The sequence below is a fragment of the Tenrec ecaudatus genome, chromosome 2 (genome assembly GCF_050624435.1).
Source record: "Tenrec ecaudatus isolate mTenEca1 chromosome 2, mTenEca1.hap1, whole genome shotgun sequence".
Lineage (NCBI taxonomy): Eukaryota > Metazoa > Chordata > Mammalia > Afrosoricida > Tenrecidae > Tenrec > Tenrec ecaudatus.
The window spans coordinates 57210657-57718039 of record NC_134531.1 but is presented as its reverse complement, the minus strand read 5'-3'; the positions used below and the strand labels follow the sequence as shown (position 1 = coordinate 57718039).

The following is a 507383-nucleotide window of genomic DNA, read 5'->3' as shown; positions in this document are numbered from 1 at the left end:
CAGGCTGCTGTGACGTGGGGGGCGGGGCTCAGGAGGGGTTCCCGCGGGAGGGGGCGGGCCGCCGTGCTTGGCCCTAGGTGGGTGGGTCTCAGCGCCCCCCTGCCTACTCCACTTCCCCCTCGGATCCGCGGGATCCCTTTGATGTCGGACAAGTGAGGACGCGCCTCGTGGTTCGCAGCGGGGAATAAAAGGGAGCTAGTGGGAGATGGGGGCGGTAAGCAAGGAGGAGGGGTATGTGCTAAATGGAGGGCGGGGCCGGCGGACGGACGCCGCACCCCCCACCCCCCCACTCTTCAGAGCCGGCCCGCCGGGGGAAAGCCTCTGGGCGGAGGAGGCGCTTTCAAAACAAAGAAATGCGGCGTGGAGCCCCGGGGACCGAGGTGGAGAGGAAAGCGCCGGAGGTGCGGCTACAGCCAGCCGCCCGGCCGCTTCCCCTCCAGCGGGCTCGGGGAACTCTCCCCACCCCCAGCCGGGACTGCAGCGCCGAGGGAGGCGGCGGAGGGCTGCGCTCGGCCGCTGTTTTCTCCACTTCACTTTTGCAGCCCCGCCTGGGAAGGAGAGTACCCGCGGGGCTGCAGGGCGCCCAGTCGGGGACTCCGCGTCCTCTCGGTCCCGGCGGCTGGGCTGAAGCTCCTGCCGCCCGAGTAATGGCCCGCGCGGCGAGCGCTAGGAACCTGCCCCACTGCTGCTGGACCTGCGTCCCGACCCGGCCGCCGCCGCCCCGCCCGCGCGCTCCCTCACCCCCTGCAGGCAAGGAAGCCGCCCCGCCCGCGCCGAGCCTGGCGATCGGAACGCCGCCGAGCCGCGGCTCCAGGCTCGGGTTTCCCACGCTGAGAGTGCAGGCTGCACGCGGGCAGTGGATTGAGCAGGCACCTTTGTGAGTAGGCAAGCTGTGGGCGCCCCCCGCCCCCAGGCTCGCGCGCGCCCTCGCGTGCGCTCAGCCCAGCAGGCAACAGACGGACCGCTGGGCGGCAGCCGGCGGCCGGGCGCGCGCTCCGGGCGCACTTGGGTCGACCGCCTAGGGGCGAGAATCCCGTGCCCTCTGGTCCGGGCGGCTTCCGAGTCCGAGCAGCCCTTCCTCTTAAGCAAAGTGAACGGAGATCGAAGTCCTCTGGAGCTCGGGCGCCACCAAAAGCAGAGAAGTCAGCCCCGAGCTGAACCGGGAAACCTTCGGACATTGTTCTTTGCACTCGCCAAAATCAAATCAAGTCGGAGCCCCGGACTTAATCACCACGTTGCAGGCGTCCTTACTCTTTGCTCCTTCTTACTGTAAACAGTGTTGCTGATACTGTCACTTCTTGAAGATAAGCTGTATCTCCTCTGACACTTCGACAGTTTTTAAGGTTATTGGCTGATACCCACGCTCTTGCCTCATTACCTGATTTAAATGGAGATTGCGCTTCAGATATGCAAAGAAAAACCCCATTCAGAGCGGAGGCCCAGGAGACCCATAGCTCCAGGTCTAGGCCCTTCCTTTCTTTGGGCCTTCAAAGCCCCAGACAGCATGTCTCCAGGGATGGGGCGCTTTCGGACTTTCCATAGCCGCCCTACTTGTTAGGAAAATTGTGGTGACATGTGTTTTTTATATCTGCCAAGGCAAAAAAAGATCGTTATAGACGGAGGGGAGGCTCTGAATACCTGAAAAAATAATAATGACAATACGACGTATACATGATAAGCAAACAGCTTAAGCTAAATGTAAGCTATAATTCAGACTCTATTCTATCCTCAAAAACAGTCGTGACAGGACTTGGGCTTATTTATAATATTTATTGTATGGAATGCCAATTATTTCCATACACAGAATCAGGGAGCTAAAATTAAAGATGGCGAAATTGGTGCCCCCAGATGGGATAAATGACTTGTTTGGCTACAAGGGTGAGAGAATCCTTCCAGTTGAGTAGGAAAACCAGCACTTTTTGTGGTACCTCAGGCTTGTCATGAACCAGATCCTGGGATTCCAGGCATCCTGACTAACTGGAGTGATCTTGTTAAGTTTATAGTTCAAAGGCATATTCCAGAGTCACAGCTTTGATGGCCAAGATTGTCTTCTTCTGTAGGCTGACCTCGAACTGCCTTCCCTGCCATTTTCCTGGCAGTCCCCTTTCCCTAGAGCATCTCTTCCTCTGCCTCTGGTTTCCCTTCCTCCCAACTGCTGTTTAACAGACACCCTGCTCAACTGCCTTCTCCTTGAAAGATTCCTACCATTCATTCATCTAAGGAGAGGTTACCATCCCCACTGTCTTATACCTCACTACTTACTTCTAACTAATTTCTTGGCGCCAGCTCTCATCGCCACCATAGTGTCAGGGGCCACTCCCAACCCAAAGTACCACCTTTCCCTGGAATCTAACTTCATTTTCATCCATTACTGCCACTACCTGTTCTTAGGGCTAAATAAAGGTGGTATGCTTCTTTGTCCTTGTTTCTTGCCTGCAAATTTCAGTACATTCCCTTACTATCATGTCCATCTCAGCCCCTCTTGTCGGTTGAGTCAGTTACAACGACTCTTCACATTGCACGAGCGTCTGTGTCGCCTCTCTTCCTCCAAACCATCCCTCTACCCAGCTGCTGTGCTTCCTAAAGTATAGTTCCTTCAAATGGCTCCCTACTGCTCACTGAAGTGTGTCCAACTTTACAGCCTCACCTCCCACTGCTGCACCCCAACAGCACTTCTCCCAGCTGTCTAGTCATTTGTTGGTGGTGGGCTGGTACTTGAGATTTTGCTGCTATTCATAGACATATTCCCCAGCTTCCCTAGGCCACACACTCACTGTGTTTCTGCCGCCTGAAAAGGCTCACTCCTCTCCCCTGCAACTTGTCAAATTTCTCCCCTTCCTCCAAGGACTTGCTCAGGTGCTACTTCCTCTGGGAAACCCCAGTGGATGTGTGATCTCTCTCCCCAAGCCCCTCAAGCACTTTGAATCTTTCGTGTGACATTTATGCCATCCTGAGTAGCAGCAGTGTGTTTACACTGGCTGGAGCTCGTCCTACCATCTCTCTTCCCTGACGAGAACGTCTCTGAGGGCTGGGATTAAGTCTCATCCATCTCGGAACTCCCAAATGCCCAAAGTTTAGCTACACCCATGAGCTGAGGACGAAGTAAATGACAAGATGTCATCTTTGGCTGGTGCTGATCCCAGCTCTCATTTTGGGGTATTTACAGTGTGTTTTTCCTGGTGTTCATAGAAATCATTACCAAATTACTTACAATTGCTCATTTCCAGCAGCTCCTACCCCAGGGACCAAGGCCAGGCTAAAGCCCTCTGGTTATGATCCAATGTTTACCATGAGTCAATGGTAGGAAATCAAAGTGCAGAAAGTCTGCCATTTCCCCTATGCAGTGACTCATTAGATCCCATCACACCCCCACACCAGGTGTGGTCAGGCACTGGGCTCTCAGGCAGACTTCAAAGCCAGCATCCCCACTAGCTCAACAGAGACCATCAAGGCAGACAGACATCCCAAGCAGCACGCCCAGAGCTTAGTCCCTCAGCTGAATGGATGCATGGCTAAGGAACTTACTTGAGAGGGAAGTGGAGTGCTAGCCGGAGATCTATAGGGCTCTCCTACACTTCTTGAAGAATGGAAAACCAAAACAAAATTCTGGATTCGATTTCATGGAAACCAGTTGCCACGGAGTTGACTGATACATGGCAATCCTCAGTGTGTCAACAGCAGAAAAATACTCCATTGGGCTCTCTATGGTGGATCTTTCTAAAGCAGGCCGCCGGCCACTCTCTCCAGGAGCCTGCTGCTGCACTCAAGCCTCCAGCCTTTGGGTGGCAGCCTAGCATGTTAACCATTGACATCATCCAATAATTCCACATTCCATAGCACTTAATCATACTCCTGGGGCAGTAGTTTCCAAAGGGAGCCCCTCAGAATATCCAAGGGCAAAATGCTCTCAGCTTGGGAGCCCAGGAGCAGATATCCACATAGACAGCACGCTTCCTGTGAGTCTTCGCTACATTCACGTTTGAAAATTACCTTTTGGTGGTAGGAACTTCACACATACCCAGCGCTTAGGAGGAGGCCTGCAGAAACAAGTTGACATTGACACATCATTATTACTTCTCAGCTAATTAAGAGGAAAGTTTGCCATCAGTAGGAAGATTCCAAGACATAAGTGGCGTTGAACTAAAAAACTCAAGTCTTTTGAAGATGAACACTGTTACTCGCATTTCCATGTGCCTCTTCGTTGTTTATCTTGTTGTTGTTCGGTACTGCCCCTGGCGACCTTCTGCACAGCAGATGAAGACACTTTCAGCCCTGTGCCATTCTCACAGTTGTTTCTAGTCTTGAGCCCATTGTTGCAGCCACTGTGTCAATCCATCTCCTTGAGGACTTTCTTTTTCGCTGCCCCTCCACTTAGTTAAGTGTGTTCAAGCATGATGTCCAAACACTTTCTCAAACATGTTTTTTTCCTGACAACATGTCCCAAATATGTCAAAGTCTCACCATAGTTGCCTGTAAGGAGCGCTCTGGTCATAACTCTGCCAAGACAGGTCGGTTTGTCCTTTTAGCAGTCCATGGCACTTTCCATCTTTATTCACCAGCACCGCCATTCAAATAGATCAAGTCCACTTCAGTCTTCCTCATTCAGTGCTCAACTCTCATATACATATGAGGCAATTGAAAACACCACGGCTTCTTCAGGCACACCTTCGTCCTCAAAGTAACATCCTTGCTTTTCAATACTCTAAAGAGGCAGCACATTTACCGTTTAATGCAAACCGATGACTGTAGTCCTTGATCTAACTCAGCAAGTCTTCAGGTCCCCCGCCGTTTCAGCAAGCCAGGTTGGGTCATGTGCATATCGCAGGCTGTTAACAAGCCTCCTTCTGATCCTGATGCCACATTCTTCTTCATAGAAGCCAGCTTCTCATGGCTTAAATAAGCATGGTGGGAGGAGAGAACCCTCCTGCACACTTTTCTTGATTTTAAAGTAGTCTTGTTCCATTCACACAGCTGTCTCTTGGTCCATGTCCATGTTCCACGTGAGCACAATCAAGTGTCCTGGATTCTCCTCAAGGTTATCCTTTGTTTGCTATGACCCACACAGTCGAGTGCCTTGGCATGGTCAATAAAACACAAGTAAACATCTTTCTTATATTCTCTACTTTGAGCCGAGAGCCATCTGAGCAGCAATGATATCCCTGCTCCATGTCCTCTTCTGAATCCGGCCTGAACCTGTCAATGTAAACATTGTTTGGTTGATCTTTACCAAAATTTTATTTGCATGTTATACAACAATCATATCGTTCTATAATTTGAGCATTTTGTGCAGTCCCCTTTTTTGTAATCAGTACAAATATGGATCTCTTCCAGTCAAGTAGCTGTCTTCCAAGTTTTCTGTCATAGATAAAAATGTCCTTCCAGGACTTTATCTGCTTGGTGAAACATTTCAATGGTGGGAATGCCGCCACTTCTTAGAGCCTTGTTTTTGACCTATCCTTTCAGTACAGTTTGAACTTCTTCCTTCAGCACCATTGGTCCTTGCTTATATGCTCCCTCCTGCAATGGTGTAGTGTTGACTAGTTCTTTTTGGTAGAATGGCTGTTTTCTTTCCATCTTCTATTGATGCTTCCTGCATCACTCAATATTTTGCCTAGAATTTTTCAAGATTTCAACTTGAGGCTTGATTTTTTTTTTAAGTTTTTTCAGTTTAAGATATGCTGAGCATGATCTTCCCTTTTGGTTTTCTAATTCTGGGCCTGTGTACATTTCATTATAATATTTGGTTTTGTTTTTGCCAGCTGCCTTTGAACTTTTCTATTAAGTTCCTTGACGTCATCATTTCTTCCATTTGCTTCAGATATTCTATGATTAACAGCAAGTTTCAGAGTCTCTTCTGACATCCACTCTGATTTTTCCTCTTTCCTGTATTTTTAATGACCCTTTGCTTTGTTAATGAATGATGGTCTTGATGTCCTCCCATAGCTAATCAGGACTTCTCTCATTCGTATTTAATACATCAAATCTGTTCTTGAGATGTTCTCGAAATTCAGGTGGGATAGACTCAAGGTCATATTTTGGCTCTCATGAACTTGTTTTAATTTTCTTCAGCTTTATTGGGAACTTACATATGAGCAATTAATGGTCTGTTCCACAGTCAGCCCTTGACCTGGTTTTAGGTGCTAATATTGAGCTTTTTCAGCATCTCTTCCCACCTTTGTTGAACAAAGGAATTTGCTATGAACAAGTCATTGGTTTTCCAAAATTCTATACTGTGATCTCCAATTTCATTTCTATTACCAAGAACATACTTTCCAACTGTTCCTTCCTCTTGGTTTCCAACTTTTGCATTCTAATCGCCAGTAATTGTCAATGCATTTTGATTGTACGTTTGATCAATTTCTGACTGAAGTGGTTGGTAGAAGGCTTCAACTTCTGCATCACTAGCTTTGTGGTTGGTGCATAACCTTGAATAATGGTTGTACTGACTGAATTTTCTTGAAGGCAGATAGATATCCTATCATAGGCAGCACTACACTTCATAATGGATTTTGCAATGTCCTTTTTGTTAATAAATTCCATGTTATTCCTCTTGATTGTGACATAGTAAATGATATTATTTTGATCCAAAATGGCCAATAGAGTCCATTTTAGCTCACTAATACTTAGGATACTGTTTTTTTTATGTGTTCCATTTCATTTTTGACACTTCAGATTTTCTTAGATTCATACTTATCACATTCCAAGTTCCAGTCTTTACCAGATCTTTGCAGCTGTTTCTCCTTACCTTGAGTCGTGCCCCATCAGCAAATAGAGATCTTGAAGGCTGCACTCCCACAGGCTTTACCTGACCCAGGTCATCATGGTAGGTTCCGCTTCAAAAAAGCAGCTTCTCCGGCACAATTCAAGTGCCCTCAGGCCCCAGGAGCCCTTCCTCCAGCACTCTCTGCAACAATCTTCTGCTTCCATCCATCAGGCCCTCAAAATCTGACCATGTTTGGAAGCTATGCATAACATTTCAGGGGCTCCTCCTCCAAAGTGGGGGGCCGAGTCCTTCATGATCTGTTCTTAGTGTGGAAGCTCCGTGGAAACCTGTTCACACTGCGTGACATAGTTTCCGGCATCACAGCAACACCCCAGCCACCACAGTCCTGACAGACAAGTGGTGATGGTAAGGAGGGAGGCAGAGGAAAAGAGGAAGGCCCTTGACAAGATGAATGAGAGCAACTTGCTCCTGGCACCCACCTTCACCTTTTCTTCCTTTCTTTTAAGTTCTCTGGGTTTATGATATGCCAAGGGTCCTCAGCTGCACCTCCTGGATGCCTGGTTTCCTGCACTCGGCCTCTGATTTGAGCCTGGCCCCTTTGCTGTGTCCCATGCTCCTCAGGTTCTAGCCTTTGGTGGCTTCTGTGCTCCGCCTTGGCCACTTCAGACAGAGATTTCACATGTGCTCCACTTTAATGGTCCTGGGATTTCTCTCTCTGCCTCCAAGATAGCTCTTATCCTTGGAAGAATGACTTTTTAAAAAAAATCATTTTATTAGAGGCTCATACAACTCTTTTCACAATCCATACATATATCATTTGTGTCCAGCACATTCATACATATATTGCCATCACCATTCTCAAAACACCTACCCTCCACTTGAGCCCTTGGTATCAGCTCCTCATTTTTCCCCTCCCTCCCTGCTCCTCCCTCCCCCTGAACCCTTGATAATTTATAATTATTCTTTCATCAAATCTTACACCATCCAACGTCTCCCTCACCTAGTTCTCCGCTGTCCATCCCCAAGGGAGGAGGTTATATGTAGACTTTGTCATCTGTTCTTCCTTTCTCCCTCACCCTCCCTCCACTCTCCCAATATCGCCACTCTCACCACTGATCCTGAGGGGTTCATCTGTCCTGGATTCCCTGTATTTCCAGTTCCTATCTGTGCCAGTGTACAACCTCCGGTCCAGCCAGATTTGTAAGGTAGAACTGGGATCATGATAGAGGGAGGGAGGAAGCATTTAAGAACTAGAGGAAAATTGTATGTTTCATCATTGCTACCCTGCACTCTGACTGGTTTGTCACCTCCCCACCTCCAAGGGGATGTCCAATTTCCCCCAGATGTGCCCTGGGTCCCCACTCTGCACTCCCCCTCATTCACAATCCTATGATTTAAAAAAAAATTTTTTTGGTCTTTGATGTTGACCTTCGATGCCTTGTCATCTCACAGGGTGGTGTGTATTTTCCATGTGGGCTTTGTTATTTTTCAGTTAGATGGCCCATTGTTTATCTTCCAGCCTATGGGACCCCAGATTCTATATATTTTGTCAGCTGGGCACCATCAGCTTTCTTCACCGCATTTGCCTATGCACCCGCTTTGTCTTCAGTGTTAGTGTCGGGGTAGGCTGGTGTGCTTCTTCCACGTGGGCTTTGTTGTTTCTTAGCTAGATGGCTGCCTGATTGTCTTTAAGCCTTTAAGACCCCAGATGCTATATCATTTGATAGCCGGGCACCATCAGCTTTCTTCACAACTTTTGCTTATGAACCCACTTTGTCCACAGCGATGGAGTCAGGACAGGCCGGTGTGCTTCTTCCGTGTGGGTTCTGTTGTCTCTCAGCTAGATATGGCTGCTTGTTTATCTTCAAGTCTTTAAATAAGACTTCAGGTGCTATATCTTGGTAGCTGGGCACTATCAGCTTTCTTCACCACATTTGCTTGTGCACCCATTGTCTTCAGCAACTTCAGGTGCTATATCTTTTGGTAGCCAGGCACCATCAGCTTTCTTAACCACATTTGCTTATGCACCCATTTGTCTTCAGTGATCATGCCAGGAGGTGAGCATCTCAGACTGCTGAATTGTTAGAACAAAGTGTTCTTGTGTTGAGGGAGTACTTGAGCAGGGGCCCACTGTCCATCTGTGTCCTTAATACTAAACCTATAAATTTATCTATTCCCCCCTCTTCATATATAAATATATTTACCCCAGAAGCAACAAAACCCACATGGAAGCAGCACACCAACATGTGTGATCACGAAGGGCCAAGGGAACCAGGTTTCAAGCAACAAAGGTGGCGGGGGGAGTGATCATATCATGAATGAGGGGAGTGCATGATGGGGACCCAATGCCCATCTGTAGATGACTGGATATCCCTTCCAGAGGGGTTTTGGGGAGATGAGTCACTCAGGGTTCAGTGTAGCAATAATGAAACTCACAACCTTCCTCTAGTTCTTAAACACTTCCTCCCCTCCAACTATCATGATCCCAATTCTACCTTGGAAAGCTGGTTAGACCAGAGGATGCACAGTGGTACAGTTGGGATCTGGTAACACAGGGAATCTAGGGCAGATGAACCCCTCAGGACCAACGGTGAGAGTGGCGATACTGGGGTAGAAGGGGGGAACCGATCTACATATAACCTCCTCTCTGGGTGATGGGCAACAGGAAAGAGGGTGAAGGGAGATGCCAGGCAATGTAAGATAAGATAAAATAATAATTTATAAATTATTAAGGGTTCATGAGGGAGGGGGAGGGAATAAAGGAAAATGAGCTGATTCCAGGAACCCAAGCGGAAGGCGAATTTTGAGAATGATGAGGACAACGAATGTATAAGGGTGCTTTACTCAATTGATGTATGTATGGATTGTGATAAGAGTTGTATGAGCCCCAATAAAATGATTTTTTAAATAAAAAAATATTATGAAAAAAGTAATAAATATATTTATATCTTTATATGCCTGTATTTAAATCTCTATGACTACCCTTTGCCTCCTAGTTCTTTCCTCTGTTTCTTTGTACTTTCCTCTTGTCCCACTATCATGTTCTGCCTTCATTTGGGTTTTCGGAATTACTCTTGATCCAGCCCTGCCAGACCTCCCACACCCTCCTTGAGACTGATTTTGAATCACTTACTATTCTCTTGTCCCTGAGCTTGTTAACCCCCTCTTCCTTTACCCCCCCCCCCGCCTCCCCTACCCCCAGGTGCCCCTGGAACTGTCATCCTGTTGTTCTCTCTTCTGGCTTGTTTATTCTGCCTATCCCTTCCAGGTAGACATGCTATGTACTATCACAAGACTGAGTACCACGAAGCAACAACAGAAAGTAAAACAATAGCTACAAAAATACACACACACACACGCACGCATACACACATAAACATATGAATAGTTCAGGGTCTGTTTGTTTTCCTTCACGGGTGCTTTCCAGTCAAGTCTGATGGGGTGACATGTCCTGGCACTGCCTCTATCCCTGGGCACTTCATTGTCTGTTTCCCCTGCTGCTCTGCTGCATACCCCAGAGGCTGGCTTCGGCATGGTGAGCTCATGGTGGGCACAATTCCCACTGTGTGTCTCTAGTGTTGTCACCAATGGTGCTATGGGTCAATGAGGAACGCTGTGTCCCATGGTGGGCCAGCCCTGTGGTCATCTCTGTGCATTGCTGTTCTGAGCAGGATCATTGTCCTCAGGGCTTGGTGCCAGGATGTGCATCACTCTTTTCTTTTTTTCCCCTATGCCCCCTTGTTGACTCCTGTGTGCTCTGACCAGACCAGTCCTCTTCCCATCTTCTTCAGCTGTAGCGTCAGTGCTGTCCTCTGAAGCGAATTCTTCTTGTGGGGAGGGTGGTGCTGTACACTGAGTTGGTAATGGGCCGGCCCGTCAGGCCTCTATCTGTTCCCTGGGAAGAATGACTTTGATAGAAGTGTGGTTTTTGTCTTTCAGCAGACCGTACTCCTAAGGCAGTGGTTCTCAACCTAATGCCTCAACCCTTTAATATAGTTCCTCGTGTTGTGGTGACCCCCAAACCATAAAATTATTTTCGTTGTCATTTTGCTACTGTTATGAATCGGGCGATCCCTTTGAAATGGTCGTTCAACCCCCCAAAAGGGTCCCAACCCACAGGTTGAGAACCACTGCCCTAAGGAAACAAAGGGTGATTGATGACTTAAGCACCCTCTATTAAGGTGGCTACTAAGAATACGTCCCTTAATTCTGTAACAGAAAACTCCCTCCCAAATGAGATTATAAGCAGAGGCTTAGAGGCCAGGATTTATACCAGATCCCATCACAGATTAGGGCTCGAAGGACTATATTCATCGTCTACATTTCAACCATCCCGGATCTAAATGGTGTCTGGCTACCACTACCAATTACTGGGAAAGGGATTACATTAGAAGGTCCTGGATAGAGTGACAGAAAGATATGGGACAAAACTCAAAATCGTACGAGGCCATGCTTTTTGGTTGGCTTGAGCCTAGTGGAACTGCCAAGACTATAGCCCTTAGTCCCCCTTCAGGTCTACAATTGACTCACTCCTATTAGAATAATCAACCATCTATGATCAAAACAGCAGCATTTACCCAAGAACAATATTGAGAAGGGCTAGGAAAAGGAGGAAGGGGAGAAACCGGAAACGCGGGGAGGAAGTGGGTTAAATGATAGTACATTGGGATTACAATCAATGAAGGAAAATGTGTATGAATTGTTGAATGCAAAATGGATGGATCTTCTCTGTAAACCTTCATTGGCTTCACATTAAAAAGTTTTTTTTAAAACTTTACACCTTTGTAAACCTCAGGTGGACATTCTACTCTGCCCTGTAGGGTCACTAGAAGTGGGAATCCAACTGACAGGCAATGAGTTCTGGTCTGTGAGTAGCATATTCTGCAAAGCCGCATACCTTTCAAGTTCCAGTGTGGAATTTCAAACAATAAGTCATTATATATCAGTATGCACAAAAAAACAGGTGGAAAATTGGCTTACCAATAAATTTTTGCTTCTCATTTTATCCTTTGAGCAATAATCCTCTCAAAAAGTAAAGGGATTTTAGGGTATTTGCTTTTGTTGAATATTAATGTACCCTTGTTAATTTCAAGAACCTGTTTTACCATAAATTTCATCTTTATGTATAGTTTTGGTATGGTTTGAACAGACTAATGCCATTCTCTTATGCCCTGAGTGTACATACAAATAGAAATTTTCTCAGAACAGGCATGTCCAGCTGACCTCAAACCAGGCGTGTTGTTATTATTGTCAGGTACTGTCAGGTGCCAGCAAGTCAGTTCTAACTCACTGCAACCCCATGCATAAGAGAAGGAGCCATTGCCTGGTCCTGCACCATACACACAATTGCTATGTTTGAGCCCATTGTTAAAGCCACTGTGTCAATCCATCTCCTCCAGCGTCTTTTTAAAAAAAATTTTTTATGCTGGCCCTCTGCCAAGTGTGATGTCCTAGGCATTAGAATTGAATTATCGCCAAAAGGGATAGGAAATGGTGTGTTTTTAGCTTTTAGTCTTTCTCCTTTCTAATAACTGTAACTTTTTACTAAGTGTTTCATTAAGACTGTCACAAGATAGATGCAAGAATCCTATTTAATGGGATCATGTGAACATACTCAATATTTATTTATGTCAACAGAGAGTGGAGGGGTAACTCCACTCTCACAGATTGGATGAGTGACACTGTAGAAAAAACATTGTTTAGAAAATGAACGATTTCCTCCAAATTACACCAATCTATCAGCTCATTGTGTTGATGATGACTCTGATGGGTGAACCAGAAGCAAATCGCAGTCAAGCTATTAAATGCAGCACCATGAACATATTCCTTAGGGGAAACAAAAGGTGCTGACATATATGAAGAATATATTTACAGAAATGTAATTTCCCTCAGATGGTTTCAGAAACTGTGGGCCTTTTCCAAAGGGATCTAACAATATCTCATTCTTATTCCCATATGAAGGGGGTAAAAGTGGGAAACTCAAAAGAACCAGATAATTTCGTTGTTAGGTACCATCATCAGTTCTGACCCATAGCGACCTTATGTACAACTAAACAAAGCACTGCCCTGTCCTGCCTCCTCCTCACAATTGTTCCCATGTTTGAGCCAACTGGCTCAGCCACTGTGCCCGTCCATCTCCTTGAGGACCTTCCTCTTTTTTGCTGCCCCCCAACCCAGCACGATGTCCTTCTCTAGGGACTGGTCTCTCCTGACAACATGTGCAAAGCCTGTAAGATGAAGTCTCACCATCCTTGCCTCTGCGGAGCATGCGGGCTGTACTTCTTCCAAGATAGATGTCTTTGTCCTGTTGGCAGTCCAGGGTACTTTCAGGATTCTCCAGCACTGCAAATCAAATGCATCCATTCTTTCTCGGTCTTCCTTATTCAAGGCCCAACTTTCATGGGCATGTGAGACCACTGTAAATATCATGGCTTGTGACAGGTGCACCTTGATCCTCAAAGTGACACCCTTCCTTTCAATACTCTAACGAACCCCTGTGCAGCAGATGTACCCAATGCAACAAGTCTTTTGAGCTCTTCACTGTTGCTTCCATACGCGTTGGTTGAGGATCCAAGCAAGACAAAACCTTTGACAACTTCAACCTTTTCTCCGGTGATCATGATGCTACCTGTTGGATTTTAGTACTCTGTACATTGAGTTGTACGTAATCCACACTGAAGGTCGCAATCCTTGATCTTCCTTAGCAAGTGCTTCAAGTCCTCCTTTTCAACAAACAAGGTTCTGTCACCTACATATCTGTGTTCTTAATGTCACATTCTTCTTCATATAATCCAGCTTCTTGGATTATTACCAGATAATTCAGATGGCAACTTCTGTCTGCATATGAGGAGTCCTAGGATGTTGTCTGGGGAGTGTCAGCCTGCTCATTGCAAGGTGGGCGTTTCAAAACCACAGTCCAGCCCACAGGAGAAGGAGAAGGCTGACGCTCTAGCACAGGTTTACAGATTGGGAAACACTATGTAAGGCAGCTACAAATTGGAATTGATTCCCCAGCAGTAGGACTTACATCTGGCTAAAAACTATTTCCACTTAAGAGGCAAGCACGAAAATTAAAGTTAGAATAGGAAAGCAAAACTTTAAAATGGAGTTATTAAGGGCATTTTATCACAATATTTTTAAATATTCAAGAGAACTCAATTCCCAGAAAGAATAGCATGATGACAATTCAGATATGAAAAATGCCACTTTCAGTGATTTTTTTCAAACCCCAAATTAGATAACTTGTGAAAATGAAGCAGTTTCAGCAGAAGCTGGCTTATCTGACATTTTTTTCAACCTGAAATCTATATTACCTAACACCCCCACAAAACCACACTATATATAACAAAATTAGGGCTCTACAGAACCTTCTAAGAGCCATTTTGAATAGACAATTGTTTCCAAATAGCTGAAGGTCTACTGTGAAGTAGCAAACTTTTTTAAATGGGGGCATGGAGGAATGTGTTTGTTTGGGTACTTTAGAGAAACAAATCCACAGAAACTCATGTATAAGAGAGTTTTATATAAAGGTTAAGTACACATCAAAAAAACATCCCAACCCAGTGCTGCCCAAGCCCACAAGTCCAACATTAACCTGTATGTCCGACACCAATCCACAAAGTCATCCTCTATCTCACAAAACAGACACAATGATGCTGACTGCAGGAGGAAAGCTGAGTCAGTGGATATGTAAGCATCTCAGTGCTGACAGGGGTCTCCACACAGCTGCTCTAGCACCCAGGGCTACATTGGGGTAGGTCCATGTTTTAACATTGGTAAAGCAGGACAACATTGATAAAACATATCCTGGCGAAATAGCCACATGGCAGCCGAAAACCTTATACCTTAGCTTGTCGTGCATTATTTCCAAAAATCGGGACTTTTAAAACCACAGGATGCAGGAAAAATTTGTTAAAAACCGGGACTGTCCCACCAAAAGCAACACCTTATCATGTGGCTTCTCCTTGGAGATGTCTTGCAGGAAGTGAGCCTTGCCAGCTGAATCAAGGATCTGGACAAGGCAGCTGCACCCTGGTCTGACCATCACAAAGCAAGAGACCCAAGAACTCGAAAGGCGAGGCTCACCAAGCCATTTATCTCTCCGCCCTTCAAATAACCCCAAATGTATTTATTGGCCAGGTTGGCACAATAAACCTTAACTATATCAGGGAGATGAAACATCTTTCTAAAATACCACTGTTTCCTTCGCTTAAGCAGATTATTAAAAATAAAACTATTTTGTTGACTTAAATCCATACTACCATCCAGTCGATTCCAATTCATAAAGACCCGTTGTATTTGTGATGTTTTCAGTCTTTATGGGAGCAGAAAGCCCCGTCTTCCCTGCTTGGAGGGGCTGTTGGGATCCAACTGCAGACTTTGCATGGCAGGATAACATGGGTTGCCCGCTACCCCAGGAGGACTCCTTCTGCTGACTGGGTTCTTTATAAACAGTGACGTCCTCCAGAACCACTACCACAGACAGGCCGCGCGTAACTAAAAGCCTTGGGATGCTTCTAGTTTTTGTTTTCTTCCTTCTTGCCTTTTTACGTCTTGCTCTGTTGGCTTAGTTTATAATGTCCTTTTGTGACGAGGGAGGGGGAGTGGGTTTCTAGTGGGGCTATCACCTGTGACTTTTAATGCATTAACATCCCCTCCTGTTCAGAACTAATGCTCACCATCTGCTGGCCTTGGAGCCAGCGAGCTGCTTGTTAGAATCGCAGGTAAAGTAAAAACAAGGACGTTCCTAATGATAGCCCAATGGATCCCTGCCCCATCCGCTTTCAAGATTCCTGGTCTCATGGCCTTTGGCTTCTTCGCCTTCCCGGGATCTTAGCTAGGCCCCAGGCAAGGCTGTCAGATGCAGGACGCTGGCCTGTGATGGGTTGCTCTGTGGTTGAAGATCAGTGAAAGTCGCTACGAGGCCTACGTGAGTAAAACAGCCTTTACAACGGAGCTTCAAGGAGCACATGGAAAGATGGAATTAAAAGGTTGTGGAGTTTTCCCACTCACTGGAGCCGCCCCATTGTGAATGTGACCTAAAGTATGTCATAAATGTAGAACTCCTGGAAATTTGGCCATTCATGTCTATCTGAAAGCTGTGGCCGTCATTTGATAGATTGCAGGTGAACCTGAGGCCGCCTTTCCAGTGTCTTGCGCCAGCAAGGCCTGCAGCGAGTTAGGAGGGATCTAGCCAAAGGCCTGTACATGGCAATGGCCTGACCCCGCCCATCACTCCTAGACCTAGCCCCACTTCCCTTCCTTTCCCTCCCCTCTGGGGGTCTGCCCACACAGGCCACCGGGCTGCTTTCAGTTCCTTGACCACTGGGCACTCACTTCCTCCAGAGGGCCTTGGCCAGGGGTCCCCACTGCTTGGCAGGCAAGGCCTACTGCCTGGCTTCCTGCAGCTCCGCTCACACTTCCTTATGAGAACCTAGCTGCCCTGACTGGCCCGTCTGCCAATTCCACCCTCCAGCAGTCACACAGGCTTCTCCCAGCAGTCCCTATCAGAGCTGTCACTTTTCATAAACTTGTGTGTAGGACAAAATTACTTGGAAAATAGTAGGCGCTCAATAAATATTTGTCTACTCGTGTGATGGAGAGGCTGGGAGCATTCACCAGTCAGTCGGGCCCCTTCAGTGCGGTGACCTCTAAGCTGAATCCATCCTCCAGTAACAGGGCAATTGCCAGGAGAGCATTTCCAGGGGCCTACACTCACCTGAGGACTGCCAAACCCATGGGTCGCCCACTTCCCTTTCCAGAAAGCCTGCTCGGTAAACAGGCAGCCGCGTGGTGTGAAGCAATTGCGGCTACATTCTGGAAATCCCTGCCTTATTCCAAGCGAAGAAACAGGACAGAAATCTTCCCAAACAAATGTCAAAAACTTTACCACACTGTCATACACGCTGCCGTGCGACATTTGTCTTCATTTTTCTCTTCTTTTACTTTCCAACTTTCCTCTCAAAGGCTGGCAGTTTCAAGCCTGCTAGTCACCATGGAAATGGGAAACACTGATCTCTGAGGGACTCCGGTGGGTGGGGTGAGGGGGAAGTGCCCACGCTATTTGGGGTTCTGCAGTTTTCTTCCTTTGACAGTATTTATGTGTTGAGAGAACGTCGATTTGGAGGCAGGGCCGCTTCTGGGTCATCAACAGATGTTTATTTGAGCCTACATTGTGCCAGGCATTTTGTGCCAGGCATTGTCTGCCAGAACAACCTCCACCTCCTAACGTTTTCTGTACGATCAACATGCCCCTCTCCAAGCCCTGGGCCCCTGGTTTATCCTGAGAGGAAGTCCCAGCTGTGGAGCATGAACCAGTAGCTCTCCGTGAGAACCATCCCTATCCTCAGGACCCCCTTGGCCATGTTTCCAGTATTTTAAACGGCTCTTTCTGATGCCCTGGAAACTTTGGTGTACAAAGAATTGTATTATATACATTTGTAAATGAATTTTTTATTGTGAATTAGGCAGCATGTGTGGGTTACATTTTAGACCAACTCTGCATTCAACAGTTCAAACCACTCAGACCTACGCCACCCCATTAGGTACTCCCCCGCATACATTTTCACTTGCAATTTTTCCTCTTTTGTCTCACATGTAAACATTTCTTGAATGCCAGAGCAAGAAATCAGCATTTGCTGCTACTTCTCATTTGTTCCCTAGTTTAACAGTGGTTACTCATATATGCAAAAACATGTCCAGTAATAACTAAAATTTTGAAGTCTGGAAAAGGGAAACAGTAATTTCAGCAAACAAATGTGCACAATTTTACAGTCTCTTCAGGATGACTTCCTTTCTTTCACACTTTGGACCTCAGGCTGATATGTGGCTATCTACGACAGAGGGTTTTCAGCACATTAAATAGATGGTTTTGTCTTGTTCCACATCTCATAGTGCCATAAATTGGGAAATATCAGACTCTAAAACCAACTCGTTCCTTTGGGGAAGTTAAGCCTGCCACCCCTAATACTCCATCTAAGGATTTTCCCCTCTTTGCTAAACATGCAGTCCCACTCTCCCCACAGTAGCCTCCCAGTGGAGCCCCACTCCACCCTCACCCCACACTCATTGCTTGGGCTTGGCCTGGAATGCTGGCTGTAGGAAACATAGAGGAGGTCTCACCCCAATCCATCACTCACCCCACCCCACCTCTGACTATTTTTCTTGCCTTAGGAATATCCAGAGTAAGCTTCTAGCTAAAAACTATATTTATCCAAAGACAGGGGAACAACTAGGGAATTAAAAGCAGCAACAAGGAGGACATAGAGATCCTGGTGGTGTTGCAGCAACAGCAGTCTAGCTGAGAGGAAGTACTAAGGGGCAGAAGAAGGGTGACCGTGATGGTGGGGCAGGAGGGAGGTAAAGGAAATGGAAGATCTAGGAATAAAGCTATGGACAGAGGTATAAAGAGAGGTTTGCACTTATGTAAATATACTGAGTCATAAAAATAGAAATATTGGTCTATGTACATATATTTATATTGCAATACATTGAGGAAGCAGATGCATTTGGGGGTCTCTGCTCTAGCCCTCCCTCATTTCTAACAAACTGGCCTTCTATGATGCCCACCCTCCCAACACGGTTGCTGAAGACAAAATGGGTGCCTGAGCAAATGTGGTGAAAAAGCTGATGGTGCCCGACTGTCAAAAGATACAGCGTCTGAGGCTTTAGGCTTGAAGGTGAACAAGCGGCCATCTAGCAGAGAAACAACTAGCCCACATGGAAGAAGCACACCAGTCTGTGCGATCATGAAGTGTCGACAGGATCAGGTAACCGGCACCAGAAGATACAAAACAAAAGCATATTGTTGAGAATGAAGGGGGTCGGAGCAGAGACCCAAAACCCATCTGTAAAAAAAACAAAACCAAAAAACCACCTGTAGACAATAGGACATCCCCTCAGAGGGGCATAAGGAAGGGATGAGTCAACCAGGGCTCAGTGTAGCGCCGATGACACACAATATTCCTCTGGTTCTTTGAGGCTTCCTCACCCCCCACTATCATGACCCAGTCCTGCCTTTCAGTTCTGGCTAGACCAAAGCATGAACACTGGCACAGATATAGAAGAGCTCAGGACACACAGAATCCAGGTCAGATAAACGCTTGGGAACAAAAATGAGAGTAGTGATAACTAGGAGGGTAGGAGGAAGGTGGGGGAGGCGGGCAGGACAGAGGAACTGATCACAATGATCAATATATAATCCCCCACTCCCCATCCCACCCTGATCGTGGGTGAAGGGAGACAGTGGCCAGTGTAAGAGATGAAAACAATAATAATTTATAGCATCAAGGGGCCACAAGTGGGGGTGGAACCTCCAACCTTTTGGTTAGCAGCCAACTATGCTAACCATGTGTACCAGTCAGAGCTTCCTCCAAAGGATTAGTTCACAACTCCTAATTGAGTGTAAAACCTCTGTAGAATAATGCACTCACTACAGGCCCTGGGGGTGGTTCTGGGGAGAGGAGCACTGAAGGGGGCTGGGCCACACAACTTTAATCATTCCGCAACATTAACTTGGGCCTCATCCTCCAATTCATGAACTCACTTTGAAGATCCCCCCCTCCTTCCCATCTTGATTCCTCTTGTCTGGGATCATTTGTGTTTGCATTTGATTTGCATTTGAGAACATCTGTGTATATCCCCAGGTCTGCCTTTGTCATGACACTGGCTTGTCTAGCAGTGGTAAACATAAAAAAAATTAATTCTGATTACTTGGTGGATGATTTAGGTATTTTCAGCTTCATTAACAGCTAATCACTGCACAATGGATTACTCAACCCGGGTTTGAAATATGCCTTGAAGGTGCCCAGACAGACTGGAACGGTCATGTAAGGGGACTTCATGAGGGTATCAGATACACACAGCTATTATGTCTTTGTGTGAACATGTGTTTGCCTCTGAACTGTCTGTGCATGTTCTTGGCAGGTCCCCTCTCTTCTCCATTCCTGGCCTCGCCCCAGCCTCTGCCAAGTCTGCCTCCAGACCTGCCCTCAATGAAGTCTGCCTGAGAAAAGGGAGCCTTCAGGTGGGCCCGGGCGCCAGCAGCATCCTGAGAAGAGTATCCCAATATGCCCGCAGGAGAGGCAAGCAGACTAACTGCACCCCGACAGGGTTCAGAGCAGGGCGGGGAGGTGAAGGATGTGTAGCCACAAGGCTTGGAAAGGCGCCACCACCGGGGACAAGGCCAGGTATTTTGCCACCTTCGGAAAGTACTCCTCTTGCCATGCCCTGAGGAACAAATTAGCGTTGGTGACAGCAGTGTAACCTAGAGGCCGACGTTTTACTCAGACCCTTCTCCACCTACCAACAATCTGGTGGGCAAGGATTGAATTGGTGTGGGAAAGGACGAGACTCCACCCTTCGCCCCACCCCTAGCACAGAGCCCAACTTCAACACCGCTTTTCCCCAAGGACAGTCAGCTTCGCCAAAGAGGCCGCAGATTGAGGTAAGGTACCGGGCGCATGCCGTGGCACCCAGGTCTAGCTTCTATTTCTGCAGGTTTGACACAAACCGCTAATCCCACTGACCACACACAGCGTGCCACTGGGACCACTCGCCCTGTTCACGCTTGGCAGAGACCCTTGGCGAGGGCTTGGTCAGTGGGGGATTTCTCCTAACATTTGCCCATGACCACAGCCCGGTGTTGCTAGCGTGGCAGACGAAGGCTCTCATTTGATTGGCTAAACAACTGTATTCCTTAACCAATCCAAATGCCGTGCCCGGGGGAGAGGGCCGTAACATGATAGAACAGTATCAAGCACAAGCAGACACATTCCGTGTACTAATAAGGCGTCTGGGAGAACGGAATTATAGTGTGGAGGAATCCCCTGCCCCTGCCCAGCTCCTGCCACAGGGAGGTTGCGGCTCAAACTGCGAGAGCAGGAACTACAGCTGTCCCCACTGAGGAGAGGATACAAAGCCAGGGACTAACAGTTGCCAGGAGGAAGTAAAACTCCTTGCTCATTGTGTTTTATAGCCTTCCTTCGTAAAACTGCTGAGTGGTGATTTTAAATATTCCACCCTTTCAAATAAATTAAGTGCATCCCTTAAAAACAGGAAACAAGAGAATTGCACACATATTGTCAACGAAATAACCATCGACATTATTCCGCGAAGCAAAGTGGAAAATCGCCAGTCGGTGAATTCATTTTAGCCCTTAGACCACGAGGGCCACCACCCAGGGTGGTGTTAGCCTTCTGGCAGTGTGCTCTGGAGCTGAAATCTGAATGCTAATTGGGAAATACATGAAAGACAAATATCAGCTTGTATCTTGCAAGATTATAGACGGTCTGAGATCCAGCTAAACCTTAGTGCACTTAGTGATGGTGGTGGTGGTGGCTGAAACCTCCCTTCCCAACGCATAGCTGCTGGTAAACCAGCTGCTCTACCAAACTCTGGGCAAGTATCAACATCAAGCAGAACGATCTTGCCTGAAAATGAAACGAAGCTTCTTGAATGCTACTGATATCCCATTCAGTTAACAATATAATCACTAAATTTTGGCGTTTTCATTGTTAATTTTTACTAAATCGTCAGTAAGCTTCCTTTAGTCTTCCTCTTGCTATAGATCTCTGTGTTCAGACCCGCTCTTTAGAAAGGCATCACTCAACAGACTGGTGACAGAGAGGGAGGACGATTGTATTCTTATGAAAGAAACGGAGCTTGAGAGAGACGGTGAAGAGGAGGAAGAGGAAGGGAACAAAGAGGCGACCGTGTCTGTTCCCCGTGGATCTTATCCCCATTATCCACGGGCCCCTCTCACCCTGGGCGCTTCCACTCTTCACGGACCCCAGAGTCGGCCCGGAGAGTCTGAGGTGGGGACATCGCTTAGTTTCAGACTGATGCGACTCCATTTTGCATTGGAGTCATAGGGAAGTCACCCAGAATGAGAGAGAGTGATTTTTAAACATCCAAGGCTGAGCTTTGGATAGTTTGACTGGCCATCTCCATGGATTAGAAAGCAGATGCATGGACAGAACATGATTTTGAGGAGGGTTTACATGGTACTTGCCTTACATGCTGCTTAGAAAGCACAGCTGCACGGCCCTCCCCCTAGATTCCGTGCCCTGCAGGCCAGGGCCCATCCAGCTTCGACGCTCCAGGATCTGCCAGTGCCTGAATGGAGACATGATCGTCACAGGAATCTGCTCCCAAAGGAAAGAAATGTGAAGAAGGTCCCTCCTATGACTGCATATGATGCAGATATTTATGCTGTTGGCAACTTCTTAGGAAGTGATTTAACCCACTTGCACATCTAGGCAGGATGTATCATGTGGTCGAATGACTCTAGCCCGTCATTCCCCCGTGTGATTATTTCCATAATGTGACGTATGTCCATTACTTAGGGCCTGCTTTAGTTCCGAGGCCCTGGTATTTCCAACTCAAGAGTCTCGCCTTCTCTCATCCCGACCATGTCTTCTCCCTTCCGGACACTCCTGGAAGTCAGACAAACTTACCACCCACGTGTTATCTTCATGCTCAGGCCATTGGACTTGGACTGGTGGATAATGGATGTGTTGCTAGCCCTAGATCCTTCCCCCACACAGCGGACCCACCCACATAGCTTAGCAAACAATCGTCTCTAGAGTTAAAACTGCCCAGAGCTGTGGAAATGTGTCCCCTATTTCTGTATGTGCTACTTCAAGGTAGCTTCCGCTGGGAAGCATGCAGTGTGGGTTTACAGAAAGCAAGGCAGACCCAGCCTGGACTGCGCATTTCAACGGCAGGCGAGCGGTAAAGTTCAGGCGCTTAAGTTTTTCGCGTTTCTGACTCACGGTCGTTAAGGACAGGAGCAACTTTCTAAGGATAAAAAGCAGAGAACTGAAGAGGAAAAATGCCGGAGTAACCCACAACTACACATGCAGAAGATGAAAGCTCACTGGGAGAAGACGGGATCGGCCCGCATCCTCAAGAGAGCGCCTGATGGACAATAAAGTTCTGGTGAAAAAGATGTGTGTTTAGTTATCAAAATGTCATGCCCGCATTCCGTGTTTCTCTGGTCCAAACAAGAAACAAACGGAGAAATCAAACCGTTTCTCTGACAAGCAGAGCGGCCTGCAAAAGTGTTTGCTGGAGAAGCCAAGAAAAAGCGTCCACCTGCAGCCTAAGAACAAAAACAAGAAAACACACTCGCTGGCGTTGAGTCGATGCCAGTTCACGGCAACTCTATAGGACAGGGTCGAACTGCCCCTGCGGGTTTCCGTGGCTGTAACCTTTTATGGGAGTGGAAAGCAGCATCTTTCTCCTGGAGCCTAAAACCAGGAGGGACAAATGTCTGCATCCTGCCTTTCCGTCTGTCTGCTTTGCCAGGGCCTGCTTCCCTCAAAGCGGACCCTTCCCACTTTCAGCCAGGACGGTTAGCCTTACCACTGGCACGAGGGTCCCTCTGTGGAATTCTTTCTTGAGTTTAATTTTCCAAAGCCTTTCTGCGGTGTCTTCACTCTGACATCCAAACTGTTGAAAACACAATCTCTCAAAACAGTGCACCGGCTCAGAAAAGCCAATGTAAAGTGCTCCAAAGCATAAGGGCTAACGGGATTAAATAAGGAAGCCCTGCCCAGAGACTTCACCTTTTCTCAGTGTTCCCAACAGGAGGCGTGTTAAAGATGGAGATCGCAAAGGAGACCTGGCATTCACGTCCTTCTCGGGAATTCTTGAGAAACTGAGTCTTTACAGATCATGTTTATTTAGGCAAACACGTCTTCTACAATCAGCCCAGTGAAACGGAACTTTCTGGAGTCTAAATGGATCTGGGGGAGATCGTTTATTAAGGTCAGTATGCTTTGCTTACATCTCGTGCAAAGCAGTAGCTACACAACAAAATAATAAACTTGCTAAAATCACTATTAGTCAAGACCCAAACCAAAGCCACTGGCATCGAGTAAATTCTGAACCTATATATTAACAGTAAGTAGTGACTCATATATCAGGATTATCTTTCTGGGAGCAGACAGCCTCATCTTTCTCTTTAGAGAAGCTAGAGGGTTTAAACCAATGAACTTGTGAGCAGCCCGTGCCTAACCCACAGCACCAACAACTAGAGCTCCTTATTCATTCATTCATTCAAAAAAGTGAATTAGGCGAGGGCACACATTTCATATCATCATCTCAAAGAAACTACATATAAAAAGAAATAGTAAGCTATGGATGAAGAAAATGTTTGCCAAACAAACTTGAGAAAGGAAAGGTGTCTAGGAACATAAAGACCTCTTACCACTCAATAATAAAAAGAAAATAAATAAAAATAGAAGACTTAATCGTCACTTCTTAAATGATATGTGAATATCACATATCACATAAGCACATCACAGTGGGCTCAATATTTTTAGTCATCGGGGGAAAAATGCAGATTAGAACCACCGTGCGATCACTATATGGTCACCAGAACAGCCTAAATAAGAGTCTGACAATAATAAATGCTTGCAACAACAATGTGGAGCGACTGGAATGCGTGTGCATTGCTGACGGTACATCAAGGCAAAATGGTACATCTACCTTGAACAAAGGAAATCCAGTTTCTTTAAAAAACTAAATATACACCTATCCTAGGCCTTTCCCCAAGGGACATTAAAATATATGTCTTTTAAAATACTTGCATAAGGCAGTTTGAATCATTATGCCCAAAATGTGGCTACACTCAGGTGTCCATCAACAAGAGAATAGATACATTGTCTGTGACATAGGCATACAATGGGAAACTACTCAGCATCACCTCTCAAAGGGGTAAGTTACTGTCATATACAAAAAACATGAAGAATCGTATGCTAATTAAAGGAAGTCTTATATAAAAGAGGCCATTCCATCCGCTTCCATCTATAGTAACTTCTCCAGGAGGCAAGCTCATCAGTGGTGGATGGGGTTGGCAGCAAAGGGGCATGTGAGGATTTTCTGGGGCGAAAGCAACGACTCATTTCTTCATAAGGGTTGGGTACATGGATATATGCTCAACCCTTGGGAAATAGACTAAGATTTTCACCCCATACATTTTGTATCAATGGAATAAAATGAAATGTTAAACATATTTTCTGAAAGAAACGTTCTGGTGTGTGCGATTTGCTTTTAAACGCGTTAAGAAGATGGATTGATGGAGGAGGGAGGGATAGATAAAGTGATAAGGAAAAAATAATCAAATGTCCACGGTAGACTCTGGGAAACATCGTGGGCATGTGGATGTTCACTGTAAAATTCTTTCAACTCCTCCTATTTGAAACTACTCATAAGGAAGTCCTGAGGGTCATGGGGTGGGAGTAAGAAGCTATTCTGATCTATACACCTTCTTCTGTGTCTGTTCAGCCCAAATGCTCTATCTTTCAATATTTGTATTATAATTAGGAAAGTTAAAAGCTTAGCTTTTGAAGAATCCCATATTTTACTATTTTTGCTCTCCAAATCTAGTCTTCCCATAACTTTTGTTTTAGTAGATAATTAAAAAAAAAGTCAGGACAAAATAGTTATCACGCATGAAGGAGAAGGGGAGAAACATGGTCTGAAGAAAGAAGAGTGGGGAGGAAAGAAAAAAAGTGCTCCTACTGCTTGAAAAAATAAAAAAGAATATCAAGAGCAGATGCACAGTCCGGAGTGGTAGATTCAAGAAACTAATGAAAACACCAAGCCTGAATCATCAGAACCACCGAGGAATGATAATTACAGACAGTATTTCTGGAGCAGACACATAACCTTGATTCCCAGGATGCCCCCTAAAGCACTCTAATAGTATGCTATTTGTGGAAGGTTTCTCCACCTTTAATAACAGAGAAATAATGTTAGAAGCAAAGAAATCCCTTATTTAGCCACTAGGGTGTCATTATTGAGCCCCTGCTGAAGGCCCCCTTAAAAGCCTCCATATGGCAAAGGAGCGTGTTTCCCCGCAAAAATCAAAACCAAGTCCATCTGAGACTTCCTGAATATCTTTTTCTGTGCATCTTAAAATGGATTTGTGCATATTTGTGAAAAAAAACTTATGATGTGCTATCTTCCAAAGTTAATAGTTATTTATAATTCATAAAAGACCTGAGCACAGGAAAAAAATTCTCTTTTATTAGCCCTGTAAAGCTAGACCAGCTGATCATTGAGTACAATATTACTGGCATCCCGTTCTTTGTCTGTGCAAAGTTTCTCTCCTGGAACTCAACACAAAGAGGCAGTGCTATGGACGGAACCTCTTATTCAAAAGCAAGGTCAAGGAGTTCAGGAAGGAAAAGCACGTTTGGAAGCTGATTCTGGGAGCAGTTGTACAATACTGCTTGAACTGATTGAACTATGGAATGATATGACAGCTGTATTAACTCCCAATTAATAATACATTTTTAAAGACACACAGAAACAAACAAACAAAAAGCTGGTGAGGTCCGAATCTCTTTGGACTCACTAGTAAATAAACAAAGATCAGTCCCAGAGTTAGTCTCTAAAGACACAAAAGGAAAAATACTTGCAACACTGAGTATACTTTTTATTTTGCAAAACCTTAGTAAAATACAACAGCACATTTTAAAATGAATTTTCTCTTCAGTTTCCAGACTGGAACCATAGTCTTCTGACACAATTGCCACATCATTTCCTCCCAGCTGCTGCAGGCGACTTGTGAGTCACTGTGCTAATACCACGAGCAGGCGTGACTTGGGCCAAGTGGTATGGACATCAGGGAGTTGGATCCATTACATGGTGCCCTTGTGCCAAGGGTCCCCACCCAACTGCACCTGCACATTCCTAGTTATGATCAGTGACATCACAGAGAGTTGTTTTCTTCATTGAACCCCCTCCCCACTTTTTATTTAAAAATAAAAAAACCCAAAACTCTCTGACCAGGGAAGCAATAGATCTCAGTTAGAAGGGGAAAAATATGTAGAACAAAACTCATACTTACATATATAAATAAAAGACCAGACCTTAGATTCTAGCAGAACTTTATATCGCAGCAGAACGCCTGAACTTGTTGCCCTAAAATACCCTTGTAACCTGGAACTGAAGTCACTCCTAGTGGGTCCCTTTGAGCTGAAAAACATATTGTCCTATAAAAGAAACAATAGTATAATGATAAAACAAGCCAGGAGGAATGTGCTCCTCAAACCAATCAATCCCAGAAACCAAACAGTCAACCTTTACCCCAAAGGAAAAGTGAGAAGGCGAAGAGGGGTATGGACATGCTAGATGGATGGGACTGGCCGGGTGGACATGGTGCAAGTGTTGACACATTCTGGGGACTATAACCAATGTCACAAAACAATTTGTGTATGAGTTGTTGAATAGGAATCTTATCTGCTATATAAACTTCTACCTAAAGCACAATGAACTATATATTTTAAAAACAATTTGATATTCTTATCTTACCCTATTGGAGACATGTGTACTTCATACCAACCTACATAAGAACTGTTTGAGAGCTTGGCTGCTAATCAAAAGACCAACAGTTCAAGTCCACCGGTTGCTCCTTAGGAGAAAGATGAGGCAGTCTTGAAAGATGTACAGCTTTGAAAACCTTATGGTTTTCATACATACTGGACAGCAGTGTGTGTGTGGGGGGGTTGTTTTTGTAGGTTAAATCTGAAAATAACACATATTTGCTTTCTTTGAAACTCTGGTTTTTTATAGTTCAGATGAGCCTTATGAACTACCTAGAAATGGAAGACGGTTCCTTTCTCTTGATTTTTAAAACACTGGTACCTTGCCTTAAACACAAGAAACCAACTCAATTGTAGCATATGAACCTAAAGGATTGCTCAATTCTGCATCCCTTCACCCCTCACTTCCCCCCAAAACCAAACCAAACTACTGCTACAGAGTCCGTTCTCATTCATAGCAACCCTAAAAAACAGACTAGACCTGCCCCCAAGGGCTTCCAAGGCGGTAGATCTTTACAGACGCCAACTGCCACATCCTTCTCCTGAGAAGTGGGTGGATTTGAATCACCAACTTTTCCAGCACCACCAGGGCCTCTTCCCCAACCCCAAACTGTCATAATGAATGATTTTCAATCAGTTCTAAAGTTTCTGCTGAGTTGAGTGAGTCTTGGATCGGAGACAGACTGTCAGGCTGGCTAATGAGGGAGATGTGGAGTCAAAACTAATACTGAAATTCCTTGCTTCTGAGACATGAGAAGCCCCATTGCCATTGGTAAAAAGGAGAATGGAGACGCAATTGGGTGGGTAAGGGCAGTCCTTTCCTTTCTCGCTTACTACTGGTTCGCCTTTCAGCTGCTGGAGAACGGTGTAGATACAAGGACAAAGAATGGATTGTTCAAGAGCATTCTGAGTGAGGTCTTCACTTTCATGTGCTCCTGACTCAGAAGGTAAGAATGAGAAGATCCCTCCGTGTTATGTCAGCTGTACTGTGCTGTACCAACAGTGGATGGAACAGGCAGCATTTCTTCTGAGGGCCCTGACGGCATCACCATGAAGTAACTCACCCACTCCTAAGTGGTTTAAATTTTATGAGATCAGAGCCAGGCCCTGTGAGCTGTAATTCTAGGCAGTTCTCTCCCTTCCCAACCTTGCTCATATTCAACAGATCGAAACACTGTTTTTTAAAAAATCAAATATGTGATGCTATAGTTGTAGTTGATTTCAATACTTGCAAATTTCATTTTCCTATTTAAAGAATTCTTTCCATTTCTTGCTTTTCTTCATTCACCATCCCAAACACCAAATCATTAGGTAGCATGCCTGTTAACCATCTTTCATATCCATCGGTATTGAGCCGGGTTGACTAGAGAAAGAAATCTAGAGACTCTCATATATGTATAATAAAGAACTTTATATTAAGAAGTAGTTATCTATATTAAGACAACATCTCAACTCCTTAAGTCTAATACAATTCCCTCTTCAGACTCAGGCAGCCACAGGCAATGATGCAGAATGCAGGAATACCACAGGACAGTGTGCGCAAAGTCAGATGGATCCAATGGTGATGGCAGCATGGCAGGGCTCTTGTAGCAATCAGGGGACCCAGCAGGAAGATGAAGGCAGAAAGACAAGGGGAGGTTCCCAGGGCCCTCCTTATGAGAAAGCCACACCCACAAGGAGGCAGCATCAGGCTGTGACCTGATTGACAGGTAGAATACCACCCCGGGACACTTTTATATATCTTCAAGGTGACATGAAATTATGTAACTATCACACCATCCATTCATTCTTCAAAAAGTCCTGGAGTGTTTAACCATGGGCCAGGATCTGTGATAGAGATGCAGAGATGTGTCATTTGTAAGCCTTGTCTTTCAGAACTTAGAGTCTAGTAAGTTGGCATACAGAGGATGCCCTCATCTGTACCTGATGCCTTCATTGATGACAGCTTCCCAGGGCAAGAAAGCAGGGATATAACTTTGCCACAGACCATCTCCCTGGTTCGTTAACGTTGCCTCCTCCCCTTTCTTCCTTTGATGCCCATCGTAACCACTGAGGCCTGAGACACAGTCAAGAAAATAATATTTGTTTACTACACTGAGAGAAAATTTCAGAACAAAGCTCAGATAAGGCACAATCGCCCTGTCAAATACTTTACAGTTTTAAAATTTAAATGTCAAGCGCTGTGTATTCCAGTCAACCTTCATCTGGGGAACTCACGTGTTCAGCCTTCAGCCTAATCACTTTTATGATGTCTGGAGGAGAACCACATGATGCTCTTTGTGGGGGGCCTAAGGATGAAACGCCTGTCCTAGAATCCATTGAGCTGTGCCCTTGAGAACGAACCCAGGAAGGTTTGGGGGGAAAGACAAGAGGGAACTCAAGCCTTCCCAGTGCTACATCTAACCAAGTGTCCAACTAACACTAGGGTTTGTTAATGGCCTTTCTCTTGGCCATGCCTTGAAGATGTTTCCTTCCCCCAGGCCAAGTCCGGAGCTACCCAGTTTGTCAGGCACAGTTCACCAATGCTGTGTTACACGTATGAAAATGTGTTACAGGTGGGTCATGATACGTTCCTTTCTACTCCAGAGCCAGCAGGCCTGGCAAAGCTGGAGGCAGATGGGCCCATGTCCTGTTTGCCTCATAGTGCTGGCCTGTGAAAGGCGGGCAGCTCTGCTCATGACTGGGCTATTCAGAGTGTCCCCACAGAGGGCACCGAAGAGGGCACTCCTTTGCCCAGTGGCCAGGATTGCTGGCCTGCCCTCTGTTTCCTGTGTTGACACTCGGTGGAGAGGCCTGTGCCCATCCTGGAGCTTGACTCATGCCCTCAAACAACCCCCTAACACCTCTCCCCCTTCACTCCCTGCGCCAGAGGGGCCCATTTCTGACTGCTCTTTGGCCTTGCCTTTGGGAAGGAGCCCAAGGTTGACTCTTTACCCTCACTTCCTTGGCCGGTGGGTTTAATAGACATATAATGCAAGGCGTTATCATATTAAAAAATGTGTAGTGGCCGCATTTTTTCAAAGTTCAAATAAACAAGTGAAATTCATTTCTTTGCATCTACACATACATTTATATATTCTAACAGCTCTACTGACATGGAATCCATAGACCATGCGAGCCGCTCCGGAAAAGTGCGGAATTCAGTGTTTTAGTCTACTCAGAGTCATCCAGCTAGCACCACAAGCCGCTTCAGAACATTTTAATCAACTCTCAAAGAAACCCCCACACCTGTTAACCGTCATTTCTTATTTCTCCTCAAGCTCTCCAAACCCCAGCCCTGGGCAACTGTTAATCTAGTTTCTGTCCCTATTAATTTACCTAATTTGGGTATTTTCTATAAATAGAAGCATACAGTATGTGGTTTTCTGTGACAGAATTCCTTCCCTTAGCACAATGCTTTCAAGGTCCGTCTCTATTGCACCATTGCTTTGAATAATACAGTTTTACCGAGTCTACTGAGTAGCCCTGATGGGACAGTGGGGAAAGGACTCAGCTGCTCATCAAAGAGCTGGTAGTTCAAATCTGCTACCCGCTCCAAGGGAGAATGATGAGGCAGTCTATATCCACAGGCCCCCTAGGGTAGTTCTACCCAGTCTGACCCGGACGCTGGAGTGGAACTCCCTGTGACAGCAGTGGGTTCCGGTTGGGTCATTTAGCCTACTATGCCCTAAAATGCTCATCTCAGCATGGAAGCCGTATTTCCACAGTAGCCTTCTTCCCAATGTGGCATGCATTTAACACTCACAGGATACCTCAGTAAGATTAGCCACATGTCATGTGCTTACTAGCCACACAGGGCTAGCGGCTGCGGTACTTGTCGGGTAGCATAGCCTTAGCCAAATCCCAGTTACTCTTTGAACTATGTCCGTCTGTCTGTCTGTCTGTCTCTCTCTATTTCTCTCCCCCCACCTCCATTTCAATGCCATAGTCCTGTGCACTGGTCCCTGCCCCCTGAGGACTGGAGGCTTTAGGAAGCATTCCAGCTCCCAGCCACCCGATTTGCAGTCCCGGACAGCCGTAAACCTTTACGGTTACGTTACGTTACGTTACGCTACGCTACGCTACGTTACGTTACGTTACGCTGCTACATTTCTCCACTGTGGAGCGGCTAGTGGTTCCTCCTACTCACCTCGAGATCAGCTGTCAAGCGCATAACCCTTGTGCCACCAAGCCGTTGTTCAGGATGTTAAGGCGGTCGCTATGTTGTTCTGCTAAATAACATCTCTTCCTTCATGGACGGCCTTGAGCTGCAAGTCCCTCCCCGGGAGTGACCACTGAGACCCGCCTGCAAGTAAGTCAAGGTGGCTAGCTACTGCTCACTCCACCCCGCCTCCCCGGGCTCCACTGTTGGAGGATGTTGCCAAAGCAAGACTTTGCTTCTCATCTTGAGAGCAGTCTGAGAAAACTTAACAAAAGCACCTCTTCTCTAGCTTTAAAAAAAAAAAAAAGTCTCTCATTTCTTAATTTTCTCCCTGGTACATTTTTTCCCCAGCCATTGTTTTGTGAATAATAGCTTAAGCACACAAATAGAGCTCACTGGTAGCGGTAGATGTGTGGAATTGCAGCACACTTCCTCACAGCTCTATCCTGCTTCTGTCAGCCCTTTCCCCACAAAAACAGACTTTTAATCAGTACTGGCCTGCCGCATCAACTCCCCGCTCCTTTCAGGCTGCAGCAGCAGAGCGGGCGCCTGCGCAGGCCCTTGATACCCTAAGCACTGGCCGAGCCCAGTGGGCCCTGTCTGCCCGCTGCTGTGTCCTGTGTCGGGGATTTCCAAACAGTTGTGACTCTTGAGAGCTGCAACTGGAAATGCCTGTGAACGGAACTTCTTGAAAAGAAAGCTCACCAACTGGGGCTTCTTGAGTCCCCCCAAAGCAAAACACGCCAATATGAGGACCTCCCAAAAGTTCATGGGGAAAATGACATGGCAAGATAATGGTATCTTCCCACGAACTTTTGGAAGCGCCGGAGTGTACCGATTTAAAAGAGATGTAGCAGTATCAGTTATCGTTTGTGTTTCACCTGGGAGTTAAGTGGGACATCATGAGCCCAAACTGCTGGAGAAGGGGTCTTTGGCTGCCTTTGGACAGATTGCTCTATTTTGTAAAGAATCTTGTCCTCTTTTATTGCTGTTGTTGAGAATATTCCCAGCAGAACACCCACTGCTCCCACGGTTTCCCCGTGTCCAGTGACGTGACGTGACGTGACACGGATCCCAAGCCTGCGGTTGTGCGGTCATTGCGATGGAACTTCCTCGGAGCCGCGCTGAGGATCCACCTGGAGCTCCCCCAAGACACCTCAGGGCCTTGGGCAGTCTCCTGCCCCCCATTTATTAAAGCGATCTGGGCATTTCCTGTGTTTTGTATGCAGTCGGGTCCCTGAGCTAAATTAGGAAGAGGTCATTCGTATGCTTTGCTGGCTTCTGGCTTCTCCGCATGAAATATTGACATTTCTTCCCTCCCGCCTCCCCGAACGTTTTAGTGCATTCTTCACTACCTCCCATGGTTTAGGGGGCCTACAGTCCTGGGGCTGTCCATTCACCTAGAGAGCTCAAAATTAAGAATTGTTCCAAAAGGATCACACCAAGATTTAATGACAAAGAAATGAGAGAAGCTCCCTGATCCGCAGCTGTCCCTCAGACAATGGTATTCGGGAAAGAGCTGGTGACAGAGTTGGTCCTAGAGGTGTGCGTGCTTCCTGTGGTCTTTCTTGTACTCAACTAAGTGTTTCCTTGGGTCAGGAAATAGCTGCCTCGTTATGGCTCTGGGATTCCCTGTGTAAGACCTCACCCAGTGACTGCTCGGCTGCCTACTAGGACAGGTCCCACCCCAGGGACTCAGGGCGTGGGGGTGGGGGGTCATCAAACATCTCTGTGTTCACGGAGGAGAACCAAGGTTCCCTTGAACACCTGGCTGGGGTTCACTGGCTCATTGACCTCCACTGGATGTCTGTTTTCCCGTTGTATTTTTTTTTTCTTCTGTGGGGAAATGGAGGTACCCAGCCTTTCTTAACGGCAGCGTTTCATTCCCCACAACTCTGAAAGCCATGCCAGTGTGGATATGGCAGTCAGGTAATCCCAGCAACTCTGTTCTTTTAAGACCATTTGAAATATCTTAATAGTTCCATTCCCTCTCTCTCTCACCCCTTTCTCTGGGCTCTTTCTTTCCAGCTGGAAGGAATTCTTAAGAGGTGATGGAGTGGCTGGGTGGGGGTGGGGGCACAGCTCCCTTTAGCCCAGCTCCTTCTTCCTGTTGTGCTTGGGTGGGTTATTTGCATCTGGCCTCTATTTGTTAACATCAATGGGCTGTGTTTGCATAACTAGATGGGATTAGAAAACGCCTTCCACTTTGAATGGTGGTCCCCCTCACACCTATGGACATAAAACAGGCTCTAATTGGCGACACCAGTCCCCGGAAACCTGCCCTCCGGGGGGGAAAAAGAACTTTTCTGAATGTGCATCACAGAGACTTTCTGGATTCAATTTCTCACTCTTCTTTTGAAATAAGATCCAGTACCCCCACGCCCCCACTCCCCAGCCCTCCACCTAGAGTAAAGTAGCAGAGGCTTGGCAGGAAGTAGCGTGACGGACCACCCAAGAACATGGGCATCTGCTGTGGAAGGGGAAATAAGTTCAATGACAATCAAAGGATGATGTCGAAGAGGTGAACGAACATGAGTCAATCACCCGTACTCCACTCTGTGCCCCGGTTTCCCTTCAGCGAAGCTCCCTGAGCTGAGGTTCAGTTAGGCACTCGCTAGAGCCAGCTGGGGAAAGTCACACTTCAGCCCGTGCCTCAGCCCTAAGGCAGGGAACAACTAACCTTTAGGACAGACAGAGCAAGGATTTCAAGTTCTTGAGAAACATCCCTGCTCTCTAACCGCCTCAGGCTGTCCTCTTTGCCTTTCATTCTCTTACATGTTTTTCTTTATCATCATCTGATATGTTACGTGAAGTTCTTGAAGATAAAGAACAAGTCTGGTTGGCAGAGAGTGCCAAGGGCCTTCATGCTAAGCCAGGGACGGAGGGGTTCTCAGTCCACAAAGGCCTTTCTGTTCTAATAGCACTCCAAATCCAACTAGTCTCTTGACTTTGGGGAGGACAGGGTCGCTATGGGGGCACAGGCCAGTGACCTGCAGTCAGCCCGAGCCAGCCCTGCAGGCTAGGAGAAGCAAGCAGCTCTGGCTGGACTTGAGGAGGGAGGAGATGTCCTTCCAACTCACCTCTGGAAATTCCTCCAGCGGACAGACTCCTTTCAATAGAAGGTTTCGCTCCTTGTTTGAATACAAATTCCCTAGGGAGCCATAGTCTGATAACCAAGGTCTAGAGTACATAAAAGAGGGAAGGAAAGATACAGCACCTAGGGAAAGGAGATAACACCTCCATGAGAAAGATAGAAAGGGAAGCAGGGTGTTGAGTGCCCTATTCACACCAAAACCTTTCAACTGTGTATGATGGTAGTGTTACTCTCTGTCCAAAGTCTCCTTATATGTAAAACAATTCTCTGTTGGCTACACTATGAATAAGGATGAGCAACATTCAGGGAGCATTTGTTGTGGGGTGCTATAAGTCCATTTGGATTCATAGAGACCCTAAGTGACCCCTGAGTTGTCCTTGCCTGTAATCTTGATGAAAGCAGATTGCCAGGTTTCTCACCTTGGGAGCTACTGGGTGGGATCAAACCACCAACCTTTTGGTTAGCAGTCACGTACTTAACCATTGCCCCACAAGGACTATTCCTGACAGTACATCAGATACCTCACAAACAGTAACTCAGTATAGTCCCTGGCTCTATGAGCTCAGCCCTATTTTTGTCCTGATCCTATAAATGAGGAAACGGAGGCGAAGATGTCTCCAAACTCATATACACAGGAAGTGGAAGACTCAGGAAACAGCGATGACCCCTTGTCCCATATTCACCCTGTGGTTTTATTTATTCTTCTACTCTTGTCAAAGGATTTACCTTCATAATCCCATGAATCCTGATTGTGGAAAACAGACATTTTTTAAAGGGAGAAATTGTGTGCCAGCTTATATGACCCCTTCTGTTAAGAGCAGTGTTGTTGTTTTAATGGCAACCAATGTACAGCTAGCCCTTGATTTACCATGGGGCTCTGTTCCCACAACTCCATTCATTTTAAGTCGCTTCTGATGTAAGTTATATAATTCTCTCTCTCATTTTTTAAGTTTTCATTATCATTGCCTGTTATTATCAGTATCTTTATAAGCCTAATCTTTATTTGTCTTTAGAGGTTAGGAATATTACATATAAACATCTGTGAGGGAACATCTGAAAATGATAACATCAGCCAATTATGCACCGCAATATTATATGTAGTACCTACTACTTACGTTACGATGTGCACAAAGCAAACCAAAAGGAAACAGTCTAACGTGTAGTCCCAGGTAAAGCAAATATGTCATAAGCCAGGGACTGACTGCCTATGCCATCATTGATGATACTTAAATATAAATTGTGATCCAGTTCTTTAGAAGAACCCAGGATTCTTCTAACTTGAAATTCATCCATGTGAGTTGTTTTTGTCAGTTTTACAGACTACTCCATACACAGATTATAATCACAGTAGCCTTTACTGGACATATTCTGGTAGGGGCAGGGCAGGTGCATTGCATCTGTCTATGTAGGAGCCCTTTAAATGACATGTACATACTTAACCACACTCATGACTCCTCAAGCAATTACTTTCTGTGAAGAAATAAGATGAATTGAGAAAAAGGCTCATCTTGTGGTTTGGACGATGAAGGAACGTGGGGGTGATGATTATTGTAAGGTGTCACCAAGTTGGTTCCGACTCACAGCTCCCCAATGTGCAACAGAACCAAGCACTGCCCAGTCCTGTACCAACCTTGCGCATGTGTGCGCCCATGGTTGCAGCCTCCGTGTCGCTCCATCTCTCCTGGAGGGTCTCTGGTCATCTTTCTATTAGAAAAGAAAACAAGCTCTGGCTCCTGGGAGTCCAGACTGATTGCCAAATGGTTTGGAGAAGCAGCTAAGGGAAAGCAGTCACATAAGCCTTGGTGCCGCCAGGCTTTGTTCCCCAAAGGTGCCAGCACACTTTTGTAGGGTTTGCTCAACAGAACGCAGCTGGAAACTCAGCACTTCCGCACTGCTCGGGAGGCGAGCATGGCTGAGCGAAGCCAGGGGCACACACCCACACCCTGGCTAACTCAGACTAGGAAATACTCCAGGCAGGGAAACCAGGGAAGCCAGTGTCCGCACGGGAGGGCTTCTCGGGGTTGATGTTCCCCTGGGAGATGTTCACTCGGTTTAACTCTACCCAGCTATCAGCAGCAGAGGGCAGGTAGTGGGGCTTCTACTCAGAGCCCTTCCCTTGCCCTTGTGACTCCCAGGATGCTTTTTACATAGAATGTGACTTTACAACCCTTCAAAGATCTTCATATAATTCTCATAAAAGAAATCACTGTTTGATGCAACCCTTGAACTTTTTTTTAAAGCGGTGTTTGTCATTTGGAAGCTTCAAGTGCAGCGCATTTCCCACGTGCATTCTTCCCTTGCATTGTCTTCACCCACGAGCACCGATCATGCTGTTGCACAATGGTAGCGTGGATAAACTTGTTGAGTTTTCGGAAGCTTATAAAGCATCAACAATTATGTGAGAAGTCTCTTTTTCACTTGGAAAACAACCTCACATTCTTCCTCACTTTCCTGATGACCTTGGCCTACAAACATCTCCAGTGCTACAGAACAATCGACAGCTCTTTAGGTTGCTCAAGGATCCCTGGTGGAACATGACTGCTAACCAAAAGATCAGCAGTTCTAACCCCCCAGTGGCTTGTTAGGAGAAAGAAGAGGCCATTTGTTTCTGTGAAGACTTATAATCTTGGAAACACTTGTGTGAGTTCTACTCTGCCTACAGGATCACTATGAGTCAGAAGAGACTGCATGGCTCCCAGGTAGGTGGTTAGGTTGGACATCTATTTTCTTCTCTTTATAACTAAAATTATAGATATGGAAAGGAGTCTACTTAACCTAAATATAGCTACACATAACCAAAGTTAGAAAGTTTCCCTTCGTTCTAAAGCAGGATTATAATGAAATGACTGACACTGCATTTGTGAATAAGCACGTGATATAATAAATTCAGACATCAGCATTTAGTTTCCCCTCATAGTAACCTGTAAGTCAGTGGTTCTCAACCTCCCTAATGCCGTGACCCTTTAATACAGTTCCTCGTGTTGTGGTGACCCCCAACCATAAAATTATTTTCATTGCTACTTCATAACTGTAATTTTGCTACTGTTATGAATCAGATGACTGCTGTGAAAGAGTGGTTCCACCTCCAAAGGAGTCACAACCCACAGGTTGAGATCTACTGCTTTAAGTCATGGGGAGAGGGAAATCTCCTTGTTCACACTTACTCTGGGGCAACTGGCATAGACTTCACATATCATACCATTTAATCATATCATGTAATCATTCAATCATATTAAGAAGAGTTGTGCAGTCATCACCACAACCCATTTCAGAACATTTTCTTCTTAGACTCATTGCCGTGAGCTCCCCATTGCCCCCAGGCTCCCTGCCATGGTGATGTTCAGTGCCATCTAGTAGTTTCTGGCCCATATGGACCCTGTGTACAAAAGAAGGAAGCAATGCCCCGTCCCGTGCCACCTCACAATTGCTCCTATGTTTGAGTCTGTTATGACAGCCATGGCATCGAACCAGCTCCTTGAGGGCCCTCCTCTTCTTCTCTGCCCCTCTCTTTTGCCTAACATGGTGTCCTTCTCCAGGGACCGGCCTCTCCTGACAGCATGTCCAAAGTATGTAAGATGAAGGCTCCCCATCCTTGTCGCTAAGGAACACTCTGATCTTACTTCTTCCAAGATAAATTGGTTTCTCTTTTTAGCAGTCCATGGTACTTGGAATATTCTCCTCCAGCAAGCACCACAATCCAAATGCATCTGTTTTTCTTCAGTCTTCCTTATTCAATGTCCCACTTTAACGTGCACATGAAGCACTGAAAACACTGAGGAAGTTAGTTTATTGTGCCAACCTGGCCTATAAACACAGGTGGGGCTAATTGAAAGGCCAAGGAATAAATGGCTCAGTGAGCCTTGCCTTTCGAGTTCTCGAGTCTCTTGCTTTCTGATGGTCAGAGCAGGGCACAGCTACCTTAGTCAGTTCCCTGCTTTAGCTGGCAAGGCTCACTTCCTGCAAGACACCCCTGAGGAAAAGCCATATGGACCTACCCTGATGCAGCCCTGGGTGCCGGAGCAGCCGTGTGGAGACCCCTGCCAGCACTGAGATACTTACACATTCACTGACTCAGCTTTCCTCCTGCAGTCGGCATCGTTGCATCTGCTTTGCTTTTTGAGATGGAGAAGGACTTTGTGGATTGGTGTTGGACATATGGGTTAATTGTTTAATGTAGGACTTGTGGGCTTGGGCAGCACTGGGTTGGGATGTTTTCTTGCTGCACACTTAACCTTTCTATAAGACGTTGGAGAGTGTAAGACATGACAAAATAATAACAATTTATAAAGTATCAAGGGTTTATGAGGGAAGAGGGAGGGAGGGAGGGGGGAAATGAGGAGCTGATACTAAGGACTCAAGTAGAAAGCAAATGTTTTGAGAATTATGAAGGCAACAAACGTACAAATGTGCTTGACACAATGGGTGTTTGTATGGATTGTGATAAGAGTTGTATGAGCCGCCAATAAAATTAATTTTTTTAAATTAAAAAAACCTCTCTCCTACATGAGTTTATGTGGATTTGTTTCTTTAAAGTACCCAACTAACACAAACACCATGGCTTGCGGCAGGCACTTGCTATGCTTCTAGGTAATTATTAATCAGTTATTGTGTCTATAGAGTTACCTATGTTGGATTGGCACAGTAGTGAGCAGTTGGTCTGTTAACTATAGGGTCAGTACTTGGAAACCACTAGCTGTTCTGTGGGCTTTCTACTCCCGTACATAATTACAGGCTCCGAAATTCACAGGGGCAGTTCTACTCTGTCTTATAGGGTGCTGAGTTGTCATCAACCCAATGGCAGTGAGTTTGGTTGTTTTGGGGATTCATAAACAGAAAATCCTACAAAATGTAAATAGGAAGCAAACAAAAAACTCCAACCACAATGAAAACACAAAATAGCAAAAAACTCAGTGGAAAAGAAAGCAAAAAAATATTTAAAAATGGAAACAACTGTGAAATGGATCAAAAGGGATATCAAATGATAGTACATTTTAACCCAACTTCATCTGCTCTCATCACCTTTACAGTGCTTTCTAATTGATAGCAAGGCCGTTCGCATCTTTGCACTTTGGTCAGCATAAGTCTCACTGGAGGCTTAATCTGTGTGGGCACCCTGCAAATGGATCTTGGGCTTCTACTGTCATTTTTAACCTTTTGCAAAGCAGGTAGTCACAATTTATGTTCTGATATCATGTCCTCCACTGGTCTTGAATTTTATTATTTACAATCCATGGATCACACAGGCTGGGGTTATTCTTCTGTGGCGCCTTAGTTGATGCCTCCCTTACTTGGCTGCTTTTTTTTTAGACCCCAGATGTTATCCTTTCTGATAGCCAGGCACCATTTGTTTTTGGGGTTTTTTTCCCCAGCACACTCAGCTATAGTGCTCAGCTGCTAATTATAACATCAAGGGTTCAAAACCATACAGCAGTTCTACCAGCCTGTGTGATCACGTGGTCCCAAAGGGATCAGTTATCAGGCATCAAAGAACAAAAAATCATATCATTGGCTGCACACCTCCATGATACGATCACCGAGGACAAACGGGTGCATAAGCAAATGTGGCGACGAAAGCTGATGGTGCCCGGCTATCAAAAGAGATAGTGTCTAGGGTCTTAAAGGCTTGAAAGTGAACAGGCGGCCATCTAGCTCAGAAGCAACAAAGCCCACGTGGAAGAAGCACACCAGCCTGTGCGATCACGAGGTGCCAAAGGGATCAGGTATACGACATCATCCAAAAAAATAATAATAATACCATAGTGAATGAAGGGGGAAGTGCAGAGTGGAGACCCAAAGCCCATTTGTCGGCCACTGGAGATCCCCTCAAAGAAGGGTCTAGGGGAGGAGATGAGTCAGTCAGGGTACGATGTAGCACCGATGAAGAATACAGCTTTCCCCCAGATCCTGGATGCTTCCTCCCCGCCAACTACCATGATCCGAATTCTACCTTGCAAGACTGGATAGAGCAGAGGTTGTACACTGGTGCATATAGGATCTGGAGGCACAGGGAATCCAGGGTGGACGATACCTTCAGGACCAGGGGGTGAGGGGCGATACTGGGAGAGTAGAGGGTGAGTGGGTTGGAAAGGGGGAACCGATTACAAGGATCTGCATGTGACCTCCTCCCTGGGGGACGGACAACAGAGAAGGGGGTGAAGGGAGACGCCGGATAGGGCAAGATATGACAAAATAATAATCTATAAATTATCAAGGGTTCATGAGGGAGGGGGGAGCGGTGAGGGAGGGGAAAAAAGAGGATCTGATGCCAAGGGCTTAAGTGGAGAGCAAATGCTTTGAAAATGATTAGGGCAAAGAATGTACAGATGTGCTTTATACAATTGATGTATGTATATGTATGGATTGTGATAAGACTCGTATGAGCCCCTAATAAAATGCTTTAAAAAAAGAGAGATAGACCTGGAAAGATGACAGAGGCAACTCTATGGGGAGTTCTACGTTGGCACGTGGGGCGGCCACACGAATAATAATACAGTGGTGGCTGAATGCTGCTGTAATCTGCACGTCTCTCTCCAGGGCCCACAGCTACATTCTGCAGTGAGAAGAGAGTGCATACTCTGACACCATGGCAAGACCAGGAGTAGTTTGAAAACCCTGTCCAACAGGAAATGTTTCTTCTTGCTTGGAGTTTACCTGTAAATGATTCTTTTCTTGGAAGAATTATAAGATCATTAACTAGGCCTTGTTACTCAAGGTATTGATGTTTGAACACTTCATTTTTAATAACACCTTGAGTCATAAACACCTAAGGCCTTAAGGAAATACTAGCATCCACTAGGAAAGAATATGGATGAGACATGTCATTTGGATCAGGCTCAGAAGTAAATGAGGCCCCAGATTGGGACCACCATTCCACAGTGAATTTGTACAAGAACAGGGTGTCATGATAAGGCAGATCCTAAATGAAATCCATAAACTCTTGACTCTCAATATCTGTAGAAGAAAGGTAAGACCCAGGAGTGAGGGTCCTCCACATTCATAAACCACTTTGAACTTTCTGAGCCCCTGGGATGTCTATGGACTTGCTGGTGCAGAAGTATCTTGCCAGTTTCCACAGCCAGGACTAGATCCAGTTTTGTTCCACCAGCAGTTGTCAGTCAGCAAACCTCTGTCTTGTTCTGGATGAAGTGCTTCACAGATCACAGAAATACCCAGGATGACTATTAAGTACCCCAACAGCAAAAGAAGGCCCTCGTCACCCACGTTGCTGGCTTAGTGGTAAGAAACAGGGCCAATGAAGAAACAGTGCTGGCCGGTGGAAGAAGTGCAGACAGATGAGAGACAGCTGAGCCCTGGCAGTTTAGCATTGCCCCGAGGGGAGAGCCAAGCTCTCGCTCTTGGAAGGGCTGCTCTCTGCACTTGCAAGCAGAGACAGGGCACACAGGAGGGGCCCCAGGAGGCTGGGAGTATGCTCAGGCAAACGTGAAACTTAAGCCCTGAAAGCTAAGCCCCAGATCCAAATATGCTGTTATGCACAGCGTTCACAGATTGGCTCACTTTGATTATCTTATGAGGTTACTTGCTGGCATGTGCTGAGTAATTCCCTGGCATGCCTGGGGCTCGTCAGGGACATTCCTCCCTGAATTACCACTGGACCAACAGCCTGGCGCAGGCAGGAGAGTCCAGTGCTGTCCACAAGGCCATCTCGTCAATGAAACCCACAGGCCACAGTCCTGAGTGCTGATGTGTTTCCATCTTCAAAGACATACACTTCCCCTGAGCATTTGGTGGACTTGAAGAAACGTTTGGGGGTTTGCACAGAACTGTTGAAGTGAGGAATATTTGTCTGTCATCAGCTGAACGAGAAAAGTTACAACCCCTGCCAGAATTCTGGAGGCCTAGGGAGATGGCATCTCTTGTGGGAGCGACATTAGGCCAGTTACAGTGCTCAGCATTTTCCCAACACTCTAGGTTCAGGGTTCTTTGCAATGGGTTTGTTTCTTCAGCAGAGTTTCTTAAACACACACCACCCCTTGTGGCGCTCTCTGGGCCTCCACCCAAAACTTAAAGGCTACAAAGAAGGGGAAGAAAAGGCAGAACTGCCAGCTCTAGACGAAAGGGGAGATGAAGCAAAATATTCCAGCCTTTCATTATTCTCCAAAAGCCTGTCAATACTTACAATAGGGGTGTGTGTGTGTGTGTGTGTGTGTGTGTTCTCAAAACTGCCAAAATGTGCAGCAGCAGAAGGTGGCTCACATACGTGACGGAAAAATAAGCAGCCATTAAAGTCATACAGTAAGTTGTGAACAAAACTTGAATGGCATGGAAAAATACACACAGTAGACTAATAAGGAAGCCAGTTAAAACAGCATGGGTAATATGACTGCATTTTATCAATATGTACATATATTCTACATAATAGACACATATGTGGAAAAGGACTAGCGATATCAGTTAATGTTCATAGCAGTTGTTCTGGGTCGGAGTGGATTCCACGTGATTTTCCTTTTCTCCAAATGGTCTACAATATGTTTCCATCCTATTAGCATCTGGATGACGAGGATGAGGATTTTTATTTGTGTACCAAATCAAATACGCCCACGGTGTAAAGTTTAAACAATACAGAAATTGTGAAACATATAGTTTTAAATGCTCCTAATTCTGCCTAATAGATAATCCCTACCTGAACAAATGCATATCTTTAAAATGGTCTTTGTGTGGGATATTTGTACAATAGAATCACATGGAATTCTTTAACACACACCCACCCCTTTTATTTATTTATTTTTCACTTAGTGAAATAGCTAGGTCTAGGACATCCTCCCATGTGTGTATGTGCTTTTCTTTCTTTTATAAACTATATGGTGCCTGGATACCAAAAGATACAGCACCTGAAGTCACTGAAGACAATGGGTGCACAAGCAAAGGTGGTGAAGAGAGCTGATAGTGCCCAGCTACCAAAAGATATAGCACCTGAAGTCTTAAAGACTTGAAGACAAACAAGCAGCCATCTAGCTGAGAGACAACAGAACCCACACGAAAGAAGCACACCAGCCTGTCCCGACTCCATCGCTGAGGAAAAAGTGGGTGCATAAGCAAAAGTTGTGAAAAAAGCTGATGGTGCCGGACTATCAAATGATATAGCATCTGGGGTCTTAAAGTCTTGAAGACAATCAGGCAGCCATCTAGCTAAGAAACAACAAAGCCCACACGGAGGAAGCACACCAGCCTACCCCAACGCGAACACTGAAGACAAAGTGGGTGCAAGGGCAAGTGCAGTGAAGAAAGCTGATGGTACCCAGCTGTCAAAATATATAGAATCTGGAGTCCCATAGGCTGGAAGATAAATAAGGGGCCATCTAACTGAGAAAAACAAAGCCCACATGGAAAATGCACACCAGTCTGTGAGATGACAAGGTGTCGAAGGGATCAGGTATGCGACATCAAAGATAAAAAAAACATAAAACATAGCATTGTGAATGAGGGGGAGTGTTGAGTGGGGACCCAGGGCCCATCTGGGGGAAATTGGACATCCTCTTGCAGAAGGGCTGCAGGGAAGTGATGAGCCAGTCAGAGTGCAGTGTGGCAACAATGAAATATACAATTTTCCTCTAGTTCTTAAATGCTTCCTCCCCACCCCACCCCCCACTATCATGATCCCAATTCTGCCTTACATATCCAGCTGGACCGGAGGATGTACACTGGCACAGATAGGAACTGGAAATACAGGGAATCCAGGACAGATGAACCCCTCAGGATCAGTGGTGAGAGTGGTGATATTGGGAGGGTGGAGGGAGGGTGAGGGAGAAAGGGGGAACAGATGACAAGGTCTACATATAACCTCCTCCCTGGGGGATGGACAGCAGAGAACTGGATGAGGGAGACGTCGGATGGTGTAAGATATGAGAAAATAATTATTTATAAATTATCAAGGGTTCAGGGAGAGGGAGGAGCGGGGAGGGAGAGGAAAAAATGTGGAGCTGATACCAAGTGCTCAAGTAGAAAGTAGGTGTTTTGAGAATGATGATGAAACATGTACGAATGTGCTGGACACAATGATATATGTACGGATTGTGAAAAGAGTTGTAAGAACCCCTAATAAAATGATTCTTTTAAAGGGGTTACTTCCAGGAAGATGGTGATGCAGTAACACATACCAGAGGGACTCTGCAGAATTCAGCCCAGGAGAGTTATTCAATACTTAGAGGGAAATTCAATACTGCTGTACCGCAGGAGGAGCATCATAAAGATAAGTAGGCACAGACCAATGGGGTTTTGAAGGGCTGGGGGCTTTTGGCTTATCTCAGTGGAGGCTGACTGGGGCTTGACCCTGGTCCTGCCACTGTCTCTGCTGGAGCCCGGAGCATTTGTAGCCTGTAGGGTGGCTTGGTCTCAATACAGCCACAGTTTGCCACCGCCTGCCTCGGGGCAGGGACTGGACCCTGGCAGCTCCACGGGCAGGGATTGGGGTTCAGCTACATTGTTGCTCTTGTTTTCATCTCTTCTCTCTGTCTGCCCCTTGGTCTTGGAGGGCTGTAGGGGTTTTTTCTCAACACAGTCACAGCTTGCCGCTGGCCACCTGGGGGCAGGGACTAAACCCTTGCACCTCCACTTGTGGGGATCAGGTCTCAGCTATATTGTTGAGTTTGTTTACATCTCTACACTATATGCCCCCCTGCCCCTGCTGCCCCCCACAGGCTCAGCAGGCTTGCTTTCTAATTTTTTTTTGTCCTCTTTGTCTCTTTCTTGGTCTCTCATACACTACTGCTAACCTCCACACCACTCCCCTTACCCTAGGGCATTTATGCCTGCACCACACCCAGCTAGGTGAGCCCCACCCTGTGTAGCTAGCTCGAGGCTGGAGAAAGCCCTGCTGACATCCACCAGGGGATGCTCTGCTCAACTTCTTACAGGGGAATTCCTGCCTTTGTTCCTGGGGTCCTAAGGTAGCTAGGCCAACACTCCTCAATGTTACAAGCTGCTGCAGGAACCGCTGCCCAACCTCTGCAACACCAAAGCAGGTTACCCACAAGCCTTCTGCGTCAGTCCACTGAGAAGGAAGCTACAGGACGATAAAGTGGTAGGTTAATTCCATAGTGAAATAAGCTGTAGACAGAAGAAGCATTCCTACAAGTCTCCCAGAGAGAGCCAGTGCTCTTTGACTCCTTGGAAAATGGCACCTAGATCCTCTAAACCAACCCAAAGCAAACAGCCATCAGCCCCAAGGACCTCAATGAAAAAAAAACGGGAGAAACAAAAGGCAATGGCAGAAGATGTCCTGAACATAACAACATGCATAAAAGAAGCAGACATTGAGCTGCCACAGAAAAAAAAAATTCAGAATGCTACTTGGAGTCATACAGGATATGAGGGAAACAATACAGAAAAAGGATGAAATGATAGAGGAGATAAAAGCCATAAACCAAAGGGAATTACAGGAACTTAGGCAGGAGATAACAAAAACCAGTAGCAGAAAAACGGACCTTGAGAATCGACTGGAAGGAAGCAGAGAACTGCATTAATGACTTGGAGGACAGCCAAGCAGACTTCAGCAAACGCGAACAAAAATCTAATAAGATCATCAGAGAAACTGAAGAAAACTTAAGTGCTATGTCTGATGCTATGAAGCAGAACAACATTAGAATTATTGGCTTACTGGAGGAAGGCACAACAAAGAAGCCACCTGCAACAATAGTGAGAGAATTCATGGAGGAAAACTTTCCCAGCTTAATGAATGAAAACCAGGCAACCATTCAGGAGGCTGAAAGAACACCATCTAGACTAGATCCCAAGAAGAAGTCACCAAGGCACATAATAGTTAAATTATCCAACTTTGAGGAAAAAGAGAAAATCATGAGAGCAGCTAGGGAAAAACAAGCAATCACATATAAAGGCTCCCAAATAATAATATGCCCAGACCTATCAGCAGAAACTATGAAGAAGAGGAGAGAGTGGAGTAACATATTCCAAAAATTGAAGGAAAACAATGCAAACACGAGAATATTCTACCCAGCCAAATTATCGATCAAGATAGATATAGAAGTAAGTCTTCCCAGACAAGGAAAAATTCAAAGAATACGTTAGAAGAAACCCAGCCTTACAAAAGATCCTTCCCGACCCAGTATGGGCAGAAGAACAACACTCACCAAGCATAAATAAGAGACCACCACATAGAACACCCTCACCCAAAGGGCAAAAAAGAGAAAACAGACCTAAAGATAGCATTGACTTACATATAGAAAGACTTCAAAGGCTGCTGAGGTAAACTTAAAAAGAAAAAAAAGGCAAAAGGGGCATACGGAAAAAGCTACAGCATACAAACATTCCTGAGGTGAGGACCAGGTAATATGACAGGGACCAGACCAAATACAGGGATACACATGGTAGAGAACTAAAACGGAGGTGGGGAAAGGAAAAAATAATAATAAAAAAGAAATGTGTAGTGGGGGTACAAGGCACTAACCCACCCAAGGGGTGGGTATTGTTTATAGCTCCACAGGGAAAGAGGGACCAGACTTCAACCTAGTGCTTCAAGATGTTAATGCAACATGCTGGTGTGGAGTAGGGAACCAGTGGAGATGTCTGGGGGGCCGGCCCCAACTCCAACTAGTAAGTGGACACGTGCCCCTTCCCTCAGAAGAATTTATTTCAAAGGATGCACTGAATCTGCAGCTCTGGGAGAGGGACATATCTGATTGGAGCACACAGGAGCAGATGAATGGGGAGGAGGAAAGAGTGGAGCACATCCTGGCCCACCAGGCTGTGAGGACGATGTTCCCAATTAGAGCAGCCAGTCAACAGAGAGTACCACATGGCCGGCCCCACTATGAGACATGATGACCCTCACTGACTAATAACCCTACAGGGGACAACACCAGAGACACAGTGTGGGAATTGCACCTGATCTGATCCCGCCACACCAAGGCAAAACATTAAGGGGGTGCAACAAAAGAGCAAGAAAATGGAGCAGTGAGGTCCCCAGGGAATGCTGACGGTGGACTTTGGGGCCAGGGCATGGTGCCCCAACAGACTGGACTGGAAAATATTCCTGAAGGCCAACAAACCATCCTTGAACTAACTGTAAGCTTCTCTTTCTTGTGTTTTGTGTTCTTTTTGTCATTGGTTTGTTGTTGTTGTTTTGTTGTATATTGTTGCTTGGTTTTGCTCTGTCTTGTTGTTGTGCATGTTATTATCTCCGCAGGTCTGTCTAAATAAGATAGGCTGGATGAACAATTGGAGGAGAAAACAACGGACTGACAGTTCCTTGGGGATATGGGTGAGGAGGTGAAAAGGTAGTGGTGTTAATAAACCCAGGGACAAGGGAACAACAAGTGATCTAAATCAGTGGTGAAGAGGGTGTGGGAGGCCTGGTTGGGCATGATCAAAGGTAATGTAACCAAGAGGAATTGCTGAAACCCTGGTGGGGACTGAGCATGATAGTGGGACAGGGGGGAAGTCAAAGGAAATAGAGGAAAGGGCCGGGAGGCAAAGGGCATATAAGAGGTCTAGATAAAGACATGTACATATGCACATATATTTATATATGAGAATGGGGAAATAGATCTATGTGCATATATTTTTAGGTTTAGTATTAAGGTGGCAAAAGGACATTGGGCCTCCACTCAAGTACTTCCTAAATACAAGAATACTTTCTTCTATTAAATTGGCATTCTGTGATGCTCACCTTCCCAATTCAACCGCTGAAGACAAAGCGGGTGAATAAGCAAATATGGTGAGGAAAGCAGATGGTGCCCGACTATCAAAAGATATAGCATCTGGGGTCTTGAAGGTAAACAAGCAGCCATCTGGCTGAGAAGTAACAAAGTACATGTGGAAGAAGCACACCAGCCTGTGTGATCACGAGGTGCTGAAGGGCTCAGTTATCAGGCATCAAAGAACAAAAAACCATATTATTGTGTGCAAACTTCCCTGATATGAACGCTGAAGACAAATGGGTGCATAAGAAAATGTGGCGAAGAAAGCTGATGGTGCCCGGCTATCAAAAGATATAGCGGGTGGGGTCTTAAAGTCTTCAAGGTAAGCAAGCAGTCATCTAGCTCAACAAAGCCCACATGGAAGAAGCATACCAGCCTGCATGATCACAAAGTGTCGAAGGGATCAGGTATCAGGCATTATCAGAACGAAAAATCTTACCATAGTGAATAAGGGGGGAGTGTGGAGTGGAGACCCAAAGCCCATTTGTAGGCCACTGGATATCTCCTTACAGAAGGGTCATGGGGAGGAGACGAGACAGTCAGTGTGCGATGTAGCAACAATGAAAAATACAACTTTCCTCTAGTTCCTAAATGCCCCTCCCCCCACCATCATGATCTGAATCCTACCTTGGAAGTCTGGCTAGACCAGAGGTTGTACACTGGTACAGATGGAACTGGAAACACAGGGAATCCAGGGCAGATGATCCCCTCAGGACCAGTGGTGTGAGTGGCGGCGATAGGGAGGGTGGGTTGGAAAGGGAGAACCGATTTTAAGGATCTGCATGTGACCTCCTCCCTGGATGTCAGACAACAGAAAAATGGGTGAAGGGAGACGTCAGACAGGGCAAGATATGACAAAATAATAATTTATAAATTATGAAGGGCTCATGAGGGAGGGGGAGTGAGGAGGGAGGGGAAAAATGAGGACCTGATGCCAGGGGCTTAAGTGGAGAGCAAATGTTTTGAGAATGATGATGGCAATGAATGTACAAGTGTGCTTTATACAATTGATATATGTATGTATTGTGATAAGAGTTGCATGAGCCTTAATAATTAAAAAGAAAATACTATGGCTTCAGTCAAGCTCACCTTAATCCCCAAAGTGGCATCCTTGATTTTCGACACTTTGAAGAGGCTTTTGGCAGCAGAGATGCCCAATGCAATATGCCGTTTGATCTCTTGACGGCTGGTTCTATGAGCATTGGTTGTAGATCCAAACAAGATGACATCCTTGACAACTTCAATCTTTGCTCCATTTATAATGTTACCACTTGGTTTAATTGTGAGGGTTTGTTTTTTTCTTGACATTGAAAAAAAAAAACTATATGGACGAGGGCTCAGTCAGGGGACCTGGCTGTGCAGTTGTCATTCGTGGGGCTGTTAACCATAAATAAAGTCAGCAGTTTGAAACCACCAGCTTCTCGGCGGGAGAAACACAAGGCTTTCTACCCCTGTAAAGAGTGACAGGCTCAGTAACTCCCAGGGGGCAGTTCTATCCTGTCCTACAGGGTCACAGTTAAGAATTAAGCCGATGGCAATGCATTTGGTGTTTTGGGTTGGCCAGGGCTCAGGCAGAGAAACTGTGGATGGGAGTTACACATACATCAGAGTGAGGGTCTCCAGTCATCCTGGTGACTGATGGTAGGCAGAGAATGGATGAGTGCTGGTGTTCCTGAGCCACTGAAACGATGTCAGAGCCTGAAGGAGCATCAACTGGGACGTGGTTTATCCTGCTCCGAAGTGATGAGGAAACAAAGGCTAAGACCATCAATGAGGGAATTGGGACCAACCTGAGAACTTCGGCACAGGGAATACATAGGCTACCAAAAACGGGGAAGGGCATAAATACGAATGAGTCACAAATTGACAAGTGGGATATACTGAAGATAAAACGCCTGTGTACATTGAAAGAATTCACCAGGAGAGTAATAAGAGAGCCCATGGACTAGGAAAACATCTTTAGCAATGGCACATCAGAGAAGGCCCTTATTACTAAAAGCTACAATACTCTGCTAGCTTCCAAATAGAAAAATACTAATTTCCCACTGAGGAAGTGGGCAAAGGACCTGAACAAAAGTTTCAGGAGGGCAGAAATCTGAATGGCCAATAAACATATGAGAAAATGTTCCTGATCATTAGCCATAAGAGAAATGCAAATTAAAACAATCAGATACCACATAACACCCTCAAAGATAGCCCAATTCAAAAAATCAGAAAGCAACAAGTGTTGGAGGGGCTGTGGGGAGACAAGAACCCTCATCCACTGCTGGTGGACCTGTAGATATGTACAGTCATTATGGAAATCGATTTGGCAATATCTAAAAGAGATGGAAATTGAGCTACCATACGACCCAGCAACCCCCCTACTGGGCATATACCCAGAAGAGGCAAAAACAAACCACGGCCAGACATCTGTGTCCCAATGTTCACTGTGGCAAAGTTCACAATTGAAGGAATTGGAAACAACTCAAATTTTCATCAACAGATGAGTGGCTGAATAAACTGTTACATACATACAATGGAGTACTACGCATCCCTAAAAAGCAGTGAAAAACACATGAAGCATATCGTCGCATGGAAAGAACTGGAGGAAATTATGCTAAGTGAAGTAAGCCAAGCACAAAAGGACAAGTATAACTTCAGTCCGCTGAGGTAAGCTTAAAAATGCAAAAGGGGCATAGAGGGAAAGCTACTATATACAAACATTCCTGGGGTGAGGTCCAGGTAGTATGGCAGGGGCCAGGCCAAATTCAGGGATACATATGGTAGCCAACTAAAAAGGAGGTTTCAGAAAGAAAAAGGAAAAAGACATGGGTAGCAGGGGAGTGGGCACTAACCCACCGAAGGGGAGGATGTTCTTTATATCTTCACAGGAAAGAATGACCAGACTTCAACCCGGTGTTTCAAGACGTGAATGCAACATACTATCACGAAGCAGGGAACCAATAGAGAGGTCTGGGGGGCCAGCCCCAATCCCAATATGTGGACAGCTTCCCATCCCCACAGAAGAATTCACTTCAGAGGACAGCACTGAAGCTGCAGCTCAGGGAGAGGGACATGTCTGATCAGAGCACACGGGAACTAATGAAGGGAAAGGAAGAGAGAGTGGAGCTCATCCTGGCCCACCAAACCCTGAGGACAATATTCCCTCTCAGAGCAGCCAATGCACTGAGGACCGTGAGACAAGACGTCCCTCACTGGCCCATAGCACTATGAGGGACAACACGAGACACACTGGGCACACTAGGAATTGCGCCCAATATGACCCCACTATACTGAGGCAAAACACCAAGAGTATGCAACAGAAGAGCAAGGGGAACAGAGCAACAAAGTCCCTGGGGAACACCAAAAACAGACTTTGGGGCCAGGATGTGGCACCCCATCAGACTCAACCAGAAAACACTCCCAAAGGTCAACAAACAGACCTGGAACTATTACCATGCTTTTCTTTTTCTTTGTTGTTGTTTTGTTTTGCTCTGCCTTGTTTTTAAAAAACATTTTATTAGGGGCTCATACAACTCTTATCACAATCCATGCATATACATACATCAATTGTATAAAGCACATCTGTACATTCTTTGCCCTAATCATTTTCTTTCTTTTCTTTTGTTTTTTTACATTTTATTAGGGGCTCATACAACACTTATCACAATCCACACATATACATACATCAATTGTATAAAGCACATCTGCACATTCTTTGTCCTAATCACTCTCAAAGCATTTGCTCTCCACTTAAGCCCTCTGCATCAGGTCCTCTTTTTTTCCCCTCCCTCCCACTCCCCCCTCCCTCATGAGCCCTTGATAATCCACAGATTGTTATTTTGTCATATCATGCATATTATTATCTCTTCAGGTCTATCTAGATAAGATAGGCAGGGTAAACAATCTGGAGGAGAAAACAATGGGACTGATGATCCTGGGGGGATATGGGAGAGAGGGAAGCAGAGCAAAGGAAGTGGGTGTTAATAAACCCAGGAACAAGAAACAAATGATCTAAAATTGATGGTGAAATCCAAATGAAGGCTGAACATGATAGTGGGACAAGAGGTAAGTAAAAGGAAATAGAGGAAAGAACTAGGAGACCAAGGGCATTTATAGAGTACTAAATACAGGCATGTACATATGTAAATATATTTATATATGATGATGGGGAAATAGACCTATGTATATATACTTATAGGTTTATTATTAAGGTAGCAGATGGACATTGGGCATCTACTCAAGTACTCCCTCAATGCAAAAACACTGTTCTATTAAACTGGCATTCTATGATATTCACCTTCTCAACATGATCACTGAAGACAAAGCAGGTACATAAATAAATGTGGTGAAGAAACTGATGGTGTCCGGCTGTCATAAGATATAGCTCCTGGGGTCTTAAAGGCTTGAAGATAAACAAGCGACCATCTAGCTCAGAAGCAACAAAGCCCACATGGAGGAAGCACACACATGAAAGACCAAAAAATCGTATCATTGTGAATGAGGGGAACATGGAGTTGAGACCCAAAGCCCATCTGTAGGCAAGTGGACATCCCACTACAGAAGGGTCTCAGTGAGGAGATGAGCCAGTCGGGGTACAGTAGAGCACCGATGGAACATACAACTTTCCTCTAGTGCTTTAATGTTTCCTCCCCACCCCCACCCCCACACCACTATCATGAGCCCAATTCTACCTTACAAATCTGGCTAGACCGAGAGAATGTACACTGGTACAGATAAGAGCTGGAAACACTGGGAATCCAGGACATACAACCCCCTCAGAACCAATAATGAGAGTAGTGATACCAGGAGGGGAAGGGGAAGGTGGGGGAGAAAGAGGGAGCCGATCACAATGATCTACATATAATCCCCTCCCTGGGAGCCAAACAACAGAAAAGTGGGTGAAGGGAGACATTGGTCAGTGTAAGACATGACAAAATAATAATTTATAAATGATCAAGGGGTCGTGAGTAAGGGAGGGGGGAAATAAGGAGCTGATACAAAGGGCTCAAGTAGAAAGAAAATGTTTTGAGAATGATGATGACAACAAATGTACAAATGTGCTTGACACAATGGATGGCTGTATGAATTGTGATAAGAGTTGTATGAGCCTGCAATAAAATGATTTTAAAAAGAACTGGGTCATGGTTGTGGGGGAGAGGAAGTTTTCAGGAACTAGAGGAATGTTCTGTGTTTCGTCGGTGCTATACTGCACCTTGGTTGAGTCATCCCTTCCTTGTGACCCTTCTGTGGGGGGATGTCCAATTGTCTACAGATGGGCTTTGGGTCTCCACTCCAATGCCCCCCTTTCACATCCTTATAGCTCTTTGTTTCGGATCTTTTGATATCTGTTGCCTGATGCCATCAATCATGTTGGGAAGGTATCAAAGAGTGCCAGGTTATTAAAAAAAATTTTTCTATGTTAAGGGAAGGCTCAAGTAGAGGCCCAAAGCATGTCTATCTTAGTACTTATCATATAAATATATGTATATCGGCCCCTATCCCTTTCATTATAAATTAATATATTTACATATATACATACCTATAGCCATACCTCTATGAATAGCTTTTGCCTCCTATTTTGATCGGAGAACACACATTGGTACAGATAAGAGCTCTCGACCCAGGGAATTCAGGAGCGATAAACCCCTCGGGAACAGTAATGGCGGTAGCAATATCATGAAAGTAGGGGGATGGTTAGGGAGGGAGAAGGGTGAGAAAAGAGGAACCCATCACAAAATCGTATATATGCCTCCCCTTCCCCCTGTGAAGGGGACAAATAACAGAAATGTGGGTGAAGGTAGACAAAGGAGAGTGTAAAATACAAAATAACAATAACCCGATACAATTGATCAAGAATACTGGAGGGTGAGAGGTTAGGGGAGGGAGGGAGGGAGGGGAAAAAAGGAGCTTATATCAAGGGTTCAAGCAGAAAATGCCTTGGAAAGGAAGATGACAGTCGATGGGGAAAATCCATTTGTGATCTCCCCGATGAGAAGAGTAATTAGTAGTGGCCGGCACCAGCTAGTTCTTGCTGAGCGTAGATGAGGGCCCTCTCAGACGGTTGGGCCTGTAGCCTAGTTTCTTCTCTGACCTTTGCTTTCCCTCTTTGGTTTTTGCTCAGGGTAAGAAGAGAAGACACATTACTCCCAAACTAGGATCTACATCTACATGAACTTTAGGAATTATTTTCTGCCAGTTGACCAAATTGCCCCATAAGACTATGGTCCTAAGGCTTCGTGTCCCACAAAGCATTTGGTTATATCTAATAATTATTTGTGACTTTGCTTTATTATAGAACTATGTATGCATGTACACACATCTAGACATATACATGTGCGTGTACACACATATGAGTATATATACATAACTATTATGATGATCATTGTAAAGCCAAAAACCAAACTGGTGACCACCGGGTTGATACCAATTCATGGTGATCCCATGTGCTTCAGAATAGAAACTGTACTCTACAAGTTTCCTTGGCTATGCTCTTTTGCAAGGCCTTTTAAAAAATTATGTTTAGTAAAAGATCACTATATTGGGGCTCTTACAAATCTTACAACAATCCATATATCAATTGTATCAATCATATTTGTACATATATTGCCATCATTATTTTCTAAACATTTACTTTCTATTTGAGCCTTTGGTATCAACTCCTTTTGCCCCTCCGTCCCCAGCTCACCCCCCCCATAGTCCCTTGATAAATGTATGTTATTATTATAATGTTATAATTTTCATATCTTACATCTGCCTTCCCCCATGGTTTCTGTTGTTTGTCCCCCTGGGTGGTGGTGGTGGTGTGTTACTCGTTGCAATCCTCTCCCCACTTTCCCCCTGCCTTCCTAGAATCACTACTCCCATTCCTGGTCCTGGATTCCGTGTATCGTCTGTGCACATGCTCTCCTCTAACCCGAAGTGAAAGGCAGGACTGGGGCCATGATAGTGGGGCGTGAGGAAGCTTCAATGAACCAGAGGAATATTGTATGTTTCATCAGTGCTGTGCTGTGCCTCGTTAACTCATCCCTTCCTGTTGACCCTTTTGTGAGGGATGTCCCATTGTCTACAGATGGGTTTTGGGTCTCTGCTCTGAACCCCCTCATTCTCAACAACATGGTTGTTTGTTTGTTTTGGGTCATCTGATGCCTGTTACCCGTTGACACCTCATGATTGCACAGGCTGGTGTGCTTCTTCTATGTGGGCTTGTGGCTTCTCTGCTAGATGACCACTTATTTAACTTCAAGCCTTTAAAAATCCAGACATTATATCTTTTGATAGCCGGGTACCATCTGCTTTCTTCACCATATTTATTTATGTACCCATTTTGTCTTCAGTGATCTTGCAAGGGGGTAGCATCACAGAATGCCAGGTTGTTAGAACAAAATGTTGTTGCATTGAGGCAGGGCTTGAGCAGAGGCCTCAAATCCATCCACTACCTCATTGCTATATAAATATATGTAATGTCAATACCTCTATTTTTATGAATTAATGTATTTACAGATGTACACACCTATGTTTATACCTCTCTCCATAGCTTTGCTTCCTAGATCTTTCCTCTGTTTCCTTTTACTTTCCTCCTGCCCCACCATCACATTCACCCTTCTTCTGCCTCTTAATAATTCCTCTCAGCTAGATTGCCGTTGCTCTAACACCCCAGTATCTTTATGTCCTCCTCATTGTTGATATTAATTCCCTTATTGTTCCCCTGTCTATGGCACTTTTTTCTCACCTCTCCCTTTCCCTGCCTCCTCCTCCCCCCAAGTCCCTCCAGAATTTTTGGTCCCGTTGCTTTATCCTCGAACTTTCTTCCCATGTCTATCTTTTATAGGTAGACACACTAACAATAACAGTGACAAAGCAAAAGGAAAACAAAAGATTGAATAAAAAGAGAGAAAAAAGACAATAATAACTAGGGAAAAAATCCAGAAAAGTATACACAATTCCACTGACCTTTATGACTGTCTCTCCACTGATCCTGAGGGAATTATGGGAACTGCTCTTCCTAGACTGGTCTATTTTGGGGGCTCCTCGGGGGCTTTGTAGCTTTTCTTTCCTCCCATTCCAGATCTGTGTGTTCCCTTCTTGATTTGCCCCCCTGTGGTGTTCACACTGGACTCACTCCCTGCCTTGTGTCCCCAGTGTTCTCCTCTGTCATGGTGTGCTCCAGCGAGGAGCCATCCTGTCTCGAGCTGTTGTCGGCCCTACAGTCCTCTCTGTGCCTCAGCAGCTCCATGCAGGGATGACGGCCTGGTGTGCCAGTATGGGGCCGGGCTTGGTGTGCCAGTGTGGGGGCTAGTCCCTCACTCTCTCTTTGTCCTTCTTGGTTTGCTGCTGTATGAGCCTGGCAGGCGGGCCCCTCTCCCCAGCCTGTAGGTTTAGTATTGTCCTCTGAAGCATACACTTCTAGGGAGGGGGTCAGTTTGGCTCTGATTGGGGCTGGCCCTTTAGTCCACTCTTCATGAGTTGCTCCATGTGGTTACGTTACTCTCAAGGCTTGGTGCTCAGTGGTGCGCTCTGAATGCACACTCCCAATTCTGAGGAGACATAACTAATCCCCTCCTCCTGGGTGGGTTAAGTGCCCTGCTCCCCCAGTGCTATCGTCTTCTTTCCCTGCCCCCTCTTTTCTCCCTCCACCTTCCCCCTTTCCCCTTTCTTTGTGTTGCAATAACATGTACATCCTTGGGTTTGGTTTGTCCCCGACCCAACTGCCTGGACCTCAACCCATAGAGTGTGAAATAAGCGCTTTTCTTGTATACCTACTGTGCTGATTATACTTACCTCAGGGGACTCAGGTTGTACTTGTCCTTTTGCGATTGGCTGACTTTGCTTAGCATAATTTCCTTCAACTCTTCCCATGAGCTGTGTGCTTCACGTGATCATCAGTACTTTTTAGTGATGCGCAATATTCCATTGTGTGTATATGCCAGAGTTTTCTAATCCACTTGCCTATCGATGGAAATTTAGATTGTTTCCAATTCCTTACAATTCTGAGGCACCCTTGAGCATCTTAAGACGGCCATCCTCCGAACATGATAGTGGGACAAGAGGAAAGTGAAAGGAAATAGAGGAAAGGACTAGGAGATAAAGGGCATTTATAGAGGTCTAAATACAGGCATGTACATATGTAAATATATTTATATGACGATGGGGAAATAGACCTATGTATATATATTTATAGGTTTAGTATTAAGGTAGCAGATGGACATTGGGCATCTACTCAAGTACTCCCTCAATGCATGAACACTTTGTTCTATTAACCTGGCATTCAATAATACTCACCTTCCTGACATGATCGCTGAAGACAAAGTGGGTGCATAAGTGTATTGGACAGGGTTCTCTAGAGAGACAAACCAGATTGGTAGTAATTATATATAAATATATTTAATAGATAGATATATAATTCAAGAAATAAACTGTTAAATAATATACAGATAGATAATACAATAAATTAACAGTTAAATTATAAAGCAGTGAGACACTAGCAGTCCTTCAAGTTTTGAGAGCTACCAGTTGCCAGTCCCCTTCTGTAGAAAGAGCTGGGCTATATATACCCAGGCAGCAAACAGCAAGGCAGGTCCCCAACTGTCATCAACTGTCAGTCCCCAGCTCGAGAGATGAACATTCCAATCATGTGGGCTTAAAGGGACCTCAACTTACAGCGACACAGTCCACAGGCTAGGCATCCCACAGGTAGTGTACCCCTTTAAACTGAGGCACAGAACAACCAAGGTGAGGTTCACTGAGCCCTTCAGTGTTCACTCTGCCCTTCAGTTAATCCTGCTTGTGTTTATCGGCCAGGCTGGCACAATAAACTATAGCAATAAGCAAATATGAAGAAAGCTGATGGTACCCGCCTATCAACAGATATAGCTCCTGGGGTCTTAAAGGGTTGAAGATAAACAAGCAGCCACCTAGCTGAGAAGCAACAAAGTTCATAAGGAAGAAGCACACCAGCCTGTGTAATCATGAGGTATCAATGGGATCAGGTATCAGGCATCAAAGACCCAGAACAAAAAATCATATCATTGTGAATGAGGGGGAGTGCAGAGTGGAGACCCAAAGCCCATCTGTAGACAATTAGATATCCTCTTACAGAAGGGTCACAAGGAAGAGATGAGTCAATCAGGGTACCGTATAGCACTGATGAGACATACAACTTTCCTTCAGTTCTTTAATATTTCCTCCCCCTCCACCTCCCAGTATCACGACCCCAATTCTGGTACAGATAAGAGCTTACAACACAGGGAATCCAGGACATATAAAGCCCTCAAGACCAATAATGAGAGTAGCAATACCAGGAGGGGGAGGGGAAGGTAGGGAGAGAACGGGGGAATCAATTGTGATGATCTCTATATAATCCCCTCCCAGGGGGACAGACAACATAAAAGTAGGTGAAGGGAGACAGGTCAGTGTTAGACATGAAAAAAAAAGATAAATTATCAAGGGATTATGAGGAAGGGAAGGTGTGATAGGGAGGGGGGAAACTGAGGAGCTGATACCAAGGGCTTAAGTAGAAAGAAAATGTTTGGAAAATGATGTTGGCAACATATGTACAAATGTGCTTGACACAGCGGATGGATGTGTGGATTGTGATAAGCACTGTCTGAGCCCCCAGTAAAATGATTAAGAAACCCAAAAAGACCGCCATCCTTTGGAGTCAGTGGACAAATGTTTATCACCAGTTGTACAGATGGGTAGATTAAGGCTCTTGGAGACTGAGCACCCTGTCACAGGTGCCACAGGATGGAGGCGCCGAGTCCCTGCTTTGGAAGAGTAGGCTCGACTTCTCGCAGCCTGGGGAACCCATACACGGTTCCCGTTCCGTCCTTTTTCATCACTCCGTGCCTTGCCCCTTTGGTCCCCATCCAGCCCTTCTGAAACCGAGTCAAACAGGAGGGACATGAGGGAATGCAGTCTGGTGTCAGGCAAGGTTCAGGGGCCCCACTCAGCGTTCAGGACTTCATGCCAAACGCTGAAACATGCAAACATGCGAAACAAAACAAAACAAAACAAAACACCCAGTCCAACCACAACTATGCTCCCCGTTGGCAGAGGAGGCACCGGCACTGTTCCTGGTAGGGATTCGGTGTGCCCCACACAAGGTGCCCACTCCGCAGGTATTTTCGTTTCTTATGTAATTGTGCACTCCTTTCAACCGGGCCAACGCGTTAGCACTTGCTGGGAAAGTGGATCTTTTTTTTCAATCAGACACACAATGCACACTGAGTCATGTGTAAAAGGCCCACACAATGTTTTCATTGTGAGCGGAGCCCTGAGGGCCTCGTCTTACAATCCTCAGTGTGTGTCACCCAGGAGAAAGGGGCTGCAGAGGAGCCGACTGCTCCACCAGCATAAGGTCTGGGCCCTGGGGAGCAGCACGGTCCTCTCCCACCCAAGCCGGGCCCCCACACGCTGGGGGCTCCAGATGAAACCAGACTTTTGTTCTACGACCTTCTTTATCAGTTTGTTCACCTTCTTCTCTCCCCTGCCCCACGCCCCCTTCCAGGCATCTACAGGATCCCTCGGCCCTCTCTGTTCTGTAACAGCCTGTCTCCTTGTGTGCTGGAAACACAACCCAAGCTCCCATATTGTCTGATCAAGCACAGTCTGTCCTCTCTCTCTGCCACGTTCCCCAGAGCCTAGGCTCTGCTCCCACCCGTTTCCAATGTGTCCTTTCACCCCCTGGCTCTGCGCACCAGCCCCTCCTTGTCCGTTATGTCCCTTCTCTGTGTTGAAACCCGGGCTCAGGGGCCTGCTCCTTGGGTGGAAGTCTCTGGGCGCTGCCATTCCTTCCGCAGGAAGCCTCGAGGAAGCTAAGCTCAGGTCCTCTGCCAGTCAAGTGGGGCTCCAGACGCCCCGACTTGGCAGGGTTGCTGTGAGCCCCGCACCAGGTTCTAGTCGCACTTGATTGTTTCCAGCACTCACAGTTTCCAAGAGAGGATCTGGTTAGATTCATGGATCCTCACTCGACTCAAAAGAGAATTCCTAACATTGCATCTTGCGCCCACTTTCCTCAGCGATGCGCAGTGGTTCTGGGACATTTGATGATAGACAGATGAGCGCTGAGGCCCAAGGGAATGCTTTTTGTAAAAATAACCTTCACCGCGGTTGACCTTCCATGGGTCTCCTCCAAGTGTGGTAGACGGGATCGCGCGTGTGATTTGTGGCGCCTTTGTGTTCCATGTATTCGTGGCCTCCTTCCCATAAGACTATTTCTCTCTCTCTCTCTCTCTCTCTCTCTCTCTCTCTCTCTCTCTCTCTCTCTCTCTCTCTCTCTCTCTCTCTCTTACACACACACACACACACACAAATCCCCGCAAAGATTGTAATCCAGAGGAAGAAAGACTTTGAAGATGACGATAGAAAGCTTTCAATTTGTAAAAATAATTTAAACTCCCTCTATTCCAATGTCCTGAAGGGGAGGAGAGCTCTAGAGCAGCAATGACATGGTCCGTTTTTAATAAGAAGCTCATTTTCCTAGCACTTTGTCACTTGCACGGCCTTTTCCTTTGCAGTCATTATGTGCACACCCGTCTGTTTCCGTCTCCTTCCCGCACCAGGACCGCAAGATGAGTTCTGGGAGCCCCAGGCAGCTTTGCTTTTTCAGGCCCCCTTCCTCCATAAAATCATATTAAAATAATTTATTAGGTTTTTGTGGGTCCTAAAGATGTCCTTTTTATTTTTCTTGACATGAAGAAAATTCTAAGACATTTTCTCCTACCTTACAGGTCTCTGCTTTTCTTCTGGTTTCAAAAAGAATGAGAAAATTTGGGGGGAGGGGTGCCCAAAATTCCTGTGGGCCTTCAGCACAGTGCCTGCTGACCCTCCTGGAGATGTCAACCTTGCTCCCTGGGCCATGCACAGGTGGCAGAGCTAGAGATGCAACGAAGGGCAGACCGAGCCTCGGCCCATGACGCTCAGCAGTCTCGGGGAGCCATGGCTGCCAGTCATGGGTGCCCTGGAGTTGGGGCTGGGGTGGAGGGCATCCCTGGGTCCTGCCAGAGCCTCGAGGAATTCGGTTCTCCTTCCCCAAGCAGGGGTGGAAGCAACACTTGAATGAATTGTCCACCCGACACCTCTCCACAGTTTCACAATGTCTACGTATTAGCAGGCTGCTTGGGCAACTGGAGAGAAAGCCTTGGACCAAAGAAGCACATATCAGAGAACTGAAGAAACTCGCTATTAATCTCAGCGCGACTATCTAAAACCACACATATTGGGTTCTACACAGGAGACTGGAACCGACTGACAGTGCCAAGCTGGATGGAGCAGGTTCTGACTGTCCCAGGGCATCCACCTGGCTCCAGACAGCTATTCACTGGGGCATACAAAACCTTTCCCTCTTGCCGATGGAAAGGACCTTGGCTAAGATAGGAAATGGAGCCCTTGAGGATCACGAATGATTCGGTGCTCAGCTGGGTCACTCAGGGGCTCCTCGGCAGGCAGCCCAGTGATCTAGTTGTGACCAATCAGTGGCTGAAAACCAAATGGGGTGCTGGCTTGTTCTGACACACACGGGGCCACCAGAAGTCGGAACTGACTCCATAACCGTTGTTGTTGTTGGGGCATAAAATAATTCTTTTTAGTTACTGCTGAAGAACAATCAAATAAACTAGATTATTACATTGAACCTTATTTATGTAAAAAAATAATTCTGATATTGAGCAGAAGTTGGCAAAATGATTAACTCCAAAATATTCAAGATGCACCCTACTTGCCTAGCTCTGGGATTTGAAATGTACTCCCCTCGGATAATAGTAATGAACCATGAATTCCAAGGGCCATTCTAAGCGCTTTGTACTTGTTAGCTCATTGATGCCTCTGAACAACCCCCTGATGTGAACATTATGGCAGTATTTCCCACTGTGCAATTGAGAAAACCAAGACCCAGAGGTGAGTACCAAGCTGGGTTGCTAACCACAAAATTGGCGGTTCGAAACCACCAGTCGCTCAATGGGGGAAAGATGAAGCTTTCGATCCCCGTGAAGAGCTACAATCTCAGAAACCCACAGGGAAGTTCTACTCTGTCCTAGAGGACGCCTATGAGCTGGCACTGAATCGGTAGCAGTAGAGTTGTTGTTCGCTTTGTTTTGGTTTCCTTAGTAAGTGGCAGAGCAAGGACTCAAACCCAGGCCTTCGGGTTCACTATCTTCTCCTGGGCTGGGGGCCTCCTGCGCAGCTGCAGCTCTCTCACCTCGGGCCACTGCTGCCTCTGAGCCGATGGAGAGGGGAGCAGCTTGGCAGTAGCTGACCCCCACCTTCTCTGCTGACACTGTCGAGTAGATGGGAACCTACATGTGCAGCATGGTCCTACTTTGAAAAGTTAACGTTGTGCTCCGTGCTGGCCAATGGGGAAGGAGACACAAGATCTCAACCCTCAAAACAGATTTCTTATAACTTCTTAGATAGTCTCACAGGGGCAAGCATTCCATCACCATAGCTGCGACAGGATTGCCAGATAAAACACAAACTTTGAATTCGGGATAAACTACAAGTTTTAAAAAACACATAACTATTCCCCAAGTTATTACATGTACTTACTTTTCAAGAATATCAATATTTCCTTGACATTCCAACATCACTGGCTACCCTGTATTTTTATATGCCCACCAATTTGACCATACTCCTCCCAGAATGGGCTTACCCTCTTTCTCTGCCCCCCTGCCTCTCCTCAGGCCTGTGTGTACAATGAAGGATTTGCACATGAGCCTTTGTCTCAGCCTCTGCTATCTGGAAACCCAGACTAAGATCCAAGTGGACAGGCAAGCTAGCGAGACTGCTCACAGCCATCCTGTGAGACCGGCGCTGTCATTGTCCTCCTCGTCATGGCCCCCAGAGAAGGTCATCAATTTTCCAAGTCACAATCATGTGCACCTAGTTTTACTATTGGAAGAGTTTTACAACTTATTCTTGAGAGACACGTAAGCATCACCGGAATGGGCATTGTCTTAGATAATCATAGGCTCATTTGATACAATATTACCACCATTTATTGGAAGAGATGATTTCTAGCTCTCACGGTCACCGGGACACAGTGCCTCGTGCACTGTGAGGATGGGGCTCAATGCAGCCATAAGCCCCAGACGCCCAGTATCTCCTGTTTTGTGCTGGGTAGAACAATGTGTTACAACATGAAGTCTTCAGTCCCAGCTCCTGACAACATGATTATTCCTCTGTACAATGAGGTATAATGTGCTTCCTGTGAAAGTGAACCTATAAAACCCACTGCCCACTCACTGATTTGCAGAGATCTGATAAGACAAAGTAGAGCTGCTCCACAGGGTTTCCAAGACTCTCATCTTTTCAGAAATGTAATGATTATTCTTTCTCAGAGTGGCTGGTGGATTCGAACCCCCAGCCTGTCAGTCAGCAGGCCAATTTTTAACCACCGTGCCACCAGGGCTCCTTGTTGCTTGATTACAAAGAAAGAACTTCAGAGCGCCTGGAAATTACGCTTGTATTTGACCTGCATCAAAAATTTGGTTCCCTACCCATTGAATTTCCCTCCAAATAAAATAGTATAAACTACCAGTGGGGATAATTGGAGCCAAATATCAAGTATTAGAGAGCAACAAAGGCAAAGGGCTTACACTCAGTGGGACTTGCATCAGGCCTGCACTCCCATTGCCAGCGGCATTCAGATGCAAAGTCAGACCTTGGTGGCAAATAAGACTAAAAGGAGAGAGAAATTCTTATTTGCTTCTGCAAAACTGTTGTTGTAATCTGTCAGGTGTTTCTTTTTCTGTAAACTCTGAGGTGGTTCTCTCTCTCCCTCTAGTCATCCCCCATCCCCCCCTTCCACCGAAATCCTCATTTGAAGGAAGGAAATGACAAGGAAGGAATGAGCAAACCACCTTACAGAGGCAGGAAGATCTCCGTGGTTGGTGTTGCTAGATTCTGTTCCTTTTGTGGCTTTCTCTGACAGGAGCCCAGGGAAGCAGATGGGCTGGCTGGCTGGCTTGGGTTACCTATGGCTGTCTGCCCAGTCCCCTGGGCATTCCAGGGCCCCACCTTCCACCTGGCCCGCGGCCTCTGACCCTGGCCCTGTTGCCAACATGGGCTGGGGGCAGGGGGAGGTAGGAGTACCGTCATCAGGCAGCCTGGGCCCGGCCCCGGATGAAAGAGTTGGTTGTTTCCATCCGCATGGCTCTGCTGTGAGGTCCCGGGAGCTGCAGAACTGGTCTTTTTGCACCCCAGCTGCTCACGTGCCCTTGTCGACCAGCTGTACTTGCAGGTGTACATGTGTCTGTGTGTTGCTCAGGAGTGCGCAGCCTGGCTGCCCGGCCACAGCTCTGGCACCGACTTGCTGCCAGTCTCCAGTGAGCCAGGGGCATCTCAGGAGCCCGGGGCTGCGAGGCTGTGAAGTGACAGTTGGAGGGCTGGGGGTGCGGGTGGGGAGCACTGGGCGGGGGCTGCTGAGTGGAACAGATTTGAGCAGAACAGCCCCGATTTTATACGTCCTTTGTTTAGCATCTTCACAGTAAAGACCTTTTAACATGATTCTCAAAGATTTCTTTTGCCTCTAGAACCTACTGCATAAGGCTATCTCAGGGCGACTTTCCACTTTATTGCTCTAACCGTGCCCTGGGAGAACACGCAGACTTAACCTCTTTTCAAGGTTTGCCAGCAGTTGGGGAGGGTGAGAGCGTTGGGAGCCATGTAATGATCTGTTTCTGGTTCCGATGACTCCCTGAGGTGACACAGAAAGTTTCCAGAACCCAAGCCCCTCCTTCGTTGCACCCCACAAAGGCTCACGTGTTAATGATTTAGCCATTGGTGCTAACTGGAACCTAGTCATGTCATGAAACTGCCTTGAAAACATTTCCGTGTGTAAATGAAGGCTCGTGCAACTTAAACACATTGTCCCCCCCATCTTTCATATCAGCAGTTATTTTATGAGCCCAGGCTTAGCAGGTTTAGCAATAAAAGGTAACCAGATTGGTGAATAATACATGCAATCTACAGTTCCTGCCTGCTGCAGATAATTGACAGGTATCATGTCACCTTTTACAAACGCCCCACAATTATGGACCCTCTATCAGTGTGTGACTTCCATGGAATGCTCCCTCTCCAAGCCTGTTTCATCTTTTATTTACAGCTTGGTGGCGGTTTGTGACTTGGCTGCCTATCCCCCTTCCTTTTCATCCCTAGCCTTTCACTCCACTCAATCTAACCAGGAACATTTAAATAAGAAGACCCTCCTCCCTGTTTGCTCAGGGAAGTCACTCATTCCTGGTGTGTTTTATTCATTCAACCATTATGTTAGGCGATTTCTTCATTTAAGAAACCTGGCGTGAACTGCTGCTGTAAGGAACTCATGATATAAATCTGGTTTTGATGACTTGTTTGGTTTGCAAGGAAGAAAACAAAGCCAAACCAACAAGCCCCACAAAGAACTAAGAGCAACTCTCCCCAGTGCTGGAACATGCGCTGTAAGCTGTGGGAAAAGCCGGCGAGTTAAAGAACAGGACTTACCTACCAGGAGCAATGGAATGTTCATAATCTCCACCAGAGCTGGGGAGTTTTCAGCATTAGAAACAAAACCAAGGCTTCATTTTTAAAACATCATCAGAAAATAAAGCTGAACTGATAACCCTGAAGACGAATGAGAGGTCTTGGTCATGCAGTAAATGTTTGGCATGCAACGGAACCTTTGCGGTCTTCTCATCCTTTCTTTCCGTGTTACCCAGGAGGAAACCAAGGGCTTTCCCTTATGCCAACACTGCCCCATCAGTTCCCGTTCGAGGCCAACGCACGTGTGTGACAGTAGATCTGCGCTCCACAGACTGGTTTCTAGAAGCAGGGCAGCAGGCCGTGAAGCAGAAGAAGCTTCTGAGTAGACTTGATCCTCCATCCTTTCTGTTGGCAGGTGAGTGCGCAGTCTTGTGATCACCATGAACTCCATGCCCAACACGCCACTCAGAGCCAGGTGAACCGATCCCCGTTCCAGCACTTTTACCCAAAGCCCCAGACTTTTCGTGTGCCCTCTCCCGAAGCCACTCCCTTCTGCAGCTGCCAACACTCATTCTTGACTGGGTTATTCTTGAATGGGTTATTTGTGTGGAGCAGCAGTTCTCAACCTGCAGGTCATGAGCCCTTTGGGGGTCGAATGACCCTTTCGCAGGGGTCACCCGATTCATAGCAGTAGCAAAATTACAGTTATGAAGTAGCAATGAAAATAATTTTATAGTTGGAGGGTGGTCACCACAACACGAGGAACTGTATGAAAGGGTCAAGGCATTAGGAAGGTTGAGAACCACTGGTGTGGATTCACCTCACCTGCACTTGGGCTGTGAGCATGACTGACTGAAGTTCATCAGCAAATGGGTTTCTTCAAATAGATAGTCTCAACTGGCCGTGTACTTCACCCAGACCAGAAAGAGGCAGCGCGTCCCAGAATCTGCGGGGAGAGTAAGAAGAGGTTTCCTGTCCCACTGGATTTGGCGGTCTGGAGCTTCTACACATGGTTTGTTGGGCCCATGGGAATGGGCTGAGCTACTACATGGAGTAGGTGCTACAGACATGTATCATGTGATACCTGAGGATGAGCCTGCCAATCACACACACACACACACACACACAAACACACACACGAAACACAAAACCTGGCACCTACCCAGAGAGAGAACCGTGGTTGGGTGAACATATCATTTATCTTCTCTTCTAAACCAAAAGACTGCTGAGAATGAAGCAGGGCAGGACAAATGCTAAACCAGACAGCATGCCAGAAGAGTCGGCAAAAGCAGGACTGTCCTGGGTGGACAGGAATATCTGATGCATTTGAATTATGGTGAAGAATATTGAAGTACCACGGACTCTCAGAGGAAATCTGTCTCAGAAGAAGTAATGACAGAATGCTCCTTAGAAGCGAAGATGGAGAGACTTTGTCTCACCTACTTTGGACATGTTATCAGGAAACTAGTCCCAGGAAAGGGGCTAACGTGCTTGGTAAAGTAGAGGGTCAACTGAAAAGAGGAAGACATTCAACGAAGGATTCGCAGACTGGTTGCACCAATGGGCTCAAGCATCAAGATTGTCAGGGTTTTGTTCAGTCTGTGTGGATTGGAGCTGACTGAGCAACAGCCAACAACAGCAAACACTTTGCTGGTACCATTTGAATGGCTAGATTAAGAATTGTCTCTGGATTAAGAGAATTGGATTAAACAAGCAGCCTGTCTGGCTTTTTAAACCTATAGGACAATGGAGTAGCTTCATTGTTGAAGCTGATTTGAGTTGAAAGTTTTGTAACATGCATGTCAGAGTGCTAGTTTGTCCATTTGTTTTTTGCATGTAAGAGTTTTAACTTGTATTAATACACTGATTCCCAAATGTTATACTGCCTGAAATCCTGTCCTATATGTGGAAAAGGAATCATCTAAGATTCAGATAATTTTTTACAAATTTACCAAGCCCACATAGTTGTGATAGGGTTGTATCCTCTGACCATACTTATTGAATTTAAATGCTGAGCAAATAAGCAGAGAAGCTGGATTATATGAAGAAGAATGCAGCATCAGGATGGGAGGAAGGCCCATTAATAAGCTGTGATGTGCCAATTGCTGAAAGTGAGGAGGACCTGAAGCACTTGCTGGTGAAGATCAAGGATTGCAGTCTCTAATATGGATTACAACTTGATGTAAAGAAAGCCCTAATCCTCACAACCGGTCCAATAGGCAACATCATGGTCAACAGAGAAAAGGTAGAAATTGACAAGGGTTTTGTTTTGCTTGGATCCACAATCAATGTTCATGGACACAGCAGATCAAAACACACATTGCTGCACAAGACCGCTTTAGAGCATTGAAAAGCAAGGATGTTACTTTGAGGCCTAAGGTGCGCCTGACCCAAGCCGTGGTGTTCTCCATGGCCTCCTACGCATATGAAAGTTGGACATTGACTGAAGAAGACCAGAGAAGAATCGGGCATTTGAATTGTGGCGCTAGGGGAGAATGTTGAAAGTACTGTGGACTGCCAAAAGGACCACCAGATCTGTCTTGGAAGAAGTATGGTCCGAGTGCTCCTTAGAGCAAGGCTGGCCAGGCTGGTTCACCTTACTTACTTTGGACACGTGGTCAGGAGAGAGCAATCCCTGAAGAAGGACATCGTATTTGGTAAAAGGGACAGTGGGAAAGAAGGCCTGTGACGAGGTGGACTGACACAGGGGCTGCAGCAATGGCTTCCAGCTCGGAATGACTGTGAGGCTGGCTCAGGACCGTGCAGTGTTTTGCTTCGTTTCGTTGTGCATAAGGTTGCTATGGGTCGGAACCACCTTGCTGGCACCTAACAACGCAACAACAATGACAGAGCTGATAAGTGACACATACGCAGTGGTGTCCTGGCCAATAAGCCAAACCAAGCACTCTGGCATCGATTTTGATCGATAGCAAGCCTGTGGGCCTGACTCGGACGTCCCCTGTGGGTTGGCAAGGCTGCAAACCTGTACAGGAGCAGATCGCCTTCTCTTTCCCCATAAGGTGGCCGGTAGGTTCGAACTGCCGCCTTTGGGGTTAGCAGCCTAGTACAATACCCACTATGCCACCTGGGCTCCTTATACTGGTCATTAGGTTCTCTGAAAACAAAGCACTGTTTTGCATCATTTGCTGCCAGTTGGTGTAGTATAAATATTCCAGCCATGACTGATGTTGAGGTAGCAACATGGCTTCGGTGAAAACAAAGCGGGGAAGAGATATGCTGGTTCTCAGGGTCAGCTCCAACTCTCCGTGTGTGGAACACGAAGCCAAGATTTCGGACTCCATTTTTAAGTTCTTCCAACTTTTCTTCTCTAGAGCCCTGGTGATATAATGGGTACGTGTTGGGCTGTGATCCACATGGTTGGCAGTTCGAAGCCATCAACAGCTTGGAGAAAGATTGGGCTTTCTACTCTCATAAAAAGTTCATTGATGGCAGTGGGATCTGGAGGTATTTTATGAGGTTCTTGGTTCAGAATCGTGCCCTCTTACCCCTGGCAGATGTGTCCTAGGCCTGGTGGTACTGCATACAGGCTTTCAAAGGGACCTTGCTGAGCCCAACAGCTATAACAGCTCAGCCCAGACCTTTGGGTTCCTGGAGCCTGTCTTCCTCACTGACACCAGCCTTCAGCAGGAACTACATGTGGGACTTTGGGTCTTTGGTGGCGCCCAGTCCAGTGTAGCTAGTTCTCTGACCCCAAGGCAGGGAAACTACTTGGCTCCTATGCATCCCTTAATTCGTGTAGGTAACTTGGCAGGGCCTCCCCAGGGAATTTTGGGCAGTAATCTGGAAAGGCATTGTCTCCCTCCAGTGACACATGGGGCAAGCCTTGGAGTAATAGGGTTCTTAGCCTGGCTCCGTGACTGCAAGGGTCTTCCCGTTCCAGGGTCACAGTGGTCAGAGCTCACCCCGCAGAGTAAAGGCAACACAAAGCTGGTTCACATTTATTATCTTATTTGAAGGTATTGATGGATTGGGTGCTAAATGCTTTGCCCCAGCAGAGAGTTTAGAAAACAGTTGAGTCATGTGCAAGGCCTTACAGCAGCTACCTAACTTCCAGTCTTCAGACTTCAAGGAAATTAACCAGTCTTCATAGGGCTTGCCTTGAAGCTCAAAGTTACCGATCGCAAGCAAATGCCACGGCCATGTCACTTGTCAGAAATCGTGAAGCTGTTGAACTTCATGGCAAAATTGCATCTGCTTCTTGACATCTAGAGAATAGAACCTGTTGAACGCAAAAGTAAGAGGGGCTTCCATAATGTTTTGTTGTTGTTGCTGCTGCTGCTGCTGAGATTATACAGAGCAACACACACACACACACACACATCGAATCAATAATTTCTACGTGGACCTTCTGGTGACGTTGACTACATTCTTTGAGTTGGGGGACTGCTCTCACCCTCCCTGGGTTGTTCCTCCCCCAATAACACACATCAACTGACCCCTCGGGTCTCTATCTTATCCTGTGAGTTGCCACGGTCACTTTGAAATCATGTAGGTAGCTCTTAAAAGAGCAGGACGCTCAACGTAGGCCTTTTCACCGGCTACTGATGATGTTAGGAAGAGTTGGCTAAAAAGCGAGAACAGAATGGCATGTAGCTGTGTTTTATTGGCTATTTAACTATATTGATCACAACTTTAACTATATTGATCACAACTAGTTCTGAATAATATTTCAAAGAAGGAGGATTTCAGAGCACGTAGTTATGTTCATGTGGAATCTAAACTTAGACCAAGAGAACAAAGGACACTAAAGGATTTTTTAAAATTAAGAAAGGTTTTCTACAGACTTAGTCAATCTGAACGCTGAGCAAATCGTCTGCGAGGCTGGACTGCATGGAGCAAAAGGCAGCAGAGGCCTGGAAGCAGCGTCTTAATAAGCTGAGGTGTGCAAATGACACGAGCTTGCTTGCGCAAAGCGGGGACTTGAAGCACTTACTGACAACCAGACTATAGCCTTCAGTAGGGATTACAGCTCAGTGTAAAGCAAACCAAAATCCTCACAGCTGGACTGTAAATGGCATCCCAACAAACCAAGAAAAGACTGGAGTTGTCAAGGATCTCGTCTTGCTGGGATCCACAATCCATGCTCATGGAAGCAGCCGTCAACAAACAAATACCGCCTCATAGTGGACAAATCTGCTGTGAAACACGACTTTTAAGTGTTAAGAAGCAATATGTTACTTTGAGGCCTCAGGTGTGCCTGACCCAAGTCATGGTATTTTCAATCACCTTATATGTCGATCACGATCCAGCATACAAAAGCTGGATAATGAAAAAGGGACAACAAAAAAGAGGACCAAGGAGAATCCGGATGGACTTGATGGCAGCTAACAACAAGCTAAACCACTGTTGGGTTTTGATAAGCCTTAATTTGGGCTTAAGTTTTAAAGATGGTCTCAGGGCAATAGTTTTAGGGGTTCATCCAACCCCCATGGCTCCAGAAAGTCTGGAATCCACTAGGATTTTAATTCTGTTCTGCATCACCCCCACCCCCACTTTGATCAAGATTCTTCTGTGTGACAAAATGCTAGTTCCTTGAGTGAGTTAGGGCGGAGAAGAAGGATAACACCGTTGAAATACCAATGGAGGACTTGAAGCATGTGATTTAACCACAGCTAATATTCCATTGTGTCCCCTCGCTCCATCATCATCATTTAGGTTTCATTGACTTTTTCATTTCAATGAGTTTTTATGCTTAAGTTTAAATATTGCCAAGTCAGATCCTCTGAGCATTCTCTCAGAGCTATTTTGTGAAGAGTGTTTCTAAATTGTTGAGAAGCTACATTTTCCTTCTGGCTGCCTTCATGAAATGCAGCTCCTGGTGAGGATGAAGAGGGGTGTTTTTCCAACATGATTCAAAGGTTCTACCCTCGCTATTTTGTTCCAATAGAGAAAGTAATGGCAACTCTGATTCCTATTACTTTTTCACATTCAAAGAAAAGGGTGAAGAGAATCAGCTAGAACAGATGAATGAGGTCATGCAAGCTATGCCAAGTGAACAGTCATAGAGGAAAGGCCACGATGCGACCCCATTTCCAACCATGGGGTTTTTTGGGAGAGATTGACATGCTAAAGCACAGGGCACAATGTCGTGCGGTTTGCTACAGAGTTAGGTGGCATGAATGCTAAGTATATGAAAACTGGGATATGGGAAGGCTAAAGAAGTCAGAGAATAAGTCAGGGAGGACACGAGCTTAAACTGGACATTGAAAGGTAGAGATGACCAGGACGCTATTCCAGCCAAGTAGATGAGCAAAGTCCTGGGATGCACTGAGATGAGGCTGTTCGGGGTGTCTGTATGCCACCGCTCAGAAATGTGCAAGGTCACTAAAGCAAGTTCACCAGTAGAGTGGGTGCTAACTTTTCATCAACTTAAGAATGAGCTGCCCTCACCATGACAAATCATGCATCAAACCAAACCACCACTAATAATTAACAAACTAGCTAGCAGATCTTCACTCAGGATATCTTCTTAGCATATTCAGCACACACATAACATCAGGGGGGAAAGAAAGACTTCGAATCAGAAGACTCATAGCCCATCGGTAGCCAACCAGACACCCCTTACTGAAGGATCATGGGGAGGAGATGAGCCAGTCAGGGGGCAGGGTAGCAACAATGAAATAAATAACTTTCCTCTAGTTCTTAAATACTTCCTCACCCCCCCCCCCACTATCATGGTCCCGATTCTACCTTACAAATCTGGCTAAGACCAGAGGATGTACATAGGTACAGATAACAACTAGAAACACAGGGAATCCAGGACAGATGACTCTTTCGGGACCAGTGGTGAGACTGGTGAAGCCTGGAGGGAGGAGAGAATGTGGGGTTGAAAGGGGGAACTGATTACAAGAATCTACATGTAGCCTCCTCCCTGAGGGATGGACAGCAGAGAAGAAGGTGTGGGGAGACGTCGAAAAGTGTAACCTATGACAAAATAATAACAATTTGTGAATGATGAAGGGTTTGTGAGGTAGCGGGCAGTGGGGAGGGAGGGAGAAAACGAGCAGCAGATATTAAGGGCTCAAGTAGAAGGCAAATGTTTTGAGAATGATGATGGCAGCAAATGTACATATGTGCTTGACACAATGAAAGTATGTATGGATTGTGATAAGAACTGTACGAGCCCCCAATAAAATGATTTTTTTTAAAAAAAGAAGTCATCATTTTCACTTGCTGATCAAATGGGATCATGCATAACTGATCTGATTTGCTTAATGACTAGAAAAGAAACTATTGTAGTTAGTGCTGGGCGTTGTCCCATTGGTTCCAAATCATAGCACTCTCGGGTACAACAGAAAGAAACCCTGCGCCGTCCTCATCATTACTGATAAGCTTGAGCCCATTGTTGAAGCAACCGTGTCGCTGCACCCCACCAAGGGCTTCCTGGTTGAACGGCACTCTCCCGAACATGACGTCTTTCTCCAGGGGCTGTTCTTTCCTGAAAACACGCCTGCAATGTGCGAGCCCCAGCTCAGTTGGCACAACGTAATCCACAAGGACAATGTTTTACATCTTACTTTCATGACCCAGGGTCTTAAAAGCCTGGAACCAGTAATCGAAGAAGTAATTACTGGTCTCTCCCTCTCTGGAGGAAAGAAGAGCGATGAACATTGAAGGCACAGAAACAAAGTCCAATAGACCGTTCACTAGGACAAAAACCAGTCTTCACACCTGGTACCTGAAGGACTAAGTGGTGAGCTGCGACGACTACACAATGCTCAGAAAGAGACCGTATTAGACTATGTTTGAATGTCCTGGAGAAGGAGGAAGAAAAATGTGGGACAAAACTCTAAAACACAGACGAGATGAGGCTTACTGACTGGAAAGAAACTAGGGAAACCCCAAGATTATGGCCCTTATGCATTCTACAAATCTGGAACGCACTCACCCTTTGCTCAATTTTCAGCCAAACAACTGACAAGTGTAAACGAGGAGCCATAACATTAGTGAGATACCCACACCTGGGATTATAAAAAAAGGACAGCATTTTCCCAAGGATAAAGCTCCTAAGGGTTAGGAAAAATAGAAACAGGAGACTCTAGAAGGATGGGGATAAATGATGGGACATTGAAAGGATTACAACGAATGAGGTGAGACAAAAAGTGTATGAATTATTGAATGTGAAATGAATGGCCTGTTCTGTAAACGTTCCCCTAATCCACAATAAAGAGTAAAATAAAAAATGGTAGAGACAAAGTCTCGACATCCCCTTTCCCAGGAGCTGTACGGCTGCACTTTCCTTTTGATGTATTTGTTTGTTCCTCTGGCTGTTTGATGAACTCATGAATTCCTTAACATCGTAGATTCCATGTAGTTGGTATTCTAACACAAAAATAATGAAAATGAGGAGTGTTGTATGTTTCTAGGAGTTTAGGGGCCTGCATGTTGTGGCTCTGAGGACTAGAGGATAATTACTGGCACGATGAGCTAAGAGGTGTCACCATGACAGACCATCAGAACGACATCTTTCCCATCAAGCTAATCACCTGTGGTCCCTTACAGGAAGTGGAATGAAGTCCTGGGTGTCTCTGGATCACAACTTTTCAGTCTGATCATAGGGAAAGTCTGAAGAAACTCAGCTTCCTCACATAGCAACAGAATGTAGGTGTCTGAGACACCCTTCCCATTTCTCCAAGACAAACAGGACACTGACTCCCAGAGGAGGAAGTAACTTGCCACGGATTACATCGAATGGAGCCAAGGAGCAGTGTTTGAGGGAAAAGTCAAGTAAAAAGAGCTAGATAATTGTACTTTCACAAAGTGAGGAACTCCAGTGTGTGTAAATACCAAACAGTAAAGTGTCGTGGCAGGTGAGTTCTCCTACTAGCAAGAAAACAAGCAAGCCATTGAAACAAGTTGTCGTTGGTTGTGGTGAGATGCTGTCCCGCTCTGATTCACGGCAGCCCTATCTGTATGAAAGAAGGGACCGCTGTGCTGGCCCCCACCATGCTCAAGCCACTGCTATGTTTGAGCCCATTGTTGCAGCTACTGTGTCAGCCTTTCTCACTGACCCTCTATGGCAGTGGTTCCCAACCTTCCTAATGCCATGACCCTTTAATACAGTTCCTCATCTTGTGGTGCCCACCCCCCAACTCCCAACCATAAAATTATTTTCATTGCTACTTCATAACTGTAATTTTACTACGGTTATGAACCGGGCGACCCTTGTGAAAGGGTCATTCGAACCCCCAAGGGGTCACGGCCCACAAGTTGAGAACCACTGCTCTATGGTATCGAGCATGAAGTCTTTTTTTATGGAATGATCTCCTTCTGTAGTAGTTACTCATTGGCTGCTAATCACAAGGTAGGGAGTTTGAAACCACCAGTGGCTCTGCTGGAGAAAGATGAGGCTTGCTACTCCAGCAAAGAAGTTACCGTCTGCTCAGAGTCCCACAGGGGCACTTCTACTCTGTCTCCTGGGCTGCTGTGAGTCGGCTTCGACTCAGTGTCAGTGAGTGTGGTCTCCTTGATCACCTGTCCAAAGAATGTGAGACAGAGCCGTGCCAGCCTCTCTTCTCGGGGGAAATCTGGCTTTACTTCTTCTAAAACAGATCCGTTCGTTATTCTTGCATGCCACAATATACTTAATATTCGTCACCACACCATCATTCAATGATATCATGCTTCTTGGATCTTCCTTGCATACTGGCAACTGAAAACACCCTGGCTTGGGCACATCTTAGTCTTGCTATACTTTATTTTTAATTTTAAAAATTTAAGCTGTTTTATTGGCATATGCTTCATCTATCATACAATGCAATCCTTCAATCAGATTAAGAAGATTTGTGCCATTAACTTCGCGGTCAATTTAGGAACATTTTCTTCGTGTACTCGTCTTTAGCTCCCCGTTTCCCTTCATCCTCCCCTCCCAGGCCCCTAGGCGCTCATCAGTCCAGTTACTGTCTCTGCATATTCCTACCTATCCCGCATTCTACATACAGAAAGCCATGCAAAACACAAACAAAGGACCAAAAAACCAACCAAGACTAAACAAAACAGACATGTCTCCGTAGAAATGAAAGCAGAAAATATTAAAAATGGAAACAACTTTACAATGGCTCAACAGGGAAATCTAATAATAAGGCATTACGTTGTAACTGAACTTCATCTGCCATAATCGACTTTATAATGCCTTTCTTGTGACAGCAAGGCTGGCTAGTCACATCCCTGGGCTATGTTCAGAGGGGACTCGCTGGAGGCTGAATAATCCATGCGGGGACCTTGCAGGTGGATGTTGGGCTTCCACTGTCATTCAATTCACTTGCTTACTTTAAATTCTTGCAGGGCTGAATGTGATTGTCCTTGCTTACTTCTTGGTGCCAGGTTATTGTCTGGCCAATAGGAAGGTGGCCTTCAGGTCAGGTACCTGCTACCATTCCACTTCCCTGGGGCAAACAAGGGGGAAGGAAGGAGGGGTGGGGCCTTGCCATGGCTGGGGCTGTGGTCAGAGCACTTCACACTAGGAAAGCCTGAAGAGCAGGAGACTCAGATGGCTGTCTCAGTTCACATGTAATGATAACCAGCTCTTCTTCAGAACAAGCAACAGCGCTCTGACACTGCAGCCGGAAGGGATATGTTATTACCTGATTCGTCCAATCATTTATTCATACCGACCTACCTGCTAACAGGAAAGATTTGAGGGTCAAATAGCTGAGAAATGTTGGCAAAAGGAAAAGGAGAATTGGAAGATTAAAAACTGCAGGCACAGTCAGCTCTACGCTGTGCAAAGCACTCAATATTAGAACATTGTTAAAGGTGGCCTTGGCTTTGGCTGGAAATCGGAGACCTGTCAACCCTCACAGGAAATGGCTAGATATCGGGGGAGAGAGGCCTGGTGGAAAATGCCGTCGGCACTGACAGGTTACCAACTGAGCCCAGGGAAGCCTGCCCCTCGGACAAGCTAGACCCTCCTCTCTCCCGGTGATGAAATTTGGGTGGTGGTGATGGGGAAGGAGACATTAGATTAGATCAGCAGGACTCTTTGGCTTTGACTTTCATAATGATGGCTGAGATTTCATTGACACACAAGAAAACAAATCATTTAGAAGGCAAGACATCATGCAGCTGAAACCAACCCCCAGCAGGACTTCGTTCTATTGAAGACTTAGCCTGAACCCTCCAAACCAAACCCATTGCCACCCGGTCACTTACTGACTCCTAGCCATGCTAGAGCGCGAAATGGGGCTGTAATCTTTATGGAAGCCGTTAGCCACCTGCTCCTCCTGGTGGATTTGAACTGCTGACTTTGTGGCTAGCGGCTGAGCACTTAACCATTGTGCCACCTGGCTTTCTTTCCTTAGCCTCTTCCAAATTAGAGATAAGGTTTGAAATCTGAAAAGGCAGAATATGCATTTCTCACTTCTTTTTTATTGTGCTTTGTAAAGCGAGGTGGGTGGAGGAAGACTGGCTCAGTGATTTCTCTACTCTCTGGGTTTGTTTTGCCAGTAGCATTTCTCAGATGTTCTCAGCTGTCCAATGGACAGTCTCAGATCTTCTGGGGCTTTTTATTTGATTCCTCCACTCCTTTTTCTTTTGATGATAGGACAGCAAAAGAAAGAAAGAAAGAAAGAAAGAAAGAAAGAAAGAAAGAAAGAAAGAAAGAAAGAAAGAAAGAAAGAAAGGAAGAAAGAAAGGAAGGAAGAAAGAGCGAGCCTTGGAAGCTTTGTCCTGGCGCATGGCAATGGGAGAACTCTGCCTTAGCGTACCAGGTGTTGCCACCTTCTGGAACATACCAGGCACCACGAGAGCTCTGGGAAGCAAATCCAAATGTTCCCTCACAGACCAGAACTGGGAATGGTTCTATTCGAAAGGACAGCTAATATTTACATCCATGGAGCAGCTGCCTTCTTCAATACCATGTGAAGTATATTCACAAAGGGAGGAGACTAGATTTATAGGACCGAATTCTCACTCATAGAGGAGCCCTGGTGGCACAGTGGGCTGTGTGTTGGGCTGCTAACCCACAAGGTCAGCAGTTCAAAAACACCCGCTGCTCCTTGGGAGTGAGCTGAGGCTCTCTATTCCTCTAAAGATTCATCGTCTCTGAAACCCACAGGGGCAGTTCTACTCTGTCCTTTAGGATCGCTATGAAATCAGAACCAACTGGTGGCGAGTTTGGTTGAGTTATCACTGGCACTTTATTTGATGACAGTATGGAAAAGAGAGAAAAAGGAGACACTGTGTGCTACAATACGCTAATGGAGAAAATGCTGCATGGATTGCCAAGATGGTGATCCTGAAAAAATGAAACCCATTTACAATATTCAATTAACAATAATTAAAGCACTCAGTGGGAAGCTCCTTGCTGACTTGCTAAATAGCAAAAATCAGTACTTGGCATTCCCAGTGGGCAGGAGAAAAGATAATAAGTATCCACAATGGAAAGACAATCAAGATGAAGCCAATTATGACCAAATTATATCACACAAATAGAAACACAAGTGGAATCAGGAATATTTAGATTGGTTGACAAAAAATATTAAAAAGAGATATAATAACATTTTAGTCATTAATCGATCACCTAATCTACTTTTGTTTCAGGAAGGGAGCTGGTTTATATACCTTCAAGTTTTCTATATGTTCATAAGGGACCACAGTCTATTTTAATAACCTCATATTTCTAGGAACCAGTAAAAGCTAATTTTCAGCTAATGTACTTAATAATGAACCATAATTGATTCTATTACCAATAGTCTTAAAAAGATAGTTAGCTACTCATTTAGTCTATCTTTTAAAAATAATGTACCCACAAAATATTCATGCTAACTTGATTTATTATGCTCAACTTTAGTAATTTTAAACTATCCTCCACCGACTAATTTTCAGTGACGTTTAAGAAATATTCTTTTAAAATTTTTATTTCTAGTTTTTTCCCTCTCATTTTCTCTTACTATCCTTCCTTCCCCTCCTTCATATATTTAAATTTCTTCAACTACCTCTAGGCTTTGAAGCAATTCTCCAATATCTAATTAAAGTATAAGTCAGAGTCTGCCTGCATATATTTGCAATAGGTCCATCTAAAGTATGAAAGACAAATTATATCTCATCTTAGTATATGAATAGGGATAGATGCAAATTTCAAATATCTTTAAGTCTAAAGCCAACCCAGATAGATTTTTGTCAAAGAAAACAATATTAGCACATTCATCACTCTTCATGCAAACATCAATAGACAGATGCTCTGTTCTACTCTTGCTTATGTATCAGCCTCTCTCATCTCCATTCTGATTTTGCTTTTAAAAACTGTGTAAGTAGGTTCAACAAGATCCTCATGTTCGTTGTCAGAGAGCTAATTAAGTTCAATCAACCCTTCATTGGAAAACAACTGTGAAGAAGAGTTGGGCATGCCTGTCTTACAGACATAGATGCGTGAACCATCAGCCTTCCTCAGCCGAAGGCTCCACATTTATGGAGCAGATTGCAAGTACTGAGAGGGGGAGGGGTGCGGGGGAGGTAGTGGAGTGTGTGTACGAGATTGAGGGTGTGGGGGGGCTTTCTACAGGGGCTGTTCTACTCTGTCCTATGGGGATCCTGTGAGTCTTAACTCGATGGCAGTGAGTTTAGTTGGTAGAAAGTTCCCAAAGGCAACATTTGAATCTGCTTCAGGCCAGCACACATGGATGAAATGCTGCGAAGGCAAGTCCTGCTGTTGCCTCTGCGCTTTCAGGACAAGTTTCTCCGTGTCTCTGGAGGATAGTTTGCCTGGAGACTTGACTGCTCATTGTAGCACGATGCACCCTTTGCTTCTATGAGGAAAGGGAAAGACGTGGGGTGGGGTGGGGGGAGGCTCCTCAATAGCAAGTAAGAGGTCATGGTGACCTCTGAGAGGCTAAAAGGGAGTTAGAGTGCTCTGTACCTAACACATTGTATTCGCTATTATAAGTCATCCAGAGGCAGCTTGTAATATATGGGAGGATGCGCATAGGTTCTAGGCAAATGTTCGATCACATCAGAAACTCAAGCAGCTGTGGGTTGGGGTAGCTGTCAGGGCTCCAGAATCAATCTCCAACAGACAGCTAGAGAGGAGATCGAATTTCTATATTTTAATCTATCTCTTATATAGACTCTAGCAAAGCCTCTCTTTATAATAATGATTAATTTTTAAAAATTCATAACTTATGGCCTGCTTTTTCCTTAACACGTTGTGAAAAAAACAAAATACTGCCCATGAGTCAACCCAGAATCCCTGCAACTGTGAGGGAGAGTAAGAATTGCTCCCAGTTTTCCAGCCTGTAAATCAGGGTTTCCCAAAGCAGGACATCCTACTCCCTGGGGGGTGGGGGTCACTGGAAAGACCTGAGGAGGGTGGGAGGTGACTACAAAAGCAGTTAGCTACATTTTATCCTGGATGAAGGGATATGGTACAAAGGTTTTAAGTGCCAGGGCGCTGAGTCATGCTATTTTCTGTTAAGAAGGTGGTGGGCCCAGGAACCACAAGCAGAGCCAGCCTCCTCGTGGCTCAGAGGGGCAGTCTCAGCTCACCAAACCACTGCCAACTCCTGGGACGCTGTCAGCAGGGCAGGCTGCCGGTGTGGGTTTCTGAAGCTGTCGGTCTGCACAGGAACACAATGCCTCCGCTTTCTCCTGCGGAGCAGCTGGTGGTTTCGAATTGCTGCTCTGGAGGTTAGCAGAACAATATGTTACAAAGAATCCCACCAGTAGTCCTTTACTGCGGAGATGGAGTGGGTTTAAACCACTGACTTTGTGGGTAGTAGTCCAACGCTTACCCGACAGCACCCCCAAGGCCCCAGTGTCCGACAGCGCCCCCAAGGCCCCAGTTGATATCAATGTCGACAACTTGACAGCGGTGTGTAATAGTGTCAAGGCAGTTGACCTCGCTTGATGAATCCTATGTGTTCAACATGTAAACTGTTGCCGGCTTGTTTACACATGCATCTTTATGGCCTTACTTGGTGACACCTGAGGGATGGATTTCTACAGATTATGTGTTTAAACCTATACATGTAGACATGTGCCCTCTGGAAAGGTCGTATGTCATGTCGCATGGCCATGGGCAGTGTAGGAAGATGTCGAATGACCCCGAGCCAGGAACTTTCTGGGGTTTCTTCCTTGTCAGATGGATGAAGAGAGTTATCAGACTGGTATTTCCATTTCTGCACGTCCCCTCCACACGACACCCCAATAAATGTGAGTCACTTTTGGCAAATTTCCAACAGATCAATACTGATGGAAGTTTTGTGTTTTTTTAAAAAACAATTCTTAAATGGCTCTACTTTCTGGAGAGAGGCCCCCTCAGCGAACGCCACTGTGTGACAAGCACGGTTCGCCATGGTGGGGAGTTTAGCCTGACCTCTGTCTTCAGCGCTTTGGAAAACAAGCAAAACGACAACTAGGCAAGGCTGAACCTGAGTAAGTTTAAGAGGATAGAATGGTAGTAGAGTTGGGGTTCAGAGTTTGCAGGGAAAGAAACAGTTGTGGGGGGACTTGTGGGAAGACATGCTGTCAGCAGCGAGCCAGTTGGCTTGCTTTGGGGGCACCCTTGGCTTAATGTGGGATTAGACTAAAGTGCCGCTCTCCGTCACCTCAAGGGTCTGCCTCTTGTCTGATCCAACAATGAGCTCACAATTTGGAGCGGAGTACTGACCTGGTCCCGTTAATCCAGGACATCAAAATATTTTCTTCCCTCGAATAAAAGCAACGACCCGATCTTATGTACTTTACCAGGGCGAACGTCTGTTGACCTCTAAGATTTCCATCGGAATCATAGCTTGCCAAGGTGTAAGCTGACCGCATGCTTCATGGGCGTGTGGACCAGCCAGCTGGCAAGCCCTGGCCACCACTCTCCCTAGGCAAGCGGCCAACCACTCAGCTCTCGGAGCAAGATTCATTCCCACCGTGGCGCTCATGTTATTTTCTTTCGCGAGGTGTGAGCCGCATTCAGTTAATTGGGACCCTTTGCAAAGCTTTCCGGCACTTTGGAGTGTCCCCTGTCCCATCAATTTCTGGGGGAAATTTATAATCCTGTCACACGTGTCTCTCGGTGAAAAATCTCTAAAAAGATGGAAGTTTTTTTTTTTTTTTTTTTTAAACATCCTACCTCAATGTAGCAGAAATGAGGCAGGGTAACTGTCAGTCTTTTCTAAGGATGACAATTTTTGCTGCTTGACAATCTTAAATATAAAATCCCAGCTATTCCATGACATGCCTGCCCATCCCCCCAGACACCATGGTAGGGTTGCATTGCTTGCTTTAAGGCCCTTTGCTTAGGCATGATAATTTAGAGAAAGAGTTAGCTCATCAAAATTGGCTGGGCGCCCTGCTTTCATATCATCCAGACAGAAGTCACTGAACCACAACTTTGCTGCTTAGAAACAGGCATGCAAGGCGGGGTGGGGTGTGGTGGGGGTGGGGGGTGGAGAGGACTGTGAATAGTTAGCCAGTTCCTTGTATTCAATCATGAAGTATACTTTACACTCAAGGGTAAACGGATATATGTTCAATTATGCCTGAAGAGAAGTCTGGAGGAGCACTCAGGAGCGCCCCCGACTGACTTCTGCTCTTCCTCGGCTGCTGGCCTGAAACAAGACCCCCAGCTTCTCCGAAACAGTGGTTCTTCACCAGTGCGCATGTGCAGAGAGGACACCTCAGTTCCAGAGGCCTCGCTTTGAGGACGGGTGGTCACTGAGCTGACTCTAGCTCACGGCAATGTCCTACGTGTGACAGGGGATCTGTGCTCCACAGCGTTTTCAGTGGCTGACTTTTAAAAAAGTAGATCTACCCCACCCCCACCCCCAGGCATCTCTCAGTGGACTCGAACTCCCAATCTTTCAGAGACTCGTTGAGTGCTTTGGCGTTTGCATGACCCAGGGCCTCCTGACTGTGGGCTTGCATCCGTCGTGTCTACGTTCGGGTCTATCCTGCTTGTTGTAAGTCATTCTTCAAAACTATAAACGTACAATTCTTTAAGCACGGGCCCAAATACCCTCGGTCTCGCTTTGTAGAGTTCATATGGCAAAGGAATGAATAAACAAAGACATAAACATCGTGTCGGGAATCAAAGATCCGGAGCATGCGGGGTTTGGGAAAACCCGCATGGTCCTCCCCAACGCCTTTCTTCTCAGGTTGACGCTAGGATCTCTGGTTGGGGAGTGCGATCCGGCTCTCATGGAGGAATCGGCGTGGATGAGGCCTTACATGTCACACGTAGGACATTGCCGTGAGGCTTCGCAAAGCAGCGGTGACAAGGAGCGAGCCCAGTAAACAACATGCAAGCACAGGGAAGCCTACATCGCACTGCACTCAAGATGTTCCTTGCCTCGGGGTGTGTGAAAAACCAAGCCCAGACCCATTGCCACCCAGCAGATTCTCCTTGATAGCAGCCCTATAGGATGGTGTGCACCCGCTCTAGCCGGTGCTGAGGTTGCAAATCTTTATGGACCCAAACTGCCTCCGCCTCTCATCCACAGAGCAGCTGGTGGCTCCAAGCACCAGCTAGGAGCCCAACCATCGCCCCTTGGCCACCAGTACTCACACTCGGGCACGGACTTGTATAAAATTGTTGTGCACCAATGGGCTGGCGTCTGAGTGTTTGCCGGTGGAATCTGTCTTCAGAAGGATGTCAGGAGTGCCGAGGATGGAGACGGGACGCACGTGAGGGGCTTTTACTTTACCGAACGACTCACAGGGTTCTTTTTGCTGTTCATTTATTTAACTATCTTTTCTTTCTTTCTCTCTTTCTTTCTTTCTTTTCAGTTCTGCTCTTTATTATTATTTTTAATTAAATCATTTTATTGGGGGCTTGTACACTCTTATCACAATCCACACTTACATCTATTGTGTCAAGCGCTTTTGTCCATTTGTTTCCCTCATTATTCTCAAAACAGTTGCTTTCTACTTGAGTACTGCTCCTCATTTTCCCCCTCCCTCCCCGCTTCCCCTTCCTCCCATGAACCCTGGATAATTTGTAAATTATTATTATTTTGTCATATCTTATACCATCCAACGTCTCCCTTCACCCATTTCTCCACTGTCCATTCCCCCAGGGAGGAAGTTATATGTAGGTCCTTGTAATCGGTTCCCGCTTTCTCCCTCACCTTCCCTCTACCCTCCTGGTATCACCACTCTCACCTCTGGTCCTGCTGGGTTTACCTGTCCTGGATTCCCTGTGTTCCCAGTTCCTATCTGTACCAGTGTACATCTCTGGTCTAGCCGGATTTGTAAGGTAGAATTGGGATCATGATGGTGTGACCCATCTTCTCTTTTTATTGTCCATTTTGGTGTATGAATTACAAAGCTCACCCCAACCCTCGACTCTTCTCTGCAGCAGCCTTTGGGACAGGACACTGCAGCTCTTCTCATCCAAAGGGAAGCCTGGACCCCCCCCCCCCACCTTTAATCTGGGCTGGCCTCTGATTCGCTTTGGCTGAGGGGATGTGTTGGATCAACTCTTGTATCAACAGCAGTTCTTAGCTTCCCCTTCAACAGGTCTCAAGTGCCCTGTCTAACTAATCTCCTGGTGAACAAGCCAAGAATTGTGTGCTGGACAATGACACATCATACGGATGAGCTATCTAAGCCAAATGCCTTCCAATCCAGCCAGCATCGGGCTAAACTGGCAGCTGACCACAGGTACAGAAGTGAATGCATCCCTGACCAAGTAGTTGAGTCCAGCTACAATTGCTGCTCCACAGAAGTGTGTCCTTAAATAAAAGATTGATGTTTTAACCATTAAATTTGGGGATGGTTTGTTATGCAGCAAAAACAAACTGATAATCTGGCTCAACTCCATTAGCAATGTACTTTTAAATAGTGAGATCCCTATGTGATTCTAAGAAATGCAAGACAGAAAAAAATGATAAAAAATCAAAACCCTAAAATAATAAGTAGCTTACTTATCATCCTCTAGCCAATGAGATGACAAGTCAGCTTTAAACCCAGGTCTGTCTGAGCCGGGGCCCATCCTCCCTTCCCAACACCATCCTACATGTCTCTATGCACCATCAGCCAGGAGATAACAATCCAACATTGTCTTTAAATCACCCCATGGACAATCCCTTCTCTGTAACACTTGTCTGGCTTGTATGTGGTTCTGTGAGCGCAATGTGAATCCACCTGTGGCACTGGGACCCTGTTCCAGGCTATTCACAGAGTGGCCAGCCATCTTTCTGTTAGCACACTGAGAAGTCTTCTTAGCAAAGGAAGGAAAACTGGCGTTGATACTATTTCATGGTAACAAAGGCGCGGCATCAGAGGGCCGGGTTATTTCCTTTTATAAAAGTTTCCGAATGATCTGCCCCCATTTCCAATTAAATACCAATAATGTCAATAATCCATAAAAATCAATAATCATTATACAATTGATGTATGTATATGTATGGATAGTGATAAGAGTTGTATGAGCCCCTAATAAAATGTTAAAAAAAAGAAAGAAAATGATTAGGGCAAAGAATGTACAGATGTGCTTTATACAATTGATGTATGTATATGTATGGATAGTGATAAGAGTTGTATGAGCCCCTAATAAAATGTAAAAAAAAATCAATAATCAACAGAATCAAAGATTGAAACATTCTTTCTCCTCTTTTCAGATTCCTGGGTGCACAATTGTCCTAGACCCGTTTCTATGTGGATTAACTGGACAGTCTTTAACCAGTCCACATCTCTTTGTGCTGTGGTATCTTCATCCACTAAATGCACACTCTATTCTTGGGTGAAGTAGTAAGAATTTATAACGAAACGTTGTGGAAGGGAATGTAAACACTTCCCTGAAATTACCTTCACACGACATGGAAGAATCTTGGACCAAATTACTGGAGGCACCAAAATGTATTTGTTTGCAATCCAGGTGAGGGTATTAATTGATTTTCCCCCAAAATATTTATTGAACACCCATGTGCTGTAGGACATCAAAAGATGACTGGATGTGCAGGTATAGGTTTAAACTAGGCCTTACAAATAATAGGAACAATACTGGGACACTTTGCATAAAATATGGAAGACATAGGAAAGGACAAGGAATTGAATTAAAAATCACCTACCTTGTTTAAGTTAATAAGCTTTGAAGGTAATGTCTCATCCAGCACACAGTATCAACAATATAAATTTGGATGAATACAGAAGCAATCACTGATTAGCTCAAAGCAACATTTAAATTGATCTTTCTAGTGAAAAAGCATTAGAAAAAGCAATCTACAGAACACCTGTTTAGAGGCACTAGAATCAACAATTAGGTTCTTGGGGGAATGAGAAAATTTCAGCAGCCTTCACTCCAATAAGAGGCAGCAGAGCTTAGCATTTTTATTACTGTAATCAAGAACATTTGAAGGGGCCAGAGGAAAATATTCACACCCACCTCTTAATCTTGAAGAAGAGGCAACTCCCTTAAGCCATTCACTTAACTAGTGTGGGCCTGGGGCTGGGGTGGGGGTGGGGGTACTCTGTGGGAGTCTTTGCTGCCACAGCTTCAACTTTAAGGAATCAGAAGCTCTAGACTTTAGAGGGAAAGAAAAACAAATCGCTGTCAGCCACGCGACCCTCCGAGGACCAGGTGGTGATTTTGCTAGGAGCAGAAGTGCCAGAGGCAAGCTGGGTGCGCTCAGAGGACCTCTAGTCTAGATTGGCTAGGATTCCTCTGTGTGTGTGTGTGTGTGTGTGTGTGTGTGTGTGTGTACACGTGTGTGTGTGTATGTGTGTGTGCGTGCGCAAAAGGTTAATGAGCTTGGCTGCTCACCAAGAGGCCCGGGGTTCAGTCCACGCAGAGGCTTCTCAGAGATCGGCCTGACCACCTCTGTGCAAAACCCAACGGAGCGCGGTTCTCCGATGCCCCTGGAGCCCTCGTGACTTGGATCCACGGTGGCAGGCGATGGTTTAGGAGCGGCTGGACCCACGAAAGCTGTATGCTGCCCAACTCCACGGAACAGCACGCACAGAGACGCGATGGGAAAGTAAAGAGGGGATACTTGGCTAGGCTCTCTGCTGCTCTTTCTTGAAATGCTGTCCTTCCGTTGAATGTTAATGACCATCACCGTCGTCATTGTCCTTGTCGTCACTGCTGGGTGCCACACACTTCATGTGCACAGTTCTGCTGACAGCCTCGCCTTGAGCACGATGACCTTGGTCATGTCCTTATGTCCACTTGATAGACCCGAGGGTAGCCATGTAATGCACCTGGTTTCCTAACTAGGGAACTTCTGATCCGCCAGAGAGATGCTGCGAACAACACAGGGACCTTCGGTGTCAACCTGGAGTTCTGAAGGCCTGCCTCACGGTGAGGCACTCAGTGCAGAAACCTAGCTTGCTCAAGATCCGGCAAATGGCCAAGCCGGGGTGCTGTGCCCTACTCACCTCGGCGTTTCCACTAAACGGGTTTTCATTTTTGTGCCAGACCCTTCTGAGCTTCAAGGTGAAGTGGAGGGAATAAGCCCACTGTGCAGAGTGATGCAGACATTAAATCAAGACAAAGTCCTTAAGGGGTAGGTAGTCAATACACCTCTACTTCCTTCTGTTCGCCTCCCTCTAGGTTAGGCATCTAGACATGGCCTTGAATAAGCGCCTTCACTCTCCTGGGTCTCTAAACTGTCTCATTTGTGCAAGATCAGGGTCGGATTAAAGGCAAAGCCATCGGCATTCCACGTTGACATTCCTTCTGTCCCTGGTTCCACGGAAGCTCAGTGTGTGTGCCCGTCTGCTGCAGGAGGCACGTACCTCCCTCTGCTTTTAGTCAGAGAAATGGTTTGTTTTCTTTTCTTTGCGAGTACATTCTCTAGGCTTCTGAGAGTGATGGACGTAGGAGGCTTTTCGTTCCCCCGCTCTCTTCCACTCATTGTCCACCGTGGGCACTCCGGTTCTTTAGGGGGACCTCTCCGCAGAGTGGGGTGTTTCCCAATACCAGGGAAAGAGCTGATGTGTAGACAAGGGTCTTTTAAGGGTTTAGTCAGTTGAAACTTTCCCCTTGGCAACTTCCAACTATGACTGTCCTTTCCCAACAAAGGAAAACAAACCAGCTAGTACATTCTGAGGTCGGCCCATGCAAGGACAATTTTTCCTAACAAGACACGGAATGAAAAAGTCAATTCTTTCATAAATCAAAGGCAGTGGTATGTGAGAAAAGAGAGACTGGTGGTCTGCGATGGCTTCCCGAGACCTCCACCAATCCTTTTCGCAGGGCGGCCTCCAAAACAACCAATGACCTCCAGGTGTTTACCCTCCCTCCCTCTCTTCTTTCTCCCCTTCCCCTCCCTCCCTTTCTCCCTTTAAGAGATGCTGGCTGCTTATCTACCATGTCACGTATTACGAACTATTGAGAACTGGCATAGCAGTTCAAAACCACCAGCCTCTCCGTGGCAGAAAGACAAGACCTTCTACTCCCATAGAGAGTTACAGTCTCAGAAACCCACAGGGGCCATTCTGCCCTGTCTCGTTGACTTCCTAGGAGTTGGGATTGACTTGATGGCAGTGAGTTTGGTTAGGGTATGCTCTGGGGGTGGGGCTCAAGCAAAACTAGGGACCCTGCCTTCATAGAGTCCCCACTGTGTGCTGTGGAAAATGTTAATCTCATAACTACGTAGTGAGGACTGCCCTGAAGTCCAGGGAGCCAGAGAGAGGAGTGACCTAGTTAGGGAGCCTGGGGACAGTCTCCTTGAGGAAGTGATGCCATTCCGGCCGAGACAGGAAGGATGAGTGGGCATGCCGAGCAGAGGAAGCAGCTTGTACAAAAACACTGGGGTGAGAGAAAGCGGGGCCAGTGTGGAGAACTGAAAGAGTGTCTGGGGCTCTGAGAATGAAGCGGGGAGCGCAAAACAGAGCTGGAGAGGGAGGTGGGCCCAGAGCAAGCCTGCCCTCCTGGGCCTTTGGAAGGATGTAGGCTTTCCCTAAAAATCCCTGGGAATTTTTTGCAAATGCTTTCAGCAGGACTGTGATATGAGCAGAGTTTATTTGGAAGCAATTATTCCAGGAAAATGGATACAAGCAAGACAAGAGAGGAAGCAAAGTATTAATAAGGGATAATAATAGCTAATGTCGATGGAGCATTTTACTACGGACCACATGTTTTCTGTGAGCTTGGCATACGTTATCTCATTCAATCCTCACACAATCTTTGTTAGCCCTTACCCTAAATCTTTCACATTGGTTGACCAGCAAGTGTTAGAATCAGGTTATGACCCCTGGCGATCTATCTCAATCCCACTCCTTAATCACTAATAACACTAAGGTTCCCTTCTGCCAGTGGGCCTGGGCTGAGACAGTGGGCCTGATACATGGGCAGAAGGGACAAGTCAAACTGGCAGTGAGGGTGAGGGCGAGGGAGGTGCGAACTGGGTGTCTGGGCATGTGAGGTGGTAGAACATCACATATGGTAGAGGAACAGGAAAAGCGAGGGAGACCCTTAGTGATAGGGGCTGACACAAATGCCACTGTAAGGAACTCAAACATGCCAGAACTCGAAAGGACCCAGGACGACGCAGCATCGCCTTCTGATATACATAAAGTCACCTTGAGTCACAGCTAACTTGACAGCACCCAACACAAATACTGTGAGGGAGGTGACTCAGTGGGCGGGAGACCCGGCTGGAGGTGGGGAGCCTCCTTTTGTTGTGGTTCATTCTTTACAGCTCCGGCACCAGGGAAAAGAACATTTCTTCCAGAATCCAGGGTGGCCGGTCATGTTTTCTCGCTTTCTTTTCTTCTTCCTGGGAATTCCGGGAGATCTGCTAAGAACTGTAAGAATTATGAAGATAGTTGTCTTCTTTTAAAAAATAGACTTGGGAGCTTCATTTCTTGTTTTATTATTTATTTATTTGTTTGTTTGTTTATTCATCCATTCAACTTGATGTTTAATTCTTTTAGTTTGTCAAAGCTTTATTTTCACTCTGACAGCATTTCTAGGAATTCTGTCTGAAGATTGTTTGGATTCACCTGCTCATGTCCACCGCCCCACCACCCCCAACACACCCACTCCCCACAACTAGTCATACTCTCTAACTCCCAGACACCTCTTCTTCAGCCAACTGACATTTTAAATTCTGACACTGATCTTGGAATGCTTGTGTCGCTTTATTTAAAAAATGCCCTTGAAGAATCTCCATGTTCAAAGTTCCTGAGTCATATGGTATTTACCTCTAAAACATGTTTTAAAGTTGCTAGTTACTACATTCTTGCCTCGAGATAAATTTGGGAACCGGGCTGAAGACCAAACTTCACATGGACTTTTAGCTCCGACAACTCGACTACGAAGACCAATGTGGTAGAGTCTCTGGTGCTCTCCCTCTTCCCCACCCCCTTCTCAGACGAAGGAAGGCATGCATAATTGCAAGATGTCTTAAATCCTAAAGTGCAGCACCAGCCGGACAGCTCTGACAAATGATTCCGAATTAGGACTCTAACTCTGAAAAGTACCTCTGGCTAAGCTCTTTGCCTCCTAGTGATTCCCCCAAAGCAGCGAGCTTTGGTTGAGATGAAGTGGTGGTGGGGCTGCAGTAATTCATTCTGATTCTTTGCCAAGGATGATGTGCCGGAGACCATGGCAGGGGACAAGTGGTGTTCAAGGCAGGCACGAGCTCCCTCCTAAATGTCAATCTTGTGGAGGAGGCAGAAGTAAATAAATCAATTGCATCACAGGGCCATCGTGGTCACCACAGAGGAAGCACAGGTTGCTATTGAACTCGCCCCATGAGAAGCCACCAACCTAGGGTGGTGGGGATCAAGCCAGAGTGCGTGGAAGAAAAGAGGTTTAAGCTGAGATCTACAGGAGGAGTAGAAGCGACTCAAATAAAGAAAACAGGAAAAGAGGCATCCTGGCAGAGGGAGCCGCATGTTCAAGAGCATTTCACTGCTGTTAGGTGCTGCCGCCGCGTCTGCTCAGAATCAGTGACTCTATGACCCTACGCACAACAGAAGAAAACGCTGCTCTGTCCTGGGCCATCCTCACAGCTGTTGTTAAGTTCGAGCCATTGTTGCAGCCACGGTGTCAATCATCTCATCGAGGGTCTCCCTCTTATTCGCAGACCCTCTACGTTAGCAAGCAGAATGTCCTTATCCCAGAATTGGTGTCTCCTGATAAGGTGTCCAAAATAATGTGAAACAAAGTCTTGCCAACCTCGACTCTAAGGAGCATGCTGGCTGTATGTCCTCCACGACAGATTTGTTGATCTGTCTGGCAGTTCATGGTACTTTCACTATTCTTCACCAACACCATAATCCAAGGACACCAGTTCTTCTTTACTTCTCATTCACTGTCCGGCTTTCAAATGCATATGAGGCGATTGAAAATCCCTTGGCTTAGGTCAGGTGCACGTTAATCTTCACAGTGACAACCTTGCTCTTCAATACTTTACAGAGGTTTTGTGCAGTGCAAGACATTGTTTGATTTCTTGACTGCTGTTTCTGTGAGCATTGACTGAAGCCCAGGGACCACACACAGGGCTGAGAGGCTGAGCTCTGGGAAGCTGCTGGTGGAGGAGAGGGGTTGGACCAACGACTGTATCCTTGCTGTTTTCTGAACCTGGCTTATGATCACCTGTTAGGCTCTCTCACGAGCCCCCTTCATTGTGAGTATAGTCTCTGTGTCCCACGTGGCCATTGCAGTGCATTCTCAACCTCCTGGTAAAAGTAGCGCAACAGCCCAGCTATCAAAAGAGATAGCGTCTGGGGTCTTAAAGGCTTGAAGGTAAACAAGCAGCCATCTAGCTCAGAAGCAACAAAGCCCACATGGAAGAAGCACACCAGCCTGTGCGATCACGAGGTGTCAAGGGATCAGGTATCAGGCATCATCAGAACAAAAATCTTACCATAGTGAATGAGCAGGGGACTGTGGATTGGAGACCCAAGCCCATTTGTAGGCCACTGGACATCCCTTTACAGAAGGGTCTTGGGGAGGAGATGAGACAGTCAGGGTGCGATGTAGCAATGATGAAAAATACAATTTTCCTCTAGTTCCTAAATGCTTCCTCCACCCCCTCCCACTGTCATGATCTGAATCCTACCTTGCAAGCCTGACTAAACCAGAGGATGTACACTGGTACAGATAGGAACTGGAAACACAGGGAAGCCAGGGCAGATGATCCCCTCAGGACCAGTGGTGTGAATGGCGATACTGGGAGGGCATGGGGACGGTGGGTTGGAAAGGGGGAACTTATTTCAAGGATCTACATGTGACCTCCTCCCTGGGGGGCGTACAACAGAAAAGTGGGGGGAGGGAGACGTGGGACAGAGCAAGATATGACAAAATAATAATTTATGAATGATCAGGGGTTCATGAGGGAGGGGGAGTGGGGAGGAAGGGAAAAAAATGAGGACCTGATACCAGGGGTTTGGGTGGAGAGCAAATGTTTTGAGAATGATGAGGGCAACGAATGTACAAATGTGCTTTATACAATTGATGTATGTATGGATTATGATAGGAGGTGTATGAGCCCCTAATAAAATGATTTATATATAAACAAACAAATAAATAAAATGTAAAAAAAAGAAGTAGCATAATGTCAGACTAAGACAGGGAAGGTTGGCGTGTGGAGGCATGTCTGACCCCTGCCTTGTGGCAATAGGGAAGACAGGGGATGTTAGATATGGTCCTCACCTCCATGCTTTTTTCACATTTTCTCAGATAACAGATTGAATAAATATAGGGGGAGGCTACAACCCAGACACACATGTCTTCTGATTTAAAGTCACACAGCATATCCCCTTGCTCTGTGTGAATGTTGGGCTATGCTTGGGTTCCATATGAGTCTTTGGGAAGTCCTACTTGTGACAATGTTCCCCACAGTGTATTATGATCTACACAGCTGAATGCCTTTGTATCGTCAATAAAACACAAGTAAATGTCTTTCTGGTGTTCTCTGCCTTTAGCCAAGATCTATCTGACTAGCAATGATATTCCTCCTGCCGTCTTATTTTGAGTCTGACTTGAATTTCTGGTAGCTCCCTGTCAATGTACTGCTGCAGCTGTTTTAAATGCATCTTCAGTAAAATTATACTTACATATATTAGTGCTATTGCTCGATAATATCTCTATTCTGTTGGGCCATTTTTCTTTGGAGTGGGCACAAACATGAATCTCTTCCAGTTGAATCGCCAGTCATCGTCGTACAGGTTCCTGGGCCTTGGTAAGTGAGTTCTTCCAGCGCTGCGTCACTTTGTTGAAACATTTCAATTAGTTTTCTGTCGATTGCTGGGGCCTTGTTTTTCACTAATAAATGCAGTGCAGTTTGGACTTCTTCCTTCAGTACCAAGAACACAGGGTACTAAATGCTGACGTTCAAAATGTAAGTTGGGCTGGTAGGAGGGGTGTTGGTGAATGACACTTGATAACTATAGGAGAGCTTGTTAGAATTGTTAAATTTATTCTAAGCCATTAAAAGAGTTAAAGCTAGGAGGTGGAGAGTGTGGAGAACTGATTAAGTAAGCAAAGACTACAGGCAGGGAAACCAATTAGAGAGCTGGTTATGATGATAAGGAGACGTAGGATACCAACCAAGGGGGTAGATGCAAGAGTTAATGGGGAGTTGACTAAAGACAGCATTGGGCAGGGACTGTCAAATCTCTGGCTTGGCCAATAGGTGGTTGTCCCCATTCCCTGAGGGAGAAAGCACTGGAGAATTGATGAGATTGGACATGCTGATTTTGAGATGCTTATAGAACACCCCGAATAGGTGGCAAATATATAATTAGTTATATGGCAGTAGACAGGTTCGGACAAAGATATAGACACGATAGCTGAAGCTAACTGAAGGGGAGGATGGTGGTTCACAAGAAGAGTTGTCGAATGAGAGGGCAAAAGGACCAGGGACCCATCCTTGAAATAAACTAGTAGCTTTAAATTAAGGAACATCTATCTATGAAGAAGTTGTGGCTGGTTGGCCAGAGAGGAAGACGAAAACCTGCAGGTGCAGTAAAGCACTAGCCTGCTTCCGTGCTTCAGCTGCTAACAGGAAAGATAGAGCGTGGGCTCGCAAACGGATTTGGCCTCCCACCCTTTTCCAGAAAAGTTGATGATCACTACCCTTTGGCAATTAAAAACGCTACAGACCATAATTCAGGACAGAGTGTGGCTATCTACTCTTGCAGCCCCTGCTGGATCATTCTAGCGGCCCCTCTGGCACAGGTATCACGCACTTTGGGCAACATGGGGCTAATGGTTCAAACTCATCATTCTCCTTGCAAGAGAAATCATTCTGCTTCCAGAAAGATTTAAAGCCTTGGAAACTCTCTGGGGGTAGAGCTACTCAATCCTTAGGGGGCACTATGGGTCAGAATGCAATTGTGTGCTCTTTGTTTGTTTTGGTTTAAGAAAGATCATCGAAACGTTGGCTCTGTGAAAGCCACGGAAAGAGGCTGTTTGAGAAGAGTGCCCAGCAAGGTCCAGGGCTACCAAAAGCTGAAGGGAGATGTGCGCGAAAAAGACCCAGCGATTTGAGCCACGTGGAGGTCATTGGTGAATTTCAGGCTAATGGTGACAGATGCCAGATTGAGAATGACCAGGCGATGGGTGGGAGACAGGCAGGCTAGGCAAATCCTTGAAGCAGTTCCACTCTAGGACTGACGGAGAACAAAGAGAAACTGTTGAGATTTGGTGTAAGGCGTTGGAGATTCTGATGAGTTTTCATACTGATCTCAAGAATCCAGAAGGGTGGAAGGGGCGGAGGGGTCAAAAAAGGGTTGGTATTCAGAGACTGGGATACAAAAAGGAGGGGGAAAGGATGGGTGTGGTCTAGGAAGAGGACTGGTTTGGTTGCAGGAAGGAGATGAAGATGGTCTCACAGATAATGTTTTTTTCTTAGCTACTGGAAGGCAAATTATCTGTTTAGGATGAGGGGACATTTTGAAGGATGGAAAGGCAGAAGAAATGGAGACGGTTTTTTATTTCTCTTTTTAAATTAATGTGGAACAGGGATATCATTGCTGATTCTCTGAAAGCAGAGGATCTTAGAAAGTGTTTATATGTTTTATTGACTATGCCCAGGCATTTGGCTGCTAGACCATGACAAATTATGGATAATCTTGAGAAGAGTGAGAATTCCAGAACACTTGTTTGTGCTCGTGTGGAGCTTCTACATGGATCAAGAGGCAGTTACATAAAACAGAACAAGGGCATATCCTATGGTTAAAATCAGGGAAGGTGTGCATCAGGGTGTACCCTCTCACCATAATCATGCAATCTGCATGCTGAGCAGATCATCAGAGAAGCTGGATTATATGAAGAAGAATGTGGCATAGGATAGAAGGGAGGCTTATCAATAACGTGATATGCAGATGATGACACAACTTGATGAAAGTGAGGAGGACCTGAAGCACTTATGAATGAAGATTGAGCCTTCAGTATGGATTATGACTCAATGTAATGAAGACCCAAATCCTCACAATGGGACCAATAGTTAATATCATGATAAATGGAGAAAAGGTTGAAGTTATAAGAATTTCATCTTGCTTGGCTCCACAATCAATGCTCACGGAAGCAGCAGTCAAGAGCTCAGAAGACACTGCATTGGGTAAATCTGCTGCACATACCTCTTTAAGCATGTAAAGAGCGAGGGTGTTACTTTAAGGACTAAGGTGTGCCTGACCGAAGCCAGGGTATTCTCCATGTGAAAGTTGGGCATTGATTAAGGAAGACTGTAGAAGAATCTTTGTATTTGAATTGTGCTGCTGGGGAAGAAGATTCAAAGTACCATGGACTGCTGAAAGAACAAACAAATCTGTATTGGAAGAAGTAAGACCAAAGTGCTCCTTAGAGGCAAGGATGGCTAGACTTCGTCTTATATGCTTTGGACATGTTTCCAGGAGGGACCAGGCCCTAGAGAAGAACAACGTGCTTGGTAGAGTGGACGGGAAGCCCAAAAGAGGAAGGCCCTCCAGGAGCTGGATTACACAGTGCCTGCCGCACTGGGCTCGGGCACGGGCATGACTGCGAGGGTAGTGCCATGTTTCGGTGTGTTGTGCCGAGGGCCCGTATGGGTTGGGACCATATATGATGGCACCTAACGACAACAACAGTACTTTTTCTTTTCTTTCTTTCTTTCTTTCTTTTTTTTTTGAGATGCAAAAGCGGCAATAGAAGTTTATTAGCTAGCTCGAGCTAGGGCTTCCTCACTCCGCTTCCTGGCGTAGCGAGGATGCAGAGTCCAAAGGGAATCGGCCAACTGTACTTTTCTAATGAAAAATGAAATACATACACATTGATTTTTTAAATTTCCAATAATATGCCACCAACTACAAGTTGTGTGTGTGTTTCCACCCAGCCCCTTTCTCTAGAGGCAGTCACGGTGGGTTGTATGCGTTGCTAGACTTTCTTCTTCACATTAAGTCTTGAAGATCAGTCCACATTGGCACGAGGCAGTCCATCCTGCTATGAGCCACACTTCCCTTAACCAGTTCCTATGGCTGCTGCAGCGTGCATCCTTATACATATGCATTTGCTCACATGTCAGAATGCATATAGACAAGAATGCATAGAGTTGCCTTCTGCAGAGATCAGGTTAAATTGCGCTGTGTTACACATCCCTTTCCCAACCATGGACCATGTGATGTATTTGCAAGTGATTTGATTTTATCTAATCTGATTTGTAAGAGGTGATAGTTTGTCTTACTTTGCATTTTTTCATTGTTAAGAAAAATATTTCATATACACCTACATACCATATAACACCCATCAGGTACTAGCCAGCAGTCATGTATATGCATGTCCATGATCCCAACTCCCATAAAGCTCATTCCATTAGATATTGGATGTACTCACAATGGTTCATAATAACAAATGGGCACTATTTTGAAATGCGTATCAAAACATTCCTATTATTGTTGCCATATTATCATGTTAACGATGTTGTAGTGTATCTGCAAGTGTTTGATGTTTTTTATGCATAGAATGGTACTCCAAACAGCCCACCTCACTCCCATCGAGTCAATTCCAACTCTTAGCGACCCTACCTTCTGGGACACATATTTGGCTGACATTAGATGTGTACCTCACCACTGATTTACATAAAAACTCATCTTAAAGACAGGTTTAGGAATGAGCCTCGTCTGTAATGGGGGACTGCCTTTGTCTACTGTGGCGTCTGCACAATCCCACATCTTCTTGTCCCTCAGGATATATCATGAATGTTAAGCAATGCAATTTGGCTTCTCTTTCTCTGAACTGCCGGTTCATGCCCTTGCCCATTTTGCTATTGGGTTGTCTAGCTGTTTACTACTGGTTTTTAATGGGAAAATGTTTGAAGCAGGCTTTATGAAGAGGAGTGTAAAGAGCTGGGGAGGGTGCCCTCTAAGACAGCAGCCGAGCGTCTACAAGCCTGCAGCAGGACCTGGATGCAGCGCTCGGACTCTGCGCCTCGAATGGCGTAGAAAGGAAGGAGTTGCAGGCGTGCAGAGCCCTGGGAGTAAAGGGGTTATGAGCTGAGACTGCTAACCACCAGGTCAGCAGTTTGAAACCAGCAGCTGCTCCGAGGGAGAAAGACAGCGCTTTCTCTGCCCATAAGAGTTCCAGTCTCAGAAACTCACAGGGGCGTTTCTCCCCAGTGAGTCCGCATCGACTCCACAACCGGGAGTTTTTGTCTTGCACACCTGCCGCTCTCGTCGGTGATTCCTTCCTCCAAAACGCTTACAGTTCTCGCGCCCTTTACTGATGAACCAACAGACTTGCAGGTCAAAGAAAGAAGTGAACATGCTTGGAGCTCCTATTGTGAGCCCGCAGCTTGTGAAGGACAGGCCTGCGGGAGAGCAGGTGGCTCGGTGAATAGTCCTTCTCATAAGGGTGAAGCCGCCTGAATTCCTGAGTTAGCCTGCGATTCCTACACCTGATTGCCCTTGGGAAAGAATTCCAGCACCTTCTTGCTGGGTTCTTAGTGTTTACTCCTGATCTCCAGTTTTCAGGCCTTGGCCTAAGAACTGGGTAAACCAACTCATCTCTGCTCTGCTGTAAACGATTGCATTTCTTGACATCTATTCAACCCAAGCTAGGCACTTTCACGTAGACCAATTTACTGTTAGTCAGCCCTGGTGTAGTGGTTACACGCTGGGTTGAACTGAAAGATCAGCAGTTCAAAACCACCAGCTACACCATGGGGGAAAGATAAGACTTTCTACTCTCGCCAAGAGTCAGAGTCTCAGACACACACAGGGGCAGAGCTACCCGGTGCGATACGGTTGCTGTGAGTCAGAATCAACTCAATGGTAGTGAGTTTTGCTTTTGGTTTGATCTTACCACTGGGTCAACCACCCCCAGAAGCTGTCTCGGTCTGCACACAGTCCTGGGTCAAAGGGCCCAGTCTGGAAAGTAGGTTAGGACCAAAGAAGGCTGAGGAGGCTGGGTAGGCAGGGTGGGTATGGGGCTTCCTTGCCCTGAGTAGGTAGCTGGCTCCTGTCTTTTGGCATTTTCCACAGTTCCACAAGCAGGCAGGGTGTGCTAAACTACTTCATCCACTAAACCCCTCAGGAAAGCCGAGAAGTACCTTTTCCCAGAGAAAGACTTGGGGCTTCCTGCTACACATGCAAAGTTGTACAAATGGATTTATAAATGATCTTATCACAACATACAGTCCAAGCAGTTTTGATTCATCTGAGATGAACCTTGAAAACATCAAGGAGTGTGAAATGTCAGGCACAGAAGGGCAAATATTGTATAATTCTACCTGTATGAAATGCCCATCCAAAAAAACCTCACGCCCCTGCCATCGAGTCAATTATGACTCATGTTGTTGCTGGCAGGTGTTGTCAAGTGGGTTCTGGTTTATAGCAGCTCTGTGGACAATGAAACAAAACGCTGGCTGGTCCTGGGCCATCCTCACAAGCATTGCTATGTCTCAGCCTGATAGTTGCAGCCCGTGCCCAACCGCCTCATCTAGGTCTTCCTCTTATTCGTTGCCTTTCCGTTTGACCAGACATGATGTCCTTTTCTCGAGACTGGTCTCTCCTGAGAACATGCTCAAAGTCCATGCGGTGAACTCCCCCCTTTCTCACTTCTAAGGAGCATTTTGGCTTTACTTGCTCCAAGTGAGATTTGTTCTTCAAGTAGTCTACGGTACTTTCAATATTCTTCACCAGCACCGGAATTCAAATGCATCAAGTCTTTGGTCTTCCTTAGTCATTGTCCAGCCTTCATATGCATATGCCACTGAAAATACCACAGTCTTGCTCTCCAACACTTTAAAGAGGTCTTCAACAGCAGATCTTGCTAATGCAATACTTTGATTTCTTGACCCTTACGTTCATCAGCGTTGATTGTAAATCCAAGCAAAGTGAAATCCTTGATAATTTCTAGCTTTTCTGTTTATCATGCTATCTATCAGTCCAATCGTGAGGATCTGGGTTGTAATTCATACCAAAGGCTGCCACCCTTGATCTTTATCAACATAGGCACCATAGGTAGGATTTTGCAAGCTGTAAATCTTTATGGGCACACATGGCCTCCTCCTCCTCCTTTGGAGTGGCTGGTGGGTTTGAACCACTGACGTGACAGGAGACCAACACTTGACAGCACCGTAAGATGGAAATATTTTGGTCTATGTATTTTACCACCATACAATTTAAGATGACAATAACAAAACCTTGCCTTTTAAAAACAGAGACCTCATTGACGTGCAAAGAGGCAGTTTTCTTCTGTAAAGATTTGTAGCCCTAGAAATCTTCCTCTGTCCGAGAGGATCACCAGGAGTCCGGCTTGACTTGATGGCTGTGGGTCTGGGGTTAGTTAGAAGAGTCTTGCTTAGTCTTTGTCTAATGACCCATTGAAGCTGTGGTAGGCAAATGATAGTTTAACTCACTGCAATAATTATTTTAATGTGTATTCACATGATAGCCCATAACCTTCTAATGGACTAGGTAGTCTAGCATTTCTCAGCTAAACCTTCACCGTCCTTGTGTTATTAGAAATAATTTCATCATGTCACCTCCTTCGCAGCGCCTTCATCTGTAAGTAGAGCTTGGTGCTGGGAATCGCTGCATCTGGGCAGCTGTGAATTCGAGAGAGCAGGAGGCAGCGGGAGACCAATACCCAGACTCTGAGAAGCGGACTCTTTTCTTTCTCAGCTCTTTCCAGAGCCGAAGGTCCTAAATATGTCACCGGAAAGGAACCTGAACCGGGGAAAGAAAGGACACGCCCTTTGCGCATTCTTTTCAATCTCAAGAAGACAGCCCTTCAAGCACTGTGGACTGTGGCATCGTCTTTCTTCTCACCTCAACTTTCAGAAGAATCATTACTGAGATGTCTCCTTTCCATCCTACAAAGACTTAGCTCTCATTGGTAAAGGTCAATGCAGACCTTAAAATACCAGTTTGCTTGACAATGTACATTATGACCTGGGACATTTGTCAAGAGTGATGAAGCCCATGTAAGAGAAAGGTGGAGATCTTCTCCCATAAAGATCACAACCTAGAAAACCTTATGCGGGCAGGTCCACTCTGTCACATGGGGCTGCTAGGGTCTAAAAATGAACTCAGCAATACGCATCCCACGGCAACAGTACCAGCCACAGAGGCAGAAAGCTAAACGGGAGGTTCTGGTTCATGGCGATCCTGGAGGACAGAGTAGCATGGCCTCACTATTGCCAAGGTGGTCATCTTTGGGGAAGCAGACAGCCACATCTTCCTCCCGGGGAGCAGCACCTGGGGGGGTTGCACTGCTGACCTTGCGGTTGGCCGCTAAGCGCTTGTCCATTGCACTGAGGGCTCCTTCGACGACGTCCACAGTTGCACTGTAAAGTCTGCGACGAGCTATCGTGAATGACTCTCTGATGGCTCTCTGGGGGTTGGCAAGTTGACTCACAGGCCAAACAGCACCCAGACCTTTATTTTATATGTTTTTCAATAATAAGAAGAATTTTTCTATTTCAGGACACCTGAGAATTATATGGAATTCAAATTCCACAAACACAGTCATGCTCACTACTTGATACCTTCATGGAGAGATCCCTGAAGATAAGGATGCTACAGCAGTGTGGTGAAGGAATCAAGTGGTGCCTGGCTATCAATTAGAACGGTGTCTGGGGTCTTAAAAGTTTGTGTTCAAACAAGTAGCTATCTAAGTGAGGAGTCAAGTCCACACGGAAGAAGCACATACAAAGACAACAATAACCAATTCAAATATGACAAAGGGAAAAGTATCAGATCCTAAAATGCAAACATCCCATTTGCAGCAAGCTTTCGAGGACAGTATGGGTCCAAACCCCACTTACAGAGCCACTGGCAGATGCCACTAGCCCTAAGTAAGGGTCTCACAAGCAGTACAACCAGTATGCTTCTTAGAAACGAGGAGGAAAAAACTTTGACTCATGTACTTTGGACATATTGGCAGGAGAGGAAAGACATGGTGGTTAGTAAAGTAGAGGGCCAACGAAAAAGAGGAAATCTTCAATGAAGTGGATTGGCACAGTGTAAAAATGATTACACTGGATTGAGTTTGATACTGGGTCAGTTGACTTCCTCTTGCGAGGGGTGGGAGACAGGGAGGGTGGGGGTGCAAGGAACTTATGTGGGATGGGGGAGGGAGCACTGGAACTGACAGTGATGACACAACTATTTTAAAAGTTATTTAACCATGGGAGAAAAAAATAGAAAGTGTGCTAAAATTGACTGTGGCAATGGTTGTACAACTCTTCTCGGTGTGACTGAACTATTGAATTGTCTGATAGTTGGATTAAGTGCCAATAAAACTGTTAAATCTATTTTAAAAAGGACAATGTGATGCTGGTAACAAAAAATATTGACTGTATCATAGACGGTCAGAAGAGTGAACACTGTGTCTTGGAAGAGGCACAGCCATAGCACCCCTTAGAAGCAGGGATGGCAAGACTCTACCTGAAGTACTTTGAACATGTGGTGGAGAAGGACCAGTACCCGGAGATGGACATCACTGCCTGATAAAGCAAAAGTCAACAAGCTGCCTCGACACAGTGGCTGCAGCAAGGGGCTCAAGCAAAGGAAAAGCCAAGAGGATGGTGCAGGACAGGCCGTGTTTCCTTCTATTGTGTGTAGGGCCGCCAGGAGCTAAAACCTCTGACAGCACTGACTAACAACTAACAGTAAAGTGCAGCCGCTGAAATAGCTAAAAACAATTTTGCAGTCAGCATATTGTGTTATTTTTTGTTCCGTTGAGTTAGAATCTGAACAACCCCGGTGGTGTAGTGGGTTGTGCATTGGGCCGTTAGCCACAAGGTCAGAGTTAGAACCTACCTGCTTCTCTGAGGGAGAAAGATGGGCTTTCTCCTCCTGTAGAATGCATGGCTCTGAACCAAATCCTCTAGGGTCACGATAAGTCAGAATTGAGTTTGGTTTGTCTCTGTTATCCTTGGTTTCTTATTGTTGTCTGTTTGTTTTGGGTTGGAATCTCTGAATAGCAAAGACGTAAAGGAAGCTAACATAGGGCTAAACCTCTGGCCTGGCATCGAAGAGCATAACTCGGCCACTCCTGGCAAGACAGCAGGGATTGCTGGTGTGGGATTCTTATGTTTGAGAAATATACTCCCTACAATTCTCTCTCTCTCTCTCTCTCTCTCTCTCTCTCTCTCTCTCTCTCTCTCTCTCTCTCTCTCTCTCATTTTTCCTTCAATGGGAGTCAGGGGAGTGTATCGGGGAAAACCAAGAATTTGAATTTATCATTAAAGGACAGAAAAGATAATACATTCTCACATTAGGGAAACTTTGTGAGTCAATATCCCAAAGAATGTGCATTGAATTTAGCTGTCAATTGTACCCATAGTGATAGCAACTAAAGAGAGTCACTTCAAGAGGAAACTCCCAGGTTCTGGAGCATCTACGTTAAAGAAATCAGTGGCAATTCCCTCCAAGTACTAAGCGTTGCTCCCTTACGCTCTCTTCTCTCCCTGCGCGCCCCCCCACCCATGCCCATCTCTGAGAGTGTATCTTAATGAGCTATTAAGAAGCCTGTCTCACAGGCTGAACAGATGGGGGAGGAAGAGTACATCCACTAACAGTCTAGATTTGTCAGAGGCCATTTCTGCAGGTGTATTTATCTTTGCTGAAGTTTGCCCATGGATGTGGTGGAGCACACAGAGAGCAAAGTCCTGAAAACTCTTAGCTGTGATCAAATACCTTAAGGAAATGAGCTGTTGGTTCTCGGGGCTCAAGACCACAATCTTGGAAGATACCAAGGTCAATTGGCATAACATAATGCACAAGGACAATGTTCTACATCCTACTTTGATGGGTAGCAACTGGGGTCTTAAAACCTTATGAGCAACCATCAGAGGGACAACTCTAGATCTCTCCCTGTCCGGAGGAGGAAAGAAGGATATGAATTGAAAGACATATGGACACACTTAGTCCAATGGATTAACGGAACGAGAAAACAACAGTTTCCACAACCCTGAGACCTGAAGAACTAGATGGTGCCCAGCTACCATTACCAATTACACGGAAAGAGGTCACGTTAGAAAGCCCTAGAGAGAGTGGGAGATAAATATGGAGCAAAACTCGAACTCATAACAGTGATCAGGCTTACTGGTAACATAGAGCCTAGTGGAACTCCTAGTACCATGATCCAGAGTCACCCTTCAGGTCTGGAATTGAACTCATTTCTGTGACTTCATTTTACCTAAACAATAAATAGGTCTACAAGGGAAGCAATAACACTAGTGAGGTGTGTACACCTTAGAATAATCAACAGTTTGAGATCAAAAGGCCAGCATGTACCCAAGGCCAGAGTTCAGAAAGTTTATGAGAGACGGAGGAATGGAAACCGGAAACACAGGGCCGGAGTGGGTTGGTAATTTCAGAGGATTGTAATGAATGAGATGAAACGAACATGCATCAACTGTTGACTGCAAGACCAATTATCTGCTCTGTAAACCTTCACTGATTCGCCATAAAAAGGAAGAATGCCATATCTGGAAAAAAATATGTTCTCCCAACAAAAAGGCATTGCATCCTCTGTACTCAAGAAACCAACAAGGTCTTTGGAGACAGACCTGGGTTTGAAGCCTGCCTCTCCCACTTACCAGTTGTGTGATTACTTAAGCTCTTCGAGTCAGGGGATTCTCATTTGTGAAATAAGAAAGAAAAATGCCAGCGGCCCCGGGTCTTTTGAGGGGCACTGCGAAGAATAATAAATGCAAGATGCTGCAGTAAGATTATCCGGCTTCTCACCGACCAGACCACTTTCAGGCTAAATCACTTTCCATAGAAAAACCTTATCTGGGACCTTTGTGCCTTCCTTTGTAATCATAATAGAACCCACCTCACAAACCCACCTTTCGAAGACTGAAGGGTACACGACGTTGCATAGTCTGACACATAGTAGATGCTAAGAAATGCTAGCCCTCATTACGATTAAAATCATGTGTGTAAAACTCCTGGGGCTTGTTTGAAAAAGTATGTGCTAGACGTGGTTACTCTTCCTAATTTACAAGCTGTAGCTATTTTCATTTTCATAAATGGTCATCAAGGCAAACACATGGAAGAACGTATGCAGGCTAACTGTGTTTTACTGAAACGTACCATGCACACATCTTCAGTGTAAATGTAACCCGTCCGTTTGGTGATTTCAGAGTCCTGTTTGGTCAGTGGTTAAGCACTGGGCCCGTCACTGACACATTAGCACTTTGAACCCACCAGTCATTTCCCCGAAGAAAGATGTGGTGCTGTGGTTCTTTACAGATCACTCACTGTCTTGGAAACCCCATGGGACGGGCCTATCCTTTCCATAGTGTCGCTATGAGTTGGAATCGACTTGATGGCAGTGGGTTTATACAAGCCCTCTCTCCTGTATTTGTCCATTAAAAGAAAGAACCGAAATTAATTCAAAGATGGCTTTACTCAGTGTGTTAGTCCAAGTTGACTCGAGAAACAAATCTAGAGACGCTTGTAGGTGTGTAAGAGAGAACTTTATATCAAGGAGTAATTATGCATCAATAAAACATCCCAGTCCAATCCAGATCAAGTCCATAAGTTCGATATTAGCCCCTAAGCCCGATATTAGCCCATGAATTCCTCTTCTGACTCACGCAGCACATGCAATGATGCCGAATGCAGGAAGATCATAGGCAGTGGGTGGCAAGTCCTGTGGATCCAATGGCGGTGGACACATCTCCAGGACTCTGGCTGCCTTCAGCGTGGCTCTAGGTGGCTTGTCAACAGGGAGGTGAAGCAGAGAGAGACTGCATCCCGCCTCCAGGGAGGAAGAAAGGCTGTGATCTATTGACAGGCTAGACTCCACCCCTTCATTCTATTTGTCAAGTTGACATGAAATTATGTAACTCAGAGAGAATAAAAAGAAATGCTACATTCAATGTGCACAATTGTTTTCTTACAAGCCAGCAAGCTCCATGGACTCCTACAATTACCCGCCTTCCTCCCCATCTTGTAAAGGTTCCTTGGACTCTCTGGACTGCTGGCCATTGTTGCATTGGAAATGACACCATGGCTTTCCCAAAGGGGTCTGTGAGTTGATCCTCATTCGCAGTCCTCATCTACATTCCTATCTTTTTCTCTTTTTTTAATTGATTACATTTTGCAGGAAGTTCAACAACTCCTCTTGAATGAGCTTGACAGACAGATGTTCTGCATCTGGGCCAAGCATAAACACTCTCATTGTCTGGCTCTGAAAATCGTGTATTCTGAAAGATTGGGGTTCAGTTACCCATTACAAACAAATGGCAACTCGCCTGCCCAGCAGCTGACATGTTTACTTGGACACCAATGGTGAAGTGCATTCTGGTTTCTCAAACATCTGCATGTGGAAAAGCGAGGGCTTCAGATTAAGGAAACATCATCTTAACACTTAACCACCTAGATTTCAGCAGCAGCATTACTGGTTGCCTGTGTGTGAAAGTACTACCTTGGAGGGAGGCTGTGGTTGTGGCTAGTTGGCTTCATGTTTGGGGCATTAAGAGAGGTGAGAGGTTTGCAGAGGGGACTCTTAGGAATTTTGTACCATGCAAATATCACTTCCAAACCACCTATCTGCCCCCATTGTGGGGAAAGATGAGGTTTTCTGCTCCCTTAAAGATTTGAAGTCCTGGAAACCCGCAGGGCAGTTCTCCTCTGCCCGCTAGAATTATTGTGAGTCAGAATCCACTCACTGGCAGTGAGCTTGGTTGGGGGCTTATCTTTCATAATGACCAACGTCATCATTTTAGATTCGGTAGGATCCCGGCATGGTGGAAATGGTTAGGTCACCCAGCTGCTCACTGAACAGTTGGAGGGAAAAGTCTACCCAGAGGCACCTCTGAAGAAAGGCCTGGCAACTGACTCCTCCAAAGATCAGCCCCTGGGAACCCTAGACAGCACCATATCCCCTGACACGCCTGGCTTCCCAGGAGTTGAAATAGACTCTTGGCAATTTTTAAATGTGTGTGTGTGTGTGTGTGTGTGTGTGTTTCAGTTTGTCATTGAGGAGTCATGGGAATAAAGTGGTTACACGTTGGGCTGTTAACTGCTAGGTTGGCATTTCCAACCACCAGTCATCCTTTTGGAGAAAGATGGTGTTTTCTACTCCCATTAAGAGTCACGGTCTCTGAAACTCACCAGGGCAGATCTGCCCTGTCCTAAAGGAGCACTATGAATGGGAATCACCTTGGTGGCAGGGAGTTTGGTTTCTTTTTGTTTGGGTGCAGCCAAAGTGCTCCTTGGCAGCAAGGGTGGCGAGACTTCATCTCAGATACCTGGCACACATTGTCAGGAGAGACCGGTCCCTGGAGAAGAACTGCAGGTGTGGTAAAGTGGAGGGGTGGTGGCAAAGAGGAAGGCCCTCAGATAGATGGATGGATGCGGTGACTGCAGCAGGGGGTGTAGGAGCACGGTGAGGATGGCATAGGACCCGCCCAGCAGTGTTTTGTTTGCTGTAGATAAGGTGGGTATGGGTTGGAACAGATTAGATGGCAGCTAACATCAACAGCAGCAACAACAATAACAACAATGGATACACTATTGCCATGTACAGTACCTTTTAATCTTTATAAAAATCCCACACCAGTATTATACAGGTCTACAGAGAGAGAAACTAGGACTAGATTGCTGTTCAGGGTAACTCATCTATATAGAGGAGCCTGAATTTAACCCAAGTCTCCCTGACTCCAGTCCCAGCCTCCCTCCCCTACACGCTGCTGTCTGCAGTCCTGCCCTGTTCGGCATATCAGCATGTCATATTCACACCACAAGGAATGACTCCCAGGGGAGTGTGGGGGAGCAGAGAGGGAGAGAAACGTTATGCATTCCACCTGGCATCCGGGCATCCCCTTTCACTGAAACTGCATCAACCACATACGCCTCATCGGTGTAGACTATTGGGCAGGACTGAACGAGTGGAAACCGGTTCATTTAAAGTTAATTTGAAATAACAAGGGATTTTCATAATACCTTATGGGTTTCCAAATGAATCCCCACCCTCCTTGTTCCTAACCACCCTTGTGCTTGGCAGAGTTGCTATTCTAAGTCTAATTTTACAGGTAAGAAAAATAAGGACCGAATAAGTGAATGGTCTCACCTATGGTCATTGACCTACCTGACGGCAAGCACAGGGTGACCTAACAAATTCCTTTAGAATCACCTGATAATTATTGGCTAAGAGTGATACGTATTCGTACATTAATTATTCAGCTATAAGGGATTGCCTGGAGTGCTCCAAGATGTATTTCAAACATTCCCCCTGAAAGCTCATTTACATCATTCTTCTGTGCTACTTTGCAAGAGAGGGTTTGCTAAATGAAGGACTATTTCTGCCCAGATCCCAACCAAGTTATTATAAATTCTAAATTAATAGGGTCTAAGCAAATAAGAGCTTATTAGGGGGCTAAAAGCCAGTAACGTTGTTTGTTTCTGAGATCTCTTTTCATTTGCTTCAGCCCCAATTTGAGCATTTGTATCAGCTGCGTTTTTCTTCTTCCTCTCTGTTTTCCCATTAAGAAGCAGGAAAGAGAGGCGAGGAGAGAAGTATTTGTATGTGAATAAAATTAATAACCTGAAATTATAGAAAGGGGTGGAGAACCGGTGTTGGGGTAATTTATCATCATGTTGAGTAACAGCAATTTGCAGTAATGAAATAACTAATCTTTACTTCTCCTGGGTATGTGTTGTGTTTATCGGTTTATGCTGTACTTACATTTTTTTATTACTCCATTTGTTAAATTATTTAAACTTACAAGGCAACCTCTAACTTATTAATGGTGAGGCAGCCTTCTGAAATGGGAGCCACGCAAATAATTCTTTCTTCCTTTCTCCTTTTTTATCCACATATTTTAAGGGACCAAGATATTTGCCACCTACCCTGGGGGCCATAAGTTCCTGATTATTCATCACCAGGGCCAGGCGACCCAGGTGAACCGGAAAGACGACGGCGACTTCTCTCTCTATGATAAACTTGGTATAAAAGTCACTGGGGAGGAAATTTCCTTTTCCTTAGGCTGGGTTCCCTTACGCTTTTAAAAGAGTCCTAAGGGATTCAGATGAGAGAGAGACAGGTCGAAAGCATGAAAGGCCCCTCGCTCTGAGAGATATTTCCTTCATGATTAAAAAATAATGAATTTTTCGTTTGCCAGGTGCAAGGAATAAACAGGCTCAGGTCCCTCTGTTCTCCCTCTAATCTACAAACGCGCCACCAAGGCGGCTCTGTTCCCCCCACCCCCCCCCATCCTTTCACATTCAGACGTCCTTCGTGTTCAGGTTCGGTTTCTGGTCTCCATTCCGGGCGCTCCTGGGTCCTGCGTGGCTGCTGAGCGTGGCTGCTGTCAGCCTCCTGGGAACGTTTGCCTGCTGCCGGTTCGGTTCTTTCTGCACGCCCTGCGCGTCCCACGAAGGTTCCGCGTTGTGTGCCCCTGTCGCCTGTGTACCTGGCACGCTTCTCCGTCTCGGTTAATATTTAGTTCTCCCCTCCCAGCTCTTATTTCTTTATCTCGGGGCCCTGCATTTCCTCTCCTGGATTCTCCCGTGGCCATCTTGATGCCTTCGACCAAACATCCTCCCTGCCCCCCTGAGAGCGACTGCAGACGCCCCAGTCTAGGCTGGAAGGCACCGAGGGGCAGGGTGGAGAGGTGGCCCACTCGCTGACTCGGCCTGGGGCAGGAGGTGTGCGTCCTGTCAGGGGCACGACACCATCCGTGGTCCCAGGCAGCTTCCACGGGACGTGCATGTCCTCCCAAGGGAGAGGTAACACGCAGGGAAGAAAGAGCCGGGGTAACCGTGACAGCGGAAGCTGCTCTTTCAACACCGCGCCAGCGCCTTGAGCACGTTCCCGCTCACAGCCACCCTAGGGGACACGGCAGGCGCCCCATAGCCTTTCACTGGCTGTGACTCCCGAAGCCCGCAGTCACCTTTTCCTCCCACCGACGGCTCTCCCTCTGAGGCCTGGTGACCTTGTAGGACCAGGTAGAAGCGCCCCTGTGGGTTTCCAAACCTGTACTTGTCTCCTGGAATAGACAGTCTCGTCTTTCTCTCGACCAGAGACTGGGCGTTTTGAACTGCTCGCGCTCTAGTTCACAGTGCAACTCGTAATCCGCTACACCATGAAGGCTGTGGCTAGGGGTTTGCAGCGAAGCACTTTAGCCACTGCATCACCAGGGCTCCTACCCCACCCATGAGCAAATTTGTGTGGGTGTGTTTTTAACTTCTCTTGGAAACTACAAGCCAGGAGTGTGTTTACAGTGGAGGGCCATTCTGCTGGGCCTGCTAGCAACCCGGAAAGCCGCTCGCTCTCAAGCCTAAAACAGAACGCTAAGTAGAATCTGAACGTTTCCACTTGACCCGAAATTACTCTGTAGTACCTGTGGGAGGGTGCTGATGGCGCCCTCCAAAATAAACACGCAACTTATTATTATTTGGCCAGGACCCAGCCTCGCCCTGGGCAGTTTTTACTTTAAAAATAATCCCAGATATGTTTATAAATAAATCACGTCTTTAAAAGCCACCTCACCGCCACTCAGAGTGCATAGCAGAGGAAAACTCTGTGACGGTCATTGCTGTGGAAAGTTTGCTTCTTCTCCGAAGGCCAGCAAAATGAAAGAAGAGGGTGAAGCTGCATAACAGGTGTTCAAGACATAGAGGAACAAAAAGCTCTCATGAAAAACAACTTTGCCAACCCAGTAATATTAATAAGACCATAGCATATATACAAACGAGTTCAGCTATCTGGGTTATGGGTTGGACTGTTAACCTCTGGGTCAGCAGTTCGAGATCACTAGTCACTCCTTGGGAGAAAGACGGGCTTTCTATTCCCACAAGGAGTTCCAGTCTGGGAAACCCACGGGGGCAGTTGTCCTGTCGGCTCTGAGAATTGGAATGGGCTTCAGGCAGGGAGCCTCTGCTCCCAGGCCAGAGCGGAGGAGGGTATGCACTGGGTCTGGGTGCATTCTGAAACCTGTGTTCTTATTCACTTGGGACCAGCCGGGCCAAAATGATGCTTCCATCTTCAACTCGAAGCGTGGCTGAGGACAGATGATAACTCCACGTTTCCTTGTGGGGCCAGCGACAGTTTGTTGGTTTGGAAACTGAGTTCCAGGGAAAATAGCTCATTGATCACACTTTTTTTTTTAATAAACCTGCACTTAAAATAATAATAATAAAAGAAATATCTTGGGGTTTTTTTAGGGTGAGGTAAAACAAAAGAAATGACTCAAAATTTATAATGTTCCTCCCCTACACATCCTGCCACCCTGTACCCTCCCCTCGCACCCTCCCCCCATCCCCTGTGATGCCAGCAAGGTGCCTTTGGTGACCCAGTGGTGAAGCTGTCGATGGAAAGGTCAGCCACTGGAAGCCAGGGGTGAAGGATGTGGCGGGCAGCTTTCGTAATGATCACAGCCCAGGAAGCCCTTTGGGCAGTCCCACCCTGTCCTGTGGGGCTGCTGGGCGTCTGTCCACCACCCGGCCCCTCCCACCGTGGCCTGCTCGCTGGACAAAGGGGCACAGAGCTGAGTCTTAGGCACTGCTGAATGAAGGTTAAGCAAAGGCACAGGGCGGAAGCCTTGTCTAACCCAGGGGCCCAGACTGAGGAGAAGGAATCTCCCTGGGAGTCCTTGTTAGGGCTGCCCACTTGGGACAGCCGCCTGAGGACCCCTCCGTGCAGCTGCCTCTCTCTCTTCTCCAACAACATCCAGGGGGGGTGGGGGGGTTACACATTATCTCCTGACTTCAAAACACAGCCACACACACAGAGTTAGGAAGCAAGAGTCTCAAGCTTACTGCCAACCATGACTCCCAGCGACCCTATAAACCAGGGTCAAACTGCCCCCTTTAGGCTCCCAAGACTACTATTCTTCATAGGAGCAGAAAGTCTCTTTCCCCCATGGAGGGCAATGGGCCTGACCTGCTGTGACTTGGGTGTTCGAAACTCAGTGCATAAGCCAATAGGCCAAGTACACTCTCACACATACCTATCTCTCTGGACAAATAGGATGCACTGGGTTTCGGGGGGGGGGGTTTCTATTTTAACTTTTGGAGGCAATTTTTCCTCTCTAAACCAGTGCGTTTTCTATTTTTTCCCCCCCCTTTTGGATCCTTTTTAAAAATTTGTTCTAGTTTTTCATATTTTTGCTTCTCTTTCTTTCTTTCTAATACTTTTATTGGGGGCTCTTACATCTCTTATCACAATCCATACATTTCTCCAATGTGTCAAGTACATTTGCCTATATGCCACCATCATCGTTTTCAAAGCATTCTCGTTCCACTTGAGCCCCTGAGCAAGTTTTAAAAACAAAAGGGAATAAAATCGATAAAAAACAAAAAGACCCATGGCTAGTTGTGGTCCAGTTGTTTATTGTAGTTGATTGAACTGTGTTCCCCTCAGACTCTGGGTTGAGTTCTAAGCCCTATGCCTGCGGGTGTAAGGTAATCCTATCGGGGACTGGGGTTCTCTGTGGTGTGTCAATGAGGCCATGCCAGGATGGGGTACGCCCTTAGCCAAATCACTTCTTAGTGCCGTAAGGAGCAGCAGGGACACAGAGAGGACTAAGCACAAACTGAGGAACATCGCCAGGAAACACACGTTGAAAGAGACAAGAATCTTCCCACCTGATCGGTACCCTGAACTGTTAGGGTCTCAGAAAGCCACCGGGGCAGTTCCACACTGTCCACTCTGGTTGCTCTTAGTGGGCATCGACGGGATGGCAGTGAGTTGTGTTTTATACTCGGGGGGGGGGGGGTGGTCACCGCAGCAGTAGGGAACTGAGACGCTGGCACGTTGAGTGTTTCAGTCTGCTTTGTCTGCAGCCCTCTAGAAGTCTGATTTCTGTCATTGTGGTTTGCATTAGAAGGGTCACCTCTTAGTCTCAGCATTTTCATCCCTGTTTGGGGAGACTTACCACAGTCTCCAAGGAGCCCCGGTGGCTTAGTGGGTTATGTGTTGTGTTGCTAATCACAAAGTCAGCATTTCAAACCTACCAGCTGCTCCTCAGGAGAAAGCTGAGGGGCAGTTCTGTGGTGTCTGTCCATAAGGCTACGAGTCAGAATTGACTTGCTGGCAGGGGGTTCAGCTTTTGGCATCACTGCCTCAAGGACCCCTGGTGGTGCAGGGGCTTCAGTGCCGGCCTGCTAACTGCAACGTTGCATGTTGAGATCACCAGCCATTCTAAGGGAGAAAGAGGAAGCTGTCTGCTCCCATCGGGATGCAGAATCTTGAAAACCCTTGGGAGCAGTTCTGCTGTGTTCTTTCGGGCCAGGATGAGCTGGGACCGACTTGATGGCGGTGGGTATCAGTACGCCCCCTGAGAGTACTTCCTGCAAAGCCCACCCATCCAATGCAAAACTCACAAACTCTGATGACTTGTCGCAGAAACATCCACACTGGAGTAGGCCGAGGTTTTCCTCTTACCCTATCTTCTGAAGACTGCTAGGGACACGTGGCTGAAGTGGCCTCACACACCCCCCCCCCATTTAGACATGCCCTCCCCTTACAAGAAAGCCACTCTCTCGTCCTCTGTGGGCCAGAGGTGGGATGTTCGGTCACTAGCACAATGATGAGAGCCTAACAAACAGTCAAGAAGAGCTGCTCTCTGGGTTAAACAATACCCACACTTTAGAAGCTTCTAGTCCACTGTGTCTCCCGGTGTGTGTGTGTGTGTGTGTGTGTGTGTGTGTGTGTGTGTGTGTGTGTGCAGGCCTCTTGTGGTTTCGGTGAACCAAGTGAGCATCTGATCTGAACGTGAAACCCAGGATTTTCCTTTGTAAGCTGTTTGTCCTCCAACCTGGAGACGTACCTTTCCCTCCTGTGATGACGACTCTCACCAGTGACCCCTCATTAACGGGGAGGCAGTGGGACAAAGGGAAGATGTACTGAGCAAGGTGTTGACATCTATGATGTTGGTCTCCATAGCAGTTCACACTCATTATTATCCTGCCATGAGACAAGACTGCACAAAATGTCATCTGAGTGTTTGGAGACCCTTAGATGAAACAAAATCATAGACAAAGAGCAATGATGGGAATCGGGTCAGGTTAGCACTTCCTAAGTGGCACCAGAGTATCAGAGTTAGTGGGTTTTCCTAATCTTCTAGGCAATAGTCATAATAAGCCCACGATGCCCTCTTTAGCCTCCAGGTGTCAACCCAGGTGATGTTTTCAACCATGTTTGCATCTCCATAGCACCCTCTTCTGTGTCCCCCCACCCCAGGCCCCTAAGTGAGGCAGCAGAAGAGATGGGCAGAGAAGGGAACATGAGGAGGCTCCCAGAGGGGAGGGCTCCCACAGGCGGCCTGTGTGAGGGGCCTCCTGGAGCTGCGTCTCCGGCCAAGACTGTTGGCTTTGTGCAAACACATGGTGCACAAAGGCATGTTGGTTTCATTTACAGGTTAGGTTAGTTCTCGGCGTCTCGTGTGAACATTCTGCTTTTGCTTCGTATTTTCCAGTTTTTCTAGTTGGGTAAGACTTGGCTGGTTAAGTTGGATCCGAGGAGAGCTTTCTCATCTCTCCCACTCTCACTACAAAGGCTTCGCTCAATGGTGGGATTTCAAAGGGAAACAGGTGAGCGTGTGCTTAGCAGGGCCAGGGGAGGGGCTGGGGCCACATTTGTTTCTTGTTTCTCATACAGCGTCATGCAAAAGTGTGTGGGAGACCTGGATACTTTTTTTTTTTTTTTACATTTTCCCCAGTTTAAAAAAAACTTTTTTTTTTCATACTGATTGTGTTAGACAGGGTTCTCTAGAGAGACAAAGCCAGATTGCTAATAATTTTATATAGCTATTTATACAGTTAGATAGATATATAACACAAGAAATGAACAGTTAAATTATGAAGCAGTGCAAATGGCTCAGTGCAACTCACTCCCGTGAGAGAGTTGTGAGACACTGGCAGTCCTTCAAGTCTTGAGGGCCACCAGGTAGTCCTCTGTAGAGAGAGCTAGGCTATCCTGGCACAGGCAACAAACAGCAAGGCAGGTCACCAACAGTCAGTCCCCAGCTCAAGAGATGTAAATTCCAATCGTGTGGTCTTAAAGGGACCTCAACTTACAGCAACACAGTCCACAGGCTAGGCATCCCACAGGTAGTGTAGCTTGCAAATGGAGGCACAGAACAAGCAAGGCAGCCGCACACTGGTCCAATGATCAAAGAGCAAGAGACAAGAGAGGCGAGGCTCGCCAAACCATTTATCTCTCCGCCCTTCAATTAATCCCACTTGTGTTTAGCGGCCAGGTTAGCACAATAAACTAACTACCTCACTGATAATTCACTATCATTAAACAACATGAAACAGGCCACAAGACAGTGAGAGTCTCTGCCATCTCAACGTGGATCATTCGGGAACTTTGCTCCTAGATTTGTTACACCTGCCGTCCGGTGAAGGTGCACACTATGTCTGCATAGGAAGGAAATCATTACCAGCACCATAGCCTGGTGATCATTCTTGAACTGTTCTTTCCCTCCTTGGGTTGTGGGTCTTGAAGATGGAGCCCATCCTGGGGGAAAAAAGTCCTGTTTTGAAATAAAGTAATTCTTACACAGATCCAAATCCTACTGAACGAAAACCAGACGCACTGCTATCAAGTCGATGCTGATTCGTGGCGACCCTGTAAGGTAGGCTAGAACTGCCCCCTGTGGTTTCTGAGAGTCTGACTCTTTACAGGAGGACAAAGCCTCATCTTTCTCCCGCTCAGACCCTACCGAAAAGCGTGCCATGGCAAGTGAGAGTCTCCCATCCTTTGCTGCTAGTCCTTCTCCCGCAAGGGGAACCCTGTTTTCCATATAGGAAATACAACCGAGAATGTCTATACCTCTATATGCACTTACATAGCATTCTGTACTTTGCCTTGCTCTGCCCATTTAATATACTTGAGGTTTACAAATCAATATGTACAAATTATTCTTTTCAACAGGTGTGCTGCCTTCCATTATATGAAGATACCAATCCCTTGTCAAATGATGAACATTTAAGTCATTCTGAAGTTTTTACTAGAACAAACAGTTCTGGAAGAGATATCCTTGTACATGTGTGTCCATAAAGGGATACAAATCGGCACTTATTTCTCAAAGCCAGCAGTGAGTATTACTGTTGGATGCCATTGAGCTGATTCCAACACATAGTGACGCATGCACAAAGAACGAAACACTGCCCAGTCCCGTGCCACCCTCACCATTGTTCCTGTGCCCGAGCCCGTTGATGCTGCCGCAGTGCCAGCCCATATCCTGGAGGGTTTTCCTTTTTTGTTGCTTCCCCCCGTCTTTACCAAGCATGATATCTTTCTCCGGGGCCTGGTCTCTTCTGACAACATGTTCAAAGTATGTAAGATGAAGTCTGGGTATCCTTGCCTCTAAGGTGCCCTCTGGCATAGATCTTCCAAGACAGATCAGTTTGTTCTGGGCATGGGCACTTGATTTGCCTGTTGTTTTATTTTATTTTATAAAAATCTTTGTGACTCTGTCAAATAATACCTCTTATTTGCTTTAATTTGCTTTCTTTGATTGTTAAAAACCTTAATCCTGTTTTATATGAGTTATTGCCCCAATTAAGGAGCTCTGGCACTGTAGTGGATTACACATTGCATTGTTTATCCCAAGGTCAGAAGTTTGAACCCATCAGCTGCTCCATGGGAGAAAGATGAGGCTTTCTGCTTCCGTAAAGATTTATAGACTCGGGAACCCACAGGGGCAAGTCTATCCTGTCCTGGAGGGTTACTGAGTCAGAAGCAGCTCGATGGCCGTGAGGTTGCTTGCAATGGCCTCTTCGTGGCGTTAGCCTCGGGGTCTATTAGAATATACTCCGTCTCTCAGTGAGCTGTCAGAGGAGAATTGCATACTCACATGAAAGAACAGTTTGTGCAGACTCGATGGTAAAACTAAGGGTTTCTTTGCAGAGTCATCATTTCCTAGTAATCACCATAAAATGAGACCAAGCTAAATGATACATTTGATAAAACAAACATTTATAACAAAGTATAAATCATGTGGGGGAAGAGAGAGAGAGAGAGAGATGTGGGACAAAGGAACAACTGGTTTTCAGCACCACTTGGCATCTGAGGAGTCCTGATGGCGTAGTGGTTACCACTTGGGCTGCTAGTTGCAAGATGAGCAGTTCAAAACCGCCAAATGCTCCATGGGAGAAAGATGGGGCTTTCTACTCCTGAAAAGAGTGACCCTTTCAGGAATGCACAGGGGCGGTTCCACCTTCTGCTGCGGGGTCCCTGGGAGTTGGCACAGACCTGATGGCAGGGAAGATCTTTCTGCCATCCGAGGAAACATTTTAGAGGGACAACGAGGATGCCAACGCCAAATGCCAGTGTCTACCTGTTGACCTAAATTATCATAAGCAGCTCTGCTACCCTATCTTAAGATACACATAAGTAGAAGTCATAAAACCAGGATCTTTTGACAATTCTAAATGACACATAGTCCTCTCTCTGACCAGTAGTCCCCTCAGCCCAAATGACTGACGTCTCATATTGCTTAAAAGCAAGACACCTCCAGCTCCAGGGAGCAAACAGCGACCGGCTTGGCCTGCGTCGTTGCTCCCTCCTACCTTTTCCTACCGCTGTTGGTGACTCCCTGGTTTAAATGTGGGACTCGATCAGAAAATGGCCTTCACTCCGATGCAAAACACGAGAAAGTGAACCCGTGGGACGACCCTTGAAGTTCACACCACCTTCTGTGCTTCAAAGGCTTTTGTAGCTCATGAACTTCAGCGGAGCCATAATAATAAGGCACAACATGCTATGCCGAGATCAGTCAATCAAGAGCCGCACACCTCACAATCCCTCCCAAGCCTTGCTTCTTGCTCCTCCCAGGAGCTGTTTCCTACTTCGGAGCTTTTGCCTTGACTGTGTGCTCTTCCTGGGCCACTCTCCTCCACGAGCTCCTTCTCTCCCCAGCTGCAGGCAAGGGAGCCCTTCCCAGGAGAGGTACAAACCTCTGGGTTGAGCTAAGACAGCCTTTCGTATGCTTCTAGACCACTTGGTTTAAATTTCTTTCTTAGCACTTGCTAGACAACTAAAACACTCACTGTATCAAACTGGTCCTGCCTCACAGTGCAGTTAATGGGTAATGCATTGGGCTGTTAACCACAAGGTTGGCAGTTCAAACACACCAGTTGCTCCATGGGATAAACTGGAGGCTCGCTGCTCCCATAACAAAGCCCAGCCTCAGAAACCCCAACAGGCAGTTCTCTTGTCTAATGCATCGCTAAGAATCATGTACTATACGATTTTGAAGTTAGATGGGTATGTGTCCTCTCCTCTACTTGAATACTATCGGCTGCAGGTCAAAGTCTACGTCTTGTTTATCTTCATGAGCTTACTAACTCTCACAAAACCTGGAATTTAGCAGGTTTCTGCAGTGACTTGTGCTGTTGTATTAGGGTCAGTATATTGACCAACGTGGAGAATGATTTCGGTCATGTTTTTGCCACATCTAATGCAAACAAGCAAGCTCTCAACTCCTGAGGCAAGAGTTGGCAGATGAAAGTTACGCAGCGGCCCATGGGGCAGTTCCTCTCACACACGTGGGACCATCGTGACTCAGAATGGGCTCGACAGCAACTAATAACAACAAGCACAGGTGACTGTCACCAGGTGACATCGCATTCCTCACCTTGTCTGGGTAGGGTCAGCCTAACTTTGTAGGGGGCTCACTCTCTGAAGCCGTGTATTCAGGAAACGGGCCCCCTGCCAGGCTGGGATGGGAACATGAGTGGGTATTGGCTGGGGCAACCTTGGCAGTGCAGCGCCATTCACCTTGCCTGGGGTCTAAATCCTAGCCAAAGGGGCCATGAGGACAAGCCATCTGGAACACCCAGAAACGTATAGAAAGCCATAAGAGGAGCCCTCTTCTTGCTCATTTTTGCATTGTATGAGATGTCGGGAATGGGTTCAGACATATTGCAAAGTGAGGGATCGTCTCAGCCTTTAAAGATGGAAACAGACTCGAGGTGGTGCAGCAGGACTGGAGCCTCCCTGCCTGGAGACTGGCAGTTTGAGGAATGCTAACTCCTTAGCACGTCTTACCAGTACATCAGCACTCTTAATAAAGATGCCGGAAGCCAGAGAGCATTCAGAAGTCCTCCACTGTAGGGATATAGAGCCCAAACAGAAAGTTAAACGGAATCAAAGGCTTTAAAATGTTTTTAGCAGAGAAGCCTATGGATAAATCTGGTTGTTGTGTTTCAAGTTCGTGGAGAATTTTATGAGTGGGATGTCACCCGGTGTTTCTCTAGGACCTCTGAAGCTCTGACTGGATGAGGAAACGAACTTGCAGCAGGACTCTGGCTGGATTTAAAGTGCCTTTTGGAACAATGAACACTGCACCGAATTACTGAGAGTCAGAGTTTGTCCCTTGAGAAGAGGACAGAAAGAAGCCAACAGAGTCTTTGAGAAGTTCATCCATCACCCACTAAAAGGCAACGGGAATAACTGAATGCCGATTTGAAATCTGTCACTGTATGCTGACCTGGAGAAGAGCAGCCATTGACATTTAGACAGACGAGGAACCAGCTGAAGACCCAGCAGCATATTCGTCAGAATACGAGTCTGAGCCCACAAAGCTGGAAATACCCGTTTCCGCGCCACAGGGCTAAAATGTCAGACTGACGTCCAGTTTCTAAATTCACGGTGAGCACACATTACTCTATCAGAGGTCTGTGATTAGTCACATGCCCAGAATGGGGACATTGCATGAGAAATGTAGCCTTGGGGAAGGTGGATGATCATTTCTGGGTGTTCATTAGTAAGGCTGATCCCAATCAGAGTCTACTTTTCCATGGGTCACTGTGAAAACGAGTCCTGGCTTTGGTCAGTCCCTCCGACCAGATCACATGTATATGTAAGACCTCTGGCAGCCCAACACAGAGCAATACTGGTTAGGGCCACAGGCTCCTGGGTCCAAATCCCAAAAACACAGAACAAGAAAGAAACACTCATTGGCATTGAGACTCATAGTGACCCTATAAGACAGTGTAGAACTGCCCCTGTGAGTGTCTGAGAGGGTAACTCATTATGGGAATAGAAAGCTTCATCTTTCTCCTGAGGAGGTGGTTTTGAACTGCTTACCTTGAGGTTAGCAACCCAACTCATAACCAAGTAACCACTGGCCAACAAGAAGTATCTCATATAAATGGAATGGTACTGGACGGCGGGGATGGGGGTTGATTTACTAGCTGTGAGATGACAATATTGGATGATAATTAACCTGAAACAATTGCTCTCTCTTCCTCTCCAACCAATCAACTTTATGTAAAGATGATTAGTAGCAAGACATTTACATTAACCCTGGAAGCTAATGTCAATGCAATAAAGGTCTATTAAAATTGGTTTGAAAAGATCCATTCTGGATCTGGTTCTATCCATACTAACATTCTTATTTTACTGAGATTACCACGGGGCATTATTTTCTTCCTAAAATTTGTAGGCAAATAATTTTCAACATTCAGAATCAGTGCTGGCAACCAGCAGGATGGCGAGGCTTGCTCCCAAAGTTCCTGCTCTGCTTCCGTCACACAAATTCCCCTGTCTTCTGGGTTTCATATTCCCTCCTCAATTCTCGGCTGTTCTGGGTGGCACTCCCTGACCGCCTAGAGGAGCCCTGGCAACAGCCTCTGCGGGTAAAAGACCTTCCTAACTTCAGACGACCTTCCTTGGAACTGCCTGGAACCCAGGCACGCGCTCCTTCCTACACTTCTTCCTGCACCAGCCCAGATGGCTGCTACAGATGGTTTAGTAGTTGGTCCCAATGGTAGGAAGGCAGGAAGGCAGGAAGGCAGGAAGGCAGGAAGGAAGGAAGGAAGGAAAGAAGGAAGGAAGGAAGGAAGGAAGGAAGGAAGGAAGGAAGGAAGGAAGGAAGGAAGATGAGGGAAAAGAAAGAAAGAAACCCATGACTATTGAGTCGATTCTGGATCATATAGAGCCCGTGTTCGGTTTGTGAGACAGTAGCTCTCTATGGGGACAGACAGCCTCATCTTTCTCCAGGTAAGCGGCGGGGAAGATGTTACAGTTCACAGCCCACCTGGTAGCCCACTGCACCTCCAGGACTCTACTCTTGCCAACCAGGCTGTGCTATCCTGCTTCCCCTCCTGCTCATGGGATCAAGGCTGAAACAGTCCTGGCACAGCAAAGTGGCACCTTACCTCTGTGCTCTGAAGTCACCCAGACCAGGTCTGAGTACAAACCCTTAGTCTACCACTTATTACCAATGTCCTTGGGCAAGGTTTTTAATCTCCAAGTGCCTCACTTTCCTATAAAATGGGGTTAAAAAGGTCTTCTTCCAATGTGGTTGTTAGAATTATGTAACAAATGCCAGGACACATTTATCTATTGCTCAGCCTCATTGTAGAGATGAAAACACTCCCCTGTTCTAGAAGTACCAAAGAAGAACCCACACCCACTGCCATCAAGTCGGGTCCCACTCATAGTGGCCCTATAGGATAGGGTAGATCTGCCCCTGTGTGTTTCCAAGCTGGAACTCTTTGGGGGACTAGAAAGCCTCATCTTCCTCCCATAGAGAGGCTGCTGGTTTCGAACTGTTGACCATATGGTTAGTCCAACGACAACCACTATACCACGAAGGGGTCTTTCTTCCTAGCAGTAAGCTATGTCTAAATACCTGCAGCCAACCAAAGCTGTGACCCAACAGTATTCACAGCCTTAGCCACAGCCACTTCCTTTGCAAGGAATGCTGGTCATGGGCCTCAACCAAACTCACTACCATCAAGTCAGCCCTGGTGGCTCAGAAACTCAGGCGGACTTTTAGTGGAGCAGGGGAGGCGACAGCAACTGTGTGGGCCCCACAGGCATCTCTGGAACACCAGGAAGGTTAATGAGATACCATCTAGATGAAAGCGCTGAGTGTGCTAAAAATCACCATGTTGCAATTACCTGATACCGCTGTGAGCACTACGTTGTCTAGATGATTCAAGAGCACCAGACTGAAACAGGAGGTGCAGTGCTCATGCACTCCCGGCCCCCAGGCGTGCCAACAGCATCGCAACAGCATCCCACTGCCTTCTGATGTCCTCTGACTCAGACTGACCCTACAGGACAGAGCAGAACTGCCTCACAGGAGTTTTAAGTCTGTGAACAGCAGACAACCACATCCTTCCCCCACTACCCCCCACCCCCAGCAGCTGGTGGGCTCAACCCGCCAGTCAAGGGCAGGTCCAGGACTCTTAGACCAAATCAAACCAAATTGAAACAAAACTCACTGCCATCAAGTTGATGCCAACTCAACGAAACCCCATAGGTCCGGCTAGCACTGCCCTTGTGAGTTTCTGACACTGTAATTCTTTACAGGAGTAGAAAGCCCTGTCTGTTCCCCAGGGAGTGAGGAGCAGCTGGTGGTTTTGACCTGCTGACCTTTACGATTAGCAGTCCAACTCATAACGACTATGCCACCAAGGCTCCTGGGGTCACGGCCAGCAACAAAAAGAAAAACAAAGAGCCAGGCCCACTGCCATTCGGTTCATTCCGACAAAGTGACCTGTTTTGGATTTGCAGAGTGTAAATCTTGACAGGGGCAGACAGCCTCGTCTTTCTTCGCCAGTGGATTTGAACCACCCGCCTTGCAGTTAAGCATCCCCAAACCTAACACTTAGCACCCCAGAGCTTTAGGTTCTATGGTCTTCAGCACAGCTGTTGAGTTTTCTGGGTTCAAAATCCCACCAGGGGTCTTTCTGCAAAGTCTCCCAGAGATCCTGGTGGACCAGCTCACGGCCCATGTGGCCTGGGGCAAGGCACCCCCTCCCTGAGTCTTGGTGTACTTGCCTGGCCAATGAAGAGACCTGCAGGTAGCAGCCCAGTGCCCCCCCCCCATCTCTGAGGCTGCAAATCAAAAGCACTGGTCAGCTTTAGATCACACATACTCCTGGCCACTATTCAGTCTCTCGCCCTTCAGGCTTCCAGTTGCCGTCTGTCCATAACCACCAGACAGAGGTCCTGTCTCGTCTTTTATGTTACCAACCACATTGGTCACAAAGTCAAGTTGAATTTCCACAAGGCTGAATTATGGCTTAGAAGCACAAAGAAAAGATGGTCCTATTGGCTCTCCTTTTAAGGAGCAGCTTAGCCATGGCTCAGTGCTTACAGTTTGCAGAGCCGCTAAGCCACGCTATTGTATAGAAATAGTATGAGCTTTTCCTTGGGCGGCGCTCGGGCTTCTTCAGCGGCCTTTGCACAGGGATTGCTTGGTCGGGGTCACCAGCTCTGACCCTTGTTGTCTGCCCACACTGTCCCTGCGAGAGGCAGAAGCCTGGGGCTTCTGAGCCGGCGAGGGCTCCTGGGCGGTGGCTTCAGTGGCAGTAATTGCTAAGGCGACACGTGGCCAGCCATCCCTATGGCCGACACAGACAGGACCAGTGAGTGCGTGACCCGCAGCTGTCCACGGCGTTGGGACAGGCATGGCGCCCTCAACTCCTGGCCCGGCGCTGCCACTTGGAGAAGGCAGCTGCTCAATCCTCTTATTGTATGTTTTCAAAATAATTCTCGGTCATGCCCCAGGAATGTCTGAACTTCTGTGTGAACTCACTAGTTTGCATATTTTCCAATTTATTTGTGGGAGATCCGAGAGGCCAGGCCCAGGACCCAGCTTAGCTTCCCCATGACCCTCTTCGTCGGGGTTCAAAGGCATCTGTCCTGCCAGGGACCACTGTCCTTTCGGAGTCTCCCACACTCAGATCCCTGCTGCACCCTCCCCGGGCTCCTTCGTCACTGACAGGAGCTTGCTGCTTTTCCACGTTCAACATCAGAGAACGCCACACCATTCTCTCTGTGAATTTTCGTGAATTGCGAATCCGGGGAAACAAAAGGCAAGAAGAAGGACGAAAGCCCGGTGGGCACTGCGCTGGGCAGGCTTTTCGCCCCGCGCTGCTGGGAAGGGAGCCCGCAGCTTCTGGTTGCAGGATGACTGCACATGACCCTGGTTCTAATCCAGCTTGTCATTCATAAATCCCTGGGACATCACAGGCCCAGCCAGATGTGATGTGGCCCGGCCTAATCCTTCCATGGTGATGCAAGGGAGGGTGGAAGTTAAGCCTTAATTAAAAACAAGATCTGATACTGGAAAAGGGAGGTTTTAAAAATGCTTTGAATGGGCCAGTTTGCGGGTGTTTTCAAGTGTGCAGATCCATAGATTGAGGAGAGGGTGGGAACCACCCAAGGGCAGTGCTATAGGATAAGGGGTTTCCAAATCCCTCCGCCTAGGCGGCTGCTCCATGTGACATCAGAGTTTTGATCTACAAACCCCACTTCCTCTCTGTGGAAGCCCAGTGTCTGCCACAAGCAGAATGACCACAAAATTGGTGCCCTGCAACTCGGAAGAAAGGGCAGGGAATGCAGAAGTGAATTTTTAAAAAATCCTCCTCTTCTTGCTTGCTATCTGAGCACTCATATATACACCATTTATACTTGTGTATAAACTGAGTCTTTCAGCATATTGTTTATGCCGCTTTTGTGGTAAAATTAGGTGCCTCGGCTGATATTCGGGTCAGCTTATACTCGAGTATGAACGGTATTCGTTTTTCCAAAAGGCCCCCGTGTACAGTCAGACGCTCCATACAGTTAGAAGAGGCACTCATCAGTCTGCCCGCCACTGACTACAAAACGTGGCAGGGCAGTGAAAACTGCACCTGTCAAGATAGTTTCATAGCAGTATTGCAGTGGCTTCTGAAGAAACAAGGCCTGGGAACAGAGGAAGACCAGCTGAAATAGCCAGGTAAAGAAAGATCAGATCAGAGAGGGACCTGTAAGAGAGAGTCAAGAATTCCAACCAATTTTTCCACCTTTCCTTCATAACAAAAACCAAAATGGTCCGTGTACTTCTTTCATTCAGGCCTGACTACCCCAGAACCCTGCCTTGTGCTCATGAGGAATGTGTACATGGATCAAAGGGCCATTGTGTGAACAGAACACGGAAATACTGCAAGGTTTAAAATCAGGAACGGTGTGTGTGTCAGGGTTGTCTTCTCTCACCATACTCATCCAAGCTGTACGCTGAGACAACAAGTAATCAGAGAAGCTGGATTATATAGAGAAGAGAAGGGCATCAGGATTGGAGGAAAACGTATCAACAACCTGCGATGTGCAGATGACACAATTTGCTTGCTGAAAGCGAGGAGGACTTGAAGAGGCAGATCAACAATTGTTGCCTTCAGTATGGATTGTGGCTCCATGTAAAGATCAAAATCCTCACACCTGGGCCGACTGGCAACAGCATGATAAATGGAGAAAAGATGGAAATTGTCAAGGATTTCATCTTGCTTGGGTACACAATCAATGCTCATACACTAAACAGTCAAGAGATCAAACGATGTTTCATGAGGGAGGGAAGAGTGGGGAGGGAGGAGGGGAAAATGAGGAGCTGATGCCAGGGGCTTAGGTGGAGAGCAAATGTTTTGAGAATGATGAGGGTAACAAATGTACAGATGTGCTTTACACACTGATGTATGTGTGGATGGTGATGAGTTGTCTGAGCCCCCAATACAACGATTAAACAAGAGAGAGATCAACCAATGCAATGCGATCGGGTAGCTCTGCTGCGCAAGACTTCTTCAGAGTACTGCAAGGCAGGGAGGTTGCTTTGAGAACTGAGGTGCAGGACCAGCCAGCGTCGGGTCACTACGAGCCAGAACCAACTCGATGGCACAGAACAACAAACATCGCCTGGGGCACCAGGCTCTGTACCGTAGAGGGTCAGCAGAACAGAGGGAGGCCCTGAAGGAGCTGGAGTGACACAGTGGCTGCAGCTACGTGCTCTGACCTAACACCCACTGACGGAGGATGGGCAGGGTCGCATGACGCTGCCCACGAGGTTGCTCTGACCACACTGAACAGCAATGACAGCCTCTGCTGGTGAGGAACCGCGATGGCACCATGAGCGGTTCAGTTTTCCCTTTGCTGTTCAAATTCAGCAGCCATTCGAAGGGAGAAAGCTGAGGCAGGCTGCTTCCCTCACGATGGAAACCCGATGGCGCAGTTCTAGTGCGGCCCGCAGGGTCCCTCTGAGTGGAGATGAAAGCAGTGGCTTCAGGTTTCTGGCTGTCAGAGCCTGAGTAGTACAAGCAGCTTGTGAGCGCCTGGCCGAGGCCTCCGACTGGTCAGCACCTCACCCCGCAGCATCCCAGGATGCAACGCGTACTGCACAGGCTGAGGCCCAGAGGGAGACTGCCTAGGATGCCAGGGTGAATAAATGATCTCTCTCATTGGATTAACAGTACTGACTGCAGATGAGGTCTTCAGTGAGTCTCCGAATGAATGAACAACTAAGATGAGCCCAGCACTTCTTCAATCCCAACGTTCACTTTCCTTGGCCACCTGTCCTTGTCTCTGGGTTTTGTCACTGCCTAGCTTCTTGTCTTGCCCATTTTCGGCAGAATTGGACTAGAGTTTAGTTTGTAAGATGTAGCAGTACTTCAGATTGTTTGCACTCCTTTGCTGTGGCAGACAAGTGCAATAATTCACCTCTTTGTACATAGCATCGTGGACATGTGTGAGCATGCTTCCAGGTAGGGGACCTAAATACACCTTCAGCTTTTCTAGATTTTTCCAAAGCCAATTTACACTCCAGGGTTGTTGTCCTTGGTTGGGGTCAAGTGGATTCCGAGTTATGGAGCCCCCATGTGAACTAGTAGTACTGATGTTCCTTGGACCTTATACTAGATCCCGTCTCTGCACATTTTTACCAGAACTTGGTAGCATGAATCGTAGCAATCGGAGAAGAATAAAATGGTATATTCCACCACTTTAACTTACATTTCTTTGCGAGTATGGAAGTCCAGTCTTTCGCTGGCACTCCTATTGCTATCGTGGGCTTGCAGTTAGGCGCCCTTGGGTCAGATTCACAGAAGCCCTGTGTCCGACAGAACGAGAAACTGCCTGGTCCTGCAGCATCCTCCCCGGTTTTCAGCTTGAGCCTGTGCTTGTAAACGCTGTTACTCTATCAACCCATCTCCTTGAGCGCCCTAGCCCGCTTTGCGGCTGACCACTAAGGAAACTCATAGTTAGACTACAGTAAATCTCTTCTCCAGGCGTCCTGGCTTCCCATGCAGATTGTCCATCTCTGTTACTTTGTTCAACATTATGACTACTTTCTCCAGTTCTTTTATTTCTTGTTTTTTTCTTATATGGTGTGAGGCATGAGTCCAGTTTTCCCCACAAAATAATTGTATTGGGGGCTCTTACAGCTCGTATCACAATCCATGTATACATCTATTGTGCCAAGCACATTTGTACATATGTTGACATCATCATTTTCAAAACATTTTCTTTCTACTTGAGCCCTTGGTATCAGCTCATGTCCCCCCCTGCTCCCTCTCTCTCCCTCGTGAACCCTTGAAAATTTATAAATTATTATTTTTTCATGTAATATGTGGAAATTCAGTTGTCCCAACACAGAGATTTGTTAGATTTTTGCATTCCGTATTGAATAGTTTTAGCGCTTTTATTTTAAAAAATCAATTGACAGATGTATGGATTTATTTCATTGGCCTGGATATCTATTATTATACCAGTACCAGCCTGTTGGAAGGCTACCAGCCTAACGAAGGCCGAAGAAGAATCGATGCATTTGCCTGGTGGTGCTGAAGAAAATGGAAAGTCTCGTGGGTTGCTAACAAGATAAACAGAACTGTATTAGAAGTAAAGCCAGAGTGCGCCTTAGAGGAAAAGATGGCAAGACTTGGTTTTACATAGTTTGACATATGTCAGAAGAGACCTGTCCCTGGACCAGAACATCATGCTGGTAAAGTGGAGGGGCAGTAAAGAAGGGGAAGGCCCTCAAGGGGAGGGACTGACACCGTGGCTGCATCAATGGGCTCAGGCCTAGGAGCAATTGTGAGGATGCTGTGGGACCACGCAGTGTTTCCGTCCTACTCTGCATGGGGTCGCCATGGGTCAGAGCTGACACCCAACAACAACTAGCCTGTCTTGATTACTTGTAGGTTTGTAAGAGGTTGTGATTTCAGGAACTGTGCATCCCCTTACTTTCTTCTTCTTTTAGAGGATTTTGGTGTTGTTCTATCCGGGGACTGCTGCCAATCCACATAAAGCTGAGACCTGGCTTTTCTCTTTTAAAAACAGGCTGTTGAAGTTTCATTGGGATTGTGTTGAATCTATTTTTATTTTCTTTTTGACTGTGCTAAATGTTCCGTTTAATCAATCCAGCAAAGGTTTTCATTTCAATTATATTTTTATTTTTAGACATTTTGTCTTGCAAAATTTGCAAGGCTATTAATTCCAATCTCTTTTAATTACGTTCCTGTCATTTAAAGTGGTAAGCCCAATGACATCTGTGGTGACGTGGAATTACTTGGTGTGGTTTCTCTATCTATGTCTTTGTAACTCCCACCAAATGATTGGGTGGAACCAGAAAATAGTGTGGTAAACACTAAAAGGGGGAGTTGGTCAGTTTTGCCATTCTCCTGGGGATAAGAGTGAGCCATCTCAGAAACAGGCACAGAGGAAGGTTAAGAGAATGTCAGAAAAAGCAGCCACCACTAGAGCTTGTGTGAGATCCCTGCCTGAAGTGGCAGGACCACCAGAGGTCACAGCACTAACACTGAGACAGAGCAAGGACCAGCTCAGAGACCTTGAGACAGTAGACTGAGGCTGAGGATCAGAGGGCGATGTCCCTGCCAGTGTGGATGGGAAGAGGCCCAATTGTGGGCAAAGAGCTATACCCTTAACATTTTGTAAATTATTGCCCAAACCAAACCCACATATACCAAGTTGATCCCACTCCTCAGCCACCCTATATAGGGTTTCTGAGGCTGTAGATCTTTCTTCTGCAGGGTAGCTGATGGGTTTGAACTACCGATCTTGTGATCTTGTGGTTAGCAATCCAGTGCTCACCGGACAGTGGCACCAGGGCTCTTTCTGTGACCTCTGATTTCCCCTAAGAAATCCCCATCCTCAAGGGTTTGATCTGGGGGTTCTGTGTGGTCCCTGCAGTGGGTGATGGAACCCAGTAGAGTGTGGGGTTGGTGCTGGAGTAAAGAAGGTTGGTGTCAGGGTAGGTCAAAGAAGGATGGGGGGTGGAGGCATGCCTGACCACTGCCTCATTGCAATTGTCCTCAGGCTGCTGTGAAGATGGAGCCTCCTTCTCCCTCTAGAAGCTGGCATGGGGCAGGCGTGGCCCCCACACTATTTCACCAATATTCAAATGTACAATAACCGGCAGAGAAAACCATCCAGAGAGGAAGAGTTTTATGATAGCTGTTCCTACAACTCAATCGGGAATTGTGAAGCCATTAAGTTGTTGCCAACACAGCAAAGGCAGCTCCTTTGTGGCTCTTCAGCTCCGGTTGCTGTGATGATTAGTTGCCTTCCAATCAGCTCTGATCCACGGTGACCTCACACCTAGTGGAGCAGACTGTTGCCTGGAATTGCGTCATCGTCGTGGTCTTTGGTGTGTCTGTCCGTTTCACCGAGACTTGCTCTTGCCTTCACCCAACCCGACATGTTCTTCCGGATAGCATTCCCTCTGGACACTTCCTAACCCAGCGAGCAAAAGACCGTGGGAATAGTCTGGGATCCTTGAGGTATGCATGGACTCATTTTCAGAAGCAGACTGTCAAACCATTCTTCCTAGTCTATCTTAGTCTGGAAGCTCTGCTGAAATCTATTCACCCCGGGCCACCCTACATTGGTATTTAAACGGCGGCCTTACCCTTTTTGTAGTATCATACTATTGCTGTGGATGTAAATCAAATATTCTGTTTTAATTACTCTCCAAGGAGCCCTGTTGGCATGGTAAGGTTAACAGTGGGCTATTAACAGAATGTCTGCGGTTCAAACTTACCAGCTGCCCAAAGGAGAAGGACGAGGCTCTCCGCCCTGTGTAAAAATCCAATATGACCACTGCCTGTGGGACTCTACTCAATGCAGTGGTTTGGCTTGGTTTGGTTTCTCTATTGAGGATGCTTTAGGTTCTTTTTGTTTTTACAAGCAATGTTATCATTAAAAATGGTTTGACATATACATACTGGCACAATTTTCCTATTACAGCCTTGGGACCAATTCAACCTGTGTGCTCTGTTTTGTTAGCGTGCGCTGAGAGAAGGCTGCCCCGAACATTTAATCTCGAGTGCTGTACATTCTAACATTGGAGTGGACCCCAAGTGCCAATTTTAGATAAACGTTCTTTTGAAAAAGAGTTCCTAGATGAAATTTCTTAAGCGAAAGAAATTTTAGTTTCTATTTTTACAAGTGTTGCCTATAAAGTTTTACTGTGAGCTATTTCTTATAGATGTACCCTGCTCTCAAAGAAAAGTAAAATGCGAATATAAAACCGCAAACCTACAAAACAAATAAGTGAGGGAGGGGCTGTTTTGCATTACAAAATTATGATTTGCTTTACCAAATGCAACCTATTTCCATTGGAAGCACCTTGAGACCATTTCCAAGACGACCAAATTTGCAGAAAAACCACGGATTCATAACCCTCCCAGGATATATCAAACGCACAAAGCAAGGCTTATCTACTGAAAAATGATTTCAAGAATTTGAGGTCAAATTCACCTACCATTGCTTTTTGGAGTGGCCCATTGGGCACAGAGTAAGAAACTAATGACGTGGTATTGCTTCCTCTACAACTCAGGTGTGTCGGTGGGGGTGTTTTATTTATTTAGGTATTGAAAGTGAAAGTCTACCCATTGCGTTTCCCTTGCTGCACAGGTTTCCACGGCGTGCCAGCCAACTGAGCGGCACATGGCACGTAACAATGGAACGTGTAGAGTCGACTTCTTCGCGGACCCAACAGTATATATTGCATTAAAGCAGGCCTCCTGTCAAAGACTTTCCATCTTGCTTTACTCTCTGGTGTAGGAAAATAGTGGGTGGCGGTGGGGGTTAGGGAGATCTGCTTGTTGGCAAGATAGCTGAAGGAAATGAAAATCTATCATTACCAGGTGGTGGGGGGTGGGGTGGGAAGGGCAGTGGCCTGCTTATTCACTGCCTCTAATTCCCTTGCCAGACACATGAAATGACAATGCTGTAGGGCTTAGAAAAATTGGGGCAACTCTGGGGCAGTGGGTGGCAGAGACTGTAGTAACGACAGCCTGCCTCCGCCGTTGAGTGACCGATGAAACCATGCACACTCACGCCCCACTTTGCAGTGGCCCAGTCCTGCCTTAGAAAAGAGTTTCTCTGTCTTCTGTCCCAATCACACAAACGTCTGATTCAGAAAGATGCAATATAATATTTTAAAGTGCTTTTGTTTTTGTTTAAAGGGGTAGGGGGACACACCTAGAAGCATGGGGCAGGTGGGGGGAGCAATTGGCATTTCCCAGAACATTCAGGAATCCCCCCCACCAGCACGCTGATGGTCCTTTGGAGCTTGGCGCCTGAATGAAGCCCCAGAAGGAGGGAGGGAGGGAGGAGGGGCATCCGCTAGGCTGTTCTGGCACTTTCCTTGGGTGGTTCCCACTCTCTGACCTCAGGCACAGTTCGGCGCAGGTAGGGTTTGCTTATGGGGTCCCCTGGCCACCGGCTGAGGCCGGAGTGAGGTGCTGTGTCCAGAAACCTGCTTGATTTCCACAGTTTATGGTCTCTGGGCTAGAACAGGGTTGAGCCATTTTATTTTATGAGGTCAGTGGGAACTGAAAGTAATGAGTGGAAAAAAGCCTGAACTGGGAGTGACAAGGGCTGGCGTTACTTCCTGTCGGACCCCCGCTTAGCCGTGGAAATCTGGGCGAGAGGCTTCTCTGCGGAGGGCTGAGCAAAGTGGCCAAGCGAGTCCAGCTACGCCAGCGGATGGATTTTGTGCGCTGCGATGGGGTTGTGCATGCGCAGGTGCGGTGCATGTGCATGCGCAGGTGGATCACACGTCTATGCGCACACATGCGGAGTAGGAACAGAAGGGTAAAAGCAGCAGCAGCCGTGTAGCCACTCCGTAGTGAGTGCCCGCAGCAGGATTGAAAGTTATTTCCCATTGGGTCCATATCACAGAGGAGCCCAAAACAGAGTGGTGGTAACCAACAACCAATTGTTGACTACGATGATTTTGTAGGTTGATGGGTTATGAGTTCAGGAAGGGATTGGCTGCTTCTTTGTCACTTGGAGCTTTTCCTGAGGTGGCAGCAGGGACTGCAAGCCCCTGAAGGCTCCTGGGGGGCTATATGGCCAAGATGGCCTGTCCCAGTGGTGGGTAGTCGAGGCTGACTGCTGTCAGGAGCTCATCCTGCTGTCAGGAGCTATAACCAGAGGCCTCTCCTACATGCCGTACTCTGGTCACTGGACTTCTGAAGGAAAGCCTGGCTTCCCCTGGAGGAAGCATCCCAAGAGAACAAAGCAGCCACTGTATGGCTTTGCTGACCAAGCTGTGGGAGGACCACTGGGCCACTTCTCCCGCACGTTATCAGTCAAGGCGGTCACAACTTGCCCCAACTCAAAGGAGGGGACAAAGCCCCCACCCCGCCCTTGATGGAAGAATGTGAAAGAAGGTTGGGGCTGTGTTTACAAAGTGCCCCAGGCACAAACCAAGAACCCGCCGATTTTCTCGATGTCTCTGAAACAAATGTCCTGATAACATATGATTCAGTCAGCCTTCTGAAGCACGGGCCTCCCGAATAATCCGCTTTGCTGAACGCAGATGAAGGAAGTGTACTTGAAGACTCACGTCAGTGCTTTCTCGTCTAGAGCCCTGAATCAGAGAGCTTCGACCTTCAGAGCCGGTTGCTTTTCGATGCCCTGGAAACTGGCCTCTCTCTCAATGCTCCTGGGCTGCTGACAGCCCACAGGGCCCCAAGGAGGAGGACAGCGAGGCCATACACGCTCCAGAAAGAGACACCTACTGCCAGGCATGCCTCGGCAAAGGCCATCACAAAGACCGACAGCTCGCAATTCTCAGCTCCACGGCTGGCTACCTTGAACCTGAACTATTCTGAGAGTGGTTGCCTGCAGAAGGCACAACCCTCTGGAACTTCCTCCTACCTCCGGAGAGGGAGCAGGGGTCTTCTCGGGGCTCCTTGCAATGATGATTTCTTCCCATCTTGTGCAGCCGCCACCAGGCTGCTTTGAGTTCCTGGGGTTGGAACACTTTCTGAAGGTTGTTATCACGCCCCTTCAGTGGAGCATGTCTTCAGACACCTTCCCGGAAACTACACGACCTAGTGACAGGGCACGCCCCTGAGAGCGCCATCGCGGGGCTTCGACTGTGCGCGCACACACACATACACGCCACACATATACACACTACGAAACACCACCCACCAAACTACACCCCCACATACACCACACACACGCACCACACACACACAACACATGCCACACATATACACACTACAAAACACACCACATACCAAACAACACCCCCACATACACCACACACACGCACCACACACACCACACACACACACACACACACCACATGCCACACATATACACACCACACACACACACACTACACCACACATCACACACACCACACACACACACTACACAGACACACCACACACACATTGCACAGGCACACCCCCCCCACCCCCCCACACGCTTCTGTTCCTTTGTGCTTGTGTTTGTTTTACGTTTGCATGTTCAAAGCCCAGTTGTTTTGCACGAGGCAGTAGAAGGGCAAACACTGGAAGACTCATGGTAGTGCTTAACTGAGCACGCAGTTATTCAGTCGCCCTACCTTTCTGGGCTGGGGAGAAAGGTGGTTCAGCCCAGACAATCATAGCATACCCACAACGCCCGGGGGAGACGTGAATTATGTTATCAACTTCCCAAAACAGTCAGCAGTATTTCACCAGAAAAGCTGCTTTGCAAAAATTAAACCTCTAATGTTTACACTGGGAAATCCTTCCAGCTCTTCTCTGCCATCTCTCCCAGCTGCCCCCATCCTCCACACACACACACACACACACACACACACCTCATTCTTCCCAGAATCCTCTTGGTTTTGCTCACCTCTGTGGTGGTAGCATCTGCAGGTGATTTGGCAGTGAGGCACCCCAGATGTCTCCAACATGAAGAATAGCACACAGGGTGGAATTTCCTCTCCTGTTTCGCTAAAGGTTCTACAAGCCTACAGTCGACGTCACCATCAATCACAGAAAATGGCAGCCGGAGGGAAATCAATTAGATAATTTCTGGAGATATTTTTCCCCCATCCTAATTGGCAACTAGAGGAGGCTGTGGGGTTGGGGCGTCAGCGCACCATTATTTTTCCTCAGTTTATACAACTCTGCTTCCGCCCGGGCAATCCAGCCCTGGGCATGTTGCAGAAAGTCTTCGCAAATAGGAAGCGAAGCCGGGAAAGAATATTTTCCACGTTCACTTTCAAGTGGCTGCTATATTCTCATGGTCCCCAAACCAAACAATATAAACATGATAGGGTGCCAAGTCTGCCCTCGCCTGCCACATTGTCGCTCGCCTGGCGCGCCCCGGGGAGGTGCTAGCTGACGGTTAGTGTCCGTACAATGCTTCCCTCCACTGTCCGCTGGCACAAGCACTCACAAACGCCTACTTCATCCCCTACACTCAAGGTCTGGACCATCTCCGGTGGTTCCTGGAAGGACTTTGAATGAGACGACACTGCCTTGTTTGTCCCAGTGGTGGAAGGACATGCGGAGAGAAAAGGGGGCTATCTCAGGTCGTTAGACTTGCAGGTTTGGTTCGTTTGTTAAATTTGACTCTGTGGTGGCATCTGGATTCCTTCGCCTCGAGTTTCGCTCAGTCTTTCACGTCACCCCTACCCTGTTTCCCTACAGAGCGTCCTAGGGAAATAACGCCATGCACACAGCACGTGGGTCTTGCAGTGAATTGTAGACTGTGCACTCTCCCTGCCTGGCCTCTCTCAAGTGATCATATGTGTGTAATACAGACACGACCAGCGGCCTCCACGTGGTCCTTTGGATTCTATGTGTATAATAAAGGCAAGAAGTCACGGATCAAGTTTAGTCATCCCTCGGTAATCAGAAAAGACGTGTTTAAAAGTGCGTCCTTTCTCTGAGGCCGGTGCCAGCCAGGCCTGAGGAGCACTGGCATTCCTTGTAGCAGATCTGCAGCCAGGTCTGCTAAGTCGGAGGGGGAGGGGCCGTGCAGGGCTGCGCGAGGGGAGGCCACCGCCCTTGCACAGGCTAGGCCTGCAGTGGGCAGGGCCATTGCAGTGCAGGATGCCGGCTCCCCATGCAGCCAGGTGGCAGGATGATGTGAGGATGGCGTGCACTGTCCCAGCCCTACAGAGCCGCAGGTATAGCCGTCTTGTCCCAGCAAGGAACATGCTCCTCTATCAGCCACCATGGCGGTGGCTCTTCCCACCCTGACCCCAACCCCCCTAGGGGCAGAATTTCAAAGGTCCTGAGGGCAGTGGGCTAGCCTGATGGCGGGGCAGAATGAGCTCCTTTGGTGCACGAGTCTCACCAGCAGAGTGGCCTCCCTGGCCGGGTGCACAGCCCCGTGTGGTCCCCGGGCTGGGGCGAGGGCTGTTTCCAGGGTGGAAAATGTGATTGCTGCCTACACTGGAAAAAGTGGTGAGTACAGTGGGGAAAATCCTGCTGGGAAAGCGGCTGCCTTCAACTCTTGAGGTAGGCCAGCAAGGGCCCCTGCTGAGAACCAAACCTCTGAGTCAACAAGCGCCAAGGTCAAGACTTAACGTAAGTCTACTGGACAGGAAAACATTGCAACTGCAGTCTCTGACACGTAAGAAGTACCGGGAGAACACATTTGTGAAAATGATGTGTGGGGCTTGGAAGGTATGCAGAGACTCATAACTCGAGCGGGTTACTTGCGTAAAGATGGTAGTTCGTCTCTTTTGAGGTGACTAAGAACAAAGGCTCATGTACGCCATGCTAAAGAAAGAAAGTGGCACAATAACAAATACTGTGCCAATCAACACCCCCCCCCCTCCACCTAACAAACACCAGTGACCATGGAGTCGACTCTGCCCCCTGGTCCCCGCTGTATGTTAAAGTACAACCGTGGGCCCAGTGTTTTCAAGGCGAATATTTCAGAAGTAGATCTGCAGGCCTTTTTCCAAAAAGCCCCTGAGTGGCTTCAAACAGCCACGCTTTGGGCTCTCAGCTAAGTACATTCACTGGCTGCACTGCGCTGGGACTCTGAGGCAGCGCAGCATCCCCGTGAGCCTTGAGCCCTCATCCGTGATCAGAACACTAGCACTGTAGTTCTGCCATGGGAGCAGCCTGGGATCCAAGGAATGACCATGTATTTTGACCGGGAAGTTTTTCTTCAAGCAATGTGGAGAGGAAAAGTTGGCACTGGAAACACGTTTCTCTTCTGATTCTAAAATAGACGACTTTGGTCAAAGTCAGAGACAACTGTAGTAGTGGATACCGAACCAGGGAATTGGGCCTTGGGGGTGGGGTTGTGCCAGACTCAACAACAAAATACAAACAAAACAATTAAAATAATTTAAAATTTATGTTTTGGAAATGAAGCAGCAACAAAGACAATAACCCATTGTGTTAGGGTTCTCTAGAGAGAAAACCAGATTGCTGATAATTTTATATATATATTTATAAAGATAGATAGATAGATAACACAAGAAATGAACTGTTAAATTATATAGATAGATAATACAAGAAATGAACAGTTAAATTATAAAGCAGTACAAATGGCTCAGTGCAACTCGCTCTTGTGAGACAGTTGTGAGACACTGGCAGTCCAGCACAGGCAGCAAACAGCAAGGCAGGTCACCAACCGTCAGTCCCCAGCTCCAGACATGTACATTCCAATTCTCTGGTGAGGCAAGTCTTGAAGGGACCTCAAATTACAGTGACATAGTCCACAGGTTAGGTGTCCCAAAGGTAGTGTAGCTTGCAAATCGAGGCACAGAACAAGCAAGGCAGCTGCACACTGGTTGAATGATCAAAGAGCAAGAGACAAGAAAGGCGAGGATCACTGAGCCATTTCTCTCCACCCTTCAATTAATCCCACATGTGTTCATCGGCCAGGTTGGCACGATAAACTATCTCACCCATCATACAGGTTGAGACACAGCAGTAGTGTAATTTGTGGTAGTGTTTTGTGTAGTGTTAAATTATGTGCCAGGTGAGTACAAGAGTATGTGTGTGGCAATGTACACTCGATTCTTACCAAGTGTGATTGTGACTAAATGGTGCCTCCCTCCCCTTGAATGTGTGTCCACGTGGCTGGGCCATGATTCTCAATGTTTGGCAGTTATGCAATGATGTTATTACCACCCTCCTCCTTTAACCCACCCATAATGTGACCAGCCTGTAAGGGATATAATGCTCTTATTCAAGTGACAAGCCTGATTTGATGTAAGGGGGGTTTACCTGGGGGTATGGCCCATACCAACTTTCATCTTGCAAAAGAAGAAACGAGAGGGAAGTGAACAGGGATGGAGGAACCTAGTACCACCAAGAAAGAATAACCAGGAGTGGCGTGTGTCCTTTGGACCTGAGGTGCCTGTGCTGAGAACCTCCTAGACTCAGTAGAAGACTGATGCCAAGACACCTGGAGATCTCCAAGGAATTCCAGGCCCACAGATGCTGAGGCAAAGACTTTCCCTAGAGTCAAGAAAGAGTGCACCTTCCCTCAGAACCGGCAAGCTGAATTAGGACTTCTAGCCTTCAAACTGAAAAAATAAAGGATTCCATTTATTTATTTATTTATTTATGCTAAAACTATTCATGTGCCTGGGGCACTCTGGTGGGAGAGGAAGCAGAGTGGCTGTCCAGGTCTGTGGAAGTGGTGGTTATGGGACCTTGGCAGGAAGCCCTAGCTTGGTGGGTGTCCAATGGCAAGGGACCCCAGAATCACCATGTGCTCAGTGCCTCGATGGCCCCCTTGCATTGATATGGCAGGTTTTGATCTGTTGGGCCGGGGTTGACACTTGTGAAAAATTGATCAAGGAAGTTTTTCCCTGGCACCAATCCCCACGCTCAGGGTAAACAGAGCTCAGTGGACTGGGAGATTGAGCTGTCCGGGCAACAACCCGTGGGTTGCAGATCCTGGCGGAGCTGTACTGCACAGATTCCTCATGCCAACGGCGTCTGGAGTGCTGTGTCATTGGGATAATTGCTGATGTTATCAATGCAATTGCTGTATAGCCCAGGGGGATGACTGACAATATTTCCCTTTTTTCTGTGGGATTTTCTTTTTCTGCCTTTTGTTTGTTTATTTGCTGGTTGGTCTCTTGCTGTTGTTGGTGGTTATATGGGTTCTGTTTTTGTCATAATACGGCTGTCAAAAAGAACCTCAGTTGTGCATATTCCATGGACAAGTAATGGATTCTGGGCTCCTACTTGGCTCTGGCCCCAATCCTAGAACAGTTAGTACGTACGATACCATGACCCTGCTCGACAGGCACCTTCATGAAATGATCACTGAAGATAAGGGGCTACAGCAAAGTGTGGTGAAGAAAGCAGATGGTGCCCGGCTATCAGCCAGAATAGTGTCTGGGGTCTTAAAGGTTTATATTCAAACAAGCAGCCACCTAAGTTAGGTGTCAACTAAGTCCACATGGAAGAAGCACACCAGCTTGTATGATCCAAAGATGATAATAACAAAATTCAAATATGACAAAGGGAAAAGTGCCAGAGTTTAAAATGTGAACACTCAATTTGTAGAAGGCTGTGGAGGACAGGGGAGCCCAAAACCCATATGCAGAGTATAGTCAAATAAGCCTCTGACAGACCCCCTCTAGCCACAGGCAAGGGACTCAAAGAGCTATACTATCAGACACAAATCATTGTAAACTTGATTATGCTGGATCAAACTTGACCTCTCTCTTGACTGAACTTGAATTTATTTGGACTCAAGTAGTTCTTGCTTGTTCTAGGACAAATATTTCTTCCTTGGCTGTTTACATGTTGATGATGGTCTTTTTCTTACTCATTATTTATATTTTTAACTTTATATATATATTATTTAATCCTTTCCATGTTATTTTATTTATTTTTTATTGTTTCTGTTGGGTTTCCAAGTTTGTGAAGCAAAGGAGCCGATGCAGATAGGCAATAATCGATGCAGTAGTTTATCTGGGATGTGAGGGCAGGGGAGATAGGGAGGGTGAGGGGCCATGGGGAGCAAACAATGAATGCAGGAGGTGGGAGGAGCACTGGAATCGATGATGATGATGCATACACAACTCACTTGAAAAGCGAGTTATCCATGGAGGTGCATGATATGTCAATGCTAAGTCAAGAGACCCATGAGGAAGGGAGAGGAGCCACAATAGACAAATGGTGACCAAGGGTGAAGGCGGTAGATTTGTTCCATTGGGGTCACTGAGTTGATGTCAATGTTGTTGGCTGAATGATTTGGAAAAGGATACCAATAATGGTTGTACAACACAAAGAGTATAATCAATGGCCCTGAATCATACAAGTACAAGCTGTGTAATTGGAGAATGTTCTAGTGTGTATATTTTTACTACAACTAGAAAATAATTACATGAATACTAATGACTACAAGGAAGCAGGAAATGTTCTGGAACTGAATATGGTGACAGTGGTGTAACTCTTCTGGACATGACTGAATTATTGAATCATATGACATGTAGATGAAGTGTTAATAAAACTGTTAAAAACTATTCACGTGCTTCGATTAAGGCAACACTAGGTAGCTAAGACAGGTGCAACAATTGTTTTCCATTGTTATTTTTTCCATATATTTTTCAATATTTTCCATTTTTTTCTTTTTAATCACTTTATTAGGGGCTCAGACAACTCTTATCACAATCCATACATTCATCAATTGTGTAAAGGTATCAGGCATCATCAGAACAAAAATCTTACCATAGTGAATGAATGAGGAGAGGAGTGCAGAGTGGAGACTCAAAGCCCATTTGTAGGCCACTGGACATCCCCTTACAGAGGGGTCTCGGGGAGGAGACAAGCCAGTCAGGGTACAATGTAGCAACGTTGAAAAACACAACTTTCCTCTAGTTCCTAAATGCTTGCACCCACCACCCACCCCCGCCACTATCATGATCCCAATTCTACCTTGCAAGTCTGGCTAGACCAGAGGATGTACACTGGTACAGATAGGAACTGGAAACACAGGGAATCCAGGACAGATGATCCCTTCAGGACCAGTGCTGAGAGTGGCGATACCGGGAGGGTGGAGGGAGGGCTGGGTAGAGAGGGGGAACCAATTATCTGGATGTACATATAATCTCCTCCCTGGGGACGGAAACAGAAAAGTACGTGAAGGGAGACATCGGACAGGGCAAAATATGACAAAATAATAATTATAAATTATCAAGGGCTCGTGAGGGAGGTGGGAGTGGGGAAGGAGGGGAAAAATGAGGATCTGATGCCAGGGGCTTAAGTGGAGAGTAAATGTTTTGAGAATGATGAGGGCAATGAATGGAAATATTTTCTTAAAGAGTCCTATGACAGGTGGGTTTAGAAAAATCAAGTATTTCAATACTTAAGGCAATCCTTACATAGAATTGCTTATTTTGATATTTTATTTTGTTAATTAGTGTTTTGTTAGTTAACCTGGTAGTGTAGATTAACATACTAGTTAACATGGCAGGATAGTTTAACAATACAAATATTATACAATAAAAATTATCTAGCTTCCACCTTTACCCCAATTAGCCAGTCCTGCTACTCAGAGGCAACCAACAATCTGCTCCCGTACGTTTCCTCCAGGAATAGTCTGCATATTAAAGCATGCAAACAGCTCTATTTTGAAAATGCAGGTGAGAGCATGTGCAAACAACTTCTCTGCCACACACGCACCTCTCTCCCTCCTTCCCAGTGTTGCCAACTAGCCTACGGGACGGATGAGATTTTGGTGTGCAGTGTTCGATTGTTTTCCCTTTCTAGGACTATTTTGGGACACAGTTCAGGTCTTGTGCACCACGTTGCCCTGGGGACTTTAGCCCCTGGGCCCTCTCGACCTTCAGCTCCTCCTAAATTCAGGGAGATCACCACGCTTCCACCACCTGCTCCCCGGGTCCTGTATAGTGGTCTGGAATGATCTCAGAGGCATGGCCTCCTGTGGGTGCCACTTCATTTATTTTCCCTCTGAGCGACCACCTTCCTGGGCTGCTTGAGGTCTCACGTCTGAACCCCATCCCTTCTTCTCTTGCCCCAGCATTTTAGTTGTCTCAGGCAGGAAGATACATTCAGTCCCTGTGACTCCATCTTGGCCAGCAGCAGCAATGTCATATTTTTAAACACCAGCGTGTTTCCTAAACTTGGAGATGATCTGAGGAGCTCATTACAGATAAAGACTCCTGGGTGCTCGCCCAGAGCGTTCTCCCTGGGAATCTGCATTTTGATCTTGAGCCTCAAGTGAGGTGAATGCAGCCCTGCCAGGGATCAGACCTGGGCTGAGAACCTGTGTCTATGTGTTTGTCAACAACTCACCGAGTTACCTTTTGCTGTGCAAATGAACATAACAAAAATAAATGGTGAGATCAATTTCTTGCCAGACTTTGAAATAATGAGTTTTTACAAACACGTGGCTACCTGTGATGAGTGCCTAGAGAGACCAGACTTCAGTGCTGGAGGGACAAGTCAACTTGGCATCTGACCCAGCAGCCCCGCTCCTTGTAAAAGCAGGTTGGAAGTCAAGTTGGAAGGGGCACACTTGCTTGTCTGCACAGAGAGGGCACAGTTCCCAGCAGCTTCAGCTTAGTTAAACTCATGTTGGAAAATATTTTTGGCTCATGTGGTTTTATGCTTTTAGAGTTCCATTTTTAAGCACTGGGTCCATCCAAACCCACCGAGGCCGAGCTGAAGCATCCAAGGAAGATGCTGAGTTTCGCACAGACCTCTGCTGAGTCTGTAAAAATGTCTCAGGATCTGTCCAAACTGCTTTGTTGAGAGACCCAAACAAGAGTCACAAATCCAAGTGGGATCCCGTGGTTTTCATGCAAAACTACGGCAAAAGCAGTCACAGGCCTAAAGGTTTCATTATGAAACCTGAAAGTAACCCACAAACTCCAGTCTTAAAATATACTCCCCAGAGACAAACCAGGAGGGAAAAAACATCTCAGTTTCGGCCTGGAAGCCTAGACTCAGGAATGGGACACATATCCAAACCAAATGTTGTCAGGGGTCACAACATGCTACCTCCCAGAGGAGATTTTATCCCACAGAGGGGACACTGTTTAGGAACATTGTCTGTGGCAACTGGAGGGTCTCCAAAAGTCAAGGAGTCCTGGAGTCCCTGCTCTTGTTTGTGCTGTGAATCAAAGGGACCTGCCTGCCACCCAATAAACAAAATGGCATAAATCAGGGTATTTGGGTTTACTGTATCTTCCTTCCGCTAGCATGTGCAGCCAGCAAATTATGGTGCAAATTACACTTTCTATTTTTAATATAAAAGTTACTCCCAAAGTGATTAGATCCCTTTCTCCCAGTAACTCTCAGAGGCTAGAGTGCACACATTTCACCTAACGAATTTGTAACATCTGCACAGTCTTTTTGTATAACGTTTTATTGTGAAATAGTTGAAGGCTTACTGAGCCAATCATAGTTTGACACTTACCATGTCTTATATGTTAACTCATCCATGGCAAGGCTCCCACTTCCTCCCTGGGATTCCCGTTTCCATTCCTCCTCGTTTCTGAACCTGCTGAACTTTACCCGTGGGTAAATGTCATCTCGTTCATCTTAAGTAGCGGCTTGGTTATTCTAACGCAGAGGTGCGGTCAGTTCCAGACCTGGAGAATGAAGACCATGGTCTTCGGGGACCTACCAATCTCTGGCCACCCACTAAGCCAATTTTCTTTTTTAAATTCTGCAGATTATTATGCTCCCTATCTATTATTCTATAACAACTTGTCCTAAAATTTAATAACATGAAACAATGGCTATGTTATTGTATCTTAGGATTTTGTGGGCCAAGAGTTCTGGCAGACCTCAGCTGAGTAGTGCTTCTGCTCCGTGTGATCAAGTGCAATTCAAGGACATTCAGTTAGTGGTTGGTCCGGTCTGATCATGAGAGCATAAGATTGCTTTTCTTACCTATCTGGCACTTGGAATGTGGCTGAACTGGGATCTTTTCCCTCTCCACATCGTCTTCCCATATTATCCCTGGTGTCTGAGAAATCCCAGAGATCAAGGCAAGACTTTGAACTGGCATTTTTTTTTTTGAATTGGCATTTTATCACTCTAGATGGAGAGAGACCAAAAGTTGCGGCGATGTAGTCCATTAATGCGGCCCATCTAGCGAAATGCAGATGACATAACCTTGCTTCCTGAAAGTGAGGAGGGCATGAAGCACTTGCTGATGGAGATTAAGGATGGCAGCCTTTAGGATGGACTACAGCTCAATGTAAAGAACACCCAAATCCTCACAACTGGGCCACTAGGTGACATCACAGTAAATAGGGGAAAGCTTACGAAGGATTTCATCTTGCTTGGATCCACAAGTACTGCTCATGGAAGCATCAGTCAAGAGATCAAAGATGGGTTGCATTGGGTAAATCTGCTGCACAAGACCTCTTTAAAATGTTGAAAAGCAAGGATGCTACCTTGAGGACAAAGGTGCCCCTGACCCGAGTCATGGTGTTTTCAATCACCTCTTAGGCACATGAAAGTTGGCCATTGAATAAAGAAAACTGAAGAAGTTGTGGTACATTTGAATCGAGGTGCAGGTGAAGAATATGGAAACCCCCATGGAGTACCAAAAGAACAAACAAACCTGTCTTGGAAGAAGTACAACCAGAATGCTCCTTCGAGGCAATGATGATGAGCCTTGCTTTCATTTACTTTGGACATGTGATTGGGAAGTCCTCCCTGGAGAAGGACTTCATGCTTGGTCAAGTGGAGAGGCAGGGACAAGGAAGGCGGCCCTGGACAGGATAGACTGACACCGTCACTGCAACGATGGCATCCACCAGAACGGCGTGGTGAGAACAGCACAGGGGTGGGCAGTGGTGAGCACAGGGCCCCGACGAATTGGAACCAACTTAATGGCGCCTAACAACAGCGGCAGTTACACTTCCTGATGTCAGTGTTCTGCCCTCGCTATTGATGACTCTCATTCCATGGTGGAGGGTGTCCTCTGTTACAGGATTAACATGAGATCTATCTTTAGGCTCTACTAGAGGGTGTAGCTTAAGTCACCATTCTCTGTTTCCTTGGGGGTATTGTCAAATACGGCACCTCCATCAAAGCCTTGGACGAAGAAACTCCAGGGACCATCCAAAGTGCATGGTTCAGAGCTCTGTCTGAAGTGGTGGGTGCTGAGGTCAGAGACACCACAGGATGTGGCATGGAGACAGAGGGGCAGTGTCGGGACGATGAGCTCTCTTCTCCTCATCTGGCCTGAGACCATGGGACTGTGAGCCAGAGTGACAGGTACGCTTCCTGGTCCGTGGAGCAGAGGTCAAGGGACCACATGGCTGAGAGGCTGAGGCCCCGAGAGAGACTTGGTGACTAGCTGAGGAGAGGCGTTGCCCTGACTTGGAGGAACCTATTAACTTCCCGAATAAACCACGACCACTGAGTATTGTCTGTGAGCTCTGTGTGGCCATTGCAATGACTTACCAAAGCCAGCACGGAAGTAGAGCACTGTGGGGTCAATGGTTGGTGTCAGGGTCGGTAAAGAAGCAGAGTGTCTAGGTATACCTGACCCTTGCCTCTTGACAATAGGGAAGCCCAGATATGCTATTTACTGCGGTTGCAACTTATATGTCCACGTATCATCTTTTAAGACCCCAATCCCACTTATCACTGTCATATGGAGAACTCTGTCTTTGTGAGTTGCGTTATGCCAATTGACCTTGGTGTCCCTGACACTGTGGTCCCGAGCCCCAGGGACTCCATCCCTAAAGGCGCTTCATTAGGTCTGAGAGGTTTTCATGGCTTTGAGCCCTGTATGCTCTACCACATCCAGGGGTATCTTTGCAGGCAAGGTAAATCCATATATCCAAATGTCCTCGTCCAATCTCCATATAGGCATGGGAAAATCCCTCCCACACCTGCTCAGCCTGCATGTCCACCCATGCAGCCACAGCTACTGCTTATGGAAATAGCAGTCCAGACATCAAAGATGCGTTGCCTTGGGTAAATCATAGAGTGCAATGATCGCAGGATGGTGTGTGTAACAGCTTTTACCTCTGTAAAGGCGTTTAACCCTTGCAGACCTTCCAGTGTCTTCCCCTGCCTCCGCCTGTGTTTGCCAGGCTCCCGGTTATTGTTTTCCCTCCCCCCAAGGTTACAGGTGTCCCGCCTCTAGCCTAGATCTAGCCGTGACTGTCCTTCCCACCCACGGATAATCATCAGAGAATATTAACCTTTTCTTTATATTTTACAATAGGGCTCTCATAAAATAGCTGTCCTTCGGGGTTGACTTATGTCACTCAGCGTAATGTCCTTCAGCTTCATCTATGTTAGGAGCTGATCTACAAATTTGTTGTTCTCTTTAAAGCTGCGTAGTATGTATCCACTGTGAGCAGGTACCAAAGTTTACTTCTTCATTCTTCCATGGGTGGACATTTAGCTTGTTTCTCTCTGTTTGTCCTAAGTGCTTTTGAAAAGGTAGTCTGTTCTTCCAGACCTTTGGGAGGATCATTTCCCAGCATCTTATTTCTCTCCAATCCCAGATTTCTTCCTAGTTCCAACTGGCCTGTGTGGTTCATATTCCAGCATGAGGACCTTCCCGTCACACGTGGTGTTCACTGAGGGCTCCCTCCCTCCTCTCCTTCCTTTCTGACTCATCTTGCATCTTGCTTCAACTGCCAAATACTCCCTGAGCCCTCCCCCCAAGCAGAGTTGTGTGTGTGTGTGTGTGTGTGTGTGAGAAGTTAGGGGGCGACTCTTAAGGGAGATGTAAGATGAGGTGGGTCTCAGGAGCTGGCTCCGGCTGGTGTGTGTGTGTGAGTGTGTGTGTGTGTGTGTGTGTGTGTGTGTGTGTGTGTGTGAAGTTAGGGGGCGACTCTTAAGGGAGATGTAAGATGAGGTGGGTCTCAGGAGCTGGCTCCGGCTGGTGTGTGTGTGTGAGTGTGTGTTTGTGTGTGTGTGTGTGTGTGTGTGTGTGTGTGTGTGTGTGTGTGTGAAGTTAGGGGGCGACTCTTAAGGGAGATGTAAGATGAGGTGGGTCTCAGGAGCTGGCTCCGGCTGTGCTGGATGTCATTGAAGGTTGGTGAGCACTTTGCTGAAAACAAAAAAGGAAGTGTCGTTTCCAGTGTAGGGATGTGCCCGGTATGAGAACTAGTAACAGAACAGACTCTGTGGGGAGGGTCAGATCGAAGGGATCGGGAATGGGAACGAGGGGAGCTTCCGAGAGGTCATCTGGGATGAGGGCCTGTGCCAGCACATCTCTCTGTAGGATGTCCAAGCGGGACAATTGTGACCACGCACACATGTCTTTTGGGGCTGGGCAAGTACGCTCCACGCTGGGAAAACAACCCACTGCGCTATCTCTGCCTTCACGTTTCGAAGGCCGGTGTTGGGATGAAAAGCTGGGCAGGCAGTTTCCAAGGGCGGCGTCAGCATCCGGGCAGTCGCCCAGGCACAAACAAATGGAAGTTCAAGACAGTCATGAGCCTGGAATCCATCCGGTGTGGTACAGAGGGCAGGCTGAGAGCAGGCTGATCATGCACGATACCCCCAGGACAGGGCCATCAGTGGGTCAGAGGATGTCCTGCAGACAGCGAGCAACCAGGTGACCCACATGTCATGAGCATGGCTGGAAAGTAGGCTGGATTCACCGTGCTGTGGCAGGAAGGGGGTGGGGAACTGGCAGAGGGCAGGTTCAAGGACAAAAATCTCAAATGGCCTCATTCTCCCACAAAAATGCTTTGAAACTGCTGGTGGCAGCAATTGTGTAATTATGCTCGATCTAATTGAATTATGGATTGTTATAATATCTGTAAGAGCTCCCAATAAAATGATTTCTTTTTAATTTCTCTTGTGTACTTCCTGCTGTGTCAGGAAGCAATCTCCAGGCCGCCCAAGGATTCTGGGCCTTTCCTAGGGACAGGATGGGAAGGCATAATCCTATATCTTTTGCCCAAACAACCCAGTTCTAGCAGCAGTCAAAAGGACAAGGGGGATCGGGGCGATAGGGACGTGGAGGCAGAGGGGGACGTTGAGAGGTAAGGTCATCTTGAGGTTAGATTCTTTACAGAGGAGCCAAGAGAATAAACACTACAATCGCACTCTTCCCTCCCCGCTTAATGCCTGCTTAGTGCTGCCCACTGGTTACAGGCAGCCGGAAGCCAGTGGACCCAGAGGCCTGCCCATAGAGTACAGACCCCAGAGCTGCGGGGGGAGAGCAGTCGAGTCTTCCCCGGCCCATCAGATGAGATGGCCACTACAGGCATGAGACTGGGCGAGGTGGCCTAGGAAATTAGCACAGACAGAGGGAGAAGAGGCCAAGGACTGGGCTCGGGAACACTCTGGCACCCAGCGGCGGGAGAGATAAGGTGCATCGGGCAAAGCAGACTGAGAAGGAACCCCAGGCGAGAGTGAGCCCTTGGGAGACAAGTGGAGAAACTGTTTCCAGGAAGTGGTGTTAAACTGTCACATGGTGTGGGTCGTTGCAGTGAGATGAGGTCTGAGAACTGACCCCTGGGGGCAGCAGCGCGGAGGGCACTGCTGAGAGGCAGAACGAGCCATGGTGGTAGGGAGGGGACCTCACTGAAGTAGGTTTATGGGAGAATAGCAAGAGAGAAATGAAAACATCAAAAGCAGACCATTTTCTTTAAGGACTTTTGCTATCAGGGGAGTGGCGGGGAGAGTGGATCAAAATCGATTTCGAAGATGAGAGAAAATAATAGCACATTTGTATGCTAACGAGAACCAGGCAGCATGAAGCGAGGGGAAATGGATGATGCCCAAGAGAGAATTTGGGGAGCAATCCCGGAATAGGATAGAAGAAAGGAGACCTGGTGCAGAAGAGAGGGCGTGGGTTTAGTTGAAAGTCTAGGGAGTTCAAGGACAGGGCCAGGAGGAAAAGCGGAGTGTGTGGCTGCAGAAACGCATGAGAATACAGGGGTTGGGTGGCTGCGTGGGGGGCAGGGTGGAGTTCTCTTTCAACCGCCTCAGTGCAATAGAGATTGAATCTCCAGCCAAGAGAGATGCTGGGAGGGACTAGAGTCTCCAGAGGAGAAGAAATCAGAGGAACTAGTCTATGGGATCCTTAACCATCTAGTGCTTCTGCTCAGATCTCTTTGAAAGGAACTTTCTAAAATGATAATCTTGTGTATTGTATGGGACATCTAGAATGTCTCATCACACATTTAAATCATTGCCAGGATATAATTTTCCTTACCTAGCTGGGAAGAGAGGTTTTGTTAAGACAGCAATCCCTTTGAGCAAGGGGTTGAATTGTGCCTCTCACAACATACGTATAAATGTGCTTGATAGAATTGATGTAGGGGGTGTTATAAGAGCTATAAGGGTCCCCAATAAAATGATTTATAATAAAAACGTTAATGTAAGAAAAAAAAGAATCGTGCCTCTCAGAAAGATGTGCTGGAGATGAGACCCCTGAACCTGTGCATGGGACTGTGTTTGGGAAAGTAAGGTCATCCTTTAAAGGTATTTCATGTAAAGTCACATCACAGTAGGGTGGCTCCTAGTTCTAATCCCTTCTGAATGGGCTCTTAGGAAAAGGGAGGCTGGACATGGAGTGTGTGTGTGTGTGTGTGTGCGTGTGCATGCCTGAGAACCTCAGACTCCAAGTCTGAAACTGCAGGAGACCAGGGAGCCCATGGAGTGAGAGCATCGCCGGTTGGCGCCCCGCTTTGCTCGGCCCTCTAGCCTCCAACAATGTGAAAATAAGTGTTTGCTCTTCAACGCCACCCACTTGGTGGCATTTTGTTCTGCTAACTCTGGAGACAAAGACAAAACTCTTCTTCTAAGTTGTTTTTCAGAGTCACAGAGATCTTTATGTTTAATACCTTATCAATATACAATTCATTTGTGTGTGTTCAGTTTTATCAAAAGCAAAGAACAGGGAAGTACCCGAGCTACTACAGGATATGTTTCTCAGTGAGTCATTCATTGCCTCATCACTTACATGGATATTTCAAATCGTTCTTTATCTGTCTTCTTACATGCTGGGGCCATGAACTAGGGAGGGCTCATAATAGGTGAAATGCATGCACCTGGGGGATTTTCATTGTGAAGAAGGGAAGGGTACTTGTAAAAGGGACCTCCTGAGTCCCAGACATGTTCTCAGGCAAATTAATGTTGGTGATGTACATGTCTGTATTGACTCTTTACTGTCATATTGCTCTATGTTGCTTGGAACATCTTCATGCTTCCACTTTGCAAATACTGGTTGTATTAGTCTGGGTATTTCAGAGAAACAAATCCACAGAAACTCATATGTATAAGAGAGAGTTTATGTAAAGGGTAAGTGCACATCAAGAAAACATCCCAACCCAGTGCTGCCCAAGCCCACAAGTCCAACATTATCCCATATGTCCGACACCAATCCACAAAGTCTTCCTCTATCTCACAAACACACACTATGATGCTGCCTGCAGGAGGAAAGCCGAGTCAGTGAGCGTGTAGGCATCTCAGCGCTGGCTGTGGTCTCCACATGGCTGCCCCAGCACCCAAGGCTGCATCCGGGTAGGCCCAGGTGGCTTCTCTTCGAGGATATCTTGCAGGAAGTGAGCCTTGCCAGCTGAATCAGGGAACTGGCTAAGGCAGTTACTCCCTGGTCTGACCATCGCAAAGCAAGAGACCCGAGAACTGAAAAGGGGAGGCTCGCTGAGCCATTTATCTCTCCACCCTTAAATTAACCTCACATGTGTTTATCAGCCAGGTTGGCACAATAAACATTAACTATCTCACTGGTATATGAAAATCAGAGTAGGAATGGATGAGGATATGATAGGATCATCACAGGGCAGCTAGAAGACCAACCTGAGATCATTAAATCTGCACCCCAGCTTCTGGTGATTTAATGTGCACACCTAACGGAAACATTGTGGCTCTGCACCATCTCTAGGCTTGGGCACAAGGAGACAATGTGATCAATGGGATTATCACTGGGGGGTTTGAAGAAGTAGATTACCAGGCCTTTCTTAGAAGCCCATCTTAGCCTGGAAGCTCTGCTAACCCCTGATCAGCCTCAGAGTCACAGAAAGAAGCCTCACCTGACAGACAGGTGGTGACTACATATGAAGTGCATTGGCTGGGAATTGAACTTGGCTCTCCCTCATGGAAGGTGAGAATTCTAACACTGAGCCACCACTGCCCTCTATACTTAAGATTATCCGTATGGAATTCAAAGTGAAACCAGGCAGCTTGCTTGTGCTATTTAAATGCAGCCACATCCAGTTGCACAGATGGATGGGGTATGGGAAATGTTGGATACAACTGTGATTTTCGTTTAGCCAGACCAGTATGTTAAAGCAAGAAATAAAAGCATATGCATATAATCCTGAGGGATGACATTATGAACCCTAGAATATAAACTAGGTGAGGACTTTGCCTCCATACTTTGGAGGGACCCAGAGAGCATCCCACTTGGTTAAGTAGAAGGTCAGAGAACAAGGGGAAGACCCTAAACGAGGTGGATGGACACAGTGGCTGCAGCAAGGGCTCAGACATCATTGTGAGGACGGCGCAGTCCTAGGCAGTGCTTCATTCCTTTGTACACAGGGTTCCTATGAGTGGGAGCCCATAAACAATCACAACAACAATAAGGATTTCACACACATTTAAAACTCTTCCATACAGGCCGGGCAAGTCCTTTGTTAGATGAATTTCTAGGTTGTTTATAAATGGAATTCTTAACAAAATCCCATTTTCCAATTGTTTGTTGCTAGACTATTCAAACAAAATGTGCTTTCCTATCTTAATCAGGTATCTAACCAGTATGGGATACTCCCTTAGAAATCCAAATAGCTTGTACACAGGCTCCTTTGAGTTTTCGTGTAGGCCTTCCTCATGCCACGACCCTTTAATACAGTTCCTCATGCTGTGGTGACCCCTAACCATAAAATTATTTTCGTTGCTACTTCATCACTGTCATTTGGCTACTGTTATGAATCGGGCAACCCCTGTGAAAGGGTCGTTCGACCCCCAAGGGGGTCATGACCCACAGGTTGCGAACCGCTGGTGCCCAGCCTCCATAGGGATCATCAGCCCTGTTCCTTGCTTTTCAATCCATGTGCCTTTCTTCCTGTTCAGTGTCCTGCTGTGTTGCCCAGAAATTGCAGTGTAATGCTGACAGGTGTTGGTCGATGATGATGCTTTTCTCGTGACAGCTTTTTAAAGGAATGTGTCTAACATTTTATCCTTCAGGGTTTGGGTAGTTAACCCATATCCAGTAAAAGGAATCCCTATTCAGTCCTAGGCAGCTCAGAGATATAGATTTTATCCCCTCTAACAACTGGTTAATAAATAATTATATTTATGACTTTTTGGATAATCTCCACTTGGTCAAGATGGAATAGATTTTTATGTGACTCATCAACCAAAACCTGACTCACTGCCATTGAATCAATTCTGACTCATAGCGACCCACTAGGACAGAGTAGAACCGACCCTTTGGGTTTCCAAGGCTGTAAATCTTGACTGGAGTAGAAAGCCTGGCCTTTCTCCTGAGGAATGCCCAGTGGGTTCAAACTGCTGACCTTGTGGTTAGCGGGCCAATGCGTACACCACTAGGTTTTATGGGACTAGATTCTTTGTACTTTTAAAATCTAAGGTAGTAGATTAATAATACTTATTTTGCAGATGGGAAATGGAGAGTTAGATGAACACAGACCATGCAAAAAGTTTACACTAGCAGAACAAGGATTCTAATTCAGGCCTGTAGGAGTCTAGACATCTGTTCATTCCACCAACAACCCTTGTTGGGAGCCGTGGCCGGGTCTTTCTTACACCTCTCAAATGCCCAGGGCAGTGCTGTGCTCCTAGTCCCTACACTACACTCATCATTGATGTCGCATGAATACTGACTAGAAACTTCAGGACTCCAGGGATTCTCTTAAAGTTAAAAATAACACCTTTTCATCCAATTACAGCACCTTAAATACTGGCTACAAAATTGATGTTACATGTAAGAACAGCAAAAACCTTTAAAACTGGACCCACCTGATCATGCTTGATAACTGCCGTCTGTCTGGCTTGAGGTCATAGTGAGCCCATGCCCGACATGCACACCAGCACTGCGTGCTGCCTGCGCCTGCATGCTCCCCTTAATTAGTTGAGGAGTGATCCATTGTGATCCTTTGAGTTTTCATTGACTGATTTTCAGAAATAGGTGGCCAGGCCTTTCTTCTTAGCCACTTTAGTCTAGAAGGTCTGCTGAAACCTGTTCAGCATCCTAGCAACACATGAGCTTCCACTGGCAGGTGGTGATGGTTCCACACAAGACAGACTACCTGGGAATTGAACCAGGGTCTCCTGCGTGGAAGTCGAGAATTCTACCACAGAACCAGCAACTCCCTCACAGGTAGGTAGGTAGGTAGGTAGGTAGGTAGGTAGGTAGGTAGGTAGGTAGGTAGATAGGTAGATAGATAGATAGATAGATAGATAGATAGATAGATAGATAGATAGATAGATAGATAGATAGATAAATGTCGCTGCTGTTACTAGGTGCTGTCTGGTCTATTCGCAACCCTATGCACACCAGAGCAAAACCCTGCCCAGATCATATGAGTGGTCCTGTATTAGTAAAGCTCTCCAAGTTCTTCATCGCATGGACTGGAGTTTAAAGACCAGTATTACAATGACAAAGCGAAGAGGACATCTTTGGTCCAACTTCGTGAAGGAACAAAGAGAACTCAGGAACAAAGTGAAGTCAAGGTCATTGGGTACTCTAGTCTTCTTAGACATTATTCACATCTTCAATAAAAAATAGACATATTCTTTGCTGAGCAGAAAAGTAGAAACGAAGTCTTCCTCATCAGGAAGGAAGAGGGAGCCAAGGCCTCTCTGGGCATGGTCATGACAGAAACATCAAGACGCAGGCTCTGGGAGGGAGGGAGGGAGGGACACTACTCCACACCCACCGTGCATGGAATTAGCTTCTGAGCAAGGACAGGGAGACTTGCTCTGAGTATATAAAATGTTTGCCAAAATAGTTGGAAGGAGCCAACCGTTGTAGCCAAAATCATATTTCATGGCTAGAAGAAAAATGGTCAGAAAAAAACCAAAACCCTGGACACCATCACCTCTTCTGGGAAAAGCAAAAATAAAGTTGTATTTCATCCTTAATTTTCCACCTTGTGGGCAAAAATAAAGGGAAAATTACTTCTGGGCAATACTGCACACATTATAAAATAGCGAACCAGACAGTTCAGCAAACAGCAGAACAACTAACCTTGTAATACAGTAATGTTGTTTCCAGATATGAACCTGAAAGAGAAATGCTGTATCAAAAAGGAACCGCACCATCATGAGTTCTAAGAAAGCCACTCTTCCCTGTGTGGAAAAGACAGCGAGGCTCTTGGGAATCAGCTGGAAGTTTAGCCCTGGGGAGGTGGGCGGGACTGCGTCACCTTCTCCACCTGGAGCCCCCGTCAAGCCACGCCGCCCCAGCTGGCCTCTTCTTTCTTCCAGCCCTCTTGCTTTCTTCTCCTGCTTCCGTCTCTTTCTCTCTCTCTCCCTTTTTAGTATTTTAATGCTGATTCATCAACCAATCCAATTCTCAAAGCAAGATCCTAAAATGGTGTTAAGCATCAGCAAATCAACCACGTTTAAGCTGCACAGCCGTGGGTCCCTCTGTGTCTGTGGTCGCCGAATTCTAAGATGGGTCTCTGGTATACGCGCCAGGGGTATACCAGATCCCTTCCACTTTCATCTGAATTGCAGTCATGACTCTGATGGGATATACTTTTCACCTTTACATTATTTATATCACAGACAGCAATTAATTGGTTAACCAATTAAGTTAACCAATCAGTTATCAAACGAGGGATCACCCGTGGTGGACCTGACATAATCACATTAACTCTTAAAGGTGGTCTGTGAGATTCGAAGTGAGAGGCCTTTCTCCTGCTGGCTCTGAAGAAGCAAACAGCTGAGCCGTGAACTGCTGTGCTGGTGCTATGTGGTCAGAACCTAAGGGTGACTTCTAGGAATTAAGAGGAGGACCCAATCAATAGCCAGTAAAAGTCTAGCATTGAAACGAAATTTTGCTGATGCCCAACCAATACTTACCTAGCCTGTGAGAGAATAAATGTATGTTGTTTTAGCCACTAAGCATGTGGAAATTTTTTAGTAGAAGAAGAAAATAAATTCAAAATATCTTTGAACTGTAAAAGGAGCCCCGTTGGCATAGCAGGTTACTCATAGGGCTGTTAAACCACAAGGTCAGCAGTTCGTGCCCAGCAGGGGTTCTATGGGGACAAGTGAGGCTGTCCACTACCATCCTGACTGGGAAACCCTATGGTGTGTTACAGTTAGGTGCTGTTCAGTCAATTCTGACTCTGAGTGACGCTATATGCAACAGAATCAAACACTGCTCGGCCCTGCAGCAGCCTCGCAACTGCTCTTATGTTTGCGCTCATCAATGCAGCCATGTGTCAATTCATCGTGTTGAAAGGACAACTGCCCAAAGGGGTTCCCGTGTGTCCCAGCAACACCCAAGCCACCACAGTGCAGACAGACAAGTGACGAGGAAACCCCATGCAGCCGTTATACCTTGTGCTGCAGAGTGCCGCTGAGCCACTATCAGTGTGATGGCTGTGGCTGTGGGTCTGGGCTGGTCTGATGTGAGAAAAAACCAACAAAGTGGAAACGCGTCTCCTGTTTTAATTCCGGCAGGTGTTGGTTAGTAGAGCTGGTCATGAGGACTTTCCCTCTCTCCCACTACGCAAGGCACGCAGCAGATTGAACTGGCTGGCCTCTTAGTGACCACGGCACCCTATTGCTCAGTGAGATGGGCGGAGACGTAAGTTGTAGCGTTCTGGGCTGGAGCACTTAGCGGTGCAAGCTTCTCAGGGCTCTCCTTCCCTCTGCAGGCGTAGAGAGGACTGTTCTGACAGCAGATGCTCTGCTAGCTTGGCTTCCGGGTCGAGGGCACATTGGAAAAGCCCCTTCCTCTCACCAGGAGGGACCAGTAGTGGGAGTAAAAAAAGACATTTTTGTTAGGAGCCCTGTTCGTCCAGTGGGGGTGGGCTGCTAACCAAGAAGGTTGGCAGTTGAACCCACCAATCGTTCTGCATGAGAAAAGACCTAGTTATCTGTTCCCATAAATATTTCAATCTAAGAAACACTCTGAGAAGTTCTATTTTGTCCAGTAGGGTCACCATGCATCAAAATCAAGTCAAAGGCATGCAACAATATTACCTTCTCCAGAATATTCTGCTATGATGGAAAGCTCTGTGAAAGGAAGGAAGGAAGGAAGGAAGGAAGGAAGGGAGGGAGGGAGGGAGGAAGGGAGGAAGGAAGGGAGGAAGATCTTTACTTTAGGGCACTACAATTATTACTGTAATAACACTTAGGCATGCTGCCTTAAATAAGGGAGTTATTGAACTATCTAGCTAAAAGGTCAGGGTCAGAGAAATGAAGAAACAGAAACAGGCAAGAATGGCACGCAGTATCTCATGGCTTTGTAGGCCTGCGTTTCTCCCATTCCTCACTGTAAAAAATGAAAGAATGCACAGGCCTAGGGCTGAAGTCACCCCAAGGTTCACCTCTCAGACAAGGCTTTAAGGTGAACAAGCACACGGGGAAGTGCGCTCTTTAGAACAAGCAACCCTGGAGGTTCAAAGGGCAGCATTTGCCCAGGCTAACACCCAGAAGGTGAGCAGGTTAGGAAAAAGGATAAATGGAAATGTTAACCACAGGAAAGTGGTGGAGGAGCGTGGTCACACCGTGGGGATTGCCATCAATGTCCTGATTCAAAATGGGCATGAAATGTGGAATGGCCCTGTGAACTTCCATGCAAGTCACAATAACAAGTTAAGAACAAAACAAAAGCAAAGTAAAATAAAATATATTTACTTATATTTTATACTTTGCAATATATATATACACATATATTATAGTTACTTCTGTATGTATATGTATGTGCACACACATATACATGTATATATGTATAGCTACATATACACACTTCTGGCACACACATGTGTGTACATATATGCATACATATATGGGTATACACTTATATATGTGTATAACACATACATGTACACACACATATAGACCAGAAGTGCAAATATATGTCTATAAAAGTAAATATATATACACACACACATACACATATATGTAGATCAGAAGGAAGGCAGTGCGAGCAGAAGAGAAAGGCATGGATGTCTATCATGATTGACCTCCTGCTGAAAGGGTGAGACAGAGAAGAACCACTAAGGTCAGAGACGCCACAGATAAAACCAGTGGAGTGGTGGGCTTTGGACTCCCCAGGAGCAAGAGTGAGGATCTCTCTTCTTAAGCCCTCCCCGGGCTCTGGAGGGTTCCATGTTCCGCAGAACAAGAACCTAGAGGGCAGAGCCTCGTTGAGCAGGGTGCTAAAGAAAACTTAGAAGGGATGTGTCTACCCAGCAGACACAAAAAACACAAGGAAACAGAAATTCTGGTTAAAAAAAAATAGGAAGGGCGGGAAAGAGAGGATGGATGGAGAGAGAGGATAGAAAGTGGTAACAGGAGTAAAAGAAATGAACAGTAAAAGTTTGCATGTAAAAGGAAGAGCTGTAGCCCTGTGCTAATGGGAAGATGTATGTCAAACTGGGGTTCGGAGGGCGGACAGACAGTCTGAAAGTCTGTTGGGAATGTGCTGCAAGACTCCGAGACTCTAGGAGTAAACTCTAACCTTGAATCTTGAAGATGGTGATCCTGGTATAACGCTCCGCTGAAAACGAACAGGAATTCTCTCTTAAATGGTTTAGATGATAAAGATGAAATACCGTGGCCAGGGAGAAAGATGGGGCACCTCTCCAACGGTCATGGAGGTGTGAGAAAGAGGAGACTTTCGAATCCTGTACAGTTTGTCTTGGAAGCCCACAGGGGCAATTCTACCCTGTCTGGGTCCTGTGAGTTTGAATCTACTCTGTGGCAGCGAGTGAACACCAGGAAATGTAAAGCAGAGAGGTGAAGGGGCCTGGGGGGCACAGTGGTTATGCACTGGGCTGCTAAGCCAAGGTCGCCCTTGGGAACCACCAGCTGCTCCTCGGGAGGAAGGGGAGGGTCCCTACGCCTGTACAGAGTGAGCCATGGAAACCCACAGGGGCAGTTCTTCCCTGCCCTCTAGAGTCGCTCTGAGTCAGTATCAACTCGATGGCAGCGTGTTTGGTTTCCGGATTTAAAGCAGATGCATAATAAATTAAACTAATCCTGACGTATATCTCCTCAAAGTGTTCATGTGTTCAGGCCACGTCAACAACATATCACCCAAGAAATGGACTGAAAAAGAGACCTTGCCCACTGAGCCCACTGGGCAGTGAAGTGAGCCGATTCAGTTTTGCAGAGTTAAATTTGATCAGACAGATCCGTCACCAAGAACCAGAGCTGGAAATCATAACCTGCACAACCCTTTTCAATTTGAAGATATTAGCTGTGTCTATGTAAGAAGAGGGAGGGGAACACTGAAGCCATGATTTAGTAATCCAGCCCGTACGCTTATATTTATAAAGAAAACCTCAAGCAATTGTGACAAATAGGTTGTTAACGTGAATCGTCTAAGATAATTGCTTCAACTCCCCACTGGCCCCTGCCTTTTTGTTTTCCTTTTAACTAGCTGTGCCGTCCTCGCCTTCAGAGGTGATGGGGATAGTGCAGGAAGCCAGAATCTGGGACTTCTGCACAGGGACGTCCTCCTCATGATCATTCAAAAGCTATTCTGGGTGCAAAACACTTGGCGGCCACTCAGTCCTACGTTCTTCTCCCTCCTGCGCTAGGTGAGACTGCCGGCATCCGGCTCCGAGAGCACGCTGGGAGCCGTGTTTGCCGTTCTCTCCCTGCCTCCCCGACCCGTGTAATGAAGTCTTCCAGCCGCTGAGGGTGAAGCACAGCATCCTGTAGAGGAATGCCCCTCTGCTCCCACACGCTCGGTGTGCACAACAGAGAGCCGCTACCATGGAGGGGACACTGGCATTTAAATAAATGTATTGAATTTGACAATTTAATGAGCTTGTCACCCCAGACATCCTCAAGCAAGCAGAGCGCCTGATGACCTCTCAGGCTTTGCCCAAGATTGTAGCGAACTGGCGCCCAAGAGGGCGCATGGCTCACTTGAATCGCTTCCTTCCTAGACCCAGGTTTCCTTGTAACTAGCAATGCTGACGCTTTATGAGTTAATCAATAAGACATGATACAGAGTGTGGTTATCATAAAATAATCGTACCCCGGAGCATTTTGAGGCATGAGCCACTTGCCTCTAATCAGATTGGGTTGAGATTACCTTTGGAAAACCACTCTCTTGGGAACTGTCTCATTTCTATTATGAGCACATTTTATAATAGGGAAAAGTGTACATTTCTGCTGGCGGAAAATGAAGTTGGCAGCTTAGACCCAGCAATCATTTCAGTGGCACTGAGAAATATTCCTCTCTCAAACCAAGTCTGACCAGGCTCCTTCTATCCAGGCGACGTCAGAGCACAGGCACCTCGCATGCGGCGTGGGTAACGTGACACATGGAGGCTATATTTTACTTTGGCCTTGCAAGCTTCAAATTCTATGCAAACACTCAAAAAGGGCATTGGCAACTTGACATGCCTGTTTATAAATGGCGCGTTTTGGATGTGGAGTGGGTTTAGGTGTCTCGGTTACAATAACAGATGATCTCCGATGTAAAGATGGAACAAAGCCTTTCTTCCACTTCCTACAGAGAAAGATGTTCATTTATGCTTCAGTTATAATCCCAGGCACACTGGAGATTCTGTTCAGGGCAATTTCCCTCGATTCCTCCTTATCCTGACCAGCCAAAATTTTTAATCAAATTATATATATTGGAACGCTAAAGACAGAAAAGCCCAGTGAGCCATGAAATACAGCTTTGAACAGCATGCATAGCCCTTACCCCATTGGTTCAGAATGATGGAAAAATCCACTGACGATGTTAGATGAACACACTGTGGGCTGCAGGGAAAATTGTAAATGCTCAGAGCTATGGGGCTTTAACCCTATTTTTTTGCATGTAGTATTTGTACCCAAGAATTTTTAACATAGAATAATGATAATGAAAACAAAAAGAGGGTGACCATACTTGCATATATAAAATATCAATTGCCCTGTGATGGAAGCAACTATTTGCATCTACTAATGAAAACGAAAGGTGAGAAAGGCCAACAATAATGTTGCATGTTGACCGAATCTAACACCTAACCTCCTACAGCTCTCGTTATGAGACACAATTATTCCAGACTCATCTTCTGAAGAAAGCAGCAAAGGCGGGGCACAGACCTGCGCTCCCGTAAATAAGAACAGGAGCTTCCTAGTTCTGAACTGTGTTCAGTTCTATACGGCCACACCGCGCCCGATGAATAATGCGCTTGCTCGAAGCTGGTTATTTCAAAGGCCTCAGAATCTCGGTCTCGGGTCCCAACAATTGCTTAATCCTTGCCTCGCCTCGTTATTTCTTCCCAAGAAAGTAAGTTCCTGCTATTCCAGTCATCACAGTTCTACTCAAGACCGACCTTTGCAGACCAGCAGGGCAGCTGGGCTCCTGAGCTGAGGCTGGCCAGAAAGAGACAAGCAAGGATTTCCGCTCATCATTAAAAATTCCGCTCACAGAACCCGATAGCAAAGCCACTTGGTAAGAATTCAGAGAATAGGAAGGCTCGCTAGCTCAGAGTTCCCCGAGTCTGGAGATGACCTGGGAGCTGTGCAAGGAGGCTCCCCTTGGGCTTGCCCGGAGCACCAAAAGCCTGCAGACTCTGGCCTCCAGCCGCCTGCAGACGGCTGTGCTGCCTCAGCCTCCTAGAACAGAAAGAGGGTAGGTAGAGACAGACCAAAACGCACCTGGGCAAGCTCATTCTTTCCTGGAAGCGCTGAGTCTCCTGGCCCGCCCTGCCCTTGACTGGTGTGGAGACTTCCGAGGCCTGATGAGAGCCTCCCCTTCTGCTATTTTAGCATCAGCTGGCCCATGAGTTCCCTGCCTGCTGACTCAGACAGCCCCCCTCCACTAAACAGCTTCCTGCAAGGTCCCTGCATGGGCCAACGGGATGGACCTCCTCTCCCATTGCTGCCTGTTACCCGCTCAGTCACCTGCCTCTTCACACGCCTTCCCAATCATCATCAGCTCCTCTTCTACTCGCTGCGGATCTTTCTCTACTGTGCTCAGGCCTCTTCCCTAAACACTAAACATATCCCCAGGAACCGATCACAAGGATCTACATAGAACCTCCTCCCTGGGGGATGGGCAACAGAAAAGTAGGTGAAGGGGGACATCGGACAGTGTGAGATATGACCCAAAAAATAATTTATGAATTATCAAGGGTTCATGAGGGAGTGGGGAGCAGGGAAGGAGGGGGGAAAATGAAGCGCTGATACCCAGGGCTCAAGTAGAAAGCAAATGTTTTGAGAATGATGATGGCAACAATGTACAAATGTGCTTGACACAGCGGATGGATGGATGGATTGTGATAAGAGTTGAACAAGTCCCCAATAAAATAAAATAAAATTAAAACAAACAACAACAAAAACATATCCCCAGAGCCAGGAATTACTTTAGCCACCCACTTATGATGATGATGATTTTTTTTCCTGGTAAAGGTGAAAGGATTCTGTAGCAGATGCAAATAAGGGCCCTACTCAATTGACTTTGAATTCTTCAAAAGGAGAGTATCCTCGGTGGGCTTGACTCAATGGGGGGGGGGTCACTTGGAAAGACCGTCCACGTCTTTCCTGAAATAAGAGCCTCAAATCAAGGAATTTCTAATTGGTCTTGGAAAAAGCAAACCACTGTGTTGTCAACTGCCCCGGGTAGCGTCTCGGAGCTCGGGGTCACAGTCTGACAACTGGAAAGCACCGAAATCTGCCGACAACTTGAATGAGCTTGGAAGAGGACCAGAGTGTCAGATGTGAATGTAGCTTGGTCAGCATGCCGATACCTTAACTGTGGCCTTGTGAGACCCTGAGCAGAAATGTCAAGTAAGCCAGGCCCAGACTGCAGGCCCCCAGAAACTGTATTATTTCAATAGGTGTGTGGTGCTTTTTTTTTTTTCTAAACAGCAATTGAAAATGTACTTATATACTCGAGTATAAGCTGGCCTGGATATCTGCACCTAATTTCATCACAAAAACTGCATTAAAAATGTGCTGAAAAAAACTCAGCTTATACACGAGTGTATACTGTATACACATACACTTTCTTCTTATTATCTGTGTTAGTCTGGGTAAATTAGAGAAACAAATCCACAGAAACTCATATGTATATAAGAGAGAGTTTTATATAAAGAGTAAGTGTGCCATGAAGAAAGCATCCCAACCCAGTGCTGTCCAAGCCCATAAGTCCAACATTATGTCCAACACCAATCCACAAAGCCCTCCTCCATCTCACAAAGCACACACGATGACGCCGACTGCAGGAGGAAAGCCGAATTGGTGAGCATATAAGCATCTCAGTGCTGGCAGGGGTCTCCATGTGGCTGCTCCAGCACCAGGGATGTATCGGGGTAGGTCCATGTGGTTTCTCCTTGGGGATGTCTTGCAGGAAGTGAGCCTTGCCAGCTGAAGCAGGGAACTGGCTAAGGAGCTGCACCCAGGTCTGACCATCAGAAAGCAAGAGACCCGAGAACTGGAAAGGTGAGGCTCACTGAGCCATTCATCCCTCCGCCCTTCAATTAACCCACATGTGTTTATCAGCCAGGTTGGCACAATAAACTACTTCACCAAGGATGCAGACACTTTCAGTCCATCTCCTTGAAGGTCTTCCTCTTTTTATCTGCACTTCTACTTTACCATGCTTCATATCCTTCACCAGGAACTGGTCTGTCTCTCTTGATGTGGCAGTTACATAATCTCCTGTAAGGAGTGGCATCTAGCCTGTCAATCAGATCATAGCCAATGAGACTTCTGTGTGGGCATGGCCTTCCTCTGAGGATTCTCGGAACTCCTATCTTCCTCACTGGAGGAAATATACACTCTCTGCTTCGACTCTGTCTACTTCATCTTCCTGCTGACAAGTCACGTGGGGCTACACTGATGCAGCCAGAGCCCTGGAACTGGAGGAACCATGTGGAGACCCATGCCAGTGCTGAGAAGCTTCCATCACCACTGGATCCACAAGACTTTCCATCCACTGTCCTGTGATCTTCCCGAATTCAGCAGGAATTGCATGTCTGTGTGAGTCTAAAGAGGAATCTATGAACTATTATTGACATATGGGATCATATTGGACTTATGGATTGATCTGGACTGGGCTGGAATGTTTTCTTAATGTACAACTGCTCTTTGATATAAATTCCTCTCTTACACACATATGAGTGCCTCTAAATTTGTTTCTCTAGCCTACCTGGACTAACACACTTGACAACATGTCCAAAGTACATCAGGTGAACTCTGGCCATCCTTACCTCTAAGGAGCATTCTTCCAAAACAGATTTGTCTGTTCTTCTGGCAGTCCAGGGTGTTTTCTGTATTTTTGCCAGCACCATAATTCAAATACATCAGTTCTTCTCTGGTCTTCCTTAGTTTTTAGAATTTATGAAAATGTGTAATAAGTTCACCTCCTGTGATTGTTATGAGAATTAAATAAGATAATGCATATAAAGTGCTGAACACTGTGCTTGACAAGTGGTGAATGTTCAGCAAATGTTACCATTGCTGTCGTCATCGTCCTCAATATCATAGGTTCTCAAAGAAAGAAGCAATCACTCAGCACCTTGCGGGCAATGGACAACTTTTGCACTACAGGGACAATCCAGGATAAAGCGTAGGCGCTGTGTTTTGCAGCCTCCTGGGTAATTCCAGTGCTTTCCCACTCCCCAGTATTACCCCTTTTGGAAAACACTCATCTGCATGCCCAAGCCCGTTTACCCAATGCTGTAAGTCACAATGTATCAGAATGATGAAGCATCCACTCATTTTATTTCTTTTCCTGACATTTCCTCATCCTCACCTCATCTCGAACTCATTTCAATCCTCACCTCAAATTCTATTTCATCTCAGAGTTTCTGGAACTCGTCGACATTTCGGTCAAGCACCAGACACAGATACACCCCCATGTGCTCCTCCAATGTTGTCCTGCCCCCTACCACCGACTACACTTTCAAAATCCAATAACCTCCTTCGTGGGTTCATGATGTTATCGCCCAAGTGTATATCCTTACGTGCTACAGTTCGTTCTTACCCATTTGTGAGATAGTATTTTGGTTTCCCCACAATTTATCTGTTGAAGAACTGGGCAATTCTGACCCTCAGCAGTTTCAGCATTCGGGATTTGCTCCTGGCCAGGTCCCACATGTTCCTTTATCGTCTCTATTTCTTGCCAGCTGGCTGCCAGATCCCAACATCTGATCAACCTCAGGTTAGATCCTTAGCGAGTCTCGTCTCAGGTTAGATCCGTATGCTATCACTGTCTATGTCTATCAATCCCATTCTACGTCCGTCATTTTGTTTTTATTTATTAGCTGGAATACATTTTAAAAGAGACGGTCCTGTGGTACAGTTCATGTGAGAAAGGAGTAATTCTACTCCTTAATTTATAATTTTTCAAGATAACAAATTGGTTCCCTTCCATCCTCTGAAAGAGACAATTTTGAAAAATCATCTTATTGGGGGCTCATACAACTCTTATCACAATTCATCCATCCATCCATTCATTGTGTCAAGCACATTTGTACATATGTTGCTATTATCAGTCTCGAAACATTTGCTTTCCACTTGAGCCCTTGGTATCAGCTCCTCATTTTTTGAGACACTTTTTTCAATGTGAATTTAAGCACATTTGCTGAGTTTCAGTTACCTTCAATTCTTATCCTGGCTGAACTCAAAATGCCCCCTATTTGGCCAGAGGAAGCCTCTTAAAGTGGAAACCTGTCCGGATCCTAAGCAACCTGATCCTAAGGAATGCTGGTGGCGCCACTGGTGAGTGCTGGACTGCTCGCCACACTGGGGTGCAGCTCTTTATGGGAGGGGAAAGCCCCACCTTCTTGTGCAGAGAGGCAGTGGTTTCAAACTGCTGACCTTGGGTATCAAAGCCCAATGGGTAACCACTACAGAAGAAGTTTCTCTGTTCTTAAGGGGTTTCTCTGTTCTGGATCCATACCAGTGTACATGTTCTGGTCTAGCTGGATTTGTAAGGTAGAACTGGGGTCATGATAATAGGGGGAAGAAGGAAGCATTAAAGAACTAGAGGAATGTTGTGCGTTTCCTCGGTGCCATACTGCATCTTGGCTGACTCGTCCCTTCCTCGTGACCCTTCTGTGAGGGATGGGCTTGGGTCTCCACTCTGACCCCTTTGTTACATCAATATAGTTGTTTGTGTGGGATCTTCTGATGCCTGCTATCCCACAAAGCATAACCCACCACAGCAACAGAGCTCCATGTATACAAGGCTTTCTACTCCCATACACAGTTACAACCTTGGAAACCCACAAAAACAGTTCTACACTGTCCTAGAGAGTCACTATGAGCTTTTTAATACGAGAGAGAGAGAGAGAGAGAGAGAGAGAGAGAGAGAGAGAGAGAGAGAGAGAGAGAGAAGCTTATATTCATGAAATGAATATAATCTACCGTTGAGAGTGACCAAGTTCCAAGTCCATGGCTCAGAGAATTCTCCTGACTCTTGCAGTTTCAGGGTCTGATGAATCCAAGATCTGCCGATGAGATGGCAGGCTTCTGGCAGCAGAGGCAAATGAACCCAAGGTTTGCAGGTAAGAAGGCGGGCAAGACAGGAGGCCCCTGGCTCCAGTCCAAAGAATGAGAGGTTGAATGACAGTGAGAGGTAGGAGCTAGACCCCGCAAAAGCAAGCAGGCTTTTCCACATTCATTTATATGGAAAGCAGGCCACACACCAAGGAAATTTTCTTTTAATTAATTGGCTGCTGGGAGCAGGTCTCCTGGAGGTGCTTATATTATCTTAAGTCTTATTATGAGGGATTATGAAGTCTTAACTGCCAAACCACTGAGAATCCTGGCCCAGCCAAGTTGACATAAAGTTGTACTATCACATATGGGATATAACTTCAATATTTTTATGTTGCTTGTTTTTATGTGAGATTCATTTTCTGTGACTTTTAGAAGGAGGCTTGGTGTATGTCGCTTTTCTACATTCACAGAGCTTCCTCATGCACCAAACTCACGGTCCAAATCCTGCCAGCTTGGTTTGCTGTTCTCTGATTGGCCTATTATGCTTTCTGTGAAATCCTACCGGCAATTTTGAAGTCTCTCATTTTCATTTCAGTCAAATCTCCAGTAGCTCCTCTCTGCTCCCCCTGCACAGATAAACAGATATTAATAAACGACCCAAACCCCCACTACCATTGAGTCACTTCTGATTCACATCAACCTTATAGGAAAACACAGAGCTGCCCTGAGGGTGTCTGAGACTGTAACTGCTTACAGGAGTAGAAAGCCACCTCCTTCTCTCACGGCAAAGCTGGTGGCTTCAAACTGCTGACCTTGTGGTTGATGGCCCAACACATAACCCACCATGCCACCACAGCACAGATATCGGTAGCAGATAAATCTTGTTAGCAGCGCGTACCCACCTACTTGTATTTTTTTAAATAAATCATTTTATTGGGGGCTCATACAACCCTTATCACAATCCATACGTCCATCCATTGTGTCAAGCACATTTGTACACTTGTTGCCATCATCATTTTCAAAACATTTTCTTTCTACTTGAGCCCTTGGTATCAGCCCACCCACTTGTATTATTAAATTAATAATTTATCTCCTAGTTGTCATTTTTGTTGCTGTTTGTTTTATTGCAAACGGAAGCTTTATTGCTGTTTGTTTTATTACAAAAGGAAGCTTTATTGTTTCCATTGGGTCCATGGCTTGGCACAGGGGTTCCTGAGAGGTGATGAAGTGACTGGAGGGGCAGGTTCAGGCAGAGGATCTGAGGCTCGCAGGGGTAGGCAGAGGCCTCCTTTCAGGTGGCTGGGTGCCACAGATTCCTGGCTTGTTTGAGGGTGAGTCTCTCACTGAGATACCTACCCAGCCCCTTTTGGGGGCCAGCAGCCTGCAGAGGTTGGTCAGGTGGGAGCCCATCTTCCTGAGTTTCCCCTGTTTGTGCAGGAGTTGGTGCTCCAGAAAGTCACAGGGTGGGATTCTGCGTGGGTAGGGCCCACGGGGTGCAGGTCCAGAAGGCTCTGGCTGAGGTCCTGCTCGAGGGCCAAAGTGGGTTTGATGGCCCCCAGGCCTCCACTTCTCATGAGACTGCGGTGCACAGCCTAGAGAACACATGGCTACCACGCTGGTTTAGCAGCGTCAAGAGATGCTCTGCACCCTCGTGCTTCTTCGCCAGCTCACAGAAGCATCCGACACTTTCCGAGGCCACATTGCGGTACCAAGAGCCCTGCAAATGCAGGGTGCCCAGCCAGGTGGCGCTGGGCTCAGCTGTGAAGGAATGACTTGGATAGATCTGGGTGCTCACGGTTGGCTGAGGATTTGGAGCTAACCACACACGCACTCGCATGCACACTCACAGACATGTGCACGCACGTGAAACAAAAACAAACAAAAAGTGGTGGTAGCTGGCTCTAGAAAGAAGGAATGGCCACAAAGAGGATTCTGGAAGTTGTGCCTGGAAAGAAGGCTGAAGAGTGGTCAGCGGTGAGAAGTAGGAGCCCCGCTGGTTCCCTCGGAATACGTTAGAGGCAGGAGCTCCACAGGACCACTGGGTGAGCCTGAGCCTTTAGACGTTTCTGTCCATGTAGCCTGTGAGCGCTGAGCTTTGCTGTCTGCTGCTCTGTCTGTGCCATGCGAGGATTTGGTTTCTACTATTGCTGCCATCCTCCCAGCTCTCTCAAGCAACTAGTTCTTCTAGGGCAGTGGTTCTCGACCTTCCTCATGCCGTGGCCCTTTAATACAGTCCCCATGTGTGGTGACCCCCCAACCACAAAATTATTTTCGTTGCTACTTCATAACTGTCATTTTGTTACTGTTATGAATCGGGCGACACCTGTGAAAGGGTTGTTTGACACCCCAAAGGGGTCGCGACCCACAGGTTGAGAACTGCTGTTCTAGAGCGTCAATAAATCAGCAAAATTTTCCTTCGAATGAACTGCCTCCCTACGAGAAATTATACAGCCATTTGGCGTGTCTAAGCACAGATCAAATGTTGCTTTTACAAGAGTGAAACACAATGTGTATCTGTTGTACCACGCTTCAGTGTCTCTTCTTGAAGCCCTATCAGAACAGATATCAAAGAGTGCAGCATATTGTTTCTAAGGTACCCACTCTCAGGCGATGGACTCTCTCCACTGAAATCGAGTCAATTCTGACTCATGGCGACCTTTGAGAATGAAGTAGAACTGCCCCCTTGGGCTCCCAGGACGACATCTTGATAGGAGCAGACCTCCTTGTCCTCCCACGGGGTCATGGATGGGCTTAAACTGCTGACCTTGTGCTTAGCTGCGCAGTTTGGAGCTCACTACGCCAACTCAGGCTCCTTTCAGGTGATTCCATTTCACAAACGTCAGTGTTTGAGACACCTTCGTAGACCAGGTGTTAACATAGGTGAGTCAACTTAATGCATTATTGTGAGAACCAAACTTCACTTTCTGATTTCATATACACTGGAAATGAATAAGCAAAGTCATTACCTACTGATTAAGTCAAAATCGCTTCCTACATGGATGATTAAACACATTAGGAAGTTAGAGAATTAGTCATTAAATCTTTACCTGGGCTTCTCCTGACCTTTCCATGTAACTTATTTCATAACTTTACATACCCACTGCTTTAACACAGTATTCACTAGAATTCTAGCCAATTTTCTACTACGTCAAATAGAGCTTCTGGAGACCGTACCAGACTATGCTCAGCTAATTTTACTGTTGTAAAGAAAATAGCTTAGATTTAGACTTATGCTTCCAAAATTATCTGCTCAAAAGCAAAGTATGAGGCCTTTCAAAGGAAGAATTGAAATACCCTAGTAGATTGTTAGATGGATGGACAGAGGGAGGGACTGGGGGGCGGATACTTAACGAAGACAAGCGCAATGCGTGTTGACAGTGAGATTGAGATGACAGGCACATGGGTGCTTACTGTAAATTCTTGAAACTTTGTTGTGTACGATAATTGTTTATAGAAAAATATTTTCCTGACTATTTTTCAGCAGATTTGTTGGCACTTCATCCACAGATCATACAATTCAGGGGTTCAACCTTATCAGGAAGAATAGCACAATCATTATCACAATCAGTTTTAGAAGATTTTCTTCTTCCTCATACTCATTGTAATTCATGAAATTATTTTTTTAATAGTGACAAACACAACATACACAACAGAATATTTTCCAGCTCAACAACTTCTACATGTACAATTCAGTGCCATTGATTTTACTCTTTGTGTTGTACAAACACTTTTGCTATCCTTTTACAAATTATTCCACCACCACTAACATAAACTCAATGTCCCCTAAACAAGTACTCTTCCTCCGTCACCCATGGTAACCATAGGTAGCTAAGCTTCTTTTTTTAAAAGTAGTTTTCTTGATAAAATATTCACATAGCATATACTTCCATAGTCCAATCTCGTTTAAAGAGTTGTATCTACATCATCACTATCAGTTCTAATGCTCCCTCCCACCTCCCACGTTCATTGTTTGCTCCCCAATTCCCCTCATGCGCCCCGCACCTCACCCCTGTCCCCAATAAACCATTACATCAGTATTGTTTCTATGCATCCAGTCCTGTGCTTCACAAACTAGGAAACCCAACAGAAAGAATAAAGACAAAACACATCAGAAAGAAGAAAATACTAATCTAAAAAAATAAAGTCAAAAGAAAAGACCACAAATAATATTTTAAAAGCCAGAGAAGAAATTTCTGTCGTGAAACAAGTGAGAAATATTTGAGACTGGAACAAATGCAGGCTGGGTCAGGAGGGAGGTCTCCTGACCAGGTACACGACACCATGGCTGGACCGCCAGCATCCCTGTCTGACAGTAAAGGTGTTCAAGTCCCTGGCCTGTGGCTAGAGGGGACCTGTCAGAGGCTTCATCTGACTAGGGACTCTGCAGATGGGTTGGGGGCTCCCCTGTACTCCACAGCCTTCTACAAATTGGGTGTTCCCAATTTAAACTCTGACACTTTCCCTTCATCATATTTCAACTTTGTGATCACCATCTTTGGACCGATCACACAGGCTGGCATGCTGCGAAAATATTTTTAAAATGCAGTTGTAGATGTGAAAATACTATGAAAGAGAAATGAAAGCTCCTTCTAGAGTTTTCTTATTCAAAATCCAAACGTTGCAAGATCTAGAGGAATTGCCTTTTGAAGGTTGTGTTTTTCCTGTCGAATGCTGGTTGTTCGGATTGCATAAGGAGCATGGCGGTGGAGTGGTTAGTGGCTTAACTTCTCGACTGCTAGCCGAAAGGCTGGCGGTTTGAACCTGCAGCTGCTGCGCTGAGAAGAACGGGGTGTTAGTCTGGACACGAGAAACTTCACTCCATCCCATAGGGCCGTCCTGAGTCAGAACTTGCTTCATGGGAACAGGCTTTATGAATAGAATTGTGGCCCCTCTTCCCTCCACCCCACCCCCAAATATGTGCTGACTTGTGGACATAATCCTGCCTGTAAACAAGACTTTTCCTTGCTATGTGAATGTCATGCCAGAGTAGAATGGGCCCTAAACCTAATCACTTCTGAGTTGAAAAGCGGCTAGAATCAACTAAGAAACATACACCGTGGGAGACAGATACCAAGGAACGCCGGAGAAAACGCACGCATCACTGGCAGACTCTAGAAACTAGAAATAAAAACCAAAGAAGAATCAATCCAGAGGAGACCCTGATTTGACTTTAGACGTTGGAACTGTGAGAAAAGAACTTCATTATATTAGATTGGTCTTTAAAGTCGCTCGCTTGTGGTATTTGAGTTAGCGCAGCACTAGGAAATGAAGGCCCAGGTCACATCTGTTCTTTCTGTTTGAAAGTTTCCTAGCCACAACAGTTTCAGGAAAGAGGGTTCCTAAAGACAAAGTTAAAAGAAACCCCAAGCGTAAAGAGAAGTTTTGGCTGTCTCAAGATGCTGGCGCAGACAGCCCCTCCCTCGTGTTCAATGCGGAGGAGGGAGCTGGGTCTGGTTGAGGGGACAGACTACAGGGATAATATCAGCTTGGCCACCTGCCTCTAGAATTGGGCTTCAGACTTCAGGGCTGGAACACTGAATTCCGAGTTAGCGCACAGCGAATTCAGTCGTGTTTTGCTCTTTCTGCAACGCTGGCCTTGTTTTTAGACACTCTAGCCCTTTGCTAGATGATCGTGAATTTATATTTGCTAAAACCTTGTCAAAATTTCAATTACTGCACCTGTGGAGTAATGGGGAACCACTGAAATTCCTCAAGGAGAAGCCAACAGGTTAAAGTACTTTGAGGAATCTGTTACCTGGAGGCCTGAGGAAGAGGGCAGCAAAGGAGAAGACTAAGAACAGTCCTCAGGCTGAGGTGGCACAGCCTGCCCTGCCCTGCGCCCTTTGAGCGGGCAGTCAAGTTGGTCCACTTGACGCTGAGGCCTTTTGCAGGGCTCTCTTACAGCTCGTTATAATGACATGTTCAGCCATCATTAGATCTGCTAAAAGTTTACTTTGTGTGAGAGCAGGAACCATACCTGTTTTACTCACCATTACCGACCCAAACGAGATCTAGTGTTAGCACATAGTTTCTGGTTAAATGAGCAGTGAAGTAAAATAGAGGAATACGGTTGAGTCCAGTAGACACTGAGGGGGGAGTAACAGGCCTGGGCAGCTGGTGAAGGGCAAGAGTCACAGCTGTGAAAGCTTTCAGCAGCAAAATGTAGGGTATCTTCAAGGATAATGAGATAGTTGAGGCTTATTGTCTTATACGTGAGTTTCTGTGGATTTCATTTCCCTAAAGAACCCAGACTAACACACTTGGGCTCAGATATAGGAATAATTTGTAGATGGCACAGGACGGGGCACCAACAACCATAACGACAAGACGTAGGACCTGACTCGAAGACACATAGATAATAAGCAGTGAAATTTACATTGGCCTCCGTGTCTACCTGATTCTATTTTAAAAGTTGCAACATTAGACGAATTTAAGTTTTTGTGCCTCTTCCCAGTAAAACGCATCCTTACAGAATATAATCCTGCTTATTGTGCATACTGTTTACATTTTTTCTTTAAAAATAATTCACTTAGTTATGCAGCACCTACTATGAGCTAGGCACAGTTCCTAGTGAAAAAGAGACCAGAAGTTGTGCCTGCTCTCATAGTGTTTAAATTCTAATTGAGAAAGACAATAAACAAGAAAATGTTCAGCTGTGCCACTAATTAACATAAGGAGACATGATCGAAAGGGACTGAGTGACTATTTTAGCTAGTATGGTCAGAGGAGCCATCTTTGAGAGGGTGTCCTTTAGCTGAGAGCTAAATCACAAAGAGCCAACTATGTAAAACAATAAAGAAAGGCCCTTTACGTTTGGCTTAGTTAAAACACAGAAAGCTAATGGGCAAGGGACATCCCACAGTGCTTGGTAAAGCAGGCAAGGAGTTTGTACATGCTTCTAAAGGAGGGCGTCTACCAGGGGAGGGCTAACATCTCTTTGTGGTTGAATAGGTCATTCTGGCTGCTGGGTGAAGAGAACAGGGTGTGAGTAGGAGGCAAGGGGGCAGGGGGCAGCTAGGGAGCTGTCACAGGGTCAGGGGAGTGGTAACGGTGTCAAGTTGCACACGCTCACCTGTGACCATGACAACTGTACCGCTCATCAGTAGCCATGACCAGCTTGTTACCACACCATTGCATTGGTTTACACTCTCCCTCTGCCAGATGCATCTCTTACTTGTTAGCTGCTGCTGAGTTGGTCTCTAGCTTATTTATGGCAATCCCATGGACGAGGGGACAAAGTACTGCCCAGTCCTGCACCATCCTAGGATCACTTGTGAGTGAGACTGTTGGGATCTCTAGAGTTTTATTGCCTAGTATTTGGAAGTAGGTAACCAGACCTTTCTTCCTAGTCATCTTCTGGAAGCACTGCCAAGATCTTAATCTCAGACTTAATATGGAAACTTTGCCAAAAGAAATGGGCCGGAAGATGAGCCTTGTAGGATGTGTTCAGGGGACTTGCAGGGATGAGACTAGTAGGGGGATTGAGGTTAACTCCTACATTGGGAATTTGAGCAACAAGATGAATAGTGAAGCTCTTTACAGAGCACGAGGGTAGAGAGCATCTCAGGTGGTGGGAATGGAGAAGAAATGATCGGTTTGGGCCGTGTTCTGTCTGAGATGCTGCTTAGACCTACATGTATGTGGCTATCTCGCCGTCAAGCAGGAAACTGGATGCACTTGTCTGCCTGGAGTCCGAGGAGAGGCCAGAGCCAGGTTTGTGAGTCAAATGGATGGTATTGAAAATTCTATGGCAGAACAAGGTCATGTATGAGAGTGGTTGGATTTTAAAAAGAGCAGTCACTCCAGGAGAGAGCCGTAAGGATCCCCAATATTTAGGTGTGCCGCTGGAGAGAAGCAGCTGGCACAGAAGACAGACAGATGCTGGGAAGGTGTGGTGTTGGGAAGCTGGTGATGCCCTCCAGATCTCAACCTCAAGTTCTGCTGCAGAAGAATGGCCTTCCCAGCGTCCTGTGGGTGCAAGCAGGGGGGTGTATGCCTCAGGTTCTCATCTTCCCTGTCCTGGGGGTTATCTGACCCATGAATAGGAAGGCCCAGCAACCAACTGAGCACTCATATGCGAGTAGCTCAAAAGTGCTGGGACTGAAACACGAATGCCTGTGGCTGACTTCTGTGGTCCAGGGTGTGAGACTTCATGGACACATGTCTTCTCCTTTCACCCCGCAGGCAGACAGCTTGGAGGCACTCTTCAGAGTCTCCAAGAATAAAGCACCAATTGCATATGTCACTTTTAGCCAAGGCCGATTTGTCAAGGCAATGCTGTCTTGGCTTTCTTTCTTTCTTTCTACTTAATTCCTCACTTATTTGTTGTTAGCTGATGTCGAGGTGTCTCTGGCGTACAGTGATCCCATGTACAATGGGACAAAATGATGCCCAGTCCTGTATTATCCCATGATCAATGGGAATTAGACTATTGCCTTATATTTCCAAGTAAGTAATCAAACTTTCATGGTAGTCTTAGTGCAGAAACTGCCAGAATCTGTTCAAACTAAAAGCCTTCACCAACAGGCAGGTGGTATATATGGTGCATGTTGGTGTATATGGTGCATTGCTTAGGACTGGAATCTGGGTCTTCTTCGTGGATGGTGCGAATTCTACCACTGACCCACCAACACTGTGACTCTTCACTCTCATCCCGTGGAATAGTTTTCTAAATAAGCCATTTGCTCATTGGTCTTTATCCCAGGCTCTGCTTTTGATAGAGGGTCCATTGTCGGAGGCTGTGAAGAGATTAAGGGTGATCAAGCTAAGTCTAGATGGGGTTACTGGTGACCTGGAGAAGAGTGGTCTGTGAAGAGACGAGGTGGAAGCTCCCTCAGAGGCTCTGAGGTAGACAGGGGGATGAGGAAAAGGAGGCCATGAACGGCAAACACTCTCTTAAGGTCCAAGCTCTAAGGCCCCTACAGCTTGCAGCAGCATGCAATACACTGCTTACACTCCTCTTTTTGAGGTGCATCGCATCGCGAAAGGGTGGGGGGGGGGAGGAAATAGATCATACTTAGAAGAGAAATGAACCAGAAGCTAGATAGCTGTGAAAAGGAAATATTGTTAATGCAGAAGACAGGAGACCATGGGAATGGTGAGAACATTCAGCAGAAAATCAAGTCAGAAAGGAAGAATTGAGACGGCCTGCTGGTGTGGGGGGCCATCCAGTAGGCTACTAAGCACCAATAAATGGAAAATTGAAACTGAGGGGGGATGTGGACCTGAGCCCAAGTGTAGGGGTTCTTTATCCATGGAAGCGAAGGTACGGTAGAGGACAGACAAGCACGGAAAAGGGAGGTGTGTTGGTTTCCATGGTGGGAAACTAGTGGAATCAATGCCTGATTGCTTCTATTTCCTCCAAGGACCGTCCTTCCTTTGAGGTTGTGAATGGATGAGAATGAATGAGAAGCTGTGGGTGGAATGTGGTAGGAAAGAAGCAATAGAAAGTGTAGCACGTTTAAGAAAAGGAGTAATTTTGGAAACTGTTGACTCAAAATGATTGTGGAGTAGTACTGTTTGCCGGTTTGTTTGTTTATTTACCTGGAAAGACTGCTCAATAGTTTCTATTACATTTGGGGTGTTGGGGGGGGGGGGTGGTAGGTGACTTATAATGACTATGCTTATTCACAAGTACTGTTTACTTCTAAAGATTCTTTGTTATCAGGATGATGAAGTTGGCCCAAATTGTACAATGGAGAAGAGCAAGATAGAGAGCTAGTTTCTCAGATCAAAACAAAACCAAGACGGTAGTGAATGTCAGGGGCAGTAAAACTCAGCTGAAGGTCCAAGTAACACAGTCCAAGGAGGAATAGTTATTGTAGGTCACGTAACTCTCTCAATGTTGCCAATTCATATCCACAAACTTCTGATGTAAAGACATGTTCTTTTTAAGAAACAGTATACTTTAGCGTGTGTGCTCGAGTATAAGCCCACCCGAATATCAGCCGAGGTACCCAATTTTACCACAAAAACTGCATAAAAAATGTGCTGGAAAACTCGGCTTATACACGAATATATACGGTATGTATTTCTCCCAAAAGATGTTAAAACAGAATGATACTCTTTTTCCCTACTCATCAAAAATCCACTGCCATCCAGTGAATTCTGACTCACTGAAATACTGTAAGACAAAGTAGAGCTGCTTTCTAGGGTTTCTGAGACTGTCAACCTCTCCAGGAGCAGACTTGCCTCATGGTTCTCTCACGGAGTGTCTATCGGCTTTGAACTGCTGACATAGAGGTTAGCGGCCCAATGTGTAACCTACCACAGCAAATAGCTCCTTTTCCAATGCTCCTTTTTAGTAGCTTAGAAAAAGAATAAATGATATATGAATTTATTACAGAGGTGGCAGTGAAACCTATTAAATAACTTCATGGTCCCAAACTCTGAAGCTAAGTGGAGAAGTCTGTAAGTACCATGCTGAGCAGTGACATCATCGTTTCCCTAGTTACTGGATGTACAGGCAGAAATGAATGAGCTAAACATAAATGCAATATCTAATGGAGTGAGAATGTTATAAACTTTTTATGGCTATGATGATGTCTATAAGCCCTATAACTAAAAACGTGGTCATTCAAAACATGTCATCAAACAATGTTCTAGGGCCTGTTGCCTCATTACTTATGACAAATGGAGCATTGGGAAGCTATATTCTGCATTCATTTACTTTGGCTGATGAGGGTTGGTTCATTGGCTATACCTAAAACCCGGAATTTGAGTTTGTGACGATGTCGATACAAAAATATACTCATGATTTATATGTTGCCCAGCACTAGCAGATAACTCAGTATCTAGTAAATACCACAAGATTTTAAAAGGTGTTTATTTATATAACATGCATGACCCATTCCCTTTACTTAAAAGTCACCTGTCACAAAGAGCTGAAGCAACACTGTTCCTATTTTGATATTTTGATATTTTGATATTTTTCTCAACTTCACTTTCCTTTTGTATGTATTGTATGTATGTATTGTATGTATGTAACAATCAAATGTTTGGGGGTTTTTTAACAGACAACCATCGGTGTTTGACAATTATCTCAATTACTGTTGGAATAAATCTAATCGGTAGACCACAATAAGTATTCCAGCTTAAAGTTGGTGTGTGAGTTTTCTAAGGTTGCCATATCAAACAACCAGAAATTCGGTGGCTTACAATAGAAACGTATTCTCTCACAGTTCTAGAGACACAGAGTACAAAGTCCAGGTGTTCGTAGGGCTGGATTCATCTAAATGCTGAGGGCAGAGTCCTCTCTTGACCCTTCAGCTTCTAGTGGCTCTTGGTGTTCTTAGTGTGTGGACCCTCACTCGGAGCTCTGCCTCCATCTTCACACCGCCCTCTCCGGGTCCTTTTCTGTCTCTCAGCAGCATACTTTGATTGAATTTAGGACCCACCCTAAGCAAGTATGATCTCACCTTCCCCCTTAATTATATCTGCCAAGACCTTCTTTTCAAATAAGGTCACATTGTCAGCTGGTTCTGAGTGTATGTGAATTTTACTGCTGGTAAAATAAAATTATAAAAAGCTTCAAAGTTCTGTCCAAAGTCAGCAAGTTGTAAACACGGAGGGAGAGCAGCAAAGGGGCAAAGCTGACGTCTGGATGTAAGTGGTTGGAGAAGACGGCCTGGGGACGGAGCCTCACCGTCCCATGCAGATCTGGAGAGCTTGATTGGGGCGTCAGCTCGATTCCCATTCACTAGAAGATAGCACACGCGGTGATAGGCAGCACACAGAGAGTGCCAAGTTCAGCACACGGGACTGTTCAACATGCCTGAGCACAGCGATGCGTTTGCGTAAAGGTATTCCAGAACCAGCAGAAGTTTCGAGCAGAACAACAGGACAGGTGTTATGCAAAATATTGCAGATCTGAGTTTCTATGATTTTCTACTATATGATTCCTTTCTTTAAAAATTGTTTTACACATTTTATTGGAGGTTTTCACAATCATTTTATTGGGCTCTTATCACAATCCACCCATCCATCCATTGTGTCAAGCAAATTTGTACATATGCTGCCATCATCATTTTCAAAACATTTTCTTTCTGCTTGAGCCCTTGAGTTTAGCCCCTCATTTTTTTCTTCCCTCCCCTCCCCTCCTTCATGAACCCTTGATAATTTATAAATTATTATTATTTTCATGTCTTACACTGGCCTCTGTCTCCCTTCACCCACTTTTCTGTTGTTTGTCCCCCCTGCATGTGGGAGGGGGAGATTATACGTCAATCATTGTAATCAGTTCCCCCTTTCTCCCGCCTCTTTCCCACTACCCTCTTGGTATCATTACTCTCATTATTGGTCCTGAGGGGTTTATCTGTCCTAGATACAAGATTCTTTTCATTTTAGTCAGCTCTAATAAAGCCTTTTTCATTTGAAATCAAAGCTAAAGATTATATTTAAAATGTGATTAAAGTTGTGCATGCTTGTTATAGCGATCAGCTTACCTTCTCACTTTCAAACACACCACCGTACCTCCGGGCCACCGCTTTGAACTCTTGGGGCAGGTTCTTTTGTAGTTTACTCTCTAAACTCAGTTATAAAGAATATGATTAGATGAGGATTTTTATGACTTTTTTAGGCATTATATATTGAAATACCAATACCAATTCATTATATATTGAATTACCAAGATGAAAATATAGTTTTATTTCCTCTTCCTCCACACAAATATATACTTTCAATCCCCAAACTTGGCACTATCACAATTCTGGTTGGACTACTTTTCAGTTCTAACTTTGTTAGGTTACATATAAAGGGATGTCATTTGGTTGTGTCATTAGGTTAGGTTTTGTGTCAACTTGGCTGGGCCAGGGATCTCAGTAATTTGGCAGGAATCTTCCATGATGTCATCTAGCACAATGTAATTCACTCCATGCTGACATCTAACATAATGCAATCAACTGGGTTAGCAGCTCGTAGTTGTGGTGGACCTTGATAAGGTCACAGCCTCGATGCAATTTGAAGAAACGTTCCTCTGGGGTGTGGTCTGGTCCTTCTTAAGCCAATTCTGTTGGAAACCTTGTCACTTCTGCTGGCTCTGAATCCTGCATCTAGTTTGTTGACTCCCTGTCAACAAACCAGATTGCCTGCCGATCCCGGGAGCCATCAGTGGGATGTCACTACAGTGACATTCATTCAATTCTGTATCCACCAACCTGTGGTCTTCCTGCTTCATCTTCCTGCTTCTGGGTTTAGCGGTCAGTCTCTGCAGCTACACAATTCAGGAGATGCCTCCAGTTTACCATCTGACTCCTGACTTGAACCACTCCGTCCTCACCCACTTCTATAAGTGGGTAAGTCATTTCTGGTTATAAATCTCTTTCTATATAACTACACATACAAACATCACTGGCTTTGCTTCTCTAGAGAATACAGCCTAATGCAAGAGGCTTCAAAAAGTTCATAGAAAAACAGTATTTAAAAAAAAAAAAGAAAATTAAAAGTTGTTATTCTTCCACTAACTTTTTGAAGCCCCTTCATAAATACTGTAACCATTTGAGCCACATAATATACTAAGACAGTTTTTCTTTTCCTACAACTCTCATATATAATTGGTCACCTTATCATGGCATTTTTTAGATATTTAGTTGATTATTTTTAATAATATAATTAAGTCCCTTGAAGTAACTCCTCTGGGTTGAGGAGGAGAATCTCATCCTTGAAAACAGCATACATTTAATTATCTATTCCAAACCAACAACCATTCCATCTTTCTCTCTTTGCCTGAATCAATCATAAAGTTGCATATTCAATATTCCCTTTTATTTATTTATGGTACCTCTATATATTTCTTTAAAATATGTTTTACAGATTCATTTTACATAATAGCAAATTTTGTAACTAGGATCAACTCTTCCACCAAGAACAAGTCGCAGTGCTTGACAAGATACATTTGTGTTAAAATTTGAAATGACAGTAGCCATCACAAAGCAGCAGGTAATCATTTGAGGCCATGACATGAGAGAAGGCAACCTCGAGTGGAGACACGGGAAGTTCAAATTGTAGTCTGGAACGGGTAACCAATCAGCGGAGAAAGTTTGACAGACTCATGAAGCTGCCAAAACAAAAACTGAAGCCCAGGACCCACTACAGAGAACAGATTCAAAGCATCCAAAGCTCCATACTGGAAAAGTGAAGTGAAAATAGAGCAGCTCTTGTAGGAATTGAAGCCTAGCTTGAATTTTCTCAATATTCTAAGGAATTAAGATGTTTTTCCATTGACCAAAGCCCTTAGCAGTTGGTTGGAATTAATTTGACAGCAGTGAGTTTATGTTTCATTGGCCATATGTAATTTTGTCTTCTGTAAAATACTTCAGGAGGCCTGGTGGCATAGTGGCTAATGCACTGGATTGTGTCTTTGTCACAGTAGACTAGAGAAACAAATTCATAGACACTCAAATGTGTGTAAGAAAGAGCTTTATATACAAGAGCAATTGAATATTGAGAAAACATCCCAGCCCAGTCCAGATCAAGTCCATCAGTCCGATATCAGCTCATAGATCTGATACCAATCTATAAAGTCCTCCTCAGACTCATGAAACACATGCAATGATGCCGAATGCAGGAAGATCACAGTCCAGTGGGTGGGAAGTCTTGTGGATCCAGTGGCTGTGTAAGCATCTCAGCGTTGGCAGGGGTCTCCACATGGCTTCTTCAGCTCCACAGGTCTGGCTCCACCAGCCTCTCTCCATGTCTTCTCCACAGGAATGTCTCACAGTGAGTGAACATGTGTCCTACCTCCATCAAGCTATTTATCTCCTTAGCGCCTCCAATGAGGTCATCAAGCTACTACCTGTCTGACAGGCTAGACTCCACCCCTCTACTCTGACTCCTCAAATTGACATCAAATTATGTAACTACCATAGATTGCGAACCATAAGGTCAGCAGTTCAAAACCACCAGCCACTCTGTGGAAGAAAGATGAGACTTTCTACTCCCCATAAAGAGTTACAGGCTTCACAGATCCAGGAATGGGCTTACATCATAGTACTTCCCAATACTCACCCTCAGAAAGGGAACGCAGAAGATATGAGTGATACAGCAAAGTGTGGTGAAGAAATTATATAATGAATGCCCAGCCATCAGAGAGAATAGTGTCTGGGGTCCAGATCCTGCATGCTTCCTCCCCCTCAACTACCATGATCCGAATTCTACCTTGCAAGACTGGATAGAGCAGGGGTTGTACACTGGTGTAGATAGGAGCTGGAGGCACAGGGAATCCAGGGCGGATGATACCTTCAGGACCAGGGGTGTGAGGGGCGATAATGGGAGAGTAGAGGGTGAGTGGGTTGGAAAGGGGGATTACAAGGATCTACATGTGACCTCCTCCCTGGGGGACGGACAAGAGAAGGGGGGGAAGGGAGATGCCGGAAAGGGCAAGATATGACAAAATAATCTAAAATTATCAAGGGCTCATGAGGGAGGGGTGAGTGGAGAGGGAGGGTAAAAAAGAGGACCTGATGCAAAGGGCTTAAGAGGAGAGCAAATGCTTTGAAAATGATTAGGGCAAAGAATGTACAGATGTGCTTTATACAATTGATGTATGTATATATATATATATATATGGATTGTGATAAGAGTTGTAGGACCCCCTAATAAAATGTTTTTTTTTAAGTGGAAAAAAAAAGAAAGGGAAACCGATTTCAAAGATCTACATATAACCTTCTCACTGGGGAACGAACAACAGAAAAGTGGGTGAAGGAAGACGTCAGACAGTACAAGATATGACAAAATAATAATTTATAAATTATCAAGGGATCATGAGGGCTCAGTTGCCAGGGGCTTAAGTGGAGATCAAATGTTTTGAGAATGATGAGGGCAATGAGTGTAGAAATGTGCTTTACACAATTGATGTATATATGGATTGTGATAAGAGTTGTATGACCCTCTAAGAAAATGATTTAAAAAAAAGAATAGTGTCTGGGGTCTTAAAGGCTTGTTTCTAAACAAGCAGCCATCTAAATGAGATGTCAGCTAAGTCCACATGGAAGAAGCACACCAATATCTGTCACTCGAGGATTTTAAATTATATAATTCCAAGCCGAAGAAGGGAATAGTATCCGAGCTTAAATCGTGAGATCTGGTTTACAGAAGGGCTTGTATGGCAGAAGCCCAAGATGCACTTGCAAGATCTCCACAGGAAACAAGCCTCTAACCATAATTGGATGGGAGTAAACTGGTTACCAGACAGAGAGTACTGGAGAGACGACGATAGGAGATCAAAATAATAACTGATTTAAAGTTAAAAAATTGTCACTTGATGTCTGCTCTAACATACTTTGGGCCTGCTCTGGCTTTCAGTATTTTCTGTGTGTGTGTGTTTCATATTGGTGTTTATCTCTGATGTATTTTGTCATTGTGGGTAGCCTTCTTGAATGTTTGTTACGTGCTTTTCTGGGTTTCAGTATATGGAACCCAACCCAGGATTGATGCATCTATAGAGACAAAGAGTAGAATAAGGACTCCTGATGGGTGTGGTGGGCTGATAACAAGGAGTTCAAGAAGGAAAACAATATTTTACAACTGATTGTGGCAGCAACTGAACAATACTGCTTGATGGGATTGTACTATGGAATCGTACACTATCTCTTTTAGCTTCCAATAAAATAGTTTTGGAAAAAACAAAAAGAGTTACAGTCTTATAAATCTATAGAGTTGGTTCTATCCTGTCCTGTAGGGTCACTCTGAGTCAGAAACAACTTAATGGCAGCCAATCGAGTCAACTAAATAATAATGTATCTCTTGTTTTTGTTTTATTGATTTTTTGTGTGTATGTTCTTACTGATTTTTCAGAAGCTTCTAACATATTCTTAATATTATTTCTTTGTCATTTATGTGTAGTATGAGTATCTCCTTCAAGATCATAATTTGCCTTTCCACTTTCTTTGTGATATCTTTTGATAAATAAAAACACCCCAATTTCAATAAGGCTGTAGAATGTTTGTTTTCCCAAAAGTCGAGTGGTGTTTTTGTAGATTTTTTTTTATGGACTTGTTGTTAATTCAATCAAAGTGCTTCCAAAAGTGTGAACTTTCCTTTCAAGCTATATAAATTAGACATTCTATATTTCCCCAGGGAAAGAACAGCAACAGCAACAGCAAAATGATCAGCGAAGCTGCATTATATGAAGAAGAATGTGGCATCAGGTATTAACCACCTGCAGTATGCAGATGACACACCCTTGCTTGCTGAAAGTGAAAGAGCTTGAAGCTCTTGCTGATGAAGATCAAGGATGGCAGCCTTCAATATAGATTACAACTCAATGTAAAGAAAGCCAAAATACTCACAACTGGACCAGTAGGTAAGATCATGATAAATGGAGAAAAGATTGAAGTTGTTCAGGATTTTGTCTTGCTTGGGTCCATAATCAATCCTTATGGAAGCAGCAATCAAGAGATCAAAAGACATACTGAATTAGATAAATCTGCTACACAAGATCTCTTTAAAGTATTGAAAAGCAAGGATATTACCTTGAAGACTAAGGTTCACCGGACTAAAGACATGGTTCTTTTTAGTTGTCTCGTCTGCATGTGAAAATTGGGCATTGAATAAGGAAGACCAAGGAAAAATTGATGCATCTGAATCATAGTGCTGGCAAAGAATATTGGAAGTAGGGTAATGAATGTACAAATGTGCCTTGTACAATTGATGTATGTAGAGATTGTGAGTTGCATGAACCCCCAATAAAATGATTTTTTAAAAAGAATATTAAAAGTCCCATGGAATGTCAGAGGAACAAATAGATCTGTCTTAGAAGTACAACCAGAATACTGCTTAGAGGCAAGGATGGCCAGATTTCATTCTACATGTTTTGGGCATGTTGTCGGGACAGACCAGTCCCTGGAGGATATCATGCTTGATAAATTTTGTGAGGCAGCGAAAAAGAGGAAACCATTCAACAAAATGGATTGACACGGTGGCGGCGGCATCGATGGGCTCAAACGTAAGAATAGCTGTGAGGGTGGCACAGGACTGGGCAGTGTTTAACTCTGCTGTACGCAGGCCTTCTATGAACTGGAACCAACTTGATGACACCTAACAACAGCAACAACGTCCTTCCCTAACCTACTGATCATCTTAAACATGTTACTTTCTAGAAACAGCTGTCACATTGAGATCTCCCATCACCCATGTGTTCGTTCTGGCTTGCCTAGAGAAACAAATTCAGAGATACTCATACGTGTTTAAGAGAGAACTTTATATCAAGAAGTAATTATGCATCAAGAAAACACTGCCATCCAGTCCAGATCAAGTCCTAAGTTCAATATTAGCCCATGAGTCTGATATTAGCCCATAATTTCCTCTTCGGACTCAGGCAGCACATGTGTTCATGCCGAATGCATGAGGATCACAGGGCGGTGGGTGGAAAGTCCTGTGGACCCAATGACATGCATGAATCTCCAGGGCTCTGGTTGCAATCAGTGTGGTTCCATGTGGCTTGTCAACAGGAATGTGAAGCAGAGAGAGAGAGAGAGAGAGAGAGAGAGAGAGATCTGCCTCATTTGATGATAGAATCAAGCGAGAGGAAGCTCCCAGAATCCTTATGAAAAGCCCACACCCACAAGCAGGCATCATCAGGCTGTGACCTGATTGACAGGCTAGATTCCACCCTTTCATACTTAATACTCTCAAGTTGACATGAGATTATGTAACTACCACAACCCATTCAGGGGATTCCTTGTTTCTTAGATCTTCGGTATTTCTCTTTCTCTTAATTCTTTGTTTTAGTGGAGCCTAGCCAAATACAGGGTGCTTTTGAGACACATTTTTTTTGGTAGATCTTCATTCTGACCGCAGAATCCATATCCACTTGAATGGATATAGAATTGGAACTGGAAATTCTTTTCCCTCAGAAATTTGTAGATGTTATTCCATTGTATAATGTTATCTTTTGAGAAGTTTGGTGCTATTCTGATTATTGATCTTACTATGAAACTTGCTTCCTTACCCCTCTGGTAATTGTACGATTTTCTCTTGTCTGTAGTCAGTTTTAGAAGACTATGCCAAACATTCATACCTTTCAGTTCTGAGAAATCTTCTGGAATTACATTTTGTAATTTTTTTCCCATCTGACTCTTATGAGTCAGATTAGGAATGGGCCAACACAATTGCTGAAGACAAAATAAGTGCATACGTAAATGTGGTGAAGGAAACAGATGGTGTCCAGGCTATCAAAAGACATAGTGTTTGGGATCTTAAAGGTTTGAAGTTAAACAAGCAGCCACCTAACAGGGAAGCAAATAAGCCCACATGGAAGAAGCACACCAGCCTGTGTGATCTTGAGGTGACGATGGTATAAGGTATAAGGTATCAAAAAGTATAAGGTATCAAAAAGTCCAAAACAAGTAATTATATCAATGTGAAAGAGGGGGGCTGGGGTGGAGACCTGAAGCCCATCCTTAGACAACTGGAACCCCCACAGAAAGGTAACAAGGAAGGGACGATTCGACCAGGTGCAGTATAGTACCAATGAAACACACACCATTCCTCTAGTTCCCGAACGCTACCTGCTCCCCCCGCCCTCCACTACCATGACTCAGTTCTATCTTACAAATCTGGCTAGACCAGAGTACACACATTGATACGGATAAGAGTTCTTGACATATGGAATTCAGGACAGATAAAACCTCAGGAACAGTAATGGGAGTAGAGATATCAAGACAGTGGGGGGATGGTTGGGGGTGGGGTGGGAGAAAAGGGAACCCATCACAAGATTGGATATATAGCCCGCTCCCCAGGGGGATGAATAACAGAGATGTGGGTTAAGGGAGACAACAGACAGTGTAAGACATGAAATAACAATAATAATATATAATTGATCAAGGATTCATGAGGGTGGGGGAAGGAGGGGGGGAAAGAGGAACTGTACCAAGGGCTCAAGTAGAAAGAAAATGTTTTGGAAATGTTTATGGCAATATATGTACAAATGTACTTAACACAACCGAATGATGGATTGTTATAAGATTTTTAAGAGCCCTCCAATAAAATGATTAATAAAATGACTCATGGATTGTGTAGTTAGAGCTTGAGGCTCCTTTGAGACCTGCTTTACCCTGCTTTGGTGTGTCCATTGCTTGAGCTTGAAGCTGGTGGATCCTGTCAACTTTGCTTGCATTTGATATCCCATCTGTGCCTGTTTAGCTAAACTCCCAAGCTACTGACTATTGCTGACCCACCCTGCTGTTGGTTGCCTGTGGGTAGACTCTGCCGGCCTTGCCTGAGGGGCACTCCACTGCCTGCTTCCTTGACCTTGGACACAGCAGCCCACGTGAGTTGAAGGACTTTCAGCAGTATAGTAACTGTTTCATGGAAGTGAGTTGAACGGAGCCCTCTGTACTGCTGTGTGTACTGCTATATTCCCTCTTGCTATATAAATAAAAATATATATAAATGGCCTGATTTTGTTTCTCGAATAACCCTGCCTAACACAGTTGGTTTTGTTTCTATTTCTGGAACTATTGTTGAGATAGTTCACCTCCTGAATTGATCTAATTTTCTCATCTTTTCTCCTTAATTTTTAATATCGTCTTTTCAGTCAACTTTCTCAAGCATTTCCTACCTTCTTTGTCTTCTACTTTATCTAAACATCCTTCAAATCTGCGATAATAATTTTAATTTCCAAAAGCTCATTTCTTTGTTTTTTTTTTACTGTTTTCTTCAAGTATAATACTTTTATTTTATGATGTAATAGCTTTTCTTATCTTCCTGAAGTCCCAGACTGATCAGAGGCTTCTCTTATCCTTTTCTTGTTGCTAGGTTGTTTGTTAAATCCCAAGTTGTCCGCCAGAAATAGTCTTTATTGGGGGGGGGGGGGGGAGCCGCGCCTATTCCTGAAAGCATTCCCACAGTCGAGGCCTTCTTCTCTTCTTCGCAGGGTCTTCATGGCAGCACCCCACCGTTTTTCTCTCTGAAGATTTCTAACTTGCACAGCCCTATAGGATGTACTCTTGTGGGTTTCCAAAATTGTTCATCTTTACAGGAATAGAAAGACTCGCTTTTCCCCAAAATTGGTTAATGATTTTGAACTGCTACCCTTGCAGCTAGTAGCCCAAGTGAAAACCAGTTAGGCTACCAGGACCCCCATGACTCAGAGTTGACTTGATGGCAGTGAATTTGGTTTGGTTTGGTTTGGTTTGGTTTGGTTTGGTTTGGTTTGGCTTGGCTTGGTTTGGGAGAGTGGCGATTTCTTCTTAGGTTAGTTTGACAGCTGGGAGTAAGGAGGGTAAAATGCTCTCCAAATAATTGCTGCGTTATACACAGTATACAATCAGTGAAGCACTAACTCCATCTTTGGTCCCACTTTCCAGGAAAACATGGATCTTGGAGATGTTTACAGTGTGAACTGAATTGTTGCTTGACTTAGGCCGGGTTGACTAGAGAAACAAATCCAGAGACACTCATATATGTATACCAGAGAGCTTTAGATCAAGAAGTAACAGTACCTCAATTAAACATCCCACCCCAACTCAAGTCCAGAAGTCCAGTACTCGTCCATAAACCCTTCTTCAGATTCACACAGGACATGGCTGGATGCAGAATGCAGGGAGGGCGCCGGCCAGTTGCTGCAGAGTTGTGTGGATCCAGTGGTCACGGAAGCATCACAGGGCTCTAGCAGGTCTCAGTGTGTTTCATCAACAGGAAGGTTGGAGGCAGAAAGGGGAATGGGCGGAGGTTCTTAGGAGCCTCCTTATGAGAAGGCGACAACCTCAAGGAGTTGCCATCAGGCTGTGACCTGACTGGCAGGCTACCCTCCATCTCCACACTTCTATATCTTCAAGTTGACACGAACTCATGTAACTACCACACTGTTCAACATTCTCTGTCTCCAGTCTAAGTCGGCATCTACATCCCGTCAGCCTCTACCACGTTGAGGCTGTGCCCTCTTTTCTTGCTCTCCCTTTCATTGCAGGTGTGTGCCCGTAAGGGTGCATTCAACGTACGCTTTTAAAAGATGGTCAGATCAATTTAACTAGACAATGCTGAACACCTGTTAGGTGTCATCTTGCCCAGATCCCTCACCCTGTGGATGGGTCTGTGGGCGTTTCAGACGGCATCTCGCGTTGAATTGGAATGACAGATGATGCTGATGGTTTCATTGCTCTTCTCACAATTGGTCTACTTTCTCCAACCCTGGTGTCCAGGGCTGCTTCTTTTATCTCTAGGGTACTATAAATTCTTTTCCTTAACTACCAACTGGAAATACTTTTTCTCAAGTTACATTTCATCACATGCCCTTTCTCTTAGAGAATCCTTTTTTGACATAAAAATATACCCTTCACACCAAGGTTAATTGGAGTAATATAGTTCAAAAAGACAATGTTGTACTTTCTACGGTGGTCAGTTGCTATTCATCATCTAAGGTATGAATTTTTGGTCTCTTCCTGTCTGAAGAAAAGAAAAAGGATGAAGACTGAAGACTCATGAAAAGAATTAGTCCAGTAGACCAGGTGATCATCCATCTCTGTCACCCTGAGATCCAAGGCACTAGATGGTGCCTGACTGTCAATATAAACTTCTCTGAAAGGGAGAACATTAGAAGGTCCTGGATTGAGGGTCAGCAAAATATGGGGCAAAACTCAAGCTTACTGGTTGGACAGAGACTGGTAGCACCCCTGAGACTATGGCCTATAGTTACCCTTCAAGTCTGGAACTCAACTCTTCTCCTTGGCTCAGTTTTCAGCCAAACAATAGACAGGTCTATACGGGGAACAATGACACTAGGGTAAGGTGACCAGATTTTAACATTGGTAAAGCGGGACACCATTGACTGGGGCAGGGGTGGGGGTGGCTCTTGATTAAAAATTTGGTCTATATGGAGCAACAAAAATTTTCATAGAAGGCAAAATAGTATTGTAATATATATTTTTTAATTTCAACATAAGTATAATTTATAAATATAATACATTAAAAATTATGTGTAGTATTATTTTATTCTTTAGCATATTTCTTATTTGAGTGAATTTTTTAGTAGATTGCTATTGTTTAAAAGGTCATGAAATTTTTCACAAGAATTTGTTAAATTATATTTCACACATAAAATGGCTTTCAGAGTCTCAACACTTATTTGTGATTTTTTTGCTGTCCACACTTTATTTATCATAGAAAACACGTTTAGTCGCAGTATTAGTTCCTGGTAAGGAGAGTGCGTATTCTACAATTTTTAGTGCATTATTGTATGGAACATGGTTTGTCTCAAAAAGATGAAATATTTCTAACCATTTGTTCTCTATTGTGATTTTTGCTGATGCCCAAGATTGAACCTTTTCCTTATCAATATATATATATTTTAACAATGACACCTCATTAAAAAGATCATTTTCAGAAATATTACTATCTGGGAAATTTTGAGTAATATGATCGAATAATTTTTGCATTTTATTCCAATTAAGTTCTTGTTTTAATGTAATCCAATGAAAATGTTCAATATCACTGTCCACTCTTCTAAATAATCTATGCAGTTCCTATAGAATTTTTTAACGTGATTCATGATATCTGCACGATTTATTGCACCTTGTTCTTCTAGCTAGCTTATACTATTATGGATAGTTAATGGAAGAAAATTATTTTCTAACAGCTCTTGACACTGAAATTTTAAATTATTAGCTTCATTTGCTACTTCGATTACCGAAATTTTGTCACCTTCAATAAGTTTTATAGCATTTTGAAAAAGAACTGCTTGATTGTGCACAAACTCTAGCCAAATTTTTGAAGATTCTTTTAAAAAACTCTTCTAAAATTCTAGGACATTTATCCTGTGATAGAAAGTAGGATTTCAAAGGATCGTATATTTTCAAAATTCTTTCGACAGCTGGCAAAAGAGCTAACCAGCGCGTTTTACTGTTTCCAAGTATTTTCTGATATTCGACTTCCGCAGTTTCACAAAATTCTTTAAGCAATTCAACGCGCTTAGTGTATATATAGAAATAAGAATGCATTTTAATAATATTTTCCACATCTACGGGCAACAAATCAGCAGCTGTTTGGATGGCGTTATGTATTATGTATAGTCCCTTCCCGTTCCCCGCCGTTCCCTAGCTTGTCGTGTATTCTCTCCAAAAATCAGGACTTTTTAAAAACACCGCGGGACGCGGGACCAATTGTTAAAAATCAAGACTGTCCCTCCAAAAGTGGGACGTCTGGTCACCTTACACTAAGGAGATGCCCATACCTTAGACTAACCAATCATTTGCGATCAAAAGGAGAGCATTTGCCCACGGACACGGTCCAGAGGGGTTAGGGAATAAGAGGGAATGGAAACAGAAAACACAGGGAGGGCGTGGGGGTGACGTTACACTGAAGGGATTTCCATGAATGAGATGATGGCACAAAACACGAATGGATTGTTGAATGTAACATTATGGTGTGCTCTGCAAGCCTTCACTCAATTCACAATAAAAACCTGTATTTTTAAAATGGTTTTGCTTTGGTTTGTTTTTTTTTTGTTTTAATAAAGGACCTCCTTTACCAATCTGGAATAAAAGAAACAGGATTTGAAGGCCATCTAGTGAGGACGGTTGCTTCCAGTTTGCACCTAGGATCATCTTTCCCACTCCCTACTGCTATAGTTCTTTTTAAAAATTTTTATTAAATATTTTTATTGGGAGCTCTTACATCTTATCACAATCCATACATTCTTCCACTGTGTCAAGCATATTTGCACATATTCTGCCATCATCATTTTCAAAGTATTCTCTTTCCACTTGAGCCCCTGATATCAGCTCCTCATTTCTTCCCCCTCCCTCACCCTCCCTCCCTCATGAGCCCTTGATAAATCACAGATTATTATTTTCATATCTTACTTTGCCCTCCATCGCCCCTCACCCACTTTTCTGTTGTTCATCTCCCTGAGATCGGGTCATAGGTTGATCCTTGTGATTGATTCCGCCTTTCTGCCCCCACTCTCCCCTAATCCTCCTGATCTCTCTATTCTCCTGTTGGCCCTGGGGGTAGGGGCGGTGTTATTTATCCTGGATTCCCAGTGTTGTGGGCGCTTGTCTGTAGCAGTAGGCATGTTCTGGTCTAATCCTATTTGTAAGGTAGAATTGAGGTCATGATAATGGGGGAAGGAAGCATTAAAGAACTAGAGGAGAGTTGTGTTTCATAGGAGCTATACTGTACTCTGACTGACTCATTTCTTCCCTGTGACTCCTCTGTAGGGCGATGTCTAATTGTCTACAGATGGGCATTGGGTCTCCCCTCCATGGCCACCAACCCCCCATTCACCTTGGGTATGATTTTTATCTGGGTCTTAAATGGCTGGTACCTAATCCCATTAACACCTCAAGATCATGCACCCTGGTGAGCTTCTTCCATGTCAGCTTTGTTGCTTCTCAGCTAGCTGGCCGCTTGTTTATCTTCAAGCCTTTAAGACCCCAGACACTATATTGTTTGATAACCTGGCACCGTCAGTTTTCTTCACCACATTTACTTATACATCCATTTTGGTGCCAGATTGTTAAAACAAAGTGTTCTTGTGTTAAGGAAGTACTTGAGTTGAGGCCCAATGTCCATCTGCAACCTTAATTCTTAACATATAGATATGAATACACAGTTTTATTCATCTCTCATTTTATATATATATTTACATATGTATACATGCCTGTATTTATACCCCTATAAATGTCCTTTGCCTCCTGGTTCCTTTTCCTTTTCCTTTCCTCTTGTCCCACGGTCATGTTCGGCCTTCATTCGGGTTTAGTGATTCCTCACTGCTACATCGGCTATGGCTCTTTTTGTACCAGAGCCCTGGCAATAACGATTCAAGGCCATTGTTCGTAATGGCTTTCAATGCTATATGTGAAAGTGATTACTGATTTCTAGAGTTCCCCATCGAGTAAGGACTATGCTAGGAATTTCCGTATGGTTGGCTACATTGCTTTCCGAAGGAATAGCTTTGGAAATATTGGACTAGTGACGTCACTTCTTTGTGTTTCAGTCCCCTCATCTGTATAATTAATACCTGTCAGGTCCTTTGCATAGCACCTGGAACATGGCAGGCAGCATGTGTTAACAGGCTTGATTGTTACAGTATGTTAAAACTATGTTTATCATCATCCCCTTAGACAGCCAGGGAGACAAAAGGTCAAAGATGTTCATTTTATTTATATCTTTGACTGCACAGGCAATCTTGATCACATTAACAGATTTTCCCCACCAGAGTGTTAATGTAGTGCATGTCCATTTAAAATGTGCTTGCTTATATTCTTATTGATCAAGTATGTATTCATTGCCTACTATATATTAGGTAAGGTAGATTTCAACCTGAATTAGATAGTCAGTTTTCTGGAACAATTTCACAAACTTGGCCAGTATTTTTTTAAATTAGATTAAGAGTTGTATCATACAGGGACTCTAAATACTGCTCAACTGACTTTATTCACGGTCAAGTACAGCAATATAGTCAGTGCCAACCTATTTTGCGGATACTCGTGTTCTTTTGTTCCAAGAAAAGTTTGCACCGTAAGACTTGGACTTGGGCTTTGGAACTGTTCTCCCTTCAATGTCACAGCTTCATTCATTCTCTTCTGCAAAGGCAGCGGCATCTTCTTTAGTACTGAAGGTTAGAGCCATATTGGTTGGACAAAGAACCAGCTCTTGATGCCCATCCCATCAAAGGATTTTTAAATAGGAGAAGAATTTAAACACACAAATTACAGGATAAGACAAAGAAGGTAAGAAATATTTGAAAAAGAATTGGGTATCAAGGGACTCCCAAGGGAAGCTGTGTATGGTGGCTAGCTGCTTACACATTGAGTTGCTAACCACTAGGTCGGTGCTTTTCTTTGAAGAATCCTTGTGTACAGGCGGAGAAGCTGTGCCATCGTTTCACAAGACTAGAGCATGTTCACTTTATTAAAGGAGTTTGGATTCTGAAAGAACCATTTTGGGTTTCAGAACAATGGAATCTCTACTTCTTGTACCAAACTAACTACTAGTCAGTTGATTCTGATTCATAGAAACCCAACCGGATTGAGCGGAACTTCTCCTGCGGAGTTCTAAGCCTCTGACTCTTTATGGGAGTAGATTACCCCATCTTTCTCTTGCAGAGTAGCCAGCAGGCTCAAATAGCTGACCCGTGGTGAGCAGTCAAACACAAAGCCCATTATGCACCAGGGCTCTTGTGTATTGCATAGCAACTCTTATTTCTAGTCCCTTTTAAGACAAGAAATTAAAACTGCTTGTTATGCAGTTCCTAAAAGGGAAGTGACACTTCAGAGAAAATTCCAAGTTCATGTAATTTGCATTGTTCAAATATGCCTTCCGATAGGATACCATGTGGAATAGAACTTCACCTAAGTATTTAGTATTGCACAAATTACTTTAAGTAAAGCCAGCGTACACTTCTTCTATCTCAGGCTGACTCAAGCTACATCAAAATGTTCTGAATATACATATATATACTGATTTTTAATGGGTAACAGAGTGAAGAATGGTATATAGTATAAATTCTTTATCTCAAACTAGAGCTGATGGAGGGGAAACCGGTGCCATTTTGGCATCATCAAGTCAAACATACCCAGAAATGTCTAAGATTTGAGGCATCAAAATGTGTGTTGGCCGGTGAGTATTAAGCTAAACTAGTCGTCAGAGTAGCATGATGCTGATGTGCAGACAGACAAATAGATCAAGGGAAGAGAATCGAGTGCAGAAGTAAACCCACCCACACAACTGTTAGACCCTTTGTTTTGACAAAGTAAAAAGGCAATAACATGGACAGAAAATATAATTTCAAACAAATGATGCTAAACAATAGGTATCTATGTTCAAAAACAGGAACTTGGTTCAATACCTCACATCAGATATAAGCATTAACTTAAAATGGGATCACAAACAAGACCATAAAAATCTACATGAAAGAATAAAATGTTTGTGATCTTTTTTATACAAAAATAGCTACAACCTGAGATACATTGTTTTATATAAGAGAACAATGAAAACACATTTTCATAACAGAACAAATTAGACTTATCAAAATTAAAACCTGACCTTCAAAAGGTACTATTATGAGAATTAAATTATGAGCCACAGGAAGTATTTATAAAAATATATATCTGATAAAAGACAGATCCAGAATTTATAAAGAAATCCCCATACTTAATCAAATGAAAACAATCAGCCTAATTTAAAAATTGGCTAAAACTCGGAATAGGTACTTCACCACAAAAGACATATATATAACAAGCAAGCACATGAAAAAAATGCTCAACATTGTTAGTCACTCGTGAATTACAAATAGAAATACAATGAGATGCCTCTCAGATGTCTCAGACCAACGAGAAAGACTAGACATTCCGACGGCTGCTGAGGAGGTGAAGGAACTACGCATATCAGGTTCTCACACACTATTTGTAGAAATGCAAAAGGGTCGGACTACTTTGGAAAACAGATTCTTAAAACGTAAACACACATCTACTACGTGATACAGCTTATACATGAATGTTCAAAGTAGTTTCATTTGTAAGTGCCTCAAACAGGAAACTCAAATGTTGATCGGATCAATCAGATGCTCTGACCCATAGCGATTCTACACACAACGGAGCCAAACACGGCACAGTCCTGGGCCATCCTCACAATTATTCCTATGCCCGAGCCCACTGATGGCAGCCTCTGTGTCAATCCATCTCATCAAGGACCTTCCTCTTTGTTGCTACCCTTCCATTTTAACAAGCATGATGTCCTTCTCCAGAGACTGATCTCTCCTAATAATATGTCCAATATGAAGACAAAGTCTTGCTGTCCTGGCTTCTAAGGAGGACTCTGGCCGTACTTCTTCCAGTACAGCTTGGGTTGTCCACTTAGAAATCCATGGGACTTTCAATATTCTCCTCCAGCACCACCATTCGAATGCATCCGTTCTTTTTCGGTCTTCCTTATATAGTGTCCCACTTGCACATGCATATGAGGCGATAAAGAACACCATGGCTTGGAGCAGGTGCACTTTAGTCCTCAAAGTAACATCCTTGTTATTCAATATTCTAAGAAAGTCTTGTGCAGCTTTACCTAATGTCTTTTGCTCTCTTGACTGCTGCCTCCATGAGAATTGATTGTGGATCCAAGCAAGACAAATTCCTTGACAACTTCAGTCTTTTCTTCATTTATCATGATGTTACCTATTGGTCCAGTTGTGGTAATTTGGGTCATCTTTACATTGAGTTGTGATCCATACTAAATGCTACAATCCCTGATCTTCATCATGACGTGCTTCAATTCCTCCTCATTTTCAACAAGCAAAGTTGTATCACCTGCATACCACAGATAGCCAATAAGCCTTCCTCCAATTCTGATGCCACATTCTTCTTCATATAATCTGGTTTCTCGGGTGCTTTGCTCAGCATACAGATTGAAGACATATGGTAAGAGGATATTCTGTTGTCTATTCAAACAATTGCCTCCTGATCCATGTAGAAGCTCCTTGTGAGCACAATGAAATGTTCTGCAATTCCCATTCTTTTCAAGGTGATCAATCAATCGAATGCCTTTGCATTGTCAATAAAACACACATAAACATCATTCTGGTAGTCTTTGCTTTAAGCCAACATTCATGTGACATCAGCAATGATCTTCCTTGTTCCAGGTCCTCTTCTGAATCGGGCTTGAACTTTTGGAAATTCCCTGTCAATGTTATGCTGCAACCGTTGTTGGATGATCTTAGGAAAAACTTTACTTGTGTGTGGTATCAATGATCTTGTTCTGTAGTTTGAGCATTCTGTTGGGTCACCTTACTTTTGAATGGGCACATATATGGATCTCTTCCAGTCAGTTGGCCAGGTAGCTGGCTTCTAAATATCCTGGTATAGACTAGTGAGCGCTTCCAGTGCTTCTTCAGTTTGCTGAAACATTCAGTGGGCATTCCATCAATTTCTGGAGCCTTGTTTTTGACTAATGCATTCAGTGCAGTTTAAACTTCTTCCTTCGCCACCACTGGTTCTTGCTCATATACTGTCTCCAGAAATGGTAGATTATATGAGAGGGCTTCATGCAGTTCATGGAAATTTTTAATTGGAAGGTAGTGGATATTTTCATAAGCTTTTTGAAACTCCCTTGTATTTATACAAAATGTTACAAAATGAAATGAATCTTTATTAATTGAACCATGGAGGTGGAAAGCAGGGAAGAGCAGGGAAGGCTCTGAAAGAACACAAGGAAACTTTTAAGTCTCCAGCCCCTGGAGGAGGCCATGATGCTTCGTAAAGCAGAGCGGCAGAGGACAAGAAGAAAGCCCTAGACAAGGTGGACTGACCCAAGGGCTGCAACAATGGGCTCAAACACAAGAACAATTGTGAGGATGGAGCAGGGTTGGGAGGTGTTTTGTTCCATGTGCACAGTGTGGCTATAAGTCGGAACTGACTCAATAGTACCTAACAACAACACAATACCCCCCCAGTCTTTACCATTCTAAATGTAAGAGAGGTGGCCACTTTGGATAAGAGTTTGGTGGATCTCAAAATGTTGAACGCAAGACTATATAGGGCCCATCCACTGCGATCCTACGTACCCAGAAATAGTGAACACAGGAATGCCAACAGAACCCTAAGCACCGGGGTTCACAGCAGTACTTCTCCCAATAGTCCAAATGCGGAAACAATCTAAATGTCCATTAATACATGAACGGAGTCACAAAATGTGGCACATGCGCGCCACGGATATTATTCAGCTAGAAAGCAAACACAGCCTTCCTGCCTGCCCTCGCACGGATGAACTTTGAAAGCATGATTCTGAGTAAAACAAGTTAATGGCAAAAGGTCAAAATATTGCATGACCCTCCTTCCATAAAGTAAGCAAATACACAGAAGGAAAATTTATTAGTGACGACCCAAGGGGGAGGTAAGGGGAATGGATTTGTTTTGTTTTGCTTAGGGGTAATTTGGAAAAAAACAAGAGTGATTAGACAACTTGAACAACATAATCGATGCCACTGGATGGTGTGTGTGGACATTGGGGAGTTGGTGTATACTTTGTTAAGTACGTTGTTATCAGAATTTAAGAAGCGGAGAGCCCTGCCTCTAAGTTTTTCTTCCTTAGTACGCACATACAGTGTAAGTACTTAACCTACTCCTCCTTCCTCTCTAAATATGAGACCATTTATATTCCCTATTTTAAAAAGTGAAACCCGGAAATCAGAGCCTAATTTTATATCTATTTTTCTTTGCATATTTCTATCAAAGGATTTGAAGAAAGGCCTCCCCTTTGTAGGGAAAGTTTCAGAAATCATCTCGTCCTTTGTCCAATATAGTGGGTCACCAGAAGTCTGTATTCAGGCCAATCAAGTACAAACCCAGCTTTTGCTGATAACAGCCATTCAAGGTGATGGGCACCAGGAGAAGCAACTGGGTGCATTTGCAAATCACCACAGTGACAGTGACCTATTGAAAATCATTTCCGGTCCATACTTCACATTAGGATCAGAAGTGCTTTGGTTTCACTTGGGTCTGTTACCACCAACATAGTCTTCATTCAGGAATGTCTTAGCTTTAAAAATCGGCAAGGAACATAAAAAGGTTCTGCATAAAAGCAAACATTTGTGGAGGTGAAATAATTCCAACCAGAGATTAAGTCCATTCAGAATGGCACAATTTGATGCAAAATTTATTGTGAAGCATCTTTTTTGACCTTAGTAGTGACGGACTTTTCTTCAGAAGAACTTAGAGACCATGAAAATACGGAAGTATCAACACACTATCATTTCTAGATGGAGGATTTGGGGGAAAGTGTTATCAGAGGAAGCAGCTGACTATTTCTTTATCCTACATCTTACTTGGAACATTTCAAACATACAGCAAAATTGAACTTTAAAAGTGATCAGTTATATAACACCATTAACATAGATACTTCCTTTCCCACAACTCTCGGGATCCATTGATCCATCAATCCATGCCACTTGTTTGATGAACAATATTCTCTTTGATCGATCAGATTCTAACAAGCACTCAGGCTCGGAGAGGCGCTCCAACACCCAGGATGCCATTTCTTTGGGGTTGTTCCGCTTTGTTGGTCCACTTGTTTTGAAGGTGCTGTTGAGCCCGCTCTGTACTGTCCTCACAAGCACTGTTATGGCTGAGACCATTGCTGCAGCCGCTGGTATCAGAAAGTCGCAGCGCGGGTCTTCTTTTTCAACGGACTTCTAACTTGCCAAGCGCAGCGGCATCTGTTCTTGCTAACATGTCCAAAGTATGCGAGAAGTTTTGCCATCCTTACCTCTAAGGAACATTCTGACTGTACTTCTTCCAAAACAGAGTTGCTTGTTCTTTGGGGGAGTGCATGGCGCTTTCAATATTCCTCCCCAACACCAGTCTGCAGTGACCTCCGTCAGCCTTCCGCAGCCGTTGTCCAGCTTTCACATGCACCAGGCAGCTGAAAACACCAAGGCAGGGTCAGGTGCACCTCAGCTCTCCAAGTGACAGCTTTCCTCTTTAACACTTTCAAGAGATCTGGTACAGCAGATTTATCCAATGCAATCCCTCACTTGGTTTCCTGACTGCTGCTGCTGCGGGCATTGAGTGTGGATCCAAGCAAGGGGAGATCCTTGACAACTTCAATTTGTTTTCTCCATTTATTGCCCCTATTGTGAGGATTTTTATTTTCCTCCACTGAGGTATAATCCAAACGGAAGGTGACAGTCTTTGATGTCAGTAGGTAAGTGCTTCAAGCCATCTTTGCTTTCAGCAAGCAAGGCTGTGCCATGCGCATGTTACAGATTCTTAGTGAGTTTGCCCAGTGCTAATGCTGCCTTCTCCATGTAGCGGAGCTCCTCAAATCATTTCCTCGGAGGGCAGATGGAAGGAGTATGGTGAACGGATACAACCCTGATGCATAACCCTTGCCTGACTTTAAACCATGCAGCACCCCTAAATCAAACTGCATTCCCAAGCATTCTGCTTGAATGGGTGCCTCTCAGTCTAGGTACAGGTGCTACACAAGCACGATTAAGTGTTCTGGGATTCCCATTGTTCTTAATGTTATCCAAGGTTTGTTAAGATACACACAGTCAAATGGCATTTGCGTGTTCAATAAAACACAGTAAACATTTTGCCAGCCCCTAAAACACACACACGTGGAAGCACAGGTGTGTCCAAAGAGATAACTTTGTGTCTTAGAATGTTATCTAGCTGTCACCCATGTTCATAAAGGCTCATAAAGTTATTAAGAGGCCTGTGACTATGCAGCCCTGTCCTGTGCTGAGGACACGCACAGAAAGACACAGTTGTTAGACTTTTGAAACTTCAGAGAAGACTAGAGTCTTATGTTGACTCATCCAAACTATTCTTTCTTTCAGGAAAGAATCTTTCAAAAACAGTGTTCCCGTTCCATGCAGACGTTGAGTTTTCAATAGAAAAGGTTTTAAGTTAAGCTCATCCTCCCCATGTCCATGTAGGATAATGGGCAAGTTAAGGTTCTTGATATTTAGAACAGTATATAGACATCTTACTATCTCTGTGACACACACACAGAGCTGTGTGTGTGTGTGTGTGTGTATATCAAAAAAGTTTGTGAAAAGGTTCCCTTATCACTATCATGATCCCAATTCTATCTTGCAAACCTGGTGAGACCAGAAGATGCACAGCAGTACAGAAAGGAACTAGAAACACAGGGAATCCAGGACAGATGAACCCCGCAGGGGCAGTGGTGAGAGTGGCGATACTGGGAGTGAAGGGGGGGGGGTACAAAGGGGGAACCAATCACAAGGATCTACATATAACCTCCTCCCTGGGGGATGGGCAACAAAAAAAGTGGGTGAAGGGAGACACCGGGTAGTGTAAGATACGATAAAATAATTTATAAATTATCAAGGGTTCATGAGGTAGTGGGGAGCGGGGAGGGGTAAAAGGAAAATGAGGAGCTGATTCTAGTAACCCAAGCAGAAAGTGAGTTTTGAGAATGATGAGGGCAATGAATGTATAAGTGTGCTTTACACAATTGATGTATGTGTGGATTGTGATAAGTGTTGTATGAACCCCAATAAAATGATTTTTAAAAAGGTTCCCTTATCATTCAATTCCATTTTTCCATGAACTTTAAGTCCTTTCATAAAGATATATGATACAGTCTCTGCCTTCCTGTTAATTTTAGAATTGTAGAAAAAATACCAGCGAAGGTATGAGGTATAGAGTGACCTTGCAAAGAACTCTTGGTCATTTTGAGCGGTGCCAACACCTGAAGCTAGCGAACGGGGCACTGACCAGACCACGAGAGGCCGCCTGGGAGCCACGAGAGGCCGCCTGGGAGCCACGAGAGGCCGCCTGGGAGCCACGAGAGACCGTCTGGGAGCCACGAGAGGCCGCCTGGGAGCCACGAGAGGCTTCCTGGGAGCCACGAAAGGCCGCCTGGGAGCCAGAGCTGACTAAGCTTCACAAGGCATGCAGCCGGCTCACATGGGACTTCCTGGCATGTGACCACATGTGGGCGAGGGTGGCATGTCCCTGTTTGGGCCACGGAAGCTCCCCACTGTGACCCCTCTCAAACGTCACCTTTGCATCTCTTCATTTTTGTCCTTTTTGGTTATAATAAGTCTGCAGCAAGTATGGTATGCATTGCATTATGTGACTCATTCCAGTAAGTTAATGAACCCACCCGGGCAGGGAGAGCCAGCAGCACCTGGTGTCTGCCTATCTGGCAATCTAGAAAGTGTCCTTCTATCAGCTGAGCTCTGACCTAGTTCCAGGTGGCCAGTGCTGAAAGATGGTGTCGTTCTAACCTGTGAACTCTGGGTGGCTGGGATTGAGTGAGAAACCCCCTTGGGCATGGCTGGAGAAGAGCAAGAAGTGGGAAGGATCCATTTCCACACTTTGGGAACTAGATTCCTGCTGATCCAAACCTCAAAGTTAGCAATGAGAGAGAAATGTGTCCACTGGCCCCTTGGTTACAGAAGATGTTTTACTAGTAACATTTAATTTCCTTTCCTAATAAACACATTTGTAGATGCTCATCTTAAGGAAAGGCACATTCTCTAAGGGGCTCTATTTTCTATATGCCTGGCTGTGTGGGACTGGCTGTGTCTGTGTCCAGAGAGCGCCTTCCACCGTAGGCAAATGGAAACAATGGTGGTTTTCCTGCCTTCGATTCCTGGTTCACGAAATTCTCATTTGGAGAAGAAGAGTTTTATCATGTCCTATCATTGTTTTAATTTTATATTCACTCGGCTGATATCTAAGGAACCCTGGTGGTGTAGTGGTTACAAGCTAGGTTGCCAACTGCAAGGTCAGCAGTTCAAAACCACCAGCTGCTCTGAGGGAGGAAGACGAGGCTTTCTACTCCCAAAAAGAGTCTCAGAAACCCACAGGGGCAGTTCTACCCTGTCCCTATAGGGTCACTGTGTGTCAGAATTGACTCGATGGCAGTAAGTTTGATATTTTGGTTTTAGGATGATGTTCAATAAATGCATGTCCACATGCACCAAGAGATTACCTAAAAATATTCACTGCAACATTACTTGTAGTAGGTGCCAACTGTACACAAACCAAATGTAAATGGTGGGACACACACACTCATGGAGCAAAATTTCATATAACAATGAAAATTAGCAAACTGCGGCCTCATCTACTCATATGAATCATGATTGGATGAAGACCAAAGAATATACATTATAATTGTATTTATATAAAGTTCAAAACAAATCTTTTTAAAGTTATATAGATGTGCATGGTGCATAAGACACTTTGGCAGCATAATGGGTTATGCATTTAGCAGGTAACCACAAGGTCAACAGGTTCGAACCCACCAGCTGCTCCACTGAAGAAAGATGAGGCTGTCTACGCCAGTAAAGATTTAAAGTCTTGGGAACCCACGAGGGCAGTTCTGTAGGATCACTCTGAGTCAGAAGTGACTTGATTGCAGGGAGTTTGCATTTTCTGTATATGACACACACCGTGGTATTTTCACTCAGCGCACATGCGTGTGAAAGCGAGACACTGAATAAAGAAGACCAGAGAAGAATGGATGCCTTTGAATGCTGGTGCTGGAGACAAATACTCCAAGCCACATGGACAGCCAGGAAAACAAATTTGTTTGTACATTTGTCTTGGACGAAGTAGAGTCAAAATGTTTCTTCGAAGCAAGGATGGCAGGACTTTCTTTCACATCCTCTGGCCATGTCATCAGGAGAGACCAGTCCCTGGTAAAGTCGAAGGTCAGCGATGCAGAGGAAGCCCCTCAACAGGATGATGACACAATGCCATGGCTGCCACAATGCGCTCAAACGTCACCACCCTGGTGAAGCTGGTGCAGGCCTGGCAGTGTTTGGTTCTGTTGCACACGAGGTCACAATGAGTCACAACTGACTCGAGGGCACCGAGCCACCACCACAGCAGCAGCAGCCCTGGTAGAACAGTCAGGAAAGTCAAGGAAAGGATGGCCTTACCTGCCAGCCTCGAGATGAGTCAGGGGGTGGAGGGTGAGTATGGAGACAGGACTGCGACTGGGAAGAGAGAGCTTGGAAAGGTTTCTGAGTCACCCCCCCTCCACTTTTTTTTTTAACCTTGGGCAGCAGGCAGTTACACGGGGTGTTTATTCTTACAGCCATCTGTAAATCATATACATCACATGTGTCACTGCCTGTGTTTTTTTGAAGTGTATTACCAGTCACAGACAACATGTTTTTAAAAAAAAACAAACCACGCGGGTTACAAGGCTCAATTGTTTGTAGGTGTATGTCTTATTACGTGCATCTGTGTGTGTGCCCGAAGACACAGCCCGACTAACCGAATGAGTTTCACGGGGGCAGAAAGGACGGAGACTGTGTTAGGTTTCTCCTGTTCAGGCTCCGGACTGGCTCATTCTGCGGAGCCTTTGCACCCCCCGCCTGCCTCTGCTTTACCGGACTCTCCACTGTACCAGGGTCCCCAGGTGATTCTCCAGGAAATAAGAGCGCGTGAAATAAGATGTCGATTCCAATACACTCTATCGGGGGCACAAAGAGGAAATCCTCAGTAGGGGTCAGAGGGGCATGACATTGTCCGGAGCCCTGCCCTAGTTCTCCCCATTCTGTTGAGCCTGTAGAAAGTGCTCAAATGCACTTTAAAAATGGAAGCTATACGGGTGCAGAAGTGCATCCAAAGGTACCATTTCCTGTGGTGTGTTAGTTATTCCAGAATCTCAATGGCCGGACGCACACGTTCCTCTCTAGACTTAACTCCAGAAACAAAACGGGCGTCTGCCTGGACTGACAGCTGCTGCACAGACCCAGAGCTACTTTGATCTTGCAACGAACGGCCAGCCTCTAACTTCCACGCTTCCCCCAGTCTTGCTGATTCTAGCCTTAGAAAAAGGCCTCCTTCTTCTTTGGGGTCGGGTGGGGTGGAGAGGGGAGGGGAGGTGGGGTGGGGCGGTGGTTTCAACTAATCCAGCTGTGTCCTCGTTTTATATAATTTATCTAACTTCAGTTAAGCCTTCACCAGCCTATTTTTGCCCATGTCCCTGAATTAGCTACGAGTTATTGTGTCTCCTTGTTATCTCCCTTTACCTGCCCTGGAATAACTTAGCAACAACAGCTGTGTTCTATCCCTTTGGTACCCGGCAAACCTCTTCCAGCAGTGACCCGCCTCCCAGTCCTGGTCAGCTGTCTGCTGACATCTCTCAAATGAAAGAAATGGGGTCAGTCAGGCGATCACCTCTACGAGGGGGCTTCCAAGTGCTTGTGGGGAAAGCCTGTTTTCTTTTGATTCCATTTTCCATGAGCTTTTGGAAGCCGTTGCTCTGTTGCCATAATAGATTTCCTAAGAGGAGTCCGGAAAAAAAATGCTGGTGGCAATGCCGTTAAGTGCTGTGCATGCGGTATTGTCTGCAGCCCCTGGGTAGGTCCCAGTCAGTAATGCTCAGGAGGACCTACCCCGATCTGTACAGTTAGGAAGTTACATCCCATTTTCCAAACTCAATACTACCAAGTGGTGTCCAGGTGGAAGCAACGGCAACTCAGTTCAGTCTGAGTCACCTGAGGGCCCCGAACGGATTTGGCCTACTGCCCCTCTTCAGAAAAAAAATTACTCAGCAGCCCCTGGCAACTACAAACGTTTGTACTGGAGCCCGTGATCCAGGAGCACGTGTAGGTATCTGCTTTTGCAGACGCCTGGGTGGTTCCAGTGACCCGCTCCTCGGGGCGGAATCACCCACTCTGGCAACAACCAATTGGAAGGTGTAGCCTCAAGATCAATGGATGAGAAGCTTGACCTGAAGCTTGGTAAAATCGCCACCACTACTCCTTTTGCTACAGATCATCAGTGCATCAGACCATTGACAGGGAGCGTCCAGAAGTTCAGGCCCCATTCAGAAGAGGACAAGCAACAGGGTGTCATTCCTGATGTCAGACGGATCTTGGCTTAAAGCAGAGAAGACCAGAAAGATGCTCACTTGTGGTTTATTGGCTATGCAAAGATATTTGACTGTGTAGACTAAAACAAACTGTGGATAACTTTGAGAAGAATGGGAATTCCAGAACACTTCATTATGTTCACGAGGAACTTGTCCATGGACCACGAGGCAGTTGTGCGATCAGAATAAAAACATACCGCATGGTTTAAACTCGGGAAAGATGTGGGTGGGTTTGTATCTTCTTACCATACTTGTTCGATCTGTATCCTGAGCAAATCTTCGAGAAGCTGGACTATGAAGACGCTTGTGGCTTCAGAATTTGAGGAAGCCTGATTAGCAGCCTGTGATATGCAGATAAGACAACTAAGACAAAGTTGCGTGCTGACAGTAAGGAAGAATTGAGCACTTGCTGATGGAGATCAAGGATTAGAGGCTTCAGTATAGATTAGTAATCATTGTAAAGAAGGCTCAAATCCTCACAACTGGACCAATATGTAATATCATAATTAATGAATAAAAAGGTTGAAGTTGTCAAGGATTTTGTCTTGCTGGGATCTACAATCAATGCTCTTGGAAGCAGTGGTCAACAGATCAAAAGATGTAGAACATTAGGTCAATCCACTGCACAAGACCTCCTCACAGTATTGAAAAGCAAAGACCTTACTTTGAGGACTAAGGTGTGCCTGACCCAAGCCATGGCATTTTCCATTGGCTCGTATGTATGTCAAAGCCGCACATTGAACAAAGAAGACTAGAGAAGAATTGATGCATTTGAATTGAGATCTAGAGGAGAATGTTGAGACCATCATGGACTATTAAGAGGACAAGTCCATCTGTCTTGGAAGAAGTGCTGTCAGAGTGCTCCTGAGAGGCAAAGACGACATATTGTCAGGAGAGAGCAGTCCCTGGAGAAGGCCACCATGTTTGGTACAGTGGAGAGGGTGACAAAGAGGGAGGCATCTCTGAGATGGACTGACACAGTGGCTGCAGCAGCGGGCGCAGGCAGAGGAGCCATGGTGAGGATGGCACAGGACCGAGCAGCGGGTCGTTCTGTTGTGCTAAGGTCACTGTGGGTTAGAACTGACTCGATGACATCTAACGACACTATTTCAGTCACACGTGTTGACTACACTTACATCCCAATCAAAGCCTTCCAGGAAGATCAATCTTAGTCATCTGAAAGATCAGTCTCCCAAATGATTGACTCCTGGCAAAATGATTAACTCTCTCATGTTCATTGGAAATTTGGAGGTCTGAGTGCATCTGGAGGGACCTCGAAAGTAAGGCCTGGCTATCTACTCCCCAAATTCAGCTACTGAAAACCCTATGGGGCCCAGGTCTATTCTTGAGGTAAAACCAGAGGCGACACCAACTGTTTTGTTTCTCACTTCGTTTTGTCCTGGCCAAGATAAATAGGGGGTGGAAATGGACAGCTCTTTTAAGAGGGGTGCTTTATTGCATCCTGAAGGAGCCCTGGTGGCACTGTGGGTTACAGGACGGTCTGCTAAGTTCAAGGTCAGTAGCTTGAATCCCTAGCCATTCTGTTAGTGGGTAAAAGACGGGACTTTCCCCTGCTGTGGAGGCTTGAGTCCCGGAGGCCCGAAGGAGCCGTGCTCGCCCTGAATGAGGCAGAATTGACTTCCTGGCACTGAGTGTGGCTTTGGGTTTTCTTTCAACAAAGACTTTCTTCTTTGAGTTTTCTTTTCATTTAATTTAATTATTATGTATGTTTTATAGTCTCGGTGCTATCGGGTTGCTAAGTCCCACATCGGCGGTTCAAACCCAACAGTCTCTCTGCTGGAGAAAGAAGCAACTCCTGAGAGCATTTACAGGCTCAGAAACACTATAGAGGATCTTTATGCGTCTGAGGCCACTTGTCAATTTGATGGCAGTGGGTTGTTTTTGCTTTTCTGGTATGGATGAATGAAGGAGCCCTGGTGGGATAGTGATTACACAATGAGCTATTTATCAAAAAATCAGCAATTCAAAAGCTCTCTGGGAGAAAGACAGGGCTTCCTACCCCCTACAAAGAGTTAGGCTCAGAAACTCAAAGGGCCAGTCCTACACCGTCCTATAAGGTCGTTATGAGTTGGGCTGGATTGGGTGGCAGTGATGGCTCCATGAGCTCGCTAGCACAATGGATTAAGCACTGGGCAGATAATCCCAAGGTGAACGGCTCAACTCCACTCGGTGCTTCGTGGGAGACAGATGTGGCGGTGTTGGCCAGGAGACAAAATCATTCTACTCTGTCCTTGTCTGTTCTATCCTGTTGCTCTGAGCAGGAATCAGCTCAATGGCAGTGGTCTTTGTTTTTAATATGGATACGTCTTATTTTCTCTACTTGTTCAGCGGCTGACAAACCTTAGGGTGTTTCCAATACCTGAAACCTCTATTTGGTATGGCTCAAACATGATGACAACGGTGAGGATGGTCAGGGCTGGGTGGTGTTTTGCTCCGTTGTAGCTACGGTTGGTATGAGCAGACTCTGCCTCGACAGTCCCTCACAACAACACTGTTGTTTTATGGCCCCCATTGGTCTGTCAGTGCGTCCTACTGGGATGGCCTGTGTGTGTCTGGGAGTCTGGCAGCCGTGCCACCGTATGTCAAAGACAGCAGGGTTATACGTGGCAGACAGGTTCCAGTGGACAAAGGACAGACCACAAAGAAGGAAGAAGGCTGTCCGCTTCTGAGCGATTGGGCACAGGAGGCCTTAGGAACAGCGCCAGGACTGCCGGCTAGAGTGCCAGACGGCAAGCTCCGGTGAGTTCAAGTTCATGTCGACTTGATGACTGTCTGGGGGTCTGCGTAGAGTCCAGTCTCCACCAGGACATCCTGTTTGGCTCCGTAGAAGGTCATCTGAAAAGAGGAAGTCCTCCCTGGAGATGGGCTGCCGCAGTGGGCTCGGACATTGCCACTGTGAGAGTGGCCCTTACTGAGCATGCTCACACATAGCGTCCCGAAGAGTCCGAACCAACTCAGCAGCGCCTAACAACAACAACAGCAACAACAACAACAACGCGACGGGCGGTCTGTGGCTGGTGTTCTTTAAATGTACCACAGTGGTTTCCAAAACCCGCTTGTTTCCGTCACAGTGACGAGTTATCCAAAATCTACCCACTGAGAATGAGTGATTTTAGTAAGGAAACGCAACTTCTCTCGCTTTTTTCTTTTCTTTTTTTGGATGAAATAAAAAAAATATGCATTGTTTTATTTCTATTCTCCTCACTGCCCCCCCAAAAATATAAAGAATAAAATATTCAAGTACTTAGAGGGGACTCTCTGGCAAAGAAGATGGCAAAAGAGATGGAAATTCCATGCTCTGACACTGCCCCCCCCCCCTTGGCATCACTGGCTGAGGGGCAGGACATGAAGTGCCCACAGCAGTCACAGAACGGAGGACTTGGGCAGCGTAGGCTAGACACTGCTAATTTAACCCCAAACCAGAAAGTATAAGTGGTTTCCAAATCAAATGTAGCTTTACATCGATTAAATATTTAAATTAAGGTGCTTATTATGAATTCATTAAAGTTATGATCACACCTACTCAGATCATTCCAACCATCCAGCAAATTCCATTATGACTTTCTTTCATCTCTCTCAAGACACATACTCAGGGCTTTCCAAAATTGGGTAAATGGAATGACATGATAATGGAATTTTTCACGGAACTCTTTGAAGCCCCTTATGTAGAAATATGGCAAATCGTTTCTCCAGGTTAGACGATTAACTTAGCAACTTCGGCCAGCACACTGGTTATTTGTCCCGATCAGGGGGATCAACCAGGAAGATCTGCCACCCTGAGCTGCTTTCAGCTCCCCAGTGAGGGCATCCATAAACAAGGAATGTGCTTGTGTGGACACAGAGAGTGAAAGTGTAAATACTTCTCTCTGTATCACACTGCATTCCTTTAAACAAGCCAAGCAGGAGATCCTTATTCACTGCGTGGCCCCACTGAGTCTGGTATTTTCACCTTGTACTTGACTAACTCAAAGAAGGATTTCTAAAACAATCATCAAAAGCATGAAAAACATGTCACCCTGGAGGGCCAGAGTTTCATAAAACACAAGTGCCCAGGAAAGTGGCTGTGTCTGGAAATGAAACAGAAAAAATTCAGACACAAAAGTGGCTATGGGAAAGAGGTGGGAATTACATTAACTGATGTTTAAAAAATCTTGCCATGAACTATTTGTATGTCCATGTGTGGTCCTTGATTAAGGAACCCTGGTGGCATAGGGTTGCTAACCTCGAGGTCAGTGGCTCGAATCCACCAGCTGTTGGTGGAGGGAGAAAGAGGAGGTTTTCTACTCCCATAAGGAGGTGCAGGCTCAGAAATGCAGAGGGGCAGTGTCACACTGCCCTCTGGGGTCCCCATAAGTCAGAATGGACTTGATGGCAATGAGTTTAGCTTGGGTTGATGTTGCCTTTCCAAAATGAAATTCCCTTTCATTCAGTGACCTGTTTAGGTGGTTAGGCTGACTCTCGCCACGCCCCCCCCCAAGCCCCACCCACAGGAGTTGGATGGAGCAGGCTGATGGAGAAGCTGCACAGCAGAGAAGCTCCCACAAGGCCAGCACAGGACAGCTGAGATCAAGCCAAGCTGTACTGTCAGTTAGGAAGTGACAGTGTTGTCCATCACTGGCTGCCAAACTGGTCCGCACGTTGCAACACCTGAAGTGGACAGTCTTATTCCTTCTTTGTGGTCTGTCCTTCGTCCACTGAAACATGTCTGCCACGTATAACCCTGCTGTCTTTGACATACGATGGCATGGCTGCCGCACTTCTGACACCTGAAGCCTGGCCCCATAGATCAGGGGTCCTCAAACTTTTAAACAGTGGGCCAGTTCACTATCCCTCAGACTCATTGGAGGGCCAGACTATGAGCTATGAACAAATTCCTATGCACGCTGCACATACCTTATTTTGAAGTTAAAAAAAAAAAAAGCAAACAGGACAAAAACACCTGGCGGGCTGGATAAATGTCCTCGGTGGGCTGCATGTGGCCCACGGGCCATAGTTTGGGGACCCCTGCCATAGATGATCATTTAACTGGTCTGGTGTGCGGTCTGAGCGTTGGAATTCTAAGGTTATCTCATGTAATTCTAATGTGTAGCCCAATTTTGGCAACAGCTGGTTTATATTCTTGAGGAAATGATGTGAGGGTCATGTCTGACCTCTCCAGGCTCAGAAGGAAGGAGAACTCCATGTTTGCCTACGGATGATTCCCACAAGGCAAAGGTCACCATGCCTCCATCCTCCAAACTGCTTTGCTCTCTTTTGATACCAACTGTCTCTTGCCTGGCCCTCTAGATCCATTGCAATGGCCATGCCGAACTCACAGACAACACTCGCGATGATAAGATTTCATAGCAACGCTTCCAGATTACACGTCCCAATCAGCAATGTTAAGGATACAGTTCTTTCACCTGAAACAACCTCTTCTCAGTCATGTCTGCATGTTTTGTCGCTGTCTCAGCCTCAGCCAAGCAGCCCGTGGCCTCTGTCCTGTTGGGCAAGTGTTACACACTCCTTTAGCATTGACACATACCCAAAGGGCACCCCACTCTGCAAGCCAGCCTGCTGCCAGAAGGCACTCAGGTGTACTCAATCTGTGGGCCAGGAAGCCACTGCGTTGTCTCATGGTCTCAGTGCTGCAGCCTCTGCTGGTACCACTATTTCTGGAGAAAGGCTCTGTCTGTAGGCCTCCTATGGCTCTTCTTTCTTGGTGGCCATAACACTCTCTGTTCCTGCTTCTGAGACAGTTTGCCTTATACCCAGTAGAAGAGGAACACTGTCTATTAAGATCCATAACATCTTACTTGTATGCTCCAAGCATACAAATTTAAGGAGTCCTGGTAGCCTTGCTGGTATAGTGGGTGACACAATAGGCTGCTAACCACATGGTCAGCAGTTTGAAACCACCATCCACGCTGAGGGAGAAAGATGAGGCTTTCTACTCCAGTACAGAGCTACAGCCTCAAAAACAACCCACAGGGGCAGTTCTATTCTACCCATAGAGTCACTGTGAGTCGGAATTGACTGATGGTAGTGAGAAATCATTTTGGTGGTTCGGCATTGAGTGCTAAATGCAAGGTTAGCGGCTTGAATCCAGGAAGAACTCCTCAGAGAAAGATGAGGCAGTCTTCTCCCCTGAAGATTTAAAGTCTTGGGAACTCTATGGAGCGGTGCCATAATTGCTATGAGCTGGAACCAACTAGATGGCTGTGGGTTGTTTTTTTAAGACTTGGAATTAGTCATAAAAAGAGAGGTACAAAGACTATGGATTGAAGGGCCATAGCAAGTGATTCAACTGCACGCGCCTTTACGCTTTGAAATTTGTCATCAAGCTCCTGTCAACTGTAGTATGCTTTATGAACTCATGATAATCTGATTTCTGCGGCGGATTCCAGTGTTCCACTCTATCTGATGGAGCAGGGGCCGCCGCTGGAATGAGGACTAAGGAATTGGGCCCTCACACATGAATAATCCGGTGGAGATACGAAGTTCATTCCTGCCGCTTGTTGGCAGGAATCAAAGTGACTTCAAGGCAGCCAAGTTGAATTACAAGTTTGATTTACTTAGGAGATAAAAGTTATGCAGACATCAGCATTTTTTTAAAAAAAACACCAGGCTTGATGAAGAAACCAGATGCCTTCCCTTTACAATAATATTAGAACACACATTTGTGACTTTCCACCTCAGGTGGAGGCGTACCAGCTGTGCAGACCAGAGAAGAAAAGAGCCTTAAAAGCGTGTCAGTTTATAAACTGCTGTCATTTAATAATAAAAAGAGATCTCTGGTGGTGTAGCAGTTACACACTGGGCTGCAATCCTCAGGGTCTGCAGTTTAAACCACCAGCTGCTCCACAGACGAAAGAGCTGGCTTTCAACTCACAAGGACAGTATGTAGCTGTCTCCGCTCCAACCCTTCCCACCTCATGACACAGTGGAACCTGCTGCCAGTTCAAAATTCTACTCACAGTGGGGTAAAACAGTGGGGCAACGGGGTAGAAAGAGAGTGAGGTGTGAATCCATTGTAGTCAGTGGACAAAATACTTACTAGAGGCCTGTGTGCTTCTAGAGTACAGGTTTCGTTGGTGTGGTAAAATTGAATGCTTTCTTAATGCCAAGATTGCTGAACCTCAAGATCTCCCCAGTCTTATTAAACTCACTGCCATTGAGCCGATGCTGACTCTTAGAGACCCCACAGGACAGGGTATAACTTCCCCGGTGAGCTTCTGAGACTAGACCCCCCCCCCCCGAGAGTTTTAGGCACATAATTTGCACATCATACAGTTCAATAGAACAATCGTTCAACCATATCAAGAACTGTACAATCATTACCACATAGATCTTAGAACACCCCTCTTCACCCCCATGGTTAAATTGCCTTTCAAATAAGTGTTCAATCACAATCAGTTCTAGTGCTCCCTGCCCCCTCTTGCCTTCATTGTTTACGCCCCAAATCCCCTTTCCCTCCCTATCACCCAACCTCCACCCCTACATCCCTTAAAAACCCTTGTATCCATTATTACCTCTGTGCATGCCCTCCTCCTGTGCTTCACAAGCAGAAACCCAACAGAAGCAAATGAACAAAGTTGAAATAAGGTGGTAAGGATAAAATAATATAAAGACAAAAAATACAAATAATAAGCAAGAAAGAAAAGACCCCCATCAACATTTAAAAAAACCGGGGAAGAAATTTCTGTCATGGAACAACTAAGAGTTACTTGCACCCAGAACCAATTCAGGTAGGGTCTAGTGGGAGGTCAACTAGCCAGCTATCCAGTTTGATTCAATATAATCAAGGTTACAATGGTCTGCCTTATAGTAAGGCTGTTTGGGATGCTTGTGTCTGGCTAGAGCCTATCTGCCAGCGGCTCTGTCTGACTAGATGCTCTGCAGATGGGTTTGGGGTTCCCACTGTCCTCTGTGTCCTTCTACAAATTGCGTGTCCATAATTTTAGCTCTGATACTTTTCCCTTCGCCATATTCAAATTTTGTAATTGTCACTCTTGGATCACACAAGCTGGTGTGTGGGCTTAATTGACTCCTCGTTTAGATGGCTGCTTGTTTGAATACAAGCCCTTAAGATCCCAGACACTATTTCGATTAATAGCTGGGCACCATCTGCTTTCTTCACCACACTTTGCTGCAACACCCGTATCTTCAGTGATCATTTCATGAAGATGAGTATTGAGCAGGGCCATTGCTACAAGGACTAAATGTTCTTGACCTGGGGCTAGAGTTAAGGGAGAGCCTAGATGCCATCTGTTTGTCCATGGGGTTTGCACATCTTGGGTTTACTTTGGCAGTCACAATATGACAAAATCAAAACCCCGTAAGACCAGCGGCATCAATAGCAGCCATAACAAACAGAACACACACACACACACACACACACAGAAAAAGAAAGACTAAAAACAACAACAACAAACAAACACGCAAGCTATAAGAAGAAACCCATATAAACAAAGAAGTACCGCATTGTCCGTGATCCTTCCTGGGAAGATAAACCGATTGTGCTATTAACATCATCACTTTTTCCAATGACCCACCAGTCCAGACACTGTCGGTATAAGAAGTCTCTGACACCTTGAGCCACAACCCAGGAGTTTTGTGCTACACGGGTCCATCTCCCATGCGATTGGGCTCTGTTGACCGTAAGTATGGGGATTAATTCTTCCAAGTGCAGATCCTACGCCATTAATCAGAACTTGTCATGCCGCTGCAATGGGGCATCGAAGTACTATATGTAAGGTGATACTGGGTCCCGTTCCATTGGACACCCACCAAGCTGGGGGTCTCCCCAAGGTCCAACGATCACTACATCCATAGTCCTGGGGCGGCCACACTCCTATCCAAGTACCCCAGTCCTCAATTCAAGGGTGCAGGCCACTTCAAGGCAGGGTTCAGTTCATTCAGCGGGGCCTCTATGTTCAGTCCTTCTAGTGCAGCCCCTGCGCTGTGCTATGCTGCTGCCAGGTCAGCTTCTGCGATCAGACTGTATCTCTTTATGGATGCAGAAAGCCCCATCATTCTCTTGAGGAGTGCTGGTGGTTTCGAACTTCTAACTTTGCTATTTGCAACCCAATGCGTAACCGCGACACTACCAGGGTTCCTGATTTTACTAAAAGCTGTCTGCAGAGCCCTGAAGGAAGCTAGGTTCTTGTTGAGTTTCAAGATGTCAGTCCCTAGTTAGGGATCTCGGGTTTAGAGACAGCCACTCACTCTCTGCCATGAGAGCAGCCCTGTGAGCGAAGGTTGAATTGTCGCTGTGAGTTTCCAAGACTGACTCTTTAGGGGAGGAGAAAGCTCCATCATTCTCCTGGGAGCCGTTGGTGGCTTTGAACTGCAGACCTTTCGGTTAGCAGCCCAACGTGGAACCTACCATGCCACCAGGGCTCTGGCCCTTTCATAATGTGCACGAGGAGACCTCCCAAAGTTCGCACACACATGGGATGAAAAGCTAAGGGGATCTTCCCACGGGCTGTTTGAAGTCCCCTCGTCCATTTGCCCTCATTTTGGAATGATTGAATCAATATCTTTATCACAATCACATTCGCTAGCTACATATGCAGCTTTTAAATCGGTGACAAGACTTCACACCTGTCCTTTCCCCGAAGGAAGGCTAAGGAGCCCTGGTGGCACAGCCAGCGGATTAAGTGTTGGGCTGCTAACTGCAAGGTCAGCCATCCAAACCCACCAGGCACTCCGTCGAAGCAAAAGGGGGCTGTCTACTCGTGTAAAGATTCTTGGAAGCCCTAGATCTACCCTTCCCCATTGTCTTGATGACCGCAGGCAGGTAGCGTCCACTCAGACTCATTGCTATCAAGTCAGTTCTGACTCATGCCCTGGGCACCTCGGCCTGGATGTAGCGACACTCTTTCGTAACCGTGGACTCTGTGCACCAAACCACCCATCCTCAAGAACCACGCTCTTTGGGCAAGTGGCATCCGATCTGGTTTTCACTTCAAGTGCCAACTGCAGCCAGCTCTTCATGCTGAGACTTCAAACAGCACGTCCGAAGCTGACCTGTCCCGTGTTCTCTGTCTCCTGCTCCTGCTGGCCCAGCATCGCTGCCCATGCACAGCTGACCACCCAAGCCAGAGCCATGGAGTCATCGCTAGCTCCGCTTTTGCAGCTCAGTGCTGACCTCCAAGACCCCTTCCCACAACAGGTAGCCCTGAAGAGCACCGGACTCTCCCTCCTCTTCAGCCCTCAGCCACTACCACAGGTCACTGCCCATTGAATGCCAAGACGACTGCACTTGGCCCTCCCCTGGAGGCTTTCTCCCGGCCCTGCTCTTCACAGAGGAACCCATCCTTTCTGCCCACGTCTCGGCATGTGGTACCTTTGCCCTCGCCGTCTCCTCCTCCTCCTGGCTTTACACCCAGTCTGAACTGTGGGCTAAAACAAAACGTGGCTGTTAGGCCTTCTATGACCGATCTGTGCTTACGTCATCTCGGAGCTAACTCCAGGAGAGTCTTTGCAGGTATTTGTCTGCAGTTTGTCATTCTCCGAGCCTGTGGAAGAAGGTGTGTTCTACATCGCAGTCAGTGCCTACTTCCTAGACCTGCCATGTAAACCCAAACCAAACTTACTGCCATTGACTTGATTCTGAGCCGTAGTGACCCTGTAGGATATGGTAGGGCTGCCTCTGTTGGTTTCTGAGACTGTGACCCTTTATGGGAGTAGAGAGCCTCTCTCTCATGGAGCAGCTTGTGGTTTTGAACTGCTGAACTTGAGGTTAGCAGCCCAACTTGTAACCCACTATGCCACAACTGGCACGTAGAAGGGGCTTAAGTAATTGATTTGTGCTTACTCATGAATTCTCTACCTACTGGATGTGCTACTCAGAAATACAGAGGCCTTAGTCCACTCCAGCCCCCCGGCCCCTAAACAGTTACATCTGAATGTCTGGGGATGGAGCCCCGATTTTTGTTTTTTAAGCTCCCCAAGTGATTCTAAGATACAGCCAGAATTGAAAATCACTGCGTAAAGTCTACACCCTGAGAATGTTAAGGCTGTATCACAAAAACACCGGGTTTGAAGACCTTCTGTGATTATTTTATGAGACACTCGGTTCATTCTCAGGAGCCCTTGTAGCATAGTGGCTATGCATTGGCCTGAAAACCTCAAAGCCTGCAGTTCAAAGTCACCTGCCACTCCATTGGAGATAGATAAGACTTTCTACCCAAATAAAGAGTTGCCCTTTGGGAAAATGTTAGTCCAGCTTGACTAGAGAAACAAATCTCTAGGCACTCAAGTGTATAAGAAAGAGTTTTATATGCAAGAGAAATTGTACATTAAGAAAACATCCCAGCCCAGTCCAGATCAAGTCCAATATTACCCCTTATGTCCATAGGAGTCCATAAATTCCTCTGTAGGCTCACACAGCCATACAATGATGCTGAATGCAGGAACATCACAGGCTAGTGGGTGGAAAGTCTTATGGATATAGTGGTGATGGAAGCATCTCAGCACTGGCAGGTCTCCATGTGGCTCCTCCAGCTCCAGGGCTCTGGCTGCCATCAGTGTAGTTCCATCTGGCTTGTCAGCAGGAATGTGCAGCAGAGAGACAAGCCTATAGTGTATCTGACCTCCAGTGAGTTATTTATCTCCTTCGCACCTCCAAATGAGGTCATCAATCTGCGACCTGATTGATAAGCTAGACTCCACCCCTTTGCAAGTTGACAGGAGATGATGTAACTGCCACCGATAAACACAGGGGCAGTTCTAACCTGTCCTATACGGTCACTACGAGTTGGAATCTTCTTGATGGCTGTGACAGGATCTTCATTCTTTATCGACAAATCACAAATCACCCCCACACTTAGCAACGTAGCTTGGATTATCTTGCCCTTTCTCTGGATGTGGCTTAGCTGGGTCCTCTGGCTCCAGCCAAGATGTCAGCTGGCCTGCAGGCATGTCACGACTTGACTGGGGACAGGCAGCTTCTCTGCTCACACACCCGACTGTTACACATTTGGTTCCTCATTGGTGGCTGGCCAGAGACTCTCCCATGTTCTCTGCCTCTCCACGGGCAGCTCATAGGACAGCCAGCAAGTGAGAGGAGAGAAGACAAGAAGACAGAAGCTGGACTCTTGCTACACCCTTGTCATGGAGTGATGTCCTATCACCTTCGCACATTATTTTCATCAGTACTCAGTCACTAGGTTCAGCCCATCCAGGAGAGGCATCATGAACAAGAGCATGGATGCCAGGAGGGGGACTCACTGGTAGTTGCCCACCACAGACACGTGGCAACTCTTGGCTTGGAAATGAACCTATTTAGAAGAAATCCCCGGACTGCCTCAGCTTTGGGAGCCTGTCCACTGTTGGTTTCCTTGGCAAAGCCATACAACTTGCTTTGACAGAAATGAAATAAAAGTAAACCAACAGGTGTCCTTACTAATAATACATTTATATTTTTGTTTATTTAACTGTAGATGCATTAATTTTAAGATGATTTAGGCATGATACTATCAAGGTCGGTCAGTCTGATAACTACATGGCCTTTTGAATTAGGTCAGTGCTATTTTCAATGATTAAAAGCCCTACTCTCTCTGTTTCTTGGCCTTTCCCTAGCTAGACACATTCCCAGAAAAGAGGCCAGACATTTTAAGAACACCGAACAAAACTTGTTTTTAGCAAAATGCAGGTAACAGTAAACCTAGAGATAAAATTCCAAGGCAAACAGGCAGGTTAATATTCTGGTATTAACTTGGTATTAGTGAATAGGAGTAATCAAATATAAATTGGCCGCACACTTTAAAGGGGCAAGCCACTGTATTGAACAGCACTAACTACTGACTGTAATAACCATAATTTAAACCTTTCTCAAAGATCCTATCAATAGGAAAAAGGATGCTTTCATCTGCTGCTTAACATTTAATGCCAAGATGGCAAATTGAAATTGCTTAACCATATTTAGCAAAATTACACTAACAACTGAACGAGAAAGGAAGGGCTTATTAGGACAAACTTGACTGGCACTCTTGGAACTTGATGTTGACAAGCATATTTGCACAAATGCTAAGCTCTGAATTCATGTCCCCTCTTCTAACAAGCCATGTGTTCTTTGTGCAGAGCAGGTACCGAGGCTTTCCGGACCAATACAGCCATCCCTCAATGTCTGGGTGCAGGGATGGAGTGGGGAATTGGTTCCAGAATCCTCAGTGGATCTAAAAATCTGAAAATGCACAAGTTCCTTATATAAAATGGCATATAGTATTTGCATATAATGTGCATACATCCTTCTGAATATATTGTCATCTCATGATTACTTACAACTCTCAATAATATAGAAATACTATGCAAATAGCTCTCCCTGCTCCCTCCCTCTTAGCCTTTGAGGGGTTGCTTTGACCACTTACCTGCCTCTCTCCCCTCCCCCCAAAACTTGCCCAACCCAGGTGGAGTGGGTTGGATCCATGGATATGGGACCCCATGGAGATGGGGGCTGACTACTGCTTTTGATAGCACCTTTTCCATCGAACCATTGCGTAAATATTTATTCAGAAAAAGTAGTAGTATGCAAAACCTGATGTGGTTTTTAAAAAGACATGATCGTAACACAAGGCCATAAAAGATGTAACTGAGAGAGCGTGCTTTAAGTGCTATGCCTGGGCAGAAATGACTTATGAACAATCTGTCGTAGTTTGCTTTTAAAAAGATTAAACAGCACCGTTGGGGGGGAATCTGGCCTTTCCTTCTGCTGAGATAGCAGTTCTCAGTGACATGATTATAATCACTAAGATCTAGAAGACAAAGCCATGATCAGCTACTATTACCCAACATAAGCAATTCTGTGTCAACAATTTTTAGTTACAGCAGACAGGAGGATTAAAACCAGTGAATTAAAGAATGTTGACGCTTTATAAGCCTTCACTGGTCCCCTGAGCCATCCAATTCCCATTGCTTAGGAGCAGGTATTGGGGGCTTATGTTTGAATTTATTAACTTTACTTAAAAGACATTTTCAGCTACCAAATCAAGAGATAACAAAATCCAAATTCACTACCATCAAGTTGATTCCAACTCACAGGAACCCTTTTAACAGAACAGAGCAGCACTGACCTTGTGGGTTTCCAAGACTGTAAACCTTTCCTGGAGCAGAGAGGGTCCTCTTTCTCTATAGAGTGCCTGATGGGTTTGAACCACCAACTAAGCAGTTAGCAGCTATCAAGAACAGCATGGGAGACCATATCTCACCTCCTTTGGCTTCCCTATTGCCAAGAGAGGGGTCAGACATGCCTCCGTGCTTCATCCCTCTTTACCTTCTCTGACACCAACCTTCCACTCCACGCTATGGTGGTTCAACAATTCACTGCAGTGGCCACACAGAACGACAGATAATATTCACAACCACGAGGGTTTATTGTTGGTGTCGGTACCCAATGCATAACAGAACAAAACCCTGCCGGGTCCAGCCCGATCCTCACAATTGTTCCCATGCTGGGAGTTAACAGGTTACAAGTCAGGATCAGTCTTCTGAGAATTGTGGGAGATCCAGTATTCCTTCCTGGAGGTGGGAGACACTTTTCTCTCTCTGCTGACTTCCAGCGAGGCATCCCTGAGGAAAAGCCACATGGACCTACCCTGATGCAGCCCTGGGTGTTGCAGAAGCCCTGTGGAAACCCCCACCAGCGCTGAGATGCTTACAATGTCACTGGATCCAAAGACTTTCTACCCACTGGCCTGTGAGTGTCCTGCTTTTGGCATCATTGCAGGTGTTTTGTGAGTCTGAAGAGGACTTTATAGACTGCTATTGGACATATTGGCTAATATCAGATTTATGGGTTTGGACTGGACTGGGCTGCTTTCTTAATGTATATTATGTACAATTACCCTTTATATAAAACTCTCATATACATTTGTGTTTATAAATTTGTTTCTCTAGTCTACCCTGACTGACACAGGATTCATCTTTGGGCTTCCACTGGCCCAAATCTAGGATCTTTAGAGGATAAAAACAAACAATGATAACATGGATTTTATAGCCTGTTTCTTTTTAAGAATCTACGAGTCTATTCTGATGACTAAGTGAATGAGAGACAAAGGGACGTAGAATTTCAAGTGATATTGATGGATGATGGGATCAGAAAATCAGTTTATCCTTCAGATGGGAAGAAGTGAAAGTTTAAGTATCCACTGTTCAAGTGTTACATCTCTCTAGATTAGGTCTTATGGCTGTATAGCTGCAGGGGACATAAGGGTCAGTTGGCATAATATAGCCCACAACAGCATCTTCTGACTTAGGTGAGCAGTCACTAGGGTCTTAAATGCTTGTGAGAAGTCTTAGAAGGTGCAACTATTGGTCTCCATTCTCCAAAGGAAAGAGGAATGATGGGACCAAAACACACATGGAAACAAAGATTCCGAAGGGACAGGACGACTTGACCCACAGTCCTCCTGACCCTGAGACCGCAAGAACTATGGGGCCTCGCTACACAACAGAGGGTCTGGGATGGAGAGAGACATGAGAAACAAAATTAAAACTTACTTTTAAAGACCAGGCTTACGAGGTTGATGGAGACGGGTGGACCCCCAACAGGAAAGGCCATTGTCACTGCGTAGGGATGGAACTGAACTCCCGTCCTGGCTCAACTTTCAGCCAAATGGCAGACAGGCCTCGAGGGCACAGTGTAAGAGAGGGGTGCGCATTCCTGAGAAGAGTCAGCTGTACAATGAGCTCTTCAAGACAGCCTTTGCTCAAGGATCACAGCAAGTGGGAAGGGTGCTGTTGCTTTGTGGGATAGATGACACAAGAACAAAAGGTCTAAATTGTTGTGTGGAAAACCGATTTGCTCTGTAAACTTTCACCCAAATCACAATAGAAGGCTCAAACAAGTCTTTATAGAGCCGAGTGACACACCAAGCGTAGGGTCGGAGTAGGTGTATAAACCGTCCCATAACTGCCCCCCAGAGGCATGGTGCTGTGATTTTCCCACTGGACTTGCCCTGAGCCCCACCCTGCCTTTCCCACCACTCACCCCGCCCTCCAGGATCTGCTGGATCATATGGCTCGTGTGTCTGGAAGGCTGGCATGACAGCCTGTGCCCGCTGCAGAGCCTGCTCCTGCTCTGGGTCCCATTTGAAGCTGGCAGTCTCCCCCATCACTGGGTATACCAGCCAGAGCAATATTCCTAACTGGAGGATGAGTTGCTTCCAGATTTGGAAGAGGCCAACCGAGTGCTCTTTCTTTGCAATGGGGAATGAAAGATGCAGCAATTTGACTATTAATTTAACAGGGACTTTGTGGCTTTCCCGACTCCTAGAAATAATTCCGAAGGGGCTGTGCCTGAATCTTCATGTTTTTCTCTCTCCCCCTCTTAAGCCCATGCATATTACCAAGAGCTGCAGCATATTAACTCTCTGTTGTGGATCCTGTCCCATCAGCATTAAATGAATGATAATGAATCAGTGTCCCTTCTGAGGGACAGCAGGCTGTCGTCCAGATTTCGTGAGTGCATGGGGGGAGAGTGAACCACGTCTTCAGGCAAAACTCACTCTAAATAAGCACTGTTACCCTTTCTACATGCAAACAGTTTCTGATTCTCCTTTTCAACTGGAATGGGGGGAAATAACAGCACACACTCGCCAAGGCAATGAGCACACACCATATGCTTTATTTAGATGTATTCATCGGCAACGAGTCAGGCGTAGCCAGTGATGACACCGTTGGCTTGGTTAAGTCGCCAATCACCTGTAGTCATTCCTCAGGATCGACCCCATTTCTGTAGGAGCCACATGGGCAAATTAAAAAGACAGGACGGGACGACTGGGCCTACATTCTTCCAGTTTTAAAACATGACAATCCACTTCCGTCATCCCCTTAGTAACAAGATTGCTCCTGACCTACCATCTTGGCAGAGGTTTGGGGAGGAAGGCAGTGTCAAGGGTTTCCACCTGGCCCTACCCACCATGAGAGCTATACTCCACACACCAGGGACCCAGTGTGTCCATTAAGCCAGCCTTTAGCCATACCTAACAAGTTATGCCCTTCAAGACACAACCTTTGGCTGGGTGAGTAGACTTAGCCAAATTCATCACCACTGGGTCAATTCTGACGCACAGCGACCCTACTGATCAGGGTACGACCGCCCTTGGAAGTCGTTACAGAGGAGCCCTGGCAGTGCGGCTGCTACAAGTCAGCAGTGTGAAACCACGAGGGCAGTTCTACTCTGTCTTGTAGGGTCACCAGGAGTTGGAATAGAATCGGTGGCAGTATTTGTTGTTGTTACGTCTTCATGGGAGTAGAAAATCTCATCTTCTGTGGAATGGCTGGTGGCTTCAAACTGCTGGCCTGTGGTTAGCAGCCCAACATGTAACCACGATGCCACCAGGGCTCCTGACTGCCAGAGGCCCCACTTACTACAACTCAGGTATTACCATCAACTGAAAATGCCAAGGTACCATGGTCTCTCTAGTGTAGCTGTCCAAGGGCTGTCCAGAGTTTGAGGGAGCTGTCTGTATTTGCCATGCAGTTTTTGGATCCTCCCTTCAGGGGAGCCAGAAACATTCAATAAATGGGTTCTGGAGCTGAAGATTCTGTCAGGTCTGGGAACTGGGCAAGGGATCGTGACTTTTTAATGTGGTGGCTGCCCTCAGCTTCCTGCTCCTCCATGCTTTTTATTGTCGTAGATGTTTATCAGCATCCTTGCTGACTGCCCATCTATTTTGCCCCCAGGGGACCATGCTCCACTAGCCATCTCTGCAAATCCCTGCGGGGTAAACCTCTTTGGCCTCAGGAATGACCTTGCCAGTCATGGTGGCAATTGAGGCCTTCTGGTTTTGGGCAGTTCAACAGGCCACCTGGCCTCAGGTACAGCAGGGCTCCATTGTCCCCTGGGATGCAGCAAGCCCTGCTCCGGGCTGCTTCTCCACAGCCTTGCCCAGTCTGTGAGGAGCTACCCCGAGCTTGCTAGTGCTGCGGGCACCTCGCTCACCAGTGTCTTTCTAGTGACCTTGGCGAGATATCCTCTGGGCCTTCCTTCACTGGACAAAATCGTCTGGTGCAGCAGTCTCAACCTGTGGGTCCAGACCCCTTTCAGGGTCGAATGACCCCTTTCACAAAGGTCGCCCCATTCATAACAGTAGCAAAATGACAGTTATGAAGTAGCAATGAAAATAATTTTATGGTGGGGGGGGGTCACCACAACATGAGGAACTGTATTGAAGGGTCATGGCACTGGAAGGTCGAGGACCACTGCTCGAGTGGGTCTGCCAACCTGACCCAGTACCCCGTCTCGCAAGCCTCGTGCACTTGGCCCCCTCACGCCTCCCTTTTTAGACAGTGCTCTTTGGTCGTGTGCACTTAGCTGAGGAGTGGCTGCCCCCGGCCCAGTTCCTAACATCTGCTCTGATTGCTAGGCTCCCTGCTAAGGTGGTGAATCCACCATTCTGAGAAAGTGTCACAAAGTCCATGAATTCTTCCTCATTCAGTCTGAACATTCCTGCTCCATTGATCAATCCAATTCCAGGAGTATCCCCCTGGTTCCTGCCAGGACATGCCAACCAATCCTTCCGATTTTTCAGGGCAATAGTCTCTTTTCTCCCTTATCGGATCCAGCACATCCCAATCGGATAATGCTGGGATTCAATTCTAGTTGTTGGCTGAACCAACAACTCCCACTGAGTAGATTCTGACTCATGTAACATCTTTACAGAAGCAGGAAGTCTCCTCTGTCTACTATGGAGCAGCTGCTGTGTTTGAACAATTGACCTTGTGGTTGGCAGCCCAATGCCTAACCCATAGTGCCAGAAAGTGATATGGGAGGGAGGCAACCCAGTGGGGAATGAAGGCATTATTGTCTTGTGGGCGCCAGGCTGTTGGAGAAATCCTCCAGCATAGGGGACGCGACAGCTCTTAGAGGAAAGGGTCACTCCTGCAAGCCCACTGGGTGCCGGGGGTGCCACAGGCACAGCGGGTCAGATGTCCCAATGCCAGGCTCAGGCTGTAGGTTTCCCCATACAGTCAACGGTCCATGCTCACCTCTCTCTAACTCTGACATTGGGTCTTCAGTCTGTCATTCAGCCAGGGTTTTGAACCAGCTCATTCTAGTTTAATTCCCTGCTGAGAATTGCCATTGCCACCCCAGATAAACCTAATCATTAAAAAAAAAGCACCCCTCATCCCAAGAGATCTGTAAGAATCCCCTGGGGGTTTTGTTGAGAGACTCTGGATCAGTAGATCTGGGATGGAAGGGTACACCCTCAGTAGTCTGAAGCCCTGGGAAAGACTGGGTGGGCTGTCACACCAAGATGTCTCACCCGCACATGAGGCAGAAATGACACGCTGGGCATGTCCTAGACTGCTACACAGCCCAAGGCCTGGCAAGGCAATGGCGGAGTCCTTGTGTTCCCAGCTAGCCATCAGAGGAGCCCCGTCTGCCAGTAACAGCCTGCCTTGTTGTCTGCGCCATGCTCACGGAGCCAAGGAGGCAAAAGGCCCTCCACGTGAGCCTGGCCCGGCCCAGAGAGGCGTTTGAGCACAGCGATGACGGGATGAGCATACCATTCTGCACAGTCGGGGCCTGGGAGGTGTAGTCTCACACCTGCCTCATCACCCCCACAGGAGGCAGAGGTTTCCAAGGCTCTGAACCTTTAAGGAAGTAGACATCTTCCGGTGGAGTGGCGCGTCGATGTGGGTTTGCAGTGGGGTACTTTAACCACCGGGAGAGCAAGGCAGCTTTGCAGATTCATAGATACCTATATCCACTACACTACAACCCTACCACTGTGATGCAAGCTTAAATCTTAAACCTCGAGTCAAAAAGGATCTCAAGAAGTCATGGGTCCAACATTCGGCTTATTACAGGGAGTAGATGAATTAGTTGATCAAGGTCAAATAAAACATTTTTAGAAAATTCCAAATATAAACCCTCCAGAAACACACTCCTCTGAGTTAGTAAGCTCCCAGAGGACTTTTGTGGATCAGAAAGTTCTTGAGTTTCAGATGGTTGTACTTTCAGACCTAAAACCCCAAAACACAAACTGTGAACTCGGCAAAATCAATTTACAAATTTGGGACCGTTAAGCGAGGGGACCAGGATGTTTCTCAGTCATGGTTTAGAATAGGAACTATACTTATATAGCCTAACTCCAGTAAATTTCTTCTACTTTAAAAATTAGATTCCAAATATACACTTAACACTCAAGAGGCCTATTAAAGGCATAAATGAGCCCTTCAGAGTTAAGACTTTGGATTTTAATGCCAAACAAGGGTTTCCTGTATTTTCTGGTTCTTAATCAGTTATGGCTATAAGATTTAACAATAAATATTAAGATGAGTGGAAGAAATCTACTAGTCAATGTGATGGTTAGGGTAAGAGTAGGAGCGGGACCCAACCTATCAATTGGGTAGCAGCCTGATGCCACCTTCTTGGTGTCATAAGCCTTTTTAAGACCAAGTGACACTGGGAACTCTTCCCATGCCTTCACCTTCCTGCTTGCTGGGATTCTGCCTGCCTCCAGTCAGGGGCGCTCCTGAGCGCTGACGGCACCCGCCCTGCCATGTTTCCAGTGACTTTGGATTCACTGGAGTCTGTGCCCAGAAGCCTGTGAGCCTTCTGCTTCGCCTTTTTGGTTCACCAGCCCGCAGTCAAGCTGAGTCTTAAGAGCGCCCTACCTTGCAGTGGACTTATGAACTTGAGTTGGACTGGCTGGGATGCCGTCTAGATGTAAGATCACTTCTTGATAGAAACCTCTTTGTTATGTGGATCTGAGTGACGCTGGCTTTGTTTTCTAGATAACCCTCTACAACAGTCAATGATGCTAAAGTTCTGAGTCTTAAAGTTGTCCCGCAAGTCTTTTACAAAGACTCACGGCGCCTTGTTTCATGAACACTTATCATGATGACAGACATGGGCTACCTGTCCTAGGGGAAACATATTAAAAATGCAACCCAATCGCACAGGTTAGGATAGATACGAAACATGAATTTCAAATTTGGCTCCTGAGCTTCTGACACCCAATCTGAGAATGGCAAGATTCTATCAAAAAGGGGTTTCCAGTAAGTTAGAACACGTAGACTCACATTCTAGAAAAGGTACTATGTGACAAAGAGGACAAAGTCCAGTAATATACCCTAGCAAATGCAATAAAAACATCATGTGGTGCTCTGAGTTGCTTGCTCAGGTGAGAGCTGAAGGTGTTAAGTTAGAACGCTACTCGGTGAAGGTGAAGAAGGAGGAGCTGCTTTGGGGATACTGATAATAGTCACAAGGATGGCTTTTTATATGTGGATTCATTTTCCCAATGGAAGAGCACAACGAGGAAAGAAAGGGTGATTTTGCAGAGCTCATTCATCCTTTTGGGGTCACTTATGGAAAAGTCCATGATGTTTACATCCCATTTTCCTGTGAACTTTTAAAGTCCCCTCTCATGGAAGTCTCTAGGTGCAGCAGGAACCTCAATTATAGCAGGATGGTAACCCAACACTCTAGAGGACTTTCCTGGGCATTTTGTTTCTCCAAAAGAATGCCTTCTAACTCCAGGGATCCGTGTGCTGCAAGTTCATGGACAGTGCTTTCTGAAGATTAATTGCAAATGCAAACAGCTTCTGTGTTGACAAAGCAAAGAATCAATAAGCTTCCCAAAGTGTCACTTTAGCTAACCACCTGCATTGACTATGTGGTACTTCGGATTCCTGCCCCTTCAAATCCCATGTCACCATTTCCAATCCAATGACACCAAAGCCAATGGTGCCCATCCAAAAACCTTAGCAGTGTTTGGCACGGACGTGCTGGAAGGTGACAGGAAGTGGAGCTGGTTCTGAATTGCAGGGCAATGACATGGGTGACAAGAACCACGGAGAGAAGCGCTTGCTATGTAGACCCCACCAGCACCTGCGTCACAGCCACCCGGTGTGGGATGCCAAAGCAGCCGGGGGTCTCAGGAGTTGGAATCGGCTCCTAGGCAACTGGATTGGAGATTTATTATGTTGTTTCTTTTCTTAATCTGGGTCCACTCTTGAGTAAGATTGCTCCTAAACCATTTGTATCCCATTTTTTCAATGATCGCTATTTAGATCCCTAGTCTAGTTTGTTCTGACCTTAAATCTCAATGGAGATGATGAATCACTACTTTCCTCCTCAACACACTTGGACATCATTAACTTATTTTCTTTTCCTCATTAACAAGATAACCATAATTATTTTAACCTTTCTCCAAAGATCTTATTTCCTAATCTTTAGATCTCTCCATACTGGTGCATCCCTTATCACTTTCCAAACACATTCCAACAGGTTGGCGGTTTTATACTGTGCTGTTATGAACTACTTGATGTAGCTCTTCTGATAACAGTCTTTGTAACTTCCATCAACTGTGTAGGTAAGCATATGCAAATGCGCGGTGCCTGCGGCCACCAAGGAGATTGGACTGTTAGCTAACACTGTACATAAGGTACAGGATACTTTTGGTGTGAGACCATGCAGATAAGGTATATGGAATCTTAATGTGGGGGCTGGTCAGTTTTGTCATCCTATTAGGTTCAAAATGAGCCATCCCAGCGGTGGAAAGGGGGAGCTTACTGCTAAGAGCGGGGTCTGCAGTGGGGCATGTCTTTGACTTGAGATTCTTGTGCTAAACCTCCTTGACACCAGAAGTAGAGAGAAGCAGAGGCAACAGGCTGTGCAGGAGACAGAATGGTAGGGTTCCAGGCCCATGAGGAAGTAGAGTGGGATGCCAACTCATGGAGCTGGAGCTCAGCACCTCCACACTGCCATTTGCTTCGGGACTGGACGTTAACCAGCAGCACGAACAGAGCTTCCTAACATTTGCTTGAGCAGAGCACTGGGCCAAGGGACCCAAACACGCCTAGAGGCCCTGTTGAAAGGAGACACTGCAGTTTCGGGAACGTATCCCGGTCCTTTCTAATCCCGACTGAAACCTGCTATTTCTCTTCATAAGCCCCGTAACCACGAGTATCATCAGTGTGCTGTGTGATCTTACAAACCACAGCGAACTCAAAAGCAGTGCTGTGTGTGTGTGTGTGTTACAGTTGGTGTCAAAATTGTAAACAGGAGGAAAATAGCAAAACAAATAAACTGTAAAAAGGTTGGAGAGTCATGCCTGACCTTTGCCTCAAAGGACTCAGCCTTGGGCTACTGATTTTGATTGTCTTCCACTCTTACGGCGGAGGCCCCGAACTATCCCAAGGATGGATAAGGTTTTGTCAACTTGGTTGGGAGAGGATTCCTAGTGTTTGCCAGTTTAGTCCCAGTAACCCCCCATGGTGAGATCGTCTTTGGGATGTGGCCTGCTTCCCATATAAGTGGATGCTATAGAAGGAGTTGCTTGCTTTTTGTGGGCCTGGATCCTGCATCTGACCTCCAGTTCTTTGGACTTAAACCTGCTGATCCTAAGAGTTGTCAGCAGCCTGCCATCTTAATTTCTAATTATGGATTGATTTGCTTCGGCCGAAGTCTGACGTCTGACTTGCCAATCTCGGGTTCCTCAGCTGATAGAGCAAGAGAGTCAGAAGGCTGCACTGTTATCTGACCCATAGACTTGGAATTGCCCACCACTGTAACGGTGGGAGCCATTTCCTCGTCTCCTCTCTGGGTATACACATATGTACGTGTCACCAGTTTTGCTTCTCTAGAGAACCCAGCTTAAGGGAGACCTCATGCCATTGGTGTAAATATGAACTTCAAAGACACCTTGGATTTTGATTATTTCATGATTCCTTTGCTTTTAAGTTTTGAAACACTAACCGTTTTACTCCTAAGTAGAGATGCTACCTACCTCTTAGAATCATTCCAAGCAATGTTCTAAGTACTGGAGTAACTGATCTCATATAACTTACAATCCAGTGGGCAAAATAGCTAATAAACCAGCAACTGAGTGCAGTATCAGTCCAATATCACTTTGTGAAAAAACAAAATGACAAGGTAGAGACCATTTATGAAGAGGCATTGACAAAAGGGCACTACTTGACTAGAAAGCTCTAGGAGGGTAAGGGCCTGCAGAGATAAGGGTGTTCTCGGCAAATTATGGCTAGTCTCCTCAGTAAATTATTCTGCTACATATTTACTTATATGTGCCCCTTCTGTATTGAATGTCTTTGTACTGCTCCCTACTCAATCTCATTTTGGAAACTAATTCTATATTTTAAATGCTTTTTATTACCTCCTAAGATGATGAAGTCTTTATGTTTTAAGAAGCCTGCTTTATAATTTAGCCAGGTACTCCAGAAACAATATTAGCTAATATTTAACTTAGATCGTGTTTCTGCCAAGTAGCATCTAAGAATGAAAAAATAACGATCATTTAAAAAAAATTCTTGAAGCAAGCAAATAAACTAGGGAGGCTAGGGAAAACCCTCTAAATCTTACCAGGTTCCACATGTGCTGCCGTGGCTGCCAGGCACTACCCAATTTTGAAAGGAGGTGAGGAATTTATGGTTTGGTGCCAGAGGTGTGCTATGATGATTAATTAGGAATTCTAGAATCAAGGAATTTGCTTTCATATTATGAAACCATTTTTTGTTGTTGTTGTTAAGTCTTCATACATGCAATGAGCAGATTTGGGCCAGTGTTTTGAATCCTGCTTTACATCGGTAAAATGAGTGTAACCATGCTCTCAGGAAGGTTATGTCAGTCTCAAGATTAGAGCCGTCGAAGACCTAGGGCAGAGTAAGTCAACGCTTACACATTTGGCTGTGATCCTCAAGGTCAGCCGTTTGAAACCACCAGATGCTCCTCGGTAGAAAGAGGAGGCTTTCTATTCCCGTAAAGTTACAGACTTGGAAACTCACAGGGGCAATTCTTTCCTGTCCTATAGGGTCATGAAGAGTTGGAATTGACTTGATGGGAGTTTGGTTTTTGGTTTTATAAGCAATAGGGCACACCTGTGCGCCCGCGCCTCCTCCCCTCCCCCTCCCCCGCTCTTTGGGTTAGGAGTTGGGCTGCTAACCACAAGAGCTGCCGCTGAAACTCACCAGTCTAAGTTAGAGACGGGTTTCCGCCCAGGGAGGCTGACAGCTCTAGAACCCTCTACAACTGGGGTGGGGAATTTTTCCCCTGCCAATGGCAATTTGAATATTTATAGCATCATTCTCAGGCCACACTGGTCAAACATTAACTCACCCCTGATGAAATGGCTGGAACTGTTTCTCTTTGGTCAGGCCTATGTTGTTAGCTGGTACTGATGATTTTGGGGGCCTTATATGTCCCTGACAGGAGCCCTGGGAGTGCAGTGATTACGTGTTGGGCTACTACCCACAAGGTCAGTGGTTCACAACCACCAGCTGCTCTAAAGGAGAAAGGCCAGGCTTTCTACTCTGGTAGAATTACAGTCTTGGAAACCCACAGGGGCAGTTCTAGATGGGCAGTGAGTTTGTTTTCCAATTCAGCCTGCAGGCTGGACATTGCCCCACCTTGCTCTGTACGGTCACAAGAGTCAGAATCAACTCCCTGGCAGTGGGTTTGGTTGGGTGCTGACCAGGCTAGACCAGACAGGCTAGATAAGAAACATTCTGATGCCAAGACAGATCCTATTAAACAGTGTAAGGTGCCATTTGTTTAAAGTTACATGTGAATGGTTAAGATTTTCTTAAAAAATAATTCAAGAGCCACAGTTCAAGCAAACCTATTTTCTGGTTATTCCAAATTGGACAACTGAGAAAGAATAAATATTTGATGAGAGATCTTTTCAAATAATAATGACCATAAAAAAATCTAGCTCAGATATTTCTCCTAATGCCTTAATCTGTTAAGGAGCCCTACTGGGTTGAGCACTGCGCTAACTACAAGGTCAGCTGTTCAAAACCCCCAGCTGCTCCTCAGGAAAAAGCAGTAGCTCTCTACTCCAGTAAAGTTAGAGCCACAGAAATCCACAGGGGCAGTTCTACCATCTGCCTTCAAAAGCTCACTTCCAGAGAGTCGATGCTGCCTCATAGCAATCCTGTAAGCCCAGGTAGAACTGGCCCTGGGAGTTTCAGAGACTGCTACTCTTCACCAGAGTAGAAAGCCCTGTTTTGTTTTTATCCTGCTGGTTTCAAACTGCTGAAAGCAGTTACCAGGACCACACCAGGGATCCTAGAGGGTTGCTATGAGTTGAAGGAGTTAACCCCATGGCGGTGACTTTGGTTTTGATTTTACTTTGCTGATGCTGATGAGGCCTAAGGGAGAAAGATGGCCAAATCCAGCACAATTCACAAAACTGAAAAGCACTAGACATCACTTGGTACACTTTCTGAAGGTAGAAGTGGAGCCAGGCTCCTCTGGGTGACATCACGGAATACAGGTCAGTACTACCTGAGTTCCAAGACCTTAGGGATCTCAACCCACAAACCACAACATCTGAACCAGTGCTGACAGCACCTTTGTGTCTAGGCAATGCCGGAGTGGCAGGCTAAACAACAGGAACTGGAAGCTCAAGCAGTCAAACTACACAGTGAAGGCTCAGTGTGCCTAAGACCCACAGAGCCACAGAGGCGTCCTTCCTCTGAGGTTCTTCTTCCAGTCCAGTACTTGGGTGATTTTAACCAGAACTGCAGCACGGAACTGAAAGGGGAGGCCGTAACTGGGAAACACTCTGGTCATCATTTAAAACAAAGCCACACTGGCCTCTGGCTGACGTCTGCTAGACCCTCCTGTCCTACAATCATGTCTTGGGCACACGTTTTCCAAACTCACATATCAAGTTATCTTCGGTCCGTCAAGTTTACAGTGCACACAATCCAGTGACTGAGTCTGTCTTTTCTGGCTCCTACAGGTACAAGCTGGGCTTAAGCAACACAGGCTTTGAAACGCTCATCCAAGTTTTCAAACACGAAAGAGTAAGAAAACAAGCGCCGGTAATATAATAAACATGAACATATGCCCAAGGAACAGTGTTTTAGATCACTCGATTATCTGCCAAGAGCCTGTTCCCTGGTAAATAATAGTTACTGTTGTTATACTTGGTTATGCATGTCCTAGCTCGCTCCTCAAAGAGAACATTCTACGGTCTTTGGAGAGCAAACACCTGCTTCAGTTGGCACACACCGGGGAAAGTCTTGCAACATTTGCCAGAGGTAGTCCAACAGAGCACTTCAGTGCAAGCAACTTACAAAGGTTGGTCACCAACCAAACCAGAGTTAATCTTTCAGTTCCTGCAGATTAGAAGACAATACTCGCGCGCCTTTCCCTCTTGTGGACGTTTGCAGCTCTGTATTAGGGGGTGGCAAGAACAAGTGCCCGCCGTGGGAACTTTCCAGCTCAATGATTTATCAAGTTTACTTTGGGTAAGCAGCGATCATTCTTTTGCAAATTAAAAACATACAGGAACCACAAAAACGGGTTTTCCCTCGGTACGGATGGGATGCTTTTGCCCTTAGTAAGGAAGTTCAGGGGCTCCATGAAGGTCCTGCTTCTTTGCCTCTTTACGCGAGCATTTAACCATTGCTGCAACCGTGTGACCCTGACCTAGACTCTGGGCGGCTTATGGGGCGCTTCCCCCTTCTCTGTGTCTCGAACTGCTCCAGTTTACAGCCGCCAAAGACCTCGGACATTACGGGGCAGCCCTCACTGCCTTCCGCAGAGGAGGGTGCTGCAGGGGGCTGACCTGGAGGGGGAAAGGACCGAGACTTGGCTATTTCCGTCGCTGCGCCCGTCTGTTCCCGGCAGGCGGCACCGGCGGCGAGCTTTAGGCCCAGAACCGCGGCCCGGCCCGGCCGCTCACCCGACACTGGCCTCACCTGCCGCTCCCCGGAACCCCCACATGCGCCCCGCCCCAGGCACGGCCGCGGGCGGAAACTGGCCGCAGACGTCCGCTCTCCGGACGCGGGGCGGGGCCGGCTGTGGGCGGGGCGGCAGCCGCGGCTTCCGGCTTCCTGCTTCCGGCCTGGCGGTGAGTGGGACGCGGGTGTGCGCCCGCGGCTGGGCACGCGTCCGAGGCTGGGCACGAGGTGGGACGGCTGGTGGCGGCCGCTGCGCGGGTTGTACGTCGGTGCCGCGCGAGGGGCCTCGGCGCTACCAGCGGGGTCGGGCGGACCTCGAGTTCCCGGGGGGGGGCCCCTGGCGGGATGCGGGGCCCGCGCCGCCAGCGCTGAGTGGCGGAGGTAGGCGGAGCCCCCGCGGGCCTGCGACCGGCTGGTGGCGAGCGGGGCCGTGCGCGGTGGCGGGGAGAGGTGCGGGGAGGACAAAGGAGGGAGGGGGCGGCGGGAAAGCGTCCCCCGGGGCAGCTCTAGTGCGGCGCGGTTGGGCCGCGGGGTCCGCCGGGCCGACCTCGTTTGGGCCGAAAAGTGTTGTCTGTACTGAAGTGAGAAAGGCCAAAATTGGGGTCCAAAATTGGAAGTTCGTGTGAGCATACCTTAACTCTAGTTAATGATTAAGCTTTGCCTGTACTCACATAATTGCAAAGTTCTTTCGAATGGAAGCTTGCATCGTTAGCTCATTCATTACCGCCCTGGGGACTGTGAAGACTAGCGGGTGGGAACTCCGTGTCATGTGTGGGCGGGGCCCCCGCCTGGAGGCTAGGGTTTTGAACTATATCGTTAGTACGTTCTTGTGTCTTTAAGTAGAAAGAACTTGGTTGTTGAAATGTTTAGATCGTTAAAGGATAGCATTAAAAATATTGACAGTTTTTTAAGGTGATGAGATTGTGGATGATTTAGTATATACTATGGCTAGCCTCTCTTTTAATAAATAACAGATCGTACAAAGACGAGAATGAGAACTATGTGATCTTATGACAAGGTGCCTCCTCCTAAAATAGATACTTCCTTTTTAGTATTGAAAAGCTCCAAGACTAGCAATGGATATGCTATAGTCTCTCAGCTAACGGGGTTCGTGTGCGCGTGTGCTTAAATAAGATTCATATTGAAGTAACAAGTGACTGCCAGCGATTGGGGTTTTGTCTTACACATTTTCAATGAATTCGATTAGGATGGGTTAGATAGTAAATTCCTAAAATGTGCAGTGTTACGTGCCGTTTATAAGTAGTACATACAGTCTTTAGCAGTTTTCCATTTAACATTTTGTTAATGATAACCCTGAATGTTATGTTTTGTCCATTGTTTCCAACCCACCCATTGTGCAGAATGTAAGCCTTCTCTCAGAAGTGTGTGGCAGAACAGAAGAAAACGGGGAAAGCGAAGGGTCACCTGAAATTGTGATTTGCTCATTGATAATTCCAGGACAAAGTTTGAGATCACGCCTTAAGCATAAGGTAGATGATTTTCTGTCTCCACTGATACTTAGGTGGTTGTGCATGAACCCAGTTTCTACCCAGGTATTCTGATTCTCTGTTTTGAGTAGAGTTGACACACATAAAATGCAAAGAAGCCTCTGGGGCCAAATAGGAATTGTTACTCAAGTCTAGACTAGGCTCATTGCTTGCCCCTCTTCTACTGCCAAAAGGACCAAGATACGTGACTCCTGGTAAGACCCATTGGCCTAGTAACCAGATTCTCTTTATTCCACATGGGAACCCTCCATAGGAGGCGAAAGCTCAGGCTCACTGCCATCACGGAGCGTCTGACTCAACGCGACCCTCCAAGCCAGGGTAGATGTGGCGGGGGTGGGGGGGGTGTTGAGACTGGACTTCTAGGGAGTGAGAAAGAGCGTGTCACTTTCTGTGAACGCCTGTTGGCATCTGAAAGCCACTTCCTGGCCCCTTTCACAGGCTCTGGGGCTTGTCCTTTTCACACATCAACTTTGTACTTTACCAAAAATCAGGTGTTTTTTTTAAAAAAAGATAAATCAGCTCTTTCCTAGAATGAATAAAACCCATTCTTGTTTTTTAAAGAGGCTGCTGATAAATTGTCTTGAATACTAGAATAAGTCAAAAAGCATTGCTACAAAATCAGAGCTCCCCCTTTTAAATAACAATGAAAAACGTGAATAATATTTTTTGACATGCCTTCCATTGGTGCACGCCCTGAAGAATCTGCACTTTTCTTGTTTTACATGTCAAAACGGCACTTTGGCCATCCCCAATGGCCTCCAGTTCTGTTCCTCTGTAGTGTTCTCCAGGGACAGAACTGTCTGAAGGGGCAAGCTCAGGACTGCCGGCTGTGAGTGAGGTCAGGTTTTCCAGTGAAGTTCTAGTAGCGCTTGCCGCCCTCAGAAGGAGCAGGTACACTGTCCTGATGGATGTTGCACGTGTCCCTCCCCACAAAAAACTTGGTGCAGCATTCCTGCTCTTTCCTTAATCCATGCAGCTTTCCATTTTCTTAAAACTTCTTGGGACGAAGCCCCTGTGACTGGCCTGTGTCCATTGAGAAAATCTACCCAGATTACGCTTTTGAACGGAGCTCACTGGCACCAGGGCGATTCTCCTAGCAACCTAACTGCCTCTGGGTTTCCCAAGACCGTACCTCTGCTGGAGCAGAAAGCCTTGCCGTTCTCCGGTGGAGTCGCTTGGAAATGCTGACCTTTGGTGGCTAGCAGCCCAGTGTGTAATCACTACACCACCAGGGCTGAGCTGACCTCTGCCTTGATGGAACTGGCCCAGCAGATCCCCTCAGACCCCACTCTTGTTCCGATTGGCCCTTTCTCTTTTGAAGGCATCCTGAAGAGACCAAGGCAAGTGTATCACTAAGGGCCTGTCACTGAGGCAGCCCCCTGCAGAGGTAGGTGCACACTCGTTTGGTTTGAAATGAACTCGTGCCTGTAAGAACTGGAACCCCAGTAGCACTGCTTTTTGACTTACCCTCGGAGAGGAGGAGGCATGTGAGAACGAGAAGTCAGATTCCACAGTTTTACTTTGGACATTTTTATCTTCACATCGTGTCTTAACTCTTCTGGTTGTCAGTAGTTGTGACTGGCAGAGTGGGCCCTGATGCCTAGCCACTTAGGCCCAGTAGAAGGTCCTGCCTGCCCCACTCGCATGGGTAGTTGTGAATGGACTGTTAGGGTTTTCATTGGCTGATGTGGGGCACAGAGTCCTGCCTTCCTAGTTTGTCTTAGTCTGGAGGCTCTGCTGAAAGCTGCTCAGCATGGCAGCAGCATGAAGGTTGCCATAGACAGAAGGGTCATGGCTGTGCTTAAGACCCAGCCAATTCCTGAAGGGGTGTCTCCCTGGGTTAAGGTGAGAATTCTCTCCATCACCAACGGTCCCCTAAGTGGAACTATTGACCCCCAAAACACAAGAAAACTTAGTTGATTCTAATGCATAGCGACCCAACAAAAAGAGTTTCTGAGATTGTAAAGCTTAATGGGAGTGCATTGTCCCAGAGCAGATGGTGGGTTTGAACCACTGAGTTTTTGGTTAGCAGTTAAATACATTAGTCCTTACTAAAGCAGTATTTCCCCCCCTTTAAAGCTAATGAGCAATAAAGCATTCTATGTTAACTGGTTATCTATATGATAGCTTTTCCCCAAATTTGATCAACAGTATAGTCTTTATCTTGTTGCCTTTTTCCCCCTTCTCTGGACCACTTTTTCCAGACCACTGCAGGGATGCTTGACGTCAAGGCCTGGGCTGAGTACGTGGTGGAGTGGGCCGCCAAGGACCCCTATGGCTTCCTGACCACAGTGATTCTGGCCCTCACGCCACTGTTCCTCGCAAGTGCTGTGCTGTCCTGGAAATTGGCCAAGATGATCGAAGCCAGGGAAAAGGAGCAGAAGAAGAAGCAAAAACGCCAAGAAAATATTGCAAAAGCCAAGCGACTGAAGAAGGATTGAAGCAGAGGGGCTCTGCAGTCCGAGAGCGATCACCTGGGAAACGCGCCGCGGTGGAAGGCCCCACTAAGGTCTCCTCTTTAGGTTTTATGACAGTGTTATTTAGCAGACGGGATCTGACCAGCTTGAAGAACCCCGTCCTCAATACTGAATTCACATTTCATCTTGAGTCTAGAAGGTTGTTGGTGTCGGTTGGCAGTTACTACAAATTTGCATTTATTGTTAACAAAATTCTTGATAGCTGGCAGTTTTCCAGCATACGTACTGAAATGAAAACGCCTCAAAAACCTTTTGATGATGAACTATTCAAATAATGGCTTGAATGCAGGAGCCCTGCTTGGGACAAAGGAAATTGTGATTGTAAGAATGAAAATTGCCTTCTCTGGGACAAAAAGCATGTTTGGTTTAAGAAAGATAAAATACACTCAATCATATCTTCTACCATGATTCCTTTTTTCTTGGGAAAAATCATTTCTGGTTTTCACAAAATGATATAAGTGTCTGTTTTCTGCAATGTTCTGATTTTAGCCTTTATCACTAACACTAGTGATAGTGTTAACTATGTCAGATGTTCTGCATTTTTATAAACCTAATTTTACAAGGAAGTGTTATTATCTTACCTATGTAGACGATCACTGGCTGTCACAGTATTCGTACTCATGACCATTGCCATTTTCTTAGAGGTGATTTGCTCAGAAGAATAAATTGATTATTTAAATCTTATTTTTAAAGTGCCACATGTAGTCGTACCTAGAATCGGTTTTTTTCTTGCATGTGCTAAATTGAAATACCTAGAATGCCGTATCAGATAATTTGTTGATTATATAGGTAGTGCTACTTGTTCATTCCATTCTCCGTTTTAGCTCATGTAGTGAAGTCCTGGACTTTGGTCAGTTTCAAGGTGAACATTTAAATTTCAAGTTTTCTATCAGGGAATTTTTATGAATAACAGTTAAGTCATAAAACTTAAGTTTTAGAAAACTCTCCTATACATTGTAGTAATTGGGCAAAATTAGGTGAATTATGTGAAAAAAAAATTTATCTAGAACAATCTGAATAAGTTGTAAAAAAACTGGAATTTTTTTATGTTTATAAAGGACTTTTGTAACTGCAGAGTCCTAAGGTTTTCATTGCTGTTTAATATCGTGTCCCTGCTTCTGGTAAAAATTCTGATTTTTGAAAATTTTGTCCAGCTCTAATTTAAAAGTGAACTTAGATACTGAAATAAATTTAATACTTTTTTGGGTATAATATACATATGTTATAACCTTTTCCTAAAGACGACAGATTTTGATTACAGCTGGTCATCAGTCTCAGAGGTTTAGGACAGTGTTCTCAACCTTGAGACTGCAGACACCTGAGAGTCTGAACAGCACTTGGTGTTATTGCTGTAGGTTTCTATTCACTACTTGGTTCCAGAAAAATGACTTATGTGCTTGTTTTGAGCTACTGGCCCCTGAAGTTCTGCAGGCTAAGAAAAACTAGTGGGAGATTTATCTAAAATGTTGAGGTGTCTCTATTCACGCTGTTCCATGGAAGGCATTTGTAAACATGGCTTGCTCTACGAGCCACATTTTAGAGTTAACATGCTTGAGTACAGGAAGTGTGTTCAGTGTACTTTGTTAATCTGAGAGGTGTGGTTTCATGAGTTCGGTTACCTCAAAGGTCTGATTTCATGAGTTTGAGCGGGGAGAAAGGTGTGGCTGGCTGTTTCTGCAAAGACTACAGCCTTGGAGACCTTATGGGGCAGTAGGCCTGTGTCCTACAGGGCTCAGGGTGGCTGTGAACCTGAACTATCTAGGCAGTGGTTTTAGATTTAGCTTACAGTCCCTTTTCGTATAGTTTCTGTGTGTGTGTGTGTATGTGTATAATATATGTAATATATATAATTACAGTCTTAACATAGGCTAATTTTGTATTTGACATAATGACTTTAATTTTCTTCAACATTTATGGGGCTTTTTGATACTTAGGAGAGTAACACAATTTTTAAATACTTGTATTTTATGGGGTTGGGTTAGTCTATAAACTAGGTCTATAAAATAGAGATTTATGAGGTTTGAAATTCTTCCCAAAAAGTGCATCTTCACTCACTATAATCAGTACTATTATTAAAAGAATCCTATTTACTATTACCCAGAAAATGTAAGCTGTTACCTACCTATTTTAGAAGGCTGTATCTGAAATTAGGAAACCTAGGTATAATCATTTTCCCTTGTGTGGCTGTTTGTGGGGAAAGAAACTATTTTCAGACTACCGGTAAGACACACTTAGTTGAAAATGAGATTTTTAAAATTGGACTGTCAAAATTTGACCCACAGCCATGTGGATAAACCAGCATGGCACCACGATGATGTCAGATGTGGAAGGGCATTTTGTACTTTTTTCTTTTTAATCATTAGGCAAGCTGGACATAAGCCTGGTCAAGAGTGCAAGCCAATGTTGAAGGAAATTTTAATTAATAGCTCCTCATCCACTCCTTCCTCATGAAGTAAAGGGAAAGTAACAAGGAGCGCTTTGTGCTCCCTCTTGATGGCAGGTTACAGGAATTGTGCTTCTTAAGCCATGGCAGCTTTTATGTTTGCGATTCCTCAGGATCTACTTTACACTTCTAGTCTGTAATAAATATTGAAAGGTATTTATTACATGGCCAGATGTCTATAGTTTGAGAAACACCAGGTAGATTAATGCTATCCTGCATGATTTCTCATGAATTTAAGAACCATCGGCTGTCTTTCACCCCGTCTTCTTAAAATAACACAGCTTGAGAGTGGTGTCTAAATAAATTCAGGTCACATTTTAAATAGTGTGGCAGCATTAAAAATACACACACACACACACACATATATGAGGGAGCTTCAAAAAGTTCGTGGAGAAAGGAATTAAGTGCTTGTAATGATGTTTTTGAAGTTCCCTGGTATAAAAATGAAAAGAACAGATAACAGGCAAAAATTATTCTTGTAATTTTTTTGATTTCTAACTTCAGATACAACTAATTGGTGAAGCTGATTAAATACATTTCTGTACATGAGCACGATGTGAGATGTGTGAAAAAGAAGGCTGTCTTACATTGGCAGGCATAAAAATGACGGACCTGTAGGTAATACTTGTGTATACATATGTTCAAATGAACACTTTCCTGAAGTAAAAGCATCTTCATAGATACGATGGACGTCTGTCTTGGGGGGGAAGAATATTTTCACTATTAAAACTTGATAAGTTTATAAATATGGCTATTTAAAAACAATATGAAAGATGTTGGCCAAGCTTATATTTAATACTTCAGTTCGGCTTTGCATGTGGCCAACCTAAAGCCAAATATGAGAAAGTTGTTTTAGAAAAGCAGTGTTGCTTACAGCAAGATTATAATTGAAATTTTATATACAGCATTTCATTCAGCTCACCATCACCCAACCATGCAGCCAGTCATGTGAAAAATGTCAGCCTTGAGGGGCAGCAGCATGGTGGGCGACTACAAACGTCATCCCACCTCGCAGAAGCAGCTGGATAAGTGCATGGGAGGCCAATGTCCTTCTCTCTGTAATAGAAAGCCTCTCCCCATACAGACTCTGGCTAGGATTCTCTTCTGCTTATGTAAAGGATATTTTAAAACGAAGACCTTAAAAATAAAAATTCAAATTCTGCCATATGTCAAGATATTTATAACATAACAAATATGGCAAACTTTATTTGCAAAAAATGTATATAGAATACAATTAATAAGCTAATAGGAATCTCTGGCAGTAGAAGTACTCTAGCATCTGTTCAAACATTTATAACTTCCCCTGCCACGAGGGATTCAAGAACAGCTTAATCTTAATCCACACTCTATGCTACAAATTATACCTCTTCGTGATTGCCTGTTGGCTAGTTCCTGTTTAGCCTCCTCAATAACAAAATGTAGTATTACTTTGTAATGATGAGAGGCACAATGGTTGATCTGATATTAACTACTGTTAGGATGTTAGTATTATCACTTTGGTGCGTGTGTGTGTGTGTGTTTAATTCAATATGTTCATGTGGTCTTGTATTTTGATTACTTATTTTCATACAAATGCTGTATAAAGTTCTACTTTGCTGTAGTTATTTCTTAGGTGATTAAAATTTTTACTTGCTAAAACCCTGTGTAGGAATTCATTACTAATACTGAACCCAGGGTTTCCATCAAATATAAAAATTTGGATCATTCATTCAGTAAATATTTATTGAACACCTGTCATGTGCCAAAACACTGAGGAGAAAAGTAGTTAGAATAGTAATAGAAACTGTACTCTGGAAGATATATGACCCTTCAAAACTTTATGAAATCTAAGATGATATTTCTGGCCATTCTTTCAGAATTGTCCAGAAACAGTACTGTCCCCCAGTCCCCGCCCCTTCTGTTCGACTTAGCATTTAAGAGAGTTGTATTTACCCTAATTTCTACCAGATCTGTGGATAGTTCCTAAGTGACCGTAAGGATCCGAACTGTATTGAGCATGCACGATCACGTGCCACTTCTCATGGACATTGTTCAAGGAGAGGAAACCGCTCGAGTCACATGCATTAAAATGACAAAGATTTTAGGTCTTTATATTTTGCCATCTCACATTTCTTAGGCACATTAAAAAACTTACATGAACTAGTAGAGAACCATTGTACATTCTGAAAATACAAAGTAACTTTCTCTGTGGTTTAATTGTTAAAATACATCCATGTATAGGAAATTATTTACCATAGCTCTTCACTTCTGGCTCTTGCCATCCTGAGGCATCCAGGATCCTGGCTGGAAGGTTTGCCCCGTGCTGGTGGGGTCCTCCGAGGGCTCTTCCTTCCCGAAGTGTGGAGCAGAGGCATGCCCTTTGACCTGAGTGTGAACAGGGAGAGCCAAGAGGTCCTCTTGACTTAGGAGTTTTTCCTTATAAAATTCTTCACTTTTCATTTTAATTTCTTCTCTATATTTTTCATTCTTCAGGATTTCCTGCATGCACATATACATGGAAGAAATTACTAAATTTCAACAAGGAAGAGCCCCACAAAATAGATTTTAAGAAAATAAAGTGCCCCAATAAGAACAAAAATGCATATTAAATACAGGGTATTAGTTTTGTAATTAAATACAATGCGGCCTTACATAGGATACATCAGAAAAAATATCTGATTATGCCAGTGTTCCAGCAAGGAATCCAAACAGTTTTGCCATCATTATAATAGGAATAACCACCGTAGAGCAGTATTTACCACCCAAAAAGTGAAGTATAACACAACAGGAACTATACGATGAAAAATAACTCACTCGAAAGATTTTTCTAGGTTTAGCAGCTATTTTCTGCCTCTCCAAGTAGTCATCAGTGACACTACTTTTCTACTGGAAATGAAGAGAATGGCTGGAAGATGAGAAGCCCTACTAAGTGCGACAGAGTCCAGTGTAATCACGAAGAGCCCCTCTGGGGGTTGCAGAAGCAGCCCTTCTGAAGTTCCCTTCTCCCTGCGCGTGGTATTGAGAGAGGAGGAAGACAAGGATGCAGCCCTTCTGAAGTTCCCTTCTCCCTGTGCGTGGTATTGAGAGAGGAGGAAGACAAGGATGCAGTCCTCGCGGACATACTGTGCACATATTGGAAATGCTGCTTCAACCAGTGCAAACTGCATTTCTGTTTCTCAAAAAAAAAAAAATCAAACCTTTATTATGTTTGCTTATCAAATGCAATGCCAGTGATTTTAAGAAGCATTGTTGGCATGTATGCTAAAAAAGGCAAGTAGACTTCACACACATCCTGACTTTAGAGGTGTTAAAATTTGAAAAAGGTGCATGTTAAAACAGAAGCTCATCTTTATTGATTTTGCATCTGTACTGACAATTGTTCCTGTATGGATCAATTTTTTTGTTCTTTTCAATTTGATTTTTAATGTCTCATTAAAGATAACTATTTTGCTTTACTAAAAAGTGGGAATATTAGAATATTAACTAATACCTCAAACAATTTCTCAAGTTATTTAAAAAATTTCAACAGATTATCCTCTAAAGGCAATACTTAAGCATCTATCTTTAAGTGATACAGCCTGGAAAGGTAAGCAATTTAAAACAATGGTTTCTACTTCAAGGGAAAAAAATTTGTAGCATCACAAACTGCCAGACATGACGGGATTGGTCCATCTAATGAACTGCCCCTTCCCAATCAAGCGTGTGGGAAAGAACCATTTAAAGACTGTTCTTGCTACTTGCACAAAAGCGCAATCCTGTGGATAATTGATAATCATAGGAACTATGTGCTCGGGGTAGGGAACTTCACTTCGGGTGAGGCTGGTTGTAGAGAGGAAAATCTAGAGACGATAACTGCATTAATGGGTTCTTGGGGGGGAGGGGGTTCAGGAGCTAATAACTATGTGCACGAGAAGAAAATGTTCTAAAACTGATTGTGGTGGTTGCACAAATGTTTTTAATATGATCGAACTATTGAATTGTGAATTATATACATTTACAACTTTTAAAAATAATTAAAAATACCCTGTGGAATTCTCGGGTGAGTTGAACATGTATCACAAAGACAGTCCCTTAAAATGATGATACTAGAAATCTTGAACTAGTGGCAGTAGGCCAAGATCCTTTTTAACTTCCTATCTCCATGACACTGAACAGCCATGTCTACATACATGAAGCTCTTTCTTCAGAGCAGAAGATTCAGGACCAATTTAAACTTGCGCTAGTAACCATCACAGATAGCAAGAGGATTCTTAGAAGTTGGTGTGGAGCTTGCTTGGTTTTGGGACAGGCCCAGCCCCATAGCCCATGCGACTTTAGTAAGTGCTCCTATACTGTGGAAGTCCTGTAGCTGCTGCAAGCCTTGGCCTTTGGCTAAAATGAAAATGGAGAGCCGAGATCTGGTCTTCTCATAATTCCTCTCTACTTCTCAGCTTGGTGTCAAGGCAGTCTCTTTCCTATATAACAGCTACTTATATTAAGGCAAATGAAAAATCAATCTGAATATGTTCATTATTTTCACATGATGAAGATGGATTAACGATTGCAGACTTAGAAAACAGGAAGACTACTCCCCCCTCCAAAGAAATTTTTTTCTTTAAAAACAAAAAACAAAACTTAATTGTCACCAGATCCCTGCTAACAGCTTCCAGGAAAATTAAACAACAAATCATTTATGAAAGGAAATCTCGTCTTCTAAATATTTGGGATTGACAGAAGTAGTTGTAGTGAAGTGGAGAAAGGAATTTTCAGACTAAAGATAAACAGTCATCATCTCTTGAGAGCATCTGTTAAAGAGTAGAAGCTAACAATGCAAGGGTTTTTTTTTCTGTGGAAAGGTCACCTTGAAGCTCAACATGTTTATCAATAAATTGAGCATGTTTCACTGTTTGTGTAAGGGATAAATCAAGAACAAGGGTTTTTGGTTTTTATTTTTTTCCACATAAATGTTTATATTTTTAAAACATCGTTTTACATACTGCTTTTCTCCTTGTCATTAAATACTTTTCTTCAACATAAAAGAAAACTGGCTACATGGTATTTTATCCCTTGTATGTATTTGTGTAACCACTCCCCATGTTGCTATTTCCAGTCATTAGTGATCATTTCCTTGAACAAACTTCCTAGTTGTGGCTCAAACTGTTGACATATTTAAAGGTTTGGAATACATATATTCAATCTGTTTCCCAAAAGGCAGGCGGGGAAGGGCCACAGGCATACCCACAGATGCACACTGTTGACTTGAACGTGTTGTTTAGGTGCGTAATCTTTATGCCTTTAGCATGAGACATGAGTGTCTGGTTCCACTAGAAGGTCTGACCCTAAATTCTTTGTCCACAGCCCTCCACTAGTGAGATACGACAGAGAATTTGACCTTTAATTTTTTTCATGAAGGAGTTCTCTAAAATGAAACTCGGCTCATCAGAGCCGATCATGAGGGCTCCACCTGCCTGCAGTGACTTCAAAGCACCGCTGTCTTCGTGGGTCTTCTGGTGTAGCAGAATTTATATTCTCCCCCTTAGAGTCTATGGCACTTTGTCCCTTTACATGCTTCTTCTGTTCTGCTCCTGTAAACTTGGGAACCAGGAACACCATCCTAGAGGTCCTAGAACTTTCTTCAATTCCAAGAAGAGTCCTCCGCCTAAAATGAAAACCCAAAGGTGCAAGAACACGAATCGCAGCGACCTCCATTCCCAGGGTAGACCCCGGAGGAGCAAACAGCATACCCTGCAACAACGACTTCCCACATGTTAGACAAAATGACAGCATTATGAAGAAAACAACTGCATTAACTGATTAGGTCCTTTTTGAAACTACCTCGTGTAGCCACATGATCAACTCTGATAATAATATGAGGGGTACCCCCCAAACCAGAATCCCCCCACACCCCCCAATGCTATCCCCTTCACATTCAAACAAAAAACCATCGTCTTGATCTTTGATTTCACTTGACAAGTTCTTTTTGGGTGAGGTGATGATGGAATCTTCTAATGGCTTGATACATGATGTTTGCTTTCTCGGTCCTAAGAATAGCACCATGTCTCCTCAGTAATGACTGGGAAATTTTCAGTTTTTGTTGGGTACTCCCTCATCCATCCATCTATCTAAACTATCCTTTTCACATGGTTAGATCTTCTGAAAATTTCTGCATCTTTCGCCACCCATGTCTATTACTGGGATGGCCATCCTTGCTGCAACTGGTTAATAATAAAAAGCATGCCTTTCTGCTTGTCCCTTCCTGTACTACACATCTTCTTTCCCACAGCACTAGCTGACTCTTTCCCATACATTGTGTCTATCCTCTTTCCTGTACATTCTATCAAGTGCTACATCTCAGTTTCTCTTGTTGCTCCTGCCCCATCTTTCTCATTAGGCAATTGTCCTTTCCCAGGCTTGTCAGCTTTGCACACTCAGAACCACCATAATTACAATGGTCACAGCCTCCCATTTCTACCTTTCTCTGCTCCCCCTGCACAGTCTGTTAGCACAGTGGCTAAGAACCTGGGCTCTGGAGACAGGCTGAAAAACAAATCACATCCAATGCTGGTGAGCCAGTGTGACTCAGAGTAACCCTGGAGAACAGAGTGAAATGTAGGGCTTCCAAAGCTGTAAATCTTGACGGATGTAAACTGCCTCATCTTTCCCTCACAGAGCAGTGGGTATGTTCAAACTACTGACCTGGGGACTAGCAACCGAGTGCTTAATCACTGTGCCACTCGGGATCCTTTGAAGACAGACTCACTTAACCAAACTTACTGCCATAGGGTCCTTTCCGGCTGTACAGGACAGGGTAAAACTGCTTCTCTGGGTTTCCGAGACCTACTCTATGGGAAGAAAAAACCTTGTCTTTTTCCCATGAAGAGGTTGGTGGTTTCAAACTGCAGACCTTGCAGTTAGCAGGCCATCGAGTAACCACTACTCTAGACTGTTGTCATTAGGTGCTGTGTTAGTCTAGTTAGACTAGAGAAACAAATCCAAAGAAACTCATGCATACGAGACAATTTTATATAAAGCTTAAGTGTGCATTAAGGACGCATCCCAACTCAGTGCTGTTCAAGACCATAAGTCCAAAATTAGCTCATATGTCCGACACCAATCTACAAAGTCCTCCTCAGTCTCACAAAACACATTGTGTCAGTCCATCTCGATGAGGGTCTTTTTCTTTTATGCTGCTCCAGGACTGGTATGTCTTGACAACATGTCTAAAGTACACGAGATTAATTCTTGTTCCACTTGCCTCTAAGAAGCGTCCTGGCTCGACTTCTCCCAAGACCAATTTTTTTTTTATTCTCTTGGCAGTGCATGGTACTTTTAATATTCGTTACTAACACCAACCATAGTTCAAATGCATCAATCTCTTTTTGGTCTTCCTTATTCAATGTTCAACATTCACATGCATATGAAGCAACTGAAAATACCTTGGCTTGAGTTAGGTGCAAATTAGTTCTCAAAATGAACATCCTTGCTGTTGCACACTTTCAAGGTCTTGTGCAACAGATTAACCCAAATGCAATGCACCTTGGATCTCCTGGCCACTGCTTCTATGAGCATTGGTCTTGGAACCAAGCAAGATGAAATCCTTGACAACTTAAATCTTCTCTCTTTTAATCATGATGCTACTTACTGGTCCACCTGTGAAGATCCAGGCCTTCTTAACACTAAGCTATGATCCATACTGAAGGCTGCAACCCTTGATCTTCATCAGCAAGTCCCCCTCCCTTTCAGCAAGCAAGTTTGTGTCATCTGCATATCTCAGGTAGTTAATTAGCCTTCTTCCAATCCCTATACCACACTCTTATTCATATAATTCAGCTTCTTTGACTTTGCTCAGCATACACATTAAGACTCAAATATACAATGATTCAATAGCAGGCAGTGCCTTTCAATTGTATTTTAAAGATGAAGGGATCCTGGTGGTGCAGTGGTTAAGCACTCAGCTGCTAGCTCAATGCTGTGGCAGTCTGCTTCTGTAAAGGTTTAATATCCTAGAAGCCCTATGGGGAAGTTCTCTGTGTGCCAGGGGGCCGGAATGAGTTCTAATCAACAGGGTAGCAGTGAGTTCTTATTATAAATATGACCAAGAATTTAAAAGAAAGATATATAGGAAGAGGATAGATATGGAAACTATTAAAATGAATCAATGGAACTTTTGGAAGTAAAAAAAAAGCAATATCTAAAATGAAAAAATTAATAGTGGGCTGAGCAGCTTGGAAACTGCAGAAGAAAAAACCAGTTTAAAAATAAGGCAAAAGAAAACCAAACCAAAGCGACAAACATCCTTCAGGAAGACCAACAGAGTCTTAGTGAGCGGTGGGCCATATCAAGTAGTCTAACATAAGAGGAGCCTTCCAGAGTTCGTGGAAGAATGCAATCAACGGATGATAGAATCGTTCTACGAACTTTTTGAAGCTCCCTCATCTATGTCATTGGGGTCACAAAAAGGGAGAGAAGGATGACATGACTAAAGAGGAGGGTAAGTAAAAAAATATTGCTATAAAATCACCCGCACCGTCATTCAGCAACGGCAACACCCAACGGGAAGCTAGTGGCTCATGACATCATCCATCAAGGGGTAGACACTTCTGAAGGTGGTGTTTTCATCCCTAAACTGTCCCAAGCATCCTGGTCAGGAGCCCTGTTGGCATAATAGTTACATGCCGGGCTGTACGGTATGCAGTTGGACCACCAGCCTCTCTGACTCTGGCTAAACAGTGACAGTGTTAGAGGTGGCCACCGAGTCAGCAAGGACTCACGTAATCTGAGATGAACTCTTTGCCTTGAATTGAACTGGTCCAACAGGTTTCATCAGAAGCCACTGATTAGAAACTTTTTAAAAGGCACCTTAACAAGATGAAGAGAAGTTTATTACTGACAGTACTTGTCTTCAGCCACCAATTGATTAGAGACAGGTTTAAACACATTTTATTTGGAATGAAACCATGCATGAATGAGCTGGAACCACCTTAGCAAATCTTTTCACACTTACCCTTGTCTTTGCCCAACAGATAAGAAATACACCCGCATACCCAGGTCAACAGAAAGCAAGCCTGAAAAAGGCAAAGCAAACTGCAAGGATCCCAACATCAGCTTGTTGAAAACCAATTAAAAAGAGAATGTCATACAAGTAACCACAGGGGGTGGGAGTGGAGGAAGGACATTTACATGAGGGGACTTCAAAAAGTTCATGGCAGTATTCCATTATGTTTTAATTCAATTTTCCCACAAACTTTATGAAGCCCTGCTCAGAAAAGAAACAAAGAATCAAAGTTCTAATTAGAAACTAAGCTATAAGACAACAGAGTAATTTAAAGGGCCAAAAGAAAAGGGCAAAAAAACAAAACATCTCGACTATCTCACTCACTCACTCACTCACTGACTCACTTACTCACTCACTGACTCACTCTCTCGCTCACTGACTCACTCATTGACTCACTCACTCACTGACTCACTCACTGACTATTTCACTGACTCACTCTCTCACTGACTCACTCACTCACTCTCACTCACACACTCTCACTCACTCTCTCTCATTCACTCACTCACTATCTCACCCTCTCACTCACTCACACACTCAATGTCTCACTCACTCACTATCTCACCCTCACTCACTCACTCTCACACTCAATATCTCACTCACTCACTCTCTCACTATCTCACCCTCTCACTCACACACTCAATGTCTCACTCACTCACTCACTCTCACTCACTCTCACACACTCAACGTCTCACTCACTCACTCTCTCACTCACTCTCTCACTCACTATCTCACCCTCTCACTCACTCACTCACTCTCTCACTCACTCACACTCAATGTCTAACTCACTCACTATCTCACCCTCTCACTCACTCACACACTCAATGTCTCACTCACTCACTATCTCAGTCTCTCTCACTCACTCACTGACTATCTCACTCACTCACTCTCTCACTGACTCACTCTCACTCACACACTCAATGTCTCACTCACTCACTATCTCACTCACTCACTCACTCACTCACTCACTCACTCTCTCACTGATTCACTCTCTCAATCACTCACTCTCACTCTCTCACTCACTCTCTCACTATCTCACCCTCTCACTCACACACTCAATGTCTCACTCACTCACTCACTCTAACTCACTCTCTCACACACTCAACGTCTCACTCACTCACTCTCACTCACTCTCTCACTCACTATCTCACCCTCTCACTCACTCACTCTCTCACTCACTCACACTCAATGTCTAACTCACTCACTATCTCACTCACTATCTCACCCTCTCACTCACTCACACACTCAATGTCTCACTCACTCACTATCTCAGTCTCTCTCACTCACTCACTGACTATCTCACTCACTCACTCTCTCACTGACTCACTCTCACTCACACACTCAATGTCTCACTCACTCACTATCTCACTCACTCACTCACTCACTCTCTCACTGATTCACTCTCTCAATCACTCACTCTCACTCTCTCACTCACTCTCACTCTCTCACTCACTCACTCACTGACTCACTATCTCATTCTCTCACTCACTCACTCACTCTCTCACTCACTGACTATCTCTCACTGACTCACTCACTCTCTCACTCACTGACTCACTGACTCACTCACTCACTCACTCACTCACTCACTCACTCACTCTCTCACTGACTCACTCTCTCACTCACACACTCAATGTCTCACTCACTCACTATCTCACTCACTCACTCACTATCTCAGTCTCACTCACTCACTGACTATCTCACTCACTCACTCTCTCCATCACTATCTCACTCACTCACTCACTCTCTCACTCACTCACTCACTCACTCACTCACTCACTCACTCACTCACTCACTCTCACTCACTCTCTCACTCACTGACTCACTATCTCACTGACTCACTATCTCACTCACTGACTATCTCACTCACTCACTGACTAAAAACAACAACAACAACAACAACAACAAAAACAAACCATCTCTCCAATGCTGAATCTTCTCTCCAGTGCAGCTATCCTCACAAGGTGAAAGCACTACCAAGCACATTTGCAGTTAGATGAATCTGAGCCCGAACGGTCAGAAACTGGAATGCTCGTCCTTCAGGCTGATGGGAGATACTACAAAGAGGGAAAATGAACCTACATAAAGCCTAAACACCATGGGCAGAGATTACAACGCAGGGCTTCACCGAAGACACACACGCCAGCTTTTCTGACACTCTGGGAGGGCGTGATGTCCTGGGGCTGGGGGCAGCCCATTCCAGTTTAGTGAGCACATGAGGAGCATTATCATACTACTGTCTTTTGAAGTGACTGTTGTGGAATTGAGGCTGATTGTGATTGTGCCCCGGCAAGAGGGTTTCTCAAGCTGTGCAAAGTTATCAGTGACCTTCCAGTTTCAGAAGCACACCCTGAAAGGCAAGAAGACAGTCATGACCAGATGCAAGGCCCACATTCACAGAGCCATCTGGAGGGAGAGACGCTGCCTGATTAATACCCTAGCCCCACTCGACTGAAAAACTGCCAACCAAATCTCCCAAGTTTTTCACCATTGTACAGGCTCCCTGGCCTGGGAGGTGGTGCAGGATGCCCACAGTGGCCTTTGTAATTTGTTTGAAGATAAGCCCAGTGGAGTTGATAATGCCCATGTCAATGGAGAGTCACATTGAAAAGTCCCCTGAGTTGAAGTATTAAAGAACATCATTCTCAACCAATTTTGGAGAAGAAGAGGGAAAAAATCACATGGACGACAGGGAGCTCAGGAGTTGCTCATTTTAATTATTCATTAGTACCCAGATCTGCATTTCAGAACTTTCCTCAAATATATTTCCTATGAATGATCATTGTTCCTGCTCATTTCAACCCAGGCAGAAAAGTACTGAGTTGGAGCAAATTCGCTTGGGCTTGAGTTGTTTATAGAGTCTGAATATTGGGAAAACATAAACTCATCTGTAAAAAGTATGTATTCAATGTTTGAGTATAAATATATTTTTATGTAAAGATTATAATATAAACTATCATCGTTTGTGAAGGATTATACTGGAAAGGAAATTAAAAAAGGAAAAAGAAAAGCTCTGGATGCCTTTAACAGGTTCATTTTGTTTTTTGTAACATAAGCAATTAATGGTTATTTTTGTGGACTGCTCATTAATGCAGTGATATGAACTCCAGGCCTCAAAGGCTATACCTCAAATCTTTCCCAGCAGCCTCTTTTGCTGTGGGCCCGCCCTGCTTTAAGAGCCCTGTGGCAGTGTTACTATTTGTGTATTCAGTGTTTGTTCCATGTTGCTAGCTACATGTTTGGCAATGATAAAAAGTTTTAAGTTACTTTCCCCCCTTAATAAAATCATGGCAAAGCAATTACTCTATTACTTTTGATTGACCTATGTCATATAGTCTATTCATTAGTAATGACGACCCAAAGTGTCACGGAGTCTCTTCCAGCTAGCTTACAGTGATCCTGTAGGGCAGAGTAGAACTGGCCTTGTGAAAGAGAAAGCCTCCCATTGCTCCCCTGGAATGGCAGGTGGTTTCGAACGGCTAACCTTGGCATCAGCAGACCAGTGTAGGATCCCGAGTGATGATGCTACTAGGGATCCTGACGTATAGCACAGATATTAGGTTCCTTTTCATTGATGTATCCAAATCATTGTTTCTCAGGAACCACACTTGAACCTGAAGTGAGGCAGTTAACCGTGAATCTATATTATAAAATAGAATTGAATATTTGTGTGTCCAAGAATACAAGAAAAACCTTAGGAATAGTATCTATTAGAACACATATACCTAGTAAATAAGGAAAAGTGAATACAAATGATAAATTGTCTTACGCTAACTTAAGATGTGTAAAGACATCAGAATAACATAAACAGAAAAAAGACTGAAGTTCTCAAAGTTTTGTTTTGCTTGGATCCACAATCAATGCTTATGGAAGCAGCCATCAGGATATCAAATGATGCACTGCATTAGGTGAATCTGCTGCAAAAGACCTCTTTAAAGTACTGAAAAGCAAGTATGCTAGTTTGAAGACTAAGGTGCACCCAACTCAAGCGATTGTGTTTTCAGTTGCTTCATATGCACGTGAAAGTTGGACACTGAATAAGGAAGACCAAGGAAAAACCCATGCATTTGAATTACGGTGCTGGTGAGGAATACTGAAAGTACCATGAACTGGCAAAACAAACAACAAATTGGTCTTGGAGAAAGTACAGCCAGATGCTTCTCAGAGGCAAGGATGGCTTTATGTACTTTGGACATGCTGTCAGAAGGACCAGTCCGTGGAGAAAGGCATCATACTTGATAAAGCAGTGGGGCAGAGAAAAGAAGCCTTAAGGAGATGGACGGACTCGCTCAGGCATAGGAACACTGGTGAGGACGGCGCAGGACAGGGCAGTGTTTCATTCTGCTGAACATAGGGTCGCGATGAGTCAGAAGGTAACCGTATTCTTGGAATAGTGTGCTTATTTGTGTGATATATACAAATTAAAAAGATAGCCTTTTCATCATATAATTCTAAATAAAAGTCCTAAACACTGTTTTTTTTTTTCCTCTTTAAGCCTCAACCTACTCAACTGAGAATTCTTCTAGCAAAGAGTATTGCAATAGTACCTAAAAGGTTGTAGAAAAATGGGCTTAAAAGGTAGTGGGTATTTTACCTTATTTCTCTTCCTATTTCCTACTTCATGTTCCTTTGGAGTTTAGTAATTATAAATTTAGTATCAAGTACTTGTGAATTCCAAATATATCATATGTAACTAGATTCAAACATAAGTACAAAATATCCCAAGGCAAAATATAAATATATCTTAATGTAAATTCAATAGTTTCATTGTCAGAAAACTGTCTATATTAAGAGCAAGCAAAGACCCATAATTGCTATTATAGATAATGATCAAATTGCTATGTGATTGGACATTTTTAAAGCTTTTTTTTCATTTTATTAGGGGCTCATACAATTCTTATCACAGTTCATACATATACATACATCAATTGTATAAAGCACATCTGTACAGTCTTTGCCCTAATCATTTTTTTCTCCTCTTTTCTTTTTTTACATTTTATTAGGGACTCATACAACTCTTATCACCATCCATACATATACATACATCAATTGTATAAAGCACATCCATACATTCCCTGCCCCAATCATTCTCAAGGCATTTGCTCTCCACTTAAGCCCCTTGCATCAGGTCCTCTCTTTTTTTTCCCCTCCCTCCCCTTTCCCCCCTCCCTCATGTGCCCTTGGTAATTTATACCTTGTTATTTTGTCATATCTTGCCCTATCCGGAGTCTCCCTTCCCCCCTTCTCTGCTGTCCCTCTCCCAGGGAAGAGGTCACATGTAGATCCTTGTAATCAGTTCCCCCTTTCCAACCCACTCACCCTCCACTCTCCCAGCATCGTCCCTCACACCCTTGGTCCTGAAGGTATCATCCACCCTGGATTCCCTGTACCTCCAGCCCTCATATGTACCAGTGTACAGCCTCTGTCCTATCCAGGCCTGCAAGGGAGAATTCGGATCATGGTAGTTGGGGGGAGGAAGCATCCAGGATCTGGGGGAAAGCTGTGTTCTTCATCGGTAGTACATCGCACCCTGACTGACCCATCTCCTATCCTAAACGCCTCTATGAGGGGATCTCCATTGGCTGACACTTGGGCCTTGGGTCTCCACTCTGCACTTCCCCCTTCATTTAATATGGTATATATATACATATACATATATATACACATACATACACACACTTATATCGTTGGGTTTTTTTTGCATGATGCCTTATACCTGGTCCCTTGGCACCTCGTGATCGCACTGGCCGGTGTGCTTCTTCCATGTGGGCTTTTTTTGCTTCTGAGCTTGATGGCTGCTTGTTCACCTTCAAGCCTTTAAGACCCCAGACACTGGCTCATACAACTCTTATCACAATCCATACATATACATACATCAATTGTATAAAGCACAGCCGTACATTCCTTGCCCTCATCATTTTCAAAGCATTTGCTCTCCACTTAAGCCCTTTGCATCAGGTCCTCCTAAAGCTTTTTTTAAAGAAACAAAATCATAGCTCATTTCATAAAAACTCAGAAATATTAGGGTTAGGGTTAGGGTAAAAAACAAACAAACAAAAAAAACTCAGAAATAAACTGAAGTTACATTATATATAAAAAATGGGAACCTAAGTTTTTAAAAAGTTATAATTTAAAGACTATAAATTAGCAATACATTTGTGATAGTAAGCATAATAAAATATATCTTTAATGACTGAAGCTCTAGACAGGTATTTTACTAGATAGGTTTGTTTTTATTTTTTCATTAAAAAATCATTTTACTGGGGGCTCATACAACTCTTATCACAATCCATACATACATCAATTGTGTAAAGCACATTTGTGCATTCGTTGCCCTCATCATTCTCAAAACATTCGATCTCCACATAAGCCCCTGGCATCAGCTCATTTTCCCCCTCCCTCCCCGCTCCTCCCTCCCTCATGAACCCTTGATAATAAATTATTATTTTGTCATATCTTACACTGTCCAACGTCTCCCTTTTTTCTTGTCTGTCCCCCAGGGAGGAGGTTATATGTGGATCCCTGTAATTGGTTCCTCCTTTCTACCCCACCCTTCCTCCAGTTTTAAAAATTTTTTAATAAATTATTTTTCTTAAGAGAAGACAATATATTTTAATGAGCATTTCCAGAGGTCTTTTATAATAAAAAAATGAAGTGGCAATTGCTTGCAATGATGATGACTCTTAACATGTGTAAAGAAAGTTTAAGGTTATACATTGAGATCAAAACAGTATTAAAAGTATTTAAATATTATAGTGTGCCAAAAGTTTAAGCAGTCTTTTTTGGATTTTTCTCCCCTAATTGTGTTCTTTTTCAAAAAATCGTTGTATTAGGGGCTCATAAATCTCTTATAGCAATCCATACATACATCAATTGTATAAGCCACGTTTGTACATCCATTTCCCTCATCATGCTCAAAACATTTGCTCTCTACTTAAGCCCCTGGCATCAGGTCCTCCTTTTTTCCCCTCCCTCTACACTACCTCCTCCCTCATGAACCCTTGATAATTTGTAAATTATTATTTTGTCATATCTTGTCCTGTCCAATGTCTCCCTTCACCCACTTTTCTGTTGTCCATCCCCCCCGGGAGGAGATCACATGCAGATCCTTGTAATCTGTTCCCCCTTTCCAACCTACCCTCCTTCTACCCTCCCAGTATCGCCACACCACTGATCCTGAAGGGATCATCCACCCTGGATTCCCTGTGTTGCCAGTTCCTATCTGTATCAGTGTATATCCTCTGGTCTATCCAGACTTGTAAGGTAGCATTAGGATCATGATAGTGGGGGGAGGAAGCATTTAGGAACTAGAGGAAAGCTGTATTTTTCATCCTTGCTACATCACACCCTGTCTGGCTCGTCTCCTCCCCGAGACCCTTCTGTAAGGGGCTGTCCAGTGGCCTACAAATGGGCTTTGGGTCTCCACTCCGTTTTCCCCCCCTCATTCACTATGGTAAGATTTTTTGTTTTGATGATGCCCGATACCCAATCCCTTCAACACCTCGTGATTGCATAGGCTGGTGTGCTTCTTCCATGTGGGCTTTGTTGCTTCTGAGCTAGATGGCCACTTGTTTACCTACAAGCCTGTCCCACTATCATGTTCAGTCCCCACCAGGGTTTCAGCAATTCCTCTTGGTTACATTACCCTTGATCATGCCCTACCAGGCCCCCCACACACTCTTCACTAATAAATCCTTTTACTGGGGACTCTTACAGCTCTGTGTCAAGCACATTTGAACATATGTTGCCATCATCCTTTTTAAAACATTTTCGTTCTACTTGAGTCCTTGGTATCAGCTCCTCTTTTTTTCCTCCCTCCCCCAACCTTATGAACCCTTGATAAATTATTGTTATTTTCATATCTTACATATCCACTATCTCCCTTCACCCATGTTTCTACTGTTTGTCACTCTGGGTGGGGGGAGGGGGTTAATACGTTTATCATTACGACTGGTTACCCCTTTCTTCCCTCACTTTCGCCCTACCCTCATGGTGTCATTATTCCCATCATTGTTCCTGAGGGGGTTCTCTGTCCTGGATTCTGTATGTCAAGACCCCTTATCTGTCCCACGGAACATGCTCTGTTTTAGCTAGATTTGTAAGGTAGAACTGGGGGTCATGAGAGTAGTGTGTGTGTGTGTGTGTGTGTGTGTGTGTGTGTGTGAGAGAGAGAGAGAGAGAGAGACAGAGAGAGAGAGAGAGAGAGAGAGAGAGAGAGAGAGAGAGAGAGAGAGAGAGACAGAGAGAGAGAGAAGTATTAAAGAACTAGAGGACTGTCCTATGTTACATCGGTCAGTACCATCCTGCACCCTGGCTGGCTCATCCCTTACTTGTGACACTTCTGTGAGGGGATGCCCATTGTCTACAGATGGGCTTTGGTCTCTACTCCGTCTCCTCTTGTTCTCATAGATATGACAGTTTGTTTGTTTGTTTGTTTTGGGTCTTCTCATGCCTAATACCTGATTCTGTCAACACCTTGTGATCACACAGGGTGGTGTGCATCTTCCTTGTGGGCTTTGTTGCTTCCCAACTAGATGGCTGCTTGTTTATCTTCAAGCCTTTAAGACCCCAGACGCTATATCTTTTGATAGCCGGGCACCAACAACTTTCTTTACCATGTTCCCTTATGCACCCATTTTGTTTTCAGTGATTGTGTTGGGAAGGTGAGCATCATAGAATGACAGGTTATTAGAACAAAGTTTTCTTGTGTTAAAGGAGTCCGTCTGCTACCTTAATACTTAACATATAAATACATGTACAAAGACTTATATCTCTATCATTTATATATAAATTTACATATGTGTGTGCTTGTATTTATACCTCTATAAAGTTGCTTTGCCTCCTAGTACTTTCCTCTATTTCCTTTGACTTTCTCCTGCCTCACTATCATGTTTAACCTTCATTCCGTTCTCAGTAATTCCTCTCAGCTCAGCTACATTACACTTGATCAAACCCCACCAGGCATTCTATGCCCTCCTTGCCATCGATTTTAGACCACTGTTGTTCCCCCTCTCTTATGTCTCCCCTGGAACTGTCAGTCCTATTTTTGTGTCCTCAGGATTGTTTATCCTGCCTATATTATATAGATAGACATGAAAAAAACCACCTATAAATAGTTCTGGGTGTGTCTATTGACCCTTACGGATGTTTTCTGATTGAGTCTGATAAGGTGCCAAGCGCTGTCCCCGAAATCTGTTTTTGGGATTCCTGGGGACTTGATTGCTTTGCTCCCCTTGCTGCTCTGTTGACTCCCTTCATGTTTCACCCCAGTGTGTGTGTGTGTGTGTGTGTGTGTGTGTGTGTGTGTGCTCCCGCGCATGGGGGTGGTGGTGGCGGCGGGGGTGGTAGTCAGACCAGGCACAATTCCCGCACTGTGTCTCCAGTGTTGTCTCTCAGAGTGCTATGGGCCAGTGAAGGGACGAGATAGGTGTTTTTTGAAGTGCACATAAAATAAAGATACAGTGAAAGTTTTGGTCATAGAGAAGTAGATAAACTTTTAACAATATTTCAATTATTAGATATATTTGCCCCAATTCCATTTTTTCACTTCTTATCAATTATGTACTATAAAGGGGTTCAAAAGGTTCGTAGAAAAATGGAATCCAAGGATAACGGAATTTTCCCAGGAACTTTTTTGAAGCCCTCTTGTATATTTAAATAAGTTTATTCATTTCTTTCCATAATTTAAACTTTGCGTATTAGTAAGTAATTTTTACTTTAATGGATACTTAAAAACTTAAAGTGGCCTATGAGTCCATTGAAAAACACACATTTTGAGTAATACAACAGGGTCTAGCCAGGATATTATCGGTGCAATGGCCTGAAGTATGTTCCAGGACCTCAAACCACAGACAACTACTAGATGGTCTTATCTAGAAAGTCTCCTCCCAGAACACGCCACATCCTCTAAGCCTCCACATAGTTATCATGAGAATCGCGGGGACAACTGTTGAAACAAACTAAGCCAAAGGTTCATTTTTAGGGGGTCAATTTGAAGGCATGCTGAAACAACTCAGGCCTAACTCTTGCTGCTACAGTGAAGCCTGAGCCTGAACATAGAGCCGAACGGTTTCATTAAAGTATCCTTTCCAGTTCTACAGGTAGAACTGCCAGGATGAAATAACAAGTCAATAGATCACTTTCTTCCCATCTGCGAAAGTGAAAAGAGCAAAAAGTGGGGAGGTGCCTGGGTCACCGTAAGGCACTGCGTGTGGAGACCTGGGGCAACGCCTACAAGATCAGTCGCCCGAGATGAGTTTTCCTCGCTGGGACGGGTAAAGAAACGGCAGCTCAGGGCAGTCTGAGAGCACCGCGTTGCTCAGAAACCTATTAGAATGGAAAACAGTCAGGCAAGTTGTGCTTCAGCAGAAGCTGCGCCTGCTATGTGCTCTTGCCAATCACTAGCGTGCCTCTGCCAAATCAATGTCACATGTAATTTATTCACATTCAAACCGATCGCAAACATGCTTTGATCAATTACAATAATGAAAACGGAGACCGAGTTGTGTTGTTTTGACATGCTTTCTTGAACTTTCCTCTTGCATTTTTTCAGAACATTTTTAATTGCAAGAAGTTGCTCTCAATGGGTCTTGTTATTTGAGGGGACAATTGGAAGGTTTGTTTATATTCTTTGCTGGCAAGGGATTTCTGGCACTGCGCTTCTTGTCTTTGAACTTGAGCCAAATTAATTATTAAATCTTGAAATGTCACTGTGATGAACTAATCACACAGCTCAAGTCATTAATGGTTTTGCAGGTGGTATTCTCCTGAATAAAAGAAAGGAACTTCCAGCTAGAGGAGGGAAAAGAGCAACAACAACAACAAAGGACCTCGGAGCATAAAAACACAATTATTTAATTGAAAAGGAAATTTAGCAGTTTAAACATTAATAACAAATAATTAGAATCACATAGCTTCCGTCATATTTAACTGAACTGCCCTGGTGGGAGACTATGAAAGCCTTGCTCCCTTGTGAGAGAAGAGGTGAGCCCACAGTCCTGGGAGGAAAGGCAGGGCCAGGTCCCCAAGGCTGCCCAGGCTGGCGTCCCTTTCGAGGAACAGAGGCGGCGCTGCCTGTGGTGGCGAACAGGTAGGGAGCTGCTGTGTGCCAGGGGCTGTGTGGACCAAAAGGGGCTTCTCTAGGTTGGGCCAGAGGAGGGGAAACAAGGAGTTAGAAGCTGCAGCCCAGACTGTCCAGGGCCTGCCTCAGGTCAGAACTAGAATGGGCAGCGCTTGCACTCCCTAGGACCTGCTGTAGGGACAACAGGAACTCTGGTCCTGCATGCTGCATTTATGCATGCATGCATGGTATTCATTCATTCAGTCACTCAAACACGTACGCATTAAAACTACATCTACCATTCCAGGCCTTGGAAATACAGTACAGAACCATCTTGGTTTCCACCCCACATAAGGAGTTGCTTTCAGGGCTGGGGGCAGGCAATGAACAGGCAAAAGACAAATTAAATGTGTCCAAGGGCCACTGAGGAGCCTTGGTGGTGTAGTGAGTTACATGTCGGGCGGCTAACCGCAAGGCCAGCAGTTGGAAACCCCCAGTTTCTCTCTGCACAAGAGGAGGCTTTCTACTCCCGTACAGATTCACTGACTTGGAAACCCACAGGGGCAGTCCTGTCCTGTCCTGTCAGGCGACTCTGAGGAAGAATCCAGTTGACAAGAGGAGTTTGCATTCGGAAGGGCCTCTGAGGCTCAGGGGCACGGACTGGCATAGGGCCACACAAATAGCCGAGGCTGGGAACCGAGCTCGTGTCCTTACGAGGAGAGGGCTTTACAAGTTGGTGGAGTGACGGAATGAAAAGATAAGGGGATTTCTCCATGAACAGTTTGAAGCCCTGGAATGTTCTCTTTCCAATGCTCATGGTTGCCTCAGCGAGCAACATGCAGGCTCCACGCGGAGTGGTTGACAGCGGGCCACCAGACTTGCTGCCTGGCTCTATTGTTCGCCGACTGCCAGCAGCGTGCCTGCTCCGGTAGGCCTGGCGCACCCGCTGCCTCACACGCCCACCCGTGGCAGCAACTCCTGCACGTGCAGAGAGGACCAGCCGGCCAGCTGGCAGCCCCGAATGTTAATTACCCTCTCTGAACGCAGCTTCTCTGACAGCTCACACGCAGGCCGGTGGGCAGGAGCCGAGGAGGAGGGAGAGGCTACTGGGATCTCTCTATGTGGGGAATGGCCCTTCAACTAGCAGCTGCTGTAGTTACTGCTTTGGCTCCTGGGCTTCCCTTACACCCACCCCACACTGCACCTATCAGGGCCCTTTGTCTCCTTCTCCATTGCCAGAAGCGCTCCTAGTCTGCCTGCAATGGCCTCCTCCAGCCTCTTACCATCACACATGCTCATGCCATTGCCAATCATCAACAGGGGGGAAACTGTATTGTGTGCTAGGTGAAAGTTTATATAGCAGACTAGTTTTCCCAATCAAAACACGGGTATTCACGATAGTGAAAAAATGGAAACAACCTTCAGGGGCTCAAGTGGGAAGAGAATGCTTTGAAAACCATGATGGCTGCCTATGTGCAAATGTGCTTGACACACTGGAGGAATGTATGGATTGTGATAAAACATGTAAGAGCCCCTAATAAAAGTATTGAAGAAATTTTTTAAAAATTGAAGCAAGCTGTCTATTGCTAGAAGAATGACTAAAGAAACTCTGGTACACAAATCAATGGTGTATAACGCGGCAATAAAGAAGAATATTAATGAATCTGTGCAGCGCCTCGAAACACAGATGACGAACCTGGAAAGCATTTTGATGAGGGAAGTTAAAATAATAAAAAGGGACAAATATGGTATAAAACCACTATTGTAAAAAGTCAAGAAGAGGGCCTTGCCCTAACGGAAACAACCTTGGAGTGGGAGGGAAGGTAAATGACTAGTTCTAGGGCAATCACATCGGGTGGGGGAAAGGCAATATCCAATAAGAGGGGGGTCAGTCCCCAAAAGAATGAAGACACTGGAAGTGGGGCATGAGTTAAAGACAACCGAGGTAACGACGGCTCTCCACATGATCCTCAGTAACAGTGATGGAGAGACACATGGAATTAGTATTTACTGGTGTGGCAGTGGATGTTTGTACATGAGCATTTACCTGTGCTGTAAATCGAACCAATAACAGTGGAGCATACAGGGGCAAAGTTATGAAAACATCTTAGACATGCCTAAACAACTTGAGGGACTGAGTCATTGAGTTTGGGGGCTCAGGGGACACCCAGGTCAATTGACATAGCATAGTTGACGATGTTCTATACCCCACTTTGGTGAGGAGTGATTGGGATCCTAAAAACCTCGCTGATGAGCATCTAGGATGAAACTATAGGTCTCTCCCCACTCCAAGGAAAGAAGCATGATGTAAACAAAGAGACACAGGGAAGGATTCGTCCAAGGAACTAACAAACCCTGCAAACATCAGCCTCCACACCTCTGAAACCAGACCTAGATGGTGCCTGAATACCACCACCAACCTCTCTTGACAGGGGTTGAATTAGGTGGTCTTGGAAAGGATGGGAAGAAAACGTAGGACAAAACTCAAAAACCCTGAAAGAGACGGGGCTTCTTGGTTGGACATATGCCCTATCTAATCTGTCCATAGTGTACAAGCTCTGCTGAAACCCGTTCACCGCAAGGGGCCCTGTGGGTATTTGAAACACTGGTGCTACAGCTTCTAGCATCACAGGAACACACAAGCCACTACCGTACTACAGACCAACAGGCGAATGGTAGAATGAAAGTGGAAGTTATTTGATATTAACGAACACGGCAGCCGTTGATAAATAGCTGTTGATCAGACATGAAATTTGTGGTGGCAATATATAGCGCTTGTTCCTCTAAGTTACAAATATTGATACGGCCTCCGTATTTTAGGTCCAATCATGCTTGAGTGACTCATAACAAGTTGAGGAAATCCAGGAATATTTTCAACAGCTGGAGGTGGCTATTCCGATGGGCTCTTGTTCACCAGGTCCTTTGCTACAATCTGTCAGATCACGTAATGAGAAGAAGAAAATGCAGAGCTACAGCAAATTCATAAGTTACTGAAAAGTATTAAAGAAGAAAATAAAAATCAACTGAATGTTCATCATTTAAATAATCACTCTAACTTTATGTTTGTTTCCCTCCCATAGTTTTTTCTTCTTCTATAAACTCAAAAAAACCAAACCCAGGCCATAGGCAAGCCACCATCACTGAGCTGGTAGGGTTGCTGAAGCTTCAATCTCGGCAGGAACGAACAGCCTCATCCTCCTTCCACAGACTGGTTGCTGGGTTTGAGTTCCTGACCTTGTGTTTAGCAATCCATTGCTTACTCAAAAGTGTTTACACACTCCTAATTTAAAAATTAACAGAACCAAAGAGTACATGTAATAATTTTCTTATTTTAAAAATCATTCCTGGACAATGGATACATAAAAATGAGGTGCATAAACATGCTATTAGGCCCAAAAGGCTATGCCAACTAACTCATTAGATTCACACTTATCCCTTCGTTGCTAATTGTGCTTACGCTGACCTAATGTCTCCGGCGGTTAATTAGCCAGCGCACTTATAAGTAGGAGACAATGTACTCAGAGTTTACAAGTCCGTGTAAATCTTTACGTCTGTCATTTCCCTCTAAGAATCTAAACCCAAGCAATTTTTTCTCATATCTATGGCTATCTTGAAAAGAGGTTCTTCTCCTATTTAAGAAATAATATCCTTGAAAACTAGAAGTGCAAATAAATCAACCAGTTAATGCACTGATTGTTGTTTCTTGTTTCAGAAAATTCCAAATTATAAGGTATCTAACTTCTAGTTAAGAAGAAAACAAAATAAAAAATTGATTCAGATGATTATGGCCCAGAAGCTTGCACCTAAAAGATTAATAACATTTTTATGAGTTCATTTTTTTCACTGGGTCACATTCATTCCTTCCAGATCAGGAAGTGGAAGACTCAAAATTCTTGAGCATTTAAAACCCACTTGATTTTAAATCAAAAATTCAAATTTAAATCCCACTGTTATCTCTAATGGTTAATTCATGTGTCAACTTGGCTATGTATATTTTCCAGTTACTCAATTTAGTACCAGTTAAGGTGTTTTTGTGAAGGTATTTTGTAGATGCAGTTTAACACCAACAAGCAGCTGATTTGATGCAAAAGAGATTGTCCACACCAACAATGGGTCATTTTTAGCCAATCAGTTGCATAGTCTTAAGAGCAAAAAGGGAGCTCTTCCTTGGAGAAGAATTTCTGCCTCAAGATTGCAGCATCAGCCCCTGCCCAAGAGTTACTGGCAACTACGTAAAACAACTGCATAAAAATATTCCTGAAATAATATACTTATTATATATGAGGAGGCTTTAAACCGTGGGAAAATTCTATTATCTGTCCATTCCATTTTTCTATGAACCCTTTAAAGCCCCCTCATACACGTGTGTGCACTTCCTGTTTCGTTTCTGTGAATAACCACTTACAGTTACATGTGGAAACTCATCGTCTTCGAGTGATCAAAGAGCTCACTAAGTCCATTGCGATTATGCTACTGTGGTACTGAAATGTGCCCATCTGACAGGGGTCAAAGACGAGTACATTTCACACACACACACACACACACACACACACACACACACACACACACACACACTTAGAAGAATCTAAGCCTGGGGAAAGCTAGCTACTGTGTTACCCTTGTAGCGGTTGTCCCGTTGGGTCTGACTCACAGCTCCCCGTGTATAAGAGAAAGAAATGCCGCCTCCTTCCGCACCACATGAGTGATTCTGGACATAGCTGGGCCCGTTGTGGCTCTAGTGGGACCTGTCTCGTCGAGGGCTTCCTTCTACTAAGTAGGATCTCTTTTTCGACTCTGGCAACATAGTTACTGTGCCTTAACATCAACTTTTGACTTTGAGCTTCCCAGGAGTCAAGGTGAAGGATTAAAAAAGAAGAACCTTATGGTTTTCATTTGATAAAAGGAAGCTGTTAGTCTTTGAGGGAGGCTACCCTTTTCTGGTGGAGCCTTCTAGGCAGAATTCCTAAATAAGGAAGAGAGAACCAAAGTGGACTCTGGGGTCTCAATAACAGCGTTTGAACAAAAACAAATAGGCAACGTCTTTAGAACAGAACCTCAGCGATCATCATCCGGCTCCTTCATTTATCAAAGAGGTAAGGCTAGCGCTCAATGAAGGGGAACCATGCTTAGTTCTGATGATGTCGCTCGATATGAGCAAGCAGCAAGCACATCCCTTAGAGCTGCGCCGTTACTGACAAGCTTAATATGTGGCTACACTGGATCAACATACTCCATACGTGTAAAATATACCCTTGGATCTTGAAGATACGTAGGCAAATGTAAAAACCAATCGTCTTTAGATTAACTGTGTATAGTGCCTCTTAAGAGTTGGAATCAATTCAATTGCAGTGGTTTTGGGGGGAAGGGGTGGGGGTGCTGGGCGTGAGGAGGGCTTGCTGGTTGCTACGTTGGTGATTCTCACTGATGGCAACCCATGTGTGCCGCCCGGAACAGCTCCATCGGGTTTGCAGGTCACCATGTCTGTCCTCCATGGCAGCTCTGGGTCTGAACGACGGACTACTTGACTAATAGTGGAGCCCTGACGGCGACTCCTTCTCTCCGGAGTAGCTGCTGAAATGATAACGTCTTTCATAGGCTGGATCAGGAAAATAAGAGGAATCATTGCACCTGTTTCTTTCACTTTTTCTCATGTGCCTCTTTAGGCAGTTTTAGATGATGTGAGTGACTAACATGATGTTTCTCCTGGACAGCACTGATGTTGTTCCCTGATAGGAAGCAACTGCCCAGAGGGAGGGAACCTTAGGGTCGCTTGGAGAGCACGGTCCTAATGCAGCCTGGGTCACCCCTTGGGAAGTTCTATCTGAGAAGCTGCTCTTTCCACATCATTGTCCCCCAGCCAAGCTTTTGCAAGGATCCAGAGTTCTAATGGTCTGAGGTGACTCCTCTTTGGAGGTTCAGTTTATTTGCAGTGCTCCGGATGGAGAGGCAATTTCTGCTTCCAGTACCTGGTGACACCAGTAGAGAGGCTGCCCTGTGACCACCCTCAGAAAGCACAGGGAGAGACAAGCATACCACACTCCTGCGGCGAGCTCCAGGTACCCCTGTAGGCGGAACCCACTTCCTCCGGACAAGTTCACCTCAGGGCCTCTCAGCTACCTGGGCAAACAGGGACTGGCCCCTCGAATTTCACTCCATGGGGGCAATTATTGCAACGTCATTTCCCAGCATGTCTGCCACAAACACAAACAAGCAAATCGAAATCTCTAATATTCCAAAAGAATAGATTTTGTGCCAGGAAGATCAATGTACACTGGCAGTACAAAATAAGTTAGCGAGTTGAAATTAGCTCGATAGTACAGACCATTGAAATTTAGGGCTCTTGCTTGCTAAGCAAGCAATCTGGATTTTGATGGCACTGGTGTTTAACATGTGACCCCCAGGATGAAATAAGGAAGGGGAGAAGCTAATACAAAGGTGGGCTCTGCAGCTGGCCACTGCCCTGGCACTGGACTCAATCGCTGTTGGGCCCTTCTACGTAGTCCAGTGAGAACAGCCTACTCAAGGAACAGAAAGGAAGTACTGCTCCATTAGCTCCTATCCCCGAGGGGCCACGGGTCAGCTGGTGTACTGATACTCTCAGATTTCCAGGTTGGCTCCCACAGGATCCTAAGTCAAAGCATCAGGGCAGTGCTGGAGTGAGGTTACAGCTATGGGCAGCTTGTGGCCAAAGTAAGGCTAGAGTAAGAGAGGACAAAGGATAGGAAGTCAGTCACAAGGGGTTCTTTACGGAGTTTGTCTTTTTCCAATTGGAGGGAGAATTTAAAATCATCTTGAGCCATAGAAAAAACACATTTTAAAACATTCAAATATATTAAATTATTTATGAATGCTACCATGAGAAGAACAGACAGCTCTAAGCTATGTAAGATGGAAGACAAAAATGTAGGAAAAAATGTCAAACTACCTTCTGGAAAGCAAACATTCAAAACAACACCGTATTATTCTCAGACCCAAATTAACCTTAAAACCAAACAAAAAGATGGTTGACATAAATTTAGGCCTTAGAATTAATTCTGTACAACTTCACATCATATTAGGCTTCCTGAAGATTTCAAATGATAATAAATAGAAATGTTAATAAAATGCTGGCAGATTCATTTGTGGAAAGGTTATTTTGAGCTAGGTTTTGACAAAGAACTTTTTACATGAATATAAATTTTAAAGTATTTCTAAAACCATAGAAACCTTCAGTAAAGAAACCTATCAGAATGTGAAGCTATTCTTTATCAACGGAGCCTTCATCCAGCTCTAAACCCTTCTGAAGGTGGTGTTTCCATTTTCTCAGCCCTCCCCAGAGATTTCTGTGCTCTTCAATTGACACCACATCAAAACGACAGTCTGGGCATTCTTTGGAGACTCAAATTGTGCTTCTGGTCAATATTCTTTGAGTTTGGGGAACAAAACGAAGTCTGAAGGGGAACATCAGTAGTCTGTCGTGAGGTCGGGGCAGGGTTTCCAAGAAAATGTCCATAGGACAGTCCTCGCTACCCTGGAAGAAGTTTTCCAACTTTTTTGACTATGACCTTTAGTAAGAAATATAACACGTTTAGTAAGGTTTTCTACACTGATAGTTTCCATTCCATGTTTTTGTTGTTTTTTCCCCCTAGTTCATTAAAAAGGATAAAAATACTTGTAACCCATTCCATGGATTTCACCACCTGCTAATATTTCACACAGATTGAAAACCCTCCTCCAGAGGACACAACCATTTTTATATATGTTTGGAAACACTAGTAGAAAGAAATGCAGGACAAGTTAAGTGCCATTGAGTTGGTTTCCCACGTCAAAGGGTTGAATTACCCCATAAAGTTTTCTAGACTGAAATCATACGGAGAGCAGATTGCCAGTTCTTTCTACCAAGGAGCTGATGGGTGGGCTCAGGCCCTCACCTTTTGGTTAGCAGCCAAGTGCGTAACTGTCGCACATGAGGGATCCTTACAATGGTACTCGACGTGAACTAGATGTGTTTGACCACCGCCCAAATTTATACGTAGACCAGAGAGAATATATAAAACACCGAACCCCTTGCCACCCTAGGACTAACACCCTTAGCAAATGCACAGCATTGTATCGCCACCATGGTAAGTGCTGGAGAATAAAACCTGGCACGATGAAAAATAAAATGAAACATGGCTATCAGCTTTGAGGTGGCATCTTGGAGGGCACATCACCAATACGATGATCAGATTTCTCAAACACCGTTTAAAACATCAAATTCCATTTCATAAAAGTGACCAGTAGCAATTTATTTTTAGAGACTTCATAGTGGAGAAACAGGTACTTCTGCAGAGTGGAAACAATAGGAAGGAAAAACAGAGATTGTTTTGATGAGCTAACTGGGCAACAGTGCAGATGAAAAAATCCCTAACCCCATTTCAACTTCCTTCACCTTTTCCAGTCTGGATGCCAGCCCGATCTCAAATCCTAATGGAACCTGTCTCCGTGACTGAGGAGATGGCTCAGAAGGTCAACTATTCAGAACTAATTCTGTGCACTACTTAATAGGTGCCGAGTAAGTTATGCTGAATCTGAGAAGAACTTGAGCAGGAGTAGATCTAAAAATAACAAATAATAGCACTTTATTTATGTAAAACTTTAAAAACCCCTTTAATATTCTACTCCTAAAAGTTAGATAAAGGTCAAAACACAGGAAAAAATGTGCTTAGAATAAACGAAGCTTCACCTCAGACCTTAGCGCTGGATCATAAGTATATGGGAAGCAATCTTTTCAGACTGAGATGGTGAGATACTGGCAATTTCAGATATGAAATTAACCCTTTGAGAACCAAAAATGCGTTACAACCCACACTACCTTGCACATTTCTTGCACGGTGAAGAAAGCCCGTGGTTAGAAAGGTGAGGGCAGTGGCGGTTTGGTGGAAGAATAATTCTTGCTTCCTGTGTGGGAGACCTGGGCTTGATTCCTGGTCAATGTGCTGCATGCAGATCTGGATGCTGTTACAGTGCTAAACAGATCTCAGTGGAGCTTCCAGACTCAGAAAGACTGGGGAGAAAGGCCTAGAGTTTAATCTAGAGTTTCCAGACTATGATGGACCATCCATGAAAACCCCTTGATCACAACGGCTCCATCCACAAGCAATCATAGGGACAGGGAGGATACAGCCCCGGGCAGCGTGTCCTTCTGTTGTGTGGGGGCCTACCATGAGTCCAGGGTTGACTTGGCAGTAGCTGACAATGAACAACAACAAAAACAGGAGCATAGCTGACTGGTTAGGAGTATAATCTTGGAGGAACTTAAGACTCAAATGATCCATTTTCATGCTTTATCAAGATTTTCTAAAGTAGCACAGTTAATATTAAAGAAACAGGTGTTTTTGTTCCTCTCAGGTTTCATGAAGCTAGTGTTCAATAGCAAAGACGGTACCCAGCAAATGGGTCGTTAAGTGTGAGGGCATTACAATTCAACTGTTTGTGTTTATTCATTTATCAGGATAGAAGGAAGCAGCAGAATAGAAAGGAATACATGTACCATAATTTAAATGATGTGCTTGCAGGTGCATGGTTACTTAACTTAAAGTTTAAAAGTTATGTAGTTGACCATAGGATTTGGGGCAATTTATTAATTAAGACCTTGTTTTTCTATTCATTTTTTTTAGTACAATCAAGAAAAAGCAATCAAATGAGGTCCTCGTATGGGCCAGCTAAAGATTCACACAAGTCACACTGACTGGATCTGTCTCTGCCCCTCCGTGTTCTGAATGATGTATTTCTATATGAACTGTAGCGTTTCAAGTACTGGTGAAAGAGGACACGCCTGCATCTTTGCCTGGTCCAAGATGAATCTGTATTGATGAGGCACGATGGAGGCCAAATGATGGGCATCAACACGCACGCCTAACAGGAACCCTCCACCATGGATGGTTGGAAACCAAGTCAATCATAGCTTCTCTTCAGGGAAGCAGAAGTAGTCATGGGTCAATTAAGAATGGGGTGCTGTTTAAACTCCAAATATTAGCCTTGGTAATGAAAGATTTGAGTATGACTTATCACTAAAAACTAAAATAAATATAAGATTCAAAATATTAAAGACTTAATATATGATTAACCAAGAATCAGTTGCCTTGGGTTTGATTGCCCATCATGCTGCTGTCACATGTGTTAGAGAAAAGCTATGTCCCAGAGAGTCTCCGTGTGGGCTTTTTAGAGAATGGCCGCCAGGTTTTTTCCTCCTAGGTGCTTCTGGGTGGACTTGAACCCTAACCGTTTGGTTAGTGACCAGACATATTAAGCTTTTGTACTACACAGGAAATTCACAATCGATGATGATATGGTTTCGCTGTATTCATTAAAAATCTTTAAACATTATTATTATACTAAAAACTATTATTGTAATGATATCACACATACAAGATCTCATCCATTTCTATAAGTCCACTTCAACGACATTAATTACATTCTTCAAGATGACTGTGGTCAGGGGGGAGGCTCCAAAATGTTCACGGAAAAATTTCATTAGTTTTTCATTCATTTTTTTCCACAAATGTCTTGAAGCCCGTCATATGTATTTTCTTATGTTACACAAAGTGATAGCACACTTGGATTTATCCTTTGTCTTTAACCTGTTTCACTCACTATCATGTCCTCAAGGTTTACTCACGTATCAAGTTCACATTGCATCAGAGTACAAACAGATCTAGCTTGAAAGAAATACAGCTAGAATGCCGCTCAGAAGCTACGATGGAGCTGTTGCCAGGGGCTTAGGTGGAGAGCAAATGTTTTGAGAATGATGAGGGCAATGAATGTACAGATGGGCTCTACACAATTGATGGATGTATGGATTGTGATAAGAGTTGTATGAGTCCCTAATAAAATGTTAAAAAAAAAAAGAAGAAGAAGAAGCTAAGATGGTAAGACTTTGCCTTCAGTACTTTGGACACATTAGCAAGAGAGACCAGTCTCTGGAAGAGAATATCATGCTTGCTGAAACAGAGTCACCAAAGAAAAGGAAGATACTTAATATGACTGATGGACACAGTGGCTGTAGCAATGGGTTCAAACACAGGAAAGATTCTGAGGGAGGCACAGAACTGGATATTGTTAGGTTCTGTTGCACATATAGTCACTATGAACCCAAACCTACCCACTGGCACCTAGCCACAACATTCCATTGTATATACATGCCAATGAATGTATGTATTCATCTGTCAATAGATACATGTTGTTTCTACCTTTTGGATACTGTAAATGCTGCTACTATGAACATTGGGGTCCATGTGCCAGTTCGTGCCCCTGCTTTCGGATCTTCTGGGTATACACCTAGGCACAGAGCTGCCAGGTCATCTGGTAATTATATGCTTCATCTTTTGAGGAACCACTGAGTTGTTTTCCAGAGTGGGGCATCATTTTGCATTCCCACCAGCATTGTAAGAGGGCTCCTGTTTCTCCAGATCTCTGCCAACACCTACTGTTTCCCGTATGAACACTGTGATTCTTATGGGAAAGAGATGGTATCTAAATGTGAGTTGACTTGCATTTCCCTAAAGCTAATGACTGAGCAAATTTTCATGTGCTGGTTGCTCACGTCTTCTTTTGTAATGAGCATTTCATGTGTACAAATAAGAATATCTAATGATGCCATTGACACTCGTGCTCACCATCCAATTTGAGCAATAAAGCACTACAGATATGACGAAAGGCCCTTGCCACTGCACATGGTTCCTTTCCCCAGAGGTAATCCCCCGATCCAAACATTACCTCTGAGTCCTTTCGGACTCAGCAACCCTCTAGCCCAGAGCAGTGCTGCCCAACGGTACTTCCGAGGCTGCAAGTCACTAAAGAGTGGCTGGTGGGTTCCAATTGGCAACCTTTCGGTTAGCAGCAGTGTTCACCCAATGCGTCCCAGGGCCTTCTTCTGAGAGGCAACACTGCCCTGAGCTCCTCCCTAAAAAACCTTCTTCTTGTGAATTGGCTGAAGGTTGACTGAGTGGATTGCCAGCGTTACAGCCAATAGTTCATACACATTTTATGTCATCTCACTCAGTGCAATTCCAGGTCCTCTGTTTCCTATTTCCATTCCTCCTTCATTCTCCACCTTTCCAAACTTTGTCCTTGAGCCAATGCTGCTTTTTTTTTTTTTATCTCAAATGGTCGATTATTCTGTGGCGTGCACCCCAGACTAGTGTTATTGCTCCCCTTATATACCCCTCTAGTGTTGGATTGCAAACCGAACCACAGGGGTGCGTTCCACTCCAGGCCCGAAAGGTGACTGAGGGCCACAGACCTGGGGATTCCACGAGGCCCTATCTGACCAGTAAGCCTGGTCTCTTGAATGATTTTGAGTTTTGTCCCACATACTCCTTCCATTATACCCAGGACCTTCTAATGTGATCTTTTTCAGAGAAGTTGGTAGTGGTCACCAGGCACCAACTAGTTCGTTTGGTCTTAGGATTGGGTAGACTGATGTTTGCACAGGCTATTAGGACTAATTGTTGGCACATATCTTCACTTTTCCTCACTCATCTTTCTTCTGGTCAGGGAGACAGCAATATTTTCACCTCACATAGCTGTTCCTGAGCTTTTAAGACCCCGGCCTTTCAAGCAGGACAGAGCACATTCTTTGTTGACTATATTATACCAAAAGGCCTTGGTGTCTCATGAGACAATAGACTTGAGCTCTAGGAGGCATGAAGTGTGATTCAGCCCTTCAAAGTGTTTGCTTGGGTCTAAGAAGTTTTCTTAACTCTGTCCCCTGTATGCTCTATTACATGCATGAATCTAGCTGCAGCGAAGGTAAGTATCTATGGACAAGTGTCCTCAGTCAAAACTATATACAAACCCTAAATCTCTTCTCCATCAGGGCCATCCATGGTTTTATACCTTTACTACATCTCAATTCCCCATAAACAATGGTAGCAATAATGGTCTACATTTTTTGGTGCATTAGTCTCTTTGAGGAACTATGCACCACCTTTTACATTTAAGTTGATACATAAATAATGACAAAGAATGCATTTTCCAGCTAGTGGCTATCGAATGCATGCCTTAAATACGTTTTTGTCAAAGTCTTGGAGCTGCACTTCAGCGTCTTCTTTCCACAGAAAAATATCACCATATACCTTAATTGGCGAAGCCAGTCCTTATTGTCCAACACAATCGGTCAAATCTACTCCCTCTGTCAGAAAAGTCTGACTTAATTCTTAAATTCAAAGGCATGTGTTACCACACCCACTGATGGCAACTTTCTCACTGGTGAGTTTTAATTTTAAGACAAATAAAGGGATAGCTAACAGCAAGGCTGACAGAGACTCTCAGGCCTGGAACCTTGCCATGAGTTTGTCCCGTCGATGAAATACCGTTGTCCTCATCAATCATTTTTATGGAAGCCTTCCCTCTGCTGCTCTCAGGGGACTTTTCCTTAGTAGCCTCAACACCAAGGCAATGTACCATAGTAAGATTTAGTCTGGGCCTGAGCTAAGCTTTTCTTTCACAAAGTAGACGACAGGGAATTGTGAGGGGGAGATGTTGCAGACCAAGAGGTAAATTGTAGGACAGACCACATATGAAAGTAGAGCATCTAGAAATGGAATTCCTTAAAGCTACCCACATCTTTAAGAGGAGCACTGGTGGCAGAGGGGGCTCGGCCTTGGGCTGCTACTCGCAAGGCCAGCAGTTTGAAACCACCAGCCATTCCAAGGGAGAAAGATTTGGTTTTCTACTTCCATAAAGAGTTACACTCCACTACTAGAAGGATAAAAATCAAGACAAAGGCAGGATTCTGCTCCCAGATCATGTAGTTTTCTAATCAGGACCTCAAAGCAATGAGGTTACTGTGACGGCCTAGTTCTCATAAACTATGTATCACCCCTTCTTCAGACATCTTAAAAATCACCCCAAAGGAGGCTGCCTCCCTCTAGATGGAGTCAGCTTCTACAATGTGGGTGAAGTGGGAAGAACAATTGATTTCTGCCATATAGCAGTCATCTCAAATCAACTCTGGTTACCCCAATCAACAGACACTCCCACAAGAGTACTTCATTGACCTTACTGGGAACTTAGGTCATGAGGAGTAATAGGCATGTCTGTATCAGAGAAGGAAATTACACTTCGGATGGCGGGTAAATTGGGTGGGGCCATAGCCAGTGAGAAAAACAAAAACACTAAACGGTACTTACGGTATACAGACCCCCCAAAGGAAAAATATACTTGGTAGCACCTTTCTAACTGGGAACATTTGACCTAGTTGCTACCCAGTTTCAGGCAACCCAGGCAACATGCTATAGACAACTGGGACATGAGAGTCTGTGCTTTCCAGGTGCACAAAACCCTCTTGACCACAACAGAAGCACCCAATTGCAAACACCACTAAGTGAACTGGATTTTATCTTAAACTCACTGTAGCAGAATGAAGGAACTGAAATACTCCCTTGAATTTAAAGATGAAATGCCCTAGTGGGAGAAGAAACCGATGCCCACTATCCCAAGATTAGGGAATTGCTTTGGTTTGAATCTATTGCTTTCAAGGCACCCAATGAATGGAGACCCAGGAGCACCATATATTTGCCGTTTTCACACCCTATGTGCATTTTTGTGACACTTGTTGGTCTACCAAGGCCTGGTTCTGCCTTTGTAAATGAGCGTTACTGCAAGTATTGCCGTACAGTCGGCCTTCATGGTTATGTTATGCTCCGATCGTCCATCAATGGTTGTAGCAGTACACTGACAGGGAGCTGCTAAAAGTCCAAGCCGGAGTGAGAAGACGATGTGGAACAAAGGATATCACTGCTCCTGTCAGGTAGATCTTAGTTCAAAGCAGAGGCTAGCAGAGAGATGGTCACTTGTGTTGCACTGACTGTGCAAAGGCATCCACTGTGTGGACCACAATAAACCTTGGATAACCTTCAGAAGGATGGGAGTTCCAGAACACTTCATTGTGCTGATGAGAAACTTGTACCTGGACCAAGAGCCAGTTGTATGAACAGAGCAAGGGTATACGGCATGGTTTAAAATCAGGAAAGGTGTACATCAGGCTTGTTTGTTCAATGTGTATGCTGAGAAAATCATCAGGGAAGCTGGATTATATAAAGAATAATGTGGCATCAGGAGTGGAGGAAGGCTTATTAGAAACTTGAAATATGCAGATGACACAAAGCTTGCTTGTTGAAAATGAGGAGGAACTGAAGCACATGCTACTGCTGATCAAGGATTGTAGCCTTCAGTATGGATTACAACTCCCTGTTAGGAAGACCAAAATCCTCACAACTGGACCAATGGGTAACATCAGGATAAAGGGAGAACAGGTTGAAGTTGTCAAGAAACATGTCTTGCTTGGATCCACAATCAATGCTCCTGGAAGCAGCAGTCAAGAGACCAAAAGACATATTGCATTAGGTATATCTGCTGTACATGACCTCCTTAGAGAATTGAAGAGCAAGGATGTTACTTTGAGGACTAGGAAGATCCTGACCCAAGCCATGGTATTCTCCATTGCATCGTGTGCATGTGGAAGGTAGACACTGAATAAGGAAGACCAACGAAGAATCGATGCATTTAAACTGTGGTGCTGGAGAAGAATCTTGAAAGTACCATGGACTGCTCCAAGGACAAACCAACCTGTACTGGAGGAAATAAGGACAGAGTGCTCCTGAGAGGGAAGGGTGGCAATACTGCATCTTACATACTTTAGACATGTTGCCAGAAGAGACCAGTCCCTGGAAAAGGACATCGTGTGGTAAAGTGGAGGGGCAGCAAAAAGATGAAGGCCCTCAAGATTGAGTTACTTGGTCATTGTGTTAGTCTGGGATGACTAGATAAACAAATCTAGGCAAGAATGTAGGCAAAAATCCTACACAAATAATGTCTTACTCTGAGTGCGTCACATAAGGTGGCATGAATAACATCATGTTTGCACAATGTTTGCCCACTTGGCTAAGGTGGTATCTTATTTGGTTACTGTAACGGCACTTTTCAGAATTAACTTGATGGCAGTGAGTTCGGTTTTACTTCTTTGCTTTGCAAATTTTTTTAACTTTGCAATTAAGAAGTAATCTGTAAGGTGATATTTTCAGAGCATATTACATGTCCACTTTCTCAACACAGTTTGAACAAATGCTTTTAGTATTTATTGATGACATCAAACAGTTAACTATTAATGTGATCAGTTATTAGTATGGCATCTGATTGGCGAAGAGACCGGGAGGTCTCATTTTCAGTAAATATATGTTCATTTAATACCTCCATTTTCAGAATGGTACCTTGTCTCTCAAATTTGCCTGGACAAGCACTCTAGGTTGAGAAACGGTGATTTATCTACTCTTATTTTTCTTAATAGAAGATAAGATGACATAACCTTGCTTACTGAAAAAGAAGAGGACTTGACGCCCTTGCTGATGAAGATCAAGGACTACAGCATTCAGCATGACTTGCAACGCAACGTAAAGCAGACCAAAATCCTAACAACTGGAACAATAGGTTGTCAACAATTTCATCCAGCTTTGATCTACAATCAATGCTTATGGAAGCAGCAGTTAAGAAATCAAACGCTGTATTGCATTGTGCATATCTGCTTACACAAGACCTATTTAAGGTAGTGAAGAACAGGGACCTGAGGACTAAGGTACACCTGACACAAGCTCTGATATTCTCAATTGCTCTCACATATATGTGGAAGTTGGATACAAATAAGGAAAACGGAAGAAGAACTGATACATTTGAATTATGGTGTGGGCAAAGAATATTGAATGTACCCTGGACTTCCAGAACAACAAACAAATTTGTCTTGGAAGTACAGTCAGAATTCTCCTTAGAAGCAAGGGCAGGGAGGCTTCATCTGACATACACTGGACATCTTATCAGGAGAGACCAGTTCATGGAAAAGGACCTGATTCTTGATAAAAGAGAGGAGCAGTGAGATGGACTGTCACAGAGGCTTCAACAAGGGGTTCAAATTGCAACAATTATGAGGATGGTGCTGCACCAAGCAGTGTTTCATTCTTTTACTGAGTTGGGACTGACCTGGTGGTACCTACCATAAACATTTCCTGTACTTTTATTGATTAGCATCAAATTGCTTCTTGAAATAGATTTTCCACCAGGCCACTGTGTGGGGTGCCAGGCTCAACTCCACTTTTAGAGGTCCCTGAAGCTGCCAACTCCTGTGCACTCTCGGGGTTCTGTGGTTTAAATTAGGTTGCACCTGGATTTCTCCTCTGACAGATTTGGATACATATGGCTCAGTTTTGCAAAATCGGTTTAGCACTTGTCTATCTGGCTTCCGGCTTCTACAACAATGTTGGTTTCGCCTCTTTTCTTTGACCTGTGTGGTTAAAAGTTTATGTCGTTAAAAGTCACCCTTTTATGGATGTTTTCATTAGACTTGCAGAGTGAAAGTAAATGCATGTGTTTTAACACACCAGCTTTACTTGAGAGTCCATTATTCTTTTCCTGCTCTCAAATTTATATAAATAGATCACATTGTGTACATTTTCCTGCAAGTTTTTCCTTTCGTTTAATATCATGTTTCTGAGATTTATCCGTGTTGATACATGCAGCTCTAGTTCATTCACTTTTAAAAATTGATGTATATCTTAGTGTTATGAACATTTACAATTCCCTCATCCATTTCCACTTGTATTTCCCAAAGTGCTATTGCTAGCTTCAGGAGAGGAGTCTTATTTTTTTTTCTCCATCAGAATATATACTCTATCTTTGCAATTTAAGTCAACGGGGTAGAATTATGTATGCAAAATGTCAATTTTAAGACATTTCAATTCTGTTACTCATAAAATCAACTTAAAAGTACCAAGCAAAAGAACTCACTCCATAAATGTCAGTTACTTGAGAACAACAGTAAACTGGGCTTCAGGAACTCAGAAATAAGATTTCTCTCTGCAAGTTGAAACTGTGAAATCAACACATTATAAATTAGAGCGAAGATCTGAAAAGAGTAAAAGAATAGCTACAGGGCCAGCAACATAATATAACCATTGTCACAAGAAAAATATCAATCAGAACAGGGGACAGAGAAAAAAATCATAGGGACAATGTTGGAATTCCATGGGGACACTGTCCATGGGTGAAGAAAACCTTAGCCACCCACACGAGCTTTAAGTCCCCTCACTGTCAGCAAGCAAGCTTGGATCATAAGTGTACGAAGGTAGTTAATAAGCCTTCCTCCCATTCTGATACTGCATTCTTCAACATATAATCCAGCTTCTCTGGTAATTGAATAAGTATGGTGAGGAGATGCAATGTTTCCGGATTTTAAACCATGCAGTATTCCTTTGTTCTGTTTGCACAACTGCCTCTTGATCCATGTACAGGTTCCACGTGAGCACAGTAAAGTAGTGTTCTGAGATTCCCTTTCTCCTCAGGGTTTATTGTGGGCTGCGCCATTGGATTATATAACCAACTCTTCCTATGCCTCCTCCTGCCCCCAACCCCCTCACCCCCCACCCCCAAAAGAAACCAGAAAAGCTCCAGGGCCCATCCATTCACTCTAGACCCATGCAGACACTTCTAAGTCTTAGACCCCAGCACCTGCCCACCATGGTCCAATGACCTTGGAAAGAAGAGTCTAAAAGGAGTGGGGCAGGGGCAATGGGAAAGAACTATGCAAACCTAGAAATGGTCCTAGACATGTACTCACTTAGTCCTTGGCCAAATGGCCATCACTAAGGTCAGAATGATGAAGCAAGTAAAGATTCCTCACTGCTATTGAGTCAGTTCCGACCCACAGCGACCCTATAGGATAGGGTAGAACTGCCTCTGTGGGTTTCCTAGACGAAACTCTATATGGGGGAGAAAGGCTCGTCTTTCTCTATTGGAGCAGCTGATGTTTTCCAAAGGCTGCTTGGTGTTGGCAGCCAGTGGGGAACCAATGCACTACCAAGGCTCATCCAGGTAAAGACAGGTACGTCAATTTATGTGCTAGATTGAGGGTATCATGGTGTACACTAGAGTACCCTACCTCTCAAAGTGTGGCTGTGTCCAGGGGCCCACTCAAGTTGTTGTCGGAGTGAGCAGGAGGGAGAGAGTGGGAGAGAAATGAGGAGAGAAATGCTAAGTAGTGAAGGGAAGGGAATGCCTCTAAATAGAGTACACAGCAGAGGGAGGTTGGCTACAGGGTACACAGTACTGCATTAAACGACCACTGCCATTAAGTCAGTTTGCATTCACAGCGACCAGAGTCTCATCTTTCTCCCTCACAGAAGTAGTTAGCAATCTAACATTTCCCTGACAGCACCACCAGGACTGCTCAGGAATTCATGCTCCCATCATACATTTATATTCTGCACAATGATTTAACCACTCCTATGCTTCACTCAGTGCCACTGAGTTGATGCCAATACATAGTGATCCTATAGGACAGGGTAGAACTGCCCCTGTGACTTTCCAAGACTATAACTCTTCATAGGAGTAGAGAGCCCGTCTTTCTTCCAAGAAGTTGGTGGTTTGAACTACTGACCTTGTGGATCAAAGTTCAATGTATTATCTTTAAATTCCACTTTGCCATGAGTTTTTAGAAGTCCCCTCATATACAACATCATTTCTATATTTCAGTCTGCTAACCACCAAACTTAGTTTAAGAGTTTTAAATAAAACATTCAACATTAATCACTGAATATTATGTATTACTTTTTAATTCTATATTTTAAAACATTCTCAGATTATTTAATAGTTTAAATATACAGAATTAAGGGAAAAATAAATAGAACTTGATTTGATTACGACCAAGAGATTCTGTGTTTCTCATGTTTTCAACAAAAAATCTGGGACAACAGAGAACTCTCAGGGGCTGAGGAAATGTCCCAATAAAGGCTCCCACAAGCCCTATCTTTTGAAGTTTTATCATCATATAAATTTAAATGGTTATCATTTTAGATGTACATGTATTTTATATTGTATTATATGATATGAACAATCAGGGAATATTTTATCATAAAAATGTTGCATGTGATTTCTGGTGGAGCAGCTTCCCTTTCAGAAGATCCACCATCACACTCATACTCATTCTCGGGCATCATGTAGTCATTGTGAGGTGCTGTTGAGTTAATTTTCATTGCGCATCAGCCTCTGTGACAGAACAGGACTGCCTCAAAGGGGGGTTCTCAATTGGAATCTTTATGACAGAACACTGCCAGGTCTTTTGTTCCTGGACACACTGGGTTGGTTTGAAGGACAGACCTTTCGATCAGTAGCAACGCTGTTACCCATTGTGTATCATGGCTCCTGGAGATACAGACTCCCCGCTGAAAAACAGCTTATAAACATATGCTCTTTGAATATTTTCCTTGTATATTCTTACCTCCATAGTAGGTGGACTCTTTCTGGTTCTTCTAATCCAAGCTAGAGAGAAAAATATCTAGATGTAATTTTTCCAAATATATGCATTCATTTATAAAACAAATATATATACATACATATATATATATATAATTTTATTGGGGGCTTGTACAGCTCTTGTCACAATCCAAACATCCATCCATTGTGTCAAGTACATTTGTACACTTGTTGCCATCATCATTCTCAAAACATTTGCTTTCTACTTGAGCCCTTGGTATTATCAGCTCCTAATTTCCCCCCCTCCCTCCCTCATGAACCCTGGATAATTTATAAATTATTATTTTTCATGTCTTACACTGACTGATGTCTCCCTTCACCCACTTTTCTGTTGTCCATCCCCCTGGGAAGAGGTTATATGTAGATCATTGTGATCAGTTCCCTGTTTCTCCCCCACCTTACCCTTACCCTCCTGATATCGTGAATCGCATTATTAGTCCTGAGGGGTTTATCTATCCTGGATTTCCTGTGTTTCCAGCTCCTATCTGTACCCGTGTACAAGCTCTGGTCTAGCCGGATTTGTAAAGTAGAATTGGGGTCATGATAGTGGGGGTGGGGGAGCATTAATTAAAGAACTAGGGGAAAGTTGTATGTCTCATCAGTGCTATGCTGCACCCTGACTGGCTCGTCTCTTCCTTGTGACCCTTCTGTAAAGGGATGTCCAATTGTCTAGTGATGGGCTTTGAGTCTCCACTCCATGCTCCCCCTCATTCACACTGGTATGATTTTTTGTTCTTGATAACAAGTGTTTTTTGAGCACCCACTATACATTGCACCAGGCACTAGAGAAACAGCAGGGAATCAAACAGATGAAGTCCCTCCTCTCCTGTAATATTTCTACTAGTGAAGGGGCCACAGAAAATAAGTGTATCATGTCTGGTGATTGGTACCCTAAGAAAAAAAGACAGCCCTGTAGAGAGAATAAAGGAAAGGGAGGTTCATTACTTTAAATGAAACTTCATATAACTGTATGAATTCATATATATATATATATATATATATATATATATATATATATATATATATATTTGGTGATGAGACTACTGGGGGCTTCAAAGAGTCTGTGGAAAGAATGAAATCAAAAGCTACCACAATTTTTCCATGAAATTTTTAAGTCTCCTGTATACAAAAGAAAACTTTCAGAATGCAACAATTTTCATATATGTAAATTCAGTGATATTGAAGATATTCTTAATATTGTGAAACTTTGTTAGTATCTTTTTACAAACTATTCTACCACATTATAATGTAAACTCAATGTCCGTTACACAAAAACCCTCTCTTTATATAAAAACTCTCTTTCCTCTTCTTCCCTACTCCTGGTAAACACTAATAATCTTTGATTTCTATACATTTACTTATTTCATAAAAGTGAGATAATGCAGCATTTGTCAGATGGCGATTAGCTTATTTTGCTCAGGATAATGTGGTCTGAATTCATTATAATGTCAAACTTAATTTCTCCTCAGGCCTGAGTAATATTCCATTCTGTATATATACTATATTTCACTTATTCACTTACCTGTTGCTCAATGCTCATATTGCTTCCAATTTTTGGCAGTTCTTAAAACTGCTACGATGAACATTAATGTGCAAGAGTCAGCTGTGTTCCTGATTTTACTTCTTCGGCACCCTGGAGGGGTGGTTGTGCATCATCCAGGGGTCCGAAAGGCCAGCAGTGTGTAAAAACCACCTGTTCCTCAGGAGAAAGACACAGCTCTCTACACTCGCATACAGCTACAGTCAGAAACTCTTGGGGTGGTTTTATCCTGTCCGATGAGGGTCACTGGGGTGTAGCATTGACTGACTCTAAGGCAGTGAGTTTGTTTTGTTCTTTGAGTTGAAAAGAAGTGGGGATTCTGAGTAGCATTGGGATTCCCGAGTCATGTGGCAGATCTTACTCTTTTTAAACAAGTACTGCCATTTTGGGAGAATATGCCTGGCACTGTGTTCCTTAATGGATACTTTTGAGCTAGTATCTATCTGGCTCTTTCTAGGCCAGGACGTGTGCTACAGACTACTGGGACCGTAGGTTCTCTTCTTTTGAGGTGCGCCACATCCTTCATAGGCCACAGCAGAAGGACTCGATGTGGAAACCACTCTAAGTGAACTGGGCTCTATCTTAAACTCCCCTAGAGTTCCTAGACTTACGGCTGAAGCTCCATCGTGAGAAGAAGCAGATGACTGCTATCCAAAGCTTATAGAACTGGCAGTCAATGGACTTTGGTTTGGATCTTTTGTCTTCAGGGTGCACAATGAATGGTGGCCCTGGATTACCATATCTTTACTATTTTAATGTCCTCCTTGATTTATTATGACATGTAATAAGTGTTATTGAAAGTTTGGCCCTAACACCAAGCCCACTGTTTGTATAGTTTCCAGTTCACGTTTTTTAATCTGTACAAGTTAACAATTAATGTATTACCGTTTATAGACAGCCTATATGTGTATTATTTCCTCTTACCAGCAGTGTTTTAAATTTATACCATTGGATAAATTAATGACACTATCAATATAATTACCTTATGCCCCAAGGACATGATTGACAATACTGTCTATCATAAAATGACAATAATGCCTTTAAAGTGAACCAGAGACATAGATATATGAATGGATTTGGAGACCATACTTAATTTAGCCCCAATCTCAGAACAATTAGTTCTTATGACATGGCCCTGCTTGCTACTCATGCTCATGTGGAAAAGTGTGGTGAAGAAACTAGAATGGTGCCCAGCTATCAGACAGAATGATGTCTGGAGTCTCAAAGGCTTCTCTTCAAAGAAGGAGCCATCTGAGTATGGCATCATCTAAATCAGCTTGTATGAGCCAAGTTTTATAAATAATAAAAGCTGAATCTGTAGGAGGGAATGGTATCAGAGCTTAAATTGTGGATACCAGGTTCACAGAAGGCTAGGTTGACACTAAAAACCCCAAATATATTTGTAAAGTCCACAAATAAGTTAAACTTCCAATGAATCACCCCTGATCACAGTTGAGGGATCTGGATAGCCTTGTTATCAACAAAGAGCACCGTAAAGTTGATTATGGCAGATATTGTTAGGTTAAAATGTAATATGTTATCACTTGATCTCTCTTGTGATTTATTTTAAAGTCGTTTCAATTGAAAAAAAAAAAGCAAAGGGGAAATTCACGTGGTTTAAACCTCCAGGAAATTCCCTCTGTCCATAAACCAGACATGTGAGTAGTTCTGCTATCTTGCAGAATGCACTGGAAAGTGAACTATTGCAAATGCAGTTAGGTTCAAATTCAACACATTTATCATTTCATCTCACCATTGACCCATTCTAAATTAGTTTATTTTTAATACTTTGTTTTCTTTTACATTGTTTTTTCTCTTTTACTTATTTTTCTATGTTTTTCTGCATATGAAATCCAGGATTTAATTTAATTTTAGACTTAATTTAATCTATTACATCTACAGAGATATAATTAATGGTTTCTTGGGGGTGTGGCAAGGGAGAGTGGGGAAAAATGAGGGAGCCAATAGCATTGAGTACAAGAAAGAAGAAACTGTTCTAAATGGGCTGTGGTGGTGATGGTACAACTCTTAATATGACTAAATTATTGAATCCTGGATGTGGGAATTGTATGTCCAAAACTGCTAAAAAATATTTGTGGTTTTGATTTGCATCTTCCTAACGGCATCAGTGATCGAAATGACAAATAGCTTTTAAACAACCTGTGGACTTATTCAGATGAAATAGACAGGAATCAAATTGACTACGTCTGTGGGAAGAGGAAATGGAAAAGCAGAACATACACAACCAAAATAAGGCCAAAGGCCGATTGTGGAATAGACCTCAATTGCTGATATGTAAGTTCAAATTCAAATAGAATAAAATAAAAACAAGTCCATGAGAGCCAAATTACAAGCTTGTGCACATCCCACCTGAATGCCAAGAACAGATTTGACTCTTTAAACACGAATGACAGAACCTGAAGAGCTGTGAGGTGATGTCAATAACATCATATATGAAGAAACAAAAATGGTCATTAAAGGGCACCAAAGAAAGAAAAGATCAAGGTATGCGTTAGAAGAGATTCTGACACTTCTTCTGAAACTTGGAAGCTAAGGCACAAGGGAAAAAAATGATGAACTCAAAGAACTGAACAAAAAATTTTAAAAGGCAGCTGGAGAAGATAAAGTCAAGCAGTATAATGAAACAGGCAAAGATCTAAAGTTCAAAAATCAAAAGAAAGAATACACTTAGCTTATCTTAAACTGAAAGAACTCAAGAAGAAATTCAAGCTTTGAGGTGCAGTATTGAAAGATTCTATGGGGAAAATACTGAATGATGCAGGAAGCACCCAATGAAGACAGAAGGAATGCACTACATCAAAAAGAACTGGTTGACACTGAACCATTTCAACAAGTAACATATGAACAAGAACTAATGGTACTGAAGGGAGAAGTCCAAGCTGCACTGAAAGTATCAGTGAAAAAGAAGGCTCTAGGAATTGATTGAATACTAATTCAAATGTTTCACAAGCTAGTGAATGCCGCATTGGAAACACTCACTGGACTGCCAAGAAATTTGGAGGGCCAAGAAATTTGGAGGGCAGCTACCTGGCTAAATGAGTAGAAGACAACCATATTTGGCTTCATTCTAATAAAAGGTGACTCAACAGAATGTGGAAATTATCAAGCATGTCACATACAAGTAAAATTTTGCTGAAGATTATTCAATAATGGTTGCAGTAGTATAATAACAGGGAGTTGACATACATTTAAGCCAGATTCAGAAGAGGACATGGTACAAGGGATATAATTATTGACATTAGATGAATCATGGGTGAAAGTCAAGAAAACCAGAAATGTTTGTGTTTTATTGACTAGATAAAGGCATTTGATTGTGTGTATCATAAAAAATTATGGATAACATTGAGAAAAATTAAAATTCCAGAACATTTTATTGTGCTCATTTGGAACCTGGACATAGAGCAGTAGAACAAGAGAATATTATGTGGTTTAAGATCATGAAAGGTTTTATAGAACTCTACGAAGGGCATTGGCAACCCAAAATCCATCTGCAGAGTCTGGTCAGATTGCGCTTCTGGTAGAGCCAATCTAGTCTCAGGTAAGGGCCTCAAACAGCTTTACTATCAGACAGAGATAATTGTAAACCTAATTATGGTGGATCGACCAATGGTATAATAAGATCATTTGTCAATTGACTTTTCTCTCGACTCAACTTGAATTTGCTCTATGCGCAAATATTTCTTGCTTGTTCCAAGACAGATTATTTTCCCCTCTGTCTTTTTAAATAGTTGGTGGTCTTTCCTTTCTTACCCTTTATTTTTATCATTGAATTATTATTATTGATGTTGTTGTTCTCTTCTTTCTGTTTGCCTTGTATTGTTTTTGTTAGGTCTCCTAGTTTAGGAAGCACAGAGGAGTGGATACACAGAGACAATAACTGACTGACAATGGTTTATTGTGAAGGGGAAGAGTGAAGGGGAGGAGAATTGGGGAGCGATCCATGGATGTGGGAGAGGGAGAGCAGCGGTTCTCAACCTGTGGGCTGCAACCCTTTTGGGGATTGAATGACCCTTTCACAGGAGTAAGCTAAGACCATTGGAAGACACATATTTCTGTTGGTCTTAGAGACATTGCCCCTATAGCCATCTCCAGGCGGATCCGCCCACATGCAGATACGCTCACACATGAGTACCCGGCATGATGACATCATCGTGCCAAACCCATCACATACACCCCATACAAATACAGGTGTATGTGACAGGGTTGGCACTATAATGTACTTATGCAGCAGTCATTCATGTGTAAAGAGCAGCTACTGTATAGAAAGCAGCTGCTGTGTTGAAAGCAGATACTCTGTTAGAAGCTTCAGTATTGGAGGTAAAACACTTCATGAATTATAACTACATCCTGCATATCAGATATTTACATTATGATTATAACAGTAGCAAAATTACAGTTATGAAGTGGCAACAAAAATAATTTTATGGTTGGGGGGGGGTCACCACAATATGAGGAACTGTATTAAAGGGTCACGGTATTAGGAAGGTTGAGAATCATTGCACTACATGTGACAGGAAGGTACACATTCAACAAGATGGGAGGATCCTAGAGTCAGGATGGGAGCCTAACCTGAGTTGTCTCTGAGTTGGCTTGACTTTGGGTACCTCTGAGATCTTCTCCAGGGAAACAATCTATGATTTTTATCAGAAGGGAGTCAGTACTATTTAAGGTGGGACAGACAATACGGTTTGATTGCTCTAGAAGGCGAACAACCTTCAGGCAAGTAGCCTTCAAGCAGTTGACCTTCAAGTGTATATAGTAGCAACCATGTGCTTTCAAGCACCTTAAGATTGGCATTATTACGGGGGACATTGTGGGGAATAACTTTTACTTAGGAGAATGTGACTGGAACGCATCTCTAACCCACGAATGTGATGGTCTCCCTCCATGGAAGACCCTGCCTCTCAGATTCCTTAACATGAGAATAGAGAATCTTTCCACATACACTCTCTTCCCAGTTCTGGGTTCTGTTTCCCACAAACTTCAACATGCAGATGACACAACCTTGCTTGCTGTATGTATTTATGACATAACTTCAAAGGAATATCAGAATTCTACTGACCATGAATTTTGACTTAGAAGAGCCTTGGTGGAATAGTCATTGGACCCTTAATTGAAAGACCAGTGGTTCAAACCTAACTCTTGCTCTGTTGGAGAAAGATGAGGCTATTTACTGTTGGAAAGATTGACGGTCATGGGAATCCATATAAGTTTGTGACAAGCTGATAACACTGGGTTTGGTTTTGGGTTATTTATTATTCAATACATAGAGGAAGAGACTTAGAGAACTTTTCATTTACACAGAGTTCTCCACGGATCTGCTCAAAGAAATGTTCCTATGCTCACGCCACCCCACTCTTGGTTGGTGAGTTTCACAGGCCTTAGCTTCAACAATTCAAAGAGCTGCCATTGTTAGGTGCCCATTGGCCATTGTGCTAGATGCCTTATTTGGAAGGGTAAGGAATATGGCAGCTGCCTACAGGAAAGAGTATCAGAATCAGAGACGGTATTGCATTGAGCTTAGGAGAGTAAGTTCTGGAGTCACATTTTCTGGCTTCACAACTCAACTCCATCACTTATTAGTTGTCTTACCTGGGGCAAGTTGTTTAATTTTCTAAGCATCACATTTCTCATCAATAAAATACATTTATAATATTATCTAACATTTTAGGGTGTTGTAAAAGTTGGATGAAAAATTTTATTTCTTAGCTCACAGTCCAGAATACAGGAAACATGTAACCACAGGTTATTGCTATCGTTATCACTAACATTTGGTAAAACTAATTTAGTTAATTTTTTAACAATAGAGACTAAAATAAGCAAAGATCAATATCTGCTTGCCCTGTGAGGCTATATAGAAGACCATGAGGAAAGTTTATGAGAAAGCTTCAACAAAGTTGTGGAAAAATGAATGAGAAGATAATGACATTTTCCCACTAAGCACCTTTAAGACAACAGAAAAAAATACCACCTGCTCTTGTGCCTTCCTCACAATTGTTCCTATGTTTGAGCGCATTGTTACAGCCACTGTGTCAATCCATCTTGTCAAGGGTTCTCATTTTTTTGCTGCCCCTCTACTTTACTGAGCATGATGCTCTGCTACAGGAATTGGTCTTTCCTGACGACAAATCCAAATACATGAGATGAAGTCTCACCATTCTCACATCTAAGAAGCATTCTGGCTGTACTTCTTCCAAGATAGAGTTATTGGTTCTTTTGGCATTTCATGTACTTTCAATATTCTTTGCTAGCACGATAATTCAAAGGCATTGATTCTTCATTGGTCTTCCTTATTCAATCTCCAATGCTATTTAATAGAGAGATTAAATACCTTTCCCAAGTTTAAATCATGAAGTAGCCATGGTGGGAGTTGAATCTAGGATGAACCATTTCTCTGACTCCAGAAAGCATTCATGTTTTACTAAACAATCTCTCAAGCTTTATGAACATGCACAGAACACTGACCTCAGAAGAGGAGGGTACAGTCCAAATGATAGGTTAGAAATGAATTACTAGAGGGAGGGGGGAGCGGGGAGGGAGGGGAAAAAAAAGAGGACCTGATGCACAGGGCTTAAGTGGAGAGCAAATGCTTTGAGAGTGATTAGGGCAAAGAATGTACGGATGTGCTTTATACAATTGATGTATGTATATGTGTGGATTGTGATAAGAGTTGTATGAGCCCTAATAAAATGTAAAAAAAGAAAAAAAAAGAAATGAATTACTGATTCCATTTTATAGGTTTGAGGAACTAAAGGCTCAGAGCGATTACGAAACTTGCTCAAGACAAAACTTAGCAAGTGGCTGATCAGAATTAAACCCTGGGCTGATCTGGCTCTAAGATCTAAGCTCTCTTGATTGGGCAGCCATCCTTTCTTCTAGATACTGATACCAGCTTTCCTCCATCACCCTAGTAGTAGTATGAATACCTGTCCTCATGACAAGTCCAGCACTGAAGGGCTGTAAAGGCGAAAGCAGCACAACTCTGGGCTTGATGTTGGCAATTTCTCCCTGCTCATGTCTTGATTCTAGACATGTATTTCCATTCTAGTTTTAGTGTTTACTCTCTTTACTCCTATTTTCACTCTTGGTGTCCTACTTGCATTTTCTTTCCCATTATCTCCCAGTCTGACTCAGCCCATTCCTAGACACAACATATGTGCTTTATGTCCTCTTTGAAGCTATGAGATTGTCCAGGGCAGGCTGTCTTCATAAGATAGTTGTTTCTCTCTCACCTTAATGACTTAACAGTCTCTTGGGAGAGTCTCACGGAGGGGGTGGGAAGGGTCCCTCCAGGCCCATGATTGCCACCTTTTCTGGATAGACAAGATGAGTGAAGGAAATCAGACTCATGGAAACAATAATTCCTAAGGACTAATGGATCTCTGGAACCCCAGGATCCAGAGACCATAACTAGATGGTGCCAACCTACCACTGTCAGCCACTCTGTAAGGGATCATAGTAAGAGATCATGGATAGAGTGGAAGGAAAATGTGAACCAAAACTCAATAAAGACCAGGCTTATTGGTCTGTCTCTCTCTGTACCATAAGGCTGGAAATCAACAAAAGGAAGATGAAGAAAACAAGAGCAAAAAATTGAGGATTAATAACTCTCTATTGCAAAAGGCGTGGGTGCTGGCTCAGATCAGATGAAATTAGGAAGTTTCTAGAAACCAAAGAGAACGAGAACACGACGTACCAAAACTTATGGGACACAGCAAAGGCAGTCGTCAGAGGAAGTCTGAGAGCAATGCATGCACACGTGAAAAGGGGAGACATGATTGATATGCTGGCACAAAACTTACAACAGTTAGAGCAGAGTCAACAGGACAATCCTACTAACAGCAAAAGAAAAGAAACAATAAAAATCAGGGCTGAGTTTCAGGAGAAGTAAAATAAGAAAACTATGGAAAAATTAATGCTGCTAAAAGTTGGCTCTTTGAAATGATAAACAGAATCAACTAGCAAACCTAACCAAAGAAAGGAAGGAACAAATTTCAATAGCAAGGATGAGGGATGAAACAAGTGATATTACAATGGATCCTAATGAAATAAAAAAGATAATTACACAGTACTACAAAGGACTGTACTCCAATGAATTCAACAACTTGGAAGACATGGAAAAAAGTCTTGGAAAAACAATCCCTCTCTAGACTATCCTCGAAGGACATCAAGAATCTCAACAGATCCATAGCAATACAAGAAATAGACAAGGTTATCAAGGGATTACCAACAAAAAAAAATCTCCTGGACCAGAAGGCTTCACAGGAGAATTCTATCAAGCATTCAGGGAAGAACTGACACCAATTCTACACAAACTCTTTCAGAACATAGAAAAAGATGGCAAACTCTATGAAGCTAGTATAACTGATACCTAAACCAGGCAAGGATCCCACAAGAATAGATAACTACAGACCAATTTCCCTAATGAACATTGATGCAAAAATCCTTACCAAAATACTGGCCAACAGAATACAAAAGAATATAAAACAAATAATTCACCATGACCAAGTGGGATTCACACCAGGGATGCAGGGATGGTTCAACATATGAAAGACCATTAGTATCATTCACCACATTCACAGGGAAAATTATAAGAACCACATGTTAATATCGATAGATGTGGAAAAAGCATTCAACATTCAACACCAATTCCTGCTTAAGATAGTCAAGAAGATAGGAATGGAAGGAAAATTCCTCAATATAATAATATATATATATATATATATATATATATATATATATATATATATATGAAAAACCCACAGCCAATTTGGTAGTCAATGGAGAAAATAAGAAAACAATTCCACTGAAAAAGGGGACCAGACAAGGATTCCCTTTGTCCCAACTCTTATTTAACATTGTACTGGAGGTCCTAGCTAATAGTATAAGGCAAAGAAAAGATACTTAAAGTATTCATCTGGGGAAGGAAGAGGTGAAACCCACAGTATTCGCAGATGATATGATTTTATATAAGGGAAATCCCAAAAGCTCCACAAGGGGAGTGCCAGAAGCAATAGAGGAATATGGCAGAGTGGTAGGGTACAAGGTTAACAGACAGAAGTCTATTAGACTGCTATATATATCAGACAAGACCACGAAAGAGGGGATCCAACAGATAGTACCTTTCACAGTAGCCTAGCACAAATTGGAATCTCTAGGGATATGCCTGACTAAAAAAAATACAATAAAAGATTTGTATGAGGAAAACCACAGAATACCATTACAAGAAACCAAGAATGACTTTAACAAATGGAAGGATATCCCATGCTCATGGATCAGAAGACTCAATATAGTAAATATGTCAGTTTGGTCCAAGGCACTATATAAGCTCAATGCTATCTCGATACAAATACTGTCATCCTTCTTCACAGAACTGGAAAAACATTACCAACTTCCTATGGAGAGGGAAGAAACTCAGAATTGACAGAGAACTCCTCAAGAAGGACACAGTGGGAGGGCTTCCTTTACCCAACTTTAGCACATTATACAGCCACCGTGGTCAAAACAGCGTGGTACTGGTATAATGATCAATACTCAGACCAATGGAAAAGGACTGAAAACCCCAAAATAAAATCATCAGCATACAGAAAAGTGATCTTCCATAAGGGTTCAAAAAATATCAAATGGAAAGCGGATGCCCTCTTCAACAAGCGGTGCTAGAAAAGTTGGATATCTACCTGCAGAAAAGTGAAGCAAGACCCTTACCTCACTCCATGCACAAGAATAAACTCAAGGTGGATTACAGACCTTGAAGTAAAACCCCAAACTATTAGGGCCATCAATGAAGGAACTGGGACAAACCTGAAACTTTTACTTAGGGAATATACATAGGCTATCAGAAATAGGGAAGGTCACAAACACAGAAGAGGCACAAATTGACAAGAGGGATAAACAGAAAATAAAACACTGTGTACATTGAAAGAATTCGCCAAGAGAGTAAAAAGAGAGCTCATGCACTGGGAAAACATCTTTAGCAATGACACATCAGTCAAAGGCCTTATTACTAAAATCTACAATACTCTCCTAACTTACAATAAGAGAAAAACCAATTTCCCAATGTGGAGGTGGGCAAAGGACTTGAACAGAAGTTTCACAAGGGTAGAAATACAACTGGCCAATAAACAAATGAGAAAATATTTCAGATCCTTTACCCTAAAAGAAATGCAAATTGAAACAAATATGAGACACCACTTAACACCCTCAAAGATAGCCCAATTCAAAAAAATCAGAAAGTAACAAGTGTTGGAGGGGCTGTGGTGAGATAGGAACTCTCATCCACTGCTGGTGGATCTGCAGGTATGTACAACCACTATAGAAATCGATTTGGTGATATCTAAAGCAGATGGAAATTGAGCTACCATAGGACCCAGCAATCCCTCTACTGGGCCTACACCCAGAAGAGGCAAGATACACACCATGGCCAGACAGCTGTGCTCCAATGCTCATTGTGGCACAGTTCACAATTGCAAGGACTTGGAAACAACCCAAATTCCCATCAACAGATGAATGGATTAAAAAATTATGGTACATACATTCAATGGAGTACTACGCATTGCTTAAAAGCAGTGATGAACACATGGGAAGAACTGGAGGAAATTATGCTAAGTGAAGTAAGCCAAGCACAAAAGGACAAGTACATCATGAGTCCACTGGGGTAAACACAAACACACACACACACACACACACACACACACACACACACACACACAAAATGCAAAAAGGAGCCTATGAGAAAAGCTACTATAGACATATATTCCCAAGATGAAGTCCAGGTACTATGGCAGGTGCCAAACCCAGCCTAGGGATATGTCTGGCAGCCAGCGAAAAAGTAGGGGGGTAAAGAGAGACAGGGGTACAGGGGGAACAGGGCAGTAACCCACCCAAGGGGAGGTGTTGTTTACATCTCCACAGGAGAGAGAGAGAGAGAGAGAGAGAGAGAGAGAGAGACCAGACTTCAACCCATCATGCCCAAACGGATATGCAGCATACAGACCTGAAGCACTGAACCACTAGAGAGGTCTGCGGAGCTGGGTCCCAATCTCAACTATGTGGGCACCCCCCACCCTAGAGGAAAGCAAGCTGCAGCCTCAGGAAGAGGGGCACATCTGATGAGGAGCAAACGAAGAGGGAAGGAGAGAGAGTGGAACACATCCCAGTCCACCAAGCCCCGAGGACAATAATCTGGCTCAGAGCAGCCAATGCACAGAGGATCACAGGGCAGCCCCACCACAAGATAAGATTATGTATGAGGTCCCTCATTGATACATAGTCCTAAGGGGTTCAGCACTGGGGACACTGTGCAAGAGATGTGTCCAATCAGACCCCACTGCACCGGGGTGAAACCCTAAGGGCGAGCAGCGGAGCAGCAAAGGGAGCAAAGCAATGAAGACCCTGAGGAATGCCAAAGGTGGACTTTGGGGCTAGGGCATGGCACCCCATGGACACAACTGGAAAACACTCACACAGGTCAATGGGCAGACCCAGAACTGTTTGAGGGTTTTTCTTTTTTGGCTTTTTTTGTTGTTGTTTTCGTTTTTTGTAATGTTATGTTTTGCTTTGCTTTGTTTTTGTGCATGTTTTCTTTTTTGGTTATGTTTTGGGTGTGTTGTTTTTGCACATATTATTTATTGTCTGCATGTCTATCTAGACAAGATAGGTGGGATGAACAATCCAGAGAAGAGAACAACGGGACCAATGGTTCTGGTGGGGACACAGGAGATGGGGAAGTGGGGGAAATGGAGGAGGGATGCCAACAAACCCAGGGACAAGAGAAGAATAAGTGATCTAAAACTGATGGCGAGGAAGGCATAGAATGTTTTCGGGGGCTTGATCAAGGGCAATATACTTGAGAGGAATTACCAAACCCGAATGAAGGCCGAACATGATAGTGGGTCAAGAGGAAAATAAAAGGAAATAGAGGAAAGAACTGGGAGGCAAAGGACATTTATAGAGGTGTAAATACAGGCATGTATATATGTTAATATATTTATACATAATGATATAGGAATAGATCTATGTACACATATTTATTTATAAAGTATTATGGCAGTTGATGGACATTGGGCCTCCACACAAATACTCCCTCAACACAAGAACAATTTGTTCTACTAACATGACACTCTGTAATGTTCCGCTTCCCTGACAATGACTGCTGAAGGCAAATGTGTGCATAGCAAATGTGGTGAGGAAAGCTGATGGTGCCCAGCTATTAAAAGATACAGCATCTGGGGTTTTAAACAGGCAGTCATCTAACTGAGAAGCAACAAAGCCCACATGGAAGAAGCATACCCGCCTGTGTGATCATGAGGTGTTGATGGGATCAGGTATCAGGCATCAAAGAACCAAACCAAACAGATCATATCAATAATGGGGGAGGGCAGAGTGGAGACTCCAAACCCATCAGGAGTCAATTGGACTCCCTTTGTCAGAAGGGCCACAAGGAAGAGACTAGCCAGTCAGACTGCAATATAGCACCGACAAAACACACTACCTTCCTCTGGTTCTTTAATGGTCCCCCCCCCCACCCTCCCACTATCACGACGCAATTCTATCTACAATCTGGCTAGACCCAAACATGTATACTGGTATAGATAAGAGCTCACAACACAGGGAATCCAGAACAGATAAACCCCTCCAGACCAATAAGGGGGGCAGCTATACTAGGAGGATAAGGGAAGGGGGAAGGACAGCAGAAAGTGGGTGAAGGATAACAGTGGTCGGGTGTAAGACACAAAAACAAAAAGGAATAATTTATAAATTATCAAGGCAACATGGGGGAGGGAGGGAGGAAAAAATTGAAGAGCTGATACTAAAGGCTCAAGTAGAAAGAAAATGTTTTTAAAAAGATGATGACAACATATATACAGATGTGTTTGACACAATGGATATATGTATGGACTGTGATAAGAGCTGTAAGAGCCCCCAACTTAAAAAAAAAGAAAGCTTATTGGTCTGATAGAAACTGGTAAAACCATGAGATTGGCCCTTAATACCCTTTAAGCCACACCTGTGGCTCAACTTTCAGCCAAACAATAGCCCTGTAAGGTGAACAGCAAGCCCAGGGAGGACTGAACTCTAGAGTCTAGGGCCTAAACCAACCAACCACACAAGATAAAAAGCTTTCTCACTGCCATCCTGTTGTTTCCAACTCATGATGACCCTAAAGGACAGGGTAGAACTGCCTGTGTGGGTTTCTGAGATGAAGTGAGCAGGTGGTTTCAAACTGCTGACCTTGCAGTAAGCAGTTCAATGTGCCACTCACTACTATGTCACAAAACCCCCAAACTCACCACCATCGCGAATCAACTCAGAGACCGTGTAGGGCAGGGTAGACCTGCCCCCGTGAGTTCCCAGGACTGTAACTCTATGAGAGCATAGGACTTTCTTTTTGCTGAGCGGCTGATAGTTTCAAACTGCAGACCATGCAGATCTGGCCCTGACTTGTAACTCCTACCCCACCAGGGCTCCTAAGTCACAAAGAGAGAGCCCCACGAGAAAGCTCAGGAGGCAGGAAAGGAGGACAAATGGGAATGATAAACAAGGCGCAAGTGGGGAAAAGTGATAAGTATATTGTGGGGCTTGCAATTAATGTCACGAAACAAATGTGTATGAAGTGCTAAGTTGAAAAACCAGTTTGCTTTGTAAGCTTTCACCCAAATCTAATGAAAAGTTTTTTTAAAAAGGGTAATAGTGAAAAAATGCAGAATGGTATAAGGTAACATAATTGAAAACCAAAATTCTTCCTTTCCACACTCCAATCTTACAGTGTTAAAACACTATAAATCGTTCCCTTTAAATACTGAAATTTAATAAACACTCCAGCAAATTAAGGGTGGGGGGATTCTTTGTGGCCCAAATCTTAAACTCACTAAACAGCGGTGTAAACCCACCCAAGCACTCTGCCAATCTGCTTCCCTCGGATTGCAACCTGGACAACTCAACGGGAGGGAGCAATTCTACTCTGTCACTTGAGTCAGAACCGCTGGCGCCCAGCAACAAATGCCTTGAAAGAGTCGGCATGTAATACAGCGATTGAATGCACACCTCCAGTATCAACCTCTGGTCAAGTGGCCTATAAAATATTTCAAGTGCCTCCTTAGGGCCAAAGTAAAAATTAACGATCCATACTCTATGGATTTTTTTTCTTAGAAAAGAGACTCCTTTGAAAATTATTCATGATGAACCATATGCATCTAAAAGGGTTTAAACAGTAAATCTTCAGTTTTAATTTAGATTAGAAAGTTAATTTAAAAAAAACATATTGTTGAGAAGGAGGAGGGTCAGCGTAGAGACCCCCAAATCTGTAGACAATGGGATATCCCTCACAGAAGGGTAACAAGGAAGGGATGAGTCAACTAGGGTACAGTATAGCAACAATGAAACACACAATATTCCTCTGGTTCCTTGAGGCTTCCTCACCCCTCACAACCATGACTCCAATTCTGCCTTTCAGTTCTGGCTAGACTGGAGCATGTACAACACACGGAATCTGGGTCAGATAAACCCCTCAGGTACAGAAATGGGAGTAGCGATATCAAGAGGGTAGGGGTAAGGTGGGGTGAGGAGGAGGAAGGGGGAACCAATCGTAATGATCAACACATAACCACACACCCCCTCCCCTGGCCCTGAAGGGGACGAACAACAGAAAGCATGGGTGAAGGGAGACAGTGGTCAGTGTAAGATATGAAAATAATAACAATATATACTTTATCAAGGGTCACGAGGGGCAGGGGAGGGAGGGGAAAAAGAGGAGCCAATATCAAGGGCTCACATAGAAAGTAAATATTTAGGAAATAATGGTAGCAACATATATACAAATATGCTTGATACAATGGATGTATGGATCATTATAAGAGCTGTAAGAACCCCCAATAAAATTATCTTTTCAAAAAAGAGAGAGAAAGTTAATTCAGACAAATCAACCAGTAGGTTGTACATCAGCACGCTACAGCCTGCAGGCCAAACCTGACCTACACTTGTTAGGTGCCTACACACTAAATGTTGTTTTCACATTTTCAAATGGTTAAAAAAAAGAAGGTCTTGTGGCCCATGAAATTACGCAGCATTCAAACTTCATTGTTCACACATAGAGCTTCATTGGACCACAGCCACATTCATCTGCTCACTGATCATCAATTGCTGCTTTCACGCTAGAACAGCAAAATCGTACCATTTTAATCAAGACTGTATGGCCCACAAAGAATACAATATTTACCATCTGGCCACTTATATAAAAGATTTACTAACCTCTATGCTACACTACAATTTAGTAATAAATCATATCTTGATTACTTTATGTAAAATTTAAAAAACCATTAAGCATTATTACTTTTAGCTAGTGATTACTGTATACTCTAGTTTATGAACATGTACCAGTGGACACAAAATCATGAAGGCACAATGCACATTTATTAACACCATGAGAAATAACTCAAAATAACAATTTGTCCACTTGATGAGTCTATAAAACAGTACTTTTAGCTTTCTTGTAAGTTAGAGAAAAGTGAAAAATACTTCAGTAGACAGAAACCATTAACGTAAATAGCCCAGGTAGCAAAGAGGTTAGGGAAACTTTGCTGTGCATCTTAAAAAGCTTCCTGGTTTTGTGTAAGTTGATAAAGGTATTTCACATATGAAAGAACGTAATAGAACTCAGATACTGAGTGCCCCCAGGAACACAGTGGTTAATGTGCTTGGTTGCTAACCAAAAGGTTAGTGTTTTGCACCCCCCAGTTGTTCTGTGGGAAAAGGACAGAGCTGTCTGCTGCTGTACATACCGACAACCCTGGAAACCCTATGGGGCAGAACTCCTTTGGCCTGTACGGTTACATGAGTTAGAACAGACTGATCAGCAATGTTTTCATGTAGTGTACTAGCACCAAAGAGGCACTCTTCTCTATGGGCTTTCTTTAGCTTCACTTTCAATGGCCCTAAGAAAAAAATCTTAGTAGTAAATAGATATATAAATACAACTACTGAAATAAAACTGTGCATTTATAATTCTATAATAACTATACACTTGAAATGCCTTCTTGAGATGAAGGGTGACACCCATTTGCTTTTTGTTATGCATGCAGTCAAGAAGACAGCTGGAAATATTCAACGTGATCACTCATTTATGCAATCATCCCCAGTCCTCTAGCCACAATATGCAATAAAGGGAATGTCTTGCTGAAGGTTGGCAAAGGTTAGGAGGATAAAGGAACAAAAGCAAGTATTAATATCAAATCATTACATTATTCCCTCCCCCACAAAACCTTCTGTGCCCGAACCTCCATCCAACTATGAAACATATAATGATGTTGCCATTGCTAATTATAGCTGTATGGTGCATACTGTACCAGCCCATACTACAATGCAATCATTGTTTGAATAGAATTTAGCAAGATAACTGGACAGTTTATGCCTTAAGATCCCAGCATTCTTTCATCAGTGTTCATTTGCATTCTCATCAGTATGCATGAGATTTTCACTGAACTTTAATATTCCTATTGGAACATAACACTGTAATGAATGTAAAAGTGAGCATGCAAATTAAAGCTTCCATTAATCACTGAAAGAAGCTAGAAGAAGCAGGAGGAAAAAACTTCATGAAGCATGCATTCTTCAAATCCCCACAGGCCCTGGAAATGGCTGATGCACTTTTAGAAGCATTGTCAACAGAGGTTGTTCTTTCACCAGATGCAGTAGAAAATAGTTCTGGACTCTCAGTTGGGCTCAGCATTAATTTACAAAATATAATGTGAAATCTATTGTTGAAAACTAATAAAAACTATGGGCGAAATATTTAGAGAGATGGAGAGATTAAACCATGGTTGTAGATTGGAAGACTCAATAATAGTTAAGATGTTAAAATGCTTCAAATTTATCTATACCTTCAAAGCAATCCCAATCACAGTTCCAGAATAAATTTTTGTAGACCTTGACTAAAATTATATAAAAAGAAAATGAAGTCCTGCTTAACCAAAACGATTTTGAAAAATGAGCCAAATTACCTTTGACTAGTTTACAAGACTTGGAAAAGAGAGGGATGGAGAAACACACACACACACACACACACACACACACACACACACACACCACTTGATAAATGGCTGGAAAATTTTCAAATCTGTGAAAACTATAAGTCTTCAGATAGAAGAAGGAAAAAAATGGAGAAAAAAATATACCACAGCAAAACTAATCAATAGAAAACTGGCATTACTAATTTAAGGTAAGGGATTACTATTAAGGTTAAAGGGAGACATTTTATCATGATATAGGAACTAATTCATCAATAACATAAACCACTCTGAAGTGTGTAATAGAACTCCAAATACACAAAGGAAATATAATTATTAATTGTAATAAATAATTATAATTAGAGAAGGCAATTCCATTGCACAATTATAACATATGAACAGAAAATAATAAGGGTATAAAAGTTCTGAAGAATATTTTCAATGAACATGACCTTATTGACTATGTTAGGCCAGGTTGGCTAGAGAAACAAATCCAGTGACACTCATATATGGGTACCAGAGAGCTTAGATCAAGAACGAATTATGTCTTGAGAAAACAAACCATAAGACCAGTACTAGTCCATAAGTCCCTCTTCAGACTCACACAGTCCCATGCAATGATGCAGAATGCAGGAAGATCACAGGCTGGTGGGTGCAGAATTGTGCGGATCCAATGGCAGTAGCAGGGCTCTGACAGCAAACAGGGTGAGCTGTCAGGAAGGTGGAGAGGAGGGGAGGGGGGGAGGGAAGAGGGGAGAGGGGAGAGGAGAGGAGAGGAGAGGAGAGGCTCTCAGGACCCTCCTTATGAGAAGGCCATGTGCACAAGGAGTCACCATCAAGCTCTGACCTGATTGAAAGGCTAAACTCCACCCCTACACTTACATTTATCTTCAAGTTGACATGAGATTATGTAACTACCACATTGACATTCATGATTGTCAGAATATTCCACCCAACACTCCCAGAATACATGATAGATGTAATTTTCAAGTGTAAATGAAATATTTTCCAATTGGGGACATATTCTGCACCACAAAATAAATTCAATTAATTTAAGAGGATTCCAGTCATTTCAATGGTCCCTGGGTAGTGCAAAAAGTTAAGCATTCAATGACTGGCTAAAATATTAGTATGCTGAAATGAAATTTCTTACTATGGTACTTTTATCTATGCCTCTCTAGCTCCCTTAAAATGATTGGGTAAGATTATGCAAATAAGACATGTACAACCGTAATAGAGGGGATTGGTCAGTTATAGTTATAGTTGCCATTCCCCTGACAATAAAAATGAGTCACGTTGGCAGAAGGAAAAAAGAAATCTGATAATCCTAAGAAGAAGACCACATTAGAAATCTCTGTATGGCCATCTACGGCAATATCACTCTGCTGAATGTGCTCGATCTCAGAAGCTAAGCAGGGTTGGGCCTGGCCAGTACTTGGTGGGAGAAATCTCTGTATGAAGTGGCAGAGGCCGAGACCAGAGGCATCAGAGGCTGAAGCAAGGAGACCATGGGTCAGAGCAGAAGAGTAGTTGGGAGATGGTGAGACTGTGAGACCAGGCAGTGGTCTGGTTTTCTGGTCTATGAGGAACAGAGGACAAGGGACCATGTAGCTGAGAGGCTGAGGGAGAGAGACTTGGCTTGTGGCTGAGGAGAGTTGTTGCTGAGGACCAATGACAGCACCTTTACTGTTTACAGATCCTTGTGGTAACCTATTAACTTCTCTAATAAACCCTCATAATTTTCATGATTGCCTGTGAGTTCTGTGTGGCCACTGCAACAAATCATCAAACCCAGCATAGAAGTAAAGTGGTAAGAGGAATGGTTGGTGTCAGAATAAGGTAAAGAAGGATGGATAGTTGAGGCAAGTCTGCTCCCTGTCTCATGGCAAAAAAGCCAGAAGAGGTCAGATTGACCTCCACAGCCATTTATTGCAATTAGCTTCGTTGCTTTTAAAAAATTATTTTTGTGAAAGTAAACACAACAAAATGTATACCCATTTAACAAATATTATATCTATAATTCAAGGATAAATTACCTTGAATCATCATTCATACTATCTCAACCTGTATTCTGACATCACTGTCAACTTAAGACTCTGCACAGCACTGCTTTTGAATTGATCCCAACACATAAAAACTCTCATGTACTTTGGACATGTTGTCAGGAGAGACCAGTCCCTGGAGAAGGACATCATACGTGATAAAGTAGTGGGGCCATGAAAGAGTGAGAACGTTGACAAGATGGATTGACACAGTGGCTGCATTGATGAGCTCAAACGTAGAATTATGAGTGTAGCCAGTGTTCAGTTCTGTTGTGCACAGGGTCATTGTGAGTCAGAACCAACCAGCAGCATGTAACAGCAACACCGAATTTTTACAGAAGCAGACCACCACATCTCTCACCTGCCAAGTGCTGGTGTTTTTGTTTTTGTTCTCATCCAATTTCACTCCAAGCCCACGAGGCTTTGATTATAATGCTCACTTTACAAAGAAGAAACCAAAAGGATTTAGAGGTTAGACAGCTTGCTGAAAATTGCAAAGATTGAAAGCAGGATGCGGGTCTGCGTGGCTCCAAAGCCCATGCTTTTCCCCACCATTGGAATGCAGGTTTTAACTGGTCCCTTTTCAATGAGCACTTCAGTCCCTACACCCATGTGCTACTAGAGCTCCTTGCTATAGTTACTGTTGTCAGTTTGATGGTCCAGGTAAAAGTTTTTACAACAGTGCAATGTTTGAGGCAAATATTATTTACCACGAGAGTTACACTGTTGCTTAGTTTAAAAATGACTTCATAGAATAGTTTCAGCTTAAGGTTAGAAAATTGTTTCCAGGTAACAGATTCTTAGGTTCACCAGGTTGTCAATGGATTGGATATGACTGGTTTCCATGAGAATTTGTTTGGTCTGCATTTTTCTTCCTTTTGATTAGGATTTGTCTATTGGGTTCTTGATCAAAGTGGTCCACAATGGTAGTTAGGCTCCATCCTTCTATTCTCGTGGCAGAGACAGGATTTCATGGACGTGATCAGACCTACAGGCCATTTCCTTCTAGGGCTCCTATGTCTCCTCTTCTCTTGCTCCAGGCCCTTTTGCTTTTGATCGCCTGCTGTTCCTTTACATCTGGCTTCTGGCACAAGACACATTCCTCTGCTTCTAGATCCTTGGGTGTCCCGAACTTTTCTGTTGCCCTCATGGTCCAGTAAGTGTACTTGATGGGGCTCTTCCAGCCATAATCTGTCTATCTTTTACCAATGGCCTGGTTGGGATCACACAAATTATGGGACTCCACTGAGGTTATTGGTTAGTATTGGTCCCACTGGCTTTAAAATGAGCCATCTCAGAAGCAGGAATGGTAGATCTCAGTCATCAAGAAAGAAGAGCCACGAGTTTGTCCCTTGGATTCTGAGATTCCTGCACACTGAGCATCCTCCATCCAGGAGGCAGGACTGTGGTACCACAGATGTGATGAGAAGTAGTGGCAGCAGAGGCAGCAAAATCAAGAGCAAGAGCACAAGACAGTTATGGGCTTCCCAGCCCAACGTGAGAGGAAAGCTGAGTGCTCTAGGCCAGGAAGCTTGCTTTCGGAGTGGGGTTGTCTTTTGACCATTTATTGGCAATGTTAGAGAAGATTTCTTTGGTGAGGTAGAGGCCAAGGGGCACAGTGTGACTGAGGGGTCAAGGACCAGAGAGACCTGCTGGCATGGCTGAAGAGAGAAGCTAATGACCAGAAGACATATATCCTGAACATTTCTGATCCCATTAATTTCCCTAATAAACTCCATCATTGTGAGTATTTTGTGAGTTCTGTGGCCATTGTAATGAATTATAAGTCCCAGCAACGAAGCAGAGTGCAGTGAGAGGGACGGTTGATGTTCGAATGGGTAAAGAGGGTTAAAAGCTGGAGGCATGTCTGACCTCAGCCTCTTTGGAACTGGCCTTGGACTCATGTTGACCTCGTTCATACCTCCCTCTGCCTACCCCACTTGTGAAGTCAGGGTCAAATGCCATTCTTGCAGCCTTATTACAGCCTCTAAACCTTGGAGTAGCCTGGAGATTAATCTTTGAAGCTCTATGATTTTTCTATTTATAGTCATTCCCTTTGTGATCTCAGCCAATCTTCTGGCTTTATTGTTATTAGCTAGTATTGACTTGGCCCCCAATTCATGACAATGAAAGAAATGCTGCCTGATCTTGTGCCATTGTCATGATGCATCATGAACTGAATTGTTGTGATCCATAGCTCCACAAGGAAATCTGGTGGCGTAGTGCATAATGCGCTGGGCTGCTAACCACAAGGTCTGCGGTACAAACCAGCCACTACCCAGGAGAAAGATCAGGTATTAGGTTCGCATAACATTTTTCAGCCTTGGAAGCTCAAAGGGGCATTTCAACTCTGGTCTATAGGGTGACTATGAGTTGGAATCGACTTAATGGCAATGAGTTTGGGTTTTCTGGTTTACAAGGTTTTTTGTTGGCTGATTTTCAGAAGTAGATCACCAGCTTTTTTTTTTTTTTTTTCTGGTTTGTATTCTGCATCAGTCTGGAAGCTTTGCTGAAATCTGTATAGCATCTTAGCAACACAGACGCCTCCAATGACTGATGCGTGGTGGCTATCCAGGAGGTGCGACACAGGTCTCAAACAAGAAAGGCCATTCCTCTGATCTCATGATTTAAATGCCATTTATTTGCTAACAACTACCTAGTGTTTATCTGCAGTGCAGACCTTTGCACTGAACTCTTGGTGCATATATCCAACAGAACATCTCTGCTCAGATGTTTAATAGGCAACTCTGATTCAACACATCTTATATTTCCCCTATTCTTGCTCTCTCAAAGCCAATGGCATCACAGTTAATGGCCGCTCCATTATTCCAGCTACAGCCCCCAAAGTTAGTAGTTCTTTTTTTTTAACAATTTATTGGGGCTGATACAATTCTTTTCACAGTTCATACATATACATACATCAATTGTATAAAGCACATCTGTACAGTCTTTGCCCTAATCATTTTTTTCTCTTTTCTTCTTTTACATTTTATTAGGGACTCCAACAACTCTTACCACAATCCATACATATACATACATCAATTGTATAAAGCACATCCATACATTCCCTGCCCCAATCATTCTCAAGGCATTTGCTCTCCACTTAAGCCCCTTGCATCAGGTCCTCTTTTTTTTCCCCCCTCCCTCATATGCCCTTGGTAATTTATACCTCGTTATTTTGTCATATCTTGCCCTATCCGGGGTCTCCCTTCCCCCCTTCTCTGCTGTCCCTCTCCCAGGGAAGAGGTCACATGTGGCTCCTTGTAATCAGTTCCCCCTTTCCAACCCACTCACCCTCCACTCTCCCAGCATCGTCCCTCACGCCCTTGGTCCTGAAGGTATCATCCACCCTGGATTCCCTGTACCTCCAACCCTCATATGTACCAGTGTACAGCCTCTGTCCTATCCAGCCCTGCAAGGTAGAATTCGGATCATGGTAGTTGGGGGGAGGAAGCATCCAGGATCTGGGGGAAAGCTGTGTTCTTCATCGATACTACCTCACACCCTAATTAACCCATCTCCTCTCCTAAGTCCCTCTATGAGGGGATCTCCATTGGCCGACACTTGGGCCTTGGGTCTCCACTCTGCACTTCCCCCTTCATTTAATATAATATATATATACACATACATATATACATATACACATATATACACATACATACACACACATATCTTTTTTTTTTTTGCATGATGCCTTATATCTGGTCCCTTGGGCACCTCGTGATCGCACTGGCCGGTGTGCTTCTTCCATGTGGGCTTATTTGTTTCTGAGCGAGATGGCCGCTTGTTCACCTTCAAGCCTTTAAGACCCCAGACACTATCTCTTTTGATAGCCGGGCACCATCAGCTTTCTTCACCACATTTGCTTGTGCACCCATTTGTCTTCAGCGATCCTATCATGGAGGTGTGCAGTCAATGATATGATTTTTTGTTCTTTGATGCCTGGTAACTGATCCCTTTGGGACCACTCGATCACACAGGCTGGTGTGTTCTTCCATGTGGACTTTGTTGCTTCTGAGCTAGATGGCCGCTTGTTTATCTTCAAGCCTTTAAGACCCCAGTCACTATCTCTTTTGATAGCCGGGCACCATCAGCTTTCTTCACCACATTTACTTGTTCACCCACTAGTAGTTCTTATTGCCTGAGTCTTTCTCTCACTCCTCAGCTGATCTGTCAACAAATCCGGTTAGCTCTACTTTCATAAGATTAGACTACTGGTTATGTCTTTACGCTCATCTCTATTCCTTTCCCATTGGCTCTGTTCCAGTCACACTAGTTTGCTTGCTTATCTCTTAAACACCTGGGCAACTTCCTGCCTCAAGGCTTCAGCACTTGCTCTCCTGGAATGCTCTTCTGCTAGTTTTCTGCACAACTAGATGCTTCTACTTTTATTCTAAATTCACCTTCCAAGCACGGCTTTTTCAGAACCGTATTGACATCTGTAACCCCCTTCCCAGTACTCTCTTTTCCTTTCCCGGCCTTATCTTCTTTGACTATCAAGCACACTACAAAGAACCCTGTTGGCGCAGTGGGTATGCGCTGGGCTGCTAACCAAAAGGTCAGCAGTTTGACCAGCTGCTCCTCAGGAGACAGGCTTTTTACTTCCATAAACAGTTACAGTCCCAGGAACTCCGATGGGCAGTTTTACCCTGCCTGTAGGGTCAGTATGAGTTAGAACTGACTTGACGGCAGTGAGTTTAGCTTGGTTTTATCTAGCACATTTTATGCTGTTGTTGTCAGGTGTCACTGAATTGATTCTGACTAGTGGGGACCCGATGTACAAGAGCATGAAGCACGGCCAGTCCTGCACCATCCTCACAATTGTTCTTATTCCGGAGCTCACTGTTAAAGCCACTGTGTGAATCCATTAAGGGCCTTCCCTTTTTGAACATTCAACTTTCCTAAGCACAATGTCCTTTTGCTCCGTCCTGACAACATGTGCAAAGCATGGGAGATGAAGTCTTGCATACCCGCTTCTAAGGAGCATTCTACTTAGATAAACGCTATGAAGCTTAGTGACTTATCTGGTTCACGGTCTTTCCCAACCTAACCACCCCAAAATATAAGCTTCATGAGTGCAGAGATGCTCAGTAGATGCTTATTAAGTAAGCATCATTATAAGAAGGTGCAATGAAAAGGCTACACTATCAATGTCATATTGTATGAGGATCTCCTATAACTACTACTGATCTATTACTAATAATTGACAAACTGACAGCTATACATCTGATTCTGAAAATATTTTACATGCATTTGGTGATGATATCATATACTTTAAGCCTCCTACCACTCTAATTCCATGTATAAAATGTTTATTATCTGGTGTTTATTTATATCTTAATTTACTTTTTCGTGGTGTAGTGATTTTTTTCTTACATCTAATTGAAGTGTAAAAATGTAGGAAAAAATTTAGCTTCACTTTGGGGTTGATACATTTGTTTTGAGGCTGTGGCCCATGGAATAGTTAAGCAGAATTACTAGATCAGGAACAAGTCATAAAAAACATTAGAACTTTAAACTCTCTAAAAGTCTCAAAGGCTAAAAAATGAGCCATTGCCTATGTGTTTATTCATAACTTAATTTACTTCTATAAACAGTTTATTTCTATACTATTATTGGAAAAATGACAAAAGAAGATCATTATAAGAGGGTACAAGCATTATTTGAGAATTGAAAATGTAGATTCTAACACTGGGAAGTCTGAAAATAAGAAAAGCGTAGTTACTTGCCATAGAATTTACCAATTTATATTATGTATTTTTTTTAAGAAAAAAATATTTGGTAACTACCAATATCTATGCTCTTTTTTCACATGCCTAGATTTTCATAGCTAATAGGAGAAATGAAAAAAATTCATGGAAATGATTATTTATGCTATTATACTGTATTTTTATGTATGAAAATAAATGAATGCCTATAACTACCATATGTCAACCACCATGGTAAACCCTACGAGGAACAAATGGGTCTAACTGCTTATAGTTTGCAGCTATAGAATACAGGCAGTTTATCTAATCTTAGATTCCCTATTTACTAGATTGCATAATCGCAATATTTATCTCATCAGATTGTTTTGCTAATTAAGACAGATATGATTGTAAAACACTCATGATACTAGGCATACAGATAAACACTTCATAAGTGTTAAGTGATGTATAAGAGTTAAGCTTGTCTTAATTGTAAAAAGAAACCCATACTAAATTTTACATATGCAATAAGCACAATATGCCTATTATATGCCAGGCACTACTCTAGGTAAGCCCCCAAAAGAAAGAATTTTATAACAAAGATATAGAGGCAGAGGCATGCTATTCCATCCACAAGAAAGTCTGTTCAAAGAGGGTGCAAAAGCAAATGTGGTGAAGAAAGCTGATGGTGTCTGGCTATTAAAATATATAGTATTTGGAGTCTTAAAGGCTTGTAGTTAAACAAGCAGCCATCTAGCAGGGAAGCAATAAAGCATACATGGAAGAAGCACACCAGCCTGTGTGATCGTGAGATGTCCACGAAAAAAGGCATCAGAAGTTCAAAAACAAGTAACCAAATTGGTGTGAAGGGGTACGATGGGTAGTGGAGACCCAAAACCCACCTGTAAGATAATTGGACAGTCTCTATCAGAAGGGCCCCATAAAAGGGATGATAAATCCAGGGTAAAGTATAGCACTGATGAACCACATAACTATCCTCTAATTCTTTAATATTTCCTTCCCTTACTATTATGGTTTTACTTGCTTTATCTCATTAATTATGTCAGATTTGCATAGATTCATTTGTATCTTTAAGATCATTGGATAAATGAAAGCCAAAATAAATAACCCTTCAGAAACAGTAACAAGGGTAATGGTTCCCTGAGGTTACAGGAAGAGAGGGTGGTGGGAAGGGGAAAAGAGGGACCTGATAGCATTGATGACTGATAACCCCACTCAATGGCGTCAAATAACAGAACTGTATGTGAATGGATACATTGGATGTGAAGGATATAGTGATAGATGATAGATAGGTAGATAAATTTCCTGGAGGGTATTGTGGGGGAGGGAAGAGATAAAGGGGAGTAGATATCAAGGAGTTCATGTTTTGAAATTGATTGTGGTAGCAATTGTCTAACACTGCTTGATGTAGCTGAACTGTGGAATATCATTTTTGTAAGAGCCCCCAATAAAAGGATTTAAAAGAAAAGGTCTGTTGCTGTTTTATCTCCATTTGGTCTAAATCTTAATTCCAAAGCCCTAAGATAGGAATTAAGGAGCCCTAATGGCAAAATGGTTAGAAATTGGGTGCTAACCACAAGGTCAGCAGTTCAAAACCACCAGCTACTCCACGGTAGAAAGATGAGACTTTCTACTCCTGTAAGGAATTACAGTCTTAGAAATTCACAGGGGTGGCGAAGAAAGCTGATGGTGCCCGGTTATCAAAAGAGATAGTGTCTTGGGTCTTAAAGGCTTGAAGATAAACAAGCAGCCATCTAGCTCAGAGGCAACAAAGCCCACATGGAAGAAGCACACCAGCCTGTGCGATCACGAGGTGTTGAAGGGATCAGGTATAAGGCATCATCAGGAAAAAAAAATCTTACCATAGTGAATGAAGGGAGAAGTGCAGAGTGGAGACCCAAAGTCCATTTGTGGGCCACAGGAGATCCCCTTGCAGAAGGGTATAGGGCAGGAGATGAGTCAGTCAGGGTGCGATATAGTAGCAATGAAGAATACAGCTTTCCCCCAGATCCTGGATGCTTCCTCCCCCCCAACTACCAAGATTTGAATTCTACCTTGCAAGTCTGGATAGAGCAGAGGATGTACACTGGTGCAGATAGGAGCTGGAGGCACAGGGAATCCAGGGCAGATGATACCTTCAGGACCAGGGGTGTGAGGGGCGATACTGGGAGGGTAGAGGGTGAGTGGGTTGGAAAGAGGGAACTGATTACAAGGATCTACATGTGACCTCCTCCCTGGGGGACGGACAACAGAAAAGGGGGTGAAGGGAGACACCGGACAGGGCAAGGTCTGACAAAATAGTAACATAAATAATCAAGGGTGCAAGAGGGAGGGGGAGCGGGGAGGGAAGGGAAAAAAAGAGGACTTGATGCAAAGGGCTTAAGTGGAGAGCAAATGCTTTGAAAATGACGAGGGCAAAGAATGTACAGATGTGCTTTATACATTTGATGTATATATGGACTGTGATAAGAGTTGTATGAGTCCCTAATAAAATGGTTTTTTTAAAAAAAAGAAATTCACAGGGGGCAGGTTCTATCCTGTCTTAGAGGGTCACTTTGAATCACATCAACTCGTTGGTTTTTGGAAGATAGGAATTGATAGTCATGGCTGGCTCAAATGGTTACATGCTTGACTCTGAGCAAAAAGGCTGGCAGTATGAATCTACACAAGGTACTTCAGAAAAAAGGTCTGATAACCTGATTCCAAAAGGTCAAATCCTGAAAACTCTATGGAGCAGTTTTACTCTTTCATGCCAAGTCAAACCAACATGACAACAGCTAACAACGAGAGAGAGAGAGAGCAAGTGTCCATTCTTGACCAAGTAGGGGCCAACAAGTGGGGGGAAATAGAAAAACATACTCCTCATGCTATCTTCAAAAAGCTGTCCACAAGTTGTAAAATAGAAAACAGAGCAATGGTCAGCACCTGAAAGTGAGCTGTCTCCTTAAATATCAAGTTCTAGGTGCCTCATTCATCTCTCCCTAGTCCCAGCTCTGCCAATTCCTAATAGGTCTTTAAATTATATCTGCTTTCTTTGGCTGAAATTTGGCACTTTCCCAGCAATGTATTGTTTCAAGAAATAGTCTCAAGAATTTGTGTTGTCAAAAAGATTTTAAAACGAGAACAAGTATGTGGTTACATCTGCTCTTACAGACCTTGTATATTGTTAAACAATTTGCCACTCAAAAGACCACTCATTGCAAAGATTCAACTTACCTTCCCACTCTGTTGGGATATCGCCTAGTTCATAGTCTACTTCTTTTTTGTGGGCTGTTTCTACAATTCTTTTCTCTCGAATAGTTTGTCCTAAAAGACAAAAGTGACACACACATTTTAAAATGAAAATACAATGTAGTGGCTAATGCAAGTAACACTTATGTTTCACACCCTCATATCTGGTAAAATAACAGAAAAAAGAACGGCTTCTTTTAGGATTCGGTGTGTTGGTAAAGGCCATTTCTAAACATCCTATCAATCAAGATGCAATGATAATTGCTGGGGATTGCAAGCGGAAAGTTGAAAACAAAAAAGGATCAGTAGTTGGTCTTGTGACAAGAACAACACAGACTCCATGACAGAATTGTGCAAGACCAATACTCATTCATAGTAAATACCTTTTTCCAACAACCTATCTTGTATGATAGGTGCGCTTGAGTGTGTTCCAACTCACAGAGACCCTGTCTCCAATAGAACAAAACACTGCCCAGCCTCACAATGATGTTTGAGCGTATTATTGCAGCTACCCTGGAAATCCAACTTGCCAAGGGCCTTCCACTTTTTTCATTCACCTTCTACTTTACTGACCATGGTATCCTTCTCCAGGGACTAGTTTCTCCTGATAACATGCCAAAAGTAGATGAGACCAAATCTCACCATCCTCCTTTCTAAGGAGCATTTTGGTTTCACTGCTTCTAAGAGAGTTTTGTTTGGTTTTCTAGCAGACCATGGTAATTTCAATATTCTTTGCCAGCAGCATTATTAAAATGCACTGATTCCTCTTCAGTCTTCTTTATTCAAAGTCCGATTTTCATATGCACACGAGGAACTAAAAGTACCACGGCACATTCAAATTTAATTTTTAAAACTGTGTTACCAAAGGATAATACGTAGGCAACAGGAGTTAGTACCAAAGTCATTGAATTGCCATTCTGGCTAATAAAATATCTATGTCAAAAATTCAAAAATAAATAAGGTCTGTCTAAATAAGATAGGCTGGATGAACAATCGGAGGCGAAAACAATGGGGCCGATAGTTCCGAGGGGGCATGGGAGAAGGGGAGGTAGGGGGAAAGGTAGTGGTGTTAATAAACCCAGGGACAAGGGAACAACAAGCGATCCAAATCGGTGGTGAGAAGGGTGTGGGAGGCCTGGTTGGGCATGATCAAGGTTAATTTAACTAAGAGGAATTGCTAAAACCCTGGTGGGGACTGAGTATGACAGTGGGACAGGCGGAAAGTCAAAGGAAATAGAGGAAAGAGCTGGGAGGCAGAGGGCATTTATAGAGGTCTAGATAAAGACATGTACATATGCAAATATATTTATACATGAGGATGGGGAAATAGATCTATGTGCATATATTTATAAGGTTAGTATTAAGGTAGCAGAGTTGGCCTCCACTCAAGTACTCCCTCAATGCCACAATACTTTCTTCTATTAAATTGGCATTCTATGATGCTCACCTTCCCAACACAACCACTGAAGACAAAGTGGATGAACAACTAAATGTGATGAAGAAAGCTGATGGTGCCCAGCTATCAAAAGAGATAGCGTGTGGGGTCTTAAAGGTTTGAAGGTAAACAAGCAGTCATCTGGCTCAGAAGCAATAAAGCCCACATGGAAGAAGCACACCAGCCTGCATGACCATGAGGTGCTGAATGGATCAGTTATCAGGAACCAAAAAACAAAAAAAGCATATCATTTTGTGCTCACCTCCTGATATGATCACTCAAGACAAATGGGTGCATAAGCAAATGTGGCAAAGAGAGCCGATGGTGCCCGGCTATCAAAAGATGTAGCATCTGGGGTCTTAATGGCTTGAAGGTAAACAAGTGGCTGTCTAGCGCAGAAGCAACAAAGCCCACATGGAAGAAACACACCAGCCTGTGCGATCACAAGGTGTCAAGGGGTCAGGTATCAGGCATATTCAGAACAAAAATCTTGCCATAGTGAATGAACGGGAGAGTGTGGAGTGGAGACCCAAAGCCTATTTGTAGGCCACTGGATATCCCCTTACAGAAGGGTCTTGGGGAGGAGATGAGACAGTCAGGGTGCGACGTAGCAACGATCAAAAATACAACTTTCCTCTAGTTCTTAAATGCTTCCTTCTCCCCCCTCCCACTGTCATGATCCGAATCCTATCTTGCAAGCCTGACTAGACCAGAGGATGTACACTGGTACAGATGAGAACTGGAAACACAGGGAAGCCAGGGCGGACCAGTGGTGTGAGTGGCGATACTGGGAGGGTATAGGGAGGGTGGGTTGGAAAGGGGGAACCTATTTCAAGGATCTGCATGTGACCTCCTCCCTGGGGGACATACAACAGAAAAATGGGGGGAGACGTGGGACAGAGTAAGATATGACAAAATAATAATTTATAAATTATCAGGGGTTCATGAGGGAGGGGGAGGGAGGGAGGAGTGGAAAAAATGAGGACCTGATGCCAGGGGCTTGGGCAGAGAGCAACTGTTTTGAGAATGATGAGGGCAACGAATGTACAAATGTGCTTTACACAATTTATGTATGTATGGATTGTGATGGGAGGTGTATGAGTCCCTAATAAATTTTTTTAAAAAGATGTAAGGGATAAAGGGGGAAAAAATAAAAATACCATTGCTCAGGCATGCCTTAGTTCTCAAAGTGACATCCTTGCTTTTCAACACTTTAAAGAAGTCTTGTGCAGCAGATTTACCCAGTGTGATGCATCATTTAATTTATTGATTGCTGCTTCCATGAGAATTGATTGTAGATGCAAGTAAGATGAAATTCTTCAAACTTCAAATTTTTCTGTTTATCATGTTACCATTTATCATGATGTGTAAATTTTTGTTTTCTTTAACATAAACTGTGATACATATGGAAGGATGCAATCCTTGATATTCATTAGTGTGTTATTCCAAGTTGACTAGAGAAACAAATCCAGAAATACTCATATGTGTATAAGAGAGAACTTTATATCAAAGAGCAATTGTACATTAAAAAAAAAACATCCCGGCCCAGTCCAGATCAAGTCCATAAGTCCAACATTACCCCATAGTCAATATAAGTCCATAAATTCCTCTTTAGACTCACACAGCTATGCAATTATGTTGAATGCAAGAAGATCACAGGCCAGTGGGTAGAAAGTATTGTGGATCTAGTGGTGGTGGAAGCATCTCATTGCTGAAGTGGGTCTCCATGTAGGTCTTCCAGTTTTAGGGCTGTGGGTACTTCAGTGTAGGTCCATGTGACTTTTCAGCAGGAAGACAAGGTAGAGACTATCTTCTGCCTCCAGGGAGGAATATAGTTCCCAGAATCCTCAGGAGAAAGTCATGCCCACAGAGAGTCGCCATTGGCTATGACCTGATGACAGGCTAGACTCCACCTCTTTGCAAGCTGACAGGAGATTGTGTAACTGCCACAACCAGCAAGTACTTCAAGTCCTTGCTTTCGGCACACACAATTGTACCATCTGCCTATGATAGGTTGTTAATAAGCCTTCCTCTGTTTCATTCTTCATAAAGTCCAGCTTCTTGCTTTATTTACTCAGCACACTAAGCCTGGTCCAGTGCTGCCTTCACAATTGTTCCTATGTTTGAGTCCAATTTGCATCAACTCTGTCAATTCATCTCTTTGAAGAATTTTCTCTTGCTTGGATCCACAATCAATGTTCATGGAAGCAGCAGTCCAGAGATCAAAAGAATTATTGCATTGGGTAAATGCAATTTATTATTTATTTACTTTAAAAAATCATTTTATTTGGGGCTCATATACACAAATCCACACAGTAATTGTGTCATGCACATTTGTACATACATTGCCATCATCCTTTTCGAAATATTTTCTTTCTACTTGAGCCCTTGCTATCAGCTCATTTTTTCCTCCTCCACCACCCTTCTTCCCTCATAAACCCTTGATAATTTATAAAATATTATTAGTTTAATATCTTACACTAAGCGCTGTCTCCCTTCACCCATGTTTCTGTTGTTTGTCCCCCTTGGGGGGGCAGTTATACATCGATTGTTGTGATTGGTTCCCCCTTTCAACCCTCTCACCCCCACCTTCCCCCTACCCTCTTGGTCTCACTACACCCATTATTGTTCCTGAGGGGGTTATCTGTCCTTGATTCCGTGTCTAGAGCTCTTTTTTGTACCAGTGTACATGCTCTGGTCTAGCCAGATTTGTGAAGTAGATGTGGGGTCATGATAGTGGAGGGGAGGAAGTACTAAAGAACGAGAAACGTTGTATGTTACGTCAGTACCATCCTGCACCCTGACTGGCTCATCCCTACCTTGTGACCCTTCTATGAGGGGATGACGCACTGTCTACAGATAGGCTTTGGATCTCTACTCTGCCCTCTCCCCCCTTCATTTGCTTTGATATGATTATTTGTTCTGGGTCTTCTGATACCTGATCCCATCAACACTTCATAATTACCCAGGCGGGTGTGCTTTTCCATGTGGGCTTTGTTGCTCCCCAGCTAGATGGCTGCTTGCTTACCTCCAAGCCTTTAAGACCCCAGATGCTGTATATTTTGACAACTGAGCACTACCAGCTTCCTTCAACACATTTGCTTATGTAACCATTGTTTTCTTCAGTGATAGTGTCAGGAAGGTGAACATCACAGAATGCCAGGTTCTTAGTATAAGTGCCCTTGTGTTGAGGGAGAACTTGAGTAAAGGCCCCATGTCCATCTGCTACATTATTATTTAACGTATATGTACACAGAACTGTCACTATTATTTTATATTTACATATATACATGCCTGTATTTATACCTCTATAAATGTCTTTTGCCTCCTAGTTCTTTCCTCTTTTTCCTTTTCCTTTCCTCCTGTTCCACTATCATATTCGACCTTCATTCGGGTCCTCGTAATTCTTCTTCGCTACATTGCACTTGATCAAGCCTCACCAGGCATCCTACACTCTCCTTGCCATCAATTTCAGATGACTTGTTATTCCCTGTGCCTGGGTTTGTTGGCTCTCCCCTACCTTTCCCCAATCTCCCCCTCTCCTATATCCCCCTAGAACCATTGGTCCCATTGTTTTCTCCTTGGAATTATTTATCCTGTCAATCTTATTTAGATAGACATGAAAAAACGAAATCAAAACCAAAAAAAGCAAAGAAAGAAAGAAAAGCCTATAAGTAGTTCCACGTCTGTTTGTTGATCTTTAGGAGTGTTTTCCAGTTGAGCGTGATGAAGTGCCATGCCTTGCACCCGAAGTCTATTTTTGAGATTGCTCAGGGACTTCATTGCTTTTCTCCCCTTGTTGCTCTGTTGCACATCCTTTGTGTTTTGCCCTTGTGTGGTGGGGTCAGAGAGACCTCTTTAGTGTTGAAAAGAAAGGATCTTACTTTGAGGACTTAGGTGCGCCTGACCCAAGACATGGTATTTCCAATCGCTTCATATGAAAAGTGAAAGTTGGACATAGAATAAGTAAGATTGTAGAAGTATTGATGCATTTTGTGCCAGTTACATGATCTCCTGTAAACTTGAGCAAAGGAGAGGAGTCTAGCCTGTCAATCATGTCATAACCAATAATGCCTCTCTTTGTTTCACCTTCCTGTGGACAAGCCAGATGGAGCTACCCTGAGGGAGCCAGAACCCTGGAGCTAGAGGAGTCACTTGGAGACCCTGCTAGCGCTGAGGTGTTTCCACCCCCATTGGATCTACAGACTTTCCACCCACTGGCCCGTGATCTTCCTGCAATAGACATCATTGCATATGTTGCATCTATCTTGAAGAGGTTTATAGACTTGTATTGGACATATGGGATAATATCAGACTGATGGACTTGATCTGGAATTCGCTGGGATGTTTTCTCAATATATAATTGCTCTTTTATAGAAAGCTCTTTCATACACACACACACATATAATGTGTGTGTGTGTGTGTGTGTGGTGTATGTGTTTGTGTGTCTCTCTCTGGATTTACTTCTCTAGTCAACCCAGACTAACACATTATGGATAGGTTTATGCAGTGAAAAGGAATATAATGGTTAATTAGTCCACACAGCAGTACAGAGGGTTAAGTTCAACTCACTTCCATGGAACAGTTAATATACTGGATGTCCTTCAACTCAAGTGGGCTCCTGAGTCCAAGGTCAAGGAATCAGACAGCTGAGTCCTCCCTCGGGCAAGGCAGGCAGAATATGCCTATAAGCAGCAAACAACAAGGTGGGTCAGCAACAGTCAGTAGCTCGGGAGCTTATCGAAGCAGGCCCAGATGGGATATACAACTCAAGCAATGGAAGGTGACAGGATCCAACAGTCTCAAGCTCCAGCATTATGCATCAGCATCAGCAGCATGGCAAAACAGGTCTCAAATGAGCCTCAAGCTCTATGACAATCCACTGGTTGACTTGGTCCACAGGTAGTGCAGCTCATAGGTTGAGGCAGAGAACTAGAGCCATTTATCCCTTTGCCCTCCAATTAAACTGCGACTTGATTAATCCCACATGTTCCTATTGGCCAGGTTGGCACAATAAACCTAACTATCACACATTTGAATGGTGGTGCTGGCACAGAATATTGAAAGTACCATGGATTGTCAAAAGGACAAACAATCCTGTCATGGAAGTAGTATGACCAGAACGCTCCTTTGATGAGGATGAGGAGACTTCGTCAGATACGTCTTGGACAAGTTGTCAGGAGATAGACCAGTCCCTAGAGAAAGGCATCATGCTTGGTAAAGTATAGGGGCAGTAAAAATGAGGAAGGCCCTAAATGAGATGGGTCGACACGCCCGGAAGTGTTTAGCTCTGTTGTGAATAGGATCCCCGTGGACTGGAACAGACTTGATGGCACCTAACAGCAAACATCAGCTCCTCTCCGATTAAAAGCAGTTTTTAGAAGGACTCCTGATATCGACGTTGGTCTTTCTCTCCTGTCTTTGTAATGACTTTTGGCTTTCTTCATGAAGGCTGTTCATCATATTTTCCCACAGCTCATTAGGTTTTATGTCATTAGTGTTCAATGCGCCAAATCTGTTCTTGATGTGGTCGCAAAATTCAGTTGGGATAGGCCCAAGGCCACATTTTGGCTTTCATATACTTATTTTAATTTTTTTAAGCATCAACCTGAAATTACATATGAGCAATTGATTATCTGTTCCACAGTTATCCTCTAGCCTGATGTTAGCTGCTCCTCTATTACTTCTCCCCACCAAACCAGTAAAGTAAACTCACTGCCATCGTGTCAATTCTGACCCATAGAGACCCCATAGGACAGGGTACAACTTCCCCTGTGAGATTCTGAGGCTGTACAGCTTTCCAGGAATAGGAAGACCCATCTTTCCCCAGCTGAGTGGCTGGGATTTCAAAGCGGTGAAAATTGGCAGTTAGCAGCAAAACATGTAGCCCCTGCACCACCAGGACGCCTTCTCTTCCTACACATACAGTTCATTTGGTTTCTGTGTATTCCATCTGGAGAAGTCTACATGGACAATTGCTTTTTGTGTTGTTGAAACAATGTATTTGTTATGAATAAGCTGTTGCTCTTGCAAAATTCTATCATGCAACCTCCAGCTTCATTTCTACCACAATGTTCATGTTTTCCAACTACCGTTCCTTCCTCTTTGTTTCCAACTTTTGCATTTCAATCAATAATTATCAATGCTTCTTGATTGCATGTTTAATAAATTTCAGACTGAAGACATTGGTAGAATTCTTCAATTTCCGCATCACTAGCTTTAATGGTTGGTGCTTAAATCTGAATAATAGGTGTATTGATTACACTCCTTAAATGTGGACAGATGCTATCCCATCACAAAAGCAATACACTTCAAAATAGATCTTGAAATGTTCTTTTTGACAATAAATGTAACACCATTCCTTTTGATTGTGTCAGTCTTGATGTAGTAAATCAATCATCTGATTGATCAAAATCGGTCAATGCCAGTCCATTTCAGCTTACTAGCACCTGGAATACTGATCTTTGTACATTCCATTTCATTTTTGACCACTTCTAATTTTTCTACATTCATACTTGGTACAGTCTGGGGCAGGGTGCTTTTAAAATGAGCCTGGAATATCTTGTTATGCCAAAAATAAGAGTTCACACACAGAAAAGGGGGCGGAGTGTTTCGCACAGGGGCTAATGAACTAGCTTGAGAGCGTTTGCTCTGGGCGACCTGAGTACTAAAGTGACCGTGGAATTACAGACCAGCAAGTCTCAAGTGCGCTCCTGAGAACGACGAACCTTCTAAGGGCCTGAGAAGCCAAAATTATTTTCCCAACATTTACAGTGTTCCTATATTTCTGAAAGTTGAACATTGTTAAATATTAAAAGAGTAGCTAAGTTTTTCCTAATTCTGCTGCCTACCAATACTGCGTTCCCCTGGCATTTGTGACTCTGTTGGTGGCTACGATGTTTGCCAGTTGCCAAGCTGAGGCAGGCAGGCGAAACCAGTGGTGTAAAGAATGAGCCAGCAGGGTCAGGTATAGCTTTTTTCCCTAATCACTAACTCCTTCCCTAACGCACCCACATGGGCCAGGAGAGCGGCTGAGCAGCCCTTGATCTTTACATTTTAGAGCTCCAGAACTCTCCGGCTATCTAAGAAAGCAGAAGGGGGGCTTCCGTCCACCATCACCACCGCTTCAAGGGCGGAATAAAGGCCTCTACTAACTATGAGGCACATGTGATCTTGGTGAGGATTCTCAATCAGCTGTCTGCTTCCAGGCAGAGCTTTCCCCCAAGTGGGGAAGCATGGGCAAAGAGTGCAGTAGGGGGTGAGTTTGGGGGTGGAAAGCCAGGTTGAATGAAGTGGCACATCTCTGAGATGGTTGTCCCCTTGTAAACCAGCACGTTCAGACTTTCAGTGGCTGTCGGGAGCTCCTAGCAAGGTAGGCAGGATGCCCTTTCTTGTCTGACTGGTGTCTGGCCTTTTACCCCAGTGGCAGTAGGCACTTAGACCAGGTAACAACTCTAAATCAATTTGTCTTGTGACATATAAAAGGGTGAATTGTGCAAGCAAGGAAAGCCTAGAAGCATGAACACATATCTTATGAAAGTGAAGCTTATTGGAAGTCAAAAGCCAATCCACATACGTTAGATTCGGGCACTTTAAAACCTTATTATTCTGAAGCATTGCAAACAAAATTAACAATCCATTAACAATACTTTAATAAGGAGTCCTGGTAGTGCAAAATGGCTTAGGCTGCTAACCAAAGGTTGCCAGTTTTAACCCACCCAGGGTCCCAAGCGAAAGAACGATGTGGCAACCTGCTTCCATAAAGACTACAGGCAAGAACACCCTGTAGGCTCACTCAGGAAACCTAAAAACAGCAGGAACACAAAAACAGGATTTCTTCCAGTGATAGTTATTTTCACATGACTGAATTTAAAACACTTTAACTAAGATTAATCTGACACACCATCTAATTATTAAAAGCCTCCTATGCACCAGGCAGTGCTTAGGTACCTTCTATACACTGCCTCTAACTTTAAAATAACCTTTACAGATGAAAAAAAAAGAGGCTCAGATTGGTGAGTGTCTCCAAGTAGACACAGCTGATTAAAGTAGTGCAGACGGCATTGGCACCTCGGGGTGCTTTCCTGACTCGGAACATAAGCTTTTCCATCTATGATCTTAAAATTAGCATTTACAAAGTTTGCATATGGTATCATTACTGATATCCAATTAAAAACTAACATTTTATTCTGAACGATCAAAAATTATTATTTTCCTATAGTGATCAAATGAGGCATTCTGGCTTGAAAATGTGATGATTCTATAATTTGACATATTTTACATATTTATGTGAGCATCAAAGACTATCTCAGCAGGTAATACTTTTTTAAAGCAATTAAAGGGGCCTTACAGAGAAGCTTTCAAAATCTTATTAGCTTCCCTACATTTATAGGACTTTCCTTAAGAAATCTCAGCTTCTTCCATGTTAAAAAATTCCATATTTTATCAAAAGGCTTGGCTCTTCCAAAATGCTTATCAAATATAGGTTAGCCTTTTAGGTCCATAAGCTGAAAGGTCTTACACTCTCCACAGAAAGACAGCAAAAACTATTTCAAGTGATCTATTTTTCTATTTTAATGTAAATATTTTGTGGTAAATTTGTAGCACATTGACAGGCTTATTGTGTAAGTCTGATTTCATTAACTTTGTTCAAAGTCATAAATAAAACATAAAATTTCAGTTTAATAGTATCTATGAAGATCACTTTCAAGAAAAAATTTTTAAAAATTACGTCCATTTGGTCATGGTGATCATGCTTTCACAGGGACAATATTACTATGCAACATTTATTTTAAAAATTCAATAGTAAATATTATAGTCAAAAATTAAAATTAAAATGTTTATTATTCAACCAATACATTGAAACATTATTGCAGTATTCTAGGAAGATTTACAATAAAAATTAAAGCAGCTTTCTGATTGTATTCCAAACCATGGATGGAAGCCTTAAAATGTGGAGTCTTTTACTTCATAAACACCCTTTCTATCATTGTGAATAATCAATGTATAGTGCTTTTGAATAAATAAAATCATTGGGAGGTTTTGTAAAGAAGCATTACCTTCAACCTGGCAGTGATTACACCCTTGTCCCCTGAAAGATGGCAATGCTGACAAATTGTAAAACTTCTCTGTCTTTCAGCTGAGATCAAGTGTAAAAAGTCACGTGAAGATTCATGGACTTGGTTACTCAGAACACGAAAGAGAAGCAGTCACTTTAGGTTTGAATGACGGACAAAAAAATTAATTTTCTGAAGACACTTTCTTCAAGTAATACAGTCTAGAATTCTTTTTAAAGAATTAAAATTGGGAACTGGAGCACTTAACAAACATTTGGTGATTCTGCTTGGACTACATCTGAAACAGGATCCATGATTTAATTTGTCTAAAGAACACATCAAAAGGAAATAAAGGGAAAGATAACATAGTTTTTCTTTTCCAAACTAAATAGGATTTCAGAGATGGAAATTTCAGACTTTCAAAAGGCTATCTTACAATAAAGGACATTTAGGACCCTAAATGAAAATCTTCATTTGTGAGATTAGTGAAGAAAAACATATAAATTCCAATCTGGCAAACCCTTCATATAAAAAGGAAAGTTAAAAAAAATTAAATTATTATCAAAATTAATCAATATTCATAGTATGACATAAATTAGTACAATAACATTATTATTTTTCATTTTAGAGGTAAAGAGAGAAACAAAAAAATCAATGGTGGCAAATACTACTAGAATTCAAAAAATTACAAAATTATGCCACTTGTAAAGCTTAGGTTTAAACTTCATGTTAAAATTTGAAATATAGCATATGGAAGGATGATCAGACCCAAGTCCATTGATGGATTCTATTGCTGCTGGGTCAATTTCTGACTCAGAGTAGCCCCACAAGGCAGAGTGGAACTGCTCCATAGGGTTTCTGGGGCTGTAAATGTTTACGGGAGCAGATGTCACTTGTTTCTCCCAAGGAGTAGTCAGTAGAGACGAACTGCTTCACTTGCCAGTAGCAGCACAACACTTAAAGCACTCTGCCACCAGGGCTCCTTCCAACTGACGGAAGTCAAGTATGACTCAGTCATTTATCAGAGACTAAAAAGAATCAAGGATCACACTGTGAACTACTGTTATTAATTCACAAAATATATTCCAGCCTTAAAGATAAACCATTTAATGAAAATAAAGTACATTTAATGGAGCATTAGTCTTAATTTTAAAAAACATATTTATTTATCAATCCATGAAATCACCAATACCCTTTATTAAATTTAGTTAACTACTATGAATTACTTATCATTAATGAATAGAAATATATTCTAATATAGAATGAAACCATTTAATCATCTCATAAAATGTGATAGTCATCAATTTAACAGGAAATATATTAGTGCTGGTAAACCAGATTCCTGGGTATAAAAATTGGGCTCAGTTGGTAAGGAGATGGGGTACTAAGAGTTTTCAAACACCTTTTTAACTATACAAGCTTTTCTTTAAAAATATCTTCAGTCAGCATTCCATTTGTAAACTGTTCAAAGTAGAGATTCTCTGGTTGAGGCAGGAATACTAAGTACCACCCATCTTTTCTCTTTCCTGACCCAACGAGGCATCTCCTTCCAGTCCTGGACTCTAAGGAATCCCATGTAAATCACCAATTCAGACCAAGTTTTGCAGTTCGGAGATGCCAAAATCCACCCATACATATACTAGTTCCCTAAGCAAAATTAAGTTCTTGTGAGTGGAAGACAGAAAATATCATATATTTTGCATGGGTCCCCAATCATTGCTCATAAAAGCAGCAGTCAAGAAATCAAGCAACGTATTTCATTGGGCAAATAAACTGTGGGAGACCTCTAAAGTGGTGACGAGCAGAGATGTCATGAAGCCATGGCATCTTCAATCGCCTCACACGCAAGTGAAAATTGGACAATGAACGAGGAACACCAAAGAAGAATCGATGTATTTGGATTATGGTGTTGGCCAATTGAACAAATAAGTCTGTTTTGGAAGAAATACATCCAGAATGCTCCTTAGAGGCAAGGCTGGCCAGATTAGTTTCCTGTACTTTAGACGTGGGATCAGGAGAGACTAGTCCCTCAAAAAGGACATCGTGTTTGGTACAGCAGCTGAGTGACAGAGGAAGACCACCGAGGAGATGATGCAACATGCAACACTGGGCTCCAACAGAACAACTGTGAGGACGGCGCAGGCCCGGGAGTGTTTTGTTTGGTTGTACACAGGGGCTCTCTGATTTGAGCTCGACTCGACAGCCACGAACAATGACAAAAACCCTTCACCTCGTTTACTTGAGCAACCTTTCATGGACCCCTGAGTAAACAGTAGGAAGGCAATGAAGTGTTTCCTGTAGTTCTGTGTCCCCAAAATATAGCAGGTCTATTTCAAGTTGTGAATCTAATTTATGGCTGGAACCCGGCTTAATGTTTGCTTCTAGTGTTTAGACAGGATGGGTTCCATCAGAATTTCTCACTTTGGAGCAAACAGTCCTTACACATTAATTTTGATTAGAAAGAGGGAAGAATGACTCTAATTCATGAATCTTCAAGGAAGATGGAAAGACAGTTTCCAAACTTTTTCCAGTTCCCCAGACCTGGTGGCTCCTGTGAAGGCCAATAGAATGAGGCATTGTGGGGCCAATCACTGAGAAAGGAAAGAGAAAAGTCTACCCACAATAATTTACTCATAGTACCATACCATTTTAGTCACTAAGTTCTCTCAATGACAAAAATTTACAGTGGGTAATCGTATGGGTTAGTATCCCCCTAACATATACATGCAGTTAAATGTTTATTCCCCAGTAGCTAGAAGTATGACTTTGGAAATAGAATCATTGTAGACATAATTTAATTACACTCATTGGCATTCATACTGAAGAGGGTAACTCTGGACTGACGTGATTGGTGTTCTTATCAAAGGAAGAAGAGATGCAGAGGGAGGATGGCCATGAAAAGACTGAGAGACAGATTGGAGCTGTGCTGCCACGAACCAATGGGCAACAAGGAGTAGCAGCTGCCACCAGAAGTGAGGTGACAGGCATGGCACCGATCTTCTCTCAATGCCTTTCAACCCAACACTGCCGCCTTCTGACTTGGGGCTTTCAGCCTCTAGAACGATAAGAGAATACATTTCTGTTACTTGAAGCCACCTATTTTATACATGAATTTTACCTTTTTCTGCCTTTATTACTCCAATGGCTTAATGGTTGACTATGAGTTGCGCTGCTAACTGTCAGGCCAGCCATTTGAAACACCAGCCGCTTCACTTGAAACCCCCCAGTGCAGGTCAACTCGGTCCTACAGGGTCACGCTGAGTCAGAACTGACGCAACGGCAGTGAGCTTTCTCTACTCCAATCCACTGAGGAGAAAGATACTATTAAGTCATGATGTCACCAAAAACAGTCGGAAAGGAAAAGATTGGTTTTATTTTGCTTGTCAAGGCTACACTAAAGACATCCATTCAGTGATTTTACCTATCCATTCCTTATTTGTCATTTATGTCAAATAAAAATAAGTCTATAGGCCTGGCTAATGAAGCGCTACTAAATGGTGCTATTACTTAGAGTCAGCCTTTAACAAGGGTGTCCTGATAATGGATGCTAGGGGACTCAGCTACAAAGGAACCAAAGAACTGGACTTTCCAATATATCTTTTTATTATTTAGTTGAACTCTCCCAACAATCTTCATTTTTAAAATCGAGAAAAGCAAAGGTCATAGGAAACGGTGTGGAGGCGGAGGGAAGTATGTTTTGAATTATATCTGATTCTGCATGGAAATGCAAGCAAAGGCATCAGAACTGCCACTTGCTACACTACTGAAGCCTGGCGTGTCAAGGTCTTCATCCATAATCAAGTTCACCCTGACTCCTCCTTTTGCAGCCCAGTTTAAAACAAACTTGCTTACACTTCCCACGTTGGGGCTCCATAGACTAATCAAACTACTCATTAACAATATCACCACCAGTTAGAAAAAATGATCCAAAGTCTTGGCATCTCCTTCCTGGAGAAAGACGTAGTATACAATCTGAACTCGCTTTTTCTTGTACTATTACAGCTGACTTAAGCCCAGAGTTTAAAAACTCAACAAAAGTGTTCTCTCATATATACAAATCTTTTTTCCTCCTCATCTTTTTTAGAAAACCTATAGAGTTATTCACATTCTTTTCAAGTGTGCATGGCTCATTTTAGAAATTAGACCATGTGTGGGACACAAGTCAAGCCTGAATAAATGTGAACACATAGAGCTCACTTAGATGTCCTTTCGGACCTCTGCTCCGTAAGCTGCAGATTAACAAAAGGACGAGAACAAAAAGGAAAACAAGTGGAGGGGGAATGACAACCTTCTGCAACGGGAATGGGCACCAGGCATGATTAAAGAGGAAATTAGGAAGTTTCTAGAAACTCATGAGAATGAGAATACAATGAACCAAAACCTATGGGGACAGCAAAAGTAGTTATCATAGGAAACTAGATAGCAATTATGCATACTGTACATACTCCAGTATAAGCTGACGCAAATATCAGCCGAGGCACCTAATTTTACCACAAAACTGCATTAAAAATGTGCTAAAAAACTCAGCTTATACACGAGTATATACAATAAATGAAAAGGGAAGGGAGAGTTACGACTGATATGCTATCACAAAACCTCCAGCAACTAGAACAATCAACTGAACAACCCCTATAATAAGAAAAGATATAATAAAAATCAGGGCAGAGTTAAATGAATAGGAAGACAAGAGAACAATGCAAAAATAAGGGCAGCAAAAAGCTGGTTCTTTGAAAGGATGAACAGAATTGCCAGTCCACTGGAAAACCTAACCAAGAAAAGAAAAGAGCAATCATAGAAAGTCATGATGAGGGATAAAATCAGGGCAATCACAACAGACTCCAATGAGATTAAAAGGATATTCAACTACAGGAAAACCAAAGCAACCTTCATAAAAGGAAGAATACCCCATGCTCATGGATCAGAAGACTAAGTATAGTAAAGATGTCAACCTTACCAAAGGTACTGTATAAGTTTAACACTATCCCAATTCAAAGACTAACAACCTTCTTCAAAGAATTGGAACAAATTCATAAACACCAATTTCATATGGGGAGGGAAGCAGCCCAGAATTAGCAGACAACTCCTCAAGAAGGACAAAATTGGAGGGTTCGCCTTATCTGGCTTTAACACCTACTATACAGTCACAGTGGTCAAAACAGCATGGCACTGGAATAATGAAAGATGCTCAGACCAATGGGAAAAATAGATGATCCAGAAATAAAACCATCAGTATATAAACATCTGATCTTCGACAAGGGCCCCAAAGGCATCAAATGGGAGATGGGTGCCCTCTTTAACAAGTGGTTCTGGAAACAATGGATATCTACCTGCAGAAAAATGAAACAAGACCTCACCCCATGCATAAGAATAAAGTCAAGGTGGATCACAGACCTAGAAATAAAACTACAAATTATCAGGACCACCAATGAAGGAATTAGGATAAACCTAAAAACTTTGGTGCAGGGAATACCTAGCCTGACTGCAATAAGGAAGGGCACACATGCAGATGAAGCTGAAATCCACCAGTGGGATATACTAAGGACAAAACACCTGTGTGCATCGAAAGACTTCACCAAAGACTGGGAGAGGATATTTAGCAATGACTCAACAGACAAAGGCTGATTACTAAAATCTACAATACCCTCTTAGACTTCCAAAAAGAGGAAAACAGTTAACCTCCTGAGGAAGTAGGCAAAAGATCTGAACAGATCTTTCTCTAGGGAGGGAATCCAAATGGTCAATAAACATATGAGAAAAATGCTTCTGATCTCTAGCTGTGGTAGTTACATAATCTGGTGTTAATTTGGGACTTGAGAGTATTGAGAGTGAATGGGTGGAGTCTAGTATGTCAATCGGATCACAGCCAATGCTCTGTGTGGGCATGGCCATTTCCTGAGAACTCTGGGAAATCCGGTATTTGCTCCTTAGAGGCGGGAGACACCTCTCTCTCTCTCAGTTCACTCCCTTAGAGACGCTCTACTGACAAGACACAAGGCTCTCCCTGTGAGACATTCCTGAGAAGCCACATGGACTTACCCTGATGCAACCCGACCTCCAGAGCCAGAGAGTCACGTAGAGATCTGCCAGTGCTGAGATGCTTACGACACTGAATCCAAAGACTTTCTACCCACTAGCCTGTGATCATCTGCCTGTGATCATCCTGCACTCGGCGTCATTGCATGTGTTTTGTGAGTCTAAAGAGGACTTTATAGATTGGTATTGGACATATGGGCTAATATTGGACTTATGGGCTTGGATTGTACTGGGTTGGGATGCTGTCTTAATGTACTACTATCATTTACATAAAACTCTCTCTTATATGCATATGAGGTTCTATGGATTTGTTTCTCTAGTCTACCTAGACTGACACACTAGCTATCACAGATATGCAAATTAAAACAATTATGAAGATGGCTCAAATCAGAAAATAAGAGAGCAACAAATGTTGGCTGGAGGAGATGTGAATGAGACAGCAACTCTCCTCCACTGCTGGTGATCATGTAGACATGTACAGCCACTGTGAAAAGTCATCTGGCGATATTTAAAGCAAATGGAAATTGAGTTACCTTAAGACCCAGCAATCCTTCTGGGCATATACCCAGAAGAGGTACAAAACAGACCAAGACCAATGTTTATTGCAGCACAATTCACAACTGCAAATAATTGGAAACAAACTAAATTTCCATCGATAGACAAATGCATTAGAAAACTCTGGCACATATACACAATGTAGTCGCATCACTAAAAAGCACTGAGGATCGCACAAAGCACCTTGCCTCATGGGAAGAGTTGGAGGAAATTATCCTAAGCGAAGTTAGCCAATTACCAAAAGACAAGTACATCAGGAGGCCACTGATGTAACTATAATCAGTACAGTAGGTATAGAAGAAAAGCCACTTATCTCACATTTTACAGGCTGAGGTACAGACAATTAGGGATGGGGGGGGGGGTAGACCAAGCCCAAGGATATACATGCCATTCCAATCCAACACAAAGAAGGGGAGTGAAGGAGAACAAAAAAGAGGGTGATGATGGCACTGGGGGAGTAGGGCACTAATCCACACAGGGGAAAGGTATCATTTATATCTCCACAGAAATAGGAGTGTGAGTAGAGACCTACGCACGGCACAGCAAACCTTGAGGGCAAAGTAACCACATGGAGTAACTCATGAACAGAGAGGTCTACAGGTCCAGCCTCAAACAGTCAGACTGACACATACCCCCACCTCTGAAATATGTGATATAGAGGACACTAAACCTGAAGGTTGGGGAGGGGACAGCCTGCCTCATCCATACAGAAGCAAACCAAGAAGGAAAAAGAGAGAGCATGGGACTCCACCCCATACCGGCACACCAAACCCTGAGGATGACATCACTACACAGAGCTGCTGAGGCACAGAGAGGACTGTATGGTCGACAACAGCTTGAGACATGATGTCCCCTCACTGGAGGCTACTGCGACAGAGGACAATACTGGAAGCACATGACAGGGATTGTGTCCAGTCTGACCACCCCCACAGTTGGGCGAACCAAGAAGGAAACTTAAGAGCAGCAACAGAAGCAGTGCCACTAAACTCCTGATAAGCCCCCCACCCCCCAGATAGACTCCAGGTTAGGGGGGAAAGTTCCTGGAACCCTCTAGGACCCGTGGAGAGATAGCCATAAAGGTCAGCAGAGAGATCTGGAATTACGTATGCATTGTACATTTTTCCCCTTTTTTGTTTTTTTTCTCTTTTTATACAATTTTTTGTTTTGCCTGTTATTGTTTTGCCTACCAATATAAGATAGACATGGGAAGCAAGCCCAAGGAGAAAGCAACAGGACCAAAGGTTCAAGAGGGACCTGGAGAGAGGAGGAGGTGGGGGGAAGGAGCGATGAGCAAACAATGCCATAGATAGGGGAACAACTAAGGAATTAAAAGCAAAAAGGAGGAGGGCCTAGAGATCCTGGAGCAATAGTAACCTAGCTGAGAAGAATTGCTAATAGGCAGAAGAAAGGCGAGTGTGATGGTGGGGCAGGAGGAAGGTAAAAGGAAACAGGAAAGATCTAGAAGCAAAGCTATGGTTAGAGGTATAAACATGGGTGTTCACTTATGCAAATATTTTAATTTACAAAAATAGAGGCATTGGTCCCTGTACATACACTTATATGGCAATACATTGAGGAAGTGGATGGACTCTGGGTCTGCTCAAGCCCTCCCTCAACCCAAGAACTCTTGTCTAACAACCTGGCATTCTGTGATGCTCACCTTGCCAACATGATCAGTGAAGACAAAATGGGTGCACAAGCAAATGTGGTGAAGAAAGCTGATGGTGCATGGCTATCAAAGATATAGCCCCTGAGGTATTAGAGTCTTGAAATTAGACAAGCGGACATCTAGCAGAAAAGCAACAAGCTCACATGGAAGAAGCACACCAGTCTGTGAGATCATGAGGCATTGACAGGATCAGGTAACAGGCACTGGAAGACCCAAAACAGTAAAAAAAAAAAAAAAATCAAAACACACACACACAAAAAAACACATATTGTTGGAAATGAGGGGTCGTGGAGCAAAACCCCAAATCCATCAGTAGACAATGGGACATCTACTTACAGCAGGGTTAGAAGGAGGGAATGAGTCAACCAAGGATGAGTTCAGCACACATGAAACATACAATATTCCTCTGATTCTTTGAGGCTTCCTTGTCCTACCTATCATGACCCCAGTCCTACCTTTGAGTTCTGGCTAGACTGGGGCATGTACACCAGAACAGGTAAGAGCTCATGACTCATGGAATCAAGTCAGATAAGCCCCCCAGGGACAGAATTGGGAGTAGCAATACAAGAAAGGTAGGGAGAAGGAGAAAAGAAGGGGGACCTGATCACAATGATTGATGCGTAATTCCTGTCACACCTCTGGCCTCAGGGGGATGAACAACAGAAATGTGGAGAAGGGAGACAGCTTTAGTGTAAGATATGGAAACAATAATAATTTATAATTAAGGGGTCACAAGACTGGGAGGATGGGTGGGGGGGGGGGAAGGAGCTGATTGATACCAAGGGCTCAGATAGAAAGTCAATGTTTAGAAAATGATGATGGGAACACATGTACAAGAATGCTTGATACAATGGATGTATGGAATATTATAAGAGCTGTAAGAGGCCCCAATAAAATGATTTTTTTAAAAAGAAGAAGGAAGAGCAATAAGAAACACATAAAGACATTTTTATTGTCCAGACCAGAAAGTGACTTCTACCATTTTCGCTCACAATTTCCTCAGCTAAAACAAAACAAACCCATCCCCATTAGGTGGATTCCCACTAATGGCAACTCGATGCATTGCACAGTACAGCTGGTTCATTGGATTTTCTTTAAAGTCATCTTTATGGAAGCAGATTGGCAGGCCTACCCTCTGCAGGGCTTCTGGACGGGTTCGAATGGTCACCCTCTCTCTAGGTTAGTAGCCAAGTGGAAACCACTTGCACTCCATGGGGACCTGCTGAAGTCACACAGCCACACCTAATTTCAAGGGAAGCTGGGAACTATAGTCTAGTTTACGTCCAAGAAGAAAGAGAAAATTCATTTTTGTGGAAAGCTAGTGGTCTCTACTACAAATGTATTCCTGGATAAAGCCAAACCAAGCGGAAGCTGGATAGCACACCATATTATATTGGTCCTCCGAAAAGCTGTTTTGTTTTGTTTACTTTTAATTAAAGTCTGGTGGGTTGCCATGAGCCAGAATTCAGTGTAATTGTAAGAACTACTCTATAAAAAATTTCCGCATTCAACTCATCACAAGGATGATGCAAAGGACACTCCTTTCATTGCCCTGGACATTGTCTACTTATGGAGACAGAAGGGGAGAGTCACACCAGTACCACGGATAGCTGAAAAACAAGCGCGCGTTTTCCTCTGAGAGGGCCATGGAAAAGGAACAACACCGGCCGTGTTGGTGGGAGTGCAGGAAAAGTAACTAGCACTCATAGTGTGGGAAATGTAAATCAGTCGGTATGAACTGTACGACCAAGCTTCCAGGACAGACTACCAGGATGCCAAGGTTTGGCTGGCTACAAATGATCTCTAATGATAATTACATGAGAATTTTGTTTCTTTATTTTTTTACTTCCTTTATTAGTTACTCCCCCCACACACAAGAAATTTATTATTTTTATAATAAAAGCAAATGAGGTGCCTTTCTGGAAAATAATAGTTCTACTCTTTTAAATAAGAGTTGCCCCCAGAAATGCCTGAGCTTACAGCCGTGTAAATTTGTGCCCTAAAAATTTTCCCTTTTGGAGTTGGCTGCTGCAGCGCTGAGAGCTGTATTTGCGGGCAACCCTTAGAAAATATGCGGGGAATCTGAGCATGTACTGGAGTCTTGTATCTGGCTCCACTTTTTTCCCACCCTGATTTTACTTTTTCCTGTTGTCTCAATCTCTGAGCCATCAATCAGTCTCGTGCTACTTCTAGAAGAAAGCAGAATGATTTTGAGAAGCACCGAGTCACTCTCCCTATATAAAACTCACCATTCTATAAGGCCCATTCAAAACTCAAACAAAAACTATTTAACAACACATCAGCCAATTCAATAATTTTTCATGTATACTATTCAGTGAGATCCAGTCTCTCTCAGACAGACACATAAGATGCTTAGGTTAAAAACACTAGCCTTCATATGGGACAGAGACTCATGGTTCAAGCTTTCCACAACTGACATCTATGTGCCCAGGATCTACTATGACGCAGCACTGACAGTCTAATAATGGCCTACACATTCCCAGAGGCATAACAGGACTTTGCTATATACAATTCTCAGCATGAAAGCATCAACTTTGTCTCTAGCTATGACTGATCTGGGACAGTACACTGGCGGGGGCTTAGGGGTCATGTGGTTAAGAACATACAGTGTCTGCAGCAACTAGAGAAAAGGAGGTGAGAGGAATGTGTACGCTCTGATACCACAGAAGCAGATGCCAATGAGCCCAGGATTCTGAGGGCAAGACAAATGGGGGACTTTCATGAGAGTCTGAAGATCAGATAGGAGTTAGGCAGGGAAAGGAAAAAGAAAACACACACTAGAAAGGTCACTCCAGAGAACAGAAGATTAGGAGGACAATTTAATTTTATATGGAAAGCAGGGGAGAATGTTTCTGGAGGTGTGAGCATGAAACTTGAATCAGAAGGTGCCCATTTTCTGCAGGACTGGAAAGTTTGTTCATCTGTATGGTAGCACAAAATGAAGTAAATTCCACTGGAAAACACCACCTTTCCTTTGTAATACTTTTAGTGAAGATAATTTTTAAAAATTTTTTCTTAGTATTAAATGGCTAATGTCCTCACTTTCTCTTTGAACCTCATGCTAATTGTGAACAAGATTTCCATACTATACTTTTATATAATTAGGTCCCATTGAGATTATCTTTTGACCTTTAAAAGATTTTGCCACATTATAATAACTCTTATTTCTGATAGCCAATCATGGGTACTGCCTCTAACTACTGTTGGTCAGCCCCTTTCTAAGTGGTTATGGGTATAAAATTAGGTGTACAAATTGGCAGAGCAATGATTATACTTGAGTTTGCTAGATCTCTAACCTGACTTTCATACAATACACCAAGCTTTGGTCTGAGGATAGCTTTATTTTGTACAAAGTATGTATATTTCTTGATTAATTTTTTAACACGTCTTTAAAAAAAAAACATTTTATTTGCATTTTTTGTCAATTGCCAGGCAAGTTTTTCTGATTTCTTCAATCCTCATACATCTTACTTGAGGACTATTGTTTGGGGTACAGTAGGGTAAAGAAAAGTGCCATGGTGGCATAGTGGGTTGCACATTGGGTTACTAATCCCAAGGTCAGCAGTTTGAACCCACCAGCCACCCTGCTGGAGAAAGACGAGGCTTTCTGCTCCTTTAAAGATGTACAGCCTTGGAAACCCACAAGGGCAGTTCTCCTCTGCCCTGCAGGGTCTCTGTGAGTTGGAATTGACTCCGTGGCAGTGAGTTTGGAGGTTTTTGAGGATAAAAAGGGTCATCTGTCACAGTGTTGGCATAGACACATGATAGAATCTCTAAATCAAACTATACATACCACCATCATAATTTTCAGCTGAAAAAGTTTGACTTATAATATATGATAGATTTTTTTTAATTACAATCTTTACATTTCTTGGTGAGGAAATTATAGAGTAGTTTCCAAAAAGGAAGTAACTGGACCCTGGATATTTGAAAGTCCCTAAAATAACCACATTGGAGGTCATAGTGCTACACGGACTTACACATAAAATAAGACGCTTGGCTTTCAGGTTGAAGTCTAACCTTTAAATACAGAAAGTAACCTGCTTGGCCATAGCGACTAAAAATCCAACCCAAAGACCCCTAATCAGCAATGGAACAAGACCTTTCCATTGACATCCCCGAATGCTTTCAAATGTCACAATAGCTGCATAACAAACCAAGCAGGCACATAAGCAGGGCTGCGATGTGTGAGAGCGTCCAAGGGCGGAAGTCTGTGCACAGGAGAGGACAGTACCACAAAGAAGGCCACACTGAAAAGCACTCGACATCTGGAGGCCAGAAACTGGCCAGTGCCAGCAGCTAGCGAGTCAGCATATCCTGCACATATCCCCGGCGCGGCTCTGGCATTTGAATGGCGGTGCTGGCAAGGAAATACTGCAAGTAATATGGACTGCCAAAAAAACCCAATCAAATCTATCATGGAAGAAGTACAACTATAATGCTCCTTAGAGGGTAGGGGGGTCAGACTTCATATCACGTACTTTGGGCATGCTTTCAGGAGAGACCAGAACCTGGAGAAAGGCGTGGTGCTTGGTAAAGTAGTGGGCAACAAAAGAGGAAGGCCCTCCACAAGACAGCCTGACAAGGTGGCTGCACTGAAGGGCTCAAATATACTAAGTAGAATTACGAGGCTGGTCCAGGAATCAGCCATGTTTCATTCTGCTGTATGCAGGGTAGCTATGCAGCAGAACCATCTCGACAGCACCTCAGAACCAACGGGTAACCACCCTGCAAGGAGTATATTTTCCTATATATTTCCTCTACATCTAGTTCTTCAAAGGAATAATGAACTTCTCACATGTAATCACACTAAATATCTTTTGCTTCAGATTCTCAATTAATGATAGGCAACCAGAAAGCAATGAATGCTGGGTTACAGGAGAAAGGATAAACTGCATGTCATATCTCCATTGAGTAATCATATAATTTTACAATTAAGAAAATTAGAACTGAAAGGAGACTCAAGAGAACTTACTAGAATAGTCATCAAACCACTGAGAGTTCTTAAAAGTCAAGGAATGGAAACAAATTATTTAATCACTCTTTCAAATACTACTCACTAGTCGCAACGATGTCTTCACAAATGTTGGGGACTAGATTGAGGCGAAGGTTGCACAATTGGGTAATTGCATGAAACATCATGCTCTTGTATGCTTTAAAACGGCGGATTTTAATTTTTTTTAAAAAAGGAAGTCTTCACACACACACACACACACACACACACACACACACACACACATATAACCCTGAGAGAACTTTGAGAGCAAATGTTAGAGCATGGAAGTGTGACTGCCATAAGCACCACACCTTCGTGTAACCTCACCTCACGAAGGAGAAGGAATAAAATGCTGAAGTAGTCAATGGCAACAGAATGGCTTGCGATTATGTGAACTGATGTACATGCAGTTACAGACTAAACCTGCATACAAACAGCCTGTGATTCTGGGCTTCTCTGCCGAGTCATTTTCCTCACAGGCCTTTCAAACCCAACAAGACTTTCAGGAAGCCATGTCCAGTCAGCTGGAAGTCATGATTTTGTCTATATCCTTTGCATTATTTATTGGCTGTTCTAAAAGTAAACCAAAGGAGAAATCAGTATGTCCAATTCTGAGTCGTTGATCCTTTCTTGTCCTTGAACTTGGACATGGCCTTGTCACCTGGCCTAGTTTCAGTATGATGTGGTGGGCCATGCTGGGAGATTTAAAAGCCAGGCAGGCTGGTCATTAATGCAGCATGTGGGGAAAGGCTGCCAGCTGTGAGGCTGGAGAGAGAGTGGAATCAGATCGTGGAAAGCTCAAATAGGTGAAGTTTAATGAAGCAGGGAGTGAGATGGTTAATAAGGTGTGCTTTTTGTTTTTGTTTTCTTTTTTTGCTTTCTTATTTTCAAAGATATGCTTTAAAAAGAATCACATGGTGGCAGAAATGAGGATAAAACAGAAGAGATGGGATTGGAAAACTAGCCCACCACAATTTTCTAACCACCACTTGTCTGTCAGTTTGTTCTACTGTGTGGCTTGTGTGTTGCTGTGATGCTGGAAGCTCTGTTATTCATGTTTCAGATAGCAGCTGTGAGCGGAGCTTCCAGACTACGAGCAGACAACAAAGGACTCGGCTCTCCACTTTGGGGGTAGAAGCCACTGAAAACCGTATGCAATAAGGAAAAGAACCTTACGCAGAGCTTTGAAACTTCTGATACTGCACACCTAATCAACAGTAGCAGACCACTGTCCGATATAGTGCCAGAGGATGGGTCATGTGGGGCACTCAAAATGAGACTGACGTGGGGCTGATTCCTCAGACCATAATAATGCGAGGTCGTTAAAGCCAACAGTTGCAAAAAAATCTGTTAATGATAGGAACTTGGAATGTGCAGAATATGAATCTAGGAAAATTTGAAGTAGTCAAAAATAAAACAGAACACATAAAAATCAATATCCTGAACATTTGTGAGCTGAAATGAACTGGTATTGGCCATTTTGAATAAAAAATCATATGATATTAAGAGGAATTGTGTGGCATTCACTGTCAGAAAGGACTTAGCAAAATCAATCATAATGGTGCCCGGCTATCAAAAGAGATAGTGTCTGGGGTCTTAAAGGCTTGAAGGTGAACAAGCAGCCATCTAGCTAAGAAGCAACAAAGCCCACATGGAAGAAGCACACCAGCCTGTGCGATCACGAGGTGCCAAAGGGATGAGGTATATGCAAAAAAAAAAAATACCATAGTGAATGAAGGGGGAAGTGCAGAGTGGAGACCCAAAGCCCATTTGTCGGTCACTGGAGATCCCCTTGCAGAAGGGTATAGGGCAGGAGATGAGTCAGTCAGGGTGCGATGTAGTACCGATGAAGAATACAGCTTTCCCCCAGATCCTGGATGCTTCCTCCTGCCCAACTACCATGATCTGAATTCTACCTTGCAGGACTGGATAGAGCAGAGGTTGTACACTGCTGCATATAGGAGCTGGAGGCACAGGGAATCCAGGGTGGATGATACCTTCAGGACCAGGGGTGTGAGGGACGATACTGGAAGAGTAGAGAGTGAGTGGGTTGGAAAGGGGAAACTGATTACAAGGATCTATCTACATGTGACCTCCTCCCTGGGGGACGGACAACAGAGAAGGGGGTGAAGGGAGACGCCGGATAGGGCAAGATATGACATAATAATAATATAAAATTATCTAGGGCTCCTGAGGGAGGGGGGAGCGGGGAGGGAGGGGAAAAAAGAGGATCTGATGCAAAGGGCTTAGTGGAGAGCAAATGCTTTGAAAATGATTAGGGCAAAGAATGTACGGATGCGCTTTATACAATTGATGTATGTATATGTATGGATTGTGATAAGAGTTGTATGAGCCACTAATAAAATGTTAAAAAAAGAAAGAAAAATGAAGCTCTCCAAATGAACTAAAAAAAAGTAAAATTCTGTCTGTATTAAGATGATATCTATTTGCCTGCAAGGAAATCCAATCAATACAACTACTATTTAAATTTATACACCAACCACAAAAGCTAGTGATTAAGAAACTGGAAAATTCCATCAACATCTTCAGTCTGAAATTGATAAAACATGCAATCAGGATGCATTGATAATTATTGGCAATTGGAATGTAAAAGGCGGAAGAAGAAGGAACAGTGGTTGGAAAATATGGCCTTGGTGATAGAAATGAAGCTGGAGATCTCATGGTAGAATTTTGCAAACCCAAAGACTTGTTCATAGAAAATACTTGTTTGCAACAACACAAAAGGTGACTATACACATGGGCTTCTCCAGAGGAAACACAGACATCCAATTAATGACATGTGGGAAGCGGTGCTGGAGAAGCTCAAATACCAGCAGCTAAAACCAGGCCAGAGGCTGACTGTGGAACAGACCATCAATTGCTCATATCTAAGTTCCATGTAAAGCTGACGAAAATTAAAACAAGTCTGTGAGAGTCAAAATATGACCATGAGCTTATCCCACCTGAATTCTGAGAACATCTCAAGAACAGATTTGACACATTGAACATTAATGAGAGAAGACCTGATAAGCTGTGGGAGGACATCAAGAATATTAATTCATAAGGAAAGCAAAAGGTGAGGTCCTAGTTGCTTGGGCGGTGGGCAAAGCAGAAGGGGCCAGGCAAGCCAGCTTTGAGAAAGCTCTAGGTGCCCCATGGTCAACAGGCATCAGGTAAGCGCCCGCCCCACAGGTAGGATGCCCCGAAGGAAAGTCAGCTTGGCCAAAGGGGCAGTGAAGGAGGAGCCCAAGAGGAGATTGGCGAGGTTGTCAGAAAAACATAAGGCTGCAAAAGTGGAGATGAAGCCAAAAATTCAGCAGGAAAGGATAAATCTTCAGACAAAAGAGTGCAAGCAAAAGGGAAACGGGGAACAAATGGAAAAGAGGCTGAAGTAGCTAACCAAGAAACTAAAGGTTTACCTGCTGAAAATGGAGGAACAGTCAATGAGGAGAGTGCAGCCTCTGATGAAGCAGGAGACAAGGAAGCCAACTCTGATTAGTGTTCATCTGTCATGTCTTCTCAGTGGGCCTTGTTATCTCCCTTCTTGTACAGTCTAGAGCAGGCGTTCTCAAACTATGGCCCACAGGCCACGCAGCCTGCTGAGGACATTTATCTGGTGCGCCAGGTGTTTTTGCCCCCTTTTGGTTTTTTACTTCAAAATAAGATCTGCGCAGTATGCATAGGAATTTGTTCATAGTTTTCTTTTTTTTAAACTATAGTCTGGCCCTCCAATGGGTCTGAGGAACAGTGAACTGGCCCCCTGTTTAAAAAGTTTGAGGACCTCTGATCTAGAGGAGTATTTTTATTAACTATTTTGTAAATGCAAGCTTTTTAGTAGCTCTAGAAATATTTTTCTAAGAGAGAGGAAATCCCACTTCTTCCCCTCCCCACCTTTTTAAATGTAAATGCCTTTTTTTAAAGATGTGACATCATTTACTGGTTGTTTATTTTTCGGTACACCCCCAAATAGTGGGAAATTGAACTGTGGGCATATTTGACTGTCATGGGTGCCAATATAATAGTCCATGGAATGGGGAGTGTGGGGGGTGGTGGTGGAGTTTTGTAACCCTAATACAAAACATACTTAATGGCAATTTGGAGTCACTGTCATGCATTTGTAGGACTTGAACATTTAAAATTTTATTTCCATGTTTGATTGTTTTTCTTAATAGAATTGTATCTGAAAGCCATTCTGTCAGAACTATGTGCACTCTGTAATATCTTTGGTCATGGCAGTCCAGTTTTCTTTATAATTTTGTTATGTGCTATGAAGGGTTGAACATTTGAGTGTGTAGTACGCGTGGCATTAAATTGTGAATTAGTGGGACTTAAGATGTAACAGCTTATCAACATTTGAATAGTACTTGATAATCCCTTTTTAAAATTTGTTTCTAAATTTAGAGCTGAAAAGTCATTGGAATTTAGAAATTAATTTCATCCGCATGTCATTTTAGGATTTTGATATGTGCATTAAGAATGGTGTACAAATTGTTAATAATGTCTCTTCACTGATCGCAAAACTACCAATACAATGCCAGTTACAAAAAAGAAGAGGAAAAAAGAAAAGAAACAAAAGGTAATTAAAAAGACAGAAATGAAAGCTTTTAAAAATGGAAGAAATGATGAAGTCAAATAAGCGAATCCAAAATTGACAAGGGCAGCTGAAGAAGGCAAAGCAGACACAGATTGGTTTGTCCTTTCAGCAGCTGATTTACCTAATGCAATTCATCTTTTGCTTGCTGGAAGTGAGAACTTGAAGCACTTGCTGATGAAGGTCAAGGATGGTAGCCTTCTATATGGATTACAACTCAGTGTAAGATGCAAATCCTCACAAATGTACCAATAGTACATCATGATAAATGGAGGAAAGTCGAAGTTGTCAAGGATTTTGTCTTACTTGGATCCACCATCAAAACTCATAAAAGCATCAGTCAAGAGATCAAAAGATGAATTGCATTAGGTAAATCAGCTGCCCAAGACCTCTTTAGAGTATTCAAAGACAGGATGTTACATTGAGGATAAGGTAAGCCTGACCCAAGTCATGGTATTTTCCATTGTATCATATGCAAGTGAAAGTTGGACATGGAATAAGGATGGCCATACAAGAATCGATGCATTTGAATGGTGGTTCTGGAGAGAGTACTGTGAACTGCTGAAAGGACAAACCAATCTGTGTTGGAAGAAGGGAAGAGTGTTCTTGAGAGGCAAGGATGGCAAGACTTCATCTTACACACTTTGGACACATTGCAAGGAGGGACCAGTTCCTGGAGGACATCGTACTCAGTAAAGTAGAGGGCAGCAAAGGAGAGGAAGGCCTGCATGAGAATAACTGACCCTGTGCGTGTAACAATGGGTTCCAACAGAAGATGGACTGTGAGGATGGTGCAGAACCGGCAGTGTTTCTGTTGTGCATAAAGTCTCTATGGGTCGGTACCCAGTGGATGCCACACAACACAACCAGAAACAACAATATTCTAGCGAGGAATTTATAGAGTAGAATGGTCTAACCTTTGGAAGAAAATGGATCTAGAATTTGAGGCACGTTGTCAGGTGTTTTTCTTATATTATTCCTTCATATCTTCATTCTGAAACTTAATACGATTACTCCATTTTTATAGATGACGTGCCGGCAAAGTCACACAATTAGCTTACAGGGAAGCTAGAATTTTCAAAGCTTGTGCACAGGGATATTCTACTACCGTGAGATGTCAAGTAATATACGAGGGGGCTTTACAAAGTTTGTGGGGAAAAATGGAATGATAAAATAATGAACTTTTTAATGCCCCTGGTACATTTAAACTAGATAAGTTCCTTTATAAAACAAAGCCTTAAGTCAGAAGATACTGAATACCACTGTCAACAGCCCATTTTGCTGTGATGGAAGAGAAAAATGCGTGTGTTGGTCTTTAAATAACTTCCAAGTACTGGATGAGATCCAAAATCATGTGGGCTAAAAACTTTCACCTGGAAGTGATTTAAACAACAGCAAACCAAATCTCTATTACTAAAAGAAGCTCCTTGTACCAAATAAAACTGGGTTTATAAGAAATTCCTATGTCCTGTGGTGATCTATTTATAGCATTTAAAATAAAAGGTTACATGAATATATTGACTAAAATAGTATATAATTAGAAGCTATAACTCACAGGGATGTATTTGATATTTAAAATTGTCAAATTATAATTCTTTTTTAACACACACACCTCAAAGATTATAAAACTCTTGCTATAAACCCCCAAATTTTCATTTTGAAGATAAATATATACCCATGTTTTAAACATAGCACATCTCCAACAGAGAGATGAGGGCAGTGGGCAATTTCACCTTCATGCTTGTGCCAAAAGCCATCTGAGACACCACTATGAAGCCCGAGGAAGAAGACCCCCTACCCCCCCCACCCCCCGAGAGTGCTCTCGTGTCACCCCTCTCCCTCAGATCGCCCATCAGTAGGCTCTGGTCACACTCCAGGGTTTGCCCCTAGCAATAAAATGAGTCACGGCTCAATCCCAGGGAGGAATGACCTCTCCACTACAACACCTCCGGGCAGCAGCACAATGCCTACCTGGCAGACCCTTCTTCAGGTTTAGGATTCTGACCAGCTTTGCCGAGATTGGGGAAGAAGGCTATTAGCCCGGGCATAATGGCTTGTGGAGCCCTGCCTGAAAGTTAGCTTTGGGCAAGACTACCCTCTGAATGAAAATCATTAAACATTTCTATTATGCCCTTGCCTGAGGCAACTGCACTTATCCAACAAGACTCTTATTATTATTATTTTACCTATCATTGCTTCCTTTTTCACTACCTATAAAACACGCCCCCCCCCAGTGCCTTTGAACTCTTTCAAGGTACCCTGTGTGATTAGGCAGCGTGCACACTTTAAACCTAACCTCCTCTTTAAAAGGCTTAATCTGAGTAACGGCTAACCCCAGGATGCAAAAAAATAATGACAATTGAGTCATTTGGCAAGAAATGATATGGGCATTTTACCTGCTCTCCCCTCTGATTTAAAATGGGAGCAAATGCCTCAGCAAATGCCGCTCAAATGTAATTTCAACTCTCTCCAAGTTGAGAAGGAAAAGGAACAGTTGAGGGAGTGGGATTTTTAACTCAGTTTCAGAACATATTAAAACGTTTAAAAAAACCCATATTAGACACCAAGTCTTATTCAGAGACACTCTTAAATCTGTGATATGAAAGGGAAATGAATTCATTCATCAATAATAAGAAGGCAATTTTGAAGGAAAAATATGAAAAGGAAAGAGTCTATCTAGATTTTCCCCCACTTCATGTTTAAATATATTGCTTGGGAAGTAAACTTCCTTTGTTCTTTTATTCCATCTGCCGTGAAATAAGGACTATAAAATCACTGATTAATGGCTAGACAGGCTTTCTTTTCACGAGTGAGAAAGCACACGCCTTTACAGAAATGCCACTTGGGCTAACCCTAGGCAGACACAGCATCACCAAAACACTCCGTTTATTGTCCTGAGCTTTACTGGGATGAGATATTATTCTGGGGATACGTGGGTTGAGTCTTTATTTTCAGGTTGTGGGTTCTGTAGCAGTTATAATCCTACCTGACAGAAGAAACCACTCTCATCATGGTGTAAATGGCATGAAAAAGCAGAAAGGCAGGAGAAAAGGGTGCTGTGACATGGAGGCCCACGGACTGTGGTGCCCTTGAGTTGGTTCAAACATAACCACGGTCCATTCTCACACTTCGGCCCTTTACAGAGAGGTCTGAACCCACAAAGCTCTATACTGTGCAGTTCTTTAGCACCAGCAGAGCCAAATCACAAGCAGCTTAAACTTAAGATTGTCTCACTGCACAGGCTGAAAGATGTGGTGCTTCACAGCACAGAATCTGGAGCCAGACCACCTAGCTTGAGTATTTACAAGCTTATAATTTTGGGTAACACTTAACTCCTGTGTCTTAGCCTCCTGACCTGTAAAAGGGGGATAGTCAAATTACTTTCACTTAAATGAATAAGGTGTAAACAACAGGGAACCTCCCCACCTCTTGGTACAAAGGTTAAACATTCAGTTGGTAATAGAAAAAAGATGTACCATATATACTCGAGTATAAGCCGACCCGAATATCAGCTGAGCCACCTCATTTTACCACAAAAAAATGCATTAAAAATGCTGAAAAAAATCGGCTTATACATGAGTATATACAGTAGTTTGAACCAACTTGGAGGCTCCCTGAGGAGCCCTGGTGTCATAATGGGTACGAATAATGGGCTGCTAACCACAAGGCCCGCAATTCAAAACCATCAGCCAGTTCCTTGAGAGACAGAGGATGCTTTCTCTTCCTGTAAAGTTACAGAATTAGAAACTCACAGAGACTGATCTGTCCTATACGGTCAGTATGACACAACTCAATGGCAGTGAGTGAGTGAGTGAGAGAGTGAGTGAGAAGCTCTGTGGGAAAACACATGGCAGATATCTTACAGTAGTACAGCCTAGAAAGCCCGAGAGAGTCATTTAACTGTTATGTGGGGTCACTATGACCCCAAACGTCATCTAGATGACACCCAACAACATAGTGCCTTGCACTTAGTAAATATTGCATAATCAGCTATTATTGTTATTATAATTGATTCTGTGGCCACTTTAGTTCAAAAGAACCTCCTACTACACAGCACATGGCCAGCTTTTTTACATTGAACATTTAGGTATCACATGAGGCATCAGAAGGAAGCAACAGAGAGAGATTATCTTGGTGCCTCCCCAGGGTCCTGTGAGGCAGGTAGGCACAGGTGGTCACAAGTCAGGCTCTGACTGTTTCCTGTAAGCTGATGCTTCAGACCTGGTAGTTCTGCTGGTGAAATGCAAGCAGGAGTCATAGCAAGTCTTGCTGCTCTTGAAGTTCACGTTATTCCGGCACCTATAAGGCAGCCATGCTTAGGCCTGAACACCTCGTGTACTTCAGGATCAAAGGAGTGTTTATGAAAAGGTGGCAGAGTAGAAGGCAGGCGAGGAAAATGCAAAAGATGGCATGATGGGTACAATCAAGGGCTGAGCATCTTTGGCAAGAACCATTACAGTCCCATGTCTAGGACATTCCCCCCACCCCAGTAACTGGGGGCACAATCAAAGTGCACAACAGAGTAGAGAAGGCGAGTCTACGGCATGCTGTCATTCCACGAGCGACGGGGTGAGTGTGGATGATGGGTCATGTGTCAGGCAGGCATGCTGGAGAGATGCTCACTTTCCTGAGGTTTTATAAACTGCCTTGTCCCAAGGTGATCTTGAATTGTAGCAATTCTCCCTCCTTCACAGCACACATCCAAATGTTAACTTTTCTCTTCTCCCAGATGTGCCATGGCTATCAAAGGACCTCAGTAGAGTGGTATGATGGATAAGCAAATATACAGCAAAATGGATAGAGGCGGCAGTTAAATAACAACCGCAGGAGGTCAAAATGTGCAGAGGAGCCAGCAAATCTCTCTCTGAGGCCTAGGAAAAGCAGCTCTTATACTGTTGGGCTGCTTTATTGGAAGTTTAATATTTCAGACATAAAGTGACACAACTGGACAGAAACAAAATAATCTTGGAACGGAGAAGGCCTTTTGCTCGGGACAAGAAATGCAGGGGTTTAAAAGAGAAAGGTTCCATATTTAAAAAAATTTTATTAGAAGTCGTAAACATCTAGGAAGTTGCACTTCGCTCCCCATACCAGGTATTAAAAAAAAACAATTTTAACCAAATGAAAATCAAAGGGCTAAATTTCCCTAACACGGTAACAAATGAATAACCCCCCAGACAATGGGCATGAGTAGTCCTCCTTGCTGTTGTCATTTCCCCCACTGGCCACAGCCCTGCAGGGCAGAGGGCAACTGCCCCTGCGGCTCCCAAGGCTGTTTGTCACCCTTACAGGAGCAGATCACCAGCACTGCCCTCCTGCAGAGTCCCTCGTGGGCTGGAAGGGCACATTTCTCAGTTAGTGGCTGTGGTAATCAGGGTAGACCAGCGATACAAATTCATAGACACACTCATATGTGCATAAGAAAGAGCATTATATACAAGAGCAACTGAGTATTGAGAAAACTTCCCAGTCCAGTCCAGATCAAATCCATAAGTCTGGTATTCGTCCATATGTCTGATAGCAATTTATAAAGTCTTCTTCAGACTCACAAAACACATGTAATGACACCAAATGCAGAAGATCACAGGCCAGTGGGTGGAAGGTCTTGTAGATCCAGTGGCATTGTAAGCACCTCTGTGCTGGCAGGGGTCTCCATGCAGCTTCCCCAGAGGCCTGGCTCCATCAGTCCCTCTCCATATGTCTTCTCCACAGGGATGTCACCCAGGGAGTGAACATGTGTCCTGCCTCCAGAGATCAATTTATCTCAGCGCCTCCAAATGAGGTCATCAAGCAACTACCCGATTGATAGGCTAGATTCCACCCCTTCACTCTGAATCCTCAAATTGACACCAAATGATGTAACTACCACAGTGGCTGAGCACTTAATCCTGGCACCACCAGGGCTCAGACAAAAAGAAAATGAAGATGTAGAAAGAGGAAAGAAGTAGAGATTGTAAAAAATACTCTCACTTGTTAGAAGAAAATATAGCTTACACAGAGAAGCACATACATAATATGCCACAGAGATTCCCGTGGTCGATCCCCATGGAGTGCTCCTCTCCTCTTCCTTCCTCACGAGAAGAGGGACCTGAGGCCGACGGGCCAAGGGTTGGGGGAGAACATGTCTTGCTTTTCTCCCAGGGCATTTCTGGTGGCACACACCCCAGAGCTTTCTTCCCAAAGGATATGAAGATGCATGTGGTTTAAAAAACACAGCTCTGAGATAAGAGGACCTCTCTCTCAGCCTGGTTCTCTGAGGGGAAGCGAATCCCTCTCCCCCTGTGGTGGTGCTGCGGTATAAGCATTGGGCTACTAACGGAAAGATTGGTGGTTCAAACCCATCAGCAGCTCTGAGGAAGAAAGACGAGGCTATATGGGCCTGTAAGGATTGCGCCACAGAAACCAAGTGGTGCAGATTTATTCTGTCCTGTGATCATTGTGAATGGGCTGGATGGTGTGGGTGTTTGGTTGGTGGTCTTCTCCCTTTCTCTCTTCATCTGGAATAAACAGGTCAAGGGAGAGATCAACTTCGGCGGTGGTAAAAACAAACCTACAACTGTTAGAATGGAGTTGGCTGTGACTCATGGTGACCCTGTATGCTGCAGAGCAGAACGACTCCATCGTTTCCTGACTGTGCTTATCACAAAAGCAGACTGGCAGCACCTTCTGCTGAAACACTGCTGGGTGGGTTCAAGCCATCGGAATACAAACCATTACCACCAACTGGTGAACGACTGCCGTGTTGGTCCAGAATACCATAGCTTACTGACTCATAGAAATACACCCCAAATTGTAAAATTGGCTTTCTCAGGAGTAAAAGTTATAGTAGACTTTTGCTGCTTACGTGACATATTTCTGTATTTTTACAATTACTTTTGTAATCATACAAAATTAAAAATGGTAAAAATAGAAGAATTAAAAGCTGGCCCTCAGCATACAAATAGGGACAATAAATTGCCTACATCTGCACCACCACATTTGGGGACACTTTTTGCTCTAAGTTAATACATCTTTCTTGAAAGGTACAGCCCACAGAGAAGCCTCCCATCCACTCGGCAGCAATGGCTTTCAGGGGGAGTACACTGGATTGACCGACAGTTCTGATATTCAGGCCCCAACAATAATTTCTCCCACTATGGGACACACACAGTAATGATAAAAAATCAAATAGCCTATGTCCCACCAGGGTAGTGCCATGAAAAAGAAAAACTAAGCATGGCCCCCACCCCCCTCAAAAAGTAAAAGTATTTAACTTGCTGGGGACCACAATTATGGTCACATGTAAAGTTCTACAGCAGCCCTCCCAAGGATTTCAGAGATAGGGCCAACCTAACTTTACCTCCCTCAGTTGGGTGTTTTCCCTCAGTCAAATTAAACTGGAAATACCACAGGGACTGCCTTGAGACTGCACAGGAGCCTACAGGGTAAGGTTCCAGGGTGCCTCTCCCTGCCTCCACTGCCCTCCATTTCAATCAGGTGGGCCCCTGGAGATTCCATGTGAAGAAAAGACCTGGCGTAAACAGATAAAGTCCTCCGCCCCAAATCACAACTATGAAAGATGCAGACATAAAATATGAAGCCCTGAAAGGAGCTGCCACATTGGGGTGCTTGTCTTTTAAATGCCAAGTGCTGAGAAGCTAGGAATGGATTACAAACACTGCAGACCATGAGCTACTACTGAAAAAGGCCACAAATAAGCAAACAGGCATTTGTTTCGTTGTTAGGCACCATTGAGTTGGTTCTCCCTCATAGCGCCACCCTATGGACTATGAAACTCTGCCAGGTCCTGCTCTCTCCTCACCGGTGCGGTTATGCTTGGGCCAGTGCTCCATTTCCTTGAGGAAGATATTCCTCTCTTTCACGGACCTCTACTTTATTAAGCCTACGTCCTTTTTCCAGGGACCAATCTCTCTTGAGAACATGTCCAAAGTGCATGAGACAAACTCTTGCCCTCCTCGCCTCTAAAGAGCACTCTGTCCTTCTACCAAGACAAAACTTGTTCTTCTGGCAGTACCTTGCAGATTCTTGACCACACCATAATTCAATATTCACCGAGTGCACGGCCTTCCTATTCATATACATCTTCATGGGAACAAGAGGCGATTAAAAATCCATGGTCAGGCATAACTTTGGCCTCAAAGATAAAGATATTTTTTTTCTCTGTAACACTTTATTTTTAAAGTACATCTATTTCTAAATTTATTTTCAACACTTTTGTGAAGCATAACTGACATACAATAATGTGCTTAGTTAAAACAAACCAACTCACAAAATTTGCTTCCATTGAGTGGATTCCAGCTCCCGGGGACGCTCTAGGACAGGGGAGAAGGGCCCTTGTGAGTTCCTGAGACTGTAACTCTTTACAGGAGTAAAGAGTCTCATCTTTCTTCTGATCAATAGCTGATGGTTCCAAACTGCTGACCTTACCGTTAGCAGCCCGATGTGTAACACCACCACCACCAGGGCGCCCTCACATTTAACGCAGCTATATAATTTAGTAAGTTTGGGCAGTTATGTATACCCATGATATACTGAAAAAGAGGAAGACCCTCAACGTTATCCATGTTACGATCTACATAGCTGGATATCTTTACAGTTAAATATAGTAAACATTTTTTTCTGGTATTCTCTGCTTTCAGTCAAGATCCACATGATACCAGCAAAGATATCCCTAGTTCCATGTCCTCTTCTGAATCCAGGTAGAATTTCTAGCAGTTGCCTGTCAATGTATTACTGTACCTTTATTGAATAACCTTCAGCAAAATTTTATTTGCATGTCATGCTAGTGACAGTGTTTGATAATTTCCACATTCTGTGGAGCCAACTTCCTTTGGGATGGGCACAAATGTGAGTCTCTTCCAGGAGGTTGGGCAGTCAGTTGTCTTTCAAACGAATGGGCATACTATGTAAGTATAATTATGCCCAAGCTTCTATGGAATAATTATCTGATGAGTCAAGGTCATCTAATGGAAATTAGAGTAGTCCTACCAGGAAAGTCGACAAGTTTTATGTCCAGCGAGGACACCTTCTGGTGAAGTCAGCCAGAGTTAAATGCTAGAACTATCAACGGGAAAGTGAAATTGGGGAAATGCAACTGGTGATATTTGCCATAAGGTCACATGTTTCCAATAGGACAAGACTGCATAGAAGGTGTCTTTCAAGGTGCACATCTAATAAATAGGTCTCATTATGGAAAAACAGCCTCATGGAGCAGCTGAGAGAACCTTGTGGAATAAAGCTACATGAACATTATGCTCTATAGCTACGGCAAGGCACTCCTTAGAGAATATGGTCCTACTTAGATGTTTGCTTAGAATATTCTGTCCACATAGAATGGCCAATAGCAGAGAAGCAAGTTTAACAGTTGGTGGCTATACAAATGCAGAAATAGTAAGTAGAGCTTGTTAAGCCAATCTAGAACATCAGTTTTCAACCTCGATCCAGGATTTTACCCACTGTACTGATGTGCTGTGACATAGCCACAGGAAGGGAACTAGGATGACACAAAATTTAGAAACTACAGTATTATCTTCCACAGAAAAGTTAGAAGAACTACAAAATTAACCTATTTATTGTAGGACTCTGGAGATCATAATCGTCCCATGACTCAAAGAGACAGTGCATGGACTCCTTCTTTCTTGTCATGTAACCATAGTATACTTTTAGAAGGCCGGGGGGGGGGGGGTGTCTATTTTCGTACTTTCTGTTAGCTTCAACAAGGGATAGTAATGGGAACTTAGTCATAATAGTTGCTTTACATATTTTTGTGATTAATTCATATTGATCCTCAACTGTACTTGTTTTAAAAAGTGAGCTTCTTCTTACTGAGTTTTTCTGAAAACAGAATTCACCAGCATAATTTTAAAAGTAAACATTGTAGCTATCTATATCTCTCTACTTAAATTTAAATTCATATTTCAAACGTTAAAAGTATAAAATACATAGTTGAAAATTTCCCTCCCACGCTGATTCCATTTGCCAAATTACCAATTCCCCAGGACACACAAACACCATTTAATGGCAACCATTTAATTATTTTTGTGTACACACAAGATAAGTGTGCACACATGTACACACAGAGAAACATTTCTTCCTTTTGTTTTTCCACAACAGCTTATTCATGAACTATTCTATAGTTTTCCTTTGAGTATAAGGACCTACATTGGAGAAAGTTTTAAAATATTAATATGTAAAGCACTTAGTCATTCTTTTTCAGCTGTATTATTGTGTATAAAGATGACAATTTATCTTACCAGTACACTAAGAATACGGGTTTAGGAGGATTTAAAATGACAATGATGGAATTATTTGTTCATAAAAGACCAACAAATTTCAAACAAAAGGCAAATAATAACTGACTGACAAAAAGAAACAGTGTTTACTCAGATATCTAAAACAGCAGTTATAAAAGTAATAATATATTTCTTTAAAAAAAGATGTAGCATTTTAGTGACAAATGTACTTGGTATAACCCAAATATGTAATTTAAGTTTATTTTGAATAATCTTACCTACATGACAAACTCATGTGACATATCAGGGAAATTGTCAGGTTTCTATACCTGGATTGCCCACGGCTGCCACAGGGATTTTTATAAGTAAAAGAATGATTGGAAAGCATAGAGAAAAAAAATATTCAAAGTGGCCTTTTAAAATCTTCCTTTTCCTCTAAGAAGCATGTGGAGAAATGACTGGGAAGAATATGTCCTTTATCAATTAAAACCCACTGAATCTCTTCTTGTAATTAGAATACTTGAGTGTGTTACTGATGTTAACTGCCATAGAGTGAGTTCTGACTCATAATGACCCGATGTACAATAGCACTACACACTGCCTGGTCCTGCTCCATCCTTACAACTGTTCTTAGGTTTGAGCCCATTTGTGCAGCCACTGTGTCAACCCATCATGGTGAATGTCTTCTTCTTTTTCACTGTCCTTCAACTTTACCACCATCATGTCCTTCTCCAGGGACTGGTCTCTCCTGACAACATGTCCAATGTATGTGTGGTAGTTACATAATCTAGTGCCAACTTAAGACTATTAAGAGTGAATGGGATGAAGTTTATCCAGGCATGCAGGTCACAGGTTTGACTTCATTTGGAGGCACTATGGAGCTAAATAGCTCGCTGGAGGTGGGACACAGACACACACTCTGCTTTGCCTTCCTGCTGACAAGACACATGTACCCACACTAGATTCCTGGAGCTGGAAGAACCACGTGAAGACCCCTGCCAGCATTGAGATGTTTCCACTGCCACTGCATCTACAAGACTTTCCACCCACTGGCCTGTGATCTTCCTGCATTCGGCATCATTGCATGTATTATGTGAGTCTGAAGAGGAATTTATAGATTGGTATCATATATATGGGTTAATATTGAACTTATGGACGTGACCTAGACTGGGCTCGGATGTTTCCGCAATATACAATTTCTCTTTTATATGAAACTTTCTTACACATATATGAGTGTCTATGAATTTATTTCTCTAGTCAATCCGGGCTGCCATATTATGGTACCTTGGGCATGGGGCACTAGAGAAACAAATCCTAATGAAGGAGTGTGATGCTTGTTTGACCTCTGTCTCATCGTAGTTGGTTGTCTTTGGCTAGACAGAGGTCAGCTATGTCTATATGTTTTACTGGGTGGTTTTCTGGAAAGAATATGGGAAGTTAAAATAGAGAAATAGAAAAGTCCACTTGTCTTCAGCCAGTAAAATTGGATTGTTAAATGGGTTTAGGACATGCCTGCAAAGAAGGCTCTGAAAAGATAAACCCCACCCAGTGTCTTGCGTGCTCAGAACATTCCAAGGTGAAGAGACTTGCCAAGGGGCTGTTGACAGAACATTCCAAGGTGAAGAGACTTGCCAAGGGGCTGTTGACAGATTGAATTTAAAAAGAAAGAAACTCTTTGGACTTTTTAGTTTTGAACTAGTGCTTTTTGTCAGAAGTTGGAAAAAAATCTGGAACCATGAAGAAAAATCCTCTATAGGAATGAACATTAAAGGGAGCCTGTGTTAATTAGGGTGCGAGGTAGTACCGATGAAGAACACAGCTTTTCCCCAAATCCTGGAAGCTTCCTCCACCCAACTACCATGATCCGAATTCTACCTTGCAGGGCTGCATAGGGCAGAGGTTGCACACTGGTACATATGAGGGCTGGAAGCACAGGGAACCCAGGGTGGATGATACCTTCACGACCAAGGGTGTGAGTGGCGATGATGGGAGAGTGGAGGGTGAGTGGGTTGGAAAGTGGGAACTGATTACAAGGATCCACATGTGACCTCCTCCCTGGGGGAGAGACAGTGGAGAAGGGGGGGAAGGGAGACTCCGGATAGAGCAAGATATGACAAAATAACGATGTATAAATTACCAAGGGCACATAAGGGAGGGGGGAGTGGGGAGGGAGGGGAAAAAAAGAGGACCTGATGCAAAGAGCTTAAGTGGAGAGCAAATGCTTTGAGAATGATTGGGGCAGGGAATGTATGGATGTGCTTTATACAATTGATGTATGTATATGTATGGATTGTGATAAGAGTTGTATGAGTCCCTAATAAAAAGTAAAAAAAGAAAAGAGGAAAAAAAAGAAAATGATTAGGGCAAAGAATGTACAGATGTGCTTTATACAATTGATGTGTGTATATGAATAAGAGTTGTAATGAGCCCCTAATAAAATGTTTATAAATAAATAAATAAATAAATAAAGGGAGCCTGTGGACTGGCTGAAATTCTTGCTAGGTGGCCATCTGGATCCACCTGTGGAGTGGAAGTGGGAGAAATGCAGCCATAAAGACACGGGTTGCATCTGGCCAATGATACCCATGGACCTGGTTCACAGGGGCTAGAGGAAAAGACAAGAACGGGTTGACTGGTCTTCAGTTCATAACCTATCACAAGGGGGGCTAGGGTTTTTAAGAATTTGTGATGGGGACCATGGTCTAAAGGCAAGGCAGCCAATGGGCACCCTGGTGAGGCTAAGTGAGGCAGCCTCAGAACCCAACAAGAGGAAAAGATTTTTGAGCCTGTGAATTGGTACATATTGCTGCTGACTTCATGGATGGCCTGTCCTGATTTGAATTTGCTTAGGGATGCAGACTCACAAGGTTCCAACAGGAATGAAGATTCCTCATGTCAAAGAATATGATTGTCTCTTCAGAGCACTGGGTTGATGTGAGTGGGCAGAATAGAAATTGGATACCCAAAATTGGGGGGGGGGGGTAAAGGCATGAAGTGGCCTACAAACTTTCATAGGTGGGGGAATATGTTCATAGGATTATAGGATCATGGTGTAGGTATTACTTAACTGCAATTGTTAGCATAGAATTATGTGTTGTTCGCTAATAGAATATTATGTTTAAATGCAGCTTTGGCCCATACTGAATTATATTCATTTTAGTTTTATCCTGTTAGGTAAATAAATGATTTTATTATTGTTTTGTTTAAAAATTATATATAGCTAAAAAGTGGTGTAAAGGTGTCAAGTTGATAAGGGTGGTCTGTGGTAGTTACATAATCTGGTGCCAACTTGAGACTCTTAAGAGTGCAGGGGTGGAGTTTAGCCTGTCAATCAGGTCACAGCTTGATGACCTCATTTGGAGGCACTACAGAGATAAATAGCTCCCTGGAGGTGGGACACACACATCCTCTGTTTCTTCCTCCTGTTGACAAGACACTTGGAGCTACACAACAGCCCTGGGGAGAGAGGAGCCACTGTCCAGATGGTTCCTCTGCACCAGATCCACAAAATTTTCCACTCACTGGTCTGTGATCTTCCTGCGTTCAGCATCATTGCATGTGTTGTGTGAGTCTGAAGAGGAATTTATACATTTATAAATTGGTATTGTACATATGGTCTACTATTGGATTTATGGACTTGATCTGGACTGGGCCGGGATGTTTTCTCAATATCCAATTGTTCTTTTATATAAAATTCTTAAACATATATAAGTGTCTCTGAATTTTTCTCTAGTCAACCCAGAGTAACGCAGTATGTGAGATGAATTCTCACCATTTTTGCCTTCGAGGAGCATTCTGGCTGTATTTCTTCCAAAACAGGCTTGTTCATTCTTTTGGCATCCGTGGTACTGTCAACATTTTTTGCCAGCACCATAATTTGTATCCATGAATTTTTCCTTGGTCTTCCTTATTCAATGTTCAACTTTCACATCCATATGAGGCGACTAATGATACTGTGACTTTAGTCAGGTACACCCTAGTTCTCAAAGTAACATCCTCGCTGTTCAACACTTACAAGAGGTCTTGTGCAGAAGATTCACCCAATGTAATATGTTGCTTTCATGAGCACTGATTAAAGTAGAGTAAATCCTTGACAACTTCATTTATTTTTCCCTTTATCATGATGTACATATTGATTGAGTTATAAGGCTTTTTTGTTTTCTTTATATAGAGTAGTAACCCACACTGAAGACCGTGATCCTTGATCTTCAACAGCAAGTGCCTCACGTGCTCCTCGCTTTGAGCAAGATTGGGTGCTCTGCATTGCATAGGTTGTTAATACGCCCTTCTCCAATCCTGATGCCACATTCTCCTTCATATAACCCAACTTCTCTGATGACTTGCTCCATACAGATTAAATAAACACGATGAGCATATAACCCATCATGATGCATATCTTTCGTGATTTTAAACCATGCATTATGTCCTTGTTCTGCTTGTACAACTGCCTCTCGCTCCATGTGCAGTTTCCACATGAGAACAATGAAGTGTTCAGAGATTTCCATTCTTCTCAAGGCTATCTATAGTTTGTGAGGATCCACACAGTTGAATGCCTAGGTAGAGTCAATAAAGCAAAAATAAACATCTTTCTGGTTTTCTCTGCTTTGAGCCAAGATCCATCTGACACCATCAATGAAATCCCTTGTTACACACCCTCTGGTGGAATAGTGGTTACACAGTGAGTTGCCAACTATAAGGCCACCAGTTTGAAACAATTAGCCACTCCTCTACTCTCATAAAGAGTTACAATCTCAGAAACGCATAGGTTTCTACCCTGTCCTATGAAGTTGCTAGCAGGTGGAATCAATTTGATGGCACTGAGTTTGGTTTTCATTAATTTACACATCTACACAAGGTACTCATTTCAGTTTCTATCAGGTTTATGTTTGGTATTCTTGAATTCTAATAATGGTCTCGTTCCTACAAAATATTAAGCATTTAATATTTTTCCTTAGGATTTTTCTGAGATGGGTATACATTATAAGATGGAGAATCCTTGCATATTAAAGTTCCGGAAAAAAATTTGGATAAATTAAACTGGAACCAACCTATTGGTCACTTAGTGCCTCTACCAGCAATGCTCCAACTCCTGAATAGGAATATCCAGAAGCACAATGCAAAATGACTTCTAATTAAAAAGAGATAAAGATGCTATAAGCAGAGACCATGCTTACATTGGGATATAAAATTATTATTTAATGATTTCTATTTTAGAAATTTAAGACAATCTTTTAAGATTAAAAAATCCTTAATTTCAGGTATCTATTTAGATGTTATTTTTAATATAAGCTCCTTGTTAAGATACCACTTTGTTTTAAACTAAACTCTCTTAGCCTTTTTAGAAAAATGCTTATAAATAATCTGTGCTTTGGAAAGAATTTGATAGTTAAGCCAATACTTATTTTTAGCTGTGTTCTATACTGGCAAGGCAAAATTGCTATAAACTGAACAGTCTAAGGAGACTTCAGATTAAAGTTTTTCGGGGATTTCATTTATTTTAAAATCTCATCTTTCATATGAAAGGATATAAAAGTGGTCACAATAGTTAGGATACTTTCACGAACTACAGAAGCCCAAGTCTGGCAATTATCTACAACTTTTTCAAATATCCTACCTTAGTCTTCCTAAGACATGCAAAGTCAATTAAAATGGACAGGCTTCTTTACGAAGACGAGATCTTAGAACTTGGAAAGTAAGAGGGTCCACATGGCACTACAGTAAAACACATTTGGGGGTTGCTGAAATGAGCGCTTGCCAGATAAGGCACTGTACATACGAGTATGGCCTGGCTCGGTTCCACAGGGCTTCACTGTTTAGTGCAGCGGTTCTCAACCTGTGAGTCATGACCCCTTTGGGGGTCGACCAACCCTTTCACAGGGGTCGTCCGATTCATAACGGAAGCAGAATTACAGTTATGGAGTAGCAACGAAAATAATGCTATCGTTGGGGGTTCAACACAGCAAGAGGAACTATACTAAAGGTCACAGCATTAGGAAGGTTGAGAACACTGGTTTAGTGGATGAGATACACGTTTGCAAAATAACAATACGACATAACCTTCTCACTCACCACCGTCAGTTAATTACAAGTCACAGTGACCTTCACATGAGTGAAAAGGGGAGAAAGACTCGGCGTCCCATTCCTATCATGAGTATGGTCTTGGAATTGCCCACAGGGGCAATTCTACCCTGTTTACAGTGTCACGATGAGTCAGAATCTAGTCAATGACAGTAAGATGAGAGGGAAAAAATGACTTGCTAGACTGTGTATACTTTGTTCAACTTTTCTATCATTTGTATGTCATGCGTCCACTCAGAGAAGAAGGCAACTTTGGAACGTCTTCCACCTTCTCAGAATGATTTAATAGATCAGCTGCAAATCCCAAACAGATTCTGTATCTTGCTCTGCATCAACAGCTCTTCAAATCTAGCTCACTGAATCTCATAAGTAACAAGTCAAGCCAGAGGTGACTTTCATTCATGCCTGCTTACAACTGCACAGCTCCTAAGAATTAGGGGCAAGGTTGGTTTTCTCTTGATGAGACATCAATGAGATGCTGTGTGGTTTTTATTACATATAATTATTCATTCCCGCCAGCAAGAACAGAAATACAGTCATAATCATTAAAACAAAGGACCAGCTACTCCATCCCCTGAGGGAATCTTAAAGTCACCAGCGGGCCCCCAAATCACCCCTGGAGAACCAATAGCCTAAGTTAATTGGCATGACGGAGTTTAAACCGACAGCATTTTTTAACTTCTCCTGTTTAACAAACACTATCCCTGTGATGGTAAAGGATAACAGTGTCCACTAAGACGCAATTTGAAATGTAGGCTTAATTACTGTTTTCTAAGAGGTGGAAATATTTATTTAGCTTGAATTTCTGGGTTTATAAAAAATAAACAAAGATTTATGTCATAGCATGTCCAGTTTTCAGTTCTTTTTGAGAAGCCCTATTATCTGTTTTGTGTGTTTTATAAAAAGCCTAATAGATGTTTTACCTTCCTCATACACATGGTCCTTTAGAAAATAAATTCTATAATAGGATTCTTACAAATATGATCTCTTCCCAGCACTTTTTTCAACAGTAGCTTAAATAGTGCAAGTACAAATGCCACTTCTTTAAATACCTGGCGGCTCCTCAGCACTCTGGCATGTGGCAGCTTTGTCCCCCAGCCCTTTTTTTCGGCCTGTCAGCTGTGAGAAACAGTTTTCTACCAATTACTGTCACAATATGAATAAATTCAGAACTGAAAATATAAGCACTGAATATTTTCAGTAAATTTATCCCCAAACTACATTAAAATAGGGATTTAGCATGTAAACACAGGACTTAGCGAGTAATAAGGAACAAACATCACATTGCACTCTGGGTTCTATAAATAAAAACATGATATAAGAAGATAAGAAAGCATTCATGCAAAGATGAGAAATGGGCAAATGACAGCAGGACTGAGAAATTACATGAGAGGAGAAAGTTACAGCTGCAGAGACAGCCTCAATTAGGAAATAGGACCCCAAACAATGATGCTAGAGAGTGGCTGCTGGGTCTTCTGCCTTTTAGGAAGATTAATTATAATTTAATAAGAAATCATTTTGAAAAGATTTGCTTAGCATAGTCCTCTTTGTCCTGTACCACTCAGTTTCATTCAGGATGTGATTCTGAACGCACAGCGAGCAAGCAGCTGGTTCCTGACACAATTTTGATTTGAAAGGTGTTAAGAAACATGGGATAAAAATTAGTAATAGCTCTTTGGTTATCACTTTTAATAACACCTAAAATAAATAAATGATACAATTGACTCTTTGGGTAAACTGAAATGGAAATGTACACACACACACATACATGTTTATATGCATATACAAAAATATACGTACACAAATTTATATACATACACGTATATATATATACAGTTAACATACACACACACACACACACACACACACTTGTTTTTACGTGCTGTTGAATTGGTTGGGACTCATTAGCGAGCCTATACCCAATAGACAGAAATACTGCAGGGTTCGCACCATCCTCACAACTGTTCCTATGCTTGAGCCCATTGTTGCAGCCACTGTGTCAATCATCCCTGTCTTGCTGAAGGTCTTTCTCTTTTCACTGCCCCCCTCCTTTACCAAGCATGATGTCCGTCTCCAGACACCGGTTGCTCCTGGTATCATGTCCAATGTATGTGAGACAAAGTCTTGCCATTCTTATTTCTAAGGAGCATTTTGGCTGTACTTCTTCCAAGATAAGTGTTTGTTCTTGTGGCAGTCCTTGGTACTTTCAATATTCTCCACCAGCACTGTAATGCAAATGCCCTGACTGTTCTTCAGTCTTCCACATATACATGTATGCTGTTGTCAAGTAGGTTCCAAAGGTTCAAGCCTATAGAGAACAAAATGCTTCCGCGTCCTGTGACATCCGCAGAATTGTCCTTGTTTAGAGCCCACTGTTGAACCCATGGTGACATTTCATCTTGTCGAGAGTCTTCCTCAACAAGATTACAAGGGGATCCCCCCCACTGCCAAATTGGATTTTTTTCCAAAGCTATGTGTGTAATTTTTTTTTTTTTTACAAAACAACCTTATCGCCTCCAAAGTACTCTCCATTACATTTATACAGTTGTCAAATCTGTGATTCCATTCTTGGCAACATTGTTCAAACTCATCTGTTTGGATGGCTGACAGCACCTCTCTAGTTTTTGTCTTCACCTCTTCTGTACTGTCACATCACTGTCCTTTCACATCCCTCTTCATTCGAGGAGCCAAAAGAAGTCGCAGGGCATGAGGATAGATAAATAAGGTGTGTGGGGCAAGAGAGGCATCCTGTTTTATGCTCCAAACTGACGCACTGAAATGGCTGTATGAGCAGGTGCACTGTTGTGGTGGCCTGTCTGCCACAAATCAGACCTATTTTGTCACACACTATTAGACTATCTTTTCAGAACCTCTAAAAAGAAAGCTTGATTAACCATCTGACCTGGTGGAAGCACTACGAGTCCACATTTTTGCCCATTCCGGAAGCTGACAGAGGTTTGTCAACAACCACCATTTTACCTTTTTTGAAATGAGAAAACCACTCATACACTTGAGTTTTTCCCATAGTGCTGTCCTTGTAAGCTGTGTTCACCATCACAACAGTTTCTGTGGCATTTTACCAGAGCAGGGAACAAAATTTCACAGCTGCATGCTGTTCTCTTAAATTCACCATCAACAAAACAGAACAAAACAGAACAAAACAAATCCCTGAGAATCAAACAAAACTGCTTTCACGAAAAACATTCAGTGTTCAGAGATAACCTTCCCAGTTACACCACTGGGTGCACTAACTCAGAGCAAGTTGTCCCATGCTTGGCTGGTGGGAAAAATACGTACCACCTCTGAGTCACGCAGTGCAATTCTGTTTTTTTGGGGGGTTGGAGGTACCGCCTTGTATATACTTGGCTGGTGTGGTAGTTATGTAATCCATTGTCAATTTGAGATTTAAGAGTGAAGGGGTTACAGAAGGGTTGTGGGGAGGAGACGAGCCAGTCAGGATGCAGTGCAACAACGATGAAACATACAACTTCCTCTAGTTCTTTAATGTTTCCGCCTCCCCACTATCATGATCCCAATTGTACTTTACAAATCTGGCTAGACTAGAGGATGTACACTGGTACAGATAGGAACTGGAAACACAGGGAATCCAGGACAGATGACTCCTCATGACTACTGTTGAGGGTAGCAATACTGGGAGGGTAGAGGGAAAGTGGGGTAGAAAGAGGGAACTGATTACAAGAATTTACATATAACCCCCTCCCTGGGGGATGGACAACAGAAAAGTGGGTGAAGGCAGACGTCAGACAGTGTAAGATATGACAAAATAATAATTTATAAATTATCAAGGGTTCATGGTCGGGGGGCCGGGAAGGGAGGGGGAAAATGAGGAGCTGATACCAAGGGCTTAAAATAGAAAACAAATGTTTTGAGGATGATGAAGACAAGAAATGTACAAATGTGCTTGACACTGGATGCATGTATGGAATGTGATGAGTTGTACGAGCCCTCGATAAAATGATTTTTTAAAAAAAGAGTGAAGGGGTGGAGTTTAGCTTGTCAATAAGGTCGCAGCTTGATGACCTCATTTAGAGGCGCTATGGAAATAAAAAGTTCACTGGAGGTGGGACACAGACACACTCCCTGTGAGATATCCCTGTTAAGACACATGGACCCACCCTAGAGCCCAGAAGCTGAAGGAACCCCGTGGTGAGCACTGAGATGCTTCCACTGCCACTGGATCCTCAAGATTTTCCACTCACTGGCCTGTGATGATCTTCCTGCATTCAGCGTCAATACATGTGTTATGTGAGTCTGAAGAGGAATTTACAGATTGGTATCAGACATATGGGCTAATTTTGGACTTATGGACTTGATCCGGACTGTGCTGGGATGTTTTCTCAATATCCAATTGCTCTTGTATATAAAGCTCTTTCTTACACATATATGAGTTTCCCTGGATTTGTTTATCTAGTTTACCTATACTAACACAGCTGGGAAGGATAGTAATTCTAAGTTTACAGGTATGATCAATAATACACAGTTGGGGTTGCTACATACATGCATACTTAAATAAATCGTGTTGGTCAGAATACTACTCCTCTAGCCTCTGAACTGCAGTGGGTTGAAGACACACAGTCGCTCAGTCGACATTCTTCTCAACTCTTGGTCAGAAGAAAGTTTCTATGCACTCTCTTAATGCTTTGTTCTTCGTGGTTGTATGTACATCACAGACTGAGGTTGAAGAAACTCACATTGACTTGGGAGGTTTGGAACAAAAAAGTCACAGCTTGTCATCCCCACGTCTACTTCTCTTTCTTCCTGTCCATTCGGTCCTCTCATTATCCATGATCTAAATGCTAAAACCAAGTCTTGTGATCATCTCTTTCCCAAGGCCCTGCTCACGTGTGCCTTTTACGACGATAACAATAGCTGCCTCAATGATCATTCAGACTCCAATTCATTCAGCACAATGCTCCGAGAATCATCTTCCTAAATTACTCCTTCCTTCATATTGTATTATTTATCTTAGTGATTTTCTTTTTCCAGTGGCTGCCTTTTCAGACGTCGGTCATCAGGCATTTGCTCTGCAGAGCCTATGCAGAACCTCTGACCACCAACCTGCTGGCTGGCAGCTGAGCCTGGTAAACATTTGTTCAGCCCAGGGACTCCTTTCCTCCAGAAAGTCTTCTCTAATAATTTGATCCTGCAAGAACCATGACCTCCTCTGAATGATGCCATGTGCACTTCATCTAATGGTCATCTGGCATGCATTGCCTTAGTATAAATCTTTGGAATTTTGTTTCTGTTTGTTGGTCTTTTGAATTAGTTTGGAATTTAGTTTTTGTTTGTTGGTCTTTTCTTCCTTACTGAGCCATAGCTTTGAAAAAAAGGGTAGCTTTTTTAAAAATATGCCATAATATTTACAGCTTTGCAATGCACTGCTTTGTGATTTCTGGAGCAGGGTGCACAAAGGTGGAGAGTAAATCTGCAAGGGCAAATAGCATACCATCCTAATTGTTTTCTTTTCCCTGCAATTTGGCAAGTATTTCTGAGACCCTATTAATTATTGGTGTTAGGTGCTGTGCAGTGGTGATCCTATTTATAACAGTGTTTCCTTCTGAATGTTTGCCAAATAGGGGGCAGAGGGGTTAGGATGCTGTGCCATCTGTCCTTGTAGATACGCTCTGCGCCTTTCTGCACTCTGCCCCAGGAAGCTGACCTATATGGACCACGGTCTTTTCCCAAAAAACATGCACAAGCATATAACGAACATAGAAAATTAATGCACAATGTGGTTGTGTGGTTTGTAAAAACATACATTGCATGCTCTATTTATATAAAAAGGAACCCTGGTGGCATAGAGGTTACACAATGGGCTGCGAGCCACAAGGGCAGCAGTTTGAAACCACCAGTGGCTTAGTGGGAGAAAGGCAGGGCGGGGCTTTCTAGTTCTGTAAACAGTTGTAGTCTGGGAAACTCACAGGGGGCAGTTCTACCTTTCCTACAGGGTCACCATGAGTCAGCCTCAACCGGATGGCAGTGAGATTTAATGGTACAGCAAAAGGCTTCCTTGTCCTCTTTTAGTGGGGCATAGCTACTAAGAAATATGAGTAAGAGAGTCCAGAAAAGGGGGACAATGAGATGGAAAACTTGACTTTGCTAGTTCTCTCCCTGCCAAAAAAGGGTTAATTGTCTGCAGGCGTCCTCAAACTATAGCTCGCGAGGCACATGCCGCTCACCAAGGACATTTATCCAGCCCGCCGGGTGTTTTTGCCCCGTTTATTTTTTATTTCAAAATAAGGTATGTGCAGTGTGCATAGGAATTTGTTCATAGTTTTTTTTTTATAGTCCGGCCCTCCAACAGGTCTGAGGGACAGTGAACTGGCCCCCTGTTAAACAAGGTTGAGGACCCCTGGTCTAGCGGGTAAGTTTTGAGCTGAGAAACTCAAGGTCAGGGGTTCAAACCCACCAGTTGCTATTCAGGAAAAAGATCTGGATGTCTACTGTAAAGAATAACAGCTTTGGAAATCCTATTAACCCCACTGTGAGTTACAATCGACTCCATCACAGTGGGTTTAATGCTTGGGTCAAAGTCACAACTTGTACTCCAGGTACCAGAAACCATTTCTTCACGTCACTGCTGCTACCTGCTTGGAATGGTGAGGACGCCAGGCAGTAAGCCTTACATATTCTGCACCCTGTGCCTTTCTTCCTAAACCCCGCCCGCACCGCTATGTGGTTACTTTATGAAACTTCCCTCCCATTACCTAATTTGAATGTGCCATCTGTTTCTCTCCCAAATCCTAAATGATACAGATGGTCGGTACAAATCATTTGACTGACTGTTTTAAAAAATAGTTATTAGTCTCATAATAAATACTAAGGGTAAGCAATGGATTTGTTTTGAGAAGCTAAAACAAAATACTAGCAAAGGCCTACAATGAGTTTTGGAGTCTGAGTCGATCTGAGAGAAGAAATCATGACTTATTTATTTGATACCCATCCACCATGCCTAGAAAAGTCCCTTGCAAACAATGCACACTAAACATTCATCTAAATGAATGCAACAGTCTGTGGCAGAGACAGTAACTAACACCACGCATGCACAGGCTCCTCTGTATCTTCAAGCCTCGCCTAGCATTAGGTACACACCAAATGACTGGCTTCTAACCAATGGAGTATGGGTGGAAGCAACCCTGCCTTTTCAGAACTGGCCCTAAAAATCATCCTAAATGAGCCTTGAAGATTTTTCCCAGTTGGTTTTATTTATATATGTATGCGGGTGGGGGGGAGTAAATGAGAAATGAGTGCTGCCTACTTTAAGAAATAAATGTTTGCATAGTTTACCGTATATACTTAAGTATAAGCTGACCCAAATAACAGCCGAGGCACAAAAACTGCATTACAAATGTGCTGAAAAACTCGGCTTATACTCAAGTATATAGGTATTTATTATTTTGGTATCGCTGGCAAAATTTGCCTAATACAGAGTCCATATAGCCTCTATTTATAACATTTAAAAATTTGTAAATAACACAACTGATTGCAACTTCTTTTTAGATATTACAATTTCTTAGAAAACCTTTCACTATTTCACGATGGCGTGAAAACGAATCATGCTGTAAATCACAATGAATGAAATGTGTGCTCTAACAGCAATGTCTTACTGTCAAATAGAAAACAATGAAGGGTATTCGTTTTATTTTGTTGGCATTAGGTAAGTCGAAGATTAAGAAGTCAGTGGGTCCTGGAAAACATGAATATAAACAGAAACCTGTGCACTAGATTTCCCAAAGTGGGCCATTCCGCCCCCTGGGGGCCCTGGGAAGATCCATATTTGCACATATGTGAATACCTACACTTTCTCTTGGGTTGGGGGCATTTTAATTGCCCGTGGGTTTGAGTGATTTTTTAATTTTCTGAAATGGGAGCAAGAGACCAAATAAGTTTGGGGTCCTATGCTGTACAATGTTTACTGAAGCGCTGTTCACGATAACTAAAAGATATAACCTAGTTCCTAACAGATAAATGGACCCATGAAAAGTGGTGCACACTAAGGTAAGCCAGAGAGTGTTGGTACCAGGGTTCCACCCAAACCGAGCATGCGTCAACAAGACCCTGCCATCAGCGGCCGCCTGCTATCAAGGTGTCCGCCATAATCTTAGCAGCAGTTGCTGCTGCTCGGTGCCATCCAGGCGGTTCTGACCCACAGCAACCCAATGCAAAATGTAACAAAACACTGCCCAGTCCTGAGCCATCCTCACAAGCCTGCCAGAGAAGGCTTCCTGAGAGGGTGTGAAAAGGCAACAGTGACGCTGTGAGGGCAAAGATGTACTTCACCTGCAAGTCATGGGGTTTTCCACTGCTTCACGTGCATGCAAAAGGAATGCATAAGGAAAATCGAAGAACTGATGCTTTTAAGTTGTGGTGTTGAATATGAATGGTATATTGAATATGCCACAGACTATTAGAAGAATGAGTCGGTCTGACTTGGAAGGCTATTCCTTAGAAGCAAGCATCGGGAGGCTTCATTCCATGGGCTTTGGACAAGAGTGTCCTTGGATAAGAAGACATGTACTTCCTGATGAGAGACTAGTTCCTGAAAAAGGGCATCATGCACAGAAAAGTAGGGGCAGAGATAAAAAGGGAGGGCTTCACCAAGATGGACAGACACAGCCGCTGCAGCCGCACGCTAAAACAGAGCGCCAACCGTGAGCTTGTGAGGATGGTGCAGGACCAGGCAGGCTGCCGTGAGTGGGAACTGACTCAACAGAACGAACATCAACAGCACCAGAGACTAAAGTGAATTAGTGATTACCTGGGATGGGCAGGAAGGAGGGAGGAAAGGAGGACTCGATGCTTAGGTGACAGGGTTATTTGGTAGCAGGTAAGTGGTGATTAAACACATAATGAACATAATTGATGCCATTGGGTTGTACATGTGAAAATGGGTGAAGTGTCAAATATTTTGTTACCTATTCATTTACCACAAATAGGAATCAATTTAAAAGCAAACAATAGTTTCAGAACACTGAACCATTAAAAAAGAGCTTTGATTTATTGGGTTATTTCTACATCGCTTTAGTGTTTTCTTGTCTGTCCTTTTTCTCTTAAGCATGTTAAAAACACCGACAAGTAATCATTTGCCAACTTGACCATTTTTACCTGTGTGATACAATGACATCGATTACTCCCTTTGCACGGCACAGCCATGGTCACCACTCTTTTCCACATTATTCTACCACCGTGACCACAAATCCAGTGTTCCCTAAGCAACACTTCCCTCCTCCTATCCCTGGTAACCAGAGAGCCAGGCGGCACAGTGGATATGACTTGGGCTGCTAATCACAAAGTCATCAGCTTGAACCCACCAGCAGCTCCGCTGCAGAAAGAGGAGGTTTTCTGCTTCCATAAAAATTTACAGCCTCAGAAAACTACAGGGGCAGTTCTACTGTCCTATAGGGTGGCTTTCAGTCTAAAGTGACTCGATGGCAGTGAGCTTATCCCTGGTAACCACTAAAAAGCTTTAATTTTTATACATTTGCTTATTCCGTATAAATGAATTAGTATGATATTTTCAAGGCTCATCCATATTGTCTCATATATCACGACTATACTTTATACTTGTTTTTATGACTGAGTAATATTCCGTTGTATGTACACACACCTGGGAGAAAGGTGAGGCTCTTTGCTCCCATGAAGATTTAGTCTCGGAAACCCACAAAAGCAGTCCTACCCTGTTCAACAGAACAGTATAACTATAAGTTGGGATTGATTCGATGGCAGTGAGTTTGTTTGGTTGGTTTTTGTCCATTCACCTGATCGACATTTAGGTTGTTTCCACCCTTTGGCTGTGGTGAATTAAACTGCAACAACTATTGACATACGGGTTCTGGTTGGGGATGTAAGATTGCTGAATAATATGGTAGCTCTACATTCAACCACCAAATAGTTTCAGCAGCAGCTACACTAGTTTGCCTTCTCACAATAAATGTGGGCTCCCACTTCTTCACTTCCTCATCAACATCTGCTATTTTCAATTTTTTAAAGCCATAGCTTTCCTGTTTCTTTTATATTTTCATTTTCAAAGCCCTTCTCAAGAAGAGAAAGAGAGAGAAAGAGATACAGTTGTCTTGTTCTCTGTGATGATATATATATACAACTCTCTTTAGAAGCAGTTTAACTAAGGAAATATATGGGGGTTTTTTTTTGGTTTTTTTCAGGGGCAGGCCAGTAAGGCTTGCTTTTATTGAGTGACTGATCAATAGAAATGCCAAGGCCATGATGTACAGAGAAGAGAGGGGTAGTTATTTCTTGGTCTCTTCCTCCTTGGGCAGAGTCTTGATGATCTCCTCTTTCTTGGCCTGGAGTCGCTCCTCGTGGCGCTTGCGTGCTTCCTTGGTCTTAGACCTGTGCGCCTCAGCCTGGTCAGCCAGGAGCTTCTTGCGAGCCTTGTCTGCCTTCAGCTTGTGGATGTGTTCCATGAGAATCCGTTTATTCTTAAACACATTCCCCTTCACCTTCAGGTACAGGCTGTGATACATATGGTGGTCAATCTTCTTGGACTCCCCGTATCTCCTGAGCAGCCGGCGCAGGATCCTCATCCTCCTCATCCACGTGACCTTCTTGGGCATGCGGGCATTGGCAGTGCCCTTTCACTTACCTATGCCCATATGCCTGCCCTTCCGGCGGGATAGGGTGTTTTTGCGGCATCGGGCCCGAGAATGGACGGTCACAGGCTTGCGGATGATAAGGCCATCTCTGATCAGTTTCCGGATTTGCTGACGGGAGTTGGCATTGGCAATCTCATTGGTCTCGTTGGGGTCCAACCAGACTTTCTTCTTGCCACAGCGGAGGACGCTGGAGGCGAGCCTCTTCTGAAGCCTGAGCATACTCATGGCTGCGGCTGCAGCGCCGAAAGGATGGAAATATATGTTATGTGAACATTATATCAAGAAAAGTACTAATGTGAACATTATATCAAGAAAAGTACTAAGAAAAGAAAGAAACCAGACTTAACCTATGGGTTACCATGGGTGAAAGAGAGTGTTTTGCTTACTGGGCACTGAGTTCATGTTAAGGGAGGTGGAACAATTTGGAGAGGGATAACAATAATGGCTGTACAGCACAAAGTGTCTCATCAAAGGCACTGAATTATATGAGTAGAAATTACTGAATTGGATTTTTAAACAAAGTTCAAAAATATCCCCTTAAAGTCTTAAAACCAACCAACAGTAGTGAAAAAACAATGTCTGCCTTGAGTATCAGGTTCTTCAAAGAACTATCCATATGGAATCAGAGTGACAACAGCAATTAGGCAGATAAGAGAGGAAGGAAATACTAGTAGTGAGGGAGGGACAATGCAGAAAGGGATGAGATTGGTTTCTCACTGAGATGTCATCAGTGTCGCTGAGTTGCACCTGTAGAAACAGTTGAATTGGTGTATGCTTTGCTGTGGTATTCTCAAGGCCAATAAAATTAAATTAAAAATAAACTGTCTGCTCAAGTAGGAGTTAAAGTATTCCAACTGTTCATGCTCCACCTGTCTTTAGCCACTAAAGGGTATTTAGCACTTATTGTTAGTGGAATACTAATGGTATTAAAAGAGAACATATGTGTTATCCACATATACCTATTTAACTGTCTAAACAAAAACACAAATTCACACGTAAGAATAGATAGCCGTTCTATGTCATTTGAGAGAGTTTTAAACAATCTCAGCTTTTTGAAATGTTGTCTTTCGGGTATTGTGGGTGACTGGTTTAAGCCACTGTCCTTGGCTTTCTGTTCCTTTCATAATTTGAACACGCCATTTTGCTGTATTTCAGGCAGTTATGTACATGAGGGGCTTCCAAAAGTTCACAGGCAAATGGAATTAAATGATTACTGACTTTTTCCATGAACGTTGTGAAGCTCCCTCTTATGGTATGATGATGTGGGAAAAGGTCAGGCTACATGTCTTGCTGCCAGGACATTTACTGTGTCCCAACTCCTCCAAACTCACAGCCACCGGGTTGATGCTGACTCATAGTTAATACTACTTAATCAAAGCACTCCCTTTCTATCTCTTTCTCTTCAGGATCATTAATAGATATATTGCCAGATTAAACTTAAAAATATTAAATAGATATTTAGCATATAAATTCACTTATAATATCACTTAATAGTTCATTCATATTAAGAAGAGTCATGTAATCATCACCGCAATCAATTTCTGAACATTTTCTTTTTCTCATAATCATTGTTGTGAGCTCCCCATGCTGTCACACCCATCCTGCTAGGCCCCTCAAACAACCCTTAACAACCACTGCCATCCAGCTAATGCCCGCTCGCAGAGACCCTAAAGCACAGGGTAGAACTTCCCCAGTGAGTTTCCAAGACTGAAACTCTTTCTTCATGGTAGCAGGAAGGCCAGGCTTTCTCTTGAGAAGCTGGTGGTTTAAAACTGCTGACTTTGCAATTAGCAGCCCACCATGAAACCACTATGCAACCGGGACTCCTTCCATTTACTGTCTCTATAGATTTATCTATCCTGAGTTTCATATGCAGAAAATCACAAACAAGAAACAAACAAAAGAAAAAACACAGCAATGACAAAACGAAACAGAGGAAAATTTCAATCAAAAGGAAATAAGAAACTATCAAAAATTGAAGCAACTTTAAAGAGTCAAAAGGGGGCGAACAAATGACAAGGTGATACATTTTCATGTAACTGCACCTGCCGTAACCTACTTTACAATGCTGCTGATAGGAAGGCTAGTCACATCCCTGGGCTTCGGTCAGAGGGCATTCACCAGTCTTCACCCACTCTTGCTAATAGATTTGGGGCTTCCGCTGTCTGTCATCCACAATCTTCTGCAATCTGGGTAGTGGGAATTCAAACTCTGATAGCATTCCCTCCTCTGGATTTGGATTTTATTATTTACCTTCCTTGGATCACACAGGCTAGTGCTTATTCCATATAGATTTAATTGATGTTTCAATTAGATGGCTGCTTGTCTTAAGACAAGCCTTTAAGACCTCAGACACTATATAATTCCATTCTATTCAAATATAACACCTGTATTTCCAAGTCTTCCAGAGAGCTCCTCCCTAGTAGCTGAGTAAAAATATACATCTAACTCCCTATAGCACCGCCTTCCTTGGGCTTCATTAACTCTAAAACGTTGAAATGAGTTGTCCCCAGTTTCTACTTTGTCTGTCAGGTATCTCTTTGACCAACAGAATTAGGCCACAAATCATAGATGAGTCACTTTACTTCTGTTATATCAATTGAGAACTTCAGTCATATAAACTAGGTAAACCTGGTAAAAGACTGCATGTGTATATTTATATGTTGAGAGAGAGTGTGGTAAAACACCTCTTTGGTTTGTCTAATTTCACCTGCGTCTTGCTGCAGTTGTAACACCTTCTAAATTACCTTCTAAGTATAACTTTGGTTTATCACTGCTCTATCTGAAAACATATTCAAATGAAAACATTTTCCAAGAAAATTCTGTCTAAGGGTAGTTAGATCAAACTATGAACATCATGAATTTATGCTGGACAAATATTAAAATAAATGTATTTGTATGTACAGAAGAATTTTAATACTTATCATATAAGAACATTATCCTAAGGAGTTTTTAGTGTACTAATTTCAAAGGCTTCACTAAACTAGAAATACAAATGATTCTAGGATAAAACTACTTCTGAACCACAAAAATGGGCATCAAATGGAATATTAACCCATTTCCCAGGAAAGAAAGTATAGAATAAATATCCTATTTGAAGTGATATGTTCTACCTATTCTATAGAACTATCACTTAATTATTTAGTATTTATGATTGGTCAATAAATTGTATAAGCACTATATCACTACCTTTTGTAGGGTAGTAACTAAGGTTCAAAATAAATAGATTTTAAACATCACATACAATTCTGAGAGCTTATCTGTATAAAAGTATAATAGTTATTTGATAACCAATGATTTCCCACGTACAGTCAAAATTCACACGTGAGTTGAAGTGGTTGGTAAACATGATGCGGTTGTATAAATCTTCGTTTAAAGAACAGCTAAAAGAACCGGCCAGAAGAAAGACAGTAATAAGATAGGGCCACCGGGGAAAGGCACTGAAGAGACAGAGAAAGGGCAGATGCTTAAGGCAAAAAAGAAAGGTGGTTTCAAGAAAAACATCCAAGTTCTAGTTTTAAACGAAATAGTTAATAGTATGTAAACGGCTTTTCCTTTTACTACAGGAAACTACATTAGTAACCTGGGTAATTAGAAGCACACTTCGAATAAGCTTATTCAGGCTGACAGAGAAAGGGAAGGGAAGAGAGCAACAGAGGAGCATCATTGTTCCCTGTTTTGTTTTTGGTGTATCACCTCTTGTGAATTTAGGCTTCCTGTACGTTCAGTAAAATTTTAATGAAAAACTGAGGTAAAAAACTAATTGGAAAATAAAGTTAATGATCAAACACATAAACAGTCTAAATTAAGGTATCACTGCATGAGAAAGAAAACTAGTTTGTAGTAAACAGTATAATTTAAGAAAAAGACTTAAGGACTTTAGTTTATTGTTGAGCAACAGAACTTAGAAGAGTTTTATTCAAACGCTGAACCAGACCACAAATCTCTAGTAGAAGAAAATATACTATGATCACATGAAAATGATAAGAAGAGGGACAAAGAAGGCAACACAGACTTGGTTGCTCCCAACAGCACAATCCCAGAGTTGGTGTGAAGAGCGTGCAGAGGTCTGTACCCGTCCTGTGTGATCTGCCTACACTCTCAACACTGGCCCGAAGCCTCTGGAATTAATCACTATGCTTTCCTCGAGTAGCTTTCAAAGAGAGCCTGGCATTGCCTATATGTTTCCTGTGGCTCCAAATATTCTCTTACTCAACCCACAGTACAACTTGAAATACCACCTCAGTTTGCACGTATGGAACCTGAATAGTCTTTAAAAGCCACCCTGTAAAGGCATGGTCTCTGTTAACTACAGTTTCATCAGGAACACACGTTTCTTTTTCTGAAGGATCCAGCAGCTACTGCATCCTACTCCCATAGTGACCCCGTCTCTCGTTAGGAAATCACAAGTCTACATATGGAGTGCCGCTCCCAGTAGAAAGAATGAGTACAGACAAAAGCTAAAATACACTGGTTCTAGCAGTAAAGACAATCTTCTGTAAAGGATGGAGAACCACATGAACAACTGTGAGGATGGCACAAGATGGGACAATGTTTGATTCTGTTGCCCATTGGGTTGCTAGGAGTTGGAACCAAATCAACGCCACCTAACAACAATGGGTGGAATGGAGCCCTGGTGGCATAGTGGGTTATGCTTGGGTCTGCTCCACAGGAGAATGATGAGGGTTTCTTCTCCCATAAAGATTCACAGCCTCGGAAGCCCACAGGCTTCCTGAGTTCTCTGTCTTCTAGGGTTGTCATGAGTTGTCATTAATTCAATGGCATTGCATTTGGGTTTTGGTTTGGTGATGGGTGGCTGTGAAAAGACTTGGTTGGCTGACAGCAAATGAACATTTCAACACGAAGGTTCTAAAATGAAGAGACTAGTTGAGACTAGGGATTTATTTTGTTAACACTTCAAATCTGAAAATGGGAATGCACTTTTATCTGGCTGTAACAATCACTTTGGCAGCTGACAAACAGCTTTGTGCCTCACCTGACCTCTGTTCACTGGTGCATAGCTCATGCTGAGTGAAGGCAGTACAGCACAGAATGCTCTAAGTGTCAACAATATTACTTCAAAATAGTTAAGAATACAAGTCTAGAATCAGTATGTAATCTCAGAGACAGAAAAAATGCTGGCAACAATCTGACAAATAGCAGTCCTCGTTTAACGACTATCTCATTATCCACCATTTCACATTTACAACAATTATAAAAACTATATTAATGATACATGTCTGGAAGTAACAAATGCTGAAGAGCAAGGCCAGTGTAATGCTGGCTGTGATAGCTAAGGTCACAAGTCAACTTGTCTGGACCATCATTCTCAGTGATTTGGCAGTGTGATGGTTAGATTTTTATGTCAACTCATCATATGTGGTGAAGGTAGGAGTGGAACCCAACCAGTCCATCAGCCTGATGACACCTCGAGGGTGTGGCCTTTTGTAAAACAGAGAGACCCTGAGCAAAACTGAGCACTTTTGCCCCTTCACTTCTGCTGAATCTGGATCCCGAATCTGGTTCAACAATCTCCTGTTATATTGCCTGCTGATCCAAGGAGCCAGGAGTGCACTGCCCATCTTGGATTCATTCAGTTCAGCATCCACTACCTGTGGCCCTCCAGCTGCATCTTCCTGATTCCTGTTCATTGGCTTCTGAAGCTGCATGAGTCAGGAGAAGCCTCCAATTTACAACTGACTTGCAGACTGGAATTGGACTACATTTGTCTACTTCTACAACTGTGTAAGCCATTTCTTGATATCAATCTCTTTCTACATACATACACATACAACTGTCACTAGTTTGGTTTCTATGGAGAACCCAACCTAACACAGGCAGTTAGGTAGTGATGTAATTTTGTAGTTATGTAGAAAAAAAACTTCCATTTTTCGATGTGACATGATCATCCTCCATTTTTCCTAAGGTCAATTTTCATGTAATGACCTGGTCTTTGGAACTTAACTATGTTGATAAATGAGGAATGGCTGTAATATGCAGGTTCAGAAAAATGTTTGTTTAAACCCCAAAGGGAAATAACATTTAAAAAGAATATAACCTTTAAATAACAACTTTTAAATGTGATTATTTGCATTGACAAAGATGAATCAAAGGCACAGATAATCCAACATGCCTGGAAACTGAAAAAGCATACACTGTTGGTTTGAAAAGCAAGTATTTGCCCAAGTCCATTTCCTACAGTGTGCCAGACCTTGTGTCACTTGGGTGTTGGGGGTCAGAGAGGGCGATGGCAAACATGAAAGAAAAGACAACATGGGTAGCCTACAGCTAAGCTTCTGCATAGTTGTCTGAGGGCACAGAGCTCCCTAAGCAAGTGTCCACAGTACATTACATAAAAGTTCTAGCCCCGGTAAGGCTCTACGTGGCTAAAGAGAATATGAATTGTTAAGGCTCTTCTGATAGTAGTTTGGTACTATTTATTAATACAAACATGTATCTGTCCTTTGCCAAACAATGCTATTTCTGGGCACTTAGCTTACAGAAGAGCGTAAGTAAGAAAGAATGTTTGTACAAAATATTTACAACAGAATCTTTAGTAGTGATTAAAAAAATAAAACAAAAATCTGTACACAAACTAAATGTCCTTCAATACATGAATCAAAGCTATGTTGTTATATCCTTGTTAAAATGATAGTTATTATGCAAATGCCTTTTATCTTTCGCTTCTGATCTATAATGGTCTTCTCATTTTCTTCTGAGAAAAACAAGTGAGAGGGAAAGAAGATAGACTATATTCATTTTTAAGAATTAATAATATTCTCTCCAATAAAGTCCCCCAAGAGGCTCCCACTACAAAGGGGAGCTGAGTGGCACTCCAGGGTATCACTGCCTCTCTCACGCCCCTCGGGTTTCTTCTCAGGCATCACCTCCCTGGAGACAGTGTCCTGGAGCTTCCCCTCCAAACAGTCCCTGCCACCACACTCTGTCACGTTCTGATCCCTGACTTTGCTTGAGAGCGTCTCCTATTTCCACTTGACTCCACATTACAACCCATTTAGTCCCTGCCGGCCTCTCCAGCTGCAATGCAAGCTCCAAGAAGGTGGGCCGGGGGCTTTGTGTGGCTCACTGTGTAACATCGGGACCTAAAGATGAGTGGGCTTTCAACAATTTTGTGGAAGAGTGGTATTCAAAGCTAATATAGAGGTCCAAAAGGGGAATTTAGAACAAGTGAGGTGCACACACCAAAGAATAATCAACCATTTAAGATCCAAAGGGCAGCATTTACCCAATTACAGCGCTCAGCAGGGTTAGAGAAGGAAGCCTAGGGGTGATGTGAAGGGATATGAAGGGAGGAGATGGAATGAAAGGTGCATGGATTGCTGGATGTGAACCAGATGGTCTACTCTGCAAATCTTGACCCAATTCACAATAAAAAATTAAAAAAAGATATAGGAGTTTTCCCCTGAACATCTTGAAGCCCTTTTCATCTGAGACATGTATATAAACTAAGACACATTTGTTAAATGAATCAATACAAGAATAATTGAATTACATGTGTAAAAACCAATACAAATACATGGCCACAGTCAAGCAGATAAAATAGCAAATAAAGATTTCAATTCGGGTGATGAAATTTACATAACTTAGAGGAAGAAAAAGGTGCTTTTTAGTAAGGAAAACATCTAAGTAGTTATGGTCATATATGCAGAAACATCTTCAAGAGGAGGGAGAAGGAACAAGAAAAAATAAGGCAAGTCTAGAATGACTACATTACACAAAATGTGGACGGCTGAGCCAGGAAAGAGGAAGCTCAAAGGAGAAAAGAGCTTTTCCAAACACTGTGCACTTTACACACCAGACACAGTGGTGTTGCTCTCCAAAATAATTTTGCTTTGGTTTGTAAACCACCACACACGAAGTAAAGATACATTTAACAAGCAGCATTTGTGATTAACCTACAGAGAGGAAAACATCAGGAAACGATAATGTAAAAAGCAGGCCTTCTTAGAACGCTCCCAGAAAAAGCGCATTCTTGTCAGCTACTTGCCGAGGCTGATTGCCACCAAAGCGAATTCTGAAACCCGAGGAACTGTCCACAGGTGCACGGGGAGCACAGGTAGCAGGCACGCTCACTGTTCCCAAGGGAGAGCAGATAGCATCTTGTCGATGCTACCAACTACGGTGACACACACTATGTCCTTTTACTCTGGATCAACTCACTTTTGTTTTAAGGCTATGTAATTTTAAATCAAATATCACTGCTTTTTTTTCTCAGTCAAGATATAAACGTGCAAATTCTAATTTTCAAATAAAGCCACCTAAGGGCATCCTGCTAGGTGAAAGCACAAGCTATCCACGGAGACAAAGAACCGAGTAAAAACAATGAGCCCAGTCCGGCATTCTTTAAGCAACCTAGAAACCGTGCCTATTTAAAACTTGTGAATACTGGTACATGGTATCTCTGCCAGAGAAGCAGTAACCAAAAGAAATAACGTTTTGTCCATTTTACTAAAAAAAAATTAATACTTTAAAATGTAAATGAAATAGTTACCTTCACCTAAGAGATAACTTGCTATCTAAGATTATATTTGGAGAGCTACGAAAAAAAATTTTTTTTCCACTATTTTAAAATAACCCGTATTCTGAAAAAGTGAATTGTAGGCTTCTTGGAAGAACACAATGTGGTCATTTTCAAACCCTTTATAAAATCACCCGTGTCTTGTTCCTACAAGACATATCTCTTCTATTTTGAGAGCTTTTAATGAAAATAACCTATATTATAAAATCTGTAACTCCAAGAAATTTATACATATTTTCCTTATTTAAGTAGTAAAGAGGAATAAACTGATTTTTAAGGAAGGTATTGTATTTTCTACACAGGAGACTAAACACATATTTAGATATCAAATGCAGACATAGTTAGTTAAAATCAATTAAACAGAGAAGTCCTTCCCTTCTGGCTGTCTGTATTTTTCTTTAATCCTGGTCAGTGTAAGCCCTTATTACCAGTAATTTGCGACTACAACGCTGAGGAAAAATGCTAGCCTCACAATTTTTGTCATTTCTCCCCTCTCTTCCCCTGCAGGCTGCTACTGTTGATGGCCTTTATGGAAATATAAATTCAATCAGCAGCTGCAAATTTCATGAGACGTCCATCTTCATGCTGAATTTCTAACTGAGTGTCAAAACAATCTGTGGATTTCTCCCTGATGAAACACACATTGAATTGTAAATTTCTGCAATTTCCTCATGTTTGAATTTCAGCTGCAGCAAAATAGTGCTAGCCCAGATAAACTGCCTAGCCGGTTGAAACAAGTAATTTTCTCTTCTTATCCCTTCATGCCATTTCAAGAGTTAAAAATAAATAAAGCTATGAAACAAAACATTGCCCCGTATTAAATAAAATTACATTTTCTGGTATGGTAATAAAAAAATGAAGAAATAAAAATCAGTTTGCTATGTTTTAAAAGAGAATTTTTAGCCCCCAAATTACTTGTCCTATTAAGTCCTAGATTGTCATTAGTTATTTCTTTACTGGATTTGTAGTTACTGGCACAGCAGAGTTTTGATAACATTAATTATTTTCTATATGTAACATCAAGATAGTCCATAAGTGAGAAATAGTCACAAACTGATGACTGGTAACGTCACGTTGAATCAGACATGGCTTCGTTAAATATTGCCAACAGTAAAAATATTAAAGCACACAATTAAAACAGCTTCACGAGGCATTCTTCTTATTACGCACTTATAATTGAATCAATTTTTCACCAAAGAGCCATTTTTATCAGAAGAGCTAAGTAGATTCACTATCAAATAATGCACTGTTCAGAAGTCTATTGTTTTACAGCTAAATAAGCAAGAAGGGTGTGTGTTTTAAGCTATCTTGAGACCCATTAAACAACTTGCATTCCCAGGTAGCAACTTCTTATCCTTATAAACAGCTTTCATTAATGTTATTACAAAATAACTCACAGCCTTCTTTAAAATTTTAACAAGCGACTCTAGTAAGCAAATCTTATCATGGTCTATAAAGAAAGTATTAAAATGACAACCTGTATTCTTTCAACAAACATCTTTTGAGCATCATCTACATGCCAGGCAATATAGACCATATATATCATCAAGACACAAAGGTGCACAAAACACAGCCTGTTACCTCATGGAAAGCATTCTAGCTGAGAGAGGTAAGAAAATCATGTATAAAAGGCACTCAGGTAAATGCTATGGACAGGTACATGAAAGGAGGGTGTAAGATAGAACAGAAGGCAGAGAACTAATTCAATGAGCAGTTGGGGAAGCTTTCGGGAAGTACCACAGCTTCCAAGATCAAACAGGAGTTAGACAAGAGAGATATAAAAAGAAGATGAAGTCCATCTATATTCTAGGCAGAGGGAAAAATAGAAAAGATGGAAATAAGGAACAGCATCGTACCTTTGGAAAACTATTAGTAACTGGAGTTTGAGAATAGGTCTGGCATGGAGAGACAGGATCTCCAAAACTAACCTCACTGCCACTGAGTGAATTCTGACTCATGGTGACCCCACAGGCCAGGAAAGAACTGCCCCTGGGGATTTTCAAGACAAAAAGTGTGCTGAAAAACTGGGGTTTGGCTTATACATGGGTCAGTGGCATGAATGGATGTCATCTGGTCAAGCCCAACTAACAAAAGGAGGAAATCTCATGAAGCCTGACGTAGAGTTAATAACAAAGTGGGTTCCAGATGCCTGGGAAGACATTCCAGAAGACATGGTGCGACGTGCCTTCCAGAAATGTAGTATTAGTAATGCTATGGATGGCAGAGAAGACTGCGCTTTGTATGAAAATGACAGCAGTGATGGTGAGGCCGGCAATCTCAGTGAGGACAGCGTCTATGATGACCTCATACCAGCTGAAGCTCTGCATTGGGATACGGATGATGATGAGGAATCCAGTTTTGAAGGATTTTAACTCTTTACATTTTAGCTTGGTTGCTGATTGAGCTCAGGAAATAGTACTCTTAGGGTATCATTATTGATAACATTGTTTTTGTTGAACCTATTTTCCACTTACTGTGCTGGTTTACTAATGTTAAATGACTTGTCCTTTTATTTTTTTTATAAATCATGTTATTGGGGGTCATACAGCTCTTACCACAATCCATACATACATCAATTGAGTAAAGCACCCTTATACATTCGTTGCCCTCGCCATTCTCAAAATTTGCCTTCCACTTGGGTTCCTGGAATCAGCTCATTTTCCTTTTCCCCTCACCCTCCTTCCCTGCTCCCCTCTCCCTATGAACCCTTAATAATTTATAAATTATTATTTTATCTTATTTTACACTGCTCGGCGTCTCCCTTCACCCACTTTCCTGTTGCCCATCCCCCAGGGAGGAGGTTATATGTAGATACCCAAGAAAATATTTAAATATATTACCCGACTGATGTCTCAATTTTCAGTAATTTTATTTTCATTTGTTTTGATTATTGAAACTCACCAATAGCTTCTGCACTTTCCACCCTAGGCTTATCCTCCAGTCAATCACTTTTCCTGGTTTCCCAGGTAATAATTAGGTACCTCAGTTTATACTCGTGTGGGCTTATCTTCGAGTGTATGCGGTACTTTCTTACAGTGAGTCCAATGTTTTACTACAGTGCCACCAAGGCGCCTTTGTGATAGGAGAGGCAGGCTGAAATAAGATCATGAAAGGTTAAGAATAATAAAACATCTAAACATTATTTAGAAGGCAATTGTGGCCCTCTGAAAGATTTTGAAGGTTAAGTATAAAAATGTGCATGGTAGGTCTCAATTGGATATAAAAGTTATAGTATAATGATTAAGGAGTCAGACTAGGTTCACATTTCATTTTACCACTTGCCAGTTATGTGATTTGGGGCAAGTTACTTAAAGTCTACATAGCTCAGTTGCTTAATAAATAAAATAGTGCTAATAATACTCCATATTACAGAGTGATCATGAGAATTATGGGTTTCGTAAACATTTGAAGCTATTATCATTTGTTAGATTTATAGCTGTAACTCTTGTATACACGAATCCTAAAATAGATCATCTAATTAAAAGCACCTAGAACTCCACTGAAGAGCCCCAGTGGCATAGTAGGTTATCAGCTGCCTTACTAACCACAAAGTCAGCATTTCAAAACCATTAGCCTCTCTGAGGGAGAAGGAAGAGGCTTTCCACTCCCCATAAAGGTTTACAGTCTCCAAAAACCCACAAGGGCAGTTCTGCTCTGTCCTTTGGGTTACTATGAGTCAGAATCAAGTCGAAGGCAGTTAGTGTTTTTGAAAGAACTCCATTTGGAAAACTAAGGTTTCAGCCGATTCCACTCAGACTGCCTACTATGTACCAGAATAAAAATTAAAAGAAAAAACAATAGAATAAAGGAAACATTTAAATCTCAAGAGACTTGTCCCCTTAACAAACTATTGATATAGACTTCATGCTCTTTAAATATTAGTATATTAAGTTCAATTCTGTTTTATGACTTTTTTTAAAGGATACAAATACCTCTTATAACATGATAATCAGTAATGTGTGCAGACTCCACCCCACCTACCACACTGGCTCCCAACATATATACATATAGAAATAGTGAACGAAAAAAATACTGCATGGTTAAAAATCATGAAAGGTGTGCATAAGGATTGTATCCTCTCACCATACTTATTCAATCTGTATGCTGAACAAATCAAATTCAATCTGATGAGAAATTGAATTCCATGAAGACGAATATGGCATCAGGATTAGAGGATGGCTTATCAACAACCTGAAAACTTCTCTTGCTCAAAATGAGGACCTGAAGCACTTTCTAATGAAGATCAAGGATTACAATGTAACGAAAAACATAGTCCCCACAAGACCAATAGGTAACATCATGATAAACAGAGAAAAGATTGAAGTTGTCAAAAATTTCATCTTACTTGCATCCATGACCAGTGTTCATGGAAGTAGCAGTGAAGAGACCAGAAGATATACATTGCATTGCATAAATCTACTGCACAAGAGCTCTCTAAAGTGCTGAAAAGCAAGCGTGTTGCTTATTGAGGACTAAGAATGTGCCGGACCCAAGCCATGATGCATTTGAACTATGGTGCAGGAGAGGAATTTTAAAGTAGCATGGACTGCCAAAAGAGCAAGCAAATGTCTTAGAAGAAATATAACCAGGTTGTTCCTCACAAGCGAGGATGATGAAACTTCATCTCAGGTATTTTGGACATGTTTTCCGGAGAGACCAGTCACTGGAGAAGGACATCATGTTTGGTAGCATGAAGGGATGGTGAAAAAGAGGGAGGCCCTTGACAAGGCAGATCGACACAGTGGCTGCACCAAAGAGCTCAAGCACAGGAACAGTTGTGAGGATAGGATGGTGGTGTTTTATCCTGTTGTACATAGGGTTGCTATGAGTCAGAACTGACTCAATGGCACTTAATAAAACAAACACTTTATTAATAAGATAGGGTTATCAGAGTTATCTTAAAGAAACAGACGGTACACATGCTTTTCTGTAAAAGAGGACTAGTCATCTGAAGCTACTTAAAACCTATTACTAGATTCATCAGAAAGCGTACTCAGAGCTAGAGTGCAAGAGAAGACATGAACAAGTCCAAAGTTCATGGTTCTCCAATAGTGAATGGAGGAGGATAATCTGACAAGGTACATAAATGTCTCCTCCCCTTGATGAGTACATGTTTCACCGTGGAGGAAAAACTAACAGGTTCTGAGAATCTGAAGCCACTAAACAGTTGAGTCATATATCAAATTGCTCTTGCTTTGATTCTATTCTTCCCAAGCAGTCTACTTGTTGACTTTCTGGGTTTTTTTCTGTTAAACATTTTATTAGGGGCTCATACAACTCTTATCACAATCCATACATATCCATACATCAATTGTATAAAGCACATCTGTACATTCTTTGCCCTAATCATTTTCAAAGCATTTGCTCTCCACTTAAGCCCTTTGCATCAGGTCCTTTTTTTTCTCCCTCCCTCCCCGCTCAGGAGCCCTTGATAATTTATAAATTATTATTTTGTCATATCTTGCCCTTTCCGGCGTCTCCCTTCCCCCCCTTCTCTGTTGTCCGTCCCCCAGGGAGGAGGTCACATGTAGATGCTTGTAATCGGTTCCCCAGACTTTCTGTTTTATCTAGCCCACAGAAGAGAGAGCTTAACTCTGGAATTAAGATAAAATGGGGCTTCCAGATCTATAAAACAAAATGCTCCACTCTTGCCTGAATAAATTTCACCAAATGTGGTCTCTAGGTGGATAAGACTGCTCGCTGAAAGCGAACAACACTCCGAGCACTGACTGATGCCGATCAAAGAATCCAGCCTTCAGCATGCACTACATCTGAACACATGGAAAAAATCTTCCCAACCGGAACAATAAGTAACATCATGAAAACAAAGAAAAGATTCAAGTTGTCAAAGATTTCATTTTAACTGGATCCAAAAGCAGCATCCGTAGAAATATCAGTCAGGAAATCACGGTGGACAAATACGTCATTTTGAGGACTAAGGTACACCTGACCTAAGTCATGGTATTTTCAATAGCCTATGATGCATGCGAAAACTGGACAATGAATACGGAAGACAGAAGCAGGACTGGTGCATTTCACCTAAGGGTGTTGGGGACGAATATTGAAAGTAGCATGGACTGCTAGAAGAACAAACAAATGTATCTGGGAGAGAGGACTGCCAGAATGCTTTTTGGAAGTGGGCATGGAGAGACTTCATTTCATGGACTTTGGACATGTTATTAGGGCATACCAGTCCCTGGACAATGTCATCATGCTTGGGAAAGCGGAGCATCAGCCAAAAAAAATAAACAAAAAGAGGAATTCTGTCAATGAGATGAGTTGACACAGTGGCTGTAACAGAGGGCTCTAGCATAACAATTGTGAAGACCGCACAGTCCTGAAGAGTTGGAGATAGCTTGAGGGCACCCAATAACAACATTAGGTGGACAGCCAGTCAATTCTCTGTTAGTATATATGTAGTTGCTTTTTTTTTTTATAGAATCTCTGTCATCAAAACTGTAAACAAATTATAAAGTATAATATAAATGTAAGTTATTATAATTATTACAACAAAATTAACCACTGATTGTGGTAGACTGTTTACAAAAAATGGTCATTCATTTCTGTCCCCATATGCATGCCCCTCTGCAAGTCAGGTTGGCAACCTATCAAGAGACGGAGTCTATCTCCCCATCTGTTGATTCTAGGTTAGTCTGTGACTTGCTCTGACCAACAGAGATGAATAAAAATGATGTTGTGTCCATTCAAAACCTTGGTGCACACGTCTACTCATTCTCTTGGAACCCTACACAGACCCCATGTGAAGCTTGGGCCAGCCCGCTACCAGGGTGAGAGAACACAAAAAGAAAAAGCAAGTCAATGTAGTTGAGGGCACCCTAGACCAGCCAGGAGGATGAACACCTGCTTGACTAGGGACAAAACACTCCAGTTGGGACCATCTTAATCCAACCAGGTCTAGCTGACCTGACACAGATACGTAAGTGAGCCAAGTATAAATTATCAACATGCAGAATAATGAGCTAAATACACAGTTGTTGTTTAACGCCAATAAGTCTTAGGGAGGCATAAATCTTAGGGAGGCATATGATGAAGCAATAGCTAACTGATCACTAACAACATTTCTAATGATGAGAAGGGAGATTTAGAAACACGAAGGAAATATACTACAAACTAGAAAATATTTGGTCAAATGTTTCAAAGGGGCAGCCACTGACAGTACCTGACTCTCAGCTGCCAAGTTTTGCAGATTTTTAAGCGACACTAGAAATAGGGACTTTCCCCTGAAATTGCATATTTTCACAATGTTAATGACCAACTAAAATCTTTTTACAAGCAGGTTAACACTACATAGGCCAAATGTAGTCTCTAGACTATTGTTAATTTGCCATTCCGACACACGGGCCTGGAAAGCCATTGTTGCTGATCTGCCATTAAGTGAAGCTATTTGGATTGCTCTACTGTGTTCCCAAATCTCCACATGAGCTACTAGCCCCTTCTGTGACTCAGGAAGCTACAGACAGGAGTTGTGGTCTTCATGCTGCGACCAAGAGCAAAGACAGTGGTATGTAAGCGCCACTCATTTGAAGTGAGGTGACTGAAGAACACCAAGTTGGGACTGAGGCAGTGTTACGTCTCGATGTTATTCTGGGCATTTCCCATGACTCCTCTCCTCATGACCCACTACAGGGGGGCCTTTTAAAACTGTAACTGTGGTCATGTGTCCACTGCTCAGGGTTTTTCTTAAGCTTCATGCTTCCTCTTAGATTGCCTGACACCCACCTCCTTTCTCTCTGGCTTACCCTGTTGGGTGGATTAAACAGTGGGCTTGGCTTCGGTGTTTCTTCCTCCAGAAGACACTGTCATCCTCCATCAATCAGAGCTGAGTTCTCTACCTTATGCCGAAACTCAGCTCCCCAGTCCTCACTCTACTACAAGAGAGAAAGAAGATATATGGCATCTTCCTTTACAATATCTCAACCCCACTGAGAGCTTGGCATTCCCTCTAGTTCTCTTTTACTCAGAATACCGAAGAGGGACTATCAAGCTGAAAGTGGAGTGGGATCATTGGTGGTTCAATGGCAGAATTCTCAGCTTCCTCGCTGGAGGCCTGGGTCCAAGGGCTGCCACGTCCTGCGTATATGTCGCTATAATGCTGAGCAGCTTTCAGTGGAGCTTCCAGAAGAAGATGGAGGAGAAAGAAAGGCTTGGAGATTTATGCCCCCAAATCAGCCAATGCAAACCCTACAGAATCAAACTTTAAAACAAAAACCTCAACATAGAAAAGCTCGATACACCCCAAGCATTCTGCTTCAGAAGCACTGAAATGTAGGGGGAAATTACAAAAGAGCCTGTAGCAGTAAGAGAGTATCATGCATTGCCAGGTTCTCAGCCTTGTAAGGAATGAAATGGAAACCACTTTGAAGTTGAGAATTTTAGAGCTGATAGGTTATCTCAGTAAATTTAATTCTTACTTCAAATAATAGCCAGTTTGTACGCAGCAGGTCCCTAGACATCTAGACACACATGCGCAATATTATATATAATGTCCAATGTGAAAATCTGGCCCAAAACATGTTTATATATTTATATTTATTCATGTATATATTCATATATGTCATTTTAGGTCAAGGGCTGTCTACAAAAAAATATTTTCCTGGAGTTCTTTTTTTTTTTTTTTTAAGATCATTTCATTGGGGGCTCTCACTGGTCTTCTAACAATCCATACATCAATTGTATCAAGCATATTTGTACATATGTTGCCATCAATTATATCAAGCATTTTTATACATATGTTCCCCTCATCATTTTCTAAACATTTACTTTCTATTTGAGCCCTAGATATCAGCTCCTCTTTTTCCTCGCTCCCCCACTCCCACCTCATGATCCTTTGATAAATTATCAATTATCATTATTTTCATATCTCACATCAAACGTTGTCTCCCTTCACCTACGTTTCTGTTGTTCATCCCCTTGGGGGTAGGGGTAAGGGGGCTTATGTATTGATCATTGTGATTGGTTCCCCCTTCCTCCACTCCTGGAGTTCTGAGTAAATTTTTTTTTAAAGGAAATAAACTTCTACAAAATTTTCAGAGAGAGATAGACCAAGCATACTTCCAGGAAAGATAATGCTTAGAAATTGTTGATACCAACAATTTTACATGTCTGCTTGATGTAATGGAAATATGGACTGTTATGGTATATGTTAGAGCCCCCAATAAAATGAGTTATTAAAAAACATTTTTAATTGATTTTCAAGCATAGGCATTAGAGAATTGGAGGGAAAACATCAGAAACTACATTTGGTATTGAAGAAGGCCCACATACATCTAATACATGAGTACCCTGAGGAACAGAGAAAGACTAAATGACTTATCTAAGGCTAATATCACAAATATATAATCTGTCTTTAATGGGCTCCAAATTTGAAACCAGACTCAGGACAGTAAACACTTGATAAAAATCTCACTGTCAGTGAGTTGATTCTGACCCTATATAAAAGGCAGAACTGCCCCTGTGGGCTTCCAAGACTGTAATTCTTTCTAGGAATAAAAGGCGTTACCTTTCTCCCATTGAGTTACTGCGGCCTTGCAGTTAGCAGCACAATGCATAAGCACCATGCCGCTGTGGCATGAGACTGACGGCACTGATGAGCAGTATAAGAGAAATTCTGAGACAGAGTGTTCAACTCGGCCTGGATATTTTGGTACAGCCTAGGGTGCTGTACCTATTTTGTCTGTTGTCCTGCAGTCCAGTCATGGGTTAGCCTTCATGAAATCAGTCAAGATGGTACTAGTCTATTGAAGGCTACTGAGCCATTGAGCTGGTAAAGCAAAACATATATCCTTGGCCCTCTACACAAAATAGACTCGACAAGACCCCATTTTCATGCCATCTCCCACCCTCACGAGATCCTGAAACAGTAAAGGGATTATCGGGTGCCAGAGAGGGGAAACAAAAGGGGCAATTTCTCACTACAGTTCCTCACTGCTCTGTGGGCGGGGAGTTGCAGGTAGAGGACGTAACTGTAAGAATTCTTCCGCTAACTTCTGGACCCTTTGTCCCCAGCAAGCAAGGAGTTTCTTGTTTTGTGAGAAGAGCATCAGTACATCCCCCTGTAAGATTCAGAAAGTGCCACAGGATAAGAAAGAACTCTTACACGTTTTGATGCTTCAGAAGGTTCCAGAGGGAAAACCATGGGGCTATTGATTGTATAGAGCTGGCTGGCAATAGTTGTCTTAACCAGAGTGGCCAGGGGCTCAATGGGCTAGATGCCCTAGAGACATCAAGGGTGCAATTAGACCTAGCAACAAAAACAAACCAGACACAAGCAACATACCAGTCCCTTAAAAAACAGCCAAAAGCCAAAATATACTCTTTACCTGGCAAAAACTCCATTCATCCCATAAATTCAAGCTGCCTTATTATATATGTATAAAGTCAAGATTCATAAGCTAGGTTCATATCTGTTCCTTAAAGTATCAACCATTTCAGATGATACTGAAATGATTAAAAACAAAGTAGCATTTGATGTAAGACAATCAGGTCTTGGAGAGAGAACTACAAAAATGGTGCGGAGCTGCCATTTGACCTCCTCTGATTACACAAGGGGAAAAGCAAATCAATTCATCAGACCAAGGCCAAAGCCCACGAGTTTGAAGCTCAGGCATGCCTCCACCCTCCAACCTTCTACACTAATTCTGACACCAACCATCTCTCCCCAATCCCTCTCTGCTGGATTTTAAAATTCATCCTAATAACGAGAGAACTCACAGATCACATTCATGATTATGGGGTTTATTGGGAAGTTATAATTCAAGATCAGATATGCTCGGAATAGTTCTTCCAGTTAAGAGGACTTCCTTTCAGCTGTGTCCGCTGGCATCCTTCTGGATAATCCTCAACCTCTTAGCCATTTGCTCCATTGGCCTTGCTTTGCTCTGGCAAGAGTTACACAGCTCCTTGACTGATGCAGATGAATGCCTCCATTATAAGGCTTTGGTCTCTATCTACAAGGTCAGCAAACATAGCTTCTAGGATTAAGTGCTGAGCCGCAACATACTCTACAAGTAAGATTCCTGTCCAAAGGCACTCAGCTTGACTTGCTTCTTGAGCCAAGAAACCTTGTTCTCCTGGTGCTGCTGCTCTGTCTCCTGGAATGAGGAGGTTCAGCACACAGGAATCCCAGGATCCAGAAGGCCCAGTCCACTGCTGGGTCTTTTTTCTGGCTGGTAGTGAGATGCGCTGTTCCAGCTTCTGAAGGGGCTCGTTTTAAACCCATGTTAGATTTTCATGCACCCTATTTGCATGGTCTCACCCAGTCATTTGGATTTGCAGACATGATAGCTAGAAGAGCTATACCAAATAATTTACTGCACCATAGAATCTGTGCTATGGGCTCTGGCCATGATAACACGGGGGCCCCGACCATGGCAAATGCCCAAGCATTTATCTCCACCGCTTTAAGACAGCATACATTATTACAATGGAAATGAAAATGAGTCAAGAGAGGTCAAAGCTTTATATTCCTTCTTGACAATAACCCATACACCCCACAATTATTCATTCCCAGCTCTCACGCTACTGCACCTTCCAGAAATGCCATTGCTGGCATCTCAATGTGCACCACCGCAGCAATCATGCAAGATGTATTCGAAATGCATCCTCTCTGCTCCAACATACAGCTACTATGCAACTGCAGCCTCTTCTCTGATTTGCATGGGATCGCCCTCAGCCCGCCTCTGTGGCCTTTGGCCTTTTTCTACAGAGTATCTCGTCAGAGTAAGCCTCTAGCTGCTAGCAGATCCTTTCTGGCCACAGGCAAAAAGCTTTATGATCAGACAGAGATTATTGTAAAATTGATTACAGTGGATCAAACTACAGTGTAATATGCTGTTTGGTCAGTTGACCTCCCTCTTGACCTGAATTTGTTCTAACCTTAAATATTTCTCACCTGTTCCATGACAGATTTTCTTCTCAGGGTTTTTTTTTTTAATATTGCTAGTGGGTTTTTCCTTTTACTCTTTATTTTGAACTTTATATTATTGTTATTATTTTTCTTCATTCCGTTTCATTTTTTAAAAATTGTTTCTGTTATATTTCTCAGTGGATGAAGCCCAGAAGGAGTGGAAGCACAGAGACAATAATGGATGTCACAGTTTATAGGAGGCAGAGGGCGGGGAATATGAGGGGATGGGAAAGGTAAGGGAAATTGTGGAGCAAACAATGAATGCAGGAATGGAGAAGGAGCACTAGACCTGGCTGTGATCATGTAGATACAACTCTTTTTAAAGCAACTTAACTATGGAAGTGAATGATATGTGAATTTTCTATCAAGAAAAAAAAGAAAAAGGAACCAAAGTCAACCTATGGTTACCATAGGTGAAGGAGAGAGTTTTTGGTTAGGGGTTATTGGGCTTATTTATGTTAATGGTGGCAGAATAATTAAGAAAAAGATATCAATAATGGTTACACACATAACGAGTATGATCAGTGGCACTGAATTACACATGTAGAAGTTGTGCATATTGTTGCCACAATTGAAAAAGTAATTGCACTAATAATAATGAGTACAAGGAAGAAGAAAATGTTCTAAAATTGGTTGTGGTAATGATTGTACAATGTTTATTGATATAACTGAACTACTGAATTGTTCGATCTGTGGATGAAGTGGCAATGAAACTGTTTTAAAAAAACACAGAATAACCTTGCAGGCAATCATGGCTAAAAATATACTGGCTAACCTTCAGTTAACCTACAAGCAATAGTCTATAGAATATTTAACAGTACAATATGATTCACAACATATGATTCACAACAATACATGTTTTAAAACCAGCTCCATTTGGAATCTTTAAATATTCAAGGAGATGTCCACTAGAAAAGAATAACTAGCTAGAAATTAATCCATTAGCTTTTACACAGTCAAAATATGAAGCACAGAACATTAAATCAATATATCAACAAAGGGAAAACTTAAAATGACTTGCTCTAAGAGAGTTGAAAGAAATTATTATAAAGGGAAAAATCTTTTGTGTGTACCTTTGAACAAAGGACACTAAACAAAATTAGAATGCAAGAGAAATGACTATTCTTCCATAAATTAAGTGTTTGGGAAAAAAAATCTAATTAAGCCTGAATGTTTCAAATGAATAAAATTGCACGAACATATTTTCATGCATCAGCTGTTTCTTGGGGTTGATTAAATTTTTAAAAGCTACTTTGCAAATTTCAATAATTTTCTCAACTTCTCTGTTCAAATATCTGCAAATTAACGATTTTTATTTGTTTGTTTGTTTATATGGCTCGATAGTTTCCCGATATGAAGCAGACTTTTCTTGTTACAAAGTTACTAAGTTGTGGAGAGATTTCTAACCAAATTTTTCTTGCCATGCTATCTATACAATTGTACTTGAGAGAAATTGGGGCAAGATGCAAATTTAGTTAAAGCAAATTACTGTTATAATTTCCAAAACACTTAATTGAAAATATCAAAGCGAATCAATAAGATTATAGGTGAAATTATTGCGTAAGAAATAAATGTGACTCAATTTGACTATTTTTCCAACTACCAAGTCCTATTTTCTTTGGAAAATGTTTTCTATTATATCTTTCTGAAAGGTAAGTTATTCATTTTACTCTGAAAGGACTGCGTGTATATTAAATAAAAATATGGTAAATTAAAATTGTTTTTTAAAGTAATTAAAATGATTTCTCAAAGTAGAAAAAACATAGTTGAAAATGTATTCTACAATTTAAGTCTATTCAACATGCAGTGCAAACACATTATTATTTGTGTCTACATTCAATAGTAGAGTCTCAGTATTAAATAGAATTTTGGAATTTAGAAAGTCTTAATTATACACTAATAAGACAACATAAAGTACTAGAATACCAAAAGAGACAAACATCTGAGAATAATTTTAACTATGTGAATTTACATATGCATATCAATTTAAACAAATCAGCTGAGAATTGGATTAACCAAATGATTTGGATAATGGCTATACCTATGAGATTCTGTCTGTTAAGAAAGAACAACAAAACTCATTTAATTTTATAGGTGTAACTCTTTGTCCAGAGCAAAGAATGAGAAAAAGAATAGATACATGGAAACAAGTAGTCCAAAGGACTTACAAATCACGAACCTCAGCCTTCATGACCACACGATCTGGAGGACTAGCTAGCTGTCAATGCTGACTACTCTGAAAGAGATCACAACAGGAGGTCCTGAATAGAGAGGGCAAAATGTATAGAACAAAGCATAAAATAATAACAAAGGTTTCACTGGTCTGATGGAGACTGGTTGAACCCCAAGACTATATGGCCTTTAGTCACCCTTTAAACCGCCATGTCTCGTCATTCCTCAGCCAAACAAGACAGGCCTATTGGGTGAACAGCAGCACCACAAGGAGGGGGGTACTCACTACCTAGAACAAACAATCACGTCCGATTACATGAGAGCATCTGCCCAGGGACAAAACTCAGAAGGCAGAAAGGGGTTGAAAGAGGAGGGATGCAAACAGTAAACACAGGGCAGGTGTGAGAAGAGTATTACTACATTGTGGGGATGGTAATCGATGTCATGCATCAATATGTGTATGAATGTTGAATGGAAAATCAGTTTGCTCTGTAAACTTCTGCCCAAATCACAATAAAAAGGAAAAAAATGTTAGAGAGGGAGAACCTCTTGAGGGTGACACACGCATGAACTATCCATGTAGGCAGATACACTGGTGTGCAGGTAAAGAGGCCTGGGTGGAAGTCACCATCATGTGTAGTAACTGTAGCCATAGGCGTAGGAGAGCAGAAGAACGAATTCTGAGGAACACTAAGAAGTGAGGGTTGATAGGAGGAATCGCTTCAAAAACTTGAAAATGAATTGCCAGAACAGTAAAATGAGAACTTTTATTGAAGTTAATCAATTTCAACAGATGAATAGAGCTAAAAGCAAAATTAGGAGCCTTGGTAACATAGTGGTTACACATTGAACTGCCAACCACAAGGTCAGCTGCCCGGAGAGTAGATAAGGCTTTCTACTTCCACAAAGAGTTAGTCTCAGAAAGCCACGGGGGAATTTCTACCTTGTCCAATAAGATCAGTATGAGTTGGCATCGACTCGATGACAGGGAGTGAGAAGCAAAAACAATGGGATAGGTAAAGAAGTTCAGAATGGTAGCATGGATACTTCATTTCCTTAAAAACAAACCCCCAAATCTAAGCACGTATCTAATGTGCCAGGCCTTGAATTGACATATACTGAAATGCTAGGTACTGTGGTGCTACATGGAAGAAGCATACAGCCTGTGTGATCACGAGGTGCTGAAGGGATCAGTTATCAGACATCAAAGAACAAAAAAATCATAGCATTGTGTACTCACCTTCCTGATAAGATCGCTGAAGACAAATGGGTGCATAAGCAAATGTGGTCAAGAAAGCTGATGGTGCCTAGCTATCAAAAAATATAGTGCTTGGGGTCTTAAAGGCTTGAAGGTAAACAAGCGACCATAGGAAGCAACAAAGCCCACACGGAAGAAGCACACCATCCTGTGTGATCACGAGGTGTTGAAGGGATGATGTATCAGGCATCAAAGAACAAAAACAATCATATAATTGTGAATGAGGGGGAGTGCGGAGTGGGGATCTAAAGCCCATCTGTAGGCAACTGGACACCTCCTTACAAAAGGGTTGCAAGGATGAGACAAGACAGTCAGGGTGCAGTATAGCAACGATGAAACACAACTTTCCCTCTTTCCTCTAGTTTCTAAATGCTACTCCCCTCTCCACTATCGTGACCCCAATTCTACCTTACAAATCTAGCTAGACCAGAGGATGTACACTGGTACAGATAGGAACTGGAAACACAGGGAATCCAGGACGGATGATCCCTTCAGGACCAGTGATGAGATTGGCGATACCGGGAGGGTGGAGTAAAAAGGGGGAACCAATTACAAGGATCTACATGTGACCTCCTCCCTGGGGGGGCGGACAACAGAAAAGTAGGTGAAGGGAGATGTCGGACAGGGTAAGATATGACAAAATAATAATATATAAGTTATCAAGGGTTCATCAGGGAGGAGGGGAGGGAAGGGGAAAAATGAGGAGCTGATGCCAGGGACTTAAGTGGAGAGCAAATGTTTTGAGAATGATGAGGGTAATGAATGAACAAATGTGCTTTATAAAATTGATGTATGGATGGATTGTGTTAAGAGTTGTATGAGCCCCTAATAAAATGATTTTTTTTAAAAAAGGACTGTGGAGCTATGATGGCAGGCCTCACAGCCACTGTAATCTGCTAAGAAAGATCCATCGACACTATCTCCCTAGATTTTAACTACATCCCATTGAAACCTCTGCATAGTTTAACTAAAAATATAATGCTAGGGGAGCTCAGAGAATTATTGGAAGACTCATTACACAGGCTAGAAGATTTGTAATGAGGAGGGCAACCCTCTACATTTATGCCAAATAACTCATTCAATAGACACCTCACCACCATGAAGCCTTAAATGCTACAGTTTACATCATTTTTCACACTGGCATTGAACACTGAATGGAGCCTCCTGCCCAAATGCCACCACTACACCCAGGTAAGAATACTCTGCTGTCCTAGTTTTATTTTAATCACAAACCCCTGAGTCCAAAAATGGGGCATGTACTTCACATTGGTTTTCTAAATGATATGCTCACATCCATGTTCAAAGGAAAGTTAGGGAAGTAAGTATATATTTCTTCCATTGTGGGAAGTACTCTGGTTCCTTGTAAGACCCATCAAGTACAGAATGACCCAAACACAGGAACCAACAGATGAAGAGAAGCATGGCTAAATACACAAGGAGGTGGGTAAACAGCATTAGCTTCAACAAGACAGAAGCTTCTTTTTGTCTTAGGTAAGGGAAATCAGGAGGACAAGAGTCCAGGACTGATACAGTGGTGAATCCAGTCCTAAGAGAACTAGATTCCTTCTTTCTGACTATTCTACTCACCTTGGAATTACTCAGGAAGACTACTTATGGGCTAGCCAAACATATTCACAGTCTCGTCAACAGAAGCATAAGAGACAGGCGAAGAAAAACACGGTCTTCCCTCTAATAATTTATAGAACTTTACAGAAGTTCCACTGAATCTCATTGCTCAAGACGTAACCATAAGACCAAGTCTAGCTGTTAGGAAATGGGGGAAATACAGATGTGAGCTCTGAGGCAATGTGATCAGATTTACATCAGTTCTTATATAAGAAAGAAGAGAGAGAGAGTGGGTGTGTGTGTAGGGAGAGGCAAGCAACAGCATAATCACAGCAGACCCATAATGAAAAGCAACCACTATAATGAGATATATAACAAGCTATATGTATTCATAGTTTATTTTTATTATAACTTTTATAATAAAGTGATAAAAATAAAAATAAATAAAAAGAACTATGAGAACATAAAGCTTTCAATTTTATTACAAAATTTTTTCCATCCATCTTTACTATGAGTGGTGACACAATAAAGAAGTCTAAGAGCACATAGTATAGGGTTCTTGCCTACTCAGAAAGTAGGGAGATATATTTCAATAAGAAATGAAGTGTTCAGCGAGATGGAAAGGTTGAAGATAGAATGGAAAGAAGAGGAGGAAACAAGGAGTTAGAAGAAAATAAATGTGCATAAAGACATAGCACTGAATGGGATGATGCAGCACAGAGGGAATTAAAGAGTGTCCAGCAGGCTTAAGGCTACTATCAAAAAGGTTGGAGTGAGATGCTGTTCACTAGGTAGACAGGACCTCGATCCAGTGTAATACCTTTTAAATCAGCAGTTTGGCTTAATCCTAAAAAGATGCTTGTAGTGCCTCTATTAAAGCAAAAGAAAAAAGACAGCATTTTTACAATTTAGAAACATGACTAAGAGTTGGATCAGAGGAGCATAAGGTTGGAAAGAGAATCTGAAAAAGAAGGAAAACCCTAACTAGAGACAAAAGACTTAGACAATTGTAGAACACCATTAAAAGAAACCAAAAGGCGGGGAGAAAAAAAAGAAAGAAACAAACAAAAAAAAACTACAGAGGGGGAAAAACAGTTCTCATGGATAGGAAGACTTAACAGGTCAAGTGGCAACACTATCCAAAGTAATCTAGAGATATAAAGCGATATTGATCAAGATTTCATCATCATTCTTTAAAAAGAGGGAAAAGCTAAGCGACAATTTTGTATGGAAAGGAAAGATACCTTAGAAAACGCAAAGAAAAACAAAGTAGAAGGCCTCATACTGTCACATCTCAAAACTATGGTCCCAGTAGTGAAAACAGCCTCTCACTGGTACAAAAACAGGCCTATAGACCAATAGGGCAGAATCAAGAATCCAGATATAAATCCATCCACCTATGGATAGTTTTCAACACAGGGCCCAAGTCCATTAATTGGGGAAGAGACCATCTCTTTAACAAATAGTGCTGCCAAAACTGTTAATCTATTTTCAGGAAAATGGTGCAAGATCCATGCCTCGTAACATATACAAAAACTAGCTCAAGATAGATCAAATGTAAAACTCAAAACTATAAAGGTACTAAAAATAAGAGCAAACCTAAGGACATTAATTAATGGCATAAATAACCCATCAAAAGTCACTAAAATAGATAAATAGCAGAAGATAAATTAGAATGAGACTTCCTAAAAAATAGATGTTTATGTGTACAAAAAGACATTTCCAAAAAAATAAAACTATCAGATATACTCAAGTATAAGTCAATCTTAATATCAGCCGAGGCACCTAATTTTATGACAAAAACTGCATTAAAATGTGCTAAAAACTTGGCTGATATATGAGGATATACAGTATCAATCATACAAATGGGGGAAATATTTTGGCAAAAAAATAATGGAATCTTGGCAGTGACTCTCTAAAATTTATTTTCAAACTTGAATACCTCAACATCAAAAGAGAAAACAATTTTTTAAAAATCCAATTGACAAATAGAGGACATGAACACACACTTTACCAAAGATAGGCAGCCAACAAACACATGAAGGAATGCTTGTGATTATTAGACATTAGAAAGATTAGAATAAAAACAACAATGAGATACAATTCTCATATTCTCACTCCAGTTGTAACAGCAAATTAACAAACAAACACACATACCCCCCAAAATGCTGGTCAGGTGGTAGAGAGATTGGCACTCTCCTAGACTGTTGTTGGTAAAATGATGCTAATGCTGTGGAAAACAGTACATTACTTCCCTAAAATGTTGGAAAAAGAGACCCTATATGATCCAGTCATCCCTCCACTAGCCATAGAACCTAAAGAATAAAGAGCTATAACACCAACAGATATGCACTCCCTGTTCACTATTCACAGTCTCTCAATTCACTGTTCACAATAGCACAATTCATAAGATCAAAAAGATGTAACATTCTAAGTTCCCATCGTCAGATGAATGGATAAATGAACTGCTGCATGTGCACACAATTAAACATTACACAATGTTAAAAACAAACCTCAAAACCCAACAGCAGACTAACAAGGAGTATTCTACTCTGAGTAAATCACAGAGAGTCCACCACAAATAGACAGATAATGGATGAGACCAGTATTATAAAAAACCAAGGAAACTTTTACATAGGAAGAAACATTTTTTATGCTTACTAGGGTTGAGAGAAGGGAGAACAAGTCACTAACTAGAGGGCAGACACACATTAACTTGGGTGAAAGGTAATATACAATAAGGGAGAAGCCAACACAAAAAGGTCCAGGCAAAGACAGACGCCAGGAGAAGCAGGAATTAGCGGCAACAAAATATAGTTTTGAAGAGGAAGACTGTCAACGAGATAGACTGGCACAGTGGCTGCAACAGCGAGCTTGAACATAACAAGAATTATGAGAATGTCGGAGGAACAGGCAGTGTTTCGTTTTTCTGTGTACAGGAACTGTGTATAGAACTGACTCAATTGTACTCAACAACATTTCTATGTAAGTTTTTACATGTGCTACAAACATAGCCATGAATACAGTAGTAACATACAGGGGATAAAATTACAAAAAACTTCTTCGCCATAATCCATCACCATGTGGGAGCGAGTTACTGGTCTTGGGAGCTCAAGATCATCATAGTCTTGGGGCCATCAAGGTCAATTGGCATAACATGTTCCACAATGATAATGCTCTACAGCCTACCTCGGTGGGTAGCAGCTGAGGTCTGAAAAGGTTGTGAGCGGACATCTAAGGTGCAATTCTTGGCCTCTCTCCATCCAAAGCATAGAAGAGTAAAGGAAATAAAAAAATACAAGAAAACAGCTAGTCCAAAGGACTAATGAACCATTTAAAGCTCAGACTCCATGACTCGGAGACCAAAAGCACTAGATGGTGCCCAGCTCCCATGACCTACCATTCAGAAAGGGACCATAATAGAAAGTATTATGGACAAAGATGAAGAAAAACATGGAAAAACAACAACAAAAGATCATTAAAAATGCCAGGCTGACTGGTCTGCCAGAGACAGGCGTAACCCTGGGCTATGGCCCTGAGTCATCCGTCAAGCTCTGTGACTCCTCTGACAGCCAAACACAAGCAGGCCTATGAGGTAAAAAATAAGAATACCAGGGAGATATGAATTCCTTCAAATAATCAGCCATTGGAGCTCAAACGGCAGCATTCACCCATGAAACTTTAGTTTGGAAAGCAGGCAAGAGTAGGAAAGAAGGCAGAATGGAAGTGCTGTTACATTGTGGAGGTCCAAATCAATGTCACAAAGCATTTTGTGCATGAACAGCTGAATGGAAAACCAATCTGCTCTGCAAACTTTTATTCAAGTCACAATAGTATTTTTTAAAATAGGACTAGTAAATAGCTAAGACTTATTTAAGACACAGGAAATAAAAGTAAGCAAACTGTCTTGTCTCTGAGATTAGTTTAATAGGGTTGGGATGGGAACTAGGAATCTTTGAGCGTCTAAAAATTCTGATCGATTAGTTCCAGAATTTCCTGATAACCATTGCTGTAAAAATGGCGTTCCAATGAAACTACTATTTCAGAATACTCCATTAAAAATAAATTAATGAAAGTGCTTCTTGCTCAAATTAATCCTACACACATAAACCCAAACTTCCCTCCCAGAGATAGCTGGTGCACAGTCACAAATGAAAATCCTACAGAGTTTATGCACTTCTAAGGCAATTTATTTAATTCTGTTGAACAGGTTGTTCTTTAAGCTAACTTGGCTTTAGAGTACTTTTACCTTATAACACCAAGTAATAGTCCATGATCTGAAAGCACTGATAAAGACTGTTAACAAAGTGTAGAGGATTCCTGTAAACTATCATTATTGTGCCAATAGATATGGATTAGTAGTAATGACCACAGTAAATATGTGAATTGCACCTAGTAAAGATAACATACAAAGACACAAATAGCAGAAACAAAGAAATTCAATGACACATGGAAACCCACTGCCATCAAGCTGATTCTGATTAACAGGGACTGTATCACACAGGGTTTCCAAGCCTGTAAATCTTTATAGAAGCAGATTGCCTCATCTTTCTTTCTCGGAGCAGCTGGTAGTTTAGGTAGGCTGACATTTCGGTTAGTAGCACAATGCTTAATCAACTCTATGTAGGAGAATAAAAAACAAAACTGGAAAACTTGGTGAGCAAGATCAAGAAAACAATTCCAAAAGCCTCTAGATTATAAATGCAATCCATGTTTTAAGTCTCTGATCACTGCTAAGGGCTTAATAAAATCCGCTTCTATGGGAGTGTCATCAGTGGAAAGGAATGAGGATGAGTTTTGGAACCAGAAGGACCTGTTTCCAAATCCTGACTATATCAAATGATTAGTTGAGTCAACCAGCCAATATGTGCTTCACAGGATTGATGAAAATAATGATGTGGTGATAATGGTAGTAATATTGACTTCTATTCATTGATCTTTTAGTACATACCAAGCCCTTAACATACTCTTTACTATTCACAATGCTTCCACACAGGCAAGTTCCCAAGACACTGGAGAGGCTATTTTGAATATCAAGAGAAATAAGGTATGAATGAAATACTCTGAAAACATTAGCATTCTGAACAAAATTTTAAGTATTAAAAACTGTATTTGAATGCCTTTTCTATCTAAATACAAATGCTTGTTGTTTTTTACAAAGACTGTTCTTAGGAACATCAATTACCAAATTATGAGGTACGTTAAAGTGTTTCTCGGGTACTTAAAACTGATTGGCAACTCCTTCTTACCATATTGTTTTAGAAGCAGAAACTGAGTAAGTTTCTAGTTGCAAGTTCTAGTGGGTTGATTGTTGGGCTGTTATCTGAGAAGTTGGTGGCTTGAACCCACCAGCAGTTCCTTGGAAGGAAGCAGCAGCAGTACACTTTTTTATGGTCTGTAGCCTCAGTCTCCCTATGTAGCAGTTCTACTCTGTTCTATAAGTTCACTAAGAGTTGGAATTGACTCAATGGCAGTGAGGTTAGGTAGTGGGAGTGAATTTAATACTTTGACCAAAATGATCAATAAGTTTAAGTAAAGAAAGTTATGGTTCTATTATCATATTAACTAGATGACAAGTCTCTATGTTAGTATAATCTATGGACACATGCCATAAATGAGAAATTCTATGTGTTATAGAACTCGGTACTGACTGGACTATTAGGGGATCGACATTGTGGTCCTATGACTATGTCTGATGTTAGATAGCTTTTTGCAAGTCCTTCTCCATGACTGGTTGTACTTGATCACTCGGCCTCTCAGTGTATCTCATCAGGCACAAAGCTATTCATCTTTAAAAGTGTCAGTTACTATGCTAGGGGTTCAAATATGACAGAATTACTCTAAAATCTCCACTAAAAGGCTACCTTAAAAAATTACAAGGAGAGAAAATAATTGAAAATAACAAATTCACTACCATTGAGCAGATTCTGACTCACAGTTTAAACTCTCCCAATAGCATCCTAATACATTTAGAACAAAGTCAGGTTTGCTACCATGAGCAATGAGTCTACTTGATCTGGCCTTGTATTATCTATCTTATTTCCTACAGTTTCTGTCTTTGTCCTCTGACCCCAGTTGCAAGCTAGTTTTCTCAATCAGTGACACAGAAGCATCCCTGCATTCCAGCCTATTCTACTCATGGGAGGAAAAAATGCATGTGGCCATGTTCTTATCTTGTTTATTACAATATTCCAGTTTGTTTCTTGATAGCACTTATCAGTACTTGATATTTTATTGTTTATAAATGTGTGTATTTTCTGACTCCTTTCAAAACAGAATGCCATCAGAGACCATGGGTCTTTCATATACTGTTTATCATAATATCCCATAAAGTACACACACACACACAGAGACACATATATCTGTCTGTGTGTTTCACACCCCCTAGCACATTGCTGTTTGTAAAGTGTGTTATCCAAACATCCTTACTGAACAAAGTGATATTTCAGATTCTATCCTATATATTTTATATATTAGAACAGCAAATAAAGGCAGTTTATAAGCATCTGAATGTACAGACAAATTAATGTCATTTTTCTTCCTAGAATATTTTCCCATTACTACTCCCTTCCTTTTTCCATCTAAAGAATTCTTAGTTCTGCATTCAAGACTCACCGCTCACTTCTATGTCTTCCTCAGCACTGGTAAGAACAGGCCATACAACTCCCTCACGCGCGCAGCGATCTGTCCTACCTTCATACACACGTGGTTTTTCCCACAAGAGAAGGCAGTAGCTATTCCAACTCTTTTTCTTTTCTTCCTGTTTGTATCCCCTTTCCTTCCTTCCTTCTTCCTTCACTGCTTGCTTTTTTCTATTTCAGGTGATTAAGAAGAGAAGTTTGCAATGTTTGTAAAACATTCATTGTCTAGCATTACAGTATAAAATGTAATCCTTCGATGACCTGAGTACATCTTGCATGCTTGCTGCTGCTGACATTGCATTGGTCCTCATGTCCAGCAGCACAAGTCACTCACTGCCTCGTCCTGCACCACCCTCATGATCAGTGCTATGGCTGAAGCCCCTGTAGCCGCCCTCTTTATGTCAGCCCATCTCATTGAGGGTTCTAACATGCTATCTCGCTATAATGTTCACAAGATTTGATTATGGTACAAAGGAAGAATGTGCAATGAAGCCTGGATTACCATACCAATACAGTTAATTGGACAACTTCTGAAATAATATCATCCAAACATACCTCAAATACTAAATATAAATGTACTCAGCCTACTATAAAGTACACAAACAAATATATTTTCATATCAGTACAGCTGGGGAAAAACGTCTGGAATCCTTAAATTCTATTGTTTAACTATCTCTCAAGAGCACTTTTATTCCATTAATAGGGTATTCCAATGGATTTCACACAATCATTGTTCTTAAAATACTTCCTATATCAAGCAATATACAATTGGCTATCCATTATACCAAAGGCATGTGTGACATAAGAAAACAACAATTTCCATTTTAAAGTATTATCCTTTATACTGGATAGCAGAATAATGGAACTAGAATATAATACTCCAACTTAGTCCCTGATTTAATCTGAAGAAAATCATACTTGCTCTAGAAAGGAACAAAGGAAGGTAATAGAGATACTCTCAAGCCAATAGCAAAGAACAAAAGAATCCAAATAATAAGCCACAAAAAGTGAGCGTGCCTATGTCGGATAAATTCTATAGTACAAATAGCTCATGCACTTCAAGGCGTTATGAAAGTTCCTCCTAAGGAACCACTATAGAATCTCTTCAAGAAGGTGAGAACAGATGTTAGGGTTTCAAAGATAGTTATTGAAAGTGCAATGGAATGCCAGTTATCTGGAATATGTATATATATTTTTCTTTTGGGGGAGGGGGCGGGGAGAAGGGAAGGGGTCCACATAGCTGAGGTTTCGTGGGTTGCTACGATATCTACTGTACAGAGAAGACTGTAATGAAAGTGAAGTTTTAATTTTAACTTGATTATGCTGCCCCAGGATGTAACCTGTTATATGAAGTACACTTAATTTTATAAATGTAGCTAATACACAGAAAAAGCTCTTTTCCTTTTGTGTGTGTTTTGGGGTGGTGGTGATATATATATGTGTGGGTGGGTAAGAGGAATAGAGGAGAGGGCATTTAAGCTGTAAATTAAATATCTAGTTCTGTCATTTCAGCAACAAAATTTATCTGAGGCAAAATTCTTGATTCTCTAATTAAAGACTTTAAAACTTTAGAAGCATCTATTCCAAAGGCTTCCTTAGCCAGTTTTCTAAAGTACAGAATGATCAATAAAAACCAGCCTATAACTGTACCTTCCAAACGTCAATTTAAAAGAATCTGTGCGTTCAATGGAATGCCAGATATTACTGGCAGACATTTACTCTTACAGAGAGAGAGAATGCTATGTTTGCATTGTTCTGTTAATAGCATGCTAACAAGTATGTTTCCTGTAGAGTCACTAATGGGCAGAAAAAATATATAAAATGAAGTGGTGAACAGTGGCCAGCCATTCACACTCTGCTGGTCTATAGTTACTAGAAAGAAGAGTAAGTCCTATCTCTTAGGCAGGTACAAAAAAGAAGCCTCTCTTGCTGAAGCTCAAGAGAATCTGAAAAGAGATAAAAGAGGGGGAAAAAGTCAGACAGATTATGCTGTCAATTTTAGTTGTCATAATGTGCTGCAGAGATAAGACACTCCTCTGAATGGCAATTGAACAGATGGAAATTTTCATTTTTGGTTAACTGGATGGAAGAATTGGACCAGTACCTAAAATGACATTGAAATGAAGCCCAAACCCCCTCCCATAAGAAGGAAACAGATGCATCACTCCAGATACAAAATAAATTATTGAACAGTGCATATATTATATCGGCATCATTGTATCCAACTGTACATCTGCACAATGTTTTAGTCTCCTGGTGAGAGAACAGACATTTCTGAAAGGGAAAATAGGCAACTATTGAAGTGAATCAGATAAGTATACCATTTAGGTAAGAAAAGCCAAAGCAACACTTCGCTGAATTTGAAGTTATTCATGCTGAGAGGGAAAAAGAGCCATAAATTATACTGATTTCAATGCCCTTGAACTTATACATTGATTTAAATGTGGTAGATTCTGAAAAATAAAACTATGCTTTCAGGATTTTACAAACCAAAATGAATAAAAAGTAGGAATACATATCACTCTAGAAAGGTTAAGGCTGAACCTAGAAAGGTTAAGGCGGAGTACATTCTTTGTTTAACCCAATGGAAGAGTGATACTTACTCTATTTTAATAAACTAGGACTAGAAAGGAGTGAGGAAATAGATAACTAGAAAGACACCTCTTTGGCCATTTAAAGTTAACAAGTGGCCCTGTGTGCTGTAAAGTAAGAATAGGGAATTCCTTCTCTTTTGCACATTCCAAGTTTACTGAAATTGAACCTGGTGGGCACTTTCCCACTGTTTTCCTAGACAATTCTTGCTCGTTGCTGGTGCAGAACCAAGCAGGCAGTTTACACAATCCCCACATGCACGCCCGGCCTTCCCACCAACCCTTTCCATCCCCCAACTCATTACATCTTTAGTGCAGCTGCAAGAAAGCATAAGAGGACAAAGCTTTAGAAGATAGAACAAGCAGGGTTTGTTACTCTGTTTGGCATGCAAGATATTCAACTGTGTGGTTCACAGCTAATTATGGATGTCACTACAAAGAGGAATTCCTGATGCCTTCATTGTGCTCACACAGGACCTGTACATAGACAAAGGGGCGGTCATTTAAACAGAAGCAAGGGACACTGCATGGGTTAAAGTCAGGAGAGCTGCTTATCGGGGTTGTATCCTCTGACTATCCTTATTCAATCTGTGTGCTGAGCAAAGAATCTGTGAAGCTGGGCTACACGGTGAAAGACAAGGCAGCAGGACTGGGGCTCACTAACGGGCTGTGGTTGGCAGATGACACCACCATCTAGATAAAAGCAAAGAGGACTTGAGGCACATGCTGATGAAGATCGGGGACTATAGCTTTTAGGACTGCACCTCGACAGAATGAAAAATCCCCACAACAAACCAGAGAGCAGAACCATGGCAAGTGGGGTGGGGGGAAGAGGGAGGTGAAGTTGACAAGCATTTCATCTTACTTGGATCCACTGACAATGCCCACATAAGCCGTTATTGCGGAAGACAATTAAACGGTGCACTGCATGGGGCAAATCTGCTACAAAATACCACTTTAGAATATTAAAAGGAAAAGAAATGTCACCTTGAGATGCACCTGACCCAAGCCATGAGTATTTTTCAAATACTTCATATACATGCAAAAACTAAAAGATCAAAGAAGTTTTTGCCTTTGAACATTATAGTGTTGATCAAGAAAATGTAATATATCATAGACTGTCAGAAGAATCAACAACTCTGTCTTGGAAGACGTACAACCGGAATGTTCCTTAGAAGCAAGGGTCACGAGACTTATCTCATGTGTTTTAGGCATGTGATCAGGAGGGCCCAGTCCCTGAAGAAGGTAACGTGAAAACGAGGAAGACCGTCATTGCTGGGACTAACACAGCAGCTGCAGAAGTAAGTTCCAATGCAGAGAAGACAACTGGGAGGCTGTCACAGGACTGGCCACCACATTGTCAGAACTGACTCCATGGCACCTCACAATAGCACCAAGTACTGAGCCAGCACATTGCTATATTGGCCCTATAAGAAGATCCAACCAGGAAATGTAAACATGCTTCAGGATCACCAGGAGATAAAATCCTGAAGTTAGTACCTGAGAGAGAGAGAGAAGCAAAAGGGAAAAACAAATCTTCGCTATGTCGTGATTTCTTTTTATTTACTAAGTCAGTAATCCCAATGTAATGAGAGTTAACGAATAAACACCTAAAAGTATAGAATATTCTATCAGACAATCTTTTCAAACTGCAAGTAATAAGTTCTGAAGACCAACTGAATGACGTCTGACAGGACTATTAGAAAAAAAGCAGCTCAGGAAAGAACAGTGTGTCGACCAAACCTTAATGGAGAGCAGAGATCACAGGGGCACGGCGAATTACAAGTCTGTGTTGATGCATAATCTTTCCAGTAGCATTCCTTTTACAAACAGGTTGTGTGTGTGTAGGGAACTCATTCGTTCCACTCTCCCCATCATTTGTAAACGCAGGCAAATGTGAACTAGGGAAGAGTTCACTAAAGACCCAGAAAGACAAATATAACCTAAAAGTAAAAGTCTAAGGCGGTAGTAGACAGAGAAAAACCTTGAGGGGGAGAGCTGGGCCTGTAGGACAGGAGCAATAGTTAGCGGGTAATTGGGAAGGGGGAGCTCGGATTGGCGCCCTCCCTGGGGGGTTTCTGCCAAGGAAGGAGAATAAGAATAGAACCTTCAGGAATAGTAGCATGTGGTGGCTGGCCGCCCAAAGAGTCTGTTGCTAGAAAAAGGCCACGGTGCAATATGCTAATGGTTCACAGAAGAGTAAGGCGCGGAGAAGTCACAGTTTGTCCCTCTGACTCATTCTGATGCTCTCGTTTTAACTTTAGCTGCTCTGAGCTTTCCAGTCACCCCCTGCCTCGCCCCGAAGAGCAAACTGCTTGCTGTCATGCGGGCCTCATTCTTTGCATTAAGGTGTGTGGGGATTTCATTTATTAAGTGGCCTAAAACGAAGGATTTCCCAAAGCATGCGCTACCTTGCTTTACCACCAGCTCATCATCCTGGCCTAAGGAAGGAACTGCCGCCAAGGAGCATGCTCCAAGCGTCCAATGCAGAGGGCAGAAGGACAGGCAGGGCTCCCAGGTCTCAGAGAGGAGGAGGAGGACCAGGAGAGCTAGCCTGAAGGAAGCAGGGTGTTCAAGTGCAGCACTTTTCATTCCTTACCCTTGGAGAGAGATACGTTAGTCTTCCTTGGACACCTGTATCCTTTTAAAAAATTATTAAGTCTAAAGTCAACATGATAGTTGTCGGAATGAAACGTGAAATCAGCTCGTTTATGAATAAATCATCCTAAACATGGGCATTATTGCTTAGAATGTGCTGAGAGGGAACCTGGGAAAGAACAGCACACTGGAAACTGGCAAGTTGCAGGGAAGTTAGGACTGATAGGTAGGCATAGAGCCTCTAACAAGGCAGAGGAAAGACAGAACACTACTCATGCAGTGATACACGGCAAATGAACACTAAATCTACTCTTGAAAAGTAGACAAAAGCCCTTTTAATCACTTCGGCCATCTTATTGTTATACAGATTGTAGCCTGTTTTCAGTGCTGACATCCGCAGTCTGTTAAGCAATGACCCTTGCATACCATGAAGATAACACTGCTCCTTAGCAATCATGGAACAGTTTTATTTTTCCTTCTAGCATGTTCTCTTCTAATAGTTTTTATTCTGCTCATCAAAAACATCATGCAAACCGTTGGAAAAAGAAACAAACTTCTGTCAATCCGGCATTCTAAGCATTGTTAACTTTCCTGGTTTGTAAAAGGCAAAAAACAAACCCAAACAAAAAAATAAACAGCAACCGTGTTACACAACCAAACAAAATAATAAAACACTGGAATTTTGGAGAACCTTCCCTAAATAATTCGAGAATAAGGGATTCTGGCTCAAAAGCAAAGAATTTCCAAAATCTGCTGTACTCAAAGATATTGAGTCTAACTATATATAGCTATATATTTTTTCAAATTGAGGTGAAATTCACTCACCTGAAAATCAACAATTTTTAATTGTGTATCTTAGCGGCATTCAGGTATTCACAACATTGTGTAACTACTCTCGGTAATTATAAAACATGCACATTACCCATCAGTAAAATCCACATCCATTAAGAATCACTCTGCGTCTCTCCCTGGCCCCAGGACTTGGCAATGTGCTTTAGGTCTCCGCTCTGGATATTTCAGTGGCACAAAGGGCTAAGCACTAGACTACTAACCCTAAGGGTGGCTGTTTCAATTCACCCAGAGATACCTTGGAAGAAAGACATGAGAATCTGCTTTGGGAACCCTATAGAGTGCAGTTCTGCTCTGCAACACATGAGGGTCGGCTGGAGGCAGAATCAGTGGAAACTGGCTTTACACACACACACACACACACACACACACACACACACAAACTTCAAAATTTCATGGGAAAAATGAAATTAAATGAAAATAGAATTTTTTCGTATACTTTTTTGGGGGGTCAATAGGTCTATTCTTCATGCTCTATGCGAGATATATATTGCAGTGTTTGATTAAAACTTTCACATCTGTTTTTGTCGTCCCACACCCGTTTTATTGGGAGATCTTACAGATGTTATAACAATCCATAGTTCAATTAGATCAGGCATAATTGTATCATTGCCGCCACCACAATTTTCAAAACATTTTCTTTCTTCTGGAACTCTTTGATATCAAATGGTCACCACCTAATTTTCAAAACATCTTTTCTTCTTGAACTCTTTGATATCAGCTCCCCTTCATCCCCTCGCTCCCCCACCCTAACCCCCAGGAACCCTTGTTATTATATCATTATATAATAATAATTGTTATTAGTATTTTGTCGTATTTACACCATCCGTGTATCCGTTCACCTACCATTCTATTATTCAGCCCCTCAAGTGGGGTTATATAGTCATTGCTGTGATCAGTTCCCCTTCCCCTCCTTCCCTTCCAGACCCTCAGGGAATCATTATTTCAGTTATTATTTCTGAAGGATTTCTCTGTCTTGGACTTCATGCACTGAACAATCTTAATTATACAAATGAACATACACAGGTCTAACAAAATTAAAGAAGTAAAACTAAGACCATAATAGTAGTAGGAGGAAACATTAAAGAACTAGGCTAGTTATGTGTTTCATCAGTGCTATATTGCACCCTGATAGATCATCCCTTCCATGTGGCCCTTCTGTGAGGGACTGCCCAATTCTTACAGGTGGTTTTTGGATCTCCACTTTGCCTATGTTCATTCATGTTAATTTGATTGCTTGCTTTTGAACTTTTGATACCTATTCTCATTGATACCTCATGAATACTCAGACTAGTATCTTCCATGTGGGCTTTGTTGCTTCCCTGCTAGATGGTGGTTGTTTAACCTCAAGCATTTAAGACCCCAGGTGCTATTTCTTTTAATAGCTGGGCACCACCAGCTTTCTTCACCACATTTGCTTATGCACCCATTTTTCCGTCAGCCATCATGTGGGGAAGGTGAGTATCATACAGTGCCACAATATTAGAACAAACTGTTCTTGCACTGAGGTCAGATTTAAGCAGGAATTGAAACACTTGATGATGAAGATCAAGGATTGTAATATTCAGTATGGACTACAACTCAATGTAAGGAAGACCAAAATCCTCACAAGTGGACCAATAGGTAACATCATAATAAATGGAGAAAAGGTTGAAGTTGTCAAGGATTTTGTCTTATTTAGATCCACAAAGTTCATGGAAGCAGCAATCAAGAGATCAAAAGACATTGTATATTAGGTAAATGTGCTACATAAGACCTCTTTAGAATATTGAAAATCAAAGATGTTTCTTTGAGAACTAAGGTGTGCTTGACCCACGCCAGGGTATTCTCCACTGTGTCACGTGCATGTGAAAGTTGTACATTGAATAAGGAAGACTACAGAAGAATCAATGTATTTGAATTGTGGTACTGGAAACAAATATCGAAAAGTACCAGGGGCTGCTAAGTAGACAAACCAATTTGAAGTGAAAGGAAGGCCAGAGTACTCCTTAGAGTCAAGGATGGCAAGACTTCGTCTTACATACTTTGGACCTATTGCCAGGAGAGATCAGTCCCTGAGAAGGACCTCATGTTTGGTCAAGTGGAAGGGCAGCGGAAAAAGAGGAAGGCCCTCAGTGAGATGGACTGACACAGTGGTTGCATCAATAGGCTCAGATATAGGAACAATTGTGAGGATGGCACAGGACCATGCAGAGTGTTTAGTTGTGTTGTATACAGGGTTGCTATGAATCGGAGCTACTTCAATGGCACCTAACAACAACAACAATACTGACAATTTGTCTATTTTCTGATGGACTAGTCTTTTTGTTATTGAGTTATAGGATTTCTTTGCCTATTCAGAGTATTGAACGTTTATCAGACATTTCCAAATATTTCCACTTATTCTGTTGGCTGCCTATTTGCTCTTTTTGATTAAGTTCTTTGATGCACAGGGTTTTAATTTTAGTGAAGTTCTGTTTATCTAGTTTTTCTCTTGTTGTGTATGTTTTTGGCATCATATCTAAGAGTCTGCTGCCAAGTCCAATGTCACGCAGTTTTACCTCTATGTTTTCTTCTAACGGTTCAATAGATTTAGCTCTTACACCTAGGTGGTCAACCCGCTTTAAGTTAATTTTTGCATATGGTGTAAGGCAGGGGCACAGCAACATTCTAGTTATCCTAACACTACTTGTTGAAGAGGCTGTTCCTTCCCACATTAAATGACCTTGGGAACCTTGTCAAAACTCAACTGGATATAGATATGGGTTTATTTCTATATTCTCAGTTCTACTCCATTAGTCCATAGTTATCTTCTTAAATGGTCTATTTTTCTAAGGGCTCAAAACATATAAGGTTAGATAAGAAACACTACTCTGAGCATATCACTTGATCAGAAGTTCCCCACTAGGCTGGTGACACTTTTTCAATGGCAAGCTCACCTGTGTCATGAGTAGATCACCTCTAGAAAGGTTCATACCCTACCTGTGCTTGTTTTAAGCACCTTCTTCCTGGGACTGATGGAAAGACAGACTTGTACAAAGCAATCTCAGGCCCCTTTCAGCGTAGCTTTGCACGGCATTAAAAGTGCTGGAAGGAGAAAGATGGTTAAAAAGGAGAAAAGATATCAAGTTTCTACTCCCTGTCAATCTATGCTGCTTGACAGCAATAGCTAATAGACTTGAGCTAAGTGGCCAGTTTAGCTGGAAGGCCCTCACAATATGGATTGACACAGGGCTGCATCGATGAACTCAGGCAAAGGAATAATCGTACGGGTGGTGCAGGACCGTGCAGTGTTTCGTTCTGCTGTGCTCAGGGTAACTAAGGGTTGGAGCCAATTCAACGCCATCTACCAACAACAACAACAACAATAATACAGTCAATTTACCACGTACCTACATGCATTTACAATTGTTACTAGTAACCCAACAGCTACAAATATGAGGCCCAAGTAGTATAAACTCCCTTCTCTCTCTCTTTGTTGTAAATGTTTTAAATTATACGAATGCTTGGGATGTTTGCTGCAGGTGATACTTGAGCTCTTTTGATTCATGGATTCATGTAAACAGGCAAAGAAAAGAATGTGCAGGGGGTAAAACTGTATTTGATGTTAATTCCAAAGATGTGTTTAGAAGGCACTGCAAGGCTCCTAGCAAAGTGGTTTAACAGAAGAAAAGTATTTAGAATTATTAGTTTGTACTTCCAATATTATAAAAAGCTCAAGAAGTGATGTTCTCGCTTTTAACGTTTAGTCTCACTAATCATGAGAGTAGAGAAAATCGTAACTTACCTAGCCAGTGGCTTCGCCAGGGGGTACAGATGGCAATGGCTGACGCTGTAGATGAGTAACACCAAAAGGACTCTCTGTACACATCTGTGCAGTCTTCCACCAGAAATTTATTATTTTTATAAAAATTGCCCAATATGTCCTGGTGGTACAGTGGTTAATGCACCTGGTTGCTAACCAAATGGCTGGTTGTTTGAGCCCAAGAGTCACTTTGCAGGAGGAAGATGTGGCAGTTTGGTTCCAAAAAGATTTACCACCTTGGAAACCTGATGGGGCGGTTCTGTTCTAACCTACTGGGCTGCTGTGAGTTGGCAATGGATGAGCGCTCTGTACCCCACAGCATTCTAGTTCTCTGAGAGGGAAAATCATTCACTGCGATGGCCACACAGCACTCACAGGCAGTGCTCACAGTTGGGGGGTTATTAGGGAAGTGAACAGGTTACAATCCAGGTGAGAAGAGCTCAAGATACACTTGTGGAGTCCCGGAAGTTTCTCTTCCACTATGCTTGAAGGCAGACCTCTCTCGAAAGTTTCTCTTCCACTATGCTTGAAGGCAGACCTCTCTCGGGCTTTCTGCCACTTGGCCCAGCCTCTGCCAATGTTGGAAGGCTCTGTTGGGGCTGTTAATAAATGCCAACGGGCATACCACTCTGTTATTCAACCCAAAGACACTCAGTGCCACTTCTATGAGTTAGCAAACCCAGCTCCCCCAATTAAAGGCCCCAGTCCACAAGCCAACCTGCTGCCTCAAAGCATTGGCTCTGTGGGCTGGGAAGGTCACTGTTCTGTCTCATGCTCTGGCTCTTGATCCTGCTGCTGCTGCTGCTGCTTTCCGGCCACTTCTCTGATGTCAACGCTATCTCCTGCATCAGGAAGATTCAATGTGCATGGAGCTCAGAGTCCAGTCATGCTCCACCCCTGGCTCTTCTCTCTTGCTAGTAGCAAGATTCTCCCCGACCCTTCCTTTTCTGGGGTTGCTGACTTTATACCTTCTTAAGATATCAGGAGCCCTGGTGGCGTACTGGTTACAAGTTGGGCTTCAAACGACAAGGTCTGCAGTTCAAAACCACCAGCTGCTCCATGGGAAAAAGATAGGGCATTCTTCTCCCATAGAGTTATAGCCTTGGAAACCTACAAAGCAGTTCTGCTCTGTCTTGTAGGGTAACTATGAGTTGGCATCAGCTGGCTGGCAGTAAGTTTGAGTTTAAGATGGCAATCACAATTAATTAATCCTGTTGATAATCACTTATAGCTGAATCCAGTCAGTATCTTCTCCCACCTTCTTACCCAGGTGCATCAGGAAAATGAAGGTTGTTTGGTGGGAGTAATGGGAGTAATAAAAGCTATGGTTAGAAGAGCCACAGTAAACATTTCCCTGCACTGCAGTGGGGTATTTAATTACAACAATAAACTCACGTGCATCCATATACCTCTAAGGCTGAAAGTCTGCCCGAGTTTGTTTCATGAGCCCTCTAATACATTTCCATCAGCGCTGTCATTGTTGCCCAGTTACAATGATGCTCGAATCGCATGGTTTCCTCTGCATGGGCTACAAGCACGCAATTGTTTTTTTTTTGTTGTTGTTGATTGCCAGTGTTTTCAAGGTTGCTCACTGTGTCAAATTATCTGGGGTTATAGCTACTCATACTGTGGGCATTAGTATTGGTGAACCTGTATTAGTAAATTTTGGGGGAAAAGTAGTAAAGGAAAAGGAAGGAAAAATTTTTTAAAGTCTACAGCTCAGTTGATTATAATGTTGTAGCTAACAAGGTAGCTCAATATAGATTTTAGAAAATGATTTTGTTGCTAGTATTCATATGCTCTAAGAAATATATTTTAATAAGCTAAACCTATATCAGATATTGTTCTATGATTAGGATAGATAATAAGTGGCCTGGAGCTATTAACCCTGTAATTCTCTGCTGTTATCACCATGGGGCAGCACTGATGGATTTCTACAACTCAATACAATACAAAGGCATTAGGAGTCAGGCTGCGGATTATATCTTTTAAAATGGCATGACCATGGAAATACCCTTGTTTTCACTTTTAGGGAAAAGGGAAGTGGCTTCTTTACTCCAAAGGCACCATTTAAAGGAGATGCTGCTTGAAATTTATTCATGAGATAGTGAAGCCTTTTTCTTCCCGCACATCAGCCAGAGAAGCAAGACCCTTAGGAGCAGAAGAAAGACGTCTGACTGAAAGCTCAGTTCTTTCATATACTCAAAATAACCTCCACTGGATGCTATAAGGATACTGCGCGGCACAAGCTCCACCCCATGCTTCCTCTAGATCTAGAAATCCAACCTTCTTTATATAGCAGGACCTCTGAGTGCCCAGAGATAGCACTGTCGGATAGTATTAGGCCAGCCGTTTAGACCCACCAGCAGTTTTCCAGGAGAAAGACGTGGCTGTGTGCACCCGTGAAGATTGACAGCCTTCGAAACCCAATGGGGTCACATGAGTCAGAACCATCTTGATGGCGGTGGGTTATCTTCTGAATATTTCTAAAACATGAAAATCTACTATTTTATCAAAGTAAGGTGAATTCAACCTCCTTCTTTGAGGTATTTCTCACCAGGGAAGTACCAAAGATGTAGAACCACTGAGAGGAAAAAAACAAACAAAACCTGACCTAGAAAAACTGAAGACTGGGAAGATTAACTTAAAGAAGGGGAGGCGTGGGGAACTGGTCCTAAAGGTGTGGACGGTAAGGCTGCTTTCTCAACTACTCCTGATGACTTACCTCGGCTGTCTGTCTTTTAGAGCACTAATTCTCAAAGTCACCTGCATGTGGATTACCTGTGGAGTTTATTAAAATGAAGGTACTGATTCAGTAGGTCTGGGATGGGGCTCAAGGATAGACCATTTATCTATCTGTCATAGAGAAAGGTGATTTTCAAGGAAACACTGCCAGGACTCTGAAGAAAACTACAGAATCCAACTCTTCCCATTCTACTGCCTTTCCAAATGCCCCACGCCCTGCCCTTCATAGCCCTTCATTCCTTCCTAATTAAAGATAGCATCCACCTTGCAGAGACACAAGCCTCTAAAGATCTCCTCTTTCCTAAGCCTTCTAAAATAATCCTCATGTTAACCACCCTTTTATCTAACTTAATATCACTAATCATTAATGAATAAAGCAATCTAGACAATATGAAAAATTACCGATAGCTTTGCTTCCCCCAGCGGGAGATTTGCACTTTTAAAAGAGTGTCTTATAATACTAGCTGTAATAAATACTACATATTTATTATCGAGTTTTCTCTATGGAAAATATTTCTGAGACCCACGGTCCTTCTTACCCAGCTGAGCTGCTGTTGTTAGGAGCCATCGAGTCAGTTCCACTTCACAGAATGAAACGCTGCCTCCGCCACGGATTACAATGAAAGGTTAAAAATAAATCCTGACAACTGGACCAATAGCTAACAACATTACAAAAGGAGGAAAGTCTGAAGCTGTCAAGCACCCACAATCAATGCTGATGGAAGCAGCACTCGAGCTCCAGGGACACACTGCATTGGGTCAATCTGCTGCAAACGACCTCTTTCAAAGTGTAGAAAAGGAAAGATGTTACTTCGAAGACTAAGGTGCGCCTGCCAAGCCAGGGTGTTTTAATCTTCTGCATGTGAAAGTTGGACATTGAATAAAGAAGACTTTAAGAAGAACTGCAGCTTTGAATTGTGGTGCTGGAGAAGAATATTGAAAGTATCCGGGACTGCCAAAACAAACAAACAGATCTGTCTCGGAAGAAGGATAGCTAGAATGCTCCTTGGTGGCAAGAACGGTGAGACTTCATCTTACACACGTTGGACATGCGTCAGCAGAGCCCAGCCCCTGGAGAAGGACATCATGGGAAAGGCCCTCAATGAGAGGGATTAACACGGTGGCTGCAACAGTGGGCTCAAACAAAACACCAGGTGTGAGCACGGCCCAGGACCATCCAGGCTTTCTGTCTGTTGTCCACAGGGCTGCTGCGCGTCAGAACTGACTTGGGCACACCTGACCCCACAGTGCAGGCACGGAGACTCAAAGCTGCCGATGCCACTTCTTCTACCACGGTAAACAGCTTCTATTTGGGAGTATACTGAAAACCCAAGCTAGCAAAATATCCTCCAAAAAACCCGGCACATTTTAAGTGAGAACATATCTCAACAACAAATAATCTAGCTAAGAAAAAATGACGGGACCTATAAGGTTTGATAGGAAATTTTACAGAGTGAGGTCATGCTATGAAAAGAAAACCAAAGAAAGGCATCATCTGCTTTGCAGAATACTACTAAAAGGAGAGCGATGTGGGATCTTAGCAGAGAGAAAGAATGGGCACCGGAAACAAGCTTGCGTCATCATATCCTTTACTTTGGAGAGAACATGTAACTCGAACCTCTAAAGCACTTTCATAGTGGAGTCATTAACAGTTAGCATTCATGCCAATTCACGAAATAAAATGTTTGCAGCATGTTAATAACAAATAAAATTTTATAAATTTATTCCATCTTTTTATTAAACAAGAGGGACAGTCTTTCAAAATCATCAAGCTACTAGTGTCCCCCAAGCTGTGATATCGCCTGCTGCTGCAACAGTGTATTTACATGTCCCACAACTGTAGAAAACAGACACCACACCACGGCGTCTTCCACAAGAATATAATTCTACAAGGTGTAGAAAATTATCTGTCCTCTATAATAGGAGAACTTCAAAGAGTCTATGGAAAAAATTAATTCCATTTTTTTAACTCCATTTTTCCGCAAACTTTTTGAAGTATCCCGACCATATCGATTTCTTAAAGAACCAATAAAATAAAACTGCTACCCACTACAGCTGCCTTTATTAAAATTAAAGGTCTGAATTTGTTGGTGTATTTATTCATTTGGTTGTCAACGGGTGCCTGAAAATGTTAGCAGTTACAAAATCAAGGCAATAGCTACAAATTTAATACTATTGGCTCCCAAGTGGAACCAGCCTCATTTCTAAGACTCTTAGATTTTAAAAGTTTGACTAGATTCTGCCTCCAAAAAAAGAAAAGATACAAGATCGTGGCACTTTCATGGCTGAAAAGCAGACTAAACACCTGCTCCCAATAATTGAGCAGGGCCCTTGGCAGGTGTCCAGAGAACCAGAATTCAGAAAGACCAACCTTTCTCCTTCGCAGGTAGCTATTTTTGATATTAAGGTATTTTTGTTCCAGTAATGGATTATAGTTAAAGAATATAATGGGGGAGGAACTCACACATTGAAAGTAAGCTCAGGGTGGTCAGAACGGTCCTGGAAAAAAAAATTTATTTGCTAATGGATGGATGCTGGGGTGGTGGTTAAAAGTATTCAAAAAGGAAACACAACATTGTATTAGTTGTAAATAATCATGCTTAGTTTCTGTTGTTTTTCACTGAACTCAACTCTATAATGCCCTATCAAAATATTGTCTAAACTTATCCTCCAGTATCCAAATCCAAAGTGATGAAGTGTCAAAGTTTTTGAATTCTACTTAGCTCTTTAACATACCTAAATTGAACTAGACAAACTGCTATCTAGAGGACTAAATTTTGACATTGGCTTTAACCCGTTTTCCTTTCTTCTCACTTACCCAGTTGTTTTCTGGGTTTGTTCGTTTGTTGTTTTAGTTTTTCCCGTGTTTCAGTTATTTTCCTTACTTGGACATCCTGCCTAAATGAAAACAGCTTCGTGAAGTCACATGCAGTTAAAGGAATATTGCACAACTGGGTCAGACAGACTTTTCTATGAGCTTCAAAAGGACTGATTGGAAACTGTATTGCAATCACCAGACCTTTGTGATGATGAATATGTGCTACGCTATAGCGCAGGCTTGGAGCTACTATTGTTGGTGTGTGTCAATGCCTCCACTATAAAACCTTGCTGCTTTCATGGTTGTGTGAACTAGCTACAACGCGTGTTTGGTCTTTGATAAAAAGAAGATTATTTTGAATAGGAAAACATGAAAAACTGCAAATGTAGCAGACATGTGGTGACTTCATGCATACATAAAAAGTAAGAACAGCACAAAAGAAAGTTTCCTTTGGTGGAACGGAAGAGTAAAGATTTTAATCAGGGCTTCCAACTCATTTGGTCTGGTTTTCCAACCCCCAGCAGAGAATCTGCATTTCCACCTCGGACATGCTGAATCAAAATCTACATGGGATCTTGTTAAGATACAGATTCTGTTTCACCAAATCTAGGGTGGAGAGGCCAATTCTCAGGAGAGGGTCAAGGTAGGAGCCGGCTTAGAGGTCTGGTTTTTATTCTCTCTACGGACTCCAAAATCACTTTAAAGATCATTTCTGTTAAACTGTATGGGGTCTACAGCTTGTGTTCCTGGGGGATATAGTGTTAAGTTCTTTGGACCTGGGGGCAGGCTCTAAGTTTCAGTTATCTCGTACAAAGACATATGACGTAAGCACCCATCAAATGTCTCTCCATTTGCAATTTCTATCTGACAGTGCTTCAAGGACTATGCAAAGGCATTCAGCTGTGTGGATCACAACGACTATGGAGAGCTTTGAGCAGAACTGAAATGCCAGAACACTACATTGTGCCATGAAGGCGCACACACGCACACACAAAAAGCTGTTTTTATTAAAAACAGACTTAAGGTGCTGCCTTACCAGTGACTGCTTATCTTTGCTACAGACAGCTGAGTGGTCAAGGAGTCTTAAGGGAGACAGTACTTTGGAAAATACATGTGGATAAATATGTATTAAGAATGTTTCCCAAATATCATCAGTATTTTGTTCATCTAAACTCACAGTATTAAAGTAAAAGAATTTCCTGAGAAAGTCTACTTAATAGAAGTACCTTTATTGCAATTATATAAAATTTGCCAAGGATTTGAAGTATTTTAGACGTGTTCTAGCTTTGTTTGATAAAGTTGGATTATTTTAAAATGTGCATAAATTAAAACCCTACTTCTAAATGTAATGTCTTCTAAAAGGATTATAATTAACTTTTGACCATATGCACAAATCTCAAATTTTTGAGAAAATATATCTTCAATTTTTAAAATTCTTATATTTTGAAATTGTCAAAGATTTCCTATTATTTAGATAAACAACCATGGAAAACAGTTAAGAAAGCAAATGATGTATAGAATTGGGCAAGTTGGCTGCAAAAGACCTCTTTTTAATGTTCTCAAGAGCAAAGATGTTGCTTAGCGCAGAGCTTCTTAAATGTTTTCCACTCAAGTCCCGTGTTCCCCTGGGAGGTTTGCCACATGGACAGGAGCTGCTAGAAATACCGCACCTCCATTATATGCTTGGTTTTGAATTCATTTTTGGGCCTTGCATGCTCAGAAACCTTTTACTGCTGTGAAATATTTTGGAACACCCCCCATTCAGGTAAGAGGTCCAGACCCACAGTTAGGGAGCACTAAGGTGAGCCTACCCTAAGCAACGACATTCTCAGTTCCCTCAAATTCACGGCAAAGCTGCACATTAGACATGGAAGCCAGAGAAATTCTCGACACATTGGAATCACGATGTTGGTGAAGAATACTGAATAAACTGGTCGGAGAAGGACATCAAACTTGGTAAAGTACAGGGTCAGTGTCAAAGAGCAAGACCCAGAGCAAGATAGACTGACATTCGCTAAAGCAGAAGGCTCACAAACAACTGTGAGGATTGTGCAAGGCGGGCAGGAATCGATGCAAAAGCGTCTAAAACAACACATTTTGATTATATTATCATATTTATTTTAGAATTATGCTTATTAACTAAAAATCACTTTAAATATTCTATTACAAGCTAGATCCTAGTATCTAGCAGAGTAATTTCTGAAAATGTCATTTCTAAGAGCAACTTCTGTTTAAAACTAGCAACAGTCATTAAATGTAGGTTCATTTCAAATGCAGAAAGGGAAAACTTGAGAATAGTATCTTTAAAACGAAAGGAAAAAACCCTCAAATTTTAGTGGTAAAATCGCAAAGGAATCTTTTAGTCTTAAGTGAAACCAACTCCAGGGCTTTTATAATCTCGGGGCCTACTTTTCTCTGTCCTTCCCTCCGGCTGAGGAGAACAAAGGAGCAGGAACACTACAAGGCAGCAAAATGAGGTAGGTAGGTCATCCAAAGACTTGGAGTCAGTCCACTGGTAGTAAGTATTGTTATTTGCATTCCCGATAGCCTGTTTAATACAAGGCTAAGCCAAAATATATTGCTCCAGTGGCACAGAAACCTTTATTAAACCAAAATTTCAAACGTGAAAGCAGTTGTTTTTCACCGGGTTCTTTAGCCAAGTCTATGTTCTGCTGAAAGTGGTGCTTCCTATCTCGAACCCTTCCACACAGAATCCTGTGCTCTTCAATTTACGTCATGCCGGAACAGTAGTGCTGGGTCTCTAGAGACAAAACCAGATTGCTAGTAATTATATATGTATTTATTTATAAAGATAGATATATAAAACCAGAAATGAACTGTTCAATTATATACAGATAGATAAATAGATAGCTAATACAAGAAATGAACCGTTAAATTATAAAGCAGTACAAATGGCTCAGTGTAACTCACTCCCGTGAGAGAGTTGTGAGACACTGGCAGTCCGTCCTCTGTAGAGAGAGCTAAGCTATATATACACAGGCAGCAAACAAAGCAGGTCACCAACTGTCAGCCAGGTCACCAACAGTCAGTCCCCAGCTCAAGAGATGTACATTCCAATCATGTGGTCTTAAAGGAACCTCAACTTACAGCGACACAGTTCACAGGCTAGGCATCGCACAGGTAGTGTAGCCTGTAAATTGAGGCACAGAACAAGCAAGGCAGCCGCACACTGGTCCGATGATCAAAAGCGAGAGACAAGAAAGGCGAGGCTCATCAAGCCATTTATCTCTCTGCCCTTCAATTAATCCCACTTGTGTTATTCAGCCAGGCGGGTACAATAAACTATCTCAGTCTACAAGGGACTCAAATCATGACCTTTTCATTGGTCTTTCAGTTTGCGAATCTAAAGAAGTCCAAAAGGGTAAGATCAACGCTATAGGGTGGATGGGGTAAGGTTTCCCAAATGAAGTTTTGGTAGGACAGCCCTTACTAACCTCAAAGAACAGAAAATTAATTCCTTAGCACAACTTTCCTGGGCTTTGACTCACCAATGCTGCTTTCAATGTTCTTAAAACTATTCTTCAAAATAAATTACCATGATCATTCTCTGTCCTTTGAGAAAATCTATCACTATCACCCATTTAGACACCCCCAAACAATCTATGTAACCTTATGAGCTGACCTCTCTCTTCTGAATGTACCTGACTTAGCTGACTCCCTTGGAAGTCACTGTCTTGATGGTATCTTTTTAAATATCCCATTAAGTGTATTACGGATAGTACTTGTCTGTAGCCAGCCAATGATAACAGAGACAAGTTTAAACACATTTTGTTTAGAATAAACCCATGACAGCGTCAACTGGAGCCCCCAGCCTTTTAATTTCCCCGCTTATATACTAGGCACCCCAAAAGTGCCCCCCACTCACTGGTCAACTTATTTGACTGTGGTCGCCTGCATGTTGCTGTGATGCTGGAAGGTATACCATTTGTGTTTCAAACACCCGCAGGGTTTTTTAATAATAAAAATGTAATATGTGAAAGTCAGACGTGGACTAAGGAAGACGGAAGAAGAATTGAGGCCTTTGAATTGTGGTGCTGGGAGGAATCTTGAATGTACCATGGACTGCTAACAGGATAAACTGGTCTGCACTGAATGTACGGCCAGAGTGTTCCTTAGAGGCAAGGATGACAAGTGTTCGACTTACATACTTCAGACATGTTGTCAGGAGAGACCAGTCCCTGGAGAAGGACAGCATGCCCGGTAAAGTGGAGGGGCAGCGAAAAGAGGAAGGCCCTCAATGAGACGGACTGACACAGTGGCTACAACTATGGGCTCAGGCACAGGAACAATTCATTGCAAACATGGTGCAGGATCATGCAATATTTCATTCTAGTGTGGATAAGGTTGCTATGGATCAGAACCAGGTCGATGGCACCTAACAGCATCAACAACAATGTACTTATTAAATTGTAATGAGCATATTAAATTGAAATAAAATATATTAAGTTATAGTAAAAAACATTCTAATAAAAGTGAAAATAAAAGCCAAGTAGGAAACCTCACAGCCATCATCAAGGGCAGAGGCCTTGTCACTAGTCACCAGAGAAGGCCTATCCTGAGTCGGCTGAGAGAAGCCTGTCCTCAGCAGGTTCAAGAGGAGTCTGTCCACAGGGGAATCGAGACAAGCCTGTCCTCTGGGGCTAAGAGAAGCCCTGCATGGGTGAGAGGAGCTGAGACATCTGCCTTACACTAAGAAGGGAGCTTTAGCCTGCAAGCTTCCTGACTCCAATCCCAAGTTGTAGCCTGTTCATCCTGATTCCTAGTAGCAACCTGGCACTTCAATAATAAACACCATGATCATAAAAACAAACAACAAGCAAAGATAAATTGGCATCTCTCAACATTACATCTCCAAAACATAAATTATACATACATAATAAGAACAAGAAGAACTACATAAAACTCATCCTCTCAACATAACTAGAACACAAACTTCAGATTATCCATCAACAGGGGAATAAGCATAAATCCCAGTGAGCTTTTATTTCTCCTGACATAATCCTTTAGGAAAACAAGAACATTCCAAGAAAATCCTTCCCAGGAAAGAGAAGAGGAATGTTAGAACCACTCAAATTGATCTAAAATTACTATGAGAAAGAGGGAAAGGCATTTGTGTTTTATATATATATATATTTATATATATATATATATAAATTTTTAAGATTTCAGAAAATCAAAGCACTTAATACAAGGAAAACCTGTCACCATCAAGTTGATTCAGACTCACAACAATCCTATTGCAGAGTAGAAGTACTCCCTAAAGTTTCTGAGGCTGTATGTCTGTATGGGAGCAAACAGCCTCATGATTCCCCCACGGAGAAGCTGGTGGCTATGAACTACTGACCTTGAGGTTAAGCATCCCAGTATATAACCAATTATGCCACTAGGGCTCCTTTAATACAAAGAAGACACTTAAACATTGGTATAATTGGAGCTGGCATGGTTTAGAAGTTATCATTTTTGAAAGAGAAAAAGGGGAGAATAAGAAGGAAGGGCGGGAGGTAGTACCGATGAAGAACACAGCTTTCCCCCAGATCCTGGATGCTTCCTCCCCCCAACTGCCATGATCCGAATTCTACCTTGCAGGCCTGGATGGGACGGGGGCTGTACACTGGTGGATATGGGGGCTGGAGGTACAGGGAATCCAGGGTGGATGATACCTTCAGGACCAGGGGTGTGAGGGACGATGCTGGGAGAGTGGAGGGTGAGTGGGTTGGAAAGGGGAAACTGATTACAGGGATCCGCATGTGACCTCTTCCCTGGGAGAGGGACAGCAGAGAAGGGGGGAAGGGAGACTCCGGATAGGGCAAGATATGACAAAATAACGATGTATAAATTACCAAGGGCACATGAGGGAGGGGGGAAAGGGGAGGGAGAGGAAAAAAAAAGAGGACCTGATGCAAGGGGCTTAGGTGGAGAGCAAATGCCTTGAGAATGATTGGGGCAGGGAATGTATGGATGTGCTTTACACAATTGATGTATGTATATGTATGGATGGTGATAAGAGTTGTATGAGTCCCTAATAAAATGTAAAAAAAGAAAAGAGGAGAAAAAATGATTAGGGCAAAGACTGTACAGATGTGCTTTATACAATTGATGTATGTATATGAATGAACTGTGATAAGAATTGTATGAGCAGTGGAGCACAGCCTGGCCCACCAGGCCGTGATGATGATGTTCCTGAGTAGAGCAGCCAGTCCACAGAGAGAACAACATGGCTGGCCCCACTATGAGACATGATGCCCCTCAGTGACTAAGGGCGATACAGGGGACAGCACCGGAGACACAGTGTGGGAATTGCACCTGACCTGATCCCACCACACCGAGGCAAATCACTGGGGGAGTGCAGCGGAACAGCAAGGGAATGGAGTGGCAAGGTCCCCAGGGAATGCTGAAAGTGGACTTTGGGGCCAGGGCGTGGTGCCCCAACAGACTGGACTGGAAAACGCTCCTAAGGGCCAGCAAACGATCCCTGAACTAACTACAAGCTTTTCTCTTGTGAACTGTTTTATTCTGTTCTTTGTCAGTGGTTTGTTTTTGTTGTTTTGTTGTCTGGTTGTATACTGTTGCTTTGTTTTCCTCTGTCTAGTTTTCGTGCATGTTAGTGACTCCACAGGTCTGTCTGAATAGGACAGGCTGGATGAACTATCTGGAGGAAAAACAACGGGACCGACAGTTCCAGGGGGACTTGGGGTGGGGGGGTGGGGGGGGTAAGGAAGTGGTGTTAACAAACCCAGGGACAAGGGAAAAACATGGGACCCCAAATGGTAGAGAAGTGGGAGTGGCAGGCCTGGTGGGAAATGATCAAGGGTAAGGTTGCTTAGAGAAGAGGTATACTCTAGCCCAGGTGGCGATGAAGCATGGTAGTAGGGCAGGAGGAAAGTCAAGGGAGATGGAGGAAAGAGCAAGGAGTCAAAGGGCATTCATGGAGGTCTAGACAAAGACATGTACATGCAAATATATATAGGAGGATGGGGAAATAGATCTATGTGTCTATATTTATAGGTCAAGTATTAAGGTGGCAGAAGGACCTTGGGCCTCTACTCAAACACTCCCTCAATGCATGAATACCTTCTTTTATTAAATTGGAACTCTATGATGCTCACTCTCCCGACACAACGGCTGGAGCCAAAGTGTGTGAACAAGTAAATGTGGTGAAGAAAGCTAATGGTGCCCGGCTATCAAAAGAGATAGTGACTGGGGTCTTAAAGGCTTGAAGATAAACAAGCGGCCATCTAGCTCAGAAGCAACAAAGTCCACATGGAAGAACACACCAGCCTGAGTGAGCGAGTGGTCCCAAAGGGATCAGTTACCAGGCATCAAAGAACAAAAAATCATATCATTGACTGCACACCTCCAATGATAGGATCGCTGAAGACAAATGGGTGCATAAGCAAATGTGGTGAAGAAAGCTGATGGTGCCCGGCTATCAAAAGAGATAGTGTCTGGGGTCTTAAAGGCTTGAAGGTGAACAAGCGGCCATCTAGCTCAGAAGCAAATAAGCCCACATGGAAGAAGCACACCGGCCAGTGCGATCACGAGGTGCCCAAGGGACCAGGTATAAGGCATCATGCAAAAAAAAAAAAAGATATAAGTGTGTGTATGTATGTGTATATATGTGTATATGTATGTGTATATATGTATATATATATATCATATTAAATGAAGGGGGAAGTGCAGAGTGGAGACCCAAGGCCCAAGTGTCGACCAATGGAGATCCCCTCATAGAGGGGTTTAGGAGAGGAGATGGGTTAATTAGGGTGTGAGGTAGTATCGATGAAGAACACAGCTTTCCCCCGGATCCTGGATGCTTCCTCCCCCCAACTACCATGATCTGAATTCTACCTTGCAGGGCTGGACAGGACAGAGGCTGTACACTGGTGCATATGAGGGTTGGAGGTACAGGGAATCCAGGGTGGATGATACCTTCAGGACCAAGGGTGTGAGGGACGATGCTGGGAGAGTGGAGGGTGAGTGGGTTGGAAAGGGGGAACTGATTACAAGGATCCACATGTGACCTCTTCCCTGGGAGAGGGACAGCAGAGAAGGGGGGAAGGGAGACTCCGGATAGGGCAAGATATGACAAAATAACGATGTATAAATTACCAAGGGCACATGAGGGAGGGGGGAAAGGGGAGGGAGAGGAAAAAAAAAGAGGACCTGATGCAAGGGGCTTAGGTGGAGAGCAAATGCCTTGAGAATGATTGGGGCAGGGAATGTATGGATGTGCTTTACACAATTGATGTATGTATATGTATGGATGGTGATAAGAGTTGTATGAGTCCCTAATAAAATGTAAAAAAAGAAAAGAGGAGAAAAAATGATTAGGGCAAAGACTGTACAGATGTGCTTTATACAATTGATGTATGTATATGAATGAACTGTGATAAGAATTGTATGAGCAGTGGAGCACAGCCTGGCCCACCAGGCCGTGATGATGATGTTCCTGAGTAGAGCAGCCAGTCCACAGAGAGAACAACATGGCTGGCCCCACTATGAGACATGATGCCCCTCAGTGACTAAGGGCGATACAGGGGACAGCACCGGAGACACAGTGTGGGAATTGCACCTGACCTGATCCCACCACACCGAGGCAAATCACTGGGGGAGTGCAGCGGAACAGCAAGGGAATGGAGTGGCAAGGTCCCCAGGGAATGCTGAAAGTGGACTTTGGGGCCAGGGCGTGGTGCCCCAACAGACTGGACTGGAAAACGCTCCTAAGGGCCAGCAAACGATCCCTGAACTAACTACAAGCTTTTCTCTTGTGAACTGTTTTATTCTGTTCTTTGTCAGTGGTTTGTTTTTGTTGTTTTGTTGTCTGGTTGTATACTGTTGCTTTGTTTTCCTCTGTCTAGTTTTCGTGCATGTTAGTGACTCCACAGGTCTGTCTGAATAGGACAGGCTGGATGAACTATCTGGAGGAAAAACAACGGGACCGACAGTTCCAGGGGGACTTGGGGTGGGGGGGTGGGGGGGGTAAGGAAGTGGTGTTAACAAACCCAGGGACAAGGGAAAAACATGGGACCCCAAATGGTAGAGAAGTGGGAGTGGCAGGCCTGGTGGGAAATGATCAAGGGTAAGGTTGCTTAGAGAAGAGGTATACTCTAGCCCAGGTGGCGATGAAGCATGGTAGTAGGGCAGGAGGAAAGTCAAGGGAGATGGAGGAAAGAGCAAGGAGTCAAAGGGCATTCATGGAGGTCTAGACAAAGACATGTACATGCAAATATATATAGGAGGATGGGGAAATAGATCTATGTGTCTATATTTATAGGTCAAGTATTAAGGTGGCAGAAGGACCTTGGGCCTCTACTCAAACACTCCCTCAATGCATGAATACCTTCTTTTATTAAATTGGAACTCTATGATGCTCACTCTCCCGACACAACGGCTGGAGCCAAAGTGTGTGAACAAGTAAATGTGGTGAAGAAAGCTAATGGTGCCCGGCTATCAAAAGAGATAGTGACTGGGGTCTTAAAGGCTTGAAGATAAACAAGCGGCCATCTAGCTCAGAAGCAACAAAGTCCACATGGAAGAACACACCAGCCTGAGTGAGCGAGTGGTCCCAAAGGGATCAGTTACCAGGCATCAAAGAACAAAAAATCATATCATTGACTGCACACCTCCAATGATAGGATCGCTGAAGACAAATGGGTGCATAAGCAAATGTGGTGAAGAAAGCTGATGGTGCCCGGCTATCAAAAGAGATAGTGTCTGGGGTCTTAAAGGCTTGAAGGTGAACAAGCGGCCATCTAGCTCAGAAGCAAATAAGCCCACATGGAAGAAGCACACCGGCCAGTGCGATCACGAGGTGCCCAAGGGACCAGGTATAAGGCATCATGCAAAAAAAAAAAAAGATATAAGTGTGTGTATGTATGTGTATATATGTGTATATGTATGTGTATATATGTATATATATATATCATATTAAATGAAGGGGGAAGTGCAGAGTGGAGACCCAAGGCCCAAGTGTCGACCAATGGAGATCCCCTCATAGAGGGGTTTAGGAGAGGAGATGGGTTAATTAGGGTGTGAGGTAGTATCGATGAAGAACACAGCTTTCCCCCGGATCCTGGATGCTTCCTCCCCCCAACTACCATGATCTGAATTCTACCTTGCAGGGCTGGACAGGACAGAGGCTGTACACTGGTGCATATGAGGGTTGGAGGTACAGGGAATCCAGGGTGGATGATACCTTCAGGACCAAGGGTGTGAGGGACGATGCTGGGAGAGTGGAGGGTGAGTGGGTTGGAAAGGGGGAACTGATTACAAGGATCCACATGTGACCTCTTCCCTGGGAGAGGGACAGCAGAGAAGGGGGGAAGGGAGACTCCGGATAGGGCAAGATATGACAAAACAACGATGTATAAATTACCAAGGGCATATGAGGGAGGGGGGAATGGGGAGGGAGGGGGGAATGGGGAGGGAGGAGGGGAAAAAAAAAGAGGACCTGATGCAAGGGGCTTAAGTGGAGAGCAAATGCCTTGAGAATGATTGGGGCAGGGAATGTATGGATGTGCTTTATACAATTGATGTATGTATATGTATGGATTGAGGTAAGAATTGTATGAGTCCCTAATAAAATGTAAAAGAAGAAAAGAAAAAAAATGATTAGGGCAAAGACTGTACAGATGTGCTTTATACAATTGATGTATGTATATATATGAACTGTGAAAAGAAGTGTATGAGCCCCAATATATTGTTAAAATTAAAAAAAAAAAAAAAGAATTGTATGAGCCCCTAATAAATTGTTAAAATTTAAAAAAAAAAAGAAGGAAGGGTGGGCGTCCTTTCATGAATGGTGGTAGGAGGAAGATGTAGAGTTGTAAAAGGGAAGAGATCTAAAAACTCAGATAACATATAACTCTACCACCCACCACACAGAGAAGTCATGCACTTACGAGTCAGGGCTTGGTGTACTAACAGAAAAGCTAACACTCAAACTGGGAAATACATAAACTACCCAAAATCCATAAAAAGTGTTGACTCAGATAGAAAACAGTAGTCTACATGGTTAACATAAGAAAATGGCGGAGTTGAGCAGCACAGTAAGCCTACTGAATCTAGCAGACATTTACCTATAGAACACACCATCCAGTCCTACAGTGTCTATGAATCATTCTCCAAAATCAACCATAAATTAAGTCATGAGGTAAGTTTCAACAGATTTAAAATAAAAGATCTAAAGGATAAAAAGGATCTCTTCAACTATAATACAGTTATATTAGAAATCAATAACTGAAGAAAAGCTGAAAAAAATTCACATTCTCTAGAACAACCAATGGGTCAAAAAAGGAATAAGTAGGGGGAAATATTTAGCGATGAATGAAAATGAAAACATCCCAAACTTTAGAGATGCAGTAAAGGCAGTACTGAGGGGAAAAGCTACAGCAGTAAAAGCCTCCAGTAAAAGAGAGAGAGAGAGAGAGAGAGAGAGAGAGAGAGAGAGAGAGAGAGAGAGAGAGAGAGAGAGAGAGAGATCAAATTCACAACTTCACTGAACACCGTGAAAAACTAGAAAAGAAAAGAAAGCCCAGCCCAAAGGAAACAGAAGAAAGGAAATGATAAAGATGAGAGTGGAAATTTAAGAAAATATAGAATAAACAAAACCAGAAGTTGGCTCTTTGAAAAGATCAGTAAAATTAGCAAACCTACAGCTAGTCTTAAGAAGGTAAGAGAAAATAAAAATAATTAAGACCAATGTGAAAGTGAAGATATCAATATCAGCCATACCAAAATAAAAACGATACATTTATGATTCATCTCATAAACAATTTTATACCACAAATTATATATTCTAGATAAAATTAAAGCATCCCTATAAGTCCACACAAGCCTATGTTAATGCAAGTTAAACAGGTAATCTCAACGAAATAAGGCAAAATACTGAGTTAGTAAAAAAAAATTTTTTTTAAATCAACAACAACAAAAAATCCAAAACCACATGGCTTCACTGGTGAGTTCTCCAAAATAATTTTAAAAGAACTAATTCCTCACAGTTCTAAATTATGAGATCAGTATTACTCTGACACCAAAGCCAGACAAATAAGCCCAGACAAGAGACGTAAACTACACCTCAGTAGTTATCATAAATACAGACGCAAAAACACTCAGCACAATACTAACAAGGTCCAACAGTATCTCAAAAGGATTACACACCACGACCAACTACAACCCATCCCACGAGGGCAAACATGGTCCAACATAAGAAAATCACTTAAAATACCATTTTAATAGCTGAAAGGAGAAAATCACGTAATTCTTACAATTTATGCAGAAAAGGCATGGAACAAAATTCCAATACCCTTTCACGAGATAAGCAATCAGAAAATTGGAACTGGAAAGGAAGTTCCTCAACAAGATAAAGCATATTTATGAAACACTCACAACTAGCATCATATTACATTTGTTCAGTAAGTCCCAGCTAAAGCAATCAGGCAAGGAAAAGAAAAAACCAGACCTTCGAATTGGAAAAGAGGATGCTAGCCTCGCTCTAGCCACAGACCACGTCATCTGGAGAAAAATCCCAAAGATTCGACAGCATTATTCCGATAACAATTGTTCAGTTTTGGCTCTGTAAGAAGATGCTTCAAAAAGTTCATGGGAATATGAAATTTAAAATAATGAAATTTCCCCACAAACTTTTTGAAGTCCCTCATACACGTCAACAGTTTTTTCAAAAGAAGAGTTGTGTTCTTAATTGAAACAACAACCACAATAATGCTACTGATATTTCAGCTGAGGGGATAAAACCTTAATTAGAATATCTGGCAAGGGTGTAGTTTGTGGTTCAGACCATGAGAAAGAGGCTAAAAGGCAGCAAAGACAAAAAAAATAAACAGTCACTTGAATATTAAAATCATAAAACTTTTTTTAATCATGCACATTTCTGAGTTATTTTGTAAAAATAAGTGCATTCTAAGAATCAAATCTGATTTTGAAGTTATCTACTTGATTCCATTCAACTGTGCACTTGCTTCCGAGACAAGAAAGACTGTCTGAAAGTGGTTCTTTGAAACCATCAGGCATTCTGTGCCCCCAGGAAAAAGAGCTCCACTCTCTGAAACTCAGAGGCGGTTCTACGGGCCTGATAGGGTTGCTGCGAGTTGGCAGCCCCTCGGCAATGAGTCTGGTTTGGAGTGCGATAGAGTAAAAAGGAGACGGGGATGCAGTGGTTAAGCCGTGTGGCTGTCCACCCCAGGTGGACAGTTCAAACTCGCCAGCAGCTCTGTGGAGGAATGATGTGCAAGTCTGCCCTGTAAAAATACAGTCTTAGAGCCACATGGGCCGTACCAGGTGTCCTGTAGAATTGCCAAGAGTTAGAATAGAATCGCTATCAACAGGTTTGGTTCAAACAGCAGCAGAAACAGTTGCGTAACTCAGTAGTACTGTGAATAAGGAGAGGTGTAAGGACGAAGGGTAGTATTTCTACTAGACTTTCATGGACAAAGAGAAACTGGGTTATTTGTAAAGAGGCCACACAAATGGAGTTTCACCACTAAGTGACCGCGACAATCAACACCAGGTATTTTATTTTCATCACGTGTTTCAATCCTTCTACAAATACAGTAAAGCAAAACACGCACTTAAAATTGTGTCCAATACCCACTATCTAATAAACAAATTGTCATCAGGATCCCTGGTGGCACTGTGGGTTAGGCATTAGGCTACAACAGTACGGTCAGAGTCCATACCCATTGCTCCTCCATGGCAGAAAGGGGGGGCTGTGTGCTCCTGTAAAGATTGACACCCCTATACACGGTCTCTGTGACTCAGGACTGACTTGAGAGTAGTATTTTGCTGGGGCTTATTTTTGTTTTTATTCTCACTATTGCTGTTTTTGACATTCTTCTCCTTAATGCAAAGCAATTATGAAATCTTCAAAGCAAAAGAGGACAAGTAACTCTTTCCCTGACATGAAATATTTTCAGCATCCTTAGGAATGGAAAGAGCATAGCTTGGCCGCTCGTCCATTATTCGTTTCCATTTCTGCTCAAGAGGGCCTAGATGTCCCTGGAAGAGCAAGTCAGAATTAGAGATAAAGGCCACTTAGCTGATGCTAAAGACAGTACAAAGGACCGACATGTATGACTATGAACACCTTTCACCCTCCTATGTTTTCCTTGGCTGGAAGCATGACAGATGTGCTTCTATGTGCATGAAGTAGAAATACAACCAAGAGCCACTGGGAAAATGGCGGCATGTTCCTTTTACCAATACAGTTAAGTGGGTATGTGCCTGAGCACAAATGAGCACAAAGTAAGGGAAATTCAATAGGCAATTGGAACAGTCTCAGAGAAAAATAGTATTAAGAAATGAAATTTAAAACTGAACATTGAACATTGGAAAATTTTAAATCTAACTTTCAAACCCTGAGAGACAATGATCTATGTAAAAGGATCCTAATTGTTATTTAATGTTTAATGAGGACATTTTAACTGAAGTCAAGTTTTTAAATATAAGGCACTTTAAAACATTCCATTTGGTGATGCTCATGGTGGTGACTGCATTATATGATTCCTGAGAACTCAACGTTTCAGAATGCCACTCATTCTTGAAAAAATTTTAAGTCTTATTTTCTAAATTTTGCCCAATTCTTCAAAATACAATCACCAATGGCAGCATTATGCATTACTGACCACATTCTATCACTTTTAAATGAAATAGTACTAAAAGTTAACAGTTCATAAATCTGTACCTGATTTATGTTGAGGAAACAAATATATCCAATGACTTTTAAGAGAAGATTTCTACCAAAAATCCCCTCAAAAGGGGGGCGAGGGTGGGGGAAAGCTCAGAAACTAAGAGCCTCATTTTTTTAAGACAATGCTGCCACCTTTGGGGGGAAAATTGCAATGTCTTCATTATTTCCCAAAGAGTGAGAATATACTCTTCCAATTACCTATTAAACAAAACACCTTCCTGGATAACTCTGACCACCTGGTTTATGCTAATTCTTTAAAAGGACTTTTTAAATTGAATACTAATTAATTACATTTGGTGTCAACATCATAAGTGCGAAATACAAATAGGCTGCGGTGATAACATCAAAAACATTACAATTCTGTAATTATTAGCAACAGTGGTAACACTGGTTTTGACTTCTTAGATAATACAATCATCCTCGAAAAAAATAAGACTGAGTTTCTTAAGAGAAGTTTGATGATGGGAGGGGCAAGGGAGGGGGGGGACACACAGAACTACATTAGAAGAGCCAAGGTAAAGAGCTTATTTGTAATTGAACAAAGAAAATTAATGCAATCCAAGCCTTATCCTTAAGGAAATTAACAGACCACTCACTGATCAGATGGACCAAAAAAATTTTTTAAGGTACAAATGACCAATTTCGGGAATGAAAGAGCAGGAAGGCACTTTAAAACAGGTAGACAACAAAAGAATACGTAACGAACAGGAACTCAGAAAAAATTCACTGCTTACTCAAGCAAAATAGACACCTGAGACGCCTTTGTTGAAAATACTAAATTTATAGTTAACAATGACACCAGCTGGTTTCACTGTGAATTATTCCCAATATTTAAGGGTATCTAATAAAAATTCTTCCAGTAAATTCAAGAGCAGGGAACACCATCCAAATGACTTCTAAGAGGTGAGTAGTAAATGATATCAAGCTCAGAAAAAGATATTAGACAAACACTGCAATCTAAAGTTCCCAAGAACATAAACTTGAAAACAATCAACAATATGCTAGCGTACTGAATCCAAGAATATATAAGAGTCAAGGGAAAGATACTCTACTTCTAATTGAAAACAAAGAAAGGACACTACATTATAACCAGCTAAGAGTTTACCCCACAAAAGCAAGATCTCATTAGATGGAATTCACAGGAATAAACTATATTTATTTCCCCCTAATACATAATAAAATAATTTACATAAAAATCAACTATATCTATGGAAAGAGCCTATGGAGAAGCTCAATATTATCAGGCAGAAACAGGATGGAAGGATTGAGCAGAACAGAAAATTCCAAGAGTGGTTTCAGAAGATAAAATATTAAAATGAAATGCACAAAGTCGTGGAGTTACAAAAACAAAGAGGAAGATACACTCAACATTTTTCAAGCAGAAAGAAAAAAGTTCAAGCCTTGAGTTGTAATATGGAAGGATTCTGTGGGTAAAATATCAAATAATGCAGGGATCTTTGAAGGAAGCTGTAAGTCACTGTGCGAGAAAGAACTGGTTGACAGGCAGTCATTTCAGAAGGAAGCGTATGATCACAGGTCAATGGCATTGAAGGAACATGTCCAAAATGCTCTGAAGGCATGGGAGACAAACAAGATACCAGACACATGAAAGACCAACTGAGATGTTTCAACAACAGATGGAATACTGGAAGCATTCACTTATCGATGCCATGAAATCTGGAGGGCAGCAACCTGGCCAACCAACTGGAAGAGGTACACATATATACCCATTCCAAGAAAGATAAGTCAACCGAGTGTGGAATTTACTGAATTTATTAGTAGCACACAAGTAGAATTCGTTAACAATAAATCCATACTGATTGCAGCAGCACTTAGGGAACTGTCAGACATCCATGTCAGATTCAGAAGAGGATATAGCACCAAGGATGCCATTGTTGATGTCAGCTAGACCTTGGATGAAAGTATAGACCACCAGAGGCACTCAACCGTGTGAATAACAAATTACGGAGGCCACTGTAAAGAATAGGAATTCCAGAAAAATTAAGGTACTCATGCGGAACCTGTGCTAGACAAAGAAGTCTTTGAGACAAAACAAGGAACTGCTTGTTATATGGCTTCAAGACCAAAAACTACAGCCTTTCAGTAGGAAACAGACCTCAACAGAAAGAAAGCAAAGACCAGCAAACAGCATCAGGATAAACAGGGGAAATGTTGAAGGTGTCAAAGATTTCATTTTACTTGGATCCACAATCAACATTCATAGAAATGGTTGACGATGGATCAAAAAATTCATTGCATTTGGATAATCTACTGCAAATGATCCATCAATATCAGATGTCTAGAAGATGCTCTGGTTCCTGATTACCTCAAAAACCTATAGACTCTTAACAGCTGTTCAGTGTTGGAGACTTCAGTGGTCTATCTCTGTGGGAAAATTTGCTTTTTTTTCAATTCTATTTGAGTAAGTTGGAAATTTAATTTCTGCATTCAAGTCTTAATCATATTTATTGACTCAATGGCAGTGAGTTTTTTAATTTGGTTGGCTGTTGGGTGAATGCTGACCTGCTATACACAAGGTCAGTGGTTCAAAGCTACCAGCCACTCCAAGAGCGAAAGACAGGGCTGTCTGCTCCTCTGACGACTGACAAACTCTCCAAAATTCTGGGAAGGGTCGCTAGGAGTCAGAATGCACACAGTGCTTACTTTGGGTAACTTCCAACAAGCTACTGATTATGAAGGAGTGCTTTAGAAACAAAACCCAAAAAACTTCAGATTTCAATTGTGATGCAGAAGTTTAGTAATAAACATTTGATTATAGCCCTCATTCCCACTCAGGTGGAGAAGAGATGCAAAATAAAGGCATACTCCTCCCTCAAACTCTCACCAAAAAGAAAACAAAGCATGTTTTGAGGGATCCCAGGTGGCAGGGTGGTTAAACTTTGGGGTGCTAACCACAAGGTCAGGAGTTCAAAACCACCAGCTGCTCCCCAGGAGAAAGATGGAGCATCCTATTCCTATACAGTTACAGTCTCTGAGGGGTCAGCCCCAATCTCAACTATGTCTACAACTGCCCCTCCCCCAAGAAGAATTTAATTCAGAAGACAGCACTGAAGCTGCAGCTTAGGGAGAGGGACATGTCCCACGGCAGCAAATGAAGGGGGAGGACGAGAAAGTGGAGCACATCCTGATCCACCAAGCCCTGAGGACAATATTCCCGCTCAGAGTAGCCAGTGCACAGAAAAGGAACACATGGCCAGCCTCACTATGAGACATGACATCCTTCACTGACCCATAGCCCTACAGGGGACAACACTGGAGACACAGTGTGGGAATTGCACCCGATCTGACCACACCACACTGAGGCAAAACACTAAGGGCGTGTAACAGAACAGCAAGGGGAGCAGAGCAACAAAGTCCCCAGGGAATACCAAAAATAGACTTTGAGACCAGAACATGGCACCCCATCAGACTCAACCAGAAAACACTCGTAAAGGCCAACAAATAGTCCTTGAATTATTTACAGGCTTTTCTCTCTTTTTTGTCATTGGTTTTATTGTTGTTGTTTTCTTTTGTTGCTTCGTTTTGCTCTGTCTTGTTTTTTGTGCATGTTATTATTTCCGCAGATCTATCTAGATAAGTAAGACAGGCTGGATAAACAATCTGGAGGAGAAAATAATGGGGAACTGATGTTTCCAGCAGGACATGGGAGAGAGGCAGGTGGGGGGTAAGGAGGTGGTGTTAACAAACCCAGGGACAAGGGAACAACAAGTGATCCAAATCGGTGGTGAGGAGGATATAGGAGGCCTGGTAGGGCTTGATTAAGGGAAATGTAACCGAGAGGAATTAATGAAACCCAAATGAAGGCTGAGCATGATAGTGGGACAAGAGGAAAGGAAAAGGAACTAGAGGAAAGAACTGGGAGGCAAAGGGCATTTATAGAGGTCTGGATAAAGGCATGTACATATGTAAATATATTTATATATGAGGATGGGGAAATAGATTTATGTGCATATATTTATAGGTTTAGTATTAATGTAGCAGATGGACATTGGGCTTTAAAGGCTTGAAGGTAAACAAGCGGCCATCTAGCTCAGAAGCAACAAAGCCCACATGGAAGAAGCACACTGGCCTGTGTGATCACAAGGTGTGAAACGGATGAGGTATCAGGCATCAAAGAACAAAAAATTAAATCATAGTGAACGAGGGGGAGTACGGAGTGGGGGCCAAGACCTATCTGTAGGCCACTGGACATCCCTTTACATAAGGGTCACGGGGAGGCGATGAGCCAGTCAGGATGCAGGGTAGCAACAATGAGACATACAATTTTCGTCTAGTTCCTAAATGTTTCCTCTCCACCCACGATCATGATCCCAATTCTACATTACAAATCTGGCTAGATCAGAGGACGTACACTGGTACAGATAAGAACTGGAAACACAGGGAATCCAGAACAGATGAACCCTTCAGGACGAGTGGTGAGAGTTGCGATACTGGAAGGGTGGACAGGGGGTGGATTGGAAAGGAGGAACCGATTACAAGGATCTACATATAACCTCCTCCCTGGGGGATAGACAACAGAAAAGTGGGTGAAGGTAGACATCTGACAGTGTAAAATATGACAAAATAATAATTTATAAATGATCAAAGGTTCATGAGGAAGGGGGGAGCAGGAAGGGAGGGGAAAATGAGGAGCTGCTACCAAGGGCTCAAGTAGAAAGCAAATGTTTTGAGAATAATGATGGCAACAAATGTACAAGTGTGCTTGACACAATGGATGGATATATGGATTGTGATAAGAGTTGTACGAACCCCCAATAAAATGATTTTTAAAAAGTTACAGTCTCAGAAAATCAGGGGCAGTTCTACTCTGTCCTCTGGGATCTCTATGAGTCAGCATCAACTCGATGGCAGGGAGTTTGGAGTGAGTTTGGTGTTTTTATGGTTTTGTTTTACATTGCATGGGGTCTATCTGCTGCAAAGTGTTCTTTAACCTGCTCAAAGATGTAACTTTGAGGATTAAAGCATGCCTGACCCGAGCCATGGGTTCTCCATCACCTCATACACATGGGAAAGCTGGAAAATGAATAAAGAAAAACAAAGAAAATTTGATATATTTGAATTGGCAAGGATTATTAGATATACCATGGCTGTGTTAGTCTGAGTAGACTAGAGAAACAAATTCATGGAGACTAATATGTGTATGAGGAAGAGGTTTATATACAAGAGCAGTTGAACATTGAAAAAACATCCCAACCCAGTCTAGTCCAAGCCCTTAAGTCCAGTATTAGCCCATATGTCCAATACCAATCTATAAAGTTCTCCTTCAGCCTCATGAAGCACATGAAATGATGCCGAATTCAGGCCAGTGGGCAGATCATAGGCCAGTGGTGTTATAAGCATCTCAGCGCTGGCAAGGGTCTCCATGTGGCTTCCTCAGTTCCCAGGGCATGGGGTCTATCAGCGTAGTGCCATCTGTCAGTGAAAAAGAGCAAAACCTTCAGTGTGGTGGACTGAAGTGGTAACTGCAACAATGGGCAGTCCTGGGTAGTATTTCATTCTGTTGTAAGTTTGGTCCCTTTGAGTTGGAACTGACTCTACGGGGCTGAACATGAGTAGTGACAGCAACACAAAGCTCCCTCGTTGTCACAAATGATTTGTACTTGACTGCTAACTGGAAAAGGTCAGCAGTTTGAAACCATCAGCGACTCCATGGGAGAAAAATGAGGCTTTCTACTTCTAAAGATTTACAGTCTCAGAAATCCACAGGGGTAATGCTACTCTGTCCGGCAGTGCCACTGTAAGTCAGAATCAACTCGACAGCAGGAACTTTCTAAGTTACTAACAGCAAAAGGACATCATTGCCTGTATCAGCTGGATCGTGGCTGAAAGCTGAGGATACCAGAAAGATATTTGCTTGTTTTTTCGACTATCCAAAGGCATTTGATTAAGTGGGTCATAACAAACCATGGGTTGCCTTATGAAGAAACTGTGGTAGTTACATAATCTGGTGTCGATTTGAGGATTAAGAGTGTAAGGGTGGAATCTAGCCTGTCAATTCAGAGAAGTCTGGGAACTCCTGTATTTTGCTCCCCAAGGAGGGAGACATGCACTCTCTCTCTTTCTGCTGACTCCCTGCGAGACATCCTGGAGAAACCACATGGACCTACCCTGATGCAGTCCTGGGTGCTGGAGAAGCCATATGGAGACCCCTGCCAGCGCTGAGATGCTTACAACGCCACTGGATTCAAAGACTTTCTACCCACTGGCCTGTGATCGTCCTGTACTCGGCTTCATTGCATGTGTTTCATGAGTCTATAGAGGACTTTATACGGTATATTGGTATCGGATATATGGGCTAATATTGGACTTATGGGCTTGGACTTGGACTGGGTTGGGATGCTTTCTTAATGTACAATTACCCTTTATATAAACCTCTCTCTTGTACACATGAGTCTCTATGGATTTGTTTCTCTAGTCTATCCAGACTAACACAGAAAAGGAAATCCAGAACACTTCATTGTGCTTACTTACACGAATCTGTACATGGATCGAGAGGTAGTTGTGTGAACAGAACAAGGGCATGTTGCATGACCCATTTTAAAGTTGTTTCAATTGTTAATATTTTCTTTCTTTTTGATTGAGGTTTTTCTCTCTTTTGTCTAGTCATTGGTTTTTGTTTGTTTGTTTGTTTGTTTGTTAGTATCCTGCTTTTGTTTTGTATGGTTTTCTGTATATGAAATCCAGGATAGATAAAATCCACAGAGAGTAACTGGATTAATCTGGGGAGTACAATGAGTACGAAATGTTTTGAAATTGTTGTGGTTGCACAACTCTTAATATTAGTGAATTATTGTTACACGATATGTGAAGTATGTGCCAATAAAACTAGTAAGAGAATTAAAATTAATGTTGTAATAACAGAGGTAATCAGAAGATGAGGATGCAGGTATTCCTATTGTCTCTGGTCAATTCCAATTTACCATCACCCTATAGGGCACTGTAGAACTGCCCACGGGTTTTTCAAAGCTGTATATCTTTCGGGAAGCCAAATGACACATCTTTCTCCGTAGAGTGACTTATAGATTAAAATCACTGAGCAAACACATGAATGCATCACCAGGACTCCAATGCAATGGAATGGCTAAAATTAAAAAGATTTACCATATTAAGTGTTGGTAAATAAGTGGAGAAGCTGGGTATGAATATAAAATGGGTGGAGAAACTGGGTACGAATATTGCCAGTTAGAATATAAAATGATACAACCACTCTACCCGTAGCATAAGAAAGTTAAATATGCATTTACAATATGGCACAAGCATTGCATTTCTAGGTATTTATTCCAAAGAGATTTAAAAACCGGTACATGGTTTGTATCTCTACAAACAGGTAATCAAACAAATTGTGATAGATAAATACAATAGGAAGGTCTCAGCAACAAAAAGAGGTAAGGTTAAAAAAAAATAGAGGTAAGGCATATATTCCCTGCCCTGCCAGAAAGCAGAAGATCATTGGGGACACAAGTCTACTCTATTAAAATAAGTTCCAGGAAAATCCTAAGCAAAATCATTAGGGTGATAAATCATGGGATACATTGCTCTCTGATGAAAGAAGGATCTACAAGAAGTGCCTGGAAAACTGAACTACCTTATGACCCAGCAATACCATTACTGGACATACACCCAAAAGAAATCACCAGATCACAGACATTTGCTCCCGCATGTTCATCGCAGCATGGCTCACAACAGCAAGAAGCTGGAAACAGCCTATATCCCCATCAATAGGAAAGTATTAAAAAAAAAAACACAACTCTGGTACATACTACGCATCCCTAAAAAACAGCAATGAAAGCCTGAAACACCTGAACTCATGGAGGGATCTGAAAGACATTATGCTGAGTGAAGTCAGCCAATCACAAAAGGACACATACTGCGAGTCCACGCAGTAAGGGACAAGCAGCAGAATGGGCACAAGCTGAGGCTCATAGGGCATCCAGTCTTCCAGCCGGGGACCAGACAGCCTGATAAAGAGCCAGACCTGTGGCAATGAACCACATATCTTCTGCTCCAGGTAGGTACAGTGTGGCTCACTTGGCCGGAGGGTACCTTAGGAGAGCTGAGATCAAATGGTCAGGGGATAGAGGGGAAGCTATCTGCTGAGTGGTAGCCAGGCGGATATGGGATGAGGTCCCCAGAGAGGGAGGCAGCCTTGACAGAGGGATGAGGCTTTCTGACGGGAGGGGCAGCACAGGAGAGGGGAGAGGGAAGGGTCAAGCCTGGGCAAACAGAGATGCATGCATGTTGAGGGAAGGGAAGGGGGGACTGACTTCCAAGTGTGGGGAGGAGAGACTGAAGATGTGCTTGGGAACACTAGGTACGAGTGTTTTAGTGGCAAGCAGTGGGTAGGCAGATTTGACCAAGGACATTTGGGGGCATCCTAGGAACCCAGGTCAGTGCCAAAGAACACTGGGACACTGAATCTTGCATGGTTGGAGTACACAGCATGCTCCAGAAGCTGCGTGAGATCCCATACGGGGACTCTACCTCTGACACACTTGTCACCTGAGGACTTAAGTGGGAAAGCACAAGGTATCTGAGGAAGCAGAAGACAGCTATACCAAGAGCGGTATACTGTTGATTGGCAGACAATCAACACCCAGTATGCCGTATTAAAATACATACTATTCTGGCAATCCTGTGATGGCCATTGTTATAATTTGCTAATGCTTGTGTATCACAGGATGTATTTCAGAGGTGCACCCTACTTGTTTCTCTGGTGTTTGATAAATGAAACCCAGGGGCATTGAGCCTATAGGGAAAGAAAATATAACAAGGGTTTGTGGGGAGGGGCGATACAGAGGGCTGGAAGATAGCTAAGAAGGAAATGATGTCAAGAAGTCCAGGAAGGAAAAGTATGTCTGGATACTGGTAATGGATGAAATTGTACAATTATGTTTGACATGACTGAACTAAAGAATGATGTGACAATATGTATTAACTTCTAAGTTCCAGCAAAAAAAAAGCATAGATCCAGGAATGTGTTTTGGGCTCGCACTATATTCTAGCTAGCTCCAACTTATGGCCATTGAGTTCTTACATCATGGCCCTACTCAACATTCACTTTCGTGAAATAATCACTGAAGATAAGGGTGCTACAGCAAAGTGTGGTGAAGAAAGCAGATGGTACCCAGCTATCAGTCAAAACAGTGTCTGGGGTCTTAAAGGATTGTATTCAAACAAGCAGTCATCTAAGCAAGGAGCCAACTAAGTCTACACAGAAGGAGCACACCAGCGTGTGTGATCTAAAGGTGACAATTACAAAAATTAGAATATGGTGAAAAGTATCAGAGCTAAAATTATGAACACCTAATTTGTAGAAGGCTACAGAGAGTGAGAGCCCAAAACCCATCTATAGAGTATCTAGTCAGACAGCTGCTGGCAGATCGGCTCTAGCCAGAGACAAGAGTCCCACCCTGTCTTACTATCCGGCAGACACCATTGTAATCTTTATTATTCGGGACTGAACTGACACCAGGCCATTTGTTCTCCCTATAAGTCCCACCTGAATATGCACTGGGTGCATGTATCTCTTAGTTGCCTCATAACAGAAATTTCTCCCCTGGTTTTTTGAATGTTAGTGGATGTCTCCATCGTAAGCATCGTTTGTATCTTTGCCATTACACTAATATGATCTTATCTTTTCCACCTTAATGTGATATCTTTCCTTGTTCTTGAGGTTTCCCATCCTTGAAGCACAGGCGACATGGATGTATAATGATAATACTGACACGGGTTCAGGGATTGCAGCAGTAGGGGATGGGCAATAGGGAGGGAAAGGGGATTGCAGGAGTAAACAGGCAGGAAGGGGTAGGAAGCACAACTGGATCTTGGTTGCACAATTCAGTTTAAAGGTGATGTAATGGGGGGGAGGTGGAAGTGGAGGGGTGGACAAGGCTCTAGGATGGATGTGGTGGTGATTTTACTATTTCCCTTGATGTGATTAACGATTGAACTATTCAAATATATGTGAATTATGTGCCAATAAAACTGTTGGAATTTTTTTAAGTGCCTGAAATTTCATATTTTTGGAAAAGGCTTCATGTGTCTTAATATTATTGCCATTATTATCGGGAACTTTCACAGAAGAATACTGAGATTTGAGGAGTGGAAACACTTTGCCTGTGATGCCCAACTATTCGGCGAGATTCTAACTCATGCCCGTCTGATCCCAAAAAATGAGCTCTCCTCTGTGATGATGAACAAACAGACGAGGTTGTGATGGCTACTACCTGGTGTACCCATGATGGACAATCACGGTCCCACTTTTTCCAAAAAAGAAAACCAAACATTTTATTGGGAGTAAATACAGATATATCGCTCCATAGTTCAATCACATCAAGCAGTATTTTGCTACCAGTTTCAAAACATTTTTTCCTTCTTGAACTCCTTGACATGAGCTCACTTGAACTTCCCTCCCCCACTGGACAACCTTCCCAATTCTTAATCTACCTGCTGTTTCTATGGGTTCATAAATCCGGGTTTCATTTACTGAAAAACAGAAAAAAATATATCTAACAAAAATTCTAGAGGATCAAGCCTAATGACAAATACATCAGATAAACCAAAATAGAAACAAAACACAATTACAGAAAATGCTATCATTTTGATCTTCTATAGTCAATGCCCAGTTTCTTCCCAACTCTACTTCGTGAAGAATACTACGCAAGCACAGCTTGCTCTTACAGAGTCACATTCTTCGAACTGAACTTAATAGGATTCTTGGAATGCAAATTGGTGGGAAAGAAAACACGAAACATGGCGAGGGGGGGTGTTACCTCATTGTCACACTTTCGGGGTGAATGGATCTACATCTGAGAAGTTTTGTTTAGGTTTGGGAGGATGGTGGCCCGCGGGGCCAAAGATGGTAAGAAAGAGGAAATTGGAGACGCTCAAGACACCCCTCCTCAGTTACACATTTCAACCTTGAGTCACAAGAGGGACACCTGAGCAGAGAACTCCACTTGCCAGCCCTCCGGAGCCACCAAGGGTGTGCCCTTGTCTGCGATGCCCCAGGCTGGAGGGTCCTTGGCGGGCGAGCACTGCTGCGCCCGGAGGAAGGGGGTGAGCTGCTGCCGGGCGCCACCAAGGCGCTGGGACGCAGGGACAGTGCCGCAGAGCCGGGCGGGGGCGTAACACCACTCGGCGACCGGAGCCTGGAACCCAGAGCCAGGCCGGGAAAAGGCTGGGCGCTCAGAGTGACGGGCGCGGTGGGGGAAGGAACTCCAGGTGTCCCTCCAGTGACATCCTAAATCTGTGCGTGGCTTTGGTGGACGAGCCACTCACCTCAGCCTCAACCTAGTGTGGCCCTCACCTCTCCAGTTCTTGTACTCCGGGATGTAGTAGTATTTGTTCCCGAACTGGTCCGTGCCCACGTGCTGCCTCACTTCCTTCGACAGCGCTTGCCACATCGAACGAAACCAACGCTGAGACCACGCCATGCCGCCCGCGCCAGGCTCACCGGGAGCGCGCAGGCCGACTGCCGGCCCCAGCTGAAGGACCGCCCCCGCCGCTGACCCCGCCCCCCGGAGACCAGCCCGCCTCCTTTCCCGCACCCCGAAACAACGCCGCTGACTATTGGTCACATTGATCTACGGCTAGGCCAATGAACACACGGCTCTTACAGCGCCCCGCCCCCTCCGAACTCTGTCATGGCGGCGTCCTGTTCTCAAGTTGCGGTGAAGGGACGGGATGCTTGGGTTTTTAACAGCGCGGCAAATCGGTTTGGACGACCCTCTGCACCTCCGCCGAGCAGAGTCCACACGGAGGTAACGAATACTTTACTTTTACAAACCGGCCAATTAAAATCCGGTCCTTGCTCCACATCTTTCCGCCCCATTCTCTCTGTCTCGCCTCTCAACTCGACATTGTATTCTGCTTCTTCCTGTGTTGTTGAGAACTTGGATGCCTTTTATATACTCGTAGAACTTAATAGCTTGTGGGCGCATGAGAGGCAGCCATGGTGGCGCAAACGGTTAAGCGCTCTTTACAGGCCCTCACTGCGGATTTGAACCGCATTCAGAGGCGACTGATAGTAAGGCAGTAAAGATTTAGGCTCGGAAATCCAGGGGCAGTTCTACCCTGTTGTGTAGAGTCGACATTGACTCGATGGCAGTGAGAAAAAAGGCGGCTAGTGGTGTAGTGGGTCACACTTTGAGTTGTAACCACAAGTCGGGCAGTTCAAATCCTCCTGCTGCTCCGGGGCAGGAAGATAAGGCTGTCTGCTCCTGTGAAGATATAAAGTCTGGGAAACCCCAAGGGATAGTTCTTCGCAGTCAAAATTGAGTCAGTATGGGTTGGGATCAAAAGCGGGAAGTTTGGTTTTGAGAGGCGCCTAGGTCAAAAGGTCCGTTGATGTGCTTCCAAAAGGGCACACCCTTGGAAACCCTCTGGAGTGGGCATTTTGTTTCCCCTGAAAACTTTGCACAAACAAGATTACTGTGAGTGGGAAACAACTCGAGCACAGCTAACAGCAAGGTGGCTGGGCTTGCAAACGAGTTCACATCCAGACACAATGATTCTACATGAGGATACATTTTCATTTTACTTTCTTTCTTCCTCCTTTTAACACCCTACACACACAAGCACCCACTCACAAGAAAAAACTTTCTTGCAAACATTCACTCATTGGTCGTTAGTGAGTTACATGTACAGTAGGACCATAAGCCAGAAATTAAACATTTAGCGTGACTAGTGAAGAGAGTTGGAGACAGGCGCTATTGACCAGAGATTGGAGTAGTAGGCAGAAACTAAATGAGAAATAACTTGGGAGGTATGCAGGGTAGAATAAATAATAACTAAGGAGTCCTGATGGCGTTGTGTTTACACATTGAGGTGCAGTCCACACGGTCAGCAGTTCAAAACCACCAGTTCCTCTGAGAGGATTAAATGGGTCTTTCTGCTCTCATAACTAGATACACCCTCAGAAACTCACAGAGCCAGTCCTACCCTGTCCTATAGGGGCATTATGAGTCACCATCAACTAGATGGCAGGGAGTTGGGATTTGATTGCCTCTTGCAGACCTGATGGCACTGTTGGGTAAGCCTTAGGCTGTTGACTATTCAAACCCAGCTGGTCCTTGAGAGAAAGATGAGGCTCTGCTTTAGTAAAGATTTCCACGTCAGACACCCAGCACAGATCTACTGCGAGTTAGAGTCAGCTCTGTTGGCGTGGGTTGGATTTGGATGGCATTTTGCGTCTGGAGAATGGCTGGAAGTTGAGGGCCAGCCTGGGAACCAGCCTAGGTAACTCTTGCCGTTGCAATTCACCAGGAGAGGCTTGATGGAATTCTGGGTGGTAGTTGTAATAAAGAGAGTGTAGACTTTAAAAAGATTTGATCAGTCGGCCATGGAAAGTGACTGGATATATGAATGATGAAAAAAGAATCAACAATGGTTCTCAAATACATGACTAGTATAACAGTGTATATGATGGTGATATGCTCTAAAATTGAGTCTTCCACAACCTCTAAAATTGGGTTTTCCAAAATTTCCAGCAAATTTTGTAGCACATAGGGTAGCTAACCTGCGCCATGTTGATTTTGTCATGATACTCCTTTTGGATAGTCCAGGACACAGGTGCATGTATGAGTTTGGTGCTCAGAAGAAATTTTAACATTTTTAATATAATGTGGTTCATGAGGGAGAGACGAGACACTGTTTGCCCAGAACACTGTTTGCAGAAGAACAGACTGAATGAACTGAAAAGGGGGAGCCAGAAGAATCATCATGTGGGGGATCACTTTGAAGATAGAAAATTACAACTGGAGGTGAGAGATTGGGTACACATAAAATTAGTATTCATATAAGTGAATATATTAAAGCTATGTTTCTTAAAAATTCTCACAACTAGCCAATAGATAACATGATGATAAATTGAGAAAGACTGAAGTTGTCAAGAATTTCTCTTTTTTCCTTTTTTTTTAAATTGGAGTTAATACATATTACATAGTTAAATCCTATTACATAGTTCAATAACATCAAACAGTCTTGCACAGTTGCTTCCACAATTAGTTTCAAAGCATTCTTTTCCTTCTTGGGCTCTTTGACATCGGCTCCCATTTACCCCCTCCACCCCGCCACCACCATACTCCCTCCCCACCACACCACCCGAAACCCTTATTCTACTTGCTGTCCCTGTAGGTTCATCAATCCTGGGTTTCATAGACTGGAAAACATATTTAGCACAAATCAGGAGGGTGACCCTAATGACATAACACCTCTGAGATAAACGCCAATATGAACAAACAAACAAAATGCAGAAAATGTTGAAAACCAGATCAGGCCCACATACATCAGAGGGAATCACCTGACAGCGTCCTAACTGTGTAAGTCAGGCTTATTTTGATCTTCACAGTCATCTCTCCAGTGCACTCTGTGGAGTCACCACTTGCCTCCCATCCCTCCTTCATGGATCGAGGGAAGTCACCGGAGGTTTATTTCCTGAGTAGTTCCCAGAAATGCATCTTGGGCTCCCACTGTCATCCATAGCCTTCTGTGAACCAGATTTGCACAATTTAAGCTCTGATAGTGCCCCCTCCTTTGACTTACAATCTTCGGCGACTGATGATGGTGGGCTTCTTCCATGTGGATTTAGTTGACATCTCACATAGATAGCTGCTTGTTTGGAGACAAGCCTTTAAGATTCCAGATGCTATTTTATCTGATTGCCAGACACCATCTAATTTCTTCACTGCATTTTGCTATAGCACCCATATCTTCTGTATTCTGTTCCTGAGGGTGAATATCGAGAAGGGCCATGATGTAAGAATTAATTGTTGTTTAGTTCAAGCTAGGATTTAGTGTGAGCCCTAAACACATTCCTAGATTTATGTTGTCGTTTCTTTCTGCTTTTGGCTCCTTTTCAAAACCTTCTTGTTAATTTGTGGTAGAGAGTCCTATCCCCCTGAAGCATAACAATCTTTGTTAATTTTGTCTTTGATTAGCCCCTGGTGCTAATTTTTTAAAGGCCTGTTGAGAAAGGTATATTGGGCAAATGCAGGCTAACTCCATATCACAGTACCTGAATTATTCACTTGTGCAAAGTCAGTCCTTTCAAGGATGAACACTATACAAATAGTGGGGGTAATTGTCAGGGAAATTTTACAATAGTATTCACTGAGAATGTCAGTCACAGGTTTGCCGGAATAATTACATATCTTAATACAGAATGCAGGGCATTAATGTAGCAAGACCATGTTTGTCTGCCTCCCAACAATTCAACAGTCCTGGGACAGCTGTCTTCCCCTTCCTCCGACACCATGAAGGCTTTCATTTTACTTGAGTCCACAGTCAGCACTCGTGGAAGCGGAAGTAAAAAAAATCAAATGACATATTTCACTGGGCAAATCTGCACAAGATGTGTTTAAAATGTCAAAGAGCAAAGATGTCACTGAGGACAAAGATGCCACTTGACCCAAGCCAACCATGATATGTTCAGCCACCTCAAATACCTGTGAGAGCAGGACAATGAATAAGGAAGACAAACTGAAACTAGGCGAGGCTAGTTTCTGCAGAAAGGCATCATTCTTGGAAAAGTAAAGGGAGCGCCTCAGTGCTGCGGCAGTGGATTCGACGTGACGATTGTGAGGATGCAGCAGGGTCAGGCAGGTTTCTTTGTTGTTTGTCGGATCGTTATAAGTCAGACCCTATGTGATGGCACCTAATGACAACATGTTGGGGGAGGGGATTCAAGCAAGGAATGTTTTCCTTTGCCTTTATTTATGTTGATAATGTTTAGTTGCCATAAAAAGCACATATTTCTGTTGTCATCTGCAAAAGCATCACATAGAAAAGGTTTTAGAAAGAAATGATGATTTCAGTGGTGTGTTAGTCTGGGTAGACTAGAGAAACAAATCCATAAACACACTTGAATATAAAAAAGAGATTTATATACAAGAGCAATTGAATGTTGAGAAAACATCCCAAGCCAGTTCAGTCCAAGGCCATAAGCCTGATATTAGCCCATATGTCTAATAACCAATCTATAAAGTCCTCTTCAAACTCACAAACACATACAATGAAGCCAAATGCAGGACAATCACAAGCCAGTGGGTAGAAAGTCTTTGGGTCCAGTGTTGTTGTCAGCATCTCAGTGCTGCCAGGGGTCTCTCTGTGGCTTCTCTGGCTTCCGAGGTCTGGTTGCATCCATGTGACTTGTCTTCTGCAATGTCTCCCAGGGAGTAGCAGAGAGAGAGAGAGAAGTGTCTACCACCTCCAAAGAAGAAGTACGAGAATTCTCAGGAGAAGGCCATGCCCACACAGAGGTCTCATTGACTCTCTCCAGATTGACAGCCTAGACTCCACCCCTACACTCTTAATCCTTAAATTGACACCAGATTAGGTGACTACCACAAGTGGGAAAATTTTAGGATAGTTATTTTCTGATGAAAACATTGAAGAGCATTATTGCAGACCATCATATAGCGATTCACTGGTTGTGTTAGGCCAGGTTGTCTAGAGAAACAAATCCAGTGACACTAATCAACATATAAGAAAAAGCTTTATATCGAGAGGTAATTATATGAGTCCAACTCAAGTGCATCAGACCGATACTGCCCCTGAGTCCCTTTTCAGACTTTTGGAGCCATATGCAGTGAGTGATACAGCGTGCAGGAAGACCATAGGCAGGTTGGTGCAGTCATGCGGCTCCATGGTGTGTGGAACCTTGGCGGCACTCAGCGTCGGTGGCAGTACAGGCAAGCAGGAGGGCAAAGGGGCAGAGAGCATAAGCGGTTCCCAGGGTCTCACACTCTTAGACCATAGAGGAGGTGCCATCAGCCTGGAACCTGATGCACAGGTTTGACTTCCCTCAAAGCCAGGAATGTCTAGTTGACACAAAATCCTTCAACAACCACTGTGTTCTAGAGAAGCACTATCCAGGTTCAAATGAGGTTTAGCTGTGTTAAATTGGGCAAATGCAGGAAATGCTTTTTGTGATACTGCCTGCCACTTGTGTTACCTCCCCTTACACTTTTTAACCACTGAATACAATGTCAATGAATAGTAGCCTCTCACTAAGTAACTTAGTTATTGCTCAGGGCCAGACAGCTAATAATTACTAGATTGGATATTTGAATTTAAGACCTAACTGTCTCCCAGGAGACAAAGGGCCATGGATATCTTTAAGTTAGCCTCTTGAAATTGAAATGATCTCCAAAATGTTTATTTGTACTGCTCCTGTAAATATAAGAAAGCGGCCACTTGTACGTTTGCCAACACTAGGTGCTGTCCTTAAATTAGAAAACAAAAACAAGCTCAATTTGACATGCCCAGAGTATTTTTTATTTTATTTAAAATAGAAATCTTTTGTGATCTATAATGAGTTTAAATATTATCCTGGGTATCGTTTGTTGCTATTCAGCCAGTTCTAACAGCAACCTCATGAAACTGCTGCCCAGCGTTTTCAAGGTTGTGACCTTACAGGGCGGAAGGCAGGGCCTTTCCTTGGATAGGTTTGAACTGCCAGCCTTTCTGATAGCTGTTCAGACCATCACTCACCCCGTATTCTGGTTCAGTTCAGGTAAATTCTAATAACATTTCTTAATTAACATTCAATATCACATTTTTGTGGTGGCAATTGAAATGGGGAAAGTGAAAAGACATGAAACACATTTAAGAAGTACATCGATTGTACTTATTAATTGATTGGATTTAGTAATTGTATTGGATTTAGTAATTAATTGTACCTATTAATTGATTGGATTTAGTAAATGATGAAAAAGAATCAGCAAAGTTTCTCAGGTATTTGGCTTGCATAACTGAATGATGGTTAGCCTTTAAATATCAGAAATTCTATTCATGTCTTAGTTCCATTATTTGTTGATAATTTTTCTTTTTACATATTTAATTGATTTTATTTATTAAATATTGTTGAGCTGAATATACCCATTTTATATTTCCAAGTGTTTGTAAGGTATCAGGGCTACTTAAATACTTCAGGGAAATTTTAAAAAAAACAACCCTAAATGCTGTAATTTAATTTTTGACCACTAGGTGTCATCATTGAAGTGTTTTGTCAAAAGATAGCTAATGTATTTTCTTTTTCATTTTAAACTTTTTATCATGAATTAATGAATATTTACAGAGCAGAGCGTACATCCGTTTTACATTCTACAAGTAATTCACACATTGTTTAACTCATCCATTCCAATCCCCTCAATTTTCCATCTCTTATTCAACTTTTTCCTGTTCGTTTTCTTTCCTAACCCTCTGAATTTTGGTCCTTGGGTAGATGCTGCAGCTCTGATCGTGTGTGGTAGATAATTCCATCACAAGGTTCCATTCCTAACCTGAAAGGAGACTAACATAGTCTTTGGGAGTCCGCCTGTCTCTATCCTACCAGTAAGCCTGGTCTCCTAAGATTTTGAATTTTATTCCATGTTTTTCTCCCCGTGTATCCACGATCTTCCAATGTGACCCTTTCCGGAGCAGTTGGTTGTGGTGGCTGTGCACCATCTAGTTCTTAGGCTCTCAGTTGCGGAGACTGGTTTTTGCAAGATCCTTTACATTTAGTGCACTGGACTAATTGTTTCTACGTGCTTTTGTTTTGCCTTATCTTTCATTCTTCCAGACAGAGAAAGACTGGTGAATGCATCTTAAATGTCTAATAATAAGCTTTTAAGACCCTATTTGCCCTTCATCCAAGTGGGATGTACAACATTATTATCTTTGTGAACTATGGTGTGCTAATAGGCCCTTGTCTCCCTTGAGACTGGTCCTGGTCCCCCAGGTATGCTCCACCACATTCATGGGTGTATTTATAGCAAAGGTAAATATACATTTGCAAATATATACTGTCAGATCTATGTATATACACGGGTATACTCCTGCACTATTTACATGTGGGTGAATGTTTGTCTAGGTATCTACTCGTGGCTCAACACTATTGCAGGTTGGTGTATACAATAGCATTTGCCTCTGTTAACTCCTGTCAACCTCCCAATGCCTTGCCCTGTTTCCCCCGTTTTGCACCCACCTCCTGTGGGAAACCAAAAAGTTATTCCTCAGGCTGTCCCCCCAGAATGCCAAACCTAAGGTGCTGACTATACACTTGGAGGTTATCTGCCTGAAGCTTATCAGCGATCTAGAGCAATCAGACCTTATAGTCTGTCCCACCCATAGGCAGAGCCCACTCTCTTCTGATAAGGATAATGGATTGTTCCCCTGAAGGAGAGCCCAAAGACACCTAAAGTCAAGCCAGCTCAGTGACAACCAAGATTAGGCTGCCATCTTGACTCTAGAGCCGCCCATTTTGTTACATATGTGCTTTCCTGACACATGTATGCCTCTAGTACCCCTTCCTATTGCATGTGTACCCCTAAATCATCCCCCTCTAGTCACGCATATGCCCACCTCTTCCTATTATGTATGTGGTTACCTGTAATAAAGGGGGCTTACACACCCCTAGAGTGTATATAAGCCTTGGTTGGAAATATATTCTTTTTCACCGATCTGGCTCCTGAAGTCGTGGTGGTCCCAGAGGTGAGCATTCACCTGCTTATCTGATGTCTCTTTAATTTTTGCTTTATCTTATCTGATGTCGCTTTAATTTTATGCCTCAAGTATACAACCGCCCCTTGGACCCATTCGATTGTGGGGGCTGGTGCCCCACAATCTCCCTGTGGTTGAATGCTGTATTCTCCTTTGCTACAGTTAAAAACTGTCTACCGTCCAGCGTGTGACTTCCCCTCCCCTCTCATCCCCTCCCACCCAGATACCATTTTGTTCATAAAAATTTGCTTCAGTCTCTAAATCTGTTAATAGAAACAACATAAAACAGATATTTTAAATTTTAAGAAAATGTTTCGGGAGAAATTATTTGTACGTAGTTGATATATATTTTTTAATCATTTTATTGGGGGCTCATACAGCTCTTATCACAATCCATACATCTATCCATTGTGTAGCACACATTTGTACATTTGTTGCCATCATCAGCAAAGACCCAGAACAAAAAATCATATTGACGTGAATGGGGGGGGGTGCAGAGTGGAGACCCAAAGCATCTGTAGACAATTTAACATCCCCTTATAGAAGGGTCACAAAGAAGAGATGAGCTAGTCAGGGTGCAGTATAACATTGATGAACCATACAACTTTCCTCTAGTTCTTAAATGCTCCCCCACACACATCATGATCCTAATTCTACCTTACAAATCCAGCTAGACCAGAGCATGTACACTGGTAAAGACAAGAGCTCCCAACACCAGGAATCTAGGACAGATTTACTCCTCAAGACTAATCCTGAGAGTAGCGATACCAGGAGGGTAAGGGAAAGGTGGGGAGAGAAGGGGGCACCAATCACAATGACATACTTATAACCCCCTGCCTGGGGACGGACAAGAGAAAAGTGGGTGAAAGAACACATTGATCAATGTAAGACATAAAAAATTAACAGTTTATAAATTATCAAGGGGGAAGGAGGGGAAAAATGAGAAACTGATACCAAGGGCTCAAGTAGATATTTTAAAAATGTGTACAGGTTCTTAAAATTAAACCAAATGTAAATGTCTGTAGATGTATGTGGATGAAGATAAAAGCACCACTTGCATTTCTTGTACTAGCTGTAATTTGGGGAAGTAAGGACATTTTTATGTCATTACTGAAGTGTAATCTTTCTTTTTATTTTGGCATGTTTCCTGAAGGGTTTTGGGGCTGGAGTTAAACAAGGACCGAGATGTTGAAAGGATCCACGGCAGTGGAGTTAATACCCTCGACATTGAGCGTGTGGATGGAAGATAGTAAGTCTCTTCTAACTTTTCCTTCTAAGTGAAACACTGGAAGATCTTTCTTTTTCCCAATCTTTTTAATGCAGTATTATTTCAAGTAGTACCGACCATCATATTGACAAAATTCAGCCAATACATCAGAGCCAGAGTGGGTTAAACATTGGGATGCTAACCGAAAGGATAGCGGTGTAAACCCACCTACTATCCACAGGGAGCAAAGGCTCCCATAAGATCTACAGCCTCAGTAGAAGGCAAATGTTTTGAGAATGATGATGGCAACAAATATACACATGTGCTTGACACAATGGATGGATGTATGGATTGTGATAAAAGCTGTAAGAGCTTTTTTTAAATGATTTTTAAAAAACATCTACAGCCTCGGAAACCTTGTATGGCTACCTCTACTCTGCCCTACAGAGTTTCTGTGATTCAGAATGGACTCCATGACCATGGGTTTGAGTTAGGTTTTATTGTCAATATCGCCAATGAACACTGAAAGTCAAGAAACACTGAAACAGAACTTTTGAAATTTCTAGTGTATGTCTTTCAGTGCTCTTTAATTTTAATTCTTTTTTGACTCGTGTCTTATTGAGTTTGGAAGGAATTTGACATAGTAAGTTAAGCTTCTCATTTTACAATTTCAACAAAAATTGTTCAGTGAATGTTTCGCTGATCATAATGCATCAACATTCTTTTTGTGTTGTTCCATTTCTAGTACTTGATACACATGTCAGAGTAAAACCCCTACCCACCCAATCTCCCAGTCCCAAACAGCCAGCTGTGACCCTGTTAGCACCCTGAGCCTCTGGGTTTTCAAACTTTGGAGAAGAATGTGTGTTGCTTTAGTGCTAGGTGGAGTATTTCGTATACTCATATGTCCATTGGATTGAATTTGCGTAGGGTTTTATTAAGGCTCTCAATGCCCTTTGTGATGATCTTTTTAGATACTCTGTTTATAATTGGAAGTGAGGTTTGTTACTCTGTTACTGCAGTTGCCTGTTTATACTGCCATATTAGTCTTTTTTGTTTCGTGTATTGTGGCACATTATTGATATTACCTCTTCTAAGGTTAGATAATAACCCTGTTATTTAAGCAGTTTGAAACCACCAGCTGCTTCTCGGGAGAAAGATGAGGCTTTCTACTCCCTTCAAAATTCGCAGTCTGGGAAACCCACAGGGGCAGCTCTACCCTGTCCATAGTGTCACTGTGAGATGACATCGACTCGATGGCATTGAGTAGTCATAGTAATATCCTTCTCTGTCTCTTGTAGGAGACTTTGATTTAAAGTCCGGTTTGTTTTCTGATATCTGTGTGGCCACCTTGATCTTATCTTGTGTACTGAACTTATGGAACCTTTCCATTCTTTCCCGTTCAGTCCACTTACATCCTGTGTCGAAGGTATTTCTTACAGACAGAAGAATAGGCCATGATTTTTCTCCAGCTTGCCACTCTCTGCCTTTTGTGTGACATGTTTAGACCATTTCCACTGAAAGTTATTGCTGAAATCCAACTGTCCACCCTAGCTCGAGCCTTGTGGTATTTGTATCTTCTTTGTCTTCTTCTGCTTTGTCTGTTTCAGTTTGTATCTGGCTATTTTCTTGTGGTGAACCCTATTGCTTCTTTTGAATGTTTATTATCGGTGGTTCCTGCGTGCATTACAACTTTTAGCGTAAGAACAGCAGTTGACATACAACCTTAACCTCAGCATTCCAACTTTACTTGCTCCTCTCCCTCTTTTCTGGTGGTTTGTCTCCATTCACATCAGTGTGACATTCATTCTGTTTACTTTGCACTTGTTCCTTACAAACGTGATTTTGTTTTGATTGCAGGATTTAGTGTTCGAGTATTTTCCCTGGAAATACCATATGTGGTTTTTTAATGATTGTCCCTGTTGTATTTTTTGATACGGGCCCCCCTCCCCTTTGTAGAGATTTGAGTATGTATGTAATGTTCTTGCCTTTCCATTTGGAGTACTGCCTTGAATAGTACTTGCACAGCTGGTCTGCCAAAACCAAAACAAACTGCTGCCATCAAGTCCATTCTGACTCATAGGGAATCTCTACATATACACGAGAGGGTACCCCCAAAAATGAAATTTTGTTTTACAAAGCTATGTGTTTAGTTTTTTTAATTAAACAACCTTATCGCCTTCAAAGTACTCTCTTAATTACACTTAATACATTTATCAAATCTGCGATTCTATTTTTGGAAACAGTTTTCAAACTATTCTGTTTGGATGGCTGACAGCACCTCCCTTGTTTTTTTCTCTTTACCCCTTCAACATCATCAATTCATTGTGCTTTCATGTCCTTCTTTTCTCATGGAAACAAAAAGAAGTCCCATGGAATGAGGTGAGTAAGGTACAGGGAGCAAGAGAGGCATGCTGTTTTTTTGCCAAAAACTGACGCACTGAGATGGCTGCGTGAGCAGGTGCCTTGTCACAGTGGCAAAACCAGTCCTCCATCTGCCACCAATCAGGCCTTTTCTTGTCACACACTGTTAATGCAATCTTTTCAGAACCTCTAAATAGAAAGCTTGATTTACAGTCTAATCTGGTGGAATGAACTACAAATGTACTACAAATCGACAATTTCATCCATTTGGGAAGTTGATGGACGTCCAGAACGAGGTTTGTCATCAATTGACATTTCACCTGTGTTGAAATGAGAAAACCACTTGTACACTTGAGTTTTTCCCATACGAGTGTCCTTGTAAGCTGTTTTCAACATCACAAAAGTTTCTGTGGCATTTTTTTTTAAGCAGGAAACAAAATTTCACAGCCACACGCTATTCCATTAAATCGGTTATCCCAAAAACAAGGTTCCAGCAAAACTGCTTTTACGGAAAGATTCACTGTGACTAGGAAGAACCTTGCCAGGTGACGCCATTGGGTGCACTGTCAGAGCGAGTTGCTTGCTACTTGCTTAGTGGGAAGACTGCATACTCTCAAAGCTCTGCTCTACCCAGAGCAATTCCAGGTTTTGGGGGTACCCTCTCATATGTGTATAGTTTCAGTACTGTACATCTTAATAGACATATATATCCCCCTTTCCCTCTCAGAATGGTCTTCGATGTTGCAGCCAGTGAACGCCTAACCCACGGTGCCACCAAGGAAAAGCTGGTTTTGTAGTAGAATATTCTTAAAGCTTCTGCTAAGGAATCTCTTGATTTTTCTCCTCACTTTCAATTCACACAAATTTGCTGGATAAAATTCCTCTTTGGAAATTGTTTTCATTTAGTATTTTATATACAGTAACATAAAACTCAATTCTGATTCATAGCGAGCCTGTGAAAAGTCAAACTGCCTGTGGGTTTCCAAGGCTGTATATCTTCACAGGAGAGCTGCTGGCCTTATTGGTAGCAGGTGAACGTGTAACGCACTCTGCCACAACCCTTTATGTATAAAACAAAGCTCAAAACTCACTATCATTGAGTCAATTATGACTCAGCAATCCTTTTTTTTTTTTTTTTTGGCCTCCCTCCCCGAGAGGATGCACCATTCCTGGAAGTACTGCAATACCAGGTCGATGCGTGGAGTGGACGGAGCAAGCTCCTATTTCATCTCCCTGCTCCAAAAGCCCATTGAACATATTGTCCTTGGATAGAGGACGCATCAGATATAAGTTGATAAGAACAGATACTACACTTAATCTTAGCCAAAAGGCCGAGAACCGATGACTCAGCGATCCTATAGGACCTCTAGGACAAACTCAAACTGTTCTGTGGGTTTCTGAACCTGTAACTTTTTTTTTTAATAATCATTTTATTGGGAGCTCATACAACTCTTATCACAATCCATGCATCCATCCATTGTGTCAAGCACATTTGTACATTTGTTGCCATCACCATTCTCAAAATATTTGCTTTCTACTTGAGCCCTTGGTATCAGCTCCTCATTTTTACCCCTCCTTCCGTGCTCCTCCCTTCCTTGTGACCCTTGATAATTTACAAATTATTATTATTTTGTCATATCTAACACTTTCCGATGTTTATCTACTTTTCTGATGTCAATCTCCCAGGGAGAAGATTATATGTGGATCCTTGTAATCAGTGGCCCCTTTCCACCCCACCCTCCCGGTATCACCACTCTCACCACTGGTCCTGAAGGGGTCATCTGTCCTGGATTCCCTTGTTTCCAGTTCCTATCTATACCAGTGTATCCTCTGGTCTAACCAGATTGGTAAGGTAGAATTGGGGTCATGGTAGTGGGGAGGGGAGGGAGCATTTAAGAACTAGAGGAAAGTTGTATGTTTCATCATTGCTACAGTGCACCCTTACTGGCTCATCACCTAAACTGTAACTCTTTAAAGGAGTTGAAAACCACATCTTTTTTCTTGGAGCGGCTAGTAGTTTTGAACTGCTAACCTTGTTTGCAGTCTAGTGCATAACCCATTCTAACACCAGGGCTTGAACTTGGGGTATTTTATTTGTTGTTGTTTACTTAAAATTTTTAATACTGATTGTGTGGGAATATTTTCAGAGTGGGTATTCTAGTGGCACAGTAGCCAAGCTCCCGGCTGCCAGTTAAAATGCCAGGGCTGCTGTTCAGAGTGGAAAGATGAGACAGCAAAGACTCCCAGCCCTGATAGCCCCACAGGGCAGCTCCTGCCCCTATCCACCTCCCCCCCCCACCCCAACCGTGTGTCAGGATTAACCCAGTGACAGTTATGGACATGATATACCAATAGAGGGCACACCTCTCCTTAGGTTTCTGACTGCTTGATCTCACAAATTCAGCACGCATGCCTAAGGGGTGGGGTTAGTAGGTTATGTGGCAAGCACGGGGGCCGGACCTTCCTGTGGCAAAGGGGGGTTTGTGTCTTTCCTGCCTGGGCACTCGTGTCCCACTGTGGCAAGGAGTCCATTTCTTCTCCTGGGACTCAACGCCTCAGCTGCCATCCAGTGTTTTGAGGTCTCAGTCTAGGCTTGGTTTTATTCATTGTTCAGTGTGTTGGTTGCTGTGGGAGTAAATGGGAGCATATGTTCATTTTGCCATCTGCTTCACTCTCCTAGATGCACTTTCCAACATAATTACTCCTCGCATGGCATCTAGCGGGAAACCCTTGTAAAAGCAGAGGTAGCATTTGGAGAATGAGATTTGAAGCAAGCCAGTTTTGTATTTGCATTCCCTGGCCCTACCATTTATCATCTATGTAAACTTGTTCAATCTGCCTGCCGCGCTCTCCTGTCTCAGCACCTTATGTGTACAGTAAGGAGCCCTGGTGGGCCTGTCAAGTAAGCAGGCACTGGCCTGCTAGCTGTAGGGTCAGCAGTTCAAACCCACCAGCTGCTCCATGAGCTGTTTGTTTCCTTAAAATTTTTAGTCTCAGAAACCCTATGTACGGTCCCTATGAGATATTGTCGACAAGATGGCAATGAGTTATCTATGCAGTGGGGAAAATAATAGTGACCTAGCAAGTTTGTTGTGAGGATTAATTGAGATGATAACTGGCACTTCACAAATGGTTGTCACCTCCACTGGTGCTGTTCCTGAAAAGCGGCATCACCTGCATTCATGCCCCTTTCTTCCTGTCTCACACAACAGCCCCAGTGCTTTGAAAAATGCAAATCCGAAGATGGCAGCTCCACACTGGAAACTCATCATGACCCCACATTGCTCTCTCAATGAAGGTCAAAATCACATGCAGTGTATAATTAGACCAAGTGTAAAAGTTGGTTTTAAATTATTTTTTTTATTTGTCCAGGGTAGTCCTAATATATCTCCACTGTCCCTGTCATACAATGATTAGTAAGTGCCCCCGTGTTTTTCTGCTTTATTATGAAGTGTTGTTATTTCCATTGCTGTAAGCCAGGGTAGGCCTCTTTTGTTTGTGGCCAGCTTCCTTGTGGTCTGACTGGTGAACAAAGTAAGCAGGTTCCCACTTAACACATGGTTACATCTGAAAGATGGCCAGCGATAGTTCTCTCCCGGTGACCTTTTCCAGGTGCAGCCTAACAGCGCCCACTCGGGGAGAGCTGCGGATCTGCGCTTAGGAAATGCATGCAGACTTGAGAGATAGCTATGTTTCTTGTCTTAGGTGTTGATAGGAAAACATCCAATACTACTACCCACTGCGTTTGGTGTAGTGGTCGATTGTGTGACCTATGAAGTACCTCTCCATTGACAGTCAGTGGAGAAGCAGGAAATTATATATTAAATAATATGTAAAGTATGTTTAAAAATACAAGCTGCAAAGCTGTCACAGAGAAAGGTCTGAAAACTATTGTTGCATTAATTTTTACCATTTGTTACATGGTAAAAGCTCTGATTGCCTTATTGTTTTCTAACATGATGGTTCTTAATGAGATGGATTGACACTGGCTGCAACAATGGGCCCAAACCTAGGAACTATTTGGAGGATGGAACGAGAGTGGGCAGTGCTGTGTTCTGCTGTGCATCCGTCAGGAATGGCGCCTAACAACAACACTTACTGTGCATTGAATCTTTTTGGTAGGCAAGAGAAATAGACCAAAGGAAACTGTATGTTTAAGTTGAATGGGAACTGTCTTGATGTTGATGCGTGTCTCATGCTCACAGTACATTCCCGCTGGGAGAACTGTAGTGTTGGCATGGAACGCCGGATGAGAACCGTAACAGAGTGGAAGCCGCATCTGGTCAGGAGGCGTTTATTTGCAAAATTAGAAGTTCCTTGTAAAGACTCCTTGAAAATTACAATTCTGTAACTGCGGAATGTATGTGTGTAACTCTTCTGTGAAACTGTGATCTTCTAAATGCTCTTTCAATTAATTTAATTCTTGATACAAAGTATTCTCGCCCCTGTGAAAACATGAAGTGAAGCCACCTCTTTTTTTTTTTTTGAAGCCTTCTCTTAATATGCTGACTTTTTGGCAGCCCTGTAAACAATTACCATGACATCACTGTAAGCCAATATAAGCAGGCACTTCAAATAAAAAGTCCATTAATTTCACTAATACTTCAGTGTTGTTTTTTGTTTGGGGGGGAGGGGTTGAGCCATCCTATCAAAGGTTAGATAACTGACATTTTTATAAATACCACTGTGAATCTAGTTAGGAAGTATAATGAAAATTAAGATAATTTGTTTTCACATTGATAATAGAACCATAGTGGCATGATAGAAGCTATAATCCATAGAGATAAAATATGAAGCAGAAACATTTTCAGAATGTCTTGGTGTATATCTAACTGTGTCTAAATAACCAGTAGTACTTTCCAATAAGGCATAAAGTTGTATTTATTAAAATTTGCAAGTATTTATCTATATATACAACTAGAGTAAATTACAAATTTTTACGAAGTTAATGTTGAATTTTAAAGTTTTTACTTTGAGTACGGCATTACTGGTTGTCTTCTTTGCTGCCCATCATTATCAATAAAATTCTAGAATTATTTGAGTCTTTAAGAAACTACTTTTAAGTAAACATAATTATACTACAAATTGGTTTTCATATTTTAAAAATATATCTAAAAATAGGGCTATTCATGCATGCTCCCTGTTCATGAACTCTTTGTAACTGATTCCCAACAAGATAAAGAACTTGTACCACAATGTGCATTCGCTTCATCACTGCGCACACAGTTGAGCTGAGCTGAGTTTTTTTGTTTTTGTCTTTAAGCAAGAGAGAAGTGAGTTTCTTTCTAGTACAAGGCCCCTACCTTGTCACAGGCACTTTTAAACACTACTTTGTGTTTAATTATATTTTTCAAAGTGAGGTAGAAATCTTTCATCAAAGAGTATAATCAATGAAATTTTCCGGGAAAATGACATTGGCAGCAAGTTTCAGAAATTTCCTCAAATCCCCTATTAAAATTAGCAAAAATTAAGACAGCAAAATCAGAAACCAGTGTTTAACACTGATAACGGACCTAATTCATGAGGCGTTGCCCCAATGCCCAAATCATGGATGAAAGGGGACAGACCCCAGAGGCCACCCTCCTCTTCCTTGCAACCCTATGAGCAGGTCCTGATTTGTTCTCCTACCTGAGTTCCTGCCTCGTGCACACTGGCTTCAGTCTTACAAACAGCCCTGGATCCCCAAACTAGAATAAGAATAGGTAATGAAGCAGTGATCAGAGTTATAACCATTTGTGATTTTATGAGGGGGCTTCAAACATGGGTGACAAAGTTCCATTATCAAAGTCCAATGAATGAAAAGGAACCTCACATTTATTGCTCTTTTAGGCATTGTAAAATAAATATACCACCTAACTTTTATCTTAACTTCACTTTTGTGAATTAGTTGACAATGTGCTCATTTTATAATTAATGAAAATCTCAAACAAATGAAGTAACTTTCCCAGGCTCAGCTGGTCTCAGTAGTCGTTGATCTTTGTATAATCACAATTACAATGTTTAAAATAGTTTAAAATACTATTTTAAATGTTTGATATTAATATTTAATAATGTTTAATAAAACATTTGATAATGTTTAAAATAGTTTAAAATACTATTGAATTTTCTTGAGGAAGTAATGTTTTCTATAATCTTTCAACTTTTTTGAAATCACAAAAGTACATTTTAAATGATTTTCTGTTGAATTTTGCTATATTCATTTTTGCAACAGTTTTATTGTCAGATAATTAGTTCGCTCACATCAAGAAGAGTTGGACAACCATCACTACCATCAGTTTTAGAACACTTTCTTCATTCCTTATTTAGCTCATCATTGTTAGCTCCCCATTTGCAGCCCCCCTGCCTCCCCTGCCGTACCCCCAGGAACTGTTAGTCCAGTTAGTGACTTCATACATCTATCTCTCCTGGATTTCATTCATGGAAAAACATTTAAAAACACACAAACAAACAAAACCTAACAAGAATAACAAAGTAAAACAGATGAAGACCTGATTGAGAAGAAAGAAAATATATTCATTTTTTCTAAATTTTGGAAATGTTAGTTTGTTATGGACTTCATGTATTTTTAAACTTGTAGACTACTAATTTTCAGACATTCATAAATAAGTGGACTATACAGAATGATGAATTAACATGGAACACTTTTCTCAGTATGTTGTCAGGTGGCTCAGATGGTGTGATTGTGCTTTATGACCTGGAGAACTACAGCAAACAACCGTACTACACATGTAAAGCTTTGTGTTCCGTTGGCAGGTGTGTATTAAAAACTTACTTCATGACTTTGTAAGTAGTTGTTGGTTGTGTATCAAATGCAAAACATGAAAATAATAGCAGCATGAATGGCTCTAGAAAATTGTTGAAATGACAAATTTATATGGCTATCTCTTTGACATCTTCTTGAAACCTTGAACCTAAATTTAGGTGTAGCTGGTCTTAATATGTGAATTCTCCAAAACAACTTTGGTATCAATTTTCAAAAAGGTTTCATGTAAAGGTTTGATTACACTCTTTTTTTCTATGCCTACCCCGGATAACTCAGTAACTGGTTACAGTTTCTTTCTGTTTTTTTGTTGTTATTTTTGGAGGGGGGGGTTACAGTTTCTAGTATTAGTATAGTATGACTCATTTATGAGTCTTTTTAGCTAGCAATAAATATAATCTAAATTAGGTATTTCAACTGATATTTTGACAAAGATTAAGGACTAGATACAATAAATGTTTAGCAGCCTCTCCCCTTTGCTCCTTCCAACACATACACACATCCCTCTATTCATCCAGAGCTTCTTAATTTGCCAGCCTACCTCAGTTCATTCAGATATTCCTGACTATACTTTTAATCAGCTTACCAATCTTAATATTTTTAATAAAAATACATCTAACACATTTGCCGGTTTAAATTTTTCTCTTGGGAGAATGATTTTTATGTCGCTAATAGAATGTGTAATTTTGTTGTTTGTTCATTCTGATCACTTAATTCTTTCTTGTCACTTGTATCTAACCTGATACTGAACCAGCCATTGGAGGAGTGTGAAAGAAATGGCTTTCAAGAGGAAAACCTTCATAAACCATCTAAGCAGCTGCTCGATATTAAGCTGTTTCCAGAGCCCTAGAATAAGTGCTTGACTCCAAGGAATATTTGCAAGAATGATGATTGCTTCCTGGTTCTGGCACTTCACTTGGGCAATATAAATTTTATATTATATCTCAATAGTTCTAAGCCTCAGTATTTTTGTCTCGAGTTAGAGCTAATTGCACTTGCCCTGCTATTACAAGGTTTCTGTGAGAATTAAATAAGTTATTCATTGTCATCTTAACCGCACTTTCAAAGTTGTAAAACCACCATCTAAGTGGAGAGCATTATAGTTAGACCCTGAATACAAAACGAGGTAACACCTGCGGTGCTCTGGAGTCTTAGGCCACCTGTGTTGTTGTTGTTTTGGGTGCATTCAGGTTGGTACCAACTCATAGTGACCCTCTGTACAACAGAGTGACGCACTGCCAGAGCCCTGTGCCATCTTCCCAGTTGTTCCCATGTGGGAACCCATGGTTGCAGCCACTGTGCTAACCAATCTCCTGGAGGGTCTTTTTCCTTTCTGCTAACCGTCCACTTGATCAAGCTTGATGCCTTTTCCAGGAACTGGTCTCTCCTGATAATTTGTCCAAGTTACATGAATGAGACAGTTTCAGCATATGATGCTTAGGCCATTTACAACCCAGAAAATCATTCCAAGCTCTAAAGTATAAAGCAGTTCTCTTAATTAGTTTATTTTTATTTTATTTTATACTAACTAACATTTTGACGTTGAGTTATAAGTGTAATGTAGCAAAATAGTATTTTCATATGTTCCATGCGCTGTGTGATAGTACTCTGTAGGAACTGCTTTTTCTGTTGTGTAAAGTCAAGGGAGTCCTTAGCGTGCCGGCCTTGTGTTTTATCTTAACTTAGTTTCGGGCTCCCTTCTTTTAAAATATAAGTTCAGATTTTTAGTGGGCATATTTATTATTTTTTTTATTTTTATTTTTTTTTTACATTTTATTAGGGACTCAAACAACTCTTACCACAATCCATACATATACATACATCAATTGTATAAAGCACATCCATACATTCCCTGCCCCAATCATTCTCAAAGCATTTGCTCTCCACTTAAGCCCCTTGCATCGGGTCCTCTTTTTCCCCCCCCTCCCTCCCCATTCCCCCCTCCCTCATGTGCCCTTGGTAATTTACACATCGTTATTTTGTCATATCTTGCCCTATCCGGAGTCTCCCTTACCCCCTTCTCTGCTGTCCCTCTCCCAGGGAAGAGGTCACATGTGGATCCTTGTAATCAGTTCCCCCTTTCCAACCCACTCACTCCCAGCATCGTCCCTCACACCCTTGGTCCTGAAGGTATCATCCACCCTGGATTCCCTGTACCTCCAACCCTCATATGTACCAGTGTACAGCCTCTGTCCTATCCAGCCCTGCAAGGTAGAATTCGGATCATGGTAGTTGGGGGGAGGAAGCATCCAGGATCTGGGGGAAAGCTGTGTTCTTCATCGATACTACCTCACACCCTAATTAACCCATCTCCTCTCCTAAACCCCTCTATGAGGGGATCTCCACTGGCCGACACTTGGGCCTTGGGTCTCCACTCTGCACTTCCCCCTTCATTTAATATGATATATATATACATATATACACATACATATATACATATACACATATATACACATACATACACACACTTATATCTATTTTTTTTTGCATGATGCCTTATACCTGGTCCCTTGGGCACCTCGTGATCGCACTGGCCGGTGTGCTTCTTCCATGTGGGCTTATTTGCTTCTGAGCTAGATGGCCGCTTGTTCACCTTCAAGACTTTAAGTGGGCATATTTATAAAATGGGTTAAAATAGAATTTTTATATGCAAAAGTTTACAATCAAATTTTCAAAAAATATTTCAGTAAAGATTTGTTAAATTCATGGGTTTCAGTTCAAACCATCTCCTGCTAGTTCTTCTAGGCAAACTTGCTGTATGTGTTCTAAAGATTCCTCTACAAAATTCTCGTTCACTCTGAATGAGATAAAGGAGCTCTGTTCTTGGGCTGCTAACTGCAAGATCTGTGGTTCAAATCCACCAGTCACAAGAGAAAGATGAGGGTGTCTGCTCCCATAAAGATTTCCAGCCTCAGAAGCCCTGTAGGGTCCCCATGGGTTGGAATTCTCTTGTTGGCTGGGGGTGGCTGAGACACACTTTCCACTACTCCTGGACACTCGTGATACAGGTTTGTGATCTAGATTTGGCCTTTCAGATTGTCCTCCCAGAGACTGCTTCTCCTTAGTAATGTTGATCCGTCTTGAAACTCGCATACGTCACGTGTGAAGTCTGCTTGGTGTTTCCTAGGAGCCATCCTGATGTCCACAAATACAGCGTTGAGACTGTGCAGTGGTACCCTCATGATACCGGCATGTTCACGTCAAGCTCATTTGACAAAACTTTGAAAATATGGGATACAAATACATTACAAGTAAGTATGCTAACACCTTCCCCCACTGTTCTGTAGGCTGCAGGAGCGCTTGATCCTAAGCCAGTGCAGTGTGCTCAGGTGTCATGGATGCTAGAGGGGCGTGCCGGTCAGTGTAAGGAGGGCTGGGATGCTGGAGTCCACAGCACTTCGGTCTGTTTCCTCATCAGGAAATAGGGGTTACCGATTGTACCTTCTTGGGTGTTTGTGAGCATTGAATACATTAAGATACGTAAAGTATCAGAGTAGTGTCAAGCATAGAACAAATGCTCAAAATCTGCTAGCCATTATCTTAATTGGTTTAAAGAAGCTAGTATGGCCTGGTAGTCTGAGCAAGAAAATTGGCTTTATCTCTTAGCAGTGGAAGATCTTTTTTAATGTGACTGAATACAGTTAGCTAGTGGCTATTATGGTGCAGTGTTGAGCACTTAGCTGTGAACCCGAAGGTTGGCCATTTGAATGCTCAGTGGTTCCTCAGGAGAAACCAGCTGCCCCCCCCCCCACGCCCTGTAAAGATTACAATCTAAGAAGCCCTGTGGGGCAGTTTCTAGCAGAGTCAGAAACAATTCAATGGAACCTAATAACAGCAAGCTCAAATTTATATATCTAGTGCCAATCTTTGAGCCCTGTTGGCGGAGTGATTATGAGTTTGGCTGCGATCCCAAAGGTCAGCAGTTGAAACCACCAGCTCGTTCCACAGGAGAAAGATGGGCTCTCTACTTCCTAAAGATTTGCAGTCTCAGAAACTCACAGGCAGTTCTACTCTGTCAAGCAAGTCTGCTGGTGCTGTTGTCCCACCAGCATGTGCTCATGTCATGCCTCTGGGTCTCATTTCAGTAATTCTCACAGTATTTCAAATTTTTCCCTAATGCTGCTGCCCTTACTGTATATACTCGAGTATAAGCCTGATTTTTCAGCACATTTTTATGCTGTTTTGTGGTAAAATGTGCCTCGGCTGATAATTAGGGTGGCTTATACTCGAGTATATACGATAATTAACTACCAACCCCACTGGCAATGAATCCATTCCAACTCCTGGCACCTCTATCAGAGTCGAGTTGCACCACAGGGCCTCCACAAATGCAAATCTTTATGGAAGCAGACTGCCTCATGTCTCTCCCGCCTTTTCAGTTGACTGTCCAGTGCTCAACCTACTGTGCGACCAAGGGTCCTTGGATAGACTGCAGTACAGTATCAACATAATGTCTATATGCAGTAGGAAACTAAAAAATTAATGTGACTGTGTTGGGAAGCCGCAATAGCCTTGAGGTCTGCCTGTATTTCCCACATTCATTTCTCCCACTATCACTGTATGTCCAGATGGCAATTAAAAACTCCTATGGTTTTCTTGCCTCACGCTGCTTCTACCGTTTTTCCAGTAAGCTCTACCTCAGAGTTCTTCTCATTGTGATGCAGTTTCCATTGTGTCTGTACTTTACTGAACCCCTGGTGATTCCCATTAGGTACCTGTAACCTGGCATGCTGAGTTCTTCCTAACCGCATGCTGTACTTCCTCCACGTTAGCTCCAGTCTCTTGTCAACATTAAATGTTTTACTAGAGCTAAACCCTTTTACCTTCTGATCGCATCTTCACTCTTGTACGTCCTGCTTCCACTACCTTTCCCTAGACAGCTTTTCTCTTTTGAAATTATTTTTAATCAGGAGTCCTGATAGTGTATGTAGTGAGCTGTGCACAGAACTGCTAAGCACAAGGTCATTGGTATGAATCCACCAGTTGCTCCATGGGAGAAAGATGACGTTGTCTACTCCAATAAAGATTTCAAGTCTTAGAAACCTAAAGGAGCAGTTCTATTCTGCTTGTTTAATTCTGGTTGTTATGAGTCAGAGTGAACTCAATGGCAGTGAAGAATCAGGACAGTGAATCCTAGTCCCATTCTGCTACCTTCAAGGTGTGTTCTTTAGGTAAGTCACTTAATTCAGATACCAGCCTAGGTGATATCTACGGGCTCTTCTAGAGCTATTGTATAGCAGGTGGTTTTAGCTTCTGGAGTGTATAGGAATCAATTCTATTTGAATTTTTATAGCACTGTTTTTAAATACTTTTATTAGCATATAATTCACATAAACCATTTAATCACTCATGCATATTAAGAAGGGTTCCCCTGTCATCACCACATGGATTAAGTGAAGCACTGATTTTTATATTCTCATTTCCATGAAAGTACTGTCATATTAGTATTTTCATTTCTATATACCCATCTTATCTTTTTTCTCACTTATAACTACTCCCCAAAGCAACAGCTATTTTTAATACCTAACTAAGTCCAGTACTGATGCTGAGGGTTAAGCACTAGGCTGTTCATCAGAAGGTCAGTGGTTCAAACTCACCAGTCCACTCCAAGGGAGAACGACAAGTCTGGCCGCTTCTATAAAGACTTACAGTTTTGGAAACCCTACAGAGGGTCACTGTGAGTTGGAATTAACCTGATGGTAAGAGGGGCTGGACTTTGTGGTAAGTCTAATGCTGTGTAGAGTAACTCTGAGAATGGCTGAGGAGCTACATTAAAAAAAAGTATGTATTGATACTATAACTATCAAATGTAAATGTGAAAATATATAGTACTGTGTAAGGAAATATAAACTCAATGCACTTCAACTAGTTTAAACTAGAGTTTTGTTTTTTTTAACCATTCCATATTAAGGGGGAAATAAGTTTATCATTTTGGATTTACTTTTATAATAATATGTACCATATATACTCGAGTATAAGCTGACCCAAATATCAGCCAAGGCACCTAATTTTACCACAAAAACTGCATTCAAAAGGTGCTGAAAAACTCAGTTTATGCACAAGTATGTAGGTATTTGCTTATACGGGATGGTTTTAAATGTATATTTTAGGAATTAGAGTGAACTTCTAATTGCAATGGAGAAGCTTATAGTCAAACCAACACTTTCACTGAGAAAAACTAGTGAAGAAACAGTATGGCAGCGACATCTGATTTACTCTGGGGTTTCCCCTGCATTCTAGTCCATCCAGTTGCCACAATGCAGAGGTCAGACACCCCTCCTCCCTCCATCCTTCCTTCCCCTGTTCTGACACCACCATTCCACTCATGGCACTCGACTTCTCTGCTGAGTTCAAGGATTTGTTGCAGTGGCCACACAGAACTCACAGACAATACTTAGAGTTTTAGGGGGTTACAAGTCAAGATCAGAAAATATTAAGGATACAGTCTCTGGTCCACAGCAGCACTTCTGAGCCAGAAATGGAAAGCATAACCCACTGTGCCACTGGGGCTCCATGTAAATAGGATTGTAAGTGCTAACCGTCACTTTTTTGAAATGTGTAGCAATGTGTTAAATAACGTAGAAGAACAATGTTGCTCTTGTCATTATAATTAGCACTGACTCATAAAACGTATTTTGATTGTCAGACTGCGGATGTGTTTACTTTCGAGGAAACCGTGTACAGTCATCACATGTCTCCAGTTGCCACCAAGCACTGTTTGGTAGCAGGTGTGTACTGCCTTCTCTTGTCTTCTGACAACTGAAGCTTTTTCCCTCTTACTGCCCCATCTCCTTAGATAGAGGCATTTTAGCCCACAGGAAGATCACAGTTCTTTTAAAAAATAACTTAAACATAGTTCTGGTGTACATAACTATTTGTTTTCAGTCCAACAAAGATTCCAGTTGGGCCCTGTGCTCATGGCCAGCAGTCAGATTCAGAAAGCAGATTTCTGCCCCCTGAAGAGTTCACTTTTCATTCATCAGCTTCTTAATTAAAGACAATAGATCAAGGAAATCATTGCCACTATTTGAGATTGTATAATTCAAATTAAATATCCATTTATACAAAAGTATCTACAACAATGTTTTTTACATATAGGAAAGAAAAAGCATACATTCCTGGGGTCAGATCTGTGGTACCAGCTCAGCCTTTTCACCCCAGGACCTCACTTAACCACGTGTCTGTAAAGACAAGTTTTCAGGCCTTTGGAATCCCTGCCCAGCGTTCATGAGTCTTTACTCGTGATTTGAACATGGAAAAGTTAGCTGTTAAGATAAAATGATTGGAAGTAATAAAACATGATAGAACTACCCATGTGCTTTGTACCAGTTTAAATGTCCTGATTTTGAACATTTTAATTACCTAAGATTAAAACCATGAGAGTTGGGGGATGCATACCTGGGTGAAGAGTAAAGGGTCCTTTCTATACTACCTTTGCAAAATCTGTGAATCTATAATTATACAAACTGAATGGTTAACTACCAACGCATTAGTAGTAGAGGTATTTTACTACTAAGGTCTATTAGGATTAAAATAGTATTCTCATTCTAAAATATAGAAATTATTAGAAACATAGTTTGAACATACATTTTTAGAGTTCCGTAAAGATGCAATAAAAAATGTGCTGAATTACAATGTTAGTTTCTTGATTCTTTTTAATGGCGATTTGTAATACTTCATGATGCTTTAATACATTCTGTTTCCGCAGTTGGTACAAGGGGGCCCAAAGTACAACTTTGTGACTTGAAGTCTGGATCCTGTGCCCACATTCTGCAGGGTATTTTCTCATTTGAAACAATAAACATTCAATAAGAGAACCGTTACTAACAATGTGTTCTTTGTAAGTGACATGACTGGTGTATTTTGTGCTAGCTGTTAAAAGTCAACAGGGAAATAAAGATCCTTCTGTGCATTATTCTTAGAAAATTGAACTATTGAGGAGCTGGCTACATGAACGTTGGCTATAGGGGAAGCTCGAGGATATGGAGAATAGATGGGCTAACCCACATCCTTACGACTTCCACAGTTAAAAAATTATCAACCAGTAATGAATGTACACAAGACACGTTCTCCTCAGTATTGTTGAATTCTGTTGTAACTGATGGTTAAACGTTATTCTTTATATTGGGGTGCTTTCTTACCTTCAATAAAGTACTTTAGGAAAAAAAGCGTTGAAATACTTTAGTTGGATGAGGTAAATTAAATTTGTTTTGCTATCATATTATCAGTATTAGATCATCTAATTGTAAACAAATAAAGGTAGAATATAAATTCATAAATGTTTATTTATAAGAAGTATATAATATATTAAGACAACTTCTTATGACAGCATGTTTTATATATAATTATTATCTATTAATATCAGCTGAGCAGATGAAAATGTGTGACTAGTTAGGGAAATGTGACTCACTTCTGCCTTGTGTTTTAGGGGGAAATTGGCAAATGCTTCTTTACAGTTATGAATTAAAACTATTTTACCTTAAAACTCTGAGAAATGAAGAAAACATTTTAGTCTAGAATTTTAATTTCATATTTTTTTTGTATTTACATTTTGTTATTGGGATAAGTAATTGATCTTAGTTATGTCAGTGATTGATTGGTTGACTTACATTTTATTTTTAAAAACTTAACTTGCTTTGATTATCCTTTCTAAGCGAAAACTAGTTATGTTATTTATAAAATATGAGCGAACCATGTACCAATGGCTTCGTGCCTGAAAATTTTCACATTACTATGCAGGTCGCTTTTGTTAAGGACACCTGGTGGCTCAGTGGTTAGAACACTAGCTCCTCCGTGCTCCCTGAAGACTCACAGCCTTGCACACCCCGTGGAGTGCTTCGACTGTGTCCTGGGGGGGTTGCGGAAAGCTTGAATGAACAGCAATGGGTTTAGTTTGGTTTATTATGAACATAAAAACAATGATGGTCATATGAATTATTTCACTTTTAATATTCAATATTCTTCCCCCCGAGAATCAGGCACAGTACTAGTACTTTTCATATATTTAGCAAGACTTTTCAAATGGTTGTATTTGTAGGTCACAGGCAAGAAATACTGGCTGTTTCCTGGTCACCACGTCATGAAAATATCTTGGCAACTGCCAGGTAGGAGTCACTTTTTAACAATGCAACTGAATTTTAAAATGTCTTCATTTTTAAGTGAGAAGAAGTAATTTTGAGACACCTTTTGAAGGAAGAAAAAAAGCTATGTGAGGTATATATTTTGCATGTTTAGCTATTAATTGGGCCCTTAAAAATGTAACTACAGATACTCATTGCAATTCACATCACCAGAAGAAGTAGTCTTTGTGTCACCCCCTCACCCAGACTGTCTTTGGTGGAGATACTCATTTTCAAGCAGAGAGAACGGAACTAGAGAATCGACAGTCATGCAAATTGCCTAACTGGCAATAAAACAACTCTGCTGAGTTATTTTTGCACACACAAGTTTAACACGTTTCTTCATTTAAAAATAAGGTGTGCTTGGTCCTGCTTCTTGGATGGGTGCAGTCCTATCACTTCTCTATAGCTGTGTTAAAAAATGGTCTCCTCAAAGAAGCCCACAGGGAAGAAGCCCCCCATCCTGTGTGATCATGAGGTGCTGATGAGTTCACGTATCAGGTATCAAAAGATTCAAAGCAAACAGTTATATCTATGTGAGAGAGGAGGTTTGTAGTGGAGACCCAAAGCCCATCTGTGGACACTTGGGCATCTCCCCACAGAAGGTTACAAGGAAGGGACACGTCAACTAGGGTGCAGTATAGCGCTGACGAAGCACACAGCATTCCTCTAGTTCCTGAATGCTTCTCCCCCCAACTACCATGACCCAGTTATACCTTACAAATCTGGCTAGACTGATTTTTGTACACACCTTGGTACAAATAAGAGCTCTGGACACATGGAATTCAGGACAGATAAAACCCTCAGGAACCGTAGTGGGAGGAGCAATATGAGAGTGGGGAGGTGGGGGGTAGAAAAGGGGAACCCATCACAAGGTTAGATATAGAGCCCACCCCCCCCCAGGTGGATAAATAACAGAAATGTAGGTGAAGGGAGACAACAGACGAGGCAAGACACTAAATAATATTAATAATATATAATCGATCAAGGATTCATGAGGGTAGGGAGGGAGGAGAAAGAGGAACTAGTACCAAGGGCTCAAGTAGAAAGAAAATGTTTTGGAAATGTTGATGGCAGCATATGTACAAGTATGCTTAATACAATTGAACAATGGTTTGTTATAAGACTTGCAAAAGCCCTCCAATAAAATGATTAAGAAAAGAAAATTAGTCACCTGTTCCTTTTATCTTTCCACCTTTTGAAGATTTTGTTGTGGCAACAAAGTTGCTCAAAGGAATAAACTCTATGCCTGGATGGAAAGGTGCTCTTGCAACTAAAAATGGCAACAAAAATGGCAACAGATTTTGAAATTGCGCCTTATAATCTAATGGAAAAAAGTTACTTTGGGGGATATAGTTCGCCTCTTTATATTACTGTTAAACATTGAGTATTTGCTGAGTAGGCAAAAGTACACCCCCCCACCCCCCATGTAAAATGTGTACTATGTAATGAAACTTCTGTGTGCTGTGCTCCTAGAAAATTGGGTTAGCCGTTTAGTCACTGTTCTTGAGCCATATGGCAGTGGCGCATTTATTTCTTCTCAGTGCTGACAGCAGAGTAAAATTATGGGATGTGAGGAGAGCCTCAGCATGTTTGCTTACGCTCGATCAACACAATGGGAAAAAGTCACAAGCTGTTGAATCAGGTAAGGTAGTCTATACTCATTCAGAAATGGGACAATGGTAGTTCTATACTGGAAATTTTAATTGAAGCCAAATACCAGTATGTTGACAAATTGTACATTTTTTATTAAAAAGGTATTTCACTAGGAATCCATGTTTGAATTTATGTATTTCTTCAAGTTGCTAAAGGAATAGTAATGTTGGTGAACATATGTCAGCACAAAAACAACATTATTTGAAGGGGGCATCAAAATTTCACAGAAAAGTACCACTAAGAGAACATAGACTGTGTCTGCAAGCTTATTTGACATCCCTCTATTAATAAGTGTGTGCTGCTGGGATCCAGATGGCAAATACTTATGTTGCATTTTATATGCTTCATTTATATGTTTCATTTCCTTGTGTGTAAAACTGTATTTAGAATTAAGTTTGGACTGGAACTGTATTAGAATTGAAAACCTATCATTGCTGTAAGCTTTTCAGCAAATGAATTGGACTATTGAGAATTATGCTTTTTCAAACTTGTTTAGTTTGTAAAAGAAATTTTGAGACTAATACAGTTATCCTTGTTAAAGTTTTTTTTACATGTTTTATTGATTTCTTGGTAGTTTATAAATTGGTTTTCAGATTAAAAATTTAAACATAGCTGAGGAAAAATTATGCTTGGGATTTTTTTCTTTTAGTTTTCTATCTTTTGTTGTTGTTCTAATGTCTATTGCTTGTCCTTATTTAAATCTAAAGGATTGCTTTTATGTATAATCAACATGTATTTCAAGAAATTCAGGTAGTTCTTTCATAGACTTAAATAGACGTATTACCTAGCATTACGTATGTGTTCACGAAGGAAACGGTAAATTGGACCATATTTCCCCTTGCAGCCAACACTGCTCATAATGGGAAAGTGAATGGCTTATGTTTTACCAGTGACGGCTTGCACCTCCTCACTGTTGGCACAGACGATCGAATGAGACTCTGGAACAGCTCTAGTGGAGAAAACACACTAGTAAGACATTTTCAGTACCTGTGGCTTTTTTGATATACATTCAAGAAGTGGTATCTTTCTGTGGATTTTTTTTTTTACAATTTCAAAATGTGTTTATTTTTTTTAAATCATTTTATTAGGAACTCATACAACTTCTATTACAATACATACATAAATCAATTGTGTAAAGCACATTTGTACATTCATTGCCCTCATCATTCTCAAAACATTTGCTCTCCGCCCAAGCCCCTGGCATCAGCTCCTCATTTTTCCCCTCCCTCCTCCCTCCCCCCTCCCTCATGAGCCCTTAATAATTTATAAATTATTATTTTGTCATATCTTGCTCTGTCCCACGTCTCCCTTACCCCACTTTTCTGTTGTATGTCCCCCAGGGAGGAGGTCACATATAGATCCTTGAAATAGGTTCCCCCTTTCCAACCTACCCTCCCTATCCCCTCCCAGTATCGCCATTCACACCACTGGTCCTGAGGGGATCATCTGCCCTGGCTTCCCTGTGGTTCCAGTTCCCCTCTGTACCAGTGTGCGTCCTCTGGTCTAGTCAGACTTGCAAGGTAGGATTCGGATCATGACAGTGGGAGTGGGGGGAGGAATCATTTAGGAACTAGAGGAAAGTTATATTTTCCCTCTTTGCTACATCGCACCCTGACTGTCTCGTCTCCTCCCCAAGACCCTTCTGTAAGGGGATGTCCAGTGGCCTACAAATGGGCTTTGGATCTCCATTCTGCACTCCCTTGCTCATTCACTATGGTAAGATTTTTGTTCTGATGATGCCTGATACCTGATCCCTTGACACCTTGTGATCGCACAGGCTGGTGTGCTTCCATGTGGGCTTTGTTCCTTCGGAGCTAGATGGCTGCTTGTTTCCCTTCAAGCCTCTAAGACCCCAGATGCTATCTCTTTGATAGCTGGGCACCATCCGCTTTCTTCACCGCATTTGCTTATGTACCTATTTGTCTTCAGCGATCATATCATGGAGATGAGCATGCAATGCAATGATTTTTGTTCTTTGGTGCCTAATAATTGATCCCTTCAGCACCTTGTGGTCACACAGGCTGGTGTGTTCTTCCATGTGGGCTTTATTGCTTCTGAGCCAGATGGCTGCTTGTTTACCTTCAAGCCTTTAAGACCCCAGACGCTATCTCTTTTGATAGCCGGGCACCATCAGCTTTCTTCACCACATTTACTTGTTCACCTACTTTGTCCTCAGCAGTTGCGTCGGGAAGGTGAGCATCATAGAATGCCAATGTAATAGAAAAAAGTGTTCTTGCATTGAGGGAGTACTTGAGTGGAGGTCCAGTGTCCCTCTGCTACCTTAATACTAACTTTATAAATATGTGCACATAGGTCTATTTTCCCATCCTCATGTATAAATGTATTTTCATATGTACTTATCTTTATCCAGACCTCTATAAATGCCCTCTGCCTCCCAGCTCTTTCCTCTATTTCCTTTGACTTCCCTCCTGTCCCACTATCATGCTCAGTCCCCACCAGGGTTTCAGCAATTCCTCTTAGTTACATTACCTTTGATCATGCCCTACCAGGCCTCCCACACCCTCCTCCCCACTGATTTGGATCGCTTGTTGTTCCCTTGTCCCTGGGTTTATTAATACCACTACCTTTCCCCACCTCCCCATCTCCCATGTCCCCATAGAACTATCGGTCCCGTTGTTTTCTCCTCCAATTATTCATCCAGGCTCTCTTATTTAGACAGACCTGCGGAGAATCACTAATGGAACTCTGCCATGTTCTCAGGTGCATTGGGAAAATATAAAAGATTGACAACTAGTATGCATTAATGTTAAATAATCAAATATTAATATGTGACTTACTTAAAAATTCCAAAATAAATATCATAATGCAGCCATTCACTTCAACTGAATTAATGGTGTTTTGAAGGTATTTTTCTTTATATGGTAATTAATTCCTAATTTTTGTTCCATTTCGTTTGTTGAATTGTTCCTTCGGAGCTAGATGGCTGCATTATGAACTTCAGAAAGTTCATGGAAAAATGAAACAGAAAGATAATGAATTTTTCCATGAACTTTATGAAGTGACATTGTTTGTCATGGCTCTTGTGTAGTAACTACGAAAATTGACTACTAAAAATTTAGAAAATGTTTATAAGAGTAATAATAGCTAATAATTATTGAGAGCTGATATGCCAGATATTTGCCAATGGTAGTTAACATTTACTGTATGTGTTTGGGGAGCTCTGGTGACACAGTGTTTATGCATTGGGCTGCTTCCGCATGTTTGGCAGTTCGAAACCACCAGAAGCTCCATGAAAGAAAGACTGGGCTTTCCGATCTTATACCCATTTACTGGCTGAGAACCCACAGGAGGTACCTAAGAGTCAGCATTGGCTCAGTAGTAGTGGAGTCACTATATCAGATGGAGTTTAAGCATTCCATGGACACTGTGAAGGTAGTTAGCTGTGTGACTCATGAGGTGAACAAGATAAAATGTCTTGGTAACTGCCAGTGAGCATGGAACTACTACCCCAAGTCTGTGGTCCAAATCTACCAGAGGCACCCGGAGGAGAAAATGAGGCTGACTAGACTTTGGGAGTTACCAATGGGGGAGGGCAAGGAAGGAAAGATGAATCAATAGACTAGAGGATTGGCAAGTATTAAGTTAGGCGAAGCGGTGTCAGGGTAGCCCTAACAAATAATCACGGTCCGGTAGGTGTCATGGTACAACTATAATATATAAAGATTATAGTGAAGTTATAGAGAACGCGAGAGGGGGGAGAGAGAGTAAAATGAAGCAGTCAGACACATTAGATGGGAGCATGCTCACTTTAGCCCTTATTGGTGGTCCACGTGGGGATGCGGGGGGAGAGGAGAAGGAAGGAGTGGGAAGGTAGGAGAGGGGACAGGGCCGGAAAGCATCTTTATTGTTTAGGGGCTTTGATAGTTAGCAATTAGTTATGCATATTCAGGAGTTACATAAGTCACAAGATGGGAGGGAATCAGTAAAGTTCCTGAGCTCACAGGTGAGGAAACCTAATACCTTCCTTGGGGGAAGACAAGGGGGAATGGGCACCGCAGTGGGAGTGAGAATCAGGGAATGTCTGCAGTGGAATCAGGGAATGTCTGCCTCTACAGGAGACAGATAAATCACATACTCACTTTAAGGCAGCATAGCTGTGAGGGGAGAATCTGTGGGAATGACATTTTTTAGTTTCCTACAAAGGAGTCTGCAGAGAGACAAGAGAAATCAGAGAAGGTGGGATAAGATTGACAAAGCCCTATATAGATAGGGTCACTATGAGACGGAGTGGTCTTGGCAGTTGGATGAGTTTACACAGCATATAGCCCCAAAGTTTGGCTCTAGACGCTATCCTTAGTACATTTATATAGTGCTAATACTGATCATACTCCTTTCTAACCATTTTTCTTAGCTAATAATTCTCTTTCACATGTCCTATGTTTCACTTTAATTAGTTAATACTAATTATTTGTTTGTCCTTATATTCTATTAGCTATTCCGTATATTCCTCTCTCATGTCTCAGGCTGGTAACTCAAGATACTGTGAGCTATCATTTAATGCATGGATTTCTGGAGCAACTACGTTGGGTTGGTGGTGGTACAGTGGTTTAAGCACCCGAAGGGGCTAACCAAAATGATGGTAGTTTGGACCCACCAAAAATTCTGTGGAAGAAAGATGAGGCTTTTTACTTCTGTAATGATTTACAGAAACTCCATGAAACCCTAAGAGCAATTCTGCTCTCTTACAGGATGGCTGGGAGTGGGAGCGAACTCAGTGCCAGTGGATTTAATTTGGTTTATTTGTTGTTTTGAGCCTATCACACTTTTCTCACTTTATTTATTAATTTAATATTCACTGCATGCTATGATTTGCTTCATCTGCAATGATTAAATGCTCAGCTGCTTTCTGAAAGGTCAGTGGTTGGAACCCACCGTAGAAAAATAGACCTAGCCATCTGCTCCCGTCAAGATTAGGAGAAATCGTAAGAGACCATTCTACTCTGTCGCATGGCGTCACTAGGAGTTAGCATCAACTCGGCAGCAGTGCAGAGCTGTTGACAAAACACTGTAAAACCTGGCTTTCATGGAGCTCGCAGTTTAGAGAGGGGCAGAAAGACATCATTCAGTCCATCTCTTAATGGGTGGAAAATAATATGTGACATGGGGGAAGTGCAGTTAGGAAAAGCAGAGTTAGGAAGGAGCTTAGGCTGTGAAGGGAAGTTGATAGTCAAGAGTAGTCTTCCCTGAGGAGATGACATTTCCTTAAGGAAACCCAGACCTCTAAAGAGATCGCATTTCGCTAGAAACAGAAGCATGCTTGGGCCGCTAGAGGAGCAAGAAGGAAGCGCTGGTGTTGGATAGCATGAGCAAGTGGGAGACTAAAAATAAGTGAGAACTGAAGGAGTGGGACACGGCTCGACCCCATAGGCTTTCGTAAGGGTTCATACCTTTCCTCGGTACCACATAGAAAGCCACTGGCAACTTCTGAATGGACACGGGATCAGATCACTTTGGACTAATATAACTTGGCATGTGCATGAGAGATTAATGGAATAAATATAATGATATGAATGTATAAATTGTTACTATGATTTTATCCCATTTTTATTGCCTGTTTGATGGTGATGTTCTTGCCCTGTGCGTTTTTACTAGTAAGTCCATCCATATCTGTGATATGTGGTGTACTCTCACTCACTGCCACTGAATCAGTTCTGACTCAAAGTGACCCTGTAGGACAGGGTAGAACTGTCCCTGTGGGATTCTTTACAGGAGTAGAAATTTTCATATTTCTCTCGAATATTGTGGGTAGTAGTGATCTTAAAATGGAATTGATGAACGATGAGTCAGGTTGTGAAGAACGCTGAAACTCACCTACAAGAGACACTTTAAGGTATGTAGGACAGTTATCCCAGAAAAGGTACCTCAGAGGGACACACACAGGCTAACTTCTGATATTTAAAGGATAGTCAGATGGAACAGGAATCAAATTGCAGTCCTGCCATTTAGTAATTTGTGGACTTTAGATTTAAGGTGACATGAAGGCCAAAGGGTAGCACCACAGTTTCTTCAAACCAAGAAATATTCTCTGGCTACAAACTAATTGTGAGGGTAAAAATGGATGTCAAAGATGCTATTGTTCTTCCTGAAAGAATAGCCATTTGGTAGCTATCTTATGGTTTGGTCTTGCCTGACTAATTCAAAACAAAAGCAAAAAAGGCAGTTTCTGTGGACTGTCTTGACTCATGGCAGTCCTGCGTGTGTCAGAGGAGGACTATGCTCCATAAAGTCTTCAATGACTGACTTTTTGGAAAGGTGATCATGAGGCCTCAGGATGGACTCAAACGTCAGTTTTCCTGTTAGCAGGCAAGTGCAGTAACTATTGGCAGCATCTGGGGACTCCACTGAACTACTTAAAATGAGACCCGAACCCACTACCATTGAGCCTAATCTGACTCATAGCCACCCCCAGGTTGCATTTCTGAGACTAAAATTTATTGGAAGCTGACAGCCTCATCATTATCTTAAGACCAGGTAGTGGGCTTGAACAACCAACCTTGTAATTAGCGGTGCAACTCTTACTCTACAGTGCAACCAGGACTCCTTACCGAACTACTTAGAGGTACTATCAGTATCATGTTTTCACCCCTCTTTTGTACTGCATAGGCTGCTTTTGCTATAGAGTGCCCTTCTCATCCTTGTCCTAGTTGCTTCTCAATTTTCAAAACCCAACTAAGGCACAGCCTCACTTTAGCTTGCATGAAAGAAAATCATTGTTGGCAATATAGCACAATGGTGTTTTGATTTCGATTAGTGTCATCCAGGTTCAATATTAGATTGTGTCATTTACTTGCCAGAAGACCTTAATCAGGTTGACCCTTCTCTGTTTTTGTAATCTAATTGTTTCTGTTTCACAGGGTTGTTTTTAGGATCACATGAAAGCATACATGTAAAACAATTAGCACCTTGTCAAAGTGTTGACAGTCAGTAACTGTTAGGTTATCAATTTACCAGTGAAAGCAGTGGTGGTTCCGTGGTGGAATTCTTGCTTTCCACGAGGCAGACCTGGCTTGAATTCCTGGCCAGTGCACCACAGTGTAGCCTCTCGCATCTATCAGTAGAGGCTTGCATGTTGCTCTGATGATGAGCAGGTTTCAGCAGTGCTTCCAATGGAAACAGTCCACAGCGGTGTGGGGGATGGCACAGGACCAGTCAGCATTCTGTCTTAGAATGCACTGGGTCCTCATGAGTCTCAGGGAAGCTTGCCAGCGGCTAACAGTGACATTCTTCTGCTGTTGGTGCTTTGGCAATTGAGCTGCCTTCTAGTGGAACTGCTGCACCACAGGCATTCCCTTAGTGACTAGAAGTACGTCCATATGTATACCCTCTTGTAATAAAAGGACTCACATAACCTATCCTGTGTATCAACTCCTGTCAAGACCATTTCAAAGCCTTCCTGAAAAATCATGTATTGGATGTGAACATAAAGTTAGCCTATACCTCTACAATATTTCATACCAGTTTATTATGGATCACTTTTTTTTTTTTAACAATTTATTGGGGCTCATACAATTCTTTTCACAGTTCATGCATATACATACATCAATTGTATAAAGCACATCTGTACAGTCTTTGCCCTAATCATTTTTTTCTCTTTTCTTCTTTTACATTTTATTAGGGACTCATACAACTCTTACCACAATCCATACATATACCTACATCAATTGTATAAAGCACATCCATACATTCCCTGCCCCAATCATTCTCAAGGCATTTGCTCTCCACTTAAGCCCCTTGTATGGATCACTTCTTAACATACACTTTAGACATAAAATGCTTAAGATACACATTTAGGCATAAAATGGAAACCATAAATAATCACCTACCACAGTATATAACACTGGAAAAGCACTTAGTAAATGATAAACCTCTCTCTTCCTCCATCTTGTACTTGAACTTCATGCCATCAGCATTGAAAAGGATAGTGTTGAGCCCATGGTGATCTGACCAAAGCAATGCTGTAAAAAGATTAATAAAACAGTTGCAAAATGGATTATAGGGGAGACAGTCTGTACAATGGTTTTATACTAATGCTGCATCCAATATTTGCCGGTTACCATTGAGGAAGGAATGTGGTGTGAAAAGAACCTAGGTTTTGTAGTTCCATGCTCTGTAGATGTTATTTTATTTTCGCCAGGAAAAGAGACTTGTGGGTTGATGAATGTTTTCAGTTTTTTTCCTCCCCTTACTTCAACATTCCACAGATGGTTACATGCAGGACTAACAGATATAAAAGAGGGATATTAGCATTTTTACAGATATCACTTCTCCTCACCTCTCACTGATGATTGAGACTCATGGCGACCCTAGACCTTTATAGGAATGAATAGATGTAGGGAGTTTGGGGATACTTTATGTCCCACATGCTTTCATAGGCATTATTTCACTGGATTTCCTGCAATAACTGTGGTAAACGATATCGTTATTTCCATCTAATAAATGAGAATAATGAAGCCCAGAGGTTAAATCATTTACTGGTGAAGATGTTTTTTAAAGGCAAGTTTTTGACACACCCCTATTACGGAGTTGGACCCCTGGTGAGGTAGTGGGCTCTGTACTGAGCTGCTAACCACGTCAGTGTTTGGGGCCCGCCAGCTGCTTTGAACTGTAAAAGTCTCAGCTACCCAGAGGGGCGGTTCTGCTCTGTCCTGTCGTGTCAGAATGGGCTCCGTGGCAGTGAGTTTGTTGCTTTGCGTTGACTGTCATGGAGTAGAAGCCTGTGCTCATTTCCTGCCATGTGAACTTGCAGGGTAGAAACTGAGTCTAGTGTCCGCAGATTATCAGCATATATCCAAATGAGCCTTATTGTAATAATTCCCGAAAGATTAGCTGCTGGCTTTACATTGGAATCGGAATTACCAGCAGGAACTAAACCTGACCCTTAATTCTGTAGTGCCTCAGATTTGGGGAGCATACAGATCAGGCTCTTGTTTTCTAGCACTGGGGTAGGCAGGGGAGGATGGACAGCTGTTCACCTGCATTTCTGGCTGCCCCCAGGTGAAGCCAGGGCTGCTCAGCTGCAAACTATACCTTTGCAGAGGGTATAGTTTTTTGTTCCAAATACATATTGATGAAAGGCTATAGTTACACTATGCACATTGGGCTTTGCACATTTTAAAATTTACCTTTGCCTCCATTTTTATCGTCATGATTTTTAATGCACCTTAAAATTACAGAACTAATGTAGCATTCTTAGTAATTTACACCTATTCCCAGTTCCTTTGCCACTGTATGTTCATTGAATTCCTCTGGGCATCTAGCTTAGTGCTTTTTAATTATTTCTTAGAGATAAATTCCTAGGCATAATTAGCAAGTCTAGCGAGGGGTAAAAATGACTCTTTTCTGTTGTGTAATACCATTTGTCCTTTTAGAAAGTCAAATTATAGGCCAATAACATATTTACATCACTTTTGCAGTACATACGAAGGAGTATTAAAAATAAAAAACGGAAATTTTTTTCCTCAAAGTTATGTATTTAAAGTTTTTACAAAACAGCCTCATCACTTTCAAAGTACTTTCCAAAACATTTTCTTTCTACTTTAGCTCTTGGTATCAGTTCCTCTTTTCCCCCTCCCTCCCGCACCCTCCCTTGTGAATCTGGGATCAATGATATATTGTTATTATTATTTTGGATCTTACACTGTTGTCTTCCTCCAACCACATTGCTGTTATTCTTCCCCTTGGGGTGGGGGCGGGGGTGCGGCGGCCATATAGCCAACCTTGTGATTGGCTCCCCCTTTCTCCCCCTTCCAACTCCCAACCATCCCCCTCCCCTCTTGACAGCATGACTCCCACTACTCTTCCTGAGGGGTTTATCTGTCCTGAATTCCATGTGTCCAGAGCTCTTATCTGTACCAATGTGTGTTCTCCAGTCTAGCCAGATTGGTGAGGTAGAACTGGGTCATGGTGGTAAATGGGAGGAAGCATTCAGGAACTAAAGGAATGATGTGTGTTTCATTGGTGCTACACTGCACCTTGATTGACTCATCCCTTCTTTATAACCCTTCTGTGGAGGGATATCCAATTGTCTACAGATGGGCTTTGCATCTCCACTCCAAACCCCCTCATTCGCATCAATTTAGTTGTTTGTTTTGGATCTTTTGATACCTGATCCCATCGACACCTCATGATCACATAGGCTGGTGTGCTTCTTCCATGTGGTTTTTATTGCTTCTCTGTTAGGTGGCTGCTTATTTAACTTCAAGCCTTTAAGACCCCAGACACAATATCTTTTGATAACTGGGCACCATCCTCTCTCTTCACCACATTTGCTTGTGCACCCATTTTGTCTTCAGTGATCGTGTCAGAAAGGTGGGTATCAACAAGTGCCAGGTTATTAGAACAAAGTGCTCTTGTGTTAAAGGAGGCTTTGAGTAGAGGCCCAAAGTCCATCTGCTACCTTAATACTTAACATATAAATATATGTCCATTGGTCTGTATCCCTTTCATCATAAATTAGTATATTTACATATATATATGCCTATAGCTATACCTCTATCAATAACTTTGCCTCCTGTTTCTTTCCTCTATTTCCTTTCACCTTCCTCCTATCCCACTATCCTACTCACCCTCCATTTGGCTCTCAGTAATTCGTCCTGGATACATTGCACTTGATTAAATCCCACCAGGCATTATACGCCTTCCTCTCCATCAATTTTAGATTTCTTCTTGATCCCTTATTCCTGAGTTTGTTAGCTCCTTGCTCTCCATCTCTGCCCCCTTCTCTCCCATGTCCCCCCAGAGCTGCCGATCCCATTGTTTTCTCCAGGAGATTGTTCATCTTTCCTATCTAATATAGAGAGACATAGGGCAAAAGAAAATCAAACAAAAACAGAACAAGAAACAAAACCAAAACATAGTTCCAGGTCTGTCTACTGACCCTTAATGTATGTTTTCCCATCAAGTCTGATGAGGTGCCAAGCCCTGTCCCCCGAGTCCGAAGTCTATTTTCAGGATTCCTTGAGGACTTGGTTACTTTGCTCCCCTTCCTGCCCCGTGGCGCTCCCTTTGCTTTTCGCCCCTCTGTGCGAGGGACAGACCGGGCACACTTTCTGCACAGTGTCTCCAGCGTTGTCCCCCATAGCACTGTGGGTCAGTGAGGGAACATTGTGTCTCGTGGTGGAGCAGGCCCTACGGTCCCTTCTGTGCATTGACTGCTCTGGGGTGTCGTCCCGGGGGCTTGGTTGGTCATGATAAGGTCCACTTCTCTCCCTCTCTCCCTCCCTCTTAGTTTGCTCCTTAGGCTATATCTTCAGTGCTGTCCTCTGTGTTGCCGTATTCTGGGGAGGGGGTCAGCATAGCTTGTCTTGGGCCCTGCCTCATCGTCCTCTCTGTTAGTGTGCTGCTCCATGCCAGTATATTGCCATCTAGGCTTGGTGCTCAGGGATGGAGTCTGGCCCTTCTCTCCCTTTCCTGTGGAGACATACATAATAGCCTCCCCTTAGGAGTATTAGTGCCCTGCTCCCCATCACCCTCGTTGGTGTGGTTTTTTTTCTCTTGCCCCTCTCATTTTCCCTCCTTTTGAATTGGTTATTAAATGCATCCCTGAGTTGGGTCCGACCCCTGCCAAAGTGAATCAGCCTTTTTTTGTCACACACTCTTACACAGTCTTTTCAGAACCTCTAAATAGAAAGCTTGATTTACAATCGGACCTGGTGGAATGAACTCCAAATGCACTATTTCCCTCACATTAAAAAAAAAGCATTGTTTTTGGGGAGTACCCCTTCATATTTTGAGTGTACCAGTATTAAGTGGCTGAAGTTTTCTTTGAATTTTTGATAAATTAGGATATTCTCCACAATAATTCTTTAAGTTTGCCTTGATTTGCACTTTTACTTCAGTTAATATGAACATCTACCCATTTGTTCTTTAGTGCTTATTACTCTATGTAGAATGTGCATTCATATATTATAGTGCATGTTTATATTAGGTTAATGATAATTTTTTAATTAAAAACACTTCATTTATATTATATAATATCTTTGATAATGCTTCTCATAGTATTTTGTTATCTTTGTGATTCAGAATTAAGTACAAGACACTATAATTTTACCTCTTACAGGTGAACTATGGGAAAGTTTGTAATGACAGTAGAAAAGGACTGAAATTCACCGTCTCCAGTGGCTGCAGTTCAGAATTTGTTTTTGTACCATATGGCAGCACCATTGCTGTTTACACAATTTACTCAGGAGAGCAGCTAACTCTGCTTAAGGGACATTATAAAAGCGTTGACTGCTGTGTCTTCCAGCCTGATTTCCAGGTAAGAGTGACACTTACGGGATATCAAAGGGGCTGGGCGGCTTGCTAGGCTAGCTGTATCTAAAACAGTGCATGTGATTCTCTGCTGGGGGGCTACACTTTGAATGTGCATTTGAGCTTGGGTTTATTTAATATAATACAGCGTAGATTTTTTAATGGCGTGGAAGGATTATGTATGAGCCAGTATAATTATGTACAACTTGAGTGGGATAAAGTTTCTTTGGCATATGGGTTCCATTGATTTAATAGTTTAAATCCCAGGCAAATTAAAATACTTTAGACAGAAAGCTGAATTATACATATCTAATCTCAATTGGCTGAGTCAGAATTGACTCGACTGCATACAACCACAATTCCCAAGATACAGTGTGTGGCTCTTGCTGTATTATGTATGTATATGGCTAAAATTTTGCTATTTTCCACAATCACTAATAAAGGTTTGCTTTTAAACTAATGCAACTTACATACTTTTTAAATCTCATGTTTTTTCTCGTTTTTTTAAACACCTTACCCATTTCTTCTATTTCACCTATGAACAATGACATCAGATTGTTGTCATTGTTGTTTTCTCCAGAAAACATTTACTCAAATTACCTCATGCGCACCTTTAAATGAGTCTCTGTTATAGCAAACAATAGCAATGAAAGCTACATGCTAAAAGTATGCAGTATTTGGAGCTAGCAGAGAGTTCGTTACCTGACAAAATTTTTATTTTATCAAAACAAACACTGATGGTAACGCTTTCCTTTAAGAGGCACAGATTAAGTTTTCAGCCAGTCCACCCAGGTCTGGTGGTGTCCAGACATATCTTACTGGATGTTAAGTAGCTGTCACACCAAATGCTCCGCGTGACTTCCTCTAGCCTTAGCCCACCCCTTAGGCCCTACGAAACCTTACAGGAGACCTCCCGGGCTCTGTTCCAACTGAGCCAAGACTTCCTGTGGTCAGTGTCCTGCTGCAACATGTGTTAACTATCTTCATGTTGCTTTGGAAAGAAGTAAGCTAGCACCAGAGAGAGGGGATATTACTTTCTGCAAACCTAAATATAGTATTGACAGAGCATGATTCTTCATGTAAAGAAAATTTTAGGTACGGTGTTTCTTATCCACAGCCCTCGGTGATAGGGCCAAGATTTTAACCAGCTATCTGGCTATAAATTCTACTTTTACACCGAATCCGAGTTTCCTAAAAAGAGTGCGGTGCCCAGTATGCTTTATAAATAGGCCGAGATAGTGATTCCCCCTGTCCTTGGCATATCATGGGCAGGCTTCCAGCAGCCAGGGACGTGGGGCCAGTTGCTTCCTGACAAACACTATTTTATAATTTATATTGGAACTCAGAAAGGTTTGAATCACTGCAACGCTGCATGCAATATAGAAAACGCCATCAAAAATCATGTCAATGTGAATGGGGCAGGGAGTGCAGAGTGGAAACCCAAAGCCAATCTGCAGGCAATTGGGCATCCCCTTACGAGAGGGTCGTGAAGAGGAGACAGGCCAGTCAGGGTTCAGTATAGCACTGATGAAACATAGAGCTTTCCTCTAGTTCTTTAATGCTTCCTCCCCCCACTGTCATGACCCTAATCCTACCTTCCAAATCTGGCTAGACCAGAGCATGTACACGGGTACAGATAAGAGCTGGAAACACAGGTAATCCAGGATAAATAAACCCCTTGGGACCAATATTGAGAGTAGCCATACCAAGAGGACAAGGGGTAGGTGAGGGGAGAAAGGGGGAATAGATCACAATGATCTACCTATAACGATCTCCCAGGGGAATGGACAACAGAAAAGTGGGTAAAGGGAAGACATCAGTCAGTGCAAGACTTGAAAAAAAATTAATAAATTATCAAGGGTTCATAAGAGAGAGGGAGGGGGAAAATGAGTAGCTGATACCAAGGGCTCAAATAGAAATAAAATGTTTGGGAAAGATGATGGCAACAAATGTACAAATGTGCTTGACACGATGGATGGATGGATTATGATAAGAGTTGTACGAGCCCCCCAATAAAATGATTTATTTTTAAGAAAAAGCCATCAGAAAGACTGTAACTCTTTTATCCTGTTTCATCTATTGTGATTTCTAGAAAGGAAAATAACTATAAATCTCAAAAGGTAGTGCTTCTGCATCCATTCAACATCTAAGTCCTTTCTTAATTAAGTACCACTCAAGACTACTATTTGAAAGTGAAGTTGATATTATTAACAATTCTGTCATAAATAGAAAACTGACACTGTGACCATAAACATAAGAGGCCTAACTCTGATGGCTTTTGAGGGAATTCAATATCCATGTTCTAAAATAACTCAATACGTGGAGTACATTAATTTGTTTCACTAAGGGTCATCTTCTTACTTGTTATTGTTGGGTTCATCCAGTCGGTTCTGACCCATCACAGCCTTATGCATGATAGAATGTGCTGTGCTCACCATTGTTCCTCTGCTTGAGCCCATTGTGACAGCCACAGCGTCAATCCATCTCCTTGAGGACATTCCTCTCCCTCACTTTCCCAAACATAGTGTCTTTCTCCAGGGCCCGTCTCTCCTGTTCAAAATATTTAAGACACAGTCTCTCCGTCCTTGCTGCTAAGGAGCACTCTTGGCTGTACTTTCAATATTCTTCAGCACCCCAACTCAAAATGCATCAATTCTTCTTCGGTCTTCTTGATTCAATATCCAACTTTCACATGCACTTGAAGCAAGTGACCTTGGCTTGGGTCAGGTACACCTTAGTCCTCAAAGTAACATGCTTGCTTTTCAGTATGCTAAAGAGGTCTGTGCAGCAGATTTACCCAGTGCAGCTCGTCTTTTGATTTTGGCTGCTGCTTCCATGAAGATAAATTGTGGATCCAAGCCAAGCAAAATCCTTGACAACTTCAACTTTTCTCCGTTTATCATAATGTTACCTATTAGTCCGGATGTGAGAATTTAGGCTAATGATTTTGAGCTGTGATCCACACTGAAAGCTGAAATCCTTGATCTTCATCAGCAAGTGTTTCAAGTCCTCCACACTTTCAGCAAGCAAGCTTGTGTCACCTGCATATCACTGATTCCTTAACCTTCCTCCAATCCTGATGCCACATACTGCTTCATATAATCCAGATTCTCTGATGACTTTCTCAGTATACAAATTGAAGAAGTAGTATGAGAGAGTACAACACTGACACACACCTTTCCTGATTTTAAACCATATCGTATTTGCTTGATCTGTTTGTACAACTGCCTGTAAGTCCAGGTACAAGTTATGCATGAGCACAGTGAAGTTCTGGAATTCTCATTCTTCTCAAGGCTCTCCATAGTTTACAATTCACATAAATGCCCTAGCATAGTGAATAAAGCACAAGTAAATACCTTTCAAGTATACTCTGCTTTCAGCCAAGATCCATCTGACACCAGCAGTGATGTCCCACGTCCTCTTCTGGGTCCAGCTCCGGCATCTCTCTGTCAATGTACTACAGCAACAGTTGTTGGGTGATCTTCAGCAAAATTCTCCTGGCATGTGATATTAGTGCTAGTGTTCTGTAATGTGAGCACTCTGTTGAGTCACCTTTTATTGGAATGGCTACAAACATGGATCTCTTCCAGTCAGTTGGCTAAGTAGCTCTCTTCCAAATTTTCTGGCATAGACTAGTGAGTGCTTCCAGAGCTTAATCAGCTTGTTGAAATATTTCAATTTGTACCCCATCAATCCCTGGAGCCTTGATTTTGGCTAATACTTTCAGTTCTCCCTTCAGTACTGTTGGCTCTTGCTCATATGCTATCTCCTGAAATGGAATGTCAACTGGTTCTTTTGGCACCATGACTGTGTATTCCTTCCATCTTCTCTTGATGCTTCCTGCATCATTCACTATTTTGACCACAGAATCCTTCAGTATTGCAACTCAAAGCTTGAATTTTTTTTCTTGAGTTCTGTCAGTTTCAGATGTGCTGAACATGTTCTTCCCTTTTGGTTTTCTAATTCTAGGTCTTTGCACATTTCATTATATTTGGTTTTGTGTTCTTAAACACAAAACCCTTTGAAAATTTTCTATTTCTAACCCTTTGAAAATTTTGTGTTCTTAAACACAAAACCCTTTGAAATTTTCTATTAAGTTCTTTGACTTCATAAATTTCTTCCATTTGCTTTAGCTACTCTGATTAAGAGCAAGTTTCAGAATCTCTTCTGACATCCAATTTGATCTTTCCTGTCTGTTAGATGGCTTTTTGCTTCTTCATTATTGATATCTTCCCACAGGTCATCAGGTCTTGATGTTAGTGTTCAGTGAGTCAGATCTATTCTTGATGCTCTCAGAATGCAAGTGAAATAGACCCACGGCTGTCTTTCGGCTCTCGTGGATTTGTTTCCATTTTCTTATGCTTTATAAGGAACTTAAATATGCCCAGTTGATGATCTGGTCCACAGTTCTTAATCTAAGATCTATATCTAAAAAACTCAAAGTACACAACTAGGGAAATTTGATTCTGAGCCCTGCCCAGAAGCAAGCAATAGCATTAATGGTCTTTTTTGATTATGTTTTTGTTATATATTGCATGCACCCCATTTTTTGTCGTATTTTTATTAGTTTAAATTAAAACCAAATATTTGCATAATCCTAGGGCTTCTTCAAATACAGTTTATAAACCACTGCACTGATTCCTACATATAAGTCTTAACAAAAATCGTTTTATAAAACTGTTATTTTATATCTTAGCCCAAATATTTTGGGGAACTTTTTCACATCACAGTTAAAAAAGAAAAAGAAGGAATTACATACCTACTCGATATCCAAAACATTAAATGTTACATTGTTTGAATTAAAATGTATGACCCTGGATTTCAAATTATAGTCATCAACCTCTGCCTCATCAGAGGATATGTTTTAATGGGAAGCAGATAGTTAGCAATCAAGTGTTTTCTGTTTCACTTCTATTCCTCATAAAATAATTTTTGAAGATTGTTATATTGTATTTCCATTTTCAGAACCATAGTCTCTGGACATCAAGGTCAATTGGCATAGTCCACAAAGAATGTTCTAAGCATATTTTGGTGATTAACAATTGGGATCTTAAAAGCTTTTGAGCAACTCAACTGTTGGAGTCTCCCATCTGGAACAAAATGCCTACCGCCACTGAGTGTATTCTGACTCATAGAGACCCGATAGCACAGAGTAGAGTTGCCTCCTTTGGGTTTCTCAAGCTATAAATTTTTATGGGAGCGGTAAGTCTCATAAATTATCAAGGGTTCATGAGGGAAGGGGGAGCAGGGAGGGAGGGGAGAAATGAGGAGCTGATGCCAGGGGCTTAAGTGGAGAGCAAATGTTTTGAGAATGATGAGGGCAATGAATGTTAAAAATAGATAGATAGATAGATAGATAGATAGATAGATAGATAGATAGATAGATAAAGAAGACCCCCCAAAAAGTGTCAGCTTTTATTTTCAGAATTCCTGGTGTGATTGAACTGTTGAACTTGCAGTTCGTACCCCACTACACCACCAGAGCTCTTCAGGACAAAGAAGAGTAAAGAAATTCCAAGTTACATGGAAGCAGATAGTCCAAAGGAATTATAGAAGTCAAGAACTGTAGACTCCATGACCCAGAGACCATAAGTGACCGTTTATGATAAAAATTTTTAATTCAAGTGATGTAATATTTAATATGCCTAAATATGCCTGTCTATGTTGACCAACTTTTCCAAAAGAGATCACAATAGAGGATTCATGTTTAGAGTAGGAGAAAAATATAAAGCAAAACTCAAAATCATAAAACTAAAAAGCATCAAGCCTACTGGTCTGACAGAGACTGTTGAAACTCCTCAATCCTCAGACATCTTTCAGGTCTGGAACAGAACTAAGCCCTATGGGTCAACTCACAGCCAAACAGCAGACAGACTTAAAAGGTAAACAGTCACAGCAGGGAGGTACATAGTCCTTAGAACAATCAATCATGTGGCAGCCAAAGGTAGTATTTGCCGGGGGTGACGCTCAGAGGCAAGAAGGAGTAGGAAAGAAGAACACGTGGACTTAGGGGTAGGTGCCATCAAGTCCGTTCCCATTCACAGCGGCCCTCTATGCACAAGACTGAAGTACACTCCAACCTGCCCCGTCCTCCCCTCGTAGCAGCCACAGTACCACCCATCTGATTGACAGGCTTTCTCTTTTCTTCTGCCCGTCTACCTTGCCAAGCACAATGTCCTTTTCTAGGGATTGTTTCCACCTGCTAACATTCCCAAAGTACATGAGGTGAAGCCGAAACAGCTTCGCCATCTTCACGTCTAAGGAACTGTACGTCTCCCTAAGCTGTCCACGGCGCTTTCAATACTCAAACTCACTGATTCTTCTTCGGTCTTCCTTCCAACTGTCACGTCCATATGAAGCTATATCATGGCGTGGGCCAGGCATGCCTTAGTTCTCTGTTAGATCCCTGCTCTTCAACAATTTAAAGAGATCCTAGCATATTTTCCCAGTGCAAGACGTCATTTGATTTTTTTTTGTTACGTCATTTGATTTTTTAATTGCTGCTTCCATGAGCGCTGATTTGGGGTTCGAGCAAGATGAAATTCTTGACAACTTCAATCGTTTTACCTCTTTAACGTGATGTCATCTGTTGTTCCAGTAGTGGGGGTTTTGGTTTTCTTAGAGTTTGGTTTTTTTAGAGTTGCAATCCATGCTGAAGGCTGCAGCCCTTGATCATCTTCAGCACATATTTCACGTCCTCCTTGATTTCAGGAAGCAAAGTTGAATCATCTGCTCCCTTGGAAAAAGGTGCTGCGGTCTAATTCTGTTACCCCTTTAGAAACCATTTTTGCAGTTTCACTCTACTCATGGTTGCTGTGCGTCAGAATTGACTCAATGGCAACAAGTAGTACCCAAATTTTAAATATCAAGCTACTAACTCTCCACAAAAGGTAACTGTTCTGTGGAAGAAGATTGATTACGGTACTCATACACAGTGGACTTAGAAAATCTTGTGTTCAAAGAATGATAGGTACATGTCAAACTATTAAAGTTTGGAATAACATAAACAACAAAATAAATAATGATTAAACAGAAATCCTTGAGCCCATGCTGATATAAAAATAATAATAATAAATTTAAAATTTGATGAATGGAATATACTACATAGTCTGAAATTACCACCACAAAAAAGTTATTGTTTATAGTGATAAGATTGGAAATGTTATCTCAACAAGCCTAGCAATCACATTAATCAAATGATCATAGTTAACAAACCAATAGGAACACATCACAACTTTTATGCAAAAGATGCCACACCTCACTGTAATGAAGAAGCAGTAGGCAAACCAAATGAGGGGCTTTCTACAATTACTGGTATGTGATCTTCAAAATTGTAGCATTCAGAAAAGACGGGAGAGCTGTTTTTGATTGAAGGAGACTAAGGAGACAGGACTACTAGGTGTAATACATAATTCTAAACTATATATTTTTGCTAAAAAAAAAGACATTGAGAGAATGACTAAATTTAATGGGATGTCAAAGTTATATGGTAGCAGTATGTGAATTTATCTCACACACTTTGGAAGGATATTCACTGGAGAAGACCTCGCCATTCTTGGCAAAGTAGAGGTTCAGCAAAACAGAGGCCCTGGTAGAAGTGGATTGACACCGTGGCTGCAACAGTGGCTCAGCCTGCACTAATGTGCGCATGACGCAGCGCTGGGCAAGGTTTCGTTCAGTGCCACCGGCTACTGGGATTCAGAGCATCAGCATTGCAGTTACAGAGGACAGTATCTGTGTTCCTTGGAAACAGTGCACTAAACTAGATGAGGTGATAGGCCCTGATGTGGGCAGTGTACTCCCATATTGTTTGGGCAGGGCCATTCTTTAGAGTGCATTTGTGATTGTTTTGAATAAAAAACCAATTTCCAGATGAACCCCTGTACCTATCGTAAAAAACTCAAGGTTCCATTCAAATCTTTTCATCTCTATAACACCTTCCTTAATCATTACTAATTTATACTGCTGTGTCTTACAAATCTTTTCCTTAAATAGCCACAGAATCTCTTCTGTATCCTCATATTGTACTTCCTACTAAATTGTAATCACCTACTAAAATTATCTGGTTAAGAGTATTTTTGGTATACATTTCACCCCAGGGGATCTACAGCTGAACGCATCTTTGCAAAGTTCACGTAGTGTAACCATATATTCTAGATTGTACCATACACTTTATAGGCTTTTTCTCTATTTAGGAAATTCAATAATATAGAAATAAACCTAATTTAGTTTAATTTTTTTACATCTGTAAGATATTTCCTATAGTTAACTTCATAATCTTATTTTCTCTTTAACCAACAAAATAACTCATTGTATCATGTTTCAGATCATTTGGGGCTGTGCAGTAATGAAAGTAAATAATTGCATGTTAACAACAAAAATGAAAACCCAGTTCTATCCAGTCAGTTCTGACTCCGTGACTGTACAGAGTTGCTGACGCTTTGTAACTCTCTCCACAGCAGGCGGCCGTATCTGTCTCCCACACATTGCATATCAGAACAATGAATAGTTTATTTTGTGTGTGGAAATATCTGTTTGTGAGGAAAATAACAATCACTTGGCCACTTAGCATACAGTAAAAATAGTCTTGAACTTCCTGTGTCTTTCAGGTATCTTCCTAATACAAGGAAGTCTTTCTTCAGATTAGAGAACACAGAGTAAAGGGCATTGAGGCTCGTTTCTCTGGGAAATAATACAGAATTTAACCTTAAAATAAGTCATTTTAAACTTGATCTAGGCCATTTCAGATTTGGTTACCAGTTTTAAATGTTCGATGATGAAATCTTTTCTGTGTTCCAGGAACTTTATAGTGGTAGCAGGGATTGCAATATTCTTGCGTGGGTGCCAGCCCTATGTGAACCAGTTCCTGACGACGACGGGGTAGGTATTCTCTGCATAAGTAACGAGTCGTTAGAAATGAAGCTTTATGAACTCACACGCGTGTTTCAAGGCCTTTCTCGCTAGGTTCCAATTGTAAAATGAACCTGTTATAATACATCTGAAATGTTCAAAACTGGAAAGAACATCAAAGTACTAGAGTTGAATTAATCTTTGTTGTTTACTTCCTATTGTCTCCTCTGGATCTGGGCTTTTTTATCATAATTAGTGTCACACTTGGACGTATAGCTTGTTACCCTTCTTTTCCCACCATTGTACAGTCAGCCTTTTCCTTGTCACTGATACCTGTTTGTAGACATCATTTTTAATAATATAGCAATGTGTTATCATTTATATAACACAATTTACTTGCTATCCTCCTTAAAGATATTCCTGTTTATTATAAACACAGTCAAGGTCAAAATCTGTTCATAAACTGTTTCTGATTATTTCTTTGCCTATACTTCCTAAAAGTAGAATTATCTCTTTAGTTAACATTTATGGTCATATTTAGACCAATTTTCACTCCTACCAGTAGTCTAGTAGTGTTTGTCTCAGAATATGGTTTGTTATTACTTTTTTCTTATTACATGAGTAGGGAAAGTGTTTTGTTTTTTTTAATCATTTTATTGGGGGTTCGTACAACTCTTATCACAATTCATCCATCCATCCATTGTGTCAAGCACATTTGTACATTTGTTGCCCTCATCATTCTCAAAACATTTGCTTTCTACTTGAGCCCTTGGTATCAGCTCCTCATTTTTTCCCCTCCCTCCCCTCCCTGGAGTAGGGAAAGTTTTTTGTTTTTGTTTCCGAGTAGGGAAAGTTTTAGTGTGCTTTTTATTAATACTTAGACTGTTTCTACTACAGATCTTTAAGAATCTCTAGGGGTAGATTGCTGAAATGGTTTAATCCATATATAATGTATAGTTTATTAAGCAGTACATGCAGTCTAATGTAGTTTAAGTTCATGTTTATCTCATAAAACTATATGAGATAAATCTTAAATCATTTTGATTTGTATTGGGAAAGGCTAGCATTTTTGTCTATCTTATATTTTATAAAGGACTAAGAAGACAATCAAGATAGTACTCTGTCTTTCACTATGGGTTCTGAGGCAAAGAAGGAATTGAATGCTAATAAAAGCAATACTGTACATGTACCACCATAGCACACCCCCTACAGGAACCCTCGGGATGTAGTGGGTTACATGTTGGGCTGCTAACCACAAGGTTAGCATTTCGAAACCACCAGTTCCATGGGGGGAAAAAAGATGTTTTTTCTTAAACTTTTTTTTAACTCTTGTGAATTGGATGAACACTTGCAGAGTAGATTGAGTTAGTATTTTAAAATAATTTCACCTCAGCTAGCAAATAAATAACTGCATTTCCCAGGGAGGCAATCTAGCACGGTTTAAAAACATGCACACACACCAACGCAGTCTTTAGTTGAGAGTAAACTGCACTTGAATCTGAATTCTGCCGTTCTTTAGCTTCGTGACCTGGAGCAAGTTCATGTTCCAAATAATAGATTCGTTTAAACTAAATTCTTCCTTTCCGCTTCATTCTTGCATCAAGACTTAATTCATCAACCGAGATGTAAATCTATCAGGGCTGTTTCCTTTGACTCCCAAGCTGGAGGAGCAATGTCGTTCCACTAACGAGACTGGAAGGCACTGAGTGACAGGGAGCCCTGGTGGTGGCATAGCGGGCTGTGCACTGAACTCCTGACCACAGAGTGCTTCGGACCCACCAGCCTCTACCAGGAGAAAGGTGAAGTGGTCTCCTGCTCCCATAAAGATTTACGTACTATCAGAAACCCGAAGGGCACTTCCGCTCTGTCCTGTAGAGTCACTATGAGTTGGGATCAACTCAGTGGCAGGGTTTAGTTTGTTTTAGTGGTTTGGGTTTTATTGGAAGCAAAAATCGATCATTCAGTTGGCAGGCTGTTTTATATTCTGAGATGTCTGACTTCCTATTGCTTCACTTCCCAACTCTTGGTCATGTTCACGGCATGTCTCTCTGCATCCCCCTTCCACTTTACCTTCTTGAGATTTTTAGCAATAGGTGCTTTATGGTTTGAATCTAACCTCACACCAAGACTCTTCCTTAATTTTGACACAGCTGTTCTACTTATCACTTGTATCAAAGTATAGTCACTGACAGAGACAACCCTTTAGAGAAGTTTCAATAATTTCCATAAGATATTTTTCAAGATAGATCCCTGGTAGATGTTAAAGATAGTTTTACTCTGCATTCCAATATGTGGATATGCACAAATTTTTAAATCTCTAACTTAATAATTTTCACAACTGTTTGTCAGGTTGTGAAATACAGATGGATATGTTCAAGCATAGACTGGATGTCCACTAGAATGGATGGTGGTTCCACTCGATCAGATAGTCTCAAACAGTAGTATTTGTACACACACCCATCTGTAATATTGTCACAGTAGTGTGTAATTATGAGTATGGCATTTGGGATTAGCAATAACATATTTGCATTAATACTGCAACACCCTCATTTATTATCTTTGCTTTACTATCATTATAAACAGTGGCATTTATATGCCACTGTCTTATGATTTTCACTTAATTTTGATTTTTTCTGCTCACCCTGGCAACAGTAGTTTACAATAGAATACAAATTTGCTTCTCTGTGGAGTCATCAAATGAAATAAAGATATTTAACTGATTAATGTTAAAATGTTATGTTAAAAATGAGTTAAACATTTTTCCATAGTAGAATTATGAGTCATGATCTTCCTTTGGCTTATCTACCTGGATATTTTCAGTGGATATATATGGCAGAGTCTAAAGATTTCTTAAAACAGAGTAGGAAAGAGTAGTTTTCTGACCTGCAAGGCCAATAAGCCATTCAATAAATAACCTTATTTAATGTTTAAATTATAAAAGGTCAGCAATTGAAGTTAGTATTTGGATGAAGGAAGGAATGAATAGACAAATGTCGCTAGATAGTCCATGGAAACATATGACCTGCTGTTGGGAATAAGGGGGTGATTAATTATAGTTAGGTGATAGTTGTGTTATCTAGAGATTTGAGTTGTAATGGAGTATTGGCTTTGCACCTAGGCTCCGATCTATTTTACATTTACAAAGAATATTCAAATTAATATATTTTTTCCTACTGCTTTAGCTGAGACTTAGTGAATTCACTGGGACCATCCATTGTTTTCCACTATGATGCTTGTTTGAATTCTAAAAATCTAAGTTCATATTCACCACAAAGGAAATTAACATTCTCAGTCATATAATAGGGATTGGGTTATCCTTAACAAAAAAAAATTGATATATGTGTTAAAAGTACCACATTGTGTATCTAAGGTAGTATCATAGTAATACATTATTGATTAAGACCTACAGAATAAGAGGCAAAACCTGGCTCCTAGAGCGCAAATAAAACGTGAAAAACCTTAAATCAAAGAAGACCATCTTAAAACCTTTTACTTATTTGCCATAGAATAAGGAAGTATCCGTTCAGAAAGAATCTCCAAACAGTTTGACTTTGAACCTCACAAATACTGAAAGTTGGAAGACTTTGGGGATGTAGTCCCCTCCTATGTGTATATGGGGAGACGCTCTTAAAGGAATTGAGTACAGTGTGAATAAAGTCTGCGATGTCTGTTGAAAATGAAATTGTGAGGTTCTGCTTAATTATTTTGCTTTTGAAATTTGCAACTACCAATTTCCTTCTAAATAATCAAATGCTATTTATTTCATTTAATTTTATAAGTAAACTTTATTTGGAGCCTATAACAATGAAGTAGGAAATAAAAAAATCCTTTTGTCTTTTTTTTTTTTTTTTTTTTTTCAGAGTACAACCAAGTCCAAGTCCAATCCAGCATTTGAAGATGCCTGGAGTAGCAGTGACGAGGAAGGATGACTAGCAATCATTAGTACTTTGTTTAATAACTGGTGAAATGTTCCAAATATTGACTGTTAAATCATTTTTATTTTTCCAATCTATTTCTACAGCTAAATTAACTTAAAATTTGGGTAATATATTCCCCATGTCTTAAAAGAAGTCAAATGTGCAGGAAACCCTAAAACAGAATTTTGTATAGTCTGTTTCATCAAAGTGTGTCTCTTCGATTTCAGTTATTGTTGTCTGGGACAGCCCTGTGGCTCCACTACAAGGTGACCTGTCACAGTGGCCATGTGGGACCTTGAGCAGAGTAGATGAAGTGAAAGAGGCAGTCTCAGGGTCAGCACTTGAAGGTTAGAACATGGCCTTTCTCCTACTTGCTGTACTGTCTCCTCATTTTCACCTTTGAGGATAATTCTACCAAGTATGAGTACATCCAAAATAATTATTGGAAAGATGGCATCAAACTTACTTTCTTCTTTGTTATCCATTTATTCATTCTTTGCAGTGACTGATTTAGTCAACATTTTCTAACTTTACTCCACATGGTTTTTAATTCACTGTATCCCACAGCCTAAAAACCTGTACCTCTAGAGATTTTTGTCTTAAGAAAAATACCATATTTATTGTATTATAATGTATTATGTTTCAGAAGGCAGCTTATACTTGTATTTTAACTGTTCCCTATATGTGGATTTCATTAAAATGTAACCAAGTCCTCCTGCATTTACCAAAACAGATAATGCCCTGGCATTGAAACTGGCTACATGTGACATGTCACAAAATTTGTATTTTGCTGTCAACTCTTCCATATCATAACTCACAAGTGACTCTCATGAAGCTAATCATACAGTCCCTTTCTTTGTAAGATAAGGACTACTAAAAGATGTTTGTGAATATAAACACCAAATTGACAGTTGTTTTCTTTTAAGGCTGCTCTGGCGGGGCTGGCAGAGGGAAGGAGGGACTGGTCACAGTCTGGAGCCCCAGGGGTACCAGCAGTGCTGTCAGTGAAGACTTGCCCTGCCACACCCACTGGCCTCTCAGGCTCTCGAGCAGTGCTGGCGAGAGGCGGGGTGCTCAGCGACTGCAGTTTGTGGGTGGTACACGTAGCATGGGCTGCCGGCTCCACAGACGAACTAGGCTTCAGAAGCGCTGTGAGTGGAGGGCAGAGCTCGCAAACGCTCACGTGTGACTCGAGCAGCCCAGATCAAGCCTGCTTGATCCACTCCCCCTAGGGGGAAAGAAGGGGGAGGGTTTGGAGGGAGGCAGTGGTGCTAGCAGCCTGGGCTGCACGGATCAAGCCACAGCCAAAAATCCCAAGTGGCACAAGCGGTGGGTGCAGCAGTGCCGGCTGCGATGTCTAGGATATTAGGCCTCGGGCTCGGTGGCAGATGGGGGTCAGGCCAGATCAGAGCCAGGAGAAAGGTTTGCCCAAGTGCGAGACCCACGCGCGCATCCTGGACCCCCAACTGAGCCTCCCAATCCCCAAATCCAGCTATCACACGTGGAGTTCCCAACACAGTTACCCATTAGTCGTTGCCATCTTCTGAATTTTTAACCTATTTTTGTCTTTGTGTCTAATGTATGGTTTTTGTATTATGCTTAGTTGCATTCTTCATATTTTTTTGTGTGCTTAGTTTATTTGGTTTGTAGTTTTACTTTTTGCTTTTTAACTGCTGGGTCTTTAGATTTTTCTTTCTTTTTTTTATTTTGACAAGGCTTATCTATTTTCTTTTAGATTACCTTATTATTTAATTTCCTTCCGAATTTAACATAATTTGTTCTCTTTTGAAATCTAAATGCCTTCTTTGTTCTAATCTTTTATAACTACATTATTCTCTCTTTTTCCTTTGAATTGTCTTCATTGTAGATTAATATCTCTAGTTTCCTATTTTCAGTCTTGGTAAGTTTGTATTACTTTACTAGGATGACTGGGTTGACTTCTGGGCAGTGTCACCTTGTGTGTTTTTGAATCCATCTAAAGAACTCCCTTTAGCATTTTTTATAAGGTTGATCTTTTTCATGCAGTTTAATCCCATAACTTAGTTATCAGTCCATAAGTCTGATATTAGCCCATGAATTCCTCTTCAGACTCACGCATCACATGCAATGATACTGAATGCAGGAAGATCACAGGCAGTGGGTAGAAAGTCCTATGGATCCAGTGGCGGTGGACACATCTGCAGGGCTCTATGTGCCATCAGTATGGCTCCAGGTGGCTTGTCAACAGGAAGATGAAGCAGAGAGATTGTGCCCCACCTCCAGGGAGGAAGAGAGACTGTGACCTGATTGACAGGCTAGACTCCACCCCTTCATTCTTTTATCCAGTTGACATGAAATTGTGTAACTACCACACTCTTGTAAACCGAGTTAAATTCATATAAGCCTGGATTGAGATTTACAAGACAATGGCATGCTTAACTATTTTGCATGTTATTCTTGCATAGGGCCATACTAATTTAATTGTCTCTGCATTATTCCAATTTTAGTATGTATGCTGCCTTGTTTCCCATCAGCTGTATGTACTTAAGAATCATTCTTGCCCCTTTTCTTCCCTCTTCTGACTCTCCAAACAAGACTTTGACTCTACAGAGATGTCTCCAAACCCTGCCAGCCCAAGTAGCAAGAAAGGCCCTGAATTATTAACCTGCAACTGTGCTGTTCCCCCTAACCCTGTTACCTGTCAACCTGATAAGAATGTGACTGCTAGCTGGAGATCCAGAAGAGGTCAGAGACCCATGAGCAGGCCGCAGATCTGGAACATCCTGGAGATCCAGAGCAGGTTGGAGATATAGAGCAGGGCTTTTGTCTTCCCTTGACCATGGATACCACGCTAAGTCAGTTTCCAAGGACATTCTCAGCCGATGGCAGCAAAGTGGTCAAACTGCCCTCCCTCCTCGTCCCTTCTAACTCCAAACATCAGAAATATAGCCAATGTGACGCCGAATAACAAAAACGATGTACAAATTGTTTATAATTTCTTTGTCTTCTTCCTCAAAACAACCAACAAAGTACCAGTTACCAATAATATATACATAAGATTTCAAACCATTCTGAATTATTTTTCTGGTAGTGCCAATGTCTTTGGTTCCTCAGGAAGGTCTTTCGGCTCTGTATAATCACTGTTTTGTGCTCTTCTGACCTACTGTTGTCCCTGAGATGTTTTCAATTGCTCAGGTGGCACTTGACTTTGTTGTGGCCCATGCTCCATAGGTGCAGCCCTGGTAGCCCCAGAGGACTGTCAACTTGTAAAGGCTGAGTGGGGCTCTGCAGCAGCCCCTGCAATCCCAGAGTGCATGAATGCCCAGGCCCACCCATCTAGTGGTGAGCTGCTGTTCTTATTGAAAAAAACAAACACCCAGCCCTATGCCTCCAACTCTGCTTCTTTGGTTTTTAAAAATCTGCACTTGCCTCTAATCGCCTCTGCCATGGAGAGCAGCAGAGAGTGCTTGCCCACCCCTTTAGCTGAACAACAAATGCCGAGCCGCAGCCCCGGGCTAGCAGTGATGGCCACACAGCGATTAGAAAGATGTATGTCCTTCTCCTTATTGCAGCTCACAGGTTTAACAGGAGAGGGGAAAAAAGAAGTTCCACACCCACTCTGGCAGCTCGAATGGAATCGTTGGTGAATGAATGGACCTGATTCCTCCCTGCACTGAGAAGCCAGGGAAGGCCCACTCCACCAGCTGCCTCCTAGCAAGATGCAGTGCAGTGTGGCAGACCCTCCCAATTCATCCCTCCCTCCATCTGCACTCAGGGTCCCAGGAATTTGTCAGTTGCTCATTAGTTGCTTGTTCTCTGGGAGCACAGGTTCAGCTCACTCTGCTTTCCTCTCCCTTCTTAGAAATTCAGGGCTCCAGGTTTCCACCCTATTGGTTTTCTCCCATTTGTATTGTAGAGATTCAATAGTGTCTCACTAGGATACCGTCTTCTACCAGAAGACCAATGCATTTACTTGTATAGTGGGTGTGATAGGTTTATTGTGCCAACATGGCCAATGAACACATGTGGGATTGAGGGGCAGAGAGATAAATGGCTCGGTGAGCCTCACCTTTCTTGTCTCTTGCTCTTTGATGATCAAACCAGTGTGAAGCTGCCATAGCTTGTTCTCTGCCTCAATTTGCAAGCTACAGAACCTGTGGGATACCTAACCCGTGGACTGTGTCGCTGTAGTTTGAGGCTCCTATAAGACCTGCTCTGCCATGCGATGGAGTATACATCACTTGAGCTGGGGACTCTCAGACCTTGTCATTTGGCTGACTGTTGGTGACCTGCCTTGCTGTTTACTGCCTATGGCCGGATGGCCTGAATTGTACTACAGCACACTACCCGTTGGCCCTCACGACTTGAAGGACTGCCAGTGTACTAGCTGTCTCACGGAAGTGAGTTGCACTGAGCCATTTGTACTTCTTTGTAGATTAGTTAACTGTTTATTTCTTGTGTTATCTATCTATATAAATATATATAAAATCATTAGTGTCCTGGTTTTGTTTCTCTAGAGACTCCTGTCTAATATAGTGGGATTCTTCAAGCCCGGGTCATTCTGTTGTTAGCTGTCATCAAGGCAGTTCTGACTTAGGGTTTCCACATATGTGCAGGGTAGAAATGCTCCACAGGGTTTGCAATACTGGCCTTCCTGAAGCAAATCACCAGAACACTGGTTTAAGCTACCAAACTTTTAGCTAGTAGGCTAGAGCTTAATAATTTACTCCTTCACCATAACATTTAGTTTGGTATCCTTTTAATTTTCCATTGAGTTGATTCTAAATCATGTTGATTCCAACACATAGGTGCGTATATGTGCAGAACTGCTGTAGGGTTTTTAAGGTGGTGACGATTCAGAAACAGATCGCAGTCCTGTCTTCCAAAGCACCTCTGGGTTCAGAGTGGATTCAAATCACTAACCATTCAGCTAATTAGTAGTCGAGCATTTAACCATTTGCACCATTTTCTCAGGAATATTGGAGCTCTATAGACCCTTGTAGGACCCCTGGTGATGCTGCTAACTGCAAGGTCTGCAGTTCTAATCCACCAGCCACTCCTTGAGAGAAAGGAGATGTGTTCTAGTCCTGTAAATGATTACAGTCTCAGAAACCTATGTCACTGTGAGCAGGAGTTTATTTGATAACAGTGAGCTTGGATTTTTGGTTATTTTGTTTTAAAGGCGCTTCCACTTAAATGCTTTATTATTCCATTCAGTTTATTCCTGTCCAGCCTTATGCAAGCATATATGCAGGAGCTTATTACAAAAGCAGTGTTCCCTTATAACTTCTTATATTCTTTTTATATATTTTCCTTCCATAGGATGTCTCTTGTTGTCAAGTAAGGTGTTAATATCTGTTATACTTCAAATAAAGATCAATGTCAATATGCCAATAGTTTATCTTCCCCTCAAACTGATCCCAGTTTTAATAAAATTAAACTGCCTAGCTCTTAAATAAGACATTTCTATATATTATGTCATTTTTAGTTAAAAACATTGATAGTATTGAATTTTTTAAGCTTGATATTTTTCCCCCTTGTTTGTTATTTCCTTTTTTTTTTTAACTTGTGATTTGGGGGAAGGTTTACAGAGCAAATTGTTTTTCTATTCAATAATTTATACATTTTGTTTCGCGACATTCAGTGGAATACCCAGAATGTAACAGTATTACTTCCCACTTCCGGTGTTTATCATTGCTATTTGTCCTTCTGCCCTATCCCTTCTGAGCTTTTTAACTTGGAAGTGCTACTCTTCTGGTCTCCAATGGTTAATTTCTCACCGTGTAGGCTCCCCGTGTAGACCTGTCTATTACTTGGCTTAAGTTGAGGCACAGGGGTGAATCCAGTTCCGGACTTACAGGCTGACAAAGGGCTATCGTGTCAGAGTTGCTTTGGGTCTATCAGATCAGTGAGCCTGGACCTTTTTATGATTTTTGAGTTTGGGTCTGCATTTTTCTCCCACTCAAAACAGGGCCCTATATGTGACTCCTTTTAACGCAGTCAAAGACACCATAAAATTCTCTACCTCAGGGTTATAGAAGCTGAGGCTCAGGTGTTCCATCCATCTTTTGGACTAATTGTTTCGCTCACCTTTGCTTTTCTTCATTTCTGTGTTCTGGACAGGGAGAGGCCAATAATTTCATTTATATAGCTACTCTCATGTTTAAGTCTCCAGTCACTAACCAAATTAAGATGTAGAATCATATCTTTGTGGACTGTGTTATACCAATCGACCTTGATTTCCCTGCAACTATGCTCTGAGCCCCCAAGCTTAGGGACCAACTCCCTTACTGTACTGCATTCTTGGATATATTTACAGTACCTACCGATATATATGTAGAAGTATCATCTGTCAAACCTGTAAATAGGATGGTGAGGATGGTCTATTTTGACCACCCATGAATGATTGCTTATGTGGTCCCTTGTTAAAAGTAATAAGGCAGGATTGTGTATGTAATCGTATATGCCCTTGTTGTCTGTACCTCTTATGCTTCTCTACATATATTTATTTTCCTTAGTAGCAGTATGGTGATCACCGCTTATTGCAACTGCTTTTCTCAACACATAAATTTATGTCTAACTTTTAAAAGTAAAACAACAATGTGGAAGCATAGAATATAACCATGGCAGAAATTGAACTGGTAAAGAGCCGGGCACACTTGGGATTTTTTGTTTCAGAGAGTAAAAGAAAGTATTCCTTTTGCTTCATTGTTTGCTGAAGATTCTATGCCTCTGATGCTTATCCAGTGCCCCAGTTTGGGTTGAGTCTTCTGTTCTATCTCTGGAGAAGTATCCAATTCAGCGGCTGCATCAAAGTTCAGTTGTGGTCCTTCTTCTTGGCAAAGAATATGTGAAGTCTTTCTGTGGCACCAGAATCACTTCACTAAACCGCCTCTATGCCTAGAATTTAGTACAAATCATTCATTGTAATATGAACTTGTCCGTTGTACATGTCATACCAGCAACAGTCTTATACATGGATGGTTTAATTATTTTGATTCCATTTAGGTTTTTGGTTTCTGTGGGTTTATTTGTTTTAATGGGACAATGTTGAGAAATATAGAAAACTAAAAGGAATACTAAGACAAATAACCATGTTGTGACCCTTGTCTCTGTCTAAAATCTAAATGCCCTCTTGACCAGCCCCTCCTACATTGTGTTCATGAAGAGGCGGGTAAACTTTTGTGCTCATGTATAGATACATCTCTATTACTGTGTGCTTTTCCAAAATTTGGAAAGAACTAAGTGTTTGAACCTAACCTAGTTACTGTGTCACATAAAAGCACGAGTAAGGTAGTGTGTAAGACCAAATTCTTCAAGCTCCTCCATTTTTTTGTTTGGTAATTTTTTTGCCTTGGAAATCTACCCATGGCTATTGCATTGGGTTTGGCAGTTTGTAGGCAGGTGGCCCTTGGTTCCTGGTGTTGCTCCGAGGGCAATATATGATTGACAGTATATGAAAGGCTCAAGTGATTCTTTTGTTCATCTTTAGCCATGGTTAGAAACAGCACTAGAGGGTAGAGAAACCTGGGGCTCTGAACAGCTGGACTAAGCCGCTGCTTCCCAGCTAGCTCAGTTCTACCTCCTCAGCTTCTCTTCACTCTATCTGACGGCCTCTTCCACTGTGTGTGAGTCTATGTATTTCCTATATACATACTGTTCAAAGTTGTGCTAGGACAAAGGAATAACATTCCTAATAAGGACTTAAGAGTGAGTGCATTAGCTGATTCTGTTGAGCTGTTCTAATGTTTATATGTATATACATAATTCAAAATTTTATCTGAAGTCCTTTGGAAAAGACTATTAAAAATAAGTTGATGATAACCTCCACAGACATTAAAGAATGGTGAGATTACCAAAAAATAATCACTAAGAAAGAAATGGTGCTTTTGAAATTTAGAAAATCTTACTTTTACTAAGTAGACATGTGAATATCGATACTGTTTATCCCATCATCTTTTTTCTTTACTTCAAATAAAAGGATGGGGTTAGAAAAATTTGTTAAAGTTGTTCCTCCTGAACAATCATACATTGTAATATTTCAAAAGAACTTCAAACTGGTATTCTCTATGAGAAATACATAAGTAGAGCTTTCTATTCAACGCTAGTTGAAGTTCATTGACAATACCTGTGGCGTGCTTTTGTAAGCATTCCGTGAACTGTCTGAGACCGATGCTCACTCTGATCCTAATAGAATGAGCATGTTGTTTTACCTAATCTAAAACTTTTACAGCATTTTGTTTGGTTTGTTTAAGTAGTATTTTAGATAATGGTTTAGGCAGAAAATAAGTTCCAATTCAACAATTGTCCATAAATTGTTCAGTGACACTCGCTGCATTCTTCATAGTGTCTTAACATTCTCATTATTTCCATTTTCTTGGTTTAAAATTTTTAAGATTTCCAACCATTTTAGTATGCCTCCATCAATTATTAGCTGTATTATTTAGTAAATTACTTAACCCTCCCTGAAGTAGTTTATTTATTGAACCCACCCACTGCCTTAGAGGTGATTCTGATTTATAGTAACCTCGTAAAACAGAATGGAATTGCCCCATAGGGTTTCTGAAAACCTACCAGAGCAGCTGTCTCCCATAGCATTAATGGCCATGCATTGGCTTTGGGGCGCTGACTTTGCAGTTAACAGCCCAGTTGCCCCACCAGCATTCCTTTGATACGTGCCTTACAGTGTGGTAGCAATAAATGAAATAGTCTTGACATACACAAATGGCTCAGTGACTAGGTCTTATCTTAAAAATCTCAACAACAACAAAAATCTCATCATTAGGCTCTGAGTTCCGATAAAAGTTCACAAAAATTGTCCCGCCTTTGAGATATTGTTTGCTTATTTATTTTATTTTTTCTCCCCTCTAAAACATGTTCCATAAGTGCAGGAGTTTTGTCCATTTTGTTTATTGCTATATTCCTCGTCCTCAGAACTGTAGTTGGCTGTGACTCAGCCACCCAGAGAGTGAGCGTGTAACAGAAGGAAGCACTGCCAAGTCCTGTACCACCCTCTTAATCATTATGTTCACATAGAGAGAACACTGCCTAGAAAATAATAGGTGTTTCATCAAAAGGGTATTGGATTAATGAAAGAAGAACACTGTGACCAAGCACTTAACTGTGAAACAACTCCACTCACAATTTACAAATGAAAATGCTTAATTTAGTTAATTTTACAATTTACTATGTACATAATTGTGTTATCAGCTATTGAGAGCTCGCATATTATATTAGTGGTATTGTGTTTGTTCTCATAAAATGACAAAGGGTTCTTTTCTCACCCAACGTAGAACCTCCCTAAAGCCCTTTAGTCCTGCGCCACACACACTGCACATTCAACGCATCAAGTCAGAAAGCTTCTGCGGTTCCCTCCACAGCAGCACATCCATTGTGTTGGATTAATTAATGCATTCGTGACACGTTCCCTTTTTTACCTAACTGATGCCTGATGAATTCTGAAACAGACATGTCCTGTGGCTTACTCAGACAGCCACCGTGGATTAGAGTTTTGTAAAGCAGGGTTGGCACTGTCTTTCTGGAACACCTCCTATAGCCATCAGCACCCACTTCACCTTATAGACCCAGCTAATTTCCTGATGTGCCCATGGTGAAAAGTAATTCAAACACTTCAAAACTGCCAGTTATTATGAATAGTACATAAAAGAATACAGCTAATTTAGTGGCATTTATATCTTTTACATTTGAATTTTCATTGACTACCAAAAGAAGCTATAAACAGTTTAACCTTTTCATGAAACTCTGTGCTCTAAACCCCTTCGCCCTAACTTCCTCCACCCATCTGACGCTTGTCATACTTTGGTAGTTGCATGGTCTTATGCGGAGCCACCAGTATAGCAGATACCAGCAGGCTGCCCCTAGGGAACAGATTTCAGTGGAGTTTCCAAGATTCAGAACAGTCTGGAGGGGACCCCTGGTGGCATGGTGGTTGTAACTGATAACGTGAGCTGCTGACCATAAGAACAGTCTGGGGAGAAGGAACAGATAGTCCACTTCCTAGGGATTTGCCTCTGAAAACTTTATGAATATACTCAAAAACCAAACTCTCTGCCATCGAGTCAGCTCTGACTCAGGGATCCTGCAGGGCTCAGAGCGTGTCTGAGGCTGTAAGTCTCTATGGGAGTTGAAAGCGTTGTCTTATGAATAGCAGCAGAATATCGTCTGGTGTAGTGCCAGTCGGATTACCCCTTCAGGTTGGAAGGTCTCAAAATATAATTAGAGGAGAGTCTCCTCCTCAAGGTAGAGTTGACCTTAATGACACGGAGGGAGCAAAGCCTTCGGGACTGTAATTTACTGATGGGGCACAACCCAAAGCGAGAAGAAACAGCTTCAAGTATACAGTAGTAATTGGAGCACAGAATGTCCAAAGGATGACTACAAAAGATGAAATGGAACACAGAAACGTTGATACGCTAAAGCATAGTGCGCTTAGATGGACTGATGCTGGCCATTCTGAATCAGACCCTCATGAGTTACTGTGCTAGGAATAACAAGCTCAAGAAGAGTGATGCCGTATGCATCCTGAGAAAGGTCATTCTAAGATCTATCTTGCAGCACAATACCTATGTGAGCCTATGTACTTGCCGATAAGAAAGCCAGTTGTACAGCAATTCTTCAAACATACACGCCAACCACTAAAACTAGTGATGAGCAAATTGAAGAATTCTAACCATTTCTTCAGCCTGAAAGTGATCAAACGCATTGATAATTACTGGTGTTTGGAATGCAAAACTTGGAAACAAAAAGGAGTAGTTGGAAAATATGGCCTTGGTGAGAAAAACAAAGCTGGAGTTTGCATGGTAGAATTTTGCAAGATCAACGACTGCTTTATTATAAATAACTTTAACAACATATAGACAACAATGCATACATGGGTAATCAGCTTGTGCTGTGGTGGCTTGCATGTTGCTCAGATCTGAAGCTATGTCACTGGTATTTCAAATGAAATGTGCAAAGACTTGGGAGTTAGAAAACCTAACAGGAAGTTTATGCTCAGCATAAATCAAGTTGAACAGAAAAATAAATTTAAGCCTCACTTTGCATTATTAAAAGATTCTATGGACAAAATATTGAACCATTCTTGATAAAGTAGCAGCTCAGAGAAAAAGTGGAAGTCCCTCTACAAGATGGATTGGCATGGCGACTGTAACGTGGGTTCAGTCAGATTGTGTGGATGGCACAAGAACAAACAGTTTTTCATTTTGTTGTACATCCTGTTGCTATGAGTTGCAGTCAGCTCAACAGCACCTAACAGCCCTCATTTCAATGTGCTGAGCCTCATGAAAGTGAAACCCATTATCAACAAGTGGTTTCCGATCCATAATGACCCTGCAGGGCTGTAGAAATATAATCTGTGAAAGCAGACGGCCTAGACTTTCTCCCACTGAGTGGCTGGATTCGAATTCCCAACCTTTGAGGTAGCAGCCAAGAGTATAACCACTGTGCCACTCATGCTCCTTCTAACCAATAGTATCCTTACACAAATCTGTATTTTCAAATACGAGTTGCTCTGCAGGGCATAATCGGCTGCCATCACGCTTCATGTGTTCCCACTGTAGGTTAAAAAAGAAAAAGATGTTCATGCCAAGAAAAAAATTTTTTCTTAATACAACTCATGGCACTTTCACTAAGTATACTTGCATTTTTTAATCTGAAGTTCTAATTTTGATAATCAGTTCATTAAGTTTTTTATTGCATGTCATTGCTAGTCTGATCATACTTCAAGCTATTGTTTCTGTAGTTTGAATCATAATGGCTGAATTTTTTCTTTCTGTTATCTTAATGACCATTTACAACATAAATTTGTTTTCCATTCAACAATTTGGTACATTTTGTTTCATGACATCGATTGCAATCTCCACAGTGTAACACCACTCCTCCCAGTTCCTGATTTACCATTTCCATCCACCCTTCTTTCCTGTCCGTCTTCTGAGCTTTATCGCTGGGCAAAAGCTGCTAGCTGTTTTGACCTCATGTGGCCCAGTTGTTCTAGGATGTACTTATTCCAACGTTATTTTCCACCTTATAGGCCTGTCTCGATTGCTTGGCTGAAAGTTGAGCCACAGGGGCGAGTTCAATTCCAGGTTCGAAGGATGACTGAGGGCCACAGTTGCAGGAGTTGCACTAATCGCTGTCAGCCCAGGAATCCTTGTCTTTGTTGTGATGTTGACTTTTGCTCCACATTTTTCTCCCACTCTACCCAGGTCCTTCTCTCGTGATCCTCGTCAAAGCTGTCAGTATGACAGCCAGGTACCATGTGGGTATGGTGTCAGGGTTGCAGATGGTGAGGTTCACATCCATTGATCCTTTGGACTCTTTGGTTCCATGCATCTTGATTTCCTTCACTCCTCCTGGCTTCACATGGGCAGAGACCAGTATCTGCACCTTTGGTGGACTCAGAATAACTTCTTAAGTCACAATCATTACAGTGTGCAGTATTCGTGATGTAGCAGTCTCTACTGCCACAGTGGTATCTGCACTTCTGGTCCTTTGCAAACACATGGTCATGCCAGTCTTTCCCCATTTTTGATGGAGAGGAAAATGGTAGTGTGATGTGATGACAAATGGCAACTCTTTGTCAAAGTTAAAATCATGAGATGATAAACCAGAGAACCCCTGCCCAATGACAGAAGCATTTATGAGTTAGGATTAAAGTTGACCTGAAAGCCCAAAGTAACACAATTAAACAAGGTTTAAGTTCGTTTCTTTCAGTACAAGTCCAATCCTAGGCTGGTCTGCTGGTTCCAAGATTCCAAGAGCCTGGGAATCTAGGCTTCTTAGCACATGCTCCAGTACCCTTTACATTGGCTTCTCTCTTGTGATTCAGGATGACTAGCTATCTTCTACTTACATTCCACCTAACAGGAAAAAGGAAGGCTGGCATGCAAAAAGGAGGAAGACAACACCTACAAAGATGGCTGACTTGTTACTTGTGTCCATACTGACATAAGCACAAGAATAAGAGAATGGCAAAGATTATAGATCTGGGCACTGTTTTGTCACAGAAACATCATAGCAACTCCTAGTTATTATCCTAATACATGACGAAAATAATGCTGATTAATGTAAGCCTCCAGTTGGCACAGAAGGAACTTCTGACACAAACTTTTAAGTACCCATTGTAAATTAGGCAAACTTCACAGCAGTGAGACAAAATCTGGTGCTCTACTGAGAACCTCATATGTGACAAATTCTCTTCATTTACATTAATAGAAAGATAATTCTCATCCAATAGCTGAGTTCTCATGTCAAGCTTTTAATAGATTATAAATAGTTATTTCCTCTTTCATTGCCAAATTAGGAGTCTGAATTCAGTCACACTATTAAAAATGGAGTCGTACATCTACTCTGTCAAAGTCTCTAATGTGCCAGATTCTACAAAATATTGTTAAGACTTTACATACTAAATATTCATAGGCTCGACCAATAATTACACACTTGACATTTTGTTGTGAATATTATGCATTTTATCCCCCAGTAGCATTTTACTTCTTTAATTGTGGTAGGAAGGACCCTCACCCACCAGCCGAAATTAATTCAGTGACGGCTTCTTTGATGGGAACGTCGAGCACCAACTAGTCCCCCGTCAACAAAATCAACCAAATATTTGCTTCTGCTGACACCTTCACTTTGAGAAGTATTGGAGTGCAGCTGTTGAATGAACGCTGCAGTCTCTATTTAAAGAGAGTATATGGCCCTACCTTGTGGTGGAGGACAAAGATAAATGAGTTACACTAATGGATATGCTGTTGATAAGTGCAAAGAGAAATTGTCAGGGAAAGGGAATGTGAAGTGGGGGAAAGGGACAACCTTAAAATTACTGAAAATAGAGGTCAGGGAAAACTTCCCTGTAAGGACATCAGTATGAGTGCTCACTGGGCAGACAGTGGGAAAGCATTTCAGACAAAAGGCCCCTGGGACTGGAACCCATCTGGAGTGTATCGGGCTCAGCAAGAAAGCCAAGTGGAGGTAATTAGGGAGAAAATGATGGAGGAGGCTATGAGGTTAAGAAGACTTTGTAGGGCTCTTTAGGGACTTTGGCTTTTACTCACTGATGAGAAGTCACTGAAAGGTTTTGAGCAGAGGAGACATGTGATCTGACTCGGATTTTTATAGCCTCACTCTGGTATCAGTGTTCTTCTCCAGGGATTGGTCTCTCCTGACAACAGGCCCTAAGTATGTGGGACTACGTCTCACCATCCTCGCCTTTAAGGAGCATTCTGGCCACACATCTTCCAAGACAGATTTGTTTGGCCTTTTGGTAGTCCATAGCACTTTCAATATTTTCTGCTAGCACCACAAACCAAATGCATTGATTCTTCGGTCTTCCTTACTCAGTATCCAACTTTCACTTGCATATGAGACAACTGAAAATGCCATGGCTTAGGTCAGGTGCACCTTAGTCCTCAAAGTCACCTCACTGCTTTCCAACACTCTAAAATGGTCTTGTGTAGCAGATTGACCCAATACATCTTTTGATCTCTGCACATGAGCATTGATTGTGGATCCAAGCAAGACAAAATCCTTGACAACTTCAATCTTTTCTTCATTTTTCATGATGCTACTTCTTAGCCCAGTTATGAAGATTTTGGTCTTCTTTAGATTGAGTTGTAATCCAAACTGAAGGCTGTAATCCTTGACCTTCATCAACAAGTACGCCTCACTTTCATCAAGCAAGTGGAAGTAGCATTTCAAGAAGACAGCAATCAACGATCTCAAATGACGCTGATAGTCATTTGAAGTTAAAATGAGCACTAAGAAGCGGACATCGTCGGTTCATATTCTCCCCCACCCTATCAGCTCTTAGTACTGAAAGAAGGCAAGTTCCTCTAGAAAAAATTTCTCTGCCAGACCCCAGTTGGAATTAGGGGGTTTCCTTCCTTCCTCTTTGTCACTCTGGTCATATATAGTAATAGCATTTAATCAGTCAACAGCAAATTATTATTCATTCACAGCCAGCTATTCCTCTGGGCTGTTGAGGAAACAGTCACCGCTCCTTTCTCATGGAGCGTTCATTCTGAGAGGAGAGGAGAGGAAGGAGAATGGGAAGGCATGCACTCAACAACACTGAGAGGGCTCTTTTATAGTCTGTCAGAGGTAGAAAGGGTAATGGGAGTAAGGAATGTGGGGAAGGACAAGTGGTCTTTTCAGTGAGATGCTCAGAAAAGACCTCTCTGAGCAAAACCAAAAGGAGGTGAGTGAGCAAGAGCATTCAAGGCAAAGAACAGGCACAGAATCCCCAAGGACAGATCTGAAAGTCCTGTCTAAGAAGGGCCAGGAATTCTATGTGCTAGATAGAAAGGCAGGGGGAAAGGGTGACAGATCACAAAAGAGCTGTGAAGGTCATGAAGAAGGCTTTAAATTACAGTCTCAGAAACTCACAGGGGCAGTTCTATCGTGTCCTATATGGTCACTCTGATTGGGCATATCACTCGATGGCAAGGAGCAAAAAGGAGAGCGTGTGGAAATTATGATAGAAAGGCAGGGGAAAGGGTGGCATATCACAAGGAGCTGTAGAGGCCATTAAGAAGGTTTTAATTTTTATCTTAAACACGCTGATTAGGAGACTACTGCAAAAGTAAGATGGGGTTTGGGAATACTAGTGCATTAAGGAAGAATGCCAAAGAAATTGCCAAGTACCCAGCATACATCAAAAAGACCCCAAAGGAAGCACTAACTGTTCTAGTTAGGTTTATTGTGCCAACCTTGTCAATAGGAACATGTGGGATTAATTAGATAGCATTTGATTAGAGGCTCTGTAAGGCCTGCACCCTCTTTCTTGTGATCAGAGTGTGCTGGAGTATGCTGCTGCTTTAGCTAGTTCTCTGCCTCAATCTGTGAGCTACACTACTTGTAGGCCAGCCAATCTGTGGATTGAGTCACTAGAGCTTGAGGATCCTTCAAGGCCCGCTTGCCACACTGCTGGTGCATACATCACTTGAGCTTGAGGCTGGTGGATCATGTTATCTTGCATTGCATATGTTCGATAGCCCATTTGGGCTTGCTTTGCTAAGCTCCCGAGCTACAGATTGTTGCTGACCCACCCTGATGCTTGCTGCCTGTGAGCACTCTGCTTGCCTTGCCTACGGGTAAACTCCGCTGTCTGCCTCCTTGACGAAAGTGAATTGAACTTAACCTTCTGTACTGCTGTGTGGACTAATTAACTGTTATATTCCTTCTTAATGTATATATATATATATATATATATATATATATATATATATATATATATATATATATATATATAAATCATAAATATCCTTGTTTTGGTTCTCTAAACCCTGCCTAACACACTAACCATATCTTGCTTCTTCCTGCATATACAAGAAACTAAGAGTGACCTCAACAAATGGAAGACTATCCCATGCTCATGGATGGGAAGATTCAATATAGTAAACATGTCAGTTAAGCTCAAGGCACAATATAAGTTTAATGCAATCTTGATACAATTACCCTCATCTTTCTTTAAAGAAATGAAAAAACTAATTACCAACTTCATATGGAGAAGAAACCCAGAATTAGTAGAAGGACACAGTGTGAGGGCTTGCTTTACCTGATTGTAGCAAATATTATATAGCCACGGTAGTCGAAACCACATGGTACTGGTATAATGACAATACTCAGATCAATGGAAAAGAACAGAAAACCCAGAAATAAAATCATCAGCATACAGACAACTGATCTTTGATTACGGCCCAAAACTATCACATGGAAACCAGATGCCCTCTTCAAAAAGTGGTACTGGAAAAAATGGATATCTACCTTCAGAAACATGAAGCAAGACCCTTATGTCACCCCATGCACAAGAATAAACTCAAGGTGGATCACATACCTTGAGGTAAAACCCCAAACTATTAGGGCCATCAATGACAGAATTGAGACCAACCTGAGAACTTTGACCAGGGAATACATAGGGTATCAGAAATAGGGACAGACAAGAGCCAGTCAGGGTGCGATGTAGCAACGATGAAACATACAACTTTCCTCTAGTTCCTAAATGCTTCCTTCTCCCCGACTATCAAGATCCCAATTCTACCTTACAAATCTGGCTAGACCAGAGGATGTACACTGGTACAGATAGGAACTGGAAAAGCACGGAATCCAGGGCGGATGATCCCTTCAGGACCAGTGGTGTGAGTGGTGATACTGGGAGGGTAGAGAGAGGGTGGGTTAGAAAAAGGGAACCGATTACAAGTATCTACATGTGACCTCCTCCCTGGGGGATAGACAGCAGAAAAGTGGATGAAGGGAGATGTCAGACAATGCAAGATATGATAAAATAATCATAAATTATCAAGGGTTCATGAGGGAGGGGGAAGCAGGGAGGGAGGGGAAAAATGAGGAACTGATGCCAGGGGCTTAAATGAAAAGCAAATGTTTTGAGAATGATGACGGCAATGAATGTACAAATATGCTTTACACAATTTATATATGAATGGATTGTGATAAGAGTTGTATGAGCCCCTAATAAAACGATAAAAATAAAGTGACATACACAAACACAGAGGAGGCACAAATTGACAAGTGGGATATACTGAAGATAAAACACCTGTGTACATCAAAAGAATTCACAGAGTAATAAAGCCCAGGGACTGGGAAAACATCTTTAGCAATGACACATCAGACAAAGGGCTTATTACTAAAAGCTATAGTGTTCTGCTAGCTTCCAAAAAGAAAAAAACTAATTTCCCACTGAGGAGGTGGGCAAAGGACTTGAACAGAAGTTTCACTGGGACAGAAACCTGAATGGCCAATAAACATATGAGAAACTGTTCATGATAATTAACCATAAAAGACATACAAATTAAAACAAAAATGAGATACCATCTAACACCTTCAAAGATAGCCCAGTTCAAAAAATCAGAAAGCAATAAGGGTTGGAGGGGTTGTGGGGAGACAGGAACTCTCATCCACTGCCGGTGGACCTATAGATATGTACAGCCACTACATAAAACAATTTGGCAGTATCTAAAACAGTTGTAAATTGAGCTACCATATGACCCAGCAATCCCCCTACAGGGTATATACCCAGAAAAGGTAAGGAACAAACCACGGCCAGACATCTGTGCTCCAGTGGTCATCATGGCATAGTTCACAATGCCAAGGAGTTGGAAACAACCCAAATTTCCATCAGCTGACGAGTAGAATAAGAAATTGTGGTCCATACATACAATGGAGTACTATGCATCACTAAAAAGCAGTGATGACTGTATGAAGCACATTGCTGCATGCGAAGAACCGCAGGAAATTATGCTAAGCAAAGTAAGCCAAGCACAAAAGGACAGGTACAACATGAGTCTGGCTGAAGTAAGCTTTTTAAAAAAATGCCAAAGGGGTATAGGGAAAAAACTGTATACAAACATTCCTGGGGTGAGATCTAGGTAGTATGGCAAGGTTTTCTTTTGTTGTTCAGTTTTGCTCTGTCATGTTTATGTGCATGTTATTATCTCCACAGTTCTGTCTAAATAAGATAGGCTGGATGAACAATGTGGAGAAGAAAACAATGGGACCAACAGTTCCAGGGGGCATGGGAGAGGGGGATGTGGGGGGAAAGGAAATTGTATTAACAAATCCAGGAACAAGGGAACAAGTGATCCA

The 507383-nt window shown here is 43.1% G+C and overlaps 3 protein-coding genes, 1 non-coding gene and 2 pseudogenes across 9 annotated transcripts; 3 read left to right on the top strand and 3 right to left on the bottom strand.

Moving 5' to 3' along the window:
- Positions 1 to 229368: 229368 nt before the first annotated feature.
- Positions 229369 to 237339, top strand: SMIM15 (small integral membrane protein 15). Of its 3 annotated transcripts, none has more exons than XM_075541069.1 (3): positions 229369 to 229443; positions 230635 to 230763; positions 232986 to 237339. In XM_075541069.1, exon 3 carries the CDS (start codon positions 232998 to 233000, stop codon positions 233220 to 233222), a length of 225 nt encoding a protein of 74 aa, XP_075397184.1. In that variant the 5' UTR covers positions 229369 to 229443; positions 230635 to 230763; positions 232986 to 232997; the 3' UTR covers positions 233223 to 237339. The 3 variants fall into 3 exon arrangements, with proteins under 3 accessions (XP_075397184.1, XP_075397182.1, XP_075397183.1); XM_075541067.1 differs by having other exon boundaries at positions 229430 to 229501; XM_075541068.1 differs by lacking the exon at positions 229369 to 229443 and adding an exon at positions 229508 to 229654.
- NDUFAF2 (NADH:ubiquinone oxidoreductase complex assembly factor 2) lies at positions 236076 to 434651 on the bottom strand. The gene is made up of 4 exons (XM_075541066.1): positions 434467 to 434651; positions 305614 to 305703; positions 276052 to 276092; positions 236076 to 238179 (listed from the first exon to the last, which is right to left on the bottom strand). Exons 1-4 carry the CDS (start codon positions 434591 to 434593, stop codon positions 237943 to 237945), a joined length of 495 nt encoding a protein of 164 aa, XP_075397181.1. The 5' UTR covers positions 434594 to 434651; the 3' UTR covers positions 236076 to 237942.
- LOC142440801 (non-histone chromosomal protein HMG-14 pseudogene) lies at positions 332591 to 332892 on the top strand (annotated as a pseudogene).
- Positions 360563 to 361156, bottom strand: LOC142440800 (large ribosomal subunit protein eL19-like; annotated as a pseudogene).
- Positions 434652 to 434788: 137 nt separating the features above from the next.
- On the top strand, positions 434789 to 493256 carry ERCC8 (ERCC excision repair 8, CSA ubiquitin ligase complex subunit). Of its 4 annotated transcripts, XM_075541063.1 has the most exons (14): positions 434877 to 434920; positions 443797 to 443892; positions 447901 to 448061; positions 449427 to 450332; positions 452866 to 452967; positions 456102 to 456225; positions 459621 to 459702; positions 460683 to 460751; positions 462012 to 462078; positions 463638 to 463738; positions 464594 to 464718; positions 475829 to 476026; positions 484819 to 484899; positions 488730 to 493256. In XM_075541063.1, exons 5-14 carry the CDS (start codon positions 452867 to 452869, stop codon positions 488796 to 488798), a joined length of 1017 nt encoding a protein of 338 aa, XP_075397178.1. In that variant the 5' UTR covers positions 434877 to 434920; positions 443797 to 443892; positions 447901 to 448061; positions 449427 to 450332; position 452866; the 3' UTR covers positions 488799 to 493256. The 4 variants fall into 4 exon arrangements, with proteins under 4 accessions (XP_075397177.1, XP_075397178.1, XP_075397179.1 ...); XM_075541064.1 differs by lacking the exon at positions 449427 to 450332; XM_075541062.1 differs by lacking the exons at positions 447901 to 448061; positions 449427 to 450332 and having other exon boundaries at positions 434789 to 434920.
- Positions 447368 to 447557, bottom strand: LOC142441842 (U2 spliceosomal RNA). The gene has a single exon (XR_012783160.1). It is a non-coding gene; the product is annotated as a U2 spliceosomal RNA (small nuclear RNA).
- Positions 493257 to 507383: the final 14127 nt, after the last annotated feature.

Coding starts and splice junctions, on each gene's coding strand:
- SMIM15 (XM_075541069.1), top strand. CDS start 232,998: ATGCTTGACGTCAAGGCCTGGGCTGAGTACGTGGTGGAGTGGGCCGCC.
- NDUFAF2 (XM_075541066.1), bottom strand. CDS start 434,593: ATGGCGTGGTCTCAGCGTTGGTTTCGTTCGATGTGGCAAGCGCTGTCG. Junction 276,093..305,613: donor TATCCCAACAGAGTGGGAAG/GTAAGTTGAATC, acceptor TTTTCTCTCTAG/CTTGGATTAGAAGAACCAGA. Junction 238,180..276,051: donor AGAGTCCACCTACTATGGAG/GTAAGAATATAC, acceptor ATGTGCATGCAG/GAAATCCTGAAGAATGAAAA.
- ERCC8 (XM_075541062.1), top strand. CDS start 434,844: ATGCTTGGGTTTTTAACAGCGCGGCAAATCGGTTTGGACGACCCTCTG. Junction 443,893..452,865: donor GAGCGTGTGGATGGAAGATA/GTAAGTCTCTTC, acceptor CACTTTTCTCAG/TATGTTGTCAGGTGGCTCAG. Junction 459,703..460,682: donor CAAGCACTGTTTGGTAGCAG/GTGTGTACTGCC, acceptor CTGTTTCCGCAG/TTGGTACAAGGGGGCCCAAA.